General features: G+C 39.9%; 10 protein-coding genes across 27 annotated transcripts; 4 read left to right on the top strand and 6 right to left on the bottom strand.

Moving 5' to 3' along the window:
- Nucleotides 1-1,329: 1,329 nt before the first annotated feature.
- On the bottom strand, nt 1,330-16,580 carry irak3 (interleukin-1 receptor-associated kinase 3). Its single transcript, XM_034313400.2, has 13 exons — nt 16,396-16,580; nt 16,101-16,283; nt 11,577-11,626; nt 11,372-11,426; nt 10,981-11,132; nt 9,993-10,057; nt 9,751-9,865; nt 6,827-6,945; nt 6,527-6,725; nt 5,355-5,417; nt 3,433-3,600; nt 2,619-3,045; nt 1,330-2,411 (listed from the first exon to the last, which is right to left on the bottom strand). The coding sequence occupies exons 1-13, from the start codon at nt 16,508-16,510 to the stop codon at nt 2,284-2,286; spliced, it is 1,839 nt and encodes a 612-aa protein (XP_034169291.2). The 5' UTR covers nt 16,511-16,580; the 3' UTR covers nt 1,330-2,283.
- A 26,535-nt stretch (nt 16,581-43,115) lies between these two features.
- Nucleotides 43,116-72,937, bottom strand: hmga2 (high mobility group AT-hook 2). The gene is made up of 5 exons (XM_026922594.3): nt 72,213-72,937; nt 70,303-70,389; nt 66,790-66,840; nt 50,112-50,144; nt 43,116-48,096 (listed from the first exon to the last, which is right to left on the bottom strand). Exons 1-5 carry the CDS (start codon nt 72,321-72,323, stop codon nt 48,058-48,060), a joined length of 321 nt encoding a protein of 106 aa, XP_026778395.1. The 5' UTR covers nt 72,324-72,937; the 3' UTR covers nt 43,116-48,057.
- Nucleotides 72,938-93,842: 20,905 nt separating this feature from the next.
- Nucleotides 93,843-109,560, bottom strand: msrb3 (methionine sulfoxide reductase B3). Of its 4 annotated transcripts, none has more exons than XM_053241823.1 (7): nt 109,386-109,560; nt 106,618-106,722; nt 100,658-100,766; nt 98,747-98,824; nt 97,948-97,976; nt 94,864-94,961; nt 93,843-94,724 (listed from the first exon to the last, which is right to left on the bottom strand). In XM_053241823.1, exons 1-7 carry the CDS (start codon nt 109,543-109,545, stop codon nt 94,554-94,556), a joined length of 750 nt encoding a protein of 249 aa, XP_053097798.1. In that variant the 5' UTR covers nt 109,546-109,560; the 3' UTR covers nt 93,843-94,553. The 4 variants fall into 4 exon arrangements, with proteins under 4 accessions (XP_053097798.1, XP_026779022.3, XP_026779021.3 ...); XM_026923221.3 differs by lacking the exon at nt 106,618-106,722 and adding an exon at nt 102,844-102,970 and having other exon boundaries at nt 109,386-109,535; XM_026923220.3 differs by having other exon boundaries at nt 106,618-106,795; nt 109,386-109,510.
- A 3,872-nt stretch (nt 109,561-113,432) lies between these two features.
- On the bottom strand, nt 113,433-128,463 carry lemd3 (LEM domain containing 3). The gene is made up of 13 exons (XM_053241833.1): nt 127,010-128,463; nt 124,149-124,189; nt 121,758-121,827; nt 120,465-120,541; nt 118,831-118,910; nt 118,518-118,663; nt 118,200-118,301; nt 117,988-118,090; nt 116,976-117,154; nt 116,784-116,865; nt 116,455-116,560; nt 116,159-116,237; nt 113,433-116,023 (listed from the first exon to the last, which is right to left on the bottom strand). Exons 1-13 carry the CDS (start codon nt 128,352-128,354, stop codon nt 115,860-115,862), a joined length of 2,574 nt encoding a protein of 857 aa, XP_053097808.1. The 5' UTR covers nt 128,355-128,463; the 3' UTR covers nt 113,433-115,859.
- A 907-nt stretch (nt 128,464-129,370) lies between these two features.
- On the top strand, nt 129,371-143,302 carry wif1 (wnt inhibitory factor 1). The gene is made up of 10 exons (XM_026923434.3): nt 129,371-129,744; nt 129,962-130,104; nt 132,597-132,705; nt 132,880-133,020; nt 135,111-135,206; nt 136,287-136,382; nt 136,782-136,877; nt 140,291-140,386; nt 141,456-141,551; nt 142,494-143,302. The coding sequence occupies exons 1-10, from the start codon at nt 129,603-129,605 to the stop codon at nt 142,622-142,624; spliced, it is 1,146 nt and encodes a 381-aa protein (XP_026779235.3). The 5' UTR covers nt 129,371-129,602; the 3' UTR covers nt 142,625-143,302.
- A 12,985-nt stretch (nt 143,303-156,287) lies between these two features.
- On the bottom strand, nt 156,288-162,220 carry tmbim4 (transmembrane BAX inhibitor motif containing 4). The gene is made up of 7 exons (XM_026922734.3): nt 162,048-162,220; nt 161,681-161,789; nt 161,466-161,571; nt 160,159-160,192; nt 158,724-158,841; nt 158,589-158,634; nt 156,288-158,446 (listed from the first exon to the last, which is right to left on the bottom strand). Exons 1-7 carry the CDS (start codon nt 162,136-162,138, stop codon nt 158,240-158,242), a joined length of 711 nt encoding a protein of 236 aa, XP_026778535.1. The 5' UTR covers nt 162,139-162,220; the 3' UTR covers nt 156,288-158,239.
- Nucleotides 162,221-167,402: 5,182 nt separating this feature from the next.
- Nucleotides 167,403-442,200, bottom strand: grip1 (glutamate receptor interacting protein 1). Of its 13 annotated transcripts, XM_053241697.1 has the most exons (27): nt 441,977-442,200; nt 321,496-321,570; nt 237,291-237,371; nt 226,371-226,506; nt 225,228-225,373; nt 224,492-224,575; nt 217,685-217,760; nt 216,381-216,526; nt 212,654-212,801; nt 211,960-212,129; nt 209,756-209,902; nt 206,130-206,279; nt 199,141-199,327; nt 197,122-197,267; nt 195,952-196,032; nt 189,360-189,429; nt 185,689-185,834; nt 183,053-183,257; nt 182,650-182,789; nt 181,316-181,495; nt 176,797-176,962; nt 175,136-175,174; nt 174,719-174,830; nt 174,478-174,522; nt 172,819-173,052; nt 172,570-172,716; nt 167,403-170,226 (listed from the first exon to the last, which is right to left on the bottom strand). In XM_053241697.1, the coding sequence occupies exons 1-27, from the start codon at nt 442,029-442,031 to the stop codon at nt 169,972-169,974; spliced, it is 3,567 nt and encodes a 1,188-aa protein (XP_053097672.1). In that variant the 5' UTR covers nt 442,032-442,200; the 3' UTR covers nt 167,403-169,971. The 13 variants fall into 13 exon arrangements, with proteins under 13 accessions (XP_053097672.1, XP_053097676.1, XP_053097671.1 ...); XM_053241701.1 differs by lacking the exon at nt 321,496-321,570 and having other exon boundaries at nt 441,977-442,199; XM_053241696.1 differs by lacking the exons at nt 321,496-321,570; nt 441,977-442,200 and adding an exon at nt 319,639-321,486.
- A 23,159-nt stretch (nt 442,201-465,359) lies between these two features.
- cand1 (cullin-associated and neddylation-dissociated 1) lies at nt 465,360-489,202 on the top strand. The gene is made up of 15 exons (XM_026922802.3): nt 465,360-465,780; nt 472,991-473,134; nt 476,102-476,256; nt 476,381-476,504; nt 478,038-478,294; nt 480,233-480,338; nt 481,123-481,268; nt 482,030-482,322; nt 482,473-482,614; nt 484,594-486,087; nt 486,412-486,507; nt 486,616-486,785; nt 486,876-487,040; nt 487,812-487,919; nt 488,063-489,202. The coding sequence occupies exons 1-15, from the start codon at nt 465,713-465,715 to the stop codon at nt 488,285-488,287; spliced, it is 3,693 nt and encodes a 1,230-aa protein (XP_026778603.1). The 5' UTR covers nt 465,360-465,712; the 3' UTR covers nt 488,288-489,202.
- A 149-nt stretch (nt 489,203-489,351) lies between these two features.
- Nucleotides 489,352-498,473, top strand: si:dkey-39a18.1 (uncharacterized protein LOC557637 homolog). 2 transcript variants are annotated; one of them, XM_026922683.3, is made up of 6 exons: nt 489,352-490,606; nt 492,093-492,158; nt 492,334-492,457; nt 493,351-493,547; nt 493,664-493,768; nt 494,777-498,473. In XM_026922683.3, the coding sequence occupies exons 2-6, from the start codon at nt 492,112-492,114 to the stop codon at nt 495,393-495,395; spliced, it is 1,092 nt and encodes a 363-aa protein (XP_026778484.3). In that variant the 5' UTR covers nt 489,352-490,606; nt 492,093-492,111; the 3' UTR covers nt 495,396-498,473. The 2 variants fall into 2 exon arrangements, with proteins under 2 accessions (XP_026778484.3, XP_026778483.3); XM_026922682.3 differs by lacking the exon at nt 489,352-490,606 and adding an exon at nt 490,666-491,613.
- Nucleotides 498,474-518,597: 20,124 nt separating this feature from the next.
- Nucleotides 518,598-525,625, top strand: dyrk2 (dual-specificity tyrosine-(Y)-phosphorylation regulated kinase 2). 2 transcript variants are annotated; one of them, XM_034313287.2, is made up of 3 exons: nt 518,598-519,059; nt 520,108-520,211; nt 523,874-525,625. In XM_034313287.2, the coding sequence occupies exons 1-3, from the start codon at nt 519,020-519,022 to the stop codon at nt 525,464-525,466; spliced, it is 1,737 nt and encodes a 578-aa protein (XP_034169178.1). In that variant the 5' UTR covers nt 518,598-519,019; the 3' UTR covers nt 525,467-525,625. The 2 variants fall into 2 exon arrangements, with proteins under 2 accessions (XP_034169178.1, XP_034169179.1); XM_034313288.2 differs by having other exon boundaries at nt 518,598-519,300.
- Nucleotides 525,626-546,363: the final 20,738 nt, after the last annotated feature.

The raw sequence follows: 546,363 nt of genomic DNA, 5'->3' as shown, positions 1-546,363 counted from the left end.
CAGTGTTGTACATTATGGATAAGAATGGTTGTATTTTGAGTTATAGTGATTTCTGCACCCAGTTTAATTTTAATTGCGGTGAAAAAGACTAGCTATATAAAAGTTATTAGAAGTATTCCTTTACCAATGATTGGAATGATAAAAGGGCTTTTAAAGTATTCTGCAGTCAGTCCCAAGATATTTGAGTTTAGGCAAAATAAGTTTGTAGGTAAGGAATGTACTAGTAGGATTATAAGAAAATGTCTTGTGCAGGAAAGCTGTCCTGGTTGTATAAGAAGAGATTCCATTTTTCACCATCTCAGTAAAAATGAGGACTCAAATTTCTCAAATTTCTAAAATTTTGAAGGCATGTCCCTGAAGACTTCTTTAAAACTGCAATCTTCAGTTCCTCTTTCTTGACCTTGCCTGAGTGATTCCCTTTCATTTTTATACTTCATACACTGATTACATTATCCATCATACCAAATAGTCAGGGGTGGAAAGTACTTCATTGTGTAATTGTACTTCATTACCATACTTGTGTATTATTTCTGACATATTTGTACGGAATGGAATATAAAATGGAATATTTGTAATTTATGTAATAATTATTTAATTAAATTTCCAAGAAAAAAATACTTACGTTTTACTTCTTACATTTTTAGACCTCCGAAGTACTCATAACAGATCTCAAAGGTTTCTTCTTCTCTAATCTAGCCAATGACTGTACTCTATATATCAGTTGAGTGAGCTAAAGTACATTATATTTTCATTTCAGTTTAGCAAACCTGAGGATGAGCACCTCTGTTTTTTTTTTTATTCTCCAGACCTGCCTGATCCAGCCTGATGCCCTACTTCTCATGGAAACCACTCGCTGCTGCTGAGGATGGCTCCACATGGACAGGCTAAAGTTACATGAGATTACTGTGGATGGTGACACTTAGAAACCATGAAGATGGCTTTAGGACTGCAATTGATATGAACAGTTTTGCACTCAAGTCGCCATCAATGAACAGTTCATAACTTCAACAAAATAGACAATGTGAAAACTATGATGAATTTCCTGGTTACACAATTGCACTTTTAGACCATATAGTATACAGTTATAGAAGGGAATTATTTATAATTGCACTATCCGGTGTCACCCAGATGAGGATGGGTTCCCTTCTGAGCCTGGTTCCTCTCAAGGTTTCCTCCTCATGTCGTCTCAGGGAGTTTTTCCTCACCACCGTCGCCTCTGACTTGCTCATTAGGGATAAATTTATAAGTTTAAAATTTTTTTTCTGAATTTATATTTTTCTGTAAAGCTGCAATGTCCATTGTTAAAAGCGCTATACAGATAAAACTGAATTGAATTGCAAATTCTTTAATGTTTTTGAACGTTTAAACTGATTTAGTGGTGACAAAAAGTCAATTTCACCAGCCGCTGAAGGCTACTACATTATACAAAGTAACAGTGTGTGCTGTAATATTTTCACACATTAATACAGTACACTAGTATGTGATTTTGGACAAAATACACACGTTCTCTAGTTAGCATTAGCTGACACACACTCAAAATGACCAGTGAACCAAGCCTGGAGAAATGAGCCAAAGCAAATAAATTGCTGCAAAGGCAAATTAATCCCTTCATTTGTTCACCACACACCAAACCTGCTCACACAACTCTCGGCACAGAACCGATTTTTCCCCGGAGAGCACTGAGAAAACACAGGTCAATACCACAGTGCTATCAGTGCACACAAATGATTTAGCTTGTGGTTTCATGACATTCTGAAATGAATCAGCATTTCCCTGCTTAGGTTTGACATAAAACAAGTTACAAAAGACTGATTTTTGAAAAAAAACAAACAAACAAAAAACATTTCTGCTTGTATTGACATGCAAAATATTTCTCACTTTGTGAAGAAGGCTGTGAACAAGCTAATGAATATTAATGAACATTAGGATCTACTTTATGAATATTAGTTAGTAGTAGGGGCTAGGGTTAGTGAAAACTGTCTGTGCATTGGAGAGACAGAAGATAAAGTTACAAAAGTTTATTAAAATTGTTTTATAGACAAATACAAAAGTCCCTGCAAATAATATATGGGACTTTTAAAAAAATTTACATAACCTTAGACTACAATATTTCTAATAAATCATGATGTACAGTGTTTGGAAACTTTGCCTTTAAAAAAATTGACTTAAATAGTTGAGTTTGTGGTCTATGTAAAAAAAAAAAAAATTCCTTTGGCAATTGAGGTGTTGAGGTATTGCTGAAATATGTACAACCCCAGATATGGCCAATACAAAGTGACAGAATCAGTCTGATGTCATTGAAAGAAGTTCCTCTGTATTGAGTAAGCCTTGGTTGTACAACTGGATTTTATACCGGAGCCTCATTTTAGCAGGATTTTCGACTGTACTTTCAGAAGACTGTCGTCTGTCATCTGGAAAAGCATCAGAAAAGAAACAATGTAGAGTCTCATGTTAAACCAATCGAAGCCATGTATGACACATAAAGTTGTGTTATGTTATGTTATGTCATGTTATATGTCATGGTGTCTTTTGGCAGCTTTATATGACTTTCTCCAAAACAGACATAAGATTTGTTTACTTAGTGAAAGTGTAGGCAGATCAATTAACTTATTACATGCCTTGAGGGATGAATGATGGATTGTGGCTAAAGCCATTGGCACAGCAGTCCTCACAACCCATTTCTGCTCCGGCTGCACAGCTGCACTCAACAGGCCAGCTGCTGTATAGATCCAGTGCAGGGGCACACTCCGTCTGAAGGCACTGAACAGCTGCATCTTCTCTCCTTCCGTTCATGACAGAGCTGCTGTTCAGGCACATGCCACGTTCCTTCTTGCCCACAAAAGTGACCTCTGACTGGCTGCACTCTCGAGGTTCTGACTGTTCATGGAGCTTAGGCTTTATCATTTCATCATCCTCTTCAGGCAGGCTGGATCTCAACCTATGATCAGCGAGTGGTATGGAAGATGGCATCATGTCATCCAGGGTCCGTGGCTGCTCATCCACGGGAAAAGGCAAAGGGAGAAGCTCACTAAGCTTCTCTAACACCTAAGAGATGCAGACAAACAGCAATAATTCAGTTTATTGTTAGAATGTGTAATATTTATAGGGGCATGGCATGCCTTGCTCCCATTCTGGAGCACTTACACATTGGTCAAGTCGATTTTCATCATCACCCTATCCATGTACTCTCTCCATACACAGGACTACACAAAGAGCAAATGGGCTTAAAGGAACAACTGCAGCAAAATACAGTGAACAGATAAGATGTAAGTAATTACAGTGAATGATGAGAGCGACATTAGATTAACCCAAACAGCACAGTTGTACAAAGTTATGTTGTGTTATATTTGCTGTTGACGTTTGGTCCCAACTGTTGGTCCCCCTCGTGTGTGTGTGTGTGTGTGTGTGTGTGTAGGGGAGGGGTGTATTTACACTGTCCATGCTTGGCCTGGCTCGGGCTCGACTGCTTGTACACTCCAGGCCCAGGCGGAGCAGGCAGAGGGCAGCTGCAGTGGACCACTCTCCCGCTCTGGAGTCCAGAAAGCACAGGCAGGCATCCACACAGCCCTTCTCTTCTGCCTCTAAACTCAGCACATCCCTCTTAGAGAATGGGAAGAAAAATGGTATTAAAATCTGTCTATCTAGAGTGACGGTAGAGTCAATTCCGTAATTATTGGCACCCTTCAAGATGATTATTAAAAAGGCACATTGATCCAAGTTTTCTCAAACAATTGTATCACAAAAAATTTTCTGCAAAAACAATTTTAAACAGCCATAAAGATAAGCATACTGATGGGACTACAAGGAATTTGCTGCTTACAAGGTAAGTCCACCAAAGCCACTGTAAATTATGGTGGTGGATCACTGATGTTTTGAGGCTGTTTTGCAGCTAGTGATCGAGGGATTTTCTGAGAAGACTGCATCATGACACAAATCACTGTTTTATAAAGGCCATCTCAGTCTCCAGATTTAAAAATATGGTCTTAATAGAATATTGCTCACTTTGTGAAGAAGGCTATGAACAAGCTAATGAATATTAATGAACATTAGGATCTGCTTTATGAATATTAATTAGTAGTAGGGGCTAGGGTTAGTGAAAACTGTCTGTATGTTGAAGAGACAGATAAAGTCACAACAATTTATTAAAATTCACTCTAAATGTGTTTTATAGACAAAATACAAAAAATGCCTGCAAATAATATATGGGACCTTTAAAAATATTCAAACTTACATAACTTTAGAATATAATATTTCTAATAAATCATGATGTACAGTGTTTGGAAACTTTGCCTTTAAGAAACTGACATAAATGGTTGAGTTTGTGGTCTATGTAAAAAAAAAAAAAAAAAAAGAAATGCTTTGGCAACTGAGGCACATGAGGCAATATTTCAGGTATTGCTGAAATATGTACAAGCCCAGATATGGCCAATACAAAGTGACAGAATCAGTCTGATGTCACTGAAAGAAGATTAAGTAACTACAGTCAATGATAAGAGTGACATTAGGTTACCTAACTAACAGGGACTCTTGGGAAGATTGCATCATGACACAGAACACTGTTTTGTAATGGCCATCAGAGTTAAAAGTATGGTCTTAATGGAAACAGGACTGCACATGCACAAACCAAAGAATATAAAGGAGCTTAAGATGTTCTGAATGAAGGAGTATGTGATTTGAAGCAGCTAAAAGTGTCTCCAATATTGTTAGACATAACAGGAAGATAACTTCCTGAAGATAAGCCAGTGTTTTGCTGAGGAAATAAAATACAGTACTTGTCATGGTCTGGGCCAAATCCCCTGTGTATTTCCCCATGATTTCCTGTTTTTCCCCTTCCTAGTGTTCCAGTGTTCTCTCTCTGTCTCTCTCTCTCTCTCTCTCTCTCTCTCTCGCTTTCGTTTCTGTGATATGTGTGTGTGTCTCTGGGCGTAGCACTCCACTTCACACCTCTCCCGATTGGTTCATTGAATACAGCTGCTCCTCACTCACCACTCTGCAGTTCAACAAAAGAAGAGCCTCAGTTCTTTATCCTCTGCCTCGCTCCCCTTCCACCTGACTGCACCAGAGTTTAAATCCTGACCTTGACTGACACATTCACCATGCTCCTTTCCCACACATCCCCACCTCCTCAAGCTCTTAATAAAACCTGTTAGCCTTCAGTTCTGATGTCTGTGGTCTGCTTCTAGGTCCCCTTGTTCTTGTGATCATCAGCATCAACGACTTACGATAAAGTGGTAAAAAATAAACCTACAAAAGCAAGTTTCATTCATTTCATTCATTTAGGCTCATTTTCAGGAAGGGTGCCAATAGTACTGTATTTGACTATGGCTGTGTCAGTGAAAATGTTTTTGCCTTACCAATAATGTTTGCTTTGGTGTCTCTTGCATCACTTTCTTGCCTGTGCATGTCTCCAGAATGACCTGTGTATAAATACACACATTATGCCCTGGTCTGAATAAGGTTGTGTAAAGAAGAATGCTACAAAATCTAACATGAATATAATCAGTGAACATTTTGGGTTTGATCAGACCATGGAAAGGCAGAAGGAAATGGCAGAGTAGGAAATAATGGCAGAATAGGAAGTAACAGGAAAAATAGGAAGTAATATTATGAAAATATTGTAGATGTAAAAATAATAATTAAAAAGTAATGCTTAGTGGGCATCACATGAGGATTGTTTTTTTTATCAATGTATAAATTATGTTAACTCCACTTCATACATCTCTAAAAGTGTAATTAATTGCAGGTTACTGATTTTACCTGTAATTGCAGGTAAAATCAACTCACACTGTACAGGTTTGGAACAAATGCCTGCAGACACTATAACACATGCAGGGTCAAAAGAACAATTTGGCATATTCTGTTAATTCTAATTCAGTTGGACACCAGTCTAAGATTTTGCACAGTTCTGGAAACTCTGAGAAAATGTGGAATTTAAAGGCACATTTTTTTCCAGAATTGAAAAAGTATGGAAACCCTTTTAAAATATTTAAAAATGTTTTGAAGAATAAGTATCTGTTATCATTTAGACTGTAGAAACAGAGGCTCTAAACCTGTTACTTTCCACACTAATGCAACTTGCCTAATGTATATCATCTTTCGCATTTTCACAATTCATGATACAGTAAAATTAAAAAAAAACACTTTCTGAAAAGAGTATTGAAATTTGTCACATGGAAACCGCAAGAGCCCTGTTAATTTTGCTCTCTGTTTGACAGTATGTGTGTGTATATCCACAAAGGTCCAAACAAAGATAGGAATATCTGACAATTTTGACCCAGTGGGTCCACACAAGGAAAACTGTTTTTTTAAAACAACAAACTGCAGGTTTTTTTTTTTTTAAAGAAACCTTATGGTTACTGAGGTTAAGGTAGACTTAGATGTAAGGTAGACTTAGGTTAGACTTAGGTGTAGACATAGCATCAATTAGGTGCATTAATAATTATGTCAATGGAAGTTCCTCACCTAGTAAGACAAATGTGTGTGTGTGTGTGTGTGTGTGTGTGTGTGTGTGGGATCACCAACTCACCATACCAAGGCTGTAAATGTCTAAATTGACGGACAGCTTGCCATCACGTATATACTCCTCTGGTAAGTAGGCCAGGTTGCTGCGGGGGCCCGTGTCCATGGTGATGGTCCAGCTCTGGTTAACGGTGTGGGGTCTGAGACGAGCCATTCCAAAATCGGACAGCTTGGGCTGCAAACGTTCATCCAGCAGAATGTTTGAACTGCAGAACACAGTTGCAGGGTTGAACTGAAGCTTGTAACATGGTATAACAACTGCAGTAGTAAGCATCATAATGGAGCTGTAATAAGCATTCAACAATACCTTGTGATGCTTCCACAGATAACTTTGCAAGGCTGGGCAGTGTGCAGATGATGTACAGCCTTTGCTGTGCCTTTGATAATGTTGAGTCTCTCCTGCCACGTCAGAGGCCTCTCGTTTTCCTGTATGAAATGAAAGACTTTCACGATTATTACATCACCCAACCCATGAGGTCCCCCGTTTATGCTGAGCTAGTCAAACGTAGTAATCGCTAAAACTGAGAGACGCTTCTTGTGGCTGTACTGCTGACATGCTGGCTACATCCGAAGAGGCACGCACTCTCAGAAAAAAAGTAATAAACTTTCCCATTGCTTATCATACCTCGGAATGTCAATGTAGTGCAGTTTTAAAGTAAAATTAAAGGCAAGAGTTCAACCTTAAAACATCCTGGACCCTGTTTCAGTACTGTTTTTAACATGCCCTTGTCTGCTTGCCCTGACAATTTCCTCTTTAGGAATCCCTGATGCCATCTTAAGAGCCGTTTCATTACCGTATTAACACACTCTTCACCCTCCTGCCGTCTGGTAAACGGTACCGGAGCATTCGGGCCCTCACAACCAGACTGTGCAATAGTTTCTTCCCTCATGCCATCAGACTCAATACCTAGAACTGGACTGAATACACACAACTTAACATCCTCCATGCACATGTTTTGCACATATTTTATGCTGCTGCTGCTACTATTATGTTTACACATAATACAATACCATTATGTTTACATTACTTCAGCTATTTATATCAAACTCTGTATTATTTGCACTATCATCACTTGGCCACTTTCAAACAGAACTGCGTACTGGTTGGCGTTGTAGTTATTGTACTGTCTTGTTCTGTCTTGTGCGTCCGCACGTTTGCACTTGTGCACTTTATGTTTAATTTATGTAGCCCCTTGTAGTTCTGTGTTGTTCTGTGTCGTCTTATGTAGCACCTTGGTCCTGGAGAAACGTTGTTTCGTTTCACTATGTACTTGTATATGGCTGAAATGACAATAAACTCCACTTGACTTGACTCAAGTGAACTTTACTAGGTGACTCGTTGGAGCGGTGAGAGATCGAGTCATCATAAATGTAGACTTCAGGAACAGAAATCACTGTGATCTCACATAAACGTTATTTATAAGTTTAAGTCAGAGCAATTGACTATTTTGAAATAATTAATATTTGTACAATATTTTATAAGCATTTGATCTACTATGTTCAAACTGGGCTTTATGTAGCAAACCTGCGTGCACCACAGGTAATTGCTTCATGCAAGTTTATGATTAGTGCCAAAAATGTTCCTATTGTCAAGTGTGTACCTTGTTGTCCCCTCCTTCCTCTGTTTAGCACTTGTGTGACATAGGTGATACACTTCCAAATCGTGAAGGGAGGTCAAGGGAGATCATGTTAAAAACAGTACTGAAGCAGGTCACTAAGGACCCACACCCTGCACTTTGAAGTTTTCACTACTCCCAACACACAGTTAGCTAATTAGTTGGATCAGCTGCAGGGAAAATCAGTCTCCTCTGCAAGTTTTGGAACAGAAAGGCCGATTCCGTTGTTTTTGCTACACACTGAATTTCACCTTTCATTTCCTTTCTTTCTGTTCCAAAAAGGGCAGTGGTAGCTCAGTGGTTACGATATTGGCCTACTGATTGCCAGGTCATGAGTTCAATCCCCAGCACCACCAAGCTGCCACTGTTGGGCCCCTGATCAAGGCCTTTAACCCTCAACTGCTCAGTTGTATAAAAAAAATGAGATAAATGTAAGTTGCTCTGGATAAGGGCGTCTGCCAAATGCCATAAATGTAAGTTTCCTGATATTTCCACCTAGATGTGTTAAACAACTTAGAGCATGGCACCTTTGGTGGCAGACCACCCCATGTTTAGGTAAGCAAAAGTAAGTCTTAAAGTAATTAACAATTAATATTTAATTGCATGTCCCTTGCTTGCAATAACCGAATCAAGCCGGTGACATCACCAAACTGCTGCATTCTTCTTTTATGATGCTTTTCCAGGCTTCTAGCACAAATTCTTTCAGTTGTTGTTAGGTTTGGGGAGTTTCTCCCTTCAGTCTCCTCTTCAGGAAGTGAAATGCTGTTCAGTTGGGTTAAGGTCTGGTGACTGACTTGGCCAGTCTAAAAACCATCCACTTTTTTCACCTGATGATGTCCTTTATTGAGTTGGCAGTGTGTTTTGGGTCATTGTCTTGCTGCATAATGAAGTTCCTCACATGGATACATGGATACATTTCTTAAATGCATTTCTCTGTAAATTGGCAAATATTTATCTGTACAACTTCTTTTTTTATATAATATTATTTTCTCAAATTACAGTATTTTCTCAAGAATATATGTACCAAAAATGTATTAATAACCATAAGGAATATTTTACATTAATGCAAAAAACAAATTGTTATTCTGGAAAACCATTATTTTTCATTTGCTCTCAGGCCCCAGGAACATTTGTTGCCTGTTTCTTGTTTTCTCAGGGTATAAATATGATGTTGAACAAATGTAAAACCCCCTTTTCATCCATCACTCTAGGAAAAATGTTCAAAACAACAGAGACAAGTGGCTGTTGACCTGCACAAATCAGGTAATTATTAAAAATACACAAGCAGTCAAAATACCATGTAGTTTTCCAGCTGCCTGATAAATGCCATAGGTACAAAAACATCGTGTTGAAGGAACCACACCAGTGACACACTGCAGTTTTTATGAATGTATGCAACTGTACTAAAACCATAAATTAAAAATAGTACTCCAGCACAATACTACAACTGTACACTCAATACACACAGACAAAGGTGTTAAAAAACACTGTCTGCTTTTTGTCTAGTACATCTGGATTCAGCATGCACATGGCCACAGTGACACATACGTCAGTCACGTAATATGGATACTGCAACATACACACTGTTATTACCTTTGTTTAATAATTGATTTACCTCATTATGCAGTTTATGAAACAGAGATCCATTAGACATGAAGGGATAGACCAAACAGTAGTGCTCATCCTCTGAAAAACTACCCCAAAGCTCCAAGATGTTGGGATGATCATAGCTGAGAATGAGGAATAAAAATAAAAAAGGGATTATTATTATACCATAAGCAGAAACCAATTTCAACTAATTATAGTACAATGTACAATGTTTACAATGTATGGTAAATTAAAACTGGCTACACTTACAACTGTAGAACTTCGATTTCTGTTTTGAACATTTCCCACAAATCCTTCCAAGACTTCTTCTTCCCCTGTATTCAAAGTGAGAGGCATAATATTAAATTGATATATTACACTTATTTTTACATTCTTCTATATGCAATAATGGAACTAAATGCTTTCACCATGTGGGATGAGTATTATGTCTCTTCGAATAATACATCTTACTTAGAAGATAGGAAACCAGATGCCTTATATTAATAAATATATTAATAAATGCCGTTCTTACTTACAGTATGTTCCCTACATAATTATTATATGGCATCACACATCTATTAAATGATAGTTATAAAATCGAGACTATCAACTTCTTTGAATCATTTGAGAATCTAAATAAAAAGACGTGCAGTACTGTGCAAAAGTCTTAGACACCCTATTTTTTTTTAGTACAAACTTTGTTATAGATGTTTATTTTCCGACTTCTACATTATTGATTCAGTACAAAAACATTTTAGATTCTAAACATTAGTTTTCCAGCACAAAATGAAATGTTACAGAAAAATGTTTGTATGTCAGTAAAGAAAGCAGCAGATTCCATAAGAGACACTTTTCAGATAAAAACATAATGAAGGCTGCTGGGTTTCGCTGCAGAAATAAGAAGCGAGTCGACAGTCAAAGTCTCCAGAAGAACTGTGGCTGCTTCTGCAAGATGCTCAGTAACACTTCCAGCTCATTTCCTTATAAAACTGCACACACTGCACCTGAGATACTGTTTTTTTTTTTTTAAAGCGAAGGATCGTCACACCAAATATTGACTTTGTTTCATTTATTACTGTTTACTGCTCTTTAGTTTTTTTTAAATGTAGAAACATTTAATTTCATTATTTTTGAAGGCATCTTTGCTCTACAGCATTTCTTAGCATGTGCCTAAGACTTTTGCACAGCACTGTATGTGTGTACATATATATATATATATATATTTCCCACATGTCGTCAGAATGGTAGTCCACAGCACCTGCTTGAAAACCTTCACAGCAAAGCTTTCATTTCCTCGTCTTCCCTGGTAAACCTCTGCAAACGTGCTTTCTCCGATTTTCAAATCCTGGTGGAAGTTCCTAGTTCCCACTTTGACCTCTGAGTAAGTGATCAAAGCTTTCTTTCGTCTGCCTATGACAGGAAGAGGAAGAAAGGGCTAGGGTTTAAACACCTCTGAGTCTTCAACCTTTAGTTCTTTCCAAAGCTTAAACTCCCAGGGCTTGTCAGCAGGTCTTAACTTCCTCACTCTTATAACTCATCTGAGTACCTCAACACTTTAATTATAGTTAGAGAATTAAGCAGAGAGATTTTGAGCAACATTTCAAAAGATGGTGCTTTTAGGTGTTAATAAATCAAATGCAGAATATTACCTTCACCAAACACACACCCATGTGTGGTTCTCGGTTCTTCACTGAGAGGTCGAGGCTGAATAAAATAAGACAACCCATATCACTCACGTGACATTTTACGCAGATTCTTGCATGTCTGATTTAACAGTTTTTGAATATGGGCTGAAATTTCCTGAAAATACACACATTGATAGATTGTGTAGAACTACAAATAATTTGTCAATACCTTAGAAATGTTCTGGGCAGAAGAGGGATGTGGTGTGTCTTTGTATGAGTCTAGAAAAAAAGAACATGCAAACAAATCAGTGTAGTATCACTATGCCATTTCCTAAGCATAAAAATGCAGCTATTTCAATATTTCATATCTTTTTGTGAATTTTTTTTTTTCAACATGACAACATCAGTCACATGGATGCAATGTGAACAATATATCTAGCTTTAAACTGCAGTTTAGCTGAGCTAATGATGAGTCAGCAAGGAATTCCCTGTGGGAAATTTTCAGTGGAAAAAAAAAAAACAGACTCAGATTACCTTCAACCTCTCAAGTGTCACAAAAAATACTCAAAAGGAATAATGCTGCTATGAAAAAACACAACAGACATACGATGTCTGCTAAAATTAACAGATTGAAACCTATAATAGTAAAAACAGGAAGAGGAAATGCAGATATAGATACAACATGGAAGTGAAACACAAACAAAGAATGAAACTGTTGCCAGGGGTGACGAAAAGTAAAATAACCTCCTTCCCTGCAAATACCTCTACCTTTCCTCTCTTTGTCACACTGATACATTCAGTCACACATTCCCACACACATATGGTATACTCATTTGATCAAATACACTGACTATATAGGTCACTTTGTGGGTGTGGAATTACTGACTATATTCCATCTGCTGCTACGCACATACGTGTCAGACTTCCTCTAACCTGTGCATTAATCAGTGTGTGTATCTGATGAAAAGACCAGTGAGTTCACACCCACATGGGAATTAACGCATCAGTGTTTACACTCTACAAACACACTCTGGCACACACATGTACATTTATAACTACAGGCTGCAAACTTTTAGGCTGCAAACGAGAGGAACAAGAGGAACCGAGAGAATTATTAATGACATCACCACTCTCACCCATAGACTTTCATACACACAAAGCTGAATTAGTAAGACCAGTTGTAAAGGAATACTCCAGCATTTTTCATCATGACTTCTATCCACTGTATCTGTAGTGTATTTGTGATTACCACATACAAACATTTCATCATATTCTGTACTGAGCAGAGAACAGAATGCCTTTACAATGGAAGTTACAATGGAAGTATAAGAGCAGTTGTTGAATTCTATCAACAAATGACTATATAATGTGAAAACTACAACCATTATCCTTAACAATAAAGGTTTTAAGAAGAGACAGACATAAGAAAATGCTGCACCATTCAAAAATAAACAGTAAAGGAGAACTTGCTGAAAATCATTGTTTGTGGTAATTGGTCATACACCACAGATGTGTAAGATAGGTTGAGAAAAAAAAAAAACAACTCAGAACTGTCTGATGCTGAACACAAAAAGCTCTACATCTCTCTCTCTCACACACACATACACACACACACACTAAATTAGTACTGTAATTATAAATTTTAACAAACTGATCGTAATAAAGCAATAATGAAGCACCAACAGCCTAGTGACACCTTCAGAAACACACACACACACATAAATAAGTAAGGGGATTGGTACGTAGCTAGAACAGAAAGATACACTGACACAGACATTCTCCATCAAATACACACAGACGTGGATGTACGACAAACCTCAATTATTTTTTTCTTTACTTGTTAAATAGAATTAAAATGTCCTATCAAATCCATATTTGTTTTGTACCGCGACCAATCATCTTTTGCACAACACTGCCTATTAATCTTACTTGCTCTTCACTAAAGTAACTTTATGAAAAAGATGTTTTGATCTCAGTGTTTACACTGATCACCAGGGGAGCGCTCACGTACACACTCTGCCTCACATACAGGTGTATGTATTGATCACTAGAGCAGGCCTGTCATGCATAATCTCTAAGGCCGGGACTACATTTCTGACCAATATATTTTGTCTAATTCCTATTCCTATGCCTATTCAATGTCAGTGGATCCCTTGGGCACCAGCAGTCCACCTACGACAGCAGGTATGAATACACAAGTGCACACACTGATCAGTCTAGCAACACTCACACGTATAGTATATTCTAGAGCAGTGATTCTCATAGCAGGGTCCGAGGACAGCCAGCGATCCGTGAAGTATAACCAGGGGATCAGTGACTTTTTTCTTTTTTACATGATGTTTATTGGTGGAATCCACAACCCACCATTATCAAAGACATTATATTTATTACTGATTATTATTCGTTCTTACAGTTATTAGTCTGTATGTGTAAATTCAGTCTGTTTGACTGGTCACTGGAATGGAATAAATTTAATTCAAATTAAATAATGATCCTAATATTTGAGTAGTTTAATTATGTTTGTAAAATAAACCTGTGCTGACAGGGTTAATGGAAATTAGTTTAGAGTTAAATGGGGCTGCAGAAAGTGTGAGAACCCCTGCTCGAGCGCATGAATGCTCTTGTTTAATTGTTTTGCATTGTGTTTATGTTATTCTGAATGTTATTTGTGGTAATTATTGGGCTTCTTCCTTGGCCAGGGCTCACTTGTAAACGAGCTTTTTGTCTCAACATGATTAAATACATACTACATACATACAGTTGGGGTCATAAGTTAATATACGCCTTGCAGAATCTGCAAAATGTTAATATATTTTTTTAAATAAGAGGGATCATAAAAATTGCATTTTGTTTTTCATTTAGTGCTGCCATGAATCAGCTATTTCACATAACGGATGTTTCCATCTAGACCACAAGACACAATAATAACTGAATTTACACAAATGAACCAGTTCAAAAGTTCACATACGCTTCATTCTTAATACTGTGTGTGTTACCTGGATGATCAATGACTGTTTCTATGTTTTGTGATAGTTGTGCATGAGGCCCTTGTTTGTCCTGAGCAGTTAAACTGCCTGCTGTTCTTCAGAAAAATCCTCCAGGTCCTGCACATTCTCTGCATTTCCAGCATTTCTGCATATTTGATCCCTTTCCAACAGCAGCTATATGATGCTGAGTTCCATCTTTTCACACTGAGGACAATTGAGGGATTCGAACACAACTATTACAAAAAGTGCAAACATTCACTGATGCTCAAGAAGGCAACATGATACATTAAAAGGAGGGGGGTGTAAACTTTTGAACAGGATGATTGGTGTAAATTGTTATTAATTTGTTTAAAGATTTTTTTTAATTAATATTATTATTTAGTACTGCCTTTCAGGAGCTACTTAAGGTATTTACATGTTTCCCAAAAGACAAAATAACAATTTACACCAATCATCCTGTTCAAAAGTTTACACCCCCCTGGATGTTAATGTATCGTACTGCCTTCCTGAGCATCAGTGAATGTTTGTGTGTATATATGTGTGTCTGGGTGTGCATCAGGTGTGGCAAATAACCAAATAATCACTAATCTTTTAAGAAAAAACATTCCAGCGGATATTTTTGGAAAATTTTGTACACCCAGACATGTGTTAGTTTGAATTTTACATCAAAAATTTTAATCATTATCATGATTTTACCTTTGCATTGAAGAAGGCTATAGAAGTGAATTTCCCTGTTTCTAGCTTTTCCCCAAACAAACACTTCACTGCAGCAAAAGGAAACCAGCGAATGGAGGCACAGGAGCTCTCAGGAGCGCATCAGTTTCATTCTTGCTCATTTTCTGACTAATGATTTGTTGTTAAGACCATTAAATGCTTCATATTTGCCATTTTTAGCTTGACCCTATTTATATACACACATACACACAGTACATACACGTACACACACACACACATAGCCTACAGTATATACAGTACATACATACACACAGTACTCACACAGTGAAGGATTTTTCTGAAGATCAAGGGGATGTAAACTTTTGAACGGGGTCATTTTTATAAATTCAACTATTATTTTCTCTTGTGGACTATATGTAAACATCGTTTATGTGAAATATCTTATTCAGGTCAGCACTAAATAAACAATAACATGCATTTTGTATGATCCTCTTATTTTGGTAAAATAATAAACATTTTGCAGATTCTGAAAGGGGGATGTAAACTTTTGACCTCAACTGTATATACAGTATACACACACACACACACACACACACACACAAACACATATACAGTACATAGCTTACAGTATATACAGTACATACACACAGACAGTATACACACACACACACACACACACACACAGTACATAGCTTACAGTATATACAGTATGCACACACACACACACACACACACAGTACATAGCTTACAGTATATACAGTATGCACACACACACACACACACAGTACATAGCTTACAGTATATACAGTACATACATACGTACATACACACAGACAGTGTACACACACACACACAGTATATAGGTTAAAGTATATACAGTACATACATACATACACACAGACAGTATGCACACACACACATACAGTATATAGCTTACAGATACAGTACATACATACACATACAGTACACACATATACTCACATACACACAGTACACACATATACTCACATACACACAGTACATACATACATGCATACACTCAGACAGTATACACACACACACACACACACACACACACAGAGTGCACTCACCGTGAGAACGGAAGAGATCGAGTGCTCGATAGTGTCCCATATCTTCCAGAACCCTCATGAGATCCGCTACAGTTTTGTTCTGCTGAGCCCAGGACCAGAGCAGCTCGTGGGTGGGGCTCTTCCCAGCGGCTGCGTGCAGCTCCGAGCACCTGAGCTCCAGCCAGCTGGGCAGGATGCGAGCCGCTGGACAGAGAGCATCACAGCACATGTGAATGCCAGGCATGACAACACACAACACCGAGCGCGCACTGCACAGCTTTCTTACACACAGCTTTCTTACACACAGCTTTCTTACCCAAACCTCTCCATCCGAGGCTGTCCAAGCCGCTGTCCATCACTTTACAAAACGTCTCCATTAACAGAGGTGGCACGTCGAAAAGGTAGGTGGACGGCTCCAGTTTGCGGGACATGTTTCCCAGAAAGCACACACTGTGCTGCTGAACCACTGCGTGTTCTTCTCACAGCTGTGTGAATCGCAAGCTTGTTGCAAAAACCTGGAAATGCCCAAGCCCCGCCCATTTCCGCAAAACCACAGTGACGTACTATTGACATGGCGAAGCGGTACACATGGACCTTCAGACAGAGCACAGGTGTAGAGAGAAAATGCTTTAAATCACTCACGTCAAAAGTGATAGAAATATACGTGCTCTATTTCAAAATGACTCTCTGTTCCTCATATGACTGCAGAATGGACCAGGTCAGGTCAGGTGTTGTAGGGGAGACATTTATGTACCAGTTTCCCTTCATTTCTCTCTTTGTTTTTCTTTTTATCTTTTTATTAATATCTGTGTTAGTATTTTGCTTTGGCACTTCATTATGTTTGGCTATAAATGAACCCTTGGCTATTATCCCTTGACATATGTTCTGTTTACAACCCTTGTTTTGTATACAATTGTTGATTAATAATAAATAAATAAATAAATATATAAATAAATAAATAAAAATAATAATAATAATAATAATAATAATAATAATAATAATAATAAATAAACATACAAATAAATAATTTAAAGCAGAGCAAATGAGTAATGGCCAAGCAGTCCACATTCACCACTTTATTTGGCCATTATAGGCTCTCAAGTTCAAGTTCAAGTGGAGTTTATTGTCATTTCAGCCATATACAAGTACATAGTGAAACAAAACAAAGTTTCTCCAGGACCAAGGTGCTACATAAGACGACACAGAACAACACAGAACTACAAGGGGCTACATAATTTATACATAAAGTGCACAAGTGCAAACATGTACAGACAGCACAAGACAATGACTCCTGGGACAGACAATGAGCACAGTAAGTCCCAGTGCAGCGCCGACCAGCACACAGTTCTGTTTAAAAGTGAACCTAGTGACAATAGTGCAAATAGTACAAGAGTACAATACAAGTAGCTGAAATAGTGTAAACATAAGAGTAGAAGCCTATGTACAGTATAATATAATGATTATTGTAGCAGCATAAACATGTGCAAAAACTTGCAAAAAATTGCAGAGAGGATGGAGGATGCTCAGTTGTGTGTGTATATATGTGTGTGTGTGTGTGTGTGTGTGTGTGTGTTCCTTCAGTCCAGTTTCTGAGTATTGAGGAGTCTCGTAATTGAATTAATCCGAACAGCAGGTTTATATCACCTGGTCTAGACAAGTAGGATGTCCCCTCTAACCCTCCAATAAGCTTTGTGGTCAATTTGACCCCATTCAGTGTTTAACATCTCTAAATACATGATTGACATCATTTTTTTGCTTCTTATTTAATGACTTTTCCTAGTTTAATGGGGACAATGGGGTAAACATTAAATTAACATGACGATATGTTTTCAAAGTCCTGTAAACGTTTTGTAGCATCAGTGTTCTTTGGGATCAATTTGACCCCAGGCTGTTTTAGCTCTATAAAACTTATAAGAAATATCAAAATTTTACACACATTTGTTTTGGTTGTTTTGGATGATATTGAGGGTCACTATAACATACAATTTTATAAACTTCAAAAAAACTTCCCTCTGCTTTAGGGCCCTAATCTAACATAACCATACCTTTAGTATTGTGAGAACCACTCATAGTTCAATGGGGAAGAGGACAATGGGGAAGAGGAAAACATAATTCTCACGAGGACACTGATAGTTCACCCAACATAGGGGAGGAGCAAATGTATAAAAGATTGCGCAACAACTCTTAGTGTTGACCCTCCTGTTGTCTCTTAACCACCAGCAGACACATTACCTTCCAAAAATGCAAATTTATTATGGTCCCTCTCCGCACTTGAACGGCAGAGTAGACTTAGTGCTGCTAATGTCATCAAAATGGTCCCAGATCACCAGATACACTGAGGGTGGTATTAGACATGGCTGAAGGACTGAAACGTCATAACATTACATGTGATCATTTTTTCACATCGTACACCCTGGGTGAGGAACTGCTGATAAGGAAGGTTACCATGTAGGCGACAATGAGAAAAAACAAGCTGGAGCTTCCCTCTGAGCTTCTTGCAATGAAGAACAAGAAGGTAACGTCTTCAATGTTTGCCTTCACTGACAGAGCCACTGTCGTCTCCTATTGCCCCAAGAAAGGGAAAAATGTCCTGCTGATGAGCACCATGAACAAATATGCTGTCCTGAGCACCAGAGAAGACAGAAAACCACAAATGGTCTTGGACAACAATAAGTCAAAGGGAGGGGTTGATAATCTGGACAAGGTCACAGCGACCTACAGCTGCCGATGCACGACTGCCCGTTGGCCCCTTGTGTTTTACAAATAAAATCATTCTAAATGTTTGAAATTGTGTTTGTTTTGCCTGGGGTCAAATTGACCCCGAACATGATGCATGTTACTATCCTTGATAACAGAAATTGTTCTTCTTTCCAAATGTTATAAATAACAAAAATCTGTACTTAGAAATAATATAAAGCCTTTAAAACACCAAAAAGATCTTTCTTTCCAACTGTAGGTCAATTAGTGAGATTTTATAGTGATTTGCATATTTTTCCATAGTCGCACAATAGGTACTCTGGATGTATAAAGGGGTGGTCGGGGGGGTCTATGTTTTATTTAAAGGGCTATTTAAGTAGTCAACGAATAAACATAAAGTACTTGACACACAAACTTGGGTAAAAATCATATTCTGGAGGTTTAAATTGCTGGGTTCAAATTGACCCCAAGGATAAGAGATGTGAGTAATTTTGAGGATAATAGGAGGGCTACAGAAAGCATAAAACAAAAAACCTTTATTCATGTGGCCATTTGATGATTACAACAAAAAATCCAAAGCAATGCTGCATGACCAGATGCGACATGTAACTGGCAATGAGCTGATTTCTGAGGTTCTGTAAACAGAGGGGAAAGTAATGAACTATATGTCCTCTTGTTAGAGTAGGTATTTGAATATATGGTTCACTGTAAGGGTACTATTTTGAATATAATTAAATCATAGTTTTATTTTTACTGGTGTTTTATTTAGAAATACAAATATTACATTATGCTACGTTTATCACCGTTAGATAGTATAATAATAATAATAATAATAATAATAATAATAATAATGTGATAATGCAAAAATTATGAAAATTCAACTTCAATACATTTATTTTTCATCATCCTTAGAGGGAAAATAAAAAGAAAATAAAGTCTACACTTCAGGCACAAAACGTTTAGTCATGAGCAACAGTATCTGAGACAGTGACGACAGATGATCGTCCATGACCCAATTTATAAGATCTCTTCAATTTTAAATGATTCAAAGGAAACAACTTGATAATGATCTTCAAATGATGCAAGTCAAAACCCCAGGAGATATTGTTATTCACAGCTCAACATCCAAACCTGCAGAAACTTGTACAGATAAGCTAATAGCTAGCTGAGCGGGCTGGGCTAGCTAACCAGATCTCTTGTTGGTTGCAGTATGAAAACTCTGGATTAAACTTAAGCTGTCACTACGATGTTAGGTAAATGGTGGGGTGTGAAATGGAAATCCTACATTTTAAAACTAATAGTCATGTTTCATTAATGTTAATAACCATATTTTGCTTATGTCTTAACCCAGATCAATCTTTGTACATTAGTGTAAAATCCAGTTATTAAGTTGTCTTGAAAACATTGTGAAAGCCTCCTGTGTAAGTCAGCTTGACCCGACGATTAGCTCAGAAGCTGTTTAGCTTTCTTCTCTCACACATACAACCTCATTTTCTTAACACACTCACATTTCTCACAATTTGGGCTGGTACCTAGATCATGGTAATGTAAATTAGACTATTTATGTAACCAACTTTAGTTTCTTTATTTGCCAAATCCAGTGGTTGCCTGTTGTGTTCAATATTTCTAAGTGCTTAAACAGCCTCTAACACTCGTGTTATTCGGCATCTCTGCTATAGCTAACGATGTAGCTATAAACATGTACGAATTTACTTGAGCTAACTAGTTAGCTAGCTAACAAACCAGCTAAAAATTCCTTTCTTTATATATTGTTGATAATCATAATAATAATAATAATGAGTGATTGTTCAATAAGATATTTATCATGTTACAACTGTCCTCCTCCTGTACTCATGGTTAAGCTAATTTTGCAGATGTAAAGTATTCAGCAAGACATGTGGTTTGTGAATGATTTGTATTGTGATTTACTGAAATGAAGATTTGCTTTAAAAAAATGAAATGATAATAAAACAATCAGAGGTTTCGACATAGAACCTGACAAGTTTAGGTAGGTTGTACATCTCAGCTGTATTTGGAGAATACGTCAAAATGGAACATCCTTCAGATATTTAGTTTTTGAGGACAGGTTTCCTTTATTGGTCCACAATTTTCTGTACATGTCTAAAAGAAAAGGCACATCAGTAGGTGTTCAAAATGTCATTTGTATTAAATTGATACAGTATTACATGTGTGTTCATTAACATATAGAAAGATGGGTATGTAAAATCTGCATACATGTTTTTTTTTTTTTTTTTTTTTAATCTTTAGCTAACATAATTGTTGACTGGTTCGATATGAGTAAGGTTAACACTAGTTACTGTAAAATATCTTATATTTTAATGGTTATAATATAATTATAATCAGTTTGTTCCAAAGATGTTGATGTGTGACCTTGTTAGACTGTCTCATTTTGGATAACAGAAAACTACCAAGAAGCCATCTCATAAAATCCACCTCATAAAGTCACGAGCAATTCAAGAAAAATCTAAGAAACATTTTGTGTTTGTCTACAACCTTGTTTGGTTGTTGTAAGTAAGGCTGTAGGCCTAGTATTACCAAGACTCACACACTGAAACACAGCATGGTGCACCTAAAACGAGTCGGATTAAATGAACATCAGGAACAAAATACACCACGTAAAAAATGTAAATCGTCTTCATGAGTGAGAACTCAATTCATTTCAATTCAATTTTATTTGTATAGCGCTTTTAACAATGGATATTGTCACAAAGCAGCTTTACAGAAATATATACATTCAGGATATAAATATTAAATTTTATAAATTTATCCCTGATGATCAAGTCAGAGGTGACTGTGATGAGGAAAAACTCCCTGAGACGATATGAGGATATAAATAAATCCCTTCTATAACTGTGTACTGTATGGTCTAAAGTGCAATTGTGTAACTACGAAGGTTCATTATAGTTTTCACATAAAGTCTATTTCACTGAAGTTATCAAACTGTTCATTGATGGCGCATCTACTTGCTCTGTATTGTTAGTTTGCAATGTTGTTGTATTATGAAGCATTTTGCTTCTAGTCATATTTTTACATAATCTGCATTTTCAGTGGTGTAACTGCTACTTTAAAAGCTTATTATTAATGCCTTTTTAACAATAGAAAAGACAGCACAATCTTAAAATGCACATCAGTATTCCTTTGTCACCATCTTACTGACTTTGTATTATTATATATTATTATTAGACCAGCATTTGACCATTTATTTGTATCCTTTATTTTATATCTATTATCTTACTCTTTACTCCAAACAATATTTTGTACTCATTGTACTTGTACAGTGACAAAAAAGGTATCTTCTCTTATCTTAGTTTTGAGGAGCACAGTTTAATTTGATCGACTTATGTGGTAATTTTCCATAAACCACTCAATTATGAGATTAAAATATTTTAATATTTAAAAGAAAATCACATGAGCACTGTTAAAAGAATCCAATTTTATTTCACAATCATGTTCATATTCACCAACGGCTTTCATAATGAGTGTTGCCATACTTCATGCTAGTGTATATGACACAAATTGATAATAACGTATATGAAAAAAAATATCATCTTACTCCTGTAGTTAAATGTTTTCTCCCAGTTCCTTCTAAAAAAAGTGACGACAAATTTGCCCAATTCTATCTAAAATATGAAGAGAAATAATGTACCAAACTCACTGTCCTATAATACTACAAGCCAAAGCAGTTCAGTGATTAGCCTATATATTACTCTAATAGTGTACTTATTTTACTAACACATTCCACCCAAAGATATAAACTGTAGTCACTGTTTAACATTCTTTACCGAGAAAACAGAAGGCTAATTTAAAAAATAAATACCACCCTCTATAGGCGACAGCCAGTACAGCATTTTTACAGTGTTACCCAAGTACACAAAACTGATGGGCTATTTACGCAGCTTTGCCACTGAGGTTAGGTTCATTCAGGACAATTGAAACACATAAGACTTTTAAAAGTATGTCGAATAAAGTAAAGTAACATGAAGGGGAAAAAACCTTCTACGTCCCTGAACATACGTTTATATACAACAACCCTTTTTCTGTGTGTGTACAAGAGGATAGGATATATAAGGGGAAAAACTGTAAACCTAAAAGTTTACATCTGAAACCTAATATGAGCAAACAGTGTAAATTAAAAGTGTTGTTCAAAAACTAAGACATTCTTCATGCCACCATGAAACTGTCTCTAACACCAGCCTCCAGCCTGTCATAGCCTTGCAGTGCTTGAGTCTCATTTCAGCTGAATTCACAGGATAATATCCTTAACATTCATCTGCAAACCAGATAACAAGCAGTTACAATCCTCTGATGGTTAGGATGTTACAACAGAATATCATGAATATGTACATATATACTGTTTATACATGTATCAGTTTCCTTTTAAACAGTAATGAAGAACTTCAGATTTCCACACATCTCATACAACACAGTTACCTACCGTCTGTCATCCATGTTCACTTTTACATATCAGGTTCTGTTAAAAAGGGGGAAAAAAGAAAGAAAAAAATGTCACACTCGGGTTAAATAACATTTATACAACTTTATACTGACTTTATACTGTATGTGGATAAAATAAGTATCATCCTGTATTCCTCTGGGAAAAAATACTGATTAGTCTGAAGACAAAACCCAGTCTGTTAGAAGAATCCTGGTGGAGCTGTCTCACATACCAGGACAGAAGATCTGCGAGTCATTTCATATTCTTGGTGACGTTACCACCTCTGATTACTAATAACCGATAACTACTGTACTTTGTTTAAATACATAAATACAGATATTTGTATAAATATACAAAAAACTCCCTGAGATGATATGAGGAAGAAACCTTGAGAGGAACCACACTCGAAAGGAAACCCATCCTCATCTGGGTGACACCAGATAGTGCGATTATAAATAAATCCCTTTTATAACTGTGTACTTTATGGTCTAAAGTGCAATTGTGTAACTACGAAAGTTCAATATAGTTTTCACATGAAGTCTATTTCACTGAAGTTATCAAACTGTTCATTGATGGAGACTTGAGTACGAACTGAATAATGAGAACTAAATATTACTGTACCAAAAACTTTGGGAAAGAAATATAAAGCTCATAATAAAAACTAAAAAAAAAAAATTACAAGTAGTGTGTCATCCAAAGTAAATGAGGTGCCAGAGGGTTACCGCAACTGTAACCCGACTTCCACAATGAATCAACATTCTCACCTTTGCAGTTCTGAACTGATAGGTGTGATTTTGGATAAGGTTTGTTTCATCCTCCTACCACAGCGCATCTACTTGCTCTGTATTGTTAGTTTGCAATGTTGTTGTATTATGAAGCATTTTGCTTCTAGTCATATTTTTACATAATCTGCATTTTCAGTGGATTATCCGCATAAATACAAATAGTGTTCGTAGTAATATGTGAGATCTAATACTTACGCCAGGCGAAGTCCTGGGTTTTTTGCATGTGTCTGACTCTGCATGTGTACTCTTTGCCCTTTTGAGGTTTAAAAGGCACACTCTTGGTGAGATGGAACTTCCAGCCCTGACTGAATGCCAAGTCTGTCTGGTGGGCTCCAGCAATCTCCACCCCATCCATCAGAAGCCCAATGCTGATGTCTGGAGGATGGAAACCACTCACATGGCAGATCAGGTGATTGTCCTTGCCAAATTCACCAGGGCTATAACTGTACACTTGGACTTTAGGTTTGGCTAGTGAAAATAAAAAAGAGCATACAGTCAATGCTTCATACATACTGCATGGATCAGGAGTGGAAAATACTTAAACAATTGTACTTTGTTACTGCACTTAAGTATTATTTGGTGAAATTTTAGGTATTTATTCTTTACTTTAGTGTTATTGAAATTGAATACTGGTTTGCTTACTTATTTACGTTTCAATTTAGACCTTCAATGTAAATGAAGTAATTCACTCCATCTAATTTCAAACAGCACGCTGAGGTAAGTTTTGCTATCTTGCTAATCATAACTGGCTATATTACTATATTACTGGCTAAGTTAGCCTGATTTCTTTGCTAATGTCAGATTAGATTAATAAAGATTAGAGTAGCTAACATGATTAGCAAGTCAAATTCTAGCTAATGGTAAATATTGGTTATTTACAGTATAATTTATTTCTGATTAATTCATTAGCAAACTGCATAGCATTAGTCATGCGTATGACCAGCAAATCTACAGAGACTGAATTGTGTTTTCAGGAAAAACAGCGTAGTTGCTTATAACAGTTTATAACAGTTTTTTAAAAAAAAATAAAAGTTAGTTTTCACATGAAAACATGACATTATGTAACATTTCAACAGTAAAAAAAAATATTTAATTTTTACTTTTTAATACCTGAGTACATTAAAAAGTAGCAAACTTTTTACGTTTACTTGAGACACCTTTTGACAAATTCGACGTTATCTATACTTCCACTTGAGTATAATTTCTCACTTTTTTTTTCTTTTTAAATTTTAACTTTTTTTGATCCCTGGCATAGATAAGGTTTGCAGTTTCTTACTAGTTCAGGTACGAGTCTGTTGGTGAAAACCAGGATGTATTTTCTCCAAGCTACACAACAGAACAATCAGTGTTTAATTTCTTTTTTCTTTTTCTTTTCTTTTTTTAGCTTATACATTCGTAATAAACATAAAAAAAAACCTCTGTACAGCTTCTGTAAATTCCATTTGTACTTGCTGGTGAATAGACCATTTATGTGATTAAATAGTTTTACAGTGTCATGCCTACTAAAATTACAGTAGATAAAATTGTATTTATACTTACATTCTTTCGCCTGTGCACAGATCAACAGAATGCAGACAACAAAAAAAGAAAACTGCTTCATTTTGGAGCTAGATGTATTCACAGTGTTGCTCTCAGTGAAGGCCTTTTTCAGTCTATAGTGAAAGTAAAGGCTGTCCTTCTTTTTGTCTTGGTGCTTCACAGCCAATCACAAACATCTTATACATCAGTTGCTAGGCAGAATATCTTCAGAAAGGTTGTGCCTATGAGATGGTCAGTTGGTTGGAAATTCCCAGAAATACCACAGCAAGCCACTCTCCTTTTTCTTACTCTGTAATATGAAAAAATAGAAAGCAACACACAAGTTTTATTGTGGCACTGGCAGAAAAAAAGTCATTTTTGATTTGATTTCAAAAGTCAGAAATGTCATTATGAGAAATATTCAGCTTCCAATAGTGACATAAAGCAACTCAGAAAATGACTGAAGAATTAAGAAAATAAAAATCTCATCTTTACTGTCATTTTGGAGTGATATACCGTATGTCCACAAGATTTACTGACTTTCTAAGAATGTAACATGTTCGGGGAATGTAATATGAAAGTGTAGTTAAATAAGATACCAGGAAATAGTCTTGTTCCAGCAAAGTTACACAAGTCAAAACAGAAGCTAGTAATGAGTTGTAAAGTGTGATTCAGTAGCAGGTCATGTCTACTCACTAATCTACATATAGTTGGGGGGCAAAAATTTGTCTACCCGTGTATAAATACCCTGTACAAATTCAAGTTTCAAGTTTCAAGTGGCGTTTATTGTCATTTCAGCCATATACATGTACATAGTGAAACGAAATGTCGTTTCTCCAGGACCAAGGTGCTACACAAGACAAACACAGAACAACGCAGAACTACAAGGGGCTACATAATTTATACATAAAGTGCACAAGTGCAAACATGTACAGACAGCACAAGACAGTACAGTGGCTACTGGGACAGACAATGAGCACAGTAAGTCCCAGTGCAGCGCCGACCAGCACACAGTTCTGTTTAAAAGTGAACCTAGTGACAATAGGGCAAATAGTACAAGAGTACAATACAAGTAGCTGAAAAAGTGTAAACATAAGAGTAGCAGCCTATGTACAGTATAATATAATGAGTATTGTAGCAGCATAAACATGTGCAAAAAAAACTTGCAAAAAAAATTGCAGAGAGGATGGAGGATGCTCAGTTGTGTGTGTATATATGTACTGTATGTGTGTGTGTTCCTTCAGTCCAGTTTCTGAGTATTGAGAAGTCTGATGGCATGGGGGAAGAAACTATTGCACAGTCTGGTCGTGAGGCCCGAATGCTTCGGTGCCTTTTACCAGACGGCAGGAGGGTGAAGAGTGTGTGTGAGGGGTGTGTAGGGTCATCCACAATGCTGATGGCTTTGCGGACGCAGCGTGAGGTGTAAATGTCCAAAATGATGAAGACAATGAAATTTAGTGTGTGTTGGGTGGCACAGATATTCCTTCAGTATCAAAACTACAAATGATCAACTATATTATCATGGATTTTTTTTAACCTAGCACATTTTCAATGCATTTTCAATGTATTTTTTACATTTTTTATTCAAAAGAGGGTATGCTTGACAGCTAAAACATATGTATACCTGTACTTTTATTACAATAAACTTGTAAGTATATTACCTGATCTCTGTCGCTAACAGTACATCAGTACTAACAGTGCAGTATTATAACATTTGTCACATAAGGCATGAAATTTGAACGTCCTTGGGGACAAACTGAAATTATGGTCATTTTGAATTTATTATGAATTAGGAAATTATAAAGCTGCTAATTCTTGATTACATAAAAGTTTGTTGCAAGGACTTTAAAGGTGACCCGTATACTAAGATATGCTAAGATATTGTAACACTACGTTTTTAAGTTGCATTAAGTAACTATTTTATGTATGTATTTTCAGTTATTATTCAAACAGAAGATTTTGAGTTTAATTTATCTGTAATGATATAGAGAATATAACTGTTTTTTCATTGGGCTTATTTATTGAGTCCCTGAATACTTGGTTCCGTGTGTATGGTTTTCCCTAGGGAAGGTTTTGTCAGGAGGACAAGAGTGTTAAGGAGGTGAAGTGATGTGTGTGAAAATGAACTAAATACTGTCTTCTCATTTGGCTGCAAATAAAGAAGTTTATGAACTCCATTGTAACCCGAATTCTCTTTCCACGCCACTGGAGACTGGGGAGACAGTCACGCTACCCAACACTACCAAATCTAAGGGTTACAATATCATATATCCATGGCATGGTGGCCCAGTGGGTACCATTGCTGCCTCACAGCTCCAGGGTCCCTGGTTTGATCCTGAGCTCAGGTTACTGTCTGTGTAGAGTGTAACTCTTGGGAAACACTTAAATGTTCAAAGCGTTGCCCTGTGAGGATTTCACTAAAACCACCTTCAGAAACTAGAACTGTTAATCATCCAAGGAACCTGTGAGGAACTCTTTCTTCTAAAAGAACTCAGTATTATCATTCTGAGTGGATGTGTTTGAGATTCCATTAATCTAATGTGTCACCTCTCTTTTGGGATGCCACAGTTTCATCTGTTAGGTTTTTCCCATTGTACCTTCTGGTCTGTGTTTCTCAGGCTGTGGAGTTGTGTGCGTGTGTTCTGCTGTAGTTATGGTATGCCGAGGAGGCGCGTGTTAAATGCGGCTTGGCTCGGAGGACTGTTCTTCTTGCCACAAACATTCCACCTTTACCCCAGTCACCATGGATACTCTGAACAATATTATGGCACCATAGTACAGGGAGACCTTGTAATGTTTTATAGTGTTTGTAAGGATCTATAAAATGTCTACATATAGACTAAAAGTCTGGCTGCTCCTGCCTCATTCTTTATGGTATATGAACTGCAAAGGTAAAGCTATTTTATGTACCTTTTGATACAGTTCATAGCAAAAACAGATGTACCTTTCACAGTACAGCTTATTTTGTGGTATAACATCAACAATAAGACGTAAGCAAGAACAGGAAGTAATAAGCATTGTAGTGTGATAATAGTGTGTAGTTCTGTTTTTATATTTATGCATCAGAAACATCAGTTAAGGTGTGTTTTTAAGGGGCAGGAAAGTGCGAGTGCAGTAATGAAGGTCACAGGAATAACTAATACACAAAAATGCTGAAACACTGAATACAGTGTGTTATTCTTTTTTGTCCCCTTGATGGCAGCATTGCACCAGCACTAAAGTGTGTGTGTGTGTGTGTGTGTTAGGATCTGTTGGGGAGTTGGGATTCATGTGTGTACGATTATTTAAATCAACAACATGACTGTTTGAGCTTTTGCATTACAGACATCTTTGAAATAGTTACAGAGTTTTTGTAAGGCATCACGTTTAAGGAGAAGTTTTGCTGCCAGTCAGCTGCTAATTTGCCTCGTAGAAGCCATAAGTTGAGCTGAAGGTTTGCGGAAATGGATGTAACCTGGAGGGGAAAAAAAGACATCCATTGCTTGTTTATAGACAAGTGGCTTTTCAATATCACACTTTTTCTGCACAATAACAAAGATGTGCTTCCCTTAAATGTCTCTCGGCAGGTTCTGATGTAAATTCCTCCATCTCGTAACACAGTTCCACTTGAGTTACTGAATAATTCATAGTAGTTACTGAGTAATTTGCTTTCAGATAAATAACTGAAATAATAATCCTAGAGTTTGAGGAGGATAAGAAAGACAACCCACTGTGTGGCCACATTAATGCGATACTTCTCTCAGTCCACACACATATGCTTCTCTTAGCGTAAGAAAGCTCTCGCCAAATACTGGTGACAGACACCTGAGCCAAAGAAAACGGCCCACTGTTTCACACCTGTTTAGTTTTTCATATCTAAGTCTACAGTAGGCCACAAATCTTTAGGCCGACTCAGGTGGAGGTGTAGTCTGCTGGGACAGCACATGTGGTAACATTCACTTCCCTGTAAAGGCTTCAGCAGAAACCATAACAAAAGCTTCAAAGTCTGGAGAAACGGCTGCTCTCTGCAGACACCGCAGGCTCGCCAGTCACCCATTTGTTTGACCCTGCACAAGAACAGCCATGTCGAGTGTATTAACCACTTAACAACAAATAACTAGACATTTATAGAACAGCTTTATGGCACTGCTGTGCTCTCCAGAACAACCAGCCATCACTAGATTAAGCCGACACATGACATCCTGAGAGGTATGGAAAAATGTATAGATACTTGTAGTTTATGAGGCACTCTGAAGTGCCATGCAGACATGGAGGAAAAAGTCCTATTATGTGTGGTATTGTTGCCATTAGGTATGGACAACATTCAAACATTTGTCATGAAACTCTAGAGCTGCTCAAGTCTCGAGTGTGCACGATGGTGGAGAACAGCGAGCAGAGAGGGAGGCTCCAGCCGTGCGGTCTGGTCTTGCCGCCAAGTCTGTGCTTCATTAAAATGAGGTCATTTACAAAACCAGGGAGGAAAAAAAGGGGGAGAATGAGAGTGAGTGAGAGAGCGAGAGTGAGGGGGAGCAGCAAAATGAAACCAAAATGAGTCACAGAGAGTGTGATCCAGAGAAAGCAGCAAGACAGAGACAAGAGGAAGAAGAGGAAATCGTTCCTCGATGACTACACAAGCATGGCCCAGTTGTGTGTGGTGGCACGCGAGCCCACAGGCAGTGACGGCAAGATGAGTCAGGACCGCCAACATGACTCAGGGACAGTGTGAAGCCAGGCACACCCTCGAACAGAAGCGCTCATACTACACACACACCCACGCAATGCAAACACGGGCAGCCATGTGTGATTCATAACTGTCCAATTCATAAATACTGATTCATAAACAGTCCAATTCATAAACATTTCACTGACATCCTGTACATTTTTGTGGGATAGAGAGAAACACTGCCTCTTCATTCATCGCGATGAAGCTACTCTGAATCACTCATGCCTTCACTTCCATTCATATCAACTGTCCTGTACACAAACACATCTCCATGTGATTCAGCTGCTCACTGCCGTACACTCACCACCGGAAATGTCTCCAAAAATATATAACCTCATACATGCACACAAACTCTCAGCCTCATTCATTTAAACCCTGTTCACATATACCTGCAGATCTCTGTGGCAGAGCTATGAAACACACACAGACGGCACCACACACCAGCAAGGGAAACCAGACACACTCCTGTCCCGCCCTTCGTCTGGGGCCTGCGGTCACGGTTATACAACCTGCCGGTTTAATGTACTGTGACTCACTCACATTGCACAAAATCAGGTTATGGAGAACAGCTCAACCATAAACCACCAATACCATGTTACTGTTCATAGTATGTACCTTAGCTTTATTTTAATTTTAATTTCTATTGTTATATTTAAAATGTAGAAATCTTCCTGGATCACACTGTTCAAATGTGCAATATGTTAAATGCAATATCTTAGCTGCTTTACTATCTTAACTGAACAGATCTGATCATTTATGTTAATATTTATATCCTTTTATATTTATGTTATCCCTTACTCCTTTTATTTTATTCTTATGCACCATTAGGAGGGACACTCAGTTTCATTGTACCCTGTGCAATGACAATAAAGAATCTATCTATTTACACTGGCACTGGTCATATTCAAGTAAATTGGCACATATGTTCAGGAAAATTATTGGCAAATTATTAGTGGGGACGTAATGTAAATAATACTTACATATTATTTTAACATACCTGCCCATTCATTTAAAACGTAAGATCATAGATCATATATTTTCTGCATTTTTTTTGGCATCTGTGCAGGTTTTAGTGTGGTATTAGTGTGGTTAACGTGTTAGTGCAATTGTAAAATAGTGTTCAGTTCAAATGAATACATTATTAAGAGGCATGATTGGGCATAATGCTGTGATATCCTATCACATCAGCTCACAGAAGTGTGAAATAGCCACTTTATTACTATACTTAAGTCTGATTTTTATCAAAAGAGTCCTTTGTTCCTCTAATCCTTTTGGCTTTTACTTGCTTCATTTCAAAACTTTCCACTCAGCACATTTTTAAACACCATATCACTACATTTCTCTATAATCATTTTTTTACAAAGTCATAACTTTTCAGCATCAGACAGTTTCAAGGCATTGATCTAAATTATTAAACAAATTTGTACTTTAACAGAGATGACAGTGTGAATGAGACCTAATACCTAATATCACTGTAATCTATCTGTTGCTATGTGCACTTTGTATTTATCAAGTGGAGTTTATTGTCATTTCAACCATATACAGCCAGTTAGTACATAGTGAAACGAAACAACGTTTCTCCAGGACCAAGGTGCTACATAAGACAAATCACAGAGATTAGGAATAAAGCTGTTGTTAGTTAGCATTAGCTAATGTTTCCCCACATTCTTTGGTGAAAGGAAAGCAACTAAAATGAGTGATTTGGGGCTGTCTTTTTCTTTTGTGATTATGTGTTGTACTTTACGCAAATTGAAGAGTTTATACTTTTCTATGCTAACTTGAAGTATCTGAACCTTTACAAGAATATTTATTTAGATAAGTAATTACACTTTTACTTGAGTAAAAAATTTGTGTACTTTTACCATATCTATCAGCTTCTCTCAATCTTTTTAAAACAGAATGTGTGCAGTGCAGCACATGTTCATATCATTAGATCACACTTAACAGATTTTGATGCTATTTCTAGTAGAATAAATGTGTTTTCTCACATGTGCAAGCACTAAGGGACACGGTGTTCATATCGGCCAAATCCTCAGTAATAAATTTGTTAATTCTCATATTTAAGTAGTTTCAGTTACACGTTTTGTTAATTCTATAAATTATTTAATGTTCAGTTCAAAATGATGATCAACTATTTCAAAATCACAACTGAACTTGTTCTTGTCACAGATACAGTAAATTCAGTTACTTCATATCAGTTGTATTTAGTTAGTAGCTGTATGAAGTATGCTAGTGAGATTGAGGTGCGGTGACATAATAGTTAGATCAACAACAAGCTCAAATCTGGGCGAAGATGGACAATTTTGTTCAAAAAACACTGCAGCAAGCAGATTTTGAATGTCATGTGCTTCTTTCCATCCACATCAGTACAGGCATGTTAGAGTCTGATGATGATACAAATGTCTGCAAATAAAAAAAAAAGAAAAGCTTTTCTTAAAACCAGATTAGACATACCCTGGTGTTAAACCAACACGTTATGCATGCATCTGCACGTAAACATGGAACGTGGCATGTAAACAAGGAGAAGCTTTATAATTTATATGTGTAACAGTGACGCAGCAGGTAACGTAGCTGATCCTGAGTTCGGGTTACTGTCTGTGTGGAATCTTGCATGTTCTCCCAGTGTCTATATGGGTTTCCTTTGGGTTCTCCGGTTTCCTCTCACCTCCAAAAAACATACCCATGGGTGAACTAGTGATTCTAAATGGCCTCCTGGTGTGTATGAGTGTGTGAATGTGTGGGCTCAGACCCCTGCAATAGACTGATGTCCCATTCAAGGTATATATCCCAGTGTTCCTGGGATAGGCTCCGGATCAACCACGACCCTGACCAGGATAGCGCTTACTGAAGATTAATGAAAAAGATCTACACTGTAAGACATTTAAAGTTGGTTAAACTTAGAAACAAAAGTTCACCTGCTGCCTTAAAAACATGAGTAAACTCAATGTGAAGATAACCTTTGTTTCAATTCAAAGTCAAGTTGACAATGACTCAAAGTCAAGTTGACAATGGATTACTTTAAGTTTAATTTTTGACAACTTATAAACTTGAGTTCCAAAACTTGTCATGATATTTGGAGTTAAAGAGAAGAAATAAGTTCACATGACTTAATGAGGCTATCATGTTTTACAGTGATGTGTATCCTTATTTGTATGTTACAAGTGCAACCTAAAGACAAATCCAGTCTCATCTGCAAGTGTGCAGTAACACTCTAAAAAACAGTCAATACTTTACTTTAAATAGCAGTTTCAGCTATTGTGAGCTATCAAAAAATTTTAAATCCACTCTGTCTTAACATACATAATAACAACAACAAAATAATGGTACGCTAGTTCATGTATAATTTTTGTCATGGTGTGCTGCATTCCATGGCAGACTTTTCCCTGCCATGGAATGCAAAAAAGCTCTGGAAAGAGACAAGACCTTGTTTATAAAAGAACAGTTATTTCCAGGGGGAAAAAAATGCAGAATCACAGATAAAGTAGAAAGACTCATATCAAATCAAGCATTATGTTTTTAAGGCCACAATGTTTAATAATTTGCCATATTATGCACTTAAAATGATGAATTAAGTGTCTATTTGTTAATTCCATTGTTTTCTACAGTGTCAGGAGAGGAAGTTCATTCCACCTTCTGATCTGTTACAAGATATGGACATGGAGATGCTATAAAAGACTTCTTTTATCAACTGTCTATTGATCTATTTGTACTAAGATGATTCACATGCAGTTACAATGACTTTAGTCTTTTGTGTTATGAAAGAATGAAAGGCAGCACTGATGTGCTCAGGGCACCTGTGTGAAGGACAAAGGATCCAAGTGTCTTTTTTCAGTGCTTTTTATTCTTTTCTATTTTGCTTTTCCATTCAGGGTCCATGGCATGGATGTGCTCCATCACCAGGTAACTGGTAATCAGACATCCTTTTTCCTGTGTGAGACAGAAGGGAGAGAGAGAGAGAGAAAGGGGGAGGGGGAGGAGGAAGGAAGAACTTAAGCCATTTCATTTTGATGGATGGATGGGAGGAAATAGATGAAGAAAGGGTGACATCCTCTCTCAGATCCCAAAGCTATTCATCTGTTTCAATACATTAAAAAAGAATCATTGCGCCATCTTTAGAGATGTCTGCTCAGTCTTGTGCTTTAATGCACGGGATGATAAGATGGACTGTGTTGTGAATAGTAAATGATGAGATAAGATGAGCAGGGCAATTAGGATATTCAGAAGCATACATCTGCCTGTTTCATGCTCCCAAAATAGTCTTCATTTTTCAACTATTTTTATTATGCTGCTATGACCCTGCTAGGGGCCAGAATGGCTAGCCTTAATCCCTCTCCTGGTGCAGGACGAGACAGGAGCGAGCTCTGGTCTTCCTCACAGGCAGACACCCACAAGGGTCATTTCCAAACACTTGTCTGCAGGAAGCACCCAGACGCAGAGTAGCCTCAGAGGGGACTTCCCCGCTTGCCCCTGTGGATCCCCCTTATATCCCAGACACTCAGCAGAGGCAGACAGGGAAAGATCAATGGTCCATCATGCAGCCAGTAAAAAATTGTGTTCTTAATCAGAGTTAAGACATAGGAAATGCACTTTCACACTGATCTCCATAGAATCTCTGTCATTCCAACAGTTTGGATCCACATGAGTTTCTGAAGCCACTTTTGTCTGCCAGGAATAGCTGGAATCAATAAAAAATGGAGGGATTTTATCCTAAGCACATGATTTTTTTCTTCTTTCTCTGATGCCTCCTCTGATTTCAGAGATGAAATCTCAGTACTTCATCTATGCATCCAAGCCTGAAACATCATTACTGGAGCTTCTTTACCAAAATATTAGTTCTGCTTTAATGGGTGTAGTGCACTAAACTTTGCAAAAGATCGAATTAGAGAGCACACTGAATAAATTCAATTTTAAAAAGGTCCACATCCAAAAAAAAAAGTCTGGAAATGACTGGAGGAGGTCATACACATGTGAAAAAGTGGAACTGGGTGAAGTGCGAGTCACATGGCGCTACTCATTGTCTTTTTTTTTTTTTTTTTTGTCCTCCCTCAAGGAGATACAGAAGTCAGACTTCCTGAAAGTCCCGAGAGGGATACTGAGGTTAAATATTTACTCAAGAGGCTGGGAAGTGGCTGTACAGGGTGTGTGTACATGTGTGTGCAAGTGGAGGAGGTTATATCCTATTTTTACACCACAAACTTCTGCCTTTATCATGCAGTGAAAACCTCTGCTCATTGTTGCAGAAAATATTGCTGCTTATGCTTAGCAAGACTCTCTTCTTCTTAACAGGCTCCCCCTATAAGACATTAGAGGTTTTTTTACAGGTTTTCAACTCTTTGAAATTGTGAAAATGTACATGAAGAACTGAACTGATAAGCCAAAATTAAAAAAACAAAAAACAAAACATAAATATTGCAAAAAAATGTTTTCAGACTGAAATGAACTGAAAAAGATAGACAAAGATATGCTGTTGCATATTTTGCGTATTTTCCACAAAACAATTAATTTCATCTGTATGTTTGGGAAATAATTATTCATTTGCATTTTCATTTGCTACCTTTTTGAAAATTAGTCTACAATTTGTGAAATATTTGAAAACAGATCCAGCATGTATGTATTCAAGCTCAGTGACAAATATCTGTTACGTTACCTTATCTGAAATAGGACAAATACACAATAGTCTAGCCTGGAGGAAGAGGAGGAAGTGGTCTTACTGGACAGGAGTATAAAATGTCTCTCATCGCATATCAGTATTATAAAAACAAGATGAATTAATTATTGGTAACCCATCACACTTTAACCAAAACCTGCAGTCATGCTGAGGAGCAAGGCCTAGCTGTTTAATTGTACTTTTTCCTTTGCTAGTTATACACAATACCTGCAGAGTGAGTAAACTGAATGAAAATGTTGGGCAGGACTGAAGAAGCGCTCCACTGTTTCACTCCTGGGGCTCATGGAGCCCGTGGCAGCACATGAATTGCATCAGGAGGGTGTGTGAAAGCTGAGCCTGAGCCAGCGCTCGGCAGCAGCTGCATGCAGACACACAGAGCAGGAAGTGTGTTTTATTTGCTCAGAGGACGGACATCCTTTAGAGTGGAAGATACAGGAAATGGCCAATTAAGTACATGTGCAACAGCTCACCTCAGAGGAAAAGAGTGAGCAAAGAAAAAGAGAGGGACAGAGCGTATACCTTCAGTTCATATACTTCTTTTCTCTTTAGAATGTTAAAACTGTGTTAGTAGGAATTGGGTTTGAGTGTGAGCCAATTTGGAAGGCTTCGAGCATATGCAATACAGTCCAGATACAACTCCAGATAAAAAATCAGCTCTTCATAAAAAGGAGCAAAAGTAACTGTACAAAATAAACAACACATGCAATAAGTAATATTTTGCAATGCAATCTGTAAGAAGGCTGGAGAGCATGTGTAGTTGGAATTTGGACACTTTTCCATGCAGAACATTTATATTCTCCTTTATATTAAATCTCCTTCATATTCGGAATTGCCTTCTTCAAGACCACGGTTTCGAGATAGACATTACAAAACACTGATCCCACAACTCATTCATCTGAATGTACGTTCGGGGACATTATCTTGTTTAAAGCTCTGTCTATGGTCAGGTTTTTACTTACTGGCAGAGGCAACCAGGTTTAGATAAAATATCTTTGGTATTTATCTCACAAAACAGCCCCAAAGCTGCACTGAACCACCGCCACATTTCACAGTGGGTTTGGGGGCTTTTACTTGCATGCAGCCCCCTTTTTTTCAGCAAACATGTTGAGGGTATGCATAGTCAGTTTGATTTTGGTCTTACTGTTCCAATTTTTGTGAGACGCTCTCAGGAAGAGCTTCCAATAAACTTTATTTATTGTTGTAGAGGTGGCTTATTGTTACAGAGGTATTTGAATTTGAAACATACCTGTGGGTAGTATGCTCCTGCACCGTTCTTTTGAAAAATCTTTTTGATAGTGTAGAGTTTATATAATAATAATAATAACAGTAATGGAAGGAGAAGAACAAAAAGAATAGGTTATTTATTACCTTTAGGTTTACTATAAAACCATAAAGTAACATAATAATATAAGGCATTTTACTGATACGTTTTCCCAGAAGCATATTTTAATTAATGTTTTTTTTTTAACAATTATGAGAACAGTTTTTTTTTCAGTTCCTGTTTGGTTAGGAACATTTTCTTTATGGAAATATAACTTTCATGTTTTGGTGCATATTATGCATTCCCATAACTTATACATTCACATAACATTTAAAAACTTTAAAAAGTTAACAGATTGTCAGCCTGTAGTCACAAAAATTCCTATTTAGTGAATTTCTTTCATGAGACCAAGAACATTGCAAAAAAAAGGATCTAAAAGCAAACTTTTGCAGATCGTCCCTGTTGGTTGCCTGTTGGTTGTGTTTTAAAGTTCCCAGAATGTTTTCAGGGACAGCGCAGATTTTGTTAACCAAAGTAGAACGTTCCCAGAATGTTACGATATGGTTCCTAAAAATAACATAAGAGAAACTGCTAACATTAAGGAAACGTTCTGTCTCTGAGAAAAAAACAACACCAAGACAACTGTGGTGAGAATTTTTCAGTCTACCAGTCTCTCTCCATTTCTAAATTAAATGTTAATTACTTATATATGAATTAAGAAATTGTTAGCTTGTATTTTAACAAATAACTGTTTTTCAATGACATAGGCTGAGTTGGCTAAAGGCTGACAAATTACAGCTAACTTTCTAACTGCTATACAAAACTTGAAGGCATCTTTATATTCAGCTTGAAGTCAATTATTGAATCTTTTTTTTTAATTGTATTTAAATTGATTGCGTACAGATTTTACATGATAAACATTCCCTTGGAAATCCTGTCTGGTTAAATCGTATTAGCTAGCACTGGAGTGTGATGCAGCTGAGTGACAACTTTACAAACACAGTTCAGTCTCCAACTTCAGTCTGTGGCCATCAGCAGAAATCATGAGAACATATACACTATTTGCCCAAAAGTATGTGGACACCTGAGTACTGAACATCCCATACCAAAACCATGAGTTTTAATATTGAGTTGTTCCCCTTTGCTGTTATAATGAGCTCCACTCTTCTGGGAAGGATTTCCACTAGATGTTGGAGCGTGGCTGTGGGGATTTGTGTTCATTCAGCTACAAGAGCATTAGTGAGATCAGGCGCTGATGTTGGTGAGGAGGTCTGGGGTTCAGTCGGTGTTCCAGTTCATCCCAAAGGTGTTCAGTGGGGTTGAGGTCAGGGCTCTGTGCAGGACACTCGAGTTCTTCCACTCCAACCTTCACACACCATGTCTTGATGGAGCTCACATTGTGCACAGGGGCATTGTCATGCTGGAACAGGTTTGGGCCTCTTAGTTCCAGTGAAGAAGCACCTATGGATGTGATGGACAGGGGTCCACATACTTTTGGCCACAAAGTGTTGCTTCATTCAGTGAATCTTTTATTAATTTAAAAGAACACCCTCAATGACTTGGATATTAATCTTTATAATTGACATCTGAGATTGAAATTGAGTTGACTTTTTAGTTTAAACTTCTTTTATCGACATGTTGGTCTATTTTCACTTTGGCTAAGAGTTTCTTACATTACCCACAATCCCATTCAACCACCTGCTGATAGTGGCACCAGTGGGATTAATGCTGCATTTGATTTACCCTGAAAGTCCAAGTGCACTTGAACTTTTTCTCATAATTGAATGATTACTTTTAGTTGTCATAATTTATGGTTTTGTGTTGGCTCGCTTTTTTCTTTATTTTTCATATTCTTTAATTAATGCCAATAATATAAAACTGTTGGCTTTCACAAAAATTTCTTGATGATATTCTTAGTTCCTGTCCTAGTGAACTAGCATGAGGATGTGTATACATTACAGCACTTATTAGAGTTATTACCGCACTTCTATAAGTCACTCTGGATAAGGGCATCTGCTAAATTCTGTAAACATAATAAAAATAAGCAGTTTAAACTCGACAGTATATTCCATATAAGTGCAGTAATCCATGCAAATGACATGACTTGAAGTCGATCAAGTCAAGGTTTAGATTAGTTACTCTTCTTGTGTGTAAATTTTTTTACTTTTTTTTCTGTATTTACAGGCTTTTCATGAATACCAAATTTCTTGTATAAATCACTGTCTCCCTGTGATGTCAGAGCTGTAGCCAACCAACAACTTTTCACAGGAATAAAGAAAATACAGCACCAACCAACAAAACTGGCATCACAATCACTATTCACATCCTAAATATTTCAATATAAGCATATTTAATGTGCGCCAGGGAGAAATTTTCCTTTAAGTAGCTGCTAGATATTAGCACCTTTCCCACTGAACAAATTGGTTACTGTTACCATAATTATGAGCAGCTTGCGTGGTACGGATGGTGTGAGTGTCGTGGTATTTCTGCTCTTTGTATTAGTAGTCTGCTCCTGTTGGAGTTGTTCATGTTCATGTAACGTCGCAGTGTGAAAAAACTTCCAACGTCCCTCCTGCTACAAGCAAGAGTGCAGTGGTCAATCTTTAAAATAGATTTTGCTTTCACATATGTATTAAAATGCGTATTGTGTTTATTGTGAATCATGTTAATACTATAATTACTGATTATGTTTCGACACAAAGAAGATTGCAGACTGGACCTTTCAGTTTTTTAAGATATTTTAATCCTATATAGAACGTGAAAAATAACATGGAAAGGTTTATGAAATTATGAGAGTGAAGCACACATATTATCAGATACTTTTTGAAATGTTGGCAGTTCAGATACTTCCAGTGGAGTAGTTGTCTGGACCGTTCTTCATCTAATATTTGTACGTTGCCTGCAATAACTCTGGGTTTATGGGGTTCTCTGTTTGGCACGTTAGTGTGTGTGTGGAGCTGAAGAAGGCAGTGGATTCAACCTCTCTGTGGTTATACAGAATGGGAACCCCATTTCATGGAAAAGAGGAAGAGGTGGAAAGACCACCTCAAAATGTGGTTGTGGTAGCAGTTAACTCCCTCTCCACCCAGACGGCAAGCTTGTTCCCACCTCCTCCTTCTTCTTCAGCTGTCGCCTCCCACTCTGCCCCTCATTTCCCTTCCTCCTCACGGGTCAGTCTGGAAGAATTAGTAAGCAGCTGTATGATGTGTGCTGTCCACAAACGATGAACTCTTAAAGGTTGAGCAGAGTGTATTTTGGGGATAGAGGGACTTTGAATGAGTGAAGGAAATTGTCATTGCACAAGGAATGGTGTGGCTTTGAAGTGTGGGCCTCCCTCCCATTCTGAGGGGCCACAGTGGACAGAGGTCAGGGGCTTATGGGTGGGCCATATCTCCCCAGAGAGGGTGCCAGAGAGAGAGAGATAGACAGAAGAAGCAGTACAGCAGAAACCTTCTGGATAAACGTTAATTACTTTGAACAAATCATTACAGAATTTTGAAGAAACAGGAATTACTGTGGAGTTCTACTGTTATGGAAGAATCCACGAATCGCCAATTCTGTAATACTGAGATGTTTATAATTAGGCTGTTTTGGATGCTAAAGCAATTTACACTGTTCCGTTGCCTAATGCATGTACGATATTTACGCTCCAGAACATTACTATATACAACGGTTTACATATATTTACCTTTGAAGCTTTAAATAAAGTCTATCCTGGTATATTTCATATACTTTTGATAGAGCAGTTGTATTTCTACTTGAGGGAGCTATGTATACAGTATTCTGCAAAAGTCTTTGTCTCTGAATTGGTGTCTCAGTAAAATAAGAACAAATTGTATGTTTTCAAACATTAACCTTCCTAAAAATTAAAAGTACTACAGAGAAATGTTGGTATGTCAATAAAAGTAAGATTTTTCAGGTACCAACATCATCAAGTCTATCTGGGATTACCTGCAGAGAGTAAGGCAGCAAAATGAGACAGTAAATGTTCACATAATGCTCCTGCCTATTGAATTATCACACACTTTCCTTAGTAACAGCGGCCATTTACAATCCAGTGTGACAGGCTTGGTTTTATGTCTTGTAAAAAAATACTATATCTGATGAAAGGAACATATGCTACCAGTGTATGTCTACATTCTGCTAAATAATGTGAAATATTCCACTTTACCTCACACGCCTTATAAATTAGCACATTCTCAAATGCAACATTGCATTATACAAGTACCATTCAAAGCGCCATGAATGTCTACAGAAAATGCGTTCCCACAAGAAGCTCCAGAAGGTTCTCCAAGATTTCTTCAATTTTTATTTTTCCACTTTACAGCTTTTATATCAGGTCCATAAATATTTGGACAGTGATACAATTTTTGTAATTTTGCCTCTGTACACCACCACAACAGATTTGAAATAATTCAAGGGGTTTAACAAAAATATTGCATTAACCGTTTAGGAAATTATGGTTGAAGACACCCATTCATTGACCTTGATGCTTGTGCATTAGTGAAATATTTAAGGAAAAACAGAAGAGCAACTGTTGTTTTCATGTGACTGTGAAAGTCATTGCAGGAAGTGATCAGATTGTCAACAAGAGCAAGAACTACAGTGCTGTGCAAAAGTCTTAGGCACATGCAAAGAAATGCTGTAGAGCAAAGACGCCTTCAAAAATAATGAAACTAAATGTTTCTACATTTAAAAAAAATACTAGAAAGAGCAGTAAACAGTAATAAATGAAACAAAGGCAATATTTGGTGTGACGATCCTTCACTTTAAAAAAAATAAAGCAGTATCTCAGGTGCAGTGTGTGCAGTTTTATAAGGAAATGAGCTGGAAGTGTTACTGAGCATCTTGCAGAAGCAGCCACAGTTCTTCTGGAGACTTTGACTGTCGACTCGCTTCTTATTTCTGCAGCGAAACCCAGCAGCCTTCATTATGTTTTTTATCGGAAAAGTGTCTCTTATGGAATCTGCTGCTTTCTTTACTGACATACAAACATTTTCCTGTAACATTTCATTTTGTGCTGGAAAACTAATGTTTGGAATCTAAAATGTTTTTGTACTGAATCAATAATGTAGAAGTCATAAAATAAAAATCTATAACAACGTTTGTACTAAAACTATACAGTGCCTAAGACTTTTGCACAGTACTATCTAATACGGTTGCAGTGTGTACATCGTGTGTATACAAAGGCAAATATCCATGTTAGTGGAGTGAAAACCACAGGCACAGATCTATAGATGTGGGAGGAAAAGTGATGGCTCCAATGGCTCTGTTAAAGTGAGGCACTTTGCAGACATGGTTTAGTGGTCTCTTCCAGGATGACTCCGCCCCCATCTATAGTGTATAAGGCTTCAATGAATGGTTTGATGAGGATGAAAATGATTTGCTGTGGCCTTCACACTGACCAGATCTCAACCTAGCTGAAAACATATGGGAGATATTGGGCTGACGTGTCAGACAGCGCTTTCTAACAACGATATCGAAACATTATCTGAGGGTATATCTTTTGGAAGAATGCTGTTCATCCTGCCAGTACAATTCCAGAGACTTGTAGAATCTGTGCCAAGACACACTGTATTTGTTCTGGCGTCTCGTAGTGAGCCAACAGCTTACTAACGCACTTAAGCTTTTTCCTTTAATTTGTCACCCGTCTGTACATTTGCACTGGGCTGGAATAAGGCTTGACCACAGCATGTGCACAATTTTGAATGTATTGCATATAGTTCTACCTCTACTATGCAAAGCTTACTTAAAGCTGATAAGTTTAATCACTTTCCTCATCAACAAGATGGAATAACTGGTTAAATTAAATTTTGCCAAAATTAGGTACATTTTTAAGTAAGGTATAAATGACTATTTACAGTGTAGAGAATCTTGAACCCTTGAAGAATCATTTTTTAATAGTAAACGAAAGCAGTGTTTCACAAAAGACTTCACAGACAACATCAGTCACAAGCACCCATTTTATTGTGCTGAATAAGGCAGTGAATATCTATAAAGAGAACTTTTTTATTCAATTTTTTAACAGGCAAGCAATTTGAAGTGGAATTATAGACAACAATACTAGGTGAAACAGAGAAAGCCATAAATGTTAGAAAACATTTGAAGTTATATATTAGGTGGAGGAGGCCAAGAACAGGTGACCTTCTCTCCCCACAGCTAATGAAACTACATAACATTGCATAATGAGAAGAAAAAGGCTTTAGAACAAGGTAACTGTCCAGTCCAACTGTGACTGAAAGGCAGAGATGAACAGACTTATAAAATGTATCACCCATAAAAATAGATATATGAACAAAAAATATATATATAATTATATATAACATGTTCTCCCTGGAGTCAGCCACCTGAATTTAACTGAATTTAAGCAGTTTGAGTAATGAGGTAAAAAAAAGAGACCCTCTTGGAGGTAGTAGTGTGTATTCGATTGTACTAGAACACATTAGCAAAGTCGACTTCATTATGACACCCACAGCGGAAAGCACATTAACAGTGGCTCCTGTGGATACACATTCAAACCAACAGATCAAGTCAAGGAAGGACTCAAGAACATCGTGACATCTTCTCAGCAATGCACATTGTCAGACATGTGCATCACAGGGAACAGTACTTTTTGTTCACAATTTCCCTAAAGGAGTGAACATACTTCTTGCAAACAGATGTTTGTTAGGGGTAAACAAAAATTAAACAAGCTTAATAAACTTATAAACTGCCTAAACAACGGAACGCCCTATACATTATATGGCGTCTCCAAATGAAAAGATGTTTTAGGGACCTTCGGTATTTCTGCAAATGCAGATAAAACAGAATCTACATTTCAGTGCAGATTCAAAATCATTTCTCTCTGCAGAAATGGAGTTTACTTCCAGTATGTGAATGCGTCAGCAAAATCTCTACTACGTCTTATGGTTCATTTTAAATCATTTTAAATCACACATCCAATTCATCCTTTACATCTATCTTTGGGTTTGACTGTGCATAGTTTTAATTTTTGTAGCAATTTGTAAGACGTTGTGTTTCAGATCCACACCTCAGCTCTCTGGAGTTATCCACTTGGCCCCACCCCCTTAAACATGTTACAGTAGTGAGATGTTTCAGTCAAAACCCTTGCATTTTAATCATCCATTTTCTGTACCGCTTATCCTACACGGGGTCTTGGGGGAACCTGGAGCCTATCCAAGGCACAAGGTGGGGGACACTCTGGATGGGGTGCCAATCCATCGAAGGGCACAATCACACACACACTCACACTCTATGGACAATTTGGAAATGCCAATGAGCCTACAATGCACTATCATCATGTATTTAGTAAATTTATCATGCGAGGATGAAGCTTTTACATTCGATTCCTTTTGACAGGAAAATAACTCCATTTGTAGAATCTCTACGTAATCCAGAGCACCACAAAAGAAATACATTTCTAATGAACAGACATTCGTGAGCATGATGTTGTTTCAGGCTAGTTTACAATTCCTTATGTTCTTTTTTTGATCACTCACTGTCAGTACTGTGACCGGCTATAGTATGTTATTTTGCTCATCTGAGCTAAGTGCACATCACTTTTGCAGGAAGTATGTGTTCTGCTTTAGGTCTGACAGAGCAATGCATGTCACTGTAAGTAGGAGTTGCATTTCACCACTAAGCAGGAACCTGCTTCACCCACCTAAATTTTTAGCTCATTTAACTTGTTCTTTTAATTCTCCCAAAATAGTCAATTTTTGAAGTGATAAACGGCAACATCTACCAACTCGGTGAGTACTCGGAATTAAGCTGCATTCACATAAATCACATACGACTGTTGCATTGACAGTAAACTGAAGGTGTTTACAGTGAGCTGAACTTTCTGATGAATGTACAGCTCCCTGCAGAGCTGCATTTCATTTTGGATGCTTGATGCAAAAAGAAGGTAATTTATGTCTCTGCCATTTAGTTTCTTCATAATGTGTCAAATGTGAATGTAGCCTTAGTTTCAAGCTGCCAAAAGACCATATTTCAATGCCTACACAGGTAAGCTACTCTTTCAGACAGATTTTTGCTCTGCTGAATTTGTAGAAAGTTAGGTAGCGTTACAGTGTTTGAGCAAGATCTAATGTTGGTTTGCAGCTGCCATGCTAAAGGTAGCCACTCCATGCAGTTATAAATGTGTCAATTCAAGAGGCATGTCCGCTGCTCCACTAGCTTTCCACGAGGCTCTACCTCAGACCCAGTTGAGAATACCAGTTAACGGTTCAAAGGTTTTCATGATGATAGGCTGAAAAAGGTGTAACATTTCACTACAAATGAAGTATTACATATAAACCTGCTTGAACCACATAAGAACAGAAAATCACATTTGTGTAAAAGACACAAAACTTGCTAATCAAGTATATCTCGATATCTACTAATCTTTCAAAAACATAGTCATGTATGCAATATACAAAACCAAAACATATATATATTTTTTAACCTGAAAAAATATCAAGTTTTTTGTACTCTGTCTTCTCCCCCAGGCAAATTAAAATTGATTTAAATTGAATGTTTGTAAAGCATGGATTTTGTGCAGTCCTTTTTTTTCAGCATACATCGTTTGAAATTGTGCTGAAATAGACCAGGCAAAATCATTTATTTTATCAAGACCGGAGGTAGGTATTGTCAATTGATTATTAGTCTTTTTTTTCGCTTTTTTGAGGTACATATCTGAATAGTATGTATATCAGAAGAAATCTACGCTAAAACGCAAAGAAAAGAGAAGAAAGGAAAAAATAAGAGGAGCAGAGAAAATCCATTTGCAATAATATCATTTAGAGTCATACAAGCATTTGATCCATAGAAACAATTGAGTAAATCAGTACAAAACATATTCAAGTTAACTGATGTAAAACAGATGCCCCAGTCGCAGAGAAAGAAAAGAATCTTATTACATATAACAGGTAAATGAAAGTGTTAAAAATAAGAAAACAATTTTTTTTTTTTAAAAAAACAGTACGTATTCCCTTAGCTGCTTGAGGAGTTCATCTTGGAATCCAATCACACCTCGGATTTCAGTCATCACCTGCCTGACAAATCATTTGCAGAGCTTCTCTGTGCCATCATACATTATTATTACAGGCATTCAGAGAAGGTTTTTTTGACATTGGCACTCACTGCCATCACCTGCTGAGTAATGAGTAGTTTATAGCAGCGTGTGTCTCACAAGCTGATTCGCTGGGTGAAGAAATCGGAGGTAGCTTTGAAATGGTGAGGAGATATTTCATGGGCAACAGTGCCGACAGGATCGAAGCCCTGAACCCTTCCATGGTCACTGTGCTTCATGTATCTTGTGTGTCTTGAGGTATAGTGTGGTTTCTTTCCTGTGGATTATGTTTCTTGAGGTTCAGTTTTTGAGTCAGAATGGGATGACATACTTCCCTTTATGTGAAAGTATTGAATATTATGTCTTCTTTAAAGCTATGTTTTACAAAAGAGAAAAAACAGAAAGAAACACAATAACGAAGCTATACATGTAAAATGGTTAAGAAGATGCCAGGATTGTGTATGTACAGTAGATTGCTGCATGATTGTTCTGTAGTACTGTTGGAGACTTGTGTCTCATTTACAATTTGCAAGAGTACGTTTTGTCTAGTTTTTAAGCTCACCACCAAAGACAGACTAGAAAATAAACACCAAACCAACTCTGTCTTTTTATCCCCTGACACTAAAGAAGCCTGCAGTAATCCCACGTTCATGTAATTATGACACCACGCTAATTAAAATTGAACAAACTCTGGGCTTATTTTAAGGCAAATATAGTAAAGCTTAGTTATGTTTTTGGTGAAGATTTTCAATTGAGAGTTCTTTATATGAACACATTTCTACAAGATCATCTTTTAAAGGTTATAACCCTCATATTATTTGCATTCCTTAATGACTTTTTGATACCAGTTTTATTACCCTGGAAAGCCTCTAAAAACGATTTATAAAAGGTCCCGAGGCATTCCAAGTCCCGTACTCATGTACATGTTAAGACCCAGTGATAATAAGGGAGTTCTAGTATTTGAATACGTAATGCAAAGTCTTGTCTACATCATTGAATTGGGGCTTTTTGTACAACATAGCTGACAAATCATTTTATGCTATGACATGGCCTTTAAGTATGTTCAGCTCAATGTTCTTCAGACTCTTTTTGTAGCATCACAAAACTATATAACTCATGTAATGCATGTAACTTTCTTCGATTAATGCCCAACAGGCCATTTTATTTTCAGTCTGACTGCTCAGAACTGCAGGCCAACTCTTTTTTATACGAGTGAATCATTTTCTGTTGAACACTTTTTATCACAGGAGGTTGATATAAAATGCTGTATCGTAGATATCATCAGATTGGTAACAGAATGGTTCATTTCTCCTCTGTCTTTGGTGGTGTGACACAGAAGTAAGGGGCTTTCTGCATGTGTGTGCACTTGTGATGGAGTAACTGTGTCTAGGCTCTACCACAAACTTTTCAAATGACAAAACCAGATAGGTTTTCTTTCTCTTTTGCTAAATGCCTGAAATATCAGTGTGTGTGTGCGTGTGTGTGTATGTGGCAAGAGCAACCGCAGCACATCCCATGTGGCTAACCCCTGCACCTCTGTGCTACAGCAGTTTGGAATGCGGAGGTGAGCAGAATTATCATCTGCACAATGGTTGTGTTTTTTTGTTGCTGTGTTTTTGCCCCGCGTTCGTGCTATGAGGTTTTGTGTGCTGATCACAAAAACAAAACAAAATAAACAAACAAGAACAAACAAAAATTAACCTAAGAAAAGCAACAAATGAAAACGATTAACAAACTTGATAAACAAAAGTGGAAACTCAACGATAAGTGGTCAAGGCAGTCTTTTCCCTTGAAGAGAGCTGACAGCTGGATGAGGTAGAGGTAAAATGATGTGGTTGTTTAGTCCTCCTCGGGCGAGCCCTCGGCCTCCTCCTCTTCCTACAAAGCACAAAAAATAGCCTAACTTCAATCACTGCCATTTCTACACACACACACACACACACACACACTAAATGACGCCACATTTGAGGGCTAATACTAAAACATAATGAAGAAAGGGAGATGCAAACTTATCAACTTATATTTGGGGATTTTTTTTATTATTCATATCTAAACATAAAGGTAGTAATGCATGTGGAGTTGCCAGTACTGTAAAGATTTGGTTTAGTTCTGGTTTGACATAGTCATCCTCTATGAACTGCTTAAATTTGATTGAAACTGATCACTAGTCCCCGTTTTAATGTCTAGTCTAGCTGCTGCTGAGATGGCCATCACTGAGAGTTGCAGTAAGAAGTAGAGAGAGAGAGAGAGACAGAGAGAGACAGAGAGAGAGAGAGAGAGAGAGAGAGAGAGAGAGAGAGAGAGAATGAGGAAAAAGAAAGCGTGAGGGGACAGTCTTGGCCATTTTCCGAACCTGGGTGGGCAAATGCTAACACCTGCTTCCTGCGAGACACATGAACTATTCGCAATGCAACATGACAGCTGTCAGCTGATGAGAGTGCAAACTACTCTTCCATATACATAACAGATGCCTGCGAGTCACTAGTGTTACTCTGATTGACAGGTGAGTGAGGAATACCATCCCTCACATTGATCTGCATGCATGCATCTTTCATTTACAAAGAAGGCAAGAGAAGGCAAAAGAAATTGGTCAGCAAAAAGTAACAAATATGGATGGCCTAACGTTTACACTGCTGGGTGAGAGACGGTTCTATAGATAAACCTAGTGAATAGCTCTCTCTTTTTCTTAATGTAGGACTTTTGCAGTTACGCTAGATTCTAAAGTCAAGGTTTTTGCAAGAACCATACATAAAATAACTGGGCAAGCGTGATTAAAAACAGTCTAGCAGACATCTCTTATTGAGACCAATAATGAACTCAAATGATGAGTCAGGAGTCAAATGATCAAGTGAGGAGAATTCACAGACCATGCTGTCAGTCCTGGCATTTCTACTTGCCAGTGTTTCTGGGGCCATAATCGTAGGCTTCATATTTAATTTTTTTTTAAGAGTGTAGGCCACGCCACTTTGAGTTCAAATCAAAAAAACAGCTACAGATACGAATATTTGGAGTGCTATACAGATATAAAAATAAGTAGGTGTGTGTATGTGTGTGTGTGTGTGTGTGTATTACAGCCCATGCATTCCCACACAGCAACAAATCAGGCTGCAGTTATGCATTCCCACCGCAAAATGGTTCGCACCAGCGAACAAAGGAGGGGAGGGAGAGAATTTCTTACCTATTCATTACTTTCCATAGGTAACTTCCCACACTAATCAACATAGTCACTGCTGGTCCTTTAATTGCACTTGAAGGTATTTGCATTTGGAGATTTTTTTTAACCAAATGTCCACCAATTTAAATCATTTGAATGCAAATATAAATTTACCAGCATATCCCTGCCATCAGCTGATTCGCTTGAGTTCTCATCTGTTTTTCTATTTTTAATGCATTGAAGCAAAAAAGACCCCCTTTTCTGATCTATATCTTCAGGTCAGATTCCATATCTATCGGTGAGGGCACAGAAGGAGATGATATGGCAGAAAGCTCTGATTTTATGTGCAGTAGTATAATGTTTATATTGGCACTAGAGATTCACCCTGCAGGTCCCTGGCTAGAGAAACAGTTACGCTGTTGAGTCAGAGACTGGGAACTGTGAAACCTTGAAAACCCAAACTGGCCGTGACTCTCCTACACTCTGATGTAAATATAAGCACGTAGGCCTACTTTTCTGATAGACTGTGTACATTTGGCTAGTGAGCTGAGCCCATATGGGTCTGTATTCTCATGCTTTGACATGGGTTGTAGTACAGTGAAGCCATGCAGTTTTCAGCTGAAATTCTTATTGTTTTTTGAAGTAAGCACTAATGTGAGAGAGCCATTGGCTAGTATGTGTGTGTGTGTGTGTGTGTGTGTGTAGGATACACTAAGGATAAAAAATTTTGGTTACATACCTGAGCAGGCTTTTCTTGGACCACTTGCTGTGGCTGCAAGAGAGAGCAAGAAAAACAGTTATGATTTTTATCATTTTTGCTACCGCTTACCATGCCACCATTCCTGACACTTGCAATCTGTTTGACATATAAATGGAGAGAAAAGCTACTTCTCTGAATATAACTGCACACATCAATAGCAGCACTACCTAAAGCTAAATTTAGGTAAAAAAAAAAAAAAAACTAAATTGCCTTCTATAAAGCGCCAGCACCTAACCGTAAATTAAAGGAGAATGGGGCACACAGCAGAACCTTCATAGTAGGCAAATGGGTGAGTGAACAAAGCCCAGATTGTGCCCTCCTAGTGTTACATCACACTCACTAAGCATTGCCACCCCACCGGAAGAGGCTCTAAGACCCCAAGCAGACAGCTGAGCAGTCTTCTGCTCTCCCAGAAACAAAAAAAAGCCCTGACAGTCCCTTGTGTTGCAACTAAAGCCAGCCACTGCAAGGAGAACACACACAGACACACACACACATACTACACTGGATTGTTGGGAACAGCTGGTGCATTTTGTGCCAGTTCCTGCCAGAATGCCAGCAGGCTGTAACATAGTAAATGTCAGCACCGGATGGACCTGAGAGTAGAGTGTGTGTGTCGATAAAGAGAAATTGAGAAGACGAAGGAGTAAGCAAATACAAGCTGGGAACTGTCAACCAATAATTCAGATACTTGGTAACCATGTCTTTGTTGACAAATACCTCCACCAAATTGTGGCTCTGTCCTACATTTTAATGGCAAATCTTCTCATTAGTCACATTCATTGTCATAGTTTAACAAGCTAATATGCAAAATTAGCTGCTCTTGAAGGCCTGTAAGTGATCTAATACCTGCACTGTGCCTTCACTGGTAATACATTTGTTCCCTACAATACATTTTACAAATTGTCTCACTTTAAAATAGAAAAATGAAATGAAAGATGAACATTTTAATAATAACGGCCAATACGCTTCCTATAGATATACAGTAATTTTGGAGCTAACTTGGTAATGAACATGTGTTAGGAGATAAAGGAACTACCTAAACTCAGACTGAATTATTTTACCCCTCAAGAACCGAAAGATAATAACAGGTTGTCCTTTATTTTCCAATTTTATACATCAATTTGCAAAGTGGATAAAAGGTTATTGTCACTTTTGCGATTTTCCTGTTACAGAATGAAAACTGAATGGCCAAAAGATACAGTTACAGGTTACAAGACTGAAGTGATTATAAGCCAAAAATTCGATCAGTGAAAGCCCCTGAAATAAAATGGTTTGCATGCAAATGTTTCAAAAAGGATAAAGCGAGGCTTGTCTCAAAATCATTTTATGTGTTTTACATCTTAACACCTCTATAAACTTGCAGTGGCAAATCTCCATGTGAAGAATGAGTTCCCACAGCTCTCTTCCCCATCACTGACTGTGGAATGTAGCTCAGGACAAACAGTATTTGAAACCAGAGCTCTATAGGTAGAGAGGCCCCCCATTTTCTATGGCTCAGAACTTTCCCTCCACCTCCTTCCCTTCTGCCCCATCTGCACAAAAGGGGAAATCTTGGCATTGTCTTTCACAAGGCTGAAGCTCTACTTTGAAGTTGCTTGGAGCTGACACTCTGGGTGCTGGTTTAAGATGTGGGCCAGAGCTGAGTGGGGCCTGGTGACCCTGGGGCCCCCCAACGTCCTACACACACACACACACACACACACACACACACTGTGTGCGGCCCAGTGCTGAGGGAACCAGAGATATGTTCCCAGAGAAGGAAGAGATCAGCAGAAGAAGCCCCAGAGGCAACTGCCCCATCAGTGTTGAAACTCAACCCCCGAGAAAGAATGCAACCTATTCCCCCTCTCTCCCTCCTTTGCTACCCAGCTATCTTTGGAAAGCCCTTCCCAGATCGACTTCCTTTCGAGATAATGCAGTACAAATCAATTGCCATTCTGGCGCTCGTATTGAATGCAAGCAATCCTGTGATGAACTCCACATGGCACAGGGCTTTGGCTCTCCACCAAGCTCCGCTACATATCCCATCATATTAGCACTGGTACATGACACTCTTGGTAAAAAGAGTTGGGATATTTTGATCCTGTCTGATGGCACCCAAAAAAATTCCTCATTTCTATTTCTGTCCTGGTTGTGAATTCACGGGTTAATCATTTCAGTGATACATTTAACCTGCCAGAGTTGGTTTGAAATGTCTTAATTACACATTTTAATGGGAGCCATTTCAATAATAAGAAACAGGGAAACACTGGTCAATAAGTGTCCAGTGGTGTTACGGTTACACATTTTCCCAACGCTCCTCACTAACTGATCAAAGGAGGAATAACATGGCAGAAAAAACTAATTAACCTGAGAAAATTTACTCCTGCCATTTAACATCTACACCTACCTGCAAATAGGTGTAACCTGAGACTTAAACTCACATTATCAGTCATTACTGGTTGAAGACACTTCCCCACCTCCCCCAAATTTGGGCTTGCCAATTCCAGTTATTCAGAAATAAGAAAATGTGCAGAATCGGAGCTGCCTGCTGAGTTGTGATTGATCCCGGGGGAAAAAAAAAACCTGAACCGATTTCACTTGGTATGGAGGAGGAGCTGTTAGTGCCTTATAGCAAACAATACAAAACATTTAACGACGTTGTCTACAGTTAAAAGCTTATAAAAATAAAACCTACTAATGATGAAGCAGTTATCAATCAATGATAAATAGCAAACTTAAATGTCATTTGCTTTGTCTAATCTCAATTGTATTTAAATTGTATTTAAAGCACAATATAAATGTGAAGTTCAGTTTGATTTTATTTGTTCATCAGGTGGCCAAAGCATACCAAGAGTAAAGATGGTCTTTGTAAAACTGAATCGACATCTTATTATATTGTGATAGAAACCGATACCATGACCATCTTAAACTATGCCATCATATAGATTTTTGGCCATAACACTCACTACTAATTACATGAACAATCTTCATTCCAGGAATATTGGTGTACATCACAGTTCTACAAATATTACTGCTGCGCATTGCAAGACACTAAGATATTTTTAAACTGTGCATATTATCAATTCTGTTGTGTATACCCATCTGTCACTTGCATTGTCCAAAATAGACAAATAAATTATATATCTATCAAGAATGAAAGATAATATAGAATTTTGTAGTCTGCACTGTGGTTAGTGCATCCTTTAGTCATTGTTCTGTCATAGCGACCAAAATGTCACAGTAGGATTAAATGTACAGAAGTCTTTTTTTAGTGCAGAGATTGAGTTTTACAGCAGTCAGTGTGTTTCCTTTTTTTCTGCCAGTGCCATCTGACTTGCCACAGCCTGGTTTCCCAGCTTATAGAGTTTTGCATGCCTTGTAACAACTGCCTGGCGGATCACTGAAACACACACACCATGCTCAGGAATGATAACATCAAAGAATGCTCACCAGAGGAATGGGGAGAAAAGAAAAGCAAAAGAAAACATGGCATCACTGCTTAGTCCATGCTAAAGGCTGCTGTACAGCAGCTTTGCTTTAACAAAAAATAAATACATAAATAAAAATGCAGCGGACAACAATGACACTCTCCTTCAGTGTGCTCAGAAAATCCTCCACAGCTCTCAGCAGAGCACTTAGGTTTGCCAAAGGAATAAAGCATAACAAGATAAGTGAACTCTTCAACAGCCAGTTAACTCTCATCTGGACTGTCGGCCCCCTTTTCAAGTTCTGACAAAACAGGATAATCAGTTTGTCACCCCCTCTCTAACTGACGAGACAGGCATGAACTTTTACCAGCCGCAATTTGTGTGGGTGTATCTTTGCTGGCAATAAAAACCTGTCCATCTCCTTCACTATTCCAGTGTATGAAGGAAAAGCAAGGAAAGAGCAGACCTCCTACTGTTCTTCTGCTGTCAATAGCTCTACCCCTCCCTGTGAAGTGGTAGATCTTCACTTCAGAATACCTTGGCAATGATTCATGCCTCTTGGATTTCAAAGAATTTACGAGTCAATTCTTGTGTAATCTTGCCTTGTCCTCTGTGTGTTCTCAGCGCATGCTTTTTGTGTATGTGACAACTCACTGAATTGGTGGCAAACCTGAAGACACCCACATTGTGCATTGCTCTGAGTCCATATTTGTTCAGTTTTCTTTTTTAATAAGTATGAAGATAGGCATGTACATGTATATAGAGAAAAGGTTACACAAAGAGATTATGCAAGGGTAAAGAGGCACAAGTAATGATTAGAAGTTTCTGACTTATGTAATAGCGAGACGACAGTCCTTGAACTTGCAAGTGCAAGTCTTAGCAGCTCCAGAGAAGAGCATGCTGGAACAGTGTGAGGCCTCACAGTGTACACAGCAAAAGGAAGGATTCTCATCCTCACAACATGGCACGTCTAAAGGTCCCCTTTGCATGCCTTGCATTTTACTAAAAGCTGCCAACTAAGGGGAACCCCCGTGTTCCTCTCAGTTCAAAGCTGGTGGAATAACTTTCTTTCTGGCCTTTTCTCATAACATTTGGGTGTTTGTCTGGTGTCATGAATCACAGATCTTCCAATTAGTAAATTTCCATCTATGAGATATTTCTTTATTGCTCAACAGCAAACAACGGATGAGAGTGAAGTCTAACACATGCTTTCTCAGATGTGTAGCCCATCACCACACTAGTTACCCTCTTAGGCATACATGACTTCAAAAACATGTCATTCTAATCGACAGTATATATATATATATATATATATATATATATAGAGAGAGAGAGAGAGAGAGAGAGAGAGAGAGAGAGAGAGTGTGTGTGTAATGCCTTCCCAACCACAGAGATGGCTACTCCTGACCATGGGGCGATTCAAACTTGCAATCTCCCAATGATAGGGTGAACGTTTTTCTTTTACGACACCATTTTAACTATTTTTTTTTGTTAATCCCAGTTATTGATAATTATAGGTAATGTCTTCAGGCAGGATTTTGTGGCCATGACCTTGCTCTTTGACCTTTATTGTATATTTGTGTAGTGTCTAAACTCTTAACAGACTTCAACAGAACCACATATCTGAGTTTTCTACAGAAAACCATGACATCTTCACTACACAAGGCTCTAGAAAAAAGGTAGCTCCAAATTTCCAAATTGTGACAAAGCTAATACTAATATCCTAATCCTAATACTTTGGATTTTTGATCCAGGCCACTATATTTAACTCTGTCTTGGAGATCTGTGGTGGTTGGTTTCGAGATGAAGTTCTCTTTAGACTAATATTTTGTGTTTAAATGCGACCACGTGATTAAAACGTTAACTATAAATAGAAACTCAGTAATACTGTGCAATTATTGAAGCATTGTTAAAGTGTAAAGAGCCCACACAATTACATTTTACCTTGCTAATAAAATATAGGACGAAGTCTAGAAAGCAAGAGTGCAGCTCACGTTCACTTTAAACTTAAACTGAGAACACATGGTTTGTGTTTGCGCAAAAGCCTTTTTTTTTTTTTTAACATAGCCTCTCCTTAGGGCCGCTGACAAGAATTCCACAAAGACAGGAAAAATAAAAAAACACTCTGCCTGATTTGATGAGGCAAACCTATCCAAGGACTCCCTCATTCGAGGCAGACCCCACGGACGAGCCACCCAGTAACTACGTCCCTCCCCACCCCCACCACTCCTACGAATAAAGGCCACATGTTATATTAAACTAAAGGTGGAAGTGGGGAAAAGGAGCCAGGCATCTCCCGGGTGCAGGGGTGGCACAACGTCAGCTTTGTGATTTCTCCTGGAATGCCTCCACTATTTCGGCTGATCCTGAAAAGGTTCTACAGCCAGGAAATCCAAGCCCTTCACAGCCAACAAACCTCCATCCACCCCTCCATCTCTTCTCCATTTCCCAATCAACCACACTCCCCTACCAAATAGTGCTATGAATGGCACCTATCAGAGTAGAGCTAAACCCCACGATTAGGGGGAATTGCTGAACGGCCCATTGTAGAGGAGAAAAATGTCTGCCAGAGTGAGGAATGTGGAAAATTCCTGGCAGGACAAGCAGCCTTTTGTTAAGATTTTTTTTCCTTTTTTTGGGAGGGGGTGTTCTGGAGGGAAAGAAAGGCGCAAATTGGATCTGCTCCGTTTAGGAGCCTCTGCTGTTTGAAGTGAAATCAGTTCCCAGAGTTTTTCAAAGGGGAGAGGGGTCATGGGCAGCACTGTAATTCAGGTTTTAGTTCAGTTCCACACAGTTTTCTAGTTTGAGTTTTTGTTGTCTTGAGGGTCCTTACTAAGTCTTATGGGATCATATAGAGTATCTCATACTCATTTGTAGTTCCTTGTCTTTTGGTTGTGTCTTGGTTTTTTTCAGTCTGTCTCTCTCTACAACACAAATCCTATGTTGTTACTGATAGCTGCGCAGGTTATTCATAGCCATTTATATAGCATATAAGAGACCATGTGTTCTTGAAACTATAGGATGCAGTTGTGTTTTTGTTCAGGAATAAGAGTTGAGTGGGAAAGAATCCATAACGAGCAGTCAACTCCGCCCATAGTAAGCTGAATGATGCAGATGTTGTGGATTAACCTGTGTTGCCTGGAACAACTCATGTCCTGTGTCCTATTGGCAGTGGCAAAAATACGCTAATAACATGAATCCCCACTATGTTTTCACAGAATTTGAAGAACAGCAGAAGTGTGGTGAGAAAACTTGGAAAAAGATCAACTATTTAGCAAAGGGTGGTGTATTTATGTAAACAATGTCTGCCTTACAGCAGTACATGCTGGATGAGCCCTCTAGCTCATTGGCTGATTTTCTGCTCCTGACTGTTTATTTTACTTTTTTACTTGAGCATGTAAATCTACATCCTCATTGGCATTTGTCTCCTTTAGTGGAGGCTCATTTTGTTTGCCTTTCCTTTGACTTTTGTCTTTTTAGACTCAATTTTTGTGTACATTAATCACACTAATTGCGCACATTAACAGCTAATTGACAACACTAATGTGAGTGTGTCTGTATTTTTGGTTTGGAGTAGGAGTTCTCCTGCTTAAAACATCCTCCACAAGAGTGTGAAATTTAACACAAATCTGAAATGTACTTCTATAGCTATATACTGACTTTTCTCCTTGTTTTTGTGATATCTTCATCATTTTTAATGTCTATAATCTTAAAAATGCGCTTGGACCTGTAAATACAAACTAGGTATTTCAATTAATGTTTCATGGAAATATTCTGGATGTGTACAAGCCTCTGGATGAAAGACACCAGTGAAAGAATTCACAACTGCAGCCCTGTGTCGGCCCAGCATTCCCTCCAACAGGAAACAGAGGCAGCACATGTGGGGCCTGAGACTGATAGAGGCAATGGATTTTGTAGAGGCCATACCATCAATAACACAGGCCACATACCTTTCCCTGCTCTTACAAACACAGTTGCCACCCCCCGTTATCCCTTTCCCTTCCTCTCTTCCCCTTTCTCACGTCAACACTTCTGTGAACACTGGCTATATAGCTTAATTGGATGAGTGCTTTCATGTTTGGTACAGATAATAAAACGACTGTGGACTGCATATGATAACAAATAGCTTGACAGGGATTGTTTTTTCACTTTTGTGCAACCAAAAACAATAGCACCACCAACAGTTGTAGGAAAAAAAATACACATATGGAGTAGAGGCTGGGGCTGATTTCCTTCTCACCCAGACCATAGATTAACGCAGCATATCACCATCAGGGGAAATAATCAAGCGACTACACAGAGTTAAATGCCTCTGTGTAATAAAAATTACAATAGTGGGTATAATAAACATGAACAAAGTGGTTTACTTTCTCAATAATAATTTTTAAATGTCTAAATGAAACAATTGGACCAAACCGTACATTTTCTTCCTTAATCAAAAAAGCTAGATAACAGCAAGTGTAGCTTTTTCATCATGCTTACTATTCGGAAGAGACAGGGCATGATTACAGACATAAAGGACTTACCTTAAAAAAATTAAGAAGCATGAATGGTGCTGCCTTTCAGTGAGGGATTGTGTGCTCCTATGTGTATGCATCATAGTCTTATGCCCATGATGAGACCCTGTGATACCCTGTTCTCCTACCTATCAATGATAGGTAGTAGAATTTTTGACCAACCATTATCACCCAGGAGGTTTGGAATAAGATGGAAAGAAAAGAAATGACCAGTGGAAATGTGCTAAGTGGAGTCCTGCAAATATCTGGCGTGGACCAGGAGCTCAGACCTGGGTATATATAGACCTTTCTGGCAGGAAATTTGGCTCTGGAGCTACTGCAGGAGGTACAACAGAGGTAAGCAGGAAGCATGGAAAAGAAAGAACTGATAGACTGTTGGAAAGAGGTCAAAGGCCATGAAGTGGACAGGAGCATATCAAAGCCACAAAGTGCATCAACATTTTGCAGGAACATACTACAGTAGTCCAAAACTCAGAGTGACACCAACCAAGCGTGCAGGTCTGTGAGCTCATGTATGCAGAAGAGGGCAAGAAGCACTTTCTTCCGATTTAGCTAGTGGGAGGGAAATTGGGAGAAATGGGGTTAAAAATACTGACAACATATATTACCTGTTTGTTGTTTCCCATTTAGTGTGCAAGTGAAAACATGAAAGAGAGTGAGCAAGAGAGAAGGAGAGCACATAGAGCATCCACTAAACCATTGATTCACACTCACTGAGTCACAGAACTGCCAAGCTCCTGGGATAACTACAGGAATCCCCGGCCAGAAAACCCATGGGGCCAAGTTCAATATTTTGCCTGAGAGACTTGTTGAAGCTATAAAAAGTTTTTGATGTTTGACACTGAATTCCCATCACAGTGTCCTCCTCTAAGCCTATATATGCAAAAAAAGAAAGAAAAAAGAAAAAAGAGGGGAAAAAAAAACTTTTCACACTTTGGCAGAGGCTGAGGGTTTTCCGAGCCTCTCCACCACACTTCAAGACTGTTGGATGAATCCCAATCCCAGTGCTCATCTACTCCACCGATCCGCCTCGTCCCCACTGCCGGACTCTCCCTCCCATTTCCCTGAGCTCTAATTCCGCTCCTCACCACCTGCCAACATTGTTTGTCCAATAGCCAAGAGCAGCACAGCCTTGTATTAGATGAGAGTACTTCCTCTACGCCCCCCATCCGCCTACACCCCACGCCCCCCTGCTCATTCATTTACTCGTTCTCCTGCCTTTTCCAAAGGCGTAGGGTGCGGAGTCTCACTGGTGTTAGTTCTGCAATGACTAATGTCCCCCCACATACACTGAACTGGCAATGGCTTCCTTTAAAGAAATATACAGGAAGGTAAGCGAGAGGTGAAAGGGCTTTAGGGCTACAGGTAATATCACCATGTTTGGTGTCTGTGCCTCACTCGTACACAGAGTCAACTGTGTTTGGGTGGCTGGTTGACTCAAGGGCAGAGGAGTTCAATGGACGTAGTTGAGGAAACTTACTGACGGGAATGGAACAAAGCACCTGGCAAGTGAAAGGGCACCATAAATCAAGATCTTGTCTTATACCTCATATCAAAGGAATTCTTGGCACTAAAGACTGCTGATGGCTTGCTTTGCACATATTGCCTGGGCCATTTGTCCTGGCCTTGTGGTTGTGTGGTTGCAGCACTGTCCCTGAAAGAGTGACTTCTATGAGAAAACACAATGAGGCATAAATCTATTGTTTTTTGCCCCCTACCCATTTATTTCCATGGAAACAAATGGACAGGTTGTCTGCCAAGCAGCCAAGTGCTAAAAATGCAACTGTGACATTACTAGCAAGAGAGGGGGTCAAACTGCCCAGCAAGAAGAGAAAGAGCTTCCCTCTCCACTGTAGTTCTGCTTGCTTGGTGAGGAACCAAATGCATAAAACTCAATGGACACCAGCCAGCTGGCAGCATGAAAGGGGGAACTGCTGTGCACAACTGATTAATGCTAGCTGTTTGAGGACAAAGATTCTTCCTCACCCTGCCAACTGTGGAGCCTGTCCGCTTGGCACAGAGGACCCTGTCCATCTCAGCACCTGTGCAGGATGCACACTCGGAAAAGGAAGAGGGAGACTGTAAATCAGGGCTTTGGCATGCTTAAACAGATCGACCTAGCAGCACAGATGCTGGATTTGAGGACTTGCTAAATGCTTGTAAAATTGTGAAAGGCATGCCAAAAAAAATTTATGCATAAAAAAGCAAAGGTCACCTTCTGAATCTTTCTGTAGTCATCAATGGTAAGTGTTGGCACAGCTATCTGAGATTATGCTGTTTGATGGTTAGCAAAAATGTGATGTGCAGTGTGACGTTGAACAGGACAGAATCTCTTCATATTGACATTCTATTCTGAATCAGCTTCTCAAGGTCTTGGCTAGGCACAGCTCTCTTTTCTTATCGCCCTGAGGAGGGCAATTCCTATTGCTAGGGAGGGCAATTCCCAAGGACAAAACAACAACAATCATGTGACTCCTATCAATCAAAACTAGCCTACAGTCTTTTTGTAGTGATGAATAATATCTGTACATTATTGATATAAACAGGTAGAAAATGATGATAGTATTGGTGTCCTTACCAGTTGCTACACAGCATGTAAATTCAGAAACAAACAAACAGTTCTTCATAGAAACTGTAAATGTTCTCCTAGAGGATTAAAATAAAGAACACTTTTTTTCTAAGAGGGTACATATCCTTACTTTTTATCAGTTAACAAGACTACTCTTAAATGGGCACGTTTTGTCATCTAAATCAGAGTTTAAGTGAAAAATATTCTTATTAGTGTACAACACAGAATTAGCCTTCAAATGTCATGCAGCAAAATTAACTCATGAGAGTCGTACATGAGCACAGTGTGCGTTGCTTTAACGCTGGGGATTTTTACTGTATATTAGTGCGTTTCCTTAAACTTTTGAAAGAACGATATTTAAAATTTCTTTCTCCAACTTTTTCATTTGAACATGCTGTAACAGCTTGAGAGACTTTCTCTGCTTGAACATGTTACAAAGGGAGGACAGTGACTAGTGCGCCTAAAGCAGCTGGTGGGGGTCTCCTTACGATTTCAATTTCAAATTGTTTTTTTAACTCTCCAACGAGACGCACACATTCTTGGTCCCTTCTGGGGTAGATATGGTTAAACACTACTTTCTTTCCCTTCTGGTGGCCAGAGCCACCTTCTTCCATTAACCATTTAGGAGGGTTGGGGATGGCTGGTGGTGGGGGGGGGAGGCAAAGGAAAACATTCCAGTGGCCCCTTGTAGCTAAAAAGGATATGCTATAATTAGTTCCAGGAGGGCGAGTGGTAGCTGAATGAAGAAAGCTGGCTTGTTTATCCAGGAAAAGAATGGCAAGGCTCTTGACAAGTCCACCCTGTATATGTGGAGGCAGCCATGTGGCTATGGTGGATGCCTGGGCCATGCCAATTCATCTGTGACAAAATAAAGCTACCAAACAGATCATAACCCAGGCTTTGAAAGCAACACAGCCACCATACATGAGGACAGGTCTGTGGACATACATTCCTTCAGTCCATTCATAAAAAAAAAAAAAAAAAACGAGAGGGGAAAGAAAACAAGTTGGTGCTCTGTCCCTGACTGCACTAGTTGAGTTAATGGGCAATTTCTGGTGTGCGTCACAGCTCTTGGATAAATGAGATGCATCTACAAAAGCGGGCCTTGGAGAGGACACTCTCGTGCTCTGATAGCAAGCTGCCTCCTTGACTCATTCTCATTCATAAACTCAGTTCACTGTAGATGACTCCCACTACACAGCTCACTCTGTTACAGCGGGTTTGAAGAACTGCCACACCAGCTGGCCACACACCGTAAAGAGAAAAGCAACTGCAATGATGTAGTAGCAATAATAATAATAATAATAATAATAATAATAATAATAATAATAATATATCTGATTTAATGGGCTTTATCTTCCCCACTGATTAACCCTTTAATGCATAGCATACAACACTTTTGGACAGTCAATTTAAGGCTGTTATTAGGAAATGATACAAATGATACTTTCTACAAAAAAATCTCAAATTAAGTACAAAAAAAAATTGTTACAGCCTCTTATTAAAACTATTGTTTTTAAATTGAAGATAGACGTTTACCTCTGAAATTAGCTGCATCATGCAACATTACTAAACTGTGTAGATATTCTACATCAAGAATAGTGCTGTAATTTGTTTAAAAATGACGTTTTCTAAAATTCGGTCATCAACATTAAACATCTGAAAGTTAGCAATTTGTTTACAAAACCATTGGAATTTTTTTTTTCAGGTATTATATGCATTTTTTTATTTGTGGTATTTATACTCATGGAGATTTACTTTTAATGTAAGTGATATTTAGAAAATAGCAACATTTCATATGATATAAAATTTTATGTAATTAAAAAAGAAATGAATCTGGATGTTTTCAATGTTTTAAATTTATGCATGAAGGGGTTAATTTTTTAAATTGTGTTATTCTCTTTCCTGTCACCCTTCCATGGCTTGTATCTTTGTCATTTTCCCCTATTTTCCCCTCCCAGGGGAATTTCTTTCCTAATGTTGCAGTTCACAGGTAAACTACCTTACAGTCAGTAAAGGCATCTCTACCCATTTAATTTAGAAACCCCTTTCCGTGTTGTTAAGAGATATTAGAACAGATATTTGCTTTCCAGCTTAAAGTTCTGATACATTCCCATTTTCCTGTCTGTGTGAGACATGATATTTATAACTTATTTCATGCTTTGTTTGTCCAGGATGAATTGACATTACCGTGTGTGTGTGTGTGTGTGTGTGTGTGTGTGAGTGTAGCCAGTAGACTGCGTTGGTGTGTGTACCTGTAGTATACACACAGCCACCATGAAAGAGCAGCCGATCGTGCCTCTGGGCATCAGTCCAGAAAAGCAGTGCAATAAACATGACCCTCTTTATCAGGCCAGTCCAAAGTTTCCAGCAGTGGGTGGCAGCAGCAACAGCTAAACCCTCAAAAAATGCTCTCACACTGAAACCTCCATTATTATCCTACTCTGTTGGAAGATTGCTGCTTGCATTCTTGGATGATATAGTAAGCCAGGCCATGTTTTCCTCCAGTACAAATGCAATTATTTCTCAGTCATTTACTGATTAATCTTTTTAACTTACAGGTTCAAGTTCCTGTAATAGCTATGAATGCATAGAGGGATTATAGACTACACAAGTGACCACATAGCTGCTACAGGGACAGGAATAATACGTATTTAATTGATTAATTGTCATATAATACAACAAATGAAAGCGCCTCTTGAGCTCCTCTTTAACACATACACCAGCATTTTAAATCTACAGCATTTGTAGTGCGTGGGCATTTCCCACAAACAATAATTTACACACATTTTCCCATTTCTTAGGCCAGTCATTGTGGCAGTCTATAAATGTTATACATTTACATATGTGTACAACATATATCTTTGTATAATGCTGTAGAATTTTACAGAATTGGTCAGTCAACTGTATTTGTAAATGAAGTGCTAAATATGCATCAATGGCCTCAGCTTTGACTTGATCATATAAGGACACCACAAAACTAGGGATGCATCGATGCCGATACTGGGATTGGGTATAGGCCTGATACCATGCTTATACTTGTACTCGTATTTGTAAAAGATGCCCTGATACCAACATCTGATACCAGGTGATACTATGTGAGGTAAGGCTAGTGTATGTTGCTGCACTAATGAACAGATGAAACGAAATGACAGTGATCTGGATATGTTTCATGATTAATGATGCTAATCAAAGCAAACTGTCTTCTGTGAAAATATCAATAGAAAAAACTACAGCATCTTCTTATAATACAAGTAACCTGATAAAACATTTTAAACATTAAACTCAGCACAAGGAGTTCATCACTAGCAGCACACAGCAGCCATCACTGGCTAGGAAAGAAAAAGGGGCAACTAATTTAACTAGGCTAATGCACTTCATTTAAAATCAACTCACTAATGTTATAAAGAACTCGACTAGCAGTTTAAATGCATGAGGCCAAATCACACCTGGACGTGTTGAGTAAAGACCTCATTCAGTACTATTTTATTTGATTTTATTTTATTTAATGGTGTGCGTGAGTGAAGCGTAAACTCTCTAGAAATCAGTTGAAACCACAAAAATCACAAAACCACAAATTTTATATACTGTGCACTTTATTTAAAGTCATTTCCTATGATTGTGCAACCTCTAGCTGGCAGATATGGACAAAATAGACTTAGGCTGCTTTCAGCTTGAGGCTGCAACTTGTAATTCCCAACCTCTAATCAGGAAAAGCTAAAGAAAATGCCGCCTCAACTTTAAATTTATACTCGCCAACTTGGGGTGGTCTTCCCAACTATGACTTCCTTATCAGTTTACATAGTGATGTCAAATGAACATGGCTGCACACAGCATCAGAAGTAAACAAAGTATCACTTCTTACTTTTTAATTTCAGTAATCAGTAAACGAGAGAGTTTGCTCAGAGTGGCTAAGAGGGGGCGTGGCTGAGAGTGGGAGCGATTGTCAGTGGGGGATTCTGGTAGCTTCTGAAGTAGGCGTATTACATTAATTGTTAAAAATGAAACAGTTAATATCTCTATCAAAACAAAAAATATCATCAGAAATGTACTTCCACCTATTCATAACTGATAATTGAATGCTGGATCTGCCAAACACATTAAAATGGAAGTGTGTTGTTGCTTTTTCGCAGTTGAGTGTTGCTATCAGTATCAGCAAGTACCAAAAACATGTACACCTACATGTACTCGGCATTAAAAAAAACGGTCTTGCTGCATCCCTACACAAAACTTTAGTTAACATGTAGATAAGTGGCCACTTTTTACTGTTAAAAAAGTTGAATACTACATAGGAACAACTTTGGTAAAACTTATTCTGTCTGCCTCACTCTAAGATCTTTACTGTTAGAGTGTAACAGTTGGATTTCTATGTATTTTTATTATTATATACTGTTTTAAACTTCTGACTGCATCAGATTTCTTAGTGAGTGAAGCGAGTTTTGAGGTAACACGTTTTCCACTTAGGTAGAAGATGGTAGAAAAAATGTTGGCGTAATTATTTAGAGCAAAATGGTAAAAATCAGAAATCAGTCTCATAACACTGGCTATGGGACAATACAAATTTAAAAATTTGTATTCTTGTCCATCTCAAACAGTTTCTAATCATTCGCACTGGCTTATTAATAAACCAACTGAACAAGAATTCATGCAATGCCCAACACATTTGAAACTGAACCCATGCTATTGTTCCCATCATAGAAAAACACAAAACCATCAACCAAGCATGCAAAGAGAGAGAGAGAGAGAGGGAGAGAGAGAGAGAGAGGGAGAGACTGATATACATAAGTTCCCTCGTGTCCATTCAGAGGGCTCTTTCCCTGCAGGCTATCAATCTATCAAGGTGTCACTTACAAGCTGATAAACACGTTTTTTAAGCTGTCTACAGAACTGCTGATGTGTAGCTGTGGTCAGCGTGAAGTCTAAACTGAAATCTAAATATTTTCTTTAACGGATAATACAAACATTTGTACAATCTCATTAAGCACTTGCTGACGAGCAAGCAAGCAGTGGCAAGGCTGAGTGGAAGGCCTGTGGCAGTTTCCCAGGCACAGCCTTAAGCCTAGACATGGATTAAATTGCAGTGATTGATGGCAATTCCACATTTAAAAAAATCCTTTTAGTCCATGACTAGGTCTAAACTGGGCCCTTGAACATGCCCAAAGCATAGTTAATACCAATTAATACAACTGAAAATGTACAGTCAAATCTAAAGTAAGAAAATAAGTTGCCATTTAATATTTGTAAAACAAATCTGTAGAACAAATATATGTATAAACATCCATTCTAAAAATAATCTAATAATTTTTGCTGCTCAGGACCCTATTAACTGTAAACGAAATTCCACAGACCCCCTCAGTCATCTACATTTTATATACATAATCCAGCTATTCAAATATTAGGCTCATTACTTAAATGTGTACAGTACTGTTTCGGCTATTTATTGGAGCCGTAGAGCTTTTCCTTCTTGAACGTTCCACTCATATAACAGATTTTTTATTAAAATTATCATTCAGATTCAAGTTAACATTATTTATAGGCCTACCTGTTTTTAAGTTTGGATTTAACGCATTCAATTCCAGTGACCAGTCAAACAGGCTAATGACTATAATTAATATAATAACTTTGATAATGGTGAGTTGTGATTTCCACCACTGAAAAAACATGCACACCTGTCTATGCTTCTTGGACGCCACTTGGAGAACCATGGGATGTTTTTATCCGCATGGAACTACTAAAATGGCTTAGGAATAACGTCAGGGCCTATGAATATGCATTAATATGCAATGTGTAAATGTCCTCCTGCAATCCCAGCTAGTTTAGCACACCGTTTCTGTAGTTAAACGTTTCTAATCATTTGGAGACATGACAGGTTCAAAGTCATGAAGACACGTTAATCACTCTTTTACTAACTGAGCTCATATGTAATGCGCTGAGATCAGTTTTCTTCATAATAACGAAATATCTGTTTTAAATGTTAATACGTGTAATCAACCATTCAAAAGGAGTTTAAAATGTTTTTCACATTTTTATGATAGGTGCAATTTAAAGTTAATCAACCTTCAAACTATTTCTTGTGTATGAATTAACCGAAAAAGAAAACTAATACTAAATATATGTGCTTATAATATAATTAAAACAAATGAAATTATGCAACATACCCATTTCCTTGGTCTTCCTCTGGGTCTCTTCTCCCCTGTGGTCTCAGCTTTCTGTGAACATCAGTGACTATGAGTTAATACTCATTCAGCTCTACCAAAATGCACAACATGTCAGAAACCTGGTTTTTGAGACATTTTAAATTGTAAAGGGTCATTTTTATACATTGTGAATAAGAGAGCTTCTTGTATTTTAGCAAACTAGCAGCAGAGGGTCTGTGTAAGGTATATCTAGGCATCTGACAAGGAGCTGTCTGTGTATCTTGCACAGAGGTTGTTCCCAACCTGGACAGCGTAATATTTCACTGGAGGAATTTTATGCTATTCAAATGTAAATGAGAGGGCCATTATCAGCAGACTCGCTGCTGAGATAAGGAGCATAACAGACCGTTATGGGTTTTAGATCACATTAAGGACCTTTTGGTAACAGCCAGGCATTGATATGGAATACCTCCAATTTCTCAGATGTCCTTCATCCATTTAAAAAGTTGAGACAAGCACCATTTTAATCGTCTTATTTGTCTCACCTCATTTTGCCACTCGCATCAGGGGAAAAGTTATTAGCTAGCATTTATTAAATCTAGTTTTGACTGTTTATCAGACCATATGAAATGCAATCTTCAATACCTTTCTGACGCTTTTTGATTTATAAATCCTTCATAGATACCGTCTTATTTGATCAACCCGCAAAATTAAAAGGCAATATGAATGGACTACATTAGGGTACCACCTTGACTTTGTGAAATGTTTAAATGAGTTATTTCTATACATTTAAGAGATGATGAAACTAGAGTTCCTTTGTATTTACTGTACAAGCCTCAAAAAGGTCCCATCGTCACAATAGTCGGGGACAGTTAACAAGACAAGATGCATCTCAATAATTGATAGAATATAAAGTGCCCTCCCAGACTGCAGGCTTTTGTTATGCTGCACTCTGAAAGAAGCCCTAGACAAATTATAAAACATCTATGAATTCTGGGAAGGGGGAAGGACAGGTGTCAAAAATACTATGTTGGCTGGTTCCCAACAGCATCATAATGTTGAGGTAGTCTTAACCAGCAGAGAGAGTCTTCATCATTCTCATTCATAAATAATTATCATTATCACATGCATCTTCTACAATAGGAATTATGACTTTATGTTATACGCAACAGTTACGCATACTGTATCAGCTCTGTTTGGTTCGTTCTGCTTGCCCAGAGTGAGTAATGACATCGCTGCCTCTCATTACTATTTATCCAACAATTGTTTGAAGTAATGAGTACACTTTAACAAAGGCCCTAAACATATGCAAAACCTTTGTGCAAGTGTCACAGGAATAAGTCCTTAGAAGGACACAGCCTCTTAGGGCTCAACCCAAGTCTGACCACAACCACCACTCAACTGACCGCTTAGCCAGCTCATGCAACTTTCATGTGTCAGACAGGGCATATCAAATTCTTAAATGAGAGGATGGGTTACTCCATTTTGTGATTTGATTGAACAGTTCTGGTAATCACTAGACTGATGTACTTCAACTATGTACTTCAGTTCTACCTCAAACTAGTAGAAACAAATCAGCCTTTAGGTCATCCACAGTTCTTTGAACTCTATTTTTTTTTCTTGCTATCGCTATTTGTCTGTGCGTCTCTATCTGCCGGTGTCTCTTTAACCAATCTGTGTATCCATACCCAGTTCTCAGTTCAGGTTGCTACATATTTAATCGGGATATTTAATGGTCTGTAAACTAACACCCTTATCAATTAATCATGGTTTTGCATGTCTTGTCCAGCTCTGCAGCCTAGTCTTGTGTCCACTATGTACCCCTTGCAGTCACTGTTGAGCCTTAACTCGCCCTTCCCTGTCATGACATGTGTATGTTAGGCAAGGCCATTGCAGATTAAGGGGGTAGGTAGAGACTGGGTGAGCGAGACTTGCCCTGTCAGACCTTGCTTTGTAAAAGGAGGGTTTAAAATTAGCCCCCTGAGTCCAGTGTTTCAAGTTTAACAATGACCGCTCTATGGAAAATATTCCATCTCTTCATTAGGACCAATGCATTGAGCAGATGATCAGAGTGTGTGGTTCAGAGCTGGCTTTTGAATAAGGATGACGCTGTGTTAACAGCCAGTGAGCTTATCTTTCCAGATTTAGCCTGGTCATATGACACAGTTTCAGGAGTTCCTAATTCGGTAGTTCATCATTTTTGAGCAGCATTTAAATTGTAATGATTATTGAAAGGGCAGTATTATTAAGAAAATAATGTTATTTTAGAATGGCTTTTTCACAATTTGTATTTCATAGCTAACTACGCACGAAGTAATTTCATTACAATCGCTGAACTCTACAACTGTTCAAAATGAGTTCAAGAAACAAGTGTCCTGTCTATACGCGGAGTATTGTCAAGTTACAGTCCTCTACCCAGATCAGGCCCTTACCCATGCTAAAGAGACCCTCAAGGGGAGTCTCCACTCTGTTTAGTTTAACTAGTGGAGCTACAGTCTGGGGTTCAGAGTGAGGAGCAGTGCTTTTAAACTGGAGATGAACACTTTATTTCAATCAGTAAAGCAGTAGGACCCAGTGAAGATGATTAATTCTGGGTGGGAGAGCAAACCTTGTGAAAAGTGTCTTGAGTCAGGCGCCTTGGCGATTTCCACTCCTTTCATCTTAGCAGATTTATCTGCTCACTGTTTATCATAACAATGCCAAATGAGATGAAACAGAATTACGCTGGCAGAAAAGAGCTTGGGTTTTTCAAAGTGGGCCTGAGACTGTTTACAGTGGTACCTTAATGCGGAAGAGCGCAAGTCAGTCTGTCAGTGAGTCATTACCAAGAGCCGGATCCCCCTACCACCAGCAGATAAATGAAGACATCCAAACTCCCCCACGGCTCAGGGATGAGAATCGCACACTAATACAGCTAAACCAAGACTGCAACTGATGTTGAGGCAACTTCCCATATACAGCAGACCAGACCAGACCCCACAAAAAAATGTTAATGATTTCATCAGCGGCTGCCCTGTTTCTGTTTTTGAAAAACTTTCTATGTGTGAATGTGATTTTACAGTTGCATTGGAAAATACTGTATTGATTTCTGCAGTTAGAAATTTAATAAGTTAGTATTGTGGGTGCAGGGACTACAGCAAACTGGGTGTGTCTTTCTCTGCATACATGAATATGCATGTGTGTGTGTGTGTGTGTGTGTCTGTGTGTGTCTGTGTGGGCAATGAGATAAAACGTGCAGCGGTGGGCTCACTGTGCACTGGACTGGGAATACAACACTGAAACGGTATGATTGCAGCACTAAAGCGAGCAGTTCCACACCACATAAATACACACACACACACAAATCTTTAAACTGACTCAGGAGTATTGAAGTCGAAGACCTTCTTTACTCACTGATACCCCCTAGGACATGGTGTGTATGAGAGAATGCAGATAAAACAACTATGGAAAAAGTATCTGTCTGTCTGTGTTTTTACTCTCAACCAGCAGCGAGTGAGAAGTCACAGAGCTGTGCAGCAGAAGTTAGCATCCTACCTTCTGTGCCGCTTTGGAAGGACCCTTGTTCTTGCTTCCCTTGGGACGTCCTCTTGGACGTTTAGGGACAGGTTCACCCGTGGGTTCCTGCGGAGAAGAGGAGGTAAACACAGCAGATGAGGACAGGAAACAAAGCCGTTGCCCATTCTGCCCCCAACACCAATTCCACTGCCCACTGCTCTCAGCTGAAGAAGACAAGATCCCCTCCAACAATTCTCTCATTTACAGCATGTTCAGCATGTATGCATCGAAAACCAAAGAGAAGGACAAAGGTTTTATGTGTTTAGTGGGTGAATTTATGAGTGCAATTAAAATGCAAAATTGATTTGATTAGTAATAATTGGAAATGTACAATTGCATAGGCTATAATATTAGATATAATACCAAAAGCACTTTTTTACGTGCACATATGATGAAGGATATTTTGTCTAGAATGTACTGTGCTGTAATTTCTATTTTTTATTTAGCCAATTAAATATTCATGCATTTATGCCAAAAAGATTATTTACAACGAAATATGTGTAGACGTTAAATTATGTACACTGTTAGAAAAAAGGGTTCTTTGAGGCTCCACTGGATGATTAAGAGCGTTTAGCTTCCAACCCCTCATGATAGGGCCAAACTGTTGTAGGGTTTTAAAGTGAAGAATCCTTAAGGGTTAAAAATGTCCGGAGTGTGTGGACTACTTTGGAGTCATATATTTATCATCGGAAGTTCTGAGGTACGGATCACGTAGAAAAGTTGTTGGTTTATAAAGTTTGGAGAATGTTGAGCACATCAGCTGGAGTCAGAGTTTTTACGCGCGCCAGTTCTACGAAGGAGCCCCACTGGCCAAGTCCAAAGCCGCATGCTGCCGTACTAAAGAGTGTTTCAAAATAGTACGCACCATAGGAAGGCGATTTAACTTACTGTTTAATGCGGTAGTGTGCGGTTTTGGATGTACCTCCTCGTGTCTCCCACTTGTGCGAGCGACATCTAATTACAAGCGGAAGGCTGACTCACAGAGAGCCTTATGACAGTGAATCACGGCTTCACGGTGCGTAAACACGCGCATAAATTCATCCTCGTGTGCTACGTGCTCATGACTAAACTAGCTTCAGTGTCGTCACGTTAGAAAGCGTGAGCGGGTTACGAGCTGGCAAAACGAAATTCAACACACGTAAAAGTGGGAATGCGACAGGTAAACGCAAACGAGTTGGTCTGTGCAGTGCTTTATCTGAGCTGCAGGACGGCGGAGGTCGCGCCTCGGTCATGGGCGGCGTAAAAACAATCGTTAAAGACGCAACTTCCAACCGTAAAGTTTGTACACACTGAATAACTTGGTCCGGCGGCAGCCCCTGAGCTAATGTGTGATTTCAGCGAACCGCTAGAGAACAGAGACTTGAGAAAATCACCGGCAGGCTGTATGCACCATTTACTAAAACTGCTCAGAAGTGCGCTGGTTAGTTTGCAGTCGAAAAGCAGAAAGCAGCACATTTGCATAGCTGAACATTTTCCTCAGCCAGTGCGTTGATCATTGTCAGACTCTAAGAAACAGTTTTGGATCATTGGTTCGATTTGCGAGTTTTCAGGTTTTTGCAGGACCCCGGTATTTAAGGTGTAAAATTTGCGTGAACATCTTTCCCGCACAAAAACCAGTTGCATTAAAAAGTTGCGCCCCAACGCAGTTTAATCATGAACACATTCATTTACCGTAGCTTTGCATTCGTATTTCAGTTAAAATACCACAACACGAGACGTCAAGAGACGGTTGTATGCTGGTGATAATACAGGCTACGTCCGAAACTGCAAAATATTCTTTTAATGCACTGGTGTGTCAGATGCGTCCTACAGGCTAGTATTTATTATGCGGTTTAGGACCTAGCTACAGAAGTGTGGAGAAAAACAAAAGACAAGCCAATGGCACTGACTTGCTGCGGCTTCCTGGGTCTGCCCGGTCCTCTCTTCGGAGGCTCGGCGGCCGGAGCGGGCTGCTCGCGGGATCCCGAGGCTTCGGCGGCTTCCTCACCGCGCGCGCTCATTGCAATGACTCAGAGCCAAACGGGGAAGTTCCTGTAGATCTGTGCTCCTGCAGCGCGCGCGCTCCGTGTCGCGCACCGGACGTCCTGCTGCAGAATTACGAGACGATGGGTGACGGGGGATCCACTGTAGTCTGAGCAAGGTCTGAGAATAACGGTAATGAGTAAACCACGGCAGGTAAGACGTTAGGGATGCAAAACAGAATCTAAAAAGTGGGCCTCGTGATCCTGGAGGTGTCGCGATTTGCACGTGCTGCCCGCTTGAGTATTTGGCACACGCAAGAAAAAAAAAAAAAAAAAAAAAAAAACACGTCTCCTCTTTAGAACCGAGTGGGGGTGGCTATAGTCATAAAATAAGAGAGCGATCAATAAGAATGTTGGTGTTGTCCGTGCGGACGAGCTCGAGACATTTGCAGAGGGAAATCGGCGCGCTGTCAGATCTGCGCGCTGTGCTCAGTGGAGTTCCCAAAAAACTTCGAGGAAAAACTTTTCTACACGGGTCAGCTTAGGAAAAAACATTCGCCTTTTAAATGCATCTCTGTTGCCCACACGGAAACAAGTCCACTAAGTGGACGGGGCTGTGGTATATATATTATTTAAAAAAGACGAAAATCACTTTTCCCGTGGGTGGATAATATGGGGAGGGAGGGGGCACAAGAGGCGCAAAAAGAGAGGGAGAGAAGGGAAAAAAGAGAGAATTGGACGGCTGCCACATAAAACATGAGAAATTCTGCGAGGAGAGACCACATCGAGACAAACTCACGTGTCCAGCACCATTCATGTTACTGGACGCGATCCAGAGGCTTTAAAGAGACCAAGAGAAAATGCAGGTTTTAATATTAGCCATTACTGAGGTCATTTAATAATGGCTGCTTAGTTTCATGCAGAGAGTGATACAGTAGCGTAACTTGATCAGGCGTGCTCTGAGTGCTCGTTTCACTGTCAGGTATTTATTTCATACGCAACAATCAATTACCTGCATGGTTTATGTAGATAAATTGATGATTAAAAATTAAATATTGCTGACATAACGCATTTATGAGAAGATAACTAACTACTACTATTACTACTACTACTACTACTACTAATAATAATAGTAATAATAATAATAATAATAATAATAATGAACAAAGCAGAAGTGCATTAAGGCTTGTGCTTTAGCTGGCTGGTGCAGCTGCATGTGTGCATGGAGTGAAACTTGCACACGGACCTCCAGCAGTCGGTGGGCTTTGAAGCGGCCCGCCCATCGGCGCGCGGCGAGATCAATTACACAAGAACAACAGGGCCTGAGAATGAAGTGCCTTACGTGGAGGCCCTTTCCCACGATCTGACCGAGCCTGCCTGACAACAGGGGGGACGGCAAAGTCCTCCCCTAACCCTCTGCACACCGAGTCCAGCTCAGGCTTGCACTTTCTGAGACAGCAAAAGGGAGGAGAAATAAATGAATAACCAAAACACCTAAAATCAAGGGAAGCATACTGAGTGTACCTAGGTGTGTTATTGTTACTTTCCGGTCCAAAGTGTCCTTCCACATCTGAAGACCGTTTTTATTAGGGGGAGTGGAAACGGTGTGGTTGACTTCGCATAAGAAGTCCCGAGTTTCCTGTGAAAGAGAGTGGGTTCATTTGTCGCTGGTATTCAGTTCATTCATAAAAAACAGCCCCGGGCCCCCCGTCCCCCGGAGAAGGCGGACCAGAAAGGAATTTCGCCGCGCTCTTCCTGAGACCCCGCCCCCGCAGACAGACCGGCGTCGCGAGCGCAGGCGCGTGAAACGAGGCCAATCAATAGGCACTGCCGCAAACCACTGCTGAAAGTCCTAGCGAGATCGATTACGGGCCACTCGAAACTTTCGTGAAGGCGGAAGCTCTTGACTCAAATGCACACATTGTGCAAAAAGGTATTTTTCTCCCTAGGTTAAAAAAAATGGCGCTTTGGTTCCATTAATCATCAAGGATAAAAGAGTAAAGACTGCAGTGAATTTTTTTTGTGTGTGTTCAGTGGGGGTTGATTATTGCACGTGTTTGAGACAGCTATATATTCCCCCTCAATCATCCCAGTTAAAATGTGAAGAAGAGAACAAAGCACTATTTAGGTGTAAAAACAAGGAACTTCTGCACCTTAAACATGGTCTTTGTGCTGAACATAGATTTGTCCCCCCCCCTTTTTTTTTTTGGACAGCGGAGAATAAATTGTGGAGGAACTTGTCCACTATGGCACACTAAAAAGAGACCAGCCACAGACCCTCACTACCCAATGTCAATTTTAACCATTTCATTGTGTTCAAGCACAGCCACGTGAGGTACATTTATGGGACATGGGACTCAGCTGCTGAAGCCCTACTGCTACACCAGGCACAGACTGTTAAAAGCCTTTTAGCCTCCAGAAGCAGGGCTAGCAAGAAGAGCGAACAGAAACGAAGGAGCACCCCTGCACACGAGCAAAGTTATTCAAGACCACAGACAGTGAATTGCAATATTGTATTCTCATCCAAGAACTTGTTTTGCAAGCTTTTTAACGTTTTATTTTGGGTCAGAGTTTTAAAGATACCGAGCATTGGCTTTCCAAAACTCCTCGTCTTTGCATAGGAAATTAGCAAATTAAATATAGAAGTTGAAGGGGGAAGAAAATGCATCCAGATGGTTGGCCACCCCATTGCCTTGGGTGGGGGAAGTGGCATTGGAGCACCACTGACCACACAGTGGTACTGTCTGTGTAGTAACAAGCACAGGAAGGGGTTATCTAGGGCCAGTTGCAATGCTGGGGAAGGGAGGGAAGAGGGGTGTTAGACATCCCCCCAGACCACAGAGACAAATTATTATCCTGGGCTGCTTTTCCCGTTGACTCCCTTCTAAGGTCACATGGACATCTGGTTGTCTCCCAGGCCACCTTTAAGGGACATGGGACAATGTGTGTGAATTCAGAGTCACTCCCACAGGCTGAAAATGAGCGGCCTGGTGAGCAGTAGGGATAGCTGCTCCGTGCAGTCTGCAGGCTCTCATGCGCCTAATGGAGTTGAGAAGGGCAAGGTGAAGGGAGCTGGTCGAAGTGCAAATTAACCTCCGTGAACTCATCCTGTACTTTGGGAAGTGTTTCAGGGAGGAAGCTGGTATAGTGTTCTGTGCTCGGGCCAGGAAAAAGGTGTTGTTTGAGAACACACACACGCACACACAGTCAGTGGACTCTTCTCATTTTCTCAACATGACTTAGGAATTGTGTTATTGTGAATTTTGTAGCTAAAAATTGTGAATCCAATTTCACGCAAAATTCAAAAGAATTGTTTTTTTTTTTTTTGTCTGAATTCATATGAATGAAGCCATAAGGAAAGATACAACTATTAACCCAGACCCTTACCCTAACCTTAACCTTTGTAAATTTCCATACAAATTGAGTTGTGCAAATTTATACGAATTTAACGACAGATGAATTTTCAAATTTAAAGTGAATGACATCTCCATACCTCTCCATACCTCTTGAGTCCAAGCTTCTCCTCACTCACTACTTGGGAGTCCAGAAGCATTCATTCAAAGGCTCGGACTTTGGCTCAAGTTACGCAGGTGAAATCATAATCTCCTTACATTCTCAGACCCTGAGAATCTCAACTAAGGCAATACACACTTCCCAGAGACCTGTGTTTGTGCACAAACAAAACACACAATGGCCTGCAGCAGGCTGTTTGTGGGGTCTCCTGGGCAGGTGAGGGGGCCAGACCACAGGTAAACCTAGGGTGTTATCAGCTTTGTCACACTATCTCACATTCACTGTGTTTGTGCTGTTGATACGCTCATGACGACAGGGCGGGAAAGCCCACGGCCTCGGGTTCATTCCATGAAGTCATGTGATTGATTGGTGTGTTTTGGAGTAGAGAAGCAGAAGGCAGTGTTGAACTCTGCACAGCAGAAAAGGCCTAATATGTAAAAGAGATTGTAGGATATGGTATTCAGTATAAACTCTGTATGGAGACTTTCACAACTATATAACCATTTTAAAGATGGGTTTCAGATCAATAGCGTGGAACTTGTGTTGAATGTTGCATCAAATTTTGGAGGTGCATGCAAAGAAATGCTGTAGAGCAAAGCTGCCTTCAAAAATAATGAAATTAAATGAAATTAAACATTAAATGAAATTTAATGTTTCTACATTAAAAAATACAGTAAACAGTAATAAATGAAACAAAGTCAATATTTGACCCTTTGCTTTAAAAAATAAACAGTATCTGAGGTGCAGTGTGTGCAGTTTTATAAGGAAATGAGCTGTAAGTGTTACTGAGCATCTTGCAGAAGCAGCCACAGTTCTTCTGGAGACTTTGACTGTCGACTCACTTCTTATTTCTGCAGAAAATAAAAATCTATAACAAAGTTTGTACTAAAAAAAGAAACAGGGTGCCTAAGACTTCTGCACAGTATTGTACTCCTGTCTGTTTTCGTATTCAGATTTAAACCGGAAGTGGACCTGGCCTGTACTGGAATGGGTTTTTTCCCAGTATGTTGTATGAGTAGGGTTGCCAGGTTCCATGTATAATGTCTGGGTACTGTAGATATATACTGCAAATCAGAAATGCGCACCACTGTTAACTTATTTTCCCCAAAAAAATAAAATACGTACCTTTTCACAAGCCTAAACACCTTGGGCAAGATTCAATGTTTGTGCAGTTTTTCAGCTGTAGTTGGGGTGGGAAATTTGCTGAAACCCATGAGATTCAGCGAGTTGTTCTCTGAACTCCACATTAAGGAACCTCGTGCCACTTTCTTTTGTTTTGTCCGGTGAGATCCCAATTCCTTGAAGCTGGCAAGCTTTCCAAAAAAACAAAAAAACAAGAAAACAAACAATACTCCATCTATTTGTTTAGGACGCATTACTGTTCAATCTGAATAATGTAATTGTAATCAGTTACACCTCTATTGTGTAACATACAGTAGCAGTCCATATTAACCAAGTGACAAATAGCTATAATGTTTATACATATATGTTTTTTTTTTTCAAAATCAAGACATATACTAGGAACACATATACAGACTCGTATTGACTCTCACTCATGTCCAATGAATTTTCCAAATACCTTTGCTCACATCTGCTGTGTCCATGCTCTCATTGAGCACCATATTATTCTAATTTAGCTTTATAAAACAGGTGTTGTGTGACAGGCCAGAAGTTAACCAGGTTAACTGAGCAGTGGCACTTGACCCCAGGAGAAGGTCAGATGTAAAGCTGAGCTTATAAAAGATAGGGCTATATGCGGGACATTCTTCAGTGAGGTAGTCATAAGGAGAAGCGGATGTCACATTGGCATGAGAGAGGATAAAACATCTGAGATATTTTCCCTTTGTATCATGTTTAAACCATCTGATCCACTGCTAAAATCATTGTTTTACAGATTTACTTTGCAGATATCATGTGATTATAATATACTGTAGATAATTACATGGTGAAGTTTGAAGTAATATGAAAGTTTTTTTGAAGGCTAATGGTTTGTGATCTGCTGGTATGTTGGATGACAGAATAGTATATAATGTCAAAAACTAATTACTTACTCAAACCAGGCACTGCTGCATCTCTGCAAAAAAATCTGCAGCTTTGAAAAAATATATCTACAGGAATTGTTCTTAAATAGATCTTGGAAGTGAGAGATTTAAAAAAAAAACAGTAATATATGAGAGACTACGAACATTAAAAGCTCGCAGAGACACTTAAAATATAAATATCTAAAAAAGTGAATTTTTCTTTTTAAATTTAGAATTTTTTTCTCTCGTAACAGCTCAGAGGATTATCATTATGCTGAGACTGGCTCTCTGGTTCTGTTTCTGTGCAGTAGCGCTGCTAGTACTGACATATCTCACTCTGTTTATTTCCTGAGACGGCAGTATTCAGGAAATCACCAGCAGAAAACCCTAGTGACCGTTGAATTTGTGTTTCCAGAGACCTAAAGGTAAGAATTCTGTCTCCACACCCTATTGGAGTCAAAGTATTTGTAACCCAAAGCATTTACCTCCACAGCCAAGGCGAGAACTACTGCGGGGTACTCCAACGAAGACAAAAATCAACCTTCTCAACTCAAAATATTAACAGACCACGAAGACGGGCTGAAGCTTCTATTATTTATGGACAGATTTACAACATCTTGGATGAATACAATATGCTGTTTTTCAAAAATCATTAATTCTTTGAATTATAGTCTCTAAGGCATTTTGCTTAAACTATCAATCACAGCTGTTGATTATATAAACTAAACTCTTCTCATGTTAGATTTTGTTCTGTTTGGTCACTTGCTCCTCTTCACCAGAATTTTTAGCATATTCACAGATGCTTGTAGTATTTTTATAAAAGAGCCAAATAAACAGGCTTTTAATGATTTATGATGATTAATTAAATGTAAGAATTCTGCATATAGTTCCTTTGATATTCTGCTTTGGAATGCATTCACACTAGCCCAGCCGAGTAATCCAACATTTTTCACTGAGATAATGGACAATATTTCCTACAGTGTATTTATGAGACTGTTCGGGGAACTACCTGGCGGGTCTGTCTGGGCCTCTCAGTGCCAAGTCCATGTGTTTGCACTCTAGTGGGAAGCTGGCAGGCCAAAGGCTCCATCTGCTGGCATAAAGGAGAGGAGGATGCTTACTTATCAGATCTACTGATGCTAAACTGTCTCATGTCATTTGATAATTCTTGTATTGCTACCTCTAAACCCCTAGACTGGCAGCACAGTTGCAGAATCTGAGGGTTTCTCAAGCAAGGCTCAAAGACAATGCAGTTCTTGTGTTTGGATTATATTTGAACTGGTCTATGTACAGCTCCTAGCTAGGAGGGTTAGGAATGTGGCCTCTAACCTGAGAATGATGGACGTAGGAGATTCATGGTGCACAGAGAGAGTAGGAAACAGGACAAGTGCTAACTTTATTAATGTGTCTCAAAATTTCAGCTTTGAAATGTTGCCGTGCCTGTGTGTAAATGTGCAGCCCCACCAATTTTTAAATGCATATATAATGGAGGTTTAAAAATCTCACCATACAAACGAACAGCTTAAAATACTTCGCCACCACTGTGAGAGAAACGTCTCTGAAGAAGCTTTTAAGGAGTGACCTCTTTCTTAGGCTACTTTTTCCTTGTCTCTTTATATTCGTGGATAAAGGGTTCTGGCACACTAGTTTGCTTACACTGTAAGCGAAAAAATGGGGAGACAGCAGTAGCTGCCACTGGGTCATGCTCTCCATTATTCAGACTTCAAAGCACACAGAATACATGTCTCTCTGGTGTCATGGTGGATTGACATTTGAGTGTATACACTTGAGGATTCCCAAGGGTTCCTACATAGACCCTTATAGGGACAAACCAAAGAAACCTTTAGGGTGCTAGAAAAGAGCTTCTTGAGCTTCTTGAGCTTCAACCAAATCTTGATTAGAAAAAAACAAATTACTGGCTTTGACCTAACTCAAACTGATATGATTGTAATTATGATTTGATTATAGAGATGACAGGCAATGATTATTATATAACCAGCCCCTGTCATCCCTGTTTTTGCTTATGTGATGGCTCTTGCTCTTGGGAAAGTAAAAATAAAAATGCAGTAAAATAGATATTATGCTTATCACCATTATAAATAATTTGGACTGTTAAAATATTGCAAGAGACAACAATCACTATAATTCTTATTTATTTATTTATAAAAAAGGAAACAGAAAAGGAAAGGTTTATGTAAAACAGAGGGTTTCTCTTTCAGAGACTGTTCCAAGGAAAGACCCCTTTTGGGAAGCAAAGAACTCTTCATAACCATTCAAACCCTTGAGTAACCCCTTTTTTTTCTAAAAGTCTAGTGGCCTTATCTCTAACTTTCAGTGCTATTTTACATCCAGATTCCCAGAAAAAAGGTAGTACATTGTACTTTTCATGGTACATATGCAGGTCGTTTGGTCACTGAGGTATTCTCCTCAAGGGTTATGTGAGTGTAGCTTTAGTTACAGGAACATAATTGTAGTGAAACATATTTAAAGTACAGTTGGACCTTTCTGAGGTCTTTAGAATTTTAGACAGATTTTTGTCATTTTGCTGTGCATTGATATATTCCGTTGTTTAACGTGATAAATCATTAGCTCAAATGTACTCCAAAAAGTATAATCGTTTCTATAATACAGACTGAACATTTAGTCAATTCAATTAACTGCATAGCTGCAAGCACGTCAAAACAAAACACAACAAAACAAGCAAACATATATTACATATATTTACTTTAAGGATATTTAGAGATGTAATTTGACAGTAATTATTTAAGGACCGATTTGGTTACTTTGATGGTACATTTACACTCTTTGTACCGTGAGGGACAAAATGTACCTGTACAGTACTGTTTTTTTTTTCTTCAGCACATAGAGTCGCTGCAAAGAAATTCTTTCTCTGCACACTGTTCCATCACATGGCAACAGCAATCGCAACCTGCTAAATGTACATGTTTGTAAAATTTATGAATGGAGCAAGTTATGGTTAGAACAAAATGGCTGTTCTTCTGGTGCCTGTGCCGAACATAACTGTGTGCAGCAAACCACAGCTCTGTGAGTTTTTCCTAAAAGGCAAATGGTTTTCCAGAACAGGAAACCTTTTCAGAGGCAGCCCATCTCTTTGACACACACACACACACACACACACAAACATAAACATATGTGACATGCAGACACACACTCTCAACCCCATCTCTTTAACATGCGCAGTCACATACCACACAACACACAAGAAACACTTCAGTGTAGTGCTAGTAAAGTCTGTTCTGTTCTTCGATTAACTCTCTCACACTGACAAATTTATGGAACCTTGGCCTGAGAGACAGGAAGTGTTCAAAAGAAAGTGAATGGCCCACTAAACAGTCCCGACCACCCCAAAAAACATTTCAAGTGAGTCAGTCACTGTGAGGCTGAACTGCCAATGCGTGAAGCAGATTCTCATCTGGCGAGAGAGAGAGAGAGAGAGAGAGAGAGAGAGAAGCTCCTGACCATAGAGTTTTGTGGGACAGGAGGACATTAATAACAACATAGCCTCATACATAATTCAATCAAGAGGATATCACACTTGACTTATGCTATAGGCTACGATCTACTGAATTTTTAGAGTAACCCTGGAATAGGCAGTCGAGAGTCGACAACTTGCAGTGATCCAGTGTACAGTCTTGGAACTTGTTATGAGCAGTTTTAAATGTACCATTGTTCAACTGTGTTCCATAAACAAGATCATCATGGTGCACATGTATTTCTGATGTAGATTATCTACTCCATAATCCCCCTTTCCCTCTCCAAATCTTTGGATTATATCTTACAATAGAAATGGTTCTGTATGTCATAGATACACTGTCTGCTTACACTATGCTTACACTATGCTTTTGTTTGCAGAAATATATTAGATTTAATTCTGATTGCTATAAAATAACCAGCCCAATTTGACATAAAGTGGTAATCCTGTCACTAACTGTCCTGTTTTATGCTCCTTCTCAAATGAAAATGTTCATGTTTGTGCCCCAATGGACCTCGATTAGCACTTGTTGTAGCACTTGTTCCCATTTTTGACCACTAGAAGCAATAACAACTCAATGGAGCTAAATGTTTTTTGTTCACTCAAAATAGGTATATATCTTATATTAATATATCAACAGAATTTAAAATGTATGGAGTTGTGAATCAGGAAACTATGAAGATTAACATTTGTTGAATGGCTGAGATATATGGTGACCCATCTGCCTCTATGGATGAGACACCACTGGAGAGAGGATCACTGGAAACAGTAATAGATTGCATTTAACAAAGCCAAACACTCTTTAAGGTCATCATAATATGCATAATATAGTGGCACCATTCATATAATTTTACAGTTTTACAGCCTGCAACTATTACTTTGACCATTATATTGAGTGTAGATCAAATATTACTAGTTTGCAGTAGTTGAATGATGTTTTTAATAAATGCTTTCCTTTTTGTCACAGTCTCCAAACCGAAGTGTTTGTGTTCCTGCGTAATCTCAAAAATCAATAACCTTTGAGCTCCGCGTTTGCCCAGACTGCAGTCTTAATAGAGTCAACAGGCTAAGCTGTAGGTGCAACCAACCTGTTACCTGTTAACACCAAAGTACCATTGTGTCCAGGAAGACATGCAGATAATTAGCTTGAGTTATTGCTCAATAATGGGATTAGGGTTAGCTTTATACCAAGTATGTGAATGTTTAGACATTTGTACCCACTTATACAGATAAACATGTTCCTTTCAGATCTGTAATGAGCCTTTATCTGTGTGATCTAGAAATGGTAGCTTCACTGGTTGAACTCTGTGCCTTTGTTTGGTTGGAGGAAGGACATGAGGCTCATTGAGGTTAACACTGGCAAAGCCAGAGGGAATGTCTGGAATGTGACAGGGTATTAAGGAACTGAAAGAAGGCATGGCTGGGTACAATGGGGTCACTACCTGCATGGCACCATAACTCACTTTAACCCTACATCTCAACAATCAATAACTTTGTACTTATTCAAGGGAAAGCTTTTCCCTCGGTACCTTGATGAGCGAATGACAGAAGAGAAAAAAGAGAACAGAAATGACAAAGAATGCAAAGACTCCCACAAAGACTAATAGCTCTTTTTTTTTGCTCAACAACTTTTAACAATTTTCATTCATTTGTTGTCTACAAATCATATAGCTTTTAAATGAATTGTGTAATTATGCCCAGTTTACCTTTTTTCCAAGTGTATATAGGAAATTATGTCTTAGCAAATTTCTGCTTTTTGGGTAGTTGGTGAATATTTATACCACAGCACTGCTGAATTCTCTAATCTGATTGTCCAGAAGGTGTTGATTATCTTTCCGTAACAGCATCTCTAACAGTAGTGCTGTCTGTAAATGAAATGACAAGTTTATATTAATGCGCTCATTCAAATACATTATCATTTCTATAGTAACAACTCATTCACAGGGACTTGTATGGCAGAAACCTCACATAAAATAAGCCTAATAATAAATGGATTAAAAATCAATTTTTAATGGATGTTTAATCATTGATATGGTGAAGCTGTGAGAAGATGTTTATTTAACATTTATGGAGGAGTCTCCAGTGCCAGCGCTTTGTAATGGTCAGTAAGTTTCCTGCCACAGGAAAGTTCACTTTCTCTGTAACAACATAAAACTGTGTTTTTTGTCTTATTATCTTGAAGAGAGATTACAGTAGAGGCTGGTAAAGGAACAACTTTGTACAACATTAGTCCATGACAGGGTGGTATATACCGATACCACTCCAAAATCATGTTTTATTCCTTACTTAGAGGATTTTAAAAGTTACATTTTTAAATTGAAACAGTTTTTTTCTAAATCTCTCTCCTGTCTGGTGATCATACTAATGTGATATTTGTCTATTCGAGCTTTTCTTTAATGACAAACATTTCAGGATTGAACAGAGGAGTACTAACTGTTATGTCAAATACCAAGTTCTTTGGTTTGTTTAGTGTAAGCAGTGCCATTTGCCTGCGATAAAAACTCTTTGGCCCATCAACTAATGTTTGCATATCCAGGAGAGGAAAAAATGATTAGCTCCTTTGTCTGTAAGATCAAATGCTAACAACCACCTAATCTCACTTTTCAAACAGGCAATCTCAAGAATTTGCCAGCAGCACATTCACAATGGGCCTAAGCCAATAGATGATGTAAAACAGGAATGGGTCACAAAGAAACATCTGCCAAAGGCAATGAGAGAGAGAGAGAGAGAGAGAGAGAAAGAGAGACAGCAGATCAACCAAAAGTTTAAATTACTTGCTTGAACAGTGGACTGCTTAATGGAAGACGATGAGTCTACAGAACTCAGGACTCTATAAGAAATGCAAAATGAAAATATAAATAAGACCATGTTCCAAACTTTTAATATATGTAGGCTTACTCTGTGCATCTAAAAGCATTACAGCATTATATCAGTGACATGATCTTAGCTCAGCAGACATTTATTTTGTAAAATATTGTGTTCTATGTTTGGTAATATGGCACACAGAATAACCCAGACCAAATATACCAGACAAATATACCAGACAGTGACCTATTAAAATGGCAGTTCAGTGTATACGTTAAGGCTCTGATGCATATTGTGTAAATGAATGGCTTCTCAGTGTGCCTGCCTGGGTGACCTTTGGCAGCAGTATGTTGCCGGATTGCTGTACACAGGGAGACTGAAAGAATGCTCTTTCTGTGGGACTGCTCCAAGATTTGTTTTGAAAAGAAGCCAGAAGAAAGTCTGGGAGACTAAGTGGAAGCAACTAAGCAGCAGTGACATCCTCTCTTGTATATACTGTATGTGCAGCAGGTATTCAAAAGGCAGTTGTCTCGCTGCAATCAGGTTCTTTGCGTAGTTTCTTTTAATTTTTTTCCACTCATGAAATGCTACGCACACGCTGTGTAGTGTAGTATAGCAACTCCCGTATGTTTACATTACTAAATGAACTTTCCAATTTTCATCAGTATAATGCACCGTAACCCTGAGGGATGGTTATGGTTACTCAGCAGCAGACCTGTTAACAAAACAAGTTGCAGCTTTCTGCAAGAAAAATAATTGTGGCATTAAAAATGAATTAACATGTAATTACTGTAGGAGAGATATACATTGCCAGACTTAAAATACATTATATTATATTATATTATATTATATTATATTATATTATATTATATTATATTATATTATATTATATTATATTATATTATATTGGCTGCAATTGAAATTGAATTTACATGTTTACATTAATGTACTTGTTATGGTTTCTATAGTAACAGCTATTTCACATGGACATGTACGTTGAACACATGATTTAAAAAAAAACACGTTATTGTTGAAATGGTGAGGTTTTTGATGAGGAGACATTCATTTTGGAAGGAGTCTCCAGTGTCAGCGTTTTGTAACTGTCAGCAGTAAACCTGTAACTTTACGTTTTCCAACAAGTCTTTAGGACAGAGGACTGCATTTTTTTTTGTCTTATAAACTTCAAGTGAGAGGAAAAAACAGAAGCTAGAAAGGCTGTTCAAAGCTGCTATAATGTAAATAATAACAGGAACTAACTAACTTTTTTAAAGACATTCTTCAACATTAAATATAAATGGATGAAAAAAAGATTAAACATAACTGTTTTTGTGTTGTGCTGTATCACACCCCCATTATTGATTACTAATAATTATTTTCCTGTAATATTCCCCGTCATGTTTTATTACTTATTTATAATACACATATACACTCACTGGCAACACCTGAACCAGGAACACCCGTACCCCTCACATTTACCTGCCAATTATATGGCAACAGCACAATGCATAAAAATAATGCAGGTACAGATCAAGAGCTTCCTTTAATGTTCCTGTCAAAACTCGGTACGAAGAGAAAAAATTGATCTCTGAAACTGGTAAGTTAAAGACTAAAAAAAGACCAGGTGATGTTTTATAAATCTTCATCTGTCCAGTGTGGATGAGCGAGCGTCCGCTGTAGCCTCAGATTCCTGCTCTTGGCTGATAGATGTGGTCTCCTGTTGAGCATTAACGGAAGCTCTTGACCTTTATCTGCATGATTTTATGCATTGCGCTTTTGCATAAATAAACAGGTGAATAGTCGTTCCTATTAAATTGTCCAGTAAGTGTATATACATTATTTGGGTGGTGGACTATTTTCAGCACAACAGTGTTACTGAGATGACAGTGTGTGTGTGTGTGTGTGTGTGTGTGTGTGTGTGTGTGTGTGTGTGTGTGTGGTGCTGGTAGAAAGTGTACTGGGTGAAGCAGTGTTTCTCAGCCTGCCTTTCACAAATATCTAGCCATAAAGATGAATAATACAAATGTATGGAAGAAGATATGCTTTTCTTTTAATCTTTTAAGCTTATTTGCATATGGAAATTAAAAAGTAGGTTGTGAGCTTAAGCATTAGCATTTTTAACGAAAGGCTTAAAGCCACAGAGAAAAAGTTTTGTACAGTTCCATTTTTCTCAGGCTTTCCCCACTCTGGCAGGGAAGCAGAGGAATTTTCTCTGCAAACTCAGTAAGCCATTCCAGAACAGGACCATTTTATTCCCAGGTATGCAAATTGTGAGTGCTTGGTAACCATTCTATATTTAACTTTGGGCTCAGAGATGTAGCCTTTCTTTCCAGGAACTGTGAGAGAAAGGAGGCAAGTCCATAACCTTGATCTAGTCTTTTCCTCCAGATGTGGGCTCGGAGACTGCAAAGCCAGAAGCTCTTCTGTCAGTGTTACTGAGCCTGCACTCAAAAAACCAAAACATTAGGCTTGGTAGCTACACCATTGCTGGATTAACGTATATATTACATTATACTTAACACACACACACACCTTAACCTCTTAGCTAATCAGCAGGAATTTGGATTGGTAAAATTCTCTGCTGAAAGAATAAATTGCCTTTCACTTCTGTGCCAATCTGTTTCCACTCAGTTCCTCCCCCTGCTTTGCACTTCCTCTCGTCTTCATCCTCTAGTGCTGCTCTCAGGCTGCTCAGCATGGGCCAAAGCACTGCAATGAGTGAAAGGCTCTAGGCCTAATCATTACCCAGCCGTGGCCATTTCTTCTGTGATTCATAACTGGACTATTTGCAGAATTGTCCTGCAAAAGTTGTCACCTATAGAAGGACTGATAGAGTAACTGACCAACTGCCTTCCATCAGGCCGTCAGATACAGACAGATGAAGGGTTATGTGCAGGGCATTGTCGCCGCGTTCTTCAGGATACACTGGATGCTAACACAGACGGTCAAAACAATCTGCCAGATTCAAAACAAACAGGGCCAAAAAATGAGGATGGAGGAGTGAGAAAGGTGCACGTCAACTCACACCCCATCCATTACCCTCATGTATCCGCACAGAAGTACACACATCCACAAAAACACACATGCTTCTAACCCAAACAGAAGGTTGAGGCATGCCTCATCCCCTTAACCAACTTCAAAACATTAGGCGGGCTTTTAATTTCCAGCCCTGGGAAAGGAATGTCTTATTGAGGCTGCAAATGAACTACGTGAGGAGCATAGATCACTCCCCGACACTTCCTGATAGTAACACTCGAAACAACACGCCAGCTGAATCCCCCGGTTTATTTGTGTTTGGCATGCCAGAAGGGTGGTGTGGTGACGGCCTGGTGGCATTCCAAGGCTGTGATTTATTACCAGCAAGCCCCATTGATCATTTAACAAACCATGATTTACAAACAGTTAGTGGGGCAGGGAACAACATTTATCATAAACATATACTGTATATGATTATATTAAACTATTCTATCTCAAGACTTTTACAGCTGAGAATGTGTATGCATATTTTTCCATTTTAAAAAATGAGCCATTTTGTCTCTGTTAGGTATGTGTGAACGGTTATGAAAAATTTGAATATGTAACCATTCTTTCACTTTATAAATGAAAATGTGTCTACAGGGTTATAGAAAGAAATTCATGTATCATCCTTAAATAAAGGGGTTCCAGAGCACTAGACATCTCACACATTTTCAAAATCCAAATCACATTTTTCTATATCCACATAAATCATATTCTGCAGCACCATTTCTCAATTACACTTACTTACACTGAAGCAGCTGTCATGTCTGAGCTCTATTAATCTCCTAGAGCATAGCTTTTTTTCACATTTTTCACATGATTATTACTTCTGCTGCTGACCATGTTTAATAGAAGAAGACCTAAAGGAGAAGAGAACATAAATATACCTAAATGGAATAAATATCTTTGAGATGCAACGAGTTTGTACAATTTTAGCTAGATTCTACTCCTAATATTTGAATGACTGTTGATTTACATGCTCATTTTAATTCTAAAATGTTCTAATCCAAAAAATAAATAAAACAGCCGTGTTAATTATGCAACTGTTCGTTTCACTGATAAAAAGGGAGTAATTCATTGTGTACACTTTTTAGGAATGTGATCACTTTCTGTGCTGGCGTGCATATGAGCGGGTGAGTGTATTTGTAATGTTTAAATATGAATGTTTCTCCTTGACAAATAAAACAGCTAACATGTGAGAAAAGTTGAAATATCTTTGTTTTAGCTAAGTGTGTAAAAAATTATAATGCAAACCTCACAATCTTATGAAAAACAGCATGGGAGCAGCTGACCTGGCCGACAATTAAGAATAGTTTCTTTCATTCTGCTTCTTTCCTTTGGGTCTAATGATTATTTTCTGATTGGTACTGTGCTCCAGTAATGCAGCCTTACTCAGACAATGCACATTTGGAACTAATCAGCTGAAAGGCACACCAGATATGTGAGAGACTGAGTGTATGCAGCTCCGCTGAGTGCTGCCTCCACGCTCCAGGCCTCTGGCCACTCTGTGGCCCAGCACTAGGCTCTTCATGTGGTTTCTGTCAAATTGCATCATTTGGACCAAGGCCACAGGCAGACTCTGTCCCGCTGCCCCCACACTGCTCGCCGGAAAGAAAAAGGGAAATATTTGGCAGGAGTTAACAGAGCCAAAATGAGATCATTGACTTTTCTGGAGGAGAGGAGTTGCATCGCATCCATCAGCCTGCTGCTTGATAATACTCATCGAGCTCACAATTCCAAAAAAAAAAAAACTCTTCTTTTTTTTCTTCTCCACTTTCGATGTAGTAGCTCATCCTCCCCTTCTTTGCCTCAGCAATTAGCCATTTCCATGTATGTGGAACGTCTTAATTGTGGGAGAGGGAGTTGTTGTTTTTTAAGAATCTTGGATGGTACAGAGGTTTTGGGGTGGTAATGAGCACAAGATAGGGAAGATAATTTTGGCTGATCAAATAGACTGTGGTATCAGAAGAGCCCAATTAAACTGTAACATATATTGCAGATTCTGCCTCCTTAATTGTCTTGGAGAGTGTATAATAAGAAGCAGCAATGCACACTCAGTGATGTTTTTATGGGATGAGGATGGATTAATTTCTTCATTTGTATTCCACAGAATCACAAGTGCTAAGCAGTTAAAGGGACGATCACAATATGAGCAGACAAGTGGTATTCTTCATACAGGCAGAGAAGTTGGAAATTTGAAAGCTAAACTATACGGCCAAAAGTTTGTGGACACCTGACCATCACACCCATATGTGCTTGTTGAACATCTCATTCCAGATTTATTCCCCCTTTGCTGTTATAATAAGCTCCACTCTTCTGGGAAGGCTTTCCACTAGATTTTGGAGCGTGGCTGTGGGGATTTGTATTCATTCAGCTACAAGAGCTTTTAGTTATGCTGTCATAGCTAGTCCTGCCGGAGTCCCTGCTTGCACTCTGCACGCAAAGTACATTGTCCTTAACCATTAGAGGACAAAAGCTTACCTAATAATCTCTCCCTCTCTCTCCATCTCTCTCTCTCTCTCCCTCACTCTCTGTCGAGCTATACATGCTACTTCTGAGATGCCAGTGATCCTGACCCCTTCTGCTTCTCCTCACTGCCTGACCCATCCTGATGCCCTACTTCTGCTCCTCCTCGCTGCTTGACCCTTCTTGATGCCCAACTTCTGGTTGGAGTTCTCATCGGTTGAGTTCGCTCGCTGCTGCTGCTGGGGCCCCATATGGACGGCCTGAAGAACCATTTGGTTTGCTGGGGATGGTGCCACCTGGGGGCTGTGGAGATGGCTTGGGGATCACATATTGGGAGCTGTACTGTAATGGCTTGGGACTGCGATTGCTGTAGTGGCTTTGGGACTGCAGTTTCCAAGAGCACCTTCATACTCAGGACTCCATCAGTGGACAGTGGATAGATAACCAACAGGACTTCTTGCAAAAACTGTGATGAATTTATTGGTTGCACAATTGCACTATTTGTCCATATAGTACACAATAATAGAAGGGATTTATTTATAATTGCACTATCCATTATCACCCAGATAAGGATGGGTTCCCTTTTGAGCCTGGTTCCTCTCAAGGTTTCTTCCTCATATCATCTCAGGGAGTTTTTCCTTGCCACTGTTGCCTCTGGCTTGCTCATTAGGGATAAATTCACATATTTACAATATATTTTTTTGTAAATCCATTTATTTCTGTAAATCTGCTTTGTGACAATGTCCATTGTTAAAAGCGCTATACAAATAAAATTGAATTGAATTGAATTGAATTGAAGAGCATTAGTGAGGTCAGGCGCTGATGTTGGGATGTCGAGGAGGTCTGTGGTGCAGTCGGTGTTCCAGTTCATCCCAAAGGTGTTCAGTGGGGTTGAGGTCAGGGCTCTGTGCAGGACACTCGAGTTCTTCCACTCCAACCTTCACACACCATGTCTTCATGGAGCTCGCTTTGTGCACAGGGGCATTGTCATGCTGGAACAGGTTTGGGCCTCTTAGTTCCAGTGAAGGGAAACTGTAATGCTACAATTGTCTGTGGACTAAGCCCCCTGTCTTTCTAAGATTACAAACATTTCAATGGAAGGTTTAGTTTTTTGCATCCAAGAGTATCATTTTGGATTTTTTTTAAACCAAGTGCAACAGCACCACCAGCGGTCATGAGAAAAACACATCAAATGACATGAAGGGCTAAGCCTAACAAGCCCATCGCTGTAGATTCATGCAGCCAATAAGTGACAGTTGTGCCAGGTGATTGTACAGAGTGACATGCCCCCTACATTTAAGCTTGATTAGGGCTATAAACTTTCAGCCCGTTTCAGGAATGTTTCCGTAATACGTCATCAGTAGCAGTGTTGCAGAATCATGGGTGTAATGAACGTGAACAAGGTGGATACTTTACTCATTATGTCATCATTTCCCCTAAAATGTATTTGGAGGCAAAACTAAAAGTTGATTAAAAGTTGAATAAGCACACATTGTCTAATCAAAGTACAAATTACACAATAGGACAGACGACGAGAACCATAAGGTTAGAGCTTTTCTATTTACTGTGTTTGCTATGCAAAGGAAACGCAGCATAAACTCAGTCAGGCATTATGGGCTATAATATACTGCTCAACCCTAATAGTTTAATTGTTGAGCTACTGATAGATTTTAGCCCTCCTGTCTAATATCACCACCATCCACCACCGTAACTGTGTGCTTCCAACTTTGGGTACATACGGGTGTGATGGTCAGGTGTCCACAAACTTTTGTCCATATAGTGTATGATGGTTGAATAAACAAAACTCTTGAAATATCTTGAAATTATCAGCAATATGCTTTGATTCTATTTAGTCTTGCTGCAAATACTAAACATTGCACATCCTGGACAAAGTTGTTATAAATCTTTAGTAAAATACAGTACCTTGTGCAGACTTTCACAGTATAAGCAAAGCTATTGTCAACACTATAGTGTTTGGTCTGCATGACCAGTAGTGGCTTCAGATCTGTAGGTACATGTTTATGTGGTGAACAGCCTGGAGATCTTGGAGTTAACAGACTGTGTTTTGTGATGGTAGTGCTGCTGGTATGTGTCCTTGTGTTTAGGCTAATCCTTCCAAGGTGCTTCCTAATGGTGCTGCCAGCTTAGCACAGCTGCACCAACTGTGGTGGCACAGTAAAAATTAATTACAGAAGAGGAACCATCTGAGGGATACCTGTGCTGTCAGAACAGTATTCCTCTAAAAGTATTAGCATAAGGTTGTCCAGGATGTAACAGTTTCAAAGTTTAATGGTGATAATAGGCAGACTTGCAGCACTGGTTCAAAAGACACCCCATATTTTGTGACATCCATAAAATGTCTTTCATGATCATTGCTGCTCTGTAAATGACATGATTGTTTGCTTTCCGGAGAAAAGACGACATGATGTTGAAAATTGGCTTGAGAGACTCCAGCTGCCCACCCCCCAAAACCTACACCCTCAGCCAACGGCCTTCCTCTACACCATCGTCCCCCAGTCTAAACACACCTGACTTGTAAATATTCTTTATTGCGTTCGTAACGTAAACACTCTCAGTGCCGGACCCGTTGGACGACTTTTCCCACACTCGCGGAGTAAGGGTGGTCACTCTGTTCTCTAAACAGCAGTAGAGCAGAGAGGCTGGCGAGCAGGGCTTACGTCACCTTGCAGAGCTCTGGAGCACTTCCAGCCACCCACCAAGAGCACCACCACCCACTCGTGCTAAAAAAAAAAAAAAAAAAAAGCTCTCAGAGTACCTGGGACTTCTCTGCAATGGTACCTTGAGGTGACATTCTCCAATCAGTCGTGCACTAAAATAAAATATACTAAGGGGGTAATGCTTTGACCTGTAAGCATTGAAACCATCTATGCAAATGTTATAATATCAGTAATACCCAGAGGAAACTGAAGCACAGGAGCAGAGACAGGAGTTAAACCCCCAACCATGGAGGTGAGAGGCAACAGTACTAACCACTAAGCAACTGTAACCCCCCAGTAACATTCATGTGTTTCAATTTGCTGCATATATGTATTGTAAAATATATACATATTTTAATTCCATAGTTATACTGCAACTCAATACATATATGTATAAAACCACATAAAACTAAGTGCGATATAACTATGGAATTAAAAGGAGTGAACATGATCACTGTTGTGCGTGAATGACAGAAAAAACGTAACAGGGTTTTTTGGTTGGGTTGATTTTTTTTTTACCTGAAAAAACTTGAACAAAGAGATCTTAAAAGAAGAACGAAGCAGGACTCATGCAGGACCTCTTACAGGTTCTGTTCATTTTGACTGGTTTTCCAGCATGCTATCAGTTCCAGGAGTAACGTCTTATGTTGGTCTCTTCAGCACGTCTGTGACACATTTAAACAGCACCCGAACAAACATTGACCTTCCATTCAAGAAACTAAAAGCTCTTTGCCGAACAGCTTCAAAGGGAAGTGGAACAACAGATAAATATTGATATAGTTCAAGCCTCTGATAGGCTTGGAGTTGGGCCATATTCTGCTCAATGTGAAATTCTGAACTCAGGTAACATATATATTATCAGTTATACGTGCAAACATGATCAGTGTGGGAAAAGTCTGACTAATAAAAGTCATCGTTTTAAATCAGTGTTAGATTATTGTTGTAAATTTCTACTGATGTGGAAAACTGTAAATGGCTCAAAACCATTTTAGGCTAGCTAGATTAAAGCTTATGATTTCCTTTCATTATTGTGATTAAGATGAAAGATTGTAAGTTTTAATATCCCGATTATTTGAATGCTTTTTTCTGTTTTTTTTTTTTCTCCTCAATTGAAGTTTTCCACATTTTATTGAACTGTTCTGGTTTGGTAGATCAGCCATTTGAAGATGCTGTTGTTACAATTTGCTATTTTGCATAGAAAGCTATGCCAGACTAAAATATCAAGTTATTATGGTAACCTTTGGTTTTTAATATCATACCACTCTTCTAAACCTCTCTAACACGTACATATTCATACAAAAGCTAACACTCTTTTGATGAAAACAAAAAATCACTCCATGTGGACTAGCTATTTACATGGAGTAGCTGTAACTCTCAGTTCAGAACTTACATGGTGACTTTCTCTGAAAATCAAAAAGACATCATAAAACAAAATGTGATTCCTACGCACACAGACATTTATACCCGACATTCTGTAGGTAAGTGCCTTTATATGTTCAGATGAATTCACAACACAAAGTATGCCAAATAGGACTCAATAATTGTTTAATCATAACTGTCAACACCATCTGTAAATCAAAACCCCCCAAAAATAGTCAAGGCAAGGAGAAAAAGAGGCACCACAAGCAGGAAGACAAAAAACCCACCCTTAAAAGTCAGGCTACATTTGTGTTCAGACTAAACATTTGTCATATGTTCCATTTTATTTGAAAGAATGCTTTGTTCTCTACTTGGTGTTTATTTTACCGTTCACAGGAGCACTTTGCATAGCATTTTCCTTAAACCCACGACCTCCAGATATCAAATATCACTTCAAAAACAACACATCGCTCTGTGAAAGTACACATATATAGTTCAGTTCCAAGCAACAATGTTCCACTATATTTTTGAGAAGAAAAATCTCACAGTCCATAGTCTTGCTCTATCAAAGCCACTGGTAGATGGTAAAAGCAGTAGCACACAGCAGATTCTTGGAGAGCCGTTTCAGGTAACATGCATCTCTGTAATAGGGGAATTTTTATGGGTGACTGACTAGTAGAGCATATCAGTCAAGGCCATTGAAATAATGCTGTTTAAATACTGCTACAGAATAGCTTTCTGGTTGGTGGAGGATGTATCTGTCTTATTGCTAGGCTCACCTGTAATGCATCAGGCTTGACCTGAATCTGGTCATCCAGGAGTGAACCCTAAAGGATATACGTCAATGTTCTAATACTTGACTGGTCTACCGAAATTCCCCTCAAAGCTCACTCTTACTAGAAGATGATGATTGGCCTGTAGCGCCACTTGGTTCTGCCCCTTCAGGAGCAACGTTTTTCGGCTCAAAGTTGAGCGAGGCGGAGTTTATGCAGTAGCGCTTTCCAGTGGGCCGGGGGCCATCGTCAAAGAGGTGTCCGAGGTGAGCGCCACACTGAAAATACGCACAAAGTTAATTTCACTTGTACAGAGTTTGATCACATTTGCATTAAATTCAACTGATCTATTGATCCATTCATTATATTTCTGTGGTAAATCAAGTGTTTTGGTTGGTTTGATCATAAGTAATGTACCTGACTGCAGCTAGTCTCCACTCTGTGCATGCCATAAGAGAAATCATCCATCAGTGTTATCGAGTCCTCTTTGATAAGATCAAAAAAGGACGGCCATCCTGTTTTAAAAAAAAAAAAAAAGGACATTGTTGTGGTTTGCACTGTAAATCTGTGGTGCGTGTGGTAGTGCGTGTGTATATTTATCCTTGTTTTTATTCTAACCTGGAAGCACCAGTAGAATGGAATCCCCCTACTATATCTTGGCTTTTCCCTCTCTGTCTTAGCACTTGGAGTGTCTTTTTATCTGAGCCTGCCAAACCACCACTAAGCGTTTATTTTTGTAACTCATTCCAGACTAGATGTTTGGCGTACCCCCTCTCCAACTTTCTTTTCATTGCTTAGTGAGATCCTTGCTTGCCTTGTAATTAAAGGACAGAATGAAGCAGTGGCCTTTATTAAACATAAAGCGCATATCCGCATGCTCAGGGTGTCAGGATTTGCATATTTTAGAGGATAAGAAGCAAAGTGTCCTGACATGGGAATACACATATCCATGACACAGAAATACAAGCGTAATATTAACATCTAAGAAAAACGGCACATGAATACGGCGCACTCTCCACTGAAAGACAGAGAACTACTATGTACCACACGCTTTTACAGGTGGTTACAGTCTAACCAAAAGCAGAGGAAGTCAAATAAAAGTCACAGAAAATGTCTGCCTGATCCTTGGTGTGGCAGGCTATCTCTGTACCGCATGGCTTTTATGTGGAAGGCTTCAGCTCTCTGAAAGGGGAGCGAATGGAAAGAGCGGCCACGCCGGCTCATGGGTGGTCCTCCTCATGGCTTCCTGGGTAGCAGGAGAGTCTGGAGGAGAGGAAGCTGTGGAGCTCTCGCTCTCGTACTGCTTCAGCAGACACATTCGTATACGTAGACTTCCCCAGCAAACTTTCTACATTAATATGAACAGTAATAACAATTAATGACCTTGCTCCACAGACTAAGGTAATTTTGCTTCCTATCTATGTGGTGCAGTGAAGTATGACTTCTGACTCTTGCAAGTTCTCAAGTCACGCAGAACAGTTTGAAACAATTTGAGTTTGAATTAGTCATTCACAACAGCCGCTGATTCAGAGGTTATGAAGTAAAAGTTGGCAGGCAAAGCGCATGTAAAAATGAAAAATATTTGACACGGCAAGCCTTCCCTCTCTTCCTCTCCCTCTCTAGTCATCCTATCCTGAAGTCTGGCTTGATTCAAAACAGATTAAAACTTATTTATAAAACAAAAATGGTATAGTGAAGCAGGAGAAGAGGTCTGGGTTGAAAATAAACCTCCCTCAAGTTTTCACCTCCCCAGCTTTATCCTGTTGTTCACCCCAAGTTCAATAACCAACAGCATGTTCCTTCTTAATTGCTAAGCGGTACCATGCACTGGTAATTCTAGAGGCTTTTTCCTTTGAGCCAGCTAGACGTGGGGCCCTGACTGTTGAGACCATATGCTGAACATCAACAGGGGCTTATCCCAGAGATCCCATGGAGCGCAAGCTCTCATTGACACAAGGCTGCTCCAGGTTGCACAGTTGCATCATTAGCAAAAGTAGTATTATTGATGTGATCATGACAGAGTCGAGGCTCAGAGGAGACGACTCATTGTTGCGATGCTATCTGTGGTTAAAAGCACCAGGCAGTTCCTCACCCCCTCCCTGCTCTGCCGCTCCCCAATCCCAGGCCCAGCACGCTTCAGCCACTCTCTCCCCCTTTCCTCCTCCCTAGCTAGGGAGGCAGTGCTTGGCCACAACTACAAAGCCACAAAATTCCACTCAGATACAGGAAGCTCTCGGGGGAATATAGAAATCCTATGAGTCAGAGCAGGAGAATCCCGGTGGATCGTTTCTGCACTGATCTAATGGAGCTTTATCGGTGGACTGAGCAGAGCAGTGAATGGAGCAGTGTAGCCGAGCTCTAACAAAACAGGAAATTGAGTCTATATGAGGCTGGCCTGCAACATGGGCTGCATACAACGCAGGAGGTTTGGCTCTGGTCTCTGCAGCGAAGACAGAAATCACTTGGTGCAAGGAAAAATCCTATTTTTCACTGTGGGCCCACATGGTTCCTATTACAGGTTGTTTTCTGTGGGGAATTCATGCATGCTTGTAGGTTGAACGGAGACGGAATAAAAATAGCGTACATAACACCACAAGAGAAAATGTTTTGGATTGCAGAGCTGTGAGACATTAACAAACTGTTCCCAGAATAGTATTCGTATTGTGTCATGCTCTGCCACAAAAAAAAAAAAAAAAAAAAAAAAAAATCAAAACGAATTTGAAATAATACATTTTACTGGGCCCATGCCTGTGACCTTTAACACACTGCAGAGGCCTAACTAAGCTTAAAACTGCAAGACTTCATTCCAAAAAAATTGCTGCAAAGCTCTAAGGCGTAGTTCTTGTAAACTAGACATATTCATTTTTATCCTGTGTGATAAAAAAACTTACTCAGAGTTATGCACTAATTGCAAATGAAATGGAATAGCATTGTTTGATGTGAACAAATTGAGAGTTGGGAATTTCCGAAGGATTACAAATGACAGCAACCTAAAGTTTACTGGCAATACATTAATCTCACAGACACAGATAGCGTTCATTAAAATAACTGGCTGGATATTTTGTGAGCTTATTAAAGTCAGTGTGTTAGCCTACTTCACGCAAGTAGATTAATAAGAATGTGAACCTTTGTAGCCTGCACTTAGTGCCTTATTAGACAGCAGACTGAGTACACATTCGGCCTTGCAATCAACCATAAAGAGGGCAAAAAGGTCAACCTCTCCCTTCAGAGGAGTATGAGCAACACAGAGAGAGACAGAGAGAGGGGTCAAAGGCAGCAAGTTTATATTTTTGCATAGATATGGACACATATTTCATTTGTGCAGCACTTCTATATGACTAAAAATGCAAGCAAAAGGAAGATTTCAGAAGTATTCATATAAAACAACACTCAAAGTGGGCATTCCCTTATGAACTGGGTGCTAAAATATCTATACATTAGATATCCACATCCTTAAATTACAGTTAATTGCTCTGGTTAGAGAGATTGGTAGAAACATACCTGAGTCAGAATCAAATTTCTTATCTGACCTGCAACAAAAAAGTAAAAAAAAAAAATTATTAGGGCTTGAAAAGTTGAACTCTTCAGAGCTGAGCTGTCTAACAACAGGTTCAGAGAAAGAAAGGATTACACCTGATGGGGGACTATTTTTCTCTAATGTCAAGTCACGGTCCAACGCTGAGCTCAATCTTCCATTACAAAGCCAACTCTTTCCCGAGTGTTTCATTTTCTCTAATTCCTTTTTCCCCTCCACAAAAAAACCCTGTACTTGGGAAATATCTAGCGAGCAATAAGTAGGCAATTTGTGCTCTCTGAGCGCATAGTTTGGAGGATGGGAGGGAGGTATGAAGGGTTTGTCTGTCTCCTTTGAGAACATTGTTCCTAAGATATGGGTTAATGCAAGCCATAAATTCAGCATCCTTTGAAGCTCTCCAGCGAGCTATGGGAAAAAGGCGACCTGGTAATGGCTCCTGGGCTGCCTTCGGACACCCTGTCAGGTAGAGTTAACCTCGTGCTGCAGCTGGGCCACGTGTGTGGAGAAGCCCGAACCCACCAATCAGAAGATATCAGAGAGAGATGGACAGCGTTCCAAGCACATCAACCACACAAAACAACTCACAGCACTCTGTTCCTAATATCTTGTTAGTAAGCTGTGAAGAGTTTAGTAAGATCTAATCTAGCTTTAAAGTAATGATTTTACAGATGTGAGATGGCGTGAGCTGTACAGGAGGTGAATTATGAGAATTGCCAACAATCATTAAAAAGTATCCTTAAAAATAGCAAACACTTAAAAACTTACATAAACAGAGGGGCGCCGCAGACAACACACCTGTAGATCCCCTCCTCTTTGTGGTCTGTATATTCTCCCCTGAATGCACTAAAATGAACAAAGGCAAGTTTAATTAGTTACATGCTCTCATACAGACTTAATCAATATTTTAAGATGTTTTGCACTTGCTAAATCTATCTTAACTGACCTAAAAGCCATTACCGTACACGTCAACCAAACATTTTTGTGGGTTGTTAACAAACTGCATTTTGTTATTCTTGCTCAACACATCTGGTTAAGAGTGTCATGAGATTCAACATGATTTATAAACAGTTTAATCTTCACCACGATGCTTAAGAAGCTGATCTGCTTGAACATGGCTGGTTTAGATCAGGCTGCAGTGAGGGCGACATGCAGAGAGAGGGAATATCTAAAAGGGGAGCAGCTTGGTTTTGTAACCTCTGATCGTCTGCAAGCCGCAGGCCTCAGAAAACTCAACACCCTCACCCACACGCAGACTCAGGGCCTGGGGCATTTTTCACATTCCTCCTGCCAATGGGCCGATAAATACTTTCCCCACGTGTGCTTTGCTGTGGCCGAACCCAACCAGAGAGGGGAAAAAAAGTAACAGAGTTCTGCCTTTTTCTCTGCAAACATGACATGGTTTGCAGGCTGGCATCGTCAATGCACTCGACCGCGCTCTCGTCTCCTTAACCCAGACAGGCCAAACAGAGACAGCAACAAGCTCAGAACAGTCAGGAGGCAACTATCCATCCAGCACTACAGAAAGCTCATGTGACAAATCTCTGATGCATTTCATAGCCATAAATCACCAGGGCGGATATTTCGAATATTTGTGTAGCTGTCTAAAACCAAGAGGAAAAAAAAAAAATATGCAAAAGGTTCGAACAAAGAGTACAAAACATACTAAAAACCATCAGGGAAAAAGAGGCTTCACTCTTTTGGGCTGCACAATATAACATTTCAGTTATCTAAAGCTGCAATTTGTCAATGGGTCCTATGACAACAAAACATATTTTTTAAAACCTCCGTTAAAAAACTCAAAACCCTTTCTAGATCTTTCCATTATGATTTTTTTTTAAAAAACTTTGCAACCCACTATGTTCAGTTTTTGTGGCGTTTTTAACTGCCGTTAACTGATGCATGAGGGTGTGACAGTGGAACCTCAGGTCAGGATTCGTAACTTTCGTACATCCGGAGGATTTAAAATCGTTATCCACTAGATGGCACGTCAGAGCCAAAGCGTCTCTGTACGGTTTCCATGGTTTCCGTGTTCTTCTTCAAAACTTTTGCTGTTGTTGATTGTTGTCATGGGTCAAATAGCATACGACCTTACATGTAAAAATATTTACTAATCTAGTAGATCAAGTACATTTTTACACAAAACCAACCTTTCGGTAGGTTTGTAAGCTACATGACTGGTATTTTTTATTTTTTTTTAAACTCACTAACCGCAATGATAGAACTGGTTTGCGTTATACTCAAAACCTGTCTAAAAAAGATCATAAGTATGCGATTTGAGAACACAGCTCTAGTTTGTTCAGTTACACTATTTATGCTCGTATTGCTTTAATAGTTTCTCAGTCCAAACTCTGAGCGAGCACAGAATAGAACCAGCAGCCATCTTGCATATATATATATATATATATATATATATATATATATATATTCAAAGTTAAAAGTGATTGTAATCCTGGACTTGTATCGTTACAACTTTATTGTTTCTAAAATGTCTTTACAACCTTAGTGTCTTTATAAAATCTTTTTTCTAAGATATTTCAATCCCAATATAAATCGTACAAAAAAATAACACTAAAAAAATACAAAAGTCTAGACTGTCACTGCAGACCCTACAAGGTTCAAAATAAAAGTCTTAGGAAACGGTGACAAACCTCTGTTCTACCGTGTGGATTGTCTCACCTCTCTGTGCCCTTTTCCTGAGTAACATGGTACTGCATAGGTGTCAAGCGCTTCCTCAGCTCTTCCTGAGAGAAGCTCTTGGGCCATGTCGTCTTGGAGCGGCATGTCCCTAGAATACGTTGGGTAGGATGCAAGTAAGTGTCCTCGTGTATAGCACATTAAAGCATTTTAAAACACACTACTGCAATTTGCACTGCAAAAGAATATGCAAACCAAATGAAGCCATCATACAGCAGTTTTAAAAGACAACCTGTTTCTGCATAATTCCAAGCATGAGTCAGTTTTCACTGTACTGATGTGTGGGTCACATTTACGCACACGCTCATACATTTATACACAGAAGCATGCACTCGGTCATGCTTGAAAATTGTAAATCGCATTAATCAGGCACACATGCTCCATTTTGGAAACCTGGGTCCTTGCTGAGCAATTTTAATTAATGATATAAAAAGAGTATATGATATGCTTAAAACGATGACCTAATTGAATCAATGTATGTTGACTCTTGCCTGGAAAACTGTACAGCATGTGACAGTGGGTCAGTGCAAAAATTATGTGCTACAGCCAAAGTATTACACTGTTCATTATTCACAGTCAAATGTTTTACCTCAGTTAAACATCCATGTCAACATTTCTTAGCCAGGGGAAATACCTACCACTACTGGCATTAGAAGGAGCACAAGCTATCTAGCATTGCAACAATGGTGACATCTAGAGGGCAAATCGAGGACTGACTGGATACTTGTCCATTCATACATCAATAATGGAATTATAGATCTTACAACTCTAAAGACAGAGTAAAACTAAGTGGAGATATTATAACAGGAAATTCAACATAATACCAATTAATTTTCAGCTAATACTAATTTAGCCCCCTCACTGGATAAGACTACTTTCATTGTGCATGTGAGGCCCGTGGTGGTTCAACACCGCTGTGTTATTTTCAGAGCTCCTGCTTTGGAGAAGGCCGTGTGCTGGGAGACTGGAGCTCCTGTCACTTGTGCTATGTGGAGAATTCCTTCCCACAAGATTGAAACCATGTGAAAGGAGGAAATAATGGGGTCTTTAAAGGGTCCCATTGGTGAATGGGCTCCATTGATCGGTCTTTCTCTGTCCAGTGAGTACAAAGTTACTTCTGACACAAATACTGAGAGGAGAGGAGAAGAGGAGAGTAGAGGAGAGGAGAGGAGACGAGAGGAGAGGAGGAGAGGAGAGGAGAGGAGAGGAGAGGAGAGGAGGAGAGGAGAGTCCCCTCCTTACAGGACTCCCCCATATTCTCACAGGGAGAGGACTTCTGGATCCTATTAGAGAGACATACACACAAAGAAAAGGAAAGTGACAGAGAGAGAGAGAGAGAGAGAGAGAGAGAGAGAGAGAGAGAGAGGAGAGAAAGCTAGCAAGAAAGCACAATAATCAAATGATAAAAAGAAGGAAAGAGAAAAAGAAGGAAAGAAAAAGAACAAAAGAAAAATGATAAAGAAAGAGCAAGAAAGAAAAAAAAAAGAAACTTCTAAATAACTTGTAAAATTTGCTCAGTGACATTGGATTCAAAGTCTCCAGGACATTTTCCCAAATGTTTAATGTTTATCATCCATAAGGACAAACGCATTATCTGTCTTAATTGTCCCATCCTACCATGAAAGCCAGGATCTACTGGTACTGACAACTCCCAGTACACACTTCCTATTTCAGTACCACGTAATTCATTAAAAAACAACAAAACCATTTGAAGCTCAGCTGTGCATGCAAGCTTAAAGGAAGTTAAAAAAATGTTAGATGTTAATCCATGAACAACTGAAGAATCTAGTCTAGGAAAGAGAATGATGAAATCTGGCAGCAAGGAGTTGTCAAATACAGAAAAAGCCCCCTAACCCCCCTTGTTTTTTTTTTTTTTAAACTGGTGGTCATTTTCACGGTGCTGTTTTTCCAATTTGCATGTGTACACTAATCAAGTCAGATATTAGAGCTCCTAAATGAAGTGCAAAAAAATAATTTTTGAGTCTTGTTGCTAGATTGGCTCTAAATCCAAACGGTGGCTTTCCCTGTAAGTGACGTCATCACGTACCCCTTGCTCACGCAGACACTCACGAGTGCGCACACAGAGAAAAGCGTGTGTTAGACCTCGCAGAGGCAGAGCACGCTACACACACTGCACACACTGCAAACACACACAGCTTCCAGTGGACCTGAGGGAAGCCCGCAGGCCTTGAGTTTAACAGGTTGGCTTTTGGTCACCAAATGCAGAAGATTGAACCCAGACATGGATGCCGCTACCACGATGGACGCTGCCGCAGGACAGCCAGCAGGCTCAGGCTAGAAAACAAAACAAAGGCGGGGTACGGGAAGGACAGAAAAATAAAACACAAGTCAGCAGTGTCAGTCACAGAGTCGGACACATACCACGGACACAGGAGGTCAACCTTAGGATAGTCTCAGCCTCAGATGCTCCTTATATCAACAGTGTATCTTTTGTCCACTTTTCTGGTCACAACCTTCAGAATGTTGATGTTTACAGTCTGAGTAGCTCTCTACAAAAAGGCTCATGGGATCCAGTCTTTAAAAGTATATTAAATAATGTTTCAAACAATCAGTGGTTAGTAAATGAGATGAACTTGTGTGTTTACCGACAGGCTATGAAAAATGGTCTGTGGTTGGTCATCTGTCCTGTCAGTCAATTTGCCTCATACAGACTTGATGAAGCTAGAGGACTGGCTTGTGAGACTAATCCTAAAATGACCAACATCTTTCAAGCAGGGGAAAGACCTTTGATGAGAAAAAATGATGAGAAAAAGCGAGTAAGTATTGTGAGCAGAACATGAAGCACCCCATTCTAAATGGAAACCTTGCAAGAGAAGAGATGTTGCATTTTCTGGACTATAAGACTCTCCAGGGACAACCCTTCTTAGAGTGTAAAAAAATGATTTATATATTTATTATATACAACATATAAATAAACTTCAGAGGTCTTGTGGAGTCCATGCCTCAAAGGGTCAGAGCTGTTTTGGTGGTAGGCAGGTGGTTTTAATGTTATAGCTGATCGGTGTGTGTGTGTGTATATATGTAGACACACACACACACACACACACACACACACACACACACACACACACACACACACACACACACACACACACACACACACACACACACACACACTGATCAGCCATAACATTAAAACCACCTACCTAATATCCTGCCTAACCTGCACATCCCACAGACCCACAGATGCTCGATCAGACTGAGATCTGGGGAATTTGGAGTCAACACCTTGATCTCTTTGTCATGTTCCTCAAACCATTCCTAAACAATGTTTGCAGTGCGGCAGGGCACATTATCCTGCTGAAAGAGGCCACTGGCATTAGGGAATACCGTTGCCATGAAGTGGTGTACTTTTTCTGCAACAATGTTTAGGTAGGTGGTACGTGTCAAAGTAACATCCCCATGAATGCCAGAACCCAAGGTTTCCCAGCAGAACATCGTCCAGAACATCACACTGCCTCCGCCAGCTTGCCTTCTTCCCATAGTGCATCGTGGTACCACCTCTTTCCCAGGTAAGTGATGAACATGATTCATCAGACCAGGCCACCTTCTTCCATTGCTCCGTGGTCCAGTTCTGATGCTCACATACCCACTGTGGGTCAGCATGGGCTCTCTGACCGGTCTGCAGCCCCTCCATGTTCACAGGCTCAGAAGTAATTGGACAAACTGACAATCATAAATATTAGGATTATTTTTAATACTAATTTTAATAGTTTGCAGTCAATGACTGCCTGAGATCTGGAACCCTATGGCCATCACCAAATGCTGAGTTTCCTCCCTTGAGATGATTTGCCAGGTCTTTACTGCAGCTGCCTTCAGTTGCTGCTTGTTTGTGGGTCTTTCTGCCTTCAGTTTTTTCTTCAGTAAGTGAAAAGCAGCTCAATTGGTTTGAGGTCATTGGATATTTAAGAACATTTAATTTCTTTGCCTTAAGAAGCTCTTAGGTTGCTTTCGCGGTACCTTTTGGGTCTTTATCCATCTGTACTGTGAAGCGCTGTCCTATCAGTTTTGCGGCATTTGACTGAATGTGAGCAGAAAGTAGCTCTATACACTTCAGAATTCATCCTGCTACTTCTATTAGCGGTCACATCATTAATAAACACCAGTGACCCAGTTCCACTAGCAGCCATACATGCCCATGCCATAACACTGCCTCCACATGTTTGACAGATGATGTGGTATGCTTTGGATCATGAACCCTTCCTTTCCTTCTCCAACTCTTCTGTTCCCGTCATTCTGGTACAAGTTAATTTTGAGTCAGAACTGGCCAGGCTTTTTTTTTTTTTTTTGTAGCAAAGTCTAACCTGGCCTTTCTGTTCTTGAGTGTTACCAGCAGTTTGCATCTTGAGGTAAACCGTCTGTATTTACATTCATGAAGGTGTCTCTTGATTGTAGACTTTGACAATGATACACCTACCTCCTCCAGAGTGTTTTTGACTTAGCTAGATGTTGTGAAGGGGTTGTTCTTCAATAAGAAAAGAATTCCGCAATCATCCACTTTAGTTGTTTTCTGTGGTCTCCCAGGCCTTTTGGGGTTGCTGAGCTCGCCAGTGCATTCCTTATTTTTAAGAATGTACCAGATTGTTGATTTGGCCCTCCTAAAGTTTCTGCTATCTCTCATTGGTCTGTTTTGTTTTTTCAGCCTAATGACGGCCTCCTTCACCTGCATCAACACCTCTTTGGACTGCATATTGAGAGTTCCCATGAACAGCTAACAAATGCCAATTCAACGCTTGGAATCAACTCCAGACCTTTTATCTCCTTAATTTGTAATGAAATAACGAGGAAACAGGCCACAGCTGGCCATGAAACTGCTTATCAGTCAATTGTCCAATTACTTTTGAGCCTGTGAAAATGGAGGGACTCTGTAAAAAAAAAATGGCTGTAATTCCTAAACAGTTAATGCAATATTTTTGTTAAACCCCTCGAATTAAAGCTGAAAGTCTACACTTCAGTCACATCTTGATCACTTCATTTCAAATCCATTGTGGTGGTGTACAGAGGCAAATAGGGTACACTGTGCAAATAGTTATGGACCTGACTGCGTATGTGTGTATAATATTATTTATAAATCTATATAAACATTTAGATTCTGTTTGAACCCTTGTACATGATGCAGATGTCTTACAGTCTGGAAATTATGGTATGCAATGCAGTAATGATTTAGGCAGAAAACAGAAATAGAAGAAGGGTAAAGAAAAAGCAAGGAGTTAATTTTAAAAAGGTTAAAGAGTTAAAATAGTTTCATAAAAAAGTATCTTACATGAAAACCAAGATCTAGGGGTAAACACAATTTCAAATACACATCAAAACCAGACGTGCTTGGAATGAAAAATAAAAACTAAAATACAATTTTACATGTGTGAGAAGATTTAGAGGGGTATGAGTTGTATAGATTACAGCTGACAAAAGGGGTTATGTGTAAAGCAGAGAGTCTTCATGAAAAGAGCATGTTGGGGAAGACAACTGAGCAGATGTGCAATATTCCTGGCCATTGTCAAATCAGTGGCTCCTCTGGCTGTAGCACATGATAAACCCTCAGTGAACTTCGGATGACAGGAAGTGAACTAGCCTAAACACTGAGAAACTGTCTAATAACATGGACAATGTTACCTAGAGGCTAAGATACTACCTGTTTTGTTTGCTTTGTGGAAAAGACGCATATAAATTAGGCTTGAAGTCAGCCAACTGCAGAGACTGTAAATGCAAATTACACGCTGTGTTGCATGTGATGGCTCATTAGGAAAGGAGCTGGTTGGTTTTAGATCAACAAAGAGCAAAAAAATATAAATAAATAAATAAATAAATAAATAAATCAACTGTGACCTGTGTTTTTACAACTAAAACTTTGAGGACATGAATCCTCTCCTTAGCGATCTCCCTCAACTGGTGACAGAAACAGACATCTTAAATTACAGTACCTAGTGAAATGGGCGAGGTGACATTTAGGAGTCGCCCAATGCTCAGAGCGGACCTCGAGTACTGGAGAGCGGCCAAAGTGCGGAGAAGATGGCACGCCATCGCGGCTATAGCGTAGTGAATTCAAGCGGAAGAGGAGAAGAAGAGTGGGCCAGGGTCGCTCAGCACAGACGGGTGAAACTACAGAATCAGACAACTGGAATGTTATAATCCTAAAGTGTGCTACTGTTATCTAAATTCACAGGGATCATTACACCAGTGGAACATGTGTGTACAAAAAGCTCACTACTGAGGAAAAGGGAACACAGTCTGAGAGTCGGAAAATATCTAAGGCTAGAATTTCTGTGAAAGGAGGTCCATCTAGTGGTCATACAGGTGACACTGTGAGACAGAAGAGAGAGAGAGACTTTCATCTGACTGCTGAATAATTCATCTAATGACTGTGTATGTACAACATTAATGAGACAAATAGCTTTGTTATTCAAACAGACTCATCAATCTATAGTTAAAAGGTTAAAAAAATAGGATACATTTATCTGTATTGGGGCATTTATTCAGTATTAACAAATATTAATACTGAATGATTTCACAGGTAATTTAACTGGTTAAGGAACTGGCACCATTCACTGCTTTGCTATTTAAAAATGACAGCCAGCTGAACCATCGTGACATTTTCATATAAATGATTTACTGGAGTTAAGTCAGGCCACATTTAAAAATACACAACCATGAGCTCTTAGCGTAGGTTATAATTAGCTGGGTATGCTCGCTTCTACGCTTGACCTTACGTGTGTAATTGTTCCAAAGTGAAGGTTTTTTCTTTTAGCCCAAACACCTAAGATCATCGTTCTAACTGAATATTACAAAAAGCATTCAATAATGTTGACTGGTATGTACTTTATTAATCAAATTCTAAGGTCTTGTTTATCACTTTATATTATATAGTGTGTGTAAAAGTCTTAGGCACCCTTTAGTTTTTAGTACGAACTTTGTTATAGACTTTTATTTTATGACTTTATGACTTTTATGAACTATTCAGTACAAAAAGTTTTTAGATTCCAAACATTAGTTTTCCAGCACAAAATGAAATGTTACAGAAAAATGTTTGTATGTCAGTAAAGAAAGCAGCAGATTCCATAAGAGACACTTTTCAGATAAAAACATAATGAAGGCTGCTGGGTTTCGCTGCAGAAATAAGAAGCGAGTCGACAGTCAAAGTCTCCAGAAGAACTGTGGCTGCTTCTGCAAGATGCTCAGTAACACTTCCAGCTCATTTCCTTATAAAACTGCACACACTGCACCTCAGATACTGCTTTATTTTTAATGCGAAGGATCGTTACACCAAATATTGCCTTTGTTTCATTTATTACTGTTTACTGCTCTTTATAGTATTTTTTTAAATGTAGAAACATTTAATTTCATTATTTTTGAAGGTTCCTTTACTCTACAGCATTTCTTTGCATGTGCCTAAGACTTTTGCACAGAACTGTATATATATAAATTTTTTTTCCACAGATGCTGAGTCACTGTGGCTTAAAAGGCAAGACTTTCACAAATTTCAAGAAGAGAAACAGTCAAGAGTCAAAGCGCTGCCACGTCCAATACGAGATGGACTTTATTTCCTCTGTAATGGTAAACAGCGAGACTGGCTGTCATTAAGACCCGGACATGAGAAAGCAAGAAATAATCATTAAGGGAGGGTCTGAAATCCTGCTAACATTTCACTGCTCCTGCAGCTTTATAAGGCCTTATAAGGCTGCGATGGCTGTAGGAGAGACAGAGCGATATTATATAAACTCTGCAGCAAATGTTTCTTTTTCATCCAAGTGGATGCACATTCCTGCATTAGCCATGTAACCTGGTATCGAGTGTCAGTATGAAAAGCTTGTTCTGGCTGGTAGTTTTGGTGTTAAAAAGTCTGGACAATCCAGATACCAGCTGTCGAGCTGTTAGACCATCTTCACCGGGAGGCGAGAGGAAAAGAGCTGCTGAATACACATCTATAAGGTAGACTTCTGAGAAGATAACACAAGAGTAAGGCAATTAGAAAATCTCAGATAGTTTTATTTAAGTAATGAAGGAGCAGGAGCACAAGTTCCCGGCTGGTGAAGATGGCCTGCCAGCTCGGCCTGGGCTTTGGGAGCTGATCAGACTGAGCTGGATTTTCCACCAGGGTCTTGGCACATGCCTGTGTTGCATTATTTATTTATATATATCTATATACTATATATATATATATATATATACTATATATATATATAGACAACCTTTATAATTCATTATCATGTTTAAAGAACATTACAGCATACTGATACATAATTATCCTAAAATCAACCTGTTCAAACCAGCCTCATTTAGTTTAAACACCTATCAACAACTCGAGTCATTTCTCAGACACATATCTATTACTCCTTAGCTAGTTACTATAGCAACAGCAGTTCACAGACACCGCACGCGCAGTTAGCGAACTTAGCTATAGTGTGTTGCGTATAGCCAGCTAGCTTTAATAACAGTAAAAAAAAGTGCGAGCTAGAAATAAATAACAGATCAATATAACTATCCTAAAGACATGAGGAGGAAAAAAAAACCGTGTAGATATTTTTGTTCACGCCGGCACACAAGAATAATAAACTCCCAGTGCTATAAAGATATACTATAGCTAGCTAGCTAAACAAAACGCACGCGCGCGCGCTCGCGAGAGAGAGAGAGAGAGACAGACAGAGCATGTTTGAGTATTTAATAATAAAGAGTGAATAAAGACGGAGCTTACCAGGGAAAAGGAAAGCAGCCGACAGCAGGCAGAGCGGTAGAAGTGAGTCTGTGGGTCGGAGGTGCTGCCGGAGCTGCATCTGTCTGACAGCGCAGGCAGAGCGCGACTTGTTAGGTAATGACAAGTGCATTGTGGGAAATTCCTCAGACGCGCCTGTCATCTCCAAATATGAGCAATAACGGCCGGTTATTCGCGCGCGCGCGCAAACCGCTCAGTAATAGTGGGAGTAGTGGAGGGAAAACCGTTAACATGGCTATGATTTTAACCCCTTTCTCTCTCAAATCCACCCCTTATTCACTCAGAGTCACTTAAATCTCACTTCATGCAGTATTTCTGCCAGAAATCCTAATTACGCACTGCCTCCTCTCCACAGATGTGACCGATTTGCCAGTGCAGTTTGGCTAACGCTGCTAACGCTGCTAACGCTGTAGCTGCCGGTTAGCCGCCTGCACACTACTCACTACACTACTCACTACACTACACACTACTCACTACACTACTCACTACACTACTCACTACACTACACTACTCACTACACTACACACTACTCACTACACTACTCACTACACTACTCACTACACTACACTACTCACTACACTACTCACTACACTACACTACACTACTCACTACACTACTCACTACACTACACTACTCACTACACTACTCACTACACTACACTACACTACTCACTACACTACTCACTACACTACACTACACTACTCACTACACTACTCACTACACTACACTACACTACACTACTCACTACACTACTCACTACACTACACACTACACTACTCACTACACTACACTACACTACACTACTCACTACACCTACTCACTACACTACACTACACTACACTACTCACTACACTACTCACTACACTACACTAAGCTGCTTTTAAAGCGTCGCCAAAATCAGGTTTCAGAGTGTCCGCATCCAGGAAACACTTCAGCTGTAAAACACGTTTTACTGACCCGCAGTCTGCACAGATTTACTTAATGAACATAATTCAGTTATTTATATATATGGCTCGTTATTCCAATGTGTATAAGCTTACTGTTGTGAGGGTCTTAGAGTTATACTGGGGTATATGGAGGGGTATGAGGGCTATTGGAGGGGCATTATGGGGATATTGGAGGGTATGAGGGCTATTGGAGGGGCGTTATGGGGATATTGGAGGGTATGAGGGCTATTGGAGGGGCGTTATGGGGATATTGAGGGGTATGAGGGCTATTGGAGGGGCGTTATGGGGATATTGGGGGGGTGTTAGGGGGATGTTGGAGGGTATGAGGGCTATTGGAGGGGCATTATGGGGATATTGGAGGGTATGAGGGCTATTGAAGGGGCATTGTGGGGCTATTGGAGGGTATGAGGGCTATTGAAGGGGCGTTGTGGGGATATTGGAGGGGCGTTATGGGGATATTGGGGGGTATGAGGGCTATTGAAGGGGCATTATGGGGATATTGGAGGGTATGAGGGCTATTGGAGGGGCATTATGGGGCTATTGGAGGGGCATTATGGGGATATTGGGGGGTATGAGGGCTATTGAAGGGGCATTATGGGGATATTGGAGGGTATGAGGGCTATTGAAGGGGCATTGTGGGGATACTGGAGGGTATGAGGGCTATTGGAGGGGAATTGTGGGGATATTGGGGGGTATGAGGGCTATTGAAGGGGCATTATGGGGATATTGGAGGGTATGAGGGCTATTGGAGGGGCGTTGTGGGGATATTGGAGGGTATGAGGGCTATTGGAGGGGCGTTATGGGGATATTGGGTGGTATGAGGGCTATTGAAGGGGCATTATGGGGCTATTGGAGGGGAATTATGGGGATATTGGAGGGTATAAGGGCTATTGAAGGGGCATTATGGGGATATTGGGGGGTATGAGGGCTATTGGAGGGGCGTTATGGGGATATTGGGGGGTATGAGGGCTATTGAAGGGGCATTATGGGGATATTGGAGGGTATGAGGGCTATTGGAGGGGCGTTGTGGGGATATTGGAGGGTATGAGGGCTATTGGAGGGGCACTATGGGGATATTGGAGGGGAATTATGGGGATATTGGAGGGTATGAGGGCTATTGAAGGGGCGTTATGGGGATATTGGGGGGTATGAAGGCTATTGGAGGGGCGTTATGGGGATATTGGGGGGTATGAGGGCTATTGAAGGGGCGTTGTGGGGATATTGGAGGGTATGAGGGCTATTGGAGGGGCGTTATGGGGATATTGGAGGGTATGAGGGCTATTGGAGGGGCGTTATGGGGATATTGGAGGGTATGAGGGCTATTGGAGGGGCATTATGGGGCTATTGGAGGGGCATTATGGGGATATTGGGGGGTATGAGGGCTATTGAAGGGGCATTATGGGGATATTGGAGGGTATGAGGGCTATTGAAGGGGGCATTGTGGGGCTATTGGAGGGTATGAGGGCTATTGGAGGGGAATTGTGGGGATATTGGGGGGTATGAGGGCTATTGAAGGGGCATTATGGGGATATTGGAGGGTATGAGGGCTATTGGAGGGGCGTTGTGGGGATATTGGGGGGTATGAGGGCTATTGAAGGGGCATTATGGGGCTATTGGAGGGGAATTATGGGGATATTGGAGGGTATGAGGGCTATTGAAGGGGCATTATGGGGATATTGGGGGGTATGAGGGCTATTGGAGGGGCGTTATGGGGATATTGGGGGGTATGAGGGCTATTGAAGGGGCATTATGGGGATATTGGAGGGTATGAGGGCTATTGGAGGGGCGTTATGGGGATATTGGGGGGTATGAGGGCTATTGAAGGGGCATTATGGGGATATTGGAGGGGAATTATGGGGATATTGGAGGGTATGAGGGATATTGAAGGGGCGTTATGGGGATATTGGGGGGTATGAAGGCTATTGGAGGGGCGTTATGGGGATATTGGGGGGTATGAGGGCTATTGAAGGGGCGTTGTGGGGATATTGGAGGGTATGAGGGCTATTGGAGGGGCGTTATGGGGATATTGGGGGGTATGAGGGCTATTGAAGGGGCATTATGGGGCTATTGGAGGGGAATTATGGGGATATTGGAGGGTATGAGGGCTATTGAAGGGGCATTATGGGGATATTGGGGGGTATGAGGGCTATTGGAGGGGCGTTATGGGGATATTGGGGGGTATGAGGGCAATTGGAGGGGCATTATGGGGATATTGGAGGGTATGAGGGCTATTGGAGGGGCGTTATGGGGATATTGGAGGGTATGAGGGCTATTGGAGGGGCATTATGGGGATATTGGAGGGCTATTGGAGGGGCATTATGGGGATATTGGAGGGTATGAGGGCTATTGAAGGGGCATTATGGGGATATTGGAGGGCTATTGGAGGGGCATTATGGGGATATTGGAGGGTATGAGGGCTACTGGGGGGTGTTAGGGGGATGTTGGGGAGCATTGGGGGGGTGTTATGGGGATATTGGGGAGCATTGGGGGGGTGTTATGGGGATATTGGAGGGTATGAGGGCTATTGGAGGGGCGTTATGGGGATATTGGGGGGATGTTGGGGGGTATTAGGGGGATATTTGGGGCTATTGGAGGGGTGTTATGGGGTGTGAGGGGGATATTGGGGGGCACTAGGGGGATGCTGAAACGGCCTTTTAAACATCAACAATTGAATTTCATTTCTCCTTTTCATTTGATCACATCTTTCCAATTCCTCTGTAGTAATCAGTCTCTTGCTATGAAACACATTAAAGGAGAGTGTATATGTTTATACACTGTGTATATGAAGTGGCATGATGACTAAAAAAAAAGAATCATACCTATTTACTCATTAGTTGCTGCTGATGAAATTGATGCTTGGACAGCCATTAGGAAAAAAAAGTCTTATTTGTATATGTTTTGATGTAGGTGATGATCTTTAAGTGATCTACGTGAATTTCTCATTGATAAAGTAAATATTCATAAATATTCACAGCAGCGAAGGTGTACAATTAGATGGGTTAAATATAACATTCCTCTCCGCCACTAAATACTCTCCAAATCTCAAAACATCATTTATCAAGGTATGAGGCAACACGTCAAATTAAAAACCCCTAATAAACCTTTAATTAGAGCAGGTTTAACAAGTGACAAATTACATTAAAACAATCTGAAGCTTTAAAAAGCCTGGATTATTGTTCACTTTCCTCTCTGGCTTGCAGCTCAGGGATCTTGGTCAAAACCATACAATGTGCTGAGACTGCTGCTGCTGCTGCTGCTGCATAATATTACTTTGTACAGATAAAAATGTACAGTGTACAGAAGGTACATCATAGAGGAGGGAAAAATAAAAATAAAAAAACATCAATAATGGAGATGCAAGTCAGGCATCATTTCAAGTTGTGCCACACCAAACCAAGTTTACATTCACTCAATTTACAGCCTGCACGGAAAAAAGGAAAAAGACTAAAAGGGGGTAAACAGGTAAACAGGCAACACTGGCTATGGACACAAAGCAAATTACACTGAGTGCAAGTACAGTAACAACTTGTGTCTGCATTTGTATTTCTTGCACATCAGCTGTGAAAGTAAAATAGGTCAAACCCTGCACTCACTAAAAAAAAAAAAAAAAAAAAAAGTGTGCATGCACAGGGGGGACACGATAGTGTGTAACCTTGATGACCTAACTGATGATCAGTTTATTAACTGCACCCATGAGTGTACATTTAACTAGACTTCTCATCTCATGGTCACTTTTCTAAACACACACAAAATATTCAGGAGATTTAATAAGGATTTGACTACCTCTGCTCTTCAAATGATTACAGCCAAATGTGGAAAATTGAAAAAATGTAAATACATTCCCACAACAAGTGCAGCGCCAGTCCCTCAAACAGCACAAAATTAAGGCACGATTTGGTTATTTGCTGCAGAGAACAGTGCACTATGTTTTCGTGCATTGCTTGTACATCTTGCTGCAAATACTCCACTCCATCTGCACTGCTTTTCTTATATAATGAAAATAAAATATAACGGAGAACTAAGGGACAGAGTTACCAAATCCATCGTAACTGCTCGGTCAAATGAACCACTCTGTGCGATTTTGATGTAACCTTGTAAGTTATTAAAACTTTTGTATGTGCTGTAGGAGTTAATCTGATTCTTGATAATTAACTGGGGACAATATTTCTTACAAACTTACACTTTATTAATCTCAAATGAACCCCCACCATATTTAAACAAAACAGGACATGCTTTGTGAAGATCAGCATGGCTTAACTGTCCCTGTTTCAAAAGACTACGACATAAAACGGGTAAAGGAGGGTGGAAATGGCGACAAACTTCAACACCTGACCAGATTTGCTGATCCTGATCATGTGGAATACTTTAGCTTTAGCTGCACACTAAAGCACTTTGGTGGCCAGAGGATGTCTGTGGGTTAGGAAAAAAATGTCAAAACCATCAAACTGCACCAGTCACAAAAAAAACGCATAACTTTCAAAATATAAAGAAAATAATAATAATAATAGTAGTAATAATAATACATTAGAGTACAATGGAATACAATCAAAATGGCAAGACTGAGGTGAGAAATGCATGAAGTGGGGGTATCACGCATTAAATTACAGAAAAAGCCAATTACTCCACACACGTTTCAAAACCAAGCGGCTTGTATAGCATGACCGTGTGGTCACGGCATCCCCTCTCACACGTCTTTTCACTCATTTGTTGGTACAAAATGAATTAGAGCTTATGACAATCTGCAGTTTTTTTTTTTTTTTTTTTACAGACAATTTCAACCACCACCATTCAACAAATATTTACAGCACCCCTTTTAGAGTGTGTGCATGCCATTGTTTTGGACTAAAAACTACAAAGAAAGGAAATACATAAAGTTAAAAAAGTCTCCAGGGAAATAAACATCCACATTATATGATACAATTTAAAGCATAAATATAGGGATATTGGAACCAGCACATGCAGCTATGTATAGCCCAACAGAACTCCTTTTGACCAAGGAGAGGAGTAAACTGGAGAAACAAAACAGAGAGACAAGAGTAGAACCACAGACAGCAGCTTCAATTCTCTCTCATATATCCTCAAATCTGAATATTAGAATAAAGTGGAAGCCAAGTTTCCTTGTTTAATCCATTAAAGCCAGTCTGATAAAAAAAAAAAAATCCAAAGAAAAGAAAAAGCATAATATTGATAACTGTGTCCATTGCACCGAAGTTTGAGAGGAGGGATATGCAGGACTAGCTGTCCTAAGCAAAGCTCTGGCAACTCCCGACATGTTCACTGCGCACAGCTCTCCTCTTTAGCTCCACCTCCAAGACAAACAAGCTGACAGGGTTGCAGCAAACAGTCACTTTAGACCTGCTTAGAAGAGACCACCATGTCTTGAATGAGGAAAAAGCTCCTGAGCATGGCTCCAACTGCAGGGAAGGACCCAGGAGATGGGGAGACTCTCAGAGAGAGAAGGAGAAGAAAAGAAAAAGGGAGACAGAGCAGAAGAGGACATGGTTAGGGCTCAGGAGAAGCTCAGGAAGCTGGATGTGCTGGAGCGCTGGTGTAGCCGGGCCATGGTGTTCATGCTGGAGCTGGACGGTTTCAGGGGTGTGTTACAGCCCAGGGCCTGCGGGAAACGCTGGTGGTAGCGGTCAAGACGCAGGTACTTAACAGTCACCAGCTTTCCTGGAACAGAAGGCACAAGAGGTCAGGAGCTCGATAAAGCACAACTGCAGTTTGTAAATAAGCATACGATCAATGTAATCTGTGATGCCTCGGCCTATTCCGCTCCCTTCTATCACAATTATTAAATCCATTTACCATCAAACCAAGAGCCATGCAGTGCCTTGAAAGCTTTCCCAGAGTGCTCTGCTGAAAGGCACTTCACATAAACGCAGCCCTGTGGGGACAGAAGAGCTCACAATGATGTAATGATGATGACTTTTACACAACCAATATGTAGATTCCAATGTGAATGTGTAGTTTTAGGGAGCTTTCACACCTCGAGGGTTTTTTTTTCCTCCCCATTTTATTATATAAAGGAAACATGCTGAAATGGGGGAAAAATGCTCATGTGACACACACACACCATTCAGCAGTGAACAGAGCAAACCCACCTCTCGTGAATTCTTATCAACAGCAATGTGGACGATCCCATCATTATCGCTGCATTTCTCCAAAATGGCTTCTTGAATGGCAAGATGCCAGTTTTCCCCCACCTCCCTAACAAACAACAGAGAACTGGGTGTTGAGAAAACATCATGTCTTTAAAACATGCGGCATGTGACGTGTTTAACTGGCCTGCCAAACTTGTGTTCACAAGCATTTTAAATCCAAGCTGCCAAAGATTAAATCTGCTGTACTCTTTAACGCTTACAGATACGCGCTGAGCTTAATGCTAGACTCTGTTAACAAAACACACATAGCTGATAGAGCCAGAACTTACATTACAGGGTCAAACATGTTGCGAATTTTCAGACATGGCGTTAAGCTGTTTGGTGGCGAATTCCTTCGATCCAACGGAAATGCTGTAAAGTACGGCAAGCACAATGTTGAATATAAAAACAAGTACACGTTTCACGTACACAGATTGAGGGATAATATTTCTGATGCCATAGTCTATAACGAGCAGAATTACCTTTTCCCTGCCATACTTTGGAAGGCATATTGCACATCTTGTCACAAGACAAGGGAGGCTGGAGCCACCGCCACACCAGGAAATCGGCTCCACCAATCCTCTGCGTTTCTGTCCGGACGCGAGACTCATTTGCAGAGAGGAAAGTCACAGCTCTTTCCCACACTTTCTTCTTCTTCTTCCTGATATTTAAATTAACACACACGCACAAAAACATGGCTTTTAGATTTACAAAAGAAAAACTGTAAAAAAGGAAGTACTGTTAACAGGAAACACAAAAATGCATGTACATGTTAACCCTTATGCTTATCTTATAATGAGACCTGTAGATATTATTACCATTTTTAAAGAGGACATAGTTTTAAGGCTATGGCGGGAAAAAAGGAAAAAAACGACTGAGTACAAGTTTCAAGTGTACACCAATATGAAATTTGCTGTTCAATATATTTATATTCTAGCCAAAAGAATGAAAAAAATACAATAAAAATACAACAACATGGATAGTTGGGTGGTTCTACATGCCTAGACTTTTCCTTACATTCATATCACTGAAAGTCTATTTCTAAAATATAAATACATGAACAAAATTAAGCCAGATAAAGAGAAATCATTTGTTTTTAATCTTCTAGCATCACAAACTCACAAGTCAAAGCTTTAGAAATTACACAAAGAGCATCAAAAGTGACACCAAGTGGAAAGAGTTCTGTCTTTGAAAACATAATTGTAAACATATAAACCGTAGACTATTCACGTAAAGAAATTTGTTCACAGTAACAGAAGGGCATCACAGAGTTAACTTATTAAACTTAGGATTTAACTCAAAGCCTAAAGGAAGTCCATACAGTCCAACAGAAATCCAACATAGTCTAAGCCTGAAACATCACAGACACTGAACTCCGAGCTATGACAACCAGCTGTTTCTAAACAGCCGGTCAATGGCAGTGTAATTTTCTGGGTTTGTCAGCTGAAACTGATGCATGCCTGAAAAGTCCAGCTGAAAGGTAAAATGTCCCACCTGTCCTGAGGCTGAATGAGAGAGTCCCGCACGTGAGGAATGGGCAGATAAGCCTGCAGGTCCTTATTCTCCTGGCACGCCTCGTTATGGCTCTTCAGGACGTCTGCACATACAGCAATGAAGCTTTGATACACTCATCTCATTTCATCACTCCTCACACAAAAGGTCATTTATACAGAACAAACAGCAGCAGAGAAACCTGGCATCAGTACCTATGATTCTCTCCACCATATCATACATCTCCCTGGTCTCCTTCTCCTCCCTGCTCCACCGGTACTTCATGTAACGCAGTACGCCATAAACAATGCCGATTCCTGTGGGGAAGCAGGAAGCAGACAGAGCAGACCACGGATGACGAACATCAAAGAGATTTAGGCAAAGCTGAAGAAAGGGTGAGGCTGGATTTACATAGCAGAGGTCTCGAGGTCAAGGGCTGTCTGCGTTTTCATTTATCTGAACCAGAAGCCAAACCCTACACTTATCCTTAATAAATCGAATCAGTGTTGAAACTCTAGTGTTGAGAGACGTACCAGCTAGAATGAGGAGCACTCTGTAGATCACAGTGAAGAAGGCTCGTCGTAAGCGGCAAATGAAGGACATGTGAGGGTGAGTGGACTCCAGACGAGTAATGTCGGACACGTCCTCCACTAGTTGCATAGGGTCTTTTGCAATCAACCTGTAAGCCCAGCAGTCAGGGGTTAAAAGAGAACGCATTGACACAGTGACCCACAGCTGTAACCAGACGCGACAACAAGGCATTTATTTATTTTTTAATACCAATCAGGTTAGGAAACTCTAACAAGTAAAAAAGTTTACTATTAGCAAGCTATTGGTTTACTTTACCTTATACCAGAAGTATCTCCAGTTCTAATGATCCACTCCATGGCTGTTTCTATCCAACCTTCATAGCTTTTATTTTGCATCTAGATGAAGCAAAAACATAAATATGACTGAATACACGTTATCAATCACTAACGCAAGAAAGGTTTTTAAAAAATGAGGAGAGGAACGGGCTAAAAGACATTTTTTACTACTCTTGCGCCCAGGACTGCTGGAGCAACAGGAGCGAGCCGGCATTTGACCCGGCACTTTTAAAACTACTGACCCAGCACTTCAGGCGATAACAAACAGGTCTGACTCGGTTGAAAAACCAATCACATTTCTCCTAAAGGGGATTTCCTATGAGTGATAAAGGGTTAACTGCGCTTTGGTGCTCACTGGCACTTAATAATCACGTGTTGAATCAGTATAGCTAACGTTTCAATATTTTAAGTGACATACGCATATATTCTGTATTCTGAATCAATTACAGGAACATTCATCAAATAACATTCTTCAAATAAAGTAAGTAAGGACTGCGGAACGTGAACGTGTGTTAGATTTTTTAAAACATATTTTACAATTAGTGCTGTCTAACTCCGTGATCTATTTTTTTTGCTGTTATTAGCTGTCTGTGGAATAAAATGTAATATGAAGCATGTGGGGTCGAAATAAACTACTCTGACGTTCATTAAAAGGTGTATGTCATGTCCTGTTATTGTATTATAATCAGATCCTGGCTCCATATAGCACTAAAAGCAATATACGTAGTCAGTCTGTATGTTTTTATAGACAAATGACAGATGCACCTTTTCTCTCAGACAAAATGATGATGATGGACCAGCATCCCAAGATCCGAGTTCCCAGGAAACAGACAGGTGTGCATGTAGGTTTTTTAAGCACCAGCTAGCAATGGTTTTCAGTCTGTTCACATTTTTCTGTCTCTGAAGCTCCTCAGTAACTTTTTATTAAACATCATTAAAAGGATCAGATTTTGCCCCACCAGTTTAGCTTATGCCACACCAATTTGCCAATGATTATCATTTTTATTTATTTATGAACATCCCTTACTTTTTATTGATCCAAGGTAACTGTCCAAGGTTGTGAGACATTTGCGGAAAAAGTTAGTTCCCGTTATGACTGACATTATAGCAGCAATAACCTATAGCCAGGTCACTCAGCAGCCTTTTTTTTTTACTTTTAATTTTTTTAATATGACAGAAAATAGAGCTCGTCATGTTACTGAGAACCACAAAGTACAAAGTCCTCTGTCCTAAAACACTTCCTGTGGTAGAAACCTTGAAGGGAAGTGCTTTACCTCTGAGTGTTACAAAGCCCTGACACTGGCGTCTCGTTTAATAAACGTTAAAGTCTCCTTACAGAAAACTCCATATCAAGGACTACACATTTTTCTTTGTTAAATATCACATTACTAGGTATAGATTAACTAGCTTTTACTACAGAAACGATATCAGAACAAGAACATTAATATAAACCTGTGACATTACTGTCAGAGCTGCTGTTATAGTAATCAATACCTTCTGATCAATCATAATCGAGAACTCTACAGCAATGTGGTGTAACTCAGATTATTTCACAGCCGCTCCCAGCACATCAAAACAAAGTCTGGCATAATCACTGCGCAAAACTTAACCTACCATCAGATACTTGGTGGCCTCGGAGAAGGAGACACTTCTGTTGAATGGCTCGTTGAGATCTTTGCAGTCATGTTCACCTGAAAGAAATACGTTTCATATTTTAACCACAGGATATCTTATTGTTCGAAAGGCAACTTGGAAATGTTACTGTACACCAAGGCCGGGTGATATGACAACTCAATACCATGATTCAATACATCAAAATACACTTCTCTAGGAGTATTATGATGTTATCACTGCTTTAACTAACCAGCCTTTTTTTACTTTTACTTTTTTTTAAATATGACAGAAAATAGAGCTCGTCATGTTACTGGGAACCACAAAATACAAAGTCCTCTGTCCTAAAGCACTTCCTGTGGTAGAAACCTTAAAGGGAAGTGCTTTACCTCTGAGTGTTACAAAGCCCTGACGCTGGAGTCAGTATCATTTTTAAATGTTACTGTACACAAAGGCTGGGTGATATGACAATTCAATACCATGATTAAGTACCTCAAAATACACTTCTCTAGGAGTATTATGACATTATCACTGCTTTAACTAAACAATCAAACTGATACTGACAACAACAATTACCTGATTAGACATTAACATCTAATTTACCATCACACATTTCATTCTACTTTTCCTTGTTAAAGCACCAGAAAATCTTAATGAGTTAATGTTTATAAATTAGGTTAATGAGGATCTTTTGGGCCACACCATGCATTAAAGTCTGAAAAACTGGTCATTTTCCAATGGCTACAGGTACTTCACCAGAGTCTCCAGGTAGCCCTCACTGCAGAACCAAAAGTCCAGGTGTGGAGTCGGACCTAATCCAGCTCCTTCTACCTGGACAGTCAACCCAAAAATACCAGGAGGTGGAGACAACTCGGTGTGTTTCAGGCTGGATAAATGGTGTTGAGTGTGTTGCTTTGTGAGTCAGGGTTATAGGAGGAGTTGGATCAGGTCCAGCTCCATCCCCTGGACTTTTGATAGTCCAGGTTTCTCCCCTAATGATGTAAATTGGATGGTAAATCTGGATAAGCTTCGTCTGTACCATTTACAAGGTTGACATTACCCATCCCTTGAACAGCTTCCATCAAAACTTCATAATTAAACAGTCTCTTCAAGCATGAGCAAACCAAGATAATGAGCACACAATGGATGGTACTGCAGCACTGAACAATCCTGAGCGTGCAGTTGTTTAGTTGTGCTTGAGTGAAGTCTCAAACAATTTACCATAACAAAGCTAGTTAAAAGCTCAATCAACAACAAACCATCACTGTTTTACTCCATTTTGAATCCTATATTCACCTGCAGCATTGGCCAGATGGTCGTGCAGTTGGAGTAGAAGTCTGAGAATGGTGTCTTTCTCTGTGTGGCTCTAGGAACAAAAGAACAAGAACATTGCTTTAAATAGTAACACATTCATTGCAGCTCAACCTGTTTTACCACTGAGGTGGTGAGCCTATTAAACACGATAACATCTTTCAATCACATGAGGAGGAAAAAAACAAGGGACTTTCAAAAAGGAATTCAGCCATTAGCAAAGATTTAATGTGCCCTTCAGAATAACCAAACAAAAACGACATTATTATATACACCTTCGTTCTAACAAAAATATACACATTTTCATAAGATCTACTATTTAAATAATAGTATTTTCTCTCAAAAGAAGTCATAAATATTTGTCCATAAGTTACTGTTATTTTAGCTGCCTTTTACAGTGTATTGGAGTAGAAATTAAATTATGAACATGACTTTCAGCTTTAATTTGAGAATATTTATATTCAAATCAGACGAAAGGTGTAGCACTTTTTATATGCGGTCCTCCGCTTCTTAAGGGACGTAAAGTAATCGAACAATTGGCTGCGCAGCTGCTCCATGGCCAGGTGTGTGTTATTCCCTCATCATTTCACTTACAAGGCAGCAGATTAAAAGTCTAGAGTTTGTTCCAGGTGAGGCATTTACATTCTGCTGCTGCTGATATACGGTGTGATTGCTTTGAGGATACCTTAAAAAGGACTCTGACATTTCACTACTGCAACAAAGAGATGCAAATAAACGAAAAAAATTACTGTAGAGACAGAGATTTTGACTTTGTGCGCTAAAGTACAGTGCCAATTAATGTGTCTGTTTTTGTGATTATTCATGAATTCAATGAACACGTGTATCGCAATCCAGCTCCAGCTCTCTGCCTTAAGAGTCACCGAACTGTAACTGCGCGCACACACACACACACACACACACACACACACACACACACACACACCCCAAATCACACAAATGCACAAGCCACTTTTACTACTGCTGCTCTCTCTGTTGCACTACAGTGTAAATATTTACACACTCACACGTGCCGTGAATGTCTACAGTGTACGTGTTGTATTTTATTTTATTTTATTTTACTTTTTTAATTACTTGTCTTGTTATGTTGGTTTCTCACACCATGGGTCTGGGGGAAACGAAATTTCAATCCTCTGTGTGTCCTGTACATATAGCAGAATTGACAATAAAGTTGACTTTGACCGTGGAAAAGACACCATTGAGATTTATATTACTGATGGGTCTTTAACTGTAACAAGAGTACAATCGAGCTATGGACATCAGAAAGTCCGGGTTCACATAGCCTGCTGTGTATCGGTGTAGGGGAACTGAATAAAAGGTCACACCAAAAGGAAATTATATCACTGTGGGTAAAATGCTACTCAATGCTGGATGGGAAATAGCTGATACATCCATAACTTCTCTCTGAAATTATGCAGCCAAAGGTCATTTGGTGGAAAGGTCTTAAGAGAGTTAGGTAGAACAGGCATCGCATTTGTGTGACTCCTTTCGCTCTCCAACTTACCGGCTGATAGCAGATTTATTTATCAGAACTGGTTTCAAGAATCGATCTCTGCTGATAAGCCTTTGAGCTTTCAACTAAAAAAACTGACTGAAAACTAAAAATTTGCTCTCTCTCTCCCCTCCCTCTCTCTCCCTCTCTCTCCCTCTCTCTCTCTTTCTCTCTCTTTCTCTCTCTTTCTCTCCCTCTCTCTCCCTCCCTCTTTATCTCTCCCTCTCTCTCTCTCTCTCTCTCTCCCCCTGTGTGTTGCTTGATGCACAACATCCTTGTTTTTAGTCACTGCGCTCATGTGTACACAAAACTGTGTGTAAATATGTGCACAAGTCCAAGCAAGCATTTGTTTTGATAAATTCCACAAAGTGTGTTGAAATTTGTACAACGTAGTTTATGCACATTATTTATAAATGAAGTTCCAGGATATTTTACCCCAAAATATGTTTGCCTCTGCCAGGAGGTTAGGACATGGCTATAAATGCAGCTTTTACCGAGAAGACCCAAACATACAACTAAATCAAGACGGAAATCAATAGTAGCTCAATATCAATATTTTGCAACGACCCTCTCAGTCGCTAGATTTGAACTCGACTGAAACTCTGAATCTGAATCGAAGAAGGACGTCCACATGCACAAACCGAAAAGGAGAAAGGAGCTTGAAAAGTTCTGCATGGAGAACTGGCTCTAAAATCCCTCTACAATCATATACAATCTCTTTAGATATTACAAGAACAACAATCCCTGTATGTTTAAGAGTAAAATATCGTATGCTATTGTTTTTATATAAAATTTTCTTCAAAGGGGCCACATTACATACCTTTCACAATCAAACAGTTATAAATAAATTGAATAAAGTTACTTACATATGATTTATCAAAGTCTGCGCCAAATGGGTGGCTTCTGCCTGCAAAAGGGAAAAAACAACAGAGAACTTTAATAGCAGAATAGAGGAGAGAATCACATCCCACTGCATTTCCCTCTCATGACTGCTGAGGGCAGACACACACAAGCATCGGCATCTGAACAAAGGTGGGTCTCTAACATTATTAGGCAAAGTTGTCATTCACTGAAAACTCATTTTGACAGATTATTACTCGTGCGATTCAATTATTTTCCACATTCATATCTCTAACATAGGCACAAAAAATGAATGGCCTATCATCTTTAAAATGGTTATAATACATTATGGTACAATACAGTGGCAGCAAGTTATTTAGTTAAAGACAGTGTTAAATATTTATAAAATCGACTTGGAGAAACAATGCCAAAACATTGTGATGTTTAACCCCTTCACGCATGTTGTCCTTCCTCATGAATAGTTGGTTTAATGCTATTTTAGGAAAAAAATAATAAATAAAAAGGCACTTGTTGACAGGGTCATTACTCCAGTGTAACATAAAACAATCATTCTGATTTCTCTTGCTTTCCTGAATATTAGTTCACGTCTGGTGCAAGATTAATCAGAATCACTGAAAGACATTGTTGTTTTTCTGAAATATTTGACAGCACATTATGCTTGCTTTATACTTGCTCACCTCTAAAAGGCCTCTAATTTCTGACTCTGTTTAAACAAAAAAAAAACCTGTGCCTGTTTCATGTGGAAATAAACTACACTACTTCTGCTATCCGTTGTCTTTAACAGTACAGCAAAACGTCAGCATTGCTATTTCAGAAAACAAAGATAAAGTCATATATTGCTACATGTCTGCCACAGTGATACACATCTTTCCCTAAAACCATAAACAGAAACCAAACAGCAACAAAATGATGCAAACGGTGCTGGATATAATCAGGCAGCCAGCAAACAGAGTCAGGCGCTGTAGCTGTGGCCACAGACTTCCGACATCTCTGGAGAGACAAGCAATTAGTCTGCTTTAGCTTGTCTGTGACCTAGATGTCTGTCTGCCACTCGCTCTTTAGTCCAGACTCTCCCTGGGCACCACACACTCATGCTCTCATGCTCTCAATACAGGCACTAGCTTCCTCAGACATAGCTGGCTGGTAATTAAACACAAAAACAGCACTTCAGTGTTTCCCAGAATTAAAGGTCTTGTTCATTAGCTGATGAGTTAGGTATGCGAAAGCAGAGAAAACAGTGACATGTTCAGCGCAGGACTACTCCGGGAAAAGGACTGAAAACATTGCACTATAAACAGAAAAGATATTAACTACTAAAATACTGAATATACATCAGGGGAAGAAAAATCAGTAGCTCAGGCGTCTGGGCCAAAAACATTTGTGTCCAGGTTATTAATTTTTTATATTTGTAGTTTCTCAGTATGTTTACTAAATCAGTGAAAGAAAATAGACTCTACTTCTTACTGACTTTCTTACTGAAAACAAATGTTTTCATTTGCTGTGCAGGTTTAAATCATAACACCCCTCATAATCTACACCGTAACTACGGCGCATGCTTCCACCACCTGCTGCGCTACACACATCGGCCGAGGCGAGGTCTGGCAGGATGATTTTTAATTAGTCTGCGCACATGACAGATGATCTTTTCATAATCAGGAGCATGCCAGCATAGAAGCGCTGACAAAACCGAGCAAAACCAGTGTCAGAGCAACACTATGTGAGTTAACGTATACAGAAGAGGCCAGTCAGAGCTTTCCTCAGTGTGTGTTACACTGCGCTGTGATGCAGCACGAGCGGCGGTTCGAGAAGATCCCGCGAGCGGCTTCACGTGTCCTGGAAGAAGAACACGCTAGCATTCGTCCTCGTGTGTTACAGGGAGAGCTAGCTAGCGGTGGGAATTGGCAAGAGATCAGAAATTGGGGGAAAAGCCACTCCAGTAAGTGATGGTATGTAAAGTACACAGAGTGGAAACACTTCTGCATCACAGTGGCTTCAGTGCTGCTCTCCTGCTGATCGCCTGAAACAGAACAACAGCCTCGTACTGCACTTCCTGTCTTTGCGTGACAACCGGTAACGTGCGAGCCTTTTCAGGACATACTGTAATCTAAACCTCTTTAAAAACTTGCAAGAAAATATTAAATTTCAGTTAAACACTTCTTGAGTTTTGTTCCGATCATCAGGTTATTTATAACTCCATTTCAGTCACTATGAGAAGCAACAGATTGGACAAATGGATTCATTATTAATATATTTTTAAATAATTATTGAATAAAAATCTCTAAAGGGTGCACCATCATGTGGCTTCACCTTGTTATCATAGGTGTAGTAAAATAAAATCCTGTGATGCTCATCTTCGTATTGTGAAAATGCACTAAAGTATTGTGATATTTATTTTTGGGATCGAGACAATGGGAACGAGTTCACAGCCATCTCTAACCTCAGAATACAAACTGGCTTTGGAAATAAAAGGAGTAAAATCCCTGCAGGTATTCAGTAGAGCTGCACAATACATCGAATTTACTGAAATATCGCAAAGGTAAATATTTCGATACGCACATGGCGAGGGCTTGCGATAACCGAATGAGTTTAATACTTTAAAAAGTTACGAGAAGTCAAAGCTTCAGGGCGAAACAGAGAGCAGAGAATGCTTTCTTTCCCTCTAAAGAACATAAGACATATATGTTATATCACTTGCAGGTATTAATTATATAAAAATATATATAATAGAATAGAATAATAATATATTTAAATTGATTTTACACACTTACAGCATTATCGTACCACTAAAACAACATGTGTATAACATTTTTCCTCAGTATTGTGCAGCCCTGCCTGGTGCTTAGGGACCTCGGGGTCACTCACTCACCAGTGACCGCGTCTGAGGCTCCAGAGCCCCGCATGCGCAGGTACATGAGGCCGAGCAGCAGGAAGAAGAGGCAGGCGGCGGTCAGGAGGAACATGGACAGGTAATGCGCGCTGAAGCCGCCGGTGCCCGACACCTCGTCCCGTTTAAACTGCTCAAGCAGCTCATCCTCTGGCGCCGCGGCCTTCCGCTTGCGGCTGTAGCTGTGGTTGGAGGCGGTGTGGTTGGAGTGGTTGAAGGCGTAGGTCGAGGCCAGGCTGTTATACGGGGAAAACCGGGGTCTGAGTCCCGGGCTGAAGCTCCCGCTGCTCGCCGCGGCCTCGCCGCCGTTTACACCCGTGAAGCGGGAACTTTTCAGAAAGCTCCCCGTCACCTCGCTCGTTTCTCCGTCGTCCTCCTCGCGCTCAGTCGCCATGTCTAGACCGTCAGCGCCGGACCTGCTGTCTGCCAGCTTCTCCCGGACGCGCTCCGACTCCCAGACGCTTTTGTACGGAGTGGACGTGAACTTGGACACACTCCGTCTGGAGAGCAGGCGGCGTTCCCTTTCCTCCTCCTCCTCCTCTTCCTCTTCGTCTGAATCGGAGTAATCCCCAGAGAGCTTGCTGCTGTAAGACGCTTTACTACCGTTCAGAGTTCTCCCGGTCCTCTCGGGCTCCTCTTCCAGCTTGTCCGCGTCCTCCGGCTCGCGGTCATCCTTATCCTCCGCCGCGGCGCGGTGCGAGTCCCCGAGGCTTGCTCTCCCCCGCTCTGTCCACCACGGAGCCCCGAGCGCGCTCCTCCTGCTCTCCGACAGCCCGAGCGGGGATCTGCTGCTGCTGCTGCTGCTGCTGTTTAACCCGAGCCCGGTACTCCTGCGCGCGCCGGCGGCGGCGGCGGGTGTCTCCTGTGTAGGCCTCACCGAGTGCAGCGCCGAGCCTCGGTCTCTCCTGCTGGGACTCGGGCCTCCCTTTTTCTGCGGCGCCTCCGCGTCTGACTCGTCCGAGCTGAAGCCCAGGACGAACTTTCCGCTCCTGTCCGCTCGCTTTTCGTTCAAAAGCGGCCGAGTGCCCGGGCTTCGAGTCGAGTTCACGTGCGTGACGTCACTGGCCGTCGGCCTAGCCCGGAGCGCCGCGGCTCCCGCCGCTGTGTGGCCGTTATTACCGCCGCTAGGGCTAATGCTAATGCTAGTGCTAATGCTGCTGCTGTTCCTCCCTTTCGCGCCCCTGGACCGCTGCTGCTGCTCCTCGCGTAGCTTTTTGAGCTTTTTTAAGTACACGGGCCGCGTGTTCTCCGTAACCGGGCCCGGAGTGAAGCCGAGGCGTTTTAACTCGGAGAAAAGCTCCTCGTCCGTTAGCTGCACGGACGCCATCTTTACACAGAACTCGCACAGAGAGCGTTACAGGAAGTGACGTACATGTAGCAGCCCCCAGACGGTAACACTGGGCGAGTTAAAAGTTACCCAAGTGACCTGAGCAGCAGAGGAGCCGCTGGAGCCTTCACTCACTTCATCTGACATCAAACCCATCTACACTAAGCTTCTCTCTGTGTTTTATATTTATATATATCTATATATATATAAATAACCAGGTACACAGGTGAAATAACTGCGTGTGTGTTTTAATGCAGTTTATTTCAGTTAATGTGATTTACATGTGATTTAATGTAATTACAATAAAATGATTTCTGATGAAATGGGAGAACACACCAGATACATTTCATCAGAAATCATTTTATTGTAATTACATTAAATCACATGTAAATAAAGTAAATATTTTGAGATTTAATTGTGCTTTTCTATTAATGATTTCAATCTCAAATCCACTATCCTCAAATCCACTATCCTCAAATCCACTATTATTAATATAATATTTATAATGCGTATGTGTGAGTATAATAGTATAAGTAAATACACTTATACAAATAAAAAAGTGTAATTAAATATTTAATTAATTATTGATATATATATATATATATATATATATATATATATATATATATATATATATATATATATATCAATCTGAGCACAATTAATCAACAACCTCTCAAAATTTTTATAAATATTAATATGTATTTTTTGAAAGATTTATAGATCTAAATAAAAACTAAATAGATCTAATATAGATTTAAATAAAAACACAAATCTGATCGGATCTGACAAGCCAGTAACACTTTGTTTTTCGGTATGAAAGCAAAAGCTGTCGGCTTTAATCTGAGGCCGCAGTCCGGTTTCTGTGCTGGTTCTGTGCTGGTTCAGTGCGGGTTCTGTGTGGGCTCAGTGCGGGTTCTGTGCGGGTTCAGTGTTGTTTCTGTGCGGGCTCAGTGCGGGTTCTGTGCGGGCTCAGTGCGGGCTCAGTGTGGGCTCAGTGCGGGTTCTGTGCGGGTTCAGTGCGGGTTCTGTGCGGGTTCAGTGCGGGTTCTGTGCGCCACCCAGTGGTCAGAGCTGGTCCTTACAGCTGGTGATGTATTTAAAGCCGCAGACTGAGACGCGCGCGGACATTTCATTCCCTAAACAGCGCGCGCAGTGACGATCCAGTTAACGCGCAGGATTTCAGCATAAAGAGGATTAATATTAAACAGAGCAGGTCACAGGGTCTAAGCAGGAATACTGTGCGCAATGGCTTTAATGACTCTCCTGTTTCCGCTGTGTTTTAAGACCTGCTTTATTCTAGTTTTGAGGAGTTTGATAGTCGGAGCTGCCCCCGAGCAGGGAAGCCTGTACATGTGGATTGATGCCAGTCAAGCAAGGATATTATTAGGTAAAAAAAAAAGAAAGAAAAGAAAGAAAGAAAGATAGAAAGGGGGAAGAAGGCATTTCATGGTGCCAGAATTGGGATAATAAGTCTCTAGAGCATCTTATCTGCAGTTTTATTCGGGCAATCGGTTGGTAATGAGTTGAACTGCTCGCGTGTCTGTGTGTAAGTCATTATTTCAGCTGAAACAGAGTTTGAGAGCTTGAGTGTTCCGTTTTGCCAGGTTTCGAGGAGGATATTTTAATTGTGTCTGAGGGTAAAATGGCCCCGTTCACGCATGACTTCAGGAAAGCGCAGCAGCGGATGCCCTCCATCCCCGTCCACATCCACCACGTTAACTTCACCTGGCGAGTGACTGATGCACAGGTAAGCCATCCATCTGCAGCCTGCATGTCCTGCACTCTTCATCTCAACTGCTTAGTATCGCTGTTTTACCATCTCTACTGTAAAAAACTACCAAATACTGGTTACAGTTAAAAATTCATTACAGTGAAAAGTTACAGTGATGTTTTACTATCAGCTGTATTCGTCTGCTTCTCAGGTTCACTGATGAATTATTGATCATAAAGCAGTAATCGGTTACCTATAACTACACTAAGTAACTTTTACTGTTATATTTGCATCTCTCGGTGTTTGAGGTCTCAGTGCATTAAAGCTGCTGGATCACGGATCAAAGCGCGCGCCTGCTTTATCCGCCGCTGCAGGCACGTGGCCCAAACATCCGGACCATCAGCACGCTCGTGCCTGGGCGCCTGTTTCCTTTCACATCTACATTTACATTATACATTTATTCATCTGGCAGACGCTTTTGTGCACATCTGGCAGCTTGGTGGTTCAAATTCACCTCCTTCCTATCAGTAGTCCAGAATCCTGACTGCTGAGTCACCACTAGTTGTAGCCTCAGAGGTCCATTCAGAACCTGTGTTTGAGCTGTTAACTCTCATTCTCTCACTGTTGGTCACTGGATTTACAATACAAGAGGCAAAATGGATGATCATGTCACATTTATACTGGCGTGTGATTCAGAACTTAAGTCTCGCCACTCTGGTGATTTCTCTGATTCAGCTTCATCAGGTTTAGATGTATTTCAGCAAGGAACTAACCCAAAGCGTTTCAGTACCAAGCATCACACGGAACACTGATCTGAACTCTTAACTTTAAAAGGCTGAAAGCTGTGATAGATTCCAGACACACAGGACCACAGTTAGGATCCTTGTCCTGCTGGAACCAATTACAAACAACAGAATGATACTTCCATGCTGAAGCGTCCATGCTGAAGTTTCTGTAGTGTGCTCATTAAAGGTATGCCAATGCTACACGATCACATGCTAATTCATACATCTGAGACATCCACTAGAGGAGCACTTGACAGTTTTGTCACAGAAGTGGCCCGTGGTTAAATGTGCTGGTTTTATTAAGAATTAAGTGGAAATAGAGTGTAAGTGACTTTATGCACATTAGATTTAGGATATCACTGTTTTAACTGGAATATTTCAAGTAACCCATGGAAACACCTCACAGCTCCAGGGTTCCTGCTTCAAACCTGAGCTGAGGTTACTGTCCTTGCAGAGTTTCACAAGTTCTCCTTGTGTCCATGTGTTTTTTTTTCTTCTCACTTCTCAAGCACAGCATGTTTCCCTAGATGTAAATGAGTGTGTAAATGTGTGTGTGTGTGTGTGTGTGTGTGTGTGTGGTGCCCTGTGATGGACTGGTATCACATCTAGAGTGTATTCCCGCCTTGCACCCAGTGTGCCCAGGATAGGCTTTGGATAGGCCATGTTGTAAAGTAGATACTGAAGATGAATGAATGAATGAATAAATGAATGAATTTACACATTTATATCTCAATATTCAGTAGAACCAGATAATTCAAATCATAAAGACAGGTTTCAGGATAAAAAAAAATAATAATAAACTGGAAGGAAAATTCACCTTGCTAAATGATCAGAAGATGAACCATAATGAAAAAAAAATTAATATGTTGGATCAAGGTTTTTTTTTTTTCAGCTGATTTGTTAGATCCTGACGGCTTTAGCAAATGACATGCCCGTGGACAATGAGATCATAATCCACAAATGGCATGTTGACTCACTGAAAAAGACAGAAGTGGGGTTAAAGAGGGAGAGAGAAGTGTGCAGAAGGAGAGCGAAAGAGAGAGGGTTCTATCTTTCCTTGGCTCTGTTACTCCACACTTCAAAGCCTGCCGCTGAGGCTTAAGAACAAAGACCTCGGGCATGAAAGGCTGGCGGCGAGAGTTATCTGTGTTGGTTATTACCATTCAGCAGAAGGATTAGCGAAGCTCTCCACACAGCCTGTGTACTTTCCCTTCATCAAACACCACCGTGCTCCAGAAATCTAAAATAGATTGGAAGAAGAAGGAGAAAAAAAGATGGAGACAGAAAAAATTGTCATCTTTTGCTTTCATCTTCTTTAGGGACATTATGTGTGCGTGTGTGTGTGTGTGTGTGTGTGTGTGTGTGAGTGTGTGAATGTGTGTTTTTCTGCCATGCCATCACAGCCACTCTGACAAGTGTGTAATTTTCAAAGCTTTGAGAACATTATTTAGAGAGTAAAGCCTCATTCCCTTTGGAACAAATAAGCCAATTCATATCCACACACAGAAAGCAGGAGGGTGCATTCACTCCTTGTAGATATATGTGCTCCTCTGTTGTAATGAGTTACGCAGCATAATCAAATTTACAAATCCGTAACCTCTCTTTTCATCGTGCTTTCATTGGCCCCAAGTGCCCTCCTTCAGCAGGAGGACAGCAGAGGCCCACACTTCAGCCGCAGCAGCTTTCAAAACTTTTGTTATTTGAAAAGGGGAAGAGCAAAGACCATGTCTTATTCCACTGCAGGAGGATTACTTCTACGAGTTCCAGAGTCTGCGTTCCTTTGACAAGGACATCATGGACGACCCCATCGTCAACGTCCCGCTCTTAGGCTCTGTACCTCACAAAACCTCAGGTGAAAAAGCATTTGCTGAATATATATGACTATAGACGTATCTTTAGCTTGTAGCACATTCAGCATTTTTGTATCTTGATTGAAAATATTAGAGGACAGCCAGTATGGGAAATGCATTAATGGATGTTTGATAGTCCACAATAAAATATAGTGAATGAGTTTTTGTTTACTCAGTGGTTCAGGTAGGCTTCCCGTGCCGAGGCGAGCAAGATGGAGTTGCAGCATTTGAGGTCACTGTTCTGGTAATGGACAGGGGTGGAAACATCGTTCTCAGGACCCCACACAATGCCATCTTCTTTAAGACCTGCCAAAAAGGTTAGCTCCTTCACACTACTCATTCTGGATTTGTTTTCAGACCGTTTAAGAAAGGGAAGAATTAAAGATGCATGTTCTTTTGTGACATACAAGTGCATACAGCCGATATAAAGGTTCTTATACTACAGCACTGTAGAATCCTCAGATATAACTGGTTTGATTTGTTGATTAATGTTCTATACCATCAAGGCTGATTTATTTATTTATTTATTTATTTATTTTTATTAATGCACTCATTTTATATTAATGCACTTATTCAGATATGTTATTGTTTCGATAGTAACAGCTAATTCAGAGGAACTTGTATGTCAGAGGTTCCGCATTATAACACATTATGAAATGCTGTTATTTAACAAATAAAAATGCATAATCGTTGACTTGGTGAAGCGTTCTGTAAGGAAACATTTATTCAACATTTATGGAAGGAGTCTTCATTGCCATGACTTTGTAACAATCAGAACTAAGGCTGCAATGAGAGTCTTCAGGACAGAGGACTTTTTGTTTTGTGGTTTCTCTGTAACATGTATTATTAACTTCAAGAGAGATAAAAAGAGAGACTGGTGAGGGAATGAGTGTTTATAGCTGCTATAACGTAAGGCATAACAGAAATTAACTTTTTTTGTGGATGCTTTAAATGTAACTATAACTGCTTTTAATGTATGGCATGTTTTTGATTAATAAATAAAAAATTGAAATTGATTGGCAAATTGCTGTGGTATAAGAGGAATAAAATACTTTGGAATATTCTGTTATAAGAAAATAATAACCTTTGCTTTGGTAGTCATTGATCCTTTTCCTATAACACCCTGGTTTGTTTTATTCCTATTTATAGGAATAAAAAACATTTTTAAAAAGATCTCTTTAATTCATGTTCAAAGTTCTATGGATTGGTGCACCAAATGACTTTATTATTAGCTGTGCATGTTTTTCTTTGTGAGAACTCGTCTATCTGGAGAACATGCAAAGCTGGGTAAGTTCAATGGCTTTGGGCACCAAGGCACAGCCTCTGCTCTCTGTCTGATGATAGATAACTAATGTTGTGGTTTGTGGTCAACCCTCAGTAGAAACAGTCAGTGGATCTTCCCGTGTCGAAATGCAGCTAATCTAAGCCCAACATAACAGTGGTTTGCATTAATAGAAAGAAAGTGCATGTATCTGAAGAACGATCTTGTAGCACACACAGACTGAAACATGTGTCTGATGCCTAATGTGTTTGAGATCACTTTAAGAATTGATGTAAAAGAGAAGGAGAGATGTGATACGGGTCCCGCTGCGTTTCACACACAAAGGCCATGGCTGGCCCATGATGTCATGTGAAATCTGCCAGCTGCAGCCCATGACCCCCCCAGCACACACACCTAGCGTTGCATTCCTTACACACCCTCCTCCACACACACTCCACAGATCAAATGGTCCATCTGGCTGAGGTCTCCCTGTGGGGAGGAAGCAGCACGTTCGCCAGTGACAGCTGAAGGTGCCCTAATGATCAAAACACAGGAAAATACACCACCGTCGTTGTGAGCAGGGATTCTGTCGTGACTGTGGCCGGAGGCTAGGCCAAAACTGGACTCAGACAAGATTTGTTTCTCGAAAAGATGAGACAAATATTCCATATGTGTTTTATTTCTGTAGCAGAAGAATGAAAGTTGGTGCCAGGTTCCCCTTAGGGCAGCCGGTCAGCTGTTGCAAATATTCCAGACACCGCTACTGCTTGTAGAAAGAGAGGAAATTGTTTTTAAAACACGTCTGGAAGCTACACTTGTTTCCATGGAATGATCCTTTAATGTGACTAGAACACATGGCTTTCAGAAACAGCGTGCAGAATTAGGACACGATCCGTGCTAGACCACAGCAGTCCAGATTTAAAGGGCTAGATCTGAAATGGCATATTTGACAGACTTGCTGACATTGTGGTTTCACCTCAAAGCCTTTGCGTTTCACTCTTCCTTTTCAAGCACTGATGTTTGCTTCCTTTGAAGGCATGTGTGTGTGAGTGAATTCAGATGCCTGTGTAGGACCCTTAAAGTGATGAAAAAAGCCGAGAGTGAAGAGCCCTCACCATCTCTTTATTCTCCTCTCTCCCTCTGAAGCAAAGTGTCCTGGCGGCTGTAGGAATGGAGGCTACTGCAGCGAGAGGCATGTCTGTGAGTGTCAGGACGGTTTCTATGGCACACATTGTGAAAAAGGTAAAAGCCTGCAATCCTGCATTAAATGAATTAAATAAAGTATATATAAATATATATATAAAATTGTATTGCACCTGGCCAGCATACACCAAAGTCCAAACGTCTTATGTAGATTACAAAGCATGCACATAAATATTCAGATGTTTCCCATATAATAACTACACAGCAGGTTGGGTGGCAATACCATGTGTTTTTCGTTAGTTTGCAGCTTCAGAGAAAGTGTTTTCAAGTTCCTCTTTGTCCCTTTGAAACACCTGAAACTCACCTTTGCTACACTTTTTTTTCGGACAAGAGACCAGTGATATGTTGGATCGGATTTAATACTGGGGGGGATGTGTATCATAAAAGATTTTTCTATAAATAATTGTTTTCTATAAATATGATATTTTTCATAAAATAAGTTTTTCATAAAAAACTGTTTTCACTTGCTTTAAAGCTGTTGCTTAATTTCAGCAGTCACTATACCATTTTGAAATCCATAAAATAGATATAGACAATGTCTATACGAGTCGGTCTCAAGGTAGGATCTGGGGACCCCCAGGGGTCCGTGAAGCATAGCCACGAGTCTGTGCCTTAAATTTAGTTACAGCAGTGGAAATCACAACCGACAATTATTAAAGTTATTATATTTATTATTGAGTTCATACAGTTATTAGTCTATTTGACTGGTCACTGGAATTTAATGGGTTTAATCCAAATATCAAAAACAAGTAGGCATAAAACTAATGTATATATAATGAAAAGCTCTGGAATGAAAATAGACAAAATATTATTATACACATTTAAGTACTTTCCATGAAATAAATCTGGAATGATGGAGTCCATGGAATTTATTTGACAAGTTTGAGAACCCCTGGTCTATACTGCATCTTACACCCTGAAGGTCCTTTGATTTGTTCCTCTGGAGAAACCCTATGCAGAACCTTCACAATGGTGCCAAGTAAAACCTCTTTATAAAAGCTAGAGCCATCAATCATCCAAAGAAACCTCAAGGAACCCTTTATCATATCATGAAGTGTTATGCATTTGGGGTAAATGTAAAATACATCACAGTGATATCCACTTGTGTGTGTCTCCCAGCCTTATGTTCACCAAGATGCCTGAATGGAGGTATGTGCATGAGTCCAGGAGTGTGTATTTGTCCTCCTGGCTACTATGGAGCCAGCTGTGAGAAAGGTACGGGACTTTATAATTATGTTTCCGGGGCAGCATACACTCTCAGATAAAAGGGTAATAAACTATACCTTTTCTTTTCATTGGGCTGCCCTCATTGACACATCTTCTGTATTGTTATTGTGTATGTTTTGCCTGGAAATGTGCATGTAGTGTACATTTAAGTATTGCTCTAAAACCTAATTCGAGGTACTTGAGTGGTTCTTAAGGTCCAATTATGAACCTTAAATTGTTTTTAAAGGTAAACTGCATTCACATTACAGTGTACAAGATACACACAAAAGATACACACCACCCCAGTGACAAGGAAAGGTACAGTTTATTATGATTTTTCTGAGAAGTGTATTGCACATTTATATACAGAATAAACCTTTAGATAAAATTCTCCTGCTTGGTTTGCAGCAAACTGCAGCACTACATGTTTAAACGGCGGGACGTGTTTCCATCCTGGGAAATGTATTTGCCCTGCTGGATTCGAGGGTGTACGCTGTGAAATGAGTGAGTACAATCAGAGCTCTTGTAAATCATCTCTTAATAAGAGTTTCAACATAATATATTTGTCACTCAATCACTCAAGTATCTCCTACAGCATCCTGACTGCCGTGACCCCTATAATTACCACTCATCTTCCAACACACTAACTTTTTTAACTAAGGTTAAAAAAAGTTTAAAAGAATGAAAAGAATCAGCACTGCTCACTGGTTAATGATCTACTGCTTTCCTTAGATTTTTTTTAAATGTTGATTTATATTATTTATGTAGATATGTTTATTATTTGGTATTTTTGTGCTTCAGTGCAGCATTTGTCCCTATTATCCATTATATTTTAATGCAAAAGTTTAAAACCCAGTTGGTTTAAACAATGTTCTTGCCTGGTGTAGATCTTACTTGATGGACAATTACCAGTTTTTTTAGTGTTAATGGAGCTTGTTCAGAGCAGAGAAAAGTGCACTAGGGTGTTCCACATGGTTCTGTTTTAGATCCTATTTTATTCTCCATTTATATACACACCATTAGACTTTTGGCTTTCACTGCTACACTGATGATACACAAAAAAATATCAAACAATCCAACCAGATTCAGGAGTGCAGCTATCTAAAATGGAAGACTCATAAATTCTTGGATAGAGCGAGAGATAACTTTCAGATAAAAGAGAATATTTATGTTGGGTAGGAAGTCTGCACAAAATATGGCTGCTGGATCAGGCCTCGATTTAATTTAAAGGATCATACGCAGTTCATCTAGTGGAGGATGTTTTTCTTCCAAAACTCTGGAGAGAACATCAGGGACCTGGGTTATTTATATTAATGATTAAAACATACTTACAGAAGTTTAATTGTAAGTTTCAGGTGAACTGAGATATAAGAATAAGAAATAATAAATCTTTATCACTTCATGTTCCAGTGTCTGATGGTAAGGAAAAAGGAAAGCCCTTGCATTTGTCGCTCAGTCGTAATGGTCACATTACCACACATTGTCTCCAGAGACGCCCCCCAAATAAACTCGCTAACTGAAGTGTGTTCTCACACTAATGCCAAATGGGCCAGCACCTACATGGGCAAACGTGACATAATTTAACAAACAATGAGCGCTAAATTCCAGCCCATGAGCTCAAAATGTTGTGCTGTTAGTGGTAGTTAGCCAGTTACGACTTTAAGGCTGATTCTAACACAACTGATGTAAATGAAAATGAATGTAAATGAACTGAGTTTCTATAACAAGATGGTATTTCTTTGATTTAAGCAACATTTATCCACAAGTTTGTGCAAAACCTTATGATCTATTTTTACATAAAATCCATAAGAATGACACTAATGAACACATCTGAATGCTTCAGATTAGGCATGAGGAAAATCTGATCTTTTCTACAAAGCAGTTAACATAGACAAATTTGCTTCTATTTAAATACGGACCTAGACTTAGTGCAGAATCTTGGATATTAACTATTGAAAGTTTACTTTCTTTTCTTTATTTCATATATTTCAAAACCTTTTATATATATATATATATATATATATATATATATATATATATATATATATATATATATATATATATATATATATATAGAGATCATTAAATTATATATATATATATATATTATAGAAGCATAGAAGAATAGAAGAATAGAAGCATGACTCTATATATATATATATACACTACAGCGAGCAGTAAACAGTAATAAATGAAACAAAGTCAATATTATCAATATTTGGTGTGACGACCCTTTGCTGTAAAAAAAAAAACATTCTCTGAGCTGTAAGTGTTACTGAGCATCTTGCAGAAGCAGCCACAGTTCTTCTGGAGACTTTGACTGTCGACTCGCTTCTTATTTCTGCAGCGAAACCCAGCAGCCTTCATTATGTTTTTATCTGAAAAGTGTCTCTTATGGAATCTGCTGCTTTCTTTACTGACATACAAACATTTTTCTGTAACATTTAACTTTGTGCTGGAAAACTAATGTTTGGAATCTAAAATGTTTTTGTACTGAATCAATAATGTAGAAGTCATAACCTAAAAATCTAAAAAAGTTTGTACTAAAAAAAAAATAGGGCACCTAAGACTTTTGCACAGTACTGTGTGACTGTGTGTGAGTGTGCGTGTGTGTATGTATGTATATATGTATATATATATATATATATATATATATATATATATATATATATATATATATATATACACATATATGTATAGTCTGGTTTTGCTTCATCCTTTCCTTTCCAGTCATCCTTCCTTAACCCCAACCCCCCGTCCCCTCTAGCTCAGAGACAGAGACAGGATGTTTTCACACTATTAATCATTTCCATTCAGCTCTGTAGTTCATGTACTCCTGTTACCTGATATCTAAGGGGAAATACCATTAAGACATTAAAGTATATAATATATCTATGGCACAGATTAAGCTTAGTTCAATAGTATTTCCCAGATTTATCTCTGTCTGTGACTGGAACAGCTACTCTACTGGAATAGAAGCACGCCTCTAGTCCCCTCTAGGATTAGGTAACATGCTTTCTCTAAAAACTTCCCGTCTCTGTGAAGACATGTTGTAAGAAAGATATCACATATTGTTTTTCCATGGATAAAGATTTCACTGATGCTTATAGTTTTAGGCATAAAAAAAAGTCTGTAGCTCACAACACGTAGGGGAATATCAAGCATTTAGAAAGATGTCCATCTGCACACTTCTGTTTTACAAAAGAATCAAATTTCCCCTTACCTCATTTCAATTACTTTCTACTTTTACATCACATTATAGGCTGTTAATTACCTAACAGCTGTAAAAACAAAATTGGTGTAATTATTGTCTTTATAAGATGCACGATGCACAGTTTCCACTGCTTAATGGTTTCACATGGAAATCACTAAATCCAGGCCTGTTTTTTTTTTTTCATGTGTTAACTTTTAGAGCAGAAGAAGATACAGAAAGGCACAGAACTGAATCTGTTATGTTTCTTTGTCTTTTTCTACATCACTCAATAATAAATAGTTTCTGTCCATCCAATACACTATCCAATAATCAGATATCCAATCATGGCTGATGTCAGTGTCGGCTCAGATTTTACACGTAGATTTCATATTGATGGATTTTGTGTTGCTGTAAATAGACAGATCTTTGCAAAACATAACACAGATTGTGTTAAAGCCCATCTTTTGACATTACTCTTAACAAAAAGATTCACACAGGCTCAGTTACTAAGAGAATGTCAGTATCAGCTGTGTATCATGTGTGAAGTGATAGCTCTCACAGCACATCTCAACTTCACACAGATTAGAATAACAGAGAAGAGCTTCATCTAAACCATTTAACCCAAACTATATTGTACTAGAGTTTAGCATGAGCTGTTGGTCAGTATCGTACTGTACATGGTGGTGTGTCCAGAGGCAGTGTGTAACTATCGTTTTTACCGTAGGTAAATGCCGTCAGCAATGCAGAAACGGAGGCAAATGTATAGGAAAGAACAAATGCAAGTGCAGCAAAGGCTACCACGGAGATATGTGCTCAAAAGGTGAGAAAATATTCCTCTTTCACTATTCTTTTTCGAATTTGACCTCTGCAAATTTTTAATAACCTTTTTTTAAATTTCATGAGGGTTTTTTTTTCATCTTACAAACACTGCCAAAATCATGCCTTACCACAAATTGACTCAGATTGGCTTACCTAAAAAGAGCGTAGACAAATTACAGTTTGAACAGAATGCAGCAGCAAGCGCTTTTACTCAAACACAGAGGAACGAACAGATTACTTCAGTACTCACAGCACTTTACTGACTTCCTGTTCAATACCACTGCATACATTTTACTGTCCTTTTATTTATAAATGGACTAGGACTTTCTTATGGTTCCTCTTTTAAGGAATTCTAAGATCATCAAACACAGGATTATTTTCTGTTCCAAGACAAAATACAGAAGAAGTAATGAAACAGATTTCAGTGTAGTATAAGTGCTCCTAAACTACGAGCATCATCAGTTAGCAATTTTAAAAAGCAGCTTAAGCCATATCTTTTTACTCTAGCTTGTCTCTGGTTTTATGTTTGTTGTATTTGATAATTTATTAGCATTTATTTGTTTATTTTTATTTGTATTATATACAAATTTTACTTTTTACGTACTAATTTTACAAATATTTTTTTTTTCTGTGCTACTATTCCCTGCTTTACTTAAGTCCTTATTACTATTTTCTTATTTATTTTTTGATTGTATATTTAATTGTCACTTTATTCTTATTTTTAGAATTTATTCATTATTATTTATCTTCAGAATTTCTATTAAATTTTTATTTTCTCTATTATATTATATTATATTATATTATATTATATTATATTATATTATATTATATTATATTATATTATATTATATTATATTATATTATATTATATTATATTAAGGGCATTTCGAGGTGCTTCTAGACACACACATACACACAGAAAAATTGTTGTTTAATGAACAGCTGGTGGTCTGTGGGCCCGTAGAGGAGATTATGAACAGCAACACTTCCCCTCTAAATCCTGTGGCTAAACATTGTGTCTCTATTTATGCGCTCTGTGTGTGTGTGTGTGTGTGTGTGTGTGTATGCAGCTGTCTGCGAGCCCAGCTGTGGAGCACACGGGACCTGCGTGGAGCCCAACAGGTGTCAGTGCCAGGAGGGTTGGCACGGACGTCACTGTAGTAAGAGTGAGTGAGGAACCTGATCACAGTGTTCATCCTAAACCCCCTCAGCCCTAAAGCCACTTTCCCAAGCCTCAGCTACTAACTACAAGCCGTAAACACATGAGCACATTTAATCCACGGTAACTCTAGAGCCTGCTCCGGTGCTTCCGGAGGCTCAAGTGAAAGTGAGAGTGGTATGTTGGGTAGGACTGGCTCCTCGCTGCAGCTTTGTTTTTCTCAACCCTTCATCGGTGGAGGAAAGGGTTCATATTACAGTCTTCATGTAATTGCTAGCCACCATCTGCCTCTGTTCCCTTTACCCCACATGTGGTTCCAGGCATTAAAGGTCTTATAGCTTACTATTTCCAGGCATTTTTGTACTATTATTATTATTATTATTAGAAGTTTCTTAGTAACATTTTGCACATCAACACAAACAGAAGTCTGTATTTTGTAACATGTTGCTTTCATTATATAAAGTCAGGAAACAATGAGATAAATCAATTAAGAAATACTGTTAAATTACAGTTTATAAGTTGTAACAGATTTTGGCTGCAGCTACAATGCTTGCAGTTGTACTGAATTTTGTGCATGTGTTTTCAAGAGTAAGATAAGTCTGTTGTAATGTTTAAAAGTATAAGCAATGGATGTGGCTAATTCCTTCATTTCAGGCTTACATTTTTTCAGTCTGTAAATTAGCTCCGTCCCTCAGTTGGAACAGAGCTGCTCAATTCTGCCTTTTTCTTACAAGACAACTCACAAGTTGCTCAGCAGAGTGTGAAGACTCATCAGAGTGGAAATCGCAATTCACTTGACAGACAACAGAAGGCTATAAAAATGACAAATGGCTTCTTTAAATGTTTTGCAGTTCATGAGTGATTAACTAAAATAAGCACAAACGGACTACAAGCTGAGAAATCTTTCATTATTAAGCATCAGGCTCATTTTATTTCTTTATTCTTCCAGGATATCGTGGGGGATTGTCATTCCTCCACCGCCAGACAAACCCCAGGTCCAAGTCCCACACCACATCAGAGAAAGAAACCAAGGATTCCTCCGACACTAACCGCCCATCAGAGAGCAACTATGTAGTGTAAGCTTCTTGCTTGTCCTCTGTGACCCCCTCTGCCCCTGACCCAGCCTCTTCAGGGACTCATCCTCATCATTCTCCATGAGAGCCCCCATCTTAGACTGCTGCTTCCACCAGAACCAGACTTTTTTATTTTTGTACTCAGTATTCCCTTTCAGAAGTCCTTTGATAGAGTATCTCTCAGCCCCGACAGACTCTCCTTCTGTGCTGCAGACACTGTGAGGGAGTGCCTCTGCTGGAAACGTGGACATGAATCACAGGGAGTATATTATAGGCCAGAAGTTCTTTTATGTGGGCATGATTTGACTGAGGATGGTAATTACTGTGTTCAGCTCATGTGCATGGGTTGGCTAGTCTGTCTGTTTCTCTTTATCACTCTCTCTTCTATATGGAGACAATGAACAGACTGTTGAACACCATCTGTTATGTTCCTTTTTCGGTGTACTCTGTAGTGTATATGCCATATGAAATGGAAATATATTTAGATGTTATGACAACGTAGTATAGTCAATGAGTACTTAGTTTTATATAACAAGCAAATAAGCTGTGTATAGGCATACAAAAGCAATTAGTAATGGACTGTTATCATCAAGTGGGTGATATACCACTCAAATAAAAATTTTATTCATTTATGTTCTGAAATGTGCATTATTCTTCCAGTGTGTGGCAGCGAACAGAAAGTAGCCCTGTCCATGCTGCCAATCTGAGACTTGTTTAACTCATGGGTTAATAACTCCAGTCCTGGAGACTGGAGCTTTTCATGTTACAGAGAAACTGGAAATCCTCTTTGTTGAAGAGTCTCACATGGCAGAAAACTCATTACAAAGTCTATTACAAAGCACTGATACTGGAGACTCCTTCCATAAATGTTAAATAAATGTTTCCTTATAGAATGCTTCACCATATCAAGACTTTGATTATACATTGTCTTTGGTAAATAACAACCAATGTTGTTGAACAATCAATTTATTATAAACAGTGCATTAATATGAATTACATCCAGTACTGCTGTCAGAGCTGCTATTATAGAAAATTAACCGACACCCTTTGACCAGTCTGAGAATTGTTGAGAATTCAACATCGTTGAATAAAGAGGAAGGAATGAAGAGAACCCCTGAACCCTTTATATATAAATGCTCTATGTAGATCAAAGTATACTATATAGTTTGATATGGTGCGTTAATTAAAATGGAGTTGAGTGCAAAGGTTTGCATCCCTCCATTATAACTCTAATTTACAGAATTCCATGTACATTTATTGGTGTTTTCTGGTTGAATACACACTTCAAAATGGTCTAAATGCTACATCAGTTGAGTCTGTCAGCAGTTCTTTATTCAGAAGCTCAAACGCTTACATCCCCACTGACATGCTCTAGTTAACTTAATTGAATATGTCTTATTAAGGTCTCTAATGCATATTTACTTTGTTAAGACTTGTGTAAGGCATTAATACATCAAATGGACTCAAAATCCAAAGCAATCTACTGTGCTGATTCAATGGGATCAGAAAAAAATAGCCTTCACAGGACTTAAAACAGAAAAATATGAACCGTTTAAAGAGCTGGAGAAATTAATTAAAGATATAAAAGTTTATAGGGACACAACCAAACGTTGGAAGTAAAATAAAAGCCAGTTTTTTCCATCTTAATGTACATTTTTCATTATTTTTGTTACGTGTGATATTTAAATAACCTTTAAAACCTAATACACATTATATGTTTGTTTCTTAATTTCCATATTAGGTCTTACACACACAGTGCATGTACAGTGGAACAGAAATTCCTCTACACAGCACTTGGCTCCCTCATGGAGACATTTTCAGACAGTCTTATAAGCAGCGTTTTCATTCAGCATTAGTCATTTCTTCCACATGCTGGGTGTGTGTGAAGTGATGAGGGTGGGTGAAGCCCAGCAGATCAAGGAGAGTTGTGCTTTGGCTGTGCTGCCTAACGTGGTTAAGGCCTTGTTACATCAAACTTTGGTGTTACATCCCTTAGCACAACCCCAGCACTCATACATATTAAATGACTGACATTGTCAAGCTACTGTAAATCCCACCATGCTTTCTACTGATGAGAGAGAGAGGGAATATGGAAAAAATGGGATTTTATAAAGCATACATTTGAAAAAATGGGATAGAATAAAAGATATACTGTATTCTGAGAATTATAACTAGGTGTTGAAATAAATTTTGTAGTTCAACAGCCACAGTTGTTTTTACAAATTTAGCAGTCACACAAATTATTTGTATTAGAGATATTAATTATTTCTTTTAATTAGAATTTTATTTGGAGTTGTTCAATACGACCTAATAAAACTCTAGGTTCTTAGCTTGGTCATATCCAAACCTTTCATAATCCCTGAAAATTGTTCAGTCACTGCTTGACCCCGTCCATAACAGCTATACATCGCTACATTTAGCTGAGCCAGATGTTCCGCCAGATCAGAGTAAAGATGATGGAAATTAAAAGTAACAACTGGCTGTGAGATAAACTGTCAAAAAAGTCTATACACTTCAACATGAAATGAAATGTAATTTATAACAACTGAACATTTGTGTGATGTTTTACAGGTGTTTTACAGATGTTCCCTTACAATTCTAAGTAGGTACAAACAATAAGATGGTAAATAGTTAATACTAATATATCAAGATATAATCTCCCTTTACAGCTCCCTTAGGTAATGTGATATATTTATATTTTTTTGACTAACTCTAATCTCAAATCATGTATATCTCCTCTGTTTTTCTTTATAGCTGCCTTCAATATCTGCCTTTAATATCCTCTGAACAGCTTTTGGATGCTCATGGTCGTATCATGCATTCTCCAGGCCCTCAAGTCACATTGATATATCTGTTATAACTCTACCAGATGTCACACTCTGAGTTTTTTTTTTTTTCAAAGTACGTATGTTCTTGTTAATGTTGCCGACTGGTTTGTTGCAGTTACATCCTTTTTTTAACATTTTTTTTTTTAAATAAGTGGACGCAACCAAACAGGGAACACTCAACTGCATGTAGATGTTATAACATAGCCACATTTTAAAATGGAGAAACATCTGCACTCAAATGTATGTAGATTGTGCCCCTACTTTTTAGTTTTTTGATGAACAGAACTGTAAGGTTACCCAGCAAAGTGCCAAAATTTACTCATCAGTCTTAGTCAGGAGTATTATTTGAAGCACAAGCCTGCTGCTTTTGTGTAAGGCTGTGTCATCTGAAAAGAATTTCCACATTCAAATACCAGCCCAATAAAGTGGCTAACTCCAACCACCTGCGACTGGTAATGAGTAGATTCCTTAGTGCTGGTCCACACACACACACACACACACACACACACACACACACACACACGTGCGCCAGTCCAGAGCTCTGATTCACTCTGCCACCCACTCTCCAGCCTCATGTTACGCAAATACCTATCAGATACACACCACACACACTGTACACTCTCATGTCCAGACCAGAAACTTACATACTTCCTGTAGCTTCAGTCAAATATCTGTGTTGTGTAAGCTAACTGGTAATAAAAAGGTACTGGAAAATTACATTATTTCCAGCTAAGTGAATGATTAAGCCATAATCCTGTACCAGACACACACATACACACTGGGACACTTCACACATTACACCAATTAACCTCAGTTCAGCCATGGGGGGCCTGTGGTCACTCATCCATGTTTCCTTCAGGCTAGAGGAAGACCAAAATGTGGTCAGAGACGACGGGGGAAAATAAACAGTCAGTGGGGTGATTATTTGTGCTGCTCTGTGGCACGTAGAGGCTCGGCCCACCACACTCGGCCTCTTGCACCAAGCGGAGCAGCAGCAGGTCGACTTTCCCTTAATAACAATAACAAAAACAGGCTGTGGAATCTCAACAATGCACCCACCAAATGGGACAGCACTAACACTGGACACGGATTTCATATGCTCTGTTTGATGTAAGTTTCCTCTCAACATCTGGGTATCCTGCGTGAGGCAGGTGCAGTCTGGGCTCGTCATGTGTTTTCCGGTTATAACTGTAGCAGTAGCTACTCTACACTACTAGAACACTGTTAGAAAGAGTTGCTCTCGGGTTCTTTGGATGGTTAATGGTTCTACATTTCTAAAAGGGTTCTACTTGGAAACATCTGTGAAAAGGAAACTCTACTTTGAAGAGCTGCCACAGACGAACAAACCGAAGGTCTATTAAAGTGCTAGATGCAACTTTATTTTACACTAAGAGTGTAATCCTACGCTGCCTGGCAAAAAAAAGTCACACATTCTAATATTTCGTTGCACCTCTTTAGCTTTGATTATGGCACACATTCTTGTGGCACTGTTTTGACAACCTTATGCAACGTCACAAAATTTATTTCCGTCCAGAGTTGCATTAATTTTTGGCAGAGCTCTTCTCAAGCACATCCCGAAGACTTTCAACGGGGTTAAGGTCAGGACAGGTGGTCAATTCATGAGTGAAAATGATTCCTCATACTCCCTGAACCACTCTTTCACAATTTGCCTGTGCATCAGGGAAGAAAAAATCCATTGATGGGATACCCTGGTCAATCAGTACATCAGCTGACTTCATTTTATTACCACATAATGCTGCTGAGCCTAGACCTGACCAACTGAAGCAACCCCAGATCATAACCCTGTACAGTAGGCACTATGCATGATGGTTGCATCACTTCATGCGCTTGCCTTCTTACCCTGATGCGCTTATCGCTTTGGAATAGGGTAAATCTGGACTCATTAGACCATGTGACCTTTTCCATTGCTCCACAGTCCAATCTTTATGCTCCCTAGCAAACTGAAGTCGTTTTTCCCTCACTAACAAGGGGCTTTCTTGTGGCCATACCGATCCTGTAAGTTCTCGTCGCATTGTGCATGTGGAAATGCTCTTACTTCACTATTAAACACAGCCGTGAGTTCTACTGTTGATGTGACTTCACCAAGCTTTTTAAAGATCTCCAATCATGGTCATTCAAGATTTTTTTCCAACCGCATTTCTTCCGCAAAGTTGACAGGTCACCACTATCCTTCCAGGTTTTAATCATGCATTGGACAGTTCTTTACCCAGTTCCAGTGATTTCAGCAATTACCTTTGTTGTTTTCTTTGCTTGATGCAGGCCAATTTTCCCCTTCTGAAACACAGTAACATCTTTTCCACAACCACAGGATACGTCTTCCGCTTTGGTTGTTTAAGAAATTAGAAGCTATACACTGCAGCAGTTAGGATTAAAATAATTGTTATTTGCTTATTTAAATCCAAACAGCGACCTTTTTTTTGGCCAGGCAGTGTATTTTATTACAGAAGGACAAAATAGCCTTGAGTATGCTTCTGACTGTTAGGTAGTTCATGGAGGTTACACTACATTACTTCTATTTCCTTCAAAGGTTCCTAGTAAATACTAATTAGAATTATCATTTAAACAACTTTCCCCAGACAGTATTCAATTCTCAGTGTTAAGGTTCAATCAAGGGTTTTGGTTAAACATTAAAAAAGGAGAATATCACATAGAAAACCACACTTCCTGTCCCAGCAGGACACAGCAAATTTCTTGAAAACATGAGATGAATTTATTAAACAAAGCAAGATTTGGTAAAGTCAAAATAATGCATAGAAATGATCTAACAAAGAAGGGAAGAAGTTGACAAAACTGCAAAAGAAAAACAGATATAAAATGGCACTCGTTTTCTTTCAGGGCTTCCCCACAACAATAAAGTCAACTCCAAAATTATTGGCTTTCTTTGGAGGAATGGGCAAAAATTATTGTTTAAAATAAACACTGCTGGTTTGTGGTTGGTTCAACATTCATGGAATCTTGAATTCCTGCGCATACCAGGATATTGTAGTCTGAACTGAAGAGAGCAGTGCAACCCACATAAGCAACCCTTAAGGGGTGTAAGGAGTGTAAAATATTCAGTATGGAGGGGTGGACAAAACCTCAATGTCTCTCCAACTTCGTTAGGCATTAAATGTAGAGACTCTGTGCTGTTATTCTTTCCAGATAAGGCTTCACCATATAAGGGTGCAGATAATCTGAAACTAGCATTTTGCAGAAATTTGGCACCACTTAAAAAGCTACTTAATTTTTTTTTATGCTTGAAACAATATTGTGTTGAAATAAAACTATAAAGTGTATTCATATATTTAGGTTCAAAATATCTCTTGTTGCATGTATTAGTCATTTTTGCTCATTTCCATGAAGGGTGCTGTCTATTCTGGAGTTTACTGTATGCACACACTTTTAAAATGTGTTTAATGTGTCATAACTGCAGCGGTATGACAGGGAAAAAAAACTGCAATTAGCTCCAGTAACTACAGGGATGTAAAAAAGCATCTGGTGGGAGAAATGAATCTAAAAGCTGTGTTCTATCCCAGGTTTTTAATCCATGTCCCCGCCTTGTCCTTCTTGACTCATTTTGAGGATCACCTGTGTACAGATACAGCAATCTGTCAAAAAGTGAAAGAGACAAAGATGGGACCAGGAGACATTTACAATTCTCTGTTGGGGAGGTAATATAGTAATAAAAGCACACAGACAACACATTTTCTTTTTTTTAAGTGCTAATTTAAGTACTTCTGGAAGAGGTAGGTCTTTAGACGTTGTTTGAAGACAGCCAGTGACTCAGCTTTTCAGACTAGGGGAAGTTCATTCCACCATCTAGGTGCCAGAACAGAGAAGAGTGTTGATGCATGCGTTCTTTGTACTCTGAGAGATGGTGGGACCAGTCGAGCAGTGCCAGAGGATCGGAGGGAGCGTGGTGCAGTGCGGGCGTGATAAGTGCTTTAAGGTAAGAGGATGCTGGTCCATTTTTGGCTTTGTAGGCAAGCATCAATGTTTTCACTCTAATGCGGGCAGCTACAGGAAGCCAGTGGAGGTGTGCGAGAACTTAGGAAGGTTGAAAACCAGTCGTGCAGCTGCATTCTGGATCAGTTGCACAGGTTGAATGGTGCTCAGAGGCAGACCTGCCAGGACTGAGTTGCAGTAGTCCAGTCTCAAAATGACAAGGAACTGAACAAGCACCTGAGTGGCCTGTGTGGATAGAAATGGACGAATCCTTCTGATGTTGTAAAGGAGAAATCAACAGTTGATTGTCCTTTGGTACCCCAAGGTTGCGTGCAGTAACTGAAGGTGAGATCAGAAAGTTGTCCAGGGAGATCACAAGATCCTGATGTGGGGATGAATCAACTGTGATGAACAGCAGTTCAGTTTTCCTGGGATTAAGTTTCACCTGATAAACTGCCATCCTTGATGAGATGTCTGCCAGAGAGGATGAGTTGTGTGTCATCCGCATAGCACTGGTATGAAAACCCACGTGAGAATATGACCTCACCAAGAACTTGAGTATAGAGGGAGAACAGAAGAGGACCAAGTATAAGCCTTGTGGGACACCAGTGGAGAGTCTGCATGGAGCAGATGTGGATCCCCTCCACGTCACCTGATATGACCGACCTTCCAGGTAGGAAGCAAACCATTGTCATGCTGCACCACAAATTCCAAGACTCCATGAGGAATTCCATGAGGATGGACAAGAGAGTCCTATGGTCGACTGTGTCAAACGCTGCTGAAAGGTCGAGGAGGATGAGGACTGATGACAGTTTGGCTGATCTAGCAGCATGTAGCTTCTCAGTGACGGCCAAAATGGCAGTTTCAGTGGAATGTGCTGCTTTGAAGCCAGACTGGTTAGGAGCTGGGAGGTTGTTCTGTGAGAGACATAGAGACAGTTGATTGTAGACAGTGTATTCGAGGATTTTAGAAAGAAAAGAGAGAAGTGATACCTGTTGGTAGTTGCTGATGTCTGAGGGATCAAAGGTGGGTTTCTTCAGGATGGGAATAACCCTTGCTCTCTTGAATATACATGACCAGATGGTATGGAGCCATTGATTATAGTAGTGATGAAAGGGAGGAGGTCTTGTGAGAGGGTCTGGAGCATTGTGGAAGGGATTGGATCCAATGGGCAGGTGGTAGGATTGTAGGACAAAACGACTTGCAGGATCTCTTCTGTTGCTAGATTAGAAAAATGTTTCAGTGAAAGAGAAGGGGAATCCTGAGTGAGTAGTGTAGGAGTTGGGGTAGGAGTGAAGGTCTGGCAGATTTTTGCAATTTTCCCATAATAAAAGGTGCCAAAATCTTCAGCAGTCAGGGAGGTAGATAGATAGATAGATAGATAGATAGATAGATAGATAGATAGATAGATAGATGGTATGAAGAAGGAACCCTAGGGCTGATTTGTTTCTAGTCCATACTGTAGATTCATTCTTTCATTCAGTGACAGTCGTGTCATGTGATTACTCAGAGTGACGCCACCTAGATTTAATCTTCGTATGCACTGATATTTTTAGCCCACTTTACTGACACATCCATAACACATCATCAGTCATGGGTGTAATGAATGTTATCTAGATAGATTATTTGTCATCTTTTTCCCCCCAAATGTCTATGGAGGAGAAACTGAAAGGTGATAGACTAAGCACACACTGTCCAGTCAATGTACAAATTACACAAAAGCACAGAAAACAGAAACGTAAGTTCAGCATTGTGTTTTTTTTTTTTTTTTTTTTTACCTAAAGGATTATAGCTTTTCTGCTTACAATGTTAAGCATTTGGAGAAAACAAAGCTTGAGCCCAGTAGGACATTATGCACTTAAATAAAATTTTCAAATCACAAATGCAGCTGCCTATCTGTCTTTAAGTGTGTTAAACATTTTGCTCCACATCATTCTCACTATGCCATCAATAAGACCTTGTAATATACAGTAATGCACTGCTCAGCCCTATAGTTTTGTTATCAAGCTACTGATAGATATTAGATTTTAATATTACCTCATTTAATATTACCACCAACTGTCACTGCATGTATGTAAAAATGTGTGTGAATGAGGGCAAAATTAATTTATAATTAATTTTAATTAATTTTATAATGACTTCTGCCCTATTCAGTTTAGAAAAAGGAAGCAGGACAGCATGTAAATGCAATATACTGTAACATATGTAATATACTGTTCTTATGTGAAGGTTCTAGCCAAAGCAAAGAGGTCTTCTATAAGCCTCTTGGGGCAGTGTGCACTATGTGTGTGTGTGTGTGTGTGTGTGTGTGTGCACATGCCAGTGATTTAAATCATCCTCTTGGCATGGAGGAGAAAGACAGAAGCAACAAAAGCAGACTCATTGAGCCACTGTGCCGCAAAGGCTCCCATTGGAGTCGCCGTGAGAGAGACACACAGAGACAAGACATCAAAGGAGAAGTTGGAGAATAGATGGCCTAATCCAAGAGATCAGCACTGTCCCCATTCACAGTCAGCCCCCGCAAAATACAGAAAACAGGTAGGATGATGGATAGGGCGGATGACTGCTATCTGCAGGAATGGGAGTCACTGCAGGGGTATATGGCGCATACAAATGCAGGATAATAAACAATAAGCGGATATAATGAAAGGATATAGAGATAAGCGCCTTCAGGAAATTATTGTTCCTTTAATAAGGAATAAATGTGCTCCCTGGATCAGTTATTACTAAAGTGTGAATGACAGGCCATGATCATACCGGTGACAACACATCAGCTGTCAGGTTCAGAAGAAACAGGCACCAGGAGGAAAAGGACACCATAAACCAAGCAGAAGAGCACATGCAGGGGAAAGCTGACTGAGTTTAATGCTTGGATTCCACCAAACAGGGCACAGAAAGAAGGTTAAACGCAGCGCTCCACAACCTCTTGGTGGGAAGGCCAAAGCCCCCACATGCTTTGCGCCGGAGCTGCCAAGTAAGATCAGAGAGAAACCTGCTGTGCCGTCATCACACAAAACAACTCTCGCGCACAATGGAAAATATGCTTCAGATTAAAGCTGGGCAAATTAGAAAGAAGAATTAAGAAGCAACAAAGGTGGGGATGAAACAAATCAAAAAAAAAAAAAAAGCAACATAAGAGATGTGCTGGACGCAGCAGACACAGACTGGGCTAAGATAAGATTGGGTTTGTTCTTATGGATAATGGCTCCAAAAACAGTTATTGGCTAAACATTTGGGATTTAAAACTAGGATTTGAATGTGAATAGTACTTTGGGCTTGATAATAATACACAAAATGAAAAGGAAAGATTTTTAAGAATGCAGCATTGAGCTGACATTGAGGTGATTGAGTCATTTTAGTTAACGTGAAGCTTGGGTCAGTGGGAAGCTGAGGAGTGTTAGTGGATGATGTAAATATATACAGAGATTATCTGGAAAAGGGCTGGCTGGTATAAAAGGGCTAGCAGGGTTAAGCCCTTTAAAAAAATAAGGCTCAGGTTTTTGGCATTAATGTTGTAATATGTTGTGATAATGTCTTATTTGCTGTTAACAAGTAGTTTAAAGAGGACTAAAAATGGACCACCAAAGGTCATAAGAAAACGACACAGAATGGTATGAAGAAGCGAGGGTGGGGCTGATTTCTTTCGAGCCCAGACTGCAGATTCATGGAGCCTAAAGGTGACAATCGTGTCAGGTGAAAACTTTTTCATAAGACAGCCCTTTGTACTGAATCAACTCCAAGTCAGAGAAATTAAACAAGAAAATGCATTAAGTAACATTATAGGTATAATTATTATTAATTTACTGTATTACTATGCCATACTTGCAGATGTATATGGATAAGACTGTGCATGTGTATGGGCTGTAGCATGCAGCATGTAGTAAGGACACGTATGGACAATAGTGTGGTCTGTACTGTCTAGGTGTGGGGTGGTGTGTATGGATCACAGCATGTTTATGCTGTGGGAATGAACAGTAGGGTGTGTGTGTGTGTGTGTGTGTGTGTGTGTGTGTGTGTGTGTGTGTCGGTCGTATGCTCTTTAGTGAGAGTGAACCTGGATGTACACAGGATGCTCTCTTTCTTCCAGACTATGCTGCCACTTGAAAGACAAAAACACTAAGATCAAAGCCTTACTCTCATCCCACAAGAATTTCTAAGTGCCCCCATCCTCCTCAGGAACACCAACCAGCCTGGAATTTTAAGTGGATTTTACCATCTTTCAGGAGCCTAGAGAAAAGGGTCTTGAGGAGAACGGATGGCTCATTGTGACCCCTTAAACAAACTAGGACCACATTCAGATTTAAGAGGTTTCTCTCTCTCTCTCTCTCTCTCTCTCTCTCTCTCTCTCTTTCTCTTTTTCTCTCTCTGTCTCCCACCCACACACAAAATGTTAAAACAGACATCTCATTTGTCTTGTCTCTCCAGTGGAAGAAGGCAAGTCCTCATACACATGACTGCTCTTTAGTTCAGGAATGTGGACACAACTTCCTGAAATTACACTAACTTGATCAGGAAATGCATTCACACCTACAGTGGCTTGAATTTTTTTTTATTATACTTGGGGTGGTTACGCCCCCTTGCGGACAAAACGAGGATCACACAAGTGAATCAAGCATTTTGCATTTTCTGCCCAGAGCTAAGTATGACTCGGACTTCTGTCATCATTAAAGCACTGTTTTTACAGTAAATGATGTATTAGATAGGGGTGTCACTTCAGGGGATAATAGAGTCAGAGGCATTACAGCAGGGGGATTAGTGAAACTAAGTAAAAATGGATTTACAATATACAAGAAACCCACTGGATCACTGTACTTTAGTAAGTAATATGTATAAAGAGAAATTAGTGGCATCACTCAGACAGTCTAAACTGATTTTTTTAAAAGTACACTGATGAATTTCTTGGGCGCTGGATGGTTTCACACCTACAGCAATTACTCCAATTGGTTAGAGCAGAATAACTTGTGGAATGTGATCGAGCTGTGTGAACAAATCAAATAAATCTGCTTGTGATTTTTTTTTTTTTTTAAGTTCTAGATAAGACAGGTGCATTTGCATGACTATTAGAAATAAACACATAGATTTCTTTTTTTTTTTAGATTCAGGTACATGCCAACTGACAGCCAAAAACTTAACTCTTAATATCATTTCAAAGTTAAGCTCAAATCTGCATTTATGGTTCAGTACTTCGATCCCTAATTTTGGAAATCCCTATAAAATCCTTTGCAAACAGAAGTGTACAGAGCAATCAAATGAGAAAGACTGTGGAAAAAGATTGCTCGCAAAATGAGCTCTGCCTAAATCAGGAAAATTTGCATGAGTGTGAATGCTATTTGCTTTGGAAATTGACTTTCAAATTCATAAACACAGATTTCACTTTCATAAGTGAAAAGACTTACAATCTTGACAGACAGCATCAGGAGTGAACGAAATAGGACTAATGTAAGGACTAATGAAAGCCACTGTGAATTGAAGTAAATGTGCAGGAAGTATTAGACTAGTATTTAAGACAAAATCCAACAAACAATTAAAAAAAGTCAGCCTGGCTCATTTGAGCCTGTTTTATTCCTCTACATTGTTATGAAATTACACCCTTACAAAATTTTGACAGTATAATGTTGATGTATTTCACAAAAATTGTCATGCAAATTCACAACTCAGGAAGTCGGAACTAATAAAATGCACTCTCATATACACTATACGGCTAAAAGTATGTGGACACCTGACCATCACACACAAATGTGGTTCTTCACCAAACTGTTGCCACAAAGTTTGAAGTTTGTGTGCTGCAGCATTACAATTTCCCTTCACTGGAACTAAGAGGCCCAAACCTGTTCCAGCATGACAATGCCCCTGTGCACAAAGCGAGCTCCATGAAGACATGGTGTGTGAAGGTTGGGGTGGAAGAACTCGAGTGTCCTGCACAGAGCCCTGACCTCAACCCCACTGAACACCTTTGGGATGAACTGGAACACCGACTGAACCCCAGACCTCCTCACCAACATCAGCGCCTGATCTCACTAATGCTCTTGTAGCTGAATGATCACAAATCCCCACAGCCACGCTCCAACATCTAGTGGAAAGCTTCCCAGAAGAGTGGAGCTTATTATAACAGCGAAAGGGTGACCAAGTCCATATTAATGCCCATGGTTTTGGAATGAGATGTTCAGCAAGCACATATGGGCGTGATGCTCAGGTCTCTATATACTTTTGGCCATACAGTGTACATGTGCATGTTCTTATACCACAGATTTATAGCCAACAGAACTGCAGACTACAACCCGTCTTAACCACAGTGCCTTTAACTGTGCATTATTATAAACCTATCTACTTCCTCCACATCCTGCAGTAAAAAGTGAAAAAGATTTTACAGAACTCACATGCTAATTTGTCTGAAAACAAAGATGACAAATGCAGCATATTTGGTGTATGTATTTTGCCATTTTAGTTTATCTCATGAACGCCAATTTAAAAACGTATCCTATCTTTTCCGTCAATCCAACAACTATGTACCTCTTACTAAGAATATCTGTGAAGCTGCTCCAAATATACTGGTAAAACATATACCAGAAAACTGGAAATGATGTGTGTTTTTCCAGAAAGAACCACCAGAGCACTCCCAATTTACTGTGAGACATTATCAGATGTTATCTATACAAAGCCTGAAGTGCTGATGGGGCTCTCATGCATGTGGATGAAACCAAAACAGAAAGCAAAGTTGTCTCATTGTGTGGAGGTTATGAAATGAGTCAGTGGAATCAGTAATGAACTGCAGATGATCTTTTACTCTTTCTGCTTAGAAAAGAAAATACAGCAAAAAGAAAAACAAACCGTATACTGTACATCATTTATACTGCCTCCTCAAATATACAGCATAGTGAAATAAATGTGAACAACACAGCAGGTCAAATATTTAATATATTAATTACATCATTTTATACATACAGAATTTTAATCCCCATTGATATTTCAGATGGTGATAATACATTAAGTAATTTTAATCAATAACATGCTTCATCACTGAGCTACAATTTCCTCAATAATATTGCACAGATAGGAATGTTAATAAATTACAATGAAAGGGAAGTAAACATAGGTTTCATTATATTCACAGGAAAATATTTAAAAGATACCATATACATAATGTGGCACTGCACAGAGAAGCAAGTTTAAAATGAACCCATGACCCACGTCTCTGTCTAAAGACGCATGTTCTAGACCCTTGAATCATTCAGAGTTTCCCAATTAAAGTCACCAAAGTGCACAATTTTATTTTTTGTTTAAAAATGTTGTGGCCATAAAGCAGCACCACCCTGAGGGAGAGGAGTATCAGATTTACCGGAAGCTGCTTAGTGTTACAACACTTTATTCATCCTAAATGTGATTTAAACATTTCTTCCTAGACATTTCCAATTGATCCTTTGCTCCACAGGCCCTCTATTAATAATTTGCCTCTTGTTATAACTAACACTGCAGATCAATGCTTAGCAGGTGTACGGAAGAACTCTTTCAGCTGTTTTATCATCGATAACTTCTTACAGTAATTCAGATACTGATCAGCACTTCATTATGACCCAAATGATTTAAAACCACCCTGTTGACAATAAGCACGTTGAAAAAGAAAATACGTGGAATTATATTGCCAGCAGTGAATCGGTGTCAGTAAGAGTGACACTTCTGTTCCCGAGTTACCAACAAAACAATATTAAAAATCTGAATTTCATATCAATCACTGATCCTCTGTAGATCTATCTAATCATGATCTGAAGCGAGATTAAAGTGTTAGCGTATTTGTCCGAGTGGAATTGCAACATCCAGTCATACCAATAAAGCCTCTTTGAATGAAGTGTGCAAGAGGAGTTAAGCTTGTTTTCAAGATAAAATCCAAAAAAAGTAATTTATACACGTAATTTCATTCTGTGTAAAAAGTAGGGGGGTAAACCTCAGGCTTCCACATAATACAATTTCCATTCTTAAGGCAATGATTAGATATGTGATGATACCACTGAATCTGTTATGATAATATATAGCCTCTGATCATTATAAGGCCAAATTTGTTCAGAATCTGGGATGCTGTTCATTCGCAGATGATTATTATTGAAATTATTTTTTACTCACTAGCTGTCTGTCCTTGATCAGTAAGTATTGATTTATAATAAACTAGAATCGATAATAATCAATTCACAATTGTTCCCTTGATTAATTTCAATCGTTGGCTTTTAAATGGATTCATCAATCCAAATCATCCTATGGTCACACCCCTTTTAAACAGAATGATCAACTGAAAAATATAAAGAAGTCTCAAGATGACATGCACTTACACTGGGTGCCAGTTTATTAGGTACACCTGCCCTCATGCACCATTTCGGACATTTTGATATACAATTACTGACAACACCCAAATAAAATCTGTCCTGTGGTGGTCCCTTGACATTGCACTGGGTACAGGGAGGACACGGAGGACAGGGTGAACTGGTTAATCATTACCATTTGTAAAGTATTAGATATGACAATTTATCGCAGATCTATTTAATTTTTTTCTGTTAAATATTTTGTCTTTTGGACCAAAAAAGTGCCATTTTTAGCTGAACATTTTCAGTGGAATCCCTTACATATATATATATACATGTATATAGTTAACTAATGTTAAATGGCCAGTGAGACTAAGGAAGGTGTGCCTAATAAACTGGCAATCTTTTTGACCGAAAAATCACGAGCATGTTCAGCACATGGGCCTAAAGAAACAATACACAAAGATTTAATGGATGTACTTTATCATTTTTACTAACACCACTGCAACCCAGGAATCGCCTGCATCAGCTTACAGACAGAAGAGCATGCAGGTTCTCCTCTCAGTTCTTCTTCATGGAGTCGAGGATGCGCAGGATGTGCAGGAAGAGGTTGACTATGTCCAGGTAGAGGTTGATGGAGGCCAGTATGTGCTCCTCGGGTGACAGCTTGCGCATCAGAATGTGCGTGTCGTAGATGATGAAGCCGCAGAAGAGCAGAGCGCCGGCGCCGGCACACACAAGCTCTAGCGTGTCATTGTGGAAGAAAATCTAGCGTATAGCAGGAGAATACAGTTAGAAAACAGTCAGGAAACTGTGTGCTGATGTTCATTTTGCCCAAAGTACAGTTGGACAGCAGGTTTGATCGCATTAGTCTCTCAGAGAGAAGAGAAATCAGTGAATGAGCACTCACCCTCATAAAACCGGCAATGACTAGAATCCACAGGCCAGCAAACAGCCTAGTAAATATAACAGCACATTTAGAGGTCAGTATAAAGATCTGAGTGATACATAATGGGACAAATGTGAGCTGTAAGGAGAGAACTACCCAGCTCCGAGCTTGCTGAAGTCCCGTTTGGACTGCAGTGTGTAGGCAGTCAGGCCAACAAAGACGGCCGATGTGAGCACGAAGGCCTGGAATACCACCGAGTATTCATAAAATGTCACTGAAAAGCAGGAGAAATGGCATTAAGGACAATATTCCAAAGATAAAACATGGAGTAAACAAATGTTTCCATCTTGTCTCGTAAATCATCGCTATTATTAAGAGAATGGGTCTGTTTGCTGCGTGACCGAGGCATCGTATTTTTACACAGCAATCACAAGGGTGCAGCGTATTAAATCAGTGAATGTCACCTGCTGTGAAGCGCAACAGGCGGCTAACAACACAATGTTCTTACAGAGAGGATGTGTGTCACTCATCTGTGGTTCTGACAGCAGAATGAAATCACCTTGGCTTTACAGCATCAACCCTTCGCCTTATTTCACCCTTGGGTTAAATCATAATTTGCTAATTAGCAAAGGATGTGCTGTTCATGTGATAATTTCTGAGATGACCAACAATGACACACAAAACCACCTACCAACAGGTGTGTAATCAGGTATGAGTGCAAATAGGACATGGAGGTAATGTGACTTCATCGATCTGTTTTATTTTTTATAAAAATCAGTTGGTGTCGATTGATATTTCACCACTTATTATGATCTGTTTTATTCTCTGGACAAAATGAACCAAAGATATCCTGTAGAATATAAATATAAAACTAGGGTACAGCACATGCACCAAAAATAAAACACAGAGAAAATAAGCCAATCAAGTTTCATGTTGAGAAAAAAAAAAGCATTTTAATCTGCTTCCAGTTTAAATAAAAAATTTTGAATGGTTAATTTTAATCCCAACAGAATATAAGGGTTGATTAATTGAGGGAAAGAGATTTGGTTTGGTTGTGATGACATGTGAAACTAGAGAGAAGCCCATTTCTTGTCATGAAAATGTAAAATAAAAAAAGGTAATTATGCATATACAGTTGAGTGCAAAAGTTTGCATCCCCCATTGGCTCTGTGAAAGGAAAAAAGGAAAATACCTCTTTAAAAAAAAATTTAAGTAAACTGATACTTAAAAACAAACAAAAAAAAACATGAGACTCACCGTCTCACTCAGAGAAGGAGCTGTACACTGCTAGATATTTTAACTAGTAGCTAGTGGTATCTTTACCTAGACTATCTGACCATTACTGTTGATTATGGTAGTTAAACAGAACACACTACTCCTGTACGTTCCACTACAGCCCAGTGCCAAGATTTTATCGACTCAGGTCTGGGCATCAGAGTATCAGAGTCTTCTGACTGACAGCAGAAAGTTAGTCTGGTTGGATCTGTGATGATATTGTAGCGCTGAAGGGTTTAAACAGATCCCCTCATTGCCTGCCTGTAGAGTAGAGACTGAGCTCAGCATGGGAAGAGAGGAGCAGGAGAAAACTTACCAGTGGTACCGACAGACACGGCCTCCAACACAGTCTGCAACAACAACATCAAAAACAGTGTCAGTCTCTAGCGCAGGGGTCTTCAGCTAAACTTTATAACGGTCCAGTTACATAAAATTCCCTGCTTACAGAAGTCTGGAGCGATAACTAACATGGCTGAATGGTGAAAACAGTTACATTTTAATGCTTAAACATTAATTATTAGTTTATAGCTATAAAGAAGTCAATCTGATAGGATTATGTTTTGTTTCATAGTGCGGTCCCTGGAGGATGAGTGGTTAAACCTCGGCTCAGGTTCGATTCCCGGCCAGGGAACCGACCCGAGCCAGTGGGGTTACACATGAGAGTGCACTCCCAGTGCCATCCCACGCCCAGATAAAACTGGGGAGGGTTGCGTCAGGAACAACAAATATGTTGGGGGCAGTCGTGGCCTAATGGATAGAGAGTCGGACTTACAACCTGAAGGTGAACGCAAAGGTTGTGGGTTTGAGTCTCAGGTCCAGCAGGGATTGTAGGTGGGGGGAGTGAATGACCAGCGCTCTCTCCCACCCTCAATACCACGACTGAGGTGAGACCCTTGAGCAAGGCACCGAACCCCCAACTGCTCCCCGGGTGCCGCAGCAAAAAAAGACTGCCCACTGCTCCGGGTGTGTGTGTGTGTGTGTGTGTGTGTGTGTGTGTTCACTACTGTGTGTGTGCGCACTTGGATGGGTTAAATGCAGAGCACAAATGCCGAGTAAGTGTCACCGTTCTTGGCCACAGGTCACTTCACTTCACTTCAGTGATCCACTGTGGCGACCCCTAACGGGAGCAGCCGAAAGAGGAACAACTTCTTGTTTCATTCCCACTTTTGACTAGTGCCACTTTTGACTATCTTTCCAAAATGTCTTTAACCATTGTTTCCACTGTCAACATAAAAAAAAAAAAAAAAGCCATGCCCTCACTTCACTAATCTGACCAGTTCAAAGTGAAAACTGGATGAAAGCCTCGGTTTCTGAGCTAATGCCTCTAGCCCTGTAGCTCGTCTCTGGCCCAGTGAGCTGCCTTCGGCTAAATAATTGGATAAACAACAACAGAGGACCTGCTACAGAAGCAGATGGATGCAGATCACAGGGTTTATCTCTCGGCTACGGTATTTCCTCAAGCACTCGGATCGGTCTGCTGAGACTCAGTGCTGGGTTTGAGTCCAGCCTGCGTTTTAGTCTCTCAGGCTGCGGATCCGTACAGACGCTCCTCTTGTTAGAGCCGGATCAGAGAGTGTACTCAGTGTGAATGTGAAGGGAATGTAAATGACAGGCTGTACTCACGAATCCCAGCAGTAAGTAGAGGTTGATGGGATGCTGGTGGCGATAAATAGCCAGGGCAATGATCAGTAACAGAGATCCAACTGCAGACAGTAAGACCAGGGAGGGACTGTGGAGGACACAAAGAGGACAACAGACTCAGAAACTCTGCTTTTGTCAGTGTAGTGCTCTGTAAGGCCTCAGTTTCAGGTGTGTGCTCCTAAATTAAGCGCTTTTACCTTGAATGTACAAAGTTTTTGATGGGCTCGCAGAACATAAAGAGGGCAGACAAAGCTGTGGTCAGGATGATCTGCACTGACAGGATTGTGTACACTTTGCGTAGGAAATCTAGATGGAAACACATAATCACTTAATTAGTTTGCTAGCTTAAATGCTATCATTGCTAATCACATGACGTCATCTCTGCATTCCAAAGCTATCATTAATCCCTTAACTACAGTATTAAACCACAATTAGCACAATTTTATAATGTTTTTTTATTCATTTATTCATGGAAATGTTGCTGTTTATGTAGCTAGCCTACAGTTAGCCAGTTAGCATGCTAACGACAGCCCTAGCTCGCTCACAGCGCTGCTCCTCACTCACCCATGCGGATCTGGACACTCGCCGTCGCAACATTCGTGCCATAATTAAAATCATCCTCAATAGAGGAGCGAGGATATTTTTCTGAGCTCATTTTGGCTAAACGACGTGTGAAGTGGCACTTCCTGTTTCTCTCTAAGCGCTTTTTCTTTTCCGTTTGGTTTGGAGCGCAATGAAGACTTTTACTGCCGCCTAGCGGTGGGTTTCAGGATTACAACAGCAAATAAATAAATAAATGAATGAATGAATGAATGAATGAATGAATAAATAAATAAATAAATAAATAAATAAATAAATGTTCAGATCCCACAAAACTGAACCTCATATATATTTTTTGTACACAAATCTGACAATAACATATGGAGGATGAAAAATGACTTAAGTATAAATAAATAAATAAATAAATAAATAGATTTTGGCCATGAAAAAGAGTATAATTAAATGCCTTGAATTTATTTATTTATTTATTTATTTATTATTTATTCATTTACACATTTATAGGACCGCCTACCTTATTAACATACAGACAGAAATACAGAAATAAATAAATAAAAAAATGTATAAGTAAATAAATAAATAAATGTAGAAATAGAGAAATAGCCCAAATAAATGTTGATGTATGGAAATGTAGAAATAAATTCAAAGGCATTAATTTAATTATACCCTTTTAAATGACCAAAATTTATTTATTTATTTATCCTTAAGTCATTTTTCGTCCTCCATCATAATGAGCTCTCAGTTATATAATTAAAATTATAAACATTTGCTTACCTTGCTCATCTGTCTATCTCTGCACGAGGTTCATCTATTCGGGTTTTTGTAGGCGTCCCAGCCGTGTAGTCTTCACTGAGACAAAAAACTGAATGAAAAGGTTTTTGGGTGGAATGTAACGAAGCTGTACCTCTATTTTACAATTGATTTATTAAAAAATAGAATCCCAAAATGTTAAAATATTATATTTTGGGTGTAAAAAGAGGGTAATATTACAACTGCAAACTTTTCAACTTATGTTTTTCCATTCATCCATCCATCTATTTTCTGTACTGCTTATCCTACAGACAGGGTCTCAGGCAGCCTGGAGCCTGGAGTCTCTCCCAGGGGAGAAGGCAGGGGACACCATGGACAGGGTGCTGACCCATTGCAGGGCACAATCTCTCTCACAGACACACACACACACACACACCAACCCTAGAGGTGCAAGGCAAATATGCTAACCACTAAGCCACCATCAGGGTTCAAGGGTCAAGGTTCTTTATTTGTCACATACACTGCATACATGTGATGTATTAATGTAGTGAAATGTTTTTCCTTAGTGCCTCGTCCCACATTGCAACAGTGATACATAATAAAACAGAATACAATAAAAACCGAATATAATAAAAGCCAAATATAATGAATAGAATAGAATAGAATCTATTAGACAAGATATAGATGTTATATGTAAAAATATGTAAAAATATGTTTAGCAGCTTGGAAGCTGCCATACCATATATATTTTATATTTTATATATGTGATATATATGTGATTGTGATTGATATATATATATATATATATATATATATATATATATATATATATATATATAACAATCTTATGATTCAAACCTTTGCCCTCAGCTGTACATTTCATACACTATTAATGCCTGCCTGTGCAAAGACCTTGTCTTGTGTGTGCTGCACACTTTCTCTTCCTTCTCACAGCCAGGTATCTTCCACAAATAACTCCAGTATCTGAGGACAAGTTTGTATTAAGCTCTTCTTATTTAATTACTTTGTAGTAAGGGGAGATTATACTTACAATGTCTCCCTGAAGTTTGCACTCTAAATATATCAAACATGCAATGTCGAATAGTCAAGGATGCAGAAAAGTATAAATAGCAAAGACCAGACTATAAATGTGTTTCACACTAGACTTGAATATATACTCAGTGGCCACTTTGTTAGGTACAGACTGGAATTGTACACCTACAACCTGACCTTTAGAATTAATGTATCTCATAACCAGCCAGTGAGTGTATATTTTGTCCCAGTTGTTTTATTTTGCTATTAAATTACCAGCAGGGAGAGTCTGATTCTCTCAGTCAGCATGTCAGGGATAATGTGTGAATAATTTTGTCAGAAAGAGTGCCAAGATTTTGACATAATGAAAGCCAAATAAATCACTTCATCGTAACAGTGAACTTTTCTTTTACCTAATGTATTCCAATTTTACTTTCAAGTGACTATTTCCCTTTATGAAATGTTGTGTTATTTTTGTGTTAGTGTTTTTTTTTTTGTGTGTGTGTGTGTGTAAATGTGTAATTTCAAAGGTAATCCATGGTTTTCCATTGTGTACCTGTCTGGGAGGTCGGGTTATATCCAATAGGCCGAGCCTAAATTGATCATGTGATTCAGAATGGTCAGTTTAATTACTTTGCTCATTTGAAGTTATTGGTTTTCAGCAGTGCAGCAGACGACAGTATCTGAATGCCTTTTGATTCTAAATGTAAAAATGAAACCTAAAAACAAAGATAGATGAGAGAGAAAAACAAACAGCACAAAGTTGTGTTAGTAGATTTAGTTAGTAGACTTATGTCACATATGACTTAGTAGCTATGCTTGTTTTCTGCTTTGCTCTGATAGAGTTAGTTGATGCTAATCAGATGTAGACAATACTACTGGCCATAACAGGGCTATCTGACTGTACATGAAAAAATGAGTGTGTAGTATTATACACGTTCAGATACTTTATCTGGAAAGGCAACATGCCTAGGGCCGAAACGTAAAGCTTGTACAGGGGTACAAGCCACTGCCTGTATCCTATGATGAAACATTTCTGTCCTGATGGGAGTGGTCTTTTCTAGTCTGACTCCGCCCCATTCACAGGGCACATGGGCTCACTGAACGGTTTGATGAGGGTGAAAATGATGTAGATCATAAGTTATCACACATATCTATACACATATGTACATACGTGTATACACTAAAGTGTCCAGTGCATGTGCAAATATGTCATATGTGACGTATGAGCTATGTCCTGGTGCTGTGTGTGTGCATAAGTGTTAGGAGCTGGAGTGCTCACACATTATTATCTATTCTACCATTTAAAACCAATAACCTAGACTCTGAAACTACAGTAAGCCTATAATATGACGTTTATAGGAAAATGTCTAACAGAAACTATTCAGCTGTATGTATAACATTGTTTTGCACAGTAGCTGTGCTGTGATGATGTTCATAAAACATCTATAAAGTCATCATTATGAGTCTATATTTAATCGCCCATCAAATAAATGTGATATCTACTATTACTAACGTTTTATTTGATTAAAATTAGTTGACAATAGCCCATGAACTGAATGATAACACAGTAAATTGGTGCCATCACTGCTCCTACTGCTGTGTGGCATCCACTCAAAATCGAGCATGTCACACTTCTCAGCTGAACTGTACAGAGCACATGGTGATTTTATTTAGTATACTTCTTCATCCCTCTTGAAACGTATTCATGGACCCTGCCAACACTCAATGCATTTCTAAATCATTGGGTCTGACTCGGATCAGGCGCAGCAGATAGGTTGATTTTAACCCAAGTTTCAGTGCTGTGAGATGAACAGTGGTGTGTGCTGAAGATGGGCGTTCGCTGCAGGTGCGGATCTGCTGTGAATGCTAGATAGTGTGAAAATGTTCAGTAGTAATGTACTCCATCTGTTTCTGCAGGCTAAATGAAACGAGGCAGCCAGGCTGTTCTTGCAGGAAGCCTTGAATCTGACACGTGTGCTTTAGAGCACAGAGGCTTTATGAGAGGCGAAATCTTTGATAATCCATATCTCTAACCAGTACACATTCCAGGGACATGCGTGTCAGCTGGCTCAATCTCTCTCGTCCACTAGCAGACTGCAGGCATTTAAAAAAATTTTTTTATTAAAGGCAGTTTAGAAAAGGAGTGCTCTCCTGATGCATTGGTAACAGGTGAGGTAGTGCTATATTCACATTTGGAAAAATATATTGCAGGTTGCTTGAAATGATTAAAATCTCGTTATGTATGGAAAGCAGATCAGTGTAGACACCATGTGGGTCTTTGTTTGTTTGTTTTCCCACTTTCTTGAGCTATAACTAGGCTACTTCTTGAAACTTTCACCAACAAGAGCCAACCAGGAGCTCCCTCCGAGCTCAGACCCTAGAGCTTCAGCCCCAGCAAGCCCTTATTATAACCCAAGTCTGGTCATGCTGTTCTTATCGCATTTCCATTTCTATGACTCTGACCTTTTATGTCTTGTTGCCTCATTTTCACAGCTTTTAAAGGCTGAGGGCTGTGAATGTCCACCAGGGGGCACAAAATACTAAGGACAGCAGGTGCTTTTCATTGTCATAGATTTGATTACACATCATCATCTTCAGTAACCACTTTATCCTGGTAAAGGTAAATCTATGGCCTATCCCAGGAACCCCTGGTGTCAGGTGGAGACACACCCTGTAAATGGGACTCCACACACACACATTCACACATTCCTTTACATCTAGGGGTAATTTAGTGCAGCCAGTCCACCTACTGGCATGAGAAAACCAGAGAACCCGGACAAAACTCCAGAAACACAGTAACCTGAGCTCAGGATTGAACCAGGGACCCTGGAGCTGTGTGGTGGCAACATTACCCACAGGGTCAGCCTGGTGTTCTGCTTTGATCACACTTCCACACAAATGTGCAGCAGCTCCAGTTTCACACCTGGTCAAGACTTATTTGACTCCTTCAGCTTAATTCATAGTAATGACGCCATCTAAGACAGGCATAAAATTGCAATCAGTCTCAACCTCTCATACTTTTCTGGCCACAACCTTCAGGATCTTGAAGGTGGCAATCTGATTGGCTGTCCACTCTTCCATCTGCTGGTTTTCAACAGAAAACCTGTCAACACTGACAAAATGAGCTTTTCGAAGCACAATATAGTCACTGAAAAAAACATGGGCCCCTGTCATACAACATTAGTTATTCAAGGGTTTTGTTTGAAACAGTGAAAGCTAGAGGTCTGGCTTGCGGGAATGGCTTCTGAGCGTAATCTGTGGGCTATTAACAAGGCAGTTGTGGCAGAACTTAGAACAAAACAAAAAAACTTTCTCCTTTATTACAAAAACATCCCACCGGGTTTCGCAATTAAAAATTGTGAAGGCAATTCTTGCAGGACTCCTGTCAGAATCCTGCAGATACACATCTGGATTGTAACCGGTGAGATTCTGTAACACCTGCACAATCCTTTCACAAGGGCCTCAATTCCTGCAGGACATTTCTGTAAGAGTAAAATCGGAGAAAAACTCTTTCATGTGTGTTGAAAAATGCAACAGAGTGTCACTCAGAAAAACAGAACACTTCAGCAGCCTAAGTCCACTCTCAATATCTTTTTATTGTTTCTCTTTTTGTTGGCCATATAAAGGTTTACAGCTGTAGGAATCCCCAAAGTTATACATAGACGATAAATATCATGCTAACAAAGTATTAAATTTGTACAAAAATACTTTACAGCTCATAATGCCTGTCCATTAGAAATAAAAATACAATATTTCAGGGACCTAACAGTGAAATTGAGTCATTAATTCATCATACAGTGAAAATGGATACCCACTATTTTAATTGGCAGTGCTTAAATCCACATAAAACGATTACACAAAAAGAACATTAAAATGGAGAAAAAAAAAATAGGCATTAACAAAATACATGTGCATGTCACTACACATTGTTTGCAGTAACGCAGTGGTAGAACTGTCATGGAAAAGCCGAGTACTGGACGTCACAATGCTTACAGGAAAAACCTGACCATGACAGGCAAAAAATTTCATATGTGACATGTCAAAATGATGTCAAAAACAACAACAGAAGATCTCAAATCCAGTGCATGAGATCAGGGAATGAACCCGTACCTGAAGGAACAGAACACAGTCACTCCAGAATCAAAAAGTCTCTGTAAAGAAATGCCAGGTGAGCGTCACCCCGATGAGGGTATGATCAGGAATTAGATCGGGCTGCTCATGTGCCATTTTAAATAGTGAGTAGTCAAGAGTGTGTGAGCACAGACAAGCCACAGTTCACACACGCGCACACACACACACACACACACACACACAGATGAAGTATGTGCTGCCATAAGCAGTAGTTTTACCTTTTCTATTGTGTTTATTTTTCTGAATAGAGCTACAGCTTTTTATATATATATATATATGTATGTATGAAATGTTTCACTGAATGAATGTTTCATTCATTCATTCATTCTCACATGATTTAACACTCAAGTGCCACTGTCATTTTTTTTTATTTCTCTTTACAAATAGTTTGTACACCCTTTGGGCTAATGCCCTCTGAAAAAAAAAACACATTAAACATACAAAACCATACCAGTACCACATACAGTAGATTAGTATAAGTTCATATTCACTTAAACAAGGGAGGACTATAGACTAGAAGTTGTTTTCGGGCTGCTCGCGTCTCTCAACTTCATGCTTCCTTTTTTTTTTTTTTTTTTTTAAATTTATTAGAGTGTTGGTTAAAAAGATTTTCCAAACAGTTGAAAACCCATGTTTGGAATGAAGATTTCAGTATTTATGCTGACACACTGTGTTACCTTGTAATGGGTCTGGCTGATGTGGGACTGTTCTCAGCAGCACTCGCTCTCCATCATCCGGAACAGGCTTGAGAGGAGACGGGTTTGGGACACTCTGGACTAAATATTTGGTCTCTCTGCTTTGTGCTAGCAACAGACATTTCCAAAAAGTGACACAAAGCCTGGGGGGGGTTTACTTTCTGCCTGCACCACACATGTAACAAAGACTCTGAACCCAAAATACATCATCTTTACCAAAATGCCTTCCTAATCATCAAAGAATAGTAAGGCAAGCTGATTGCTTAATGCATCTTTTCCATCACTCAGGCTTCACACATTGCTCATTGCTCATGTTTAAACCATTTACCTTAACTTATAAAAATAGACTTCTGTCCAGTTCTAAGTTAACGTGCCTAAGGCAAGCACTGCCTCTTTAACATCACGGTGAAATGATCATAATTCAGTATGACACTAAAGTTCAAACATTTGGATAGATTTAACCCAGGAATCAAATGATGACCTTGTTATTGACGTTTTGTTCTTTTTTGAGTGTTTTTTCTGTACAGTCACACTTCTAAAATTAAAAAATAGTTCACAAAAGGTGTCATGCATTGTGCCACCCAACCCACCGGGGCTGACTAGCATTTTACCATTTTTGGGAAAATCAGGATCATGTTGCTGAGCTCGTGCTGAACGCTTTTTCCTGCTGAGTGAGACATCACGTGGCATCACTTGTGAGGAATTACGGGGGGATCCACTATACATACTCACACATACAAAAGAAAGGTGCAAGAGGAGGGGTGGAGGAGACACGGAGAACAGCTGAGGTTAGAACAAACAGAATACAGAATGTGGAGATTGCTCTGGCCGAGACTCACAGGAGGGAGTCCTGTTTACGCAAACACACACACACACGCACACACACACACACACACAGGTACGTGCACACCCACACGCACAGCGGCCAGTCCATAATCATGTGTAAACGTCTTAAAGATTCCCTTCGCTTCTTTTGCTTAATTTTTTTCCCCGTTAAAACGTTTATTGGCAATAAAAACGAGGGATGGCACTGGTTCAGTTTTTGATTTTCATATCATTTTCTCAGAGGTCAGTACGTTCTCCCTCCGTAATCACCAGTGTCATTTTCACAGGAGTAAACACACAGGCAGCAGGTGTGGAGAGGACCCCTCTCAGTGTGTGTGTGGCTCATGCTGTGGCTCAGGGAAGAGACTGGGTGTGCTATACGCCAGAAGAGCTCCAGCTCACTCCAGCAGGGGGGTGGTGTATGTCGGGAGGAGTTCACTTAGCACCATGAGGAGCACTTGAGCCTGTGCTGGGGAGGGTGGGATGGGGTTCTGCTATAAGGTCTTGTTGGGGTCTCTGCCCTCTGACCCCGCCAGCCTGGAGTTCTGTTGTGCCGTCTCCTGTGGGAGGGGCTCGGCTGGGTCAGACCAGCTCACAGGCTCCTCACCGGGAAGCTGGTTAAGTTCTGAGGGCGAGGTTGAGGCTGACGCCGGGTTTCGGCTGATCACCAGGTCCAGCTTGTTCCCCGATTCTGCGATCAGAGGAACCACCAAGCAGCAGTCAAAGTCTCTAGTTCGGACATGGTTGATCTGTAACAGGAAGAATACTCGCTGTATCAAACACCTGCAGATCAAGAACTAACAAGGACATGCTAAGGATTAAGAATTAAGGATTTCTGGATATTAAAAATGACCTGGCTACATATTTGTTCATTTTTATTTTGTTGTATCTAAAGGCTAAGTCTAAGTCATTATTAAGTTTAGGAAATAAAAGGGATAAATTTGTGAAACGCCAAAGAAAAATTATTCAGTTAGGATTTTTACTACCTACCATCTTTGCAGATACAGACAAGTGACCTTACAGAAGTTGGATAGAAGGTCTTATATCTAATGACATTAGGATCAACCAATCACATTTAGATTTCTAATGGGTGGGGCAATTTCATTGTGACAGCAAAACACCAGGTCTTCTGGAAAGCCAAATCATGTCAATAGCTATAAGCACAAGTGGTGGCCGCTCATTATCTGGCCTTGATGTACACAGGTACTCATTTTACATGCAGGCCATCACTATATCTGTGTTGAGAGCACCAGCCAGGAGGTTCAGAAAGTAGGTAAACAAACATTAACTAGCCATGTTAGCATGCATCCATTCAAATGGCAATGAAACCCATCAAACTGATGCAACTGCAGAAGAAGTCCAGCCAGATTTGGTCATGGATTTGCAGTCGATGGAGAAACATTGGAGATAATTAGGATTAGCTGACCAGTACCACTGTTATTAGCATTGCCTTATCGGTACTGTTTTCTACATTCCTGCGTAGTGAGACTTTGTAGTGTATGATGTCCACACTGTGCTCTATTTGACTGAAAATGATTTTATTACGCACAAAGAATGTGCTGAAGGTGTATGCATAAAAATGACCTATTCAAACTGCTCGAGTATGAATTACAGTTACATTTATAAAACAAATAATAACATTTACACATTTCTGGAGGCTGCTGATGGAGAAAGTGTTCAAATTCAATAGCCTCGATTGTATTTCACTCAGTTTTTTCACATAAAAGGTAAATCAGAACACTATGCTAATGAGACCTTTGGTGTTTCAGCTAACATGAGAAAGATCCATTGTTCAGCAGCCCACTGCATCACTTCCTTTGCTTTCTATTCTTACATTGTCTAAACAAGCTCTTGCTCTTTGAAATGTTTTCTGTCTAATAATGGTGTTTAAACATGTTTGGAATTCAATCAGATTATAGATTAATATCACCAAGCCATGAGAGGCATAACACTGACAGTGCTTTTCAACCTGGAGGGTGAGGCTCGGCTTGGCAAATGTCACCATTTCCACCGCCACACACCACACCTGAAGCACTCGTGCTGAATTTGGGCTGAATGTGATCCGAGCCGAACCAAGTTGGGGCATACGGATGGAGCTAAAAATAGTGCAGACACTCGACTGGTCAAACTCATTTATCACAGACTCGTCCTGATTAATATTTCTGGCTGGAGGCATTTCTCTACCAGCAAAAATACAATACCATCAGTAGCAGTGTAGTGACTGCCAATCTGTCCTTTATCTGGTCTACTTAAGAGGCAACATTACAATTAATTTTTACATTTCTCACCCCTGAGCCATGTAAAATCTGCTAAGTTATACTTAGGGCCAATACCAAATGACGTCCTATTCACTTTGTTTGTGTTCTACCGAGAGTATAACATAATGGTCATGTACACAGTACTTAGTGTCCTACATGCATAGTGTAGAATGCAGTTTAAGATTCAGCAACAAGATAATCCTTAGCAAACATACAGAAGAGTGTTAAGTATTGGTACACTTTACTGTGTGTTGGTGTGTCAGCATTACGTGATGGACAGTCTCAAGCCTCAGCCGCTCTGCCCATGCTATACGGAGCATCTGATATCTTTTGTACACTTTCCTGGCCACAAGCTTCAGAATCTTCAAGCTTGTAATCTGAATGACAGCTCTATACACATTTTGATAGACTGATTTCCAGTGGGAGAACAAAAGTATATAGTGGAGGGGTTAAAAAACATCCAGAGCACTGCCTGTAAAAGTTATTATAGAGTTCTGTTTGAAGCAGTTAGTGGGAGTAAACAAGATGATCTCATGTGTTTGCTGACAGGCTCCGGGAAAACATCTGTTGTTGGTCATCTCTAATGTCAGTCAAATGTCTCTTTTTGTGAAAGAAAGTCTGGTGCTAGAAGTCTGGCTTGTGAGAGTATGCGATGGGAAACAGGCACACACTCACCAGGATACACGTAGTCCTGCGTTCAGATTTTGTTACTGAGCCTTGCTGTTCGGTGAAGAATCATTATTAGTGTCCATGCCTTGGATGTCTGGACTGACCTACAGTGACAACCACTGGATCTTTAACACCTTCAGTGGACAGTGTAGTGTGACAGCCTACCTGTAACAGCCTGTCGAAGGATTTGAGCCCCGCCACCTCAGCAGGCCCACCTGGGCGAATGTTATTGACATAGACCCCCTTCTCCAGGAGCCCATCAGACACACTGAAGCCAAAGTCCTCCATGTCTGACTCTTTACTCAGACTCACCTGCGGTAGATAGAAAGAACGAACTTGCAATGCAGTAGAAAGCTTTGTGACCTCTGAGGTATAAGCAAGTGTGCTGTTAATCGTATTAATAGATGTGACTACCTTGTGTAGCTCCACAGGGTTTGGGGACACGATGTCCTTGATCTCTTGCTGCATCTTCCTCATGGCGAAGGCTTTGCGTCCACTGTCGCTGGGAAGTGTGTTGCTACGGTTGCCCTGGTTATACTGTGACCTGTTGCTACCACGTTCCTGGAAGCTGGCCTGCCTGCCCAGTTGGCACCGTGCAGGCGCCGGGTCATGGTTCAGACTCATTGTACTGCCAGACATTATGGTGGCCTATAGCGCAGTGGATGGGGAGTACAGAAAGAGTAGCATAGTGAGATTCGATGCAGATGCTGAAAGCTACAAGGAACACAGTGCTCCTTGAATATACACTGCACCCTCTACTGATTCTACACAATTTCAATTTTAGTAAATGTTATTACACAAACACTCAGTAGTGGGCTGCTGATGATTCTAGCTCTCTTTTGACAAAAGAGATGGTTAGACACATAAATACAGTTGCAAAAACAATTAGAAACCATCGGCTTGCTTCAGTGAAATCATTCATCACTATATCAATGCACGAACACTCTTGCTATCATGCATCATAGCTGACTGAAGACAAACACATAGTACAATCTCGAAGAGTTCCACCATGGAAAGCCATGGCATTAACTAATCACACACACACACACAGTTTACAACTCAGATGGATTTTGGGCATCACAATGTTTGGTGGTGGCATTTGACAAAGCCTGGTTAAAGGATGTATGGTTAAACAAGACTGAAAGTCAAAAATAAAAAAGCCTTGCAGGGGGCTCTCCCATCATGCTTTGCACGAGCCCACATGCCCATTTCTCCAGACCTGCATCATTGGACAGTTCTGAGTGATTGTCACCCAAACTGTTCTGATAGGGGAGTCCTGGTTAATGATGGATGTCAGCACAAGACTGAGCTCTCCATCTCACCAAGGTGATGCATTTTTTTTATCGAAACAGTCAACAAACAACTAGTCATGCATATTTACACAAAAACAGAATTTGTTCACTTCAGATGACATGATGTTTTTATCCTTGTAAGCTGATTTTTAGGTTGTTTTTTTTTTTTTTTTTTGCTCTTGCTTACATAATATAATGATATACAATAGCAATACTAACAAAAGGCATACACTTAATCAAGTCAGATTTGTGCCCAAGGGTACATTCTGTTTGATCTAATAACTCTTTTTTACAGAGCACTGCAGCATGTAGCTAACACTATGTAAAAATCAGCCTTCCCTTTCTGTGACAAGCTGAATGTGGCTTCAAAATACCTGTGAAATTAGATCTAAAGTGAGATGCATCTCTACTTCAGTAAGAATTAATCATAGAGAATGTTGATTCAATGTAATGCGAGACCGAAGTGAAGGATCCATTTAATATCACTAAGTGGCTGACTGAATAAAAAAACTGCATAATCTACTGGTTGATGGAAGAGTTTCTATCAGTTAGACTTGTATGAAAGTTCTTCATTACTTCTTAGTTGTTCATATCTTTTGAATGCACCCCCAGGACTGTAATGGTTTGTAATGGTTGTGTGTTATGGACCCTCCCCCTCCCTCCGGACCCTCCCTCCCCCAGCCTTAAGCAAGCGTGAGACTCTGAGCCACACAGCACAGGGAGAGCTCCAGGATGCCAGTGCTACAAGCAGAGAGGAAGCCCAAAAAAGGAAAGGGGGTACCAAGACGGCCAGGTTTCTCTTAGTCAGAAGCCTGTTTGGCTTGTCCTGGAAAGAGAAGGAGCAGTTACACAAAACCAAAGGCATGACAGTGTGCGTCTGTAGACTGGGGTTGGGGAGGGGGTGTATGGAGGAAGGGTGGGACGCTGTAAGAAGTGCATGGGTATGTTAAAAACTGGGAATGGTCACAGTTAGGGGATGAAATGAATTTTGGTTGTATGATTAAGTGCTGGTGTTGTGTTACCTCAAGTTCGCGGAGTATCCCAGACTGGCCGCACGTCTCCAGGTCCTCTAGCGCCTGAGACCAAAAGTTCTCTTCCTGATCCGGCTCTGTGCCATCGTGACCCACGGTGAACCTGGCAATGACAAACAAAGTAGGTTTCAACACTCCGCCCATGCTGCTACTACGGCAGCCAATGAGCAGGCAGGCACCACGGGTATGAGCACAGAACACGACCAATGGGGCTGTGCAGGCACTGGTGGTGGAGGTGTGGCTCAGAAAAGAAGAAGAGAAATGGGACACACTGTCCGGTGTGGCTGGACACAGAGATGGTGACGCGATGCCAGGCTGTGATACCCACGAAGGGCCGCGTGGCTTGGGGGCATGGGGTGAGGGGCCACGCTGGGTTTGGAAAATGGGGCACATGGCACTGAGCCTCACCTGCTGTCTGAGATAAGGCCAGTGGGCAGCGTGGCGGCTCTGCAGACAGGTAACGGAGAGACGCTTCAATCAACATGGTCATGTGAAACAATAAAAGCAGTCTCCTGCCCAGATCAAGCAGCCATTGTAGCTCAGAAGCTTTGTGTCTCTCCACAAAACAGGAGCTATCATTATTATTTTAAAAGAGCCTTTAGAAAATGATATTCATTGGTAAAGATTTCTTTTCAGATGAAGCCTATAGAAGAGGTTTTACAGTTGAATACTGAAAATGGTTGCATTTACCACTATTAACCTGAAGAGCTTTTGATGAGCGTTTCACGCTTTTCGAATAGACTTGAATTGTAAAGTATACATCCTGTGAAATTTCTTTCATTTAAAATATATGCAAGTTTAATACCAAATATCTGAATTACTAAATCGAATGTCTGTGGGACTACACTTAACCCTACATAGTTTATCATGCTCCATAAAAGTCAGATTTAGACTCTCTCTGTGCCTTTATAGAAGTGACAAAAACACCACTGAGGATGTTAACCTCATTAACATTTGCTTTACAAGGATGCGTACGTAAAAAAAGTGATAATGACACATCATGAGGTCACTTCTCTCTGTCCTGTCCTGAGTCATTTCTAGTAAATATGGTATAAAGTGTAAAAATTCTAGTAAAAATATGAAATTAATGATTTCCAGCAGAAATTAATGAACAAATCATCGATCATATGTTATACTTTATACTTCATACTGTATTCTATAAAATTTCTGAGAAATATTAGATCCTCTCAAAGGGATGTCTAAGAAAATTACACAAAGAACAACATACCAAGACCAACTGTAATCTTCTCACGTAATGACATTACACTTAAGAGGCATACTGCATCATACTCATAGTTATGTTATAACTACATAGTTATGATGGTTAATTATACTGAACCATCATTAATGACCACTAACCACTCATTTAGATCAATGGAGTGCAAATATACTACCAATAGGAGCAAATTAGTTCTATAAGGAAGTCTTTTCATGTAGATGCCACTTGTTGTGTTAATGCTTTAAAACAGTTGGGTTAGTAAACGATCATGAGTGATACCTTTTTAGTCAAAACATGTTACCTAAGCTCTCATTTTACAAATCACAATATTACAATGTACACTCAGTTGCCAGTACCTACATTCACTGGTCCTTTTATCAGGTAAATCTACCATATAGGTGCACATGGTAGGTACACAATTACTGACTGTAGCCTAGCAGTTGCTATTAGTTATACCCTCCTCTTCCCCCTCCATCAGGGACCACCACTGAGCAGGTATTACTTAGGTAGTGCATCATTCTCAATACAGCAGTGACACTGATGTGATGATGGCATGGTAGTGTGTGTGGTGATGGTATGAGTGTATCTGACACAGCAGCAATGCAGTGCTGTTTTTTTGTTGAATATCTGGTCACTGGTGGTCCTATAGTAGTCCCTCTCCACTGACGGGTGGCACACAGTTAGTCATTTTGTACCTACCAACTGCCCAATGCGGTGGCTGCACCTGATTAAATTACCAAAAAGTAAACATACAAGGCAAATGAAGTGTGAACATTAGATTCAGGTTCTAAATTGTTCCTTTGCTCAGAGTAAAGTGTACTGTGTGTGTAGGTGTGTTAGTGCTAAGTACCCGCTAGCAGTGGGTTTGTCCCATTCATCATCACTGAGGCCCAGGTCCTGCAGGATGGTGCTCTTCTGACGGCTGCTGCCTGGAGATACGCTGCCACGACTCACTTTGGCGTTCCTCCACTCGTGGCTGTGGAAACTGTAGCCCGATGCTTGGAAGCCTGTTGGGGCTGGAACACACACACACACACACGTTAATGTGTAGACTGGACTAGCCCATGACTTGGGGATTGTATACTGAATTCCCAAGAAGGCAGAACAGAGAACAATGCATCAGTATTCATGAGATTATCACTGTTACAGCCTTGAGCTCCACACTGTGTGTCATGGATCCAACAACACCATGTGTTTTAGTTTTTGTTTTGGTCCTGTTCATATCATATCCTGTTCAGTGCCAAGCCTTATTTTCCATTTTCCTTGTTCGCAATTTTCCACGTCCTTGTTTCTAGTATATTTCTGGGTTTTGACCTGTGACTCTTCTCCAGGGTCCCATTCAAATATAAAATGATGTATATCAGTCTTTATACTAATCCACTGCTCTCAGTGATCGCGATGCATAGCTCTTTACTTCTCCTTTCCTCCATCCACCTCTCAAGTTACTCCTAAGACATCCGACTGGCTTTCTCACATCTCTTCCTTGATGAAAGATCCGGAAATCAACTATGACAAAACTGAACACAGATACTGCTGAAGCCGTCAATCACCATCAACATCCTCACAGTCTATCCGGCACACATGAATGAGAAAGAATCTTTTAAGTGTAATTTTAGATGACACACTTTACTTCTTTGATCACATCACACCAACCACTATTTCTTTGAAGAATACAACCTTTTTGGACTACAATATCTGCTCAAGATCTTGGGCAAACCCTAGCTATTTCTAGATTACAGCATTCTGAATGCTCCTCTCTTTCTGGTTTATAACCTCCAAAAGTTCTGTCATGTGACCCCACTACTAAGATTATACCACGGGCTTCCATTTATCTTGGGATTTTAGGCTTCAAAGAGCTCCACATTTACGCACCCTAGTTCAGACCTACCTGCAACTTAGGTCTTCAGGTTGCATGGCAGTCCCTCCTCTGAGGTCTAAACATCCTCCTAATGCAAGACCTTGCTGCTTCAGTGCCTGAACTTTGCATGGGAGTGTGTGTTTGGAAGTGTGTGTTTAGGACTGCAGCATCAGACAATGATTGTGTATGTGTTGATCCTGTTTGTGTGTCTCCTGACTCTTCTTTCACCCAAGAACACCTACTTTTCTCTTCACTCACAACTTTAGCTGTCTTTTGTATTACTTCTTGGGTTTTAGTTTATTGTAATATTATTTATGGCCTTAAGTTTGTAATTGTCTTTCTGTTACTGCGCCTTCAACGGTTTGCATATTTTGTAACTCAATCTGGACATGAGTGTCTACTAAGTGACTAAATGTAATTTGTAAATGTAATTTGCACACCTAACTTCCCTCTCCTATAGCTTTCACACATTTTTACCAGGCATAGCCCTGGTGCTTATATGCGTTTTCAGCAGGAATGACCATGCTTATTTACTTGTGCTCATAAAAGATGCTCTGATACCAACATCCGATACCATGTGATGCTAAGTCACATGGGCTTAGTGCATTCTGCTGCACTAATGAACAGAGAACATGACGTACTTCACAATTAATCATCAAAGCAATGCAAAACAGACAACTACAGCATCTTCTTACAATACAAGTAACTTGATAAAACATCTTATGGCATTTAAACAGTATCTTTAACAGACAGTGTGAACAGTGTGTGGCCAACATGTGTGCGCAGAGCAGTATCAATAAGCGTGGTCATTAAAAATGACAGCATGGTGTCATGAATTGCGTGAACGCAAAGGTATTTCCGAGCGTGAACCAGTGAAGTGAGTTCTGCGAGCACTGAGTACTCAGACATGCACACTTCCTTTCTGTTCACTTGCTCACTTTGCTTGCAAACCAAGGTGCAATTCATGCCACCCCTCGTGCGCACTACTAAAGATACTGTTTAATCTCTGTAAACATAAAATTCAGCATGAGGAGTTCATTCATTGCTAGCAGCACACGGCGGCAGCCAACATAAACAAAGCTAAATAAAATGTTCCATGATGCGTACGTTACTTATTGTTATCAGTATCAGTTTTGACAAGTACCAAAAAAACCCATGTACTCATATTTGTATTCAGCCTGAAGAAATGGCGTCAATGCTTCCTTAGTTTTTAGTACCTGTATAAACATCTATATCTGAGATTTACACATCTGCACAGAGCAGAGAGGGCTATAAGTGCTGCACGAAGGGGAACGTGCTGTTTGAAACTTCTAAACTAAAGAAATAGACTCTCATTTTTTCAGGAGACAGAGAGAGTGAGAGGGAGAGGTCAGCCTTGAGGAGGTGTATGTCAGCAGGACAAAATGAGATTTATGATCTCTCTAAGTGAGAATTGATTGAAAGCGACACTCGATCATTAAGAGGAAGGTTAAGCCCTCTGTGGGAGGTGGAGCGAGCGTGACAGGTTCTGGCCTTAACGGCTCATGGATACCAATGAGAAGGCAATTGTATTGTAGTAGACCTGCTCAAGCAGCAGCACTGATAATGTTTAACAATGTCCCAGAACAAATTAGACTGGGTTGGCCATTATTTTCCCTCTGTGTAGTTTAAAGTAATACTTTTTCCCTGAATCAAATAATATGCACTAAACTAATGGATTTGGTAAATGAATACATCCCAAGTAATCTATTCAAATCAGATCTGATGACTGCAGTATTTATTGTCAGTGATGAGTCTAAATATGGACCCTGAAACTAATTAGCGATAAGAGCTTTATGCGTTATTAAATTATACATGTAACAGCAATCATTACTCGCCTGCCTTACAGTGTTTAGTAGAGCATAAATACAGTTCCCTCTGTGGGCGTAATAATTCCTGCCTTATCAGTTAATACAATATGAACATGTTCTCCATATTCTTGCCTTTCTGTTTGAGACAAATGATTAGAATTGACCAGGAGGCCACTGCGTGTCAGAAAAAAGGGGCGAATCATATCCGTTGCTGGTATGAGTTCTGCTAACAGGTCTGTGTATTCGTACGCACAGTAGCAGTCATTTAGCACTTAGCTATATAAACTTACACCCAGAAAGACAGAGGGGAAGAAGTAGCTAATAAAAGGAAACTATATTAACAGAGTATGTGATGATTTAGTACATCTTTAAATTTACTAGTGATCCAAGGAAAGAATTATTCAGCATGCAAACCTAAAGTGAAGTGGCCGTGCACTACAGGGCTGAGATATCACTGCGAGATGGCACAGGCTGCACAGACTCCATTAAGAAGTCTACTGAGATTCACACTGATGACTCAATTTTATCAAAATAATGAGCTAAGTTCTGACCTTGCTCTACTGCAGAAAAACATAACCTTCTTTAATTCAACCAAGGGAGCTAGACCAAAAGATATCTGATCATTCTTTCTTAGAACTGACAAAAGCCTTCTATTCGAATTAGTATTAAAGCTTAGAGGTGGTTTTGTTTTCATGGCTTCGTCTCAGCCTTTGTTTTTACATACTTCTGGCCTGAAAAATGATCTCCGCCCTCAGCCGGCAAGCAGAGCTACTTAGCTCTGACCCTTTAAAAGAACACTTACAGGCCATAAATACTTTTAATACAGAGGTGAGGGAGGTTAAAGGAGAAGGGGAAGCCTTGTCAGTGCTTACAGTGCTACTGCAGTTTTTAAATTACAGAAACAACACATGCTGCAGTTTCCTTTGAGAAAAAGAAACCTAGTCTAAGGATGCTTTCATGCCCATTAGTCCATGTGCAGAGTCTGCATTAGAGAAAGACTGATACTTTTAGCTTGTTTGCTAATTGAGTTGGTTTAGTTTCATACTGCACATAATTGAACGAACCAAAAACAAACAAATCAAAAAAACTGTCTTAGGGCGTGGACAGGTGAAAAGGATCCTTATAAAAATGGAGACGAAAACGTAAACAAACCTTTGCTAAGTGCACACAGAAGTCACAAAAATCAACTGAGCTAAAAAAAATTTAGTTTACTGCATCCACTCTATATATTTTCTCTTTTTTGTTCGTCAATACAAATATCCAGAATACAGTGCATTACTGCAGCTCTGCCATTTGGCTCTACAGAGAAATCATCATCTACAGAAAAATGATGCCTGCAACCAATAATACACATCATGTTTGGTTGATTTCATGCAGTCAAGTCGATTCAGGGTAAAATCACTTTCTCATTGTAATCGAGCCATGCTAGAGTTCACCTGAAAGCGAACCGAGACCACCTCACTCACGTTCCCAGACCAGGGTCACATGTGATTGCTGCCCAAACAAACCACACCAAAGAGGAAAAACCCACCAGGGTTTGATTCAAGCCGACTAAACACTGCATACGTGAACGCGTGGTAAGAAATGAATTGTGGATTCCTGACACACAGAAAATACGAAGCCTCTGTTTCCAACATACACTCCACACCCAAAGACACACCCACAGACACACCCACACCCACCCTGAGGGCTGAAGGAGGCATCGATAGCCGAGCCGTCCCAGGATTCAACGGCACTGTCCACACTGGGGATGGTGGTGGAGTAGATGTCTGACAGCTTCCCTGACTTCTGCAGATTCTCATCCTCCGCATCACTCAGTTCACCCAGACGCCCAGTCACTGACGGCTGCTTAGGACTTGCCACTGTGTATACACACACACACACACACACACACACACACACACACACACACACACACAATAAAGCAAACACTGAGCCTAGGGGTGCTGAACTCATTGTAAATAGAAAATGGTAAAAGGCATTTTATTTTTTCCAGAGCCACAAATCAGTGTTCATCCAGTGACTCATGGACACACTCTGAGCCATATGTGACTCAATCTAACATTTTGAACTAGAAGTCAGAATAGGACATTGGCTTTTAAAAACAAAAAAAAAAAAAAACAGATTTTATGTCAAAAACTGTTCTGTTTTAAGGTTTATTGGTTTTGGATCAAGAGCCTCAGCTTCATATTGTAGCAGCATTATTATGAAATTCAAACGATAAAAACTCATTATTTTCTCCTCATAACCCTCCTTCTTTATTGCAAATTTTAACAGAAATAAAACACTCAATATTGCTCAAATAGCAGAGTTTCACTCATGGGATGAAGGTTTCCACGTATGTGTGCACGTTAAGATGCAGACTAATACTTAAGAAGAAAACAAAAAAAGGATTTACTCAACTTCAGAATTATTGGCCCCCCTTATGAAAAATGAGCAGAAATTTAAGATAAAATAAATAACCCATGCACTGGGTGGTTTTTACTCTTAAACATTCTGTTTTATTTTAACAATATATATATATTTTTTTTTTTCAAACCTAAATGCATAACTAGAACATTTTTTTTGCAAAACACTACCTTCAGAATGATCAGCAACTCATAATAAATATATAGTGAAGCCTCCCCTAAAGAGAATAACATCACAGAGCCTCCGTGGACTGTCTTATAATGTTGGAGACACTTGTCGAGGGATTCTGAAGCATTTGAAGCTTCTTTATATTCTTAGATTTGTGCATGTGGACTTCTCTATTCAAGGCAGACCACAGCTTTTCAACAGGCCTCTTTCTTGTGATATTATACTTGAAGTACAAAGGCAAGATTGCTATCAAACAAAAAGCTGAGGCTTTCTACTGTATGGCAAAATACTGTTGTGTAAAAGTGACTCAAAATAATAGAATGTCACATATAATGTGCAAACGAATGTCATGTATACAGAGTAAGAAAATTTAAAATGTGTGTGTGAGAGAGAAGGAATGCAGTGTATGTACACTCGGTGTGATCGATCCACTACTCACATTCTCCCTGTTTCTTGATCTTCAGAGTAACAGACTCTCCAGCCATCTGAAGCAGGTGGATAGCTTCACTCAGCGGCTTCCCCTTCAGGCTGTTACTGTTAATGGCCAGGATACGATCCCCAACATGGATCGCCCCGGTCCTAGACACCGCAAAAACAATTTGATCAACATTTCTATATTTTCAGTGAACATATTCAGAGCACCAATGGATAGAGTTTCAATCTTTACATTGATGTTCTCCTCTCTACGATTTGGAGTATCCAAATATCCTTTAGATGTCCAGTGGCAGCTTTTGGATATATATTTTAATATCAAATCGCTGACTGTACAATATGTCTGAGAGTGAACACAGTTAAAACAGTGGGTGTTGTGGGGTAGAGTAAGGGGTGTTAAGCAGCAGTACCTCTCAGCCAGGCCGCCCTTGGTGAGGCTGGAGATGATTATGGGGTCGAAGGGCTCCTCGGTGCCTGAGATGGTGATGCCCAGCGGGCCCCCGTAGCGCTTCAGCTCCACAGTGTAGATGATGGCACCAGAGCTCTCCTGCTCGTCTGCAACACAGGCCAACAGCACACGGGCGTCCATATCAACACGGCCTAGACGCAGGACACCTCACAGAGGGGCAGAGAGCAGAACGAAGACAGCCCTCACAACACCGGACAGAGAGAGTGAAAGAGAGAGAGGGAGGGAGGGAGGAAGAGCAGGTTTGGGGTTGATAGGCAGGGAAATGGACAGAATTCAAAAGGGATCCAGAGGTTGTGGATGAAAAATGGAAAGGGGAAAAAAGAAAAGGGCAATCGAAAGAAAGATCTGGAAAATGTAGGATATAAAATTTGGAAAGGGCTGCCTTAAAATGTATGGTGGAGTCAAAAGACAAAATGTGAGGGAATCTAATAGGAATATACAAGGACGCCCATCACTAGCTTCAAAAGACTAGCAATGTACCTGTAATCAACTGCAGGCATAATTATGTATCCTGACAGAATGCAGACACAAGGAAAAAGGAAATGCATGTACAAGGCAGCATGTTGAACCATACATTTTCCTCAAGGCCCAGAAATGTCAAAGACAGGCACAGTCATTACTGAACACTAAAACCCTTCTGATGAGCAACAGTGCTGAGTGATTCTCACAAAGTGAAATATTATTAAATATAGAAAATTAGAACTTATCCTAAAAGCCTATGGTCTTTTCCCATGCATTTAGCAAGCAGTTAGGTTCTAGCACTAACAGGGCTATATAATAATCCCTAATGCTTAGCTTTCAGGCAAAAATTGCAAAGTCTGAAACATGATTTGAGAGAAAGAGGAGGCAGAAAGTAAGAAGAGACTGTCCTCCATCCTCCACAGGAGCTCACAAGCACACAGAACACTTTCTGTCAAACGGAAAGGTCACAAATTGCCAACCTGTGAATTTGGACACATCCAGATTGAACAGGAAGGAGAGAGAGAGAAGGAGAGAGAAAGAGGGAGAGGGAGAGGGAGAGAGAGAGAGAGAGAGAGAGAGAGAGAGAGCTTACAGACTCCCCCTGGGCCAATCATTTTATCCTGCAGCCTCTCAGCCATACTAATGAAGAAGGGAAATCTCATAGCACCTCTAGAGTCCAACTCCACTGCTAAACTGAAAAAATGCAGCAGGGTGTGTGTGTGTGTGTGTGTGTGTGTGTGTGTGTGTGTTCTCTCCATGATACAGGGAAGTACATACTCAATTACTGTGTTAGCAAAGTCTGGCTCAACAGGAATCTCATTCTGTTTATGGAGTGATGAACAGAAAACAGTCCCCCTGATGACCCTCTTCATATTAATCAAGAGTTACAAGACAGCACTCAAATGTCATACTGGTGATTATTAATGATTCATTACCCCAGTTACAGGAAGGAAATGAGGAAACCTGGTTCCCCATTTCTCTATTATTCTATTTTAAAGATGCGTGCTGAAAAGAAAATATCTCCCAGTTACAGTCAGGATTCAGAAGAGTCTGTGTTTCTGAAACTACCTTGTTGCATTTATGTGACCTTTTTTTTTTTTTTTTAAGAGATGCAGTCATGCTAGATCTCCAAAAGGCTAATGACACCCTAAAGCATCATATTTGTTGCAAAAACTAACATCTTTTAGCAAAGTAGCCATTAAATGGTGAAATCTTATATTACTAGTAAAGCTCATAAATTGGACATGCCATTACTTAGTCCTTCAAGACAGTGTATTAGGAGCTTTATTGCTTTTTTCTTTCTTTTTTTTTAATATAAATGACCTTGTGTCATGTGTCCTTTTCCTGTATCTCAAAAACAAAACTTATAGGGAACTCCTAGAGCCCTGTTAAAAAGACCTGACTACCTATTCATCATATGTCATAATCCACATATTAGCTTAAAATCTTAACCTTGTCTTAAAGCAAGCCAAAACTTCATGTTAATGATTCAGATTAACCAGCTCTTGCTTTTAATTAATCTCTATCCTTCTTTATCCAGCCAAGCCAATATTAATAAGCAGAAATTATTCATTTGATTACATGGCATGAGAATAAATGCTGTATAGAGACTGACTACAGAACAGAAGCCTATAGTGACCTACACCATCGCACGCTGAGCCAAAAAAAAGACTCTGGAGAGTTTTACTGGTTAATTGAAGCCAGTGAGCATTTAATTGGGCTGATTAAACTCATTTTCCTCTACGTGCACAATGTTAATAGTGTTAGAGATTAGAGAAGAATGTGGTGGAGGCTTGTAGCCTTCTGCAGACATTGTGTGCAAAGACTAAGACACACTGGACCTGAAAACACACACACACACAAACACACACACAGTGGGGATGCCTGTCTGTGTACATCTGCAAAAAGCAAGCACCAGAATGACAGCCATCAAAGTATCACTGCTCCTGTTCTTCATCAGGGACTTTCTTTCATCCTTCGTGCCCCATCACCCAGCACTGTTTCTAATCTTACTTCATATTACTGTATTTGCAAATGTTCGCGTTCTGAGAATATACCATCGCCCCTAATCCAAGAAGTATTGCCTTGAGTGTCTGTTACAAGGCCCAGGGGTACCTGAGTTGTCCTCATCTTTACGGATTTTGAGCTTGACCAGTTCCTCACACTGCTGCAGGATCTGGACAGCGTCTTCCATGGAGCAATTGTCCAGGCGGATGTTGTCGATGGCCAAGAGCTTGTCCCCCAACTCCAGAGTCCCTGTCCTGGACAAGAGGATAGGAATGTACACCTTTCAGAGCTGTATATTATGTTGAAAATGCTCATACACACATACGTGTTTTATTATCTTGGTGACCTTCCACCCACTTTTGTTTTTACAGGAGTAACAAAGATGTCTCTACATCTATTGCTAACTTTAAGTAACAAAATTTTTAATGTTTTAACGTTTCAAAAAAAAAAAGCTGCATATTTTGGAAAAAGCAAAATTTGCTCTTTCAAAACAAACTTTTTATTTTTATTTTTTAACCTACTTTTATGAAAAATGAACTCTATAGTTACACAGTCTTAACTATACTGTGAAACTATTTGGGGAAAAAAACTGACCGTTTTCCTTTAGTTTCATGTTTGTTCCTGGCTGTAGTTTCGTGGTTGTTTAACCTTGGCTTTTGGATTCTCTCTGCTGGTTTGGATTATCAGCTTTGGAATGTATTTCTGGATTTATGCATCAAACGTTGTAAATAAACCTGCACTGCAGAAATATACTCATCTAAACTCGTCTCATCTAGTCATAAACCGGAAAAACACATTTCCTAAACTTTTTGGCTCCATGACCAATACTTTTTGGATGATGGGCATAGAAAATGTGTTTGAATTATTGCATGTCATTTATGGCATACTTTATTGTCACACATTTCATGTCTTCCAGTTAAAAAAAGAAAAAAGGAAAAAAACTCACAGGGAAACATTTGTTGACTTCCAACAGGCAGTTACAGGACTCATATTCTGTGGCTGCATCTCAAATAGCATTTTTGGGGCATACAGTGCCATATGTAATGCCTTTCTGTTATACCCTGTGAAATGACCATATATACTGAATAGGAAGCCATTTGGAATTCAGTCTGCGTTGGAATCAGATTTTTCCTGTCTCTCAAGATGTCTAATGAATATACAGTCAAGCTAAATAAATAAAAATAATTCAAAATTCATTCATCTTTATTATAGTATAAATTTATTAAGATATTGCTTTGAGGTAAAGGAATTTGACAGCCCTATTACGACTCAGTAGATTACACATTAATAAACTAGATCAGTGTAAAAGAGGCATTCAAGTAATGCATAAAAAATAACCACAATCTATACAAGTACTTGATTTTGATTGTAGCAACAGGTTCAGATTTTGATTGCAGCAACAGGTTCAGCATTTTTCACTTACACAAACCTACACAGACACTGATATTTGGCATTTTTAAAGAGTATTTCTATATAGTATTACAAGGATGTGGGAAGTAGGGGTGCTAAGAGTGCTGGAGCTGCAACACTTAAAATAATAATAATAATAATAATAATAATAATAATAATAATCATGTACAGACAGCACACATCACATGTATGCTGCTGAAAATTCCATGTGGAACACCTTTCCGTGTCGTTGCAGTACTACATTCCTTTATTCACACATTCTTGCCCCCACACACACTGAAACACACACACACATTTTTCAAGAGAGCAGACTTTCAGAGAGAGAACACATTCATTATTCAGAGGACTGGCCATGGTACACACTGCCAGAGTCTGTGGCACTGAGGCAGATTTTAGAGCACACAATAAGTCAAAGATATTCCATTATTACCAGCCAGGTTACTAACACTTCCCCATATTCACATCATACTGCGGCTGAACTGTAATAATGCCTGCATTTAAACAGATCCTAATGATCTCTCAATTGCTCTATCAAGCTCCACGAGAGCACGATTCAAGTGGCACAGAAATGAGGTGTGTATTCAGCAGAGACAAAGCCGAAGGCCACATAATCATGGCAGCAGGGTTTCTGTCACATTAAATAATCTTGCTCCTTGCACATGGTGTCTAACCCAGTTTGCCCTTGTTAGCACATGATTATCAGGCAAACACATGTGAAATTATGTAACAGTCTGGCAAGTTAGAGCATCTTTGCTACATGTAGAGAAATTAAAAAAGGATTCACAAATGGAACAGCTCAGCAGAGAAGTAAACCTTCCTCATGTTTAACGCTCGCTGACTTGCATCATGTGTTTTTAATCAACATTTGCATGTTGGATAACCCCTCTGTGAACTGTGAATGAGTCCTTGGACGTAACCCAGCACTTGATGCTCCGTTTTCTGCTTTAGTGCCTTTAATTAAATCACCCTGCAAAGCTCTATACAATCAAATCTCGCTCCCTCGGTGCCCTGGTCCGCTTCTGCACACACACAACCACACACACACACACACACACACACACACACACACACACACACACACTCTCTCTCACTCTCTCTGACACTGCAAATCAGCACAGATCTGACTGGAGCTAAACATATAACACTATCATGGCTCAGTGTGCTCATTTGTGTAGCTCAGCGTGAGGGATGTGTGCCTCCGTATCAGTCTGTAGAACGAGAATGATGAGAATGAGTTCCTCAGGTGACGGTGTGTAATGCAGGAGTCTGAGACGTTGATGTAAATCACACTGGTGGTACGCGTGGTGGTGAGGTGAGTGGATTACTGCAGGTTCTGAAAGCAGGTGGTATGACTTTAACATATTTAATGATGACAGTGGTGTGAACTGTAGCTGTAACGTAACCCCTTAAACTCTCAGGACCAGTTGCTAGGTCCAGACTTTCTTTCATTCATTCATTTTAGGCTTTTCCTGGTGGGGGTCACGGTGGCAGCAGGCTGAGAGGTCAAACTTCTCTATCCCCAGCCACAGACTGCAGCTTCTCTTGGGGGATTCCCAGACTTTTCCAAGCCAACTGTGACATATAATCTCTTGAGCAAGTCCTGGGTCAGCTCCAGGCTCCACGTCCAGTGGGACATGCCTGCTGGGAGGAGCTCTAGCAGGAGCTGACCACGGGATGTCTAACCACCTCAACTGGCTCTCAATTAGGAGGAGCAGTGGGTCTACTCTGAGGTTCTACCAAATCACTGAGCTCATCAAGAAGAGAAAGACCAGCAATCCTGCAGAGGAACCTCATTTGTCCTTGCAAGTAGAAACTTAACTGAAGAAAAGGGATGTTGAATGACCAGTAGAGACCTGTAGATTGAGCTGAGAGCTTTGTCCGTTAACTGAGCTCCTGTTTCTCCTGTTTCACCACCACACACCGGGACAGTGACTACCACCGCTGCTAGTTTCACTTACTGAATAATTCATAGTAGTCACTATGAATTAAAATATAAAATAATATGCTTTAAGATAATAATATGCTTTAAGATGAATAACTGAATAACAAACCATGGCTTCAAGGAGTTAACTAGATGCATAATATATTATAATAACATATAAAGTTAATTTGCATGTACAAATTCAGTGCAGTGCAATACAAGACTACTGAAATCACCATGTGGCATAACTTAAAAAAATAAAGGCTATCATGTGCTTCCGCCAAGATGTGAAGCCAGCCAGCTTGGACTCTGGATCTGAACTCTCGATTTCTGGATGATAGTGAGAATGCTTTTCTGTTGCACCACTCGGAAGCCCCTGTATCATTTAAATAGAGCTGCTTTTATTGTGATCACACACAGCAATGAAGTCTGAGATTAAAAGTGTTACCTGTGTGCCACGCTGCCCTTCTTGATGTCGGAGATGATGAGAGAATCACCTGGCTTCCTGTTAGATGGGGCTGAAAAAAAAGAAAGAAGGAAAAAAACAAAGAACTGTGAACAAACCAGGCAAGAAACCCAGTGAATAGTAATCAAATGTCCTCTAGATCTTTTTGTTTTATCGCGTTTGTCAGAAAGACTTCTTTACCACATGACTAGGAGAAACAATCGAGTGTATTCCCAAGATCTTCACTCAGGAGATGCCATGTGAGAATGGTGAGTCATTTTTGCTGACTAACGGACCACCTCTCTTTAGTGAACAACCTCAAGTGGCCCAGTCACTGCCACTTTCCTCAGAATCACACATCTGCAGTGTCCCAGGACTTCATCAGCTCCCATCTGTGTTTGCTAGTGCTGATGAGATAGAGTGTCCTTTTAGCTTACGCTGCAAATTCTGCGTTTTGGTATTCTAAACAAGCAGACTACATCCTCTGGTCCTCATTTCCTTTCTGCAAATTTGTAAGGATGCAACTCTTGGCAATGAGTGCACTGAATAAAATGTATTGCTCTTGCACAGATGCTGCAAGCTGTGGAAAGATGTGTGGAAAAATGAGCAGACATAAGCCTGATGTCCCCTGCTAATGAATCTCTGTCTTCTGAGAGAGCTAAGGCAGAATGGCCGAGGAAATTGTTACATGAATTGCTGCAACGTACAAATTTGGTTAACGGGCAGTTGGAAGAACGGAAACAAAATCCCTAATATAACAAGAGGAGATAAAAAAAAAAAATGGTGGTGTCGGGCGACAGGGTGAGAGAGTGAACAGAACGGAGGGATTCAATTGTAAAATGTTGATGATTCAATCTAGATGCAGCAGATTACACTGGTAGCCTCAGCCACAGAGACCAAGCAAAGGCAAGAAATTGCCTCAAGGACTGTCAATCACAGGGAAGTGGGTTTGAACAAGTCCCACTCTACAAGAGCAAATTGTCAAAGTTAGAAAAGCACAAGCACCGAGTGACTGCTCCATATTTTATTATTCAAGCTCAAAATGTTTGCTCTGAATCTCAGACAGGCTTCAGAGTGTTTCCTACTATACAGGCTTATATCAGAATAATATAGGTATTTCCTTTTTGAAGCTACACATGAACGCATATACTTTAAGCCTTCTCAGTTGGACTGACAAATTCTGACCAAGTGACAGTGCCTCACGTTCAAGAATAAATGGGATGCAATCATTTAAAGTCTCTTTCAAAATAGAACACTTAACCAGATCACAATCATTTTAAAACATTAGTGGATTAGTATGACAATGACGGTGACGTTTCATCTAATGACACTCTACACTGGTCGACAGTGGGCATTTCTAGCTTGGCATGATTTTCCTGGTAGAACTTTGCTAGTGCAATACGGCTAGCTACAGAACATATACAAAACCACCCAGTGGATTTAATGGATCAGACGTTCCACTGAAAATGACTTATCTTTCCCAATTTGATGACAAATTAGATCCTGCTAAAAGATAGTGTAGCCTTTAAATTGCACCTGAGCAGTGTACACACTTAGAAAAGTGCATTTCTTAAGGGTGCTTTTGACCCTCCCAACCTGGTCACCTGCTAATTCCAACCCAACAACACAGCTGCCCCCTATCATGCGACAACTACCAACTGGGGAAGGTGGAGGCTAACATGTGATTTCTCCGAGACACATGAAGCCAGCCAACCACATACTGTCTACATCACATGACAGCATTACACACTCAGAGGAAAGTGCTATCTACCCCCTTCCACATACATGAGCTCAAAGATTGGCTAGTGTCACTGTGATTCACCGGGAAGAAAGAAGTGCCATTCCTCTCACTCAGAGAGGCTGTGGCCTACACTGAAGCTACACTGAAGTTTTTCCCCAGAGAGAAAAGCTAAAAAAAAACCCTGTAAGGTATTCAGCTTTAAAATGTTTTATTAAGAGTGTGGTATGAGCTGTCAAAGTAAACCAAAAGCTATTTGTGATCAATGCTGTCTACTTGTAGAGAAACAAAAACCCGGCGCTGTTCTGTTTGGATGCATCAAACATTTCAAGCCTGTAGGCAGCAAGGCGTGTATCACCAGCTGGATCAGGAGCTGTGACTAGGAATAAATATTTGAAAACCAAAAAATTGATAATGTTTCACGGTGGAGAAAAAAGAACTGCAGCATCATCCCTCACTCTTCTTGAGAGTCACCACGCTGTTTGAGTTTATAATTGCATAACTCCATGCAAGGTTTTTACATCGCTCGGCCACCCACTGTGTGTGGGCTCCTGTCAGCGTAAATCAGCAGCTCTTATTGAAAAGGAATGATTCTGGCCATTTTGTTGTGTTATTGCTGCCGGTTTGTTTTTGCCACATCTGGGCTAGATGAGAGTTTACTGTACGACGCCTTCTGTAAATCTGATTACATCTTTTTTCTCCATCTGCTGTTTAGGGTATCTGTGAGGACTGGTACATCCTCGCTGCTGCTCGACTGTGTGCCATATTCGTCTGAATCTTACTAGGCAAGCGTCAGGCTGAGATCACATTCTTGATTCATGCTCTGACACAGAGAAGCAAATATGCCAAACTCACATAGTCCATCAACTCTGTAAAGGAAAGCTTATCAAGATGAACGCTGATGTTTCTCAGCTGTGCTGCATGAGGATGCTGTTTAACTCTAATATATGACAATATACAGTGCTCAAGAAAACACCTAGTAGCATCAACGTCACATAAATCGCAGCATTCTACTTAATCAGATTCTTTCAACATGGGTGGGACTGATTGATGTAAAATCCAAAGAGTAGGTCCAAGAGAACTGTCCCTGGCTGACTTTACCCGTTCTGGAGAAATATGACCTCGTGTCAGACATAAAGCTGGGTGGCGTTAAGCACTTCACAAAGCACATAAATAAGGTGCTACTTGGAGCAGCGTGAGAGCACGAGCCTGCAGGCTGTTCGCTGTGTCCTGAGCATGTTGAAGACAATAACATCGACACAGCTGACTGTTCTCTGTGTTCTCATATTCTTTCCTGTTGTGCTTTCTCTCTTTTCTCTATCCATCACACAAACTTACAAACCATGAACATGGCTGGCTGGCCATGAGCCAGCTTTAGGAGGTTTATTACCAACAAGAAGGATCTTCCGTGTGACACAATGTATCCTGGAAAACTGCATTTGAGAAGCTGGTATTTATTACTTCCTGCAGAATTAGGGTGTATGATGTATCTCTGAAGTACTCCTTGTTCCACTGTTGAAAATGAGACTTCCTATATATCAGAAAGGGTAGTGTGGGTCTGACAGCCTAGAAAATGTAGAAAGCATAGCTAAGAGAATATTTTACATAAGATCCTACAGTTTGCTGGAGGTAATGCAGCAAATCCTAAAAGCACAGCTTGTTCATTTAATGGGGTGCTTTATAAAGTTTGAAAATTTTCAAAATGGTTCACTTAATCACACCCCTACATAGCCCAGATCGGCGTGTTCCTATAAACCTTATTCTATTACAGATGGTTTAATACCGCTGCAGATGGTTGGGCAGTTGCTGTGAGCCCACCTACATTCAAATATCAAAAATACAATTTACAGTTTATATAAATTAATGCCAATGGTGAAGCATCTGGGATTCCCAGAGAAAAGTAGACACTTACAGAGTGGTCAAAGCTTTTACGTTCTACTTAAATAGCTAGTTTTCTACAGTGATGTTAAACACTCGATGCTTAGTATCTGCCCAGTGTGGTGATTTAGGTAGCGTTCTCGCTAGTTAGGCTATGCTAATGTTAGCAGCTAACAGCCAAAGTAGATGCATTTGCCTCATTACAGTTCATATCTTCTGTTCTGACTCCACCTAACTCTACTCCATGTCTCTTCACTTCACTTCATTTCACTTCATGTATGCTAGTGAGTAAAATGGCTATGATTGGCTAAATGCTCGACCACTCTGAAAACATCTTATTTTTCGCGGGAATCCTGGATGCTTTGGCCTAATTTTCAGAAAATCTGTATGAACCTTAATTTAGAGTTCTGATTTACCAATCTTACCCCTAGGAAGTTCAAAACAAAGAAAAAAACCTTGGCAAAAATTTACAGTTATAAAATACACCACAGAAAAAATATTTAATGCGATGTGTATATAATTCAAATACCTGAAATCAGCTTCCCAGCTCCACACACACCTAGCTGACACCAGACTTATGTTTTGCAAAAGAACACAAATGCATTACATCACCAATGAATAAAATACAAGAAATGAGATTTTTTTTTTTTTGCTTTAAAATAATAAATTATCTTTGTTTGACCAGGCGGTGATGAAACTTCTGGTTAAGGTCATGAGCATTCATCATGGAGGGCAGGGAATGGAGCACTGAGCATCCCTAGCCAGAGGAACAAAAGGCATTACAGGTGAGTCTCTCTTTGTCTCAGAATGACCTTCCTGAATATTAAAGAGGTGGTAAATACAAGACAGGAACAGTGGGGGGGAAAAAAAGACCAAGTAAGCTCAACGGCAAGAGCAGGGAATCAGCTGGGACCTAATGCTGGCTAATAATGAGGTCTGCTTTTTACGAAATGTAGTTCAGCAGACAAATAATCAGAGAATGTGAAAGTTGTGAACAGAACAGTAACAGTATAGTGCTATTTATATATTTATATATTTATATACTGCTTCCAAAATATTTAAATGTGACAAAAATAAATTCAGCTGGCATTTTTCTAGATAATATACTAAATTCATAACAGGCACAGTTATGTCCATCTGTGGCTAATTCATTCCCTAAATACCATCTGTAGCTATAATTGGAGAATTCAAGCCTGTAGTGTGTAATTCTGTAATGAGTCACGTCTGAAACTGTCAAAGACAAATGCTTTGTTTCTTAGAGCCTGCTTACAGCAAAGCCCTTTAATAGTTCTTTCCATTTTCCATTCCATCCATTTATTTGGCACCAAATAAAATCAATTTAAGCAGTGATGGAGGTGTGTGAAACTTAGAGGAGGCAGTGACATACGAGAGTCACAGTATTACTGTGCACTGCCTCTCTGATCACTAGGCATGGGGCAGACGTTGGGGCAGCTGTAAACCAATGGAGATTCTTATGTGATTAGTTTAGTACCACTTTAGCTGGGGTCTAAATTGTTTACTACTGTTTTTTTTTTTTTCCTTTGCAAAATATACATTCTGTCATTGCCACAGTTCAGAAAAAACCATCAGGAGAGTTTTGATGTTTTGATGAATCAGATATGATGCAAAAAACTCATTACTTTTCCTAATTTATCTACTAGTTGTCTTTAGATCCAGTTACTAAATTATCTGCTAATTAATCTCAAATCTTTTGCAGCCAGGGACCCTTTTAGCTGTTAAAAAAATAAAAATAATATAAAATTCCATGCCCTGTCTCAGCACAGATTTATTTTATGAACTACAAAAATTGTTGGATCATTAATCAAATGTGTATAATAATATTCTGGTTATTTATTTGGTGCCACTGAGCTTTTTTAATGACTGACAGAAGACATTAGGTCCAAGCTGACATTATTTACAGGCTGTTTGTTTTTTCAATTATTAAGGTTTGGATTAAACCTATTTGATTCAAGTGGACAGTCAAACAGACTAATAACTATAAGAATTTAATAATTAATACTTTAAAACTTTGATAATGGTGGGATGTGATTTCCCCTGGCTTTGCTTCTCGGACCCCACGTTGAGAGCCACTACGCGTTCTTTCCTTTCTTGGCATTATTCGGCTTTATTTCCCAGTTTCAACAGTGTATCCAGGCTGATGTACTAATGCAGCCTAGCATTGTGCAACACATTGAAAAATCTTTGTCGAAGAAACATTTGGTGGATTCTGTGTGGTTCAGGAGAAATAGACATTTCCAGAAATTTCTTCTGGGAAATTAATCACAAAACCATTTGCTTCATTTGCTCCCAGAAAGTGTCTGTGCCCGAATATTCAAAGGCTCAATGAGACCAATCATGGTAAAAAGTATGACCAGTGTACCGGGCAGCCTCAAACAGACATGGACATGAGCTAATTACAGCTCTTACAGTCTGTTTTCTCTCATAGTCTTGAGACAAATGATTGTGCTGTGAAGGCCATTTGTAGCAACGTGTTTGTATTAGGCTTATTGTTGGATTCATATAAATAGACCAGCATTTATATTATCGTGCTGAATAAGCCACATAGTGTATTATTAATGACAAATGATAGGGTGTATCATTTGTGCTCTGCATTTAACCCATCCAAGTGCGCACACACACAGTAGTGAACACACACACCATGAACACACACCCGGAGCAGTGGGCAGCCTTTTTTGCTGCGGCGCCCGGGGAGCAGTTGGGGGTTCGGTGCCTTGCTCAAGGGTCTCACCTCAGTCGTGGTATTGAGGGTGGGAGAGAGCGCTGGTCATTCACTCCCCCCACCTACAATCCCTGCCAGACTCGAACCCACGACCTTCAGGTTCACCTTCGGGCTGCAACTCCGACTCTCTATCCATTAGGCCACGACTGCCTCGTGTTAAAGTATCTAGCATAACTATGGCCCCTAATGAGATGATCAGTGTATTGATGTGTATAGGGGAGAAACAACCAAACACTCACAGCTGATGGTGATGCCCAGCTCCACTCCTGGCTTCTTTGGTAGCTTCACATGGAAGGTGCCACTGCTCGGGATAACAGACTCTAAAGGAGAGAAAAGACAGGGCACAGAAATAAACAGTAACATTCATCCATATCAATTAAAACCATAATGTCATACCAAAAGAGAAAAAAAACACAGGTGAGTAAAAAGCATTCAGAATTTAGATAACAAAGCCTCCAGTTTCTTCTCTGAGAGCGTCACAGACACTCATGACACAGCAGGTTTATAGAGGTTAGTCTGGAGCAAGAGAAGGTCGCAATAACTAATGGAGAAAAGTACCCCCTATTTCTCTGAGTGCACAGCTACAAACGACCTCAGCTGATGGCAAAAGCATCAAAGCACCATACAAGGAAATTTGACTGCCCTCTGATGGACTGCAATTACACATGTGCAACATAAAGGCCAGGGTTTTTTAAAACAATCACACAAAAATTCAGAAAAGTTCATTCCTCCTCCTTCAGGAGCAGAGCACATTCTTTCTGTGCTGAAACACCTCAGAGTCATGGTCAAAAATCCTTCCAGAAAAGCCAAGGTCAAATCATTTCTCTTCTTGCCTATGTTTTCTAGGAAATCTAGAAAAATGTAATTGCTTAGTGATGAAAAATGATCATTACTCTGTGCCTTTGTGACAATAAAACAAAAGACACAAAAGAATTCCTGTAAAAAATGGACATTGCAAGTTGTTTTTTCTGCTCTATGTGGAGCTGATGTTTGTGTTCATTATACAAAATCAGTGTAGAATCTACAATCAGTATGGAAACTCAGAAATATACACACAAAATGTAGAAAAAGAAAAGGATTTGGTGCTAAAATTACACATATTAATTACTGTGTGTGTTTAGGATGGTGGGTTTTTGGCAGGATTCAGGCTCTAATCACACTGCCAAAGCTCAGCATGGGAGTGACTGATCAGTTCTGCATTTTCATACCTCCACCAACACAAACACACAGCTTCAAGATTGTACTTTTGGATGGCTTTCAAATCACTGTTTGCCTATAGGCTCACACTGATCACTTGTAAGCAGTAAACAGGTGGCAGACAGCTTGAATCACATAATAATAGACTAGTCATGTGATATTTTTTTGTGGAAATGAATGGGCTGTTGACTGAACATGCTGGGCGTCCTTACCTGCTACATCAAACTCAATCTCCAGCGTAACTTTGCTGGTAATGCTGGAGTCACGCAGCAGCTGGTTGGTCTCTTCCAGCGTGCTGTCTTCTGTGGGGATCCCATTGATGGACAGGAGTCGGTCGCCAATCTGCAAGACTCCACACCTGTGTACAGTCCATCACAAAAAAAAAAAAAAATCAACTCATTAATCTGAGATACTGCACAGAAATGAAGCAGCAGATTAACACCACCTGTACTGTCAGAAAAAAAACTCTACATTCCCAGCACTGTTGAACGCTCGATTCTGATTGGTCAGAAGGTGTTGATATAGTTTTCTATATATATATCTCTAAAGAAGTGTTTATTTAACATTTTTCTCCAGTCTGAGCACGTTGTAACAGCCAGAGGTAAAGCTGGACAGGAGATTCTCAGTAACATGACAAGCTGCATTTTTTTTTCTTAATTAAATTCACAAAAGAGAAAAAAGAGGCTGATGGAACTAACTTGCTTTGCAGATGTTCCACAACATTAAATGTACCTAAAAACAAATTAAAAATGTGTGTCGTTCTTTAATTAATAAATATTTGTAATCATTGGTCGTGGTACAAGAGGAATAAACCCTTTGGGGCATGCCGTTATTGGAAAATAATCTACTTTCAGGTGGTAATGGCCCTCTGAATCACACTACTCTATTGCTGATTATTTTTCTATAAGAGCAAAGTGCTTCATTTTGTACTTTCGACAAGAGTATACATCTGAGTGCAAAAGTTTGTACCCCCAATAATGTTTGAAAGATTATTGAATGGAAAACGCTTTTATAGTATATACATATCCTTATATCTCTTGTGGGTTGTCTACCAAAAAAAAAATCATAATTCCAAAATTAAAAAAAATTGAAATGGGGTGAAATCCCATGAAGTGAGCAAATAAAATCCTGCTGTGACATCTTCCTGCTGATTCAAGTCTGGCTGGAATAATCAAGGGGAACTTTTTTCAACAACTTCTTTTTCTCCCCTGGCAAACTGGAATTGCTTATTACACAAATAAATAATTATGAAAAAGGAAACCAATTGAGTATTAATAAAGCTTTAGATGCTGTCTGGCAGAATGCGTAAGAAACCATCATTTAAAACATTTGCAGATGTTCAAATTCATTATGGGCAAAAACTAATAATGTAGTACATTCATTTCTTAGACTATAACTAAGTCACACGACAGGGACAAAATACTTGTACTTAGACCAAATTAAATAACATAATTCCATTCCAATTATTCAGATTTAGAAGAAACATGAGTGCAGTGAAACATGTAGACCAATATTAAATATAAATATATATTTCAGACTGGTAAGTGCAAACCCACTTGAATAATTTTAAGCACAGAAAAAAATCAAGAAAGCAACTGCATATTTTAGAAACCAAAAGGAAGGCTAAAGGAAAAGAAACCATGGACATGTTTGAGTGTAAATGTTAGCCTGTCCTTGATCTCTCATTACTAAAAGGTTCATGTCCATCAACACAATTACAATTGCCAAAGTTAATGCCAGAGCTGTGGTTAGGACTTGGTAATTACTCTGAGATTTGGGCGTAAATCCTGTCAGCTGCTACATGTGTTTGTTTATTTGGGTGCCACCTGAGACAAGCCCACCCGGGCAATTACAGCCAAGTTCTTTAGCCTCTCATGTAGCTAAGCATTCAATCAACCCACATTCTAGCTGAAAGCCCCCTTATCACAGCCACCTGGCAATGTATCAAGTGAAATATCTATAATTACATGATTGGAAAAGTCGAGCGGAGGAAGATAAGATGCTGATGCAGTAACAGCTCTGTGGGTCTGGGATTTGATCAAGATTAGAGACAAATTCAATGTGGTTTAAGATTAGTAATAAAACATTAACGCTGTTTCAGCACAGATCACAAGGCACAGATAAAGCAAACAATTACACTTTTCAGATCCTGCCCAGACTGCTCACTTTTAAACCTGTTATTTTAATTTGCTGAGATGAAATAAGACCCGGGTCTTGTGCCGAGACCTCACCTCTCGGCTGGGCTGTCGTGGTCTATGTAAGCGATGAGTGGAGGAGATGTGAGTGTTTCGGTGGCAAACACCCCTCCCTGGAGCTGAATTCCAAACCCCATGATGGAGTCGCTGACCAGAGTCACCTCAGTGGTCTCTGTGTGGACCACCTGTCCGGCCAGGCCCACAGTGCTGGAGGCCAGAGACACTGCAATAAAGAGAAAGCAGAAAAGCAACATTAGCCCTAAAAACACTCTTATACTTGAGGCAATAGTGGGTTATTTTTACAAGTCAGCTGCTGGGTTTAGCTTGTTGTTTCAGGAGTCGGGTGGATAATGCGTAGCTCGGCATTTTACACTGCGCCTGTTGAGACAAAGTGGCAACCAGAGAAAGTCTGAACTAAAAGAAAACAACTGTTTTTGTTCACATTCAAGTTAATTTATAATTTAGTTGAACCTTTTAAAATGATATTACTGTATATACTCAACCTTACATAGACAATAACTTTTTTCTTATTAACTCTAGTGAAGCTTGATAGCCAGTGTTAGTCTGCTGCTGAAAAGTACACTAACTAACATTATTTTGGGGAAAATATGGTTGAATTTGGATTCTTGTAATAAATAGGACAATCTTTTTTTGTAACAAAGTATGTTTTATAAGAAAATTTTAAAGGTTAGATTAAATCTGTGGGTGATATTTACAGTTAATGTTTTAATACTTTTGGTTTGCTACATAACTATTATTGCTACTTTTACCTAGTTAAAAAATAACTCTCATTTCCTCTGTAGCATTATCTCAAATTATCACGAGCACTGGAGTCAAGTTAATTCTAATTCAGAGTTTGATATTCTTTCAGACATTCTTTCATATTTCAGATAATCTTTCCAATATCTTTTTCTACTTCAGAGTTTGTGATAAGATATTCGTCACTCATGATATCAGATGTACATGGACATGACACTGAGTTAACAATTTGATATATTATTGTGTTAGATTTCATATACAAAAACATACTGTAACAAACAACATAAATTAACCCAAATTAGGATACTATTAGCCAAACAATTTTCAGAGTGTATGAACGATCTAATGTTCACTATAGAAATAGTTCATAAACACAAAAGATGGATGACTGAAGATATCTCTGGTAAGATTTTATTAAAGTTCCTACAGAATGGAACCTTATTTGTGCTGAATTGGGCCTGTCTGCCAAAGCTGTGTGATAAGATACAGCCTTTTGATAAAGAACACCATTATTCTCAGTATCTAATCATAGCACAGAGCCTTTGGGAAAAACCCTTCTACAGATTACATAGAGAGTATTATGAGATCTTGAAGAAAAACTATCTCACAATTGTGAAGGAAAATCACATCAGTACTATGAAAGTAACTAAGGAGCATGAGAAATTAGGCACTTAATTGTATCTGCATTGAGACACAAAGAGAGGGGTTTATGGGGAAGCAGAGCTTGCAGAGAAGCCCATGTGCATGCCTCCAAAACCACCAAAGTGCCCTGCATCAAATAACTTCGAACAGCGAAGGCTATCCTGTAGGACTGGGGATGGCACAAGACCCAAAACCCAGAACCCAGGTGCAATATTATAAATTACGCAACGTTACAAATCGTCAAATGACAGTGATGTCTATTTTTAAAATAGATAGGCAAAGATGTGAATGTGTGAAAAAAGAAACAAACAAACAAAAAAATACATTTCAGTGTAATATTGCCACAAACTATCCAGTACTTTGCTTCTTCTGCCCATTCTTTCTATTAGAGTGCTTTCTGGATTAGTGCATTCAACACTCCTGAAGTTCACACGTTCGCAATTATGTTAAAGTACGTTGGCAGACACCTATATGAACGCGTGCGCATGACGCCTACACATGTTCACAGTTTCAACTCAAGTATAAATTATCTCTAAGGCTAATTTGCAGATTGCATAACATGTTAGACAGTGTAAGTCTAAACAACATATGTTGTGACAGACTGGGTATTAGGGCAAGTTACCAAATAACTGGAGAGCTCGTACTCAGTAAGCCACAGAGAGCTGTTTGTAATTATCAGTACTTACGTTCAGCCATTTTCACCATAAAGGCAAATTACCACTGTAATTCATATCTGACTTCCAGTTTGTCAGAAATATTAAAACCCCAAACAGGGTTTGACCACTACAATGTAGGCATCTAAATGGTACATTGTGGAGATTTGTAATTATCCAGAAGTCAAGTGAGCCACTGATTTTGCACTAGAAACCAAGCTTCGTAATCTCAACTTTAATAAATCTTTCCATAGCCGAAAAAAAAACCCTTTAAAAAAACTGAACGTACACAATGACTTCAGAGCTAAAGTGCAACAACAAAGACTGCATCTAATCCTTTAAAAGTGTCAGAGAGCTGAGATGGCCAATGGTAAGTACCAAGAATTGTCTCCCTCTCAGCAGAAGCCGTCTCCCCTGACCATTACATGGCTAACACACCGGTCGTGGTAAGAAATCTATCAGCAGGCTATTGACTTGCTCTGGTCATGCTCTTTATATATCCAGGATAGCTCTGATGAGAATTGCCAGCATTTGCCACTTTGATTGATAGCTCAAGCTCACACAGGCTGGAATTGCAATGCCAGCCATAGATACTGTTTTAAAATGCATCGCTCCACGAGTTTTGCTAACCTGAGGATGATTGTTTAAACTCAGAGACTGATTTAGGAGTGGTATCCAAAAACTAAAACAATACAATCAGAATTTGACATCAGTTCTTTTCTTATTATAGCCATTTTAAATTTGTCTTATAACAGCTTATGTATTCATAAGCTTCTTCCAGAGCCCATTCATTCGGGACCGTGGACTGTGTCCAATATAGCATCCCTTTTGCAGCATAGTTCAAAACGGATGGAAAACAGAGAGTGCAATTTTGTACTCCTGAGGGGTCGCCAGCCACAGATTTTCGATGAATCACTGCCAAGTCTGCTTTTCTTCCATCCCTCTGGCACTGACGCGTTTCACAGCCTGATCCATGACTCAGATGCAGACTGGAGACTCAGTGTTGGAGGATTTAGAAGAGAAATTTTGTCTCCAATAAATAATGAGCACAAAACTCTTTACTTCCCGGGATTAAGACATATGATGACGGCATATCATTTGAAGCCAAGGAAATGACCAAGAGCAAGGTCTAGTTCATGGCTATTAGACAGCACAGAGCAAACACAACCCTTAAAAGCATTTATATTTAACTGGATATGGCTTTGCAAAATCACCTTAATGCCTCAAATAGCACATTCTCATATCTGCACTGAGAAGACCTCAAGATACAAAACAATTATTCCGTGCTAATGGTTCCCAGAGAGGAGATTTGCTGCTACCTTGGTCATGCTACATTTAGCATAGATCTTGTGCTAAGCTGGAGCAGAGAGATAAAGGAAGGGAAGATTTTTGTGATTAAGCTGGATCACAGAAACACAGAAAGGAAATATATCATGATTAAACATGACAGCCTCAGGAGGCAGTAGATTGAATTTTATGAGGCTGTTCTTAAACCAGAGAGTAAAACCAGGATCCTGAAGGAGAACAGCCCTATGGATCATGGTTCATGTTTTCACTCGACTAATACACCAAATTCAGAAGAAGAAGGTCTCGGTAATGAGGTGATTAGTTAAATCAGGTTAAATGAGTCACAATTCTAACAGCTTATGTGCAAGATTGGACTCTAACATGCTCTATAGGCACATTAGGGTGTGTGTGCACAGTGTACAGTGTATCCTCTCCCATGTCTACTTTATTGACTCTGTGTGTGTGTGTGTGTGTGTGTGTGTGAGCTTTCAACAGAGTAGTGTGACCTTCTATTGCATCATGACTGGCCAGCATCTGTGTCAGGACTCTGTGATGGGTGACTTTGCAGAATGGGTCTCTCTAGTCTGGAAATGTTTGCGGACATGTTGGAAACAAAGTGTCAGCACACTTTATTTGTTCCCTGTGAGCTGCAGACAACAGAGCCTCTAGAGACCCATTCGATAAAAGTACCTCCACAACCCTGCTATAGGCAATGTCAATCAAGCCCAGCTTAAAAATGATGAATTAGCTGTTCTGCATTCTCTCCCTGACCTCTCCGTCGCTCTGTTCTTTTCCTCTGCCCCTGTCTCTCTTTCTCCCTCCACTTCTGCACACATTATCAGGGGCTATTATTAACAGCCTATGTTTATACAGTAATTGTGCTCAGACATGATTACAGGACTATCTGACGTGGACAGATAGCGTACAGAATGAGTAATCTCTGTATTACAGTTTTAATTTGGAAAACCATGAAAGAGCCTGTGATTAAAATCAGATCTCGACAGTCCACAATACCTAGCAGAATACCTTCCGAAGCAGATCATATTATTCAATCATTAGTCATGCTCACTTTTCTACTTACAACAAATAATGAAGTGAATTAACTGGCGATAACGTGCCAGCCAGGACCGGCCACAATTCAAGTGTAAGAAAAGAGAATTGTGTATCTATACTTCTACATCAGCGTTGTCTTCATAGCAGGAAATAGTTCTCTGGTAAACTTGTGATGTACGTTACTCACTAGCCTTTACCCTCTATTGTGTGGTAACTGTCAGGTGATGAGGCGAGGTCAATGGCAGAAGTAGTAGCTGAATCTTGTAAAAATGAGATTAAAGAAAGATGCAGATATTTCAGTCGATTTCAATGTGGATTAAACCTGACCTGTCTTATAAAAAGCAATTTTCCAACAGTGCTTTGCATAAGTATCCCCCTTGGACTTTTCAACATTTTGTAGTGTTACAACCTGGAATTAAAATGAACTGTCGACGTGGACAAAAATGGTCTTGAGTGACATTAAACCCCAATTAATTTTTAATGCTGCATAGGGCTGAATATTTATGCAAGTCACTATATATGCACAAACACTGCAGAATTCTGTTCAAGTTGCCTGATTACAAGAAATTTCATAAGACTTCAGAAGAGTCCTCCAGTTTCAGGGAACGTGATATAATTGGAGAATTAGCTGCTCTGTGTGTTCAACAGATCCAGGCATCAACAGATCCTGAACTAATTAGCCAGAACAACAAAACTGTCAAGTAATTATTTAAGGATTGCACATTATAAACAGCATATCCAGAAAAATTACCCAGAAATCTAAAACTTTAGAATGCTGATTCATCACTGTTTACATGATTGACAGTTTATACAACCCGAACGGTTACACGCCGTAAACAGCATCACTTCAACCTGCTCATTTACAAAGGAATTAATGATGCGCTCAGAGTCTAATGAAAGGCCAGTCCCACTCGTCTGCTGTGAATCTCATGTTCCTCCCACACCCCATTGGCATCTTAACCGCCATCTTGCCATCCAGTGAGGCTGAACTCCGAGTTTCAAAGAAGGAAAAGGAGAGAAAACATAAACAAATGAGGAGCAGCCTCCTGACAGCGTGCTGTTTCCAGCAGGACTAGCGATTAGTGTTGCCATTTTCCTCCAGCCCAGCTTCCTGTTTATTGTTAGGTTTAGTGATAAGAAAGAGCTATCTGAGATGTGACTGTGTGGCTGGAGTAATTATCTGCTGCAGAGGGGGCGAGCTGTGCCAGGCAGTCCGCTTCACTGAACAATCTGAAATATCTTACAGGATCTAATTATGGGCTAGCCAGAGGTGTCATTTCCCTCCTCTCGCTCCACGGCACGGGATATTACAGCCAAGAGCAGAATACTAAATGTAGTCATTCCATCTTTCTTTCTCTCTCTCGTTCTCACTCCCTCTATTCTTTCCAGAACCTAAATATCAGTAGTTTAACAAACTGGTTATCTTACAATATTACTCCATTAATAATCATCCAGAAATCTCACCCAAGCACTTCCATTTTAAATAACTTGTAATGAACAAATATCTTAATTTGATCCAAAAGCCATCATCAGTTAACAGTTACTCAGAATTCAGACGTTCTCCACAGTGTTCTGTTTGGAAATGTTTTTGTCTGTATGATCCCTCAGAACGTTTAACCTGGAGGTCTGGAGTAATGAAATGTATAGTAATGATTATATAAGGCTTTTTTGGGTTGCATGATCAGAAATCTCTTGCATTAGCACCAGTTCGGTGGCAACCTGAGATAAACAAGTACGTGGCAGTACATCATACCTCTTGCTCAGCTCCAAAATAATCTTCTCTGGTAAGAGCACTTACTGGTACCATGTCTTTTGTGAGGTAGAATTTTATTGTGAATTTATTTTTCGGTGCCATTAGGAGATATTGATGCTCCCAGTACAAAATCTAGCCCTAATGGAAATGGAGCAAAATCATGTGTGAGATATTGGTGCTTTTAATGATACACAGAGACATGAAGATGAATGTATAATTGTGTGTAACAGCCTGTAATAGAAGGTTTCCACTTTGCTCCGTGGTTATTTGTGAACACCAAGTAGAGGCGCAGAGGTGAAAAAGCATTTACTGCGCTTTTTTCAAGCTTGTATTTTTCTATGAGGTATAAAGCTACACTTCAGTAAATCAATCCTGAACTGTGGAAAATTTTGATTGCAATGAGAAACCAATATAACTGCAAATATTCACGGATCGTTCCTTTCTGTTCCCGGTTATGCATGAACTCAGGTTTTAGTCAGCCTTGTGTCTAACACAATTCCCAGCACATCAGAAAAAGCAATAAATCTGGAAAAAAAAAGCCAGCACAGTGACCCTAATATATTAGAGGAGGGCCATATGAAATCAATAAGAAACAGCTATTTATGTTTACCTCAGCCATTCTGAGAAATTGAAAAAGTCTTGAAATGGGTGAGCTAGGGCATTTCTGAACTCAAGACCTTCTGCCTAGCGCATAGTGAATGTTAAGTTTAACATTCATCAAGCTGTAGCTCAAAATCACCCAAGCGCACTTCACTACATCAGCTGCTACTTCAGGATTTTGTGATTTGTGGCTGATCCAATTACAAACTCTAAAGAAAATACAGAGATAGAGTGAGAGCCAACTTTAGAAATGGTTTAGAGGAGGGGAGGAAACCTACGTGAGCTCTTGTAGTCCTTCTTCTTCAGTTTGCGCCTCATCAATGTGCTGCGGGGGCTTGTGGGATACATGTTGCGAGGCAGTGTGCTCATGTTGAGGGAGCTCAAGCTGTAGGCACTCATGGAGGTGGGTGAGAACGATGAGCCCAGAGCTGAGAGAGAGAGAGAGAGAGAGAGAGAGAGAGAGAGAGAGAGAGAGGAACATTAAATGGAACCTATGCAAAAGGACATTTTAACACAAGACACCATTAAGAATCACAGAACTGTTTTTACCCTCACCATTTACTGAATATTAAGGAATTCAATATTTTATTTTTTTTATTACAGATCATATTAAATGCAAGGAATGGGTGCCCTGGTATAGAAACATAATTTAATAAAGCTCTCCAAAACAATTAGAACACATTTCAAAATTTGAAACCAGTATTATTTATAATTTGGGTCTGTTATTTTCGGGGACTAAGTACTGATTTTGAAGCATTGAATGCACAAGCAAACAATATATGTACATACTTACATAGGTACACACACACACACACACACCCACACACACCAATCATCACCTGCCTAAAATTGTGTAGGTCCCCCTTGTACTACCAAAACAGCTCTGGCCATATGTTAATTTTAAAACAGTTAATGCAATATTTTTGTTAAACTCTTTGAATTAAAGCTGAAAGTCTATACTTCAGTTATAGCTTGATTGCTTCATTTCAAATCCATAGTGGTGGTGCACAGAGACAAAATTACCAAAACTGTGTCATATACACACACACACACACACACACACACACACACACACACACTCAGGGCATGTGGTGTAAACAGATCATACATGTGTGCAACAGTGTTTGAAACAGCTGCTTCTCTTGGCAGACTGCAGGTCTTTATGTTTTTCGTAGGCAGCCACTAAGCTGCACAAAGCTGCCAGAAATTTAAAGGCCAGCCAATTAGCCCTAATGGCCCAAGCTGCATTCTGCAACGGGTGACTTCACCTTAATCCACGTGTTAATAAATTAGTGCCATTAAGCTGCTTGTAAATGTTGCTGAATAGGTTTCGTCAGTAAAGTTTCAGTAAGTAAGGGAGTTAAGTGAAGCACCTGAGTAAGGTTTCAACTTTTAAAAAGCAGACGAGACACACACAAAGATATTTTGATACGCATAAAAAATGCAAATGGACCCTGGACGGTGAATATGCGAGTAAAAGCGCATGACTCACAAGTGCCTGTTATCTAGCCAATGAAGTGGGACAGCTTCGTTCTGGCTCTGATGCACTGAGAAGACTTTAGAGCAGTTAGAGCATGCACACACTGCCCTTGAAACGGAGAAAGAGCTACGCATGAGATCAATACGTCTACTGCAGCTTTAATTTATAGCAACGAGCTGATTATAATCACCAGAGCCTGCGTTTCAGGTGAGGCAGCCCTTAAATCTGGAAGAACATCAAATGAGAGAGCAGCGTTTAGGGAGGTGAGGAGTGTTAGGAGGGACTAAATGGCTCATATGAAATGGATCATCTTGATAGCGTTGTATCATTCCACCTTATTAGCCTATTAAAGGCCATTATTAAACCCGGGGCTCAGGCCATCAATTACCATTGACTACATGTCTCAGAAGCCCCTTAAGCCTATAAAGAGGTATCCAGGACCTCACTGTAAAAACAAGCAAGGCCATGTGGAGTCCTGGATCACAGGAATGCAGACAGTGTGTGTGTGTGTGTGTGTGACATTATTTTGTCACAGTGGCAGCCCTGGAAAGCTTGCTCTCAGCTCTGAGAGATCTATTTTAGAAATCGCTGCTAAACAGCACCACAAAAAGCTCTGTGACTGCATACTTGTCTCGATTTGAACACCACCTTTCCTTAATGCGCTTGCCTCTGGCAGGAAAGAGCTCAGCCATGTCAACAAATGTACAATAAAGGACAGGGAATGACGAGAGAGATAAAGAGAAGGAAAACATTCTGTAGCCTCAGTGCATTTCATTGACAAAAGGAGAGCCAGGAATTTAGTTCCGCTCTAGTTTCTCTTGAGCAATGGAAAAAGCCTACAACACCACAAACACACAACTTCAGCCATGAATAAGATAAACTGGGGTACAGTACGATTCGACACACTTCAGTTTCGACAGACTAATATGTTTTATATCACAGCACTGTTGAATTCTCAAATCGGACTGATCAGAAGGTGCTGATTAATTTTCTACAGCAGCAGTTCTGGTCATTAGTTCCAGCTGTAACTCAAATCACAGGTTTATATTAATACATTCATGTTAATATCTTCATCTCTAATCAACCTAATTCACAGGGACTTGTTCAAGAACAGCTAAATATTATTTGATATAGCATAACAATGATTTTTTTTTTAAATGTGCTGTTTCTTAGCAAGGAAACGTGTATAGCCTAATTTCTGGAAAAAAAGCTGTAGCCAAGATTTCTAAAATGAGCATATCTATTTAACATTTATGGAAGGAGATTTCACTTTAAACAGAAAGGAAATAATAGATGAATGTTGGTGAGGAAAGTCTGTTTATAGCTGTTATAATTAAGTGATAGCAAGATTTTGAGGACAGTTAGATATTAAATATACAGTAACTATAAACACAAAATGTTGTTTTCAAACAAAAAAATTAACTGTGAAATAACTAGATCTAGCAACTAGGTCTAGATGCTATATACATAAAGAGTTACACATGATGGGCTGTGCTGTTATAGGAAAATTATCAATTTATAGGAAAATAATCAATAATGGTGTAGTGTGATTGTTTTCCTATAACAGCACGTCTTTAGGTGTTTTATTCCTCGTATACCACAGCAACTTGACAATACCATTTTTACATGTATTAAAGAACCATACATCATACATTTACTGTTGTGGAACATCCTCAAATCAAATTAGTTCCTATTATCACTTGCATTATAACTGCTATAAACAGTTGCTCCCTCACTACCTCTCGTTTTTCTTGTAAGTGTCACAATGTCACGGTACAAAGAAAATGCAAAGCCGTCAATCCTGAAGACTTCCCTGTTAGTTACAGCTTTTATCTCTGATTGTTACAAAGTGCTGACACTGGAGACTCCATCCAAAACTGATAAATAAAATTCTTCTCACAGAAAACGTATATCAACGATAACACGTTTTTAACTTTTTTTTTTTTTGGTGTAGCTTCCATCTTACAAGTGACTGTGTAATTTGATACTACAGACACAATAACATTAGAAGAAGCACGCTGTGATGTGTGTTACAGTCGGCACTACTGTTAAAACTGCCATTACAGAAAATTAATCAACACCTTCTGACCAATAAGAAATGAGACTTCAACAGCACTATAGTATAAAACTGCCAGGCTTAGCAGTTATAGAAAACAATCAACTCTAATGTTCCACAACTTTGCATTAAAGCTTCAACAGACCTTCGTTGTTAACTTTTTTAAAATTCTATAACCGCACATCCCGAAGTGTTTTATTCATATTTTTGCATGCATGTTAAATTTACCACAATTTAACACCCGAACAGGTCATATGACACAGTCCATGCAAAATGAGAAGGTCATAGCTCTGACAGGAGAGGAGAAATGGCGAGGAGGATGAGAAATGGAGATGTGAAGGCTTTAGGAGAAAGGAAAAGGGCATTACGGGGGTTGTTTGGAGAAGATTTCTGCTTGGTCTGGCTGCGGGACTGGTCAGGGTGGTAGGTGTTATAGTGCTGGTAGGGAAGGAAGTTGCTGTTGTTGTTTGTGCCGGACTCCCAGGGCAGTGGCCGGTTGCTCCTCTGCACCTTGACTGACCACACGGAGAGGAAGAGAGACAGGAGATGATACAACAGCATAAACACGGTAGGTGCAGCACAACACACAGGGGCATGTTCATCTAAATATCACTAAATCTAAATATCAAAAAAAAAAATATTCATGCCTTGATGGTTAACTGTAGGGATTTACTGATCGTATTTTTTCAATTTTTAATATCAGAGCTCTGAGTATCAGCTGATCCCAACATCTGATACTGATGTCCTCTTAGTAACTGAGACAACTGCCAATTGTGCAAAACCTCAGAGGCATAAATGAAATGTGTCTTAAGACAAGTTGCATTCACTCTGTTCATGTGTAAGAGTCAACACAACACATTCACGGCAGAAAATGCGTCAGTGAATCATATCAGAATATCTACAGGTATTACCCAATGACGCGACCTGTATCCGTTTAGTTCCAATTATTCATAATATCTGTATATCTTTATCTGTAATATCTTAATATCTGTAACTGTATCTGTATTCAGAGTTAAACTTGAAGTGGATGTGGCTTAAACCAGAGTTTTTTTTTTTTTTATTATTAAATATGAACTCTACAACTTCGCTCCCAGAAACATGCACAACTACTGTAATGACTTTGCAGGACCCAAGCAGAGACACACAGGAAAAGAGTGAGGAGAAACACTGCTGCAGGACTGAGAGACAACCAAAGAGCCGAGAGCCTGATCCTGCCTGACCACATGTGGGCCATTAGTTCTGTGTGTGCATGTGTGATTCTTTATGGGTGGACGATATTATGCTTAGGGGAAGACACTGGTATATTCTGTTTGCAGAGATACTGTTTTAAGAGTGTGTGTGAATGTCAGAATGTGTACGGTAGTGTGAGGTGCATATGTAAGTGCACAACAGGCACGCATCAGCCTTCTGGAAAAATTTCTCATCTCTGCCTTATTATGCAATGTCAGTAGGATGCACACCTGGGCGAAAGTAGCTATAGCGGCACGTCCAGGCAGAAGGCAACACTGACACTCCCATATTCCAGGATGACAACTCTAGAGAGCAACACTTTGACTGACCTGCAAAACCACCGGATCTCAAGTCCATAGAAAATTTGGGATTATTTGGGATAGTAGCTGACACCATAAACTGCTGAATGCTGAATTGCACATCCATTCTTTGGAAGAGTGGTCTTAAAACGACAGAATCCCAAGACACTAGTGGAATCCTCTTCTGAGAGGACTGCTTTTCTCTGCGTTAATTAAGGCAGAGAGAATTGAACCCAAGTATTAGGAAAGAAATTAGACATTTCTATTTTAGCGTAACTGCTGTTCCAAATAATCCCGTCTGAATGCTGTCCGATTTTTTGAAAAATAACATTTATATATTCAAATGCAAAAAAATCCACATTCTATAACTCCATACTCTTTTAGTCACCTAACATAAGTTCATCGAAACACAATTTCTAACCGTTTTGACCTAATGACCCCTGTGCTTGATGCAGGAAAAGAGTTCTGAATAAATGGCATACATTACATTCACATTTGTATATGCATATTTTGTGATTTAATATAATAAATCAAAGTGCATGTCCTGAAAGCACCATTATATCTAACATTTTCCAAATGACACTGACAAGAAACACTGCTTGATTAATAAAAAACGTATGAGACAATAAAGTTTAAAATGGAATGATGACATCGCCTTGTATTTCTGACTGAAACAGACTCGGTATTTTGGTGTGATTTCTGGGATGGGAGAGAGTGAAATGAAATTTGACATGATTTTTTTGGGTTATTTTATTCCTGCATATGCATGGAGACATAAGCAAAAACCAGAAGGCATTTATAGGAGGAGCAAAAGTCACTGCATGTTAGTGGAACAATGAGATAATACATATTTTTTCTTTTACATGATTGATACTAATGAATCTTGTACAATAATAGCAAGTATATGAGCTAATGACACAACAATGCAGAGTTCACATGGTGTTTGAGATTGCTGATTTGTTGTAACCTGGGCTCTGTGTGTGTGTGTGTGTGTGTGTGTGTGTGTGTGTGTGTGTGTGTGTGTGTGGGTGTGTGTGTCTTACCGTGATCTGAGGCTTTAAGGGCCAGTCTAGTCTGGTGATGGGGAAGGATCTCCATTTTGACATGCTCACAGGCACTGGCTAGGAGCTGGGTGGCTTCAGCCAGCGTGCAATACTCCATGCTTGTGCCATCTACTGACAGGATATGATCACCGGCATGCAGTGCCCCGCACCTACACAACACAACCACATCACTTCCTGTCCTGCGGATAGCCTCTTTTGAACTATACAGTGAATTTGCAAACACATCATCTTTCTGTTATACACACAGAACGATAAAAGAATCTGTTCAATAATGCAGAGAACGATTGCACAAAACTTTGTGTCGTGTCTGGTGGAGTATGATAATCAGTTATCTACAAAGCTTTAACTGTTAAGGTTCCTCCTGGGAACAAATGCCTGAATCATCCAAAGCATTTCAGACACTAGAGCTTTCACTCGCTCAGCAATCTGCCATCTTGATTATTCTTACAGGGTTTCTCACAGCCTCCACAGCAGATGAGTTATTGAATTTCTTTAATTAGTCGCTTAGTGCTCTGCACTGCAATCTCTCCAGAAATTTCACAGTTGAACACAGATGCATGAGTCGGCATTTCTCTGCTACGCTGATCTGCGTCAGATAACAATGACGTGACGTGAGAGGGTCCGGGGGCACAAGCAGGCTGTGGGTGGAGCAAAGCTGGCTCTGAGGGTTTACCTGTCAGCAATGCTGGCTGGCTTGACCTTATCAATGATGATGACCTGCTTGTTGCAGTACATGGAGGTAGACAGAGCCACTCCCAGGCTGGAACCCAGAGGCTTGGCCACTTCCACCAGGAGAGGACCAGACGCACTGGCTATGGAGTCTGCGTGGAGGGAGGTGAAGAGAGGACAAACTCAAAATGGACATCAGGGACAGAGGTTTTACAGATAAACAGAGATAATGTCACACAGTCCCTCACTCTCAGTGGTAGTCAGCAAATAACTTCTCACTTTCATAAAGGTGAATCTTGCTAATCTCACATCACTCATTGCACCTACTGTAATCATCAGTGGAATGCATCACTGGAAAACTCGCATTTGACTTCCCTCCAGCGACTTGTTGTATCACTGCCAGTGTGAACACAGGCTAGGAGGAGCTTTACCAGCTAATTCTGGCTCAACAGAGAGGTTATTTTACAGTGAGGCTGCTAGTTCATTGTCTCCAAATTTGCCTCATGCAGAGGGGTTTATATTGAAACACTCAACAGTTAGTTGGACCACATGTTGGAGTCATTATGCAAAAGACAAAGCCATAATTCTGTTTGTCTAGTATATATTCATTCTAGTTATGCTTTGTAATGTTTATTTTGTACATTTATTTATTATTTTACACTTGTCTGTATTTGGGCTATTTTTCTTCCAACAAAGAAGTTTATAGCCCATATAAAGACAAGTTTCCAAAGACAAACTCCATGTCCAGAAGCTGTTGTATGATGGGTATGACTGCTTGAGGTAGACTCTGAACTGTTAAACGTTAAGGCTTTTGAGGTTTTTTTATTTCATTCATTCATGTTTAGAAATCATTTTATCCTCGTCAGGGTTTAGGGCCTATCACAGGAACACTGGGCCAAGGCAGGACTACACCAGTCCATCACAGGGCACCAAGCGCACACACACCCACACACACCCACACACACACACACACACACACACACACATAGGGGCAATTCAGCATAGCCAGTCTACCTACTGCCATGTTTTTGGGGAGTGGGAGGAAACTCACACGGAGAACATTTAGTGTTCCACAAAGCTCTGCTCTAGGTCCACTGTTTTCCCCCTAATGTATAATACCTCTGGGCACAATTATTCCTAAACATGTTGTTAGCTTTCATTGTTATGCTGATGACACCCAGTTGTATGTTTCAGAAAAACCAGATGACAGACACCAGCTTAATAAAGCTGAGGAATGTGTAAAGGATATTACACACTGGATGCTAAATAACATCCTCCTATTTAATTATAACAAAACAGAAGTACTTTTATTAGAACTACAGGCAGTTAGAAGTAAGCTTTCTGATAATGTACTAACTCTGGATGGCCTTTCAGTTACATCACATGCAGCAGTGAAAGACCTTGGTGTGATTATTAACTCCAGTCTCTCATTTGAAGCTCATGTAGATAATCTCAGAAACTTTGCTAATATAAGAAATATAATACAGTTACATGAAGCAGAAAAACTAGTCCATGCTTTTGTTACCTCAAAATTGGACTATTTTAATGCCTTACTGTCTGAATGTTCTAGTAGGTGCAGAATGCAGCAGCTAGAGTCTTTACTCCTTCTCTCTCTCTCTCTCTCTCTCTCTCTCTCTCACTATGACGCCAGTGCTTGTTCCTGACTCCCTCGGCCCTCCAGACCTGCCTGGCCCATCCTAATGCACTACTTTCGCTTGGAGCTTCCTTCACTTGGGTGTGACTGCCAGCTGCTGGGAATGGCCCCGCACGGATAGACAGAGGATCGCTGTGGATGGTCCCACTTAGACATCCTAAAGATTACACTTACTAAAAACAGTTTATGCCCAAGTCTCGGACGTTCTTCAGTGGATACTCAAGATTTGAAACGTCTGCGATCATAAAAAACCCTGATGCTCATACTGAAGATCCTTTCAGCACTCTCAGTACTGTTTAACTTTATAATATACTTTATAATATATCTGTGGAAAAGTAATGACTTCTAAGCGCACTATCTGGTGTCACCCAGAAGAGGATGGGCTCCTTTTGGGTCTTGTTCTTCTCCAGGTTTCTTCCTCATGACATCTGATGAAGTTATTTTTCTTGCTACTGTCGCCTCTGGCTTGCTCATTAGGGATCTAAATCTGGATTTCTGTAAAGCTGCTTTGTGACAATGTCAGTTGTTAAAAGTGCTACATAAATAAAACGAAATTGAATTGTATAGAACACGCGAAACTCCGAGCTCGCAATTTAACCCGGGACCCTGGAGCTGCGAGGTGGCTATGCTACCTGCTGTGCAACCATGCTGCCCAACATTTGGGTTTTAATTTTCATATTTTCCTTTTTTCATATTTTCTTATCGGATATTCCAATACCATGTATATATCTAGATAATAAATTTCCATCTTTGACACATATACACTCTCCTAATTTGAATAAAGAGGGCAAGCAGATGGGGTGCACCTCATGCAGCAGTGTCTTCACAATGATGGCTTGGTTAAGGCTGATGCAAAAAGACCTGGTTACACCACACATCTTAAATACAGAGCAGGTGGAGAGAATGAACATAAGCACACCCACACACAAAACACTCTCACCATATGCTAGCACCACGTCCCAATTCCCTGCACAGGCTGGAGTCACTTGCTACCCATTATGAAGAAAAGTTGTGGCACAAAGTGTGAAGTAAACAGGAGCTCCAGCAACCGCAAAGCACTTCCCATTTAACACGGGCTTAATGGGGAAATCCATCAGTCCAAGGCAAAGGGTTTTGTCTTACAAAATAAACACAGTAACCTGCTTTGCTTTCAAGAAGACAGGTTCAAGACTGGAAATGTGAGTGGAAAGGCATCACGTGCTGGCTATCATGTACAAATGATGCCTAAATCCAGTAATGGGTGACAGTGGTAGATTACCAAGGCACGTGGTGACACTATGAACACCTCATCCTCCATTCCAGATCCGAGGCACTCAGGTCTGTTGATGATTACTCAAGTACAGTGAATGAAATAGTACCAGGATTAAAGTTTGCTTCAGTCATAAGGTTGAGAAATCTAGTTTTAGTTTGAAGAGTGTAGAAAATGTAAGGTGCTGGAGTGCTGACAGGTGCCATTTACCCTACCCTGATTGCTAAATTATTGCTATTTTATTCTTAATCTAGATTACTTATTGCAGGGTTGGGGGTATTCAGCTGTCTCAGTGCATTTTGCAAATGGCTCAGCAACGAAAATGTTCATCAAATTCTAATGAAGCTATCAGACATGAAGCAGAGGGATCAATAGACAGCATTTCCCTGAGCACTGAACATATCACTCAAGTCTTAAATAGAGAAAGCATTGCCCCACCCTCATATCCACTGAGCAAATGAATATGAAAACCAACAGCCAGAGTCGGATAGCCACTGTGGGGCTGGTAGCAGTTAGCATGAGTAACAACCAGCACAGCTATACCTTCCTTTCCATCATTCCTCCTCCATTGCAACCCACATGGAGAAAATATATCACTTCCCATTCAGAGCACAAAGCCATCAGGAGGATGGTGTTTAGCCAAGGGCTACTCTAACCCTTAAATCTCTTCCTCTCTCTCCTCACTCAGTCTTTCAGCAAGTCAGTGTGCACCTGTCCTCCAGGGTACCACTTATTTCTGTGCATTTCTCAGCTAAAATTTTGGAATCCAACCAATGCACAGACGTGCTAAGCGTATGTCAGACTTGCAGGTTAAGGGCCTTGCCTTACCCATGATGGACACATCATACTCGATGAGGAGTGTTGCCTCCTGGCCGCACTGCTTGAGGATGCTCATTGCCTCTGCGTGGGATGTACCATGCAGACGGATACCGTCGATGCTCAGCAGCCGGTCTCCTGGTTTGATGGTGCCTTCCCTGGAAGAGAAAAGAAATACTGTAGAGATAAGAAGTGAAGAAAACAGCAGTCTAAATGAGCTGACTTTTTACAACACCTATAAAGGTGAATCCATGGCTCCTTGAACTTGAATAGTGAAAGACTCCCCAGTGAGCATTTTACCAGTGACGAAAGTTAACAAGGCACAAGGAGACCTTGACTGCCATCTTAGAGCACTATTCTGTCAAATGGCTCCTGCTCCTTGGCTGCACTTAAGCACGCTGGAGGGCCACTGAGGATTAATGACACAGTATTATAATCTCCAAGATTCCCTTTTACACCCGACATTTCAGAACAACCCCATCTGTCCCATGCATGTAGCAAGCCTTCATCTCTTCTTTATTAAACAGAAAATGAGATGGAAAATTGTCAATGGAGTATCAGAAGGATGAAAATAGGCACTAAGCTGCAGGCCAGAGCCGAGAAATTAATGAGAAGGACTTCAGAGTCAGAGTCAAAGGTGCTGCACTTAACGTATAGCTCAGGAGCAAATAAGAACAAAACGAAAGTGGTTTGTTTCTCAAAGCCTGACAGCAGCCATGACAAGCTGATTGGTGTTGTAACTGCACTCATGCAGTAATGCCAGCTGTATTTGGCTACAGACAGCCTGTGGGTGGAGAAAAGCCTGGAATTGCTTTGCGAAACAAATACCTCATACACAAAAGGTGGAAACAGTACCAAATATTGGAGAATCTGGCTGTGTGGATTACAGAAAAAATGATTATTGATAGAAGTAAAGCCATGGGCAGAAGACTGATAGAAATAATCACAGGGCAAAGTGCAAACAAAATAGGCTGGTGTGTAGGAGGGGTGCACAAAGAATCCACAGCAGTCTATTTGCAAATCTAAGATGAGTAATAAAGTTAAAGAACAGGAATTTTCATCAGAGAGGCAGCTAGACCCTTATGGAGCACATTTATATCTGCAGAATGCTGACTCAGTTACAACAGAACTAGCGTCATGATAAGAACTTACACACAAAGTCTATCAAACTCAACACTGATGCATGAATATGTTAAATAATACCGCAGCGACAGAATGGTGGTAATGTTAATCTACATGATGTATGAGCCTTCCGAAGCTGGTATTTGATGTATTCTATAATATTAAGGCCTTTCATATGAGGAAAACTATCCCACCTGTCAGCGGGGCCACCAGGTCTGATCGTTGTTATGGTAACAGGTCGAGATTTGTTCCTGTCTTCATGGGCGCCTCCTGTGGGGGAAACGCAATGCATTAGCACTTCTGACTAATGTTGCCATAAAGATAAACATATTGCATGTGCGCTCTTGGGAAACTAATGCTTTTTGCAGACGCATTTTGAATATCCTCAGTTCCGAGGCAGATAGATGACTCTGAGCTGCTGGGTGGAGGCCATTTCTCTTGGATGGACAGATTTGCACATTTTCTCACTCTAACTCCAGACATAACTTCACATTTGGAACAATGTGGCTCGCAGTCTGGATACAGCAGGAATATTTTACTTTAATTGGGCCACAAATTGAGACCTAGGAGCAATTTAATTTATATGAATTAAAGCCAATTGAAGAGTGAAAGTCGAGATGAAGTAGGGAGTTCATCACACCCCATCATTTCCACCTGCTGTAGGAAGCTCGAGGCAGTGAAAATAGTTTCTCAGTGATACACATTCTGTTTGATGTAGACATGAATCAAAAGAACTAGCTTCAATATGTGAGAATCAAAGGGAACATTTTCCTCCACAGGGATCCCCAGCTGTGTTTGGCTACTTTATACACTGTACATGGTCAATATACTAAAACTTTTAAACTTGACTTTGGACACACACTGACATCAGAGTGCTCTGCATCATCAAAGCCAGAGGAAAGTAATTCAAATGCACATTCAGCAGGACCGAAAAACAAAAATTCACCACAGCTAAAGCGGAAAATAATTCTGGACAAGCCAATTCAAGTCAAGTCAATATACAGCTGGTACAGTACACACATACAGCTGGTACAGTACACACATACAGCTGGTACAGTACACACATACAGCTGGAACAGTATACACATACAGCTGGAACAGTATACACACATACAGCTGGAACAGTATACACATACAGCTGGTACAGTATACACATACAGCTGGAACAGTACACACATACAGCTGGTACAGTACACACATACAGCTGGAACAGTACACACATACAGCTGGAACAGTACACACATACAGCTGGAACAGTATACAGCTGGTACCGTACGCACATACAGCTGGAACAGTATACAGCTGGTACAGTACACACATACAGCTGGAACAGTATACAGCTGGTACCGTACGCACATACAGCTGGAACAGTATACAGCTGGTACAGTACACACATACAGCTGGAACAGTACACATATAAAGCCGGTACCATACACATATACAGCCAGTACCATACACATATACAGCCGGTACCGTACACACATACAGATGGAACAGTACACACATACAGCTGGTACAGTACACACATACAGCTGGTACAGTACACACATACAGCTGGAACAGTACACACATACAGCTGGAACAGTACACACATACAGCTGGTACCGTACACACATACAGCTGGAACAGTATACAGGTGGTACTGTACACATATACAGCTGGAACAGTATACAGGTGGTACTGTACACATATACAGCTGGAACAGTACACACATACAGCTGGAACAGTACACACATACAGCTGGTACAGTACACACATACAGCTGGAACAGTATACAGCTGGTACAGTACACACATACAGCTGGAACAGTATACAGCTGGTACAGTACACACATACAGCTGGAACAGTATATAGCTGGTACCGTACACATATAAAGCCGGTACCATACACATATACAGCCGGTACCGTACACACATACAGATGGTACAGTATACACATACAGCTGGTACAGTACACACATACAGCTGGAACAGTACACACATACAGCTGGTACCATACACACATACAGCTGGAACAGTATACAGGTGGTACTGTACACATATACAGCTGGAACAGTATACAGGTGGTACTGTACACATATACAGCTGGAACAGTATACAGGTGGTACTGTACACATATACAGCTGGAACAGTACACACATACAGCTGGAACAGTATACAGGTGGTACTGTACACATATACAGCTGGAACAGTACACACATACAGCTGGAACAGTACACACATACAGCTGGTACAGTACACACATACAGCTGGAACAGTATACAGCTGGTACAGTACACACATACAGCTGGTACAGTACACACATACAGCTGGAACAGTATACAGCTGGTACAGTACACACATACAGCTGGAACAGTATACAGCTGGTACAGTACACACATACAGCTGGAACAGTATACAGCTGGTACAGTACACACATACAGGACCGAAAAACAAAAATTCACCACAGCTAAAGCGGAAAATAATTCTGGACAAGCCAATTCAAGTCAAGTCAATATACAGCTGGTACAGTACACACATACAGCTGGAACAGTATACACACATACAGCTGGAACAGTATACACATACAGCTGGTACAGTATACACATACAGCTGGAACAGTACACACATACAGCTGGTACAGTACACACATACAGCTGGAACAGTACACACATACAGCTGGAACAGTACACACATACAGCTGGAACAGTATACAGCTGGTACCGTACGCACATACAGCTGGAACAGTATACAGCTGGTACAGTACACACATACAGCTGGAACAGTATACAGCTGGTACCGTACGCACATACAGCTGGAACAGTATACAGCTGGTACAGTACACACATACAGCTGGAACAGTACACACATACAGCTGGAACAGTACACACATACAGCTGGAACAGTATACAGCTGGTACCGTACGCACATACAGCTGGAACAGTATACAGCTGGTACAGTACACACATACAGCTGGAACAGTACACATATAAAGCCGGTACCATACACATATACAGCCAGTACCATACACATATACAGCCGGTACCGTACACACATACAGATGGAACAGTACACACATACAGCTGGTACAGTACACACATACAGCTGGTACAGTACACACATACAGCTGGAACAGTACACACATACAGCTGGAACAGTACACACATACAGCTGGTACCGTACACACATACAGCTGGAACAGTATACAGGTGGTACTGTACACATATACAGCTGGAACAGTATACAGGTGGTACTGTACACATATACAGCTGGAACAGTACACACATACAGCTGGAACAGTACACACATACAGCTGGTACAGTACACACATACAGCTGGAACAGTATACAGCTGGTACAGTACACACATACAGCTGGAACAGTATACAGCTGGTACAGTACACACATACAGCTGGAACAGTATATAGCTGGTACCGTACACATATAAAGCCGGTACCATACACATATACAGCCGGTACCGTACACACATACAGATGGTACAGTATACACATACAGCTGGTACAGTACACACATACAGCTGGAACAGTACACACATACAGCTGGTACCATACACACATACAGCTGGAACAGTATACAGGTGGTACTGTACACATATACAGCTGGAACAGTATACAGGTGGTACTGTACACATATACAGCTGGAACAGTATACAGGTGGTACTGTACACATATACAGCTGGAACAGTACACACATACAGCTGGAACAGTATACAGGTGGTACTGTACACATATACAGCTGGAACAGTACACACATACAGCTGGAACAGTACACACATACAGCTGGTACAGTACACACATACAGCTGGAACAGTATACAGCTGGTACAGTACACACATACAGCTGGTACAGTACACACATACAGCTGGAACAGTATACAGCTGGTACAGTACACACATACAGCTGGAACAGTATACAGCTGGTACAGTACACACATACAGCTGGAACAGTATACAGCTGGTACAGTACACACATACAGCTGGAACAGTATATAGCTGGTACCGTACACATATAAAGCCGGTACCATACACATATACAGCCGGTACCGTACACACATACAGCTGGAACAGTACACACATACAGCTGGTACCATACACACATACAGCTGGAACAGTATACAGGTGGTACTGTACACATATACAGCTGGAACAGTATACAGGTGGTACTGTACACATATACAGCTGGAACAGTATACAGGTGGTACTGTACACATATACAGCTGGAACAGTACACACATACAGCTGGAACAGTACACACATACAGCTGGAACAGTATACACATACAGCTGGTACAGTATACAGCTGGTACCGTACACACATACAGCTGGAACAGTATACACATACAGCTGGTACAGTATACAGCTGGTACCGTACACACATACAGCTGGTACCGTACACACATACAGCTGGTACCGTACACATATACAGCTAGAACAGTACACACATACAGCTGGTACAGTATACAGCTGGTACCGTACACATATACAGCTGGTACAGTATACAGCTTGTACCGTACACACATACAGCTGGTACAGTATACAGCTTGTACCGTACACACATACAGCTGGTACAGTATACAGCTGGTACCGTACACATATACAGCTGGTACAGTATACAGTGAAACGAAACAACGTTCCTCCAGGACCATGGTGCTACATAAAACTACACATCACTACATAAAGTGCACATGCAAATGTGTGCAATCTTTGCAGGTAATTTTCCAACAGGATATTTGACAGTATTATAATGCCCTTCATTCTTAAGTCAGGTATTTACAGAGCCCCTAATGCGACATGGTGATGGAAAAAATATGAGAATATGATATTTCTGTTTGCTCACAAAACATTTGCGTTCCCCCGAGATACTTTGCGCTTGTTCGAAATCTTTTGCGCTCCCCTGAAAACTTTGTGCTCACTCGCAAAAATTTTGCATTCCCCCGAGATACTTTGCGCTTGTTCGAAATCTTTTGCGTTCCCCTGAAAACTCTGCGTTCGGTTGCAAAAGTTTTGTGTTCCCCCGAGAAACTTTGCGTTCTCTTTGCGAGAGAACGTAAAGTTTCTCGGGGGAACACAAAAGTTTTGCAAGCGAACGTAAAAGCATTGAAATATAAATTTTCCTCACATCTCATATTTTTTCCATCACCACGTCCCCTTAGGGGCTCCGTAGATATTCAGCTAGTGCAAGAAAATGTTAAGAGGTTTGATACTATTCCTATTTCTTTTCGGAATGAATGGCTCTGACATTTGACAGGATTCTTATTCAGTGGCAGAAACAGGGTCATTACTGCAGCTGAAAAAAAAAAAATCACATCCAACTACTTTCTGTTTCAGCTGTTCGCTACTACATAGGTGGAGGATCATTAAATCCATTGTTTTACTGTGTAATATGAAAGAGAAAAATCACCTTCATGTTAGAAAAGGTTTCATATGTAAACTACTGAAGATGTCTTTAGTATAGTCAGGGGCTATTTTACAGAAACTTCATGGCAGTCTCACTGTGGCTTAATTCTGACAACCTGTTTTTTTCTTCCTAACATACTCAGACACCTCAAATTTAAGAATTCATAAATATATTTAATCAAAGCTATGTGGAAATGTTTTTATTTCATTTTTAATCTTACCCAGGCTAACTTCTTGCAAAGATAGTGTTGGGTAAGAGCCAGTTTAACCGTGGTTAAAAACAATCTACCTAAAGATGACTAAAACCTTGCTAGCTGAGGACTAGCTCCTCACACAGTGAATGTCATGCTTTGATCAATTTGTCAGATAACTATGTGCTGTAGGGAAATGGACAGAAGCCTAATCAATTCAGTCTGTAATCAGATAGTGGCTGTCAAAATGTCAGAATGGAATCTTTTCACTTTATGAGGTAGGCAGATTTTAAAATGCTAAAAATGTAATTGTGATTGAGATACATACTAAAGGCAAACATATTTCAGTACAGAAAAGTCTACAAATTTCAGAACTACAAATTTCAGAACTAACTAAAAAAAAAAAAAAAAAAAGCCAAAATTTCACCATGTGAAGGACTTTCCCACAATGCCACATATATGTCTGATATAAGTCAAGATCAGAGTTTTTCACAAATTCATATTACAGACCAAAAGTCTGGACTAGTCATTATATTTCAAGTTAGGAAATCCTAAACTACTCTAAGTCAATGATCATAGTGTTTTCAGGTCATGTTGGAATTAAGGCACTTCAAGATTCTACTTTGAGCTGTTCATCTTCTCGAACTCACCAAAATGCACACAATGCTTTACAGTAATTTAATGTGGAGAATAAAAATAGAGACAAATCTAAACATATAAAATATAAAGGTAGAAATAATATACACCTAACATTACTGGCAGACATGGCTGAAGTTTCGCTCCTGTATAACATGATGTCACGCACTGTGAAGTTGGAGCTCACAGAAAATTTCCAACTGGTAATTACGAGTTCAGTGAAGAAGGGATTGCTTTTCACGAGTTTCTTGTAATTACTGTAATTCTGACATGATGTGAACACACCATTAATTGTTGTGTCTGTTACCAGGCAACTGGCCTGGCCACACACAGCTATTAGATATAAATTAACCATCTCATGAAAACACTGCACAAATACAAATATCTGAAAAACATCCAGACAATAAAAAAAATGGAAATTAAAAAACCCAGAACAGCCAAAAAGAGTTTCCAGGCAGGTGAATTTTAATTAAAAAGTCCATTTAACTCCCAGTTTCTTATTCCATTATTCATTTTTACATATATTATTATTCAGGGACTTCAGTGAAAATAATGGAAAGATATATAATTACGAGAATGAGGAATGAGAGTCTGGACATTCCGACAGATTTGAGGAGTTTACAAGCTTAAACACATTTAACAATAATTGATTATATCAGTGAACAGAAATTTACTTAGTAAATGCAACATATTTAAACATACCTGTGTATGCAGTGGTTTAGAAACAAATTCGCCTTGTACACATTTGCTCAGAATTCAGTGATATGGGAAAAGGTAATTACCTCTGATGACAAATCCAAATGTGTTCCCCTCTTTGTGAAGCGTCACCTCGACATTTTTAAACATTACTCCTGAACCTTGAACGGCTGCAGAAGAACAAAATCAGCTCATATTATAATTAGCGTTGACTAGTCATGTAATAAATGTGAGCAGTGATCTAATACAGCAAATCATCCATCGTAAACAATGAGGAAGAACTCAGTGGTATACTGAAAAAGAGCATCAGAATCTACTACATCAGCCTTTTTAAATAGAGCAAATACTTTACACTATTAATCATAAGAGGTGTATAAATAAAGCAGCTAATGCTTTACTGTGTCTTTATTTAGGGCTCCTTGAAGTCTTGGCTTATTATTCAGTTAATCATACTAAAGCATATATTTCAGCAACTACGAGGAATTATTCAGGTAAAAGCAGTGAAACTAGTTGGAGAGATTCGAGATCTAAATCTACATCTGGACTTCTGTAAATCTGCTTGACAGTATCTATTGTTAAAATCACTATATAAATAAAATGAATTGAATTGAATGAAGTTACAAGAGTGAGGAGGACAAGCCTGGATCCACTGACTGGTTCTGAGAGTTCAATAAAAGTGCAATTTAATTCATTTAGGCAGAATCAGTATTATATTCTATTACAATCTAGAATAAATTTTTAAAAAATCTGCTTTAATCTGCAATTGTAAATGAACATCACAATAAAAAACTATTAAAAAAACCCAAAAAAAAGCGAACTCACAAACAGGCGGCAGTTCATATTCCACCTCCAGCACGACTCTCTCGCCCACGTTCTTCAGCAGACTAATAATCTCATCGTGACGGAACTTGGTCAGGTTGATGCCATTCACCGACTTGATGTAGTCTCCGACGTTCAGCTGGTCACTCCTTCAACAGAGAGGCGGAAAGCAGAAAGGACGAGAAAATAAAGACATGGATCACATGGAGGGAGATAAGAGAGAAAGTACAAATTAGGGTGATGTGAGGTGAGAGCAGGAAGGAGGGGGGGGTTGAAAGATGGAGTGAAAGAAACCAGACAGAGAGAAATGGGGAAATGAGCAGGGAGGAAGATATAAAGACGGAATAAAGGACAGATAAGAAGGAGAGCATGTTAGGTGTAACACCGAGCCCTGATAGCTGTTTGGTGAAGATTAATAGAATGCTTTGTAGTGAGAAAACAACCAATGAAGTTGGTCTCTCTTTGTGTCTTAAATGTGTTCGCACACACACACACAAGCATGTACACACATACACACACAAACTCCAGTGTTAGAAAAGAAAAAAAAAAAAAGTCCAAGTATGAATCAGGGAAGCTATTTCCAGTGTAAAAGCGCAGGGTAAAAGCTGAGTCACACCAACACTGTCCTTGTGCAGAATGACACTGGAGTTTTAAGCTTTAATATAAAATACAATCACCAGCCTTTAAAGCCAAGCAGCTCTTAACATGGTTTGGGGAAAAATATAAACATAGAAAAAAATTACATCCAGTTAAAGTCTGTGGCTTGGATGAAATATGTACGTCTGCGTGTTTGCGTGTGTGTTTGCGTGTGTGTTTGTGTGTGTGCGCGTGTGGAGGTTTGAGGCTTAGTGTTTCTGAAGCGTGTGTGATTTATCCTCTCAGGGAGTGAGGATGATGTGTAAGTGTGTGTAGTGAGATGACCCGTGAGCTCGCTATAAGCAGCCACCATGCATGCAGAGCCAAGAGGAAAAACTTGCACAAACACACACACTCTCACACGCACAGGCGCTCTTTCATTCCTCATGCAATATTCAAACCCGATCATTTGGCTGAGCACCAAAACCCAGTCAGAATCAGGCCGGTGAGGTTAACACAAACAGCACGAGCTCGTGTTTCAGACACAGCTATGAGTAAGTGTGTGTTTACCTGGCTGCGATGCCGCCCTGCCGCAGGTTGGAGACGCGCGGCTTGCCGTCCTTGTCGATGCCCCCCGAAACGGTTAGGCCCAGGGTGGTGCCCTCCTTCTTCATCAGCTCCACCATGCTGGAGCCCTTAAACTCATCTGTGGGCGAGGGGGAGGGGGGACGAGAGGAGGAGGAGGAGGAACACAGGCACGAGATAAGTGGAGAGCAGGAGCAGAGGAGCCTGGTGGCTGCCATACCGCTCTTCTCACTGATGGAGATCACACATCCACACTCAGACTCCCCAAGCTGCCAATCCACACACTCACACACACACTCACACACACACACACACACTCACACACACACACACTCTTTCACAGATTTGACTGGTAATTAGAGAAACACTCAAGAGGATTGAGGCAGAGCATAAAGAAGAGAAAATTGAGAGAAATGTAAAAACAGATGACGAAGAGAGCTGAATGATGTTTAAAAAAGTGACGAAGATCATGGTTTTCTCTCTCTTTCTCTCTCTCTCTCTCTCTCAATCTCCTCCCACACACACTCTCACAATTATGGCTGGTCAGCAGACCCCCCTCCCCAACATCCTCTCTCGTACATCGATGTGCTGTCATTCAATCCCTCTCCGAGATGATCAAAGACACATTACAAGGGTAGGGGCCCTCTTCCTCATGCAACCTCCTTCCTCAACCGCTGACTTCTTCACACTCTAATACACAGCACACCTGACACAGCTCTCTTCTGGCTAGGAGGAAATACATGAATGTTTCTCTTCTTCCTACTCTTTACATGCTTTTTTTTTTTTTTTATATATGTAGAGCGTATGAAGTGGTTTTGCAGTTCATAACCTCTATGCTCCATGCTGCTCATCCTACTGTGGTGTGGCATTTGGTAAACTTTACACAGCTAGTGTAAAAGCTGCTGTTGAGGTATTTAACTGCTCGAATGAGAGCTTTGAAAATAACTCATACCATAGACACAGGCTGTAGACAAAACAGTGTACCACACGGCTACATTTTCTTTCCTGAGATATAAACAACATAAATGTATCATCAACGATTTAACATGCTTTTAAAGTACCCCGACACTCATTACCATGCTTTTTAAAATTCATTTTTTTTTGTCAATTTTCACTTATATTAAATGATGTTTGGATCAAATTTGTTAACTTGCTTCCCATTTAAAACTTTATGTCTCCCAATGATACCACACCCACCTGTGACCGGGTGCCAAGGGAGCGAAACTGGCCAGGTTACCATATTTGTAACCTTCAAATCTCGGGATACACCTTAAAACTCTAGCATGGTACTTTTTCTGTGTAAGTAAGCCATCAAATTGTTAAAAGGTCACTCTTTATAAATCCCAGAGGATGCAGTTTATAATCATCTGCCACCTACAGTCATGCCATCCTAAGAACAAATGGGTCATCAATCATTTTTATTGTCCAGAATGAGCATTATCAGCCCAATGATTCAGTCTGGTGGTCACAGCAGCTGGCCTAATGACCACGGCACAGATTCAGACTTCTGCTCATGCATTAAATTGGACCATATGGGCTGGAACAGAGGAGCCATGTCGGATCATGCTCCAGGGCAGAGCTGGGTCAGCGGGCTTAGTCGATACTCGATGTGCCCTTGAACTGAACCTGCCACCTCTGCATGAAGAAGCAGAATGCTGAGAGGTGGGACGTGAGCTACATATACCCTGTCTGTGTGTATGCACATGATTGCAAGTGTGAGCGATCGTAGTAGTCATAAACCATAAACAGCAAAATGTGAGGGAAAAAAAAAGACTCAGAATTGAAGCTATTTCAATCAGTCACGCGTTCTACGTTTCATGAGAGCTTTCATAATTAATTATAAAAATCTGCCATCAGTCTGTCTTCTGCTTTCATCTAATAATTTCATTAAAAATAACTTCGCTCTGCTGGGGATTCTTCAGGCGGCGAAATTACAGGGCAACAGATTATAAATGCGTGTCCCCCCCATTCGGGTGAGGAATAAATGGTTGTACTCTTCCAAAGGGGCTGACAGAATCAAATTAAGCTCGCCATGTTCGCCTTCTCTCATTCTCTCTCTTCCTCCTCTCACACACAAACTGCCCTGACTAATGGTGGTGAATTTCTATCATCAAAACAAAAAAGCCATTATTCTGAATGACTGCTGTCTTGTAGTTCTGCACGAACAACTTCTTCTCATAATAGTACTGCATGATAAGGTTCCTCCTGTGCAGGAGAGACTGTCTCCAAGTAAAACCACAGCAATGTCAGCTCCGTCCATCAGAGAGCAGCAGGGCGGTGAGGATTCAGTAACCCAGCACTGAGCATCAGCGCACACACACACACACACACAGAGCTGAGTGACGCTGTGTGTCATTGCTCCATTTTGCCAGAGACTCTCAGTTTGCTAAAAGTTCTGGTCAATATCCTTGCAGAGGGACCCTCAGTACTGGCCTGAGCCAGACCTGCTTAGCCCTAAGAGCTTTGGAAACAGGTGTGCAGGATGATAAGTTAATTCTATTATGTGCCTTTTTCCATTTGGGCTCCTCTCTTCTTTCCACTCTTCCTTCTCTGTGGCTCTCTCACTCCGTTTCTCCCTCAGCTCTAGGTAATGCTGCATCACTCAACAGTGTTACCACGGTGACCAGGTCGGCCATCATATTTCTGTGCATGATGGCTTCATTTGTGGCATAAAAGATGATTGAGAGAGGTAGAACAACTCCTCAGAGAAAGAGAGACAGACAGAGAGAGGGCAAGAGTGGGGGAGGAAATGAAGACACTAAAAGTTTAAAAGTGCATAATTAATGACCGTGTCTAGCAGCCGTAATGATCAGCGCTAAATCATTCAATGACATTGCTGAAGCCAGGAACAGCATTAAGTCAGTGAAGGGTGCCATGCACTCGGAAGAGGGCGTGTCCAAGCACATGCATCAGATGGCACTGATAATAGCACTCATTTTACAATGCATTTTCATCTCGTCTAATTCTCTTGCCTCACTGCAACAACACTACAGTGTAAATATGATCATTTGCACAAACTAGTTTATTTGCTTATGTTATGCTGTTCGCTTATGCTGTGAAGTTCATGCTTTGTTCATTTTAATGCAAATGAATATAGTTAGTAAGTGTTAGTTACCTCTGTATCTTATTTGCTACATGTCCTCTCTTCTATTTCCTGATGCATCATCGGATTTGTGCAGAAAGCATTCAGCTTTTATTCTGAGTTCTTTAATTAATTCTTTAAACTTGCATCAGAGACCAGTTACTTGACACCTATTGCAGAAGACTACAGTCCAAATTAAATTAGCCTAATATATCTGTGTGTGTGTGTGAACCCAAAACACTCATATACACTCACCGTCCACTTTAATAGGAACACCTGCTCGTTTATGTGGATATCCAGTCAGCCAATCATGTGGAAGCAGCACAATGCATAAAATTATGCAGATACAGGTCAAAGGCTTCAGTTAATGTTCACATCACACATCAGAACGAAGAAAAAGTGTGATCTCTGTGACTTTAACCGTGGCATGGTTGTTGGTGCCAGATGGGCTGGTTTGAGTATCTCAGAAACTAATGATCTCCTGGGATTTTCACATACAACAGTCTCTAGAAAAAAAAAAACACTGAGTGAGAGACAGTTCTGTGGATAGAAATGCCTTTTTGATAAGAGAGATCAGAGAAAAATGGCCAGATTGGTTCAAGACACCAGGAAGACTATAGTAACTCAAATAAGCACTCTTTACAACCGTGGTGAGCAGAAAAGCATCTCAGCATGCACAACACATCAAACCTTGAGGTGGATGAGCTACAACAGCAGAGGACCACATCGGGTTCCACTCCTGTCAGACAAGAACAGGAATCTGAGGCTACCGAGGGTACAGACTAATCGAAATTGGACAGTTAAAGATTAGAAAAAAAAATCACCTGGTCTTTTTCCAGGCTTCGGCTGTCCAGTTTCTGTGCATCTGTGCCCATGATAGCTTTATGTACCAGGGAGCCCTCATGTCTGTGTTACCTTCTGGCTCTCCCTTTTAGTTACGCTGTCATAGCTAGTCTTGCCAGAGTCCCTGCTTGCACTCTGCACGCAATGTACATTGTCCTTAACCATTACATGACGATAAGCACACCTAATAATCTGTGATTCTCTCTCTCTCTCTCTCTCTCTCTGGTGAGCTACACATGCTACTCCTGAGATATCAGTGATCCTGACCCCTTCTGCTCTCCAGACCTGCCTGATCTATCCTGATGATGTTAGAGTTCTCATCACCTGAAAACCACTCACTGCTGCTGAGGATGGCCCGACACAGACAGCCTGAAGATCACTGAGATTACTGTGGATGGTACCAATTAGAAACCCTGAAGATGGCTTTGGACTGCAATTGATACGAACAGTTTTACACTCAAGTCTCCATCAGTGAACAGTTTGATAACATCAACAAAATAGACTTCATGTGGAAACTGTAATGAATTTCCTGGTTACACAATTGCACTATTAGACCATATAGTATACAGTTATAGAAGGGAATTATTTATAATCGCACAACACAGTGTCACCCAGATGAGGATGGGTTCCCTTCTGAGTCTGGTTCCTCTCAAGGTTTCTTCCTCATATCATCTCAGGGAGTTTTTCCTCACCACCATCACCTCTGGCTTGCTCATTATGGATAAATTCCCAATTTTCCCCATTTTGGTGTTTGCTGTGAACATTAACTGAAGCTTGTGACCTGTACCTGTATGATTGTATGCATTGTGCTGCTTCCACATGATTGGCTGATTAGATAACTGCATGAAAGTGCAGGTGTACAGGTGTTCATGTAAGTGTTCAAATGTCAGTTTTACTATTCGTTACACTTCTGTTCGTTACACTTTTTTGTAATATTTGTTATTGCTCTCCTTGTATTTAGGCAGATGTCTGTAAAATATCTACTCAGAGTTAAAACTCAGGTCTCGTTGGAGTTCCAGGCTCCATGGTGAAAAAACACAAATAATGTGTGGACCAGAAACATTCAACCAATTAGGACAAGGAGGTATCTGTACCTGCCAGCTAACTCGCACCAAGACCCAATCTAGTGTTTGAGAGAAGGCATCCTGGGCTAGAATCCTCATCCATCATCTACAATCACTCCCTAACACATGCTGGTTAGGTAGGCTTATGCAAAGCAGTACACATTGCATTATGTTGCAAGCGGGAACCTCAGCCATGACTACCATCAATCTAAAAACCTTTTAATCTTTATTACAGCTGACAGACTTCATTAAATTCAAATAACATATTTTTACTACGATTAATTTTGCAGCCCGAGCACTCGGAAATCCTAAGGGTCGTCTAACGAGAACACTCAGACAATTTTATGTTTTCATCACACTCCTCAATCATTATCATATTATTGACCAATTTATGATGACAGACTGATCTTTGGCAGGGACAAAATGTGACAGGATATATGACTGAGATATGAATTTCAGAACGGAGAAGGCAAAGCTATTACTCAGAGTCCGTTCACTTATCAAATGAACTAAGGAATTAACTGAGGAAATTTTCTGGTCTAAAAATTCACATTTGATTTATTATATCACTTTGCTGATGTTCAGTCACATATGGTCTAGACTTTATATGAGAAATGAATCTCTGATCTTTAGCTAATTAACACTGCCCAGTTCTCTTAGAATGCAGTGATGCGTTGATTTCATTTTTCTGCAACTTTCTTTCATGCCTAAATATTAGCACCATATACAAGGAGAGTAAGCTTTTTCTGGACATAAAGCAAGCACAGATTAATTGCTCTTTTAGCTCAGTAATTGAACACTTTTTAAATTGAATCAGCAGAACGGAAAAAAAATGTCCGCTGTTCATGTTCATGGTCAACTGCTGAAGTAGTGGAATAGTAATTAGCCTGTAGCATGCTTGGCATTAAAGTGCAGTGCAACACCACTCAGTGCGTAACTATGCGTTCCTACTAATATCTAGCCTTATGAAAGAAAATAAATGTACATTCTGTACTATGCCTTGAACTGGACATTTAAAAATGTGGAAAACAAAGCCTGGTTTGTTCCAAGAACCTTGAAAAGATCAATCAAGAAGGCCTACTATGCTGACTTCAGTATCATAAATCTCCACTGAGGACAACTACATGAACATCCTGCACACCTACCCACGATGTGATGGTGCTGCAGATTTTTAAATGAATTACTAATAATTAGCATCAAACATCAGCATTGAGACAAAGGAAACACAGACTCACTAACAGATCAGTTTTTAATTAAATTTCTATACATACATTGGCATAATTTCTGCTCAGAAAGCATGTGATGTTGACTGATATGATACATGACCCATTTGTATCACTATATGATAAGATCATACCTAATAATCTGTACATGTACTCCCGTTCACTGATGATGCCGGTGTCTAATCCTGACACACATTTATTGCTGTGGCTCGTCTCACCCTCTGGACCTGCCTGATTCATCCTGATGCTCTACTTCTGCACTTGTGGCTCACCTTCTGCGGTTGTGGGTGCTCCCACAGGGACACCCTAAAGACATTCCCTTCTGAAAAACACTGGAGTTACTAGATAATATCACCTGGATACTCTAGATTTGTCCCTAAGAATTGCTGCTGTAATCATACAGACTGTCCTGTGCTCATCCTAGGGCTCTTATTCACAATATGCTTATAGTGAACAATCTTTCAACACACTCAGTACTGCTTGATTTTAAAGTATACTCTTTCCCAATATCGGATGTCATCCAGAAAGTGTCTTCTTCACGTCGTCTCAGGGAGTTTTTGCTGCCTCTGGTTTGCTTGTTAATATATGAGCAGATTTCTGTAAAGCTTTTTGTGACTAAGTCTACTGCCAAAAGCGTTATTCAAAGAAAACTGAACTGAACATAAAAGACAAATAGTCTAAAACCCCCTGTCATCACATATTTTGCATAATTTAGTAACAGAAGGTTTCAGAAAGCTGAACATTAAAAAAATTGGATCACTCGCTCACTCACTTTCAGGAACTGCTTTATTCTGGTCAGGGTGCTGGTGGATCCAGAGCCTATCCCGGGAAAACACTAAGCATGAGGTGGGAATACACCCTGGATGGAACACGAGTCCATCGCAGAAATGGGATCAGTGTATTCCAAATCAAAATATACGTGTTTGCTTCATCACAGTAGATGTGAACGTGTTTGCTTCATCACAGTAGATGAACATGTGTGATCCATTAACTGAGTCTAAATGATGATCTGAGCTTGGTCAGCATACTGAATTATGAGAATACACAGTGGTTCATTTGCCTAAGTGTTCTCTTAATACCTATGAATACTTAAGCAGACAGACTAATACATAGGTTGCAGTATCACAATATTTCCTGATTAGCACTTCGTAAAGGCTGAGAATCGATTAATACAATTAATTCTGCATCTCTAGTGACTGTACTACAAACAGCAATACCCACTGAAAGCTATATTCAGAGGAGAGGTCTGCTAGACTGGAGGAGAACGTTCCAGCAAGTGGCTCCTCATTTATCATGACACGTTTGAGGCGAGGAGCGTGGTGTGAGGCACCGTACTGCATACACAGCATATTCTCGCAGGCTCTCCATGGTGCCTGGCTTCACCCCTCACCCTCTCATCACAGCCTCCAGGCATTAACGAAGTCCACATTTCTACACAGAGACGTTTCAATTCAAAACCAATTCGTCGAGCGTCTGGGTACACCACCACGGGAGTCTACAAAGGAGCTTTACAAATGACTACACTGTACCTTTACAGAGCGAGCCGCAGACAATGGGCTCATGCTGCTCTTTGCTGTTTTAGGCATCAGAATGCTTAGACAGAAGGATGCCATCAGTGTCACCATTCAATAATACACACAGGCGCGCACACACACACACACACACACACACACACACACACACACCACTCCTGCTGTGCTCCAATGGCTCTGGTTTAGAAGATGCACTAAACAGCACAGCACTGTGTTGTCAGGTTACATCAACCTGCTTTGAAAATGCTAAATCATTTAGAGACCATTTCCTAAGGCTTTCCCGGATTTAAAACATCCTTCTCCTCTACTACATCCTCTCTCTATCTCTCTTTCTCTCTTTCTCTTTGATACACAGACATTCTCTGTTGCTGACCTACTCAGTGCTAATGTGGTATTTATACAGACGAATGTCCTACAAGGATGTTGACAGGGGAGACAGCGTAGCTCAGAGACCTGACCATTCATGCACTTGTGAAGAGGTGATGTCTTTGTCTAGGGAGCTGCATAAGCTATGGAATGCAAACATAGACAAAATGACTGAAACTAGCAAGAACATCACGCTGGCCCAAGCTGGGTAGTGCTGGTAAAACTGATGCATGCGTGATTCCGGTCAGGATCATGACTACATGACGTGCTTTGGTTCTAATCAAGTTTTATATTTTACCCCCAATAGGACACTGTGGATCTGAATACTTGGAATACACACCATGTGTATTCAGTTCACACATCATATGGAGGTGCTACTACAATAAAACCCAACATGTACGGCCATCACTAAAGCTGCAACTTTAGGTTTTCTGAGACACGAATAGAGTTTAGGGCAGAGGACGATGTGTCATGTGGTTTCTTAGTAACATGACAAACTATGTTTTTGTCTTAGTAGCTTCAAGAGAAAGAAAAAAAAGACATGTTGATTAGGGAATAACTGTTTATAGCTGCTATAATGCAAGTGATGACAAGAACTAACTTGTTTCGCTGTTGGTACACAGCAGTAACTTTAACTACAAACAGAAAAAAATGTAGTCATTGCAATATTGCTGTTGTATAAGAGGAATAACACACTTCCTCATGCGCTGTTATAGGGGAGCAATCGACTTCAATCGCCTGACAGAGTGTGCACGGACTGTAGCATGATTGGTGGTGGGATTTAGAAATACAAGCTACTTTTACAGCATGAAGGCGGGTCATGTTGCATTTAAAATGAATCATTTTGTAACTGCAATACTTAAATTATTCTCTGCTATAGACTTTTGCAGTATAATGATAATGAATCAGAGTTCAGAGCTCAGAAGAATTCACATAATCATTTGGCTAAACTAAATAAGACTACTGGAGTATAATCTATTAAAGCAGGCAGATCTTGCTGAAGCTGTAATAAGGGCACTCTGCAATCCCTCTGCTCTCTATCCATCTACAAGCCATTGGATTTTCTAGGAATTTTCCAGTGAACATGGGAATCAGCAGCCATGGATTCGAAGCTGCTCTCTCTCCTCTTGATCACTTTCTTTCCGTCACCAAACGGTGCATGACGCCAGTGCTCTTTTCCCACCATATATTTTTAAACCAACGTGTTAAAAAATTTAACACGGCTACACTTAGTGAATGCATTACAAGCCATCAGAGAGCTCAAGCAATGGAAATAGAGCTCGACACCCCCTACTGCTGAGCCAGCGACACTTACTGAGCCACCTAATTTATGTTTAATGCAAGACGGCAACAAAAATGGAATCAGTATTTGATTCATGAGCATCAGGAATGGTCTTACTTCATCAGTGTGATGCAGACATACATCATAATGTGAGACCAGGACACTTATTTAACAAGGAACATGCATTTAAGCATGATCAACTATGAATTGCTAATGAAGTACACATTCCAGTTAGGACACATAAATACTAGAAGGAAAAAAAAATCAAGGTTCTTATCAAGTTTTATATTTTACCCCCAATAGGACACTATGGGTCTGAATACGGGGAATACACACCGTGTGTATTCAGGTCACACATCTTATGGAGGTGCTACTGCAATAAAACCCAACATGTACAGCCATCACTGTAACAAGATATCAGCCTGGGAGCCAGAACCACAAAGACATACAGCAAACACCTCTGAAGATGGATTTGATGTGCTCAGGAATCCATACTTGAGGATTATACATGGCTTTTATTTTCACACCCTGCCTGCATTTTCTGCCATGGTACAGCTTTAAAGGAAACAATGTCTCAATTTCGACAATCAGAAACAGCGAGTGGGGTGTGTGCTCACGAAGCTAGTGATTTGTTCGTGCAGTGATATGGAAGGATGAACATTGGATTGGCTTGTCAAGAAGCTGGTTGAGGTTTAGATACACTTGTCCAGAGCATGGCCAGAGAACTGTCAGTCAGCTGCCATGACTGGGTTCTATTCGTGGGGATGATCTAAGGTATAGGGTTGCGGGCAAAAAAAAAAAACTAATCCGTTAAGCGCTAATTCAAAATGATATTTTAAGCTGTCACATCAATTCACAATGGTGAGAGAGGAATCATGGGTTGAAATGGAGAATTAAGAGAGTACAGTGGCTGTTGAACTAGAAAAAAAAAAGCCTGATCTGAAGTGCCTTAATCAGAAATCGAAGAACTTTGAATTTCTATCTTACTAAAATATTGCTAATCATCTACCTGCATATTGAAAGTAAGTAGCAATAAGCAAGAACAAGCACATATTCTCCTTTAGGACATTATAAAGTCTATGTAAAGATACACTTGTCCTCATTTAACTGTACAAACAACATCTGTATTAACAAAAACAATTAATAACAGCAATAAGCGAATTAATGATTAATTTGATCAACGAAAGTTGTTTGTAAATGTGCTATATGAATAAATTTGATGTGACTTGACAATACATAGAGTGATTTGCATAAAACTGTTTTCTAGCGGTGCGTCTTCTCCACTGCTAAATTAAAACACTGACAACTCTTTTCTCTTAGCCGCCAAATGATCCCAGAAGTAAACAGAGGTCTGAAACAAGTACACTGAACAGCTGCACTGCATTTCAGTCCTGCAAATCTCTTTTTCTAAGCTAGCTTCGATTAAGGTATCCATGATCATTAGAGGTCTAGAAGCACTTTTAAATCTTAAAAACTGTACCTTTAATGTGAAGTGAATATTCAAGGTAGATACCTGGGATACTTTGTCTTCTGATGGCCAGCGCTCCATCTGGAGGTCTGGAGGGGTTGGAGTGCTTGGTGTAGGGCCCCTCATCTACAAAACACAAACACAAGAGTAAACAAGAGGAACAAGCACAAACACAATAATCATAAAGAGAAACGCACACTGCATTTACTGATTCTTCACACAGGACCCAGCAACACTTATTTATCTCTCTCTCTCACACACACACACACTCCTTAAAGTGAGATGATATCACTGGATAATTGACAGTCTCAGGTGATACTCGGCATCACAAAAGCTGGCAACTACACACACACACACACATATATGCACACGTACTCCTTAAAGTGAGATGACATCAGTCGACACTCTCAGGTGATACTTGGGATCACAAAAGCTGGCAACTACACACACACACGCGCACACACTCCTTAAAGTGAGATGACATCAGTTGACACTCTCAGGTGATACTCGGGATCACAAAAGCTGGCAACTACACGCACACACACACGCACACACACACACACACACACACACACACACACACACACGCACACACACGCACGCACACACACGCACTCGCATGCACGCACACGCATGCACGCACACGCACACACACATGCGAAGAATGTAATTATTATAATGAGGAAGCTCTTTTAGCTTTCTGTTTGACGAATGTACAGAAGGTTACAATGTGTGTGTGTGTGTGTGTGTGTGGCTTGGTTGTCTAACACGGAGGTGCAGTATGGCTTTAAGCTGCAGCTCTGAGTGCAGTGTAGCAGGAGGACCATCAGCCTGACACACACCAAACAGTGCTGTGACTTACACGATTAGAGAGCAGCAGGCTGTACATGTTTATTATATTACATATACACAAAGAGAAAGAGGAAATCTCAACATGTTTGTACTGTAAGTCTCTATAAAGATTTTACATCACAACTAGATTTATTCATAGGTATTCAGATGGGTGACAGAGACACACACACACACACCCACCCACACACCCACCCACACACCCACCCACACACCCACCCACACCCCTCCAAAAGTATTGGAACAGCAAAGCCAATTCTTTTGTTTTTGCTGTATGCTGAAAACATTTGGGGTTCAGATTAAAAGATTAAATATGAGAGGACAGTTCAGAATTTCAGCTTTCATTTCTTGACATTTACAAACAGATGCACAAACAATGTGGATGCTAAAGATATTCATGAGGAGCAGAGATGGAAAGAAAATCTCATGCACACACATCCCTCCTTGCTGATAAAATTTAAGAGCGCATTAGCAGCAGGATGTATTTAAATTATAATCGCTGTACTGTTGACATTCAGCTCTCATCAGCAGACACAGCAGTAGTGGCTGCTGGGTAAAGTACTCCAACTATTGTAGCTGTAATATTTGGGCTCTGCATTATTCAAACTTGATGGATGAACAAATTCATGTTTAGATCATTTAAACAACACATTTACTTTTCTCTTATTAACGCAAAGAATAGTGAAAAAAAAAATAAAATAAAACAGTAGCTACTAAAATATGGCTCCAAAATCAGCGTTCAGGACACACTTCAAACACACTCTGTTGATTAAAGTGTAGACTAAAGACTAAAGGTAAGAATACAAATGACTTCTCATAGTCAGAGATGGAGGTGATGGACAATGCACATGAGAGTTTTGGTGAAATATATTGTCAGTGCTTTCCCCTCCCTATTCACATGCATTCATGTGCGTTTGTTGATGATGGTTTCTTAGAGACCACTCATAACTGTGCAGCTCACTGGCTCATGTCTAAGTTTTAAGAAATGGTCAAACTAAAGGCAAATAAAATGGGTCTGGTTAAAAAGCCAATCCACTTAAACACCAATTCACTTTGTACTGAAGTAATGTAGGTGAACTTTAACCCAGCAAATCCGCAAACCACAGAAGAGCGAGCCAAATTGAAAACAAGTGTGCAGGCCGTCACGATAACTAGTTAGTAGTAACACAAAAGCCAAAGCCAGGCTTATACTGTATGATGATCTCTCAACATGATAGTGAAAACAGCATCAGAGCTGCTCATACTGTACATCGCTTAATGATACAGTGCTAAGACTAGAACCGGATCTCAGATCATAACACGTTACATGTCTGATTCAATTTTCTGACATGTCAGATATCCATGGTGATCTTTGACAGCTCGGAAGAAGGCATTTATCAAGCACTGCTTGACCTCTCACACTGTATGATTTTTTTTATCGCGTCAATCACAGGGCTCCCCAGTGGCACAAAAGAAAAGTGTTCACTCTATCATCGGGAGATCGAAAGTTCCAATGCTGACGATGCCACAGCCATCTGTGGCCAGAAGTCTAGAGAGCAAAGCTGGCCATGCTCTTTGGCTGAGAGGGATGGCGTACTCCCTCCACTGTCAACAGTGCCATTAGTCAATTTTGCACATCTTTGAGCAAATGTATGTGGAAGAAGGTAGATAGCACTTTCCACTGATTGAGTGACTGGGGAGAGTGGGGGGGTAAAAAAAAAAAAAAAAATCACAAACCAGGATCATAACCGCACATAACTACCTGATATTCATGCCACTCTGGTTTAGAAAACAGTGAAGTGAAAAAATCCAGTGCTGCTTTATGCGTTATTAGTTGGACCAGCTGCAGAACTAAAATCTAAAGTTCAGGACATGCTGGCACTCTGTGACTTCCTGTAGCTGCCCACATCAGATTTAATAAACTGACACTTGCCTTCACATCACACCCTGCTGTGCCCCATGTTCCCTTCTAGCACTGCTTGACTCAACCCACCATCAAGATACAATAAGGACATGCATCGAGACTCTTCTCCGTCCTCACACCCAATGAAGTTAATCTGGCTGTCTGAAGAGCTCAGTCACTGTCTATCTTCAAACACAGATTAAAGACCTACTTCTTCCCCAAGCACTAATCAAAAAAAAAAATAAATAAATAAATAAAAAGAACTTGATGGTATTAAATTCACTTGATGGTATTCTTAGACCCTGACCTATTTGTACTAGCATAAGGATACGCGTTTGAGACTACAGAGCACTTCTAGGAGGACATCTGCCAAATGCTGTAAATGTAAATGTACTTATCCTAAGGTCCACAAGCTCCTCGGCACATCCCTGCTCCCACCCAGCCTCTGACTCCTTAAATTATGGTTAAAAGAGTTATTTAATCATACCCTTTATCACTAGCAGTTACGTATATTCTGTATAAACCAGTACTTGTAGACTATCTGATACACAAATAACTCAATTCACAGCACCAGGCAGAGAAGGATTAGCGCCATCATTTCTCCTTGTTACTACCACATTGGGCTTGCTCACTGGTCTGTAAAGCTGCTTTGAGACAATCACTGTCGTTATAAACTGCTATAAAAAATTATATTCTCTCTTTTCTTTTTTTTAACAATGTGCTAACCCAAGGCTTGGAGCTGAGTGAGGATGGGAAGTTTCCCCCTGTGATGATGCACTATAAAGCCGATATTCGATCGGACCATCAGCACAGGATAGTGTGTAAAAATTAAAACCACTCTGGAGAAAGAAAAGTGCTACTACATAGGACACAGTCCATACTCCGCTGACCTGAAATCTAGTCTCTGAAGAGACCAGCATAGACGCATATTCATGAAAAATGCATCTGGGTGTCAGTCCGGTGTGGATCTGCTGAATGAATGAACAGAACAACTTCACCGTTCGGACTCCGTGACCTCTTCATCGTGTAGGTTTCTGATCAAATCAGATATAAACAGAGTGTTGAGTCACAACAATGGAACCAAAAAAAAGGAGGAAAACAGCTAGACTATCTGCACAATGAGGTTGGATGGCTCATGTTGCTGTTGACAAACAATGTTTAAGAAGGTTAGGATACTGAAGCACGGCAGCATCAAGCCTGAAGTCTGCCTCTTGTTTTAACAGCAGCTTTGTGCATGGGTAGGAGGTGGTTGTGTAGGAGGTTTGCAACAGGGGTAGCGCTTGATAGCTCTTTCAGAAACAGTTCATGTGCCTCTCCTTCACAGCGTTCAAATAAACACAGCAAAACATTCACACTTACAAAAAAAACACTTGCATCAAGACAGTAAAAACAGTGAATAAAAAGAAGCCTAATTTTGGTGGATTCCTACTGACAGCATTGCATTTTACTCTCAATACGACTGGATCTGTGATGCTGTACCTATTTAATGAAATCTCTAACATTTGATTGGCCTTCTTATGTTTCTGATGAGAAAAAGCAAGCTAGAACTAGCACTATAAATAGTCACTATAAATGAATGGCATAACCATTGAGGAAAAAACATCTGCAGTATGTTGCTAGCAGCTATCATCTATGCCCCAATACATGTATGCATTCTTTTGCACAATTTATTACAATAAAACTTCAAGCAAGGATGCAAACTTATATCTGAAATGCCACAACTGTTGCCAGCTTGTGACAAAACCAATGTACCGATGTATTTGCTAGCGTTAATTGTGTTTCTTTTATAAATTCAATGATATTTATTCTGTTTATACTGGCTAGTACGTCTCACAAGCAGTCCATTAACTGGACGTTTCAAAAGTTATTCACATCACCATAATGTCCACAGCAAAACAGCGGAGTATAGGAGATGAGTTTTTGCTATCTGTATTCCAACACATTTGGATATTCTTCACAATTTTCCACAGTCTGGCTTCTAAACTGTCCAATCGTCAGTCTGTTTGTGAGTAAAATGTATTAGCCAGTCCTAAAGCAAAAAGGAAAAGATTTTAAAAAATTGGATTGCAATTTATCGGAATGCAGCGAAGCCTATTTAATGACAGATTGCTGGGTTTATTCCACCAGTGTCTGGATGTCCCGAGCAACATTCATGCATGTACGTTTCATCACTAAGATCAATTGGTCAGTCTGTGAACAAAAAAACAAAGGAATTTCAAATATGGTATGTATGAAAGTGTCAACAAAGTCCACTGCTTGCTTGCAATATTCATCCATGTCTCTTTTTTTCTTTCTCTCTCTCTCTCTCTCTCTGCAGTAGCAGATTTTTCTCTCCAAAAATGCAGATGAGAAAGTGGCAGCTGGAGATCTCCACATGCTGGAATCAATGCAGGGCCAGTCCACTAGAAAAATTTCCAGTCAATCATTTTCATGTCGGATGAATAGTGCTGGTTTCAAAGGTCCAGAAGCACCCTGAGCCTCAGCAAGCTGACTAATTCAAACCTGCTGGCAACGGCCAAACTGAGACTGAAACAAGGGTTCTTAATGAACTGCCTGGGACAGATGTGTGGGGACAGATGTGTGGGTGTCAGGACTCACACTTAAAAAAGTGGATGCATATCCGGAGGGAACAGCAGAGTCACTGTACGACACTTAATCTCCCAAAATCATGACTTTGTCATATCAGATACACTGTCAGGAAAATGGTACTGAAAAAATTTGTACCTTAAATGATGTTTTTTGACAACTATGTACAAATGTTCCCCTCACTGATGGTACAAAAAGATGTACACTTAAGGACACCACCGATGTGACAAGTGTTTGCAGATACTGCTCCTACTTAAGAAAATCACTGACCAGGTGGTAGTTGATTGGTCTACACTCCTGGGCAAAAAATGGGCCCAAAATGTCAATATATGAAGCTTTTAATGGTCTTAACAACAAATCACTGGTCAGGAAATGAGCAAGAATTAAAGAAATAGATAAAGGAAGTTAGTATACGATAGCTTTTCCTTTTGATTTCTTTAAATGTTTCAGCCTTGTGGGTCTTGATGGACTGCATCAGGTGCGGCAGATAACCAAATAATCACTCATCTTTCAAAAAAAAAAAAAAACATCCTAGAAGATATTTTTGGAAAAATAACACCCAGACATGTGTTAGTTTGAATTTTGCATCAAACATTTTAATCATTATCATGATTTTACCTTTGAGTACAAGAAGACTATATAAATGAATTTCATTGTTTCTAGCTTTTCCTCAAACAAACAGTTCACTGCAGCAAAAGTGAACCAGCAAATGGAGGCACAGGAGCTCTCAGGAGCGCACTTGTTTCATTCTTGATAATTTTCTGACCAATGATTTGTTGTTAAGACCATTAAATGCTTAATATTTGCCATTTTGGGCTTGGCCCATTTTTTTTTTTTGCCCAGAAGTGTGTGTATGTTTCTGATGGGAGTAAGTAAACTAGAACAACATTCTCAGAAAAAAGGGTACTAGACTGTACTCTTCCTTGTTGCTGGGGTAGCAGCCTCCAGCGTACACTTTTTGTACCTTTAGTAAGCATCTTTTACCTAGAAAAGTGAATTTAAAGGTACACTATATCCATGTTTCCGTGTGAAAGATACACATTAAAAGAACAAAGTGTGTACCCTTGAGGGTACCACCCCAGCAACAAGGAAAGGTACAAGTTAGTACTACTTTTTCCTGAGAGGTAAGTAACATTACACCCCCAAGTTACTATGGTTGTTATGACAGTGAAGACATTAGCATAATTTCAGCTAATCATCATTAAACCAATTCCATTTACGTAATGAAACATGAATATACAAATGTCATCATATCCGGTTCACCAATTCACATTGATCATTTTAATACATTTAAGCCGAGCTTGCTAACTGAGGCTCCTCTGCTCAGGGAATAAGCCAAGCCATTCTAATCGAAGTCACTGTAATTTCATCTGCCTCTCTGCATTTAGTAGCTCTCCAGAACAAAGCAGACAAGCCGGATGGAGCCTAAGTGGTCTAAAGCCTGCACTATTTTCAGCATTCATTCTGCTACTCTGCCCCCACATCAATGCCTCTACCTCTGGGGCACTACTCACCCACATCCCAGTGAAAGTCATCGCTCGCTCCACACAGGAACGCCATGGCATGCAGAAAGATGAGCTCACAGTCACCAGGGTAATGGTGTAGAATGTGACGATGCCCTTACCAGAGCCGTGCTTTTCCTTCAACTGCTGGGAGGACTCTGTCTCCAAGCACAAAATACATACGGAGAGCAAGGGGCATACGAATGAGCGCACCAGTGAATTGGTGCTCTACGTTTCTCCTTTCCACTCAGTTCATTTTAGGAAAGACTGCAGGCAGCACCAATGAGATAAAGACACTGGCAGCAAAAAGAAAAGCGATGACATAAACCAACAGTGAAGTGGCCAAGGAGGAATGCGGGAACTTTGTGGGGTCAGCCGCTGACTCACTGGCTGAATGAGGAGGAGGAGGAACAGGACCATGATGCCACAACATTAATATGATAGATCCATCAACATAAAAGTGAACAGAAGGATAGAGAGGTGGGAGGAGAAAGCTGTTGATGATGAAAGAATGAAAATGTACAAGATCCATAAAAGGACAGAAAGAGCGGGAAAGAAAGAAATGAGTCTGGCACTGAGAGAGAGAGAGAGAGAGAGAGAGAGAGATAGAGGGAACAGACAGCAGTAGAGCTGTCATCCTGCCAAGTCACAGTGAGCTCAGTCATGCATATAGGCGCACTCATTTGTGGAGGTGAGGGGTAAGGAAGAAAGCGCTGGAGTTCTGGGCTCTCCCTGTCATCTGTGGTGAACAGTAATGAGTCTCGCAGGGCGTATGGTCCACACGCCGGCTCTCACCATCCGTTAATTATGGCAGCTTTCCAAACCAAGCTCTAGAAAAACCAACCAATCTACATGCCGAGGGACGACATGTGTCCGAATGGTGTACAAGTGGGCAGGTGGACATGACGGCCTTCAATTTACTCCACTGGAATCATGTTACATAAGCTGCAGAGCAGGCTAAAGATGCCTCACAGAGAACCCTAATTTTACACGTTCATTTCGAACACTTCTGATGCTACCTACAGCGACATTTCTGGTACGTTGTAAAGTCAAGTCGAAATGAGGCAGAGGCAAGGGAGTAGTTGTGTTCAAGCTCAACCATGCAGACCTCAGGGGGAGAGAGAGGGGGTGACTCTCCTTTATTTTTAGCCATGAGCTCAGAGTTTGTGTTGCCTGAGTCTAATGACATAGCTACCCTCACTCTGATGCGTCAGAAAGAAAGAGAGAGAAAGAGAGAGAGAGAAATAGAATACCTGGTTTTCCCTGTCGACTGCAGCAAAATATCTATCTGCTTCCACCACTGAGTGCTAGGATGGGACATCCTGGGATTAAAAGCCCTTAAAATTTAACAAGGGCAGTCACTTCGGGTCAACCCAAAGCAGTTCACTTGTGATGGACCTGGGGTTGGTGCCAAAGCTAAAGCACACAGAGGAAAGAGCAAGTGGGAAAAAAAGTCTAACTTCAGGGAGGAACATTATAGACATTATACAAGAGATGACGTCAATCACGTTTGAATTGCTTAACACTTAAAAGGCACTCGAAGGCCTGAATTCAGTCAAGCTGAAGCAGAAAAAGAAGCTCCGCAATAATTAATGTATAATTTCACTGTATGTTTAATATATTAAAATCTGGTTATCTTTATCTAATATAGGCGGAGATTTTAAACCAAAGTCTATGGTAAGGAAAGCAAAAACTCACTCCATGCTAGAGTTTATATAGTGCAACAAGCCTGCAACATGCCATCAGCAGCAAACTAGAACAAATAATGACAGAACGGGAAAGTTTGGCTGAGTTGTAGGCCCTCAGCAGGAGGTTGGATCGCTGTACAGTATATCTGGGACAGTGCATCAGCGAACACTTTGATCACAGCTCAGTGGAAAAGCGTAAAGACTGATGGGACGTGAAATACACACTGTGAGAGAGACGGAAAAAAAGAGAAACAATAAAATGAAAGCTGCTTAACTTCATGTGAATATTGTTCAGATGTAATTAAACAACTGTAGTTTGTGAATTGAACTAGAGGCACATTAATGAAAAACTGACGTCATGTTAGTTTTATTTCCAATACTGTAATTCTCTTCTGAAATGATCCACTCAAAAGTTAGATTAATGAATTATAAAGTTGACTTTTATTTAACATGTATAAACAATTAAGGTTGCTTGTTGGAAAATAAATTGAAATGTACCAAACATATTGCTAATGAAATGAGACGGCTTTATAGAGTAGCAGCATCAACAGTGGACTGTTTCTATTATCAGTACCAGAGGCTACACAGGACATTAGCTTGGACGACACTGTGTAGAAGCTCCTGCAACTGTGGGCCATGTCTCTATACCCGACTTATTTCCTTATTAAATAAAGCCGTTTACTGGTTGCTACTTGTCGCCTAGCCACACTAACCAAAAGCATGTGTTTTGACAAACATTTCAAGTCAGAGACGTTGTTAAAAACAGCATTAGCTACAGGCAATCAACCAGACAACTTCCCAAATAACTGTCCATATGATGATTATCCTGCATCAAATAAGCTGTGTGCGCCAGTTTACTGTCTGTATACATAAAACAAAGAAAACAGAAAGAAATTCTATATAAATCCCATGCAGTAAGCAAATACATAAATAATAGAAAGCAAAAAATAACTCCACACACACTGCCAAACATAGCAGAACAAAAAGAGAGCAGAACAAAATGCATGCTGAACACCAAGCATGCTGAGTTGCATAGCAAAGAGGTTTGTTAAGCCATTTTTTTTTTTTTTTTTTTACACTTATGTGAGTTTTAATCTATTTCAGACCTGGCAACCATGAAGAGGAATAACGTGTCGTCTGACCTAAGCAAATACATTTTCCATATAGTCCATTCACAAATCACTTGTCTAAGGTAGAAATTAGAGTGAGCACATATATGAGGTTTTAAGATAGCCACCAGACACTTGGTTAAAAACAAGCTGTCACTTATCCGTTTTAGTTAATATGCAGACCCTAGAAAAGTTTAAATGCACAATTTCTCCCAATTATAGGAAAAACCATGTTACATACAACAATTAATAAGAAGGTGTGCATGTAGACTTTTTCTAGTGTCTACATATTAACTAAAACATACCAGTGGCAGCTGAGTGTTACTGTAAAACCTTGTATATATGCGCACTCAAGTTTCCAATTGATGGATTTGACCTGATGGGCACTGGAGAGGAAACAGCGTTTTAAATCACTTTCTAATGATAATTACAAAAAAAGGATGAGAGAAAAAAAGTGCCATAAAATCTTTGATGAGCTCCTAATAAATATATCAATAAATAAATCAAAACCATCTGCATTTACCTTGACAGAAAGTGAGGGCACCATGCATCTTTCACATGAGAAATTCAAGTCATGGAAGGCTTCCAAGGGCTCAGTTAATATCAGAGAGATCAAAATATGGCCAAAAGTATGTGGACACCTGATCGTCGCACCTGTATTTGGTTCCTCCCCAAACTGTTGCCACGAGATTGGAAGCACACAATTGTACAGAATGTCTTTGTATTCTGTAGCATTACAATTTCCCTTCAACGTCTATTGGAAAGCCTTCTCAGAAGAGTGGAGCTTATTATAATGGAAAAGGGAGTCTAAATCTGGAATGGGATGTTCAACAAACACATATGGGTGTGATGGTTAGATGTTCACACACTTTTGGCCATATAGTGTATGTTAATCATTCCTGATTCTTATGCTGATTGGCTGATCTGCCGTTTTTACCGGGAGAAAAAAGAAGACAATTTTGGCATATTTTTGAGTGATAACTCGTTGTGTACTGTGATGTGAAAATGCAGGGCTCCTACACAAAATGTTCAAAAGTTTTTTGAAAGGCCAGGCATCTTTGCTGATGTTTTTCTTTTTATAATGAAGTTTTTTTTTTTTTTTTTGGAAAAAACCGTCTGAGGTAGTGAATTTTCATTTTTGGACCTTGTAAAGCAATGAAAAAAAAAAAAAAAAAAAGCCAAAAGCCAGTTTGGCCTAATACACTCTTTCACTGCATCTAGAAAGTTGATTTAGTTGCAAATGGATAAATTCAAAGCTGTTCCCTACTGGGATCAGGGTTTGAATCTCCATAGGCAAGGCTGCTTAAGATGCAATTCTCAACTGTTGGCAAAAACGCATGGCATATACCTAGTGCTGACTGTACTGGCACCAACTAAAAAGCAAATTGAAGAGGAAAAGTACATAAAATCCTTTTAAAAATGTGCTAAGAGCTTGACCGCTCTTGATCCACTGCAGCATGGATCTCTGCCAGCACTTATGAGTCATGCCAGCATGAAGAGAAAAGGTTCATATAGTCAAGAGAATATCTCTACAGTTTACATTTCATACAACAGCATGAACAAGTATGCAGAACCTCTTTTGATTAGTCACCGCTCAGGAGCATGTGGCCGAGCTGAGTTAAGTGGGCAGCACCTCGTCACCCAGAGAATTTCTGTCCTAGATTTAGGAGCGTAAGAGTTTCTGGTGGAGGAGCTGCACCTGAAAGATCAGTAACAGCTCAGCTGCACAGTTTCCAACCCAGAGCCACCTTCAGGTGTCAGTGCAGTCCTAATGCTGACCCAACAGATGCTGACTCTTATTGTACTGGTAAAACTTTCCACCAAGAACTGTTTGGGTTGTGTTAATGTATTTTTTTCCTGATGTGATATTTAAAGGAAGTGGCAAAACTGCTCTTTCTTGGAATGTACTTTCACAATCCACTTCAATAGGAACACCTGTACACCTGCACATCCATGCTGTTATCTGATCAGACAATCAGGCCAGATTAGTTCGAGCCGCCAGGAAGGATATAGTAACTCAAATTATCACATTTAAAACCAGGGTGAGCTGAAAAGCACCTTGAGGATTTGAGGTGGATGAGCTATAACAGCAGAAGACCACATCAGGTTCCACTCCTGCCAGCCAAGAACAGGAATCTGAGGCTATCATGGGCGCAGACTCACCCAAACTGGACAATTCAAGATTAGGAAAAAAATAAATAAAATCACCTGGTCTTTTACCAGTATCCTACTGTCCAGTTTTGGTGAGTCTGTGTCCAGGAGGTTATTCTTTCATTCATTATTTGGATGATGAAAGCCTTTCATTGACATGGGTACCCTGAGAAGTGGTCAGCTCTTCAAACATGGTTCCCCACAACAGAATTATCCATGCTAAGTGAGGGGCACTGGAACCAATTCAGTGGCAAATTCCTGAATCACTGCTTCCTACCTTTATTCTTCACAATTGTGTCTTATGCCTGTCGTTTAAGCTCATCTACCACAGAGGGGGTGAAAAATAGATCCATCTGCAAACCAAAGCCAGGAGTAACTGACTGTGAGAAATGCCTGAAGAGATGCAATGAGAAAAAAAATGAAGCACAAATTGCATGCCATCTTTGATATTCAAGGAAGCCCCATTTGGATGAATCTAATCAGCCCGACTCTTTGACTTTGATGTAATAAAGCCGGGGACACTGCAACCCTACCGAATCTTTAAAAGAAGCCCGTGAATTGCCAAAATAACTGAAATTGTTTGAAACATCCTCCTAAATATGCTGGAAGCTCTTTGAAGTTCTCTGGGAGATAAAATATGGGTGGCATAATGCTTGTACAAAAGCGCTGCCTGTCTGAGATTGAGCTTAATGGCATATTATCATAGAGTGGCACGCTGTAGATTTAACGTCACTTCCCAAAATGACTTCAGTGTTTGCTGACTGGAAGAAATGAAGGAATAACGAATATCAAAGGGAGGATGTAAAATGGAAGCTCAGCTTGGGTGGAGGCAGCTGCCATTTGTTCTCCCCTCCTCCACTGAAAGAATCCAGAAGATAACCAGTGCAGAGGATTGAAAATGACAGGAAACATCCACCCCTCTTCTTCAGTAAAACCCAACAAGAGCAGCATTAGACAGCCACAGTAGGATGCTGCCTTCCATCCCCAAAGGGGCTGCGCTCCACCAGAATAGTTCTTGGGAACCTAAAACCCACATAGCCGCTGGAAATGGATGGATTAGTGCACAAAAAAAGAATGCACACGCAAAAAGTCGGTTTTCCAAAACCGCTGGTGGGCATGTATGCTTGCTTTTTTTTTTTTTTTTAGCTTGATAAGCACAAAGTGGAGTGGGTGGTGTTGAGCTATTTGGTACATTCAAAGATGAGGAAATAAATAAAATGCATTTTTTTGGCTTGCTTTTCACGTTTGTAGTCATTCATATGTGTGTTTGCATGGCTGCAAGTACCCTCTAATCTGATGTTTCAAGTGCTGCCAATGTTTATTTTCCAGCACTTGCCAAAAGAGTGCGTTATCTGTCCACTGACACTTGGCCTACGGAGGCAGAATGAGAGACGGCTGTTTGGGTTTGCTCACAGCTTGGCTGAGTTCTGTTTCCATGACTCCGTGCTTTGGTTTCAACACAGACCTGTGGAGTTAAATGATTATGGCCTGCAGGTGGCACGATCTGACCAATAAGATGCTGCCAATGTAGATGATGTGTACGTGACGACCATGTAACGCAAGCAACTCAGAAAACATTAAGCTATTGAAAGCCTTTCAATGTGCACCATGCTAAAGCCATTAGAGGCTCAAAAGCAAACTAGTTCCTTAAAGAACTAATCTAGCATGGAGAGGAAGAAGCACCACATATATAGCATGTAATGAGGCTAATGAAGGCCTCTGTTCTGCATGATGATAATGCGTACCTTTGTACGTGTGTGTGCTTGAGATAAAGGGCCTCCGCTAAGTTAGCAAGACCCTGAATAGGCCCTTCACTAAACTGTGTGTGATACATGTGCTGGATGCGTCTAATCCAGGCGGACAGATACAGCTCCCATCCCTCTACAGACAGTGGGTCTTATGCTGAAGCCCTGAGCAGGACTGGGTTTTCTTAATCCACACGAGGTATGAGAAAGCAGCTGTGCCTTCCACTAGGTCTTAGCTCAGAGGCTGATGTGGTGCAGAAGAGACCTGCTAAAACTAGACACAACAATGATGGTGGCTCAATTGGCCCTGTGAGAGAAGTCATTCCAGACACGCACTAGAAAAGGCCACGGTTATCACAGTCTCCTCACCATTATGCCGCAGAGAAAGTGAGCTCGAGAGTCCAATTTTGACATTTTAGACAGTAATGGAGGTGATATTGAAGTGGTGCTGTGGGTCAAAGTGTGCTTATCTGTGATCCAGCTGCAGAGTCAGAAAAACCATAACCTTTGAAAAGTCCTCTGGAGTTTACAAACTAAAGAGGAAAAGTCTAGGACAAATTAAATACTAGGGGTCTCAGAACTAATTTCACTGTTCGATTACTATTCAAATTTTCATTATATTTATGCATTCAATGAGGGAGAAAAAATCCACATTTTTAAAGTTCTATTTTTAATCATCTAACAGATGTTTTATTAGAATACATATTTCCTAACATTTCTGGCCAAATTACCCACGTTGCTTGACATCAAGTTATACATTTTCATTTCATTTTAGTTATCTAAAGAAAAAACAAAACAGGGTCTGAATTATATCACACATAAGTATGAACTTATTGGAGTCATACCTTTTCTCTGGTTGGAACTCGTACCTTTCTAGTGCACTATGGAGGGTGAAAATATCCCTATGTAGTAGTGAACATGCACCCTGGCTAGCGTAATAAATATAAAACCAAGCTGAATATCAGGTCTAAGACAGTCTGGGCTTAGGTGATTTTTCTTTCCTTAAGAAAGTGACATTAACTTGGTGACACTAACTTTAAACTTCTGCATAACGCAGTGACTCACCGTATGCTGTTGTGGATGGTCCCACATGAATACACTAAAAATTGTACCTACCCAAATCAGTTCAAGTCCAAGACTCATACTCATACAGTGGATCATCTCACCTGGATACTGGAGATTTGTAACAAGGAACTGCTGCTGTAATCATAAAGACTGTCCTGTGCTCATCCCAGGACTCTTATTCACATTCTGCTCATACACGACATCCTTTAAACACACTTAATACTGTTTGTCTTTATACTTTACAGCTGTGGACGAGCTCAGATGTTGATGGTTTCCCTTTTGAGTCTGGTTCCTCTTAAGGTTTCTTCTTCATGTTGTTGCATTAGGGATCTAAATCAACATCTGGATTCTAATCAAAATTCTAATGAAACTTTAAAGGAATTGTACAGCACTATTAAATACAAGCAGCACACTAATCCGATCCAGAAAAGCAGCTATTTATGCAAAGACTTTACTCTAAAGACAGAAGAGGAGTAAAACCACATGAAGGACTCAACCTCAGGAGCAGCTCTGATACGCGAATGACCTCACTGACCTAACAACCTTACTTATCAGCATCTGTGATTTGCCACCACAGAGATACTGAGGTAAGACGTCTGAAAGAGAGTTTGAGACTCCTGCATCTGCCTAGCTGAGAAGGTCCAGAGTTCTCTCAATGTTCTGTTGTGTAGGAGGATGCAAACAACCATTATCCAAGAGAACTAGAAGTTTCTGCATGTTTGTATGCAAGGTTTTCACATAAAATGTGTAAATAGCCTACCTACAATAACCAAGTACATACTGCTTAAGGGCAAAAAAACTTGTCAAGGCTTTTATTTGGTAGCACAAACAGAAGAATACAGTTCCCCCCTCCTCCACACAGCACAAACACTGAGTTCTGTTGTTATTTCTTATCTTATCTCTTATATTCTCCATAAAATGTATCAGCTATATTAAACTTATATTAAATATGTGATCTGCATTGTAGGGGAGTAGCTAGTTACTAGGACACTGTTAGCTTAACTAAATTTTTAGTAGCATGGCAGTAGTTGAGCTATTTTCAAAATAATATATCTAGTAGCTGTTTAGTGCAACAAAAAAGCTACACCGTCTTCTCCCTTTTCACATAACCAGTTCAACATTCATTTTAAATTGCAACAAAACACGATGTGCTAACTACTGTGTCTGTCCTAACTATATATAGCTAGCTATTTTTTCTTTGTATCCTGTAGTAGTTTGGCTTTAAGGGTAGTTTGGCTGTAGCTTAGCTACTTTACATCATGAGAAGTTTGTAGCATGACAAGTTACAACTGCATTGGTGATCTGTTTCACAATGGGTTACACTATTAATGTACTAATTGCACTAAAAGCACTTACCGTGATGCAGAATCCAGTGCCTGCTCAGACTCCTCCTTCTCATCCTGCGTCCTCTGACAGGGCTACACATAGCTGCGAGTCAGAAAGGACTGATGGGGAAGTAAACAAGGAACTGACAAGCCAGTGGTGACCAAACACCAGTGGAGTGAAGATGAGAGAAGTACAGCAGACAGTGACAGTAACCCACGCCTGTTTCGTTCAGCCAGTAATGCCACAGGCACTGATCTCAGAGGGTCAGCTCGCACCCACAGGACTTGTCTGACCTTCTGCATCAATCAACAGCAGCAGAAAATGGTGTTTTGTTCACGGGATAGATGTGACTGACGCTGCTGTTGATAAGCCTAGAGAGCTACAGAGCTTACGTGCTGAACGGAACAAGACATCTGGTGTTTGGTGATTTCCTTCTCCTGTTTTTATGTGTTTGAATTTTTAGTTGTGTCTCCATTTTCCCCATTTCTGCTGAAGGACAGTTCAATCGTTGACTCACTGCGCTTATAAGGCACTCACACAGCCCAAGACGCTAAGCTATTAGTGCCTCTAAACGTCAACGGCCATGGAGGCAAATACAGTGACCGAACATAAATCTGCATTAATGCCATAGCCATGAAAATCAAAGTCCTTAAGCAACAACTTGATGGTGGAACACAGCTTTTAATAATTTATACTCAATACAATAGAAAGGTTTTGGAAAAACTACTTTATGTATCTGAAAAAGAAGTTTCACTCAAATAAAATTACTAGTTAAATTAAGGTTAGTTAGGTTTATAAAAATGGAAAGAACAATTAAATTTCCCAGGGTGTCTAAAAAAATGTGTGGCGGCCTGGGAAAACCCTTCACATGGGGAAATCTGGACATTCTCTACTGTACAGTATGTAGTTATGAAAACTACAGTCTTCCCTAAGTCTTTCAGATAAATTTTCTTTTGCATATTTCCTAACTAGTGCAACATTTTAAAGTGCTCCAAAAGTGAAAAGAGACAAAATTACGTTTAAGGATTTCATTCAAATTTTGCCTACCTCTACATTTATAATCTAATCGACTTATGGAAAAACAACATTACTTCTAAATTGTATAAAACTATTATAAAGTTTACAATGGGAAATGAGTTCTCAGTTTGATTATCAGAATCAGCCACATCAGTCTCTGTCTAATCACCTGAGGTTTTAGAAAAGTTACTCATGGCATGTAAACACGAGCCTCATCGCCATCTTTTCACTCCACTGATCTCAGTTCACGCAAACGTCGGTGTAGAAACAGTCAGTGATTAATTCAGTCAGTACTGTTGGCTGATATTCTTGTTATGAATGTCTTTTCATTAGGTCATATTAAACATATTAAAGCATTAGTTTTAAGCACTTTTTTGTGACGGTGCAGACGCATGGCATTGTGAGAGCTGGTATTTGATTACAAACTAATTAGGCGTATGTCCATTTCACTATGGCATGTCACTATCCAAACCATGAGCAGTGAGAAAAGCACACGTAGCTAGCGAAGTGTGAGACGTCTTTAGGCAGACTGACTGCATGTACCACAGCGTTTGTTCAACTTGCTCCTTAAACAATATGATCTTTGCAGTCCATGGCAAGGTTAGAAAGTAGACTAAAAACATTTCCCTGTCATGTTGGTAAAATATATTTATGCTTTCTTAGAGTAGATATGTCAAAGTATATTAATATTGGTATAAAAAGTCTAAAAACATTTTAGTCTAAAACCCTATTTTTTAAAAATAATTTTTAGCTGTTTTTCCACAATTCAGCTATAGCTGAAATGTGATCTTCCCAGACTTCTACACATGTACACTATGAATTAATTGAAAGGACAGTCTCATTATCTAATGTACATCAAATGTTAACTGAGCACACAATAGAAAAGTAAAATGAACTCACATAAACCTCATGTTGCACTGTCTAAAGCAAACTCAGGTTTTTGTGTAGCAGACAGAGAGGCTGTTGACGTGTAAAGTTGCTGTATAACTGCGTTTCAGTGAGTGAGTGCAGTGGCTGGAAGCTTGTTGTAGAAGTGTCACAATGGAGCACGACTGCCTAGGAATGGAAATGGTGAGTGCTTTTTATCAGTATGGCAAAGCCATTAGCATACCAATTATTACAGCAGGTATGCACGCTCTGCTCTACTAAAACCAGCAGCCTGAATCTCGAGAGAGATGGAGAGTAAACACAATCACATATCCTCTGTCTCACATACATACAAATGGGAGTTAAATACAGGCATGAATGCACAATTGCTTATTCACACAGTCTTAAACATATGCATACATACTGACAAACACACTCCCACACACAAGCTCAAATATATTAGCACTGCAGCATCGGAAGGCGGGTTGGAGTGTATAAGATGAAGCTGGAACCTCCAACCCGAGGCACAAAGGCGAGAGAAGCAAGAAAACCAAAGAGAGAGGAGGGTGCTGCTTCACACCCCACTCATTTCCATACAAAGTAGCCTACGTAATTGGCCAAAGACTAAAAACCTGCTGAGGTAAGAGAACATGTGTTGATTTAACATTGAAAAACACACACACACACACACACACAAAAAAAAGCTGAAGTACGACCAGCTTTAATTGAACCAGCAGATGGATCAGAGTGAGCTGAAGACGCACCAGCATGCATGAATGATATAAAGTCAGCAGAACCAACACCTTGATTCCAGTTTCCATTTTCTGAGTGAATGCTCACTAATGGGAAACAGTGAGAAGTAAAGCGTAACATGTTTTACGGGCGTACGGTACAGCTTATCTGTCTCACACGAAGAGGGAACGTAATGGGGGAAAAAAAACGCAAATACCAGCTGAATTTATGTCTCACTGTCAGTATATAATATAAAGTGTCTCACGGGAAATGTCTCAGCAGTGGAACGGATGTTTGAAGTTGGACTATAATTGTGTGATCTATTAAAATATGAACCTCAACACACCAATTTCTTACCCATGCAGATCTGTTGCATCTCTACCAACGTCCATCAGCTTTGTTACTGCTGAATTCTGCTTCCATGACATTCTTTCCCATCTGGTGTAACGTGACTCACTAACTCAAAGAAGCCATCATGAACCTTCATCGTATGCATGACTATACTGTCGTGTAGCCAAATGCAGGAAAGATCCACAGAGACGAGGCATAAAGAGGAGTACAGGGCACACAGCATTTGAAAGATGTATTACTGAGAATAAATGGAACCCAGGAGCAGAGCAGATGAACGAGCTGAACGTGATTTTACATGCGTGGAAAGCATCTCTGCTCAAGTTGCTCCATGGCACAGCTGGCTGTTTACTCATCATAACAAGGTCAAGTGCTTTCCCAGGGGTGGCGAGAACCTGCACTATTTATGACTAATCCTTCATTCTACATCTTTCAAGAAAAGCCAAGTTGGAGAGAGAGAGAGCACACTCGTCTGAGCTGGCGGATGTAACGAGGAACATCACGTCTCTCCGCCAGCGTGCATACAAAATACTACACACGTCTATAGACACATCTACAGCTCGTAACATACGGCTGTTCTGGATTTCCATGGACCTTCAACACAGAAAGCTAGAATTATTATTTTGAAGCTTTCCAGAAGTGCCATTTTTTTCCCCAGACAGTCATAACCATGAGAGGCATGGGCTACAGAAAACAGTGCCATTAAGGATGCTGAGCGCCGTGGAGAGCGCACGAGACTCTTTCTGCTGCTAAACATTCATGCATATTCATATATTCATGCAGCTGATGACACTGGCTGCTAAATAAAAACTGCAGCATGCAGTTTCGGAGCTAGCCGTTTCTGCAGCTCTGTTGCATTCAGCATCTGCACAATGTCCGGCGCAGACATCAGCAGGACCGGATTAAGGCGGAAGAGGAAGGATGAGAGGCGCGTGTTTGATCCTGAGACCGGACAAAAGACGCGGTTACCTTTGTTCACTCGCCGCAAAATCTGGCATCGGCATTTGAACGAGACGGCGATCATGCTCGCTCCAGCACGCGCTTAAATGCTCCGGTGAAAGCGCTGCCGCACGCCGCATGCGGGCATCCGGTTCCCCCGGTTCCCCCGCCTCGCATCCAGAGCCGCGTCCCAAAAGACCGGGCGAAAAAAACCCACAGCACAACAACTCCGACTCCTCCAACTTCCAACCTTCACATCCGAGGAAAGAGGGGAGGAAAAAAAAAAAAAAAAACACACACAAAGGCACCAGGCTCGTGGGAAAAAAAAAAAAAAAAACCGCGAGCGCGCGCCGCAAACGGAGCCACAGCAGACGAGCGCGCGCGCCGACAGCTGCTGTAGAGTCGCTCCGAGCGTCCGAAAGTCGCGCGCGCGATAAGCATCCGCTCCACTACAGCGCGGTCACGAGACAAATGACACCGAATATCATACAGAGAGGATCCACTCCTCAGCCTGCTCTTTAAATCATCATCATCATCATCATCATCATCATTAATAATAATAATAATAATAATAATAATAATAATAAGATGCTCGACACGAGCATTCATTCATTCTTTATCATCACATCTCATCATTTACTGCACTTAAGGGATATGAAATATGTGATCACATGTTATGCGTGGAAACACGTGATCATGTAAAAAAGAATGATCATAAATCACATGAAAAATAAAAGAAGCATCAAACTGGAACATGAAAACACTCCATGTGAAAAATGTGTGAAAAAAAACCCCACAACAACATGAAGGATCTGTGTGTGAATTTCACATCTGAGTCACGTGATTATGCACATTTACATGCATGGAAATTTTCTGTAAGGGATTACATCCAGCTCAAACAAACAAACAAACAAAACAAACAAACAAACAAAAACACAGCGCTACATCCATGACTGTAAATAACTCTGTGCAGAGCGGGACTGTTAATCCTTCACTCAAGTGTCCAGTTTCCTTCCCTGGAGAAACAGTGTTAAGTCTAATTTGATTAGTGTTCAGTTTTTCCCCATCATTTGGAAACTCATCCAATTTTACTACATATACACTCTCAGGGAAAAAAAAAGCATTAAACTGTAAAGGATCTGCGATATGATTTAAAAAAAAAATCTGATATAATCAGATAAATCATATCACGATTCTCAAAGGCATTTTTGCGCTACATGATAAGCATTGTGATCTACTGGTTTGCTCACAAACTGCCAGCAATAACACTGAAAAAAACATTTTACATATATTTATGTATATATATATTTATAGTTTTATACATGCATTTATATTGTACTATATTTAAATGATATTATATTGTCATAACACCATGTGGCTGAGGTGGAAGCCTGAAGCGTACACCTTTTGTACTTCTGTACCTTCTATCTGTATATTCTATCTACTTTCTTTCATACTTCTGTTCCTGTATCTTTCACCTAGATAGATGAATAGTGCACCTTTAACACCTTAAAGCTAAAAGGTCAACTTGTGTACCTTAAATCTTTTTTGAAAGCTAGAATATATGCACATTTCCAGGTGAAAGATATATATTAAAGGTACAAAAGATAACGGTACCTCCCTAGCGATAAGGAAAGGTAGAGTTTATTGTAGAGGAGCGATGTGGTATGGCTCACGTTCACAAACACACACACACACACACACACACACACACACACACACACACACACACGTTCTTGTTTTTCAGAATTGTGCGAGAGCGTCAGATCGTGATGACTGATAACAGCGCCTCCTTGGCAACGTAAACAACTACTGAACAGTGATAGTGCTAGAAAAGCATGTAGGAAAGACAGACTGGAGCTTCTACTGTGCTTTTGTTTTCATGCAAATCATCACGCATCACGAATTTGCACAATGTATCAGGGTATTATGTATTTACGTCTAGCGGAACAGTGCTTACGGAAAACGTTAAAATAAGGTAAGACAGTGTTTTGTGTGCACTCCTTTGCTGCGTCCCTCTTCCAGCTAGTTTAAAAAGACTAGTTTAAACAGTGTGCATTTTGCATTTGGATTTAAAACCTAACTGCCCACCATCACGTAGTGGCGACCGGCATGTTAAATATTTAGGGTTTTGCTGATGATGCTGGGCAAGATCAGATTAACTCTGTCATATTTTTCCATTTATAACATTAGGAGACTCTCATAAAAATCAAGAAAACTTTAATTGTGAGAAACTCTAGTCTTGGCATGTCAGTGGACAAAGTGTAATTAATGATTATTATAAAAAAACATGGTTAATTGGACAAAAAAATAGCTTGTGTACTTTTTTCCAGTGATTTGCGTAGATCATGATTATCACAATCGTAGTGCAGCTAATTCTCACTCTTTCCACCATTAAATAAAAACATGCGGTAGAGCTACTCATCATTACCATGCATACATAAAGTACTACAATAAAATAGTGTGTGTGAAACGCCTAAAGGCTGGGAGATGCAGTTTTGCTCACCAGAGACGCTATTTATAAAACAGTAAGGAGATAAGCATGAAAATATGTTCACGTGAGCTTTAAAATATTTGAACTGTTCATGTTTTCACTATAAAAATGATTCTTTTAAAAGGATCTAATAATAATAATAAACTCTCTACACCTTTACTTTCATAAAATCCAATAATCTATGAATATTTATGACGTACAACCGCCCTGATTTACAGGGTTAAACTCTCAGCAATGTATTATCGACAGCAATTATTTCACAGAAGCCAAACCTATCAAATAATCCACAGCAACCGCAATTCTGTTCATCAATCACGTTAGATTAAACTAATAGGCTAAAAGTGGCTAAGGGTGCATCCAAAATGTAGAAAAATGATGGTTGTGTATGGAGTCAGGAAGGCATTGATGCATGTTACATATTCGACTATATAAAACTGCCGCATTAGGCAGCATTCTGTGCAAATGTATGATTCAGACATGACTCAGTGCACTCAGTACACAACCGTCATCTTATATTATAAATATCCTTCAATGTCCTGCAATGATCCCATAATTCTGTGGAAGAGAGGAAAGTGTTTGTGGACAAATAAGCTGGTTGTAATAAAAAGATATTATTTATAGCGAAAAATGGCTTTTTTTTTTTTCTCGGAATATTTTCCCCAACGGTAGTTTATCTCATCTCACCTGACAGCCTCACATGATGAGTAACCTTAAGCGTTTTCGATTACCATGTCATCTTGTAATAATTTGCATATTCAACTATGATAGGCTAAAACCAATACAGTGACATCACAAATTCTTTACAGATGTGCTACGAGTTTCTTTTAAATGAGAAATGCAAATCTAATACTTGTAACAAATCAACAGATAAAAAATTGGATCCAATCTGTATAACTGGAATCAGACATCTGAATGGAGTTAGCATTAAAGTAATCCTGCTTTTCAATGCAAGGATAGTTCAACAGTTGACACTGGACTCCGATACAGAAAGGATTTAGGTCAGGGACCATTTTCCTTACACTGTAATACACCTGATCGCCTTACACAGATGAACTGTGACATTATGGAGTGGTGTGTGTGTGTGTGCTCGTGCAGGACTGAGCCTCAGTATTAAGGTCATTGCATTGTCAGGGCGTTTCTTGTTTGTTCAGAGCCACAATGATGGCATTTGAGAATTCACAGCTGTAGTTGTGTCTGTACAGCATCCAAGTGTCCTCTTTGTTTATTTCTCAACCCAATCTCATTCATAAATAGTTGAAATAGCACAAGTAAGGGCGATGCATTTGGATTTCGTTCCAAATAAAGTAAAAAAAAAAATGCTAATGCCATGTCTAAGTCTTGGGAATTGTCACAAATCCAGGACACTGTGCAGGACCAGTATGCTTAAAGCGTGGGTTTCCCCGGTGTTTCCCACCGGATTCAGGATCACTAGACATGCACACAAAGTAATTTGTCATATCTTCACTGCACGAGGCACAGGCCTATAGAATAGAATAGAATAGAATAGAAAATAATAATAATGGACTATTTTTTTCAGTGTCACTTCCTGTTTGGGAGGCAGTCATGTGACTAACAGCAAGTCAGTCAAACACAACATGCATAATAAAAACACTGATTAACTCTGATTAACTCTAACACTGTGGTTTGTGTTACAGTTTTATCACGGTGTGCATCTTTTTAACACACACACACACACACACACACACACACACACATACACATACACACACAGACACACACAGACAGACACACACAGACACACACAGACACCAGAGCTGCCAGCACTGCTAACAAGAAACAGGCAGAGAGAGAGAAAAAAAACACAGAATTTTACCACAAAAACACACGTAGAGTATATCAGTAGACGAGACAGTAAGAAATAAACATCAGATGAAAAATGCGCACTAATAAGCACGAGAATAAGCAATTCTTTTTCAACCATTTTTTTACGGACCAAAGAGACCACAGTCCTGCCTTCTTGGTTTCTACTGGCTCACATGACTAAAGTTCATGAATTCATGTATCAAAGTTCACTAGATAAAGTCAGCATGAAGCAAAAGTAACCACAAACTGAAGGAACTGAGAGTCCTTCACATCCCGCGTCCTTTCCCCTTCAGTGAATTAGCTTTTCTGCTGGGTGACTTTTATTCATGTTTGATCCAAAAGTATTTCAGGTGCCTCCTGTATCACCACGGCAAGGGGTCAAAAATCGCAAATGCTACGGCTAAACTGTAGATGTTAGCACCACTGTATACACACACACACACACACACACACACACACACACACACACAGAGAGAGAGAGAGAGAGAGAGAGAGAGAGAGAGAGAGAGAGCAAGGTATTTATCCTTGCAATGAGGGAAATGAATGCAGATGTCTATCTCAGTGGTGTGAAGTTAAGTCTTGTGCTTTGAAGCCTTTCACAGTGCCACATGGGTGAAAGCTCTGCTCCACACACAGCATGAACTCAGCTCTGAGGAAATGGACAGGTGCCCTGGGGAAAGACTTTAGTGCATTAGGAGGGGATGAGAGTGACATTCGTGTTAATGGAGGAACTGGCTGAGCTCAGGCACTAAGCCACAGTGCAGAAATCACAGCAGCTCTGACTCACATGACTTAAAAGGAAGAGTGAAATCTACTAGTCATGTGACATCCCAAAAAAATCACCCCACATTTTAATTCCTGGAACATTATATATATATATATATATATATTTATATATATATATACACACACACACACACACACACACACACACACACATCAGGGGCGTCAACCGGAGGGCTGTGACTGAACAGAGTAACTGAAAAAAAATTAAAAAAAAACTGAATAAATGTGACAGCTTTACATTTAATATGCAGTGTGATCATGTTCCACTATTTATAAATACAAAATCAATAAAATGCCCTAGCAGTGAAAAAACAGAAATTCAACTCCTGGATAAGAAGAAACAATGCTGAACAACCAAAACAAATTGATGTTGGCATCCTTTTTCCTCTCGCAGACTCGGGTCTAATTGCAGCTTCGTTTCAAACGAGAGAAAATGACACCTAAAGCACATCTAAGATCTCTCACTATAGTTCTCTGAAATGTTTTCAGACATTATTTTAAGGAGCGACACAGCATGTGTTTTTAACAACTCTGAACAGATAAATGTCTACGAGGATGAAAACACAGATCCTGTGTGCCTTCTGGAGGAACTCACTTCCTGTGCTGCACATGCTGAAAGGGCACTTAACCCAGCAGGTGGCCTTCTCCCCATTCCACTAATAACAGAAGCTATCTACCACCAGGAAATGCTGAGTGTGTGTGTATGTGTGTATGTGTGTGTGTGTGTGTGTGTGTGTGTTGCAACATGCCCACATGCAATTAAGATTGTTATTGGGAGCAGAAAGATGTATCGCTCTCATGTCACATCAACATGACTGAGAGGTTGAGGAAGCTGTTAAGCAGGCTGTGGGCTGGTGGGGGTGAGAGGGGGATCTGTGTCATTAACCGATGTGAGCATTTACGCAGCCTGCAGATGGACAGATGGTAAATATATATTTCCTCTATGCCAGAGTCAATCGCTCAATCTGTTCCTCACTTCTCTGTTTCTAACACACAAACGCTCACAGATCAGCAGCATCTACACACTTCTTTTCATGACAGCCTTCTTTTGCTTTTTGGGGAAAAGACCAATAAAAGCAGTTATGTAGTCCTAAAACAACTGTATAAAATATAAAACACAGAGCAGCCTCTCTTTTTTTGGACTTAAATTCAGATCAACCATGATGACTAGGTCCATATTGTTTGAGAGAAGTTCATAAAGGATCGAATTCCATATAAAATAAAAGTTATAATATTTCATTCAGTGTCCTCTGTGACTTGCCCTGGGGTCAAATTGGCCGAACTACACAATTTAGCAGAAATGAAAACAGAGTGGAGCTGTCCAAGGTGTGTGACGCTGAAACAGGGTCAGACTGCTGTGTTTCGCTGTAGTGACAGCAACCCCTGGTGGAGTCCAACATCAACTGCACACAGTTACACTGCTGTGCTCTTACACTATCCAAGTTCATAACACACTATCCAAGTTCATAACGCACTCAGCATCACAGGATAGTAAAGCTGCAAATGAAGTACAGACTGGTGCATGAACATTAAAATAATAAAAGTGAAAAGTGTAATACTGTAGAATTTTTTACCCTCATCTCTGTCTAGTGCCTCTGGAGTGTTTGTGCGGTTACCCTGGACCTGAATTTCAACGCTGTACCGAGGAAAGAACAGAAACAACGTTTACTCACAACTCACTAAGGGCAGCTGTAGGGCAGGGAATAAACAAGAAATAAAACACAATGGAACGTGCTGTTATTATTTTTCCACATGTCCACAATTACCACACGTCCCGAAGAGCTTTACTCCTCTTATACCACTGCAGTTTGTCAATGATTACAATTTTTTTTATTTCTTAAAGAACAACATGCCATGTTTTACACTTCATGTTGTGGAACGCCTGCGAGACAAGTAAGTTCCTGTCATCAGTTTCCATACAGCAGCTATAAACAACTCAACCTTTTTCCCCTCTCTCTTGAAGGTAAGAAGACAAAAAGAAAAGAAAAGAAAAAAAAAAACCACATAGCCTTCGCCATATTAACAATTACATGTTTCTCCGTGTTAAATAACAGTGATGGAGGATTGTGAAACTGCGAGTTAAACAGAGGGACTCCTGTAACCTCAGGGATTTGAAGACGATTTGCCAAAAGGAATGAGCCAAAAAGAAACCACCATGCTGCAAAAAGCTAATTACCTCTTACAGAAGCTGTAATTTGTAAACTCTTTATTTGTGGTGTCCAAATACCTATTTTCCGATCAATTTAGTGTTTTTAAACTTGTTTTTTTTTACACGCATGAATACATGCTTATGGACATATTAGTAAGTTCAAAGTCAAAAGACATTGTGAATGTAAATTAGAAGTGGCTATATGAACTAGAAGTATATTAAATAACAAGAAAAAAAAGTGTCCTAGTTTCTTTACTCACTCATTTGTCTACAGTTGGTGGACAAAAAAAGGTCATTTTTTATTTTCTTGCTTGCGTAGATAATCTGTGAAAGTTGGATAACAGTACATAAGGATGAGGACGCTTAGGATGAGACAAACATGAGAGATTGTCTTAATAAAGATCTTTATTTTTTCTTGTATAATGTGTAATGGTTGTAGTTTTAAACTCATGTTATATAATTGTGTGTTTTAAACATCTATTTAAATATCTATAATTTAACATTTGCCTTGGGACTTGTGCTATAAGGAATTTTCAAGCAGCTTTTATTTCTTCTTGTAGAGTATAGAAAAATATATTGCCATAATTGCTCATTATAATTCATAGTCTATATGCTACAGATGTATGTATTTGAGAGAAAGTGAATTGGAAAATGGAGTATTTGTTTAATTTCCTTAAGAAAGGTCATGCTTGCTGATGGAGTTCCACTGAAAAAAGCATGCTGCGTGCTCGCAGATACACATGTTGAATGAAGAGTGCGGTAGGAACTCAGGAGGATCTGTTAGCACTGTTTTACAAGTAAGCTATGTATCGATTATGCCTAATTGGAGGCAACTGAGAAGATCGCAGCGCTGGTCAGTGCTTATCACAACAGCATGCAAATGAGGACGTTCTAATGGAGTTTCAAGAAAAATGCCTCCAAAGCTCTTTGTAAAAATCTAATTAGCTTGTGTTAATGCAGCCCATGACGGGCTCTGTGCAGACGCATTAAGTAGGCTGGAGTCTGGCAAATTCTTGACTTTAAATGAGAAAGTGTTGGAAGAAATGAGGGAGCAGAGCGAAAGAAAGAGTTGAAGTTACTTTCAGCAATGTTATATATCCGAACTTCATGCTGTTCCAGCTCTTTAGATGACAAGTAAACTGTTCATCAGTATGGAGCCACACACACTGAGATTCAACAAAATGAGAAATCTCTAGAACATGACTGACTGCCTGTGTAAAGTAAGCAACACAAGACATTGTACCCTTTCTGTCTCCATGTACTTGGATTCCTACTCGGAATTTAGATCTACAGAATAAGAGCTTTCCTATACAGTATAGACTCAATATCAATACTTCTGACCAGTATGGCTATACTTTTTCTTAGAATGCACACTGCACATGTTATCACTTCCACCACCAGTCAAGGCTTTTCCAGCTGTCTACAATGCTTGAGTTGTCCACGGAGATGGAGGTCCAAGCAGCAGCCACTATGGCTCTGGAACAGATTGGCACTTTGACCGCTTAGGTGGTGCCAGGCTCTCACACACAGGACAGGATGGAGCGAGTGTGGGAAACTGATTTGGCCGTGGTCACAGCGTTGCTACTTACTTTCCAGGACAGTGGCCAAAAGTGCAGAGACCAGCAGGCTGACCTCTGGATCAGTGGGGTGTGTGTGTGTGTGTGTGTGTGTGTGTGTGAAAAACACGGATCCAGAACATGGATTCAAACCTAAGGAGCAGTGAACAGTGAAAGACTGGATGAGATTTTTATCTTCTTTACTTCTGCTTGGAGCTTCTGCACTTGTGACACATCTTTCACTAATGTGGATGTAGATACTCTAATGATTTCACTTCCCAAAAAAAGTTTACACCCACGTCTCAGTCTTACTTCACTGAAGGCTGGAGACTGGTGCTTAAGACCTGCTGCTGTAATCATAAACGTTGTCCTGTGCTCATCCCAGGACTCTTGACCCTCGCGCATGCTGTTATAGGAACTAATCTGTGCTGGGCTGGTGATGTTGGACTGCATAACACCACAGCACTGTTGACTGCTTTCCTACAGCACACTCCAAAATGTTTTTATTTCTTACATAATATTCACACGTTATACACTTTGCTAAGAGTATTGTGGATAATGCCTGTAATGCCATAACACACACACACAGAGCAAATGTTTCATTTACTCTATAAATATCACCAAAAATATAAGCAATAATCTTTTCCAAATGCAACACTACTGTCTGGTACGTTGTTAGCAAATTGTATACAGAGTGAGTGTGATGCTGGAAAATAACTATATAGAAGTACACCCTGTCAACGCCGAAAACACACACATCTACTGCATATCTCTCTCTTTTTCCCTTGATTCCTTCCAAAGATTCTAGAAAAGGTGCAGTGAAAGTTCTCACACTCTCTTACCTTGTTCCTCAGTGGCTCCTGCTTGATCTGAGCTTTACAGCCCCAAGAGCAGGGCATTAAGAATCCAGCTTCTCCCCACAACATCCCTCACTCTCTGAATCCAGTTCTACCCATCAGCACTGACGCGCTCCTGCGTGATTCTGCGCTATCGACCCGCTCTGAGCTCTGAGACCTGAGACCTGAGACTCGCTCGGGTGTTACTCTGATCCTCCACCAACAGGGGGAAATAAAGCACACAGCAGTCTCAGCCCAGTGCTGGCGACGTGGGGAAAATCTCCCGGGCCTATATTTGGCTAAGAGAAGCTGGTTGCCACGGAAACCTTGCTGCTTTCTGAGGCGAGAGATCACCCAGGATGTGCAGACTGCAGTTTATAGAAACTAAACTGGCTAAAACATAAATATTTTTTTCCCAAAATTCTACCTGTATTTCTGATCTTGGCACATTTTTCACGGACGGGAGAGTCTTAGTCCTGAAAGAAGTATACATCATGCACTGTGTCGAATTTGGAGCAACACGTTCTTCGAGCCTTAGCCACAATCCGTGGCATGTGACCGAACATGATCAAGAGATCTGAGCCCATCTGAGCTCACTATTCTGTTACTGTAGCTAGCTAACTATGTAGTTCCAGCTGGGGGTAACACGAAAGCACCAATAATAAACTATAACATGGTATTTGCAGATGAATTGCTGTGTGCTGCAATCTTCACTAAATAATGAAAGAGCAATTCCAGAGAATTTCATGAAATGTAAGATCTAAAGCAGGATTATCCCTTATTTTAATTATTTCTGAAAACTCATGCTCTGTGACTAGCGTATGTTATTTGATGGTTGGCCTTAGACATGAGTACCATGAGGCAGGGTTTATTTCTTTCCCATCCTGTCAAAGCCTTTCGGCTTCTCTATCGGACACGAACACACTCGTTTATCCTACACTAGTGGGACATCACTGAAAATCAGGCTTCGGTTTGAAGTGGTGGTCGGGTTTGCCAGCAGACAAACACAGATTTTTATATATCGTTTCTACCGCAGTATTGAAAAACTACAACAGCAGCTGATTTATTTGTCTTAATACATAGCTTCTTGTAAAACTGTCGGCCATGGTTTCAGAACCCTTGATGCCTATTTTATTGCTTTTGTTTTTTAAATCCCAATATATGCTTTAGTATTGAGTGTGACATAAAGCTCCTTCAGATAGGTGTAATATCAACTGAAGTTCTAGAAATTAAACTTTCTAAAAATGAAGACAATCTTTATTTATTGCGCAGCTTATTCATTAATTTCACACTGGCTAGGACGTTATTCATTCATTGGAGCACGGAGCTTCATTTAGACGCTTTCTCACTATGAATAAGTAAATGTATCAGGCAAATTGTCTTTATTAGACTGTCAGCTTGTGAAACATGCATTACCAGTGTATATGATCAAATAAAGTGTTTCAGCTTGACAAGATAAGCTTAGCGTACGCAGAGCAGCTTTCTGTGTGTTGGGTTTGAAACAAGCATTTATTACATTTTATTATACTTCATTATAGTGCTCCATCACCTCACATTTAAACACATTTAAGCATAAAGAAAGATATGAAAGAGAACTAAGCCAGAGGCCAGCCATTGACTTGCCACTGTTTCGTCAAGGGCACAAACACAACATGCTTTATAAAGTCGTGATCAGCTGAGAATTAATGCACTTGGTCATTTCTGTCAAATATTTGCGCTGTGAAAATGACTGAAACACACATCTCTATATTTTATCAGTAAGTAAATAACATGGAGTGTCTTGATAGGGTTGACAAGGTGCCCAATGACCAACAAAAAAAAAAAAAAAATGGTTTGATGGAGTTTCTCTTTAACTAATGCTTATGTAGGCAAAGCTCAGTATGAACGTGTGTAGTAAAAGTAATGAAATGTCATTTTAGTCATGAATAGAATATACATTCATTATTAGTTAAGCATGAGTTGTTCATTATTTACTTAACAGGCATGCTGGGTTGTGTGTTAATATTAATTACATTAATGGAAATTAAAAAGTAAAGGTTAACAGTTATTTGTATTGCAACATCTACTTTTAAATATTTTGCATTTTTTTTTTTTTTTTAACACATTTGGTGAACATACCCACCTGTAAGATTCCTGTGTTCAGCACAAAGGTGCAACGCCTTGTCTTTTAAGTGAAAAATTAGTTCATTTATATCTGACACGCTTGTTATTGTTGCAGTGTGAGAGACCTGCTGCGGTTTAGTCAAATATATGAGTCCAGACTGATTGCGCTGTTTAATGGACTCTTGTGACTCAGCAAATGGAACTCACTGGCTGCTAATGCATTGTCACTGAGATGTGGGAGCCTATGTTCAATTCAATTCGATTTTATTTATAGAGTGCTTTTAACAATTGTCACAAGGAAATCTCCCTGAGACGACAAGAGGAAGAAACCTTTGAGAGGAACTCAAAAGGGAACCTATCCTCTTCCAGGTTGCGCAGGATAGTGCGAATATAAATCATTACTCTTCTACTGCCGAGTACTAGAGAGTCAAGCAGTGCTGAGTGTGTTAGAAAGGTCATCAGTATAAGCATCAGGGTCGTTGGGTGTGTCAGGGTGTGTAGACAGAGATAAACTAAACAGGCTGGTGGCCTGTGATCAATACACCTCAACAATTTGAAGTGGACAGTGGAAAATAATGAGATTAAAGCCGATCTCTGAGTCCTGCAGGGGGAGCTGTTCGACTATATTACATCTCTCCACTATGAACTTGGAGTCATGGTGTAATCATGCTGCCATCATAAATCTGCTCGTAGCTGCTAATCTGTTTAACAGTGAGATATGAGCCACTGCAGCTGTTCATATGGCTGTGTGTGTGTGTGTGTGTGTGTGTGTGTGTGGATGTGTTTGCACATGCCAGCTGCAGCTGCAGTAAAAGCTAATGCAAGGGACAGAGATACGCATGGCTTTGTGTTGATCCATCTTCAGCACTGAGGCTGTGCTATCAGCTCAGCTAGGCGAATCAACACTAAGGCCAGGCGCAGGACAGATGAGAGAGAAAGCGTGTGTGTGCCTGAGGTGTGTGTGTGTGCCTGAGGTGTGTGTGTGTGTGTGTGTGTGGTTCACAGGGAAACAGGAAGAAGAAAAGAGCATAATAGACCTCTACACTCTTCAGCATCAATGGTGAATTAAAGTTTGATGGCGCACAGAATAAAAGGAGAAGATTAGTATAAATGAGCAAGGAGGAGTGTGTGTGTGTGTGTGTGTGTGTGTGTGTGTGTGTGTGTGCATGTACATGCTCTTCTCACTCGCTTCTTAACCAGGTCACATTTCCTGATATGTACATCTCCAGGAATAAACGTTTAGGCTTTAACTGGATAGTCCAAGACTAGGGATGTTACAGCTTGCAATTTTCACGTTATGAAAACATCTAAAAATTATCCACCGTTTATGTATTACTAAATATTTGTGTACGTCCTTGCGTTCATAACAAACCAAAAGGAAACAAAAAGATCAAATTGTCTATTTGTTCTTCTTTCTTAGAAAGATAATTCTGAGAATATTTTTTTTTCCCCATAAAAAGTCTTATGCTGTCAGTATTTTCACGTTGTTGTTATAAGTTGAAAGAGAGCATAGCTGCAAGGAAAATGAACAGATAGAAAGAATTATTTAAATCAAAATTATTTAATTCTTCGTTACGCTATTATAGTGAGAAGTAATGCTTTCATCTTTCAGGCAGGTCTTCAGCATTTGCATACTTACTGTACATTAATGGACATCATATCTAAAATAATATCACCTGAATGTCCCTGATAAAAAATACGCACAAATAAAAGCATCAGTATTTTTTGTGCGTATTTATTCAGACTCATATTTCCTCTTCCTGTGAACCATCTCTCTCTTTTCTGTGGCCTCACAGACAGATGTGCGCTGTGGCCAATCAGCAACGAGCATGTGATGTTCAATAAGGACCTACACTCTCCATTTTTGAAGTAATATTGATGTGTTTCTAGTTTTGTTGCTGTGTTTTCTGATTCGCTGTTGCATTTTCGGTTCGTTAATGCGCTTTTACTTATGGGCCACAGAAGGTAACCATCCGATCACACACTGTAACAAGGCTGCTGTACTCAGACCGTCAACTAACCATCTACAGACTGAGTCATAAATAAAATGAGTTCACGGTTTGGTGGATTATCAACATATCACAAGCCCACGTGTTATACAGTTCTGTGCAAAAGTCTTAGACTCAAGATCCCGTCAGAAATAATGAAATCAAATGTTTCTACATAAAAAAAATACTATAAAGAGCAGTAAACAGTAATAAATGAAACAAAGGCAATATTTGGTGTGATGATCCTTCGCATTAAAAAAAAAAATCTGTAGTCTCAGGTGCAGTGTGTGCAGTTTTATAAGGAAATGAGCTGGAAGTGTTACTGAGCATCTTGCAGAAGCAGCCACAGTTCTTCTGGAGACTTTGACTGTCGACTCGCTTCTTATTTCTGCAGCGAAACCCAGCAGCCTTCATTATGTTTTTATCTGAAAAGTGTCTCTTATGGAATCTGCTGCTTTCTTTACTGACATACAAACATTTTTCTGTAACATTTCATTTTGTGCTGGAAAACTAATGTTTGGAATCTAAAATGTTTTTGTACTGAATCAATAATGTAGAAGTCAGAAAATAAAAATCTATAATAAAGATTGTACTAAAAAAAATAATACGAGTGCCTAAGACTTTTGCACAGTATTGTATATTCTAGTACATGTAGGTCTATAGATGGTTTGTAGTTTGTGTTAAGCAGACTTTGTTAACAGAATAAAATGTTTACAAATTCGGATCTATTAATTTACTCTCCTCAGTATCACGTTCCTTTTTATATGACTGACACACAGAACCAATCACCTTCAGAGTTTCAGAAATTCAGCAGACTGAAGCTAAATTTGACCTGCTGTCTAACTTCAGTAAAATTACACATAAAGCAAAGCTGGCTCAGCTGCCATGCTCCATCAAAAACCTGGAAGAGGAACCGGGATGAGCCATCAAGCAGCCCTCCTTCCCCTCGGCCCCCACCGCATGACCCACTCGGTAATAAAGCACTTCCTCCTCCAGAGAAAGAGCTTCTTCTAAGGGGCTGCTTTCCACGCCTCGGCTTCTTCTCCCCTGATCCGATTAAGTCCTTGACTCCCCCATCTCCGTTAAACCACTTCAAACTTCACAGCCAAATGCTTTCTCTCACTCAGCCTCTCTAAATAACTGCAGCACATCAGCATTTTCAGCTAAAGGCACTTCAGTTGTAAAAGGAACACTGACCGCCTCAGATCAGTCCTGAGGTCAGGTGTACGTTTTCACTCGGATTTATTTTTGAATAAGAGGGTTACACAAGCTCACACACAGACAACATTAGAGACGAAACTTTCACAGCTTTGTGTTGTGTAAGAGCAGTGAACACACACCTGCAGAACTGAGACACTATTTCCAGCAGCAAGAATTACATTGCACTGGTATATGTGATCAATCCTGCACAAAAGCTAGAAAAAAAAGCATCTGGGACCCAAGAGATAAGCTGCACATCCAGATTCTATACCCCAGCACACACCCTTCAGCATTCACAATAAAAAAAGAAGCATGTCAGATAACTCATATACAAGGGCTTTGTCTTTAATAGAATAAATACTACTCAGTGGTGTTCCAGTTTCCTGCTCGTTTCAGCTTCTGCCTTTTCTCAGGAGACAAATAAATGCTTTTCAAGAAAACACAGAAACCAAATCCTCTGCCAGGAGTAGTCACATTTCACAGCTGGCCATAATATTTACATATTCAAAGAGAAAAAATGTCACTTTATCTATAATATAATATAATATAATATAATGTAATATAATGTAATATAATGTAATATAATATAATATAATATAATATAATATAATATAATATAATATGTGTATGACTTAATAAAAATAGAAAATATCATTTAAGATTTCACAGAGCATTATAGTCACTTAACATAAGTTTACTAAAATGCATTTTTTTTTTTTAATTTCTTTTGGGTTTATATTGCATTACATACGCATGTTCATCAACAGCATTATTAAAATGACACCCTATTCAGTGCATATGTATATAATGACTCGTACGTCTTTAGACATTCTGCCTAATGAAAATGAAAAGGCTAAGCAGGGTTTAAGAGGATCTCACACTCTTTATCCTGAGAGCTGAGTCGCTCATAGCAGCTTGGCAACTAGAAAGCAGTAAGTCAAGCTCAAGCTCAACTAAGTTCTCATACTGGAGGAAGAAAACACTAGAGGACTTACCTGGATATGGTGAGAGACAGGGGGCGAGACAGGAGGACAGACGAACAGCAGCAACATGTGAGAGAGAGAGAGAGAGAGAGAGAGAGAGAGTTAGTGAATTTTTTAGGATTTCAGATTCGACAGTTCATTTTGCCTGAGGGCTTCCGCTGGAATCCACAATCTAGCAACACACTTGAGCTCACGGCATCTCTCATGGTAATACGTGTGGATGAGAAGCAAGAACATCAGGAATAATGCACCATCCTAATTAACATCAAAACGGCCATTTGTAAAGCTAGTCTATACTCTGTGTTGGAGTATTTATTAATGGATGAATGTACGCGCCTTTGACTTTACTCTCTCCCCACCGAATAGCCTTCTGTCTTACTGCAACCCCACACTGCTGCACTAACCTCCCTTAAAATGTTCACACTTATTGACAGACTTAATCACGGCAAATGTTTTCTTTCCACTCCCTGCCTCAGGCTAGAGAGTGATACGACTACTAAATCTGCATTGTCATATCAGCCTGCCACCGAGGAACACAAATTAGCTGTGGGTCAGTGTGGAAATGCTTTTAAGCTGTCCACCACCAAGCCCTTTTTGACGAAGGTAAGGATTTTAAAGTAGTGCCAGAGCTCCAACAAGGTCATCTGCGTACGGCAGTACGGCTACACACGCGAGACAGATGAAGCACTCGTACAGTTAGCTCCAGCGCTCGATCACTTTCACGTTCACGTCTCTACCGAAACCAAGTCTTTCTTCAGCACGGCAACTATTTCCAAGCGCTGTTTCTCCACGGATTAACCTACGTTTAGACAAGGACAAACTGCAGTATGGAAACCAAATTATACTTTTTAATGTATTATGTTACCAAGCAAAGGATTATAAGTAAACATCCAATGGCAAATTCAAAAGGAATTAGAAAGAAAGCGATCACATCCTCAGGCAGGTTAAGTAGGAAAGGTGGCTCAGCTCAACAGTGGCATCAAGCCTTCTGAAAGCCAGTCATATTCTTTCTTCTTAATCCTTTCACAGTGATTCAGTATTTCTACTGTTGGCTCATTTTCCAAGGAAACAGACCAGCCACAGCGCAGAGCCCTGTGTTCTCAGATATCCTATATGTTATACTGAACCGTGCCTTCATCTTCTGCTATCATGACTCTCAAAGGACGCACATGGGCCTGTGCTGTCTATCCAGAGCGTCGCCAATTTTATCATTCTTTCTTCTTTGAGAGCCATGAAGATCATTACTGAACGCTAAGTGGTCAAAGTGATTGTAGTCGTTTACGGGTTTCTACACCATAGCACTTCTGAAATCTTGAATCTGATTGGTTAGGCGGTGCTGATTAACACAATCATCATCATTGATATTGTCAAGTTTTCTAGAAAGAGATGTTTAGTTAGCATTAATTGAAGGAGTCTCCAGTGTCAACACTTTGTAACAGTAGGTGTAAAGCTGTTTCTTTAGTTCTCTGACGCTGGAGAGTCTTCAGGACATGACAAGGTCTATAAAGGAAATAACCTGTTTCACAGATGTTGAACAACCTTAAAATTAATTAATAAAAGCCTACAAATGGGACTTGCTGTTATAAGGGAAAATAAAATCAACTTCAGAGCGGTAACCAATCACACCACCCCTTTGTAGAACAGCGTGTCCTGAAGTGTTTTATTCCTCATATAGTTATTTAGTTTTTAAAAGCGTGTTTAACTGGTCAGTTGAATTGAATCGGTTTAATATGATGTCAGTCTCACTATTATTTAATATATGCAAATATGCATAAACTGTAATTTTTTTTATTAAAACGGAGAAAAACAGGTGTAGCAAGAGGAAGAAGTCTAGAACATGGAGAACGCCACAGAACTCCCCAAACACTCCCTCCTATTATATACCCTTGTTAGACCTTGCCCTGTTTAATGTTAATATCATATTAACACAGTGTTGTTGATTCGACACAAACTGTTTATAAGCTGTGTGTCACTCTGTAACAGGTCTGGGTCCTGTGGGGGAAAGGTTTTGCAATTAACAGCTCTCATGACTTCAATAAATAAACAGGATGGTGCACATTTGCTCCATGAGCCTACTTGTTTGGAATAACTGGACTCGGTTCATAAAATAAATCTGTGCTGTGATCATGAGCAGGTCTGTCAATTTTGCATAATTTTAACACTGCTATGAGCCTGAATTGTATTTTACAATCGCTATCAATACGACACACAAAGCTTTAGGGCAAAACCAGGACAATATGGAATGCGAGGACAGTTTTATTCACCTGTGTGTTCGTCTGAAGGTGTCACTTTGTGAGTGGACATGATGCTACGTGGCTGGTCATTGGGACGTTTGTCCATGTTGGCGCTGGAGAATCAATGGCTACTTTTACATGCACATCAAATTCCATTTAAGGTCTGTATTCGGGTTGTAGCCATATTCCGAATGCGATGTTTATATGCGTACAGGCATCAGAATATTCCTGTATACATGGTTGCTGTAAGTAAGGTTGAGTTGCCGTTCCTAAATACCTACAGCTAAGCATCTGTTAGCACCCACAATTCCTTGCGGACTGAGCACACGCATATATCTCCTTTAAGTGGATTTTCTGAATAAGGTGTTTACATGCAACAAATTTCCGAATAAAACAGGCATATTCCAGGGACGGGAATCGGAATTTGGGGAATCGGAATATTGTCTTAATCTGAATCGAGCAATCGGATTGCAGCGTTTACATGCATGACTCAATACTAATTAAAATATTGCCAAATTACTGGCAATATTCTAATTAGTAGCTATGAAATAGCTATTACATTAACACACACACTGAGAGGAGATGTGTGTTGGTAAGTTTGTACTTATCATCTGTTAAGATTTCGAGTTCAGTCATTCAGCTCCATGTGTTTAAATGGGTGGTTAAGCAAAAGTGGCTCTCTGGAAACACACACTAGGCAGTGTTTACTATTCTTATAACATTTACTAATAAACAATGTCACGCACACTCCCAACACCTCACAAAACCTCCTGTTCATCCTGAAACATAAATAGCACAGAGCTAAATACAGTACTAAATAAAGCGTGTGACACCTTAAAAAAAGAAACTAGTGTGAGACAGCTCCTATCAGCACAGGAAGAGTGTGCATGTGTGCGTGTGTGTGTGTGTGTGTGTGTGTGTGTGTGTTTATACAGTATACATGTGTGGGACACTGTGCAGTGGAGAGTCCAAAGCCCTTCAGCTCTGTGATGTAGCAGTGCATCTCATTGAAATATAACATGGCCTGCTAGTAACAGAATACTGCTAATCTGAGATGCCAATTTACATGGTCAAGGGCAGTGGTTGAGACGCTGGACTACTGATCAGAAGGTTGTGAGTTCAAATCCCAGCACCGCCAACCTGCCACTCCTGGGCCCTTGAACGAGGCCCTGAACCCACAACTGCTCAGTTGTATAAGTCGCTCTGGGTAAGGGCGTCTGCCAAAAGCCATAAATGTAAAATGTAAAGTACTGCAAGTGGTAAATTTGTTAATCGTTCTTGTATTAAACGCACCGAACAGGGACATAGGAGGAGAGCTAGTAATGTTCAAATGTAGTCCTGAAAACAGCACCTTTCTGCTGGTACAGGAACTCTCTCGACCAAAGTTATTCTCTCTATAAATACCCTTTCGCTAGCAGCTTTAGGAGGCAGCAGGACAATTTTATCAACTTACTTACTTACAACCACTAATGTTTCCTTATCGCTGATATTTCGTTTGATTTTACGTTCATTATCAGTGATCCATGTCACATCACCTGTGGCTTCCTGTTAGCTGTGTTCGCTCACTACATAGGCGGCACGGTGTCCTCTTCATGTCAAAGAAAATACATTTGCACATTTTGGACCTGATAATATTAAAGGATTATGTGTGTAAAAACATTCGCAATGTTGACACTCAGAAAAAAGTGCAAGTTAATTTACTAACAGGCTCTAAGGAAAATTGCGTCTTTCAACTTAAGAAAATCTTGTTGTTTGTGTGTGTTTGTGTGTATTAATGAATATGTACTTTGTGGCATTTGCACCCAAAAAAAAAACAGGAAATAACAGGATGGTGTGTAAACCCATTCATTTATCACCTGAAATGCAATTTAGCAAGCTTGAACGTCAGATCAGCACAACCAAAAATGAATATGTCTGAAAGATTGATGTTTGCAGATGTCCAGTTGAAGAGAAAATATCATTCACCAGGTTTCAATAATAAATTGATTTATCAAGTCTATGCCTCGGTATCTCAAAATGATGAGCACGTTTCTCAAAATGATTATTTACTACACAATGCTTTGTGCATGCTGAGACACTTTTCTGCTCTGTTTGATGTGTACAGCTGCATTATTTCATGCACTGCACCGCTGCCACATGATTGGCTATTAGATAACTGTATGAAAGTCCAGGCGTACAGGTGTTCCTAATAAATTGGATGGTGTTATGGTCACAACTTTGATTCCAACAGCTGTAAAAAGCCTTTCATTCACATGTACCTTATCACCAGGACATACAATCTTATTTTATGTTCATAATGCATAACTATTTTGCATTTTGAACAAGAATTTCAATGCATCCTACAACCTGGATGTACATCATTTTTTTTTTGTTTTAGTTTATTCCTCAGAATGTTAAGAATTATTCTTTGCACACTCTTGTCTGCACATTTTAGTAAATAAGGGCACAAAAGCATGGTCCATTCACTACATCATCCAAAAAAAAATACAAAAAGGTGAAGTGATGGAAGATGGACACAGCTACTCTGACCCTGACTTCTGGATAAGTAGCTGTAGAATTGTACTATAACACAGTGAATATAAATCCCAAGACACAGCAGGGGAGAATGTGTATTTGGAACAATGGGTAGTCTATAACTGGTAATGGTAATAAGACTGAATCTCTGGATATCCTGTAAGGAGTGATGCCGGTTGCCATGGACACAGAAGGCAGTGGCGTAAATGAATAATAGGAATGAAATGAATGGGCCAATCAGACATAATGGACTGGTTGAGTTCTTTAAGGCTCAGCCAAACGCCAATAGAGACACTGTATTAGTTTCAGCCAAACCCACAATAAGCTTTAGTCATAAAAGATTAAAAAAAAAAAAAACCCAACACATAGGATGCTCATGACGGCTATACCCATGGCTGCCGCCCTGACAATTATTTGGATTATCAGACGCTACACAATAGACCCTGCCCTTTAATGCTCACAGCGTCTGTGATGAGAGCACTATTCCCAGGTGAAAGGCATGCTGGGAGCTGTCGAGTGCTGTTGCATCACTGTATCACTTTGCCTCCGTTCCACCCAGCTGGGGCAAACATAAAAGCTTCTGAGTTAGTAGGGGTTATTCCCATTAGTAACATAGTGCATAATAAATTTCCATCAAAGAACTGTGATCTGCTCCCACAAACCTGATTTATCCTATCTGTAATATCTGATCTGTTTCAGACGACTTCACACTCTAAACCGGAGTGTGATAAATAAATAAGGCAAACAAACACAGCTGTAAAAAAAAAAACAGTCAGATTGTTGAAATGTGTTTTAATTGCTAACCTGGTAGCTAACAATGCTTTTCTACTGCACTCAATGCCATTCTCTGATGAAGTTTCTGGATACATGCTATGGCAAATTTTCTTTTAGTGAAATTTTACACGCATTTGCTGGACTTTCATTTCATTATTTGTGCAACTGTGATTGCTTATTCGTTATCACATGTTTACCGCCCACTAGTGAGTATTCAGTGAAAGATAGGTACGTTATGTATATTTACAAGTTATTTAAAATATTAATAGCATTTTTCGTAAATGAATGTTTACTTAATAAGACTAGCTTTTGTCAATTCAAATCGTTTTTTTTTTTTTTTTGCCTGATAAATCTTACATGGAGCTAAATTTCCTGATAAATAAAACTACTTAGTTGTTGCGGAAAATTAAAAAAAAAAAAAATTAAGAATGGTTGAAAACACCTCTTCTTCAAAATGATAAATGTGGGGAAAATAACAAGCCCAAAAGCCTGGTGTATCAAACATGACACAATAAAAATATTACATTTGCAAATATGCAAATATTAATTTGTTTTTAATTTTGTCACACACTGGGACCAGTTACATGTATTTGTAATGTACACACACCGTCATTTACACTGTAGAGATAGCAGCGGGAAAAGCTGTAATAACAAATCTCACTAAATTAATAAGTGATTAATTTATCACCGATGTCAGAGAAAACAATGATCACTCGACTGAAGAGTGAGACGGATATGGATAATGCTTATGATCAATGTGATTACTCGTTTTATAGCTAAAGTCTTTATAGCTATAGTTTTCCACTGCTGGAGGCAGTTTTAAAATACTTTACTTCTGGTTCAGATACAGAGAAAAGGGAAACACATTTCAGCTCAGGAAAGTCTGTAGTTCTCAAGGGCTCAAAGGTATTTGGACAATTGACTGACAAGAAGTTAATCGACCAGGTGCGGTCCATTCCCTCGTTACTTCAAGACAAATGAAGCAGATAAAAGGTCTGGAGTTGATATCAGGTATTGAGTTGGCATTTGGCAGCTGTTCGACTGGAGCTACCAATATGAAGTCCAAGGAGATCTCAATGCAAGTGAAGGAGGCCATCATTAGGCTGAAAAAACAATAAATCAAGAGATCTACAATAAAAAAAGAGATCTATAAGAGAGATTGGAAAAAACTTAGGTGTGGCCAAATCAACAGTTGGGTACATTCTTAGAAAGAAAGAAAGCACTGGTGAGCTCAACAACATCGAAAGGCCTGGAAGACCATGGAAGAAAACTAAAGTGGATGATCGCAGAATCCTTTCCTTGGTGAAGAAAAACTCCTTCACAACATCAACAGAAGTCAAGAATACTCTGGAGAAGGTAGGCGTATTATTATCAAAATCTACAATCAAGAGACGCCTTCATGAATGTAAATACAGACGGTTTACAACAAGGTGCAAACCACTGGTAACATTCAAGTACAGGAAAGCCAGATTAGACTTTGCCAGAAAACATCTAAAAAAAGCCTCCCATGTTCTGTAACAAGATTCTTTGGACTGATGAAACCAAGATTAACTTTTACCAGAATGATGGGAAGAGAAAAGTATGGCAAAAGAAAGAAACAGCTAATGATCCAAAGTATACCATATCATGTGTCAAACATGGTGGAGGCAGTGTTCTGGCATGGGCATGTATGGCTGCCAATGGAACGGGCTCACTGGTGTTTATTGATGATGTGACTGCTGACAGAAGTAGCAAGATGAATTCTGAGGTGTATAGGGCCATACTCTCTGCTCACATTCAGCCAAATGCTACAAAACTGATAGGATGCCGCTTCACAGTGCAGGTGGATAATGACCCTAAACATACTGCGAAAGCAAGTCAAGACTTTTTGAAGGCAAAGAAATGGAATATTCTTCAATGGCCAAGTCAGTCGCCTGATCTCAACCCAATAGAGCATGCTTTTCACTTACTGAAGACAAGACTGAAGGCAGAAAGACCCACAAACAAGCAGCAACTGAAGGTGGCTGCAGTGAAGGCCTGGCAAAGCATCTCCAGGGAGGAAACTTGAGTTTTGAGAACATGGGCTCCAGACTTCAGGCAGTCACTGACTACAAAGGATTTTCATCCAAGTATTAAAATTATGGTTATATTTACAATTATGTCACTTTGTCCAAATACCTTTGAGCCCCTGAAAATGGAGGTACTTTGCTTAAAATGGCTGTAATTCCTAAATGGTAAATGCCATATTTTTGTGGAGCCTCTTAAAATAAAGCTGAAAGTCTACACTTCGATCACATCTTGATTGTTTTATTTCAAATTCATTGTGGTGGTGTCACTGTCCAAATACTTCTGGACCTGACTGTATATATAGCAGTGTGCACCATTTGGCTTTCTTTTTTTTGTGTGTGCTTTATCTTGTAGCTCCTGGCATTGCACTGATGTTTTATCTCTCACTTCCTACATCTTATGCTATTTCTGAAATGGAAACATGGTTGGGTAGCAATTTCATTAAAGTTGGCTCGTCATAACTGTATTACTTAGAGTGGACTTGCCTCGCTTGTACAATGCTTTAAAAAAGTACCTGCCAAGTGAGTACGTGTGATGTAAACACAAACACACGTGGAGAAAAAAATTAAACAATAGTGAACACGTGTCTGTGGTCAGAGTGAAATGGTGTTTAATTAACATCCTTTATCTAACGGTTTACAAAAAAACAGCACCCATTGTGATATTTGAACACCTGCACAGATACAAGTGCAAAGCTATACGAGCACATACACTCTCCCTCTCTCTCTCTCTCTCTCTCTCTCTCTCTCTCTATCTCTCAAGCACACACACACACACACACACACACACACACACACACACACACACACACACACACACACTGCACTAATGTCAGACACTAAGGAATGAGCTGGTTGTTAAGCCACGGGGCAAAGTAGCATCAGTGATGTACTCTAATAGCACCTTTAAAAAAAAGACCCAAATATTCACAGTGTACATCTAAAGCATTGCCACAGCACACATCAAAACGAGGACACAGAAAGGTAAAGCCTCCCACTGAGGCACAGTGCTGTTTTTTTTTTTAATTTCTCTATACATATTTTAGCAGTGATTCAGAATTCAGTGTTTAGCATGTTTCCACACAATAAAATAAAATTCTCCTCCTCGCTATGTAATATCATCTTTTAATAATTATGTTTATTTATTTCCCACGATCAAGTGACACCGTACCCAAGTTTAAGCTAACACTGTGGGTCAGGAAGCTCTCAGGGGTATCTGTTCACTCTTCTAAGGAAGTCAAAATCGCTTTAGGCCTTCGTTTGGCAGCGCATTTGCTGTAGTTCAAAGGTCATCCCTTGTGAAGCTGCTTGCAAACAGTAGGACACGTGGTGTCAATTTGAGCCCTACATCGTCAGCGAGGGTCACAGTCAAGCTGCAGATCCTTCAACTACACACCTACTGCTTTAGCACGCTGCTGTTTAGCATGCAGTCTAGCAGAGCACTCGTTTCTGCAGACTCTAGCTTATTGTCAATACGGCATACTGAAGGAAATGCATCTTAGACAATAACAATACAAGCAGGCAATTTATTAACTCAACTGTGGAGGCAAAACAGATGCAGCTCAACCACTGGAAGGATACGTCCTTCTCAGAAATGACAGAATAATTAAAGGAATATTACACAATTTTTTAAAACCTAATCTCTATCTAAGCCATGTGTAGTTTATGAGTGATTACCGTGAATAATAAATTCAACCTTTCCCTGTAGTGAGAAAAGAAAACCTGCTTAACTGAAACTTAAAATGTTTTAAACACGTGACCTTATAATACAAATCCACAACTATAACATTTACACTCTAACAATAAAGGAGACGAAAATGAGAGAAATTAAAAACGCTGGAGCTAAAGACACAAGTCATTCTGGTTACGGGCAATTTCCTGAAGGTTTTATGGTCTACAGTGTGGTACAGTGTGATATATGTTTACTACATTATTAACGCATATCCATATATTCCTCCCTCCGACAAAAGCCATCCCATCTGTGACAGGATGAATGAGACACATTTACAGCGCAGCGCTGCTGAATTCTTGAATCTGATTGGTCACAAGGTGTTCAATAATTTTTAATAACAGCAGCTCTGGCAATAACTCTAAAAACACAGGTTTATATTAATATGCTCATTCTAATATGTCATATATATATATAAAAACATGTTTATATGCAGACTCTTTTTGCGGACATTCCACAGCACTAAATCTTGAATTAATTATAACAGTGTAATTGATGAAAAATTAATGTGGAATAAAACATCAGACCACCCCGTCACTATTATGCTATAACAGCATGCCCCATTGAGTTATATCCCTTAGTTAGAGCTTTCACTGATAAATTTATAAAAACATTGTACAAAAGGCATGCTGTGAACATGTTCGCACATGTTGAAATACTAGCATACGGAGATAACACGTTCACGACAGATCTAGCAGATAGAAACGAGATAAAAATCACTGTCGTTCATTTCGTCTACTTGATTTCCACAGAACACAGTTTGTAGTAAGAGTAAAATAGCTATGTTTATGAACATGGTTGGAGATTACTGATAAAGCAGAGCAAAATGAACTGTTTAATTCTGCCTCGTATGAGTCGGTGTGCAGCTCATGTTCACCATGTCAGAGTTCTTTCATTGTTCTGTGTTTGCAGGGATGTAGTCCTGCACCTCTGTGACTACGAACAACATGTAATCCGGGTCTCCAGCTGCCGGAGGGGACAAGAGTACGGCAAAGACTGTGTGATTATCAGCTCATCACAGCCTTCTTCAGGCCTCTGGCTTCTACAATCACACACAGCAAAAACAGCGCACGCACGCACACACACACCGACACAGACCAAACAGATGTGACAAAAATGCTAGTGCTATTATCAAACACCTGCTGTGAGAATGAGGGGGTGACACAGACAGACAGAAAGAGCGAGAGAACAGAAGAAGAGCAAAGCAGATTGGAAATGCAGCAGAAAGATGGGTAGGATTTGACCTTAAGTGCCACCTTTCTCCCTATCATTATCCCGCTCCTGTGACCACGAGTCCAATTTCCTGCATTGATCTGAACCTGGCCTTTCCTAAGAGCTTTCTGCAAAACAAACACATCATTTTGAAACAAGCTGTAGGCTACATGCAAAACTGTGAAAAATTACACAAGACTAAGCCGAAGACGTAGGACATTATAATAATGAATTATAATAAACATTATAATAATAACTTTCAGACGTCGTCCAATTGATTTACAAATATTATTTAACAAGATTGACCATCTTTAAAGACTTGGCAGGTTAAAAAATTCCTTTACAAGGAAGTCAACATGTCCAAAATTAGATACAAGTATACTTCTCTACAGAAAGAACCACTCAGCGATGACAGACATTTTAGATCACAAGTTAGAGTTCATTAATAGAACTGCACTCTAGGATGTCATGTTCTTCTTCTTCCTCTTTCGGCCGCTCCTGTTAGGGGTTGCTACAGCGGCTCATTGGTCCGCATTTTTCATTTGGCACTGTTTCGTACAGCGGATGCCCCTCCTAAAGCAACACACCCCAGTTTTATCCCGGGCTTGGAAACGGCACTAGGAGTGCGCTGTCGTGTGCAACCCCACTGGCCGGGAATCAAACCCGGGCCACAGCGTTGAGAGCGCCGAGGCCTAACCGCTAGTCCTCCAGGGACCCATGTCATGTTAGAAATGGACAATAGGAAAAACGGTAATTCTGTGGTGTCAGTATAAGAAGGAAACAGCCTTCAAACTGGTATTCAGAATTCAAATTGAACGGGTAGAGTAGGCTGTCGTCTTGGCTGTCGTCTGAACAGAGTGTGTAAGCGCTCTTTTCTGTTTTGATGATGATGATGATGATGATGATGTTGTTGTGTCAGCACAGGAGCATCACAGAGATTTTGACACCCACTCTCTGATTACAAACTGAACTGATTAGACTTACGTCCATGTCGCTATGACACAGCTATCCAACAACTTAATCGAATTGTGAGAAAAGTTCACTTAGCTAGCAAGATTTTAGACACTTTAAGGCAGACTGACTGCATTTACCTCAGTGTTTGTCACATTGAAACACTGACACAGGACACCAAGTTATGTAAGGTTTAGAAAATAACCTAAATAAAAATGTGTCATTTTGGTTTAAAAAAAATGGTTTCTTAAAGTAGAGATGTCAAAGTGTATTACTGGTTGATTTTCCCTTTTTTTTTTTTTTTTTGCTGTTTTCCAGAATTTAGCAAACATTTGACAGGATTGTCCAGGCTGCCGCACATCTGCAAGCTGTTTTAAGGAATTGCATATCTTATTATTATTTTTTTTTTTTTCTCCTTCCCCAATTTTCACTCTAATTTAGTCAGGGCCAATCATGCAGCTCTCCCCATCATACGGCAGCTACCAACTAGGAAGGGTGAAAGCTATTCATGTGTTCCTCCGAGGCATATGAAGCCAGTGACTTAATCTGGAGGCTTAAGAGAGTGGTTTCTTCTGCAAACTTGAGGAGCTCCTCATTAGTGGCGCAGTCTTTGGTGTATAGGGAGAAGAGTAAGAGAGAGAGCACATGCCCCTGAGGTGAGCCAGTGCTGAGAGTTATAGCGACTGACACGTATTTGCCAAACCATACATACTGCTGTCTGTCCATCCATCCATTTATGATACATTGGCATAAGGAGTGCTGCTCTGGAATGATCGTATTGAAAGCTGTGGCTCTGGAATGATCGTATTGACAGCTCAGATTAAAGACGTTAAAGGTGAAGTTTGTAAATTTAAAAAGTGCTTCTAGACCAACGTAAGTAATATACCTTAAGAATGATACCTAAATACTGCCAAAGTACCACAGGAATTTATAATATTGATTGAGATTTATAATATTGTTATGCAGTAGTGTGCAAAGCGGCTAGCTTCTGTAATTCGGGCTTCCGTTTCCATTTTTCTGGCCCTGACTTTAGCTCGTATTCAATGCAGATCTGCTCAGCTCTGATGCGTTTCTGAACTCACAAGGCATGCGTAGTTTCAGTAGATACGGAAGGCTTGTTATTGTTTTTATTTCATTCGCAATTCACCTCACTAGCAGCATCGTGCTCTAAAAATCAGACTGTCCCTTTAAAGTGGAAGACAAAATTCTGCAAATTCTGCAGACACCCGAATTAAATAAATGAAGTCAGTTCCAACTGCACCTATAGTGCAGGTTCAACGTGGAAGAGGTAGTTCATCATGAGTTCAAGAGGAAGATGTTGACAAGTCTGAAACTTGGTGGTAGAAGCTGTCAATTAGGCGGCTGGCAGAGGAGTGAGGGCTCTGAGACTCATTGCCAGATGGCGCTGTGTGAAGAGGTCTCTGCTGGAGTGTGCGGGGTCTCTGATGATACTGCACTCTGTTCCCTCCCACTGTTTAAAGAGGAGTCAAAGTGGGGACTCAATCACGTACCAGACCAATTATCATCAAACCCTGGAGCGCTGTGAGGTTTGAAATGATGAAACTGTTGCGCTAGAGAAAGCTTTATATAGCGGCTCATCAGAGGGAGAGCTTCGTAAGGACATGTTGGTCTGCTTTGGAAATGGAAGCCATGCGGTCCTTCCTTCACCAGGGAAAAGAAGCTTGTGCTCGGGAAGCAGGGCAATAAAGTACAAAGCGGTATAGAACCACAGTGCAATGCCAATTCATCAGGATAAAGAAATCACACACACTGCATGCTTTTCCTTGCTTACTTTCAGACTAGTACATGTGCATGTAATGATGCAAGAATGAAAAACAAACTAGTCTTCGTAGGCAGATCACGTGTATAAGGGTTAACTGGATAAAAGTATTAATTGAGTTAAAATTATGTCAGTTATCATTTTTCGCCTACTTAACACTGGTAGGTAACTAGCCAATATTAATATTAATGCCAGCGTATGTTCCTTGCTACGTCTAGGATGACGTTATTTTGTCTGAATTATTTTGTCAGAACAAAAACTAAGCTAGACGTATATACAAGTTTTCAGGGTGAAATCCAACCAAAGCATGGGCAAGCACACTGGAGCATTCACACGCCTGGTGGAAAAGCTAATGAATTTATGAGTCATGGATCCAAAATTAGACACTACAAGGGTTTGTCACATTAGAAACGGCTAAGCTGTTTGTTCAAACCATGTAAACAAGTCTTTCATTAGGAAATCTGCATCCTCTCCCCCTGTCTCTCTTCCCTCTCTCTTTCCCCCTATCCTCTCACACCACTGTTTCTCCATCTTTCCTTCCCTCATTCTGCTGGTCTCTTATAAATTACCAACCCCCCCTCACCTACAGAACAGAAAATGGCTCATTTTAAACTAGCCAAGGCTGCAATCCTCACCACAGGAAACTGGTTCAGGGTGGTGTGGCAGTGAGGTGATGGCCTGCCTCTGCAGCATTCACATTAGCATTTTGCCACAGGCTTTCACATCGTCTACTGCGAGATATGCAGGGAAAGAGCTCAAACTCTAATGTAAAACTACGCACGGCCCGGGCTTTGTAACTCTCGCCGCCCTGAATAAGGAGAAAGGGACACGTGAAGGGAATGTCTCCACGTATGTTTCCTTTAATGGAAGAACTGACTCCATTCACAAGAGGGAATTGTGCCACATAGCCTGAGGTGTAGTAGGGAAAGTCAGGAAAACAGAGTAGTAAGAAGCTAGATTTATTATATTTCTTCTCCCTTAATTCAGTTTCGGAGTTTAGAAAAGATCACAAATCCGTCAGTGGGACAAATACAATCTGAACCTTTCAGAGCTCAGATAAGAACCTTGTATAGACCAGTCAGGAACTACATCACCTGGAGTAAACAACTTTCATACTTTGTCCGAAAACAAAGTCTCGTATATATGGAAAAAAATAGAAAAAGAAAGATATGACAAAATCAATCTTTATGAAATCCACAGACAAAATCATTCAGCTATGTGATGAAATGAGACCAGATAGTGAGACTGGAGCCAAGTACATCCTTTTTCCACATCACCAGAGGTCGCTGGTGTAAGTGTGCTAGCAGAGCTAAGCGCCTCCTGGGGATTATTCTTGGACTTACTTGGAGCTAAGCACAAGAGCACCACCAATGTCTATAAGAAAAATACCCAGAATGGTATGAAGAAGTGAGGCTGGGGCTGATTTCTTTCTAGCCTAGGCTGTAGATTCATGCAGCTTATCGGTGACAGTCATGGCAGGTGATTACACAGAGTGAAAGGCACCCTAGATTTGACCTTCCTTTCCCATAAAGCCTTTTGAAAACTAAATTGTGATGGATTTAGCATGCGCCGTGACAGAATTTTAAGTCTAGTGCTTCTGGGTTTGAACGAAAGAATCACAGCTTTTCTTTTTACTATGTTTTGTATTTGGAGGAAACGTGGCATGAACCCAGTAGAGAATTACAAAATTGAAACGCTTAAATAAATCAGAAATCAGCCTACTATCGTCAAGCGTGGGAATGTAATAGCTTGCCCCACATCATTCTTATTATACCATCAATTGCATTGCTTAACCTCAATAGTTTCAATGCTATTGACGGATGTTTAGCTCCAGTCATCACTGCATACCACAAAATCCAAATGTAAAGGACAAGGTCAGAATCCAAAATGTCCAAATGCAACATATGTTAACCAAAAGAAACCCAGAGTCCACAAGCTAAAGTGAGATCTTGCCAAACCAAACTAACACAGGTTTCTATGATGCAGCTAATCAGACTGTAATTCTACACTTATGTATGTAGCAATCATTCAGCATTCAAGTGATGATAAAATGATAGCATCTTCTGTTAGTGAGGTGATCCTCTTAACCAGCTACTGTTCTGTAAACACTTTATTTAGCACTGATGGGACACGGTTTGGGCTACAAATGCAGATTTCTGGATGGACTCAATTCAGCAACTGCTTTTCGCAATACTTGGAATGTGTGTCAGTGGAAGACGTGTTACTCTACATATCAAAATGAGTAACAGAGAAGAAGCAAGGTGCAAATGATTCTGGGTAGCACTTCGTTCACTGATGTAGAATCGTACTTTAATGGAAAAACAGTATTCCATATATAATATAGAATTCTATGTTGTTGTTTTTTAATTAAATGTAAATTTATGCAAATGTGCTGGAATGGGTGGGTTTGTGGCATGAAGCTGCATCATGAGAGCCCTACAGAAAGCCTGTGGAGCCACTTCCAGTCTTACACAGCCACTTACGCTTACAGTGGGTGTGGGTTGATCAGTGATACACACCAGCTAAAGTGTTAATCATCCTGGAACATTTCTCCTTCTCCACCTCTGCTGCGGGGGTTTGGGGAGTATTGTCCATTCCCGCCAAGCTGTTTTTAAGAAGTGTAATTATTCATGTTGTTACAGTCCAGTGTGCGAGAGTCACTTCTTTCTGAACAACACAATAAACAGTACATGCTTTTAACATCCCGAGACTGTGTGTGTCCGTCTACTGAGCAATCCCCTAAGTCTAGGTAGGTGGTAATAATTTTATATGTTTTGCTCTGTTCATTTAAACGCTGCGATGTGGTGTGTGATACCCCACTGTGGCCTCTTAAAGGTGTGTGGGTACGATATCTCTGCTAGTGTTCATCAGCGCACCTGAATACCACTGCGCATAATTACAGACAGAGGCCTGAGGATGCAGATAACAGAGGAGCGGAGTGTGTTTACAGAGCAAAGAGAAGAGCGCTCCTCAAAGACGTGAATGAGGAGGCAAACATAATGCTGCTGAGAGAGAGGGGGAGAGAGTGAGAGAGTGTTGAGGGAAATGAAGCCACATCAGAGCACAATGATGAGCTGAAGCCCAAACACTAACAGACTGATAGAGCTTAGAAAAAAGGATTAAAAGGATACGATTCAGAAAGCAGTAAAGAGAAAAGAGACGCATCAATGGACCAGCAGAAATGAGATTGGGTTGTGGAAGGACAAAGGAGGAAAAGATTGTGATAGCCGTAGCAAGGATGGCAGAGAAAGTGCTGGAAAAGAAATGGAGGATAAAAATGTCAACATGATGCAGAGTCAAACTGCCAAATTGCAGTTTTCCTTGCATGGAAAAGAAAGCGAAAATTTATTGATCTTGAACCGCATCCAAACAAGTGTCAAGTTTTTACACAGCAGAAACCGTTTACAGTCATCAGTGCTGCCCACTACATCAAATCACCAGAGAGCAGAAAACACAATCACACATAGGAATTAATTAATAAATCAGATACAGAAGAAATAAATCAGTCATTTCTATATGGAAACGAAAATCTGTAGAAATCAGACACAGGAGAATTTGTCTGACGCCGAGTTTGACACCAACATTCACACTTGAAATAACGAAGTACAAGAGGAACTTTATAGGTGATTTGGCACTGGATAATATTAAATGTAGAAAGGCATCTCTGAAATAGTTTATACCACAGAGTTGTTGAATTCTCAAATCTGACAGAAGGCTGCAAGGTAAATCACAAGTTTACATTAATGCTCTCGCTCTAACATGTTATCGTTTCTATAGTAACAGCTCCTTCGCAGGGACTTGTATGGCTTCATGTAATAATAATTACAAACAGATTATAAACATATTGCTATCAAACAACGTGAAGTTTTCTGTAAAGAGTTGTTTATTCAACACTTATGGAAGGAGTCTCCAGTGTCAGTGCTTAAGTACGTTTTCTGCCACAGGAAAAAGAGAGCTTTCCAGTTTTTTTTTTTTTGGTTTTATTCAGTTCAAGAGAGAGAAAATAAGATACATATACATAATAGCTGTTATAACAAAACAGCTAATGTACCTATAAATGGATAAAAACCTACCAAGCATCATTCTTTAATAAATACATGAAAAAGATTGCTATGGTATTGCTGTGGTATAAAAGCAAACACTTCAGGATGTGATGTTACAGAAAAATAATCCGTATGGCATCATACTGGCATCACACCACTCCGTTGCTGATTACGTTCCTCTAACGGCACACCCAGTCATGTTTTAATCCTTGCCTGATGTAAATTTTGTTTAATTTGTGTGTCTGTGTGTAATTTTAGGTTTAAACAAGCAAGAGAGGATTTAAGCCATCCCTCATCTGAACCCTTTCTTTATCAGTTAACTTTACGATGCTGTAGGCAGTGTGGTACTGATGGAAGGTGATAAATATGTGTACATATGTTCATGTTTTTTTATAATGTAAATAAACCCAGAGTTCTAAGTGTATTAAGAGAAAGTGCTCTTCAGATCTGAAAGAACAGCTGAAAGGCAGGCGGACTTGGTTTTTATCACTTTTACAATCAAGTCCAATGTGTAACTCACAGCCGGTTCCTCAGCAACTGTGTTCCTTCAGGTCCTGTTTAATGAAGCTGCTAAAAATATGCTTTCCCAACATGTTATTAAGCCTCACACACACACACACACATACACACTCACACACAAACTTAAAAAGTGGCCATTTTCTCTCCACTGCTGAGTGTGTGAGATGTGTGGTGACCACTTTGGCTCCTCAGGCCTTCCAGCTCTTAAAAGCAGGACGTTGCATCCACTCTCTCTTCACGCTGGCATGAAAAGAGCTGCACCGTGATATTCGCATTTCACACTGCAAAAGCAACTCGTACACAGTTGCTGGTTTTATGTTTTTATAAATTATTCCACTAGCTGCTGCTTTAATTCGATAAAGACAATACTAAATAATATTCAAGGTCCACGCTCAGTCCTGAATGAAATATAACCAAGAAACAGAACCAAAGCTACAACTACTTCCTGTCTGAAATGGATACAAATCTAGCTAACATTGTACTTAAACCCTGTGTCATAAAATTAACCCAACATCATCAGAAACACATCATGGAAAATGTCATACACTGTCATGGGTTATTATGTGCATGTTATGATTGTGAAGAACATCTAGGCAGCTTGCCACATGCTCATTTTTCCCAAGCATGCCCTAGTTAACAAACATTTTATTACGTTTTAGATGGTTACTGCCATAATGCTTGGCTAAACAAGTGTTCTTACATTAAAAAAAAAAAAAAAAAAAAAAGTTAACTGACGTACAAAGACTTCTCGTAAAAGGTTATCAGTTCCATAATGTAACCTCGACTTCCAAAACCAAACTGATATTATGGCCAAAAGAAAAAAAAATACATTCATTATGCTGTCCTTGTACTCTACCATGTATTATTTTTGTTTCTGTAAAGGTCACTTGTTTCTAGTCAAATAAGCTTGCATGTGTTATTGAAAATACTTACACCTAAAAATGTCATTCATTTAAATGAAGGTGAAATCAGAAAAGCAGACTACATCAAAACTCGGCTACGGACTTCCCGGATCTCACTAGCACTCTGTAGTGTATTTTCTTTAGGAATATAGACGAGTTTTTGTTGTTTTTTTTAAACATGGCTCTGTGCATTAGAATACACTGTTGGATCTGTTATGAGGCTGAATTAAATATAACCATACCGTTCGGCTATTTAAATAAAATATTAAAAGTATGCGAAGTTAAAATATTTATTTACTGCCACATTGTAGTACTGAAAAAAGATTAAACTTTTGATACTTCATGCAATATTAATTTCCATCAGGACACAACATAGCCAAGTGTATGGCAGTGTTATAAAGGGCTTTGTATTGCTATCTGTCATAACATGTACATGAACCTATACTGACTAGAGCTATTTAGCATGTGATATATAAGAGACAGTATAATGGATGGAGAAATGGAGAAGCTGGAAGTGAAGAAGCAGCATATTAGATGAATATGGATTCTTATGTAAAGAATAAAAAAACTTCAGGATGTTCTGTTATTGGAAAATAATCAGTGATGCTGTAGTGTGATGACGTTACCATTCCAAAGTTGATTATTTTCCTATAATGGTACTTCCTGAAGTCATTATTCCTGGCAAACTGCATCAATTTGCCAATGATTGCATTTATTATTAATTATAAAATGATATATGAATATAAAAATATAAAAAGTTTGCACCCCTGTTAAAATGGCAGGTTTTTGTGATTATAAAAAAACGAACCCAAGATTAATCATGCAAAAACTTTTTCCACCTTAAATGTGAAATTACAACGTATAAAAATTAACTGAAAAACAACCAGAAACTTATTTAGGGAAAAATAAAAATATTACAATAACCTGGTTGCATAAGTTTGCACACCCTTTTATAATTGAAGATGTGACTGTGTTCAGAATGAACCAATCACATTCAACAGCAGTAATTATCATACAGCTGTCATCAAAGAAATTATTCTGATTAACCCCAAATAAAGACCAGCTGTTTCTGTTGGAGTTTCTTCACATCTTCTTGGTTTCATCTGACTGATGAAGCCATAGTCTACAAAGAGCTTACAAAGCCAGTACAGTATCTCACTTGCTGAAAGATATCGATCAGGAGAGGGGCATAAAATAATTTCCAAAACATTAGATGTACCATGGAACACTGTGAAGGCCGTCATCAACAAGTGGAGAAAATGGAGCACCACAGTGACATCTCCAAGAACAGGATGTCCATCCAAAATATATAAAAGAACAAGACAAGAGCTTACCAGGGAGGCTGCCAAGAGACCTACAGCAACATTAAAGCAGCTGCAATATATCTGACAAGTACTGATTACTCTCTGCATGTGACAACAATCTCTTGTATTCTTCACGTCTGGGCTTTGGGGTAGGGCGGTTAGACGGAAGCCCTTTCTCCCCCCCCCCCAAAAAAAAAAAACCCCAAAAAAACCCATCCAAGCTCAACTAAATCACCCCAAACCATGTAACACAAAAATGCGTTATGGTCTGATGAGAGCAATTCCAAAAGGTATAATAATTCCATAATTCCAAAAGGTATGTTTAGTGCAAAAAATCACAGCACCAAAAGAACACCATACCCACGGTGAAGCGTGGTGGTGGCAGCATCATGCCTTAGGGCTGCTTTTCTTCAGCCAGAACTGGGGCTTTTATCAAGGTGAAGGGAATCATGAATAGCTACAAATATCAGTGAGTGGTGTAATAAAATCAATAGGTGCTTCAATAATGTGTTTTTTACTTTTCCTTTTTTGCCTAAAAAAGTTTCTGATCGTTTTTCACTTAATTTTTATATGTTGTAATTTCACACTGAGGATGGAAAAATGTGAAGTTCATTTTTTTACATCACAGAAACCTGCCATTTTAACAGGGTGTCTGTCCTGAAGACTCCTGTGTTGAAAAACTTAGACAAACCGTTTTACCTCTGACTTTCGCAAAGCATTTTTAACCCATTCATTATTAGGTTACGACTATGTGGAGTATCTGCCATAACGAGTCCCTGTTAGCCAGCTGTTATGATAACGTATTAGAACGAGCGCATTAATACAAACCTGTGATTTGACTTGGAGCGATAACTACTGTCTGAGCTGCTGCTATAACATTTTTTTGACACCTTCTAACCAATCAGACTGGAGATTTTAACAGCGCTGTAGTGTTTTCCTTCCACATAATTGAAGGAACTCGGTTTTATTTAGCTAACTATCTAGTCTTCTCCACCACAGATCAACAATAACTGGTATTGTTACAATACACCTTGGAGGGTAGTATCTTGTTTTCTTTTCTTGCTGTTGTGTTCAATTTAAACATTTCCATGGACAGCAGGTATAAAATCATTCCTGTGAGTAAAGTACTACCCAACTGTATAAGGGCAACAAGTCTAGCAGCAGAAGTCAGTTGCTGATCACTGTGTTTATGGAGATCCAGAGTAAAACAGCATGGTTTGTCCGAGCTCAAAGGGAGAGGAGGCTTTACACTGAAGGTATGTAATGTAATGACAGACTTGAGAAAATTACAAATGGGTAAGCATTTTGTCGAATCGCTAATCTGTGAAGAAAGATCCTAAGGAAAGGCAAAGCAGCAGTGAAACAGTCTTTAATTTAAAATGATTAAAGCTGTGATACACACCGAAACCTTTGAGTGGTTCTATTAAAGTGCGTAACTCAAAGTGTGAGGCAGAATTCAGATTAATGTTCTGCCTTTCATTTCCCTGCTATTGTGCAGTGTTGCATTACAGGAAAATAGAGATATAGTCCTCTCTCTCTCTCTGTGTGTGTGTGTGTGTAAATACTCTATATCTATGTGCATGTTGATACACACCTGACCACAGCTGTGACCTAAGAGCTGCACACAGAGCAAATATTTCATGTAGGTCACTGTGACGTGATTAATGTCTCATCATCACGCTTCAGTGTGTGTTTTTTCTCTTTTCTTTTTTTAGTCATTCTCTCGTTGACCTCTATCATATTCAGTGCAGAAATGCACTTCAACACTTCTAAACACACAAACACACACACACACACACCTACAGAGCCATGACTAAGCCAATTGTTGTCCTAACACGTCAGCTTGCAGAAATTAAATGTTTCTCTATGCTCATTATTATGATTATTATTATTATTATTATTAGCATCATCATCATCATCATCATCAATGCAGCCGAGTACTATTCTACACCTAAATCTAACCCTAATCTCAACCTCAGTAATTAAAAGGAGCCATTTAGGGTCTCTTCTTTTTGTAATTAAAATCTAATAAAATAAAAAATATTTTTTTTTTTTTTTTTTTTTTTTTTAAAAAAACAAATATACTATAATATAAAAAAAAAACAATTTTCCTGCTTTTGGTCTGTCAAATGTTCCCATAAGGCCAAATCTCAGATAAAATTTAGATATCAAGGTCAAAATGAGTCTTTTCCATTCATTTTGGTTTTCAACACGGACACACACAGTAAACAGAAGATTTGCATATGCATATTGAACGTCTCACAAAGTTCTACCTCGCCGGGTGATAATGGAGTCCTGAAAAAGCCCATTTCAAATTATCTGGCGTTCAGGTGCAACCCCCACCTTATCAGCTCCGCTCGTGAATAATCCCTGCTTCAGTAAACACCACTCAACTTAAACGCAAACTTTTCAAGCATGGTTCACCATGAGCCAGTGTAATTATCTTTTTTATTCCTCACTGCTTCTCTACCCAATTGAAATTTAAAAAATAATGAGGTACAATCTGAATCATTTAATGAATCTCAGCACGCCGGTATTTTTGGCTTGTTTCAGTGACTGTAAGCGCCTTGAATTAGCGCCTAGTATTCACTGTAACCTATCTTTAGTAAGGCTGGAAAAGCACATATGGGTGAAGAAGTCATGTTTTGCTTTTGGTTTCTGGTTGATAGGGAAGAAAGGCTGCTATTTTTTCATTATTTAAATATCTTATCATAAGCTCCCGAGTGGCAGAGTGGAAAACCGTTCCCCATCTCATCCGGAGATCGCAAGATTGAATCCCGATGATGGGGATTAAATCCCAATGATCGGAAAAGTGGAATTCATATATTGACAAAGCAGTCTACAGTAAACTAGCTACAAAAATCTCAGTTCACATCCCGTGAGGCAATAGCACCAGCATGTATTTAGTCAAAATAGTCATGTAGCCATACAGTATACCCCTAGAGATGATAAAAACTCACAAAATCCTGAATGACTGAAATGGCCATTGATTTTTCTCCTGTCAGCACTGTCAAGAAGAGTGTGTTTAAAGGCTGACTGAAAAGAGAGCTGTCTTTCACCAATTCCCCTATTCTTTTTCTGTCACTTGGGTGATTTCCTCACATTAGACTGTACCGATCAGCCATAACATTAAAACCACTGACAGGTGAAGTGAATAACATTGATTATCCTTACAATGGCACCTGTCAAGGGGTGAGATATATTAGGCAGCAAGTGAACAGTCAGTTCTCAAAGTTGATGTTTTGGAGCCAGGAAAAATGGGCAAGTGTAAGGATCTGAGCGACTTTGACAACGACCAAGTTGTGATGGCTAGACGACTGGATCAGAGCATCTCCAAAACAGCAGGTCTTGTGGGGTGTTCCCGGTATGCAGTGGTAAGAAACTACCAAAAGTGGTCCAAGGAAGGACAACCAGTGAACCGGCGACAGGGTCATGGGCTCCCAAGGCTCATTGGTGCACGTGGGGAGCGAAGGCTAGCCGTCTAGTCCGATCCCACAGAAGAGCTACTGTAGCACAAATTGCTGAAAAAGTTAATGCTGGCTCTGATAGAAAGGTGTAAGAACACACAGTGCAGCACAGCTTGCTGCATATGGGGCTGCGTAGCCGCAGAGCGGTCAGAGTGCCCATGCTGACCCCTGTACACTGCCGAAAGCTCCTACACTGGGCACATGAGCATCAGAACTGGACCATGGAGCAATGGAAGAAGGTGGTCTGGTCTGATCAATCACGCTTTCTTTTACATCATTACAATTGGAACTTCCACAATACTGCAGGTTGTTTTAATCTTATGGCTGATCGATGTATGTTGCCAGTAACACAGGTTAAGCAAAGTTTACAGACAGCCACCATTTTACTCATAAAGCTGTTTCCACACTTCTACAGTACACAGTGTTGTGATATTTCAACACTGCAGCTTTTAATAATTATGGAGGACCTTCAAACTGTTAAGTCGCTCTTCCATACTATTTCTTCCATCTGATCAAAAACCATATACATATCAGAATAGAGGAAGTTGCAAAATGTTCTTACACTAACCTTAACCTAACCCCGATCAAATCATTTTAAACCATTATGTGGTCTATAATGAATAATAAAAATCAAACATTATACCATTTATGTCCAATAAACTACAAACTATGGCTGTAACACAATGGTACTATCGGTCCTCGGATTTGAACCAAAAGTGAGTAAGGTCTAGATGGTCTAGATATATATATATATATATATATATATGCTACACAGTGACAGTGATGGTATGAAACTGTACATATAGGAACAGGGAAAAAAACTAGAATTATTAAACTGAGAAATAAATTCCCCTTCAAGGGTAGACAAAGTCCCACAATCCAAATGAACAACTAATAACCTCTGTAATCATATAAGCCATCCTCAGCATTACTGTAACAAAGAAATAACTAAAGTCATATTAAAAAGGCAGCATGATCCATGTTAATGGCAGCCTATAATGGCTGAGGCACCGTTTTAATCTGGAGTGACTCATCACCTCCCGATGCTGGCCGAGCCGCTCTGCACTCCAACCACCACCAGAAGAACCCGGAGCCCAAGCCTGCAAACAGTACTGGAAACAGCGATCATTAAAGAGCAGGAAAATGAAATGACAGTGGGCACACTATACACCCCACTGACTTCTCTTCCTAACACCAATGGCTACAGAGTTCGGTTAGAGGAGAGAAGAGAAAAAGGAAAAGAAAAAAAAAAAAGAGAGAAAAAGAAGAACAGTGGCAATTAATGAAAGCTAATTAAGTGAAGGAGTTACTCAACAGAGCATTTGTCAATTTCACATTTGCTCTTAAATATGCATGAGGAGTGTAGAGAAGTATGAGAGAGGAGAAGCTGTTAGTGCCTGTGTTAGAAAACAAATTTCTCATGGAGTAAGGACCTCTTCTACTAGCTGTAGGACAGCAAAAAGAAAAAAGAAAACGCACATGTGCACACACACACACACACACACACACACACACACGCGCACACACACACACATACACACACATACACACGCATACACACACATACACACACAGGAGCCTTCTCCTTCCTTAGCTTTGAAATGGTATAAACCATACCGGTTACAGTGTGTGTGTGTCGGCTGATTGGTAACACGAGCAAACTGAAAGTGTTGAATATTTCATCAGCTAGAGAGGCAGCCCTGGGACATCTGACTGCTGAGTGATAGAGTGTCTGCATTCTCATATAGACAAGTCCCCTTATTCGCAGGTTTATGGTTTGTTTTACAATGCAGCTTTACAACAGTGTAAAAAGGACCCAGAATTATCTATGCAGCTAATCTGTACATCTGATCAGAACATTTTGACTTGCTGTTCTGTAAGACACTCCATTATGCCTGCTTCTGGTTTGCTACAATGTGTTTTAACAGGAAATCTATCTTCTAAAAGCGAAATCTCTCCGGTTATGGACAGCACCCATGTCCGACTGTGACTGTCCATCAACGACAAGCATCAGTCTCGTCTTTAAAATCAGACTCAAAGTGGACGTCCACTACATGGATTGCAAAAAAGAAAATACTGCCTTCGATCCTTTCAGGACAGAGAACTGACTTCACCGGCAAATAATTACAGATGCCTTTGACAGTCATTCGGAGATAACAGACAGAGGAAAGGCTTCAGCATGAATCGATTTAGAAGCCAGAGCCTCCTCAGGGGAGTGAAGCACTCAAAAAGGGCTGAACAAAGGAGAAGTAGGGCAGGGCAGAGGAACGAAGGCTAAGGCCTGGGGTCCTGCTTCACAATCAGGAACTGGAGTCTGTGAAGCAAAGGGAGGCTTCTGGTAATGTAATCAATACAGAAATGAAGAGAATGCTGCTGAAAGTGCTTCTACATTTAATGAGCTTTGTGATAGTAACGCACTGTTGCTTTAAGTGTAACTTGGGCAAGTCCAGTATTATGGATGTGATATCGGACTTGTAAAGCTTAGCATCAGTGAGTTAGCTGGTAGATATGGCCATGTGATCTTTGACGTAGAGTAAGGACAAATTCCAAAGTAAAACACATCAACTGTTTACCTGCTCATTCATGCAGTTTTCTAATCAGCCAATCATGTGGCAGCAGCACAACACATAAAATCATACAGGTCAAGAGCTTCAGTTAATGTTCACATCAAACATCAGAATGTGTAAAAGTGTCACTTTTCATCTCTGGGACTTTAACCGTGGCTTGGATGTTGGTGCCAGATGGGCTGGTTTGAGTATTTCAGAAACTAATGATCTCCTGGGATTTTCACACAGAACAGTCTCTAGAGTTTACACAGAACGGTGTGAAAAAAACATCCTGTGAGCGGAGGATCTGCAGGCTGAAACACCTTGTTGATGAGAGAGATCAGAGGAGAATGACCAGACTGGTCTGAGCTGACAGGAAGGTTGCAGTAACTCATGTAATCACTCTTTACAACCGTGGTGAACAGAAAAGCATCTCAGAATGCACAACATGTAGAACGTTGAGGTGGATGAGCTGATAATATTAAAATTAAAGATGATAGCTGGCTAAACAGACTGCCCATAGCCTAAAATGTTAACATTTTCTCGATGTTACACTTCCAGCAATATGATTTTTACTGTATTTGTTAATTTAAAAATAAATAACAGTTAAGTAACAATAAAACATACGAAGTTCATGCAGCATCATTCTGTTCTGTTTTTGTTCTTTATATGCATGATATATTTATTATTAATTGCTATTTATCAAGTATTAGTTTGAATTATCTGTCAAATCTATCATTTGATATTTTTAACAATTATATACAGATACCAATATTATTCTGATATTATAGTGGATCCTTATATTCAGTACTTAATCACATTAAACATAAATTACTATATATAGGGAGCCACAGATGTGATTACATGTGCTGAACAGTGTGAAGGCATTCGCAGAACTCATGATGTATAATAAATTAATAAATAATACAGAGACAAACACAAAAATTAAAATTAAATACAATTGTTTATATATATATATATATATATATATATATATATATATATATATATATATATATATATATATATGTACAGTAATGTATGTGATTGTACCTACTGTACAAAGGTTTAAGCACCTTATTTTTCGAATTACGAATTTGGTCTTTGATGTTTATTTTTTCTTTATCAACAGCCATTTTTAGCTATACAAACTTTATTTTTTCCCCCGAAAAAAGTCATTTTACGGAAACATGTTAGTATGTTGGTAAAGAAAATAAACTATGACATAACAGACCACTTTTCAGTCTTTAACTGCAAAAAACACAGTCTCCAGAGGAACTTTAGCAGATTCTCCAAGACGCTTAGAAAAAATACCAGCCAATGTTCTGATAAAACTGTATAAAGTACCAGAGACTACAGATGCAAAGGGTCATCACACCACATGGCACATAATGCCTTTGTTTATTTTATTGCTGCTCACTGCTCTTTACTGCTTAGATTTTACCAAATGTACCATATTTTACCAAAATAATGGCAAAATATTTTTCTTTAGGCTACTTTCTGACCTTGACTAAGAATCCAATCAAACTCAACTTCAATAGACAACAATGTCCCTCTGAAACTGCAGTATGGCTGGATGAAATAAACTGTTCTGCGTGAGAGCAGTCATGGCATCTGAAGAATAAATGATAGCTTCTTTTAATAGTTTAATCAAAGGTTTTACATACAGACATATCCGAACAAGTTCGGTTTCCAAAGATTAATTTGAATTGTGTAGTTTTGCAGGCCAACACACCAGACAGCATTTACATTTCCATGGCAAAAGACTGAACATTAAGGGCCCTGGAGGTGCATGAAGCATACTCTAAAACCATGCAGTTATAATCAAAGAATCAGGTCCTAACCTCAGCAAGGCTGAACTAATGAGACTGAATGCTTTAAAAATGATTAAAAGTCTAAATTATTACTCCAGCGCAACACTCCAAAACTGTCTCTCTAGCACGCCTGTTGAACACACAGCTGATGCTTGTGATGAATTATTTAAAAAGCTACAACATTCCTTCACTAGCTACTTTTACGAGCAGGCTGTAATCCAGACCCGATCCGAATTCGCTTCAATCAAAACGTAATAGTCTGTTAAATGGAAAAATAATCACCACATAAACTTGAATCTGATTACTTTCACACACAGGATCTTCGCATGCATTCGGCTCGTATGCATTTCCATCAACTATTTTATCATCATCAGCATCAGCAGAGGCTCTGTTCAGAGTGAGCCATCAAGCTGGGGGTATAATTCATATGAAAAAGCTGTTATTGAGCAAGAAAGTTATGGTGGTTTAAATGCATAGACGGCAGCCCTTTAAAATAATTCTGCACCCTTGTATCAAGTTCTTTTTGAAAATACTGAATATTCAATGTTTTTTTTTTTTTTTCCTGTCACTTTAAGTATACCACTAGCTTCAGATCAATATCCAAAGCTGCTGTTGTTCTTTTGGCTGCTCCCATTAGGGGTTGCCACAGTGGATCACTGGTCAGCATGTTTGATTTGGCACAGGTTTTACGCCAAATGCCCTTCCTTCCTAAAAAACCTCCCATTTTATACAGGCTTGGGACCGGCATTGAGAGTACACTCCCAGTGGTTGGGTCGGTTCCCTCCCCGGGAAACAAACCCAGGCCGCGGCGGTGAGAGCACAGGATCCTTAGCTGCTAGCCCAGAGATGAGCATCCAAAGTAGTTCTTTAGTTAGCATAAACACAAAGAACAAATCACAACAGAGAATGTTATTAAAGGAAAATAATCAATCAATTTCAGCACATCTTGAAGTGTTTTATTCCTCTTTTACCACGGCAATTTGCCAATGCTAACAACTTTTTATTTATTAAAGACAATAAATAAAAAATGACAAGATGTCATGCTTTTTTATCCGCTTACAGTTACACTTAATGTTGTGGAACTTGAACAAAACAAGTTAGTGCCTGTTATCACTTATGTTATAGCAGCTATAAAGAGAAAACACAAAAGGAAAAGACCTTCCTGTTTAAGAAACCCTACGGAAACAGTTTTACCTCTGACTGTTACAAAGCACTGAAGCTGCAGACTCCTTCCAAAAACGTTAAACATTTCATGACAGAAACCTTGACCACATAAACAACTACAAGTTTTTTAATCTGTTTATATGAAGCATCTGTCATAAACATCCCTGTGTAAACTGTTCTTATAGAAAATGTTATATGTTAAATGTTAATATAAACAGCAGTATTGTCAGAGGTGCTTGTATAGATAATTAATCAAATAATTAAAAATAATTCAATCTGACCAAAGGAATCGAGAATTCCACACTGTGTACTGTGATTATAAATTACAGTAGCCTTACTGATCTTTAATCTTCTATTCCCAGTGGAAGAGAGCGACTCCAGCAAGTCAAATGATAAAATAGCATCTCATTGCAGCGTATTCCTCGCAAATAATAAGAAGTAAGCTGAGAAAATGCAATTTAGTAAATAGGACGGAAAACTAAACAGAGAGGAAAACATCAGAGAGCTCAGAGGCTCTGAAAGAACACTGAGTGTGTGGCTCCAGGTACACTTCATCGCTATTTATGCTGGAGTACAAGTAATCTGCATTATGCATTATGAGACAGAGGATGAGGACTAATGCAGAGAGACAGCATTCTCAGCCCTAGAAAATTAGCTAGGCTTTAAATTTTAAAGCCGTTCTCGAACTCCTGCAGGAGTATTCTCAATGCTGCAGAATCGGATGAAAAAGAAAGAGCTGTCGTTGACTCAGAAGAATCTCCATCCCACTGACCAGGTGTTACACAACACGATGACTGTGTACCTTCTGAAAATGGAGAGCAAGCAATTAAAACGAGCTGTGCTTTGTGCAAACCCCTGCAGCCTCAGGGCACGACTGGATGTCTTTTGGACTCGGGTTGAGTCGGTGTGTTTGACTATGGTCAGCAGCAAATAACAATAATGAGGTTGGATTGGGTTTTTTTTTTTGGTGAGAATTTGAGAAAGTCTGAGAAGGTAATTAGCTTCAGTGTACAGACCAGCAATTAGTCTTCTGCTTGCTGCCTGCAGCATCATCACCAAAGAGGTACGGACTTTCACACCCAGCACTGGATCTGCTATTATTATCTTCTCACCACATCTGAGACGCATCACAGTGTCTGAGATGGTCCGGCCTGCAGAAATAATTGACGCAATATGTCTTATTTCTGTTGCTTCTAATGTTTAGCATTCCATGATCAAAAAATCCACAAAATCCAGGAGAAGGAATTTCGCTGTAAGAAATATAAACTAGTGAGTTCTGTGAGATACACTAATTCATGAAATGGTTGTGCACTCTGGCACTTCTTTACACGCAGTCGATTTTAACGACATTTGCAGCATAATATTGATCAGCCAATAATTTGAAAGCTGTGCGCTAAATCCGTGCCGGGGTTCTTCGACCCTGTGCATGAACAGTGAACAAAATCAAGACGTGTGAGAGCTTAGTAGCTGAAGTAATGTCACTGTAAATGTTATAAGCAGGCGTTGATACTGACACTATTTTTATAAGCAAGCCGGCTCTCTACACGCTTCTGTTGCCAAGCCATGAGAAACATGCGCTTTATGACATGCTGTGTTCTGTGTTCATTAGCGATGTGCATTTTGATCATTTTGACAACTCAAGTACGTGACTGAGAAAACAAGCAAGCACTTGAATCATTCAGACTATTGTGTTTTTGCCACTGGCCAAACTTAACGTCTCTGGCTGATGGATGTATTGTCTGGCTATTGTCTTCATTTTTCACTCAACATGTGTTTAAACACAAGGCGATGGCGCAGTGCATTAGTAGTAGTCAGGTTTAATAAAGTAAAGGCGCCCCTCATAACGTGCTCCTATGTTATTCAATAAAACCAGAAAGCAGGTTCGCTTGATCGTGTTTGCAAAGTGTATTTCATATTTATCGTGTCTGTTGTGTAAGGAATAAAACACTACAGGGTGTGCTGTTACAGGAAAATAATCAGTGAAGAAGTGGTGTGATACAGCCTAACACAAAATGTTCTAGATAAACTTATATCACTATGCGGTTGTCTTCTCGAATCTGATTGGTCAGGACGTGGGCATTATTTTTGTATAACCACATGACCCAGAGAGTAGTTTTACCTGTAACATGAACAATACCAGTTTTAATATTTTATTGTTTCTATAGTAACAGCTCAAATCACAGAGACTTGCATGGTGGATGCTTCACATAATAAAGACTAATAATAAACGGATTTAAAAAAAAACGTTGTTTAACAAAGAAAAATGCATAATGTGTTGTCTTTTTTTGTTAGGAGACATTTATTTAACACGGAGTCTCAGGTGCCAGTGCTTTGTAACATTCACAGTGCTTTGCAAAGATTCCCAGCACAGCAAAGTCTTCAGGACAGAGGAGTTTATGCTTTCTGGTTTCTCCGTGAAATGACAAGCTGCTTTTTTTTTTAAGAGAGAGAGAGAGAGAGAGAGAGAGAGAGAGAGAAAGAGGCTGGTGAGGAAACGACTGTTTATCGCAGCTATAACATTAGCGAGAACAGGAACCATCACGTCTCTCAGACATTTCACAACATTAAATCTTAACTATAAACCATTAAAATGCACGACATGTTGTCCATTAATAAATAAATAAACTCTTGAGTCACATCACCACAGCGTGGATCATATTGTGTGTGTATATTATACCTTACTCGTGGAATGTTTGTTAAAAACGGGTTAGTTCCTGTTAACACTTACATTATAGCAGCTATAAACAGCTGTTCTCTCACATTCTCCTGAAGTTAAAAAGAGAAAAATTGCAGCCTGTTACAGAGAGATCTCAAAGTGCGACGTCCTCCTTCCTTAGACGTTCCTGTGGTGGAAAACGTAAAGAAACAGCTTTACGTCTGAAGTGCTTACACTGGAGACTCCTTCCATAAATGTTAAAGAAACAAACACAAAGAGAGTCAACTATTATAAGCTTCTCTTTGTTAAATAACAGCACATTTTATAAATCACTTATTGTTAGTCTTAGATTATGTAACGTGTCTACAGTACACAAGTCCACAAGTCTCTGTGAATCACAGAAAATCACCACCTTCTGATCCCTAGCCAGCAATAATCAGCCAGGGCCAGCACCATATCAGGACTCGGTATGAGGTCCCTAATTATAAAACCAGCGGTTCTATGTGCTCATGTTCAATACTGCAGTGAGACAATGACGGCACAACGGGAGCTCCAGCTGATTCATACAGTAAGTAAGACCATGTGTCCCAGACTGTGCCAGATCACCTCCACAGTGGACCTAGTCAGCAAGTCTCCATCTCCGCAATGCACCTCCTACTGTTCGGCCAGCAGCTGATTGATTCGGAGTCAGGGCAGCGCAAAAAACAGAGGCAGTTAATCTTCCCTTCAGCCCACTGCAGCCATCTCCTTGTTGCAGTATGCCTTAGGGAATGGATCTGTACAGTGCAGGTACGCACCTACGCTAGTGCTACTGTACGTCCAATACTAACCATGTGAGCAGTGTGTGTGTCATTTTGGCTGAAAACACAACACCTCAACATAACTCTCTCTGAATTACCAGTGCAGCTGAGAGACTCAGACCAGCCCGAATCCTGAAAGACATCCAACTCTCAGCTTTTTCCAAACCTTCATAGTACAAACATCAATCTAGCTCTGTAGAACCACAAACAAATCCAGCATTAGTTGACATTTACTGACTTAAAAATAAAAACGCACAGCCGGTAATCAACTGTTTAGCCGTGTCACAATTTTATGGCTCAACAAAAACATGCTTTATTTCTATTACAGGAGCTCGTGTGTTGATGCAGCATTAGCTAGCTGATGATTATTTCCCCTACACTGAGCACACAGAGTGACAGCAGTCATGCCATGAAACACTGAGAGATACAATACTACACTAGCAGAGAAGCCATTCATTTGTACACGTTCAAAGGAGGAATGAACTGGATTGTGTCAAAATAAGATTTCTTATGGAACATCAATGTGTATATATGTTGATATATGTCGTGTCAAGTCAACACGTCACCACCCTGCTATTGGTTTACATCGAAGGTGCTGGGATTTGATCGAAAAAAGAGCTGATTCACTGATTCCAGCCAAGCCCAAAGCTTTAAAGTCGATTCTATGCAATGACAATGCACAAAAACCTTGCACAAACACAGCAAGCAATAAGTTTAGCATGCGAGTGTTTCGGTTAGCAAGACAGCAAGTGGAAATAGACAAATTAGGGGTTGTAAAACAGGCAAGACCCTCTCCCAGGGGCTGATGCCATTGGTCCATTGGTCACACACACACATATATATATATCTGTTTAAAAAAAGTGCGCAGAAAAAAAGCACGGAATTCTATGATCGTATGTTAGCTTGGATGTCTGATTTGAAAAAAGAGAGATGGTGTGGGTAATTGTGTTGCCAGCTGTATTCAGATCCAGCCACCACAAAGACTCTCCATGTATTCGTTGTATTCTGAACGCACTGTGGCTGTGGTCTTGACAGTAACAAGAAACTAAAAAGAAGCGTAGTGAATCACATCATGATTCATCCACACAGACCCTTTATACCCAGGCCATAAGTGCTCAGTTAATCTGCCTCCTTCTCGATTTCTACTCAACAAACTATGCCAGGTTTTAAGATGCCAATCTGGATGTGCTCTGTGTACTCAACGTCAAGTACTCGAGGAACATTAACCTCTTAAAGATCCAGTGTTGCGTGTCCCCTGCAAAATCAAAGACGCGCTCAGTGGAAAAAAACTCGGCCTGGAGGAGGGTAGTGAATTAAAGCATTGGCAGCCGTTCTACACAAGCACACAGATTAACACAACATACACAACATAACACACAACCTCTATCACACCATCAAGCAGCACGTTCCTGTCTCACACTGGACTAAGACCAGGCGTCTCCTAACCCAGTAATTTATATGATCTCCGTTCCTCATTCTGCACCTAAAAATGATGACAGATTAAAAAAAAAAAAACTCTCCTACGCTCTGATAACGCAGACTTCATTATTACTCTCTCAGTAATGATCATTCACTTCTCCAGCTCAGCAAAAGGACTTTTCCTCGTACAGACATCAGGTTCTTAGTCTTCTCCTGCTACACTCTGAGCCTGTTAGGCCACTCGTACCGAGAGAAAGCGATTCCGCGCCAGAGAAAAGCAGAAACACAAGCTGTTAAATAACACAGAACACACAGAACTTGAAGAAGATGTTCAGTTAATTCAGGGAAAGAAAAAAAAAAACACTAGCGACTTGGCATTTAAATCTCTTTAAACAAGTAAGAGAGTGAACATAAACAGTACTACTACACTGAATTCATGTTGTATAAACCATAATTGCATACCTTGAAGTGTTTTTGCTCTTATACCAAAGCAGTTTGCTTACAATTACATTTTTATTATCAGTAAAAGAGTCAGATTTTAATTACGTTTCCTGTAAGATCGTGGACATCTGCGAGACAAGTTAGCGCCTGTTATCACTTACAGCAGCTATAAGCAGTCATTCCCACGTCAGCCGCTTTTTTCTCTCTCTCCATTTTTAATTTAAAGAGAAAAAAAAGTGTCAAGTTCTCAGTCCTGTTCTGTTAGAATTGAGAACTCGAAAGCTCTGGTTCTGTAACACAATGGATTATTTCAAGATTACACAAAGCAGTTTTGGGTTGTCAGCTTCACATTTACACAGAACACACACATACACAAATATCTGAACAAACAGAAACACGGATAATTAAAAATGACTGACATAATTAATATTGAATGTACAGCCACATTCTGGTGGTGTTCGCCTGACCTTGTACGCAATATTTTGATTAATCACCTCTAATTAAAACAAACTAAAATCCTGCTGATTTTGTGGGTAATGACTGAGATCTACTGCGACTGTTTTATACTCGCTTTGGAAAGGATAACGAAGCGGCTTTCATTAGCTGGCTACTGGAAAAGCAGGGAAAAGCACACACACACACACACACACACACACCCCTGCTTGTAATTCAGGGAAGGTTAAGTACCTGGTTCAGGAACACAAAAACAGTCTTATCAAAACCGTTCCAGGACAAAGAAATCGTTAAAACAACCTGTAACATGACATTTCCTCTATTTTAGGTAACACCTGTTGTGTGCTTTAGTGGTGCTGTGAACTAATGAAGGATTAACCAGCACACAACGGGACACATCCATGCTTCTGTTAATTATCATTTGGATGGCGAGCAGCTATTCCGATGCTGTTTAAGAGCCTGTTCCAGTTTCACAGGAAACAGTTTTAAAAGCGCTTATTTCAGCTCCCTTTCTTTGCCACAATAGATGCAAGTCCACAGGATCAACATTTTTCAGTAAGGAACAGCAGTGGAAATGGTAGACTATACCGGACGCTCTCTGAGAGACGATATTCAGACATGGAGAAGGGATGTTTGGTGATTGTTTTGAGGGAGTAGGGAAATTTAGCTTTCTCTATGGTACAGAAATCAACTTACTGATAGATCACTGATAGATCACTGGCAGACCACTGACAGACCACTGACAGACCACTGGCAGACCACGTCCTCTGATCTATCTTAAATAAGCCATGCAAGGATGATTGTAACTGTTTCTGGAAGACAAAATCTGACTTTATGTCTAGTTCAAAATGTTAATGTTCAAAATGTAAGATATATTTCTAAAAGATAAATTATGTAAATTTTCACTAAGAAATTTCTATCCAGGAACTGCAGAGCATAACAACAGAAATTTGTGTCATAAACAGTCAAGACATACGGTGAAGTGATTTGGATTGAAGTAACGGGAATCTTTAGTGGGAAAATGGCATTAAAAACACACCCAGTGCCATTTTCACCAGCTCATTTGTCCTCAGCTTAGCAACTGCATTCCTGCCCACTGTGCTTAAAAGCTCAATTTCATTGTAATGAACCCTAAAGTGAAAAAGCTGGAAGGGACAGAGAGAAAACAAGAAAGTGAAATAAGCCATAAGAAAAAGAAAAGAGGAAATTAGTCAAGAAAGTAATTGTATTATGGTTGGATAGACGCTCTGCCGATAATGTTAGTGACAGAGTCGCTCTCTTTGACTTTTAATGCCTTGGAATGAACATGATTATAAAGTTGAAATCATTAGAAGCAAGCCTGCAGATTAAAACACTGCATTTCAGTTTCGATTTTTGTTATTATTATTATTTTATTTACTGAGACAGTAAATAAGAGACTTAGACTTGGAGACAGGCCTGGGGAATATATGTAAATTTGACATATAATTAATAGATCCCATCCAAACAGATATTAGCATAATGTAACGTAGCAGTACTCCACTGAGGTCCCCTGTGGTGATTTTTTAAATGTGGGTAATTCAGAACAAGCGAAATGCTGTACTTAAAAAGCACGTAATTGCTTACAATGCTACTCAACGTCACCCAAATTCAGCAGGGCAAACCCGAAGCTTCAGAGCAAATGATCAGCTCCACTGGGCTGAGACGTGCTCATTAATCTACAACAATCCACGGTTTTGCACTGTAATAATTATCACAATAAATCCTGTGTTGCCTGCTGATCTTTATAGGTCAGAGGATGCAGTGGGAGCAACAGTAGCAAAGGTTAAAGGTGAATGAGGATGCTACACCACAGAGAGTACCTGCAGCTACAGACAGAGAGACAGCCGAAGTAAAATCCTAGTGCTTGCTAATAGCAACATCAGCTCTTCAGCTTGACACCGACATTTCATACTCAGTGTCAGATTACATACAGCGTGCCTCTGCTGCTCCGAGAGCTTCCACTTTATCAGAGACAGGACTCACACTCCAGGGTTGGCTAAGAGGACACGACATCCCCCATATCGAACTCAGGGCAGGGAGACAGCTAGACTAATCCCCCCAAATTACAACTGAGCAGTCTAATTCCTCTGAAAGGTGAAAAAATGTTTATACATACATATAAATATATATATACAGATCAGCTATAACATTAAAACCACTGACAGGTGAAGTGAATAACATTGATTAGTTCATTACAATGGCAAGTGTAAGGATCTGAGCAACTTTGACAAGGGCCAAATTGTGATGTCTAGAACACTGGGTCAGAGCATCTCCAAAACAGCAGGTCTTGTGGAGTGTTCCCGGTATGCAGTGGTAAGAAACTACCAAAAGTGGTCCAAGGAAGGACAACCGGTGAACCGGCGACAGGGTCATGGGCACCCAAAGCTCACTGATGCGTGTGGAGAGTGAAGGCTAGCCTGTCTGGTCTGATCCCACAGAAGAGCTACTGTAGCACAAATTGCTGAAAAAGTTAATGCTGGCTCTGATAGAAAGGTGTCAGAACACACAGTGCATCACAGCTTGCTGCGTATGGGGCTGCGTAGCTGCAGAGCGGTCAGAGTGCCCATGCTGACCCCTGTCCACTGCCGAAAGCTCCTACACTGGGCACGTGAGCATCAGAACTGGACCATGGAGCAACGGAAGAAGGTGGAGGCAGCGTGATGCTCTGGGCAATGTTCTGCTGGGAAACCTTGGGTCCTGGCATTAATGTGAATGTTACTTTAACATGTAACACCTATCTAAACATTGTTGCAGACCAAGTACACACCTTCATGGCAACAGTATTCCCTAATGGCAGTGGCGTCTTTCAACAGGATAATGCTTTTTCTTTTGAGGTTTCAGTGCATGAAAGTGCACAAACTGAGCACTGCTTTCTGATTAACATTTGAAGACTGAGGTGACTAGTGGCAACACTGGCATTTAACTTTGGATGGTCGCGCTTCGTGCCGTATCGTGTACAGCGTGAGCAGATCTGTGATCTGGTTCCCCTGCGTGTCTGAACAACTGACTCACTGTCTATATTCAAATGAAAGCTGAAGACCCACCAATGTGTAGAATCGTTGCCAACATGCATTGAAGCTGTCCATGTGGCTTGTGGTGACCCAAAACCTTACTAACACACTGTGTGTTGGTTTTACCTTATATCCTCTTAATCCAGTGAAAAGAATAGTTTAACACAAAAGTCTAGGAAATGTGTCCTTCAGTAGACATACGTCAGCAAAGTAGGAAATGGCATCTTAACCATTCGATCGTGGATTTTATTTATTTTTTGCCTCCAAATGCTTAATTATTAGGAAAATTGGAACAGTATTGGAACAGTGAATTATTTGTGAATTACAGTGTTGGTTACGAATGAGACTGACAATTAGAAAGCATAAAATTTATCACTCCGTTAGAGTGATAGAGTACAAAATGTATGCTAAATTTCCAAACACAAGTTAAAGCATTAGATCCTCCTCAAACGTAGAACTCGTTTACTTTCATCGTCCACTTGAGCTCCAACTGTGGGTGCTGCAGTGAGTCTTTATTAGTTAAGATTGCTCATAAACCAGTCTGAAATGGCAACTCAAAAGGCAAATCAGGATCCATTCCTCTGACAATAATTTTCCAATTAATTTGGCATTTACTTGATATCACAGCAGGCAAACCTTAAAGCTGTTGTTCAAATTAATACAATTCTAGCGAGACCGAAAATAGAGATACTTATTTCTCCATCAAACACTACTGGGACAGAAATAACGGCAAGTAATAGAGGTAAGCAGGCTTTAACACATATCTTGTGACTTCTACAGTGGCACTTTAAATAAACTATTGACGGCAGGAATAATGATTAATATGTCTTATGACAGTGAAGAGCTATTCACTAGATTTAACCTTCAACACCTCCGAATTTAGGCTTAGAAATAGAGTGATTAATACCGAGCTATTTGTACTGGATCCAGAAGAAAGAGTGCAAGTGACAGAAAGCAAGAGATTGTCAGTGATATAAAAAAATTGCGAGAGAGCTGAATGGAGATAAGCGACATGCAGAAATGGCTTATAGAGCCGAGAGTGTATGTGAAGGCAAACTGCCATCTAATCACATCACACTGGATGGATTGTACTGATAGTAAAGTCGAAAAAAATTGAGTGAGAGAGAGGTAGAGGAGGGAAGAGAATGAAATGAAAGGCTCGAGAAAGCGAAATCAAGCGAGCGAGCGAGAGAGAGAGAGAGAGAGAGAGAGAGAGAGAGAGAAAGAGAGAGAGGACAAGTCAGAATGAGGAAGTGAGGAAAGAGAGAGTGGCTCTTCAGACAAGCTCGACGCTGCAGTTAGTCCCTGCAGTGCTCTTTGTGCCCGTCAGGTCAGCAGCAAAGTGCAGCCATTAGAGAAGAGGTCCAGACCGTGATGAAAGCTCAGATAAAGACAGATGCAGATCCACATTTCAGCACGTCATAGACGAACCATGCTAAATTCCAGGAAAGGAGTACACAAGAAGTTTGGTTGAAACTTCATTTGATCAGGAAAAACTTGTTGCGTGTGAAAGTCAAGAGGAATTCCATCAAATTTCAGCATTTATTACATCCTCTCAAGAAGTGAAAAGAAGTACTGGTTTCATTTCAAGACAGCCATGTCATGCTGATTCCAACCTAGTGTTTTTCACTCCTATTATTCTCTTTTCTGTAAGAACATTTATTAAAAATGTCAAATGCAACCCAAGCTTAGGTATTCTCCATCCCCTTTCTCTCCATTGCTTAAATTCATTCTGGGAGACAGGTGAGCAATATGAATCCATTCAATTCAAATCCATAGAGCCTTTAACATTTTTTTTCTTGAAAGCTGAAATCAGAAGATGCTTTCAATTCCAGCAGACTAAACAATACGACCCGATGGCTCACCTGGTAAAGACAAAAGACATAATCTCCCAGACGGCTTTTATGACCACAATATAGCCAGCGTGAATCTAAGACGCAGGTTAATCGGTTCAATTTAATATTGCAGCTAGCGATCAAGAACAGCCTTCGAGAACCCTCATCAATATACAGTTAACTCCACTTCTCCCAGGAGGCCAGGTATGTATTTGTCTGATCTAGCGCAGGAGAAGCGAGGTACTCGCAGGGCAGACACTCAGCTGTCATCTGTGAATAAGTTTGATGTCTTCCTTAATGGCACAAACACAACAGCATCAGAATTCATCAAAGCCTACAAGGCTGAGGGCTCTATTGCACAAGCAGGAGGAATTGGGGTGGTAGTCAACATCATGTCTGTAGCACCTGCAACACAGGAAAGTGTCCCAAATAATAATCTGCCCCAACACCAAGCACAAGGGCAGATGAATAAGTGGTGAAGATTGATTCGTTTACATCAGCATGCAAGTGCGTTTCACAGACGCCAATGCAGGCTTAATCCATGGCTCTTTCATTCGACAGTGCAGAATACAACAAGCAATAAATCAAGGGTCATAAACTGTTCAAGCACACATAGATTAGATAATAACAACTGTAATATTCTCATATTACTTACACAAGATCATCCTGAATGTGTGATCAGCACTTCTGCTGAGAGCAGTAACACGCAGCAAGAGATGAGAATAATTAAATCCTTTTTTGCTGTAGATGGTTTATCTGAGAGTTTACCCAGTTCCATGCTTTGAGTTGTACAGAAATCTAACTGACTAGGTTAAAAAGTGGAATCTAACATCTAACGTATGGTGAGAACGTATGGTGAGAACGTATGGTAGCTTGTTTAGAGCATTAAAACCGAGAAAGGAAAACAAACAAGCATATGATCACGTATATTGTGTTTGCAGCCTCGACAAGATGTCAGTAAGACGCTGGTCAGCGCATGAAGTCTATCTCTTGTTCGAAGAAAATGTAGCAAGTTCATCCTTTTCATGCTCTTTAACTCAACTTGGACAGAGTTTGAGTCTGGTAAGAAAAGAGGAGCTGAGGAACTGTGAAGAGACATTTCTAATGCACAAAGCCTCAGGTGGTTTTAAAGGCGCTCTCCATTATCACCTACTAACTTTATACAGCTCATTAAAAACCATCCATCTCCAACAACCGCAGGGTTCAAAGAACTGCCAGCGTGTCACTCCCACACCCCATAAACGGTGATTCAGAGCATCTCTCTCATCAATTGTTAATCAGTTCAGAAGGACCAGTGGTGTATTGTGAAGTTCTGTGATTTCTGATCTCGTCTAAATTAGGAAGGCTCACGTCTATTCTTCTGCGCTTGTACGAGATACAGATGATCTTCCACTGCAGAGAAAACACGTCAGTGGATATACTAGTGAAGCTGATAGGGCAGGTCTTCAGTAGAAGGGACTGACCTTTTCTTCTACAAAACGAAACACTCCTGTCCTACCAGGGGATCTATCGGGTCAGTATCACACCGGAGTTGAGATATTTTCCTATTCAATCCACTGAAGTACTTTTTTTTTTTTTTTGGATATATTTAAAGACCCAACACTGATCTTGTACACAACACAGTACACAATGCCTTTTCAAGCACATTGCCAACATCATGACTGATATTTTTCATAACTTTCCAACAGAAGCTTGCAGAGATTACTCGGTTAAGAAACCTTGCCTCAAAAGGGAAACCATCATCATCTTCCAGGTGACACTGGATAGTAGGATTATAAATCATTACAGCTGTAGAGGAGTACAGGCAAAGAGTACAGTGTGTTGAAAGCATGTTCAGTACGAGCAGATTGTGAATAAGAGTTCTGAGATGAGCACAAGACAGTCTTTATGATTACAGAAGCTATAAATCCTATGATTGAATAAATGTGGGCTTTTTTTTTTTTTTGCCTGAATAAAATAAAGAGTAACCTAACCAGAGCTAAATTCGCAAAAATCCAGCACGGTAGCTCTATTCTTGACATAAGCAAAAGAGATCCACGTCGCAAGATAGCAAATAAACAAACAAAATGGAGGAATTAATTCTTAGCTTTGAAATGTAGCATGCGGCATTGAAGGAAAAAAAAAAAAAAAAAAAAAAAAAAAGAGCTCCCGTAAGGTGATAACTATTCGTGAATCACATGAGCTCAGCTTTATATAAAGCTGCAAATGAGGATAATATTTAAACCTCACATATGATGAAGTAAACAAACAGAAAGGATAAAAAGCCATCAGGCTCCTCCTCTTTATCCTGTGTGCCCTGCTCTACTGTTGCTCATCTCCAGATTTATGAGTGAGCACACCCTGTCTGACTCTCCTCTATTGTCATGATGAAATGAAACATATTTCAAAATGAACAAGTTTAGACCTCCTGCAAGTTGGAAGGACGGGGGCTGCGGCGAGCCTGAGAGTAGACGGATGAGTCCCATCAGAGAGTAAACGACTGCGTCCCACACAAGTATGAGTTTGATAAATATACAGAAATGGGCAGGCTACAACCTCACCGTGAATTATGCATGAGCCTGTTATAAATGATGCAAGGGGCAGTTCTAGCGCAGGCAAGGGTAAGAGGTGGAACCAAGCGTGACTTTTTTTTTTTTTTTTTTTTTTTTTTTTTTGGTAACACAAGTTAATTAGTATCTGATCTCTTCACATGCATCAGGCTGCACATCTCTATAGCTGTACCTTAACATTTTTCAAAGCACCGCATCCATTCGAGAGACTAATTCCACCTACGTACTCACAGCGTTCAGTCCGAATCAGCAGGGAAGATTAAAAAATAATAAGTTACACTCTGTGTCTGTAAAAAAAAAAAAAAAAAGCAGAAAAAATTCAGCATGGCATTTATTCTTGCATTCTATGTGTCAGACCCCTTCTGGGATAATTAGACGTCTAATTTTATGTCTCACAGCTTTTGAAAACGCATATCAAAGTGAATGATTTACAAAATGCAAGCAACGCTACAGAGATTAAGTTGCTGCCTAAGGCAAAATCAAAGTCGTACCCGTTCTCTTATAAATACTTCTATTTAATCAATATTTCTAAGGAAATTAAACAGTTTGTGCTATAAAATAAAACATCACAGTCTTACAATGAATAAAAAAAGCAAGTCTGAGCCATTGTTCATGAAGACGGTGCTTTTAAATTAGACAGTGACAGCCACATCAATACACTGGACGGTGATGAATATGTACATCATTTATGAATTTATCTTTCAGACTATTATTCATTAACTTGTCAGAGCCTGATGCTCATCATAATACTCATATAGTCTCCAGGACTAAAAAGACTCCCCCACACACACTCATCAAAACTTTAGGAAGGTATTAATTCTGGGAAAAATATAAATCCCTGGCTGATGTTCCTCCTTGAGCACCGGCACCTTGTGAAAACCTTCTCCTAGCTAACACCTGCTCTTGCTCTCAAACATCCCCACTCTCAATCTGTCCCTGTGAGAGGTGAAAAATGTGGACGACAAACGTCTCCTCTCTCCTCCGTCATTCCCTATTCCACCCCGGGGCTGTTGGAATGAAGCCTCGGCACAGGTTAAACAACTGCAGACGGCTAATTATTCAACATTTGCTGCGTTTCTGGAAGCAGACCTATGCATTACTCCTAACCTGATGATACCGCATCACCATACATACACCATACACACGCTGTTCATAACATGAGCCCTGTTCCAGAAAGCAGCTTCTACCAGGTGCAGTGTAAAGACAAAACGAAGATTACACCTTTCATCTATGGAAACACTGCCTGAGATTATTATAAAATGTATCGATTGGTTCATGCTCTACAGATTGCATCACCTTCACTTCAGCATCAATTCACACACATCACATAGACCTTAATCTGCCATGATGCTTATCTTTAATTGAAGAGCAGGACTTAAAAAGAAATAAAAAAAAAAGACAGACAAATTGATAATACTTCATAAAATTCCAGCACTCCCCAGAACACTTGCTCATTCATGCAATTATCCAATCAGACAATCAGGTGGCATCAGGTCAAGAGCTATCAAACATCAGAATGAGGAAACTGTGATCTCAGTGACTTTGACCGTGGCATGGTTGCTGGTTTGAGTATTTCAGAAACTACTCATCTCCTGGGATTTTTCAAACACAACAGAGTTTACCCAGAATGGTGCAAAACAAACAGGTCAGAGGGGAACAGCAGGACTGGTGTAAGCTGACAGGAAGGTTACAGTGACTCAAATAAGCACAGTGGTGAGCAGAAAAGCATCTCAGAAAACACAACACGCAGAACCTTAATGCAAGATGGGCTACATGAGCAGAAGACCACACCGGCTTCCAATCCAATCAGCCAAGAAGAGGAATCTGAGGCTACGGGAAGCACAGACTCACTGAAACTGGACAGCTGAAGACTGGGAAGAGACCAGGTGATGCTTTTCCAAACCTGGCCATTTTCTGCCTCACAAACATGATGACCGTCACTGACAGCATGGTCTCTTGGGTTCTAGATGCCATAATGTTCCTGTGCAATATTTACCTGTGCAACATTCTTCTCTGTGTATATATATTTGTATATAGTTGTATATAGTTGTATATAATTGTATGTAATAGTTGTATTCACTTTCTAATAGAACTGTGTGCTGGTCGGCGCTGCACTGGGACTTACTGTGCTCATTGTCTATCCCAGGAGTCACTGTACTGTCTTGTGCTGTCTGTACATGTTTGCACTTGTGCACTTTATTGTATAACTTATGTAGTCCCTTGTAGTTCTGTGTTTGTCTTAAGTAGCACCTTGGTCCTGGAGAAACGTCATTTCATTTCACTATGTACTAACTGGCTGTATATGGTTGAAATGACAATAAACTCCACTTGACTTGACTTGACTAATATCCACATACGTTCATAGCAAATGTGTGTTATATTACCAGCGTTGTCTATGTCCTTGTCTTTGTTATTTTATAGTTATGTGCAATGTGCAACCACCAAGTCAAATTCATTGCAAAGTCTAGTGTACATGGCCAATAAAGCATTATCCTGAGTCTGCTTTTGCTTTAAAGCCTCCTGAACTGCTGGGGATTATAATTTGATTCAAGAAATACAAAACGAACAGCTAGTACTATAGAACACTTCTGAAATGTCTACATCTATTCACATGGTGATGACAGAGGAGATGAAATTATTTACCAGTGTACTGTGCCTTTCATTACCTGTTATAGCTTTACTCTTAGTTATTTATTTCTTTCAAAATTCCCAATTTTCACTTTCAGATTTCAGGTGTATGGGGGGGAAAACAAAATGATGAGACTTTCAGTTTTATGAAGAGTAAAAATGGCTGGAAAAGTAAACCTGCTTCACATAAGGACTTTTCCACTACCAGTTTGATACAAAATCCAAAAGCAAGACATCCTGAGAACAACGCAGACCATCTTTAAAAGTTTTCGACTTCATGTTATTTTTATTTCTTGCCAGCGTTGCTTTATGAGTACTGTCCTATTGAAAGAACTTGTCAAAAAAAGACAATAATTTTTTTTAATTATCTTGTACTTCATCAGTTATGCAATACTTTGCATTCAGGCTTTTCAATTTTCAGCATAAAAGCTAAATAAACTATTTAAATTTATTTTACAATACAAAAAGCTAATAATAAAAAATCCAATATATGATGTTCGTCTTTTTTTTTTTTTTAGTCCAGAATGCCTTGAATTTCAGTTTTAAAGTTTTATTTCCATTTCACTGCATCATGAGAAATAAAATGAGGAATGAACTGCTCATGAAAAGAAGATTCATATAACCAAGCAATTATGCAATCCGGCTATAACGCTATATCGCTAGGAAGAAAGGTGACTGTAAATGTAGAAATGTTTCAGACACTGCATATAGGCATACATTTGTAAGCTTTCATATGTGACATGGCCTGACGCTAACAATAAACTAGCTAGCTAGCCTGCCTGCGTGTAAGCTACATACATGCAGCCAACTGGCTAATTAATGAGTGTAAACACTGCTGTTTTAATAGTGATTTTATAATTAAACAGTACTCAGTGATCTATAGGTCGAGGTCGACAGATAAAATATGGAATAGCAGACATTATTCCTTATGAAGTGGTGCCCAAGAGTGGAGAAGCTCTTATAGAAGAGTTAGAAGAAGCTAGAGATCAGTGTATATTCTTGAGATGGATCATGCAACAGTAGAAACAGCAGGGGAATGGCAGGACTCTTAGGGAAATTCATTAGCCTAGTGTTTTCCTGTTTCCCTGAGTCTGTTATTCAGGTAATCAGCGTTGCTTCTTGACCCACCTGGAGGCCACAGAACACCAGCCGAGAGGGCACTTGTAAAGTCAGAGGGTAAAAGGGCAGAGGCTTAAGCCCACCCCAGGGTCCATCTGTGCGTGTAGCAGAGTGGAAGAATGCAGCAGACGAAGAGGTGTGTGCATTATGAGGGTCCTTCAGATGAGATCAAAAGAGCTAGACAGAGAACTGTTGTGTTTTTACAACAAGGCATTCAGGATAGCTTGAGAGTGCCATGCTTTTAGAATACATGAGGGGGGGTGAGCTCTCTCTCTCTCTCTCTCTCTCTCTCTCTCTCTCACACACACACACACACACACACACACACACACACACACACACACACACACACACACGCGGTTCATGTAAGACGAGAGAAAATGTCAACACTCGGAGGAACAGCATGTGAGCACTGAGGCTGAACATGTTCATGCGAGGCGTGCACAGGACACTATTTACGACCAACACAACATTAAACTCAGTCTCGATCAATACAAATAAACGCTAACCAATACATGCTATTTATCAGAGCAAGCACTTCTGGCGACAGCCCCTAACACACACATACACACAACTTCAAACCTCCAGTAACCTGGTCACACTCCACAGCCTTCTCAAAGTCAGCAAAGTCAGCCTCCTCTGTGTCAATGCTAGCTCAAGGCTAATGATTCACAGTGAAGGTAAAACAATGAAAAGTCTCGTCTGTCCCCTGACAGCCGGCACAGTTAAAGCACTTACTGTGCAGGTGCTCAGAAGCGTAGTAGTACACATCCTCATAGCCCTCGTGGTAATCCTCCTCGGGCCGGTACTTTTTGCCCTTGCGTCTCCGGGACCTGCGGATCTGCTTAACGAAGCCGAGGAAGCGCTCCATGGTGAGAAATCCGGATGCAGATGCTGTACTTTGGTTACCGCAGCAGCAGCGGCAGAAGCAGCGATGTTGCACGTGTGTATGTGCCTCACAAAGAGCTGGGGAGAGATTCCCCCAGAGAGAAGGAAAGAGGTAGGGAGCGGTGACAGAGCGAGAGGAGGAGGGGGTAGCTTTCAGTCCTCCGGGATGGAGAAAGCCAGGTCAAATATCAGCTCCGGAGCACTTGTGCAGACCTGATCATCTCCTCTGAGAGGATAGCAGCAGTGCAGCTCCTCTCTCAGCCCAGCCTTCAGTCCCCACTCTCAGCTGAGCATGTGGGTGAGTGCCAAAGAGGCTGTGCGCATTGTGGAGAGGGAGGGCGGGGTAAAACACACACACACACACATACACACACAGGCTTGCTCCTCACCCTTCTTCCTGTTAGAGAGGAGCCTCAGACAAAGAGGTAAAGTTCAAAGGATCTGGCAAGAGAGCGTGGAATCCCGTGGTTGGGAGTTTTTACCGCCCCTATGTCAGTATCCCAGCATCCCCTCCTCCACCTTCTGCTCATTCATTACCAACAAGGGCTGGTAAGGTGTATGAGTGTGTGAGTGACACTGCATAAGCCTGCTCAAATAATTTATAATAGGCATTCAAGACTAGTAATGGGGAAAATACCCGATTCTTGGACAAATTTTCTGCATTAATGCACATCAGATCTCTCAAAGGCTTAAGCATAAATGGATATTGGAAAACATGAACAGCACGAAACATTTTAAATGAAAATTAAACCTTGCATTAAGCTTAGTTTTCACTGATCATGCTGAAAAAAATTGCACTGCTATATCAGCAAGGCTGTGGAAATCAAGATGCATCAAGAAATCAAGAAACTCGTTCCATAATTGCATCACACCCCCCCGAATCAAAATCGAATCCAATCGTAAGGTGCCGAGAAACTCCCACATCTATTCAAGACACCGCCCCTGCCCTGTAGCTGCAATTTAATAGAGAGGAATGATGGATATGCAGACATGCTGGAGTGGGCGGATGAAGGAGGGCGTCTGATGTTTGTGCTGCCAAACAAACAAAAGGCTTCGAGGATTACTGCGCCACCCACCAGCACGAACCCCAGCCTCATCTTCAGCCCCGGCCACCATGCACACAGGCTTAAGTGCCATCAGCTAACAGCATTAGCCTGAGCAGCGAGTGTTAATTGGCCATAGATGGAAATCAGGCTCATTAGCACCCTCTGTTCCATCCCCTGATTGTGCCAGTCAGGTTGTGCATGGCAGAGTCCCACGTGGCAAACCAGCACTGTGTCTCACATTTCCATAAAGGGGCGGGATTTCGATTCGGATAGAACAAAGAGCAGAGACACGCCGACATCCAGACACACAACACACACAGTCTGCGTTACGTTGTAGGAAGTCGTTTCATTTCCTCACCTTGAAAATGGATAAGTCAAGAAATGATACATGTCTATTTCTCAGAACTGAACTCATACCTGGAATATTTCCCCAAACACCTCATCCAGGCTGGGATTGTATTGTCATATTGCACAACCCTACTCAGAGCCAGGATGTTCAGGGGTGTTGGGAAAGCACACATTAGAGGAAACAATGAAGCACTCACAGCAATCAGAGCAGCTCGTGCTAGGACATGCCACCAGCTTGTTTGAGAAAGCCTGCTCAAGTGCACTTTATGTTCTGAATTGCACTGACACGCACATCCACGAGGGCCACACTTGCCTCTGTCAGGGGCAGCAGGGGGTCTGTTTTCGTCCCTTGTTTTGCTGCACATAATCCCACTGCACTGCAAATGTTCTGTGGAAAAATACATCTACATTCAGAAATGTTTTTACAATGTATTGACAGATAGACTAAACATATGCAAATATAAGCAACAATACAAGAATATGTTGCATCAGTAATATCATGCTGCAGGATCTCGTACCACAGAGCTGCTGGTCAGAAGATATTGATTCATTTTCTAAAACAGCAGCTCTGACAGCAGTGCTGGCTGGAAGGCAAATCACAGGTTTATATTAAACCACTTGTTCTGATACATTACTGTTTCTTACACAGGGACTTGTACAGCAAACACTCCACAGAAACTGATTTAAAACCTGTGTGTAATTGTTGATATGGTGACGTTTTCTGTGGGGTCAGCACTTTCTAACAGTCTGTTCCATTACGTTTCTGACATGGGAATGTCTTTAGGGCTGAGGACTCTGTGGTTTCTCAGTAAGCCTGCGTTCACAAGGCAACAGGCGACTTGTTTTCTGCGTACGTGCACGACACAGAGCCGTGATTTCAGCAACAGCGGCAAGCAACAAAGCGACTTGTTTCAACCCCTGACTTAATCACAAGACTACAGCAAATCTAAGGAAGAAAATGGAATTTATTAAGCACAAACAAGCAGCAGAGTGAGAGAGAGAGAGAGAGAGAGAGAGAGAGAGAGAGAGTTTCAATGTCTATATAGAGTTAAATTGAGCTCAAATTGATCATAAGTTAGGTTGAATACCAAATGGATTCCTATTCATTGTGTTTGCTAGCTAATAGGATCTGCTACACCCACCCTAGTGCACTACACTGCTGTGAGATAGACAGGAGACAGCACCACTGATAGTTTAACTTTCTTTTAGTAGTGTGGCTGCCACTTTGCTACTTGATGTTAGCTTAGCTTCCTAAAGGGGTGCTGCGTGATTAGAAAATAAATCATGACAACAATCAAAAAATTGATTCATGAAGAAAATCTCAAAACAGACCTCCTGGTAGGTTTATTTTATTATATTTTTAACTCAAACACTAACTGTAATAGGAAAAACCTTAGTGTTGATACTCAATAATGGTCTAGAACAGTACACAAGTATGTGATTTGAAACAAATTTGTTTGTTTATTTCGTTACGGACACAATGTCACATGGTGTTATACTGCCTCCACTATTAACGCTGGTACTGCACCACGCAGGCGTACTCGGTTGGGTTTAGGAACACTCCGATGCAGTTCATCAGTTGACAAAGCCCTGCTATAGGTTCATGACCAGAGGGGTGGGGGTGATTGGGGGAAAGGTGGCTCAGTGGTTAGCACTGCTGCCTCGCACCACTGGGGTTGAGCGTTTCGAATCTCGCCTCTGCCCTGTGTGCATGGAGTTTGCATGTTCTTCCCATGCTTCAGGGGTTTCCTCCAGGTACTCCGGTTTCCTCCCCCAGTCCAAAGACATGCGTTGTAGGCTGACTGGCATTTCCAAATTGTCAGTAGTGTGTGACTGGGTGTACAAGTGTGTGTGCATTTGTACCATTCAGTGGTTTGGCACTCCATCCAGGGTCTCCCACGCCTTGTGTTCCCCCATGACCCTGTGTAGGATAAGCGGTGGATGGATAGATGGAGGTTCCTGACTGAGAGCAGTTACACAAAGTCAATCAGTAGCTATATATTAATGGGATTCTAATATATTTGTGCTGTGACGACAAAAGTTTCAACTCCTTCGTTCTGTTTGAGATATATAAATATTGCCCCATCCACTGAGGCCTCATCTTTCCCTTTCGTCATTACCATCAAGACCTTGATTTGACTTCTAATATATACATCAGACTTGAGTAATGACGTGTGTGCATTAATAAAAAAGACCTTCTGATGAGCTCTGAAGCGCAACATCACCCCCGGGTTTAGGTGTGTGTAAGGACATAATGGTTCTGCGCTTGTGAATAGTGAAATCGTGACACTATTCTGGACGTGACTCTTTCCGAACACTGTATCAGATAATCCACTGAAGTAGAACAGGAGTGAAAACCTTGAGCTTTCTCCAAGCTCATCTACTCGCTCTCTCTGAGAACGAACCCAAAATACCGCACTGCATCTTGTGCTCATGACTTGGCAAAATGATGTTTCCAGTTGCGCAGTAAAAGCCATAGTCAAAGACAGAGTCATGATGTGAGCCATTTAGCACAACAGAAAAGGCAGGAGGGAATACATGCAAAGGGAGGGAAAGAGCAAAGCTTTCACCTGATATTTAGGCAGAAAAGCTGCGATGCCTGTTCAGGTGTTAGAGCTATTTTATTATACTGTGTTACCGCCACCGAAGAATAAAACTCATACTTCTTCCTAAACTGCCAGCGGTAATTACAAAAGACCGTGAACTTAAAATGAGATCCCGCACGAAGGAAAATGACATTCTATTAGAGCGGGTAATTTCCCATGATGGAATAAAACGTCATGCTGCTAAACAGAAATTCTGTGCAGCTGATAGAATTTGGGAAATTCAGAAGAATGCTGAGTCAAATGAAAAATGAACGCAGAGACATCCAGATTTATTTGATGCTACTGGTGCATTCTTTTGTATTCTTCTCTCTCAAAAGAGCACACTAGTCTCTTTCTCTCTCTCTCTCTCTCTCTCTCTCTCCCTTTCCCGCTCTGTGTGCGCTCTTAGCAAGCATTACAGTGTCTGTGTTTTCATTTTCACCTCATCCATTTAACTTTCCTTCGAGTGAACTGCTGGACAGGGGCTATATATTAGAAATGTTAAAAATCAGATTATTGTACTGCACTTAGCTCCAGGAGCTCTCCCAATGTGCTGAATTATATAAAGACTTCATGCATATTTTTCAGACAGCCTGGTATGAGACATACGTAAATGCTGGAGTCATACTTAAACATGATTAAATAACACAGCCTTTACAAAGAACTGAACCTGAATAAACTACTCTACTAATTAAGGTTAATTAGGCTTATTACACGGGGTTTTATTAAAGCTGTTTGTAAAACTTGCCGCTGCAAAACCCTCGATCTACCCACTCCCGTGATCACGTCATAATAATCAATTTCTGTATGAAAGCACCAGGTTTAAAACCACTTAAGCCATTGTTGTGTCCATTGTCTGCCCTACGCTTTGTCCGTTATGTTGCTTAGCAACCAAAGTTAAGAAAGGAATAACACACGACAGGTTTGCGGTTATATGAAAATAATCCATGGCAGGGTGACGTGATACGTTCAACCACCAAGTGGATTATTATCGTATAACGATTACAATGTTTAGTTTATTAATGAACAACACGTCATGCATTTTAATGGTCTATAGTTAGTTATAGCTAATGTTGTGGAATGTCCAAGAAATGAGTTTGGTCCTGTTACGGCTTACATTAGAGCAAAAATAAACATTTGTACTCTCCTCTATCCTGAAGACTTTCCCGTGTTGGGAAACTTTACAAAGCACCATGAATGTTACGAAGCGCTGACACCCGAATCTCTTTCCATAAATTTTAAATGAATGTCTTAACAAAAGACTTCACCACATCTACGATTCTACATTTTTCTTTGTCATTTGCTAAAAATGTGATAGATTAATGATAGATTATGCGTAGCATCCGCCAAACAAGTCTCTGTGTATGAACTATAGAAACAATAACACATTAGAATAAGCGCATTAATATAAACCTATTGTTCACGTTACAGCTGGAACTACTGTCCAAGCTGCGCTGTTATATAAAAACAATGCACACCTCCCGACCAATCAAATTTAAGAATTCAGCCACGCTACTGTATGCCGTTAAACATTGTAGGGCAAAAGAATTGTTTATGACAAATATTGTTAACAATAAATGAAAATATTTAAGGGTGAGTGTTACAATGATTTTACTCTGCTTCATGTCGTACATAAGAACGCCCTAACCTGTGATAACACTAACACATGCCCACTTGTGCCTTATCGCTTTAAAATAAAATAAAGAAAAGGAATAAGAAGAAGAGAATAGAAATAGAAGAGGAATAAATCACTGAGGGGTGGTGTTATAGAAAAATAATCAGCTTCAGGGTGGTAACATGCATCGGGTAGTGTTCAAGAGATCACCTCGTCCAAGTTTCGATGCTTTCATTTCCAACTTGAACTTTCCTTCTCTGAGCGAACTGACGGACAGAACCCTGCTAAGTGCTATAAACTCCTGCACGCAGAACATTTCTATTTTATGAGAAGTCTGTCAGCATGACTGAGGCTTGGAGGAGGGAGGCGGGGGGTCTTATGAGCACTGAAGAGCTGAACTATTCCCACCAGAACACCTGCAATGATGTGTTTACTCTCACAGATCTCTGCTCCATGAGAAGTCATCTGTCAGTCGGACTGAGCTTTGCATTCTTCTCAGTTTAGCTGTTATTATGACAGTCCTGTCGCCTGTTTATGATAAAGAACAGCAGCCTTTCATAATACATGTCTGTTTGAAGCAGAACACAAACAGAGGTAATAGAGGGGTTTGCAGGTCACAATTCAACCTCTTAAAAAAAGTGCTCAACATTCCAAGAGCTCCACGCTGATCCTGTCGTCACGTCACTTAGAACAAGGGAAAAGCTCTTAATCCCTAGTCAGATCCCTGGAAAAGCAGACTGTCATAGCAGCAGGGTCAAAGAAACGCCTCACGATGACTTCGGCGTGTGAAATCGGGAGTGGAAAGTCTCAGAAAGACCAAGTAAGAGACAGAACCGTGTGGACGCTCATGAACAGAGCAGGTCTAAATAAGGCCAGTGAAGTGTCACAGTGCACAGGGGGAAGGACAGGCACGGCTGGTGGAAGACATCTGAAGCCTTAAAAAGCACAGAGAGGCTCAATTAAAGATGCTTCATTACATACACTGCATTAAACACTCAAAGAAACCACCTCTGCCCTTACACACTTAAGTTTACAGTCAAAGTAACTAAACCCTCCGGATCAAGTTTGACTCAGGTGGTAGTGGGAGGCCAAAATTTCTATCACAGTACAGCTTAAAATTCTCAACATATCTATCACATTTACAGTGTAATTTCACCGTGACAAATTTCTTTGTACCATACAATAAATAGACTGACCTTTATTTTCACAAAAATATAGTCCTTTCAATCCAATTCTACTTTAAATACGCAAAAATCGGTGCTACTTTGCAAACCTCTAACTCTGAAACGGAATGAACAATACATCGCCATTAGTGGTAATACAATCAAATAAAAAAAAAAAACATGTTTTATTTGATAAATACAAATAAATGGTGTATTTTGTAGTGTTTGGTGCTAACATCACCTCCACAGATGCTGTGAGCGAGCATAACGGTTCCGATATAATCTGGACCGCAGGATATCCACATCTGTTCCATTGATTAACCCTGAAATATCAACATAGCGGACATATCCGGTGACACGCACTGTCGTATTTCTGGTGAAAATTTGCTGTTTCAAACTCTCAATTCAAGCCGACACTGGTCCTGATGTTATTTTTGGAGAGGGGGAAGGAGGGTGTGAATGTGGAGTGTGGAACGTGAGGAGAACAAATATTACAAAAAAGTGCTCCGAGTTCTAACAGCCGGACCTTCATTTACACCGAAACTTGCCAGCAATGCAATTTTTTTATTTATTAATGATCATCATGTTGTGCTTTTTAACAAATTATAGTTTAATGTTGTAGAACATCTTAGACAAGGTAGCTCCTGTTATAATTTATGTTTAAGCAGCAATAAACAGTCACCTCCTCACCATTATTTTCCTCCCGAACTTAATAAGACAAAATAATAATAATAATAATAATAATAATAATAATAATAATAATAATAATCCACAGCATGTCATGTTACTGAGAAACCGGAAGCTCTTCTGTCCTGAAGACATTCGTTCCCACGTGGAAAAAGTTACTGACTGTTACAAAGTGCTGACACTGGAGACTCCTTCCATTACTATTACATAAACATCTCTTAAAAGAAAACCTTACCATATACACACACAAATTATTTTTTTTTAAATCCTTTAATTATTAGGCTTTGATTGTGTAGAGCGTCTGCCATAAAAGTCTCTTGAATGTGCTGTTACTATGGAAATGATAAAGTATTAGTACTAGCGCATTAATATAAACCTATAAACCTGCAGTTTGAATTACAGAACATTAATAAACACTTTCTGACCAATCACATCTGAGATCTCAACAGCACAGTGGTATGAAATATACTGTACACTACTTTAGTAAACCGTTAATGTAACATGGGTACAAAAAAAAAAAAAAATCAAAACAAACGCTTAGAAAAGAGCCAATTTACGTAATGCAGTTGTCCATGATATTAACATCATAAACTGACATTAAAGCAGAAACTGTACTACAGGAATTATAGAAAGGGAGCTGGGAGAAGGAGAGAGTAGAGCGGTAGTTGTGGACAGGTCTTGTCTAATCTCGTCGGTCAACCAGAGGTACGGGTGCGTGAGCAGTCACGCGCTCAGTCTCACAGGGACGGAGAAATGCTCCAGGGCAAAACTCTTTCTTAGCAGTGGACTCTTTCTTGGCAGAAAGAGCAACATTCTTCGGGTGATCTTCCTTTCAAACAGGCCATGAACCTACCACGTGGCTGACTGCTTCACATCCTTCTGTGCAAGAATCCAGCACCAACCTGCCAGGTCATATTTATCACCTAAATAGATTCTACATGGTTTAAGTCTTCATTGACTTTAGTTGTGTGAGCATTTCTAGTGGTTGGATTAAAAAAAAAGCTAGTAGAATGCCAGGAAATGAATAGACGAGCTGCAGATGGGACGTGGGAATGAAACATAAGGGGAGGTGGGAAGTGACAGATTGGTCAAATCACATTCAGATCAGGGCATAAATTAGCTGAAATTGGAAATGAGGATGGCATGAAGAACCAGACTATTTGAATTCCAAGCCTGGGTTAGCACTTCGCCACAGCAGCACACTTACAGGATCATTAGGAGAAAAGAAATCTCCCTGATTTACTGGTGTTCCAGTCGTTTTCTATGACAGCTTTCAGGCAGAGTCACGCTCACAGGAAATATGTGTATTTGCACGAACCGCAGGTGGAAAATAGGTATGCACTTAAAAAACCATGAAAATATCAAAGGAAATTTCTGTGGAAAGCGAGTCACCTACTGCTCATGGTAGCTCTGATGCATTAACGTGACAGGCACAGCAAATCAGAAACAGCCGTGCCAAACAACAGCTTTTCCTCAACAGTTACATAAAAACAAAACCTGAAGGCCATGGCCGATATGACAAAAATATCATACCATGATACTTCTACGATATACATCATGTATCACAATATACATGGTGTCCCAGAAGTCTCCATACGTAGGGGACTCTCTTCGCCAGCACCATGACGGTTGTGTCCTCGTCAGTGGATGTTCATGGACATTCACTTCGCGGTTGGTCCGCAACACTTCCAGTCTTTTTGAATTTGTTAATAAGGCAACAGTGTTGTGTTTGATGTGCTCACCATGTTTCCTGTTAAAGTCCATTACAACCTTGCGAGAACTTCCCATGAGAATAATAAGCTCATATTACTTTTTATCAAAACAGACTGGGACTAGAGACAAAGTCAAACAGCATAAACAAGCTCAGACAGGAGAGTCGGCTGTATTCACTTGTTGATCATATTAAATAAGTCTAGTCTCGGTACAATCAGGAAAATCTAACCGAGGAAATGTTCAACCTGAACTTATAAACAGAATGATTAGACCTGATTTTACTCCTGTTTCATGCTTTACTAGGAAAATGAGCACTACAGATTTTAAGAGTGCAAGAGCGGGTTATAATATAATCATTTGAACGTCTTTCAGAGGCACTGCTGCGTTTGGATGCTAGTTTTGCCATGGTAAAGAATCACTTCCTGTGTGCTTTCCACCAAATACGTTTCCTCTTCCTCTCCAGCTATTTAAAAGGCACATAGCGTCAGGCAGTCTTGAGGGGAATACAGCGTGACGCACGGCAAAATCATGACAGGAATTTGAGGCGATTCAAGATCACCGCACGTTGTTAGGCAGCGTTCACATTGACTTTCTGACTTAATGTGGCACAGATCTGTTTTTTTTTATCCGACAGAGCCATTTCCATGTGTGGTCTATGATCAGAAACATATCCGATACGTGGCCATGTGACATGAATGAGAAAGCTCTGATTAGAATTCATGTGGTTTTCTTCAGCATGGCAAAACAGCAAAGGAGGACAGCAACAGAGGTGACTATACTCAGTGAAAGGATGAGGAAATTAGTGATTTACATGATATTTGGAAATTCAGTTCTAGCACAACTGGAAGGAACCTACTGAAGCCAAGTAGTGCTTCACAGAACCACCTAAGAAACTGATAAGACGAGGATCAGGGACCAGGTGCCGTCTCATTAAAGACAGATATGGATAGTCAAGATAGATGGAAAAAAAAATATATATGAATTGTAATGTGAACATTGAGCCTAAAATGTTTATACAGAACAAGCCCAATGAGCAACTCTATAAGTCAAATAAGGGCAGAAACACTTTCTAACTGACTGAATCTGGGCTGTGGGTTGAACTCCGATGTTTCAAGCATTCATTTCACATGCACAGCTCTACAGGCCATACTGTGACTTGCACTGAAGTTCAAAGAAAGATCAAATGTATAAAACTACGACGTCCTCAAATAACCTACACCTCTGGCCATCGTAATCCAGTCCCCTGTGAACACGGATTAGTGCATCCAATTCACAGCGGGGTGTCTGTCTGTTAACTGGTTATTATGGCATATATTTACAGCTTGAGTAATCTAGGCCCTGCTCTACAAAAAAAAAAAAAAAAAAAAAAGAGAGTTCAACAGTTCAAACAAGGAACAAGTCTTTGCTGCCTGGTTTTCTAGTGATAAACAATATACCAATCTGATAGCAGACTGAACTAAATGGCCAGAGGACCTTTGTTTTACAAGCACAAATGGACACCTCATCTAGTATCAATTGGTCCAATAAACACATCATCATCTTTCTGTCTAGAGGACTTTCTGTACGACTTTCTGCAGCAGTTTTGCTGATATTTCTAAGCAATATAAAGTTACCTAATGGGGTGTGATGCAGCTCGAGTGACAGAGCAGTGAGGAAAATTGCATTAGGGAAACGCTCTGCAGATCTCCACTGATTTCATTTTGTGGCAAGTTAAATTAAAGCTACAGCATGACATCATCTCATCTGACGAGCCGCGAAAGACGTTCAAAACTCAGAAAATGTGAAGATGTAACATTCTGAGATGAATTATCAGGGACATCAACTCTGCTTAAACTCTCCAAAAATAAATCAATCAATCAATCATCCAGAGAAATCATCTCCATGGACTCCGCAGTGGAAACACAAAACAGGAGCTCGTTCTCCAACAGCAAAGGTCTCATCCAGGAACTCATCTTTAGTTCCTCAAAAGGTTTCAGAACCTCAGTGACCACATGACAAAAACCCATCAGGATAATGGAAGGAAATAGAAGGTAATGGCACAGACATTAGCATCGGCTCCCATCAACAGCCTTTCACGTCTCAATATGCAGTACTAATAAGCTTAGCCAAAGCATTAATACACTAATACACTTGGACAAAGAAGCAGGCATCATCTTGTTATGACAAGCACACCTGCTGTTTAAAAGAGTGAGTATGGGAGTCGGGAGGTTTTAGCTGAAGTGTTTTGGTACCATTTTATTTGCATAAGAAGACAGTGACATGCTTTTGTGATTCATCAGCTCTCACCTGGAGAGCACTCTACTAAATATAGATCAAGATCCAGAATAATGTTTAGTGCAAGTGTAAAAAAAAAAAGAGAGAATTTTAAGACTCTTTGCTCAATCTTAATCATAAGTCATGCGCACCCATTATTCAGCTAGCACAACCTCTTCGCTGTTACATTAAAACACAATTATGACTGTTAATGGTGTTATAATTAAACCCATTAGAGGTAGGACTAAACAAGATGAAGCACTAATGATTGTCTATAAAATGTAAAAGTGTGAGAGGTAAATTAAGGGAATTTATCCAGAGCAGAAGTAAAGTCATAGCTCTAGACGGAATCCAGTCTGTAGCAGGCTTTCGACTGATCTGAGGATGGTATTGTTGTCTGCCTGGAGCTCCCAATAAGCCTATTATTAAACACAGCCGAAAGCAGTTGTCCCAACAATCAGTTATAAGACCTGCTCTTTCCTGGCATGTCTTCCTAGATTGTGTGAGGACAGAAAAACCACGAGGGGATACATTTATTTTGGCTCTGGGTGCTGAACCAAGTTCTCATCACCTTCAGACCATGACCGGGAAACATCACTTTGGCACTCAGGAGGAAAAATTGGAGTATAAAGGTCTGGGCAAATGGCACAGGCAATTAGAATTAGTTCTTTTCAGGACAGTTGCTCATCAGGCATCAACAGAAATCAAACATACAAATGATAATCATCATCATCATCATCATAATCATCATCATCGTCATCGTTGTCATCATCATTGTCATTATCAAAGAGAAAAAGCAGAATTTTACCATAAAAACCTTAGCATATGTCAGTGGATATGATTGCTACTTAATAATAAAAAGCTCCTCCATTTTTTCTTCTAACCAAAGAGACCACAGTCCGCATGTCTTCCTGTTTTCTACTGGTTCAAAACTGGAGTCGAAGTCGACGCAATGCAAAAGTAAGCGTTACAGCTACCCTCTGTCATTATCACCATCATCATCATCATCATCACCATCATCTCAGTGAGAGAACCTCATCAACCTGCTCTCTTTACTTCAATTCTCTATAAACTATGAGCCGTTTAACACTTTTAACTTTAACAAGCACGGCTGTAAAAAGTGGAGAAAATGAAAGCAATTAACTTTAATAAGGACTGGTTACAATGTCACACCCAGGAAAAGACTTTGTTAAAGGTCATTAATAAGGTATGCATCTGTCTCCACACACACACACACACACACACACACACACACACACACACACACACACACACACACACACACACACTCTCCTCCAACCAATAATGACAGCGGTCAGTCGAAAATGGCAGCCAGGGCATCGTAATAGCCCTAATCAATGAAACATTACAGTCTGTGTAATTAGAATGCACTTTAGTGAAATAACCTTGAGCTCGACAGCTCGACTCGCGTAACCGTGAGCCACATTAGAGAAATGTTCTCACTTTCCTCCCAAACGCACTGACTGATTCACGGCCAGAACATATCAATTGCAGTAAATCTAAACAAACGATCCGTGTGTCTCCGAGTCGGTGTGATTCAAAAGTCAAAGGAACGCCTCTTTGAGCTTGCGGATTATGAGCAACACACATTCACGTCCACATTCGGCTAATTTAAAAAGCTGGAGTACATGATAGAAAAAGTCTTTTCTGCTGTTTAATATTCACGAGCAAAAGTACCTCTAATGCTTCACATTAAAGTTAATGACTGCAGACGCATATCTGATTAATCTACACTCAGTTTTAAAAGCACACCACATTCAAAGGGTCACAAGGAGGAAAAGTAAACAGAAAATCAGATCGCCAGAGATGATACTAAACAAGGAAGAAAGGAAGGAAGGAAGCTTCTGTGGAAAAAAATAGCATTATTAAAATACAGTATAGATAATATGTAAAATACAAATTCATTCAGTGTTATAAAAGCACTTCTGAGGTATGCAATAAATCAGAAAATTATACAATATTAGTGCTGTTGAATTCTCAATTCTGATTGGTCAGACGCTGTTGATTAATTTTCTATAACATCAACTCCGTCAATAGCGGTGGCTGTAATTCAAATTACAGGTTTATACCAAAAACCGTTCTTTCTAATATTTTATCGTTTCTATAGTAACAACTCATCCACAGGGACTTGCATGATGAACAATCCACATAATCTAAATGTAACAATTAATGTACTAAAAAGTGCTGATTTAGCAAAGAAAAACGTATAATAAATTGATGATTCTGCAAGGAAAGTTCATATTTTTGGAAGGAGTCTCCAGTGTCAGTGCTTTCTAATAGTCTGAAGTAAAGCTGTTGCCATGGAGAGGACTAAGGACAGATGAATAAATTTTGCTGTTTGTTGGCAACAAGCTGCTTTTTTTTTTTTTTTTTTTTTTTTTTAACTTAATAACTTTATGAAAAAGCGAGGGGATTACTGCACTGAAAAAAAATATTCATTGGTTCAACAATTTATGTATAAATACAAATAGATTAAACTCAAAAACATACATTTTTCTAATATTTTTAGCTTTACATAATATACATTAGTGTGTGCAACACAAAAATATCAATTACACAGTGAACTTGTAAAAAAGTGTGCATAAAGTGAACGAAAAAACGTGAGTCACGTCAACTACGATTACAGTTAGGTTAAGGTTAAGTAAAACTAACATAAAATTTCACGTATGACTGCGAGCAACGTGATATGCAAATATCCAGCGAAACACTTAGAGCCATTTTCTGAAGCGCATCGTGGTGAAGACGGTGAAAACACTCTCAGGTAAGATTTAAATAAACAAAGCAAAATATTAGAGTTTGTCTTTTTTACATCCATTAACATTCGTTTATTGCGTTTGTGGTCAAGGGGGTGCTTTTTAAACTGAATTTCTGAATTGCTACGAATGTTCATACTTCATTAAAAAAAAAAGCTTGCAAGTATGCATTGAGTAAAAAGGTCACAAAGTAAAAATGCTTTATTTTGTGCTAATTGTCTGTTGTTTATTTTAAGATGCTGAATGTTCGGGAGCAATGCAATAAGCAGACCAGTTTTATTCAATACCTAGGTTCAACTCTATTAATTACTTTATGTTAATGTAAACGAGCTACATAAAAAGCTTAAATGTTAATTTGAATCAACTTGCAATTATTTGGTAGATTCTATTGGTGTTGCATTTTTTTAAGTAAAAAAATGTTGGGTGAACTCATATGTATGTGTACATAAACATTTTCTTGTTAATTTTACTTAAAATGACTTAATGTCGAATTTATTTCAAAAGTGTGATGCAAAAGTGGTGCATATATATTTTAAGTAGATCCAACACATCATTTTTTTTCGAGTGTGTGTTTAGTTGATGTAGTGTAGGTGATAACAGGAACTAAGCTGTTTCCTGGATGTTCCACAACATTAAATGTAACTATAAATAGTTAAAAAGTATGTGCCATTCATTCTGGATGTGCTGTTGGACATAATAATAACTACAAGGTATAAATGCTTAATTATTTGCTAATAAAAGAACACCACGTCCCATTTTATGCCTTACATATCAGCCAGCCTTATATGATAGATTAAAATGATGCATCATGTTGAATATTCCATATATACATTTTGGGTAAAAAAAAAAAAAATTTTAAATCACATTCAGTCACTAAAACCCTATTACTGATGCTTGGTATCATATTACAGAAGCTGAAGATGTATCTCTTCTCTATTATTAAATAGGGTGAACTAAATACAGCAAACTGTTCAGGGCAAATATAGCAACTGGCCAATCTCAAATATCTCTGCTCAGTAAAAAGCAAGTTAATGCAGACAGACATGAAGCCTGGCCACATGCTGAGAAGCCATGCTATTACAAAACACAACCTGGTGCAATTATTTACCAACACTGGTTGTGGAAAACAGCGCAGAGGTTAGCTTTAAATTGAATAGAACATGGCATTTGACCCAGCTGTGCTGTGCAACCCAAACAGAGAAGGGAAGCTCTTCAGGAGTAGGGTTATGGGATTGCTAAGCTAAATCATCGCCAAGTGCAATGTCTAACATGAGTGAATGAACTCGCTTTGTTCCTTCGTGCTAGCGATGTAAGATAGTGTGAGGAGCAGGCTACTCCTCGCACGCAGCCGGGGAGCCGGGAGAGGTCCGCGAGGGCAATTTGCTCTTGTTAAAGTTTACAGCACATTGATCTGATGTGACTCGGTGAATTATTGGAGCACCGTGTCGTCACAGCGCGCTTGGCATGTGCACAAGGTTATGAACCGCAGAGAGAGGAGATTACAGCCATGAGGTGGAACAGAGACAGACAGACTGGTGGGATGGAATGAAAATGGGTGCCATTACTAAGAGGCAGTTTCTAGTACTACACTAAAAAGGTGATCTAGGAAGGGGGGGAATAAATGCAAATCTTCGCCGACAGCAGACACATGAGCTCAAATGAGGTTTATTAGAACAAGTTTGTAATTATTTGTAATTAACAGAAGACACAACATCAGACGTGCTCCTTTCGCCGTGTAGCTTGTGGCGCAGCCAGAGAGCTTTAATTAACTCCTTTAAATAAAACCTCTTTGCATTCCTTCATTAATTTGTTCATACATCCAATATGGAGTTCAGCTGGGTCTGCTCAGCATTTTTATACACACCACAGAACATGGCAGGACACGGCATTAAACCTGTCTAGAAGTGTCTGCACTCATTTATTCAGGCTTTTGCATCACTACGTTACCTGTGTGTAGCTAACACTCACTAACATATATATATATATATATATATATATATATATATATATATATATATATATATATATATATATATATATAGACACTGTATACACACACACAAACACAGTGCATTCAGAATGTATTCAGACCCCTTGATTTTTTTTTCCACAGTTTTATGTTGCAGCCTTATGCTAAAACGCTTTAATATTTTTTTCCCCACATCAATCTCCACTCCATACCCCATAATGACAAAGCACAAAACAGACTTGTGATAACTTTGCAAATTTATAATAATAATAAAGGAAAAAATTGAAATATCACATTGGCATAAGTATTCAGACCCTTTGCTAAGACATCTCTGAGATGTTTCTACACTTTACTTGGAGTCCACCTGTGGCAAATTCAATTGATTGGACATGATTTGGAAAGGCACACACCTGTCTGTGTAAGGTCTAACAGCTGAAAATGTCAGAGCAAAAACCACGCCATGAGGTCAGAGGAACTGCCTGCAGAGCTCAGAATCAGTATTCTGTCATTTTGAAGGTTGAAGGTTCCCAAAAGCACAGTGGCCTCCATAATTCTTAAACAGAAGTTTGGAACAACCATGAGTCTTCCTAGAGCTGGCCACCTGGCCAAACTGAGCAATCGGGGGAGAAGGGCCTTGTTAAGAGAGATGTCCAAGAACCTGATGGTCACTCTGGTTGAGCTCCAGAGATCATGTGTGGAGATGGAAGAAACTTGCAGAAGGTCAACCATCACTGCAACACTCTACTGATCTGGGCTTTATGGCAGAGTGGCCAGATGGAAGCCTCTCCTCAGTGCAAGACACATGAAAGCCTGCTTAGAATTTGCAAAAAAAAAAAAAAAAATCACATTTTCATGCTTTCATTTCTCTCCTGGTTGTTCCAATCTTCTTCCATTTAAGAATTATGGAGGCCACTGTGCTCATGGGAACCTGAAGCCTTCCCCAGATCTGCGCCTCGACAAAATCCTGTTCTGCAGGCAGTTCCTCTGACCTCATGGCGTGGTTTTTGCTCTGATATGCATTTTCAGCTGTTAGACCTTACATAGACAGGTGTGTGCCTTTCCAAATCATGTCCAATCAATTGAATTTGCCACAGGTGGACTCCAATCAAAGTGTAGAAACATCTCAGAGATGATCCAGAGAAATAGGATGCACCTGAGCTAAATTTCAACTGTCATAGCAAAAGGTCTGGATACTTATGTCAATGTGATAGTTTGGGTTTTTCTTTTTAATAAATTTGTAAAGTTATCGCAAATCTGGTTTGTGCTTTGTCATTATGGGGTATGGAGTGGAGATTGATGTGAAAAAAAAATTAAAGCATTTTAGCATAAGGCTGCAACATAACAAAATGTGCAAAAAAAAAAAATGAAGGGGTCTGAATACTTTCTGAATGCACTGTACAGTAGCTAGCTAAGCTGGTGTCACCTATCTCAATACGATGCTTCTCTCTTTAGCTGTGACTAGCAAGATGTTAGCACACACTCCATCTATCTCTTGGAAATGACAACTTAGTAGATGTCCTTACACTATTTGTGACAGCTGGTTTGTCCACCAAGATTGTCAGATACCCTTAGCATGAGACGGGCAAGGAAAATAAAAAAAAAAAGCGCTGCGATATCGACAGATTGCCGAGAAACAGGATATTTCAGACAGAATAAATGTCATGTTTTGAAAAATGATATCATTTATTATTTTGAATATCAACTAGTTTCACCTCCCAGGGTTTTAGAAGCAGTGATGAAAGACTAGTCTGAAGCTTCCTGTTTGGCTGGAAACTTTGTGTACTACTCTGCAATTTTCTACTTTTCAATCCAATTCCATTTTGTCTACCTTTCTTTAGCTCTTAGGAAGAAAAAAACTGCATCAAGACCATCAGCATCAGCGTTCTACAGAGTGCCACTGCAAGAATGTCTGCAATTTTATTCCAGGCGGAGTTCAGACTTAACCGGAAGCTCGAGTGATTCTTCAGTGAGAACAAGCAGCAGTGACAGAAATTCACCGAACTCACAGAAGTGGTGACGAGGAGAATGACTCCCTCACTTCTTACTGTTTCACTTGGATTTGATAAAGCTCCTTAGTCTGAGGCTTCCTATATAACTGTTCCAAAAATCCACTCCTGCGTGTATATAGTTCCCACATCATTGCCTCGCCTCATTTATCAAGCCTCCATCTCCGTTCTCTGCACCAGAGTTTTCCCAAATACATAATGCACTCAAATCTCTCAGAGGAAATCTCTCCAGATGACAGACAGTGATGCTGACTGTCCCAAACTACCAACTGTCTAGTTAGAGATTTAAAAAAAAAAAAAAAAAAAAAAGACTAACGAAACTGGATATCAAAAATCGTTAGAGACAGGCTTGGGGGAAAAGTGCCCTAGTGTACAAAATACATCTTGGAGAAGACAGGCTCTGTATTAACACAGAAAGGTTTGATGTCCATACTGTGAGCATTCATGTGTATATTTCATATTAAAAAAACAAACCCAATTAAGCACGTAAAAAGACACAATGTACCAGTCTCATTTTAATAGGAACACCTGTACCCCTGGTCATTCATGCAATTATCCAACCAGCCAATCATGTGGCAGCAGCACAATGCATAAAATCATGCAGATCCAGGTCAAGAGCTTCAGTTCACATCATACATCAGAATGGGGGAAAATGTGACTTTGACCGTGGCATGGATGTTGGTGCCTGATGAGCTGGTTTGAGTATTTCTGAAACTGCTGATCTCCTGGGATTTGAGAGGGTCTCGAGAGCTTACACAGAAAGATGCAAACAGAAAGATCCAGTGAGCAGCAGTTCTGCAGGTGGAAACACCTTGCTGATGAGAGAGATCAGAGGAGAAAGGTCAGAATGATTCAAGCTGACAGGAAATCTACAGTAACTCAAATAAGCACTCTTTACAACTCTGGTGAAAAGAAAAGCATCTCATAACACACAGCAGCAAGAATGAATATGAACCGTTCTCATTTTACAAGATTATTAATTATGGTATGAATTTAGTAACTTAATTTATACCATCTTATCCAAATTATTTCCCATGCAAAGCCTCTTCTGCTAGAACTGTAGCAAAACTGCACTTCTCAGAGAATTAAAAACTGTTCCTCCAAAAGTTAAACCAGCATGGTGTCAATTAGAACACTGAAGGCCTCTTAAACTAGCACTCCGCATGTTCGTGCTATGCCTGAAGTTGTTCTGGATGGGGACAGCTGAAGAATGTCATCTCACTCAGGGACTATCGCTGACATTGGATGCTATAGGAGTAGAGGACAGAGAGGGGAAGACAGAGCCACAAGTGGCCAACGCTGAGTACAGGTGTGAACAGGGTCAAACACATCTTGGAGACGGGTTGTGATTGGATCACTCAAACCTCTTTCAGAGGGCTGTTCTCTGTTTTTGTTCTGTCTTTCGCTCTATTACATCATATTGTGTGTGGATTATGTGGACTATGTTGTGCCTCACATTATTATTCCATACTGGAATAATAGGGCCTTTTGCACCACTTTAGTTCCAGAACTAAATGTACAGTACTAAAGTACCGGGCGATTTTGCGTGAACTATTTCTCAGTACCGTTTAAAGGGTTGCATGTGTACAGTGGGCACTAGGAAGTGACGTAAGCCGGTCGACAGCGACGTCATTTGTGCGCGGTGTTCAACAACGGAAACAAAGAACAACAACGTAAACAACCGGAGGATGGAGGACGCTGTGATCGGAGCCGTGTTTTTGTTGTGTCTCGCAGGTTTCACAATAACGGACATGGAATGTCGACGTATACGTAAAGCGATTGAAGAACGGTATGTTTACACGATGTTTTAAATCATGGCGTGTGAGGGTGTTTTCGTACACGTTCGGCCAATCAACGTCTACTTACGTCACGGATAGTACCAGTTGTGCTGGTTAGACCCTGCTCCGGAGTAGGAGCTAATTTGGTTCTCGAAAACGGCAGTCCGGTACTAAAATCGCACACAGTTCCGGAGGTGCGAAAACGCCAAAAAGTGGGTAGTTCCACAATTAGTTCAGGTACTATGAAAAGGTTCCCGAGGTGCGAAAGGCCCTAATGGTGTGGACAAAATCTATACCTTAAAATGAATCACAAAAAGTTGATCCCGATACAGGATCAACTGCCGTATCACCCACTACTAGCATACATCAACCTTTCCAAAATGGAGAAAAATTACAAAAATCATCAGAGCACATTAATATAACAGTGCACATTCAACACATGTCTTTGTCCATGTCTCTGTCCGTAATGTTCCACACTGAATATTTCACTTTGAAGCAGGTGATGGAGCTTCACAGAAGACTGCATTTTCATCAAAAAATGGAAGCGAATGAAGCTATGACTTTGAGACTCCCAGGGCTGCCTGCAGTATCCAGGCCTCCTCATTCATGAAAAGGCTTTATTTGCAGTGGCAGGCTGTAGTTCTGGCACGCGTGGTGCCTTATCTGTGCACACAGCTATGCACACTACCAGCCCCAGGTAAAGGTACACTCTTCTGTTTGGGAAAATTTCCGTCCACTCACGAGACATGCTCTGGTGAGCTCACTGTTATTGTTTGCCCACTGGCAGTGGCAGAAGGCTTGGTGTACTGTGGCATAAAAAACAAATACAAACAATATGACATTTATGAGGGAGGGAAAGGGAGAGGATGAGAGAGAGGCATGGAGAGGGTCCAGAGTTTCCAGTGCTTTCAGCTGTCCTCTTTAAATTATAGAAATATTAATCTAATCTAAATCCAGGCGAGTGAAGTGCTACTGCAACATCCAACCTTTCTGATTAAACACTGATTGCCAGGTGGCATTTATTTGAAGGAGCAGGCAACACATCCTGGCCGGTGCAGCAATATCAATGTTTGTCACAAACACGCTTATCTATTGCTGTTGATCCAGTGTCATCTCCCACAGCTCATATGGGGGAAAAAAAAAAAAAAAAAAAAAAAAACAGCTTTTATCTCATGCCATGTGTCCAGATCCTGCACATAATGTCTTGATATTAAAAGCAGCTGGAATGACCAGACTACTGGTTCATAGTAAATCTAATCATGGAGCAATTTTCCAAGATAAACATATGGATAAACATGCAGTTTACTTAAAGTGGGAGCTCTCAAGCTCCGATAAGCTTCTGTCAGATGTTCAGATTAGCATGATTATTCCAATTTCGGAAGCAAAATGCATATTCAATCATCAAGAATGGGAATTCATCAAGGAAGCTTCATGCTCGTTTTTCAACAAAACACAGGAGAAGGACACAAGCAGATCCAGTTTGGTAGGTACGACGGGGAACAACATACTCACCAGAGCCACAAATACAACCACTGATCTGAAACATTCATTGGTTAAACCACCTAAAGCTACATGTATTACACTGCAAGTGTGCTTAATGTCTTAGATACTTTTCAGTGACTTCTGGCTCTGGCCAATCAGAGCGTTTTATTTAGAAGTGTGAAAACCACAGGAGTTATCATCAACTCTGGTAGGAGGAAAAACTGTGAAATGGTTTATAACATGAGAAACTGGTTGTTTCTTGGTTGATACACAGTGTGATAGAAGCACAAGGTTCACAAAAAAAATAGTGAGGAGAGAACAAAATAAGCATAAGTCAATTTAGAAATTCTCCTATTCAAGAATTGTATAATTATTTTACGTAAAAATCAAACAATTTCTTCCGGTCAAGGTCACGATGGATGTAAGTTGCGAGGTTGAGGCCTCCATGGATCAGACTTGTTTGTCCAGTACATCCCACAAATGCTCGATCGGATTGAGATCTGGGGAATTTGGAGGCCAAGTCAACACCTTGAACTCTTTGTCATGTTCCTCAAATCATTCCTGAACAACTTTTGCAATGTGGCAGGGTGCATCATCCTACTGTAGCTCTTTTGTGCGATTGGACCAGACGGGTTAGCCTTCGCTCCCCATGTGCATCAATGAGTTTTGGAGATGCTTAAGTCGCTCAGATCTTTACGCTTGCCCATTTTTCCTGCTTCCAACACATCAACTTCGAGAACTGACTGTTTACTTGCTGCCTAATTTATCCCACCCCTTGCAGATAATCAATGCTATTCACTTCACCTGTCAGTGGTTTTAATGTTATGGCTGATCGGTGTACATACATACAGAACATAAAAGCAAAAAACATTTACATATACAGATATTCATACATACATACACACACACACACACACATTTTATATATATATATATATATATATATATATATAAGAATTACTCAAAAAGGATGCCTCCTCCCAAGCAAGTCAAATCCTTCTTGTTACTACTTTTGAAATGCTCCTAAAATATATTTCAAACAGGAAGGAAGCTGTTGGAGAAAAACTATTTCAGACATTTGATCTTGCTGTGACCTTGACCCTGTCTGGATCAATTCCAAAATCTAATCAGTTCATCTGCAGTTCATTGCAATTGCAGTTCATTATTCCATATAAATCATTAAACATTCCATATAAATCCTGTAAACATTTAACCACTCTTTCTTGAGATATTGAGAAAAAGCAAAAGATGAAAATTAAAAAGCACACCTCCAGTTTTGACTACGCCCACATCTGGTTTAAATCCAAATATGGATACTATACAGGTACACACAGCGGCATTGAATTCCACCCTAGTTCATGCTAATTAACTGCATCCTGAGGTGAGAAATAAAATGCTATGTATAACCATCACTGAAATGCTTTTACTGCCATCACCAGAACGCCTCAGTTATATAAGCTGTCTATTACAGCGCATTTTTAGGGTTCTCGGTGGTGGTCCAGCGAGGTCATTCACTTCAACTTTGACCTTTTTAAATCGGCAAGTAATAAAATAGGAGCCTTCTCTGCTGAGCAGTTCTTCTTTTGGTTATATGGCAGTGCACAACTGCACATTCCCCTCATGCTATACAGTGATGGATTACCACAAGCCTTCATTTAATATACAAGCGTTTGGGCTCCTAAGCCACAAAGCATTGAATTAACACCATTTTTTTTTTTCTTTTAGGAGGCTGATGTTGCTCAGTATTTATGGTGTTTGGAGAAGCTGGGAGTAATGGAAAATGCAGTATGTCATTATACTGTGTTTATGGGGCTCTGACAAAGGGGATTATGGGATACCGCCGGGGTCTAATAGTGCTAATGCTGCTATGTCAGCACTGGTAAATACACAGCAAGCAGAATCTTTTAGTCATACGTCCTGTATAAAGCAGAAAATCCTTTAAATAAGGCTTGATTAATATGAAAATTGTCACCGATACCAGTTAAAAGGAGCTGAAAAGTCAGATAATCAATCAGCTGATTAAAAATAATCTATTTTCGGACACAATATTGATACCGAAATGAGTAACTTGCTTAGTATTTATCAAACAGGGGCACCATGGAACATTTTATTTAGCTCTGTTTGTTTCCCCTGTTTAAACACTGACCATTAAATGTGCATGCGTGTGTTTATTTTATCTAGCTACATTAGCTACCTTGGTTTGCGTAAGGTTGCGGGCGAAAAGAGTGGGCTTTGTTTCACTTCGGAAAAGCTTTTCTGCACATTTGTCACATTTTTGTCTTCATTGCGTCAGAATGAAGACAGGATGAAGAATGTTAATGACCGATTGGCTGATCGTCAAAAACAACATACTGGGTAAGAGCTTTATTTTCACTCACTTTAGCACCTAGTCTGTAGCCAGCGATTGCTAGCAATGAACTCTTCGTGCTGAGCATTTTTATGAGTACAAGTAAAAGAACACAGACTCGTATCTGATACCAGTATGAGCTATCAAAGCTTCCCTAGCTACAACCTGTTTGTAGTGTGGGATTGTCAAGAGACAGCTGTCCAAAACAGAAAGCTCTAGCAGGTGCTACCCAGACAGAACCCTGCTGATGTGATCAATTGTCTAGAGCCACCTGGAGGCTCTTTAGTACTACACACTATGCATTGTCACACGACCCAGAAAATAAGATCGTAACGAGACCCACAGAACAGCATATGCCTGTCTCTAACTTCGCCAACCTCTGAAGTTGGGTGCTTTATATAAAGGCTCTGTATTTCTTTCTCAACCAAATATCAGCCTGCAATGAAGCCTCACAGTTGTTCTCAGAGTAAGACTACAAAAAAATGATCTCCTGCCCTGGAATATATCATGTTATTACAGTGCTAGCACTGTTGCATCCATTTCACTTTGCATCCAACAAGTTCTTCCTGCTGAGATCCGGAGTCACGCTACATTCATATTCTGCCAGATTTAGGCTCCTGTAGACAGCAGAAAGGAGAGCGTTTCCTCCGAGGCAGAGCTGTCTCTCTTGTGACTGCTTTACAACTGAAAGCCTTTATGAGCTCTATACCTCGGTCCTTATCAATATTCACAGGTATGTTCAAATTGACCTTGAGGAATTCGAGTACAATTCACTGAGCTCAAGCTGTGGAGTGTCCCATCAATCCTGCTCACAGAAAAAAAAAAAAAAAACTCGTTTGGATCTGAGCACCACATTAATCACTTTGATAAAAAATCTGCTGAATGCACAGCTCAAGATTTCTTCGTATGAGCCGGATGTTATCGTCAGCTGCTAAGTTGATTCAGTGAATTTGTGAGGAGTTCAGGACGACTCTTGCTTGAGGACAATGAAACTATCACCAGGTAAAGAGTTTTTAGACTGAGATCCAACTCCAAATGGAAATCTTTCAGAAGTCAAGCAGAAAACTTAAAGAACATGCGCTGAGAAGATGATTAATCCTGAGTCTAATGTTATAATAAAGTTTTCAGTGGTAATACCATGAACACAACACTAAGGTAGTTCTGAAGTATAAAGCAGGCATAAGAATGTTGTTGAGAGGGGCCTGAAACAAACTTTTAATGGCCCAACAGCTGCTTTTCAGGACAGTGGCAGGTGACAAACGAGCAAGGGCAAGTATACAGCAAGGGTACCAGATGAACTTTTCTCAAACTGCCTCAACACTCCTTTGGAAAGACTTCGAAAGCTTGTTCTGAAAGAAGCTCTCATATCTCTTTGATATTTCAAAAGTGGACAAATTTGTGCATGTTTATACCCCCGTACTGAAATTTGGGATGAGACACATATAGCTAGTCACTGTTTTTCAGTCATGAGTTAACCAACACCAAAGATGGGCTGCATTCTGACTGGCAGAGGAATAAAGGAATGTGATCCCTCCACCTCCATTCTTTCAATCCTGTAAATAACCTTTATGGTGGTGGTGATCTGTTTGGGAGGTGTTGCTTTTAAAAAAAGAGCATTCATAGACTAATCAATAGAAAAACTGTGACCTCAAAGGCAATAAAAGACATGAAAAAGCTAAAAAGAGAATTGCTATTCTGAGAGAATGGAGAGCATTCTGCGTGCTATCCCTCTGTCCTTCAACGCACGTTGCACTAATAGAGTATGACAGAAATGCAGGTCTGTTGGATGAAAGCACCTGTCATGCTGGAGCAGCATTTGGAGCCTGAGGAAAAGAGGTGCGGAAACCTGACTATAACAGTCCTATTCCACCTCCCCTGGCTCCAGCACATAGCTGTGATCTCCTCAATACAGCCTCTAAACCTTTTCTTGCTTGCTTTTAGGCCAATGTCTGCGGTGAGAAGTATAGAGCCATTTATTCCAAGAGGCTTCTTCCCTGTGTATGATTCTGTCTAGGATGCAGCGCATTAAATTTAAAAAACCTGAATGTACAGAAGGTCATAGGTGGACAGAATTCGCATGCAGCAATACTTTTGCTCGGACAATCTCACCTCTGTGTGGAAAGAACTGTCCTGATGTTCTGAAGTTCACCTCAAGACTAGCGTGCAGTATCTCGAGAGTGTCCTCTTAACAGAGCATGAAAAGGATTAGAGATTTGCTTGCATTTTATAAAACAACAACCCTGCTGTCCGAACAGCTTAACTTTCTTCTTTACTCAGTAATGATTCATGCACATTTCATTCACCTATAATATTAAATTTGCACGCTAAACCAGCTGATGTGTGCACACAAAACAACCTTGTTCAGCTAAGAACTCCATCTGTGCAACTTTATTTTGAGGAAGTTTGCTGGAAAAAGCAACAAAGTCTAAAAGCTCTCTAAGATCAGCTCGCAGGACTCCAGGCTACAGCCAGCAATCGCAACGCAAAACTTTTTCTCATTTGGCAAGAGAACAAATAAATCAGTATGGTTATTACACATTACCCAAAACAGGAGTTGTATCCATCTTGCTGCGCAACAGCTTAAAGATTCTTCGGGTATTGTCTCACTCGGAATATATTAACACAGGCTAAGAACCATCTGCTCATCAAGTATGTTGCTGGAAGGAACTCTGTGTGCATGATACACCTCCCAGCATGCAACGGGAACGTGATAAAAATACTTGCTCACCACCAGGTAAGATCAGTAGAGAAAGCCTGCATTAGCATGTATAGCAGCAGTTAGGATGGCCTTTAGGGTGGGTGAGTGCTACAAAACCACCTGGATCCTGGCTGCTAGTCATTACAGCGAAATTTCTTTCACAGACTTTAACAAATCACTGCTATTTTTATCCTAGCTATTTTTATATGACTGTCAGCTCATAAGCTGTTATGATAGTCATGGCAGTTAAAACAGCAGTTATGAGAATAAACACATTTATTCTAAATAAGCCTCTGATCATGTTTTAATCAAACGCTGTGGCTTACTCTTTGTAACTACATTATCTCACGTATATTTTTATGGAGTTAACTTCCATAAAACTCTGACAAGGTTTGTGGGCACAGCTGTAGTATACTGCTGTAGTATATTATTTATTTGTGTATTCAAGTAACAGGTTTTTACATTATTGTTTGTAACATTACCTTTTGAATTTCATTACAATTTCAAGACAAACTAAAATGTTATTTAATTTATATTCAGAATCGACGTGCATTATTCCACAGCGTTACGCTTCTATAACAGAAGGAGCAGAGTCAACAGAAAATACAATTCAATTATTATACACATTTATGTCTTTAATTAATGATGTACAGCATAAATATGCTGAGCAGTGCTAGTGTTTGTGACCCTGTACGTGGGTGTGTTTTTAAATCCCAGTCCCACATTCTCCCAAACACATTCTGCACATTCCTGTCAGCTCCCACAGACAAACTGACCAATCTCATCCACTACGGAATGAATTCTGACCAATCCCACCAGCTCCCACAGACACTCGACCACTCCCACCTGCTACAGAAGGAATTCTGTCCAATCCTCCCCGGCTCCCATGGAAAGTCTGACCAATCTCGATCACTCTCTAACGTGATTCACATCAGGATAAAAACATTTACTGAAGATGAATGAATGGATTAATTTCAATAACAGAAAACCATATTAAAAGAAGCAATAAGAGGGCTTTTGGCTGAACATGAAAAATCCTTACTATCTTTTCTTCTTTCAGTTTTTTCCAGTTTCCTCTTCACTCGTCTGTCTCCAACTACCTGTGTGAGATATCTAATGTGTATTCAAGTAGTATGTTTTCCCCCTTTCCTCCATTGATTTTGAAATAGGAGAATAAAACCCAGGCCTCAGGTTGAAGCCTTTTGAAAGGAGCAGACTCACATTTACCACCGCTTCCCTCATGCGTTTAATTAGTGGTGTCTTTTACATGTGAATATTATGCTTCCACACTCACACACACATCTCATACACAGCTGTGCCATTAAAGACAACTGATGACAATATTGAGTAAAATCCGAACCGAGGAAACACACTCGAGCTCAACAAACATCGAATAACTCTCATCTAGCTTGTTCACCTGACCTTTCTCTACGCTGGTAGTGAAACCAAGAGTTTGTCATTTTTGCAAAAGATAAAAGTCTAAGAGTTCGTACCTCGCTTTCGCATGCTTATCATTTTTATCTCGAGTCACGCAAGCTGCAACCTTTCTCACCCCTCCACACTATCTCTTGCCTTAAAACAGTCTATTTCACACAACCACAAAAAAACAGCAGAGTCTCCGGGCTTTGCTTCGGTTGCATCAGCATGGTGCCACTGCGGAGTGAAGTCAGACTTCTGAAAACAACGTGCTGAACTGAAGAATGTTCCTCTCACTCGAGAACTTGTCATTTTATAAGAATGCAGATATGTTCTTTCTTCAAGTTTCCTGCTGCTCTTTGTATAAAAAAGCAGCCATGAGTTAATTTACAAGTTTTCTCTTATTTCTTTCTTCCTTGGATGGAGCCTACGTGTCGAAACTGACGATAGTAGCTCAAACACAGCAGAGACGCTCACCACTGCAGGTCTCTTAGCATTGATCTCAAAGTTAGTTGGCAAAGCAAGGGCGCTTTCACACCTATTCAGAGTGAACTCAATACTTTCTGGTTTAGTTTCATACTGCACATAAATTAAAGGCATGAAAATAAAATGGCTGAGGGGCATGCTAGAGCAGAAAACATCCTTGTAAAATTATCATTCATTGATCAGAGATATGGCGATGATAAAAAAGTAACCAAACCTTTGCTAGGTGTGTGTGTCGAAATCATAAAAAATCACCTGAACATGGATTCGGCATTCAATAAAACCCTGTATAATTACATAAAACTATTTTTGTGTATCATCATTTATTTGTACTTTATTGTTTGTTGGTCCAAATATCCAGAACACATCGTATTTCTGCAGCACTACAGCTCAGGTCAGTTTTTTCAGTTTAGCAGCTTGCATCTACAGAAAAATGCTGCACACAACGTTTAGTTTACTTCATGCAGTCGGGTCGAATCATGATCGAATCTCATTCTCACAGGAGTTCGTTTAGACCGAGAGCACCTCACTCAGACGTTCTCAGACAGGTCGCTTTGGTCCGCACGCAGGTATAATTGCTGTGTTCTTACCTGCACAAAAGAACCACACCAAAGAGGAAAACACACCAGGGTTCAATTCAAATGGATCAAACACTGCGTATGTGAAAGCATCCTAAAACATCCAAAACTCTTGAAAGCAGTTCACGTTGCTCTCCATACATCAAGCTCTGATCTGTATGCAGCTCAGGTGCAGAATGGTCTTCACTCCTTTCTAAGACGTTCTGCACTCTGCCAAGTCCAGACTCTTCCTCATTTTCTGTTCTGTCAGCACAACATCTAGCTATAGTTCCCAATATTAACAGCCGTCTCGGCGGATCAGATCACAAGTGGACAGCAGTCCTGTGATCCAATCACATTGTAAAGCAGCTACCTAACGTGTGTAGTGTGAGCTGTAATGCATCCCTGATGCGTCCCCAACATCAACATCAAATGATATGATCTCCTTGTTACCAGGTTCGAGGTTTTCACACAGAATCGAGCTCTTTAATCTGTCCAGCCACACTGCTGTTATGTATAAAAGATACGATCGTGTGTCCACAGGTTGATTGTTTCTGTCTGCCCCTCGAGCCTTCTGGGTAAATTAATATTAAAGTGTGCATACCAGCCATGTAAATTCTCTACTCCTGCTGAGAATGCTTTTTAGTGTTCTCAGCATGAGCTTACTGTATGAAAGTAGGCCAGTGGTGTCAGTTCATTTTTCTACTCATTCTCACAGCTGCTCCTTAATTGTGACAATATCCATAGGTCAGTTTATAAAACTTGATTTGTTTTCATATTTAGGGCTCTCTGTCATTTAATGTTGCATTAAATTACCTCATTTTTTTTAAAACAAATTGCCATGGGGGTGATGTTTCAGAATTTAAATATACATATACCCTTGCACTCTCATTTGGAAAATGTATGAAATTGCCTATATATAGACACATATATCTATAGACCACTTTAACATCTTGGTAAGAGAACTAAGAGAACAGCATGTCTTCATTAAAATTACTGTACGATGTTACTTTTTTAATATTACAGTAGATTTTGCAATGGTCTTGATGATACTTGGGACTGGGGAAGAAGTGGAGTTTTCAGCATACTGAGCCATTGTTAAACAAATGAAAAACAGTTGCACAGTTGTACTTTCTATAGTAAAGTCATCGAGTACACTAAATAGTCAGAATACATTTAAATACATATGCATACATGCGTATGGACATTTTCTAGAAAAACAAAGCATATAGAATAAACACAACACGAGCACAGTCAAGTCTCCGGACTAACATCATGCCGTCATCCAGGAGACGCTTAAAACAGAGTACGAGACGACGTAAAATCAGTTTTGGGCCGCTTTCAGGGCGATAATCTTGTGTGTTTACACTTAATACCTGTAAAATATATAAAGTAACAGCTTCTAAGCTGTCGTTGATGGATCGCCAAGTCAGTCAGCTGTGGAGATTCAAATGTCAGCTTTTCCTCCGATTCCCATGGCAGTGGTAAACGGAGCGGGAAAACTGTGCCACTCATTTACTACTGGCGATACTGCAACGTTTAAAAACATCAGTTGAAAAGAAAAAATGATGAAGACGTAAGAAATGTGAACAAAAACACACTAGTAAGATTAAGCCATTTATAATTTTAATGTAAACTACTCTGATTAGTCAAGTCAGGATGTGTTAAGTGACACGGTGGCTGGATTAGGTAGCTAAATTAGCTAACCTTCTGTTAGCTGGTGAAGGAAAGCGCTATTTCAGCTCGTCTGCTGGTTTCGTCTTTCACGAGTAGACTCGTAATACTTATTCAGATCGTTACTTGCTCATTAATCTGTATGACAGATGATAAAGGCGTGATTAGTGTTATGTTAGTGATTTGGTATAGACTACTTTCTGATCAAATCCCAGTGTGGTTAAGCTAGGTTAGACTAGCCGTGTGTAATACAGGAGTGTGTACGGGTATAAGGTAGTGTATTCAAGACACCGTAAAATGGTCATTTAAAAAAAAGTAGTACAAAAAAAAGTGAGTGTGTGTGTGTGTGTGTGTGTGTGTGTGTATGTCCATGCTAAAATGGAGTGCTTTTACTGTAGCATATTAAAGTAATCTGCAGCCTAAATTGTTTTTTTCTTTATCTTTCTACTCCCTCTTTTGAGTATAATTGCATCAGGCATTCGGAAAATACATTTTCAGATAATATTTTATATTTGTTGCTGCCTGTAAAATTCGAATGTTCTTAGCAGTGCTCGTAACTGAGTGAACTATACAGTGAAGATAATCCAAAAGCAGCCGATTGCTTATGTTGTTATAGCAGTATAAGAAATTAATCCATTAAATAAATCTAACACTATTGTAAACAAAAGAAACTGAATATTTGGGATGGACAAATTTCAGGTTTGGACGACTGCCACAAAGTTTCTGGATGGTTCTGAAAAAAAAAAAAAAAAAAAAAATATAATATATATATATATATATATATATATATATATATATATATATATATATATATATATATATATAAATAAAATAGCAATTATTGGCGATCATATTTGCTATTATAGTCCTGTGCAACTCAGGTTTTTTTACTTGCTTCTCTTTTCACATGTTGAAAATACATGAAATATGATTCACTGAAATGTGAAAAGCTGCACAGAAATAACACTGAGGCAGATGACAGTATGAATATAGGTTTTACTGACTGATCTGAGCTCTTGACAATTTAATTGTGACATCTGACAGTTAAACATAAACACTTCCTTTGAGATTTTCGCCTAGCATTAACCTGTTTGGATCTTTGACAGACTTGGTAACCCTGAAGAAGAATCCAGATAAACGTGTGAACAGTGAACTGAAGCGGTCTTGATTCAGGTTTTAATTTTAGGCAAGGTATTTTTAGGTTCATAAGGAAGTCTGACACCCAGAGCCTCGCAGATGAGCTGCGTACAGTCACATTTGTCTTCTATAATCACACCAGCATTCTGGAGGCAGAAATCTTGTGGAAAACCAGTATATACAGCTGAGTGCAAAAGTTTGCATCCCCTCTTTTTTTTTTGGGGGGGGGGGGGGGGGGGGGGGGGGGGGGGGGGGGGGGGGGGGGGTTGGGAAAAAGAGAAAATTGCACCAATGTTTTATAATTTGTGTATAATTCTAACAAGTTAGTGGGTATATATTGCAAACAAGACAGCAATCCAAACCAAAGCCAAATCAATAAATAATTAGTTCAAAAACATTTCTGCAATGAACCTTTCCATCTCCAGAACTGATCTAAATTAGAGTAAAATTGATCATTTTAGTTTCTATTAAACTTAATATGATTTGGTGCTGGACTCCATACATTTAAATGAACAAGAGAAAAAAAATGCTAAGGAGGATAAAGGAGGGATAAAAGAGGTGGGTCTGGAAAAATACTTGGGGAAGTTTCAGGATTAAAAATGAGTTCCCACTGCAACTGAACCATGTTAGAATTTGCATGGAAGCAGATCAGCACTGGCTCTTGCAAGCGAGATTTCTATGTTCACACCTGCCCAAGCAACACCACCATGTGGCTACACACACCAGGGATTCAATGCAAATGGACTACAGAGCATCCTAAGGCTTGAAAATGTTCATCTTACTCTCATTCCTTGAAAAAGTTTTCATAACCAGGTTCCCTGGACAAAGGACACAGGACTGTTATCTTTGCTGCACACATTGCTTTCACCAACAGAAGATACATGCTTATTGTGAGAAGGAAGCTACAGAGCCCTAGGTGATGATGTTCTCCACCACTCTTTGGACTGTTCTGTGAAGACACATCCCTCTTCATGTCCAAAACCGTTCCCCACAAGTTCCCCATGCACGCTCCAAAAACATTTCCACTTTGTCCCACTTTATTCCAGTTAGAGAAACTTTTCAGAAGTTCAGGCAAACTTGCTAGCAGTAACACAGTGCTCGTTTTTGTAGGAGGACAGATGCTTTGCTACTGTAAGCGATTCTACAAGAAAACAACAACCTGCCTGGATGCGAGGCGAGGATGTGAGTCGGCATAACAAAGCCTTCCGGTACATTCTGAGATCTCGAACTGTTATGAATTATTTACTGTGCTGATCTGTTCACTCTTCCCTTCTATGGGCAATTGCAGAGAAAAGTCTCCAGGTATGATCTTATTCTCCGTTAGTGTCTGAAGCTGCTCCAGCAGAGGTGAGGCAGTAAAGAGGATCATCGCTGCGCTCCTTAATCACCAGTCCTACAGCTCCACTTAGTGGAATGACTGGCCAACTACATCAAATATGACAAGCCAGAAAATAAGTGATAGGAATATGGGAAGATGTTTTGTCAGGCTCACAACATGCGCACACACAGTTTTGCAGAAAATCACCCAGTTACAGGTGAGGATTGAAGGTGACCTATGTATAAATAAAATCGGCTGGCTTGCTCCGTAATGCAGCATAATGGAAGCAGTCACAATCCGATCATCAGCAAGGCAGCTGTATTCCACATGAACGGCTATAACCTCTGACAGCACGTCTTCACAGAAACACACATCACGTCAGTGCAGTTTTCTTGGAATTTTCCACGTCTAAAACAGTCTGGAGTTTAACTAACTGTTTTGTTTGGTTTTTTTTTTTACAAAAATTAACTCTATACTTCAAAAAAGAAAACTCATTTGAACTTTCCCAGCTTAAGTCCAGCCTAAATGAACGTCTCAGTGAAGATTCAGTATCGAGTTTCTTTTTAATCGAGGACTAAACAGGCTCAGTGTCCTTGAAAAGGAGCCACAGGGTTCCCGAATTAAAATTCATATGAAACACCAGGGAATAGGGGATTGTGTTAATATAAACTTACATAAAAGCTCTTCAGACGTTTAAAAGATGTTGCCATTTCTGGTCATAATTGCAGCAGGACTGTTTGACAGATTGAATGGACAATCCTCAGACTAGTGCTAGGGACAGCATGCCTTCCAGTAAGAGATAAATGAACAGAAAGAGAGGGGAGGACTGGATGGATGTGTCCCAAATCCACTTTTAACTCAGTGGTATTCAAACTGAGCCGTAAGATGAGTGTAATAATGCTAAATAAGTACAGTTTTAACACTTTCAATGTATGTAATGGGCAGAAATGCTGTAGGAAAGTTACATGAGTTACTCGACTATAAACAGAAAAACTAACCGTTGATATATAAAGTCATATAAATTACTGCATGCATGTATTAAATGGAATATTAAATAAAATGGAATATTAAAAATTGATTCAGCCTAAAAAAAAGAAAAATGCTCAAGATAAGAACATACTGAAATATATATTGTTTCATATCAGTTATTGTCAACAGATTGTTTCAGCCATTTTGTATAATATCTTGCGTATTAGTTTTGATGTAATTAAATATTTTTACAGTTAGGCAGATGTATTACTGGATAAGGAAGGTCCAGTGGCTAGTAGAAATTTACTGAATGCACCACAATCTCTAGCAGGGGAAAAAAAAAAAGTTCAAATACTACAGACCTTAAAGCCATGGTTGTCAAAGTGGATTCCCGAAGGATCCTCTCTGGATTCCCGAAGGATCCTCTCCGACTGTGTTACGTATTTAAAGTCACATGATGGTGGTGGAGATTACTATCAACTAGCATCAATGCTGTTATAGTTATTATTTAGTTCTAGTTGTAAGCCTAATTTATTTTAAGCCTAGTTTAAAACCTCAGTAATCTAACTGCACTTTAAAAAAAAAAAAAAAAAGGAAATGATGTTAATATGGGACAGAGTTTCAAATCTACATGTGGTGAGTGGAAAGTTCAGGAAGAAAAAGCTCTAATGGCTGCAATAAATGACTATAATGGTATACATTTGACCTGTTGTTCTTAAAATTAAATCTGTGCTGTGGTCAAAAGGGGGTCACTGGAAATTCTGGCTGCAAAAAAATTGGGAAGCGTTGCCTTATAGTCTTGAAGACACTGAGTGCATCATGCACAGAACAGTGGTACAGTACGAAGCTTATATTTATGTACAAAACATATAGAAAGCGACTAATATTCTATTGTATCAAGATATATAGGTTTGCTCACAAACTGCAACCAATACAACACTCTTGCATTAAAAAAACCTTTTATTATTTATGTCTACAAAAATAAATGTACATTAATACGTTTAAAATGTTTCATTTCTCAAGAAAAATGTAACAATCTGAAATGAATGAAAATCTGTAGATTAACATTTTAAGATTTTTAAGAACAAAATTTTAACAAAGCAGCTGGTTTTATAATTAAAGCTATAAAAAAACTTCTTTTTTTTTTTTTTTTAAAAAGGATCATTATATATATATATATATATATATATATATATAGAGAGAGAGAGAGAGATAAATAGATAGATAGATATAATCATCTTTATAATAATTAACACTGAAAAGGAGGAGAAAAAAAAATCTGTAGAACTTTTGTAAAAAGGTTTTAAAGATTAAGTACAAAATTGTAACATCAAATCAGCTGCTTCCAGTTAGTTTGATTAACTAAATTAATTTTAAAAAGATTTTTAAAAAGATATGACGATACTCACAATATCTCAGAAAAGCTCACTGTCACATAATAGATCATGATATCAAAATTATACCGTTATATCACGTTATATCCAAGCCCTATGCTGTATAGCCCTGCTGTAACCATCTTATATTTTGTGTGCCTTTAATAACAAGCATAGAAAAATCGATTTGCAGTGTAATTTTCCACTGTTCAAAAAAAAAAAAAAAAGAGTGAAAAAATAAGAGTGCTATTTAAACATAAGCCTTACTGGAACAGCCAAATTACACATTATTCCAGCTCCACAATGGCCTGCCCACTTGAAAAGATCAATACCGCCACTTCTCAAAGGACTGCAGTCGCTTTGGTGGCTTTCCAGATTGCTCTCTCTCTCTCTCTCGCTCTGCACACATGTACAGCTTTAATGAAAATATAATATACCATCTACTGAGTTTTCGGTTGTTTACATCGCAGTCTGAAAACATCAGCCTCATGTAGACCCGTTCGTGTTGTACTCCTACAGGATCTCACATTAGTGTTGGGACTCCCATAGCACTCGACAGATTCTCCGGTCTGCAGGTGGCAGTGTGCCAGTCAGCTCAACACCGCACTTTTCTCTGGGGATTCTCGAATGTTCCTCCCACTCTGGGGAGCCACTGTGGCGCTCGCAAAAGAGCTCAAAGCATTTATTCCTTGCTTTGATCAACGCCACGGGACGGCGATGAGGAAAAATTTGTACTTATTAACCCCTTTCTATCTACGCCAGCCTGCACCTGGCTTCTTTCAGAGCTAGCACAGAGGCCCAAGTCAAGAATTCTGTATTTCATCTCAGACCTTTCTCCACGTAAGAGGGAAGTGATGAGAAAACAGATTCGACTCGGCGTGAAGCGGCAGAGCTATTCTCTTTCCAGGCCTGTCGGGCGCAGACCCTTTGGGGGTGTGATGTTCAGCCCAGGAGAGCAAGGAGAGCTTCAATCTCATCTACACACACACAGCAGAGTCCTAACAGCCTCATCACAAGGTGTGCAAAGAGCTTAGTCTGCACACAGAGACAGAAAGAGAGGGAAAGTAGGGAATGGAGAATGGAAGTGTTTCTAGAGAATGAACCAATTTCCTGGTTTGTAAAAGGAGAAATTTTTAAATAATGTAGCAAAGTGGCAAGGTGCCCAGTGCACCCACTAGCCTTTACCTGCCTACCTCCTGGCACAGCATGCGTGTGTGTGTGTTTGTGTCATCCAGGCAGAACTCTGGCACTAATGAGATAACACAGAAGCACATTTTTAGCAGTGAAAGTAATCAGCTTCTGTGGAAATTCCAGCTGCATGCATATGCTGCTGATAGAGAAACAGCAGAAAAATTTCAGGGTGGAGAGCATTCCAGGTTTGTGTACTTTACATTCGTTCATTTTTCATTTCAAAATGAAGGGAAAGGAATAAGCTTTTTCCCCTGCCTTGGAAAACACTATGATATGAAATGAATTAAAAACAAAATACTGATTTTTAAATATTTCTACTACTCAGATATTCATGAATCCAGATGTGTGGGACGTTTCAGTGTGAACAGAGCTGACCTGGATCTACCAGTACCAGTGCTGTACAGACTACTCTCTGTTTACAATGTACACTTATTCTGTTTTCATAAAAGATATGATAAAAATGTGATCATGGGGTGCAGAAATAAATTTGGGACGATTAAAATATCCTCAAATTGCAGCACCTGGAAGATCTGCAGAGTTTTTCAGCCGCTATGTAATCATCCTTTTCCCATCACCCCCTTACTATTTTTAAAAAGCACGTAGCGATCCGTATTAGCAGTGCGGCATTTTTCAATCTACCCTTCTTGCTGCTAGCTATGCAGTAATTGCTGATACACATCTGGGTCACTCAAAATTGTCCATTACTTTTGGTTCCAAAATGAATGTGAAATTATTTAAAACGAACAGAAATATGAGAGCTTTTGGTAACATAAAAAAAAAGTTCTTCTTTTTTTTTTTATTTCAAAACATATAAACGCAACATACCATTCCTGTATGCTTCAGAATACAGTTATTATGGCTGTCCTGTCATTTTTCCTTTTCACACTAGGAGAAATCGTTTTTCCAAATGAATGCCATCATTTACCAGAGCCCACTGGAAACTCGTTCTCTGACGCAGCGCTGGCGTCTCGAACTTCATTACTCTCTCGCACATGATCAACGCTCGATAATGGCTATACTCATGGCAGATGTCATATTTCTTTCGTGTGATAATGGCTACTGGACAGCTGTGCATGTACAAGCCTGATAAATCAATGAAGTGCATGAGGACTTCAGGTCTTGGGCCGTGTGTCACCGCCTGGTGTCTGTCAAGCACACTGGTTCTGCAGCCTGGCTTTAGGAAAGTCAGGGTGGCAAACACAGATGCCCGGCTTGGTGCAGGCTGCCAGGGACATGTCAATCACAGACGCCTCCTGGAAAACGCACAATTGCGTGCTGACAGATGGCGCATATCAGAGGCACAAGACGGCAGGATGAGAGCAGCCGAGCAAAGAGCGGAGGAGTGAGGAGGAAGGAGCAAACGTGATGCTATGCCTGAGGACAGCTATGACCTACCTGTCTGTCTGTCTGTCTGTCCTGCCTTTGGAATGCATGCTAAATGCTAAGCAGGAGCATTCTGCTGGCACGGGCTTCTTATAACATAAGAACATGTTGTTTCTAATAAAAATGGCTAGGACACATGCTCATGTTCATAAAACACCACCACATTTCAATCGAAAACCTTATTCTCAGCCTTAATTACAGCAGACACGCCAGAGAAACAGAAACAGACACACTGGGTATATTACCCACAGACTCTGTTCACTGTTGCCTCGAGAGCTCTTCTGTTATATCAAACACTTAAAGCTTCACTAACTGACAGCGTTGAACTGCTTTTAAGAATTCTGACCTGCTTTCTGACTGACCATAGACGTTCTGCCTCTAGTCACACCTCAAATAACTGCTCAGTGTTGGTACGGCAAGTTTTCTGCTCCAGGCCACGTAGTCTCAGCCCTCGGCCCACAGAGCCTCTGATATATCTTGAACACTCAGCAGCTTCAGATGCTGACTGGCCATTAGTACTTCTGCGTACATGCACTTCTGAACACTGTTTCAAAAAGGAAAAGAAACTTTGAGCACTGTTTTTGGAGCAAGTTTTAAATCTGTCTTCAAAAACTTGTCTTAAACACTGATGAGTGAACATGGTTGGTTCTTGCACCAATTATTGGACAATACAAGACTTTCAAAATCTTTCATGTACTGTAGCAGAACTGCTCAAACTACAAACTTTTCATCACTCGTGATCTGTTGTTTTGTGAACATAGCAGTGTGCTCACTATACGAGTGATCACAGACAAGCCTCACGTACTACACGCTAATTTATCTGGAGAGATCCCAGACAAAGTGGGCCTGATCCCCAAATCCTGCTATCTCAAGAAAATAAACACGAGAGCTGTCTATTACGTGATTTTGTCAAGAGGAACGGGCTGCGGTGGTTGATTCTGCACTATTTTGTATGAAAGTGTGGACAAAGTATTAGTTTGTGAGATGCAGGCCATGAGGATTGTCTGTTCTGCAAAGAGAACTGGAGGTATAGTGAAAAGGTAGTGTCATACTGTGCATCACCAGGGATCATGTTGTGTTTTTCTTTTTGGTATGAAATGCCAAATAAATTCTTATAGAAGCAATATTACTCTTATATTTCTGCCCTTATCTTTCCACACAAATGTGTGTTTAACAGAACTGGATTCAGGATTTCCTCCTGGACTCTCACTGGCTGTTGCTCACAGCAGGATGATCCTGCAAGTCGCAGAGGTGCTAACACTACAAGGTTTATCGCAGAGAACATCAAGCAATGTTTAAAAAAAAGGGAGCATTTACAACTTAGGAAATCGTGTCATTGAACTTTTCACACAATAGCCACAAAGCCACTGTAGCCACAAAGGTGTGCAGCTATTTAGGGCTAAATTCATGCAGTGTGTATTCTGCATCATGGACAGAAACTACCAGAATCTCTATTGATAGCTTGGAGTCTGGTTTCCGAGACTACGTTCATTGTAATTCAACTCTAATTTGACTGCGATACTGAGAGACTGAGATACTGACATTGCGCTGTGGAAATACAGTGTAATTAGGACAAGCCATTGAGAAAGAGAGTGCAGTAGGATCCTAAATATGAAATGAATATTTTACCAAAAAGCACCCAAATCCCTACATTCTATCCTTCCTTGAATGCAAATGACCAAAAGAAACTGATATTGATGCTGTAATGAGTAACTTGAAGGATTAGTTTGTGAGATGCAGGCAGTGAGGCTTGTCTGTTCTGCAAAGAGAACTGGAGGTATACTGAAAAGAAACATGGCTACTGTCATATTGTGCACCACCAGGAATCTTGCGTTTTTCTTCTTGTGGTTCCCAACAACCATTTGATGACTTTTACATTTGCAAATCTGGCTTGTTTCTCAAATAAAAAACAAATACGAGCGGCACAATGATTTGTCATTTTCCTTGATCATGTCCAAAGTACAAAGAAAACACCCCAACCAACTTACAAGCCTCGTGTAATCCATGAGCATAAAGTGAAACATTGCTCTATCTGAAGATGGTCTAATTTCCTACGAATGCATTAGCTGGACTAAGTGACAGGAAGCCAGTTTCCTGCGTGTTCTACCTGGTCCTCAAATTCCCAGTCTGCAGTCATGATGTGTTAAAGAAACACATTATTAGAAAGCATTTTTAAGGCGGAGCTGCTGCTTTCACAAACGGCCATGTCAAGTTCATGTCGCCTTTTCTCAGACTATGAGGCTCGCTGGGATAATGATAACGTCTGCATGATGAGTCATGAGAAATCAGTCTTCACGGTTGATCGCTACAAATTGCAAGTGGCTAAAATAACTTCAGATTATCAGAACAAGTTGAATTTCTTTTAGACGGAAAGGTTGAGGGTGAGGAGAATGAGGTAAGACAGTTGAGAGCACCTGTATTTCTAAAGCCGATAAATTCCGAGTGGAAATTGTTTATTTTTAAGTAAGCTGTAAAGCTCTTTTGACAGCTGTGGTCTGCTGGAGTCGGGGTGAGTGAGGCAGTGGTCTTACCCACGGCCGGCCATGGCCACGGTTTACTCACAGCTGCCTCAAAGGTTTTAGCCAGTTTTAATAAACTGGGTATTTATCCTGGAAATATGTTCTGGCAAAAATAATTATTCTATTAGTTGTTTGATTGGAAATAATCTATAATAGAGAACTTGCAGGTTAACTTTCACAGCACATCTTGATTGATATTGGGAAAAAAAAAAATCATTGGAATTATGATACAAGGAGTATCTATTACACAGAGTGCATTTGGAAATACTGAAAAATCCATGTTTAATTTCATTACACTAATTTCTTCCAATGTCATGCTGCCACTCAACATGGTTTCACCAGTGTCAGAAAACTATAATACATCCATCCAAACTGTAAAAGTAATGAAAATTAAAAAAAAAAAAAAAAAAACCTCTGTACTGATCTCCTGGTTCAGCTCGGCTAATATGCGTGTATGATGCATCATGACACCCAAGTCCTGAGACACGTCACATTATTCAAAATCAACTGAGCAGTGATACACCATCCTCCGTCCCTTTCTCACACCTACAACATTCGAAAATAGGAAACTGTTTGTCTCCGTCATTAGACCGTAGATTGTTGCTGCTTTTAGCGGAAAAGGAATAGTGACCATCAATTTATATATCAGGGAATCTTACTGATATAGGTAGATGAATAACATTAGCTACTGCCACCTTGCTAACCCAGTGGACTTCCCTACAACATTTTCCCTCTGCCACAAGTTTGTACAACAACTACAAGCACACACATGGCGTAAGAGGCACAGTTGTGCGGTTAGGAATACTAATGAACGAGAGATCGTCAGTTGCTCGCTGATACTGATCTGCACACTCGGGTCAGGCCACGCTCACACTCTCTATTTATGGTATTGTTTAAAACTTCCAAAGTCCAAACTTATTAACATTCAGGCCTGTAGTATGTAACGTTCAGAAATATCACTTCTGAACATACAAACTTTACACAGTTTAGGACTGTTGCATGACGCTGCAAAAAACCTTCCCTTAAAATAACTCTAGTTTAAAACAAACTAGTGCTGTTTTATGGTTTTTTTTTTTTTTTGCATCATTAGTTTTTAAAAATTTGATTATTTTAATGTAGAAAGTAAAGATTGAGAACAACAAATAGTCTAGAGAGCTTCAGGAGTTCACCTTAATTTACAGTAATGCTTTGAAAAAAGTGATTTGGAGGTGATTTACATCTTAGATTTTACTAAAAATGGACACGATGCATGAAAGGGTTAAACATGAAACTCAGGATAAGGAGCTCATCGCTAGCGGCACACAACATCAACACACAATGCTCCATGATGCCCCTGATTAATACTAAACAAGTTACTCATTTCAGGATCAGTATCGCCATCAGTGAGTACTTTAAGCTTGTAGTCATGCTACAAGTCTTCCTTCAAACTCCATATAGTTCTCCAGGAGCTGCATGTGTCGCCTCAGCCAGAAGCTCAAACCGATAAGGCTGGGAGCCGACTGTCTGCTCATCCAGCTCATTATTATTATCACACAAGTGCGATTCTGGTGGCGAGCAGTCTTTCACTTTGAATAATCTCTCTACCGTGAAACAATCTCTGCTGCTGTATTTGAATTGAACCCTGCTGTGTTTTCTTCTCGGTGCGGTTCTTTAGGAGCACACAGCAATCACGGATGCGTACCAAATCAACCGGTCTGCTTCCGAGTGAACTTCAGTGTGCTTCGATTGCAGTGAGAAAGTGATTCGACCCTGAATCGACCTCACTGCAGGAAGGGGAACAATTACGCTGTAGATTTTGGGTTGTGGACAGCAATTGTGAGCTGCTCAAATGGCTCAGAAGGACAGTGCTGCAAAGAATGTGATTCAGGACAGAACAAAAAAAAGACTGGCAACAGTACACAAAATGATTTGAACCTATTTATTATTAATGAAATCATTTATTTAGCACCAGCACCATGTTCTCAGTGCTTGGTTCATTTTGTGATTTCTATGTGCTTTTGCAAAAGCTTTGTTCCCTTTGTTTTTGACCAATTAATGAGTTTTAGGAGCATATTTTCAGCCCGCATGTTCCCTAGCTAATGTTTTTCGCGTTAAATTGCGTGCCATGTGAAACCAAGCCAAACCACAAACCAGACAAACCAAAAGTAAAAATTTTGCTTTCAACTAATAAGTGTGAAAATGCTCTTAAACACCATTTCATTCCTTTTTCTTTTGTACAACAGTGCTGATCTGGTTAATTTACAACAGACACCAAACCCCAAAAGTGGAAATAAAGATCATTAGTCGTACATTATACTGTATAAAACAGATGAATCAACATTAGCAAAATTTACTCAGACACCAACAGTGTTTCTAGCCAGTCCACAGTGTGCGGTGTCCTGCACTCTTGGCATCCCTGCGGCTCCTGTAGCTGAATGAGGTCACGCCATCAAAACACACTCCACCGTCCAAGAGAGGACACAAGCAGCTGGAACTCACACCACTCGACACGTAGTAGGAGTGAAACTAGAAACCTGGAGCTCTCCCAAAACCCTGCGGCTGCCCTAAAATAACCCCGCTAACTGTGAGCTGCTGCTTCACTGCCACTCTCCGTAACATTACACCGTTTCCTCTTTCATGAAATCACTCGCATGGATCAGGCTGTATAAAAAAAGACCTATCATGTCCTATAAAAGTGTTCCTATTCCAAAAATGTCACACTTTTCTATCAAGTCAGCATCATCCATTCCAGAGAAAACGGCAGGGAGTGGAACATGGGCGCTGAAATTGAAGCTTTAGGGTGCCATTCAGAGGATCAATGAGCCACAATCAAGTCCTCCATCACTTCCTGCGTCAGCTCCACACTGTTTATCCTCTAATTGCCGCCCATCATCTCACGCCTGCTTCCCCTGTATCTGATTGCTGTGCAGGGAACAGCTGCTATGGAATCCCTAGGAAAAAAAAAAAAAAAGGCAGGCGCAAACACCCTTAACACATCAGCCTCTAACTTGTACCCTTACTGGGCCACTGATTATTGAATATGAAGGCAAGTGCTGATAGCAGGACAGAGAACGACCAGGTCACATTTAAAAAATGTTGTGTTTTGTATTTACAACATCTACCAAGACATACTCAACGCCCTGCTGCCTCCCAACGCTCACCTGGACTAGTCAAACACCTAACCCCGTATGACTCAAAAACATTGCACATCTGCACTTTACAAAGCTGCATCAGTCAATTTTTATGATGGAACTCGTTTTTGCTGCCAATTTTGCTGCTAGGGTCGCACGGTATACTGGTACTACGGTAGTATCGCGATATTAAAGCTTCAAACTTCCACCGATGCCACTGTATTTTTTTTAAACGGTAGTACTGTCGATACGGTATTACCATAAGTAATGTTGTATGTGCGGCAGTTAATACTATTTCCGCTAAAAATGACACATCCCAAAGATTAATGATACTTCATCTACTAACCTAAATACTTTACCTGAATCTTTAAAGATTTCCTGTTTAATAGTAAGCGAGCTAACGTTACATTAACCTCTGCATGGAAATAATAAAATTAGCCGTGTCTGACAATAAGCGAGCTAACGTTACATTAACCTCTGTGTGGAAATGATAAAATTAGCCGTGTCTGACAGTAAGCGAGCTAACGTTACATTAACCTCTGCATGGAAATAATAAAATTAGCCGTGTCTGACAAAAAGCGAGCTAACGTTACATTAACCTCTGTGTGGAAATGATAAAATTAGCCGTGTTTAATAGTAAGCGAGCTAACGTTACATTAACCTCTGTGTGGAAATGATAAAATTAGCCGTGTTTGATAGTAAGCGAGCTAACGTTACATTAACCTCTGTGTGGAAATGATAAAATTAGCCGTGTCTGACAATAAGCGAGCTAACGTTACATTAACCTCTGTGTGGAAATAATAAAATTAGCCGTGTCTGACAATAAGCGAGCTAACGTTACATTAACCTCTGTGTGGAAATGATAAAATTAGCCGTGTTTAATAGTAAGCGAGCTAACGTTACATTAACCTCTGTGTGGAAATGATAAAATTAGCCGTGTTTGACAGTAAGCGAGCTAACGTTACATTAACCTCTGTGTGGAAATGATCAAATTAGCCGTGTCTGACAGTAAGCGAGCTAACGTTACATTAACCTCTGTGTGGAAATAATAAAATTAGCCGTGTCTGACAGTAAGCGAGCTAACGTTACATTAACCTCTGTGTGGAAATAATAAAATTAGCCGTGTTTGACAGTAAGCGAGCTAACGTTACATTAACCTCTTTGTGGAAATGATAAAATTAGCCGTGTTTGATAGTAAGCGAGCTAACGTTACATTAACCTCTGCGTGGAAATGATAAAATTAGCCGTGTTTGATAGTAAGTGAGCTATACCTTCCAATTTTATGATTTCTTTGTAGAGTTAATTTCCAAATGCAGTTATTTATTCCTAATGCTGTGTTCATTCTTAGTACTCGGAGGACAATTTCCATTTGCGTGATTTCATTGCTCGAGGGAAAAACAGACGAAATATGGGGCACATTGAATTGCTAATTGTTTCTTGCTAATTGTGTGATTGTTCTTGAGTTTTTCCCCCAACAGCCAGTTCTCATTAATAACATACTCAGAGGAAAATCTGGTTTGTCTGTTTTCATTTATATCTATGTATTCCTGTAAATTTGGTTCATTTTGTAGATTTGAATTATGAATTAACACAATTAACACAATTATTGTGTGGTATCGTGATAATTCAGCTGGTATAGTTTCGTAAGTTATGTTTATGGTATCGTGACAACTCTAATTGCTGCTACACTACGAAACAGTTTACAGTTTATAGCCCATGTTCTGTGTGTTTATTGTCCTGTGTATCTATTGTTCTGTCCTGTGTTTTTATTGTCCTGCACTCGTCTAACACTATTGTGTATTTGCACTTTATGTAATCTTGCGTACTGTTCAGTGTCGCACCGTGGTCCTGGAGAAGCTACATTTCGTTCCAATGTATACAAGCTATATAGAGGAATGACGATAAATTGACATGATGGCTTAGCCAAAAGGAAGAAAAAAAATTGATACTGAAGTTAGACCAAGCGCATTAAAAATGAACGCAAGGAGTGGTGAATTGCGTTCACACAGAGAAATTTGTCAATGTGGAGCAGTGAAGCAAGCATGCAGAGAAACTGTTGCACGGCAGAGCACTTCCCTTCTGCGAGCACTGAGCACTAGGACGTGTGCTTCCTTTCACCAGGTTCTACACTCTGCTCATGAGTCAGGGTGCAAGTCAAGCCATAACATCTTAAATACATATATATAAATATAAACTCAGCATGAGGAGTTCATTGCAGTACACAGAAGAACCCAACACTACAGCACACATGGGCTAGGTGAGAAAAAATGTCTACAGAGAACGCTAGATGAGTGAAAATAACAGCTTATACTCAATATGTTGTTCTCAGGATCAGCCATTAAACATCTATCATTAATAATGAGGGATTCCAATGCAACGAAAATGTACTTTACTTATAGCTGTAAGTAAGAAGCGCTTGTCCGAAGTGAACTGAAACCAGCTCTTCTTCACTGCAACCTTACTTGACCCAAGATAACTCTCATGTAGCTCGCTAATGCATCTCATTTAAAATCCACCAGCTAACACCGAACCTTGTAGCCTAAGTGCACGAACACAAACGTGTACGCTTTTCATGGCCATTATTTAAACCAGGGAAGCATAAATAGCGCTAAATAGCATGTTCCATGAAGCCCCTGGTTGATTAATATTAAGCAGGTTACTCATCTCCGTATCAATGAGTACAAAAAATCATCTACTCGTACTCTGTCTGAAAAATTAGTAGGCCAAAGTATCATGTTAAAAACATACGGCTGATTAGCAGAGACAAATTTAAAAAATAATTTCTCCTCCTTTCTAATTAGGTTTGTGTTACAAAGGTGTAAATGCAAGCACTCAGCCATGTAACTCTCCTGCTGGGATATCGTCTTGGATGCTTACAGAGCTAATTTGGTGCCTAAGCTGCATCTCCGTCTGCAAGACAAGCATGGACACAAGGATTCATCAATATGCAATGCTTTTCTCCGATTCACACCGACACGCCATAGTAATTTCTATTCACTGCCTATGGTTTTTTTTACGATCGCCATTGTAAAACAAACTGACAAAGCAGTAACGGAGAATGTCGCTCCTGTTCCGGAGGCCTGAGCGAGGGACGTCAAGTTGATCAATGAGTCAAGTGGGCAATAAACGTCACGGCAATGGGAAGAAGCACTGCAATATCCGACAGTGAGGACTAATCTTAACCCATCCACAGGCATCTATCAGTAGAACTCATCAGGAAAGACAGGAGCTTGGCTGAGATTTGCTAATTTCCCCTGGTGTGAGTGGAGTATGCTAAAGCAAGCGAAGCTCCACAGAAACAGTTCAATTACTTTACACTTGCTAGGCCTTAATTAACACAGGAGGAAAAAAATAACAAACAAATCTAGCTTTTGGCTAAAGTAACAGAGTAGAATTTAAAGTTGAATACAAATAAAATGGAATGGACTCCATAATTTAATATTCTACCTCAAACCTTTTCTCACTGGTATTTTTCCAAAGTTTGGGTCACTGCCGTTCTCTACAGAATGCAAAGCTTGATCAAGACGCTTGAACCATTTCCTGTAAAAAAAAAAAAGCTGGGACACAAGCAGAAGTTGGGTTCTGTGGACTGCCAAGCAGGCTTGCAACTGCCCCCTTGAGAGGAGTTTAGAGAGCAGGATTTTATAGCACTGTTGCTCTATATTCTACTTTCCACCACAATATCCCTTTAGTTTAAAACCCATGGGAGCCATGCAGGCAGCGATCAGAACACCCTTATGGGGCTCCTTAAAAGGAGGGAAACTCTGTCGACCACAACTAGGTCAACCCAGGCTTGGAGGCTGTGTGGCTGTATTTTATGCAGTTAAGGCCTGTCCAATAAAGGAGGATAAACAGAGAGGGCAATGCTAACATTCCTCATGCATAGCTGCAGAGGTAAGCAGGGTATCCAGCCAAGGAACGGTGGAAATGAACGGGTCAGTGAGAATTTTAATGAGTCAGATATATTACAGGCACATTCAGGGTTTGATGTGGGGTGGAGACAACCTGACCAGTGGAATTAGTCTGCTGAAGTCGTAGATCATCCAAGCAGATTCTGCTTTACCTGCCTCAGCTATAACCTTTCTGTGTATGATCTTTGTCCTGGAGCTTACTAACGGTCACTGAAAATAATACATGAAGTACTCATTTTTTAATAACTAGGAAGACATGAAACTTGTGAAAATTGGATTTTACTTCATTTTTCCCCACAAACTAATACAGCTGAGAATCCTGCAACATTGTACCATCTGAGACTGCTGAGGAAATACAAGGTCTCTCCAGCAATCCTGAATACATTCTATACTGCGGCTATAGAAAGTTTACTGTCTCAGTGCATCTCAGCATGGTACGGAAACTGTTCAATCCAGGACCGCAAAGCCCTGCAGAGAGCGGTGCGCTTAGCTGAGCGCATCTCCGGGTCTGCTCTCCCCTCTCTGCACGACATCTACACCAGGCGAGGCAGTACCAGAGCTGCTAAAATCCTCAGACTCAACCCACCCTGGTACCTGTCTGTTCAGCCTGCTGCAATCAGGCAAGCGCTTCCGTAGTCTGATGGCTAAAGCTGCGAGGCTCAGGAGGAGCTTCTTCCCTCGGGCCATCAGACTCCTCAACACGGACATGTCCACCATACAGATCCCTCAGGACTCCATAAAGACCGTCTTATCACTTTACACTCCATTATCACTCCACACACTGCACATTGTATTGCTAATACACCTAACTGCATATTTTGTACATTACTATTTTTTGCACACTCTCATACATAGATTTCTTCTTTCTTTTTTTTTTTTTTACTTCTTATTCATTTCTTATTTTTAATTTAGTTATTTATATGCACAGTCTAAGGAGGAGTAGGCCAGGTTTTCATTACATAACCGTGTATGTGACAAATAAAAAATCTTGAAAATCTTGACAGTGGCTGTTGATTTGCACAGAAAGCTTGAAAACATAAGCAGGAATGAAACAGTACTCAAATATTTTGGCATCATAAGAGGCTTACTGAATGTCTCTCCCATATGCCGCCGTGTGTTTACTACCAACACTGTTGTACACCAGAGAGGTGTGAAGTGAGCGTTCGGCAGTGGCCAGACTGAGTAGTCAGACTTTTGCTCTCTAGCTGTTTTGAAGAAGTGTATCCATGACGAATGTTCTCACAAATGCAGCTGAAAAAAGTGCCAGGACTAAGACCTTTTCATTTTGGGCCAAATGTGCAGAATTTGTATGTCTTATGGTTATACTTTCTGTAACATTTAACGATGCTTATGGGTCGTGTTCATAGTGCGTTTACATAAGGCCTCCATGCCAGCTGACATATACCTATAAAAGCTCATTATAATAGGCATCAGCTGACATGTAGCTTAATCAGCTTTGATGATAGGCTGGCATAATGTCTGAGTAAAGTGTCTAGTTGACATACGATTGTTATGATACTTTTCAAGAGACTTATGTATATGTACTATGAACTTCAAATACACTGCATTTAAACTTTTATACTTTCAGTTATGAGATTTATGACATGGCACGACACTATAAAGGCATAGTTATTTATTTCTCCATTTCTCGGGCCCTTAATTAAAGGGAGTTTGATTTGACAGTTTATAAGGTGTGTATGAACACCTATGGCAATGCTGTGACACTGAGTTATGTACATTTTCTTTGACACTTAAACAGAGTTTGTGGGTCTTTTTTTTTTTTTTAATTATGTAACTCAGGAGTTACTAACTTCTAGAGTAGGTTTTTATAAGTATTTATAGGTTAATGTCAGTTGTTATGAAGGGCTTATGTAGGTATCACTACCCTTTCAAAAGTGCTACCACAATTTTAGCCACAATACTGGTATTTGTTAGTAAGTAATAAATCTGTCATGCTTTGTATAGCTCTTTTTGTCATTCTTATTGGGTAATGCAGAAAGAGAATGTGGCATATCGGGCAAAAATATTTTAAGAGGTCATATCTATGCTAATGCTAATATTTGCGTCAGTCTTATGCAGGCATATATAAAGTGCCATCTTTACCTCAAAGTCCCGAAATAAATTTCAAGAAGTAGATTATTTTTGGATCGTTCTAGGTGTTTGAAGCCATTCAGAAATTCAGATATCCAGGATTGTTGCACCCTAAATAAACTTGTGTATCCTTCATGATGCTGCAACAAACATGGGCTAGAAGATAACTAAAGAATATTTACTGAACTGAAGTGTGGCCTTTGCTGGTGGCAGTTAGAATTGCCTCCAAAACAAAATGAGAAATGGCCAGTCATAATTCCATCACTCTTCGAGTCGTTGCACACTGAAATAAGCATTCGCACAACACTACATCACACCATACCTGTCAAAGTCATAAAGTTTACGTACATATTTCAATGCAAATCAAAGATGTGTCCTCAAGCAAAAATGGTTTTGATGCAAATTTAAACATGCCATCACCCATCAAACATGACAAATGCTGCACATTCACAAACCGTGCCTCTGACAGGACACATTCGGGGCTATTTTAACTGGCAGATTTATTCATGTGGAGCGACGGGAGTGCATGATTAATACACAAACAACAAACAATATTTAACTAAAATGTCAGTGTCCACATTAGCTTGAGAACAATAATAAAAATGGAAAAATTCTTGAAAAATAATGCAAGTTCCCCTTTGAACAGCAGGTGAATTGTTAAAGGATATTTCAGACCTACTCTTTGAAAAACTAGTTACCCAAAGGCAGACTGATTTAAACCACTGCTGGCCATGACATTGCCCTTAAGAGCTGCTTGGTGACGTCGCTCTACCGCCTGCAGTGATCAGAAGGCTGCGGCTCTACCTGCCTGAGCTGTGTTTGAAGCATGCCGAGCGCTGTGCCACTCTTTCTGCTGAGGTCTGATAACTGTATTACGGCTGACCTGGGAGTGTGGAGATAACACCCACACATTACATATTCCTGCACACATCCCTTCCTTCATTCCAATTTACAGTCAGATTCAGGTCCTTACACTTCTCTCCGCTGTGGATAAACGCTATATGGAGCACCTCCATCAACCAAGAGGGCGATCTGTAATAAGGCGGCTCCTTTCAGCCACCAGTCTAAGTAAGTCACATCATGAGATGATGAAAATTGGGATTTTCTTTAAAAAAAAACAAAACAAACAAAAAAAACTAGAGGTTTGATGGTTAGAAGCAAACGTTTATTAACTTGGCTTTAAAAGCAGGCTGTCAGGGGGGTGTGGTCTGTTACAACAACCCACATTCAAGCTGATCAAAGAGAGCATCCATATAGTGGCTGCCAGTGAACATAAAGGAAACCACTCACTTGGAAATCACTCACTGCTGAAGGTGGTTCCACATGGACAGCCTAAACATACATGAGACTACTGTGGATGGTACCATGAAGATGGCGTTGGTCTGCAATTTATATGAACAGTTTCGCTATGATAGCTTTAAGACTGCAATTTGAGTTTTGCACTCAAGTCTCCATCAGTGAACAGTTTGATGACTTCAACAAAATAGACTTCATGTGGAAACTGTAATGAATTTCCTGGTTGCACAATCGCACTTTTTGACCATGTAGTATACAGTTATAGAAGGGAATTATTTATAGTTGCACTATCCGGTGTCACCTAGATGAGGATGGGTTCCCTTCTGAGTCTGGTTCCTCTCAAGGTTTCCTCCTCCTATCATCTCAAGGAGTTTTTCCTCACAACCATCACCTCTAGCTTGCTCATTACGGATAAATTCATAAATTTAAAATTTATATACTAAATATATATATATATATAAAGCTGTTTTGTGACAATGTCCATTATTAAAAGCTCTGAATAAATAAAACTGAACTGAATAAAAAGTCTGGGTTTTTTATTTTTAAGTTTCATGCAGTAGGTTAGAATTTGATACGGCGGCGTGCATGAGCACTATAACGCGTGGTATTTAGAGGCAGCACACAAGTGCCTAATCTTCATCAACATTCCAGGCGGGCATCAGAGAACATGGATAATCCATAATCAAACCATGAATATGGGCAAGGGTCAAAACCAGGAATTAACACAAACAAAGAGCATGAATGCAAGAAACTAAGGCTAAGTAATGCATATTAGAACAGGTGCAGACATTAAATAACAGACTAATAACAGGACAAGGGCAGAGACAGGACCAAAACAAGAAACAAAGCATTGCAAATAAAAGCACAAAACCGATCATGAGAGTAAAGTTCATCATGTTCAGATAAGCGCCGTGCACTGAGGGGGGTAATTTGTGACAAATACTCATCCCCCTTGAGCTTGAACCCATCAACACTACAAAATGTCGAACAGTTCAAGGGGTTGGGCACCAAAATGTTGGAGGAAACACCAGGAACAGGCTGTTCAGTCCATCACCCTGCTCATCCTTGAACCCACTTCAACTCCCTCACGACTCTGACATCAAGCTCAGCGCCTGCTGCACTGTGACACCCCATAAACACAAGCGGCCACGCTGATCTGACTCGATGCGGCAGTCATTGCGAAGGACAAATCTGGATTTGCTGTGAGATGCATTGTAGGAAGCTGTCCAAAGCTCAGCCCTCAGGCTTTGTCAAGTTAATTGCTTTTTTGCATGTAATGTTAAATATCAGTGGCAACTATAATACAAAGCCAGCAATTAACAACGCTAATGCGCTAGGAACTAATCCAAGACTTGCTCGATTTAAAATCTGACTAACGTTTTTGGGGCTTCTCAGCATAAAATGCAACTGAGATAAGATTCTCACTGACATCCAATTTATTTGGGGTTGTCTTCAATTAAAAAGTAACGGTAATTACGAATCATTTTATCTTATCACATGTCCCTTGGGAGAGAAGTTAAACATTGTAGAAACTGTGTTTATCTGCAAAATAACTGATGACTGCAAAAATCCAACTGTCACAATAATTCACCAAGTTTACATGCGTTATAGGAAATAATGGGAATATGGTAATATGCTAATGGGGTAATGGGTGATATGATAATGGGAATATGCTAATGGGATAATGGGTGATATGATAATGGGAATATGATAATGGGAAAAAATTTAAGTCTACATGAATTAGTCAATCATCAGATGTCATTTTAAATACATGACATGTGCACCTCTACAGTGGCTCTGCAACTCTGAAGCCATGTCAGAAAGCATTATGGTGGATATTCAGTGTGTTCATTAAAATTCCAATGAACACAATGCTTAGGATTAATGAATACTCATAGAATATCCTTAATGCGCTTTGCCGTTTGTAGGGAATAGGGAGTAGGGCGCACTACAGATACAGGATGGAGTCACTCTCCTATATGTGCTAAGCATTTTACTGCTTTTGGGCCGCTCTTCCCGATATAGAGCCAGAGATGCAGACAAATAAACAGAATAATAGTATTGATTCTCAGGAAATCACAGGGTGAACACGTCACATAATCAAAGCCTAATAATAAACTTTTACTGATAACTGTATTACGGCTGACCTGGGAGTGTGGAGATAACACCCACATATTACATATTCCTGCACACATCCTTAACACCTACATATTACATATTCCTGCACACATCCCTTCCTTCATTCCAATTTACAGTCAGATTCAGGTCCTTACACTTCTCTCCGCTGTGGAGAAACGCTATATGGAGCACCTCCATCAACCAAGAGGGCGATCTGTAATAAGGCGGCTCCTTTCAGCCACCAGTCTTTAGAGCTGAACTAAGTCGTATCATGAGATGATGAAAATTGGGATTTTCTAAAAGAAACTAGAGGTTTGATGGTTAGAAGCAAACGTTTATTAACTTGGCTTTAAAAGCAGGCTGTCAGGGGGTGTGGTCTGTTGCAACAGCCCACATTCAAGCTGATCAAAGAGAGCATCCATATAGTGGCTGCCAGTGAACATAAAAGGTCTGGGTTTGTTATTTTACGTTTCATGCAGAAGGTTAGTATTTGATACTTAGCATTTGATTCCCCATCTGATTGGGCGTATACGAAGTCAGAGATGCAGACGAATAAACAGAACAATAGTATTTATTCTCAGGAATACACAGGGACTTGTACGGTGTCACATAATCTAAGCCTAATAATAAACACATTACAAAATGTGCTGCACATGTTGCCAGGTAATTCCCCCTCAGCTGCCAGGCGCGAATGCACTTCCGTGTTTTTGCTTTGTTTTGATCATCGTGCATGTACGTTTCGTTTTGATCCTAGTCCTGTCTCCGCCCCTCTCGTCCCTGGATTATTTCCCTACTGTGTGTTGATTGTTCTCACTTGTCTTATATTACCTTGTGATTAGTTTGTCTATACAAGCCCATCAGTTTCTTTTTCTGGTTGTGAAGTCTTATCATGCTTTCATATCGTTTACGTCTGAGCCTTTTTATCCCTGTTGTTTCTCCTGTTTCCAAACTTCCTGGTTCTGACCTCTGCCTGTTTTTGTATTCATGCTCATGGATATGCCTTGTTTATTTCTGCCTGCCTGTGTATCGACCCACGCCTCAAATTTTGACATTGATACTTGAACTGCCCTCAATAAAATAAACACATCTCTCACACAATTGCGTCCTGCCTCTTCACTTCCGACATACACGTTACTGAAATAGCCATCGAAACAGGAACTCTGCTTCACGTCGGGCCACATCACACCACCCATCATTGATTACACTGGTCTACAAGGAGAAAGCCTCGGAAATGAAAGTAGCTAAATTTTACCAGAATTGGGTCACTAATAAAGGAAAATTAAGTCCTGAGTGTTAACAGGCTCCAGTTTCCAAGATAGAGCTTCAGGTCAAAATTGCATCAAAATAATTATGCTCCATAACATTTCTGCAAAATGTGAAACAGCAATGAGAATGGTGCCACATCAATCATTATAAATTTTTTTTTTATTGATACCAATAACATAACTTTCCATTTATTGGTTTTCTTCATGACCGAATTGTGGGTGGGTTGGTCCCACTGCTGTGTAGCTTCCCAGACTATTAAGATACAACCTCAAAATTATACAGTTTTAAAGCTTATGAAATATAATGTGAATATCAGATAATTACAGAATACTAGCTCTAACATCAGATTAATGTAGCAGAAGTTATCTGCGTTGCTTACACAGTTTCGATGCATCTCGGTTTCTGAAGGAAAATATCACGCGACTGTTTCTTGGAAATGTTAGGCAATGACACTTTCACAAGCCACCAAATGTAACTGTATGATGCATAGATCTGGCCAAGACAAATGCACTCTGCAATAAAAGACCAATAAATTTCAGTTGGGTAACAATCTTTCAGTCTCAAAGTGAAGATAAATTTATAAACTTTCATATGGTACCATTTTCATTGTTCTACCGTACTTTGTCGAGAAGTTACGAGGCATCATGATCATCAGACACCCCCCTCCCTTGTAGGTAAATATACTCGCCTGTGTATAGATAATTATAAATCTTTATCGTGAAATATCTTGAAAACTTTAGCCAACCAGCACCTTTATCACCTGTTTTCTAATTCATCTAATTCATTCAAAATATCTAAGAATTAGCACATTTTATCTCGGAAGTCGATAATTTCCCAAAATTTGTATTTTTCATAACAGCACTCTCAGCCATGTTTTATTCCTTATTTATTAGTGTGCTCATTACTGAATGTCAGCTTCACTCGCCTTTGCTTTCCAAGCCCATAAAATTGGAATACACCTAGTTTACAGTTTCACTAGCCCTTGCCTCCAGTATGCGTGTCCACATCCCGCGGGTATGTCCTCTTTTAGCAGACCTCTACAAATGTCCCTTCTGTTGGGACAGATCCCAGTCCAGATCCTGGTAGAGGTCACCTGCGAACAACACATATACTTTCTCTCGCTCTTTCTCCCCAGCCGGGTCCAGATGGATGCGAGCATGATTCAGGCCCTGTGGCACCGGTCTGCACGGCACCATGGTGTTGGCAATTTCTGTCTCTGATGAGCACAGTTGCGTGGAGAAGCTATCTGTCTCTCCTCAGGCAGGTACGGGTCAGAGAGGCTCAGGACACGTCTCCCAGAGAGGAACAAAACTCCGTCCTTATCTCTCAGCACAAGATCCTGGCAGCTTTGCAAACTCTTTACTCATGCTTGGGTTGTGACTGCGGCCAGGCAGGGAGGTGGAGAGCAAACTTCATGGACAGTTTCCCATGGACTTAGCAGATGCAGACACTGAGCCAAAAAGAAGGGGCTTAAACCTAGAAAGATGATTATGCTTTCTAAACTAACTGTATTAAGTCAAACTGTACTACAACAGTGATTATAATTTTTCATCATACTCCAGCAACCCATGGGTGCTTCAGTGGGAGTTTGTTTGCACTAACACCACCGTCTAAGGACCTGCTTCTCTCAAATAAAAAAAAAAAAAAAGCTGTGTTACTGTGGCGGCTTAATACTGAGAGATCAGCGCTGTCATTTGATGTGTCAGAGCAGCTGAGGCCTCCTGACACACTCCAAACTCTACACAAAAGCTTACAAAAAGGTGTGGGCAGATTAAATCCAGGCTTCAAGCAGTATTAACACTCTAGAATAATGCGATTATGGACTATACTTGGATTGAAGGTACATTCTGTAGTTTTAATAGGTCTTCTAGACATCGAATAATCACCTCAGTTCAAAAGCAGCGTTGGAAAACTGTGATATGTAATAGTGTACTGAAATGGATTAGCGCCGCTCCTGCTAGAACAGCGCTACACTGGTCCATAAAGCTACACTCCAAGCTAAATCCATAGGGTTTAATATTTATTCCATAAAATGTATGTGTATGTTTGGCATTTCCAACATTGCTGGCAGGGGAGATCATGCCACAGAGGACACGAGACCAAATTCAATTTAGCACCTGTCGAAAAATCAGTACAATGCAGTATAAAGCAATGCTCGAGTGGATATAGATATTGCGTTTGAAGCAAATTTTCCTTATTTGGCTAAGCTAGGACTGAGTCAAGTTAATGACCTTGTCATTCAGTAAGAGCATGACGATAAAGCCATGCAGTTAACAAAATATTTGTCTTGTCTTTATGCATTTTCTATAGCATACAACTCTGAGAAACCTAAAGGACCCATTATAGTCTGATGGTATATTGTAAATATTTTAATAATTGTCGGTAAATTATTGTGTCTCCGAGGCCACAGCAGCATGCAAATAAATTATTTCCTGCCTACAAGTTACAGTCAGTAAATATGGTTTTTTTTTAAACTCATATTCCAACAAATCTCACTTCCTGCATTATGTCTGACTCATAGTTCATAAAAAGCAGTCTGGCAATTAGACATTCAGGATTCAACCTCTGCTGATGGTATAGACAATATCATTCTCTGTCATGGTTCATCTCCTTTTCTCATGCACCCAACCTCAATCTTACATTAACCATCGCATCTCCCTCTTCTAGTGGCAGAGCTGTCTCTATTTCTTCATGCAGGTCTCGTTTTGTAGCAAAAATGAATCATGCTTATGTCTGATCACAATACAGTCTAGAAATAAACAAATAACATGTTAAAGTAAAAGAAATCAAATAACTAAATGATTAGAGTTGCTCCTCGGCATCAGAGATGGTCGCCTGTCGTCGTCGATGGTCGTCGTTTATATGTCATGTTAAGGAGCTACAGGAGATACACAAGGCTTGAGATACAGGAGATACACAAGGCTTGTCTAATTCCCCTTGTAGGTTGGAGAGGGCTAAAATTACAAACTGCTGCACTTCGATAAGTAGTTTGCATGTCAAATAAACAGGAAACCTAAAAAAAAAAATTCTAATGATCTGAATTCTGTGCAATTGTGCAATAATGTTAATTGGAAAGTGTTTGTCTAGAGCAGCGGTGGTCTAGTTACACAAAATTCCTTACTTACAAAAGTGAATGGAGACACAGTTACCTTTTAATGTGTAGCTATTCATAATTAGACAGTTAGACAGATCAGACATTTCAAAGTGGTTAGATTTTGTTCTGTAGTGACGCGTAAATAGATGAGACATGAAGAATAACTGCATTCTTCTCCGTCCTTTCTTCTGTGGGTTTACGGTGTCGACTTTTTAAAATGAGTCACGTGGTCAGTTCATTAGTCAGGCCAGAGAAGGTAAATAAAATGAAAAACTTTCTGATGGACTATTAAACAATGTGTGTTGATTGGTCTTTGGTACAATGTAAAATCTTTAGATTTTACTTCTTTAGATTCTTTTTTTTTTTTAGTATAGATTCAGATATAGATTCAGCTCAAAACTTTGTTTCATCAATCAGTTCCTCTGTAGTAGTCGACTATAAAACAATCAATTACAGGCTGCAATGAAAAAGTTTGATACAAGCGCTTACTTGTACAAATGTTCTTACAATAATCCAAGTTTAAAGTAACCAGCACAGGATAATTATATAGCTTTCTGCAATGATCTGCAACGTTTACTTGGCAGGAAAAACCGGGTCTGTGTAAATAACTTCTTAAATAACAGTTGTTGGTTGTGATTATATCTACATGCAGATATAATTAGAGCAATTATAAGTAGAGTTCTGACAAACAGTTATTTGGTTTTAGCAAATGCAGAATTCTAGCATGATATATTTCATTCATATGTAATGTTAGGAAAACAAGGGAACGAGGACAAAAGAAACGAAATAAAACACATTAATTATACTAATGTGTCGTCTTTTTAACAGCATTGAGAAAGAGTTTGGAGCGCAACTAGTACAGACGTGATGAAGTTCAGATGGATTTACACGGCAACCGTGTCCTAAATTATAAGCATCTCTTCCTCTCATGTTCTCTTTCTCTCCATCACATCTACTGTCTGAGTTCACTCGTGCCTTTTATGTCTGTTGACTAAAGTGTGATGGAGTTGAAGAGCGTCAGGTCCATTTGCACTGTGAAGAGCTCATCCTCAACCCTCAGCACCTCCATTACTGAGAACATGCAGAGAGTTGTAATGGCATGTAGTAACCCAAGCCCAACTGAATGCATGCACACAGTCATTCACATAAAAGCCACTGCACAGCTACTTGACCAAGTGTCTTAATGAGCAAGTGGAAGAGTGAAAAAGCAGAAGGCAGGCAGAGAGAGAGAGAGAGAGAGAGAGAGAGAGAGAGTACATCATCTTCAGTAACTGCATTATCCTGGTCAGGGTTGTAGTGGATCTGGAAGTGAGGTGGGAATACACCCTGGTTCACCTACATGCATGTTTTTGGGAGGTGAAAGGAAACTGGAGAACCCAAAGGACAGAACACCAACATGCAAAACTTCACACAGACAGTAACCCAAGCCCAGGATTGAACCAGGCACCCTGGAGCTGTCAGAGAGCAATGCTACTGTGCTCACTGTGCCACCATGCCACCCAAAACGTCCTCTAAAGACCAGGCTGTCCTGTTATGATGCCATGATGAATGGCCTTAGTGTGATATTCAGTCTCAACACACACTCACCAACAACTCTAACATGAACAGATGCACATTCATGCAGCCAATCATGTGGCAGAGGTGCAACGCATAAAATCAAGCAGATACAGGTCAAGAGCTTCAGTTCCTGTTCACATCAAACATCAGAATGAAGAAAAAGTGTGATCTCTGTGACTTTAACCGTGGCATGGTGTTTCAGAAGCTGCTGATCTCCTGGGATTTTCACACACAGCGGTCTCTACAGTTTACACAGAAAGATGTGAAACCCCAAAAAAAATCCAGTGAGCAGCAGTTCCGCAGCCAGAAACAACTTCCTGATGAAACAACTCGGAGAAGGATGGTCAAACTGGTTCAAGCTGACAGGAAGGCTAGAGTAACTCAAATAACTGCTCTCTGCAACCGTGGTGAGCAGAAAAGCATCTCCGAACGCAAAGGATCGAGGCTTCAGGAAGACGGGTTACACAGCAGGGTTGTACACCAGGCAGAGAAGAATAGGAATCTGAGGCTACAGAGGGAACAGGGTTAAACCAAAGCTGGTCAGTTGAAGATTAGAAAAAAAAAAAAAAAAACAACGCCTGGTATTCATTAACACACAAAAAAGGCTTTGAATAGACTCAGTGCATGGTGCTGAAACAGTTCGCAGAGACTGCAGTAGGTGGTTGTTTTTTTTCAGCCTCATCTGAATCCAACATTTCAGTCATTTTTACAGACTGTCTGGACAAATTATGCCATTTTTTCTCTACTATAAAAGAAAAATACCTGCAGAAATAAACCCAGGTACTCTTATACCTCATCTGAGAGGACATGTTGGTAAAAATTCCTCTATATCCTGTTACACTCGAGGCAATGCTGATTGCTATCGTCTCCACAAACAAATGGGAATCCAGTTGCTTAAAACACGGAGCAATAAAATATACATGACATTTACAAGGACTTGTCAGAGAAGCAGTGCTTCTGGGGGTTTTATTAGTTATTGAATTCATAGCAGGAGTGTAGCCTACATACATGTTATGCTCAGGATAGCTAGTAATGACCGAGTTTATCATATATTAACTTATAATAAAGCTCAAAGCAATCAGGTTGCATTAATGATATGAGATGTGCATAGTACGTATGGAACTTTTGTAATTTTGTAAAGAAATGCATTAGTTATGCTGTGTGAATTGGTCATAATTATTACAGACGTCCTCCCGCGACATTACACAACAGACATGTCGAGAAATCTTACCAGGTCTGAATAGTATTTGGAAAATACTGAAACTATCTAAAATGGTGGTGCACTAAATATCTATCCTAATGTCGAAGATATCCAGTGTGCAAAATAAACAGCTCAAGTTGATGTTGGCATGCATCTGTGAGTATGTCAGTGACGATAATGATACCATGAATAGACTAAAGAGATGCTTCATTGCCCCTGAAGCACCCTGTTTTAAGACCCTTAAATGACGCTTCGACATATAAAAAGTCTTTTCAGAAGAGCAGATGTTCTTGGAAAAAGGAATGAAACAGAAAATGTTGTTGAAGTAAGGAAAAATGCCAAAAATAGATGCTGCTAGTCTACAGAAATTCTGTTGATTTTAATTACATACAAGATGAAATTCCTTCTCAATTCTGTACGTAGAGTAGCTGAAACACTTCAAGTACTGCCTAACAGTTTGGGAAATGAAAGATAAAAGCAGCGAGAGGGAGAGAGAGAGAGAGAGAGAGAGAGAGAGCCAGAACCATCTGTTTGGATTTGAAAAAGCATTCAGGTACTTTTCAACACAGGTTGTGCCTCCATAACCTGCTTTTTTCCTCCTCCAACTTTCTAATTAATAGCATTTGATTTGACTCTATTAGCCATTTAGATCTCTTTTAAATGCCTTTCTGATACTGAGGTATGTGTGGGAAGACATAAGCACCTTAATATAAATATCAAACACCATTAAACACCTCAAGTTTAATTAAATGACTCTAAGCAGCAAATTAATGATTAGTGTCTAAACTGATTATTTAGACAAGCGGGTTAAATTATCGGCCATCGTCCATGACTTCACCTTTACGAACCATGATCTTGGCCGCGCCATTAAGGTAATTTAAGGAATTAAAGAATTTAATGAAATATTTGCCGGTAAAATGTCAGGGAACATGATGAAGACGCATGAGCGGCAGAGCGGATAAGGCGCTGTTCCACCCACAAAAGGAAACGTCTGTCCGGAGACAACAGGGAGGAGATGCAGTGAAAATTACACACATATATAAAAAGTGAAGAAAGAAAAAAAAAATCACTTTCTTGTCTGAGGATATATATATATATATATATATACACTACCTTCATAAAAATCCAGGAAGTCACTATAAAGTGGGGTCACCTGCCTTTTTCTACTTGATTTCTTCTGAAACCACTCAGACATTCACAGACATTTCATTGTAATAATCTTAACCAACACACAGACTAATTAAAACACAATAAGAGAGTTTAATTAAAAAAGGGCTATTATGAAGACATCATGAAATGGAAATTGGAGCACAATTTTCTTCCACAATGTGCTTTATTTCTGATTGAAATGGCATTTCTAAATGGGAATAATGTAAATTAGGACTTTGGTTTTAGCCAACAGGATTTGATTGGCTTGTCAAAAAACAAAACACAAAGTTAGATGCTAGGCTAATGGGAGCGTGAGCTGACTCAGCATTTTGTTTGGCGATGGCTTGTTGTGGAGGAGCGGGAGGTGAAACGTAATACGGCATAATATTATTGGCGACTTTTTATAACTGCTTCACACGAGTACACGTTAATTCACACTAGAAAGCAACAAAGCAGCAATTCGTGTTCTATGTACGAGCGCGACACAGAGATAGAGCCGTGATTTCAGCAACAGTGGCACGCGACAAAGCGACAGCGCAACATCTGTTTTGAGTTTTTCTCAAATTAGGTATGCTGTGATACAGCAACAAATCCACTGCTTCCTCTGAGCAATCCTACGTTGTGTGTGTGTGTGTGTGTGGTCCGACATTTCCTCAGTTCCTCACTCGCAACTTTAGTTCCTACCTGCAATTAGTTCCTATTTACTGTTTTGACACACAATGTTAGAAAAAAACATACAACTGTGGTTTGATCTTAGCCTGTCATATACTACATTTTATTAAATGTGTATAGAGAAATTATGGAGAAAAATAGAGCTTGGAAGGAAGTAGTAGACAAACGGTGCCTCTGCTGAGTGTACGTAGCTAGTACAGCTAGCTAATCGGCTAATTCGCTGAACAGTACACACCCACAACAGCTACAATACTGGTCGCTACTCAACCACAAGACAAACTACAAGACGAACGAGTGACCTCGCTAGCTAGCGTGAATGCAAAGTTGGTCGAACATCAAAGATGTTTACAGGACGGCAAAATTCGCTGCACTTTAGTCGAGGATTATTGAGTTGAGGATTATTTAAAAATGTTTTTACAGATGGATCTAAACAGGGAGCTAACAATGTAAGACCAGTTTCAATTCAGATTGTCTTTAATATAATAATAATAATAATAATAATAATAATACCTTATTTGCATTATTTTTTTAATAAATGGCCAAGAAAAGCAGCCTAATTAAGTTTATTCACAATTCCAGTCATTTAACTATGTAGATTATTTTATTTAAATGCGTCTTCGAAGCATGTTGGTTATTCTTCCCTCACCCAAGCTGACTTCTCTCCTTCACTTCCTAAACTTTATGACCCACTGCATCACATAAAGTGTTCGAAAGTGATCAAAAAGCAGTCATCTTATTCAAAACCAAGATTCATAAAGTATGAGTCATTTTTATGCCTCTCGCTTGCTTTTGATCTACTGTCCTTTCCATCTCAAGCAGAAGGAAAAGGACCTTCTGATTAAATTCAAACAAAGAGCACTCACATCCTGCCTGAACACCGAGACATGGGCCCTCTAACACAAAGCCTGCTTTGTAAAAGATCTTGAGTATACTGGTATGTTCTTTTTTTTTTTATCTTCTGGCTTGGTTCTTCAGCAGCAGAAGGAGCAACGTCAGGTCAGTCGCACTGATTGTGTTAACATGAAAGACAGCAGGTCGAGCTGCAGGTTTGTTAGGTCCCTTTCAAATGTTTGCTTTGCCAGATCTATTTCGTGCCAGTGCTTCAGGTGGACTTTAAGGCCAGTATTCACATTAGGGGTTTAAGTATTCAAACCTAAGGCACTGCAGAATGCCATTTGGATAAAACTGTACTCTCATCGCCACCTTATTTCTCTCTATGGCTTGAATAATTGGATTCTATAACCATTAAAATGTTAAAAAGTGGGAGTGCCAGCAAACAATTTTACACCAGAGATAGAAAGAAATGGAGAAAACAAACACGATATCTTAATACGGTGCATTAAAAAGAAACAGGACTCATCACAGTGCTGTTAAATGCTAGAGGCAAGCACTGCAAATTAGGCAAGCAGACACCTCTGGCAGATCAATGCTCATTGTTTTCCTTCCATCTGCTGCGTCTGTCTGCATCCCTTAGACCTACTACAGCAAAGAGGCTAGACGAGAAGAGAGCTGTACACACACAGCTCGAGTGTCTGGATTTAATGGAAAGGCCTAATGTTGAGTTTTTGATTTTTTTTTTTTTTTTTTTTTTTAAATCCTCAACATTGTATTACAGCACTGTGATTCAGAAATAAACCTTACTTCTAAACGAGGGTCTAATGAACGGGAACAGAAATCAAAATCTTCTCACAAAGCCAGCTTTTTATTGAGATAATTAACCTTAATTTAGGTGGTTAAATTATTAGTGTTAATTGTGTGGCTGAATGCGAAAACCCAACTCACTACGGCTGAATTTGATGAATTTTTTTTTTATTTTTTTAAATTTCACAAAAATGTTGTTTTTCTGCCAATAATATACTTGACGTCTCTAGTAATAAAAGATAAATATATTTTACAAATGACAAGAAAATGTTTAATTTAGGTTGCTTTCTAACATTGGTTTGGCCGTCTGCCTGCAAAAATGACATCAGGTAAAGAGGCAGCTTAACAAACAAAGCAGTAAATGCAGTCAGTCTGCCTAAAGATCTAAACATCTAAAACATCAGTTCAGTTTGTGATCTCATTAATAGTAATATAGCACATAGTAAGATCAAAATGGCCGCCACCATATCATCATCATCATCATCATCATCATCATTAGAGTTTTAACTGTTTAAATGGCCCATTAAAACATATTAATAACAAGAAATTTAGGTAAAAGAACAGAAATGACTGTGTTGATCAGTGTTTTCCTCATTGATGTCACCATAAAGAGAGATCAGTGAAGTGAAGAGATGACAAGGAGGCTCATGTTTGAATGCTGTGAGTGACTTGTACCTCAGATGATAAGACTGATGTGGATGATGCTGATGATCAAAGTGAGAACTTATTTCAGATTGTAAAATTATAATTCTTTCAAATTAAGCAATAAAGTTCTTTCCGTAAGTCAATACGGTTTTAATTTTCCCAACATCTAAAAGATTTTGACATTCGGATCAGTGATGAGAGGTCACGACACATCATGTCTCCATATCTTCACGTTCAGTGCGAGGCCACGACGGAGCAATGCGTCACTGCGTTGGATGGAAATCCAGCCTGCCATTTAACTGCGTTAGAGTTAGAGTGCAGAAGAGGCAAGAGCTCGGGACGCTACACGCTGACCGATTGCTCAGATTCCTCTCTAATTATTACTGTATAAGGTCAATCTGATAATGTATCTGAGAGTCACTGCACTGATCTCACTTAACCCTTTAAGCAGGAGAACATCATAGTGCTCTAAATGCCCTCTGGGTAAAGGGAATTTTTATAGCTTAATAAATCTCAGCTCATGACTGCACACATAACGCAGAAAGGACTTCCATCTTAATAAACATGTCCTCACAAATAATCAGCCAGTCATCAAATCCTGTCCTGTCAGTGTTTCAGTATGATGAATAGCTACAACAGGTACTACAAACTGCACTGAAATTAATGGCTTTAACAGCAAACTCATTTCCACACCTTCCCTCTCTGCACCAGTCTGGAAACGCTCTTTTCATCACTGCATGAGCATATACGGATGCTCATTGATCACTTTGCTGTGTGCCGCTCACCAAAAGTGTCTGCCGTCAATTTGCGCATTGTGTTCAGAAGCCCTAATTGTGTCGCTTTGTCAAGTAATCACACATAATTATAGCAGAGACACTCGGCTCAACCTAAACGGCAACCTGTTCCCGAGACCTCTCTTCTCTCGCTCTTCCTGCTACGGCATTGGTGTGTGAGACACAAACACGTACATTTCACAGATTGAGAACGAAAGAGTGGGTAATTTTCAATGAAAACTGGAGAGAAGATTATCAGGGTGCGCTAGCATCCATCTTACACAGCCGGTTGTCAATATGGAGACGTGTTCGATGTGCATCGTTGGTTCTGCAGAGAATCTATACGTTATGATTACCACACACACACTCACTCTCTCTCCCTCTCACACACACACACACACACACACACACAGTCTCTCTCTCTCTCTCCTGGGGACACCACGGGGTACACTAACCAGCCTCGGATGCAGAACTCGGAACAAACACTGAGAGCAGAAAACAAGGCAGCCCTGTCCTCATTGTTATTCTCCTACTGCTGTGTGACTTTTGAGAACATAATACCTACATCTCATGAGCTTAGACTAAGCAGGCTTGCCAGCAAGGATTTGGGGAAGTTGTAGCAGAGATGTTTATTTATATATTTCCCGAGTCCACGTATTTCTCTATAAGAATGGTCTTAGGTGGATTTGGTGAAATAGGCCAGTACCCAAAGGTGACATGTTGCTTATGATGAAGGGGAGACCTCTCGAGAGTCACTGCGTCCAAGATAACACGCTATGAGAATTTCCACTGAAATTACATCAGTGCTCTTTCACCATCAGTACAGAATACTGAAATTCATGTGCTCACTACAAACAGTATGTGCAGAGATTAATAAATAAAATGCAACTGTGTGAACAGTATGATTTCTGGTGACTACCTACAGATCGCACTAGCTCTGCTCGCTTTTCCCCAACTTCACTGTTTTTTTTTTTTCCTGAAAAGCTTAGTGTGTGTGAAATTATTGCGATACCATCATCATTACAGAATGCTGTGAATGCTCACATTACTGACTGGATTCATTAATAATTCATAAGTTGTTTAAATCATGATTATCTATCATCAGAAACTGTTATTCTATTGTAATTTTATTGCATAAGCAACTTTTTCCTGGCCATATTGCCTAGAAAGACAGTACAGACCTCATCATTCATTTACTGGCACAACTTATTAGTTCCATAATACAAAAGATATGCATATTGTTTGATCAATAAAAGATAACCGGACATCAAAAACGCCTTGGTAGATTTTCCAACTCAAATAACAATTAATTTTCATTGCCAGCATTGTACCCCTAAATTTAATGGACTTCTGTACTAATACTCAGCTCCTGTTCATACACATTTATTTAAGCTGCAGCATGCTGGACTTCACTGGCAGAAAACAATAAAAATTTGGTTTTGGACAATAAATAATGCATACCTATTTTTTTGATTGTCCAAAACAATTTACTTATTATTTTGGACAATAAAAAAGCTTGCTTCAGGGACACATTCGTCAAACGGTCATTCAGTTAAATGCTGTTAACCCTATATGCATCTCTAGATAATTAGTTGTTGATATTCTGCTTTTGTAGTTATGATATTCTTATTACGAAGCTTATAGATTCAACTTATAGATGCATTATAAGCATGTGAAAGACCTTGTGCCTTCGCAAGCCAGAAACAATAACCTGATTTGCAAATTATTAAATCAGATCTAAATTACTGAGTATAATTAAATAATTTTAAACCACAACACAGTTGAATTCTCAGTTCTGATTGGTCAGAAGGTGTTGATTCACGTTCTATAAGAGCACACCACAGGAAAGTCTTCAGGACCACATGTTTCTCTGTAACATGACAAACTGCATTTAAAATAAAATTCAAAAAAAGAGACAAAACGAGACGCTGATGAGGGAACGACTGTTTACAGCTGCCATGACATAATGCCATGATAACAGAACTAACTTGTTTCATGGACATTTCAGCACATTTATTCTGTATATAATAATGATTATCGACCTAATCAAGGCCTAGTACAGCATTTTCTCCTCTACAGACTATAAGCTCGGAGCAACGTAGACACATTTCATCACTCAAGCTTCCTTTGCAGGTCATCAATAAAATATTCTGCCCCCCACATGATAGGTATGTAGAATGTGCTCTATCAAATTAATAGTGTTCTCCCAATCACTGTTCTTCCTCACTGCTCCGACATCTAACTAATGATGATGAATCTCAGAAGGGAGAGCTGCAATGAAGGCAGTCATTCACCTACTGGAAACTCTTTATAGAGAGTAAATGCTATATTTGTTTACCTCTGAAAGAAAGGAGCGGTACTCGGAACATTACACGGAAATGCGTCCCATTTCTTCACAGAAATATGGTGCACTGGATAATTAACACGTCAACACACACTGAACCCAGCTGACTGAGCTGACTAAAAGCTGAACAAAGAAACCCAAACTGTCCCACATAGGCCAGCTCTCATATGCCTGATGAAAGCCGGTGCAACTCCACACGTCACGTCAGACATTACGGCTCCATTTGCCCTCGACAATTCCGTGGACAGAAATGCTGATTTTTTTTCCCACATCTGTACTTCAGTACATCCGCCTACCGGAATCAAACAGCAGCACTTCAACAGCAGTGTTTGAATTCGTTTCAAAAAGGAAGTAGATGGGTTTTGAGAAAAGGGGCCTGGAGGATCGGTGAGGGCGGTGTGTTTGTGCCAGCCATCAGCATCCCAGGTGTGCGAAGCGTTTAAGGGATTTGTGAGATAACACATTTGCGAGTTAAAAACGCCGGATGCTTTCTTTTCTCCAGGGCAAAACAAATATCACCAGCATCAATTTATTAGCAACAGTATATTCTTATAGAGGAGGCTTTTTTTTTTTTTTATGATGAGTGATCATACACATTAAAACTTAATCTCAAGCATTAATGAGTACGATATTCATTTGAGAGTGAGAGAAAGAGAAAGGGAAGGAGGCTGAGAGAGACTGAGATAGCCAGGCACTCGTCCACTGAGAGGAAATGAGAATCCCTCCAGTTCCTTAATCTGTGGATCAATGTGGCTGCCCGCCCACACCACCGACATACGGCTTACGGCTGGGTTGGGCAGGCAGCAAAGTGTCTCCAACATTCTGACTGCAGCAGGAAAATATTCATCAGACAGCGAGAGAAGAAGCACTGAATGAGTACTGGGTGTACCCATGTGTGTGAGACGGGCCAGCAGGGTTAATTACCACGTGGTCATCAGTGAGGGTGAAAATAGTCTGAGCATCACCTCGCACCCCCCCACCCATACACACACACACACACACACACACACACACAAGTAGCTTATCTGCAGCCCACATCTTCAGATTGATATTTAGCAGGGAAGGATGGGATCTCTGAGGAGTTTGTGTGTTTGGTAGAGGTCTGCCTCACACGGTATAACAACTCTCCATGACAACCAGGAGAGCACACCTATGTTATCGTGTGTCTGTACTCTCTATATTCACAAGGATGAGAAGACAGACAAGAAGCAAAAAAAAAAAAAAGCTAATGGTGGCAAATGCAAACTACCATCAAATGAAAAGTCTTTCAATCCTAATTGACTCATGAGACGAGGCATGAGAGTTGAGTCCATCACATTAAAAGCATAACCTACAACACTCGTGCCAAGCTCGAGGCCCAAACGTGCAAAAAAAATAATACTGAAACGGACCGTAGTGCCTACTACTAAACATTTTCACATCTAGAATCTGTGTAGATTTTACAGGAGACCTGTAGCGTATCGAGCGACTGCATTCCACACACACACACACGTGTGATTGAATCTCTCAGGGCTGAAATGTGGGTTAAAATCGATGCCTATCTGCTGCATTTGATGCAAGTTCGACCCGCATCTAAAAACAATTCAGAAACACGTCAGGTGTCATCCTTTAGTGTGATTCAGTGATTGACTCCAAATCCCGAAATGTATCACCCAGAGTACAGACACACAAATATACAATAATAATATTCATCACACCATCAAGGAGAACCAGAATAAACACAAAACGCTGTTCGTCATGTCACGTTTTCAGGTAGGCCTGTGTTGCAGATTCACTCTCTCACCACGTTCCATCTAGACTGTTGAATAAGTGACAAAAACAAAAGCATGCTATTGCTCTACGCCAGTCAGTAGTGCAAATGGCGCTCATCATGGGGAGCAGTGACTATGCAATGCAACTCACATCCTCTGCATTTCATGAGTCTTACCAGACTCATAGCAGTAGATCTGAGGTTTCACCCATAACACATCTAAACATGGATCAGAGCTTTAAGCTGATACAGTCAGTAACCAATTCACTTCTTTTCCGAAATGCGAAAAGTCCCAAACATGCATTTTAAGTTGCATAATTCCACAAATTTCCTATTTTTGGAATATTTTTCTGCCATTTTTACAAAATCAGCTGACCTTGATATCTCCCCCAACATTTTTCCTTATAATGAATGCATTTTCTAGGAGTTATTTGATGACAAATAAAAGGGTGTTGTGTCATGGGTTGATTGGAAGACTTGGGTTGGGCTAGACATGACAGTCGAGCCTCATGCATTTTCCAGCACAGACCTGAAGCTCTTAATGAGATTACAGCCAGCAAACTTCATCGGCATCTTTAAAACTACAGAGCTGACAGCTTTGGCAGTTCTATAGCAAAGCCATGTCTTGTCCTGCTGTAAACTCTTCTAACAGACCCTCAGTGGGGAGTTCTTTGCAGTTTTAGCTGTATGTTGGTCATTTTGATGTCCGAGCTAGCTCGCTGTGCTGATATTATAACTAGCAAACCAACGACCTGATGGCCTAAACCAAGGCAGCTAACACTAGCTAAATTTCATTATAATTTATTGACTCTATGACCTCAGTGAACACTCGGTGTAGCTTGGTAAGGTTAGCTCCACCAATCGAACGCCACCAATCTACTCAGACAGGGAATTTACTGCAGGGGTCAGAGCTGCGTATGGATGGAAATCATGTAGAGACGTGATTTTTTTTTCCCTCAGAAATAGGTCGTGTTGAGGGAAAACGTTGACTGCTGTTGAAAAGTATATTTTCTGTTGGTGCCTTACATTAACTACATTATTTTGATTACAGTGATGGATCGTGTCAGCTAGCTTTCCAGTGCTAGCTCAGTCAGTCATGACTCAAAGCTCTAAAATCTGTTCCTGACAACAGTAACATCAATATACTTGCAAAAATTATATGACTACAATTTACCGTTATACATACACCATATGGCCACAAGTATGTGAGCACCTGACCCTCAGAGCCATGCGTGGACCTTCTGCAAACTGTCGCCACCAAGTGGAAAGCCTTTCCAGAAGAGTGGAGGCCGCACTAGCAGCACAGGATGAACAACTCTATATTAATGCCTACTGTTTCAGAATGGGATGTTCAATACGTAGGTGTCCATATACTTTTGCCCATATGGGATATTATTTAATAAAGCTCATTCCACTTTGAGTTAGCCGATGTGTCATTTTGCATGTGAGCTCCCGACATGAACAATTATAGTGTCCATCAGCAATATGGGAGGGTGAGATGCTGTCCAACTGGCCGTATCTACTGCGCAGACTCTGGCTCAGATTCTCCCAAGATGGTGACTCCCATTCCACAAATGGGAATAAATGGCTTCATGTTGTCCACTCACATATATATAAAATCATTGGTCCAGACCTACATTCATTACACTTGAACTTTTGTCTATTAGTTTCACTGTAGTTACTCAGTAATCTGCTCTGAGAGGAATTACTGAATAATAAACCCGGAACACTCTGACAAAATAAAATTCAATAGCCACTTATTGAAGAGCAGCAAATCACTGCTAAATGAATCTGCCTTTGTAAATATATATATAAAAAAAAAAAAAAAAAGACACTGTTGGTCTGAAGTTTGGAGACACATTGAAAGAGAACAAAAACATAGGTTTGATATTTAGCAAATGGACAGACACCTTAAAGCTGTGCAAGTCCTTTTTTTCCAGAGAAAGGAGGAATTCCTGTCTCTAATGGAATGACCTGATCACTTACCTGACTGTAACCCAATCAAGGTGCTCTGGGAGTAGCCGGATTAAAAGGAGCGAAAGAGAAAGAGAAAAAGAAAGAGATCCACAAACCTCTGGGAAGTGCTGCATAAGGCTCATAAAAACATCTCTGTGGGACACCTAGAAAAACCTACAGTTTATATGAGACGTATAGTGTGTGTATATATATATATATATATATATATATATATATATATATATATATATATATATATATATATAGCAAGTACTAAGGAAGGTTTCTATGATAAGAATATAGTTGTAACATGCTGAGATTAAAATCAGAATCTCATTTATTAGAGCTAACCCTGAAAAAAAAAATAATAATTCATCGCCATAATCCATAGCGGGGGTCAAATCACAAGCAGGCAGCAGCAAACAAGAATAATTCATAATTCAAAAAGTGAACAAGGCTTCAGTGCGAGTCGAGGGAACATTAGGGTATATAAATAAAACTAATCAAGGGATGAGCTCAGAACAGGTGCACACATATAGTAACATACGAATGACAGGAGAGTGGTGGAGACGGGGACAAAACACAAGAACTTGGTAATACAGTCGACCCTCCACATTCGCACGACCCCCGTAAACGTGGAAAAACCGTGAATATCTCTAGGTGCCATATTTAAACACACAAAAACAGTAAAACACTACACTGTACTACAACAGTATGTTTTATAAAGTATGAACAATGTAGTTTAACACACATACAGAGAGAGAGAGAGAGAGAGAGAGAGAGAGAGAGAGGCAATACAGTACACGTACAGTATGTGATGCAGTACATGTACAATATTTAGACAGCAGTAAAATTACCAATGTTTATAAGCAGTAAAATTCCCAATGTTTATAACCCATGATTACAGTCGATATTTTATTGCACTTAAAAAATGCAAAACATTGAGAGAAACGTGAGATACACCGCACACTGAGACACACAACAGGTGAGTGAGGCTGGCTAGTACTGAGACAAAGAGCGTGGCGTCCCCAAGCAGAGTGCGCAGTCCGCAGTTCATTAGTGTGCTAAAACTTTCTACAAAATCTAACTTCTTATAATACATTCGTGTATATATTTATGGTAGCAAATGACAAATAGATTAATAATGCATATATTTTAATGCATTTATGACTTACTAAACTTTGCAAAAATTCCCATTTAATGATTGATGTCAAACTCACGAATAATCAGATCCGCGAACGTTAAACCCGCGAACACGGAGGGCCGACTCTACAAACAAAAAGCATATGCAATCAACTCAAACCACGAACAGAGCAAAGCTCATCTCACTGTGTACTGAGAGCAGGAATCTCTGACAGAAATATTCACTCAGCTGATATTATTTAGCTCTAAACAAACCTTTAAGTCTTTAAAAAGTCGTTAAAACACCAGAGAAAACTAGCGGTCCAAAAGCTGTATTTTGACAGGTGTTACTACCGATAAGCAGCAGTTTTCCAGCAGAATACTCAAAAACATACCGACATAATAAATTTTAATATTATACTTTTTAATATTAATGTGCTTATAATGATATACTGTCATGGACAGAACAAATATTGACAGTAGTGAAATACAATTGCAGTGATTTCTTAAGCAAAGTAGACAGAGAGACAGTATTTAATTTGATCAATCCTTAATGTTTCACATTCCATTATATCTCCACAGTCATATTTTCAATATTAGACTTCATAGACAAGCTAGGATCCTTGTAAAAAAAAAAATCAGAGTATTTAAGGAATCTTTTTTAAGTCTCATCCCAAACACAGATTTTTATTCAGTATATGTGTTTACTACATAGAGAATAACCTACTGGCAATGAAGAAACTACATGCTCAACAGGAAGTCATTTGAGATTCTCATAAATATAGCCTCGCTATATGATAGTTTCTTGCGCTAATCTATATTTGGGCTTGTATTTAAAACTGTCGAAATGTTAAACTGCATTCTCTGTTTTTCTTTCTTCTGCACTATTGACTCACTCATTTAACTGTGTTTGGAGCAAACAAACTACCAGCTTTACATTTTAATGCAAAATAAACTATTTTTTTTTATTGGTCAGGTGAATTTCAAACAGTATTTGACTAACAGGTGTTTACATAAGTAGCACTAGATTAACTACTATTATACATTAGTGTATATGCTTCTGAATAATAATAATCTCATTATTCCTTCTCTTTTTCCCAACAAGCTAAATGCACACTGAGAGAAGCAGGTAAAGTTTCTACGTTTGATGTGATTTATAGCCGAGACGTCTGTCCTCCTGCACTTTTCCCTCAGTCCCCAAATCAAGTAAAAGCCTTTAAAAGGCTGGTGTATAATCTTCTGTTTGAAGCAGCACATTTACGCCCTATAGAGGCCACCACTCTGAGAAGGAAATGAACACAGAGGAAAGACGTCAACCACTGCAGCATTTTGCAGCCCGCTCCAGACTAGAGCAGCTAATGAAGTGTGGAAATGTCACCACCAGACTACTGCCCACACCTGCAAAACAGACAAATAAATAACTCGTCATCCTGTGTCGCATGTGTAGAACTCTCAGTTCCACCTTCGCTCCCTCCATCACCCACTTGCATCATTTGATAACAGAGGTGCTACATCATAAGGCCTAAAGAATGGAAACTAATCTGAGCTGTCCTCTCTAGCTGGAACACACTGCTTCCTGACCTAATCTTTATAAAGCTCAGGTTCTACAAACACCAACAGCTCTCGTTCATCACAATAAAGGAGCTTCTCTAGTCATCTATTCGGCACCACACAGATAATGCACCAGCACACCACTACACCATGTACAAAGAAATAGATGGAAGGAAAGAAAAAAAAAAGACAACACACTAGTTCAAATATTCAAATATTTACAGACATCCAAATTATTTTCTGTGTTTGATGTCCGTTTCTCTCGTACGTAGTGAATTGAGTCCAATTAAAGTGCCCTTGGAATAAAAATAGCTGTTTGTACCTGTCCTTTAGTGTTATGGAAAATATAACCAATATCTAGAAAAAAAAAAAATTAAATTGTATTCTTTGTCACTTCCAGGAGTAGCTATTTACATTTTTTTGATGACTCCTCCAGCACTAGTCTTGTGTTTGTCCAATTAAATACTCTCTAGAACGTATGTACTGCCCCAGGGACGGGTCTTGCTCTACAGCAGCAGCTCCTTTGTAGCAAACAAGGTTGCATGTTTGGCTACGTGTCTTCCTGAGCACCATCCAATGGTTGGAGTTTATTCACCTGCGGAAGAGGATGGAATTTGTGCAAGTTATGCGACAGGTACTTTTCAGAGGACTGACTCTGCTGGATCTGCTGGAAGGTCTTCCTACCTCAGCCTGATGGAGATCGGGATTCTGTCTTCACACACTATCAGGGCTTCTCTATCAGTTAGAGTAAGTAATATTTTATTTCCCATATAAGTGCGTGACATGCCTCACGGTGATGACCCTACCGCTGACTGACGGTATAACTCCAAAATCACAATCTAGGACATCGTCTTTGGACAGGCGTGGGTGAAGGCGGCGGTGAGAAATCATCCACAGTTGGAAAAAAAAAAGAAAGTCTCTCATTCAACTCTTCTCTCCTCTCCATATTTAGCTAGTTCATTAAACTACCGTTAAGTTTGTTTAGATTCGGCGGAGGTGTGAGGTATCTCACACGCTATTGGTTGTTGTGGAAATGAGTCAAGCACTGCAACACACTCTGACGTCACACTGACGACCTTCGTCAAAAGGAAATCCTTCTGCAGATATAATCAAATCCCTCTCAAGCCATTCCATGAATAATTCAACAATCTCTAAATTCTACCTTTAGATGTTTTCTCAAATCTGGCTAATCACAGAAATGACTATAAATGACCTCTAACCAGTCCATTCACACTTTCACTGCCTTTCTTTCCTGGTTTAATTAACTGTTGCCTTAAAACTCAGAGTTTATATTCCTGCGAGAAAAACAAGCCTTTCAGAAAAGGTTTCAAGGTATGGATGAGAAAAACCTTCCCTTCCAACTCAAATGTGTGAAACTGTGTGAAAAATGGTAGGATGAAAAGAATGAAAAATGTGTGAAGGATGAAAAATGAGCGAGGGAAAGAGCTTTCAAGGTTGAGGCAATGTAGTGTATGTCAGTAAGACCACACTAAAGAGGTTTGTCTCATACCGGTCTGATACTGATACTGTAGTAAATTTTCACCAGACTCTGTTGGTGCCTTTTCATTTTCTCTGACGGAATGATGGGAAGTAAACCAGAACGACGAGAAATGTTATATTCAATCAAAATTTGTAATTATACACAAGTTACGTTATATAATATATAATCGCAAGATCAGTGTTTCAATCGGCAGCAGGATTAAAAACTGTTCAGTGATGCTCAGATAAAAATCTCGTATGCGTAATGGCTTCCCATCTCCTTCTTGGCTTTGGCTAAACGACTGCATTAGCACATTAGCAGCAGTTATACTGTCTGCCAAGATATTGATTTATAATCCACGATGGCTGCTTGACCCTCCTCCATCATTCACAGGGGGGTTTGTGTATTAAAATAAGCTTTAATTTTACATCAGCCTTGCTATGGTGACTGATGACGAGCAGTTTATAGATAGACAGCTCAAACAGAATATTATCATCAAGATTAGAGCTTCGAAAAGCTAAAAATACACACTGAAATTTCAATCAGGATGGATTATGAGAGTTTACGCACTCTCTTTCACACACACACACACACACACACTCAGATAGGAACGACATCAGGTTAAGGCAGTGAGCTACATTTCTCAAAAAAAAGGCCAGTACAAAAGCACAACAGGAAATGAAACTGGAGGTCGTATTGGATTTCAGGAGGATTGCAGGATATCCGGTGCTAAGACTGACTGCTGCAGCTGAAAATACAGCCGTGAAGGATGAATATCTCGATAAGACATAGCTATAATTTCGCATCATACTTCTCACACACACCAGTAAGAAATGAGACAGCTTTGGAGTCAGCGCACCATCCGTTCAAATGAACTCACTAGCAAAACCGACGCCGCGAAATATTTTCATACAATTTCAGAGGCAGATAAGCAGCTAAATTCGCTATGTTCCACTTTAATAATTCAAGACGGAGCTAAAAGAAAAGCACGTTATTGACTACTGCTAATGACTCCTCATGTACAAGCACTTACCATCATGCAGAAGCCGCTCATTTACCAACACGGCTATTAACCAAGCACACCAGACAGTTCACACAGAGTGAGTTACCATTCACCCGGCAAAAATAATTCTAAATTATAACCCGCGTCTGCGTGTCAGACTGCTGTCCAATCTTCTCGGGTTGTGCAGGAGAAAATTAAAGTCTCGCCTGCGCTGATTTATGACATTGAGCAGAGAGCAGGTTAGGGTCGGAGCATTCAAATGTTCTGGAGAGCTCTTCCTTGTCATTAGGTATAATTAAGCTGCCAGGCGTGTCAGCCGTGGGCACGCGCTTGTGCCTGGTCATACAGCATCAAGGTGAAGTGAGGCCCTTATTTCAATCTGTCACCTGCCTGCTCCGTCAGAACAAGATGCAAATAAACCCCTTGTTTCCGGACCACACTCATTAAGGTTAGGAGAGGGCTTTGAAGCTTAATTATGCTGCTTCAGGTCCCCGGTCTAAAAAAAATGACAGAGTGCAGAGAGCTGAGTGTATCATGTGTGACTGCTTTGCTAATTACCCAACGCGGAAAGAGAAAAGGAAAGCTGGTCATTTCTAATGAACTAGGCCCACGTAATGGGGCGTGGGTAAAACCCAGAACGACGCAGTGTATGGAGCGTGGCAAACTCCAGATTAAAATCTAGGGTGCTGCTACAATTTATTAGACAAGGAATGCAACAGTATTTTTTTTTTAAATATTGTTTTAGTGATGGTCAACTATAAATTGCATTTTTATTATTTTCAGAGTGAAATAACGGTGAGAAAATTTTATAAAAATTTACAACTAATTAACACCTATGGCGAACCATGTTACTTAACTTCCCATCTTTACATGAAAGATAAAATGAAATGATACCTCAAGGTCTCGGTCATGCTGCAATAACTTCCCATTTATGAAATATTAAAATAAACAGCTGGCAGAAACAAGACTGCATTAGCTTTTTTTTATATATATATATATATATATATATATATATATATATATATATATATATATTTTACTTGTTAACTTTTTTATATATAAAATATGGGTATTTAAAATATAGTACTGGCCTAATAAGTCAACCAGGGCTAAATAAATAAATAAATAAATAAAATGTTTTTAAAAACCTGCACACTGAACAAAAGCTCTTGAGTAGCCTGCATTTCAAATAAACTCTTTTTATTAATCACTTGAGCTTGTTTCTTTAAATAAAAGGCTACTTGTATATATTATTTTATTAGCCAACACCCTGCTATGAATTTATTTAATTTAATTAAACACAAATGCAGCTGAAATCAGCTCTAATGCAACAGGTCTTGCACATTTTTTTCATGACTCTCAGTTGAGAATAAATGTGTGTGATTCATGTCATAGCCTCACCCATCAAACTAAACGAAACAAAGATACAATGACCTCTCTAACTCACAATCTACCCAATAACCAGGAGAAATCAGATTAAACCAGATTCATTTCCTTCTTCCCACTAAAACACACAGATGTAGGTAATAAATATATAGAGACAGATGACAAATGAAAGGAAAATCCAACATGAAGTGGGGTAGTAAGGCTTTGGGCCACCACAAGCCACCAGAACAGCTTCAGTAAGCCTTGGCACGGATTCTACAATTCTCTGCAGTTGTACTGCAGGCATGAACACCATTCTTCCAAAAGATGTTCCCGCCCCTGGTGTTTTGATGGTGGTAGTAAAGAATGAGGTCTAATACATCGGTCCCGAGCATGTTCAATAGGTTTGTGGAGACTACAAAATTTGTAGCAAATCATTTACATTGTTTTCATCCTCATCAAATAATTTAGTGAGCCCTCATGCCTTGTGGATAGGGGCGGAGTTATGCTGTAAGAGACCACGCCCCTTGGGGCAGGATAAAGGTGATCGGTCAGAAACATGAATAAACTGCACACAAAACAGACATATGTTTGGAAGGTCGTAACTTATAACACTGTGTTATGCCAGGTCTGGAAATATTTGCTAACTGAACACGTAGAGTGTATTATAAAATAGGTATAATATTTTTCCATATTTTCAAAGCAAATGAATTACTGGGAAGCCCACGCTTGTGTGGCTGGCAGGTTTATTCCCCAGGGCCTTCTCAAGCAGGGTATCAGGTCTGATGCGCTCTTTTTTTTTTTTTTTTCTCCCCACCAAACAAAAGCTTGTTCCACACTACTAGTAGACAGCGGCTTCACAAACAAACAGATGGCGAGGGAGACGGAGAGAGAGCGTCCGTTTTTCCGCCAGCCTTTCACTCACTCTGCTCGGTGCTATGCTGGAAGAAACCGCACCGGAATTCCCATGGCAGGGCTGAACTCCTGAGCCAGAACGAGACGAGCGCAGAGGAGGGAGGCTCGGTGTGTTTACTGCTCCATTCTGCATGAGAAATCGATTCTGTGCAAAGGAGGTGTGCGCAGAAGTGTCCATCCTGATGCTCAGGGTGAACAGAGAATCAATTCGCTGCCCATTGCATCTCCGAACCCGGCCTTGTGCACCGGCTTGGCTTGTTGACTCTTCAACACTGACAGACCACACTCTGGGAATTAAATGATGGATATGAAATGATGAAGTGGTCAAAGAAAGGAAAAACACATTTCCCTTTTTTAAATCAGGAGATGACAAACACAGTCTGAAGTCAGAGATGGTGATGTCAGCCGCTCTGCATTTGCACACACTGCTGCGCCCTGAAAGCTCTCTTCAAAGAGAGGAAAGGAATAAATATATCATTTAACCTGAACTAAAGCAGTGACACCACTGCTCTTGTTTATGTCATTACCCAGCAAGGCTGAGGAAGAGTAATGCTGATATTCTGTTTACTGCAGTTCGTAGAATATTTGTATTTTGCATTACCCACAGGTCTGTCTGTTCTGGTAAGCAGGCTACATCTCAGTCTCTCGCTTTTATCGGGCTGTATTCAGAGTTCATTACAGATAGACACACATACAGCTGTGGCCACTTCAGCCATCTTTACTATTTGAATTGAACAGTATTTCGATATCAGTGTGCAGAGGACTGGGAAAACCCATCAGACGTCACTGCAGCTGAATTCTGGCAAATGACAAAAATCAGGTTTTGATCAAAATTTTGTTTTTCAAACTATAACATACTTTAACACCTCTATGTTAAGAAACCACACATATATTTCTCCAAAACTCTGTATAAAGCTGGTATAAGGATAGATATTGTTCTTATGGTCATATGTCTTATTTAATAAACCTAAATATTAAAGTAAATGCAAAGTAAATCAGTCATTAGTTGCTTTCACATAGTCAGTGTGTTGGTGTCTTTCAGTGGAACTAGAATGATATTTTTTAAATATTTCAAAATGGTAGAACTTTACTTTTGGTTGCGGTACATATTTCAGTCCAGAAAACCTTTAATTTAACAAACAATTGACGGAGAATTGCGTGCAATCGTATGTGATGACTGTGTCTAAAGCGTCCAACAAAGATATCTAAAGCCTATATAAATAGCATACACCACAGGACTGGTGAATGCTCGAATCTGATTGGTCAGAAGGTGTGGATTATTGTCATACAACAGTACATGTTGTTCCACCTGTAACATGAACATTAATATTAATGAGCTTGTTCTAATATATTACTGTTTCTATAGTCTCATACAGAGGGACGCTCCACCTAATCTAAGACTAATCATAATAATCACAGATGGTTATTTACCAAAGTAATTCTTACAGTTGTTGTTGTGGTGATGTTTTTTGTTTGGAGAAATTTAACATCTGTGGAAGGACTGTTGGTTGTAAGCACTCTCGATCTCAGTACCGCTTTCCATTTCCTCCGTTTTCTCAGTAAAATGACACACTGCGCTTAGTGTATACTAACTAAGGAACTAACTTGTCTCTCGGATGTTCCACAACATTAACTCTAATTATAAACCGTTAAATTGTGCCACAAGTCGTTGATTAATGAATTAAATATTGTAATCATTGGCAAATCGATGAGGTATAAACAGAATAACACGCTCCAGACCATGCGGTTATACAAAAATAATGCACTTGAGGAGGGGTAGGGTGACATTATCTTTGTAAAACAGCACGAACGGTTGCGTGTTATTCTTTAAATATCAAATAGGAGCTTAAGAAAATGCAAAACACATTCAAGAAATCATAATCGGACCATGGAAAAGTGAAGGCTAGGATTCTGTTGGTCATCAAAATACATAAGCCCCATTTACTAAGAAGAGTTCTGAAATCTGGATATTCAAATAATTAACTTATGCTCGCACACACACGGGCACGTGAACACACACACGCGCACATGCGCATGCATGCACACAAACACATACACTATTACATCAGTAAATTTGCAAACACAGAACTTGTTACAACTAGTAATGGTTAACTGGTTTGCAACTAATTCCATTAGCAAAACAATGTTAACTAATTTAGAACTCCGGCTCAGATTTAGACTTTGTCAAAAAAATAAATCTGAAACATTTCCTAAACCCTAAACACACAATTTCAGGAGCTAGTTGAACGGGAAATGGCTGGCATGCCGATAGTGTAATAAAGCATTCATGTCTTGCAGTCTCGGGTCTCTATAGCACCAACCTGCTCCATCTATAAACAATCAGCAGGTTCAGCCTCTGTGGCTCAACTTACAGCGGGATTTCCTTGCCTCATCACTCTCCATTCAGAGCGATAAACACGTTCGCTTCTTTCCCAGCTGATGGGATGCGATGCAGAGCCTGACTGGCTTTTCCCCGCTGGAAGCTTTTCAATTTTGAAGAACAAATAAATACACTTTGTATTCAAGTACATGCGGCCTATAGAATCCTTTACAATCCTTTCATCTATAATGCTTTTCTACAAGGAATCACTCACACACACACACACAGACACACACACACAATCAATAAGAGCTATGGCCAGTCACACATCTCTCATTCCTGCCTACAGACATTCAGTATGGCAGCCATTTCTCAAAAAATTAATTACTACACAAAGGCACAAGGAATCTTCTGAGCAGAACCAAGTGAATATATAAAACATGACATCAACAGTAGGGTGTGTGTGTGTGTGTGTGTGTGTGTCAGTGATTTGACAGAAGCAGCTGGTGTGATTTTGTCCTACAACCCTCTGTTTTTGTTCAAATATAGTATCTAAGATGTCTGACACTGGGAGCTGTTCATCTCACAGCCCCCCAGCCAACACCATCTTCCTCCTTCTCTGCACCACCACAAAACCAGCTGCAGCAAAAAGGCCATATTTTATTCATGATACATGCCTAATCTTACATTAATTAACACCAGTCTTTCTATTTCTAGTGGCCCATGATGAATAACCGCTGCTGGAATCCATTATGGATGTAATGTATTGCAAAAAGTTCCTAATATAGTCCAATTTCTAAATCCGCCTCTATATATTTTCAACGTGACGTTTGGGTTACAGGTTGCAAGAAGCAAAGGGAACTGATCCACCAGAGTTCTGTGATGCCAAAACTGCCCAAAAATGTTTAGTAGCAAACAAGGACACAGTGTCATTCATGAGAAGCAGCACTTTTACAGAGCGCCCTGTCGCTCATCAGCACAACCTGTCTAAAGTACATACACTATATGGCCAAAAGTTTGTGAACACCTGACCATCACGTCACTCATATGTTCTTGTTGAACATCTCATTCCAGATTTATTTTCTCTTTGTTGTTATAATAAGCTCCACTCTTCTGGGAAGCTTTCCACTAGATGTTGGAGCGTGGCTGTGGGGATTTGTGATCATTCAGCTACAAGAGCATTAGTGAGGTCAGGCGCTGATGTTGGTGAGGAGGTCGAGGTCAGGGCTCTGTGCAGGACACTCGAGTTCTTCCACTCCAACCTTCACACACCATGTCTTCATGGAGCTCGCCTTGTGCACAGGGGCATTGTCATGCTGGAACAGGTTTGAGCCTCTTAGATCCAGTGAAGGGAAACTGTAACGCTACAGCATACAAAGACGTTCTATACAATTGTGTGCTTCTAAATTTGTGGCAACAGTGTGGGGAAGAAGCACATTTGGGTGTGATGGTCAGGTGTCCACATACTTTTGGCCATATAGTGTATATTGTGGTGTCTTTCCTGAATATTTCTTGATGAGATAATTAAATTCTATCATTGTTCAAATGTAGATGCTGTTCTGCTTTTAACAACCAGCGGACTTTTCCACCAGTCCGTCTCAGATTTTACTGCGTTAACATAGTTAGCTGAAATGCAAGAGCCTTTATTTCTCTGCCGACACCTGCAAATTAATTTAATGTCACAATCAAGTCACGGCTACAGTGATCCAAAAATCTTCTCATGCAAAATCCATGACGGTGGTTTGCTTTGGACTGATTCGACATGGAATCACCCAGCAGTGTTGCGATGAAAGTAAACAGAATGATTTAATTCAGATAGCAATTTCTGACTTGGCTGTTTACATACACTCTAATCACAACAAAGCGATCTACTGAAAATTTACAAAAATGTGAAATTTATTACCAAATTTAAGCACGTGCAAGAAGCAGCACGTAGTGTCAACATCACTTTAAAAAACACTGTCACATAAAATACTGGCTAATATTAGCTCAAGATTACTCTCACTTTCAGTTGCCATGTGCTTTAACGAGCCTTAAATCACCAGTCGCAGCAAATTGTTCTCCAAATAAACATATTAGTTAGACAACCATTCATGTCCCACATCATTTCACTGTGAAATATTACCTGGAGACCCGTCCCATCCCCTCCTCAGAAAAGTCTACTGAAACATTTATAACTATCGATATTATATAATCATTTTTCCTAGCACTAATTAATTGTTTAAAACAATTTAAACGTTCCTCATAGGACCACTTCTGCGCACCAGTTGTGTGTCGCAATACAAATGCACATACACAGACTGTAATATAAGCAGGACTTACCAAATGGATTGAAATCTCGATCTAAATGAAATACACGAGCGAGGTCAGGTCTATTCACATGTAAGCATGGAGGATTTAAATTCCGATTCAGCCAGCTGTCAAATTACTAACACAATACTAACACAGTTTCATGTAAAGAATTCATTAAAATATAGGACGCTTTAAATATTTTTTAGACCCACAGCCATCAGTCATCTACCTTGTTGCTGCTGTCACTCAAATGACACACATGCATTATTCTCAAATTTCATATACTAAACCCAAAGTACTGTATGTTAAGTAAAGTTTTTGGATTTAGCACCCTAAAGGGCAGTTTATGGCTTGCTCTGTACGGGAAACCCTTAGAGGATCTGCTGGTGAATCTTCAGCCTGGTTCATATGTTTGAAAATAAGGCTTCCAAATCCCAAGGCTAACTTTTTCACCTCTGAAATTCTACAAATCACTTCTACTCATTCAACAAGCCTAGCGGCCAATCTGCTCTTAATTCACAACGTGGTGAATTTCCAGGGAGATTTATGAGCTGAGGACTGATGGTTTAGCAGCGAGACACCGTGCTCAGGAAGTATCAGGTCTCTCACTCCCTCATCCATTGAGATAATGGTTTTTACCTCTGCACTAACACGAATCCAAGACCAAAAACATGAACGCAAATCCAAAACCACAGCAACATTAACTCAAAACAGGAGCTCAGGGTACTTATTAAACACCACACGCTCGTCGCTCACAGGACACGGCATATGACGAGTTAAAAACAGATTATCCTTGTTTGGTACTTATGGGCCACCATAGTTAGGCAATGGAGAATGGACTGCAAAATACTACATTTTTATTCACAGTGAAATAACAAGGTATTTGTACCAAGATTACTTAAATTGTAAAACTCCACAATGGACCCAAATGTACTCTTCATTGTGCATGGATCCAGGATTTCCTTGATATAAACCTCAAAATTATCTTTTCTGTATCTCCATGCAAACAAGTACATAGCATTGCATTTCTACCAGAAGACATTTATATCTGGATCATGCTTGAGCTATCCGAGTGTGCCGCAATCACGCACTGCCTTATCAGCTTGTTCCATCCTGCACAGAGGACTCTCTCACCAACAGCAGTCTATTCACTCCCGACTCCAATTAAAAATCTGCGCTAATTAATCGGAGTGGAAATTAGCAAGCCGCACCGTCCCGCCCCACTGTCTCCTCTATTCAGCGAGGTTCCTGCTGGATCCCGGTGGGATCAAAACAAAGTATTCTTAAAGAATATGCAACTATTAGAAGGCACATGGATAACAGTATCTCCTACTGCGGGTCCCTGTGCTGTATCATCTTATTCAAGTTTCCCCACCTGCCTTTTGCTATGTTGATGCAGTGAAATGGCAGGCACTGGCAACCCATTAAGAAAGCCACCTATTACAGTTTATGCTGATTGACGCAATGTGAATGGGATGGATACGAGTTTGCCTTTAAGCAGAGACGAAAATAACTGTCTCCATCTGGTGAAAACACGCACGTGACACGTGACAGAAGCTGTAACGAAGATTGGTCCAATGAAGCTGTTAGTCCAAATAGATGGAGGCCAAATCAAGGTAGTTATTAGCACCATTTAACGCCACCATTTTGTAGTAAAGAAGGACACGGACAGAGATAAGAGTCCCAGGACGTCCTTAGGACATGATGTGAACGGCTGACTAAATCAAATTCGCCATGCAGGTCTACAACCATCTGTATCTTCTGTGTTCTGTCTTCTGTCACATGGATTTTACATGTGTGCAACCTCATCTTTATACATCAGGGAAACACAGTTAAAGGCAGAGTTCCTCAGGACTGACAGCAACTGAAAAATAATGCAATACAAAAGATTTTTCAAGGATGCTACTACTACAAAAAAAAAAAAAAAAAAAAAAAAAAAAAAAAAAAAGCAGTTCCAATGAAAATGATCTTTCGGTGGAACAAAGATAAACAGTTTCTCCTATTTTTATTTTTACACACACACACACACACACACACACACACACACACACACACAGTGCCTTTCAGTATAAATATTCCATTTAAAATCTAAACGGGATGCAGAATAAGGACCACACTGCTGCTCTGGCAATTTCCTTGCCAAGCCAAGCTTATTGCCTCCAAGGCCTCCAAGGAATGTGCTCTTTTTTCTGGGCAAATTGCAAAAAAAAAATGTCTTGTGTTAAGCATCTCACATCAAGGAAAATAACTGCACAGATTCATGAAGTGAATGTGAGAATCCTTTGGAGATGCAAGGTGGCGAAATCAGCATCAAAACACCTGGAGTCAACATCTGGGCATTACGGATCATGAAAAGGTAGGCATCTTTTTCACAGCAACTGGATTACGGGTCCACATGGGTCAACTGTCTGACCCGTCCTCTCATTAGCCTGAGCACAGTGGCCACTAAGGCCAGCCAGGGTCTCCCAGGAGACACTTTCCAAGCGGTGATTAGTACTCACAGAGGAGGTGCCACGTCATGTTGGGTGGGTGTGCGGGGAGGCTGGAAGAAAGCAGAGAGACACTTGAGAAGCTCTTAATAGGGTCAGTGAAGGCTGGTTATGCCCTGCGTCATCAAATATTCCTGGTTTCATGACTATCAAAATTGAGCAATGAACAATCTTGAGCTCAGAGTGGAAGGAAGAAACTGGTGGGCTTTCTGACCGCAGAGAGAACAGACATCACTGCTAAAGAAACTGCAGTAAAAAAGATGAAAACAATGGCACAAAGATAGATTATAGGATAATATAAAGGGACAAAAGAGAAGACAACTAAAATGAATATGGTGTAATATGAGATAAATAAAGCTAGACAAACAAATTGCGTAAAAAAAAAAACCACTCATTTGCAAAAATGCCTTTTGAACCACAGATGCTGCCTTTCAAAGAGTTTTCAGTTGTAATCCTTTAGAGTTAGGGTGAGAAGGAGCTCTTTTAGGGGGAAAAAAGCTTATAAAGTAACAAAACTGTGATAAAAGATAAAGGTAGTGAGTACAATTATGCCAACACAAACAGCTTTTAAACCATTTAGTTTGGTTTTGTTTGGTTTTAACACACTGGCATTATTTTGCGAATATTGCTTCCAGGCAGTCCAGTACACATCATTATTATTATTATTATTATTATTATTATTATGATTACTATTATTATTATTATTATTATTACTGTTATTATTATTGATATGATGATGATCTGATCCAGAGAACACAAAAGCATCAACTGTTTTGCTAGCTACATAGCAGTCTTTTAACAAAGTGCAACATCACATGCAAGGTTTTAACATCTGGATTACAAGTACAATAAAAAAAAAGTGAAACTTAATAATGATGGTGTTTGTGTGATCTGTTCTTAGCAGCATATAACAAAACAAAAGCTGTGCAATTAGAATGGAACAAAATTAAACATAGCCAATTAAACATTAGCTCTCGGGCCAAAAGAGCTTATGTGTACTGGTGTGCAGGGTTGCCAGGTCCCAGAAAAAAAAAATCCGCTCCAACTACAGCTTAAAAACTGCACAAAAAGACTATGCTTAAAAAAAAAAAAAAAAAAAGATGCCAAAATTCAGGAAAGGGGAGTCACTTTGTTTTTCTTTTTCTAAGGCTTTGTACTGGAAACAAGTTCATTGTGGCACACATGCATTTCTGATTTACTGTTTTAAACCTAGCTGAATTTGACATCAAATATACAACCGTGGTAACCGTGCTGGTGTGACTCAAGGGGGGAGAGAGAGAGAGAGAGAGAGAGAGAGACAGAGAGAGAGAGAGAGAGAGAGAGAGAGAGAGAGAGAATTTCAGATGCAATCATCATTTATTCTGTACACCAAGTATCATGTAGGAAATACATGGAACTGTATTTCTGTAAAACATAATAATGTAAAATTATGTAAAACAAAATTATTAAAATGTACATAATATAATAAAAATAATGTAAACATATATATTACCCACTGACTTTCAGGATAAATGTGTTACCACTCGACACCAGCAAATCAATGTTATTATTACAACATGTTTGTCAATCCAATGAAATGCACTTAGCATGTCTGAGCACAGTTAAGACCTTTCCATACACACACAATATAAATAACTACATTAATTAACAAATGAGCGTACTAGTGGTGCTTTTAACTCTGCTACTGGTGTGACATTAGCATGCACTTAAACAGATGTCGAGTAAATATCTCACCAGAAAATGCTAGCTAGACTACAATATCAACAATCAGATAAAAGTCTGCACGAAATGTAATCACGAGATCAGCACCTCCAACACCACGCCTGGGGAATTCTTCTACACGAGCGCTGTCGAAATGACCAAAATGCACCGCGAAAACTTGTTCAAATCACACATTCATCAAGCCGGTGATGTTGCTAATGACTTGGCAAAAGAAACCTATAGAACGTCAGTATGATGATTAAAACGTATCAATAACTGACGCATACCCAAAGCTCTGATACCACTATCTTAGCCAATTTTCTTTTAAAACGTTAGATCAGGACATTCCTAGTAACATGCCCCAAAAGTTGACAACATTCTCTCCGCCTATCAAATATGCACGAATCCAGTTTAGAGCTGTACCAGAAATGTCAGTGTTGACATGGATTGGCTGGCATCCTTCCCCCCCTAAGAGACAGAGAGCCAACAGGGAGACACTTAGCAACAGTACTCTGGTCTACACCACGTATGTGCAACATGCATGAAGAGCTCAAAAGCAGTTCTGTCTCTAGTCTCACAGTCTGCTCGTGGACCGAAATATCTCCCAAATGTGCAGACTGTGCACTTCAAACATCCCAAGAGCAAGTCTGGCCAAATGGCAAAATGGTCTTATTTTTAATTTGCGAGATACTCCAGCCTTCACACTGGAAATAATTATGTTCAATGGAATGATTAAAAATACAAAAGAATTTGTGAGGAAAATGTGAAGCAGGGAGATTAAATTAAAGTGCTTGGCCCCCCTGTGACTTCCATTACAACACAGGCACTGACACGATCGCTTTAAGTATGTCTTATAACCTCTCTAGGCAAAAGGCTTCTCAGCTATAAAACAGCCATTTTAAATTAATTGAAGTAAATATGTCGAGGCACAAATTGTGAGGAACAACCAGGTCCATACAGATGCCCTGATTTGAACAGGTCTCACCGGCCACATGCTCCTACGGGACAAACGTTTTTCTTGATGATTGTCGCTTTATAATTAAAAGATGGTGTGATTTGTATAAACACATACAGTGGATGAGTGGGAGGTCTACCATTTATCTTAATGATGACTACTTTATGATAGAAAAGGCATGATTTGTAAACACAGTGTCTATACTCACCATTTTCTTTGTATGTTAGGAAATCACAATTTAATAAAAAGAAAGAAAGAAAAAGAAAAAAAGAATCAAAGAAAAAAAATCTTCCTGCTGAATCAAGAGTGGAGATCCGCAAGATCTGACAAGTCACACCCTCGCACCACTTCCTGTATTCAGAAGTCAAATTCAGTAGTCCAAAAAAAAAAAAAAAAAAAAAAACCCACACATCATATGAGCATTCTACGAGTTTTTATATATATATATATATATATATATATATATAAAAACTCGTCGTAGTAGCAGACGAGACAGAACTCGTGGATTGGAGATTCCTGATAGTGTAAGTAGGTAAAGCTGAATGCTAGCCGACGGTAGCTGAGTGATCTCTTAATGTGGTAGGCATGGCGGTGAGGTTTGGATGCTGAACACTTTGAAGAAACCTGGAGAAACAGTCAGCATAACGGGGGTGAGGAGCATCTGTACGGTTAACTGGCTAACTAACTGTCTGCATTTTATTTCCTTCAGTGACCAGAGACCAGACAGCAAGAGAGCGAAGTGAAGGATCGTTTAAAAGCGTCTTGTTAGATTAGATTTATCTAGAACAGAATCTCCCAACTACACAGTTTTTCATGATGCAAATGTTAAAATCAGGTAGGAAAATGAACAAGAAATAAGATGCAAAAAAAAAAAAAAAAAAGACAAAAAAATCTAAATAAAAGAAAATTTATTTAAAACTTAGCAAGCCCCCTGATCAGTGAGAGGAAACACAAAAGGAGATGTGAGGCCTCGTAGCTTCTATCCTACAAGGGAACAAAAACAATCTGCTCAGAGCTCTGGCTCCCTTTCCTCCTCTCGGGCTCTGCTCGAGATTTACACGTTATTTATACGTTATATGAATTAGCGCTATTCGGTACAATCAACAATTAACACCTACTAGACCCTGAACCATATTGGTACATTGGTCATTTTAATCAGCAGATTTGGTGTTAATTGTCTGCTTCATGATAAAAATGTCAATCTCATGATGGTCTCACAAGCCAGACATCTAGCATTAGCTTGAGAGTCTGTTTTTTTTTTCCCTCCTCAATAAACATGGCCAAATCTGATTGGCTGATGGAAAACCACAGACCCGTCCTCAACCATGTGCGATTATCTCATTTACTCACTGCTAAGACTTTAATAACTTTAAAATGGGGTAAAGAACTTTTCCAGTCCAGTGACTACAGGCTCCTCCAAAAAGCTCAATGTGTTTTTATGTTTTTGAGTATATTCAGAAATGTGGAGAGCCAATCAGCTTTCAAGATTCTGAAGCCTGTGACCAGAAAAGTGTACAAAAGATATCAGAGGTTTTGTGGCCTGTGGATGGAGTGTCTGAGACTGACAGTAAACTAATGATAACTTAAAGTCCTTCTAAGAACGTGTCAGTTCTCTCAGAGATGAAGGTACCACTGAGTCTAGCATGTGTGCTCCTAAAAAAAAAAAAAAACAAGAATTGTTACATATATTATTTTAAAAAATACATGGGGAACCAGTGTGAGTTCACCTTTTCATTGCTGGATGAAATGGCAGTGAACAGCTGTGTCCCTCTGGAAGTTTTTGGCCTTGTAACTGCGCAGTGCAACACCTGATTTAAGCAGCCTTGACATGACACAGGAAATGACTGATAGGTGTCGCAAGCAACTAGACAGATGCACTTGTGTGTGGCCAGGAAAGCCAAGGTCACTCCTGAGCACCACACAGATTCCTCAGGATGCAGAGCATTGAATCACGATATGACAGTAAAGTGAGTAATACCAAATGGGCAAGCTGAAAAGGTTCTGACAACAACGATGATCTGAAATCTAGGTCAACACTCATACCTGGACTGTAATTTATTTTTAAAAGAAAAGTGCTGTCTCTCTACTATTAGACCTCACAGCTGACATTTCTGCACCGCTGGGCTAACCTCACTGACACTAAATAAATATCTGTAGCAGACTACATGAAGATGTCATTAGGCCGGATTAGAGACATTGAAACCAAGTGACTTTTCGGTATAATTCAGTTTGTGGGTCCGTAATTCAGAATGTAATTTCCAATCCATTAACAGAACCGATTAGCAATCGCACAAGCTAACTGTTTTCAAAACCAGCTGCAGATGGAGAGTATAGACATACATTCAGCCTAGAGAGTGCTATATGGCCAAAAGTATGTGGACACCTGACCATCACACCCAAATGTGCTTCTTCCCCAAACTGTTGCCACAAATTCTGAAGCACACAATTGTATAGAATGTCTCTGTATGCTGCAGCATTAAGATTTCCCTTCACTGGAACTAAGAGACTCAAACCTGTTCCAGCATGACAATGTCCCTGTGCACAAAGCGAGCTCCATGAAGACATGGTGTGTGAAGGTTGGAGTGGAAGAACTCGAGTGTCCTGCACAGAGCCCTGACCTCAACCCCACTGAACACCTTTGGGATGAACTGGAACACCGACTGAACCCCAGACCTCCTCACCAACATCAGCGCCTGATCTCACTAATGCTCTTGTAGCTGAATGATCACAAATCCCCACAGCCACACTCCAACATCTAGTGGAAAGCCTTCGCAGAAGAGTGGAGCTTATTATAACAGCAAAGGGGGAAAAAATCTGGAATGAGATGTTCAACAAGCACATATGGGTCGAGGGGTGCACATACTTCTGGCCATATAGCGGATATCAGAAATGTTCTATCACACTAATTAAATAAATTCTGGACGATAAACATGTGCATCACAATACACAAATGATCTACAGAAATTGTATTTAAAACACACAAGCATGGAGACTTTTACAAACCTAATGAATTGTAATGTAAGTACAATGAAGATTTTAAAAATTCATATGAACTGCAACAAACCAGAGAACAAATGTACAATAAAATTTATATCGATCAGTCAAAAGCTGCTGCGTTATAGGCCACTCAGCATTACCAAACCAATAGCTTAATGGTCTTAACATCCCATTAAATGTTGAACATAAATTACTGCAAACTAATTATTGCCTTGCTAGCTTTTCATCTCAATATTTGTCATGTGGACATGGTAGCTAAACAGATGTTTTTGCAGCTGTGATGACAGGGACTGCAGAAAATATCAACCAGCTACATTTCTAGAACTTGGGTAAACTTCTATTTCTGGAGATTTCTACAGTGTACTGACCGCTAGTAGTCCCACTCGGTCCTCTTGTTGCCATGCGCTGGGTCCCTGTGTAAGTTTTAAAAAATGTGCAGCCTGTGAGCTGAGAGTATTGTATGACCAAGGCCAAGTGTAGAGTTACAATACGACACTCGCACTGTAACACAGCCGTACACCACGCACCATGACATGGTAGATTACAATTCACAGCTCATAAAATAGTCGCCAATATTACTGGTCCACTCTCTGTAATGAAGTGCAAGACAGCGCCACTATCTCCATCATACAGTGCTTTGCATAAGTATTCACCCCCCTTGCACTTTTCCACATTTTGTAGTGTAACAACCTGGAACTGAAATGGACTTAAATGGGATTATACGCCATGGATCTACATAAAATCACCCAGAATATTGAAATCAGTGAGAAAAATCAATATAGTTTTCAAAATTATTTACAAATTGAAAAGGTGTGATTGCACAAGTATTCCCCCCCCCTACACACACACACACACCCCTGTTGCTAATTAGCTCAGGTGCAACCTGTTGCCATCAGAAGTCACATAATTAGTTGAATGGAGTCTGACAGCGTGCAATTAAAGTGTCACGTTATTATATATTAATATAAATACGCCTGTTCCTGGAAGACCCCAGGAGCCATCAAAACAAGTCCAAGACAAAGTTCTGGGAAAGAATCAATCAGGGTTTTGTTATAAAAAAAAAAATAACAACCTGTGGAGCAACAATACATCCATTATTTAAAATATGGAAATTATATGGCACAGCCGCGACTCTGCCTAGAGGAAGCCGTCTAACGAAAAGTCAGTGACAGGGTAAAGAGGGCATTAATCAGAGAAGCAACCAAGAAACATATTATTTCAATAAAATACATTTCAGTTCCAAGTTGTTACACAATAAAAGTTGGAAATGTTCAAGAGAGGTCACTTAAAGAATCTAAAGATCAAAAAGAGCAAATTCTGCTGTTCTGGCACAAACACCTTTGCAAATGGAAATCACATTAGCCTTGCATGCCCATAGAGATTCATACAGCTGTCACTGATCTTTAACAATAAAGAACACGGCTTAGAGATTTGGACTAATAATGTTTGTCACAGATCTCAGCCTCCCTACATGATGTCATGCTCACGGTATACAGAAGTAACATAATCCCTCTTCTCCCAACTAAATGTAAGGTTCCAATCTTCTCCGACACAGAGCGCACTTTCCGCTTTTAATCCCCACCCCTGGGCGAATGTTCAGTCACGTGAGCTCTAACACGCTCCCTCCAGGGTCGAGCGCCGCACCTGCGTTTCACTCCAATCAGCATCAGCAAACATCTGTATCCGCACTGAGCCCGAGTGCCATCTGCAGTGGGCTGACCGGCTCTGTAGAGCACCTGCCTTTAACACTCACAAACACAGAGCAAACACAGAGCAAACACAGCACAACGACCAAACCAGCGTCACGCGAGTCCTTTCAGCCTTTAACAATCACACGGGCCTCTAAAACACTGCACTCACTTTTTCAGTCGTGTCTGTGGCAATAAATTCATAATCCATTAAAGATGCACAGAAATCCAAACACCAATTTATCATTTGATTATTTCCAAATTAAAACTGAAATACAGTTTTAATTACTAAATCTTCTAATTACTTCATCATAACAAGCAACTGAAGATGTATTACAGTGATTTAAGGGATTACTTAAAAAGCACTTAAGAAGCCCTCCAGTGAGAGTGTAAATTTAACAGCTCAGCGCCCAAAATACGGAGCCATCACACTCTTAAGAGCAGCAATCTAACAATCTAAGATAAGCTCAATGCTAACAATGCCGTTATTAGGAAACTACTCTAGTGGAAACTAAAACAAAAGCAAGTGGATTACACGGGGAAAAAAACAAAACAAAAAAAAAACACGATTGTTTCATACAAGCAAGATGTGACTTTGTACCTTTAGCCCTTGTTCCCTTAATTCAGCCAAAAAAAACTAAAAAAAAAAAGTTTAATTCAGCCAAATAAATGGAGCTAAACAATTGCCACTATTTATGCAAATTACAGCCCTGAAAAAAAAGAAAAAAAAAAAAACTTTAACAAGTTGTTAATGGGTGCGTCTCAGTCAGCTGCACAGATCAGCAGTCAGGGCACTGATCAGGGAGTCGGCCATTTTAAGGGCTGTCTCAATCGCAAAGTCTTTCCAGTGTTCTGGGACGTTCGCTCCCTAAAAAAATCCCACAATGCACCACAAAAACCAGGGAGCATCAATATGCTCAGTATTTTCCCTTACTGGAAATGATGTCATATTTTCTGAAGCCTCTGAGAAGTACTGTGACAGAAAGCATGTGATTAAGCGAACAAATTTATCTGACGTATAATGTCAGAAAGATATGGGTCCTGCCCGTTGCTGATAAATGCCAGTGGTGACATTTTACAACGCGAGAACGTAGTCACGCCGCCGGAAATTGAGTCATCAGTGTCCCAGTGTGTAGTGAGCTCGTGTACACTGATAATCGTGTATACTGATTCACCACATAGAGAGCTACGGAGCTGATTGAGACGCACCAAATGTTTGACCTTTCGTGCTTTTGTTTCCATAATTAAAAAGAAACTGATATATAAGTCCTAAACAGTCTTCAGTTGTTATTATTATAGCACTTCGTAATGAGCAGAAGATGGATGAACCAGTATACCAGCTGTAGCTCTTTGTAAGGTTTTTCAAGAATGGCAATTTGTTTGAACTATTCCGTAGGGTTGTCAATAATTTTGGCACTTATGCTTTTGAAAAAATTAACCATTATTTAAAAAGCAGTTCAAATAAGAATGATTTTTTTGTTGAAGATTAAAAAAAATAAAGTTTCTCTTCTAGTTCGAGTGGAAACTTTGTATAAACATTACACGCAATCATTTTTAAATGAAGGGTGCCAATAATTCTAATTCTATACCTCTTTTTAGAAAAAGAGTGTCAAATTGAAGTGAGACACTTAAGAAGAGCTTGACAGTAAACAAGTGAGCAGAATAAAGTGATAAACTCATAAAAACTAGAACCTGTGTACTGCTGTGCCCACAAAGATGTTTAACACTGTATTATAATTAGCACATTAGACTGCGTTCACATTACAAATCCTGCTGCTCATTTCCTAGTTTCTACTCAAAACTCACCTTGACATATATTTGTATATATATAGTGTGAGCAAAGTTTCGCCCTAAAAGACTAGAATTTGTACAGTTGTTCAAATACAATTCAGTCCAAACTAAATCAATCCAACTAGATATTCAGATATCAAATAAATCCACCACTTGTCACTGCTGCTACTGAAATCACATCTGTTCAGACACTGAATCCGTTTCACATTTATACCAAATAGATGAAAACACTGTCATATTCCATCAATGACAAAAATAGGAAGATAATATTTTTAGAAATATGGCTCTGGTATATTTACTGATTCTCACCACAGTTCATTGGATAAACTAGGTAACAAATTTGTAGCAGATGGAATCGTGGTTTAGCTGAAGCCTGGAGATCAGGAGATACGTCTCGTTTTTTTTAGTAAACACTCCCAGAAGGAAGACTCCAGGGAGTACCTCATCGGAAATAAGGTACACATGCGCCACAACAATCTTTATTACCCTTTTGGCTCATCCACTCAAACCCCTCCCTCTTGCTAAACCACGCCCCCACCTGCTCCTAAGTTGTTTAGGTAAGCACACATGTGCCATGGAAGGCTGAAACATCAGGATCCGACATTCGTATAGATTTTAACATTTGTGCTATTTGATATCCGGTATAGCAGAAAGCCTGAAAAGCATAGCCTTCCTTGCAGCAGGTTTTACACCAACAAGAGGCTGTAATGTATTATATTTCCCAATTATCATCATTTTAATAAAGCAGATACACTGCAGCAGGTGAAATCCAGGCTGCCTACACATCCAAGAACAAACACATCAGCCACTGAAACATTGAGACATCAGCTCTGACATTTTCCTCAGCCTGCAAATGTTGCATGCACACCTTTAACACGGGATTTAATTGATTGCTTTTTGCAAACGTAGTCTTTTAATGTCTGTCGAAAGAGAAATACTGCCTGATTCTTATCTTGGAAAAAAAAGAACAATGAAATAGAAATTCCATAGCAAACTCTGAAGTGATTTTGTTTAAACAGACAACCACAGAGGTCATGAATGAAGTTTGACTGGGGCATAAAAATGAATTCATTAAACAAAGCCTCTGCTGTGAAAGTTAACAAGTCTGCGAGGCAACCGTTATGCCTCTGAAAACAGCCAATCGATCAGCGCCTGTTTGACAGCAGATCCAGGGAGACAATGTGATTACGGCTTAATCTCCCCCACAGCTGCACTGCAATGGTACCTCCTACACACGTAGTGACGAACGACCAGACTACTAAGATGGAGAATGAGGAGGATGCCTTGCATCAGCATACATCTCCTCCATCCTTGGGGCCTGGAAGATCTTCCTCCAGAGGAGGCTGAGTTTCTCCCAGCGCTCCATGACACGCTTGAGCTAGGATTTCCTGAAGCTCTCAGTCAGGGCGATATCTGTGCGACGCTCTGAGGGTATGGGGACATTATCTCTGCGGCAACGCCAGACTTTTCCAGAGCGCTGGAGCCGCTAACGCAGGGTGGCTCAGTAAAGCAAGGATCAAAGGGTTATGATAGCCAGCAGTGCAAAACGATTTATTAACACAGAGAATCCCGCACACCAAAAAGGACATGAAAGGAAAGAAGAGTAAAATTCAGCAAAGCCAACAAAGTGGAAAGGATTACTGAAGGGAAGGAAAACTCTTTTCATGTGTATGAGGGGGAAAAAAAAAAAGTCCCTACACCTCTGTGTAACAAACTATGCTTGAAGAAGTGGAGGGCCACCCGCACATTAAACACACAGCTCTTCCTAAGAGCTCCTTAATCACGAATAGGCCCTCGCTTAATTTCAGAGCATCGCTGTGCTCTTGTTTAAGAAACAAAAGACCTGCTACGTCTGCAGACTGACAGTAGGAGTATTGATTTTCTGCCACCTGCAGGCTCAGTAGCTGGCTGTGCTTTGGGTGAATGGTTTTCAGCATTACTTCATGCCTTAAGGAGCAATAAACATTTACTCTTACTAATCAGCCTGTGACTCAAAGACTTGATTCGATCTGTCTCTTACTCATCATGACTCTATTTTCAGAGGAAATGATAATTGACATATTTTTGCTCGACCGAAAAGACAAGCAGGTGTAATAGTAGAGAAAGTGTGAGATAATGCCTGATGGGAAGGGCTGATGGGAAGTGTTAGACAGAGTCTTTGCCCATCAATGACAATTCAGCCCTAAGCAACACACACACACACACACACACACACACGCGCGCACACGCGCGCACACACACGCACAGACACCTGTCTGTCTGAGCTCGAGGTCTTCTCAAACAAACCAAACCTAAGTAACCGTTTCTCATCTGCATGTAAGTAGTTGATAACTATTCATTTATCTAATTATACAAAGTAGTCAACTACCTGACTAGTCTTTTCAATAGCAGAAACTGTTGCAGGACATCAGTGCAGTTAAATGCTGATAACAGCAAACAATGTGTCAAACTCCACTTCAATTAACAGCCATACACAAGCTACATGTTACATTTCAAGCTCCAGTGCTTCTTTTAATGCTACACTCTTAACACTGAAAATAAGTAAATGAGTGCAATGAATGCTAATTGATATTATATATTTATATCATACATTACATATTATAAACACTAATAAATCTTTGTGAGTCCCTAGAGGACTAGTGGTTAGGCCATGGCGCTCTCACTGCCGTGGCCCAGGTTCGATTCCCCCCCAGTCAGTGGGGTTGCACAAGACAGTGCACTCCCAGTGCCGGTCCCAAGCCCAGATGAAACTGGGGAGGGTTGCGTCAGGAAGGACATCCAGCATTAAAACTGCCAAATCAACCAATGGTCCACTGTGACGGACCCCTAAAGGGGGCAGCCGAAAGAACAACGACTAATAAATCTCTATCATATTACACCATTTAAGGATGTATCAATCGTAAGGAGGCTGGAGGCTGAGCTGTTAAAAGCGTTGATTCTGGAAATGAGCACGTGCAGCATGGAAGCTCGTCACAAGAGCTCAGTGACGGGGCTTCCCTGGACGGAAGACGCTATGTTTATAGCAGCATGTAGGAAGTTTTTCCGCCAGGTTCACTCTGTCTGAAAAGTTGACATGCACGTCTGATCTTACTCTAAACTCGCTGAGTAGGACAGGATTCATCGCCTGTGGCCCCTGTCAGGGCATAGGCTGCTAATGAGATCTCTTCAGGCTTTTTGATCTTGGGCCAGTACTTCCAGTCGTCCCCAGGTGAGTCCCGTTCTCTGAATGTCTGCCTCCAGGTCGCGCCGCCATGTGTTCCTGGGTCAGCCTCCATTCCTTTTACCCTGTGGGTTCCAGGTGATGGTTTGCCTTACTGTGCTGGATGTAGGTTTGCGGAGGGTGTGGCCAGTCCACCTCCAGCACCTTTGGAGAATCTGTACCTCTACTGGCTGCTGTCCTATTCACTGCCACAGGTTTTGCTGCTAATGGTGTCAAACCAGCAGACCTGAAAGATCCTTCTGAGGCAGGTACTGATGACGGTTTGAGTAGGATTGGATAGTGATGTGCGCCCCACAGTGCTGAACGCACTCTTTCGCACAGCGCTAATCATGACAGAATTAATTACGCCATAGTGCAAGGGTTTTATTTAAATTTCATTCAGCATTTAAGGACAATAAAAATAACCGTGGGAGGAATTCCTTCGGGAGCAGACGGGAGTGGGCTTTAAAAAGTCCAGCTCTACACTTCAAAACATTTTCACACATGTTGTGAAAAAAAAACGAGCTGATTGTTAAATTGGCTTCATCTAGTCGGAATATTTTTTGCTTATCTATACCGTCTGCCTCACTGTTTTCTGCACTGCCAGCATCCCTTCATCGGTCACTGTTAGCGTATTAGTCGACTACTCTATGCAACCCCTTGCCTATACTACCAAATCTCTTACAATTAAAAGCTGAATATACTTTAATACTCCAAACCTAAAAGCTCATCAGAACCAACGGGTAGTCTTTCTGGATAAGAAAGTAAAACAGAAACAGAGAGAGAGAGAGAGAGAGAGAGAAAGATGGATTAGAAGGAGAAGGAGGTAGGGTGTGGGTGTTAAGGAATATTTTCGGCACCCCTACGGGCATTCTGACATCTCCTATTAGCTTCAAAAGCCTCAAAGAATATTAAGACCCAGAAATGTAAGTAATGTGTACACTGTACTCCCACATGGGTCCATTTAACCTTCCACTGAGGCGGGCTGCAGAGATGATGGGATTACACCAGGCTTATTAAAACACTCATTATCAGTCAGCTGCTTATCTTCAAGTCTATCTTAGCCTTACCAGTCTGTAACACAAGTCAATAATAATTACTGGTTTTAATAACATTAATGATAAATAACAATAGTATTTACAGGCAGTCTACAGGGAAGCTGTCAGCTCCGTCGAGGAGGAAGTACTTTTCGCTGTCGTGAGAAGGATGAAAAGCACAGAACTAAAAGATCTGTGACACTGGGCCACTTTCTTCACCGCAGGCTTATACAACACAAGCCCAGCTGTGTGCGTGTATAGGCACAAGTGCCGAGGAATGGCCAATTAGAGAGAGTTTAGCCATTAGGTCCCATTGAAAGCGCTCAAAAATGAGCCTTAGCAGCTGTCGAGAGCCATGTTACTAAAATCCAAGCGATATTCATTCCTCTGGACACGGGAGGTTTCTTTGATCTGCGTAAGACAGACGTAGGAGCGTGATTAGCTCATCCTGGCTTCTTTTTCTTCACAACTCATCAGCGTCATTCTAGGCTCTCTGTTACTGCTCATATTGCAATCTACTGTTAAGGAGACATTCAAGTGAGGATACCGTATCATTTATCTCCACGAGGCACCGATTACGCGCCACTCACATGAGCCAAGTTACTCCACTCGTGAAGGAATTAATGCTATTAGAAAGGAAAAAGGGTTTCCGCAAGGGCTCTCCGGATGGTTAATGGTTCATGCTTAAAACATTCTCTAGAACAAAACAAAAAAAAACTCATTCAGGTTCATTAAGTAAGGAATAAAATATCGACAGTGAGGTGGTGTGATGCAGTTACCACCCCAAAGTTGATTATTTTCCAATAATAGCATTGCCTGAAGTGTTTTATTCCTCTTATATCACAGCTATTTTCCATAGATTACATTTTTTACAATGTCTAGTAATGATTTATTCATTTATAGGTCCATTTAATGTTGGGAAACATCCACAACACAATTTAGATCTACTACTGCTATTATTTAGAGCTGCATAGATTCATAAAATTCATAAAATGAATCGACGCACAGCACTGTGGCGTGAGTGTTTATAAAGAATACTCACTACACAATTTTGTCTAAAAACAGCATTTCTGTGCACTATGAGCACGGCTATATATTCATTTTAAAACTACTACTGAATCTCAAACATTTGAATAGTCTATAAGGCTCAAAGATGTGTTATTCGTTCAAATGATTGATAAAAAAAAACTCAGCAAAACATAAATCTATTAAAAGGCTCTTCTGTAGGACATAAATCACAAAAGGTTTTTCAACCTGGTTCTATCTATTTCTGGTCAATAAATGTTTATGTAAAACACATTTCTGTAAAAAGCTTTCGCGAATTCTTTATTCAGAAGTGTTTGTGAATTGCCCACTCTGTTATAGGGAAAAAAAAATGAGTGCTTATGTGCACTAAAGTAGCCAGTTTCTGGCTGATCGCATATGCATACCACAAAAAAAAAAAAAAAAAAAAAACATGATTATTCTCCTGCAGTTCCCATTTTCCAACATACATACTGCTACACTGCTCAAAAGCTAAACAAAACCACACAAAAAAATCACTTTGGAAAAGGTTTACCCTCAGTCTCACCCTCTAACCTTTATAAAACTTAACAGTAGTTCTGAATTTGTGAAATCCATTCTAAGCAAGTTTCAGGTCTTTTCTCAGTACAGGGAAATATGTTGAAATTATTGTCAGCTGTAATTGCATGTATGCTCCAGCTGCAGCAGCTAGAGGTTAGGTTGAAAACTAACGGAGTATTCCTTCAAATCCAAGAGGCTGAAATGTAACGACCGACTTACCGAACAACCTGCATATGGATTTTTATAATTAACACGCAATCATCAGTTGTTTATTCATCTGTAACGAAATTCCGTAGATACGTTGGTTTCTTTCATTACCCACAATGCTGTTTGATTACCTCCTGATAGTGGTGACAGTGGGATTTCTCTCTCGCTTCATCTCTACCTAAAGATAGCAATGCAGCGGCGCTTTAGTCTGTCCAGCTCTCTCACCTCTCCATCTGTACACTCTGCTCAAACACTCTGCTCAAACCAATCATATAGCTGCACTGCATTCTGGGTCTTTGAGCCAAATGTTTGTTGTGTGGACTGATTCTACGTTGTATTTCTCATTAATATGACATTAAGTGTTGCTGGAAAATGGTGATTGAGAAGAGGAAATGTGTGTTTATCCCCAAAATCATACACACATTTCTCAAACACATTTTACCATATCACGTTCTTTACATTTAAGTACTTTACACTGTTTTACACAAGTGGAATAAAATGAAAGCCCTAATTTGAAGCGACAATATCAGTCTTAATTCCAGGTGCGGTTTCTATTCTTAATCTCTTGCATTCATTTTTGAGCTTTTTTTTAAATGAATCTAACAGGGAATGCTAGCCAGGAAACGTTTACGGCTTGCATGAAGACTGACGTTGCCTCAGATTAGTGCTTTTGTTTTGTTTTTTTTACCGAATCCAAACTTCTTGATTTTATTCCATGTTTTCAACTAGATGTTGCTAGCTAGATATGATGAATATGAACCGAGTCGTAGATGACAACCTGTTGTTTTGTTCTGGAAGAAAATGGGGATTATACTGACAGTCAAGAAAGTACATCACACTGTGTGGCAACAAGAGGTTACTATATTGTCAAGAAAGGTTCAGCCATAATCAGGAGCAATGGCATGACTTCATTCCTGCGGTCCCTATTTCCCTTTAAGCCGGAGATGGCTCGAAATAAATTAGAGAGCCGACGTGAAGTGGCACACAGAGACATAACCGCACTTCCTCCGTAACCTCTGAAGATAGCTGACCTGCATTCAGCTTCCCCCGCCAGCCTAGAACTTAGCGCCGAATGCTGCATACTAATAACCCCACCCCACTGACCTGCAAAGCCTCATGGACAATCAAAATGCAGGGCAGCCATCACCGATTGATGTGAGGTGAGCACTGGAAACAGATTAATTGGGTGAAATCTGTTTTAAGTTTCACTGCTACAGGGATGGAAGCTAATGGCTTGGCATTTGAGGCCAGCCAACATTTTGATTGATGGGCCACAAAACTGGATTTCTTTTGAATACAGCAGTTTTTGATGAAGCCGTTTTCGAAACCCGAGCGGATGAGTGATGCCACAAAGCTTTCCTTAATTCATGCCGCTTAGAGTAAACACGGGCAACGCGGAGTGAAACGTTGCTCATCTCGTGAGTGAAAATATATGGCTTTACTAACCGGTTTATTTCCATTTGGCCCCTTTACAAGCTTCCTTTCTTGGTGGAGCATTTATCAGTGTGTGAGCCAGGGGAGGCATCAGTCAGTGTTTCCGTCTTGATGAATAATTAGAGGCAGAGCTTTCAGGTCCAGCTTAGTCCCTCGTCAGCTGTCAGGCATAAGTCACTCGAGCTGAGCCGTAAACAAATCAGTATAAACACACACTCCACCACCCCCCACGCAGGACCATCCGTCAACAGGAAATAAGGAGTACATGGCACAGTGTAAATGCAATGTACACATGTACACACGCGTGACTAATACGAATATACTCTAGGCTTAATCAGGGACATAATGGAGCCCCATAGCTTCTGGTGCTTGAGTAGCTCGAGTAGCTTGAGTATGCATGTCCGTGTGTACCCATACAAACTAGACGTGCTGAGAAAACGGTCACACTTCAGTGATCCAGAAGCAGAAATGGGCCTGACATCAGCATATCTCAGAGGACTCAAGAGCGACGCATGAACCAGAAGGAGGGGAGGGGGAGAGCAGAGAGCACAGCGCAGTGCAGAGCAGTGTAGTGCAGTGAGAACTAGCAGAGGTCAGCTGACTGTGCAGATGTGCCCCGTTAGCTTTGTTCATTAACGAGCAGAGGTAGCCGCTGTGCGAGTCCATGCAGTGTAATGACAGGAAACAACGTGCAGCTTCCGTATGAGCAGCTAAAAAAATGGCCAGAGACCTGGCGTTAATGAGTTACCTACAGTACATGAGGCATTGATAATTTGTTCAATTAGTGCTCAGAGGCAAGCAGTCACTAATGATAATACTCAATGCTAATGCTTAGGCGATGCTACGGAAGTGCTCCGAGTTGGTTGATAAGATAATGAGTCATTCACAAAGGCTCCAGCAGGTGCCATTATTATTGCAAACGCAGGAGCCCTCTCATTGAATCTCATTGAACAATTACTATTCTGACTTAGCCCTGTAAGCCATGAGTCACCCCCTGGGAGAGAGGACTGGTACACTGCAAACCCTTTGCCCCCTGGCTAGATTGTGAAAATCGAAAGCAGGTGTTACACGTCAAGGGAGCCTAAATCTTTACACCACAGCATCTGTGTTAAACAGCAGCAGCACCACAGGTCACACTCCAACGTATCTTTGCTGAAAGCCCCGGAGGCTGTGAACAAGCAGAGTATCATTCTAAATCTAATGTTTCGATCGATAAGCAACATACATTGTTGTTCTTCTTCTTTCGGCTGCTCCCTTTAGGGGTCGCCACAGCAGATCATTGGTCCACATATTTGATTTGGCACAGTTTTTACGCCGGATGTCCTTCCTGACGCAACCCTCCCCAGTTTTATCCGGGCTTGGGACCAGGACTGGGAGTGCACTGCTGTGTGCAACCCCAGTGGCTGGGGTCGGTTCCCCGGCCGGGAATTGAACCCGGGCTGCGGCGATGAGAGCGCCATGGCCTAACCACTCATCCTCCAGGGACCCTTAATAAGCAGCATACATTAACACGCTTGATATCTACCTACCCGGTATAATCATTAATGAATCACTATCATGATATCCTAGAGATGTCCTAGCTATCATTGGTCTTAAGAATAACAATTTTAGCCATTTCTGTTATTTTAGTAACCAAGCAATAATCAATCAAATATCAACAGCAACAACAAACTTTCGTGTAGCTACACAGATCCATATAGAGTACTGCACGTCTTAGAAGTCAGCATTTTGCTTGACAAAATAAATACAGATAATTGAATAATCACATGCACCCCTAATCAGTTCTTCCACAATGCTGAGCAAGTTCGTGGTTACGGATCATAATTAGCTGATTAGACGTTAAATTTGAAAATACCATGTTCTGCGTTTTTATTTTCAGCACTACAGTCTTGCTGGTACTATGTTAGCACACCGAACTATTGTGACGGATGTCATGTATCCTGAAAATGTAGAGTAGAATACCACAGTACCGCAGTTTGTCCTGCTCTCAGTTTTGTGTATCTATACATCCACCCCTACTGTTAACATTAGTACCATTAGTTCACTGAAATGTGTGTTTCTCATTTGAATAATCTGGAAGTGGTGCTGAGAATACCGGTCGATACGTCATGTTCTCCACAGTGTTTCTCATAAAGCAGCTGGAGAGAAAAGGAAACTGCAGCTCCTCATCCTATACCCACGGCTACACTGATGCCTGCAATATTGGTTAATCAGTATAGAGGCGTTCGGTCTTGGCGAGTTGACGATGCCTCATCAGGCAGTTAAGCTGTCAGTGCGGTTGCTGACAGCAGGTTCTTGGCGTAGCCGTCGCTTGCAGTACGTGCCAGCTGAGAGCCAAAGAACGGTCGCCTCCTCTAAATAAGCATCCGTTGCGATAAAAAGGCTCGATTCAGCGAGGCAGTCATGCCTGCTCTCGCAAACTGACCCCAGATCCGACACTGCGATTTGGACCCATCCATCACGGGACGGTCGCGCTGCATCATTATGTTGTTTACTGTCTGATGATTGCCTGCACCTTGCTAAGGGGGGCAAAAGCAGATTAGATAAATTACACTCCCATATGGCTCCTCAGATCCGCTATCATCTACCGTATCCAATGCTGTTAAATCACTGTGCATAATTCAATAGCTACGGGGGAGTTTGTTTCAACGCTGTGCCACTTTTTGGACATTTGCATACTACAAGTGCATTGAAATGCCTCCAGGACAATTTCAGTATTTCTCTCGCACGTAAATATACACAAAACTGAAAGCAGGACAAACAAGAATAAAACTGCAAATACTCTGAATAATTCATCAGCTCTATTCTCGAGTGGTTTAAATTGACCTTGTGTTAAAACGGTGCCCTTCAACTCTCTGCAGAACTGTACAACAATAAGGTAGAAGGCTGACAGTGAGCATATGTGACTACAAATTGAATACATACACACACTGTTCTCTTCTGCTCGGGATTATTTTCTCCCTCTGAAAGACAGCCACAACAAGCCAGTTCATCCCCTCACGTTTACATCTCTGCTGACTTTCATAAGTAACGTACATGTTCGGCAGCAAAGAGAGAGACCTTTACATTCAGTGCAGACCTCTAACTGTAAAACGGAATTACGTCGGAAACACACATTACATGTGTATGCTTGTAATATCCTTCTTCTTAGAAGTCATCTGCTGGTGTGAGAAAATCTTTACGTAAGGGGTCAGGGATGGACAAATGATGAATTCATCACAAGGCCATCAGGCAAATAAAAGCTCCAGTGTATTTCCCCAGTCTCATGGTTTGGTTGCCCAGAAGGCTAACTGACAAAAAAGTGGAAGCTAACGTAACATACTAACATATGGCCAGCTAGTTAGCTACAGACTAACGTAAACAAACATGTACACGAATGTCTGTGGGAAAGAGGAATGGGTATCCATCGTCGTTATAAAATAAAAATTTTGATGTAGCGTGTAAGCTCAACAAAAAGTCGTAGGCCAAAGTTTCATCGACGAGCTGTACATCTGCCTTAAGGCAATATCTAGTAAAAGCACTACAAAAATAAAACTGAACTGAAATGAAATCATTAATGAAATCAAAATGTGTTTAGCTTATGGTGTTAGCAGGCTCGACGGTGTGTGTGGTGCAGCAGGTGGCAGGACTCGGAAGCATCACGGTGCGTCGTACCGCTGTGAAGTACGTTATATCTGAGCAAACATGCCAACTGAGAACGATGTTTTACAAAAGATAATACGGAGTAGAGTTTTTTCTTTCTCTGGTTGTTGAACCTACTTGTGCGTTGAGCAACAATGAATAAAAAACTATACACAAAAATCTGCTTGTTCGGGGCATCCAGGCTACTGAAGTCTCAAATGTTGAGAGTTATTATTGTTATTATTATTAACTAAGCATTTATGCCCATTTATGCTGTGTGTTAAATGCTAGAGAAAGCAGAAATAAGGCACCAGCATATGGACAGTATTTAATTCAGGTTGTTGTTATACTGCTGATGCTGCAGCGGGTTTTATCCTGAAGCTCGGCCCAGCACTAACTCACCTGCATATCTTCCAGCCTGCGTAATGTGCAATTTCACAAAAAGCTTAAGCCTGCCCTTATCAGTTCCTTCTCTCCTACACGATTTCCCTCCCAGACATTCAGAAGATGCTACAATATATATTGCAGTTCCTTATCTGCGCTTCTTTACAAAGCGTGCCGGCTTCTTCTGCGCGATTTTAAAACACAGCGGAGACCCAATTTCCCCCTCGTTCTCTGCAATAACAGATATGGTGGTAATGTGTGGCCATTTTGGACAATAAGCTAAGAGTTATCATGAATAAACATTCTTCCAGCACAGGTTTTCATGTCTCATGCACATTCATGAGATTCACAAGTCAATCAAGATTCCTGTGGGGATTTGTCATTCATGAGATTTGTATACTTTACTCATTTTCCACGTGACTCTACAGCAAATTTAAAACCAGCCCACACTATTCATTCCCCTGTCTTTAATACCCCAGTAGCCATGCAGTATCCTCTATGCTGAAGACTAACCCGATATCAGGCGTCACACTCGAACATGGCCTGTAATTAAGTGAGAACACTTGCATGAGGCTCGTCGATGTGTTGAAATAACTCGGTCTGATGAGAGCGAGAGGACTGTAATGGCATAAAGAAAAAGGCACTGTGGTGTTCATTGTAGCGCAGTCAAAACACCCAGCTCCAGTCACCATGGGCAGTGAAAGTACAGCTTTATTTTAACTACACAGCAGAGAGCAGGAGCAGAATTTGAGCCTCACGGCGAGCATTCTTCCTGCGTCTTCACTTTCTTTTCTACTTCTACACAGCGCTTCTGCAGTAGTTTGAAAGAAAAAGACAGAGCCATGAGGGCAAACTGGGCAATGATGGACACCCTTGGGTGACTGCCATTCCTGCTGCTCAGTGAAGAGAACTGTTTCACAGTCTGAATTGGGATTTTTTTTTGCAGGCTAGTCCAGTTATTTGAGTGTCAGCAAATGTCCTTTTGACCCATGAGTCAGAGTTTAAATGCCTGACTCCGAAGGAATAAACCAAAATCAGCAGAAGTGACATACTTCTCTGGTCCTTAATCCACTGACTTCTCAGTCTGTTATGTGTGGCGGCCTGGGAAAACCCATCGGATGTGTAGAACAATTGTGTTTTGGTTATTTTAAAAAAAACAAAAAAAAAACAGCAAATATCTTTCACCAAGATGACATGGAAGTCTTACCTAAGCTATCTTCTTGCAAACACCATGTTGTGTTAAGAGCCAGTGTAACAAACACCATGATTAAAACAGTCAGTCTGTCTAAAATGTCCAAAACGGTGCTAGCTAAGTGTGATTTCCTCACACAGTGAACGTCAGGTTGTTGAATAGCTACTCGACACAGCATAATGTACATAAGCTTAATTAACTCGTTTTGTAATCAAATATCGGCTGTCAAAATGTCTGCAGTGCTCCTGTGCCACAGTCAGAATCAAATATTTAAAAGCACTTTTCACTTTTGGAAAGAACCAGACTTTAAAATGCTAAAACCAATGTCACATCAGGAAAGCCAGTAGTTTCCACAACGATATATAGGTCAATTTCACCATGTGAAGGGGTTTCCCAGGCCACCACACCCTCATGTTGTGTAAAAATGTCTTTATTAGATATAGATGCCATCATTCAAGATCTTTTCTCTTGTTAAGATGGCATTATTATTTACACACACACAGAAAGAAGACGACATAGTAGAAAACGTATCCAACAAACTGGATGCATGGTATGATCTGAAAGAAAAAAAAATCAATGAGACAGATCCAGTGAAAAAAAACCTGCATCTCCACTAAAAAAAAATGGCTGCAATTCCTTTATCCACGTAAATAATCCCCGACTGATAACTGTGTTAATTCACATTTGCGGTTTTATGAAATTGTAATAGTATCACCCTGGGTAATTATGTTTGGCATGCTAAGTGCTTCATGAGCATGGTGTGTGGACAGAAGGAGCGCTCACCCTCTCTCATCTAGAGATAGGGAGCAAAAAATCAATAGTTGCTTGAGCTGACAGTTGTGACAGTACAAAAGGAATTTGACATTGAAGAGCGTAAGAGAAGATGGAGGACTCCCTTAGTGTCTTCGCAGATCAGTCCAAAGACACGGTCATGTATGCGAAATGAAACGGACGTGTCAGTTAACGCAAAATGAACTGGCCTATTTCCTGCGTCTTTAAAATGACAGAATGTACAGCTGCATTTCTGCTCAACTGATGCTGATCTTTTCAGAGTCTTGACTCACAGAACAGGGTTAATTTAGATAACGGTTTGTGAGAATGCACCAATAAAACCCTAGTCCCAAGTTCAATTAGTTTGCCATACAGTTGCAGAAACAATCTCAATCGCAATGTCACCTTGCCTTTTCTTTGCCAGTTCCTCCCCTTGATGAGGTCGTATGAAGATAAACAGCTTACCCTGGGGCGAAATATGCTGATTGTGGTATTGTCATTCGCCGTGTCCTTTAGCTCACTCACAATCACTGCCGTGAAAAAACCTCGTCTTATCTTTACTGGCTGATCTCGTCAGCTCAAAATCTGTATATGCACAAAAACTACAATAAAAAAAAAAAAAATAACAACCAGTTCCAACTCGCAAAATGGAAACGGACATTGCTGCATTCAAAATCAGTGAAGCTATTCACAGGAAATACATTGTGATTTTGTATCTGAGTACAGAACATGACAGACGAGCATTTATCTCAATCAGACCGCATTCATTCTGCAGATTATTTAGAGCTATTGAGCCTTGCACTGCTCAGTTTATGTATAAATCCAGCAAAGGGTTTGCCTCGTGATTGCTAGATGTCCTCACTGATGTACTCTACTGCAATTATCAGCCCTAATTAATGACCGAGCGAGAAAGCTTCAGCATGGCAGTGATATCTGCTCTCCACATACTGATCGAGCTGCGGTCTCTTCCCGAGGCTCATTACTTTAAAAACAGACTTTCGTTCGTGTTACGAGCAGAAGACTGTGGCATTCATCTCCAACGTCATCATAAATCATAAATAATGGATCAATAGAAGGTTCCAATTAGGACGGCTAATCTTGTCTTCGCGTTATTATCGCGAGGCTGAGGTCTTCCAGCTAGACGTGGAAGGTGTTCGTTTATAGGGTGTTTAACTAGCAAGGTGATTAGACTTGTTCTAACTCAAACGTGATCATAAACATATAGGCAATGTGATAAAAATATTAAATCGTGGTACTTGGAGACATGAAATCTATTGTGTTATTTAGGCTAAATGAGGTTTTGCTGGCAAGTCAAAGCAAGGTGCCACATTTAAAAAGCATATTTTTAAAAAACAGGTGATATCCAATACGATATCCATATGATGATAAAATACACAATAATTTTTTTTACACTCAGTAAATCCATATACTCTTAAAAAGATAATCCTGATAAGCACTCGGGATTATTTGGAGTAGAAGATCGTTTGATAAGCTTCCTACCAAAGGTCCTGTTTTGTCGTAAATGCTTCTCGAAAACCAAAAGCTGAAGGTTTGTGTTGGGATTTTCTTCAGAACCATCTTACTCATAGACGCCAAAGCAGAATATAGTGGAAAGCTATGTATAGTGCCCTCCAGAATTATTGGCACCCTTCATAAAAATGAGCAAACTGAATATTTAAAAAGATTTTTTTAGCTTGAACATACAGGGACATTTTATTAGTACAGGTTTATTTCAACATGCTGAACACTCAGTTCTGAAAGTAGCGCAATGTTTTCTGCAAAACACTGGATTCCAAATTTTCAGTTAATAATTTGTGACTTCTGCCCTGAAGAGAATAACAGCACTGTAATATCTACCAAGGTTGGCGAACACTGTAAGCTGTTAATATTCTTAGCTTTGCGCAGGTGGATTTTCCTCTTTCATTCAGACCATGGTTTCAGACTGACATGGTCATTGCAAAAAAAACACACATTGTGTGTTTGTTTAACTGTTTCTGTGTTGATTTTGTAGTTTATTCGGCTTGTTGAAAGCTCAATCTATGGCCAAGTCCTAACTTCCTGGCAGAGGCAACCAGGTTTGGGGCATGAAATGTCCTGGTACGTTACAGAATTCATGATACGCCAAACATGCTGATGGTGTGCATGATCAAAAGGTATGATTTTGGTCTCATCTGGCCATGACACACAATGCCAGATTTAGTTATAGTGATGTTGGGTGAAGTCCAGGCACTGAATTTTGTGAGATGCTCTCAGGAAAGGCTTCTTTCTTGCAATGCTTCCAATAACTTTTTGATATAAACGTGTAAAACTTTGTTTATTTTTGTAAAACTGATAAAATTGATCTTTGGTCTCTTTTAATTGTGCTTAATGGTATTTTAAATGCTTATGTATTTTTATATCCATTACCTGATTTGTGCAGGCCAACAACTATTTATCTCCTTTGTATTGAAAGTTCTTTGGTCTTGTTCATGGTAATGAATAACAAATGGATTTTACATGTGTGCAACTTCCTATTTTTACTCCTGGAGAAACAAGAAAAATGTTAAAGGCAACCACAGTTCAACTGAGAGCAAATAAAACACACTTTTTTCAAGAATGACCATTTGTTTTGGAATTTGAAATTGAAATTTATTTAAAAGGATGTCAGTAATTTCGAGGAAAAATAGTTTCTCCTATTGTTTGAGTAGCCAATTTGAATAACTGTGTGCAATGTTTGTTTTATAGAACCATTAGTCCTAGATTTATGAAGGGTGCCAATAATTCTGGAGGGCACCGTATACACAGACCTGAAAAGCACTGACATTTTGTCTTCATTCTTTATTTAAGCGTGAAGCGACTTCACGCAGCACATTTAGAGTAGCGGATGAGAGGCTATTTAGCGCGGTGTCACTGTGTCAGCTCATTTAAAAATAATCACTGCTATTTTAGCATTCAAGAGTCAAAAACGTTCAACACCTACAACACCTAAACGGCATGAAGAACACTTTCAGAATCTATATTTAAGAGTTATGGATGAATGTGTATCACGAATACTATGAAGATAATGTATACTGTACCTGTTGATGGTGATCCCTTGAACAACCAGAGAATAAATGGTCTCAATTGTGCTGCTTGGTTTTCTGTTACTGGCCTAAGCACGTCAAGACAATAGGTCTTTTGACTGCATGATGTCCTGTGAATCCTAGGTAGTGTCCTTCAAGCCGTCTCTCTCTCACTCTCACACACACACACACACACATATACACACACACACACACACACATACACACACATACACACGGCACCAAAGTCCAAAACCCAGGGCAACAGTGCTAGCAATCTTTAAGTCAGGAAATGCACCACAGGCCTAACAGAGCAAAAGGTCATCACACGTATCCCAGATTCACGTTTGGACGCGTTCAGAAACACACCTCGCAAGCAAAGCATTCTGTTTCACGGGTGCTCAAGGTTATTTGTGCTTTCAGAGGCTCAGAAGACATTATGCTCAGACACAGCAGGGAGATGAACAGAGAGCGATGCTGACGATGACATCTCTCCAAGGAGAGGAGTCTAGCAATATCAACACAATATCTATCAACAAATACTGTGCACGGCCTAAAGCAATTACTTTCCTCACAGACTAAACAATTACAACAACAAAAAAAACGAACAGCTATCCGGTTCCTCAGTGACGTCTAGTTTTCCCCATGATGTATAAAGGTTCATGAGCTGAAACCCTGCCAAGATGTTTGCCCCCAGCAACATGAGCCTAGAATTCACTGGATCATACTTGTGGATTCAGACTTGTATGTGCTTGCTGTAAACGTGAGTGAAATCCAAGACAAACAGAGAGCAGAGAAAAGAGCAGACAAAAATAAAAGCAATTTCTTGTGTTTTTTTTCCTAAAAGCAATCATTCAACCCAAGTTAATTCTCAAAAAGGAAACTGGAAAGATCTATAGTATTGCTGAATTTGCAGAGACCCGAGTAAGCAACCTTCCAAAGGAAATAAAAAACGTCCACACAAGCAGGCAAACACAAACGACTTCACCTTGTAATGGCATTTTAGATTATGGTTATTTTCCTTTTTTGTCAAATTTTTTTTTTAACTCAAAGAAACTTTTGGGGATGATGCAAATGAGTCACCATTTTAAAGCCCGTCCTTCTTTCTCGCCACCATTTGATTAAGCAGAATTTGTCCTATAAGGAGTAATAAAAAGGAAGAAAACATGAAGCTTAGAGTTTTGTTAAATCTCTGCTAGGAGAAGAGACGCGTCACTAGAGGGACAAAGAAATACAGCATGCATACTGTAATTCTCTCAGTGCTACTCAAAATCCATTGTTCGTTTAATCAGCTCTATTCAGGCTAACCTTACAGATGTGTCAACAACAGAACCAGAGGAAAGCTACTTGAATTGCTATTTGAAGTGAGCACTAAAGAAGCAATCATATTTAAACACTTAAAGTGTGTTTTTCCTACTACCTCACCATAAGGCTTTCAATGCAGTTGCACTCTCTCGATATTTAATTTCTTTCCGCAAATTATGTTGCATTCTGTTCCTTTTCTTTTAATAACTGATTCAGTCATTATTGCTGCATTCAGCTACAGTGAGAGACCAGGTGAAAACAGTTGAATGGTAGACAAAACGCTATCCTGGGTCCCTGGGGCAAACAGATTTCATGTCTGGGCTATTAGTTCTTTTGTATTTATAACAGGTTCAATAACCAGGAAAAGAAAAAGAAAAAAAAAAAGTACTTCTTACTGACTTCCGCAAATGAAAGTTTTCGATACAGTAAGCAAACTGCATCTTTTGAAATCCCACCACCTGCTGCACTACATACATCGGCCAAAGTACAATCTAGTTGTTTGTTGAGCAATTTGTGGATGAATTAGCATGCACAGACGACGGGATCATCTTTTCTGAATCAGCTACACCACGTAACCGAGCAAAATGAAGTGCAGAACAGCGTTGTTAAATAACTCACCTGCTTCTACACACAGACACCTCACAGGTAAACGTATCGAGAGAAAATTAAGATGCTAGCCCAGAGCTTCCCAAACTTTTTGGGCAAATGACCCCAAATTGACATTATGAATTTTCTGCAACCTCAAGCCTTGACGAAAAAAAAAAAAATCCAGATTTATAATATAGGACTACTGGAATATTTGAACATTATATTACGCCATTAATATTCATATGTGTATGGTAAGTGACTAAAAAACCCAAAAGGATATTCCTTGCAATTTCTTACTAATCTAGTAGGAAGTGTGGTGTTGTTATAGGACATGTATATGGCCCGACCTGAGGCAGAGGAGCCTGGTTTATACTTGGCGCGTGATTTAGTGTGCACACGCAGAAGCTGAGGCAAAAGCGACATTCACTAGATGGCATGTCAGAGACAAATTCTCCCTGTCCATCAGGTTTCCTGGCACACTGACAGGCTTGGTCTCTCTTAAAACCTTCCGCTGTCGTTGTGATTGCTGTCATTAGTACTCAATAGTAGTCTAGAATAGTACATAAGCATGCAATTTGAGACACAACATTAGTTTGGACGCAGATGGACAGGGAAATTTGAAATTTTTTTGCTGATCTACGCTAGTGCAGTGTCCGGATTAAGGATTGAGACTGAAATAACATGTAGACTTGTCTGAATGTGACTCTCAGTAACATTTCAAAATATCAGCACACAAGATCCGTCTTCAATTTTTCTAATAATCATTTGTAAAATAAATCAATGAAACAAAAAAGGAGATCGTAAGTTCCTCTCGCAAACACTACATGGGGTCATGACCCCTAGTTTGGGAACCCCTGTGCTAGTCGGACTCAAAAACCTTTCACATATAATGCGAGGACAGAACACAACATCTCAGGCAAAATGTTGGCCAACGACTGGCTGACAATGTGCTACATTACAAGCTTTATTAGAATAGGGTCATGATCATACACTCATTCGTTATACTTTCATTTCAAGTCTCTATTGCGCACCTAGTTAACTAGCTCGCCATATGTTATTATACTGCGTTAGCTATTCTTACCTATAGCTTCACCCACATCAATGATTATAAGATTTTGTAGATTTTTTTTTTGTTAAACATTTTCTTGAATCCATTTACTGTTTGAACTTAGATTATTTGAGCATCCACCCTGTGAATTAGCTGTTATTATATAAATGATGACTTATTAGAACAAGTGCATTAATATAGGCTACCTGTAATTGAAATTTGCACTGCTAACACTGCTGTCTGAAAAACAATCAACACCTTCCTGCCAATCAGAATCGAGAATTCAACAGTGCTGTGGTATAACTGCTAATAAAGTGTGATAAGCTTTAATTCATAAATGTACTGTATGTGTAGCACGACCATCAACAGTGGAAAGACTCTATAAGGAGATATTTTTGCATAACACTATCAGCATCAGCCATTGAAGTTTTTTTCATGGGCTAGCTAATGAATTAATGATTTGCCCATGACGTGTGTGCACTTGCCAAGCTCCATCGCTCCCTGGTTTGTGTTTAATGACCAGTGAAGGAGTCTTCAGCAACATATATATGAACATCAGCTACAGTGGATATAAAAGTTTACACACCCCTGTTAAAATGGCAGGTTTTTGTGATGTAAAAAATGAAACCATGTTAAACCATGTCAGAATATTTTTCACTTTTATTGTGAAAGCTGTTCCTGTAGGAGTTTCCTGACATCTCCTTGATAAACTCCAACTTATCCACAAAGAGCTTACAAAGCAGGTATGGGATCTCATTGTTGAAAAATATCAATCAAGAAAGGGTTACAAAAAAAAAAAAAAACAACTCCAAGGCATTGGATATACCATGGAACACTGTAAAGACAATAATCAACAAGTGGAGAAAACATAGCATGATGGTTCATTACTAAGAACAGGACGTCCCTCCAAAATTGGTGAGAAGATCTGGAGAAAACTGGTCAGGGAGGCTGCCAAGAAGAAATACTTCATATGTCTGGGCTGTGAGGTGGGGTGGCAAGATGGAAGTCTTTCAAAAAGCCATCCAATCTACCACAACCATGTGGAATAATGTGTTATGCTCTGATGAGCCCAAACTTAAACATTTTGGCCATAATACCAAAAGATATTTCTGGCAAAAAAGAACACCATCCCCACGGTGAAGCATGGTGGTGGCAGCATCATGCTTTAGGGCTGCTTTTCTTCAGCCAGAACTGGGACTTTTATCAAGGTGGAGGGAGGGAATCATGAATAGCTCCAAGTACCAGTCAATTTTGGCACAAAACCTTAAGACTTCTGCTAAAACACTTAAGATGAAAGAGCCTTTCAGCATGACAACAACCTGAAGAACACTTCCAAATCAACAAAGGTATGGCTTCACCAAAACAAGATCAAGGTTTTGGAACGGCCCAGCCAGAGTCCAGAGTTAAATCCAATCGAAAACCTGTGGGGTGACCTGACGAGGGCTGTGCTCAGGAGATGCCCTCACAATCTGACAGAGTTAGAATGCTTTTGCAAGGAAGAATGGCAAAATATTGCTGAGTCAGGATGTGCCAAACTGATTGACCTTTACCCAAAAAGACTCAGTGCTGTGATAAAATCTAAAGGTGCTTCAACTAAGTATTAGTTTAGGGGTTGCATGTTTACGTAACCAGGTTATTGTACAATTTTTATTTTTCATTTTTTCCCCCTAAAATGATTCTTATTGTTTGCAACTTAGAAATTCAAGTGAAAATTTCACAATAAAAGGTAGAAAAAGTTCTGATGTGGTTTATCTTGATTTCACTTTTTACATCACAAAAACCTGCCATTGTAACAGGGGTGTGTAGACTTTTTATATCCACTGCACGTACAGCGTACAAAGCTCTAACATGACTGCTTAACAAGTAAAAACTCAGTGGGTGCGACGTAATTGAATAATTCAGTGGAACAGGGACCATAAGGTAACTGAGTGGAAGAGGAAACTTGACCTAGAGTAATGGCTAACACAATGAAGCGACCTGTCTGGTGCAGTGGAAAAGTCGTCTGAGTGCCTCTGATAAGTTGATTACAGGACGTGTGGAATAAGCCACCTATTTCTGTACAGTTAAAGAGTCAATTATAAATAGAATTGATTTCCACACAAGAGAAATGGACAGTTTAATTTATACCTTGCTTATTCGAACAGTGTGCAATCCTGAATTTAAAAAAAAAAGCGATTCATCTCGGAGACAGACGAAGGATCTTTCTGCGCTACAGATCTCGCTCTCGTTCAGTTCAACATTAAAAGCCAGAGGAAAGAAGGAGGTTTAAATTCAGCAAACATTCTGACTGTGTTCAAGAGATCTGCTCAACCCCGCCCCGGCCCTCTTTAAACCCAATTACATGCCACACTGGCAGGCTGCAGTGCAGTAGATCAGGAGGGTTGGCATGCTGGGCACTAACAGCACGCAGGATTATGCACTGCATATGGAGTCATGCCGTGAAAGCACAATGTCATTAGAGTGCACACACTGCTGTGTCAGATGAGAAGTAAAACTAATAGTTTAAAAAAAAATAATTAAAAAAAACAAAAAACACACACATTCCATTAAGCTACTCTCTCATGTCCGTTCCTCTGCACCTGTGACCCACATGATCATTCCCACGCCAAGCTTTAAAAATGCAACAGAGCTGCGATGGCTGTGTTCACTAAATTATTCATGAATAAAGCTATTTATTTTTATAAAAGACTTTCCACCAAAGTTGGTAATACTACTCACGCATTAAAGCTTTTCACACTTATTCACTGCTATACCACAGCACTGTTGGATTCTCGAATCTGATTGGTCAGAAGGTGTTGATTCATTTTCACAATCACAGGTTTATATTAATATGCTCATTCTAATACATTACTGTTTCTGTTGTAACAATATATATGATATATGATATGATACGATGTATGATGATATGGTAAAGGAGAAGTTTATTTATGGAAGAAGTCTCCAGTGTCTGTATTTTCCTGTTACAGTCAATAACAGGAGAGTCTCCAGGAATTTGAACTTTGGGTTCAACTTTTTTTTTTTTTTGCTTTATTTTGTTGAGAGAGAGAAAAAGAGAGACTGTCATAATATAATTGATAACAGGAACTAATCTGTCTCACTGTCATTCCACAACATTCAGTGTGACTAGTAATGGTTAAAAAGTACTACGCGTGATTCATAAATAAATAAAACATCGTAATCATTGGCAGATTGCTGTGGTATAAGAGGAACAGAGCATAATCATCTTCTGGGTGATAACAGCATCATACCACCTCATCATTGATTATTTTCCTCTATATGATGATCCATTGTGTTTGATTCCTTAATTAAAGTTATTACACTATAGCATGAGCAGGAAATCTGACTTTATGCTACACTGATATGGGTCACAGGGTCGCCTACTGTTTCCAGAGAAAATGCGGTTTCTACACTCGAATACTTTCTAGCAGTTTCCAGACCTGAATAATGTAACACTTACAGTGTCGCTGCTGTATTTTACAGCATTTAAAAACGTGATATTGTACACAAATTGCAAATCGTTGGACATTTACAGTAATACAAGCACGCCCTATACTGAAAAAATATGTTGAAAATTAATGTCTTATGTTTATTGTTAATTTGTGCATGCAGTTCTGTGAATACACTCATTGTCCACTTTATTAGGAACACCTGTACACCTGCTCATTTATGCAGTACAGCTGGACAGCTGAAGATTAGAAACCAAAAAAATCACCTGGTCTTTTTCCAGTCTTCAGCTGTCCAGTTTGGGTGAGTCTGTACCCATGATAGCCTCAGATTCTTGTTCTTGGCTGACAGGAGTGGAACCTGATGTGGTTTTCTGCTGTTGTAGCTCATCCACCTCAAGGTTTGATGATGTTGTGCATGCTGAGATGCTTTTCTGCTCACCACGGTTGTAAAGAGTGATTATTTGAGTTACTATAGTCTTCCTCTCTGGTCATTCTCCTCTGATCTCCCTCAACAAGGTGTTTCAGCCTGCAGATCCTCCGCTCACAGGATGTTTTTTGTATTTCGCACCATTCTGTGTAAACTCTAGACACTGTTGTGTGTGAAAATCCCAGGAAATCATTAGTTTCTGAAATACTCAAACCAGCCCTTCTGGCACCAACAACCATGCCACGGTTAAAGTCTCAGAGATCACACTTTTACACATTCTGATGTTTAATGTGAACATTAACTGAAGCGCTTGATCTGTAACTGCATGATTTTATGCATTGCACCGCTGCCACCTGATTGGCTGATGTACGGATGTTCCTAATAAAGTGGAAGGTGAGTGTAATTGTATCGGGGAAAACCATCATCTCAATTTGGATACTGTTTACCAATTTTCATCGCAGCTACAGCTTTGCAGGTGCGGCATTAGCTCAGTCACGATACGCATGTCCGACGCTGAACTCTGTACATAATGAAGCACAACGTCCCTCACAGCTGATTTAGAAGTTAAAATAAAACAAAAGATACGGCGACCATGTAAATGTGTCCTAAAATGAAAGTTACAGTGGGAAAAAACATGCATCTAGTCAGCTATGATTAAGTAAAAATAAAGGAAAGTCAATTCCTCAAGGTTTTTTTCTGACTGCATGAAAGCGAAACACTTGCTCATTAAAACTCAATCCAGCGCTTTTTTGATTTTGTTATAATCCAGAACACAGTCATTTTCGCATAAAGTAGTGCTGTAACGAGCTGGTGCAGGTTTATTGCCCTTGTTAACAAGCTGATTGTTGAGCACTAGACCAGCATGTTTTACTTGTGCTTTGGATGATGGTATTATATTTTTTTTTTACTCTGACCAGTTTGAGGAATTTAATTTGGCTCAGGGTTTAAGGTTCTGTGCCAGTGACTTGAAGGTCGCTCAAATCCCAGAACTGGCAAAAGTCCAAATATGTGTTGAACCCTTTAACTCTTACCTGGTCAGCTACATGTTTACATGAAAAAAAACTCCATCCTAAAACACATTAAATATGTTTCTTCTGAAATATTTGTCACATGCTTAGCAATTCTGGTGCTAGTTTGTTTGTTGGTTCTGTATTTTCATTATTCCCATGAGAAATTGTTCAGCAATCTCAAATATAAGTGCTAATGGCCAGGTTTTGTTGTTACCCCCCACAACCCAAAATAGCAAGAGCTTCTTTTCTCACTCACCATTTTCCAGTGATGTCATGTTAATGAGAATTTCCACTAGACCAGGGGAAAGGGCCGGTGTGGGTGCAGGTTTTCATTCCAACCAATCAGAAGCCACACCTGAGTCTACTGAAAGCCAAGGTCAACTGATTAAACAGGTGGAATCAGGTGTGGCTCCTGCTTGATTGAAATGAAAACCTGCAACCACACCGGCCCTTAGCGGATAAGATTGGACACCCCTGCACTAGACGTAATGGAGACAACAAATATTGGACTCAAGGTTCCAGAATGCAACGCAGCTACACGACTCAGTTTTGACCGAGACTCGACTTGGCTAGATATCAATCTACGAGATGACCAGAACGATAGCGTTGTCGGGGATGTTAGCATGAAAGTTGACGCTTTGGAATCTGATCTGTTTGAGCAAGCAGAGTGTACAGATGACGAGGTGAGCGCGCTGGACAGCCTAAAGGACTAAAGCGCTGCTGCATCGTTAAAGTGAGAGCCGATTCCCACTGGCACCACTATCAGCAGGTAGTCAAATAGCATTGTGGGTAATATAAGAAATCGTTAACCATTTCAAAGTGAAAAAAGACCAACATGTCAATGAAAGAAGTTATTAAAAAAAAGTCAGTTTCACTGCAAAATAAATCTTGGATACACTGAAAGATTAATAAGTTGTTCAGGGAGGACCTTCTTTTTATATACACAATTAAATTCCCGCTGTGTCGTAAGTTACTGAGAAAAACAAATCCGACCAACCAAATACATTAAAATAATATAATATTATAATAATAATATAAATGTCATCTTAATTATCCAGTGCCGTGATCAAACTACACGTCCTGATTAGACCTCATCAGACTGCCGTTTTTATTAACAATACTCCTATGGCTTAAACGTTTGATAAACTTTCTCCAAAAAAAAAAAAAGTATCTGCTCAAAAATAATAGAGAGCCGAAGCCGCGGTACATGCACTTACACACCTCTCCATCTGATGAGTAAGATAAAGAGATTATAAGACAGTGGAGGCTAATGAAGTGTCTGTTTGTGTGTATCATTAAAATAGATAGTATTAGCGTCAAGATAAAGACAAGAGCTGTTCCTACACCTCATTCCTGACAAAGACTATAATGAGATTATAAGCCGTTAGAAAAATTCATTGGTATAACTATCAATGAACCTCTAATGAGTTTGATCTTCGAAGCGCTGAAGCAGTTATTACTAAACATAATGATAACACAATACAGCGTTCAGTGTGTTGTCATTACATCTCCTCAAACAGCTGAAAAGAAGCCATACTCCCTGCCATACCTCACATACCTCAGCCTGTGACCTACAGAATGGATTAAAACATCCTCCTCTACTGCATGGTGTTAAAGGCAGATCTGTCATGGTGACTCGTGGACTCGTGTTTTTTAATCCACGTGAGACTCGAACACATCACGGCCAAAATATAGAACAGGACAATCATGTGTAAAGTTACTGGTAGCAGTTGATCATTAACCTGTTGGATGGATGGATTTATGCACAAGATCAGATGTATTCAGTCAGGATCAGATACGTTTAGTCATGAATTTAGTCATGCTTGAATCTGGATTAGATGTGTTCAGTCAGGGTCAGCTGTGATTAGTCAGGGTCAGGATGCATTCAGTCAGGGTCAGCTGTGATTAGTCAGGCTCGGGATGCGTTCAGTCAGGGTCAGATGTGATTAGTCAGGGTCGGGATGTGTTCAGTCAGGGTCAGATGTGATTAGTCAGGGTCGGGATGTGTTCAGTCAGGGTCGGATGTGATTAGTCAGGGTCGGGATGTGTTCAGTCAGGGTCGGATGTGATTAGTCAGGGTCGGGATGTGTTCAGTCAGGGTCGGATGTGATTAGTCAGGGTCGGGATGTGTTCAGTCAGGGTCGGATGTGATTAGTCAGGGTCGGATGTGTTCAGTCAGGGTCGGATGTGATTAGTCAGGGTCGGATGTGATTAGTCAGGGTCGGATGTGATTAGTCAGGGTCGGATGTGTTGTGGTCAGGGTCAGCTGTGATTAGTCAGGCTCGGATGTATTCAGTAAGGGTCAGTTGTGATTAGTCAGGCTCAGGATGTATTCAGTCAGGGTCAGGATGTGTTCAGTCAGGGTCAGGATGTATTCAGTCAGGGTCAGGATGTGTTCAGTCAGGGTCAGGATGTGTTCAGTCAGGGTCGGATGTGATTAGTCAGGGTCGGATGTGTTGTGGTCAGGGTCAGCTGTGATTAATCAGGGTCGGATGTGTTCAGTCAGGGTAGGGTGTGATTAGTCAGGCTCGGGATGTGTTCAGTCAGGGTAGGGTGTGATTAGTCAGGCTCAGGATGTTTTCAGTAAGGGTCAGTTGTGATTAGTCAGGGTCAGGATGTGTTCAGTCAGGTTCAGACGTGTTCAGTCAGGGATATTTATAATAAAGTGCAAGGCATGTTTTGCAAACACTGAGCGACAGTCGTATGATCCATAAAGCAGTCGTTATTAAGGCGCTTGGGTTTGGACTCAGCTGCATGTCTACAGCGACAGCGCGGTTCTGCACAACACGCAGCAGGGACTTTTAACACGGACGCGGTTATTGCTCGCGAGGACATGCTGTAGCACTTCCATGTGAGATACTCGGAATGGAGGCCAGGCAAGATATACTGTAACTGTAGCATGAAGCACACTAAGCGAACAAGCGCGTGCGGTGTGGCGGGCTCGGTTAAACACACTCCCCGCCGCAGAGGCGCCGCTTCCTCCCGCACCGAACTGCTGAAAAGTTAGTGCAATGAGCGCCTTAATACGAAACATGAAGTGGAATATAGCATGGACAACTTTCACTCCAGACCACACACACACACACACACTACACCGAGCCTCGAATCAGTCAAACCACACTGTGTGTGTGTGTGTGTGTGTGTGTGTAGGGTCAGAGAAACATGATGTAGGGAAAGCGCTTTCCTACCTCCTTCTTGGTCGGCCTGAAGACAAGCGGGGATGTTCTTCTTCCAACCCGGCATGTTTTCTGCAGCGTGCTTCGCCTTCACAGCCGCCTCAAGCACATAATCTCACGCGCGTTTCGGTCTCGACTCGGGCTCGGCTCGCGTGCATGTCCCTCCTCACCGAGACTGCAGCAGGCGCTTCCTTTTTCAGCGAGCGCTGTAATTCAACGCCGCGTGCGTCTCGCTCAGCCTCGGTGTGGCGCGAGCTCACGAGGAGGAGGAGGAGGACGAGGACGACGAGGAGGAGGAGGAGGAGGAGGAAGAGGACGAGGAGGAGGGCGCGAGCCGGCAGAGAAGGTGGGCACTACTATTACTACTACAACCCCAGATAAATAACCCGAGACTTCTCGCTCTTCCTTCCTCACAGCCGCTGCGTTCTGCAGTTATGTGCTTCACGTTTTCTTAAGAGACGCGTTTCCTAAAGAGAGCCGGAGGGATGATAAACGCCTGAACGTGCACGTGTACCGGGAAGTCAATGGTCTGTTCCGGTGTTGTAGCCCAATATGGCTTCATTCATTCATATCATGAAGCGACTGTAACGTGCTGCGGTGTTTATTCTCTGGCTACTAATCACTAAATCACTGCAACATGAAACATGTCTTCTGGCTTTCATCCTGAATATATACAATTAACTACACACTGTCCTCTGTCCTCTGGCCAAAGGGTTCTAAAGCCTAAATTATCTCTATAATACTAACTTCAGGAAACCCATTTAATACATTTTCTGCCTGATGTGAATGATAGGCGTGTCAGACTGCGTCTCCATGGCAACGTAAACCTTTTGGCTGAGCACATTCATTCATTCATTCATTCATTCATTCATTCATGCATGCATACACACATTCATTCATTCTTTCATTCAATCATGCATTAATTCAGACATGCATGCATTGTTGCATACAATCATTCAGTCAGTCATGCATTCATTCATTCATTCATTTATGCATTCACTTATCTTAACTAACCGCCAGGGGTTGAGTTGAATGATTGGGACTTGCGTTTCCATGGCAACATAAGCCTGACGGCTGAGCACATTTCATTTCATTCATTCATTCATGTATTCATTCAATCATTCATTCATTTATTCGTTCATTCATGCACTTATTCAGTCATGCATTCATGCATTCACTCATCTTTACTAACCGCCAGGGGTTGAGTTGAGTGATTGGGACTTGCGTCTCCATGGCAACATAAACCTGATGGCTGAGCACATTTACATTCATTCATTCATTCATGTATTCAGGCATTCACTCATTTTTACTATCCGCCAGGGGTGGCACCACTACTCCACAAGTGGTGCGGCAAAATTTGATGCTTTAATGATATTTAATAAAATTTGAGCTATCTGTCATTTGTCTATAAAAACATACAGACTGACTACGTATATTGCTTTTATTTCTATATGGAGCCAGGGTCTGATTATAATACAATAACAGGACATAACACACCTTTTAATGAACGTCAGAGTAGTTTATTTTGACCCCACATGCTTCATATTACGTTTTATTCCACAGACAGCTAATAACAGCAAAAAATTAAAAATCAAAATATGTTTTAAAAAATCTAAGACATCTTTACGTTCCACAATCGTCTCTCTCTCTCTCTCTGTAGTAACTGTCTGTTTCGCTAAACGTTTTTCCAGCAAGCCTTACCTACTTTATTTGAAGAATGTTATTTGAGGAATGTTTCTGTAATTGATTCAGAATACAGAATATATGCGTATGTCACTTAAAATATTGAAATGTTAGTGATACTGATTCAACACGTGATTATTCAGCACCAAAGCACAGTTAACCCTTTATCACTCATAGGAAATCCCCTTTAGGAGAAACGTCCCACCCCCCAGCTGAACTGGAAGTTTTGATTGGTTTTTCGAGTCAGACCTGTCTGTTATGGCCTGAAGTGCAGGGTCACCCACCGCTCCAGTAGTTTTAAAAGCTCGTCCCCGTTGTTCTGGCAGCTCTGCTAACCGCTCTATCCTGGTCGGGCTTGTGGAGCAGGAGCCTATCCCAGGAATGCTGGGTGTGGCATGAGATGGGAATAAACACTGGATGGGATGTCAGTCACTCACAGGGCATCATGCACACACACGCTTTCACACCTAGGGGAAACAAGAGAACCAGGAGGAAACTCACACAGACATGGGGAGAACTCCACACAGAAATTAACCCAAGCTCAGGATCAAACCTTTGGAGCTACATGACAGTGAATATCTGATAGAATTCAATTCTGATATTTTACACTCAACTGTCTTAAACTGTGAACATACTGTCAAGTCTGACCTTTCCAATTTAACAATTTAGCTACACAATGTCTCTACTGAGTTCAGCAAGCTCAACAACAAAGATAAATCAGCTGATTGTCAACCAACTGAGAGAACAAATGAATGCCTTACCTGTTCACCAAGAAAAAAAAGCTAAAACTCTCTCAGTCCTGACTAGCCTTTCTCCTCTTTAAGTGTAATATCAGACTGTTCCACTCTTCCACTACTGTTTGCTTACACTCTCACTCTCTAGGTTTAGATGGCCAGGTGACTCCTGCCAGTCACCATGTAGTGGCACTTCTTTCGTGCTTGAAGTTAGGACTGGTGTATAATGTAATTTCCTCCCAATTCTGACCTGACACCACTGACACAGCAACTATGAAATGCAATAACTCACAGCAGCTCAGGAACATCATGATATGATATGTTTTTTTCTCCCTGACTCAATCTCCATGTTTTTTTTGTTTGTTTGTTTGTTTGTTTTTTAAATCATATATATTGAAACTTTAATTAAAAAAAAAAAAGTAATCAGTAATATATGCCGGTTTTCATTCAGACAGAAAACTAAACAACATATACATATATAATATCCATGTGAGTCATTTATAGAAGTAAATGTGTTTTCTTATATACATAAACACACACACACACACACACACACACACACTTCACTTTCACTACAACATTTGGTCACAAGCTTATGACTATTTGTAACTTACTTACAGACACATTTTCAATGATGACTTTAATAAACAGTTCATCTATTCATTTCATTATGTTACCCTGTCTTTTTCCCCCATCCTCCTCTTTCAGCAGCTCCTGTATGGGGTCACCACAGATCATTTTGATTCTGGCACAAGTTTTCCACCAGATGCCCTTCCTGACACAGCCCTCCCCATTTTCCAGGCTTAGGACCAGCACTGAGAGCGCACTGGCTTGTGCAGCCCTCCAGTTTCCCCTAACCAGGAATCGAACCCGGGCCACGGCGATAAAAACACCACATGTTAGCCACTAGTCCAGCAGGCAACTATGTCTTGCTTTGTTATGGCCACCTCACACAAGCTCTGTGTGCCACTTTAACCATTGTTCACCAAATAAGCTATCGATAATGTTTAGAAGATAATCGTTAAACCAATATTACAGGGACTTTCATTTAAATTTAAGCCTATGTGGAGCACTCTTCTTTAACCTATATGCAAGAGGGCTTATCTGATTCTGGTTAATAGTGCACTGCAAAATGTCTACTGAAATAGTAGTAATAGATATTTCTGAATCTCCGTTGCAGTATAGCCAGACGTTTTACAGATTTTGTACAAAATTTGTACAGAACCTGACTTGTATCTAATCTTTGTTTGTTAAGTAGACACTCCTCAATCTTAGTTTTTTGTTTTGGTTTGGTTTTTTTTCCCCCAGACAGCTGATGTAGCTTACGTACATTAACATCATCCGCTCATGACTGGTGGTAGATTATGTTGTTACACTTTTTGCTACACTTTTGTACATCACTAGTGTGTTGCCTTTCTAACAATTCGCTCCCTCATCACTGCTTTCTCACTTCGTCAGTCCACTCAGGATTCTTGGCAGCTTCACACCGGCTTGATGCTGCAAGACAAAACCAAGCGCTAATGAGTGATGCTATTCAGAGGTGAGTAGACGGGGTCCAGTCTGACGAGCATTCGTCTATCAACGCGCCCATCCACTTACACCTGAGGCAACATCCAGAAATGCACAGCTTAGGATGCAAGCACAGGAAATGAGTGGGTGAAGGGGGTATGTCTGCTCAAAAGAAATTAGATGGCCTTCATTATATGTTCAGAAGAATAATGCATTGGATTGAGGTTGGTTAATATAAATGCTGGCACCAGTATCTCACTGAGAGGCTTGTGTGAATGGGTCATGCTAGTTTTTTAGTTTCTCTCAGATAGATAGTTCCCTGTGGCTTAAAAAATAATATGCCAATAAAGCTTCATTATCCCAGCCGAGGAAGGAATAAAACGTGGTGTGCTTTTATAAAAATATAATGCCATTACCATTCCGAAGTTGATTATACTCCTTTTACAGGACACCCCAAAGTGTTTTATTCCTCTTATACCACAGCGCATAGTCAACGATTACTTTTATTATACTTTTACAAAGTTTTATTTATGGAATGACATCATTTTTTAAAAATGATCATTACATGTATTGTTGTGGAGCATCCACAAAACTAAGTAGTTCCTGTTATCACTTATGTTATAGCACCTCTAAACAGTCATTCCCTCACTGGCCTTTATCTTGAAGGTAGTAAGACCAAAACCTCAGCTTGTCATGATACAGAGAAACCACAGAAGCCCGCTGTTTGTGCTGAAGTCTTTCCTGTGTCGGAAAACTAAAAGGAACAACTTTAACTGTTACAGAGAACTGACACTGGAGACTCCTTCCAAAAATGTTAAATAAAAATCTCCTTACAAATAACTTCACCTTATCAACAACACACACATTTTTAAGGTTTATTTATGTGCGTGTTCACCACACAAGCCCCTATGTTAGTTGTTACTATAGAAAATATAATGTATTAGAAAGCATTAATATAAACCTATGATTTGAATTACAGTCAGCACTACTGTCAGAGCTGCTGTAATAGAAAATTAATCAACACCTTCTAACCAGTGAGATTTGAACATTGTGGTATAAATGTGGTATCACACAAAGGCAACTTGTATGTACCACTGACTTGACAGCATCATGTAGAGCAAAACTAATTCTTTTGCAGTGTGTTGTACCAGCAATTATTTCAAGACTATAAGAGCTCCAAGAAATTTCCACCTGCGTACAAGCAGTGTAAAATGGTTTTGCCATTGAGGCATGACACGGGGCTGTAAACATCAAATCTGAGCATCCATATATCACAAAGCAAGAAGCTGTAAATTTTAGTACCTTCTAACCCTCTTTACTCATATTGTACTAGAAGGAAATCTAAAAAAAAAAAACTGAAATAATGGATGACGATTTTGGGCTTGTATTAAAATTCCAACAATTTTCCATTAAGCAGCGTTATCATAATCGATTAGAAATTAGCAGCTCATTCACAAAAGAAAAATGTGTTAAGCTATGAAAAGTGCTTTATTATTATCCACCCCAAAAGATCATCTAAATCTGAGCCTTCTTAGACAGGTACTAGTAATGAATGTTCATTTTCTGAAGTTTGAATAAAACATTATACAATATTTTCTCGTCATTGTGCTGAGATTGTCTTGATCTTTCATTTTCCCCCAAATGCAAGCATTTACCTTCCAGATAATTGAACATGTCATCTACTCTTGCTGGAACTACATGGCCAGATAGTGAGGCAATTATTGTCACACTCTGAGAGTGTGATTTTAATGCAAACTTGTTTCAAGGAGAGCCTCCATCCATCCATCCATTCTCTGTACCGCTTATCTTACACGGGGTCTCAGGGTAGCCGGGAGCCTTTCCCAGGGGACTCGGGGCACAAGGCAGGGGAAACCCTGGACAGGGACACACACACACACACACACACACACACACTACAGACAATTTTGGAAATGCCAGTCAGCCTATAATGCAGTCTATAATGACTATAATGTCTTTGGACTGGTGGAGGTCCATCATACGATCAAAGCAACATTTCACTATCGTTGTTTCCAGTCTGACTGCGGAGAATGGGCAAGAGACGATGTCTCTAAAGTATTTGTTTGGTTATTAATCATATCAGTTTCTTCAGTGTTACCTGCCATTGTGAAAGTGCACTCTGATGGTGAGAATCGCGTTTGAGTTTGAGACCCAATTATTATAGGACGAGAGGCTTAAACCCTTTTAAAGAGACACGTAGTCATGGACAGTTAGTGAAAACTGTCCATGACTACGTGTCTCTTTAAAAGGGTTTAATGTTATAAAAAATAATCAGTAGTCATTCATTAAGGGGAAGTGATAGCTCAGTGATTAAAGCTTTGAGCTGCTGATTGAAAGTTTGGGTCCTTGAGCCAGACCCTTAACCCACAATTGCTTAGTCCAGTCTCAATTATAAATCACTCCAGATAAAAGCGTCAGGCAAATGAGCAAATGTAAATTAATTGTGGCACCTTATTTCAACAGTCTTCTCTAGGATGCCATTATAGTAAACTGCATTATAAAATTATGCAACCAGGTGAGTAGTATGATGGCATTCTTTCTCTTAAATGTCAATGCTAATAACAGTCTTTTAGCCAAGGCTGATTCACTACTGTGACCTTTAGTGATTCTGTTTCTGCTTAGCCTCTGAGTGAGTGCTGTCACAAACCACCCGGGATGAAATCAGGTGGCCAAAAGCAGCAGGGTGAGACAAAGAAGAAAAAAAAGTGCCAAGAAAAAGGTTCTGTCACATATCTGCTCTCGACCTTTCATTGAAAAAATACTAAAAGTTTTGTTTTTTTTAATGAGGATGAGTCTGAAATGAAAATAAGTAGAGTCAGATAAATTTTAACACGGTCAAAGTAAAACTACAGTCTTAACTGGACCTATAAATAACAGCCCACTGTTGCCATTTTAATATAAATTAAAATATCAAGTACCACAGCATACAGACAGGGACACAGGTACAAGTTTAACCCACTAGGCCACCTGCCCTGAACTGCTTTTATTCTTTTGGAGAAAAAAATGGCTGCTTGGGATCCCCTGCGATCTTCCAAACTCCCAGCGTTTTATGGCATACCTGTGTACACACTAGTTTTAATCAATAATTAGGTTTTATTACATTTGGGAGGTGGGAATACATCCTGAATGGGACACCAGTAGGCCCACACACACATTCGCACACACATAGGGGCAATTTGAGATCAACAAACCCAACAAGCATATTTTGGAGGTTGGACAAAACTGGAGAACCTGGAGGAAACCCGCATGGGCACAAGAAGGAAGACAGAAGCATGAGCTCAGGATCAAACCAGGGACCCTGGAGCTTTGATGCCGCAACAACATCTGCTCCACCACCGTGCTGCCCATCAACACCTACTGTAATTAATTTCTTAATACATACATTTGATTTATACTGATGATCGTATGACTGAATATCCTATGAAACTACAGGAAGGAAGGACAAAAGGATGGAAGAAAGAAAAGAATGAAGAAAGGAGGACGGAAGGCAGGAAAGAAGGAAGCACAGAAGGAAGGAAGGAAGGATCGAAGGAAGGACAAAAGGACAGAAGGAAGAAAGGAAGGATAGAAGGCAAGAAAGAAGGAAGCACAGAAGGAAGGAAGGAAGAATGGAAGGAAGGACAGAAGGAAGGAAGGAAAGATCGAAGGAAGGACAGAAGGATGGAAGGAAGAAAAGAATGAAGAAAGGAGGATGGAAGGCAGGAAAGAAGGAAGCACAGAAGGAAGGAAGGAAGGAAGGAAGGATGGAAGGAAGGAAGGAAGGAAGGAAGGAAGGAAGGAAGGAAGGAAGAGGCAGGAAAGAAGAAAGCACAGAAGGAAGGAAGGATGGAAAGAAGGAAAGAAGGAAGGAAAAAAGAAAGGAAGGATGGAAGGCAGGAAAGAAGGAAGCACAGAAGGAAGGAAGGAAAGATGGAAGGAAGGACAGAAGGAAGGAAGGAAAGATCGAAGGAAGGACAGAAGGAAGGAAGGAAGGAAGGAAGGAAGGAAGGATGAGGCAGGAAAGAAGAAAGCACAGAAGGAAGGAAGGATGGAAAGAAGGAAAGAAGGAAGGAAAAAAGAAAGGAAGGATGGAAGGCAGGAAAGAAGGAAGCACAGAAGGAAGGAAGGAAGGAAAGATGGACAGAAGGACAGAAGGGCGATTGTTGCCTGAGAGTCTGGCAACACATCATGTCAAGCTTGAATCGTAAGCATGTATTTCTTCCAGCAGGGACGGTGTGCATCTGGGGCTGTAAAAGGTCTGGCCTGTTGGACTGTGCCTGCCTGCTGCCTGACACAAAGTGATTCATGGGGCACTGGCAGCGCTTCAACGTTCTCAAGGCAATCAAAGGCAATATGATTTCTACTTCAATCAGAGTGCTTTACTGCCCGTTTCACCACTTGTTTGTGTGGCGGAATAAAATACCAGTGTCAGTCGGCTTCCTGTTTGCAGACAGCAAGCTGATGTAAGTCTGATATTAAAAGGCAGAGGAAGCCGGGGCACAGGAGCAGAAAAAAGAACGGGAGGAATCTCTGCCTTGATAGAGTTGGGCATGAAATTGAAAAAAGAGAGATCTTAGTAAAGTGTACATTTGGAGAGGACTGCCAGCCTTTACCTGTCTCAGTACAGTCTGCTTTTAGAGACGATTGCCTTCTAAATAATATTGTTTTTCTGGTGCTTATAGTCAAAGTCAGGTTGTATGTTGATTTTTGCTTGCATTATTCTAGTGAATGTTACACTTACCAACACGTGACAAAAAAAAAAAAAAAATGCTATCTTAGCAAGTTAAAATAATCTTACATAAAGGAAACATTCTCTAATATTTCTCATTATGAGATTATTAAATTAAAATTTATAAGTTCATTAAGCCCATATTAATGACTTATTTACTAATTATAAGCTTAGAATTGCCTTATTCTTTTGGCAGAAGTAAATGCTTGAAGTAAGCAAAAATATCTGCCAATAGAATAAGAGCATTTCAAGCCTAAAATGAGTACAAATATGTAGAAATAGGTTTAATAACCTTATTTTTGTTTGAAAATAACCAAATAAAGAGAAATAGTAGTTGATATTGTCTATATTCAAGATAATTTTACTTGCTAAGATATTTTATGCAGGCTTTCATCTATACTACAAAAAATGATATCTTAGCAATTGAAAATATCTTGAATATGAGTGAATTTATCTAATTATCTTTATTATGAGATTAATATAGATGCAATATAAGATTATTCAGCTTGATTTTAGATGCTTTACTCATTTCCTGCTTTAAATATTCATATTCTAGTGGCAGATAAATTTCCTTCTTTCGAGATAAATGTTTAAAATGAGAAAAATGATCTGCCAAAAGAACAAGATGATTTCAAGCTCGCAATTAGTAAAATATGTCTAGAAATCGGTTTAATAATCTTATATTTGGATTATTATAATCATATAATAGGAAAAATAGACAAATATGACTATATAATTAAGAATTTGTGCAATGCAGGTTCACAACTGGGGCCTTTCACTATTCTGGCATATCATATACATAGAAAATGAACTGGAAACGTTATCATCTTACTAAATTACTTCTGTAATTATGTATTTTATAGCTGATGGCTTCTCATTTAATATGACCTGCTCCACGAACGTATTCTCCAGTATGTCAAAAACAGCCAGCTTATAACTCTGTCTTTATTTAGTCCTCTCACATAAGTCTTGTCAAACATCGCAATGTTCCATGAATCAAAATAACTGCTGGCAGAAGTGAAATCAGGAGGCATGACAGGAGTTTGTGCTGCATTAGGCTGGCGTGCCTGAGGATGTGCAGTGCAGAGTCAGCTCTAATCCACAGCCACTTCTCGCAGCCACAGTGCTGGCTTTGGCTTTATGACAGAGCACTTTAAGACTTTAAGACTTCTTTGACTTGAGCTTTTCCTGATGTTGCTATCACAGAGTTTCTAGGTGAGCTGCATTCATGAAATTTTACATATTCATTGCTAGTCCTAATTAGAACAAACATTACAGAGGAAGACAGCAAAATATAAAAATGGAGCAAAATATATTTTTTTAATAACAGTGCAAAAACAATCATCAGTTCCTGTGTGAGCATCCATGCATTTTGTATGCATTTTGGATTAGACAACTGGGTTAACTTCATTTGCATGAATAAATGTTAATTTATTCATGCAATAGTTGTAAAATATTTGTAAAATATAACCAATCAACTGTCAAAGATTGTGTCATTGATTGTTATATCTATTGCTTTTTTTTTAAATACCCAATTCACCTGTAATGCCTGACAGTGGTGAGATGTTCTCTTCAGAAATACTAATATGGGGTTACACTACACATAGCTGCGTACTCTCTTGAGTACAAAGGCTCAGAGAGAGTGTGAGAAAGTCAGACAGTGAGAGAAATCAATAAAGGAAAGGTCAGAGCTGATAGGAAAGGCATAGAGCTCTACTGGAAGAGACATGGGTTACACATAAGGACTGAGTAATAAGCAGTCTGAAGTTTGGGCTGCTGATGAACTGTATTTGGCTCATTCCATCCGGTGCTCAGTGGGATGTGTCATGATCAAGAAAACCTTTATTACACATTGATTACATTCACATGCAGGTCAAATTCCATTTAAGGTCTATAATCGGGTTGCAGCCATATTCTGAATACGATGCTTATATGCGTACGGGCATCAGAATATTCCTCTATACATGGTTATCGTGAGTATGCCGATCTACATATGTGCTTTACCTTTCCTGCTCTTATTTCCCGGGAGATTCAAGATGCTGCCATTGGTTATAGAGTATGCTCAGTTATTAGATTTATTACTGAATTCAATTCAATTCAATTTTATTTGTATAGCGCTTTTAACCATGGACATTGTCACAAAGCAGCTTTACAGAAACAAACAGATTCAGGATATAAATTTTATATGAATTTATCCCTAATGAGTAAGCCAGAGGTGATGGTGGTGAGGAAAAACTCCCTGAGATGATATGAGGAAGAAACCTTGAGAGGAAAGGGAACCCATCCTCATCTGGTGTGATTATTAATAATGTGATTATTAATAAAGTAGTTTGTAATATATTATTAGTAAACATGGATATATCTCTTTTCAGTGGATTTTCTGAATAAGGTGTTTATATGCAACACATTTCCGATTAAAACAGGCATATTCCAGGGGTGGGAATCGGAATTTTTGCGGAATCATAATATTGTCTTAATCTGAATCCGGCAATCGGATTACAGCATTTACACGACTCAATACTAACTAGAATATCGCCAAATTCTGATTAATATCGGAATATTGATGCACATGTAAACGTGGCCACTGTTTTTGAAAACTGATTCTTTTTCAGCAGTGGAGTTGAGATTCTGATAAGAAAAAGGCTAGCAGGCATCCTGATAAACATTTTACATGCAAGTATGAAATATAATTTAAAGGTTTTAAAGCGGTACTCAACCGTTTGAGTGTTCTGACAAGAATTTCTTCTCCTAAGGCCACAGACCGATAGAAGTAAGCTTTTTGATTATGCGGTAACTCTGGATGGCCTTTCAGTTACATCATGTGCAGAAGTGGAAGACCTTGGTGTGATTATTGACTCTTGTTTGAAGCTCATGTAGATAAAATTACCTGAAGCCTTTTTTTCATCTCAACATTGCTAAGCTAAAAAAATATATAGAGCCATTACATGATGCAGAAAAACTAGTTCATGTTTCTGGACTGTTGCAATGCCTTGCTGGAATCCTTACAAGAACCAGAATGTTTCATCATATTACCCCCATTCCATCCACGCTACACTGGCTTCCAGTAAAATTTCACACTGATCATAAAATCAGCGATGACCTTCAAAGCTCTGAAAGTTCTTGCCCCAAAGCATCTGAGCAAACTTTCATTTTTTTTTTATTCACCTCACCTGCTTCAATCAAAGTGCACAGGATTTTTTTTATCAGCACCTGAAGAATAATGAAGGCAGTTTCAATATTTAAGACTGTTGTGTCCCTCCCATTCGCCCCCCCTCCCCTGCCCACCCCTTCTCCTTAGATCATTTGATCAGATTTGTGGGGTAGAGAGACGCTAATGTCCAGGGGGCCCTCAAGCCTGTGCTACCTTCTGACTCTCCCCTTTTAGTTAGATCCCAGTGCTAGATCCTGACACACTTTCACTGCCTGTGAATCCTCTTGCCTTCCAGCCCTGCCTGATAGATCCTGATACTTCTTCTACTTGGAGCTTCTGCTGCTGTGGATGGTTCCACATGAACACGCTGAACATTTGCACTTCCCAAAAACAGTTTCCCAAAAATACTCCCAAGACTGACCCTTGCTTCAGTGGATAATCTCACCTGGATACTGTAGACATGTACGTAAGAACTACTGCTGTAATCATAAACACATCCTTTCAACATACTTAATACTGTTTGCCTTTCTATATTATATAGTACACAGATGTAGAAGAGTAATGATTTATAATCCCAGTCTCAGGTGTCACCAGAAAAGGTTCCTCTCAAGGTTTCTTCCTCATAACATCTGTTGCCACTGTCACCTCTGGCCTGCACGTTATGCAATTTAATCTACATCTTGATTTCTGCAAAGCTGCTTTGTGACAACGTATACTGTTAAGAATACTATACAATATGATTTGGGATTTGAACTCACAATATGTAGATGTTAGCTCTGTGGTTAAGGTATTGGGATACTGATCAAAAATGAGTTCAAATCCCAGCACCACCAAGCCGCCAGTGTTTACTCCTTAAGCAAGACCTACTCTGCTCTTCCCTATCTCAAATGTAACATTGGATAAAAGTGTCAGGTAAATGTAGTATGCAGACACCCAGCTCAAATGCACATATACATATATTATACTGTCCGCTTAATGACTACTGACCCATAACACAAAGCAAAGGACTGACATTTTTTCTCATAAACCTGGAGTCAATATGTTCATCTGAACGGTCTAACAAGAAGTGGCAGCATCCACTAGATCTAAAAGGCAATGCTTATTGATCCATGGTTAAAGGAACACTGTGATGAAGAAAACACATAGATTAAATGTGTTGTTTATCAGAGATGCTGTTCAACTCATGCAGTAGAAGCAACTACTTTTCCTAGTTTACTGAGAAAATATGAGGAAGATACTAATTATCACTCATTTGTAAATGTCTACCAGAGGCAACTCATTCTTCATAAAACTTGAGTATTTGAGGCTACACAAATACTCAGGTTTTACAATAATTTACATTTTTTTACATTTAATTACATTTATTTAATTTACACTTTTCAGCAAACACTTGCTCCTTCATGGTGGAAGTTTGATCGGGGTGATTCAATACTGAATATTGATGTCAGAGCTGATATTGACTTGAAACACTGAAAGGGTATCAGATTAGATTTGATATATTTTTGGATCCAGTGCACTGAGATATTCTGTGTCATGAATATGTGATAGCATAGGATTAAAATTATTTTAAAGCTGTCTAGAAGCACACAGAAATCAGATTTCTATGTTGTGAAAATAGTCTTGCAATCAGACTTCTGGCATTTGCTAGAGTCTCCTATGTCACCTTAATGATTGTGGTCAAAAACCACCTACGGTGACAGGAAGAAGCAATTTGACTGACATGGCAGACGACCAACCACAAACTTTTTCCCCCCCACAACGTTTCCTTGTTAATGTAATTTTCATGTCTGTGAATGATCTTACATTCTGGGGTCTGGGTGCTCCACATACAGCTTCAACTTTTCTAGGATCTGGCTTAATTCCTTCAGGTGTTACAAAGTGGCCCGGAACCTGACCTTGCTGTAGACCATAGGAACATTTGTCTTTGTTCAGTTTAAGTCCCCTTTCTTTGAATCTTTCAAACACTTTTCTCATTCTTTCCTCCAGCTCACTTTCACTTTCAGCATACACTACAACATCATCCATGTACCATACTACACCTGGTAATCCACAGAGTATTGAGTCCATGGCTTTTTGGTCAGCCTCTGGGACACTAGAAAGGCCAAAGGGAACCTTTTGGAAATGAAAGCACCAATGATGAGTAATATAGATTGTCATATTTCTTGACTGTTCTGCTAAATTCACTAAAATCCTTTTCTGGTGTCTAATTTTGCAATTTTTTTAGCTCCTTGCATAGCTTGTAGAATGCTATCCACTGGAGGAACTAGATGCCTTTCACAAATTACTGCTTTATTGACTTCTCTTTAGTCAGCACACAATCTCATCTCTGTTGTGTCTTTCTTTGGAATTAGTAGCAGGTTAGAGATCCATTCAGCCCTTTCTTCCTCCATCATTCTGTCAACTTCTTGGTTGACAGCTTCAATAATGTGATACGAAACACGTCTATCACACGTCTGACTTTTTCATCCACTGTGACTTTGTGTGAATATCCAAAAATTTGAACTAGTCCTTCGAATAGTGACTCATATTCTTTGACCATTTTGTTAAGCGTGTCAGGGGATTTTTCTACCTTATTCACAGAAGAAGCCTGCAAAATCCCCAGGTTAAAACATGCTTTCTTTCCCAGCACTGTCTCAATAGTTCCTTGAGTCACAAAAATTTAGCCTTTAATGGCTTTGTTTTGGTATGCTAAACAAGCACCAAGTAGCCTGCACAGTCCAGAGGAACAGATTGTGCAAGTATACAATCTTTTGTTTTTTTTTATGGAAAGTTTTATGCCTTTCTGTGCAAAAACACTCTTAAACAATTGCTCCCTGGTGTAATTTTTTCCACTACCAGTGTCACTTATCATTTTCAGCCTTTGTCCTAGCACTTTAACAGTCTCTTTACCTTCTGGATGAATAGAGTAGACAAGCTCCTCTGAGTCATCTGAGTTTGACTCTTGCACTGTCCTGATTGTTATCTCTTTGTCTGCTTTTCTTTCTGTCCTGTTTCTGATACCTTTCTCTTTTTCTGCATGTTTGTACATAATGTCCATTTTTCCTGCAGTACAGACATTTCGCAGTCTTTGCTCCTCCTTCGTATGACTGATGCATCGTCAATCCACATCTCTGTTTATTTTTCAGTTTCATCTCTGTTTATTTTCTGTCGTCTCTGTCTGTCGTGCATCTGCTGAGAGTGATGCTGTTTAGTGAAATACACCTGAGAGTCTTTCAGAGTGCTCGACTGAACTGAAAGCATTTGGGGTTCTGCTTGTGTGGCCTCAAACCTTCGTGCAATCTTTAATGCTTTTTCCAAAGTCAGTCGCTCTTCCTGCAACACGTAGTCACGTAATCTTTTGTGTACGCACTTTTCTACCAGTTGATCTCTTAGCATGTCTGACTCAAGAGCACCGAACGTTCCTACTCGGTGTAAAATACACATCAAATGTGGCAATAGTCTGTGCATAAGTATCTTTCACACCTGGAAGATTGGCGAATATGCGTTGTACCGTTGCTCCTATGCGGTGCAGCAACGTCGCTCTTTTCACCTTGTTCTCCACATCAGTTAATCCACTTGCAATGTCGAAAAAGGAGTATGACTCCTTCCACATTTTATACTCCAAGTATAAATCCACTGCAGTGAGGTTAAGTGGTCCTGGTGGTGTTAACTGTACAGGGGCCTTGACAACTCTTCTGTTGCTCTTTCATGAGCTTAATCCAAAAAGTTCAGTTCAGTCTATCACTATTTTGTCGTCACCAAAGTGTTGGGTTGTGGAGTAATTAGACTGCATCTTAGATGTCTTTTCCTTTAGCTTTATTCTTTAACAGCATCCTATATCATATATTTGCTCCTTGTGTCTCACTCAGTTCTCGATCTTACGATCTCATGAGATTTACACAACTATACTACAATTGTGTTCTAATCTATTGATCTCAACCAGTCTGAGGATACAAATATTCCTCCCTTGTATACAGATTCCCCAAAAACACTGTGGGTTGTGAAACAGAACCGCCACATTTGTGATGTGATCTGATGTGAGCACCATTTGCCTGTAGCAGTGTGACATCTCCTTTCACATAGATTTGATCATGTTTTGCTATAGCCATGTGAAATTGTTGGATATTGTTGGAGCTGGAACATGCTGTCATGTGCACTGATCCATGATCGCAAAGATGATGTGAGTATACAGGCCATGGAAGAACTGGAACATCCTGAGCTGCCAGAAAGTGTGCCACATGGAGCCATTCAAGGTGATGGCGAATGGTATGACAATGGGCTTCAGGATGACATTCTCAGCATCTGGGCATTCAAATTGCTATTGACGAAATGCACTTGATTTCAGGATTCATCTGTGAGCAGGACTGCTCTCCAGCAGAGGTGCAGCTGAACTCTTCCCCACTCACGTCGGTTATGATGCCGAGCTGCATTAAGATCAGTGTCCCGTTGAGGACGTTGAGCATGCAAATGGCCTTCCTAAAGGCGAATTCTGACAGTTTGTGCAGACATTCCTGATTGTGTGGCTGGTCTCTGACACTTCCACAGGTGAAGTGTTGCATTTCTATTGAAGACCTGTGGTCTTAGCTGAAGAGGCCAGTCCACATGCACTTAAGAATATACAACGAGATTGAAACATTCTGCACTGAAGTCTGGGTCCAATATCCTTCTACTGGTGCATATTGAAGAGGTTGAAGCAGTTGGAATTTAAATGGCAGAAGCATAGTCAAAAGCGGTTCAAAACCCGAACAGAGCAACGTGGAGAAAAACCAATACAAAGTCAAAACCCAGACAAGCAGAACTGACAAAAGGGCTCATAACTACACAAGAGGATGATGGCAAACCCTCACAACGAGTTGGAGGTTTGGAGTGGTACGCTATCTATCTAGTGTGCAACAGATGAAAATGAGGAACAGGTGTGTGAATTAGGATGATGATGATGATCACCAGGAGTGATGTGATGTCTGCACTGGAGTTTTGGCGATTTCGGGAATGTCGTTAATTCCTCGAGAGTCAGTGTATCCAGGCATGACAAACTTTATTACAGGTTACGGTAGAGGAAACACTAAAATGTGCAGGTTGTGATGGTACTCTAAGACCAGGATTGGGAAACGTCATCTTACATCATCATGAAGAAGTGGAGTAGATTCCATTCAGTACTATATTTATAGTATCCATTATTCAGAGAAAACATCTGTGACAAGACTAACACACACACACACATATCCACATTAATGTATAGATACTCACTTCCCTAGCCAGAATCCCCTGTTGAAAGCTTTGCGTTCTTTCTCACTGTTAATCGAGTGTGACGAGAGAAGGAGAGGAGAGAGAGCGGAGGGAAAACGACAGAGTGACAGCAGAAGGAAAGAGGTTTAGGAAGAGATTAGCCAGCTAGTAAAGAACAACGGAAAGAACCACATACAGGAGCACTTTTCATAGTATAGCCTTCCACAGCCACGCAATGTTGTGGCAAATAAATAAAGGATGCTGCTGACACTGAAATTTAATCATGAGTAAACGTAGATTACATTTGAAACCCAATTTCAAATTACTTGCTTTACTTCCAGTATAATCTCTGTTTTCTTTGTTGCTGTAGATAAAACGGTGAAGTGTGTGAAGTACTGTGTGTATTTAATCTCTTGAAAATGTAGAAAGTATTCAGACCCCTTTTATTTTCTTCTCTTTTTGTTATATCACAGCCTTAATAGGTTAAATTCTTTTCTTTTTCTTTACATGTTCAACAAACACAATTTCTACCACAGATAAACTTAAATTTACAAAAAACTGTGAAAGCCTCTACATGTTTTTTTTTATTATTAAGGACTGTTTTTGTAGATTGTTGAGGAAGATTTCAATGTAATCAATTCAGAGTTCAAAGATTGTAATGTAGAAAAATGAGTCAAACTGTTGTAGATCTGACAACCAGTGCGTTTGTTACGTCCAGTGAGTTCTTAAGCAGGACCTTAAAAGCAAGATTTATGATATATATAAGGCATATGTTTATTGTTTGTAAGCAAAAATACCATATGAACCAGAATTTGATGAATTGTCATTAATAAACCAGCCAAAGAATATCTTAGCTATAATAACTTATAATAACCCATGTTTTATATAAAGAATAAAAGACTTCAGGACGTGCTGTTATTGGAAAATAATCAATGTCACGCAATGTGTTGTTGATTATTTTAAAATAACAGCATGTCCTGAAGTCTTTTTTCTCTCATATATGCCAGAAATCTGTCAACGATTACAATTTTTAAAAAAAATTTTGACATGTTTTATTAAACACTCACACATCATACTTCTAACTCTTCTAAGAGTTACCTTTAATACTGTGGAATGTCCCTGAGTCAGGTTAGGTCCTGCTGTTATCACTCGCATTATGGCAGCTATAAACAGTCCTTCCATCACCAGCCTCTTTATTTTCTCTCTATTGAAGTTCACAAAACAACAACAACAGAAATAACACAGCTTGTTACAGAGATACCAAAAAGCATGAACTCCAATGTCCTCAATTCTGTCCCATGGTAGAAAAACTTACCAACCATTACAAAGCACTTGTACTGGAGACTCCTTCCATACATGTTAAATAAACTTACAGAATGCTTCACCAAATCAATGATTAAATGTCTTCGTCAAATATTTTTTAGATTTTTTTTTTTTATTATTATATGGATCGGCCACCATATAAGTCCCTGTGAATGAGCGGTTACTATAGAAACAGTAATATATTATATCGAGCACATATAAACATGTGATTTGAATTATATCCGTCAGAGCTGCCGTCGGAACACCGACTGACCAATCGGATTTGAGAGTTCGACAGCTCTGTGGTATAAATAGCAATGATGTCAATCATAATGGTGGTAGTTACAGTTATTAAAAAGCATTTGCATTGAGTATAGATGACAGTGCAAATGATTTTTTCCCCTGTGCTTGCCACATGAATATAGCCAACATCAGGTTTTCTTTTCATTCTCCTTGATAAGCTGTTTGTTAAGCTAGAAAGAACAGGTAATGAAATGAGCTGTGTTCCTCCTCCACGTGAATCAGCAGTCTCATTTGAGATAGTGAAGATGAATGAGGAGGAATTGAAATGCTTGCACGCATATGAATGTCCATTAAGGGACGGAGCTCTCTGGGAATTGTGCCTTAAGGCTCTCCGCGTTGAGTAAATAACGTAATTGCACTGGATATATTTAAGGTCTATTCATATTAATGACTTTGCTCCATCTGTAATAACTCATAGTGGGTGGGAGAGCGCATTTAATATATATTAAGTGCTACGAGCTGAGGTCAGGGCTCATCGGTGGAACTGAATACAGTTGCTTAAATGCTTCATAGGTCAGAAGTTTATCAAAATGAAAAGGGGTTATCATTTTGAAATTTCACAGAGAGAGAGAGAGAGAGAGAGAGAGGAAGAGACACACAGAGAAGGGGACTGTTAGCATGGGATAATTGATTAATGCCTCAGGGGACCTTTGTAAACAGAAAGTGCATCATTAAACCCCATTTGTGCCCATTCGTCTTCTTTGTCATTCACCGCTGCAGGGTCACTGTCTGTCTGTGTAATTAAGAGATCTTTTAGCCTCAATTTGAATCGAACTAACATAGCATTAGAGTTTGCTAATTTTGCCTAACCTCTCCTTTTTGACTTAACACTTTTAGATTAAACACTGGCTAAATTACTCATTCACATTTTCCCCAATGAAAATATTTCAGTAAATTTATATCCTATATAAAGTGTTTCTGTACACCTCAGAAGAAATGAGGCCAGGTCTGTATATTTCTATTGTTTCGATTTGCTTAAAACAGCAAGTGCCCCAGTGCCTAGATAAGGACGCATGCTGCTCTGTGAACACTATGTGCGTGATTGGCACTTCACATTCACACATCACTGGTGCTGCCAGCCAATGGAATTAGGACACTGGGTGCATGGCTATCTAAAAAAAGACTATAGCATGAAGATTCATCTCAGTACAGAAATGGCAGAATGCTTATTCCTTCACACATACACATGCACACATACACAACGTCAATCTTGAATATCTTATACGTGACCCATGATCATAAAATAAAACCTCTGAACAAAAATATAACATCATATATCATCTATATGTGAAGAACTTCTTTTTGGATAATTGTTGTTAAAGTTTTAAGCTAGTAGTGTAGTCAATTAGTTAATCCCATAATGTTAACTAGTAAATGTCTCCTGCAAAGATTTATGTTCTTCACCACAACATTAAACTCATTTGCCACCTGCTGTCCATCGAAGAGGCATTTGGTACACAGCTGTTGTGGGTATTCTTTGAAATCATAAAGGATTTTTATGGCAAATTGGAAACGAATTGGCACTAGATTACTGCCAGTGTAATCAAAAAGCTTTTGGGAATAAACTTGGCAGCAGTTGCCTTCAATATCCAAAATGCCAGCATGATCATGTTTTATTATTTGCATTTTATTGCATTTTATCAATATAATGGGATATTTGTATAGTCAGGATTGTTCAGAAATGTCCTCACGGAACAGCCATTGTAGTTGTGTGTGTGTGTGTGTGTGTGTGTGTGAGAGATAAAGAGGTTTGTTAGATCTGGGAGCACAAACGTAGCTTCTCACTGTATGAGTGTGTCGAAGACTGGTGACAGAACCTTCATTGTAATTTGAATAATGTTTAAGCTCCTGTCTTCTACTGAGACATGGACCAGTACATGGTGCTACAGAACTCAATGGCATATTCACATGCTTTAAAATAATAATCCAGAGAGTATAAAATAATCTATAATTCCACCTAATTTAATGTGATGCTGTCAAATTTGCATCCACTGATATAAAATGGGCAGTACAATGGTGCAGCTAAAGTTACGGTCTGTGGAGTATTGCATGCTCTCTCCTTGTCTGTGTGGGTTTCCACTGGGTTCTCTGGTTTCCTCCCATCTCTCAAAAACATGCAGATATGTGGATATGCTAAATTACTCCTAGGTGTGAATGAGTGCGTGAATGTGAGTGCGAATGGGGCCCTGTGACAGACTGGAATCACAACCATGGTGTATCTGGGATAGGCTCCAGATCTACCCCCACCCCGACCAGGACAAAGCCATAGATTGTGATCATCTCTTATGTTGGGTGTCAGATTCCTTTTATAAAGGGCCCGAGTCCAGCATAGTTTGGCGAGTTCCCTGGTCAAAGGCACGACAGTGGTGAGTCTCATCAGCCACGACGCTAAATCACCATACAGAGAAGAGGTGGAGCAGCTTGAAGACTAGTGTAGAAACAACAGTGGATATATTTACATGTAAACGCCACAATCTGATTGCTCAATTCAGATCAAGACAATATTCTGATTCCCCAAAATCCGATTCCCGTCCCTGTTTTAATCAGAAAGTTGTTGCATGTAAACACTTTATTCAGAAAATCCACTGAAAGGAGATGTATGCGTGTGCTCAGTCTGCAAGGAATTGTGGGTGCTAACAGATGCTTAGCTGTAGGTATTTAGGAATGGCAACTCAACCTTACTTACAACAACCATGTATACAGGAATATTCTGATGCCTGTACGTGTATAAACATCGCATTCGGAATATGGCTCCAACCCGATTATAGACCTTAAAAGGAATTTGATGTGCATGTAAACGTAGCCATTGTGTCTCTTAACGAGTTAAAAAAAAAAAACATTATTGTTGACTTCAAGGAAATTAATAGCATGATTGTTGAGACAATCAAGAGATCACCGAGTAGCTTGGTGTGCATATTACAGAGGACTTCACCTGACGCTTTACACCATCTCTCTCTAGCCAAAAAAAAAAAAGTCCCAGCAGGATCTCCATTTCCTGAGGAGATTAAGGCGAGAGCACAACCCCATCTTCATTACATTCCATAGGGGGACCACTGAGAGCTCCATGAAGAGCTGTATGACTGCGTGGGAGGAGAACCGCACCGTTGCAATACCCTGCAGCGGATAGCAAAAACAAATAAAAACATCAAACAAGTTGGATTCTTTCTCACCTCCATCAAGAAGACTTAGCATTAAAGCTGAGTCTGCAAAGCCACCGGCCTTGTGTGTGACCCCTCCCGAAGACTTTTTACCCCAGAACATCTGTAACAGCGTCTTCCTTAAGACAACACCCTGCTGCCTCGGAACTGAACTGAACTGATCTATTTCCTATCAAACACTAACTCCTCAACCTGCCCCACTATTTGCACCAACATACTTTTAACCACATATCATCTTCTGGACTATACACCTGTCCTACAGATGGGATGTGTGTATGCTGTTACAATGACAGTGTACTACACTGGCTCTACACACATTGCACATTCACATGCTGTTGTTTATGACTAGTTATATGATTTTCACAATGTTATTCAAGGTTTATTCCTCAGGTTTATTCATGCAGCTAAGGTTCAAAAGTTACATCAATATTTCTGTGGGGAAAGTTCTTTATATTCAGGTTCAGTTTACGCAGACACTTTTTCAGCAGTTTGTGCTACAGTAGCTCTTCTGTAGGATCGGACCAGACTGGCTAGCCTTCACTCCTCATGCGCATCAGTGAGCCTTGGGAGCCCATGACCCTGTCGCCGGTTCACCGGTTGTCCTTCCTTGGACCACTTTTGGTAGGTACTAACCACTGCATACCGGGAACACCCCACAAGACCTGCTGTTTTGGAGATGCTCTGACCCAGTCGTCTAACCATCACAGTTTGGCCCTTGTCAAAGTCACTCAGACCCTTACGCTTGCCCAATTTTTCCTGCTTTCAACACATCAACTTCAAGAACTGACTGTTCACTTGCTGCCCGATATTTCCCACCCCTTGACTTTGACTCACTAATAAGCACCTTTAGATTGGATTGGTGAATAAAAAGCCTAAAAACTGCTAAAAATGTATGAACGTCACTTATTTATTTATGTTTGTTTGTTTATGATTTTAATAAACCTTTATAAATTGTATCTGTCATCCCTTATTTCCTGTTTTGCTACTTTGAGCTGTCTTTGTAAATTGATGTACGGTATGTTGCAAAAAGAAACAATGTACTGAAAAAAGAAAAGAAACAAAGTGCTGAAAAAAAGAAAAGAAAGAAGGTAATGAAAAAAGAAAAGAAACAAGATACTGAAAAAAGAAAAGAAAGAAGGTAATGAAAAAAGAAAAGAAAGAAGGTACTGAAAAAAGAAAGAAACAAGGTACTGAAAAAAAGAAACTAAGTACTAAAAAAAGAAAAGAAACAAGTTAATGAAAAAAGAAAAGAAACAAGATACTGAAAAAAGAAAAGAAAGAAGGTACTGAAAAAAAGAAACAAGGTACTGAAAAAAGAAAAGAAAGAAAGTACTGAAAAAAAAGAAACAAGGTACTGAAAAAAGAAAAGAAAGAAAGTACTGAAAAAAAAGAAACAAGGTACTGAAAAAAGAAAGAAACAAGATACTGAAAGAAAGAAAAGAAAGAAAGTACTGAAAAAAGAAAGAAACAAGATACTGAAAGAAAGAAAAGAAACAAAAAGTACTAAAAAAGAAAATAAACAAGGTACTGACAGATTTTCCACTTCCTGGTCTTGTTTCCAGATCACCGATACGACGAATTCACCTGTCAATCAAACTGAAGTCCCGCCCACAGAATTTCCCTCTCAACTTTGACCCGTGTAACGGCGCTGCTGCTGCTGCTGCTGCGGATCCGCGGCTCCTCCCTCCTGCACGCCGAGAACTCGGACCTCCATTCAAACACACAACCTGCAGAAAGGGATGAAAGTCTGCTGGAGAGCGTAGAGCCGCTGATCAGCGCCTGGAGACGGGGACAAGCAGGAGACCGAGCGCGGAGACCCGGGCTTCACTCTGCAGCCGCATAGAGAGAGAGAGAGAGAGAGAGAGAGAGAGAGAGACTTAACACTTACAAGTGGTTGCTAGCAAAGCCGTGACACACACACACACACACACACACACACACACACACACACACACACACAGAGAGAGCACTGCAAACATGGCGAGTGCTTCGTATCACATCTCTAATCTGCTGGAGAAGATGACTTCAAGCGACAAGGATTTCAGGTGCGGTGTGGAGTGGCGTTAGCATGGGACAGAGCTGGATTAGCTGTAGATTAGCTATAGCTAGTTTAGCTTCAGCTAGTTTAGCTCTAGTTAAATTAGCTGGAGCTGGATTAGCCGAGTTAGACTAGTTAGGTTAGGTTAGATTATCTGGATCTTGTTAATCTGAAGCTCGTTTAACTGTAGTTTAGTTGTATCTTGTGTAGCTGTAGTTTGTTTAGCTGTAGTTTAGCTGAAGCTAGCTAGGCCGCGGATCGTTCCGTTAACTTGGCTAGCTAGCATTAGCTTAGCACGTTAGCATTGTTGTCAGACTTCGCCTGTGGCATGTTGACGCTCTGTAAAACCTGTACAGTCTGAGACAGTGATTGTGTTTGCTTTCTGTCCTCAGCTCTGTTGTTTAAATTCGCTTTCTGCAAATGTCACATGTGTTAATTTGCACCAGCTGTGAGAAGCTAGGCTAGCTAAACACCTAACTGGCAGCTTTATAGCGCTAACAGCTAACTGCTGTTCACAGGACCGGGTTTCTCTCTTTCTCACACACACACACACACACACACACAAACAACATAAGCAGCTTTTTCACTTTAGCACACTGAGAATACAGCGCTTTGTGTTAATATTATTGCTCTTAGTGATAGTGTGGCTTCTCACTTCGCCACTTACTTTCATTTCTCTCCATTTCAGCTGTGTATCGTATATATGTGTGCACTCCTGGGCAAAAACATGGGCCAAGCCCAAATATGAAGCTTTTAATGATCTTAACAACAAATCACTGGTCAGGAAATGAGCAAGAATTAAACAAATAGATAAAGGAAGTTAGTATGGGAAGGTTTTCCTTTTGGTTTCTTTAAATGTTCAAGTCTTGTGGGTCTTAATGGCAGATAACCAGATAATCACTAATCTTTAAAGGAAAAAAAATCCCAGAAGATATTTTAATTTCTGTCACTCAATATTTGCACCTTTCATCATTTTGTGTACATTGAAGATACAATATCAGAGATTAAGTGTATTATTTACTCTTTAGTGTAAGTTTGTGTTTAACTAGTGACAGATTTCACTAACTATTGATGTTACGCTTCGAAAGCTTCACAGTGCGATAACTTTTTCTAAAAGTATCATGGTGTCACAGTATCGCGGTATTTTAAAACACATAGGAAAATATATATTAGGAAATCTTTGTACAAAAGTCCCTTTTGTATACACTATATGACCAAAAGTATGTGGACACCTGACCATCACACCCAAATGTGCTTCTTCCCCAAACTGTGACCACAAAGTTGAAGCACACAATTGTATAGAACGTCTTTGTGTGCTGTAGCATAACAGTTTCCCTTCACTGGAACTAAGAGGCCCAAACCTGCTCCAGCATGACAATGCCCCTGTGCACAAAGAGAGCTCCATGAAGACATGGTGTGTGAAGGTTGGAGTGGAAGAACTCGAGTGTCCTGCACAGAGCCCTGACCTCAACCCCACTGAACACCTTTGAGATGAACTGGAACAACGACTGAACCCCAGACCTCCTCACCAACATCAGCGCCTGACCTCACTAATGCTCTTGTAGCTGAATGATCGCAAATCCCCACAGCCACGCTCCAACATCTAGTGGAAAGACTTCGCAGAAGTGTGGAGCTTATTATAACAGCGAAAAGGGACTAAATCTGAAATTGGGATGTTCAACAAGAACATCATGAGTGACATGATAGTCAGGGGTGCACATACTTTTAGTCGTATAGTGTATGAAACAAAAATGAAAAGGAGACAAAAAAAAAAAAGATTCCCAAAACTGTATTCCTTCTTTCTTTAAGAGAATGATATTTCTATAAAATCTTTGAAGTTGTCTTCACACTGTATGGTTGTCTGGAAAATAAATAAATAAATAAATCGCTCGTCGTAACAGAATTGTTTACGTCGTGAATAGCGATCCGTGGTGTTCGAGTGAATCTGGCGTTGTTTACGTGTCTGTTTAAAACCTCAGTGCTTGGACGCTTGTCTAAAAGTCACCGTTAGAAGGACAGCATGGGATTATGTGAAGCTGCAGATATGATAGTGAGAATGGAGGAACGTAAACAAAACCTGCTAATGGACAGAAAACTCTCTAACCTCACACTGATTCTGAAGAATGGGCGTGCCACGCTGTCCTCTTTTACCCACAAACGACTCCAAACTCCTCTTCGCCTTTAAGGCATGTTCTCCCCAGGCGTTACGTTACTGCTCTTGTACCGAGCGCACGTTCTCGTTTCTCGTGCGATACTATTTTCTGCATGACCTGCTATCACGCACAGGTAATAAGTTAATCTTAAAAGACTGCTGAAATCACACAGTGTGAAACAGTACTTACGATGTTATCATGTTATCACCTACGATACATTTCTCGTGTTACCACGTTATCACTTACGATGTATTTATTGTTACCACGTTATCACTTACGATGTATTTATTGTTACCACGTTATCACTTACGATGTATTTATTGTTACCACGTTATCACTTACGACGTCAATATTTATCGTGTTACGACGTTATCACTTATGACATCAGTATGTATCGTTTTACCACGTTATCACTTACGACGTAAGTATTTATCGTGTTACCACGTTATCACTTACGATGTATTTATTGTTACCACGTTATCACTTACGATGTATTTATTGTTACCACGTTATCACTTACGATGTATTTATCGTGTTACCACTTTATCACTTACGATGTCAGTGTTTATCGTGTTGTCATTCGAAGCTGAATGAGAGTGTGGAAAGGTGGCTCTCTGAGCCAAAAGTAAAGTATAACTAGCGTAGAAGTGTGCTGTGCTGCTTAGCCGGAACATATAGCGCTGTTACGTTTAGTTACGGTCAGCAATGTCAGTGTTGTTCTGTGCGTGTTGTAGACATTGCGTATGATCGTTACATCCTGGAAATATATTTCTGCCTAATATCCATGCTGTGGAGGCTAAACAGATTGTTCGGTCGCCTGAATGGCAAAAGATTAAGCTTTTAATGGTCTTAACGAAAAATCATTGTTCAGGAAATGAGCAAGAATTAAACAAATAGATAAAGGAAGTTAGTATGTGAGTGGTCCTCGATGGACTGCATCAGGTGTGGCAGAGAACCAAATAATCACTCATCTTTCAAGGAAAAAAAATCACAGAAGATATTTTTGGAACATCTTATACACCCAGGCATGTGTTAGTTTAGATTTTCCATCAAACATTTTAATCATTATCGTGATTTTACCTTTGCGTATAAGAAGGCTATAGAAGTGAATTTCCCTGTTTCTAGCTTTTCCCCAAACAAACAGCTCACTGCAGCAAAAGGAAACCAGCGAATGGAGGCACAGGAGCTCTCAGGAGCGCATCAGTTTCATTCCTGCTCATTTTCTGACCAATGATTTGTTGTTAAGACCATTAAATGCTTCATATTTGCCATTTTAGTTTCATCCCCAACATATACATATATATTTTTGCCCAGGAGTGTACGTGTGTTACTTTAGTATATTACAAATAAAAGCGTTTTAATTCTGCGTATTCAGATACCCAGCTAACTGATTGAGGTGTCAGCATCTGAAGACTAATATCACTGTTTAGGTTTTTGTCCTGCAGGAAGTCAGTAAGAGAATATGAAATGAAAAGGCCACGTGTGGGGAATATTTTGATGCAGTGAGCACTGTCGAGTCTCAGGAGCAGCTGGTTGTTGCTCTCGTGCAGGATGGAGCAGGTGGTCAGATACGAAAGAGACAAAAGAGAGAGAAACACATTTACAATAACGAACAGTGGACACACTTTTAGATACCTCGAGTTTGCCGATTAAGTCGGTTTTACACCAGGAGCAACGGTTCAGCCGCTCTGCCATGCTTTTCATTTTCCATTTAATTAGAGCCTTCATTCTTGATTTCATTCACTGGTGTGATAAATATAACCTCCAATTATCTGTACTGATGCTCAGATTATTATAACTTTCACGAAATTTCAACTTTAACTAAACGTCAGCTGCTACTTTAGGGCTACAAGCCAAACTGTTGATCTGTCCTGATCTGAAAGCTTTTTTGATACTCAGTATTTGATATTCACGCTTTCTTTATGTCCGTCAAACGTGTAACTCCATTAAGAGGAGAAAAGTAATTGTATTAGAAGATAATACTTCATTACAACACATTATTTTCCCCTCTAGTGCTTCACTGAATATCTGTTTATTAACTCTAACATATATTCGAATGTTAGACTTAGGCAGAAGGCACATCCCTAGTTTTATTAACATCATAGCGTGGCCATGGTGTATTCGTGTAGCAGGAAAGATGTTAGAGCAGTGAAAGGGTTATGATGCTTCCCTGTATCTATTAGTATCACATTATCAGCCCTGCCAGTTCTCAAAGGTGTGTAAAATGCCTCTTAAATCATCTGTTGTGTGCCCTGATTTCCTATTTTATCCTAAAATTACTCCATTGGAAGGTTTGTCTTCTCACCATTTTGTTTCCTTGTGCAGACGGTCTTCTACCCTGCAGTTGATTGGACCCCTATGCATTATTCATCCTGTCTTGAGCGCTCTAAAAATTGCTTCCCATCAAACCCATGCCAAAGCAGCTGTTCACAGGCTGTATTCGTCTGTGTGATGGAGGCATGTGCTTTAGTTTGGATGCTATTTTTTTTTTGGGGAGGTTTTAAAGCTCAGACGCAGCAGCTTTGGTGCCTAAACACTAATCCATCCTGGTTTTATCCCAAAGTGGGTTATGATGAGTTTACTAAAGTCTGACGTAAGAGATGAGATGTGTTTAAATCAGCTCTTGAGTATTGCCTGTGCAGATGTGGCATCTGGATGTCCTTCTGCTAAGTTCATAATGCCAGTGTTGCCAGTCTTCAGTGTCAGGGACTGAGTGTGTTACTCCAGACAGCAGCTATCAATAAAATATCTCCTCCGTGGAGAAACTCTAGTCTCAGTGGCATTACAGGGTCTATAAAAAAAAAAAGGGAGGGGGAGGGAAAACAAATGATGTGCAACACCAACATCTAACCCATCAGGACTATAATGCAGCTTTACTTGGCTGTCAGTCACATTGCTTGTCAATTCAGAAAGCTCTTCCACTAGCATTCAGATGTTCTACAATGTTTTCTGGGTGGGGCTTTGGAGGGGACACGAAACGGAGGGGGATGTATTTGTTTGGATTTTAAAAATGGCTTCTGTGGGAAAAAAGCAGACTGTATTTATAATATGTCTAAGTGTCTAGCTCAAATAAGTGTTGGGTTGGTGGTTGATTACCAGGTTACAATGCTAATGTATCTGAAATAGTTTGAAACCTAACAATGCAGGAGCCATCTGTAGCCTTGCTCTCTGGGTGGAAGGACTGGCATACTGTCTCTCTTCCCTGTCAATCACAGCGACACTAGCCAATCACGGGCACCTGTGAGCTCGTGTATGCAGAAGAGGGCAGATAGCTCTTTATTCCAAGCTTGTTACGATGTCCTTTAATGGAGCACGAGCAGCAGTTTTGGAAGGTTTTCCCTCCCTGGTTGGTAGCTGTTGTGTGATAGGAGAGAGCTGATTGGTTGATGGGAATTGGCATATTAAATACACTAAATAAAACATGCTGATGGATTGAGCAGGCAGTTCAGTCAAAAGTTAGTAAGTCTTACTTTTTCCAGTTCATTTCCACTAGAGAGTGAGCATGTGAGCTGTGTACCCATGTGCGCTTATAAGCTTTTTTATTAGAGCTATACGTACATGTTCATACTGAGAAACACAAGTATAGTATAGCAGGGTTTTTGGACAGTGACCCCATATAAGGGCAAACGTTTCCTGTGACCCCAGTCTCCGCCATCTTTGTTTTTCTCCCAGTAGATCTAGAGGCATAGATGTACTACTCTGAAAATTCACAGTGCCTTAAAGTAAGGAAGTGACCAGTCCACAGAATGTTAAGTAACATCTGCAGTGTCATTGGTATTGGTATTACACTGTAGAGCAAAATATTTAATTGTCATACGTTAAAGAGCGAAAGATTACATGTTTTTTTTTTTCTTCTTTTTTTTTGCTTTTATGAATCGCTGGATGTAAGAGCCATTAGACTTAACTGCAGCTTACTCCAGACATCTGTTGTAGTTTGAAAGCACTTATCTGATTTTACACCCATCTAGTCGCTACGTTTATTTGACGCACACAAGAGAATTAAACCCTACAAACGGCACCAGTCGTTGACTTCGTCGGGTAACGTGGTGCAATTCACCTGATATTTTAATGAGTGTAAAGCCTGTTTTACAAATGGGCGTGTCACCTGTGCTTCAAGTTTCCTGGAGGTTGAGCATTTTTTTGCCCTGCTTTAGTAAATATAACATGCAACTTTGTGTAGTGATCAACCATCAGTGTTATAAACATGCATTACCACTGTATACGGTCGCATACATTGGCTTGAATAAATATTCCCCCCGTTTTTTTAATAATTAATCTCGATTACATTTCAGTTCAAGTTGTAACACTACAAAATGTGGAAAACCTAGAGGGGGTGAATACTTCTGCACGCATGTGTGAAGTTTGTGAATCTAGTGCGAACATCACCCTTACACTCTGCAGTAGTTCGAAATTTGATCAAGTTTGGATTTTACGCATTGCTGCGGTAGGAAACTGCCTGAAATATAGTCCATCTGCTATTTAAATTCCGAAGTTAAAGTCGAGCAAAAATATATCATGAATATAGAAACTTAAAAAAGAGGACTTAAAGATTTGCCGCATATGTTTTGTGTAAAAGTGCTGATGAAGTCTGCTGTAAATGTGTAAATAGCCCAGGCTAGTGCAAGTTTGGTTTAAAAATCTGTTTTAGTTATTTAAAAAAATATTCCATGACTCAGGTTTATCTGTGTAGAGCTCCATAATAACGTTTGATTAAAAAAAAAAAGGTCCTGCGAGAACCTTTGCAGGTAGAAAGACCAGGATGGTGCTTGATAAAGATTTGCCAGACGAATGAAATGTGGATAAATGACATTTTTTTTTGTATCTCCTGCACCTCAGAATGTAAAGAGAAGGCTTGCAGAAGAAAACAGATGCATTTATGAAATGCATTTACAGCTCCTGTCTCCATGTGAAAAGAATGACTGTTAATGAGCTGTGCATTAATAGGAAGAATAAAACATGTATTTTGTACATTTGGTACTTCAGCTTAATCTGTATTTTATGTTTGCGCGTGCGCACGCAGGTCGTCTGTTTATAGCTTAATCAGCATGTGTTGTGTTTCTACAGGTTCATGGCCACTAATGACTTGATGTCTGAGCTGCAGAAGGACTCTATCAAGCTGGATGATGACAGTGAGCGGAAAGTGGTCAAGATGATCCTCAAACTCCTGGAAGATAAAAACGGAGAAGTTCAGAACCTGGCAGTGAAATGGTACTGGGGGAAAAAAAAAAAAAAAAAAGAGGCTTGCCCACACACTCCCACAGTGGCTCTGTAACAGGGTTGTGGCGTTTTAAGTAAGGGTCTCTGTATTGCAGGTAGTTTTAGTAAGTATGGCTGCAACACCAAGATGAAAGAATGCTGACTATGTTGCCAGGAATGTCCTCACCATGACTGCAGGACATTTTAAAAAAAAATATTTAGCCTGTCAGTGAAAGCGCAGCTCCATGAAACCGCGGCTGTGTAAAAATGTGATGATTGACAGAGCGGAGTGGTTTAGGGCTAAGCATCAGAGTAAATTTGCCTTCATTTACATTCATTAACATAATCCTGAGGAAATCGCAGTGGAGCAACCGTTTTCTTCATCTCTGATCAAAAAAAAAAAAAAAAACCAAGGGGAAAAAACATTACTCCATACTGACTCAGAGAAAGTTTGCATTTGAAATGTAGTTTTAAATGCAGTGATTGTCATGGGGGCGTGACTGTAAGTGTGTGCTACTCGTTTCTGAAATACGCTGCCTGCTTAACTGCAAACCACCAGATCTTTCAGAATCAGCAGTCAGTCAAACCCAAGTTTGATTGTAAGTCAGGGTCCTGAACCATAGGTTTGGTTTAAAATTAGTTAAATATAGAATATGGGTAGCATCACAGACACTCCAGGTAAATCATAACTAGTGATGCGTTTAGAAAATATCATATCATCATCATCATCATCATCAAGATGAGCAGAACAACTCGAAACGAAAGAAGAAAGTATATCGTTACATTAACACTCAGCTGTTTTATATACTTTGTGATGCTGCGAATATTTAGTAGAGTGCGTGGAATGCTGCTTATATAAAAATAGACTATTTGTGTTTATCCCGAGATCCCGTTACAAACCGTGTATTTCATGGAAGGTGGCTGTGTCTGGTGATCAGAGACCACAGAGATACTTCCAGCATAAAGAAATCATTTTACTGTTCACAAAATAAAATGAACACAAAACACATTTTTGTTTACAACAGATAGTGAACCTACTAGGGGATAGGTGTAAGTTTTAAGTTGTAATTTAAGGCTATGTTAAAACCATGCTTTTCAGGGCAACCGTTCATTTTTTTTTTTTTTTTTCTTTTCTTCAGTCTGTAAACTTGAACATAATGGCCATTTTCGCTCAGACTACCCTAGCTTAGAGCTTCTGTTCTACTCTTGCAGCTAGCTGCAGGGGTATGAAAACATTAACAGATGCTGGTTTTGAAGTATATGAGCTATGTTTAGACTGAAGATGCTAATAAATGACATTTTATATTTAGGCACAACTTTGGAAGTTTATTGGGGGTGAAAATGATGTGATGCGTAACCACTGTGACCAGTTAGAGACCTTACTGTAAACAGACTTGCATGTGATGCTGATCTAGTGAATTCGCCAAAAATATCCTCATTATCATTCAGGGGTAGACAAATGATAAACTTCAGTCGCCCCTCTGGGGGCGTGTGCCGCCCAGTCGCATGTTTTGTTTGCCCAGCAACTGACCAGGTTAAAAAGTGATAAGTTGCATAACGTAATAACACATGTCCACCTAGTTAGCTGGTTATGTAAATTAATACAGACTAAAGGAAACACTATGTGGACACCTGACCATCACACTCATACGTGGTTCTTCCCCAAACTGTTCCCATAAAGTTGGAAGCACAATATTGTGTAGAACGTCTCAATGTATGCTGTAGCATTACAATTTCCCTTCACTGGAACTAAGAGACTCAAACCTGTTCCAGCATGACAATGCCCCTGTGCACAAAGCGAGCTCCATGAAGACATGGTGTGTGAAGGTTGGAGTGGAAGAACTCGAGTGTCCTGCACAGAGCCCTGACCTCAACCCCACTGAACACCTTTGGGATGAACTGGAACACTGACTGAACCCCAGACCTCCTCACCAACATCAGCGCCTGATCTCACTAATGCTCTTGTAGCTGAATGAACACAAATCCCCACAGCCACGCTCCAAAATCTAGTGGAAAGACTTCGCAGAAGACTGGAACTTATTATAACAGCAAACACAGGGGAATAAATCTGGAATTGGGACGTTCAGTGAGCACATATGAGTGACGTGATGGTCAGGTGTCCAAAAACTTTTGGCCATATAGTGTATGTAAATTCCCAGGGAGAGGACAACTGTGTGGCCATAGTCTTTATCCTGTCAGATATTTTTTGATGTAGCACATTGACAAAAAGTCACCAAGTTGTCAGCGTTTCGGCTGTGAGATGTGTTCTGTCCCAGCTTCGCAATAAAGACAGTGAGTCTGGCTAGCATCCTTTTCTCTGGTTATGTTTAAGTGCGAGGTGGCCGCATGTTGTACCTGCTTGTTCCTGATTGTGAATAGATCGTCTGTGATCTGTTCACACCAATTCATCTGCCTAATAAAAATAATTATCATGTCCGCCAGGTCGCTCCTTGGCTAATGTGCTGTAGTGCAGCAAGTGGTGGGATTCAGAACTATAGTCACAGCATCAACATACATCACATCACTGAGAAGTGCTTTACATTTGAATATACACACCAAGTGAAAACTTCTGTTTTGGAAAAGTTGATAGCAAGTAGGATAAATTTTCTTTATCTGGTTGTTGAACCTACTTGTCCACTAGACAGCTAAGAATACAAACTTAAAGTCCAATTTGTATATAACGAGTCCTGAAATGAATAATCAACAATGATTGACCTACGCAATTGCACTTGTCTTTTTTTATTATTATTTTTTTTTACTATTAAATCTGGTCATAAATTACTTATTGGGCCTTTGAGGCCTTTTTTTTTTACCGTGTATCATCATCCTGCACTGAGTTAGACTCGTAAAGTGTAAGTCATTGTTGAGCATGAAGGAAAAATCTGTCACTAGAAAATAGGCAAGGACATAAACCTTTGTGCCTATTAAATAAAGTCTGTTTATAGGCTGTCGTTAAACCGGTGATGATTTGTGTTGTAGTTTGGGGCCACTCGTGAGCAAAGTGAAGGAGTACCAGGTTGAGACGATTGTGGACACGTTGTGCACGAACATGCTGTCAGATAAAGAGCAGCTTCGAGACATTTCCAGCATTGGTCTGAAGACTGTGATCGGGGAGCTCCCACCAGCATCCAGCGGTAATCTTCCAAAAACCTCTGCGTTCTGACTTTTCCTCTCATAAGTACAGAGTGTTCTCATAAGCACAGGCTAATTCAGACAGTCTGTTTTTTCTGTTTTGTTTTTTTTCTCCCTCCACTGTAGGCTCTGCCCTTGCTGCCAGTGTTTGTAAAAAGATAACAGGCCGTCTCACAAGTGCCATTGCCAAGCAGGAGGATGTGTCAGTGCAGCTCGAAGCCCTGGACATCATGGCTGACATGCTCTGCAGGTACGCTCACACACACTCCTGATGGGAGAAAGATGGCTGCTTCTGTATATTCGCGAACGATGTCCTCTTTTTAATTCATTTTTCAGTTTCTGCTACAGAAACTATCGGTACTCAGATGTGTGTCTAGCAGCCCTGTGAGTTGCAGAATACTAATTGCAGATACAGCTTTTTTTTTCTTATAAAAATAGAGAATGGATCACTGGAACAATAAGGAGAGACAGGCAGTCATTAGATCTAGGCCAGGATAAGATATTTAACTCAATGGCTGATCAAAGGTAATCGAAGCCCTTGTTTCTTTGGACTTAACTATGAGGTAAAGTCACCATGTGCTTTGATCAGCTCTGCATGATGTCTCTTACGTTGATGGAAAATGAAGTAAAGCCTTAAGTTGACTGTTTGGGCCGTTTGTAGTTTTTGAGCGTGCATTGGAGAAACGCATGTGCTTGTAGAGCTCCTAGTTTAGCTGCTGTTGTTGTAGCTGATGAATGCAGCCATTAATTTTTTCTGGTATAATTTTATTATACAGTCAGCAATGAAGTAGGGCTCTGAACGGCCCACAGATTGCGATCATTATGTTCATGGCTGAATTCTGAAGCATAAACACTTTAAATGGCTGAGACAAGTTTAGATGCAAGAAACGAAAACTTTGCCTACTCTGTACCAATATCCTGCATGTCAACAAACATCAAGTAAAAGTTAAAAAACACATTTATCAGACAAACCCTGTAGTAAATTATGTAGAAGCAGAGCTCTCGTAGTCCATTTCCAGACTGATCTTTTACATGTTGTACTTAATCCAATAACTCCCTGTTTTTACGATAAGGAAAAACTTGCAGATTTTCTTCATATCTAACATTCACACTCTTTTTACTTCTTTATTCTGTAAAACTATACATCTGTAACATTTAATATACTCACAGAGTGAATTAGCAAAAACCCTTCGCACCCTACAGTTCAGCTGACATTCTGTTCAACATCATTTCTATCGATTTGTTTTTCCAGAACATGTAAAGAGACTTTATGAATGCTTCATCTAGGTGAATTCAGCTAATGATGTATGATTATATCCAATTTTATTTGTTTGAGCTAGTCACTAATAACCTCTGTTGTAAACTTTAGATTCTCTTCAAATTTTAATGTCTTTTTGTTGTAGAATTGAATAAGAAAAAAAAAGCATCCTAATGATAACATGGTGTAATAATTTGAAAGAGTTCAAAAAGAGGCAAAGAGCCTTCAGAAGCATTCACATCCTGAGGCTCTCTACTTGGAGCAGTGTACAAGCCCAGACACACACACACACACACACACACACACACACACACACACACACACACACTCACACTCACACACTCACACTCAGATCCTGGTAAAATGGTACATTCTGTACATAGTACATGGATAATGCTTATTTTTAAGTTTTAATGATAAGTCTTTACTGACCAAATTGCTTTTAAGCTGCTTTCAGTATATTGCGTAACACCAGTCGAGATTTGATCTCGGAGATTTCTGATGTGTTCCAACATTTTTATTTAGACAAGGAGGCCTGTTAGTGAACTTCCACCCTTCTATCCTGAGCTGCCTGCTGCCCCAGTTGACCAGCCCTCGGCTGGCTGTTAGGAAGAGGACCATTATAGCTCTGGGTCATCTGGTCATGAGCTGTGGGAACCTCGTCTTCGTTGACCTCATTGAGCACTTACTGTCTGAGCTCTCGCGCAACGACTCCATGTCCACCACTCGCACTTATATCCAGTGCATCGCTGCCATCAGCCGACAAGCTGGCCACAGAATTGGTGAGAAAATGTTTGTCTATGTGGAAGCTTTCTAGTTTTTCATGTACTTTACACATAAACCAGATAAAAGTGTAATTAGTGCTTATCTGAAGCACACCACATTTGCAATCACAATGGCAACAAAAACATCCCAAGGCACATTTGTAGTTCTGCTAGCTTTTAGTTTCTGAATCGCTTACTAGCCATGTTTACATGTAGCCTAATAATCCGTTAATAATCCACTTGATCCGTAATCAAAATGTAACAAATCCTCACATATACATCTACACTGGAATAGCTCTAAAACCCTCTGAAGCCATGTTTGCATTTTGGATACATGTGAATGATTAATTCAGAATCTGCTGTCAGAATGGATTTATTTGTGTCTCTGTTAATTCTGAATACAAGCCTTTGAGTCCTTCGTCAGGAGGTTTGTATTTTGCAGAACTGGTTCGCAGGTACACAGATGGACAAATCATGAATTCATTAGCTAGTCCATCAAGCAAGTAAAAGCCTTGTACATTCTCACGTTTCGGTTGCCTGAATATCTAGAAGCTAAAATAATTTCACCCCAAAGAATGATGAGCTAGTTAAATGCCTGAATGCTGAGTAATGAAAATAAGTGAATACTCAAATTCCTGGGGAGAGGAAGATTCTGTGTAGCCGCAGTTCTCATCCTGTCCTGATAGAGTCTTTACAAACTGGTGGAGGGTGAGAGCAGGAAAGATCTTCACTTTGACATGTTTATGCAAGTCATGTGACTTATAGGGTAAAGTTGTCTCTCTGTTAATATATATCTTGTAGTCAGAAATCTTCTGTTTACAGGGCTGAAGGGTGTAGCCACACATTCTGGATTGGTTCCTTCTTGATTTGCTGTCGTAATACTGTTCCAGTTTGAACTTCGCTTCAGGCATCTGGTTTTTTTTTTTTTTTTTTTTTTTTTTTTTTTACACAATTCATTGCACATTTGTAGAAAGACAGGAAGAAACACTTTTATAGATGTTTTTATTTAGATATTGCAGAGGGTCTCAAATGTTTCGCAGTCCGAGATCCCTGCTGATTCCCTTGGTACGGAATAATTCTATGAACGTAATCTATTTAAAAAATTTTATTCCTGAACTATTCACCACTAGAACACTTTTTTAAAATTAAAATTCTCATTAGATTCAATTTGACATTATTTATAGGCCTACTTTTTTTTTTTTTTTTTTTTTTTAACTTGTATTAAAACCCATGCAATTCAAGTGACCAGTAAACAGGCTAATAATTGTTCAAAGTCTATAGTAAGAATAATAACTTTGATAATGTGCTCTGATTCTCACTACTGTAACAAGATTTTAAAAAATTCTGACCAACTTGCTATGCCTCAGGGATCTCAGAGTCTCTCGGGCCGCACTCGGAGAGCTGAGGAGATAGAGGAGGGTGTGTTGAGGAACATAACTCTCTGGAAGCAGGCTGCACGTGTGACTCGAGCGTTAGTGTGCGACAGGCGATGGGGTGATCTGCAGTCACACAGTTATTACCTGTCACCTTGTCACTGTTCTGTGTCCCACAGTCGCACCGCTGAGACGCACCCACACCGGCACGGGTGAAATGAAGCGAAAAGTAATTTAAGTTAGCTGTGCTAGCGAGCGTGTTCAGCCATCGGCCAATTACCAGCTCCGTTTGATGAGACAAAGACAGCAGTGATTAAGATGTGCAAGATTACTTCAGTCAAGTGCATTCAAAGCAATTTTGTAGTTCTCTCCCCTGCTACTAGTTTTAATTAAGTTTTTTGTGTGACATCTTTTATTCATCTGGGCTAAAAAGAGAATCCTTTATCAGGCAGAATTCTGAAGTTGTTTTATTTCTTAGCTTTTTTTATTTTAAATTCAGTTCTCCAGCTGTTGCTTTAAAGATTAGCTGACATCTACGTAACAGATGCGTGAACGTTAACTGTTCTGTTCATATCCTCTACAGGAGAGTACTTGGAGAAGATCATTCCATTAGTGGTGAAGTTCTGTAACATTGATGATGATGAACTGAGGGAATACTGCATACAAGCCTTTGAGTCCTTCGTCAGGAGGTTTGTATTTTGCAGAACTGGTTCGCAGGTACACAGATGGACAAATCATAAATTCATTAGCTAGTCCATCAAGCAAGGAAAAGCCTTGTACAGTCTCATGTTTCGGTAAAATAATTTCACCCCAAAGAATGATGAGCTAGTTAAATGCTTGAATGCTGAGTAATGAAAATAAGTGAATACTCAAATTCCTGGGGAGAGGAAGATTCTGTGAAGCCGCAGTTCTCGTCCTGTCCTGATAGAGTCTTTTCAAACTGGTGGAGAGTGAGAGCAGGAAAGATCTTCACTTTGACATGTTTATGCAAGTCATGTGAAGTAGAGGGTAATGTTTTTGCTTTGCTCTTCATATAAAACACCTCAGATGGGAAAAGAGACGTTGTGAGGACAGATGCCGTGGATTCAACCTCATAAATGTCAGAGAATTCTTGTTCTTGCTTATTCACAGTCACCTCATCTCCTTATCTCCTCATCACCTCATTATAGTGGCTTCCAGTGGGGGGAAATGAATTTCAGCCACCCACTCCTTTCCCTTTACAGCATTTCTCTTTTAGTACTTTCAATAAATGTGCTTTCTGTGGGTTTAAACACACTCTGTATTTCTTCAGCTGCAGAACTGACAGATATGTAGAGAGGATTATCTGCTTGTGTTTTTCCAAGATAAGCTTGCAGACTGAGGACAGGGAAGAGAACACAGCCTACTGTAGCCCCACTGGGCATGTGCTTTAATTGTGAACAGTTTTCAGAACTGTGTCTAATCCAGTAACACACACTCCATTTCTGTACCTAGGTGTCCAAAAGAGGTTTACCCCCATGTCCCAACAATCATCAACATCTGCCTCAAGTACTTAACCTATGACCCCAACTACAACTACGATGACGAGGACGAAGACGAGAATGCAATGGATGCCGACGGTGTTGATGAAGACTACCAAGGTATTAAAGACTGCCCAGGTCTCTATCCAGCCTTCTCTGGGTGGATAAGGACCTCAGTATGTCTCAGTATTTCTCATAATTGTCCTCAAACCCTTTGTTTTGCTGTAAGAGTATGAAATGAGAACCATGGTAACACCCATAACCAGTACAGATGAAGTTTGGTTCTTGTAAGGAAATCTCTTCTCCGTATTGACTCTGCTGGAGCCTGTGGCACTTCCTGAAAGCAGCAGATTGATAACTGGTCTCTCAGAGGAGCACTCTTATGGCTCTCCTCTCATACCGGGGGTGTGTGTGTGTGTGGTGTGCCAGACTGTCTTTAGGCAATAATATCAGATGTGAAAGCTTGAGCACATGACTAGGCCAAATACCGGTCCTTCAATTGTTTGCATATGAAGTTATTGTCTGTATGGATTTATCACTGACAAAAGAGTACAGGAGTTTCAAAGTGCTAGTATCACTGTGCCCTTGATGGTATCTCTGACTCCAGCAGTTGTTAGATGAAGGTGAGAACTGAGAGATGATTGTACAACATTTTTCTGCTCCCTTTTTAAATGCACCTGATGAGCATGTATTGTCTCGTTCGGTTAAAGGGAGTTAAAGGCGGGTTCTGTGCAGAAGCTGTTAAAGGTGATAAATAAAAGGCTTTTGAAAAGAAAACTTTGCACAATAGAAACTGTAACTATAATTGTAACTGTAGCTCTACAGCCGTGGCTTGTAGTTTATCTACATGTAACCAAGTCCGTCCCTCGGAACCGTTGCAGGAAGCGATGATGAATACAGCGATGACGACGACATGAGCTGGAAGGTGCGGCGAGCGGCAGCTAAATGCCTGGATGCCGTGGTGAGCACCCGGCACGAGATGCTGCCCGAGTTCTACCGCACAGTCTCCCCGGCACTTATCGCCCGCTTTAAGGAACGTGAGGAGAACGTAAAGGCTGACGTGTTCCACGCCTACCTGTCCCTGCTAAAACAGACACGGCCAGCTCAGAGCTGGCTGTGCGACCCTGACGCTATGGAACAAGGCGAGACTCCACTCACAATGCTGCAGAGCCAGGTGGAGAACACACACACACACACACACACACACACACACACACACACACACACACACTACATATATATACTGTGCGTACACAGGATAACATTCGTGTTTCACATGGCTTCAGATTTTGAGGTTGTAAGCAAATTCTGGATGTTTGTGTAGGTGCCCATGATCGTGAAAGCCCTGCATAAACAAATGAAGGAGAAGAGTGTGAAGACCAGGCAGTGCTGCTTCAACATGCTGACAGAGCTGGTAAATGTGCTGCCTGGGGCTCTGACTCAGCACATCCCAGTGCTCGTCCCAGGTATGTGCCTCCGGCATCCCCTGCATTTTACAATGGCCTGAATGCTTTCTACACACACATTTGTTCAGTTAGAATTAGGGCTGGCCAACAGGATGATATAATTCACACACACACACACTATAAAGAGCGGTAAACAGTAATAAATGAAACAGTCAATATTTAGTGCGACGACCCTTCGCTTAAAAAAAAAAAAAGAGTAGTCTCAGGTACAGTGTGTGCAGTTTTGACTGTCGCACTTGTTTCTTATTTTTGCAGCGAAACCCAGCAGCCTTCATTATGTTTTTATCTGAAAAGTGTCTCTTGCGTAATCTGCTGCTTTCTTTAGGGATATACACACGGTTTTCTGTAACATTTAATTTTCTGCTGGAAAACTAATGATTGGAACTCTAAAATGTTTTTGTACTGACTCGAAATCTATAACAAAGTTTGTACAAGAAAAAAGGTGCCTAAGACTTTTGCAAAGTTGTGTGTGTGTGTGTGTGTGTGTGTGTGTGTGTGTGTGTGTGTGTGTGTGTGTGTGTGTGTGTGTGGTTGTTGGTGCCAGAAGGGGAGATATATATGTATGTATACATATATACATACACACACACCAGTCACTTTAATAGGAACACCTGTACACCTGCACTTTCATGCAGTTATCTAATCAGCCAATCATGTGGCAGCAGCACAATACATAAAATTATGCAGATACAGGTCAAGAGCTTCAGTTAATGTTCACATCAAACATCAGAGTGAAGAAAAAGTGTGATCTCTGGGACTTTACTCGTGGCTTGGATGCTTTTGCCAGAAGGGCTGGTTAGAGTTTCAGAAACTGCTGATCTCCTGGGATTTTCACACACAACAGTCTCTAGAGTTTACAGACAATAGTGCAAAAAAGAAAAAAAAACATCCTGTGAGCAGAGGATCTGCAGGCTGAAACACCTTGTTGATGTGAGAAATCAGAGGAGAATGACCAGACTGGTCTAAGCTGACAGGAAGAGGGCACAGACTCACTGAAACTGGACAGTTGACACTGGAAAAACACCAGATGTTTTTTTTTTTTTTTGCTCTTCCCCTGATCTTCAGCTGTCCGGTTTGGGTGAGTCTGTGCCCACGATAGCCTCAGATTCCTGTTCCTGGCTGACAGGAGTGGAGCCCAATGTGGACTTTTCCTGTTGTAGCTCATCCACCTCAAGGTTCAGTATTTTGTGCATGCTGAGATGCTTTTCTGCTCACCACGGTTGTAAAGAGTGATTATTTGATTTGTGTTACTTATAGACTTCCTGTCAGCTCAGACCAGTCTGGTCATTCTCCTCTCATCTCATTGCTGACTCAATGTTTTTTTTTTGTTTTTTTTTTTTTTTTTTTGTTTTTTTTTTTGCACCATTCTGTGTGTGAAATTCCCAGTAGATCAGCAGTTTCTGAAATACTCTAACCAGCCCTTCTGGCACCAACATCCATGCCACGATCAAAGTCACAGAGATCACACTTTTTGTTTGATGTGAACATTATCTGAAGCTTGTGGCTTGTATTTGTACGATTTTATGTATTGTGCTGCTGCCACATGATTGGCTGATTAGATAACGGCATGAAAGTGCAGGTGTTCCTATAAAGTGGATACATACAGATTGGAAGTAGCTGATGTTAAATCATTAACACTGCAAAAGCAGAACTTTCCAGTTTTCAACCAAAATTACAATACTGTGTGTTTGTTTCTTTGAGTTCTGTTAAATGAATGTAAAAATAAATAAATAAATAAATCCAAGACTGTATGTTGTGCACATCCTACATACCAAGGAAGAAGAAACAGTTGCTACCTGATCTGTGACATTTGACTATACCTTTGGAGCTTTAGACATTTAATTATGGTTAATGAAAACTCTGCCTTCGGAATAAGGCCAGTGCTCTTTAGTGAAACCCCTCAGCAGGTTTTTGTGGTGGTGTTTTTTTTTTTTTCTTTTTTCCCCCTTTCTGACACCTTCTCACTCCTTTCTTTTTAGGAATCATATTCTCTCTAAATGACAAATCAAGCTCCTCCAATCTAAAGATTGATGCCCTGTCCTGTTTATATGTGATCCTGTGCAATCACCAGCCTCAAGTCTTCCACCCCCATGTTCAGGCCTTGGTGCCCCCTGTAGTGGCCTGTGTGGGCGATCCCTTCTACAAGATCACCTCAGAAGCCCTGCTGGTCACCCAACAGCTGGTGCGGGTGATCCGGCCCCTCGACCAATCGGATGCCTTTGATGCCTCGCCCTACATTAGCGATCTCTTTGCTTGCACCATCAAGCGTCTCAAGGCAGCCGACATCGATCAGGAGGTCAAAGAGCGTGCCATCTCTTGCATGGGCCAGATCATCTGTAACCTTGGTGACAGTCTGGGTGCAGACCTCCCAGGCACGCTCTGCATCTTTCTGGAGCGGCTGAGGAACGAGATCACCAGACTGACTACGGTGAAAGCTCTGACACTGATTGCTGGCTCACCACTCAAGATCGACTTGCGTCCCATCCTAGCCGATGCAGTTCCGATCCTGGCCTCGTTTCTGCGCAAGAACCAACGGGCGCTGAAGTTAAGCACTTTGGCAGCACTGGACATACTGGTTAAGAACTACAGTGACAGCGTGACGCCAGCCATGATTGATGCTGTGCTAGATGAGCTCCCGCCTCTCATTAGTGAGAGTGACATGCATGTCTCGCAGATGGCCATCAGCTTCCTGACCACACTGGCCCGTGTGCACCCAGATTCTCTTGCCAAGATCAGTGGCTCCATCCTTTCAGAGCTCATTGCGCTGGTGCGCTCACCACTGCTGCAGGGCGGCGCCCTTGGCGCTATGCTAGAGTTTTTCCAGGCTCTAGTGGCCACTGGCACGGCCAGCCTGGGCTACATGGACCTGCTGCGCATGCTTACCAGCCCCGTGTATGCACAGAGTGCCTCACTCACCCACAAGCAGTCGTACTACTCCATCGCCAAGTGTGTGGCAGCCCTCACCCGTGCCTGCCCTAAAGAGGGCCCTGCTGTAGTCGGTCAGTTCATCCAGGATGTCAAGAACTCGCGCTCCACTGACTCCATCCGCCTGCTGGCCCTGCTCTCCCTGGGTGAGGTGGGCCACCATGTGGACCTGAGTGGCCAACCTGAACTCAAAACCGTCATCCTGGAGGCCTTCTCCTCTGCCAGCGAAGAGGTGAAGTCAGCTGCCTCTTACGCACTGGGCAGCATCAGTGTGGGCAACCTGCCTGAGTACTTGCCCTTCGTGCTGCAAGAGATCTCAGGCCAACCCAAGCGCCAGTACCTGCTGCTGCACTCGCTCAAGGAGATCATCAGCTCAGCATCAGTAGGCGGCCTCAAGCCGTACGTGGAGAGCGTGTGGGCTCTGTTGCTCAAACACTGCGAGTGTACAGAGGAGGGCACCCGCAACGTGGTGGCAGAATGCCTGGGCAAGCTCACTCTTATAGACCCTGAGACGCTACTGCCTAGGCTAAAGGGCTATCTGTTATCAGGTCAGCATCACACTTGAGACATTACTTTAGTCCTAGGAGATAAATTGCCTTTCCCATTAGTAAACACAGCTGAGGTAGCTAAACAGGATATGGTGTCCTAGTGTCAGGCACTAGATTTGAATTAAAAAAAAAATGTGAGCTGGTTTATGATCAGCAAGAGTATTGAACTCATTAGGCCTGAAAAATAGCACTGTTAGACATCCTAATAGAGTTACAGCATAACAGTAGTAGGATGATGACTGTGAATCATGCTTGAGTTTGATTATCTACTTTCAGTGCAGTACCCTTTACTGAAGGATACTCCTTTCTTTTTTTTTCTTCCAGGATCTTCTTACGCCAGAAGCTCGGTAGTTACTGCTGTAAAGTTTACAATTTCAGACCATCCACAGACAATTGATCCCCTACTGAAAAACTGCATAGGTAAGCTCTTGCTTTCAGACGGCAAATATTTTCCCTTCCTCTAGCTCTTAAAAGAAATAAAAAAAAATTCTCTCATTTTTTTCCCTTCTTTTTTAACAATCATTTTAGGTGATTTCCTGAAAACATTGGAAGACCCAGACCTTAACGTGCGACGAGTGGCCCTGGTGACATTCAACTCTGCAGCCCACAATAAGCCCTCACTTATCCGAGACCTGTTGGACACTGTACTTCCTCACTTATACAATGAGACCAAAGTGCGCAAAGAGCTGATTAGAGAGGTAGGTGTAACTCATTTTCTTCTCATTTGTTACAGTGTCGATGTCACTATTCTTTCAGAGCTCACTGAGATTGTCCTTGGCGTGTGTTAGGTTGAAATGGGTCCGTTCAAGCACACAGTGGATGATGGGCTGGACATCCGGAAGGCTGCTTTTGAGTGTATGTACACTCTTCTAGACAGCTGCCTCGATAGACTTGACATCTTTGAATTTCTTAACCATGTCGAAGATGGACTCAAAGACCATTATGATATCAAGGTAGACCATTATTTCTCATTACTGCACCAAACAATGAATCTTTTATGACTCGAAAGCTTTTTGCCATTCAGATCATGTCTCTAATACGGAATGTGAAAGAGTGGAAAAAAAATGTGGAGTCATATCAAAGCCTCTGCAGCATTTTACATATAAAAATAAAGAGCGTGTAGAGTAAAGATGTACACAGATATGAATAGGAGGTGCACTTTTTTTTCCTTCTTCTTCTCCATAAAGGTTGACAGGACATCTGGTTGAGATGAGAGGTATGCATCAGGACTTGGATCCTATTTGATGCAGCAAAGAAAGTTTTTTGAGCAAGATATTTTTACTTTCATATGGGCATGAGCGAGCGGTCAGATATGAAGCTTGCAGGAAAAAGAAAAGCTACGACGCTAACATCAGTAACTGCCTGGCCGCAGTGGTTTAAATTAGGCTGCTAGTTTATATTTTGGGCAATAGAACCAACTAAATTCATTAAAAACCTTTGATAAAACAGAAATAACTGCGTGAGGGGGATTAAAACAGTCCCACATGCATCTCTAGTTGGGACCAATTATGAACTTGAGTGAAATTCACACTCCATGCCGACACTGCTGGTTTTTCTACCTCTGCGTTTTTTCCTCAGTGTTTTCCTTCTGATTTTAGATTTAAATCCGGATACAGATGTTTGGAGTTTTAAACAGATATAGATACAGATGTCACTGTGTTACACCCCTAATGTTGTACAGCTCACATTTCTTAAATAGCCTCATTTTTTTCCCCCCCTTTTAGATGCTGACATTCCTGATGCTGGCCCGACTCTCCACTCTGTGTCCTAGTGCTGTGCTGCAGAGGTTGGACAGACTGGTAGAGCCTCTCAGAGCCACATGTACTACAAAGGTGAATAAACACAGTTCTGCATAAAAGTCATACACGAGCAGTCCATCTTTAGCTAGTTTGAACTATAGCGCTTGCTTGGAGCAGTACTGAGTGCTAATTTGAGCTGCTTTCTGTTTTATGTGCTTCCTCTCGTGCTCCCTTAGGTAAAGGCAAACTCTGTAAAGCAGGAGTTTGAAAAGCAGGATGAGCTGAAACGATCAGCCATGCGGGCGGTGGCGGCTCTGCTCACCATCCCCGAGGCGGAGAAAAGCCCCCTGATGAGCGAGTTTCAGTCACAGATCAGCTCCAATCCTGAGCTCGCTGCCATCTTCGACAGTATCCAGAGGGACTCCTCATCGGCCAACATGGAGTCCATGGACACCAGTTAAACCACATCTGGCCCACTCACCACCGCCGCTCGCAAACAAAAAGCTGCAACAATCCTGGGGGACCCTTTTATCGTTCCATGCATTGCACTGAATCAACAATAATAGGAGGAAAAAAAAAAAATCGAAAAGCTTAAAAAAGAAGAAATGGCTTAAAATAAGAAAAAGCTCAAAATTATTAAAAAGGAAGACGTTCACTGTCTTAAGCTTCAAAGCTCATCACCACATTCATCTTTTTGTCCCTTTTTTTCCCCCCCAAAATAGAGAAATTGTTCATCATTCTTTGTTTTTTCTCTCTTTGATTGTTGCTGAGTTGAGGGACTTGGACAGACATCATAGAGACAGACTGTGTGAGCTTACTTATGTTATCGATGGGGGAGATTTGTTCTTTTCATTCTTCACTGTAGACTCTTATCGGATTGACAAGGGTACATGTTAGCGTTGATCTAAGGACCATCTTTCTTGTTTATCATTTTTCTTACCAGACCAGTTTTAATGGGTGTTTTTGTACAACATGAATGTCATCTCTTGTCTCATCACTTTGTCTAAATTTGCTGGTTGACAGGTCGGTGGGCTCCCAGAGAGATGTACGTGTTAGAAATATTCTATTAAAGAAATGGTGGAGTGGTTGGAGGATGGTGTTTGGCGAGTGAATACTACTTTATTCACCCCTTTTTCTTGACCCTAAACATCAGTTTAACATTCCCACCATCTGCAGATTTACATGGTGTAAACAGCATGTATTAGACATCCAGTGACCTAAAATACACTCTGTGTGTGTGTGTGTGTGTAAGATTTTCTGACAGTTTTGTTTGGCGGAAACATACAGAAGTGAAATCTGGATCAACATTGCTATGAGAAATAACTGCTCTGTATGGACATGAGTTTCACACACGTGAATAAAAATATTAGTGGAGAGTATTGTGTGATTATCTGCAGGGTTGTGTTACAGCATACATTCACTGCACCCATGTGACTGAGCTCTCGCATTGCACCTGTGTGTGTGTGTGTGTGTGTGTGTGTGTGTGTGTGTGTGTGTGTGTGTTTATCATATTTTCTAGGTTAGTTTAGTGAACTTGTTTTTAGCTTTAGATTCCTGTTTCATGTCTGCTTCCTTTTGTTTCATGGGAAATTACCCAACATAGTTTTACAGGTGATGAATGTTGACTTGGTGTCCTGATTACCAGAATATAAATCACACAGTCTAGTAGGCTAAGAAGTAAAGTATTTGTATGCTCCATGTGTTGGTGGTAAGAAATGTCACTAAAAATAATGTTCTCCTTGCATTTTGTCCCCTTCTAGACATGACAATGAAATCATCCGATTAATATCTTTGCTATGTTTTTCACGTAAATGAAATCAAAGATAATACAAAGACTAGCCACTGGCCCAGTGTGGAATCAATAATTTGTCAGCAGCCTGATGCATTTGTTAGCACATAACATAATCTGTGTGTTTTGAGGGATTTGAGAAATGTGCATTCAGAGAGGAAGCATCCAATATCTTCATCCACCTCATTTCCACTGCAGCTGTGTGTGCTCCAATATGCAGAACATGTAGCGCCTGTAAAACATCTTTAGAAAAAAAATCGTATTTCTAATAAAACCCATACGCTGACTATGCTGGTGAAATGCGAAAAAACAAGGTGGCTGTAGAATCACAGGCGTTAAAGAAGTTGAAATAAAACGATTTCTTTTTTCATATTGCTACTGATTCATCAGTGGAAATCTCTTCCGTCAGAATCCAATCACTTTTTCCTTCCTCTGTACATCGTTTAATTTTTGACTACATCACCACGAGTGATGGACGAAGGAAAAAAAAAAGTCGATTATATTATGCTATGCCTCATATACCACACAATCGAGTGAAAACGCTGATCTTTTTTCAGTTGGGGAAATAAAAATGCTTTATGGTTTTTGTTTTGCATTGTCTTACAGTAGCCTGCTAGTTTTGTTTTCCCATAAACCTGATTAATTAATGACATCGGCTTCCTCCCTGACCCCAAGCTTACTGCTGAGCAGTTACACATTTCAAATAGCTCGTCTGACGTCGTCGTTCGGGAAAGTTGCACAATAATGAACGACTACCAGGAAAGTAAAAATCAACTGAACCGAGTACATTAACGCTAAATCTATGTGTGAGAATGAAAGGACAAGGTAATGATTGTTGTAGCTGGAATCAGCCCACGGGGGGAATGCAGCAGGAGGCCATAACAAGCCAAATGTTTAGTCTGCACACTTGCTTCCCTCTCACTTGCCCACTGAACAGGGTCTCCTATCCACATCTGCAGGATTCAGCAGCATAGACTACAACTGATAACAGGTGGATACACCACATCATACATATTTCACTGATGGATACTGCATTATCTACAATCTCTGGGGAAAAAATGGTACTAAGCTGTACTTTTCCTCTAATTATGGTCCAAGTCTAATTATGGTCCATATGTATATACCTGAAGTTATGATTTAAAAAAAAAAAAATGCACAGTATTAATGTTTGTAGCTGAAAGATAAATACCCAAGGTCTAAAAGATGTACCTATGAAGATACCACCCTAGTGACAAGGAAATTGCCAGTTTAATACTTTTTTTTTTTTTTTCTGAGTGTACCTATACAGTCCCCTCCAAAAGTATTGGAACAGCATGGGCAATTCTTTTGTTTTAGTTAAGACAACTGAAGACATTTGGGTTTAAGATCAAAAGAGAAATATCTGTTTGGTTCGCCGACTTGATGCAGTTATTGCACGCACGGGATATGCAACCAAATATTAAGTGTTACTGGAAAGTGAATTAAAGTAAATACTTTTGCTCACCAAAAAAAAAATTGTGTGGTCTGCCAACAAAGGTGCCATGTTCCAACACATCAAGATGTAAATGTCAGGAAATAAAAGCTGAAATTCTGATCTATTGCCTAATATTCATCTTCTGATCTCAAACCCAAATGTCTTCAGTGCATAAAAATAAATAAATAAATAAAAGAATTGGTCTTGCCGTTCCAATACTTTCGGAGGGGACTGTATATAGCCCTGTTCTGGTTTGTAGTAGTGATCCTTCAGCAAACTGTGCTGTAAGCAACAGGAATTTCTCAACATCTCTGTATGGGGTCTTGCTAAGAAGCGCCAGCCAATCAGAAGCCAGAGGTTTGGAGGCTCTGACTTGTACTGCTATGCTAGAGCGGCCAGGGTAATGTCTATTCTTCACCACGAAGACTCCTAGTGAAGACGGAGTCAGTCCATTCAGCTATATTTTGTTTTAATGACATAATTTAATTACTATTAACTGGATTTTTATGTTTTATATTTGGGGTTTTGAAACTCTCCAAGTAATGGTAAGAAAAGTTTCCTCCCGTTCTTTGTTGCTTTTAAAGCTTTCATTTTATTCTAAACTGAACGTGTACAGTCAGATATGAGATTGAAAGAAAGAATTACATGAATGGATAGAAAAGAACAGAGGCATATGGTGGTTTATTTCATGGTGGATTGTGCACTTGATTAATTTATCTTTGAGCACAGGATTCTCCTGGATCAGCAAAGGAAAAATTATCACCATTGTGGCTCAAAAAATGTATTTTTTTTCCCCTCAGTGCATGCTTTGCTTGAACGCAGCAAAACACCAATTTATATGCTAATGCGTTGCCATTATTAATGGAATTCTAGAAACCATGCTGGTTATAGTAATAGTGAAAACACTGCACAACAAAACCTCAACTTTAATTAAAAACTATTATTTATAAGATTGAAGAGCTTAGGATTATTGATTACAGAAAAAAAAACCCAACTAATTTTCTAAAATGTTTCTCATCTTGAGGTAATGTAAAGTGAAGAAAATGGGCATCACAGATAAACACACAATCATGGAGGAGGCTGCAAACTGGTAAGAGACAGTAGTCAACTTTTTATATGGCAATTCAGCTGTAAAAACTTAAACATAATTTGTCGTTTCAAACAACACTACTCGATGCTATTTGAAGCACCACTATTTTAAGGCAGTAGTCTAGAAAGTAGGAATGATGTATAAAGTAGGATTAAAGCTTTTGCCTTGACACCAGGCCTGCTGAAGTACATTTCCACAAAATAAACCGTCGCAGGACGAGAAGAAGTCAATCTCCATCCCGTGAGGTTTCTCCAGTACCATCATACTTCTCTGAACCAGTTTCAATCCGAAAGCATAAGGTAACTGTTGAGAGGATTACAGCTGCATTACATGGTGACATGGAAACTGTTTTTGGGACTGGCTACTTGTTTATGATTAGGGATTTAATTGAATGGATTATTTGGAAGGAACAGATAATGTATTCCAACCATTAAAAATACAGATCCAAACAGAAAAAGAAACCTCGTCAGAAAAGTTCACAGAGCTTCTGGTTGAGACTTGACTTGCTTTGGGACACAGATCAACAAAAATGTTGTGCAAGCGAGAGGTTTCTATTTTCATGTGATAAACATGTACGTGAGCTAACATGTATGTGCAGCCTTCACTGATTCATCCTTAGTAACTGCCTGGTCATCCCAGTAGTTTAAATTAAGCTATATACAGTATGTAGCAGGCAGTTAGAAACAAAAATAACTGCACAAGTGGGATTTAAAAAAATTGGGTGCACAATTAGTTGAGAGCAGTTATGAACTGGAGTGATGTAGCTGAGGTTGAGGAACTGCTAGAGTCATTCGGAGTTCAAACATGTGCAAACAGCAGTCAAACGTGTGCAAACAGCACAATACAGTACGATAATTACTAAAACAAGATGCAGAGTACGCAGCTCTAGTGTGGAATAAAGTACCGATAGATATACGTTTTTACCTCTGCGTTTATCACCAGTGTTTTCAATGTTTAAAAAAAAAAAAACAGAAGAAAACACCTTCCGGTTTATGCTACACCCACTCCAGGTTTAAATTCAAATCCAAATATGAATATTTGGGGCACTAAACTCATACAGATACAGATAGTGGCATTTCCTTGCACCCCTGCTACATATAAAAATTATATTCAGTTCTATACAGAAAAGTCCTGAGCTGATATTACAAAGTTGTAAAAATGTTTGGTTGTGTCGTGTTTATGTAATCTGTAGGATGTAACTGGCAGACTGCCTCGTCTCATTAAAGGAGCTCATCAGGATGAAGATGATGATGACGACATTCAGAGTTTAAAAAGCCTGCCCACGGTGATGAACACATTAGCCTCTGATGCTAAAGTTAACAGGTCGCACACAGTCCGCAAAGGACAAGGCATCTCTGACTTGAACCTTCCACTTCTTGTCACATCCAAGTAATGAAATAACTTCATTAGAATATACAGTATGAAATCGTGAACAGATGATTGAAGCATTAACATGGTGCACCATACAAACTGATGTGAAAATGGAACATTAAATGTTTCTGTAGATGTACTCTGGTGGTAAAAGGTACTGGATGCACTCGCACTGGAGGGTTTCTCCCTGCCATCAAATCCACAGCTCTGGAGAGACCACCATGCCGAGCTGGATGCAGGTAATAAACTCGGAACCTACTGTTAGATGAAAGGCTACAATATTCTCATTTATCCAAGAAAATAAAACTCTTTCTTTTTTTTCACTCTGAAATATGCCCAGGTGTCCCACTCACAATGCTTTTTGCTGTTGCTTTCAGCTGAACTTCACTTTGCAGTGAAGAACTTGTTCATTAAATTCCACAAGTGCAATTTTAAAAGTGCAACCACCAATATCTTGCACAGCAGAAGCTCACAGAGCTATTTTCTGCTTATTGATGATTTAAAGGCTGGTTGGTCACACCACCATGAGAGAGAGAGAGAGAGAGAGAGAGAGTTTATCAGAGTCACAAAGTGCTCAGAAATGCGAGGGAAAGAGAAAGTTAGGTATAAGAGAGGAGGGTGAACGAGACAAAGAGCATTAGAAGAGCATACATTTTCCATAACTATCAGCTTCTACAGCAGTGAGATTAAATGAATTAAAATAAAATTAAAGTGTCACTATAAAATGAAGGAAATACTAACAGAAGTGTTTGCAAAGCCAGTGATAAAAAAAAATATATGAAAATGACTGCGAGCAAAATCACTTGTGAAATTGGGCTACTTTTAACTTGCTGTGTTTTTTTCACACACATGCTGTTTCCATCTTTATTTAGCAAAATGTACAAAATATAGCTGGTGTTTTAGGCAACCTTGCACTTTATTCATTCATTCATCTTCAGTAAGCTCTTTATCCTGGTCAGGATCGTGGTGCAATCCAAAGCCTATCCCGGGAACACTGCACACGAGGCAGGAATATACCAGCCCACAGCGCACCATGCACACATTTACACCTAGGGGCAGTTTTTAGTGGCCAATCCACTTACCATCTGGAAGGTAGAAGGAAAGGAAGAAAAGTCGGAGGAAACACACATGGACACACACAGAATCCAAGTGAACTCTGGTTTCACTTAATGTTTCATTTACACCCTTTTAATGTGCACCCTACACATCAAATTTTAATGCTGTCCCATTTATTCTTGCTTCTGAAGGCCAGACAAAGTGGAAATGGGGTCAACTCAGCATCCTCGCCCAGTCGGTCATCCTCTCAGTGAGAGCCGTCCTCCAGAAAAAACATGGAATATAAAAGCAAGCTGCCAGCACCTGCCCTCATCCTCCTCTAACAAAGTGTCCCTGGGTCCCCGAATCACATTCCAGAGTCCGGTGGTACAGGGTGTCTACCCCATCCCTCCTGGCTTGATGAAAGAGAGCAGACACAATGTGCAGGCTTGCCAGCCTCTGAGGCCTGTCCTGAAAAGAGCACAGGTGCTGAACAAAGGAGCTCTTCACTGCCTTTTAGAGGAAAGCTACCTCCCCTGCTCAAACGATCCACATTTGCTCGAGCCATTCTCAGGCTTTGAGGAGCACCTTTATCATCAGCTCCTTAACTCCCCCTTGCCCTGCCGTGCGGCTCTGCCGCACATCAACTCTCATCACCTCTTACAGCTAGAAGCCATGCTACCTGTGCCCCAGGGGCTAGGCAGTCCCCTGATGCAGCGCACTGTGGAGCTCTGCAACCCACAAGGGAAACAACTTCCCAGCATCACCATGACTCGTCCCACACCTTCCCCTAAACACCTACGCAACGCCGAAAACAGGCATGTAGCTTGAGTGCAAGTTTTTCACTGGAAAATTATGATCTCTTTTCTCTGTCCAGTGCCTCATACAGTCCCCTCCGAAAGTATTGGAACAGCAAGGCCAGTTCTTTCGATTTCGCTATACACTGAAGACATTTGGGTTTGAGATCAAAAGATGAATATTAGGCAGTAGATCAGAATTTCAGCTTTAATTGCCTGATATTTACATCTAGATACGTTAAACAACTTAGTACATGGCACCTTTGGTGGCAGACCACACAATTTTTAGGTGAGCACAATTACAGGAACAGATTTTGTTTGTTAGATAAAATATCTAAAGTAACAGCATCATGAAGATGAGGCGCTATCAAAAAGCCTGGGACAAAGTTCTGGAAAAGTATCAATCAGTTTTCGGTTATGAAACCTCCGATGCTCCCGAGGAGGACCATTAAATCCATTATTTAAAAAGAATTTGGCAGTACCGTGACTCTGAATATAGGAGGTATCCACGAAAAGTCAGTGAATAGGTAAATAAGGACCTTGGAGCAAAGATTCCAGGCTGTACCACTCCAAAATGTGGGAAAGTTCAGGTGGTGGATACTTATGCAAGCCGTTGTACATCATTTTCATCTTCATCAAACCGTTCAGTGAGCCATTGGGTCCTGTGCTCACTGTCTGCTCTGCACCCTAGAAGAGCTGATATTTCACTGGTTAGTAATGCTGTCCTCTTTTTTTTTCGACAGTGGACATAATTGCCCATGTTTTTTTTTTTTTTTACCATTTCTCTTTTCTACATTAGCTATGCAGGGAAAGATCTTGTAAAATGAATAAATCATAATTAAGTGACTGATTCCACAGCTGCATTAAAACTGCTCATACAAATTCCATCTACTTGCCTGGTGCTTCAAAGAGGACAGCGTTTAATCCACCTCTGGGTACCGTGACAGAAGTAACAAATATCATCACAGCAGTGCTGAGTAGTCAGCTGAGAGAGAACCAGCCTGGGAGTGAGAACACGACGTTTCTGGCTCAGAACTCTAAACTGTCACATCATTATACAATTCCATCCATTTTTACTCCAGCCTCAAGAGATCTTTCTGTATGGGGCCATGTCTGTATTTCAAGCTGATTGGGACCAGATGCTCTTTTAGAAGGAACATTTACGGTGGCTTGCATAAGTATTCACCCCCTTTGAACATTTTCACATTTTGTAGTGTTACAACCTGGAACTGAAATAGATTTATTTCAGATTATATGTCATGAATATACACAAAATAACCCATAATATTGAAATAGTAGGAAGCATCTATGTAGTTTGCCAAGAGGTCAAGGGCAACACTGAACATGGTGCTACCACCACCATGCTTCACTGTGGGAATGGTGTTCTCATTGTGATGAGCAATGTTAGGTTTCTGCCAAATGTAGCACTTTGTGCCTCATCGGACTAGAGAGCAATTTTCTACGTGTTTGCTGAGACTGCTGTCTTTTGGCAAACTTCAAACAGAATTTCATATACTCTCCCATAAAGTTTGGCTTTGTGGATTGTCCTGTGAACAGCTTCTCCCATGTGAGCTGGCAATCTCTCCATCTCCTTCAGAATTACCCTTGACCTCTTGGTTGCTTCTCTGACTAATCCCCTCTTTACCCAGTCACTGACTTTTAGTGGATGTTGTCTTGGAAGAGTTTTGATAGGTTCTGGGTCTTCATGATGCTCTGAGCCATCATATCATTGTAGAATTTTCAGCCCCAGGAGGTCTTTATGTACACGCCATGTCTGTGTAGGAGGCTTTCAGTCTGCAGCTTGTTAAAAGAAGTCAATAAGAGACAAACGGATGTGTAGGAAGGGGAGCTATTTTATACCATGATGTGCATCTATCAGGGTGTTCAGGTCTTCAGCCATTGCAGCGAAGATTCTTCATCAATGTCACTAAAAAGACTGTAATTATTTTTCTCTGCTTTCTCTGAGTAAAATCAATGTAGACTGCTGAGTCAGACACAATGCCCCATGAGAGGCTTTCGATCAGGACCTTCTGCTCTACTGAGCTCTGCATACAGTGTATAGTTGTTAACATCATCAACTACTTGTACATTTACTTTCTGACCAAGGCTTTATAAGGAGCCCAGTGCTAACTTTTAAACAAGCTGGCATCCTGAGAAAAATGGAAATGCCAGTGATTGCTAGTTTTAGATATATGACTGCTCGTTCCTCTGGCGAGTAAAGCACAAAGTCCTACACTAGAAGTGTGTTACCTAAATAATCACAAAATGGGGTTTGTTGGTTTGTTTTGTTAGTTTACATCTTGGAAATATGACAAAATGTCATTATATTTTCTTTTTGACGTTTTGCTCTTTGAGTAAATAAAAATGTAGGTCTAAAATAATATTTTTTAGTCTTTGTTTACATATAACTGGACATAAATATAATTTTTTTGTTTTGACTCTGTTCACTTCATTTGAATTTCTATGATTGGAGATGCAGACAGCAATTTTAGCCTTTTCTATACACAGTTTCCTCACTGTCCAATTACTTTCATGCTGCACAAATAAACAAATAAATGTTTTTAGTGGTCAAATGGGAAAAAAAAAGGGAAAAAAAATCATTACTCATATCCAGTCAAGGCCAGTCATGATATTAAATGGGAGGGTTTAAAAAGTTCGAATAACGTGCCATTAATGTTAGGAAATCATCAGATTTCGAGTCTTCTAGCATGGGGATAAAACTACTACGCACACACACAGGAACACACCCACTGACAGTCAGACAACCTTTGTGATTGCTATTTTTAAGTCGAGTATTTCAGGTGCGTAATCATGCCGTGTCTCTACTGAAAAGCAAAATGAAAAACAAACCACACTGGTCCCTTCATGTAAGCTGTACTTTGACCGGACAATGTTTGCTTCTAGTTTCTCCTCTGAAAGCATTTTGAAAAATCAATGATTGAGAAAGTCATCCACCCCGTTCATAGTTATTACACCCACTATGTTATTGCTTTATTATTGTATTTCATGTGTGCTTTCTCAATCACTACTGATGAGGTGTTATTGATGTTTCAGCAAAGCAAGTTTAAATAAATTAGTCCCAATACACAAAAAATCTAGGGAGAATTTCACTCTGTGTGTTCATCTAACATGACAGTAAACAATAAGCTGTGTGAATCTACAGTCTGGGCTAGACAGAAATCAGCCTCAGCTTCCACTTCATACCATTCTGTGTATTTTGCTTATGGCTGTTTGTGATGCTATTGCTCTTGGTTTCACAAAAAATATATATTTTTGCTGTTATAAAATTCTTTTGGCTGTTTACAGCAAACAAGACAATGTGAATGCCAAAACCTGAGCCATATATTTATGTATAGCTTCCTCAATAGAGAGGAAAAGCTTAGCTCTGCTAGTGCATGTATTCCAGCTGGGGTGCAGTATGCTAGTTAAAACCTCAGCTCTTATGCACTGTTTCAGGACAGAGGCAGACACGGGAGTTAAACACACTGACACACTGTCTTCTGATATATAGCCTGGAACAATGAGGCAAACCTGTCGCATCTGTGAAATGTAAAGAGTGCCTGCCAACCCAAGCAAAGAAAATGAGGAAGCACACAGTGGCCTAACAGAGACAGAAATGAGTCTCTTCCCTTGCTTTCATTAAGGTGTTGTCTGTGATGCTCCCTATACCCAACAGACTTAGAATGTCCTCTCTTACAATGCCTAAACTTATAGTCACTAATCAAGCAAACAAGCTTCCGCTCCCCTGCTGTGTTTCAAACTCCTGGTTTCACGCTCCAGTTATGTGGTGAGCCATTACCTAGCCTCCAGCGACCCCTGCACCGCCTGCCTCCTGCCATAGCCAGGCATTCCTTTCATTCCTATGCAGAGATATGGCAGCTTCGGTGCATTTAATCTAACCAACAGACACTGCAGTTCAGTAAAACTGGAACAAGACTGTTTTGAGAACTCTGTATAAGCTATTTGACATTATAAAACTAAATGGAGCCTGGTTCTGTAGCAGCAGGCTGGAATATGTTTCACAGGAAACCTTGTGGAAAAACCTATGAGCCTTAATCAAGCAAGACTGAGTTTCCCCAAAAGCATTGCAGCACAAAGATCATCATTAAATGGTAGAACGAACATCATATTGAACACGTTCTCTAACAGATAAAATGGTCTTAAATTTACAATGCATTTGAAAAACTAGGCCCTGGACACCATATTTTGTTTCCATAGACTGAAATCATACAGCTGGCACTATAGTTATTTTGAATCAGTTCAATTTCAGTTCAATTTGATTTGGATAACGCTTTTAACAATAGACAGTGTCACAAAGCAAGCTTTACAAAAATCTGGATATAAATTTATATTTATCTAATGAGCAAGTCAGGGATAACCATGGCAAGGAAAAACTCCCTGTGACATCATGGGGAAGAAACCTTGAGAGGAACCAGACTCAAAAGGGAACACATCTTCTTCCCTGATAGTGGGATTATACAGAATATACAGAAGTGGGATCTTACAGAATTATTATGCTAAAATGCACTTAATCCACTTAACCACTAGAAGGAGTCACTACCTTCTTTTTTTGTTGTTGTTGTTGTTTTTGAATCTTCCTTCACAGATGCCCAGCTGAGGCTATGTATAGCTTTTTCCACCAGGTGGCAGCAAAATCCCAAGTCATGCCATCTATATTTTGGCCTGTAACTTGGATTAGATGTTAATAATGTCCCTAGTGTGCTGTCTGTGCTCTTCGAACTGCTGTTGCGTGTCTCATGGAAGAAGGCTAATTGTGGTGTCTGAGACAAATCACTCTTTTGACAGTTTCAGATTTCAGAGGCTGCTGCTAAATGCTGAATGAAATGCCACCTCAGCATATCAGGGGCTCACTTTGGGCAGAGGGACTAGTCTGCTCAGATGAACACTACCTTGGGTACACTGCTGACGATAGCCCTTAATTAATGTAGTGATTTAGAACAGGCTCTAACTGGATATTCCTTGATTTACATCATATAAATCAGTAACATCATGTCTAACTGACATTGCCAAATAATATTTAATTTACTGAAATACAACAAAACAAGGTTAATGGTTCGACGGGTCTTAAAAAGAAGAGGCCACATGTCGATTGTACTGGATTCAAATGAAATGCTAAAGCATTCTGTATACAACCCTGCTATATTCTCTATAAATCCAAAGTTTTAACAGCACATTGATTCATACACATACTTAAAGATGTCCAGGTTCAATGAGTCTGTACTCGCTGTAGCCTCAGATTCCTTTTCTTGGCTGATAGGAGTGGAACCTGATGCAGTCTTCTGCCTCAAGGTTCGGCCAACTGTGCATTCTGAGATGCTTTTCTCTTCACTACAGGTGAAAAGGGTGGTTATATGAGTTACTGTTGCCTTCCTGTCACCTCGAACCAGTGTGACGATCCTCCTCTTACCTCTCCTCTTTCATCACTTTTCAGGCTTTTCTGCCTGCAGAACTGCTGCTCACTGGAATTTTTTCTTTTTTGCACCATTCTGTTTTAACTCTAGTGACTGCTGTGTGTGAAAATCCCAGGAGCTCAACAGTTTCTCAAATACTCAAACCAGCCTGTATGACACGGTGCCATGGTCAAGTCACTGAGATCACATTTTCCCTCACTATCATGATGCTTGATGTGAACATTAACTGAAGCTCTTAACTTGTACTTACGTGATTTTATGCACTGTGCTGCTGCCACATGATTGGCTGATATTGCGTATTGGATAATTGCACGAATGAGCAGGTGTACAGGTATTCCTAATAAAGTGGCTAGTGCTTATAGATTTCTAGATTTCTCTTTGTAGAAGTTAGCTCATTGATTAGCACATATAGATTTCTTTATTGACAGCGGACAAGAATAAACCCTGTTCATATTTACGTACGCAGCAGGATGCTTCTGCAGCACCAGGACTCATAGTTCAGAAGGCCATTCCTCTGTGATGCCTATGATAATGTGTTGATGCCATGTGTGAGAGTGTGTGTGGAATCTTTCATCAAGCCTTTCATCATTAGTCTAGGTTGTTCTGCTGCATGTATAGAAACATTGCCTTCTCAATTTCATTCTAAAGAACACACACACACACACACACACACACACACAGACTTAGCATAGAGCACCTGTTCAAAGGGTGCAACATAATATGGACAGTGTTATCTTGAGGGAACAGTGACTTTTAGCTATACATATATATATATATATATATATATATATATATATATATATATATATATATTTATATATATATATATATATATATATATAAGAATATCTGAAAGCTAAGCAATGCCGCTAATGACTGCTTCAGTTCTCAGCGTGAGTCCAATTCATGAGGATGACATCAGGCTGATTTCTATTACTGTTCTTTTACTAGAGGACATTGGCTCAGCGATATCTGCAGGACTGACTTAAAGAAATCTAGCACAGCAGTTACTTCTTCTTCTTCTTCTATTGAATTCTGTGAGTGAACTAAACAAAGTGATTTTAGCTGTAGGAGTCTGGCAGCGTTCAGTGTTTATCGCTCAGGTACACAGTAGGCAAAAACCTGCATCGAGATGATAGAGGAAAATAGACTTGTACTCATTTCTTAAATCAGAAGCAGTATATCATCTACAGTCTGCATCTAGGCCTCCCCTTTTCTTCTTTAAAGCCAAATTTAGCAGACCCCATGCTGAGTTTTGATATGAAACCCTGGTTAAATTTTAGGTGTACCACTAGTTAAAATTTGAGCCACGCTTGTGCAGAACATGTCTGAATTAACTATTTATACTTGGCTAATCCTTAGCCATAATAAGGCTCTACAGTCCTTTGCTAATGCAGCCCCATATAAGAGAAGAAGGAGTGGATGCCCAAGGCCTGCAAAAAGCCGGATTATCCTCTGCCTCTCTGCTTTATCCCTTGGCCTGCCTATTGCCCTGGTCTACGAGCACACTTCCTATGAAAAAGTCAAATATTAGATGCTACACACACTGGACTTTATTTATCAACCATTTTGCAAAGCTCTGTGTAAATGTTTTTGCAGTCCAAGCTGATTTTAGGCCACAAAAGTTTTAGTAATGCCGATTTCCTTTGAACTCATGTGCATATGTTGATAAAATCTTCCAGTGATACACCTCAACTACTGCAGCACATCGTTTTATAGGGTGCCATTACATCTGTAATAATTGAATAGCTAGTCTTATTTGTCTTAATTTATGGTCATAATTGTCTTCATTTATTTATAATCTTAATATATATTTCAATTGCTTTTTAATTAAATAATATAAAACAACTGAGTTTCACAAAATGTTCACTACATTCATGTGTACAATTAAAATAAATAACAATTTAAACCTGATAACATAATCCACATATAAAATTTGCAGTAACTCAGGCCAGTTATGCAATTTGAAGCCAACCAACTGAGATTCACATTAGTGAGTCTTTTTATATAACATTTAAAATTTACCCAATGTCAGGGGCTCAACATTTCGCTCAACATCCTAACTGGATTTTCATGAACACCACATTTCTTGTGCACTGTGCACGGTTTTTAGAATAAATTTATTCCGATGCAGTTTGATAAATGAGGCCCATTGTGTATTCTCTGCATCCTCTGGTGAGCACAAACCCAGGCATCATTGAACGCAAACATGTGTAGGGATGGTAGATGGTACCCAGGACATATGCTTGTGATCAAGACTGCACATGTGGAACCAAAGTAGATGACAAAAAAAAATTGATACACATTAGAAAAATGCTTACAACTTCCATACATGCGATCCATTGCTATCCATGAAACACTAGCTAGTAGGCCAGGGTGAGAGGGTTCATTCGGCTTTCATTCTCCCGGGTCCATATTTGGAACCCATGTCGCTCAGTCCATTTCATAATAGCCTCTGCCAAGACAGCGAGAGCTCCAGTGGCCCTGCTCCCGTCAGCACATGCCAGGAGGCGGCCTTAAAATGGCTGCGCCCTCTGCCACTTCCGCACTGGCATGTTGCACCCATGGCCAGCGAGAGCTCACAAAGCTATTTATTTCAGGCTTCCAATTTAAATATGTGTCTAGCATGCAAGCGAGTTAATTTCCACTTCATGGATATGACTTTCTCCAAAATACCCCTCTTAAATAGCACAGTGTATTTTAATTTGATTGAATTGTGCTGGCTTCATTAGAGTCAGCATGAGGTGCAGGATCACATGCAACTGGCTACATATGCATTAGCAATGTGCATGTCCCGAATGACCTCTCATAACATTTGCAATTTGATTTGAATATCTACAAAAACCTTTATCTAATCTTTATTTTAATTAGTTAAGAGTTTGAGGTACTGATCAGAAGATTGTGAGTTCAGCTACCAGCATCTCCAAGCTGCCACTGTTGGGTCACTTTTGTGTGAGCAAAACTCTTAACCCTTAACTGCGCACTTGTCTCCTGTCTCAATTGGATAAAAGTGTCTGCAGAATGCAGATATCCTTGATTCATAGACAGTGAGGTGTGGTAACCTTACACTACATTGTTCCATAACTAAATCATACCAATTGTCAGACTGCTGGCAGCATGAGTTTCCATGACCTACATAAGTCTGTCAGGAGTGACTGACATTCACATTATCCACCTAAATATTTTAAAATTAGCAGGCAAATAATTCTAGTTAAATTTCACCTGGGGGGTTTTTTGTTTGTGTATTATCATTCAGTGATACATGATACAGTGATTCAGTCATTATGTCTGTTTTCCCCCACACTAGTTTCACACTGGTACTATGCACTTACGGGGATTTCTAAATGAACATGAAACAGAAACTTTTATAAATGTATAAACTTGTATAAATAAAGGAGTTTATCTAACCACATAAGCTCTTCCATAGCATTCTATATATATATAGTAGTTCTCTAACTACCATAACACACTACTTTAAATCAGATCAGAGTGAAAACTAAACATAGGAAAAACTTTTCACCAGTTTATGTACACTGTCCCAGCACTGATGTCCCACAAGCAGAATATGCAGCAGCATTGCTAATGGGATTATTCTCCATGGCTTAAGATAAAAACCCGTCAAAGAAGGGCTAGAAAACAGAAAGAAGAAAGTGAGAGGGAGTGGAATACAGATTAATCATTCACTTAGCAAAACTTGTACCTTCAAAGTGTGCTGGGATCTGTCATCCCGTATTTGAATCTTGGGAGGCATAATCATAAAACGCTCAGATTTAATATGTAAGAGACTCAGGACTTGTAACGTGGATTGACTATTAAGAGCAAACGGCTATTTTTAGCGAAACAAACAGCCCTCAGAGGAAAACATAAGAGTGAAAATGTCAAAAGGAATCTGAGTGTGACAGAGAAATCCCATATTGTACATAAGCCTAATTATGTTACCTTCCTGAAGTGTTTCTCCTTTGTTTGTTTCAAACTACACAACTTGGTCTGTCCTAGAAGCGCAACAGTAAAAGAGTTGCTGCAGCAAGAAAGTACTCAGCTCAATTTAATATTTTCAGACATGGCCAGTGTGCAGAGGTTTGCTGCTAGTTTATCTGCACCACTGAGTGAACTTTGCAAAGGCCAGTGAAGTGTGTGTGTGTGTGTGTGTGTGTGTGTGTGAGGCAGGCAAAATGCAGATTGACCCTGCAGCCGTAAACTAATCCAGCCCTAAAGACAGCCCTCCACCCAGAATAAAAGACCAGGTGGTTGGGGGCAGGGGACATCTGGACCGCTTTAGCACCCACCTATCTGTGCCGCATATTCACTGCTGAAAATAAAGTGACTTGTTCCTGGAGGATAAGCTGGCCTGCTTCATGTCTGTTAATAGATGTGCAAGGGGGAGATGGAGAGTCCGTCAGCTAAAACAGCAGGTGAAAATGGTCTTCTTTTTTTAAAATTGCATCACCTGTGCCACACTCCATCTCCAAAAGACATCTACTGGCAATAGGGGAAAACGTTTCTGGGAAGTGTTTGGTATTTGTGGGGTGACATGGGATTGAAGCTGGGAATGCAGTCAAGAGCAATGAAGACAATTTCCCAGCTGATCGTTGCTGACTGGAAAAGAGGCCCCTGGAGCATCATGGTTATGACCTCTGATCTCGACGACTGAGAAGCTAGCCTGTCAATCAAAAAGCAAAGCCACAATCCCAAGTGCTGTACAATGTTGTTGTTGTTGTTGTTGTTGTTGTTCTTTTGGCTGCTCCCTTTAGGGGTCGCCACAGCAGATCATTGGTCCACATATTTGATTTGGCACAGTTTTTATGCCGGATGTCCTTCCTGACGCAACCCTCCCCAGTTTTATCCAGGCTTGGGACCGGCACTGGAAGTACACTGTCTTGTGCAACCCCAGTGGCTGGGGTCGGTTCCCTGGCTGGGATTCGAACCCAAGCCGTGATGGTGAGAGCGCCGAGGCCTAACCACTATTCCTCCAGGGACCCCAATGTCACTACAAGACATATGTGTGAAAACTTATGTGGGAAAATGTCAGGTTGAAGTGCAGTAAGCGTGGAGAGAAAAGAGGCAAGGAACTCCAAGAGGGAAGGAACTCCACATGTCAGTTTTACTGCCTTATCAGTGATTAATACATTAATAAATGTTTAATGAGTGAGTTATATTGAGGGTTTGGAAATGTTTCATGATGCTCTAAGTTAGGCTGCATGGGCACTGCAGACCTTGGGTCTGGGGTGGCATGTGTACTGCCAAGTGAATGACACATTCTTACACGCACACACACACACACACACACACACACACACACATACACACACACATACACAGCACAGATGGGCCCAGATGGCATGGAGGCAAGGGCAGACGTATTGAAAAAGTTGAGTATTCTTGAATCTGAGAACACAATGCATGGATAAATACATCATTTGTTCTTGACAATACCAGCTATGCATAAATACAATCCAGGCTAAAGGTTATAAAGATATGACACCTGTAATGTGCAACAAACTTCCTGTCTTCCATTTAAAATGTAAAGGTTTGTTGCAGGCCTAATCACACACACACCTGATTCTCACATTCAGATGCCCATGAAAGCTTTATCCTGGTCCTGATCCTACTGGAATGTTTTGCTGAAACCAGAGAACTCAGAGAAAACTCACATGGACATGGTGGTGTATAGAATATAAGAATATATTAAATCAGGACAAAATACCATAAAATTCCACAAAAACCTAAAATAAATATTTTAAAATGTAAAAGGTTTGATGTAAAAGAAAATGATTGATTACTGATAGTCTTATACGCTGTGTGTGTGTGTGTGTGTGTGTGTGTGAATAAGGAAAGAGCTTTATATTGTTTACACTGAAATTATGGAATAAAAAGAGATTGAGTATACAGCCCTGTTGTACACCACTGAAGGAAAGAAAAATAAAACTTAGATTTAGATTTGTGACCTGCTTTACGATAGCAATAAAAATTTCAGTTCCACCGAGGAGGATGATTCAGTTCACTGAGGATGTATCAGTGTATGTGTGTTGTTGAAAGACTGAGAGATGGAAAAGAGTGTACATGGCTCCAGAGGAGCAACAAAAACAAAATCCTCAGCTTTATTTTCCAATTTGATTTGATTTGGTTAACAAAATGTCTGTGGCACAGAAACTATTAGCACTTTGCCTGGAACAGACACACAGGCCACCTGTGTGTAGATTTATGACACATTTGCATGAGGCAGTGCTGCTCTGTACTGAACTATATTGCCTGTGAAAGGCACTAGGCAGATATCCGAGTGTTTCTCATTCAGGTTCTGGGCTTTTGCTGTTTGTTGTGGATTTCAGGTAAATGAATGAGTCCATATTATTTTTATAGACTTTCAGGTTCCCAGGAAGGCTTTTGTTAATCATTGCTCACGCAGGGCAAAAGCGATAAGTAATGACCGAGAGAAGCTACTTCTGGTTGTGAATAATGTCAGTAGATGCCCTAATAAAGAGTCCAAACCACTTAAGGATTAGAGACAGAGAAATAGCGAACCTGGGAGAATGCAGTCATTTACAAACCCCATGCCATCCTTGATAAGACAACAGAAGTTGTTTTAAACTATTGTACCAGTTATTCTGGTTTATTTTCTGCCATCTTTTTATAGGACTAGCAACAGCATTTATTCCCAAAACAGTTCTGAAAATTATGAAGCAGCTAATCCTATTGTTTAACTTAAATTGCACAGAGAACCAATGACTCTGCACTTGTGACTCACTTTCTGCTTCTCTGGACGTTCCTTCATGGACATCCTAAAGATTTGCACTTCCCAAAAACAGACTCATCCTTTCTGGATACTGTAGATTTGTACGTGATGATGTCATCTTAAAGACCTGTGCTTATCCTAGGACTCTTATTCACACTCTACATGAGGACTCATTGTTTCAACACGCTTCCCAGGTAGCAAACCTGACACTGCTGAAAGTCTGTCAGCCCAATGTTGGCCCAACGTAATTATGTCCACCCAAAACAGACGTTGGCTCAGTGTCTGTTTGCTATGTGGGTTAGTACTGTTTGACTTTGAGCTCCAAAATGAATGACTAATTTGAATGATTTGGACTCCTCCTATCCGTTGTCACCCCGATGAGGATGGGTTCCCTCTTCAGTCTGGTTCCTCTCAAGTTTTCTTAGGGAGTCTCAGGGAGTTTTTCGTCGCCTCTAGCTTGTTCATTAGGGATCTAAATCTACATTGGGATTTCTGTAAAGCTGCTTTGTGATGACATCTATTGTACAAATACAAGTGGGTTGAAATGAAAATTGAATTGAATTTAACTTATGAGTGGCATATAAACCAGTTAAACAGAGCCTGAAGCTGGTAATCCACTAAGCAGATGCATTATAGAGTGGCAATTACTTTTCAGGGATGAGCTGTGGTGACACACCGCAGATGGACTCTTTCAACCTCATCAATTATTAAATGGTGCAATGTTACACGTTGCTTGGCTGTGCATTTTTTTCTCTAATGATGCTGTTTGTTTTTTTTTTGTGGGTGTGGCAAACTGCAATCAGAAGTGACTTTAGAAGGTTATGGCCCTTCTTAATTGCAGCCAATGGAAAAAAGGTGTGTGGATGTCAACTCCCATTCTGGAAACAACATCTGTGTGTATTTTTGGGCTGTTCTCTCTTAACTTCTTTCATGACGTGGATCTATCCTGACAGGATATTTTCTGTAATGGTTAATACAGAACAAAACCTGATGATGGATATTAATTTAAAAAAAAACTTCCTTCAGAAATTTCATTTGAAATAAGGATCAAGAGTCGCAGATCTCATCTAAGGTAAGCTTAATTATATTACATTTAAAAGGGATTGGGGAAAACGTATAACATTATCGCAAATCATTATTAGATATTATAGCCAAGGTGTCAACTGTGTATACAAACACACACACACACAATACAGCAGTTATTGTGTAATTCTTCTGCTTTGAACCTTCTTCTTAGGCCCTTCAGTTAATTTAACAGCACTGGTGTCAGACTTTTCCTAAGTCATAACTAAAATAACTGAATAATGGCTATACAATAGGTGATAAAATTATGGTTGTCAGTACATTATAAGTACTATATTTTCATAAAATACAGAAAACACTGAGCCAAATTTTAGTTAAAGATCATTGGGTAGTGGAAATGTTAAGCCTCTAAAACAGACACCGCCCTTAATGTAAACACTCAGTGAGCTACAGAAACACCACACCCCCTATTTATCTCCAGCTGATTACATGATTCAAGGTGATCATTTTTCAGCGATGCCTAAAAATACACCTCTCACACCGCCATCATGCAGGACTTGGTGGTGGAAAAGAGAAAGTAACCGCAGCTGTAGAGAAAGTGAGAAACATTTCCACATGTTCAGCAAAACTAATAATGGCTGAGCAATTTATTCTGGTGTTTGCGTAAGTTGTTTAAGCTTGACATCATCTCCCTTTTGCTCCAGAGTCGAAGAAATGTGTTTTACACACCACTTTCTGTGTACTTTAATGTAACAATCAAATGTTTTTCTAAGAATTTATAATCGCTAGTATAAACACTGCTTATCGTAAAACTTTTATAGACTGTTTGTCCTTTGAACTCATTAAGCACAATGACAGGCCTCTGAATTAGTCTATATAACAATATTTGTTTTTGTTTTTTTGTTTTTTTTGAGATATGAGATAAACTATAATCGTATAAAATAGCAGGTCTTACTGGCACTATGGCAACATATCATAGGAAGAAACGTCTTCTGTTTCAACTTTTCATAATTAGGTTTAAGCAATCATTTGGCATAATGCTAGTTGACAGCATCTGCTTTGTATTTAACTGCCGTTGAAATTAAATTATGATAAAGAGTCAAAGATGCAGAAAAAGCATTCACAAAAAGTAAATCACCTGTTATAGAAAAACGTTCTTGATGGTAATGTAACATGACGATACTGTACATAATATACCATAGATAGCATACTTGTAAATAAATGGTCTTGATACAGTGTCTGAAATTTCAACGGGTTGGATGGGACAGAATATGAAAATTAATCTGTATAGGTCATGCATAATAACTCTTATCTAAACATTATTAAAGGCAATGCTTCTAAATAATATTACACTACATTATATAAAATGTATACCACAGTGCTCTTAAATTCTCAAATTTGATTGGTCTTGGGAGAGTCTGCCATTCCACGACAAAGGACTTTACACTTTCTGCTTTCTCAGTGTCATGACAAACCTTTTGGTCTTATTAACTTCAACAGAGAGAGAGAGAGAGAGAGAGAGACAGAGAGAGAGAGACAGAGAGAGAGAGAGAGAAGAAAGGCTGGTGAAACAATGACTGTTTATAGCTGCTATGATGTAACCGATAAATGAAACTAACTCATCTCATGGAAGTTCCACATTACATGTAACTGTAAATGGTTAAAAAGTACAATGTGTCATTCCTTCGTAAATTAAAAATTGTTATTGTTGGCAAAAACAGCACACCCTGATATGTTTTATCCCTTACATATATCGTGTATCGGTGAATGATAACCTGTGATATTATACATCTCATGAATAATTTATTGCTCACTTATTACCTACATACATATCACAAACTTCCTGCCTACTATTGGAAGGAAGACAGGTGAGTGAAGCACATGTTAACAGACTGCCATAAAAAAACAACCTGCTGGACCATAAACACTGTTCTCTTATCTCTGTTTCACAAACAGCACACAAGCACATGGTCTGTGGTTTTGTAGCTGTGAGGAGTGACAGGTGGTCAATGACAGGGAAGGTTTGATGCTGTTTCTGCCCACTGGGGGTCTAGTGTCTATTTCATGAGTACAATAGAAGCTTTATTCCTATTGTAAGCTAAATGGGTTGGACATCATTTCTATCATTCTGATAATGAGTTAAATGGTTGGAAAAAAAAAAAAAAAAACCCTAGGTAATTGAGGTCCAAATTCTAACAACCAAAGGGATAGATGTAGGCCAAGTATTTCAGCATTTTTGTAGCTGTCTTACTGGTACTTTGAGGTCATAAATTGGCCCAAATTCTCCCCAATAAAAATGTTCACAAAATCCTTAAATTTATATCTGAAAACAAATTTGAATAGAGCCCCTTGGCTTTGTAAACCAGTGCTGCTGCTGGATTGAAATACATGCTCAGCTACTCTCCATCTCAATCTGTCTCAGCTGATAATGGAGATTTGGTGTTGCTGGGCAACAGATTATTTGTGTAACACAGTCCTCGGCTGCCTTCGGTCCTAGCCACTTGACTCACTTCTTTGGAAAGACCATTTATTACATGCATCAACAAAACAGAATCTTCCAGTAGCCCACGTGGTGGTTTTACGTGGTGGTTTTACGTGGTGGTTGCACGAAAGAGTTAGTAAGATTTTATAAATGGCTTTTGTTTAAATGGCTTCCTTTTATTTTACTGATAAATCAAGCTGAAGTAATGATACACAGTATGTTTGCTTTGAACTGCAGTTGCAATCAATGCACCGCCTCTAAGAAATGAAGCGTATCAACCCATAAATCTAGTGTTAGAGAGCAGGAAGCCTTAGGGACAGAATAGCTGTACAGAAGCAGATGTAGAAGTATGTCCACGTGTCTTCAGCGGTGGCCTGCTGAACTCTCAGTGATTACACAGCTCTCGGTATGCAGTCCCAAGGCTGTGGGCGGAAGGGTTTCCCTGCATGAAAAGTTGCCGAGCACCACTGGCTCCTGGTCGCTGGACTGTCTGGGGATGATTGTGGTCAGAGATGTGGGTGCATCTCCTGAGGTGTAACCACCTAAAAGTCCATCTGCATTAATATAAAGCAGAATGTATCTTGCAGCCGTGTTTTCGCAAGGCTGGCACCTCAGAGGTGTAGATGATGTTGCTCTTTGAGTCAGTGTACCACTGATTCTCACATACGCATTAAAGCGTTGCTCCAGCATGCTTGACTCACCATCGCCGCTTCCATAAAAAGTCAGTGGTAATGATTCCAGTGAAGTTTTTTAGCTTTTCCACAAACTCCCACCAGATGGCTACTAAAATAAACCCTGCTAAATATGTAGTGTGTGGGCGAAGGAATGCCAGCAGAGCTGACATAAATATGCCTGCCAGTCGCAGACAAGGTACTCTGGGAAAAGAGGGGGCTGTGATTTGCATGGCACAAAAGGAATCCGCTCCCTTTTCCAAAGCGCATTAAAAAGTGATCAAAACTTATTTCGAGGGATCTTTTTTATTCAACGGTTCATATAAGGGTATAACGTTATAAAAAAAATTCCTATTAAAGTGCAGTTATATTTTCCATCTTTCTAATTACTGCTTTAGAAAGTAGCTGATTACAAGCAAAATGCCTGGCACCCGTAATGGTGGACGGTTGACGTAAAACAAGTTGCACAGAAATTCCCACCTCCCACTGTCTCCACACACACATACACACTTCCTCTACCGTTAATTACTCTGTCCTTGTGTGTGTCCATGGGTATAAGCATATATACGTTTGCCCAGGCCGGTTGTGGAGGCAGTGTATCCACATGCTCCAATGAATATGAATCATTGTTGCATAATCCTCCACCATTTCAGTAATTTGCTCATCAGATATGGCTGTGTGTCAGCAGTGTGGATTTAAAAGATAGCTCTCCAGCTGGATATATACTGATTTTCAATCAAGTAAGGACAGCATGGATCATGGACCACATGATCACACACAAAATCTGCAGTCAAATATCCAACCTTCTTATGAACCCAGTCAAAGGCAGGGGTGGATAGATCACTAGAAAGCACATTATGTATCCAGGCTATCCGTTTTTTTATTTCGTAGTTTCCCAAAGCCGCTACCAATTCCAAATCCGCTGCCTGCTGCAATACACACATCAGCTGAGATATAATCTGGCTGATGGTAGAAATAGGTGTATTAATTAGCGTACATGGATGACTGGAACATGCAGGTTGTCATATAACTCTCCTGCACAATGGTGCAGTCACTTCACGGTTAAACATACTGAGAAACGACTGGCTGACTTTGCTGAGGGTGCAAACAAAATGTGCTACATTAGAAAATTATTTTAGAAGAGGATAATCATATACACGTTTGTTTCCCTTAATCTGTATTAATGCATTTAATTAGCTAATTAGCTAATGTAGACCATACGTTATTACATTACTACTTTTTAGCCTAGTCAGTTTCTAGGCAACAAAACATGAGATGGGGCAGCACTCTGGAGCTCTTATTTGCCTGATAGACATGCTAATGAATTGATCATTTCTTCACCCCTGAAAGACTTCACACAGTTGTCCTTTTGTCAGTAAATTCTAACATTACATGTACTCAGAGAAGATGCTGACATCTTTTGAGATTTTCTCTGATTTGGACAATTTTTTTTTTTTATTAGAGTTATAGATTTAATGTGCACAGTGAAAGAATTGCCAGGGTGTGATGGCTGCTTTAGATTTTAGATGTTCTCAGGTGTGTGTGTGTGTGTGTGTGTGTGTGTGTGTGTGTGTGTGTGTGTGTGTGTGTGTGTGTAGGACAGAGGGTGAAATTTCTCAGGTGTAGCCTGTTCCCGTCTCTGGGGCTTGGGATCATCGGGAGGTGATTTGTCGCTTGGCTTCATTATTGTGGCGCTGAGTAAAGTGCAGGTAAAGTTACATACACGCTAATTAATCATCAGGGGTTATGGGTTAAGAACATGCTGTGGGGATGATTTGAATTCAGTCTAGCTTTGAGGGATGGAACAGGTGGTGTACATCCAACAAAACATCAATAATCATTTTTAATATAGGACAAGTTTATAAATTGCTTTACTGGTAATTAGAACGAAAAATCTGAATCTTTTTTTAAAATCTTTTTTAAATCTTTGAACAAAAAAGTGAACAACTCATGAATTTCATAATTTTCTAACCTTTTTTTTTCTAAATAGGAGCAAAGTTTAAATATTTCCAGTGACAATTTCATCCTAAAAAGTAGCTTTTAAATCCTGATATTAGACATCCTAGGCCCTAGGATGAAGAGATGCTCCATTCTTTGAGAAAATCTATAATCTTTGCTACATGTTTCCCTAAAAAGCCCTCCAGCACATCCGTATGCCTCATGAAGCATGTTGCTAAGCAGAGTGAGATGCTGATCAGATGCTGTTCAGGCTGGAACCATGGTGTTCCCACTTCCGTTACGATGTCTGAAAGCTCCAACACCTCAGAAATCACTCTGGCTAAATATAGATCAACAACTCCATCCTCCTCGAAGCTGTCTTCACTATTCCGCTGTAGCTCTAAGTACTCACAATGAAACATTTAAAAATGAGCTGCACCTCATGCCACCTGATCTGGGCTGGCCTGAAAGAGACCCGACCGACCATATGTCTGCCCTCCCGAGAACGATGCTGAGCGGAAATGTCAGCAGAAGGCAATGCAAAAACAACACAGCCTGTGTTTGGAGTTTCTCAGACGAGCACCGCTGACTCATCCCCTGAAGATCAGATGTTCCCTCAGAGAGAGGCAAGGCAGAGGAGACAAACAGCAAAATGGAGGTTTCTTGCAATGCTTTGAGGAAAGGATGGAGTCTGGTGATAATTCTACTGTGGACTAGCAATATTAATCATGATAATATTATTAATGCCCAATTTCTACCAGCTAAGCTTACATAATACCACTGTGTTTCTGTGAAATTATGAATGCAAGTCCATTCACAATTTTATCTTGTAGGAGTTTCACACTGCTCTATCTCAGTGAATGGGTGTTTATCAGCACGTCCTGACAGCTGACTATCAAGACAATGATGTGACGCTGACATAAGCTTGTGCTCAAGCCTCGTTTATGTGTGTTGGTGAAAATAACTCAGCATCACTCTCAGTAGCATAATTCTTCACCTAGTGCCGGCTGAGTTTTCCCAGTAACACTCGGTCCCCACTGACTGCGACCTGACACGTGGCACTACAAGGCAGGAGTAGCTGTACGTGATAACAATGTTGTCATACTGATCGCAATAACATTTCCACTGCAGTGTACATATTTACTTATTAGCAGTTGGGACTGAAAGATAAAGTCTGTGCAGTGAACTGCCTAATGATGTCATCAGAATGCTCAAATCTGCTTACTCAGAAGGTGTTGATTAATTTTCTTTAATAGCAGCTCTGAACGTAGTGCTGGCTGTAAGACAATTCACAGGTTTATATTAATGCGATCAATCTAATATATTATCATTATCTAATTCACCGAAGGCACTCCACGCCAAATCTAAGCCTAATGCTAAACAGAAAAACATGAAAAATGTGCCATTATTGAAGAAAGAAACACGTACAATCATTGATATGGTGAAGTTCTGTAAGGATATGTTTATTTAACATTTATGGAAGGAGTCTCCAGTGTCAGCAGTTTGTAACAGTCTGAGGTATAAGTGTTTCTTTAGCTTTTCCGACGTGGGAAAGACTCCAGGACAGAGGGCTTATTAATCTTATTAGTCTTATTAATTTAAAAAGAACATAAGGGGAATAATTACTTACTATAATGAGAATAGGAACTAACTTTATTCATGGACATTCTGCAACATTAAATGGATAAAGTACATTGTGGTGTTTTTTAATTAATAAAAAAATGTAATAGTTGGCAAATTGCTGTGGTAAAAGAGGAATAAAACACATCGTGCTGTCAAAGGAGAATAATCTACTTCGCCATGGTAACTATAACGCTGTTGATTATTTTCCTGTAACAGCATGCTCCATTGTAATTAATTCCTTACTTTAATAATAACTTTTAAAGCTAGTAACATGCACAAGCATATGAGCATTCCCCACCATTGATTTAGTTTCCTAATAAACATATAGAGATATCTACCATAGATTATTATGATCTCATTCCATTTTCTTTATACATGTTATCAGTAAATTCATTTCAGATAAACATGCTTAGTGATGAGCAATCAGTGAACCCACATGCTGTAAGCTTAGCACTGATAATATACCCATTGTTACATCACATACTTGACACTGATAACATGCATTCAAACAAGACTCAGTATTTTCACTCAGTATTCAATTATTTTGTAATATATTTTCATTTCCATTCATTACTGCTAAGTACTGCTCTTCATGCATTGAGAGGGTTTCATTATATAGGCTCCACTTACTGATCAATCTAACATCATAATCTCTTTACTTCTCTAGTCTTTGATATTGGAGTATTTCTTTTTACATTTACCTAAAACACAATTGGGAGCCCAATTAACTGTGAGTTGATCAACACTGTTGTATAGCAGGTCATTTTCATCGTGTGAAGTACGGTCTGGATGATGACTGCACCTCTAGCATTGTCATCATTGTATTTTAGTGCTGTTTATTCAATAATTATTCTATAATTACAAATGCCTCGTAAGCCGTAAAAGGCTCGTTAGATTAATATCTAGCTAAATCCTGTGAAATCGTTATCTTTTTTTAGTGCTCGTTCCAGTTTATAATTCAACTGCAATGGGCTTTATGGTGTTTCCCCGTATCTTCAATATGAATATTTTATTAATCCTAGGAAAGGGCAGAGATATTTTTAGATCAGCACGTAGACAGTCCATGCATACAGACAAATTCCATGACACTATGAACAGTTGCAGTCAGTTGTATGCATACGTGCCAGGTTTCATGTGTAAGAGCACACGAGAGTCCTGTACTGTTTAGTCCCCTCATGAACAATCACGATATCCAGGGGGGCGAGAGCAAGCCTCGTGTTCACCCCACCCTCTAGTGGACAATGATTATGACTTTGAACAAGTGTAAATGCAAAGCTCCATGAACTCTGAGTAATAAAGGCTATAAAGGTTATGGAAGTGTAAGCTTATAAGGTCTATGACACTAAATGGGTTCTTTGTCCCTCTGGGAAATGCCATAAATGTACAATGTAGAACACAACAATAGAGGGTTTCCCTTTCAGAAAAGTTTCAAGTAAAACGATTTTAGAACGCTGGAACCATTAACCATCTGTAAAAACTGAAAATTTATTATGCATGCTTTGAGGTTTGTTGGTGATCGATGAGTTATTGTTTTTGTCTATTCCAGATGCTATCATAAAACAGTAGTAAGAGAGAAGCATTGAGTCCCCTCCGAAAGTATTGGAACGGCAAGGCCAATTCTTTGCTGTTTCTATCATCACCACTGTTGTTTTCCTTGGCCAACTTGTTTGATGCCTGTTTGTTGGTACTCCAGTGGTTTCTTTCTTTTTCAGGACAGCCTACAATACTAAAGCCCCGCTGCATCGATCTCTTTAGGTAGAGATGAAGTGAGGGATAATAACGTTGCATTCGACTCGAGGTCGTAACTTGTAATTTCCAACCTCCACCCAGTAAAAGACAAAGAAAACACCCCGTAAGCTTGAAATTCCTACTCGTCAAATTAGTGTGATCTTCTCAACTACGAGCTCCTTCCCTGTTTATTGCGAGACATCAAATCAGCACGGCTGCGTAAATCCTCAGCAGTAAACGAAGTAGCTCTGCTTATCTCTGGATGTGTTATTCTGTATATACAAGTATTTGCTTTAGATCAATCAACATACAGATATATTTGCTTGTTAAATCTAAAACATTGACTATACAGTTCTCTGTTTGAGGAGGACAACGTACACCGCGCATCGCAGTTAGCTGGCTAGCTTGATGTTTTTTCCCAACTTCATATGTTGAATTCGTCGAGGTAGAAAAAGACGAATTACCACTTATGAGGCAAATCAAATGCAGCGTCAATCCCACAATCACCACTATCATCAGGTAGTCGAATGGCATTGTGGGTAATGTAGGAAACTGACAGCTAAAGTGAAAACAAAACAACATATCAATGAAAGAAGTTTAAACCAAAAACATTTAACTTAAAATGTATTTTTTCGCACAGTTGAAGATTACGTACTGATTATAGATAATGATATGCTGAAATTATATTATATTATATTATATTATTATAAATACTGATAAGTCATTCAGAGTGGATTTCTCCTTTAAGATGATAAAAAAAGGTTTTAGAGCTGTTAAAGGGTGAAACAGAATATAAGGGTTAATGAACTGGGTACAGTTAGTTCCCAACAGAGCCAGCCAGGTATGTGCTTCAGCTCAGAGAGAGAGAGAGGGAGAGAGGGAGAGAGAGAGAGAGGGAGACGGAGGGAGAGAGAGAAAGAGGGAGAGAGGGGGAGGGAGAGAATGCTCTGAAACATTTGGGTAATAAAACAAATCAATATGTGTGTGTGTGTGTGTGTGTGGGTGTGTGTGTGTTTAATTGCTCTTCATTTTATCAAACTTTTTTTGATTGTGTGTAAATGTGTGTAAATGTGTGTAAATGTTTATGTCTGTAATTTCATGTTATCCACGCTTTGGCAGTGTAAAGCCTTTTACCAATGAAGCTACTTGAATCTGAATCTGAGAGAGAGAGAGAGAGAGAGAGAGAGAGAGATTTTATTTATTTATTTATTTATTCTCAGGGTTCTAAGAGTCTCATTACTGCTGTTTCTTTTTGACTGCATTGTTGAATGCATGTACATTTGTCTCTATTTATTTATTTCTGGAATTATTTTCTAATTTGTTCCCAAAGTCTGTATCCAAGCTTTGATAATACAAGTGTTAATATCTGTCATGCCTATAAAGCAACCTTTTGACTTGAGAGAGAGAGAAAGAGAGACAGAGAGACAGAGAAAGAGAGAGAGAGAGAGAGGGAAGAGAGAGAGAAGAGAGAGATGGGGGAAGGTGGGGGAGAGAGAGAAAAGAGAGAGAGAGAGAGAGAGAGATGGGGGAAGGTGAGGGAGACAGAGAGAGAGAGAAAAGAGAGAGAGAGACAGAGAGAGAGGGGGAAGGGGGAGAGAGAGAGAGAGAGAGGTGGAGGCCAGCCGGGGACTGTAGATAAACCAGGCAACACCCATAGCGACTCACTCAGTGCTTTGCTCAGAGAGCGCCACAGAAGGCGCTTATTACCATGCTAGCACCGGAAGTCGCCGGCTGTCCGCGCGTGTACAGTCGGCTCGGTGTGCTGGTGCTCGGTGTGCTGGTGGCGGCGGCGCGGTGGGGCTGCGCGGTGGGGCTGCGCGCGGGGAGGCGGCTGTCGGTGGTGTGAGCGGCCCTCATGTGGACTCGCGCGTCTGGATGTAGCTGATTGGAGTCGGTGCTGAATCGCGCAGCCAGCAGGGGGAGGAGGGCAGTTTCAGGAGTGGGGTGTTTCTCTCTCTCTCTCTCTCTCTCTCTCTCTCTCTGTGCGTGTGTGTGTGAGTGTGTGTGTGTGTGAGAGACTCTCCAGCGGCCATGTTAACCAAGAAACCCTGCGCTGCCGTCTACCCGACTGGTAAGAAGCCTGGAGTGTGATTGTAAGCGCTCTTTAAAACAGCCCTCGGCGCGGTTATGCCGCACACTGGACGCTGGATTAGACGTGTTTATTCACTCCGGAATAACGCGAAGCTTTGAGAAAAACCAGGCGCTTTCGCTTTTCTAACCGAAATCGATGTTTGCTACACAGTAGCTTGTAGCTGTAGCCGTGTTTTCCTGCTTTATCCTCAGTGCTGGGCTTCTCTTTACACATGCTGAAGGTTCGTCAAGCCCTAAACAAGCCTCTGTGACTTTTACAAAGGAAACGATTTGATCTGAACATGGCTTTTATTATCAGCTTTGTTTGGACATGCTAGTGTGTGTGTGTGTGTGTGTGTGTGTGTGTGTGTGTTGAGATGCATTTCCGACCAGCCTTTTCCACACCACGCTCTCGCACGATTTCAGGCGAATCCTGTTTTATATCCCAGTGGATCTCTCCATGGGAAGCTTTAGGATCTCTGCTGTAGGATCACAGGATCTGTGGTGTTGGATCACAGGATCTGCTATAGTATCACAGGATCTGTGGTGTAGTATCACAGGATCTGTGGTGTAGGATCACTGGATCTGTGGTGTAGGATCACAGGATCTGCTGTAGTATCACAGGATCTGTGGTGTAGGATCACCACAGGATCTGTGGTGTAGGATCACCACAGGATCTGTGGTGTAGGATCACAGGATCTGCTGTAGTATCACAGGATCTGTGGTGTAGTATCACATAATCTGTGGTGTAGGATCACTGGATCTGTGGTGCAAGATCACAGGATCTGTGGTGTAGGATCACTGGATCTGCTATAGTATCACAGGATCTGTGCTGTAGTATCACAGAATCTGATGTAGGATCACAGGATCTGCTGTAGGATCACAGGATCTGTGCTGTAGGATCACAGAATCTGCTGTAGGATCACAGGATCAGTGACTGTGTTCGTGCACACAGGCTCGAGCTTTCTTCCATGTACTCAGATGTGTCAGGTGGTTTGTTTGTTTGTTTGTTTGTTTTTAAAAGAAATGTCTGTTTTGTTGACTCTCAGGTAAAGGGGGTGAGCTGTGCACCGGGGCTGTCCGGTCTGGAGCAGGGAGCGAGCCGCCATCACCCATCACACTGCCACCTCTCAGGAACAGCAACTCGCTCACGGTACGGATACACTGTAACCACACACACACACACACACACACACACGCTGTAACTACATTACATACACTCATACACTGTAATTACATTACACACACACTGTAACTACGTTACACACACATAAACTCTAACTACACACACGCACATACACTGTAACTACATACATACATACACACACACACACACACACACACACACACACTGTAACTACATTACACACACACACACACACACGCTGTAACTACATTACATACACACACACGCTGTAACTACATTACATACACACACATACACACACTGTAACTACATTACATACACACAAACACTGTAACTACACACACACTAACTACATGCACACATACAGACACATACATACATACATACATATACACAATACACTGTAACTACATACACACACAGTGACTACATATACACACACATACACTGTAGCTACATTACCACACATATACACACATATACACACACAACACTGACATGTCTAGGACATTTACTCTCGTTGTCTAACTGGATTTTAAAACTTATCTGATCATACCATACCAGTTGGACTGATGTACTTGAGCTACACATATTTTAACAAACTGTTCTCTCCATATTACCCATTTTGTTGAAAACAGACCTTGCTGTGTGTTTATTTTCAGTGTAAAACCAGTTTTTTTTTTTGCATTTGCATGTTACAGTGTAGCTGAACATGTTATTCTCCATAGGACAGGCTAACTATGCAACAGGGTTAGAGGGGTGAATTACACGTGTGTTTTGGTCGTCTGACTCCTTTAGCGTATTAGAGAAAGAGAAAACACAAAATCGTGGGTGATCTTAAAGATTACAGATATTTTAAACATATATAATATTAGTAGTAAACACTAAAACATGTATTGTCAGAATGACACACTTTCTGACACCCCTACAGTGGAACATACCATTTCTAAAACGCTGTCCCTGCTCCCCTTACTGACGTGTTAAATAAAAACGTGTAAAATAAAAACAGGTATCTAGGCCAACCATTATATTTTGTGAATGAGTTTGCTAGGTTAGTCTTGTATTTTAAAAGGAATGTATTATATTATATTATATTATATTATATTATATTATATTATATTATATTATATATTTAGTCTTTCTGTAGAGTCATCCTAAATGAAAAAGTTTGGCTTCTCACAAACTGTCGTTATATAATCATCTCTCTGAATAGTTATCAACAGGTATCTCTTGAACAATATACGTCTGGCTCTGGAAATAAACGTCTATAATACATGAGCTTCAGGGCTGATTCACCAAAAATCTCGTCTGTGTTCCTTATTGAGCCAGACTGAAAAGGACAGAAAGGCTTTCATTGTAAAATAGTGCATTAATACAGATGTGAACTGTGGCCTTGTTTTCTGTCATTGGCAACGTAGGCAATGAACACAATTAAGCCGTGGCTTAACATATTGTGTGCTGAGCTGTGGAGCTCGACGTCGGTGGGGGATGGGGAGAGACAAGCAGCCCATCAGCCTGAACCATTACAGGCTCGACCTACTGGTCTGTTAGCTCACATGAAACAACACGGTCGGAAATCTCTGATGAGCCAACGTTTTTGAAATACTTGAATGAAATTCTCGTTCGCCTTGTCTCTTTTGTGAAAAAATTTCCTTCCTGTCTGGGTTGTATTTTTACTCTGTGCTGAGTGAGTAGTGGATTTACCTTAATGCCAGTTAAATTCAACTATGAAGCAGTCTTTATTTAGTAATGCAAGTAAAAAAAAAAAAAAAAAAAAAAAAGCATAGAAGCTCAAATAGCTTAATTAGCTGACCTCACTGGTGTGCATCTTTAAAGCGTGAACTCGTATTGCAGAAATACGAGCAATTACTAGAAATAAACACTTTAATCTTGAGCTGTGCTTCTCTTCAAAATATAATTTTAAGAGAAAAGCTAAGCTTTTGGGTTTGGATGTGTGTTATTCGCAGCATTTCTTATACGCTGGTAGGGCGATTTGACTCAGAGTGAACACAACAGGAATGCATGTATAATGCAGTGCATATATATGATGCATAATTGCGCAATCTGATGTTAATGACAGATATTAAGATTTTAAATAGCACCTTGAAACAGAATTAAAACATATAAGTATCGTGAGTGTTTGATAAGTAAACTATATGAATGCTCTATCTTGTTAGCTGTTGTAATTAAAGATAAGGTTCAGACATTACTTGGATATGTGAATTATATTATATATGAAACATATATATGTGACTATTATTCACAATTATATGTGAATGGGCCAAGACTGTAATAAGTATTCTGCATTTTTAATATATTTCCTTATTTCTGTCTTCATTTGACCTCCAATGCTGTGTTTATCAAAAGGCTATGAGCAAATTTAGTTTTGCTATACTCTACCAGAGAGGACAGAAACTGGTTAGAGGAGTGTTAAAATAATTGTTTGCCCTCCATGCCGTGTCTTTTGTTCGGCTCCAGTTGTGTGTCCTGTGCAGCTGTCAGTACACACGTCCTCCCCATGACATTAGACCTGTAGCTTCCATATACTGTGTTCTCCATGAGGTTATTCAACTCCTCTGTTCATTAGACTCACGGATACTTAAAAAAAATATATGTTGCTCCAGTTTTTGCGTGTTTTGACACCAGGGATACTTATTATAGAGTAAACTTCCTTAGTTATGTGGATTTCCATCTAGAGATTGGCTATGAACTAATAAGGTATTGGTAACTATTTTCAGTCATGTAATTCCTTCAATTTCTGTTTACACTTTAGGGTTTGATCTCTGAAGATGCATGTTTGACAAGCCAGACACTACCAAGAACCATAGTTGTCTTAATTTAAAGCGGCAAACACTAACCTCTTGGACTCAACTGTGCACGGTTAATGGGGAAAACACTGTTAAGTCAAAGAAAATCTGAGCAGAAGATGTATATATAGAGCCAATCTGACTACTGCAACAGGATGTCATGGTAAAACAAATCGCACAGACAATCACAAGCATCTTTCAGAAACAAGGAAATGCATGCCTGCTTTCCTGGCATCATCAGGAAAGCAGGAAATCCATGTCTGATGCTTTTGGTAAACAAAGTTGAGCTTTCGTTCACGTATGAAGGTCTGAAAATCTGAGCTGTCTGACAAGTCCTGGACTCATAATAAGCATGCATGCTGTCTGTGTGCAAATTACTGGGTGTGCATTGATACATTTTATAACTTAAGTTTTCCCTTCTGTGGTCACGTGTGTATTTATAGTGTGTGCATCAGCCACCTTTGTTCTTGCTAAAAATAGACAAGAAGGATTTAGTTGCTCTCCGTCCTGAACATGCTCAGCATGCTCAATCTGTATTCTGAAACTAGTTACATTGTACTCAGCTTTACACTCTGCTCAAGAAAAATAGTCCTAAGTCTTCTGAGGTATTACCTAAAATGACCTCTTTCTGCCTCGCTGCGCATAAACCTCTGTATGCGTTAAATGTCAGAGCAGACTACATGAAGATCCTCTTTAATAGCTACTGTTGTCCTGATTTGACTGATCCTGAATGTCAACACCTTTTAAGAATAGTGCTGACCTTTGATCTCAGGCTAGTAATGGTTTTTTTTTTTTTTTTTTTTGTATTCTGCTTCCATTAGTTCTCTAACAGCAGATTTTCTTTGTTTGTGCTTTTGCTAGGTTGGAGGCAATAAGAACACGATGAATGACCATCTGCATGTCGGAAACCACCAGCAGATCCACGTTCAACAGCTGTTTGAGGAAAACAGCAATAAGAGGACAGTGTTGACGACACAGCCAAATGGGTTGACGCCAGTAGGCCGAGCAGGCTTGCCCTTGCCGGAGAGGCAACAAGAAAGCAGCCAGTGTAGGGAGGGCAGTTCCGCCTCCACCAAATCCACTGAAAGCAAGCCCAAGATAGCTCCTATTACTCCTGAGCAGGCCATGAAGCAGTACATGTCCAAACTGACAGCATTTGAACACCAGGAGATTTTCAACTACCCTGAAATATACTTCATAGGACCAAATGCTAAGAAACGGCCAGGTGTGGTCGGGGGCTCAAATAATGGTGGTTATGATGATGATCAGGGCTCTTATATCCATGTACCTCATGACCACATAGCCTACAGGTACGAGGTATTGAAGGTCATTGGTAAGGGCAGTTTTGGACAAGTAGTGAAGGCCTATGACCACAAGGCCCACCAGCATGTGGCTTTGAAAATGGTGCGCAACGAGAAGCGGTTTCATCGCCAAGCAGCCGAGGAGATTCGGATCCTGGAGCACTTGCGCAAGCAGGACAAAGACTCTACTATGAATGTCATCCACATGCTGGAGCACTTCACATTCCGCAACCACATCTGCATGACATTCGAGTTACTCAGCATGAACCTGTATGAGCTCATAAAGAAAAACAAGTTTCAGGGCTTCAGCTTGCCGCTGGTGCGCAAGTTTGCGCACTCCATTCTGCAGTGTCTGGACTCCCTGCACAAAAACAGGATCATTCATTGTGACCTCAAACCCGAGAACATCCTCCTGAAGCAGCAGGGACGCAGTGGGATAAAAGTGATCGACTTCGGATCCAGCTGCTTTGAACACCAGCGGGTCTATACTTACATCCAGTCACGCTTTTATAGGGCACCGGAGGTCATTCTGGGCTCTCGGTATGGGATGCCAATCGATATGTGGAGCCTGGGTTGTATTTTAGCGGAATTACTAACGGGGTACCCTCTCTTGCCTGGGGAAGATGAAGGGGACCAACTAGCATGTGTCATAGAGCTACTGGGCATGCCCTCCCAGAAGCTGTTGGATTCGTCTAAGAGAGCCAAAAATTTTGTCAGCTCGAAGGGATATCCTCGTTACTGCACAGTCACAACCTTACCTGATGGCACTGTAGCACTAAACGGTGGACGGTCACGTAGGGGCAAGCTTCGAGGTCCACCAGGAAGCAAGGATTGGGTAACAGCGCTTAAGGGCTGTGACGACCCCCTTTTTCTGGACTTCCTCAAGCAATGTCTGGAGTGGGACCCGGCTTTGCGCATGACTCCAAGTCAGGCCCTCCGCCACCCGTGGCTGAGAAGACGCTTGCCAAAACCTCCCACTGGGGAGAAAACTACCGTAAAGCGAATCACTGAGGGCACAGGTGCTATAACCTCTATCTCCAAATTACCTCCCACATCAAGTTCAGCCTCAAAGTTAAGGACTAACCTGGCACAAATGACTGATGCCAATGGGAATATACAGCAGAGGACAGTGTTGCCAAAATTAGTCAGCTGAATACTAATTTTTTTTGTTTGGTTCTTTGTTTTGTTTCTATAAATGTTGGTATTTAAATGTGGAAAGGTGAGCATCCACAAGTGTGAAAGGTTTTAGGAATATAGTCTTTAATCCATCATTTATTTACAGATTTGTAGCACCTTTTTTTTTTTTTTTTTGTTTAAAACACTTTTTTAGAAATACTAAAATGGCCAAGAAAGAGGGAACAGTGCTTTTAAGTTTTTATCTCAGGACTGTGTAGAATGCCGCAGAGAGCATTCATGCAATCTGGCCTATTACTAATGAAGTCCTAATCACTAATATCTTGTAGCGTAGAGTAAAGAGTTGCGACAATGAAGAAAATTTGGATTTTGATGTGTGTACTCGCTAGCGTTTAGCTCGCTACCTCTATGATCTGTTAGAACAGCACTGCGTTGATGAAGGAGAGTTTTACATGCATTTCTAAAAAAGCTGTGCTATCTGCAGTTGTGTAGCGTTTCAAGCTCTTTGTATTTGATATTGTGAATGAGAAGGTAGGAACGAGATACAGGAGACATTTCAAGAACATAGTGAAAGCAAAATGAAGGTTTTAGACTGCTTTGAGGTAGAAGGGAGAAAAACAATGTTTACATGACAGACTTGGTATGTGCCTAAAATCTCTTGACATTCCTTATAAAATTGACTCAAGGAAAAGAGAGACTTCAGGGTAGTGTAACTTTATAAATAGACTTCTGGCAAGTTAAAAGGAATTTATTTAGTTTGAGTGGAAACTGTTCTCGGCAGTACTCGACAGGCTCGTGTATTTAACTATAAGCTATTCTCTGGAAGAACTGCTGGGAACAAAATGTTGTACTGTCTACGAGGGGAAACTTTGGTGCTTTACCTTTTTTATATGAAAGGTATTTTTGTTTTAAAAAATAATTTTAAGCCTATGCTTATGGAACAAAATAATGTTTTGAAACTAATCGTAGTTAGTAGGAATAGGAAGCAATAGGAAGCTTTTTAAATCGCTAATTCTCCCTTCTAAGGACTGCTGCTTTTGCAGCGATTTAGAAAGGATCGTGCTAATCATTTATCGACCGGACTACTTGAATCTGAGCCAGTATTAACACTATCATTGAAAAACCATGGCAGAGAAGGGGCACTTTAGACAAGAGTCTCCTCTCATCCGGCTGTCGTTTGTAATCAGAGATCACCCTCTGAAATTCATATCACATTTTCTATATTTAGTTTTTAAGTGTGGACTCGCTAGTATGTGGCCAGAGTTTAAACTCTTAAAAGCTTGTTCCCTTCTTTAAATGAAATTGCATGTTTTTACCCAAACACACACACACACACACACAAAAAAAAAATTAGTGGAAAATATCACAAACTGGCCATTTTTGTAGCATTTTTAATGTAGTAAGGAAAAAACAAATAACTGACAAGGGTCTGAAAGCTTTGTAAAAGTTTAATTTATTTATTTCTTATTATTGGTTGATTTTATTATTTCTTAAAGAAGAGCTAATATAAAAAGAAACAGTGGCCAGAATGTGTGTTTTTGGCTGGATATTAGTGGAGTGACGTTCAATGTAATGCACAAGAATTCTGTCTGATATTAGTTTGAGACTCCACTCGCAAGAAAAAAACGCGCTCGACCGGATGCGAATGTGGCGGTGGGAAAAAGGGGTCGGACCAAGGGCCGCTAAGTGGCAAAGCAAAGCTGTGGCATTTATGTGGGTTTTAATGCCCCTGCTACTGGTTGGCATGGTACCCAGCCTGCTGCACACTGCCCAGTCCCCTCTGGACGCCTACAGTACTTTTGCAAATGCACAATAATCTGCCAACATCAGCAGGCAGTTCACATTGTACTTTATATCTTTTTGCTGTTTTGTGGATTAACAGTGGTGGGGAATAATTGTGCCCTTAGGTTTAATACAATGTGCCTTTGATTAACAATGCCATTCATTTTTGTGCAACAGTGACACCCCCCAACCCACTCATTTGTTGTTAGGTACACCGAAACATAGGCGGTTACAAAGATCCTCTTTATAGTGGTGATCACCTTGCACTTGTCTAAGCATTGCCCAAAGATCCTCCTGCAACCCGTATAGTGGGTTCTGGGTGGAAAGTGGCTGCACAAACGACATGTTTTATATGCATTTCAGACATGTGATTCGAGTTAAGAACTCAGAGACCCATTGCCAACAGGGATATCTCACCAAGTCAAACCTGTACCTACTTCTTTTACTGCAAAATGGGTCTTTTCTACGGCATCCATCTTGTCTTAACCAACTCAAGGGGGTATCATTTGCTTCATTGTATTACTCTACAAATGACACATCTTACTATTTTACCTCAGACTGTTGTAATATTCTTGTAATTTATTAGCCCAGGGCATTTGGTATAAACCAAAGTGCATTCCTTTCTATGTTTGAGGCTAGGAGGAAAAAAAAAGCCAGAATTTCTCAGTTTTTTTTTTTTTTTTAACTGAGAAAGAAGAGGCTCTTAAGCTAATTTTGCTTGTCGAGGGTCGTATCTAGGAAAAGCTTCAGTATCTTCAGTCACGAAAGAGAGGTAGAAGATGGAAGCTTGTGGCGCACGGCCTTCTGAAATGTTTGAACGATGCACCATGCCTCCAAACGTCTGTCGCAAGACATGGCTGGATGTATCTTTAATGCGCTGAATATTGCTGCTCCAAAAATCCGCAGCGAGTCAATATTCAGCCCTGGCGGCAATACGGCAGTCGTGTCATTGGGGCAAATTGAAGCAAATGGCTGAGTGTTACATTTTGAAAGGATGTACCTTTTTTTACTACTTTCTATCAAAATGTTATCCCAGGAAGTTGAATCTAGCTATCCACTGTCAACTCTGGTCATTTCCTTTTTTTTTTTTTTTTTTTTTTAAACGAATCTTTAAATAAGGAACAAAGTTGACATTCATTTATATCCAACCATAGAAACGTACTGTACATATATGAACTTTACTAAGAATTCAATGTGGATGTGTACATATGTAAAATGTTTTCCCTTTTTTGTCAAATGCTGCTGATAACACTACATCAGTCACGTAGTGGATTTTAATCTTGGCGGCCAGTTTTATGATACTGTATGTATTGTACAGCTGATGAGTCATTTTTTTCTAGTGATCATTCGTTAAATTTTATTGTTGTGGCCAGAAATAATTAATAATAAAAGTTTTAATGTTGATCTTTACAAAATCTTTCATTTGTTGACAAGTCACTTCATGCGAAAACTGTTTGTCTTGACCAGATAAAAAGGGTTGAAACATGAAGCCAGCTCTGGCTGACAGACAGAAACCTTATCTTAGAGCACATGAGTATGTTTTTGTAAAGAAACAGAGATTGGGAAAGAGAGTTTCTGAAAATGTCAGCAGCCCTAAACGTTGCTCAAAAGACTTTCAGTGTTTGGTTGGATAACAGACCAGGGGAACTTTGGACACCAGAACTACTCTTTTCGTTTGAATTTCATTTAAACATGAATGTGCTTATAGGCTCGATTTTTCATGCTGGTGAAAAATAGCATAATTAGCTTTTTAACACTGGATGTTTGCTAATTTGTTTGCCATTTTGTTCTGTTTGTACTTAGACGCTATTTCTCAGATATAAACGAGATATAAAGTTAGCTAAACCTAATGTTAGTGGACTGATTTAAGTATGCTGTTTTTTTTCTGAGATAAATGTCGTTTAAAGGAGTTAACGGACTCCAACAAATCTAATTAAGTTTAATATACGGTACAAGCGCTAGTTAAGCACGGCTTTGATTACGGTTGAGGCTTATGGGAAACAAATAGGCCATGAAGCAATGTGCATAATCAAAACAAAACCAGTGAGTCACTGGCAGTGAGCAAAAAGTGAAGAGATAACTATTTCTCCATCCTAGGCATAATGGCTGAAAACACAAGTGCAGTCTGTACTGCTCAACTTACCCAGATTTTCAGGTTTATGATCAATGAAATGTTTATAGTTTGTCCTAGTTAATGTATTTAGGGCTATGCATTTTCACTGAGTAGTCAGTTATTATCTGATGTTATATTTATGATCAAATCGTGCCTGCGATATTGTAAATTTATTGCCATGTACGTGGAGCACTCACATGTCTATGTCTTTTGAGCGCTTAGTTTAGTTTCTGTTCTTATCTCAAGCCTAGAGTATTTAGGTTATCTTAGTGCCCTTAAATGCCCTGCTGAGTAACAAGATGCTCGTTTATCACAGAAACCACTTTTTACACTGTAACACGTGCATTTCTTACACGGGCAAAAAATATACAACATACTGCTACGTTGTTTGTTACCCAAAAGATGTGTTGTGTGTGCAGACTCTTCATTCTTACCTTAAACCTGGCAGCTGATGTGTATTAAGAGTTTGGTAATTTATGCAGATGTTGTGGTCATTTTAACTGCAGTCTTTCTGCAAAAACCTAATGCATTTAATATTAGACAGCTGTTCAAACTTCTGCCTGATAACGACGGTATTCATGGTGTCAAGATTTACCTTAGACGAATCCTCCTCTTTAAAAAAAATGACAGTTAGAAAAAAAACCCTGCAGGCATATCTGTTTGTACTGTCAGAAAAAAAGGCTACTTAAACTGAAGAAGGCCTTTTTACCTTTAATGTGTTTTTCTGACTGATAAAAAAAGGTTACTAAACTGGAGTTGAGTAAATGCTACTGCACTGAAACACTGAACTCTGTAACCTTACAGATAAACAGGTGTTTTTATGTGAAGAAGTCACTCGAGGTGTTTCAAATCCATCACAGTCAGCGCAATTTGTTTCTGTTATAAAATATAGTTGCATGTTTATTATATAGTAAGATGTATATGCTCAGGTGACATTGTTTTTTGAAAGCTACCCACAATACAATGTTCTTTGTGATTTAAAAAAAAAATATATATCCATTGTAGCTGGTTAAAACAAACCGTCCAGAGCTTGTTGGCTTGTTGCTCTGTGGAAATGTTGGTATCCCCTGCACCACATATCCAACAAGTTATTTATCCACTGAATTACTTTTTACCATCTAAATTGTATTTCAGTCAACTGCTACTCATTACGCGGGTAGGTTTAGCTTTTATCTAGCTTTTCAAAAATGTTTATCACAATGTTAGTCACCTTCTGAAACCAAAGAAACTGTGAGGGTATGTGTAGAAGGATAAATGCAGAGTGCAGGTTACGGCAAATAGCAGCTTTTATGCTGTATCGGCATTATCATTAATACCTTAAAGTAAATAAAGAAAATTAATACCGTACTATAACTTATCTATAACTTCAACAACCGAAAAGTTGCATATAAATGTCCATTTAAGTTGCAATTGAAAGTGCTTGTTTGTAAACAAAGGAGCTTGTTTATCATGGAGGAAAGGAGGGTTTCAATGGTCGATGATGGATACATCTCTTTATTCCTCTAAAAGCAACTTTTAGTCATCACCAGTTTCTGTAAACACTGATATATCTCCAACTGTTAGTTGCTCTATGTACATTTTTACAAAGGAAGAAATGTGTGGAATAAGAATAAGACAAGAATTTGCAGGTGGGAAATAGGATCATTTGAGCTCCATGTCTTCAGCATTCAGCAATCAGTTTAGAAAACCAAGATATATATTAGAGACACACACAAAAAAAACAGAAATGTATTAATTGGAATGAAGCCATGAAGTTTTCTAAACAGATACAAATCCAGATCTTTTTTTAAAGAAAGCTTGACTGGACCAGAACCCAGGACACAACTAAAAAGTTGGGAGGTTTTTACTTTCATGTGGGGGCGAGCAAACAGCCAGATATGAAGCTTGCGTAACAGAGAAAGACCATGTTCATAAACACGAATGTTTATGTTCATTTACAGCATTCATTCATCTTTAGTATCTGCCTGTTCATGGTCCTGGTGGTTTAAATTAAGCTAAAACTTTCTTCTAACTACATTTGTTAGAAAATATCATGGGCATGTGTGAGCAGGATTAAAAAAACAGGCCTGCACCCATCTCTAGTGACCTAGAGTGATGTACACTATATGGCCAAAAGTTTGTGGACACCTGATCATCACAACCATACTGTATGTTGGCCTTCCCCAAACTGTTGCCACAAATTTGGAAGCACAAAATTGTATGAGTGTCTTTGCATGCTGTAGCGTTACAGTTTCCCTTCACTGGAACTAAGAGGCTCAAACCTGTTCCAGCATGACAATGCCCCTGTGCACAAAGCAAGCTCCATGAAGACATGGTGTGTGAAGGTTGGAGTGGAAGAACTCGAGTGTCCTGCACAGAGCCCTGACCTCAACCCCACTGAACACCTTTGGGATGAACTGGAACACCGACTGAACCCCAGACCTCCTCACCAACATCAGCGCCTGACCTCACTAATGCTCTTGTAGCTGAATGATCACAAATCCCCACAGCCACGCTCCAACATCTAGTGGAAAGAATTATCAGAGGAGTAGAGGTTATATTATAACAGCAAAGGAGGAATAAATCTGGAATGGGATGTCGAACAAGCACATACGGGTGTGATTGGTCAGGTGTTCACAAAGCTTTGGCTGTATAGTGTAGCTGAGGGTCAGGAAGTGTCAGAGCCAGAATTTACAGCCCATGCTGACAGTGCTGGTATTTCCACTTCTGGGTTTTTCCAGTGTTTCTGGGGACACAATAGTGGTAGGGTTTATATATATATATATGTATATAAAAAAAAAAACCTTCTGGTTTAGGTCATAAGCTGTATACATAAGCTGCAGGGCTACAAAGATTTTTCTATAAAAACATGCAAATTGTAGATCTGATTTCAGTAGTTGTCATTTGCACTGCATTGTAGTCAAGGCTGTCTAATCCAGCTTTAAAGTTGCTTTGCATTATTTTATTAGTCCAGTGTTCTTTCTGTGTTTTCAGGGTGAACTGCTGTGGGAAGAATGCTCATGTGACAGGCCTGTGTGACCAGACTGAGCTGGAGATGAGCCACTCATGTCATTGCGCAGGAATGCAGAAGAACTTTACAGTGCAAGGGCGCTATGGAAACAAGGAACAGAGGTATTTCCCCAAACAAAAAGAAATGTCATTGCCTGAACCTGTCAGTTTCAACTCTGGGCCTGAATGTCTATAAAATCTGTCATTTAATGTGTTAGTATTTTCATCCAACATGAAACATGAACATGTTATAATTCAAAGGTAATGCATAAGCATTTAATAAAATAAGTTATTTTAACTTATATAGACAAATTCCAGAAATTATATTATAAATACATATATATATATATATATATCATATACTTTTGCTTAATTTTGTCACTTAATTTTGGCATAAGAAAGGTGACAGGTTATATATTTTGCAGAAGGTGAGTTTAAAGTCATGTGACCTGCTACAGAGCTTGTGCAGTGAAATATTGCAACAGACTAATTACAGGAAAGGTTGTTGTGTGTGACTTTCCAAATAGTCAAGGGGAACAACGCCTGGGACTTTAGCCCTTCAATAAAATACTTAGGTCATTACGGGAAATAGGCTTCATTAATCCAACAGCTAGTGTTGTGATATTTTGAATTGGCCGGTGATGTCTGGAAACAGCTGTCATCAGCAGTTAATATTAGGTCATTTAATCAAACCTAAATTTAGTTAACATTAGGGCTGTGATAATTGACAGTTTTCATCAAGTTTTCACATTTTAAACAGTACTGCACGGTGCAGTTAAATCCGTACTCACTTAAATCAACTGAATGAAACTTTAATTTAAGCAGATGTCTTGTGAAATTGTGACTTTTTAAAAAAAAGTATTTAGAAAATTCCTGTCTGTCCATGCCACATGCTGTACTGTTGTGTATTTTGTGCTTAATAACTCACTGATATAGTAAACTGACAGTGACCTGGTGCATTTGAAATGACCTCTCACTGTGCCAGATAAGTAGTACAGTGTGATTTGGCATTACATAGTTGTTTGGAAATCTAGACTACAATGAAAGCAATGCCAGATTGTTGTAATTATGCCATGAAGGACCAGTCATGCCCAGCCTCATTGCTGCAGAACTAGTTTAGTTACAAAACACCTGAATATATATTAATATTCTGACATTAATAAACATCTTAATTAAGTGGATCATGTGTTAAATTAGGGCTGGAATGAAAGTGCAGGGATGGAGATGTCTAGGGGCAAGTAGTCAGCACAAATCCAAGCAAAGAGCCCAGTACATGATACATAAATGATTAAATGACTAAAAGAGGAGTGCATGAGTTGGTCTGAATATTACTTTTTGCAAGGTTTTGTACAAGTGTGACTTGCACATCCACTTTCAAGCATGTTTGTCCTGAGGTTTATCTTTATGTGGTCCTCTGCTGGGTTTTCATTGAGCTTCTGCTGGATGCTGTCTAAAATATACAAACCTTTTATTATTCTTTTGTTTGTTTTTCGTAATGAATGAAAAGGTATAGATAAATATATATATATATATATATATATATATATATATATATATATATATATATATATATATATATATATATATATATATATATGAAAAGTGAGTTTCTTTGTTTAAGAGCATTATGGCATTATTATATTTTTAACACAGCCACAACACAGCTTTGATGAGTTAATATCTCTGGCATTAAACACACAAAAATGTACAGTTGGGCCACTTTTGGTCAGTAATATGAAATTTTGCACAAGTCATAAATATTGCTTGTTGCAATTTAGCCATTTTTAACTCTGATTTCAAACTCTGGATAAACCTTAAAATAAACTGACTTTATGTAACTAAACTCAACCACATTTGGTGTGAAATTCTCTGCTATTTCGGCATCTATTTAATTCACATTCCTGAAAAATGGAATACAACAATGAACCATGATTAGTATTTAATTGTACATGCTAAAAGCAGCTCTGCATTGTAGTTAATATGAACAAATACAGTGCCATTGTTGTGTAACCTAATCCACTGAGAAACAAATGGATTACTGTATTTGAGCCCACACATCCATGTGACCTTTTCTGTTAGTTGATTTGATGACCAGCTCCCTTGAGAGGCATTTGTTCTCCAACTTCTGTAGCTGCCATGCTTCTTGCTTCTTGAACCTAGATGAGTAACGCCTCGGCCATACTAGAGGATGATTTTGAGCATGATTGCAAGGCTTTTCAGATTATTCTGTGGTGGACAATCCAATCTTAACCCCACATTCAATATTTATGACTCACCATCCTGTAGTGTAGGGGGAACACCGGCTGTCTCATGTGAAAAAGCAGTCTTGATGCCATGTCTGAAAGACGTCAGTGATAGCATAAGAAGATGCCCCCATGTTTGTTTTGAATCATGAATGATTCTGAGAGTGACAGGTTTTGGGATCATCGGTCAAGACTCTCGAGCATAAACAGAAATATGTTGGTGATATAGGACAAAAAAAAAACAAAACTGTAAAATCTGCCATTATATGTGGGATCTCCCACAGTTTAACAGCAGTTACGATTGTATAAATCTTATAGGATGGTCTAGGCATAAGGATTCTGGGATTATAGGACTGTTATGGCGGTCTCTTTAAAGTATTCCTACTTATACTAATAAAACTGTCAGAAGATCTTACACGTTAGACAGCACTTGATACTATCCCAAGATTCATCTCGAGCGAGGATGATTTGGCAGTGATCAGTGTCTGCAAGCCAAGCATTGCTAGAAGGACATGGAGTGTTAGCTGTACATCTTACTTATGTTTTGGAAATCTCATCTCTCATGTATCCTTGAATTGCTGGCTGTGTCTTTCCGTTAGAGATCTTTCTACAATTGTTAAGAAAAATAAAATAAAAGGTGCAAAACTCCAAAATAGGAACATTTTAATAGTTAATCATCTTCAGTAAACGCTTTATCCTGGTATAACTACTGACATGTTTTTTGGGAGACAGGAAGAACCCCACAGGGAGAACATTGTGAAAGACATCTACCCAGATAGTAAACCAAACTCAGGATCAAACCGGGGACACTGGAGCTGCGAGGCAGCTGTACCACTGCAGACTATATTTTAAAAGTACTTTTCCATTTTTTTTTCTCAATTTTTAGATGATCCTCAGCCTGTAAGTCACAGAGAACCTTGATTTTAAGTGCTCAATTCTTGACCCAGCAGACATTACCAGTACCTTGTCAGGCTGAGCTACCAGTTGCCCCAGTTTTGCTTTATTATACCAGCACAGGCTTTCTAAGAAGTCAGCTGAGTGACAATTCTGAGAGTGGATGCCACAAAGTACAGGACTGTAATGAATACTGACCTATTGTAGTTGCAGTCAGCAGTAGTGGTTATGTGCATGATAAAATCTACTGCAGTGAGCTACAAAGCCACGTTGAATGAAGCTCACAGCTGTACTGGGCTGTAGAGGAAAGGACATTCATGTGCTGTTTTTAAATGGGTACCTGGAGCTTTTACATAAGGGCTGCCAGACTTGCCCTACTTGGCTTCTGGCATGGGGACAGCAGTGGTAGATCATCATCTATAACGTGTCATCAACAGCAGTGGTGTCACCTGCTCTGGAGTAGCATTGAGTCAGTAACACTCTGTAAAACTCTGCATTAGGTCCAAAGTTTTGCATGTCAAGATTAGTTTTATTGTTGTTCATACATATTCTGGGTTACGTATGAATTCATGATACATAGCTGAATATTTTTGTGTTTGAAATCCAATTGTGAAAGAAATATAGTTGTGTTTTTTTTTTAACAAGGTTTACAGGGTCTAGCTGGGTGCATTGTGGAGGTCATGTACTCATCAAAGGTTAAAACCCAAGGGAAACCATACTGATGATATTATGTGCATATATATGTACAAAGTAGGAATAATTAGTGGATGGCATGGTGGAGCAGCGGGTAGCATTGCCACCTCACAGCTCCAGGGTCCCTGGTTTAATTCTGAGCTTGGGTTCTCCGTGTGTCTGCTTGGGTATTCTTCTGGGCTCTCCAGTGAACTCATGCGTTCCAAAAAACTTCTGGTATTTAACATATTGGCTATGATACAGTATATTGCACCTAGGTATGAATGAGGAGGTGAATATGTTTGTGCACGGTGCCTCACTCCCGCTGTTCCCGGGACAGTTTCTGGGCCTTGAGCATGACCAGGATACTGATGATGAATGAAAGAATGATGAATAGTTAGTGACTTTCCACAGCCTGCATACTTCGCCAGAATTTCAATGTAAACTGGGCAAATATTGAATAAAGTTTGTGTAACCTTTACTCTCACCGATTACAAGACTGATGCCACTTGTCCGACCCACATTATGTTCCCATTTAAACGGTCTCTTTGAGTGTGAGCAAGCATAACCTGTTTTAACAACTAACCTAGCAAGCATTGCCTTTTTTAATAACACATATTTTAATGACACTTAAGTTATTAACACTAAGTTACTTTGTTTTCATGCAGATATTTGTAATATTTCTATTACAAATATAATTCAAATGTAAATTGAATGAATTTTGTTTCTGCCATTTGGCATACCCAGTCATACTGGCCAAACTGGTGTCTGGTAATGTGTTATTTGAGTTTTCTCTGGATCTGATAAATGATGTCAATCCAGATAACTAGAGATAAGCGATGACAGGACAATTAACCATCCGCAGAAATCGAGAAGCTGGTGGCTTGGGCCAGACCGCACACCATATTAGGAGTGTGTGAGGCCAAGATTAGGGGGCTGGTATGATTCATAGGAACTGCTAAGTCAGTCGAATGGAAGCAAGTTATTTTTAGCCTCCTTGCACCCATGAGAAGCCAGGGGATCAGAGGGCCAGCATACAAGTCAAGACCTCTTGATCCATCACACAACATGCTTGGCTAAGAGTTTCACTGCATGGTCTCACCAAACAGCTAAATACATTTAATCCCAGTGTTAATTTGGTCTCATGTGTGCATTTACCACTTTCATACATTTTTTGTAAATTTAGTTTTTCAAAATTGTTGTATTCTCTACAGCTGTGAATTTTTTTTCAGTGAGTATAAGTGTTGGGGTTTAAGGGTGGGCTGGTCGTGCTATTGAATGGGAGAGCTAACAGATTCTCACACCTATCAGTAACTCGGCATTTCTATTATGGTCCCTTCGTGTTATGGTTGTGTTTGCGAGGCGGGATTGAACAAATTAGCCCCACTGCACAGGAACTCTAGAAGCGTTTCACTATATGTAATCACGTGCCACTGATTTTCCTAGTTTATTCCTGATTATTCCTGGTTTGTGACCTAGTGAGCCAATATCAGAATGTATTTTTGATAGAATTCAAAGCACTATTGCAAGTCGCTCTGGATAAGGGCATCTGCCAAATGCTGTAAATGTAAATGTAATCTGTGTGAATCTACAGTCTGGGCTAAAAAAGACCTCTACTTCATACCATTCTTTGTGTAATCTTCTGTCTATGAATGCAATGTTCCATTGCAAGCGCATTTTTTAAAAAAGTTGGGAATTGGGCTTAGGTGTGAGTCGAGGACTGGGAGGATTGCACTCTAAACACAATCTACCTGACACTGGTGAGAGGACACTGAAGAAAAGGGATGGTAAATGTATAGTCAGGTATTGACTGACTGGATTCTCATTTACGTACTGTAAATGAGACACCAGAGAAACATTGGAGATTTTTTAATCTGGTTTCTGTCATGATAGTGAAAAACTACAAAGCCACCTGATTAATTCGTCTTAAAGGATACCGTCTTGCAAAGCTGCTGCACATGCAGCTGAGGTTTCCCGAGCTCTTTAAGGCTTATTCATTTTTTTGGTCTACTTTTCTCAGTTTCTGGTTTTTTGGTTTATTTTATTTTCCTGATTGCAGTGCTTAGATGGTGTTTGAACAACAGAAAAAAAAAAGGGCAAGTGTGATGAGAATGCATAACTAAGAACTGAAAGAGGGTAGAGGGAAGGGATGTAACCAAATATGAATACATTATATGGATTGAACAGATAATGTGTTCTAAACAAAAACAAATGCATATACAGATGGGAGGGATTTTTTAAAGCTTACCAGAAGGTTCACAGGGCATCTAGATGTGTGCAACACTGTCCCATGGGATGCAATATAAAAAATCATAATATATAAAAAACTGCAGGTTTTTATTTTGATGTGGGTATAAATGAGATATCAGGTATAAAACAAACAAACGGGACAAACAAAGACCACGTTCACTAAAATTGAACATGAGGTTGTCTGTAGCAACTGCCTGGTTCAGGTCACTGTTGTTTAAATTAGGCTACTAGTTTATATTTTACATTTCAGGAAATAAAACTAAATTTGTTAGAAAATATCACAGTATAATAATAAAAAATAATAAATGATCAAATATAATATATAAAAAATTTAAAAAAAGTATAATCATAACAAAATAATAACTGTGCAAGAAAAAAAATAGACACATAGTCACTGTGCACATCTCTAGCTGAGACCGGTTATGAGCTCGAGTGATATAGCTGAGGTCGAGGATCTGTCAGAGCCAGAATACACAGAGCATGCTGACAGTGCTGGCATTTCTAGCTCTGGGTTTTTTTCCCCCCAGTGTTTTTCAGTGTTTCTGGGGTCATAGTGGTAGGGTTCATATTTAATAATAATAATAAAATAAAAAGAACTTTCTCATCTAAGCTGCACTCATGAGTTTAAATCCCAACACACCCCTGGTGGATGGTAAGATGGATGGTAAGATGTCAAGAAACAACAGCATAATGTAATGGCAGATACGAAGGGTTCAATACATTCCCACTGCATTCAAGATTCTCCAGTTAGACTTTCAAAGGTCACACTAACAAGCTCCATATCAAAAGCTATGTTAGTCTATATGCTAAGCTGAGGTCAGTGCCAGCGTGGCCAGCTCTCACTTGCTGTCACTGTGCTGTAATGAGCTCAGAGAAGTGGAGAAAGTACGGTGCTGGTAAGGTTAAGAGGGTGTTAGTAGGATTAGGTGCCATACGCTCAGGACATCACTACTGTTCACGTTATTCATGTAACCTGTATTCATGTTATTCTAAGGGCTTTGTGTTTAGAAGCTGAACATACAGTACGCCTATGTATATATACTAGTACTGCATATGTGAGATGCATGATTAACTTGAAGGGTTTCATGATTAACAAGGATTTGGGATACTGTAGTGGTGTCTGCACCAGGAGCTAAGAACTAAGTTCTTGTATTACTTCTGCAATACCACTGACCAAAGCACTTAACCTTACATTGCTCCAGAGCTGCTGTTGGCAATCCGTTAACCTATTCCCACCTTTGCATAGCAGTTTTCCAAAAGATTAGAGACTTTTCTTCTTAGTGGTCTTAATGTAAAAAAAAATAATAAAAGGAAATACTCATCAATTAAATGGCAATGGTTTGTGTTACAGGAACTGCATTCAGGCAGTGCTACACATTATTATTTTAGTGCCTTGCTCCTTGTAAACATTCTGCGACTGTCATCAGATGTCATCCTCCTTGATCATTCTATTAAAATAGAATGTAAAAATGTTTGAAGAAAGATGTGCAAGAAAAAAAAAAGTGTCAAAGGACCTGCGTGGTTCCTGCGTGCTGTACTGGAAAGCCTGTGTGAGCAGGGAAACACTAAGATTTTAAGAGGAACCACAATTTTGATTGATTGATTGATTGGTACAGTGTAATTTACACATTGATTAGCCATGCTGAAGTGTGCAAGCATGTGAACGGGGCGGTGCTTGCCGGAGAAAATCTAAACATAGCGGTTTGCTCGCCTAGAGGCATTTAAGAGGTCCTTTAAAAGGAGACATCTGGTACAAATGTGTCTCACAACACTCCACAACAGTGGTATTTCATCAGTTCTCAGTCGCCTTGGTGATGGTGTTTTGAAATCAAAGTAGCGTTTACCTTCCCCGCAGAACAAACAGTGTGCAGCTGTCTCTGTACAAAGGCCTGCACTGAATGACACTTGTATTTTTAGCTTTAGATCTCATTTACTTGGTTGATGTTCTGTTGCAGTTCACCTGGTCCAGTGCAAGGTTAGATGTTCTGCACAACTATGGAACATCATGCCATAAATCAGTTTAAAGTGTCGTGAAATTATTACAGCACTTAAGGTCACTGTTTTATAGGTATTGAAAGTTGATATCAAAAGCATGTTCTCACTATATAAAGCAGAATGTTTTGCATTGAGAATTTCAGAAGATTTTACAGGCTATGTTAGTGCCGCACTTTATTTCCACACCGGTGCTATTTTATTCGATTAAAATAACATTAGCTGATAATTTTTGCATTGTTATTATTATTTTAATATTTGGCATCTAAAACATCTTGGCAGTCATGATCTGCTCATACATAAAGCATACATATGCAGCACTAATAGGAGCAAGAGCACACTTTGATCAGAAATGCCTTCATTACACATTCTCAGCCCTCCACACTTAATTTTACTGAGTCTTAGACTGCAGACTATTAATGACCTAGTGAAGAGGCTCTCTGTCATTTTTCCTGGGTCGTTAAAGTAATCCACTCTTGATGCAGAGTGTGTGTATTTAGGAAGGCTTTTTTGTTTTTTTTAGAGTAGATTATGAAACTGGAGATACCTCATGAATCAGCGAACACAGCCCAAATGCCTGGGAGTGCTGTGGTCTCATGCCGACATTTTAGAGGGAGGTTTCACACAGGCATGGTGGGAGTAAACAGCTAGCAAATGCTTTAGTGGCTATAATGGCTGCCTGTAGCACCTGTGATCCCCTCCCCCATCTCTTTTCCCATGCACACTGTTGTAATCAGGACTGTATTTGCCTAAAGGCATGCGGTACGAGCTACTATACTGTATACTCTAGACGTACTTTGACTTTAGGACATGCAACACATTTAAAGCCTGTTTTAGGTGCTGCACAGTATTCAGTATTGTTATAAGATTATTACTTATCACACTGTACGAGATTGCTGCAATAAAATCTTGACCGAATTCTGTGCCAGAGTTGTGTTTTTTCCGTGTCAGATTATATGATAAAGATGCTTTAACGATAGACCTGTAATTAAAGAAATGATCACGTTCTGTTACATCATTCAGCGCTTCTGTGCAGCATCTCTTGTTGCCCTGTCATGACATTATGTGTTATGTGACCAATGTTCTTAACTCACGATCAGAGATATCATTTAAGGCGTGTGATTTTGTCTGCAGCAAAATCTGTCCAAAAATCCTACAAATGTAAACCTTATTTTGTCAAATTGAAGAACGTCAGGATTACAATGCAGACACAGGGCTGTGCTTGTGTGTTTTTGTGTGTCGACTTTGTCGAAGTTGCCGCAAGCAGTGGGTCAGCAGTACTGTGGCTCTGACGCCTACTTCTGCTGCAGTCTCACCCCACTTTTCTTTAAGCCATCCAGTCCCATCTGTCTAACTCTCAATCCTACTGTCTGTCTGACATGCCATCTGTTAGTCTGTCTCACGGTGTCTCATTCTGTAGTTCCCTGTTGTACTCCTTCCTCCCTTTCTCTCTCTATATATAAACCTTGTTCAGGAATTGAGCTGACTAATAAAATCAGGGGCTTGCTCTTCATATGTGGATTACTGAGTTAGCTGGATTGAACTGTGGATTTTACGTGACCCTGAATTTGTCCATTCTCTGAAGCTTAACAAGACAACAAGTCCTTAGGCTTATTCAACGTAAAACACGATCTAACTGCATTGAATACAGTATATCCAGTAAATCACTATATATATATATATACAGTTGGACAATGACAGAGTTTTTATGATTTTGCCTTTAATACACCACCACAATGGATTTGAAATAAAACGATCAAGATGTGATCAAAGTGTAGACTTTCAGCTTTATTTTAAGAGGCTCCACAAAAATATGGCATTTACCATTTAGGAATTACAGCCATTTTAAGCAAAGTACCTCCATTTTCAGGGGCTCAAAGGTATTTGGACAAAGTGACATAATTGTAAATATAACCATAATTTTAATACTTGGATGAAAATCCTTTGCAGTCAATGACTGCCTGAAGTCTGGAGCCCATGTTCTCAAAACTCAAATTCTGAGTTTCCTCCCTGGAGATGCTTTGCCAGGCCTTCACTGCAGCCACCTTCAGTTGCTGCTTGTTTGTGGGTCTTTCTGCCTTCAGTCTTGTCTTCACATGATTACTAAATTGAAATTGTTCATGTATTAGCTATTGGGAGTCCTCGAATTAATTAAACCTTTGCACATTTTTGGAAATTTGTGCTATCATCTAAAGAAAAAGTGCACATTAAAAAAATAGAGGTAAATTTAAAAGAATAGGGATATTTCTGTAGACCAGGGACTGCTGGGGTGGGGCTTACCCTACTGAATGCCACTGATGGGCTAGACACAATCTTCTGAGAACATTTAACAGTCAGTGGACATATTTTACATATCCCTGTCAAATGACAGTGACATATGACTGGCAAAGTGGAACAATTCTGCAATGCTTTGTGTGTTACCACTCTCTATTGCTGTTAATAGTCAGTAGATGGGTTTTGTTCAGAAATGATTCTGACTCAAGATGCTAAGATCAATTAATCTGTATCAGTCACTGCCATGCACTGAGTCATTCTTTTAGTTCAGTTGATGTGATGGGGTTTTGCAGTTGCAAACTGCCTTTCTCTTGGAATGGTGCCAAACCAAAACACTACATTTCCCTACGTATCCAGATCGACGTCATGAGTATCAAAGATAGATTTTGTGTAGGTTTATGTTATATGACAGAGTTTTTCATTGTCATTGAATTGTTTTGTATTTGCAATTGTGTGTATTCCAAACCTACTCCCACGCTCCTTGAGTAAGTGAATCCTTTCAGTCCCAACCGAGGAACTTCTTATGCCTCACTCTGTCTCTCTCATTCAGTCTTTCACTTGAGTCAGAGAGTTCAGTGAGTCCCATTTATAGTTATTCAGTCCAACATTGCAGTGCATGCAGTAATAGTCTGTTTGTTGTCTACCTTGGTGGCTTTATCAGTCACACATTTTGGCAAACTGTGCAATTTTAGTGACTCTGTGAGCAAATATCAATGAGTTATGTAACTCATTTAACTCATTGCCTGGAGTCATTGACCAAGCTCAAAAATGATTAACTAGAATGAAATGTGGCCAGATTTTGGTGGACGTTAGCTGGCTGTTTTGAAAGTCAAATTGCATACAAATTCAGCCTTTCCCTTTAGTGCTCCCTCAAAAGCCACGCCCTCAAGCTAAGGGTACACCTGAATCCTAGTGCAAAAGGGGACAAGCTTTCTGTAATGACAACCAAAATGACTAACAGGCATGTAAAGACACCTCCTTATACTAATTGCTTGAATATTGGTGGTCCAAGTAATTCCCATTTTCTCCTGTTTACGGAAGCTGGAATACCGCAGAGACTGGGCTTTTTCTTCTGAGCAGATATTTTATTTCTGGTTGTGCTGTTTTGTTAGAGGTAACCTGTAAATTGTTGAAGCTGACTGTACCTGAGTGGGATCAGCTACACAGAGTATGAAGCTAATAATGGCATGTCTTTCTCCAAGCTACAGCAGACTATTCCTGCACTGTTAAATATATAAATATATAAGCCACCTCACCTGTCACTCTTATTGTATAGATATAGGGCTATAATTAAAGTTAATGCCAAACAACTTATGACTTTTGCAACTGCCTATGCTTTATTAAGGAAAAGTCATCATTATTAGTCTATTTAAGGTCTGCGTCTTGTCATGAAATGTCAAGGTGGTGTCTCGTTATGAGTATTTATGATCAGAGGTCATTATAGAATGTCATTCCTGTCACCACACCCTATGCACCTTATACACCCTAATCAAGCACTGCATCTTCACACTCTTGTCTTTTGCTATAGTGGCAAAGATGATGGTTTCTCTTCTCATATGGCTGGTCCTGGATAGACCGTCGAGGGCCCAGGTGTCAGCGTTAATTAACAACGTTTGAAATAGCCTGTCGTGCCTAGGCCTGGCTAGTGGAGTCTATATACGGGAGTGAACTTTATTTGCACATGGTATTGACCATGGAGCCTGGGCTTCAGGTTGCCTTTGCTCCGTACCCTCTGGGCTCTATTTAGGCTATTGGCAGTATTCGAAATTTTGAATTTCAGGCCCACATAAATCTCTATCCCGGTCAAGCAGGGGCAGGTTATTTGTGCTGCTGGCTCCTTCACCACTATTTGTCTTTGTCTTGGTCCCAAGCACCAGGACACAGCTCAGGCCTCACAAGCTGTTAAATGAAGATGAAAGCCTTTCTTAGCTTTCCAAGCAACCGTCCTGTCCTGTGAACAACCCAGACAAATACGTGGGAGATCAGTGATCCAAAACCCGCCGAATTACAGATTCACAAGGATAAAAAGTTTTTTTTTTGTTTTGAATGATCTATTTTGACAGCAGCTTTTGATTACATCCCATTTTTAGCAGAAATGGATTTGTATTTCCACCACCTCATTTCTTTTTTCAGTATTTTTTTTTCCCCTAATTGCTGTGCAAGCTGTACCCATAAATTTTGCCACCTCCTTTGTCACTTCAGTGTGTTTGTTAGTTTTGTTCTTAGTTCTTTTTATCCAATTCTTGGTTTCATCTATTTCATCTATATCTTAAGCAATATAAGCTATTGTTGCAAGTAGATATATCGACGCTCCTTAGACAGTAATTTTGTTGGCCCAGTATAACCTGAGTGACACACATACTTTTCAGTCACACAATAAATGTATGCGTCTCAGCGCTGCTTGTCTTTCAGCAAGTAAGGATATTCATGGCTTGGTTTTTACGACCCGCCCATTCACTAGAGAAATGTGACACTATGACACAAATAGAATCAGGTCAGTAATTTGTGTATACTCATAATGAAATAAATAATGTGGATAAAAAGAGAGAATCAAGATGGTTACACCATAAGAGGAAGGTCAGAGCCTTGGTGCTGAAAGGTCAAAGTATAGTTTTCAGAGTAACAGAGAGTTGGATGTCGTATGTACATAGCCTTGATTATCTTTAGGCAACAGTGTTGATGCATTTATTTCACAAGATTAAGATCTTAGCCTTCATTTTCATCACAAGCACATGTTGTCAAGTATACAAAATATTTACCAGCTTAGACATGTAAGAAGTTATAGGTCTTGTAGAAGTTGAGTGGAACAGCTGACTGTAAACAGAGACATTATCTGAGGTCAAGTGAATGTAAAGATTACCATCGTGTTAGATTCCTCCTAACACGGATCTATAAAGTCAGCCCTTTCAGTATAGCAGTACATTACACAATATCCAATAAGAGTGTTTAAACACACTTCATCACATTACTTAATTACATTACTTCTAAATCTAGAAAGCATTCTCTGGTCGATTGCTCTCTAGATCTGCGCCCCTTTGTATGTTAAACAGCCCTGACGACACGGCCATGTATACAAGAAGTTGTGTTACTATCTTATTCTCTTGCCTTTTGAAAGCCTGTCATGTTTCATCATGTTAAGCAATGGCAGTAGAATGAGAGCAGTGCCAGACTCGCCGTGGGTTACAAACAAGCATTTATCTTATACATCTTTAACTAGCTAATGTCATCGCAATTAATGAAGACATCTGTGACAAGGTGGCTGCACTGTCCACTTATTATAGGGAAGATTTGCTGAGTGGTATGTCATGAGCCTGCCTTCGAAACCAGAAGAGGAGAGCAATGCAGTACAGAGCTAATCTAATTAGCTAACCTCTAAGCAGGTAAAGAGGACACACCTAATTCAGTGTCCTGACGTATCGGAACTGATGACTGGGGATTTGATGCGTCATTAAACCATGTGCCACATAAAATTAAATAAGAAATCTTACACTGTTAAAAAATCCTGCAAAAAACATTAAAAAACCCTTTAATTTAGGATTTGAAAAAAGGACATAGATAAATATTATGGTAGTTAACATTTTTGGAAAATGGACAATTACAATTATTGTACAGTAATTGACATTCTTTTATTAAAATCAATTTTTGTTCTAATAAAACTGAAGAAATCCCATATTACAACAATTAAGCTTTCAGAAAAACAGACAATTA

The sequence above is a fragment of the Pangasianodon hypophthalmus genome, chromosome 18, assembly GCF_027358585.1.
Source record: "Pangasianodon hypophthalmus isolate fPanHyp1 chromosome 18, fPanHyp1.pri, whole genome shotgun sequence".
Taxonomy (NCBI): domain Eukaryota; kingdom Metazoa; phylum Chordata; class Actinopteri; order Siluriformes; family Pangasiidae; genus Pangasianodon; species Pangasianodon hypophthalmus.
This window is presented reverse-complemented; position numbering and strand designations above follow the sequence as displayed.

Excerpts from the sequence above, each read along its gene's own strand:
- cand1 (XM_026922802.3), top strand. The coding sequence starts at position 465,713 with ATGGCGAGTGCTTCGTATCACATCTCTAATCTGCTGGAGAAGATGACT. Across the intron at positions 478,295-480,232 it reads ACAAGCTGGCCACAGAATTG|GAGAGTACTTGGAGAAGATC; the intron begins GTGAGAAAATGT and ends TATCCTCTACAG. Across the intron at positions 482,323-482,472 it reads TCACAATGCTGCAGAGCCAG|GTGCCCATGATCGTGAAAGC; the intron begins GTGGAGAACACA and ends ATGTTTGTGTAG.
- wif1 (XM_026923434.3), top strand. The coding sequence starts at position 129,603 with ATGGCTTTAATGACTCTCCTGTTTCCGCTGTGTTTTAAGACCTGCTTT. Across the intron at positions 135,207-136,286 it reads TGGCACACATTGTGAAAAAG|CCTTATGTTCACCAAGATGC; the intron begins GTAAAAGCCTGC and ends TGTGTCTCCCAG. Across the intron at positions 136,383-136,781 it reads TGGAGCCAGCTGTGAGAAAG|CAAACTGCAGCACTACATGT; the intron begins GTACGGGACTTT and ends CTTGGTTTGCAG.
- lemd3 (XM_053241833.1), bottom strand. The coding sequence starts at position 128,354 with ATGGCGTCCGTGCAGCTAACGGACGAGGAGCTTTTCTCCGAGTTAAAA. Across the intron at positions 116,561-116,783 it reads AACATGTTTGACCCTGTAAT|GGAGGTGGGGGAAAACTGGC; the intron begins GTAAGTTCTGGC and ends GTTGTTTGTTAG. Across the intron at positions 116,238-116,454 it reads TTGATAAGAATTCACGAGAG|GGCTGCGTTTATGTGAAGTG; the intron begins GTGGGTTTGCTC and ends CTGTCCCCACAG.
- irak3 (XM_034313400.2), bottom strand. The coding sequence starts at position 16,510 with ATGTCCCGCAAACTGGAGCCGTCCACCTACCTTTTCGACGTGCCACCT. Across the intron at positions 6,726-6,826 it reads ATCTGTGGAAGCATCACAAG|TTCAAACATTCTGCTGGATG; the intron begins GTATTGTTGAAT and ends TGTGTTCTGCAG. Across the intron at positions 3,601-5,354 it reads CACCAAAGCAAACATTATTG|AGGGATGTGCTGAGTTTAGA; the intron begins GTAAGGCAAAAA and ends CCATTCTCTAAG.
- msrb3 (XM_053241823.1), bottom strand. The coding sequence starts at position 109,545 with ATGACAGGCGCGTCTGAGGAATTTCCCACAATGCACTTGTCATTACCT. Across the intron at positions 106,723-109,385 it reads GGCTGCTTTCCTTTTCCCTG|CCGCGATGGCGTGCCATCTT; the intron begins GTAAGCTCCGTC and ends ACTACGCTATAG. Across the intron at positions 98,825-100,657 it reads CAGGAAAAGGGCACAGAGAG|TGCATTCAGGGGAGAATATA; the intron begins GTGAGACAATCC and ends TGTTCATTTTAG.
- si:dkey-39a18.1 (XM_026922683.3), top strand. The coding sequence starts at position 492,112 with ATGGGCATCACAGATAAACACACAATCATGGAGGAGGCTGCAAACTG. Across the intron at positions 492,458-493,350 it reads TTTCAATCCGAAAGCATAAG|GATGTAACTGGCAGACTGCC; the intron begins GTAACTGTTGAG and ends TGTAATCTGTAG. Across the intron at positions 493,769-494,776 it reads CCATGCCGAGCTGGATGCAG|GCCAGACAAAGTGGAAATGG; the intron begins GTAATAAACTCG and ends TTGCTTCTGAAG.
- tmbim4 (XM_026922734.3), bottom strand. The coding sequence starts at position 162,138 with ATGAGCTCAGAAAAATATCCTCGCTCCTCTATTGAGGATGATTTTAAT. Across the intron at positions 161,790-162,047 it reads GAGTGTCCAGATCCGCATGG|ATTTCCTACGCAAAGTGTAC; the intron begins GTGAGTGAGGAG and ends GTTTCCATCTAG. Across the intron at positions 158,842-160,158 it reads CGTGTCTGTCGGTACCACTG|TGACATTTTATGAATACTCG; the intron begins GTAAGTTTTCTC and ends CCTGCTTTTCAG.
- dyrk2 (XM_034313287.2), top strand. The coding sequence starts at position 519,020 with ATGTTAACCAAGAAACCCTGCGCTGCCGTCTACCCGACTG. Across the intron at positions 519,060-520,107 it reads CGCTGCCGTCTACCCGACTG|GTAAAGGGGGTGAGCTGTGC; the intron begins GTAAGAAGCCTG and ends GTTGACTCTCAG. Across the intron at positions 520,212-523,873 it reads GGAACAGCAACTCGCTCACG|GTTGGAGGCAATAAGAACAC; the intron begins GTACGGATACAC and ends TGCTTTTGCTAG.
- hmga2 (XM_026922594.3), bottom strand. The coding sequence starts at position 72,323 with ATGAGCGCGCGCGGTGAGGAAGCCGCCGAAGCCTCGGGATCCCGCGAG. Across the intron at positions 70,390-72,212 it reads GACCCAGGAAGCCGCAGCAA|GAACCCACGGGTGAACCTGT; the intron begins GTCAGTGCCATT and ends TCTTCTCCGCAG. Across the intron at positions 48,097-50,111 it reads TCCAAGAAAAGCCTGCTCAG|GAAGAGGAGGAGGCCGAGGG; the intron begins GTATGTAACCAA and ends TGTGCTTTGTAG.
- grip1 (XM_053241696.1), bottom strand. The coding sequence starts at position 319,771 with ATGGAGCGCTTCCTCGGCTTCGTTAAGCAGATCCGCAGGTCCCGGAGA. Across the intron at positions 209,903-211,959 it reads CCTTAAAGCCTCAGATCACG|TCAAGGTGCAGAGGAGCAAC; the intron begins GTAAGACACACA and ends CCGTGTGGTCAG. Across the intron at positions 197,268-199,140 it reads CACGACAGCCCAGCCGAGAG|GTGTGGAGTCTTGCAGATTG; the intron begins GTGAGGTCTCGG and ends GACTGTACACAG.